This window comes from Cetorhinus maximus, chromosome 9 (assembly GCF_964194155.1).
Source record: "Cetorhinus maximus chromosome 9, sCetMax3.hap1.1, whole genome shotgun sequence".
Taxonomy (NCBI): Eukaryota; Metazoa; Chordata; class Chondrichthyes; order Lamniformes; family Cetorhinidae; genus Cetorhinus; species Cetorhinus maximus.
Genome location: NC_135887.1, coordinates 119,225,631 through 119,802,346, shown reverse-complemented (window position 1 = coordinate 119,802,346; position 576,716 = coordinate 119,225,631). Strand labels below are relative to the sequence as shown.

The window sequence follows — 576,716 nt, the reverse complement described above, 5'->3', positions numbered from 1 at the left end:
TTAAACAAGAAAAGATGAACTATGTTACATCACTCCTTCACCCTAACTGTACCTTCATAGGTATATAAAAATTCATAAAGATAACACAAGTTACAAAATCTATCTTATCCTCTAATGTTCAAAGTAAGTATACAGTCCTTGTAAATTAATAGGTGAACTGCAGTCAAACACAGCACACTCCAAAACCAAGTTTCTATGGATTTCTCATCAACGCGCCCCATGGATCTCACTTGAAACTCTGGGTGGAATCGTCCCAGACTTGCACTAAGTGCGGTAGCGGGCAGGTAAAACGACATTTCACCCGCTGGTCTCAATGTCGGCTTTTCACGTCATATTGTCCCAAACCCGCCGCATTAATTATGCATTCCCAGGAAACACGCTATTTCCATGGCGGGCGGGCTTTCCTTCGCCCGCCACACCATCACCTCGCTGCTTCATCGCGCCGGGCGCCATGCTTAAAGTCCAGCCGCGTGCACACCTCTCAGTGCTTCCAGCCTATGATTGCTGCACAGAAAACATGGCCCTGAAAGGCAAAATGGCTGCTGCCCCCAGGTTCAATGACGCATCCCTCGAGTGTCTTTTGAACACAGTGGAGGCGCACCATAGTGTCCTCTGCCCCCACTCTGGCTGCAGGATGGGCAGCAACATCACCAATCCAGCTTGAGAGGTGGTGACAGCGGTGGTCAGTGCCAATACCCTACAAAAGAGGACAGCCGCCCAGTGCCACAAGAGGATGAATGATCTCCTCTGTTCTGCCAGGGTAAGTCATTCTTCTCATCACCCTCAACTCACAGACCCATCACACATCCATAGGGCCCTCACTCACTGCCCGTTCAAGGGACATCACCATTCACTCTCTCACACTCACTGTCATTGTCCTCATCCCATCCATGAGACCAGTCACCACCCACACATGACAGGCATACTTATCATCTGGCCTGGCAGGCTTCGTGCTTACACTCTCTCTATCTCTATTCATGCAGGACAAGCTGGCACACAACAAGAAGGAGAGGCTGCTTACCGATGGAGGAATGCCTCAAGGTCCTCACAGACTTTGGAAACAGAGTCATCCAGCTGTCCAGCGATGATCTGGGCCATTCCTGTGCTGACGGTGAGGTCGGTGGTGCTCTACCAAATGAGGATTCAGCAGTGCAACATCCATCAGATAACCATGCTGAGTGATGTGTCCTGTTTCACAGGCCACTGCCATGCACTAATTATCTCTTGCTTTCACAGGCACATCTGCCAAACAGCCAATGGAGTCCACGACCCAGAGCGTCCAATCAAGCCCTAAAGAAACCTCTGAAGAGGAATCTGAAGGCACCCTCCGTGAAGTCCAATCACAGCGCTCACGCACACCCTCCACCAGCGCAGAGTCACGCACCTCAGTAGGACCTAGCTTTAGAGTAGCTTTGAGATCACAATCTGGTGAGCACATTGCACTTTCTGATCCACTGCAGGCAGAGGCAGGGACTTCCGAGGTCTCCAGCTCTTGGAAAACTGCTGGAGGCCAGAAATTTGCTGAGCCTGAGTCAGATGATCAGCCTCTGGACTTGGTCCTGTCACAGTTGTTGGAGCAGCAAAGGCAAGCTCGGGAACATCAGGAAGGGATGTCCGCTGCACTCCTCAGAATGCAAGACACAATGGAGGAGTCCATCCACCTTCAGGCAGAGGTGATAGTGCCGGCATGCCAATGCACCGAGGTCAACACTGGCAGGATGGCAGGCACCATGGAGAACCTGGCCCAGGACATCACTCCTGCACTGCTGCAGAGGCTGAACTCCATTGCTGACGTCAAGTTGGCCCCCAACAGTGTGTACATGAGAAGGGTGTGGGGCAGCTCGATCTCATTCCAGCTAGCTCTTCTCCTCAAGGAGTCAGCCAGGGGCCCTTGGGCACCCATAGGAAGAAGGATCAGCAGGTGCACACCCCCCGGGCCATCCGGCAGTGTCCAGCCCATCCGAATCCCCTCTTCCTGTGACCACAGCAGCTCCAGCTCCACAGCTGGAAGAGGGTGGCACTGCCATACAGCAGGTCCCCGAAAGCAGGCCAGGGCCGTCCAGATGAAGCTGGTCAAGATCATCACAGACAAGGCGTACCAGGCTGCCTCCACCTCCACTGTTGATGTCCGGGGAGCACGGAGACAGAGTGGCAGGGTTAGGAAGGTTAAGAAGGTGCACAGCCTGGGCACGAGTGTTAATCACTTGTACGTAATGTTCACTATTGTCAATAAACTCCCAAAAATATCTCCCTGCCTATGGCTCCTTGTTCTGATGAGCTACCAGATTGTGTTGCTTGCCCCCCAACCCCTTCTCCTGAATTATTCAAATCTGTTTCCTGCTTCATTTCCTATTCCTTTCCCTTCCTTCCCCGAGCGTCGCCGACTCTCCCTAATGTTCCACCTTCTCTCTCAATCAATGCAGTGAAGGGGGTAAGACCAGGAGACTGACCCGAGATGCTTTAAATTTCACAAGAGATCAGCAAGGGAGGGATAGAGCTTAGGTCTTATGGTATAGCCAGTGTAGTCCAGAGCAGAAAATGTTGAGCTGATGTTGAGAGGAATTCAGGAATTAGAAGCCAAGCTTGAAAGATGTTGTAGATCTAGGTTTTCCCAGGGGTTGCAGATCAGGAAAGGGGAGAAAAAAAATTACAGCAGGTTCTGGTTGTAAGAAGGGTCTTACTTTATGTCCAGTGTAACCCAGCTCAGATATATGGTCTAGATGCCCGATGAAGTTGAGGAATTTGAAAGCAGATTTGAGAGAAAATCCACAGCCAGGTCTCCTTCAGATCTGCAAAGCTCATGTCAGGGGATGGGCTTTGGACCATGAGGCAAAGCCTGTTTAAAATAACAGTTAACCTGAAGTTTGTGTTAAAATACATCCACGGTTAGAATCCAGAGGAGCTTAAACAGCAGAAATGAGAATTTAGAAGGGCGACACAGCAAGGGATGGCAGCAGATGGCCATTGATAGATGGGCATGATGAGGAGCTCCCAAGGAAGCTGATAGCCTAGCAGGGGCCGCCTTGGATAAATCAAGTCTGCCGTTGTGCTGAGAGAGGGAGAGAGAAAAATATAATAATGATGAGGATGGCTAGCGCCAGTGGTTTGAAAGCGGAATTTATTGTCAGTGGAAAACACAAGCTGGTCAAGAAAATCGGCAACAGCTTGTTTGGCAATATCTACCTGACGATTAACGTCACCAATGGGGAGGAGGTGGCAGTGAAATTGGAATCACAGAAAGCGAGGCACCCTCAGCTTCACTTCAAGAGCAAACTGTACAAGATCTTACAGGGAGGAGCCGGCATCCCTCACATCCGAGGGAATGTAGTATAAGGATCGTATATCCTCGGCCCACACAGCGGAGCCTGACCTCCAGCCGTCTCGGACCCCCTTGCCACTGGATCAAGGCCTTGCTCCGTGAAGCCCGTGTGGTAGCTGGTGTGCAACAGCCACCCCACGTTAAAAGAACTCACGCGCAGGCATCTTCCACCCCCGTATAATGAAGTTTGGGACCTGAAACGTAAGGACCCTCATGAACAACCCCAACAGTGTCAGACCGGAATGGCGTATGTTATCATTGCCCGGAAGCACAAAGGTTTCGACATTGACATCGCCACCCTAAGTGAGACCCGGCGGGCAGGGGAAGGCCAGCTCAAGGAACAAGGTGGCGGTTACACCTTCTTTTGGACTGGTAAACCAGTAGAAGATCGCCGCCTCCATGGGGTTGGCTTCGTCATTAAAAACAAACTAGCTGACCATCTCAAAGATACGCCTTGCGGGATAAATGAGCGTCTCATGACCCTTTGGCTGACCCTAGCCCGGAACCAATGTGCTCCAGTCCTCAGCGTGTATGCCCCAACACTAGATGCTACAGACGAGTCCAAAGAGGAATTTTACTCCAGCCTCGAACAATCCCTGGCCCGGGTCCCAGCGGATGATAAGCTGATCCTCCTCAGCGACTTCAACACCAGAGTTGGGAAGGACACAGACTTCTAGGGAGATGTAATCGGCAGAGCAGGGGTAGAGAAATCCAACGCCAACTGTTCCCTGCTCCTGACAACACCTTGTTCCGTCAGAGAGGCAAATACAAGGCCTCATGGCAACACCCTCGCTCCAAGCACCTACCTATGTCATTGTCCAAGTGAGGGACCGCAAGGACGTGCGTATCACCCACGCCCTGACTGCTGGATGGACCACCGCGTAATTCACTCTGACATCAACATTAATGAGGCCCCAAAGCAGCGACAGCAACAGAAACAATGCCACAGGAAAATCAACACTGAGGCACTCAAGGACCCTGATGAGGGAGCCCTATTCAGCGACTGTCTCACTGCCAACCTGGCGACTCCCAGTGACCCAGAGACGCAGAGTGTCCACAGTGCCTGGTCGGCCCTCAAGGCTTCTATCATCAGCACCTGCAAAGACACTTGGTCAATCGACCAGGAAACACCAAGATTGGTTCAATGAGAATGACCAGGAGATCCAGGAGCCTTGATAAGCCACAAGCACAAGGTATTTCTGAATCTGAAACAGCATCCCATCTCGAGAGCATGTAAGCAGTTCTACCGACAGTTGAAGGCTGAGGTCCAGCAAAATACCTGCGACCTAAAGAACAGATGGTGGTGGAGAAAGCGCAGGAGATCCAACAGTTAGCCAACAACCATGACGTGTGAGGTTTCTTTAGTGCAGTCAAGACCACCTATGGTCCAAGCACCTCAGGCCAGATTCCACTGCTGGCCAAGAATGGGGAGGTGCTCATCAAGGACAGAGAGGCAGTCAGTGCCCGCTGGAAGGAGCACTTTGAAGATCTTCTCAACAGAGACTCTGTCTTCAACGCAAGTGTCCTCGACCCTATCCCACAGAATGCTAGCCGCCACCATCTCAGCACAACCCCAACCCAGCATGAGGTAGAAAAGGCCATTCGACAGCTAAGAAGCAGCAAGGCAGCAGGAGTAGATGGAATTCCCATTGAAGCACTAAAGCACGGCAGAGAAGCACATACTGGCATGAATACATGGCCTCATCTTCCTCATCTGGAAGGAGGAGAGCATTCCAGGAATCTCAGAGACACCGTAATCGTGACCATCTTCAAGAAAGGTGACAAGTCTGACTGCGGTAACTATAGAGGAATCTCCCTGCTGTCGACCACAGGGAAGGTCATCGCAAGAATCCTCCTCAGTCGCCTTCTCTCTATTGCTGAAGAGCCGCTCCCAGAGTCGCAATGCAGATTTCACCCACTAAGGGACACAACGGACATGATCTTCACCGCGCAGCAACTGCAAGAGAAATTCAGGGAACAGCACCAACCCTTGTACTTGGCCTCCTTTGACCTAACAAAAGCCTCCGACGCTGTCAACCAAGAAGGATTATGGAGCGTCCTCCTCCATTTCGGCTGCCCCCAAGTGTTTGTCACCAACCTCCGCCCCACTCCACGATGACATGCAAGCCGTGATCCTAACCAATGGATTCACCACAGACTCAATCCATGTTCGGACTGGGGTCAAGCAAGGCTGTGTCATTGTGCCAACACTCTTCTTGATCTTCCTTGCTGCAATTCTCCATCTCACCTTCAGCAAGATCCCCACTGGAGTGGAGCTAAACTACAGAATAAGCAGGAACCTGTTCAACCTCTGCCACCTACAGGCCAGATCCAAGGTCATCCCATCCTCTGTCATTGAACTACAGTATGCAGACTGTACTTGTGTCTGTTCTCACACTGAGGCTGAGCTCCAAACCATCGTCAACACCTTCATCGAGGCATATGAGAGCATGGGCCTTACACTAAACATCCGTAAGGTAAAGGTCCTCTACCAACTTTCCCCTTCCACACCACACTGCCCCCCAATTTTCAATATCCACGATGAGGCCTTGGATAACGTGGACCACTCTCCATACCTCGCAAGCCAACTGTCAACAAGGGCAGACATCGACGACAAAGCTCAACACTGCCCACACCTCAGCCTTCGGCCGCCTGAGGAAGAGAGTGTTTGAAGACCAAGACCTCAAACCCGGCACCAAGGTCACGGTCTACAGAGCAGTAGTGATAACCGCCTTCCTATATGGCTCAGAAAAGTGACTCTGTGCAGCAGGCACCTCAAAACTCGAGAAGTACCACCAGCACTGAGATCTGGGCAAATCCAATCGCTCTTGCATCCTGGCTCTCCTGGTCCTGGGCGAAATGCACAAAGCTGTGTGCCCTTATGAAGGTGGCATCCGTGACCTCATGGATACATTTGTGGGTGGAGGCTTGTGATATCCCACAGAGGTCACCTGTGGAGCCCTGAAAGGAGCCACTGGCATAAGGGCAGGTAGTGGCATAGTGGAATTGTCACTGGACTAGTGTTCCAGAGACTCAGGATAATGCTCTGAGGGACCCAGGTTCAAATCCCACCATAGCAGATTGTGAAACTTGAATTCAATTTTAAAAAACTGAAATTAAATCTGATGATGACCATGAAACCATTGTCAATTGTCATAAAAACCCATTTAATGCCCTTTAGGGAAGGAAATCTGCTGTCCTTACCTGGTCTGGCCTACATATGACCCCAGACCCACAGCAATGTGTCATCTGAATAAGGGTAATTAGAGATGGGCAGTAACTGCTGGCCTAGCCAGCAATGCCCATACCCCATGAATGAATAAAAAAAAATTGACTGCCACTATCATTTTCATGATCCCTGGTAGTGGATGCCCTCCATATTCACATTGCGACGAATCCTGCAGTAGCTGGCAGATATGACCAACCATTTCCCTAGACATGCGCAGTCTTTGGCGACACTGGTTCTTGGTCTTCTGCAGCAATGAAAGGTGGTATCTATCGACACTGGGTCTAGCGCAGTGCCAACTTGCTGTGGCTCTTCAGCAACATGTGCGGGAGCCCCAGCCACCCCTTCTCCCAGAGGGTGGTGCTCCACCCTCTGCCCAGCCAAGCATCTCAGTTGCTCCCTTTTCCATCATCTTCGCTCTCTGTACGCCTCAAGGCATACAGCTAGTTCACCAGGTTCCATGATCCTGATGTACTCCTCCTGCAGGATGAAAAAGAGAGACACATGGGTTAGCATGGGTGTACTAAGAACCTCTCTTGGTTAAGTCTGAAGGCCCCTTAATGCATCCCGGAGAGTGCTGGCCACCACTTGGGTGCCCAGAGAAAAGTGCGCTGAATGGCTGCCCGAAACCCCGCCCCACTCCACCCGACCAATTGGAGGCAGCTTTGCCCATTGGACTGCATGCTGTGCTCTCAGCTCAGGCACAAGCATTCTCCTAACCCACACTGCAAGGCTGCACTGTTAGCTTGAACCATGGAGGAGACTGGTCCAAACCGGGATGTTGACATTGCGACTGCTCCATGGCAAGCTTTAGCAAGGAGATTATACAACTTGCCCAGTTGTCCAACTGTTCTGCAGTCCACTAAAATGCTCATTAGTTTGCAGTCTGTGCCGGAGAGATGAAAAGCTCTGGAGCAATCAGTGGCACTTTGATGCCTCTACGTTGCTTGAGTGGGCAGAGAAGCTAGAGGCCCGACCCCAATCATATCATTCCCAAACTCCGAGGCCTGTGCTCCATTTTAAAAGGTAAGTTTAAGGTTTTTTTCTCTTTCCATCACGCTATTTGCTAGTCCGTACGACCTCATGCACCACCCTCCCCATTTGCGAGGAATGATAACTTGTGGGAGAAACAACACGCTAAAGGATTAATTCTGCAACTAATTTCAGGAAAAAAGAATTCAAAGGAAAAGCTCCAGGAAATGACCCCCGATGTAATGAAACTTCCTCCGGATAAAATTTTGATGCAGCAAATGCCCTTCCATTAGAAAGGGGCTCATATAATCATACAGACAGAAGGAGGCCATTTTTCCTGGTGCCAGGCTACAAATTATCAGCTTTATTGTATTCAATTCCATAACTCTTAATGCTGCAAAAATGAATTCATAATCTCTAAGACGCTAGACCGGGAGCATAAACATGATACTGCCAGTATATGAACCAGCATGGCCAAGGTTTTTAACTCCTCACACCCTCCTCCCAGATAAAATACCTCCACAGACAGCTTTTTAAAAATCACCACACAATCCTCGAACCTATTCCTTGTAAGTAACAGGGAAGAGTGATATTCAGAGAGGAAGAAAATGAATATTTGAAAATTCCCTGCAATGGGAATTATTTTAACTTATGATCTTTATCCATACCTTATTTCATGTCAGATAATATAACTTCTCATGAGAGAAGCAGCTTTCAGTTGCATGATTATCTCCTGGAGATTGATGTCACAGTGCTGGTGATGGAGAAGCGAGAAACTTCTTCACCCGGAGATTGGTTAAAATGTGGAACTCAGTACCACGGTGAGAGATTGAGGCAAATATCTTAGATGCGTTTACGGGGAAGCTGGATAGACACATGAAGGAGAATAGAATAGAACGATATGTTGATGGGGCTAGATGAAGACGGGTGGGGGGAGACTCAGGTGGAGCATAAGCACCAACATGGACAAGTTGGGTCTGTGCTGTGCATTCGATGTAACAGAGTGTAACTCGTAGAGCCGACCAACAGTCAAGTGCTTGAGCTAGCCGTACAGCTGAAGCATTGAGTCTATTCAATATGCAGTCGAACAGTTCATGAATTGAGGCAGCAGTCCAAGCAGGCACTTGAATCAGAGAGACTGAAATATGGTCTGTTATCAGCATCGCTCACATCATTACATCTTCAGATGATGAAATTGCAGGATTGCCCCTGAAACAGATGAATATCCAAGTGCCCAGCTGAGACTGGTCCTCGTGAACAAGACAAAGTGACAGCGTTAATATAATTTTCCAGAGCTCCTCCAGCCCTGCCCTTACAGAGACCCAATTTAATTCTGCATTCATGAGATTCTGTGTTTATCAGTGAAGAAACAAGCAGATGAAGAAGGTGCCAAGCAGACTAATAGTCCAAGATAATGATGATGATGATGCACTGATGTGTTCCGTCGTGAAAGAATTGGATACTGTGGGACAGAAATTGGTCCATGCAGCCCCTGTTTCTCAGGCAAGCAGCAGGCACTCACTGGTGTGTGTCCTACCCCGATGATGAGTGTCATCGTATGGTATATTGGTTAAGGTGCTCTTTAGTCTCCAGGGTGACTTCCTGCCTCAGACATTAAGCCTGTTAATTATGATGATTGGGAAAAGCCTGAAGCCTATTTCAGGCCCCTTAGCCTGAAATTGATTGGCACCATGTTGTGATCAAATTCCTCAGCTGCATAGCAGCCAAAACCAGCAGTCATTAAAGGAATATTGAAAAGCCAAGCCTAGAAAATGTTCTACTTCTCCGAAAGCGGAGCTAAAAGGGGCTGGGAGTGCTCCTCCTGCACTCCACGGTAAAACTGTGGGTTGCTGCCAGAGACCACTCACCTTGCCCCACCTCCAACCCCAACTCTTGATCACCTACCCCTCTCCCAGGCTCACAATTGCTCCATCACTGGTATCCCCATTGACTCCTCTTTATCCTGTTCGGGACTGAGGCATGGCCTCTTAGGACACAAATGGAGTCCCCAATATGCAATCTGATTACACAAATGGATCAATTTTTGCCCTTATTGGTCTAGGCTGAGTCGTTTGCTTTGGGTGCGAGCCAATTTCTCAGCCTGTGATTCCTCCACCCAATTAACTCCCAGTTTTATCTGCCAATAGGGAGGCGCTGTTTGAAATCCAGTTACTTCCCAATCTTCAGGGAGAGAAAGTCATGGGTCCCAGGCCACACTTAATGTTGATGATGGAGGACTTTAAAAATGTTGAAAATAGGCAGCAGGCCTGGCAGCCTTTGTGAAGAGAGAAACAGAGTTAACAGTTCAGGTCTTTTCTGGTGATAGGCCATGGACTTGAAACATTGGGGGCTGAATTTCCCCCATCTTAGTTTTTAAATGTGGGGTGACTTCATTTCCAGGTCTGTAACAAGGGGGAGAGAGAAAAACATACCTCCTAGTTCAATCTTCCAGAAGGCGTCCAGCTAAGAACTCAGCTCCGGGTTCTCCATCCAGTTAGGGACAGAGAGTAGGCTGAGGAGGTGGGGAAGAGATTCACTGTCAGAGGGTGGCCTGCAGCCTTAACTGTGTCTGCAGTGTGATTTCTACACAGGGGAATGGGGCGAGAGGGAGCAGGATGAAATGGAGGTGTGAAACCGCTAAAGGAAACAGCATCCGCTTCTTCATCACCAGCACCGTGACATCAGTCTCCAGGAGGTAATCATGCAACTGAAAGCCTCTACCTGAGGATGATCTCAGGGCTGCCCATATGCACCTTTACCTTGGAGAGGGCATATTGTTAAGAAAACACTGCACAGTAATCTTATAAAACTTCGAAATGTATTGAATATTATAGAAATCTTATGAAGAAAGCTTCCATAGCAGCTTGCTAGCTAAATAACACAGAGTTATTTCTGCCAAGGACATGTCACGAGCACAGATATTCCTGAGAATGTTGGGTCTCTTAACCTATGTGGAAACCAACCCCCTTAGAAAATGTTAAAAACAGGCTCCTGAGAGGGGGGGGAAAAAAATCACTTCAGATCGGAATGAGATTTCCAAACTGATCCATGATGGCTTCGACCTTCATCAGAAGGAGGAAGGCCAGGGAAGAACTTGCAAAACCTTTGGCTAGAAAGCAGAAGGCTGCTGCCACCAGCCACAGAATCAACACTCAATCTGCATCATCTGTCCATTAGTCCTCAAGGACCAATAAACTGTTCTGACCTGACCCAGGTCATCCTGTCTATTTAGCTTATGCATCATTTTTTAAGCTGTTGTTTCTTAGTTAAGCACCTTAAAATCACTTATGAGCTTGACCCCCTTTTTGGGTAATCTCTGACTCCCGGATCAGAATCTTACATTATTATCCTCATGGTGCTCTGACCTCCCATTGTGTACTCGCCTCCAATGATTCTTTTGTTTTTTTTCATTCATTCATGGGATGTGGGCATCACTGGCTGGGCCAGCATTTATTGCCCATCCCTAGTTGCCCTTGAGAAGGAGGTGGCGAGCTGCCTTCTTGAACCGCTGCAGTCCATGTGGTGTAGATACACCTACAGTGCTGTTAGGGAGGGAGTTGCAGGATTTTGACCCAGCGGCACTGAAGGACCAACTATGTATTTCCAATTCAGGACGGTGAGTGGCTTGGAGGGGAACTTCCAGGTAGTGGTGTTCCCATGTGTCTGCTGCCCTTGTCCTTCTAGATGGTGCTTGTCGTGGGTTTGGAAGGTCCCACCTAAGGAATCTTGGTGAATTCCTGCAGTGCATCTTGTAGATGGTAGACACTGCTGCTACTGTGTGATTGACAAATTGCAGACATTGTGGGGGTCCCATGTGCTGCCGGTTAAATTCCATTGCCTTTGGAAATTGCCTGCTCAATTTTCATTGGCTTCCCACCACTGCCAGGTAAGTTAATGGCAATGCTCAGAGGCCACCTCCAGGTAAAGTAGGAAGAGGTGGGAATACGTCAGAATTCCTGTCCATCATTATTTTTTTTCACAGAATCACAGATTTGAATTTTTCGCTTGTTGGGCACACGCGATCACTGGGCCCAGGAGTGGATGGGAAACAGGTCCCCGACCGCGACTGGGGACAGCTGGCATGAAACACGCTCTGAGAAAGGCTCAGCACTGCCAGTGGGGGTGGGAAGAAGGTGGGTGCCGATGTCACCATGGGTGCTGGTGAGCGCTTCCGCTGAGCTCCCTGCAGACAGACAGCTGCCCCAGGGAGCTGCAGACCCCCACAGAATAAACGAAACAACAAAAATGCTGCAAAATATATCCATGCAGCCCAACAAAGCACCTGAAAGCAAACCTCATAAAAAAACCAGTCCCCAGATTTATTATTTTATTTCTCCACGGAGATTTCAACACGCCCTGGATAGAGGTTTCAGCAAAAATATAAAGGCGCTTGTCCGATTGTCCCGCCCGCCAACCGTAAAAGTGGACGGGCCACAAAAAATTGCTTTCAAGTGCCTCCTTAATGGGCTTAATTGCCCACTTGACTGTAGGCGGGCACGCTTCCGACTGCCACATGTGCCCGCCAAGCGAGATATCACGTGAGTGCGCGATAATGTCGGGTTACTCACCCGACACCACCTCGCACTACTTCGCAGCCAGACAGGTCGGGCCACAGAATTGTTACAGCGTAGGAGGAGCCATTTGGCCCATTATGTCTGTACCTGGTCTCTGAATGAGCAACTCACCGAGTACCATTCCCCACCTCCCCCTAACCCTGCACATTCTTCATTTTCAGTTAACAGTCTAATTCTCTTTTGACTGCTTCAGTTGAACCTGCCTCTACCATGTTCTCAGGTAGTGCATTCCAGACCCTAACCACTCGCTGCGTAAAAATGTTTCTCCTCATATCACTTTTGCTTCTTTTACCATTTACTTTAAATCTGTGCCCTCTCGTTTGCGATCCTTTCATGAGTGGGGACGGCTTCTCCCTATCCATTCTATCCAGACCCCGCATGATTTTGAATAACTCTATCAAATCTCCTCTTAAACAGGAAAACAGTTCTAACTTCTCCAATCTATCTTCATAACTGAAGTTCCTCAGCCCTGGAACCATTCTCGTGAAACTTTTCACACCCTCTCTAATGCTTTCACATCTTTCCTAAAGTGCGGCATCCAAAACTGGACACCACACTCTAGCTCAGGCCAAACTAGTGACTTATACAAGTTTAATATAACCTCCTTGCTTTTGTACTCTATGCCTCTATTAATAAAACCTAAGATGGCCACATCCCATGAATGAATAAAAAAAATACCGTATGCTTTATCAGCCACTCTCTCAACCTGTCCTGCCGCCTTCAATGACCTATGCACAAATACAACCAGGTCCCTCTGCTCCTGCACCCACTTTAGAGTTGTACCCTTTATTTTATATTGTCTCTCCATGTTCTTCCTATCAAAATGATTCACTTCACATTTCTCTGCATTTAACTTCATCTGCCACCTGTCCACTCATTCCACCAACTTGCTATTGTCCTTTTGAAGTTCTACACTACTCTCCCCACAGCTCACAATGCCTCCACATCTTGTGTCATCCGCAAACTTTGAAATTGTGCCCTGTACACCAAGGTCTAGGTCATATACCAGGAAAAGTAAGGGTCCCAACACTGGCCCCTGGGGAACTCCACTACAACCATTCCTCCAGCCTGAAAAACATCCATTAACCACTACTCTCTGTTTCCTGTCACTCAGCCAATTTTGTATCCATGTTGCTACTGTCCCTTTTATTCCATGAGCTATAGTTTTGCTCACAAGTCTGTTGTGGGGCACTGTATCAAACACCTTTTGGAAATCCATGTACACCAGACCAACAGCATTGCCCTCATCAACCCTCTGTTATCTCTTCAAAAACTCCAGCAAGTTAGTTAAACATGATTTTCTTTTTAAGAAACCCATGCTGGCTTTCCTTAATTAATCCACATTTTTCCATGTGACTATTAATTTTGTCCCGAATTAGTGTTTCTAGAAGTTTCTCCAACACCAAAGTTAAACTAACTGGCCTGTAGTTGCTGGGTTTATCTTAGTACACTTCTTTGAATAGGTGTGTAACATTTGCAATTCTCCAGTCCTCCAGGACCACCCCGAGTCTAAGGAAGACTGAAAAATTGCGGCCAATGCCTCTGCAATTTCCACTCTCACTTCCCTCAGTACCCTTGGTTGAATCTCATCTGGTCCTGGTGCCTTATCAACTTTAAGTGCAGATAACCTGTCCAATACCTCCTCCTTTTCAATTTTATACCCATCTAGTGAGTCAGTTACCTCATCTTTTACCATGGCCTGCATTGCACCTTCTTCCTCCGTAAAAACAGATGCAAAGCATTCATTTAGTACCTCAGCTATGCCCTTTGCCCCCATGCGTAAACCTCCTTTTCAGTCCCCGATCGGCCCAACTCCTCTTTGTACCATCTTTTTACCATTTATATACTTATTGAAGATTTTGGAATTCCCTTTTATGTTAGCTGCCAGTTTCTTTTCATACTCCCTCTTTGCTTCTCTACTTTGCTTCTTAACCTCTCCACTGAACCTTCTGTATCCAGTTTGATTTTCAATTGTATTTTCTACCTGACACCTGTCGCAAGCACACTTTTTCTTCTTTATCTTAATTTCTATCTCTTTTGTCATCCAGGGAGCTCTGGATTTGTTTGTCCTACCTTTCCCTTTTGAGGGAATATACCTTGACTGTGCCCAAATCATCTCTTCTTTGAAGGTAGCCCACTGATCAGCTACCGTTTCTCCTACCAACCTTTGACTCCAATTTATTCAGACAAATTCATTCTCACCCCATTGAAGTTGGCTTTTCCCCAGTTAATTATTCTTACTCTGGATTGTTCTTTGTCCTTTTCCATAGTCAGCCTAAACCTCGTGATACAATGATCACTGTCCCTTAAATGTTCTCCTGCTGACACTTGATCCACTTGGCCTACCTCATTCCCAAGAACCAGTCCTCCTTCTTCATTGGACTGGAAACCTGCTGCTGAAGAAAATTTTCCTGAACACGCTCTAGGAACTCTACATCCCCTCTGCCCTGTACACTACCACTAAACCAGCCTATATTCAGGTAACTAAAGTCCCCCTTTATAAGTACGGTATAATTTTTGCACCTTTGTAATTTCTTTGCAAATTTGTTCCTCTACATCTTTCCCATTAGTTGATGGCCTATAGATTACACTAGGGAATGTAATTGTACTTTTTTTGTTCCTGAGCTCTAGCCAATTACTCTGTACTTGATCCCTCTGGGACATCTTCTTTCTCTAGCACTGCAATGCTCTCCTTAATCAATACTGCCATCCCTCCCCCTTTTCTTCCTTTCCTAACTTTCCTGAACATCTTATATCCAGGGATATTTAACACCCAGTCCTGCACTTCCCTGAGCTTGTTCTCTGTTATAGCCACAACATCATATTTCCACATGGCAATCTGCACTCACGAATCTTATTTACCACACCCGGTACATTCACATACATGCAAAGTAATCCTGATTTAGATTCTATTACTTTCTCCTTTACTCTGGCCCCACCTATCAACTTACTATTCCCTACTCTAGTGCTATCTATCTCTCCCTGTAATCTGTGCCTCTTGTTATTCCTCTCTAATGTTATCTCCTGGTTCCCACACCCTTGTTGAATTAATTTAAAGCCTCCCCAACAGCACTAGCAAGGAACTCTGAACCAGCTCTGTTTAGGTGCAACCTGTCCAGCTTGTACAGGTCCAATCGTCCCCAGAGCTGGTCTCAATGGCCCAAGAATCTAAAGTTCTCGCTCCTGAAGCATCTTTCCAGCCATGCATTCATCTGTCCTATCCTCCTATTTCTGTACTCACTTGTGCATGGCACTGGGAGTAATCTGGTGATTATTACTTTTGAGGTCCTGCAAGCTAATTTTCTACCTAGTTCCCTAAATTCAGACTGCAGGACCACATCCCTCTTTTTACCTGTGTCACTGGTGCTACTGTGGACCACATTACTGGCTATTCACCCTCCCCCCTCAGGGTGCTTTGCAGCCACTCAGTGACATCCTTGACCCTGGCACCAGGGAGGCAAAACACCATCCTTTATTCACGTCTGCAGCCACAGAAATGTCTGTCTAGTCCCCTAATTATTGAATCACCTATCGATATTGCTCTTCCAGACTTCCTTGTACCTCCCTTATACAGCTGGATCACCCGTGGTGCCATGGACTTGGCTCTGGCTGCACTCCCCAGATGCACCATCGCTCTCATTAGTAATACTGCTTGGAGAGTGAGGTGCACTCAGAGGACTCCGCTCTACCTGCCTTTTCCTTTTTGACTGTCTGGTGGCCACCCCTCCCCTCTCTTCCTGCAGGGTGACCACGTCTATAAATGTGCTATCCAAGTAATCTAAACCTAAACTCTAAACTGCACTGCAGTGATGCCTGCTGTTGCCCACGTTCCACAACCCGAAGCTCAAGCTGCTGCAACTGACGACACTTCCTGCACAAATGGTTTTCCAGGACATGGGAAACGTCCTGGAGTCCCCACATAGCACAAGATGTGCACTCTCAATGTTGGAGCAGCCCTGCCATTTCTCTATTTATTAACTGACAACCTTGTTTCTGCAGTTAAGCCTTATTACTGGTAATAAACCTTATCAATATTAATGAAGATTTACCAATACCAGTAAAGTTTACTATTAATAAACCTCAGCAATATTGATAAATCCTACCAATACTTACTACACCTTACTAGTGGTAATAAATATTACTTAAGAATAAAAGATAAAATTCACCAGCTACTCACTTGTTATTTGATCACACCCCTGGAATGTTTTGATTGAAATATTGTTTTTGCTGAGTGTAACTCAGTTATTCTAAGCAGGCTAGGTTAGCTCATTACGTGTGGCTGCCAAGCATATTGCTACTTAAATTACTTGTTTTCTCAGTCAGCAGTGCATTATTTCTCAATTAAGCAAGTCCCTAATAACAAGCTCCAAAGCTTTTGCTAAAGGTTATCTATAAGCAGTCACCAGAAGCAGCAGCATGGGGTTGATTTATTTCTTGATCTGCCGATTGCATGATGCCTCTGTTTTGGGTGTTGCCCCTTGGCTGATCCTATTCTTTTTTTTTGCTTTTACGCCAAGGCATAATATAACTGCTGCCTTCATTACAATATTTAAACATAACAAGGGGGATATTCCATAGCACTGATCCAAAGTGTCAAACACACACAGAGCAAGGGGAAATGTTTCCACATTTTCAGGTAGATGCTGGTATCATATCATCAATGGAATCATTTGGTTCAGGAGTTAGTTCTGGTGCATAGGTCATCAGCCCTACAGCCAGGGATATCATCAAGGCCCATAGCCTTCACTGTGTCCAGTGTATTTTTCACCTGATTTTATATTATTATGCACGGATAAATAGAAAATTTGGACTGTAATATAGGAAGCAGGGAGGCAGTGTTGACTGGAATGCTGGGAAATGTGACACTGAGGAACTCCAGCACCACAACTGGTAGGAGGGTCTAATTACAGCATGATAAATTTACACAGGCACTTTCCATTATAAATGTGGAATTTATAATAGAGAAAATGAAGCATATCTAAGACAGTTTATATAATCTAGATGAGCTGCAATGACCAGCTACAGAAGGGGAGACAGTTCTTGGTTTCCACATGACTTCTCAGCATTGCAAACAACAACTTTTTAAACACATTTCACCAAATAATCGTTTGGTACTACAGAATTTAATTATTGCTGAAAACGGAAACAGGTCAAAGCTTTTCGTCTTGCACTCATCAGGACACTTTGCAAGAATGCCAATATAAGTGGAAAACAACAATTTATACTGTATGAGAAGAGAGTTGAACAAAAATGAGTCCACTTGCCAACCAAAAATTTGAGCAACAGGTGAAGCTAGCTGTTTCGCACTATTACTATGTGATAGCAACACAAATGGCATTAGCCACTAACAGGATGCTGCCATCAAGCCAAAAAGACATTCTGCTTATCACGCAAATGAGTAAATGGTTTACAAATTTTAGTGCCAGTGTGATGCTGGGTATGTAGGCCGTACATCCCAAATACTATCCCAGCCGCTGTTCGCAATGAGCAAGGGACAGACCATACCCAACCAGCCCGTGCTTGCAAAATTCAAAACACAGTGTCCAACATTAGATGTGATTCCGCAATTGGACAACATTTGCTAAACAATCCTCAATGTGCTAAGAATTACACTGACAATGAATTTAAGATTGTCAGTCAGGCCCACAGTTTGACACATTTGTGTGTACTGGAAGCTACATATATTAATACACAGGGCCCTGTTCTTTGCAAACAGATTTGTTACAACGTACACACATTGCGCCTGTTTCGGTCAAACAAAATAAGTGACACCATTCACTGACTCGTTCCTCAGGGGAATGCCTTGACTGATCAGGGTCAATCTGCCTGGTTTAAATTTCGAACAATGCTTGGCAGTTAACTGTCAGTCACGATAAATTGGCGCATTCTCCATGACAACGCCTCTACCAATCAGAGTCCACTTGCCAACCAATCAGCAGTCTCTTCTCATACAGTATAAATTGGTGTTTTCCCCTTATATTGGTATTCTTGCAATGTGTCCTGATGAGTGCAAGACAAAAAGCTTCAACATGTCTCTTTTCTCAACAATATACATTTTACTGCTTGTCACATACACAGGAATCAGCTTAGGAATGTGCTTGAAACAATTATTTATTTTTCCACCACATGGAGAGTTTCATCAAAGTGAGGCCAACAATGCTGCCTGGAATACTAGATAGGTGGAGTGGCAAATCCAAGTAATGTTACATGGTATAACACTGCTGTATTATACAATAATAGTGTAGTGAACATTAGTTTCCTGGGAGAATTTCTGCCTCTGTGCCTGAAGGTTGTGGGTGTGAGATGCTTTCCAGAAAGCAAAGGTGAGAGTTGTGTGTCTAGAAATTCAACCTCACAAAGCCCCAATTTCAGTATTTAAATAGTATCCTAAGCCTTCAGTACGGCAAACAGGGATCACATACTCACAAGACCTGAGCTCGCCATATTGGGAAAGGTCATAAAATTGGCATGCCAGCCTTGGGACAGAATCATGAGTCAGACCAACAGGCCAACAGCAGCACAGTGCACAACCTGTCAGATTAAAAGCAGTGGAAGATTGGTTTGCCTCATATTCTGTGAAGCCACGGAGGCATAAGACAATTACAGTAAAAATATCATGTGTTACACAGAACCGCACCCCTGTTATTACAAAGCAATGCAATCTCTGACTCGCTGTGAGCTGCACCACAGAACCTTGGCTGGTGCTGGATTGTTATTATGAAGTAAATCTAAACCTGTGAAGTGGCATTATCATGAAAGTGAAAATGAATTATTGATTGCATTACTCCTTCTCCTTCCAACCCTGTAGTTCTTTTTGAGGTATTTATTTGCAAGTTGTGCATAAATGATATGATGAACTTTTCAAATCTGAACTGTAATTACATATTTCTGGTTAACTATGTGTTTATTTGGTAGGCAGAGCCTGTACAGTGCCCTGAGGGAGGGAGTTCCAGGGTTTTGACCCAGCGAAGGAAAGGCAATACAGTTCTAAGTCAGGATGATTTGTGGCTTGGAGGGGAACTTGCAGGTGGTGGCATTCCCATGCATCTGCTTCCCTTGTCCCTTCCAGGTGGAAGAGGTTGCAGGCTTGGAAGGTACTGTTGAAGGAAGCTTGCTGAGTTGTTGCTGTGCATCTTGCAGATGATACACATTGCTGCCACTGTGCTCCGGTGATGGAGGACGTGAATGTCTAAGGTGTTGGATGGGGTGCCAATCAAGCGAGCTGCTTTGTCATGGATGGTATTGAGCCTCTCGAGTGTCATTGGAACTGCACTCATCCAGGCAATTGGAAAGCATTCCATCACACAGAAGGGGGCCATTTAGCCCATCATACATGCATCGGCTCCTTGACAGAGATACTCCACTGCTCTTTCCCCATAGGCAGGGGATTTATTCCTTTCAAATAGTTATCAAATTCCCTTCTGAAAGTTATTATTAAACCTGCTTCCACCACCCTTTCTGGCAGTGCATTCTAGATCATAACAACTCACTATCTTAAAAAGAGATTCTCATCTCACCCTCTGACCCTTTTGCCAATTACCTTAAATCTATGTCCTCTAGTTACCCATCCTTCTGTCACTAGAAACAGTTTCCCCGTATTTATTTTATAAAAGCCCTTCATGATTTTGAACACCTCTACTAAATCTCCTCTTTAACCTTCACTGATCTATGGAGGACAAACCCAGCTTCTCCACTCACTTCACATCCCTGGCACCATTCTGGTAAATCTGCTCCACACACTCCCCAGGGCCTTGATATCTTCCTTTAAAGTGTGATGTCCAGAAATTTATCTCTCTCCCAATTAATCACTCTAACTTCAATGGAAGGTCCCCAGAAGCCTTGGAGAAATATCGTACAAAAATAATATATAGAGTGGACAATCACAAGAGAACACCAGTGGAAACTTGACCCCAATGAGCATAAGGTCACCATGACATGAATATTGTAATGGAAATGAGCCCTGGAGATTGTCAAAATGGAACATTTTGATTTTTGGTTCGTAACTAATGTTACAGACAGGAGAGGGACAGTTCAACCTGTACTGATTTCCTCTTACCACCTGTCCATAAGCAGAAAGTGTTTTCAATTGTTTTTTAAAAGAATAGGCAGCGGCATATTTTCGCAATCCAATGGTTTTGTGATCCAATTGCACTAATAATCCACAGCAAACTCAAGTTAGGGTTAACTCAGAAGGTTAGCTTATTTTTATACATTCAAACCCAGAAAAAAAGGGTGTTCACCACTCCCTACTCCGCACATTCACACAGCAAAAGGGGAATTGAGAAAAGGAGCTTTACAGTATAAAGATTACAGAAAATGAATATTAGTTCACGTGAGGTCCTGAGTCCAAAGTCAGAGTCCAGAGGGTGTTTCCTCGGTGGTGGGGTTCCATTGCGATTTGTTTTTATCTGGTTAAATGATACAAAAATCCTTGAAACAAATGATGCTGCTGCATGACGGGCTTTTCTGTATTTAGACCGATTGGCAGGCGCCGATCAGCGACTTTTAGAATCAAGCAGGCTTCGTGGAATTGCTCAGCAGGCCTGACAGCATCTGCGGAGAGGGATACAGTTGACGTTTCGAGTCCGTATGACCCTTCATCAGAACTAAGACATACAGAAATGAGACATACACTGTCAATGGACCCCCTATCGAGCTCTCCTGTCCCACCCCCTTCTACCAGCTTATATTTCATCTCATTTCTATATGGCTTAGTTCTGAGGAAAGGTCATACGGACTCAAAACGTCAACTGTATCCCTCTCCGCAGATGCTGTCAGACTTGCTGAGATTTTCCAGGTATTTTTGTTTTTGTTCTAGATTTCCAGCATCTGCAGTAATTTGCTTTTATCTTCGTGGAGTTGAGACTGCTTACCCAGCCTGGCTGCTGGAGTTCTGTCCAGTTGATGTTAAAACAGCAATCTGCCTGTGAGCTTCAAAGATGCAATGTTAAACTGTCCAAAAGGCCAGAGCCTTAAGTCAAGTAACATGGCCTATTAATGGTTAATTGCAGCTTAACAATTAGTTTCTGTGCACTTGGCCAGAATTCCATTGTTCCTCCTTAAAAGAGAGGTGACATGGCTATTAGCATGTCATCCAGTAACGAGTTTCGATCTTTCTCTTTAGTAGCAGTACAGGATGGAGGAGACGGTTTGTCTGCACTGTTATTTTCATTCATTAGTGGGAAGTGGGTATCACTGGCTAGGCCAGCATTTATTGCCCATCCCTAATTGCCCTTGAGAAAGCGGTGGTGAGCTGCCTTCCTGAACCGCCGCAGTCCATGTGGTGTAGGTACACCCACGGTGCTGTTAGGGAAGGTGTTCCAAGATTTTAACCCAGCAACACTCAAGAACAGCGATATATTTCTAAGTCAGGATGGTGTGTGGCTTGGAAGTGGATCTTCCAGGTGGTGGTGTTCCCATGTGTCTGCTGCCCTTGTCCTTCTAGATGGTAGCGGTTGTGGAGCCTTGGTGAGTTCCTGCAGTGCCTCTTATAGATGGTACACACAGCTGCCACTGTACTTCACTGGCAGAGAGAGTGAATGTTTGTGGATAGGGTGCTAATCAAGCGGGCTGCTTTGTTGTGGGTGCTGTTGAGCTTCTTGATTGTTTTTGGAGCTGAACTTATCCAGGCAAGTAGAGAGAATTCCATCACACACCTGACTTGTGTTTTGTAAATAGTGGACAGGCTTTGGGAACTCAGGAGGTGAGTTACTCATCGCACGATTCCTAGCCTCTGACCTGCTCTTGTAGCCACAGTATTCATATCGCTAGACCAGTTTAGCTTCTGGTCAATGGTAACCCCGCCTCCCCCCACGCCTCCTGCGAGGATGTTGATAGTGGGAGATTCAGTGATGGTAATGCCATTGAATCTCAAGGGGCGATGCTTAGATTCTCTCTTGTTGGAGATGGTCATTGCCTGACAACCTGTGTGGCGTGAATGTTACTTGCCACTTGTCAACTCGAGCCTGGATGTTATCCAAGTCTTGCTGCATTTGGACATGGACTGCTTCAGTATCTGAGGAGTCACAAATGGAGCTGAACATTGTGTAATCATCAGCGAATATCCCCACTTCTGACCTTATAATGGAAGGAAGGTCATTGGTGAAGGAGCTGAAGATGGTTGGGCCTAGAACATTATCCTGAGGAACTCCTGCAGTGATGTCCTGGAACTGAGGTGATTGACTTCCAGCAACCACAATCATCTTCCTTTGTGCTAGATATGACTCCAATCGGCAGAGAGTTTTTCCCCAATTCCCATTGACTCCAGTTTTGTTAGGGATCCTTGATGCCAAACTCAGTCAATGCTGCCTTGATGTCAAGGGCAGTCACTCTCACCTCAACATCCTCTGCTTTCATTGATTAAAAGGCATTTATACAATGAAGTGTGAAATTCCCGAAGCTGAAAAAATAATTATTTTGTTCTTGAAACTTCTGGGGATAGAGGGCCAACCCTGTGATCAGATGACTTGTAGCAGCCATCTTAATTTTCTTTGTTCAGCAGAAGAAGTCCAGTTTAAACAAAAAGCAATAAGGATAAAGGGTTGAATTTCAGTGTTGGGTTTCTTCCCGTATCATAGGAACCCAACACTAAGTTCTTCTTCTTTAAGTTATTTTGCTTTTCACCTTTGGACAGCAGCAAGATTCAAAATAGCATCTGTCCCTCATTGCTGGCTAGGTCAGCATTTATTGTCCATCCTTAATTGTCCTTGAGAATATATGGTAGTATGGTTGCTATGTTACTGGGCTAGTAATCCAGAAGTCTACACTAATGATCCAGACGGCAGGTCATTCAAATCCCATCATGGATGGATAAAGCTCAACAGATTCATTAGTTCTCTGTAGTGAAGGAAATCTCCCATCCATACCTGGCAACACTGGCCAGCCAACACCACATTCTCAGTGCAACTTGGGTGTTAGGCCTTCAGCCCAACTGCAAATAACAACCACATCCCAAGAACCTCTTTTCAAAATTGGAAGAGGAAGGTGTTTGTCCTGTCATTGTGTCTGTGTCCACCCAGAAAGAGCATCAATGTAAATCTAGGACTGGTTGAGGAAGAAGTGTGTGTGTGTGAACTGTGTGGGACTGGATTTACACTTTTTCTGTTCCTATAGGTTCCCCTCCTTACTCTTAAGAACCGGTCAGGCTTGTAAAATTCAGCTCCTTAGGAAAGCCAGTAAAAATAAAAGGGATGATGCTGTAGTAAATGTGTCAACCGTGATTCAGCTGGTAGCACACTTATCTTGATGTCAGAAGATTGTATCTTCAAGCCACACTCCAGAGACCCCAGAGCATAAAAATCTAGGCTGAGACTTTAGTGCAGTACTGAGGGAGTGTAGCACTGTTGGAAGTGCTGTCTTTTGGATGAGATTTCTTTCCCCTCCCTAGCTCTGTAACCTCATTCAGCCATATAACCTCAGATATCTCCAAGCTCCTCTAATTCTGGCCTGTTGTGCATTCCAATTTTAAATGCTCCACAATTAGAGGCCATTCCATCAGCTGCCAACCCTAAACTTTGGAATTCCCTCCCTAAACCTCTCTGCCTCTCTACCTCTCTCTCTCTCTTCCTTTAAGACACTCCTTAAAACCTACATTAAAACCTAACTCTTTAACCAAGCTTTTGGTCCTAATACCTCCTCATGGGGCTCAGTGTCAAATTTGATAATGCGCCTGTGAAGAGTCGTGGGAGGTTTTGCTGTTTTAAACATGCTAAATACAAGTTGTTGTTATTGGAACATTTTGTTCAAACCTTTATTCAATTATGAAACTTATTGTCCACCAAACTGAATATATCAGAAATTATTTGTATTATAATTGCAACTGACCGGCCCACGTGGAGACAAGCACGGAAATTTGGTTCAATATGTTTCAAGGACTATCTAAGTCAAACCTGCAAAGTCTGACTGTTGTGTTTTTAGAATGATATAAAAGAACCAATCATTCATAACAGATGGTGTAAACATGTTATGGGTTCATTTACTGAAACTAGGCATATAAGAGCAGATATACATGGGTATAAAGCTTGAAGACATCAGCAGCAGAGCTGTATTTGTGCGTGCTCTTCTCACAGGCCAAAATAAAACTGAGACTGGATCACAAGACACATTTTCCCTCCAGTGATGTCATGTGCTATCCCTTCAAGGCATATTACAACATTCCCCTTTTGTGTTGAAGATAGTTTTCCCCTTTCCAAAGAAGTATAACTATTTACAATACATGTTTATGTTTAGTCATCATTACTGTACATAAGCATATAGGACTGGTGAATCAATGAGTCTCTAAAGCGTAGAGGTAATCAGCTGGTACACCCAGATCTTATGATGGTAACCTTGTCTGGAGGTTTCCTTAATTGCTCACAGTGACCTGTGGGTTTGTCATTCTTGGATGTTGTTTCTAGTTGCAGTTGGGATCTAGTCCTCAATGCGATTGGACTGTACAGTGGTTGAGGAGCTGGAATGTTGCGCCTTACCATTGCGCCTATGTGTGTAATGACTTCATAGGACCTTGGTTCCGAACAAATCCTTGTCACTTCAGCTGGTTACCACACACCTTCTGTGGGATCTTGGATGCAGACTTCTTGTCCCAATCGTAAACAAGGCAATTCTGTACCCACATTTTTATCGTACACGTTGGTAATCTTCACTTGAGGTTTTAAATGTCGCTCTCTGCTTTCTGAGAGAGTAGAATAGGTAAGAGTAGATAAATTAGAACACACTGATCTGCCAAAAATGAGTTCTGCTGGTAATGGAATAGTTGTCACTCTCACATTGCATTGTGTAGGCCTTGCTTGGTCTGTCTACATTTGAGAATAAGGGATTTCACAATGCTCATTATAGCCTTGGTTCAAACATGGATAAAAGAGCTGAATTCCTGAGGTGAGGTGAAAGTGACTGCCCTTGACATCAAGGCCGCATTTGACCAAGTGTGGCATCAAGGAGCCCTAGCAAAACTGGGGTCAATGGGTATCAGGGAGATAACTCTCCACTGGTTAAAGTCATACCTAGCACAAAGGAAGATGTTTGTGGTCGATGGAGGTCAGTCTTCTCAGCTCCAGGACATTACTGCAGTTCCTCACGGTATTGTCCTCGGCCCAACCATCTTCAGCTGCTTCATCAATGACCTTCCTTCCATCATAAGGTCAGAAGTGGGGATGTTCGCTGACAATTGCACGATGTTCAGCACCATTCGTGTCTCTTCAGATACTGAAGCAGTCCATGTCTAAATGCAGCAAGACCTGGATAATATCCAGGCTTGGCTAACAAGTGGCAAGTAACATTCAGTCCACACAAGTGCCAGGCAATGACCATCTCCAACAGGAGAGAATCTAACCATTGCCCCTTGACATTCAATTGCATTACCTGAAGGCCCCAGTATCAACAGCCTGGGAGGTTACCATTGACCAGAAACTGAACTGGACTGGCCATATAAATACTGTGGCTACAAGGGCAGATCAGAGGCTAGGAATCCTGTGATGAGTAACTCACCTCCTGACTCCACAAGGCCTGTCCACCATCCACAAAGCACAAGTCAGGAGTGTGATGGAGTACTCCCGACTTGCCTGGATGAGTACAGCTCTCATTACACTCAAGAAGCTCAACACCACCCAGGACAAAGCAGCCCGCTTGATGGCACCACATCCACAACCATTCACTCCCTCCACCACCAACACACAGTAGCAGCAGTGTGTACAAGATGCAGGAATTTACCAAGGCTCCTTAGACAGCACCTTCCAAACCAACGACCACTACCATCTAGAAGGACAAGGGCAGCAGATAGATGGGAACACCACCATCTGGAAGTTCCTCTCCAAGTCACTCACCATCCTGACTTGGAAATATATCATCATTCCTTCATTGTCGCTGGATCAAAATGATGGAACTCCCCCACTAACAGCACCGTGGTTGTACCTACACCACATGGACTGCAACGGTTCAAGAAGGCAGCCCACCACCACCTTCTGAAGGTCAAGTAGGGATGAGAAATAAATGCTGGCCCAGCCAGCGAAGCCCACATCCCATGAATAAATAATTTTTAAAAATCATTCATTCAGCTAGGCAATTATATCTAGGGTATTGAGGGGAAGAAGTAGCGTGATCGATATTCCACTTCTCACATATATCCTGAAATGGCTTACCAATAAATTGTGGGCCATTATCTGTAATGATCTCTCCAGGCACATCAAATAAACTAAAAATAGCACTTAGAGGTCTAAGCGACAGTTTTGCTTGATATATTGTGCAATAAAGGGGTACTTGGTAAAGTAGGTCAATGATGCCTCTGAAGTTAGTGCCATGGACATGAGAGAGCTTGGATGCGATTTTGGACAAACAATAGGTGGGACCTTCATGTGGAATAAGTGGTTATTTGTGCTGACTTGGCATATGCTCTTGACATGCCTCGTACTTCTTGACGACAACTTCAATTTCATTGTTCATACTTGGCCAATAGACTGTCCCTCTTGCGAGTCTTCTGATCTAATCTATGCCCATGTGTGAGTGATGAAGTTGTTGAAGAATATCAGGTTGCAAAGATTCCGATACGGTGACCTGCCTGCCTTTAAAAATGAGTCCCCAGGAGATGCCTAGCTCGTCCAGTTAAGGCCAAAATGGCCTCACGTGGTTGTGGACATGCTGAAATTAATTAGGTCATCCTTCAATTATGGTGTTCCACAGTTTCCATAGTGTAGAATATTTTGCCTTTTCTTCTTGTAGCTGCTGGCATTTGCTTTGTGAAAAATGTACCAGATCAATTGACAGTGTTGCATTCTCCTGCAAGCATAACATTGCAGCTCCCTTGAAACAGCCAATTTTGTTGAAACATTCTGGGCATTCCAATGTTAGGTCATGAACTGAAGTGACAGGAGCAGTTTCTAAGGCTGATCTGCCTTGTGATGTCCGAATAATTCTGTGGATTTTCACTAGTACGGGGTCACGGCATGCCGGTAGACCTCAAATTGCTGGGCTTTAATCTACATAATATAGAACATCTGTGGCACCCAGGAGGATTGATTGTACTTGCACTCCGAGACTATGGATCCTGCATGTGGAATAAGTGAATTGTTGTACACTGAAAGTGCACAGTAGTAGGTTTCACCATGGCCTTCCATGAATGTGGATACATGTCTTTTAGAATCCACAGAGAAGGATGTTGGCACTTGTCCCTGTGTCACTTTTGGCCAATAGCAAGTAGTTACTGACTTTCTTAGTGCAGATAACTCGAATCTTGGCAAACGTTTAGGATGGTGTATCCGTAGCTGAGTTTTCCACGAGATTGATGATGTGAAACATGTGTTCACTCCTCTTTGTCTCGTCATGTGCATCATTGTAATTTTCTCGTTTGTCAATCACCTCATTTATATGTTTCTTACAGGATACCCAGACGGACATTTTTATTGCTTGAAGGTACCCGTCGTGTACGGTCTATTTGGATCAGTGCACAGCTCTTTGTAGCTGCATCAGCCTTTGCTCCAGTGCACTGCCACTGCCAATGGCCCTTCCTGCCAATTGCTCGAAGGCTGGGCATTTCCTTAGTGCATGCAGAAGGCCACACCTTCCACATGCCTTGCTAGGTTTAGCTGTTCTAGTAAGTGTGTCACAATTGGGGTTGTGCTTAGGGCCTGTAATCTTCATCAACCTGTGAGGATCACTTCGTACTTATGCCCATCCTTGAGAAGCTCTTCAATGCTATATTTTATGGCTTGTCTAGCAGATCTTTTGGAACACTTCCATGGGAGTGGATTCAATCACCGACTCAACAATCCTGTTTGCTGGCTCTGCATTTGAAAAAATCACAGTACGTACCCTTTTCTCTGCATCTGCTGACGAATGGTCTATGGATTCTGTAAGCTGTTGTTGAAATGACATGAACTCTAGTCGATGAATACAGGAGTTTAACCTAAATCTGAACCAGTTTTCCAATGTAGTCCTTGTCTTTTGGAGACCCTTTAGCTTTTCCCCTGTTAACCCTGATGTGTTCAGCCTGTGTAGACCTTCATTCCCAATTGCTAGGCAATTTATGTTTGCTTGTCTGGTCCAGACACACCTGAATCAAGAAACCATAACTCTGTACACTGTTTAAACATTCTGAATTCAGACAGTAGTCAGCTGCATCCCAATTCAAACTGAGGAATTTTGTTGACATTCTGACAATATTCCTTTCACCTTCCTTCTCCTATAGTCCCTGGGATGAGCGTCACTGTAGCCGCTTTCACACACTTTTCCAAAGCTACATGAACAAAGACAAGTTGTGGCAAGGACATACCACGGAGTAGTGGCTTCTTTGCTTTTTGCTCAACTTGCTGTTCAGCAACTCCCGAAATCACCCATTATAATCAAAAACCTCTCTGGCCCGAGTTTATGGTGGTTTTGTGTGATTTTTTTTTTTTTTTTGTTTGACTCTCCCTCACTTGCAAACAACCAGCCCATATCCTGGTCTCTCGCCTTTTCCAATTGAGCTAACCCGGTGCTGGTTCTCTTGAAGCGCTGTCCCACGCACTGAACTGGCAAGCTAGCTGCTGCAATCTTACCACAAGGGATCCATCTGCTTACCAGATCTTTACTTGAGCTCTATCCTAGCCTGTGTCTTCAAAGCTCTTCTGCACAGCCACCATGCTTTAATTTCAACACACTCCAATGTTGCAAAATTGTTGCGGTCTGACTAAAACGTCAAGGGTTGTCTCATTCCATGTAGCATGACCTAAGGCTGTTCACCATGTCGTACCTATACTTAATCTTGTGGCCACGCTGTTTTGCCACTGCTGAACACCATGCTGTGTTTTTGCAATGATATAAAGGCACCAATCACTCAAGGTTTGGTGTAAACACGTTGTGGGTTCATTTATTGAGACTAAGCACATGGGAACATATATACATGGATAGAAAGCTTGAAGACTCCAGCAGAGTTGTGTGTGCTGTGCTCTGCTCACAGCCAGAGTGAAACTGAGACTGGATCACATGACACACTTCCCCTCTAGTGATGTCATGCTGCTATCCCTTAAAAGCATATTACAACACACTTGCCCAGAAAAAGGCCAGAGATGGCACAGCTGCAGAAGTTCTCCCAACGACAACATGAACTGCCAATTCTGTGGAAATCCATGCAAATCTCACATCAGACTCTTCAGTCACGACAGACGCCACAGAAGAAATCATTCATAGCCTGGACAAACTCAAACAATGGGCAGTCTACTACGATCACAATTGACTGCCCAAATGTGTATTGACTTGGCCCATGCACATCTTCCATGCCTCATTATGAGGTAGCCCAGTACGTTCAACAAAACAAATAACATTTTTAAAACAGCCATGCATCCTTTTGATGAAAGAATTGTGAAGACAATGAAGAATACATGACCAAAATGTTTGTGATAAGGTCAACAGCAGGAAAGTTAATGAAAGAAGCAATGATAGATTATTTAGTTGTTATCAAGTTCTTTATACATCTTTATAATTGTAGTTATTAGCTGCACAAACTAGACTTGTATTCCATGGATTATAGAAGATTAAGGGGGTGATCTAATTGAGGTGTTAAGGATGATTAAAAGATTTGGCAGGGTATATGGAGAGAAACTATTTCATCTAGTAGGAGAGTCCAAAACAAAATGGCAGAACCTTAAAAATTAGAGCTTGGCCAATCAGGGGTGATATTAGGAAGCACTTCTTCACACAGAAGGGAGTGGAAATTTGGTACTCTCACCATCCTGAATTGGGCAAAGGTATTACATGTTACAAAACCTGTGGGAGATGGATGGAGTTATGATACAGATCAGCCATGATCTAACTGAATGGTGGAACAGACAGAATGGCCTACAATTGGTCCTATGTTCCTCTGATGCCAGAATAGATGGCAGCTGTAAGCATTTGAGCTCAATGGTTATTCTGATAAATGTGATGTTATAAATTTCCAGCCATTAAACCTTCAACATTTTAGCAAGAAGGCTCACCATCTACTAGTGCAGTGTCTACTTCTACATTGAACAATAGGATATAAGTCAAAGGAGCTAACAATTATACTTTTATTGCTGTGGTCATAACTCAACTTGAATTCTGAGCATAGTTCTAGTCAACAAGAAACTATAGAGACATTTGAGGACTAAAGACAGGGCAGAGAGGAGCCATGAGACTGACTTACGGCGTCAGGAAACTGAGCTATAAGAAAAAAACTGGGGAAAATTGGCCTCCTGCATATGGAAAGGAGGCAATGGAGCATTCTTATCAGGGTTCATAAAATTGCTAAGGTTAGAGAAAATGTTAACCCAAAACATTACCTTCAATTAAACAAGTGTAAAATTAGGGAACAAGAGTTCAAACCAGAGAATGTTGTTCTTTACACAACAGATGACTGACATGTGGAATGAATTTTTAAAGACAGAGAGCAACAGGGACCTTTGAATCATTTAACTGGACACCAGAACAATGGGGAGGTGGGGGCGGTGGGGGTGTGGATGTTGGGATCTCTCTGGATAGTTGAGTCAAGATGGGCCTGAATGGCCTTTCATATCCATAATTATCATGTGATTCAGGGCATATTAACTGTTACAGGCCACATCACATTCTCAATTATTGTATAACCATTGGGACATTTTACAACATTAAAAGTACTATGTATTGTTCCTGTTTGCAAGGTATATATAAATTCTTAACCAAATATGCTATTATGTTTTTTTCTACCACACTTATAATGAGATTATACATTGTAGTTTCACAATGAGCTACAGCATTACATTGGAACCAACAATAAATGTGTGGGTTCTATGAATTAAACATCAAGCTTCAAAACTGGAATATCTATTAACACCAATTGGGTGCTTATTAATCTGACCTGCCATCTGAATGATGGATAAATGGACATGATATTACATATGTTAGGGTCAAAGATAAGATATATTATCTGGGTCAAATGAACTTTTGAATTCACTGGCTGACCCTGGCCAGGAATTTACCTTGTTAGTGCGGAGTTCCCAACGTCGGCTGGGAATGTGCGTCATCGGCACACAAGGGCAAGCAATGGGACTTCTCCCTGCATTTTATGGGCGACAGCCAATTAAGTGGCTTAAGGCCTATCCAGGACAGCAGGCTAATCAGAGGGCCAGGAGCTCAGCATTGCCACGAGGGGCGGTGGTCACAGCAGGTAGACAAAGACAACATTTAAAATTACGAAAGGGACGAGTGCCGGAGGGGAAACCCCTCCAGGGAAATTGTTGGGGTTGCGGAGGCTGTCTTCTCCGCCTGCGGTCCTCTCTTCGCCTCATAAATCCTTATTCCTTGGGCTGCTACAGGGAGGCCGCTCCCATTCAGCTCACGGCCTCCTCTTGTGGCGGGGGGGCAGACCATGGTTGGCAAAATTCCGATGGCTCCCTAAAATAGCCCCAAATTGGGACTGTAATTATGGAAATTGGCTGCCCAGTTCCACGGAGCAGGTAGCCTGTCCGTTTCTGGTCCTGGCGTCAGTAAAATGTCCTGATAGCGGGAATGTACTGGAGAGCCAATCTGACGCAGCTCCCCACGATTTTGCCAAGACACCCCCCTGGCCCCTTTTCTCTGGCTCCCGTCTGGCCTTTCAGCCCACCTCCCGGGGCCAGTAAAATTTAAAGCCTATATCGACAGTTTGCAAAATTACCTGCATTGCATGATCTCTTGACATCAGGATCACCTGCACTTTATTTATCCAGTGGAAGGTCAAAGTCATCACCCTACATCAAACATCCAATAACTCATACTGTGTCTTCTTTAAACCAGTAGCGAGATGGGATTAACTACAAGCTTGGACAACACTGCAAGCACCTACCTTATTGGTCAGAGTAACAAATGCAGCAATTGTTGGTTTACAGTGATTTCTGCAAATGATTTATTCCACTCCTTTTATCCAGAAGACTGCAGGGGTCTAGCAAAGCTGCAAGTCTTAGCTAAACTCCCTGGGGGCAATTTTGATTTTGTGTAAAAGGACTGATAGTGAAACAACAATTCTTTTCACATCTCTCCTGATTTTTACTTCTATGGAAATCCTTTCCCTCGATCCCCACATCACAGCTTCCTCCTCACTTACTCACGCTGAGGGTATCACCTTGAGTAGCTCATTAAAATTAATTAAGCCCACCACAAAAATGCTTCCAAAATGTTTTTTTTTAGATTAGAAAACCAGTGAAACTAGCCAATGAAACATCTAGTATGCGTATATAACCAAATCCTGAACCTTATTCTGGAACACCAAGAGTCTCTCTGCACAAACTTGCATTCCTAATGATGTCTACATTATTACTGTGCATACCAGGTCAGACAGCAAGCTGTCCAATCTGTTCAGATTCAAAGCAAAGAAAAGGATAAAGCAAGTCTTCATCAGAGAACTCCTTTACATTGATGATGACACACTAGTCACTCACATGGAAACACAGCCACAAAGACTCTCCCATGCCTGTAACTTTTCTCCCATCCCATAAGCATCAAGAAAACTATGGGCATGGAACAGGGTGTCACATCTCCACCCCTGATCACACCTCGAAATGTCTGCTGGAAGTGGTTAGCAAATTCTGCTACTTTGAGTCCACAAATCTAACTCTTGAAACAGAACTCGTCACGCATAGGGAGAGCAGCAACCACCTTTGGCTGACTCACGAAATGTGCATGGATTAACAACAAGCTAATTCTTAGCTTATTCTCTAAAGAAGAATCATATTGGACTCAAAATGTTAACTCTGTTTCTCTCTCCACCGATGCTGCCAGACCTCCTGAGGTTTTCCAGCATTTTCTGATTCTTAGGGTGTTGGTTTACGAGGCCGATGTTCCCAGTACATTGTTGTGAAGTATGGATGTCTTACAGCTATCAACAAAAGAAGCTCACCAGCTTTCATCTTCACTATTTGTGGCAAATTCTTGACATCACATGGAAGGACAAAATCACGAATGCGACAGCTCTCCCTAAGGCAAATCTCCCAAGTATGCTGGCAGTCATCAAGCAGAGGTGACTTGGCTGGTTCGATCATTTAAGCAGGTTGAAAGATGGATGAATTCCCCATGATCTTCTGGATGGCGAGGAAGCTGGAACCAGAAGACCAGTAGGACGCCCAAAGCTCCACTTCAAGAATGCCTGCAAGTGTGACGTGAAAGCCCTAATCATCTATTTTCACACGTAGGAAAAACTGGCTAACAACAGAGGGAAGTGGCGGCAACACCTGTGGGCTGGCGTGCACCGTCATGGCAATCGATGGCTACACCGGCTTGACAACCAGCATCAACACCAAAAACAACAATCCACAACGACACCTGATAACAACCTCATGTGCTGCACTTGTGGCAGAACCTGCCTCTCATGGATTGATCTCTTCAGCCATCAGCAAAAATGCACCATGTGAAACTATTCCATTGTCAATGGATTTGCTGCATGTCCACCATCATATGTAGACGGAAGGATACCGACACAGATATATAACAGTGACTATACTGCAAAAGTACTTCATTGGCTGTAAAGCACTTTGCAATTTCCTGAGATAATGAAAGGAATCATATAAATGCAAGGTCTATCTATGCATATGTGTTAAAAGCACATATGCTTATGCCTTCAACCTACGTATGTTAAAACTTATCTCTTTCCAGTTACCTGCATTCACAGAATGACACAGAATCAAAGAATCACACAGTGCAGAAGAGGCCCTTCGGCCCATCGAGTCTGCACTGACACGTGAGAAACACCTGACCTACCTACCTAATCCCATTTACCAGCACTTGACCCATAGCCTTGAATGTTATGACATGCCAACTGCTCATCCAGGTACTTTTTAAAGGATGTGAGGCAATCTGCCTCCACCACCCTCCCAGGCAGCGCATTCCAGACCGTCACCACCCTCTAGGTAAAAAAGTTTTTCCTCAGATCCCCCCTAAACCTCCTGCCCCTCACCTTGAACTTGTGTCCCCTCGTGACTGACCCTTCAACTAAGGGGAACAGCTGCTCCCTATCCATCCTGTCCATGTACCTCATAATCTTGTACACCTCAATCAGGTTGCCCCTCAGTCTTCTCTGCTCCAACGAAAACAACCCAAGTCTATCCAATCTCTTTTCATAACTTAAATGTTTCATCCCAGGCAACATCCTGGTGAATCTCCTCTGCACCCCCTCCAGTGCAATCACATCCTTCCTATAGTGTGGAGACCAGAACTGCACACAATGCTCCAGCTGTGGTCTCACCAAGGTTCTATACAACTCCAACATGACCTCCCTACTTTTCTAATCTATGCCTCGATTGATAAAGGCAAGTGTCCCATATGCCTTTTTCACCAACCCACTAACATGCTCCTCCGCCTTCAGAGATCTATGGACACACACACCAAGGTCCCTTTGTTCCTCAGAACTTCTTAGTGTCATGCCCTTCATTGAATACTTGTCAAATTACTCCTTCCAAAGTGTATCACCTCACACTTTTCAGGGTTAAATTCCATCTGCCACTTATCTGCCCATTTGACCATCCCGTCTATATCTTCCTGTAGCCCAAGACACTCAACCTCACTGTTAACCACCCGGCCAATCGTTGTGTCATCCGCAAACTTACTAATCCTACCCCCGACATAGTCATCTATGTTGTTTATATAAATGATGAATAATAGGGGACCCAGCACAGATCCCTGTGGTACGCCACTGGACACTGGCTTCCAGTCACTAAAGCAGCCTTCTGTCATCACCCTCTGTCTCCTACAACTAAGCCAATTTTGAATCCACCTTATCAAATTACCCTGTATCCCATGTGCATTTGCCTTCTTTATAAGTCTAACATGTGGGACCTTGTGAAAGGCTTTGCTGAAATCCATATAAACTACATCAACTGCACTACCCTCATCTACACACCTGGTCACCTCAAAAACTTCAATCAAATTTGTTAGGCATGACCTCCCTCTGACAAAGCCATGCTGACTATCCCTGATCAAACATTGCCTCTCCAAGTGGAGATAGGTTCTCTCCTGCAGAATTTTCTGCAATAGTTTCCCTACCATTAGCTCCTGGTTAAGCAATTTAAAAACTCTCAATCTTGTTTTCAAGTCCCTCCATGGCCTCACCCTTCCCTGTAATGTCATTTAGCCCTAGTACTCTGAAAGATCCCTGTGCTCCTCCACTTCTCGACTTTGAAGCATTCCCCATTTTAATTGCTCTACCATTGGCTTTTGTGCCTTCAGTTATCCACCCTCTACATTTTTCCCTCCCTAAATCTCTCCACCTCTCTTTCTTATTTTAAGATGTTATTTCAAACCTACCTCCATCTGTTGTAATATCTACATATGTGGCTCGGAGTCAGATTTTGCTTGATAGTGCTTCTTTGAAGTGCCTTGGCACATTAAGGGTGCTATAAATGCAATTAGTTATTGTTGCTGCTACTCCTCTTCCTCTAGAGCAGGCTTGTCCAACACATGGCCCTGGGACCACAACCCAGCCCACCAAGCTTCTGTACCCGGCCTACGGACCCAGTGTTCAAACTACGGGTAAGTTCCATGTAAGATTCTGCAAGTAGCAGCTCCTCTGCTTCTCTCCTGTGTTTGCTGCTGATAGGCTCACCAGCAAATTTGGGAGAGGAACAGTCACTGATTGGAGGAGTAGCAAGCAGTGTGAAGGTGAGTAACTTCTCTTCTGTTTTCACAGTGTGTACTCTTTCTGCCTTTTGCCACGCTCTCTCTCTCTCTCCCTCTTGCCCTCCCACAGAGGCGCCAGTCCCGTAAAGGAGCACAGCGATAAAGATGGCAGAGCAGGCCAAGGCGGCCATGAGAAACAGCACTCACAGCAACAGTGCCCACCCGCACACCCACACCCCATTCCCAACCCGACCAGGGCAGCTCGAGTCCCAGACCAGGCGGACTGAGGAAGCACGTATCTTCACAGAGTCCCAGGTGGGGAGTGAGTGTGAACCCTAAGCGTGAGTGAGTCTTAGGGTTCACCCTCCCATTGACACCCTGAGAGTGAGTGAGTCTAAGTGAGTGAGTCAGTCTGTGTGAATGAGTGTGAGTCTGTGTGTGAGTCGGTGTGAGTGAGTGAGTCTGTGAGTGACTGAATCTGGGAGTGAGTGAGTCTGCGTGAGTGTGAGTCTAAGTGTGTGAGTCAGTCCATATTAATAAGTATGAGTCTGTGTGAGTGAGAGCTGGTGAGTGAGTCTGGGCGAATGAGTGACTGTGAACTGTGAGTGAGTGATTCTGTGTGAGTTAGTGTGTGTCTGTGTGAGTGAGTCTGTGTGATTGAGTGTAAGCGTGTGAGTCTGTGTGTGAGTGAGTGAGTCCGTGTCTGTGAGTGAGTGTGTGATTGAGTGAGTGTGTGTGAATGGAGCCTATGTGAGTGAGTGTGTGAGTGGGTCTGAGCAACTGAATGAATGTGTGCATGAGTGAGTCTGTGTGAGCGAGGGAATGAGTCCGTGTCAGAGTGAGTGAATCTGTATGAGTCTATGTGATTGGGTGAGTGAGTCTGCAGGGGTGAGAGAGAGTGAGAGCATGAATCCTAAGACTGAGCCGGACACACATAAACCCTGCCCTCCTACTCCCTCCACAAAAACCTATTGACCAAGCAGGCCAGGCGAGGAGGTAAAACCCAGGCTGAAAAGCAACCCACTTCCAACCCCCATTTTCATATGAATTCTGCCAAGCCCAGCATGGAATGCAAGGTCAGTGTTAGTTAAACCCAATTCCTTAGCTCAGCCCCAGTAGCCACCCCTTCCCTGGTGACCAGAACTTGGGATATAGTCTGTCTTTCTCTAGTTCTGCTTCTTAAGCAAAAAGGTAACAAAGATTTTATTGGTTAACTCTGCTGCTCAGCACTTTTTAATGGTCATTTTATTAGTTACTCTTTTTTAAATTATCAATTTATTGTTTTGACATTGATTTTTTTTAATTGATGTTTAATGTTGTGCCAAACTTGCTGAAATTTGCTCATCAGCACTTTGAGTGAGAAGAAAAATTAAAATGGGCCTCCTGCCTCCCATGAGAAGGTTGGACAAGCCAGCTCTAGAGCAGCTGTGCCTTCCAGAACATACCAGAAGGATTTTTACCTTTATCCCTAATGATCTGGCATGTATTCGATAATCAAACCCACCATTGCTAAACCAACTTCAACGCAGTTGTTTCTTTTGGCTGCAACTCTTCAGGCAGCACTCAATGCCCTCAATATCTTGAACTTCCTTCTATTAAATTTGAATGGTGGAGAAATTCTGACTGTGCTAAGTTATCCACTTGGCCTTGTTTAAGAGTAGATCAGGAGTGCATTTAATCACCCAGGAAAACCAAGTGTTGTGGAATACAGGAGGAATGGCAGTAATAAATTTAGCCATCACATTAAAGCAGAGGTGAACACGCTGTATTTTAATTATCACATATGGCAAGTGATGCATTTCATCCAATAGCATCATCCTTCTCTCTCTGTCTGCTTTCATTATAAATAGGAGAGTCTTAGAGGCTTTCAAGAGTATCAGGGACCAGCAAAAACAGTTACATCTCACACATCCAGCATTTGCCCTGCTTAGAATGCAACCCGAGCAGGATGTGACTGAATGCATTTGTGTCTGATTTATTGCTGGGGGGGTGGGGGAGGCATGAGAGTTTTCATGTGGGAGATTGCAAACATGATTTCATTAGGCATGATATAAAATATATGGTGAAGGACATTCCATTTGTTTTATCGCATTCATTATAATGGCAATAAGGCGGAGCGCAGTTGGAGAGAACCCTTGGTGCGTTACTGCAGCTCTCCTGTGGGATGACCACTTAAACTGAGGGAATAAAGTGGCAGTGAAAAGAAAAAAATTATTACCCACCACCCGAAGCACCGAGGGAATGAGGCTTCGTAATTTCCAATTCTCCCAAATTGGTTAAAAGGCCTGCATTCAATATTCAGCAGGGCTGGTAATTTAATCTGCTTCAAGCGTCCAAGAGGAAGGTGTTTTTTTTCCAAAAAAAAAGAGAATAAAGCAGGGAGAATGTATCTTAATCATGTCAGGGCTGATGGATCTTCCTACTGGGCCTATATTACACGGGCGCACTGTTTCCCAGCCTTCGGACCAACTGGGGATTACCTGGGGGAAATTACTTTTTTACTTTGGGTGATGCTATTGCACGAATAGGAGAAAGCTAAAAGCGCAATGTCACTGTGAATCACCAGAACTTTGTAAATAGCTGGGAGGCCGTGAGGGTGATTAATCTTTCCCAGGCGCGGTGATACAATAAAAATTGTCACTTCAACCGCTGGAGGCTGACCTCTGTTTTACAGCCCAGTTAAAAAGTCTCAACCTGACACACAAAAACATCCCATCACTGAGCTGCAACCTAATTTATGACCAATGGAGATTTTTTTTTTTAACAACCGTTTTGTCCATTGACAGAGGGGGTGGATATTTAATATTTAATAGGGTTACATCCATTTCAGTGGCAAAATGGAAGTAACCCAGCGAAATGAATTCAGGGCGCATTGAAGTTTTTAAGTATTTTCAATCGTCAGATTCGACCCGCATTCTGCTTAAATGACAAAATAACCTTTCTGATAGGCCTCAAGCTGCTAACATCTTATCATGAAACCAACAGGGGAAAAAAATCAGAACGCATAATTAAACATTATTGCAGGGATTGCCATTATACTTCATGTAAAATAGATGGGCCATTTGTTTTTAATTTACTCCATGATTTATTCATTCTCTTCTTTGGGCCCTTCATGATCTAAATTGTCCAACAGCAAATGCAAGATTTACTCCCAGCATTCTGATCTTGAACTGTTAGGAAATGGACACATGATGCTCCCGCTCTGGTTTTCCCTCTCTCTCCATCCTCTACTTGCCTCTGGTGGGTGCTGACTTGCTGGACTGGATTTTACCCCCACCTCTCCGCTGACAGGTTTGATGACAGAGTGGGGTGGGGAGAGGGGGGTCCCATTAAATCCAGTGGGCAGCCTGCCCACTGCCTACCACCCCACCCATAAAACTATAGAACCATAGAAAAGTTATGCACAGAAAGAGGCCATTCAGCCCATCATGTCTGCACCGGCCAAAAACACCCTGCCCCAACCATCATTATACCAGCGGCAGGCATACATTCGGGCAGCCCACCCACAGTCAGCCAACTGGGCACCTTAAGTGGGCCAGCTAATGTCCACTTAAAGGCTTCATCCTACTGCCAGGATATAACAGGCAGGAGAGGCCCATGCCAAGCACCCAGCCTGGGTAGGTGCCAGGCAGGGTGGAGGTCACTCTTGGACCCATTGGAGGGTGCCAACACAGCTTTGCACTCCATCAATGGCCTCTCAAACCCCAGCCCCACCATCGCTCCTTGCTGGGGCCCACCAGCTTGGCACCCAGTGAGACCCCCAAACACGTACTCAAATCCTGATCCAATGACACACTCCTCTGTCCTGAAGTGCTGGAGACCTGTTGGCCTCTGAGTAGCCAGCAGTTCTTTGAGGCAGGAATTGCTGATTCAGAAGGGCAGAATGGCCCGCCTCCAGCATATTAATGGCCAATTGGCCATCAACCAGCTCCCTCCCCCGACCTTGCAGCTAGGGGTGGTGGCAAGGAATCCATCATCTCAAATAATTCAGCCCTTGTGTCACTTTCAAAAGGGAGTTAGGCCATTTCTTGACTGGGGGCAGAGATCTTATCATACAGAGGAGAAAAGTCTTTATAGGTAACTCTTGGTCCCTGTGATCTGGACTGTTCCGATTGCCTGAGGGGGGCCGGAGAGGAATTTGTTTTCCTTTTTGGACCTGGGTTTTTCCTTTTGTTTTTGCCACTCCCAGGAGATTAGATGAGAGGGGAGAATGGGTGCAGAGGTGAGTGGGGAAGAAGTGTTTTGGTGTTACAAAGACTTAGTGGACCTTATTGTCTTTTCCTGGTCATCAATTTTGCATTTTCTCCAAGACTTCAAAACCTGCCATGTGCAAATTAAACCGGTGTCCCATCGCTCCCGTGGCACTACATGTGCCCTCGTTCATCTTTGCCCAGCACCTGTACAGCATCATAGATAAAAATAATGGTCACAAAAACATGTGGCCCACGAATAATATTCCCAGTGTGAATCAGAAGACTCACAAGTCCGACCTACGTCACTAACTTCTTTAGGCAGACACAACATAATCCCTGTGTCAAAAAGAAAGTGCCTGGGCTGGGGCGGGGGAAGGGGAGGAAACTCTCAGGCTGGGGTTTTCATTAATACCAACCCAAGTTCAGCCAGGACTTCAGGGGAATGAATGTGTACCAGACTTCTAGACAGCAGATATAAGGCCTATCTAGCGGGGGAGCTGGCCTAGAATCCTGAACAACCGGTCTCTATCCTTATCATTGCCTTTCACAAGAGAACTGATAAAGTCTGAGAACCAGGGAAGGTGAAACTTAGCAGCTGCTCAGAGCTACACTGCCAACCTACCACCCTGCCCTGCGGCATCCAATCTCAATTACAAGAAGGAACTCCCTCTAACTTCAGATACTCCACCGCAACCTGGCACCAATGGTCCATGGAGTTTAGGGGACATTATAAACTGTTGCAAAAAAGCCCCTGTGCAATTTACATACAATGTAAACATTTTGAATATATGAAGCGGTAGTAATTTTTCGCTTGTAATTCTTCAGGCTTTTCACTTCGAATGGAAGTTACAGATTTTTGTACTTTCCTAATATTTTATAATATTTATGATTGAAAGCTTGAGATATAATTCTGATTTCAACTTGAGCTGCCAAGATGTTTTCAGTTTGCTTCTTATCTTCGCACACACTTTTCTCCCTTTGGCAAATGTTGGAAGGATTAGCAGGCTGATTATGAATGTGTTGAACCACATCACGAGCACTCGTCCATGGCCAACAAGTCCTAGAGTAGGACTTGAACCGGCGCTTCTGGCTTAGGGTGCTACCTGCTGAGCCAGAAGACCCACTGCCAACTGTTTATTAATCTATAAAACAACTTTGAAAAGCTACAGACATAATTCAGCTCATACCGATGAGTAAGGTTTAGGCCTTAATGGAGGATAGGATACATGTAGCATTTTTTGGACAGTTTGCAGTTCTATGGATGTGTAGAGTGGAGAATAATGTTGGAGGCAAAAGTTTTCAGTAATAAGGAGTCACGGTATGGGGAGGAAGGGGAGAGCCAGACTTTTGGCATCGTGTTACACAATCCATAGTTGCATCTAAGTATGCAAACCTTTTCCATCAAGCAAGAGTTTGTCACAGATGAAATGTCACACTTCCAAATGTTAAAAGTGTCTGACATGGAGCTAGAAATTTACTTGCCTCGCCAACAATTATCTTCTAATTGAGCCCAGATTTCACAACAAGGGAGATGTTTCAATATTGTCATAGATCAATACAAAAGGGATCTTACATCTTAAACTCAATTCCATCTTAACACCACAGTGGCATATTTTGCATTAAGAGTGATGATGAGGCTAAGGAGGGGGTAGGGAGGAGGCATAATAGTAATGTTACTGGACCAGTAATCGAGAGGCTCTGGGGACATGGGTTCAAATCCTACCATGACAGCTGAATTCAATTAATTTCAATCTGGAAATAAAAGCTAGTCTCAGTAATGATGACCATGAAACTATCGTCGAACCCATCTGGTTCACCATTGTCACGTAGGGAAGGAGATCTGCTGCCCTTAGCTGGTCTGGCTATCCTTAAATGCCCTCTGAAATGGCTGAACAAGCCACTTATTTGTATCAAACTGCTATGAAGTCTAAAAAAATGAATGAAACAGGATGGACCACCTGGCATTGACCTAGGCACCAGATATCACAATGCCCAAACACAGTCCTGTCGACCCTGCAACGTCCTACTTACTAACATCTGCAAATGTGTGTAAAAATTGGGAGAGCTGTCTCACAGACTAGTCAAGCAACAAACTGACATAGTCATACTCATGGAATCATACCTTATAGACAATGTCCTAGACACCACCATCACCATCCTTGGGTACATCCTGTCCCATTGGCAGGGCAGATCCAACAGAGGTGGCAGCACAGTGGTATACAGTCGGGAGGGAGTTGTCCTGGAGGTCCTCAACATTGACTCCTGACCCCATAAAGTCTGATGGACAAGGAAACCTCCAGCTGATTACCATCCACCATAGCCTCCCTACCCCTACTCTCCCCACAGCTGATGAACCAGTACTCGTCCATGTTGAACACCGCTTGGAGGAAGCCCTGAGGATGGCAAGGGTAGAGAATGTACCCTGGGTGGGGAACTGCAATGTTCATCACCAAGAATGGCTCAGTAGCACCACTGCTGGCCAAGTCCTAAAGGATTGGGTGAGATTGGGTGAGAGCAGATGGTGAGGGAACCAACAAAAGGGACCTTGTCCTTTTTGACCTTGCCCTCACCGATCTACCTGTCGCAATTGCATCTGTCCATGACAACATTGGCAGGAGTGATCACCACACAGTCCTATTGGAGACAAAGTGCCATCTTCACATTGGGGAGGCCCTCCATCATGTTGTGTGGCACTACCACCATGCTAAATGGGATAAATTTCAAACAGACCAAGCAAATAAAAACTAGGCATCCATGAGGTGCTGTCAGCCATCAGCAGCAGCAAAATTGTATTCAACCACAATCTGCAACCTCATGGCCTGGCATATCCCACACTCTGCCATTACCACCAAGCCACGGGATCAACCCTGGTTCAATGAAGAGTGCAAGAGGGCATGCCAGGAGCAGCACCATGGCATACCTAAAACTGAAGTGTCAATCTGGTGAAGATACAACACAGGAGTACTTGCATGCCAAACAGCACAGCAGCAAGCGATAAACAGAGCTAAGCAATTCCCCAACCAATGGATGAGCTCTGCAGTCTTCCCCATCTTGTCATGAATGGTGATGGACAATTAAACAACTCATTGGAGAAGTGGGCTCCACAAATATCCCCTTCCTCAATGTTGAGGGAGCCCAGAACATCAGTCCAAAAGACAAAGCTAAAGCATTTACAACCATATTCAGCCAGAAGTGACAACTGGATGATATCATCTTGGCCTCCTACTAAGACCCCTAGCAACCTCAAGCAGTCATACATCTGAATTTCAGCATTTAAATCCAGAAGTTGCTGTCAAAGATATCCTGCTCCTCCACAGGGTTCACTGTAAAAGTCCTCACTGATAGACTCAGCGCTGAAATCAAAGCAATGAACATGAGGTACCTATTCACTAAAGACACCAGAAAATGCTAGGTCTGTACATTCAGGCATAACATTTTCAAATACTGCAAGACAAACTTGCTGGTGCTGAATCTTTATTTTGTACAAGTGTGAAGCCTCATTCCTTCACAAGTTAATAAATGTGGGAGATTTTTACTTTTTCTCTGTCTACTTTATCTCCTTCAAATCCATCTGCTTTTTTCAGTATTTATTTTGCATTCTGATTTATATCTAATTTCTAACTCCTGGTTTCATTTCTTGGTTTAGACTCTGTGTGCCTCAGTGAGGATTCTTCAGTCTAGTTGACTGAAGTGTCTCACTGAAGCTTGCACCACTCACTGAAGTCACAGATTCCCTGTCAAGGGCACTGTGCTGAAACAGGAACACAGGACTTTGGAGCAGGAGTAGGACGTAAGGCCCCTCAAGCCTGCTCCACCATTCGATAAGATCGTGGCTGATCTGATTGCAGTCTCAACTCCACTTTCCTGTCCGCCCACACCACCACCCTCTCCCATCCAGCTCCACCATAATCCTTGACTCCCTTGTCTATCAAAAATCTATCTAACTCAGCCTTGAATAAATTCAATGACTGCCTCCACTGCTTTCTGGGGAAGAAAATTCCACAGACTAACAACCTTCTGAGAGGAAAAAAATTTCTCATCTCTGTCTTAAAAGGGAGACCTCTTATTCTTAAACTGTGTCCACTAGAACGGGTCTCCCTCACAAACAGAAACATTCTCCCAGTTTCCACTATATCAAGTGTCCTCAGGATCTTATATGTTTCAATAGGATCACCTCTCATTCTTCTAAATGCAATTGGGTATAGGCCCAATCGGTTCAACCTTTCTTCATAAGATAAGCCCTTCATCCCAGGAATGAGTCGAGTGAACCTTCTCCAAACCACTTCTATATATCCTTTTTCAAATAAGGAGACCAAACTATACAGAGTACTCCAGATGTGGTTTCACCAAGGCCTTGTACAGCTGCAGTAAAATATTCCTACTTTAATATTCCATTCACCTTACAATAAACACCAACATTCCATTTGTCTTCCTAATCACTTGCTGCACTCACATGCTAACTTGCAGGTCCAGAACACCCAGATTCCCCTGTACCACTGAGTTCTGCAATCTCTCTCCATTTAGGTAGTATACTGTTTTTTCACTCTTCCTGCCAAAGTGGACAAGTTCACATTTTCCCACATTAATACTCCATCTGGCAAATTTTTTAACCTATCTAAATTCCTTTGTGGACACTTTACCTCTTCTTGACAACTTGCTTTCTACCTATCTTGGTGTCAATAGCAAAGTTAGCTACCATACATTCAGCCCCTTTATCCAAGTCATTGATATAGATTGTAAGTAGCTGAGACCCCAGTACTGGTCCCTGTGACACTTCACTAGTTACCACTTGCAATCTGAAAGTGATCCATTTATTCCTACTGTCCGCTTTCAGAGTGTAGGGATAACAGATGCTGAATTAGAGCAAATCCATGCACTAAAGCCCATAGAGATCTTTGTGGGCAGCTTCAGCAAGGTGAACAGTGAGTACCGTTACTTCACTGCTGACCACAAAATGCTGGTCAAGGATGCCATGCACATCACACTGTTTTTTCATTCATGGGATTTGGATGTCGCTGGCTAGGCCAGCATTTAATGCCCATCCCTAATTGCCCTTGAGAAGGTGGTGGGGAGCTGCCTTCCTGAGCCACTGTAGCCCATGTGGTATAGATACACCAACAATACTGTTAGGTAGAGAGTTCCAGGATTTTGACCCAGCAGCAGTGAAGGAACGGTGATATATTTCCAAGTCAGGGTAGTGAGTGGCTTGGAGGGGAACTTCCAGGTGGTGGCATTCCCATGCACCTGCTGCCCTTGTCCTTCTAGATGGTAATGGTCATGGGTTTGGAAGGTGCTGTCCAAAGGAGCTTAGTGAGTTCCTGCAGTGCATCATGTAGATGGAACATACTGCTGCTACTGTGGATCAGTGGTGGAGAGAGTGAATATTTGTGGAAGGGATGCCAATCAAACAGGTTGCTTCGTCCTTGATGGTGTCAAGCTTCTTGAGTGTTGGAGCTGCACTCATCCAGGCAAGTGGAGAGTATTTCATCATAGTCCTGACCTGTTCCTTGCAGATAGTGGGCAGGCTTTGGGGGGGGCAGGAGGTGAGTTACTCACCACAGAATTCCTAGCATCTGACCTGCTCTTGTAGCCACAGTACTTATATGGCTGGTCCAGTTCAGTTTCTGGTCAATGGTAACCCCCCAGGATCTTGATAGTGGGGGATTCAGCGATGCTAATGCCATTGAACATCAAGGAGCGATGGTTAGATTCTCTCTTATTGGAGATTGTCATTGCCTGGCACTTGTGTGGCATGAATGTTACTTGCTACTTGTCAGTCCAAGCCTGGATATTGTTCAGGTCTTGCTGCATTTGGACATGGACTGCCTCAGTATTTGAGAAGTCGTGAATGGTGTTGAACATTGAGCAATCATCAGCGAACACCCCCACTTCTGACCTCATGATGGAAGGTAGGTCATTGATGAAGCAGCTGAAGATGGCTGGGCCTAGGACACTAATCTGAGGAACTCCTGCAGTGATGTCCTGGAACTGAGACGATTGACCTCCAACAACCACAGCCACCTTACTTTGTGCTGGGTGTGACTCCAACCAGCAGAGAGTTTTCCCCCTGATTCCCATTGACTCCCGTTTTGCTAGGGTTCCTTGATGCCACACTCAGTCATATGCTCTCTCGATATCAAGGGCTGTAAATCTCATTTCAGGTCTGGAGTTCAGCTCTTTTGTCCATGTCTAAATCAAGGTTGTAATGAAGTCAGGAGCTGTGCACATGGCAAAACAATCCTCTTGTTATAAAGAACATTATTATCATATTGATCATGAGGCACAACACAGGAGGCCCGCAAATATTTCTTTTAACTGGGATTGATTGAATCAATAAGAAAATCAGTTCCAATGCCAGAGGACATTTATATGTAAGCATTACATTGACTGTCTATTTTCTTTCATAAATGGCCTTTGTTCCCTGTTCATGTTATCTTTGCTCATTGTATATCAGTAGTTAGCATGCCAAAAGCCTATGTCAACATTTGATAGTGAGAAAATTCAACATTTTGCCGATGCATTCCTTTGTTGAAACAGTGGAATTACTCAAAATGGTGATGAAAATGTACTCATTAGCCATTTCTTCCACTGTGCTTGAAATTTCTAATGACCAAAATAAGGTTTAACGCAATAGAAAAGGGTTGCATGATTTGATGTACCTACTTGTGTCTTTTCAGTCTTCCTTATAATTTTCACTTCAAACCTTCATTCTCTCTGAAAAGGCCCAGTCCTCAATTTGATATTTTCTTCTCAGGACAGCTGAGAAGACCATTTTTATCCACTGATGTGCATTCTGAGCATGTGCATGTTTGCAGATTGTTCCCAGTATGTGAGGATTGTTTGGCATTTTCCAAATACACTGTGAAATAAACAGGAAATTGAATTCTTTGAGCTTCACATCAAGTAAGTCTCACACCTAAGATAGTAACAGCTATTCTGGTTCTCTTACAAAAAGCCCCTCTGCTTTAACAGTCCTTGTTATGTCCTACACCACATCCTTAAATCCTGAATGTTGACACCATCAGCCAATTTCTGTATCAATAACATATTGATGCAGACTCAAAAGTTGCCATGAAACCAGACTGCAGAATGTTTCAAATGTCATAAAGGGGATTAATTTGATTCCCAAAACAAGAATTGCCATGAATTAATTTCTCATTCAATTGTCAATCCATAGTCCTTTTCTTAAAAGATGTTTACTAAACTCTACTCTATTATAAGAACATAAGAAATCAAAGCAGGATTAGGCTATTGAGTCCTCTCGAACCCACTCCACCTTTAAAATCATGGCTGATCTTCTAACTCAATTCCACCCTCCTGTCCTATCCCCATATAACTTGATTCTGTAACTATCCAAAAATCTATCTATCCCAATCTTGAATATCCTTAACAAATGGGAATCCACAGTCCTCTGGGCAGAGATTCACAAATCTACAAATAAAGAAATTTTATCTCATCTCAGTCCTAAATAACTGACCCATTATCCCAAGACTATCATTTCTAATTCTAGACTCTGTCATGAGGTTATGCCCTTTCAAGTTTTGAAAATATGATTTTTCAACTTTCAACTGACTAGAAATTTTGCAATTTGAACTGAGACAGAGCAAACTGCTTAATAATGCAAGGCTACATTCCAAGGTGAAGGTGAGAAACAAACAAATCACCCTCAGGGGAGTGTGAAGAGAGAGACATGTCCTATAATCTAGACATCCATCGAAACTAAGGAAGAGACTTTAAAAATGCAAAGTGCTGGATATTGAAACAATGGCTGCCACAGACAGACACACCCAAAACTTCTTGGAAAAACACAACAGGTGAAGTATTTCAAGGCAAGGCTACCCAGCCACTTGAGAGAGATTACAAGTGACACAGGCGGTATCAAGAAAGTCTTCAGCAGAGGAAACAGGCTGAAGGCTGCTCTCTCTCCCTCTCTCTCTTTTGGAATAAGAATGTCACCAGTTTTAAGAGGCCAACTCTACCAGAAACCAACCAGGGAATCAAAATCTTGTAATAACTGCAACATCTGACTGCATCCAAGAAACCAGCTAACCTAAATTGGCCGCAACGTATAAAAATCTATGCCTTAAGGATAATCAAAAGACACTTAACCATATATTCTGTTAGCTTGTTATTTGGACTCTAACTTATCTCTGACACCTGTGTCTGTGGGCCACCTGTGTCTGTGGGCCTGAATGACTGCGTGAGGGCTGAATGCTTGAAGCTGCATTTTTATTATTTTTCTTGGGATTCATGGTTAATAAATTTGCTCTTTCTTTGATTCAAGAAAACCTTGTTTGATTGGTTCAGTTTTGCTCACAGCTTAATTTGTTTCATACATTCTGATTTGGAAAAGGCATACCCTTGCGAAAAATAAACTTAAACCTTTGTTGTTACCAACCGAGGAGGTTGAATAGAGGGGAGCCAGGTCACCCCTTGTCACCTGGTAATAACAACTCTCAAGCCAGGGGAAATGGTCTCTCAGCGTTTACCCTGTCAAGCCTGTCAAAAGATATTGAGCAAATTGATGGAGCAGTGGGCTGGCAAGTCTCCGGGTCCCGATGGATTGCATCCTAGGGTCTTAAAAGAGGTGGTGAATGAGGTAGTCAATGCGCTGGTGTAAATTTTCCAAAATTCACTAGATTTTGGAAAGTTTCTATCAGATTGGAAAGTAGCAAATATAACCCCTCTTTTCAAGGCAGAAAACAAGAAACTATAGGCCAGTTAGCTTGACATCTGTCATGGGGAAGTTATTAGAATCAATCATTAAGGAGGTTATAGCTAGGCACTTAGAAGAGCTCAAGGCAATTGGAAACAGTCAGCGTGGTTTTGCGAAAGAAAAATCATGTTTAACCAATTTATTGGAGTTTTCTGAAGGGGTAACATGCACAGTCGATAAAGGGGAGCCTGTAGACATACTGTACTTGGATTTCCAGAGGGCACTTGATAAGGTGCCGCATCAAAGATTATTATGGAAAATAAAAGCACATGGTGCAGGGGGTAACATACTGTCATGGATAGAAGATTGGCTGGCTGGCAGAAAGCAGACAGTATGCATAAATGGGTCTTTTTCTGATTGGCAGGATGTGACAAGTGGAGTCCCACAGGGGTCTGTACTGGGGCCTCAACTTTTTACGATTTAAATCAATGAATTAGATGAGGGGAGTGAAGACATGGTAGCTAAATTTGCAGATAACACAAAGATAGTTAGGAATGTATGTTGTGGAGAGGACATGAGGTGGTTGCAGATGGATATAGGTTGAGTGAGTGGGCAAAGATCTGGCAAATGGAACAAAAACAAAAAATGCTGGAAAAACTCAGCAAGTCTGACAGCATCGGTGGAGAGAAAGACAGAGTTAACATTTCGAGTCCATATGACTCTTCTTCAGGAGTTTAATGTGGGAAAATGTGAAATTGTTCACTTTGACAGAAAGAACAAAAAAGCAGAGTATTATTTAAATGGAGAATGGCTGCATAATTCTTAGGTGCAGAGGGACCTAAATGTTCTAGTACATGAGTCATAAAAAGTTAGTATGCAGGTACAGCAAGTAATTAAGACGTCTAATGGAAAGCTATCCCTTATTACTAGAGGGATTGAACATAAAAGTAGGGATGCTATGCTGCAGTTATACAGGCCATTGGTGAGGCCGCACTTTGAATACTGGATGCAGTTTCGGTCTCCTTATTTAAGGAAGGGTGTAAGTGCATTGGAGGCGGTTCAGAGGAGGTATACTAGATTGATACCTGGAATGCGTGGGCTGTCTTATGAGGAAACGTTGGACAGACTGGACTTGTTTCCACTGGAGTTTAGGGTTAGGGGTGATTTTATTGAAGTATACAATATCCTGAACAGCCTTGACAAGGTGGACTTCGAAAGGATGTTTCCTCTTGTGGCTGTGTCTAGAACTAGGGGGCACTGTTTTTTAGGAGTTGCCCTTTTAAGAACAGAGATGAGGAGAAATTTTTTCTCTCAAAGGGTTGTGCGATTTTGCAACTCTGCCTCAAAAGGTGGTGGAAGGGGGGGGTCATTGAATATTTTTAAGACAGAGGTAGATATATTCTTGTTAGGTAAGGGAATCAAGTGTTATCGAGGTTATATGGGAATGTGGAAATTGAAACACAAGATCAGCCATGATCTTATTGAATGGCGGAGGAAGCTCGAGGGACTGAATGGTCTACTCCTGTTGCTATTTCTTATGTTCTAATGTTCTTAACCCCTCTGGGAATATCATACATGTTAATGAGATCACCCCCCATTCTTTTACGTACCACTGAACAGGGGCCCATTCTACTCAACTTCTCTTCACAGGAATTGATTTATTTTGAATCAATATCTGTATTTTTTAGCAACACGGTGACTATAAAATGGAATTGGAGGGGTTAGCAGTAGAATGGTCCTTTAAGTTTCAAATACAGTCAAGATAACATTCTTGTTTAATAAGCTCAATAGGGGGCACTTACATTGATTGTGTGAGCACTTTCCTTCTTACTCTGCAAGAATCCATTTTGAAATAATGCAGGGCCTCTTGATAGCAGCTGGAAAACGAATCTACTTCAAATAAACTCCTTGCAGAATTATGAAAGTCAGGTCTTCCAGCCTAGAAACAATTGCAGCCAGTCATCAACCGCCTGCAGTGGAACCCATTGAGTGAAGAGCAATAGAAATGCAATCAGAATTAACCGAGGCAATTTACAAAACCAAGAGAACTTCTCACAGCGAACTTTATTACAAGCTCTTCATTCAAATACAGGCATTGTATCTCCTGTATATTACAATAGGATTGTCTCCTACACAGGACGCTGTTCAATTGTTAGATTTTTGTTCGCTAAGGGTATCAAGGGATAAGAAGCTAAGGCAGGTAAATTGAGTTGAGGTACAGATCAGCCAGAGTACAGAGAAATTATTTCCTCTGACAGGGGAATCAAGACCAAGGAGGCATAGTTTTAAGGATAGAGAAAGGCCATTTAGGAGGAATATCAGAAAACAGTTTTCCACACAAGGTGTAGCAGAAATCTGGAATTCTCCCCCAAAAGGCTGTGATGCTGGGATTTTTCATGACCGTAATTGGCAGGTTTTACTAAGCAAGGGTATAAGGAATATGAAGCTACAGTGGGAAAATGGAATTGGGGTACAGATTAGTAATGATTTAACTGAATGGAGGTGCAGGCTGCTTAGGCTGAATAGACTCCTTCTGTTCTTACGCCTTTCCAATTCGTTATTTTTTCATTATCGCAGTCTTGCAACATTCCTTTCTGTTGTTGCGTTATCCTTTCTTTCCTATAAATGTCTTATCGCCCTCAGATCCCAAAAATATTACTCTTTCTTTTCTCATTTTTTTAGAATTGATAAATGGCTTCTTCTGATATGTGTCATCTGAAAGATTTATTCAAACAGCCAAAAGCCACAATAGTTTTAAGATAACCTCAATAAATCATTCTAAGAATGAGTTGGCCTTTTTTCCCTTCATTTCTTTTCTCCCAGAAAACTTACTTTCAAGTTGATAAAACTGCCAAGTACATTGGGAAGTGAGTTGTGCTCTGAGGAGGGTAAGTAAAGTGAATCAGTCATTTCTTCAGACACAGCCTGATTCTGAAATAGTGCAGTTATTGGTTCTTAGCCATACAGCTACAATAGCCCTCACACTCAGCAAATGGACCCCACATTACGTGACAATTTACTTTAAATGCTACAATTTCTTTTGTGCCTAAGTCCTAGTGACTATAACTATCACAAATGTGTGAATAGGCTGAGGTTTTCTTCTCTGGAAGAGAAAAGCCTGAGGGGTGAACCAATAGAGGTCTTTTAAAGATTATGAAGAGGTTCAATCGGATCGACATATAGAGGAAGTGTCTACTTGTGGAGTGAGACCAAAAAACTAGGAGGCCGTAAATATAAGACAATCATGAATAAACCCAGTAGGAAATTCAAGAGAAAGTTCTTTGCCTGAAGAGTGGTTAGAAGATGGAATTGAGGCAAACGGCATAGATACATCAAAGAGTAAGATAGATAGGCATTTGAGAGAAAGAGGAACAGGAGGATATGCTGATAGGGTTAGATGAAGTAGGGCGGGAGGAGACTTGTGTGGAACATAAATGTCAGTATGGACCAATTGGGCTGAACAGCCTATTTAATTCAATTATGGTACCATTGGGTGATGTACATTTTTTCCTTCTTTTCAATTGTTGCTGTAACATGTAGGAAGTTCTGTGTCGATTATGCAATAAAGCAAATTACTGCTTTTTTAAAATTTTGTGTTATAAGTTCACTTATAGAGTGTGATGCTTATCGATGCACTATCCCAGAATCAGGCAGTATGTAAAAAGGCAAGTAATTCCCTCTATTTAGATGTTGATTCCTTATCTATTTGGCAGTTTTATCAACTTGAGACTGGGTTTCCCATTAGCATTAATGAATAAAGCAAGCAAGAAAGATTTGCATTTGTATAGCACAACTTCAAGCTATCTCAAGGGGATAGTGGTAATCTCACTGGACTAATAATCCAGAGGCCCAGAGCCTTAGTGTTCTGAGGGCATAGGTTCAAATCCCACCCCAACAGCTGGTGGAATTTTAGTTCAATTAGTAAAGCTGGAATTGAAAACTAGTCTCAGTAATGGTAGCCAAGAAACTATCATCAGTTGCCATAAAAACCCATTTTGTTCATTTAAAGTCCTTTAGAGAAGGAAATCTGCCATCCTTACTTGGTCTGGCCTACATTTGACTCCACAGCAATATGGTTGACTCTTAAGTGGCTTCACAAGCCACTCTGGTCAAGGGCAATTAAGGATGGACCTTGCTGGTGACACCCACATCCCATGAGAGAATAAAGAAAAAAATGCTTTACAGCCAATTACATAAAGACTACCTGTACTTTTGTTGGTTATGATGGTAGCTCTCGTAGCGTTACTAGTTGTTAGCAGTGCAATTTCAGTACCAGTGCAATTTCCAGTGAGTTATTACCTACTGCTGGAATTGAAGGCTCATCCACCTCTTGTTTCTCTCCTCTTAATCTCTCACCTATTTATAGTTTCTCCTCTACCCCACCTCTTCAGTTTCTCCTCTTTCCCTCCTCCCCCATTTCTCCTCTTCCCCTCATCCACGGTTACCCCTCTTCCTCTCACTCGTGGTTTCCCATCTTTCCTTCACCCCGGGTTTCCCTTCTTATCCTTCTTGATTTTCTCTCTTCCCCTCATTCTTGGTTTCCCTCTTTCACGTCCCTGGGTTTCCTCTTCTGCCTTCTTTGATTTACTCTCTTCTCCATACACGGTTTCCTTTCTTTAACCTGCTCATGGGTGGTCTCCTGGTTCTTAGAAATTCTTGTACAGCTGTCAGCATGAAATCATGGGCAAAAATACTCAAGTCTAGAGTATCAAACCTTCACAAGGTAAATGTCCTACCACTTATAAAAGTCATGTGATATGTAACATGTAACCTTCTAACCCTGACAGGTTACTCTCATGGTCAGACATGAGAATTACAAGAAATAATGAGACAAGTCTCCTCAGGATTTTATATGTTTCAATAAGATCACCTATTACTCTTTTAAACTCCAATGGGTATAGGCCCAACATGTCCAACCTTTCATAACATAAACCCTTTATCCCAGGAATCAGTCAAATAAACCTTCTCTGAACTGCTTCAAATGCAATTATACCCTTTCTTAAGTAAGGAGACCAAAACTGTACACAGCACTCCAGATATGGTCTCACCAATGCCCTGTACAACTGAAAAAAATCTTCCCTACTTTTATACTCAATTCCCCTTAAAAATGGATGCCAACATTTTATCTGCCTTCCTAATTATTTGTTTTACCTGCTTACCGATGTGATTCATGTACCAGGACACCCAGATCCCTCTGCACCACTAAGTTCTGCAACCTCTCTCCTTTTAAGTAATATATTCCTTTTCCATTCTTCCTGCCAAAGTGGATAAGTGCACATTTTCCCACATTATCCACCATCTGCCAAATTTCTGCCCATTTACTTAACCTATCCATATTCCTTTGTAGTCTCCTTATGTCCTCTTCACAATCTACTCTCCTACCTTTCTTTGTGTCACCAGCAAATTTAACAACTATCCATTCGGCCCCTTCATCCAAGTCATTGATATAGATTGTAAATGGTTGAGGCCCCAACATTAATACCTGTGGCAATCTGCTAATTACAGCTTGCCAAACTGAAAATGATCCATTTATCCCTACTCTCTGCTTCTTGTTCGCCAACCAATCCTCTATCCATGTTAATGTGTTACCCCCTACACCCTGAGCTCGTATTTTGTGTAGTAACCTTTGATGCGGCACCTTATCAAATGCCTTTTGAAAATCCAAGCACGTCACATCTACAGGTTCCCCTTTATCCACATTCTTTTTTACTTCCTCAAAGAACTCTAATAAATTAGCCAAACATGACTCCCCTTTCGCCAAACTATGTTGACTGTGCCTGATTACATTAAGATTTTCTAAGTACCTGCTATAATTTCCTTGGTCTTAGATTCTAGCATTTTCCCTATGTCAGATGTTAGGTTATCTAGCCTGTAGATTCCTGCTTTTTGTCTCCCTCTCTCCTTGAATAAAGGAGTTACATTCACTATTTTCCAATCTGATGGGACCTTTCCAGAAACTAGGGAATTGTGGAAAATTACAACTAATGCATCTATTATCTCTGCAGCCATTTACTTTAAAACCCTAAGGTGCAGGCCAACAGGTCCTGGAGACTTGTCAACTTTTAGGGTTTAATAGTTTCTCAGTAGCTAAGGGGTGAAGGTGATGTGGTAATGCCACTGGGTTGGTGATCTAGCGGACCTAGGCTAATGCTGTGGGGACATGGGTTCAAATCCTACCATGACATCTGGTGGGAATTTAAATTTATTTAATAAAAATGTGGAACTGAAAACTATCATTGGTTGTTGTAAAAACCTATCTGGCTCACTAATGTCCTTTAGAAAAGGAAATCTGCTGTCCTTACCTGGTCTCTCCTACATGTGACTCCAGACCCACAGCAGTGTGGGTTGACTCTTAACTGCCCCTGAAATGATTGTAGCAAACCACTCAGTTCAAGGCCAATTAGAGATTGGCATCAAATGCTGGCCTTGCCCATGCAAGAATAAAGAACCCTTTCCCTGGTGATTGTAATTGTTTTGAGTTTCTTCCTCCCTTTCACGTCTTGATTAACAAGTATTTTGGGGATGCTATTTGTGTCTTCTTCAGTAAAGATAGACATAAAATATCTGTTCAACACTTCCACCATTTTTAATTGTTATTAATTATTATTAATAATTAGTTAACATTAATTATGAATTATTATTAATTCCCCATTACTAATTTCCAATTCTTATTCACCAGAGGACCAACGTCCCCTGTAATCACTCTTTTCCTTTTTAAATACTTTTAGAAAATCTTACTATTGGTTTTTATGTTTCTAGCTAGCTTTCTCTCATACTCTATTTCTCCCTCATCATTCTTTTAGTAATTCTTTGCTGGTTTTTAAATTATACCCAATCTTTTGGCTGACTGCTAATACTTGCAGAATTATATACTTTTTCTTTCAACTTGATACTATCTTTAACTTCTTTAGTTCACCACGGATGGTGCATCCTTCTCCTAGAGTTTTTCTTTCTCACTGGAATGTATCTTTGCTGAGTGTTATGAAATGTCTCATTAAATCTCTGCCGCTGAATCTCTACTGTCCTACCCGTTAACCTAATTTCCCAGTTCACTTTGTCCAGCTCTGTCTTCATACCCTTGTAATTGCCTTTATTTAAGTTTAAAACACTAGTCTTAGACTCACTCTTCTCGTGCTCAAAAGTGAATGTGAAATTCAATCTCGTTATGATCACTGCTATCTAGAGGCTTTTTCACTATAAGGTCATTAATTAATCCTTATCTCATTGCACTTTATCAGGCCTAGAAAAGTCTGCTTTATGGTTGGCTCTAGAACATGCTACTGTAAGAAATTGTCCCGAAATATTCTATGGACTAATCTTGTAGGCTACCTTAGCCAAGCTTATTCACCCAATCTATAGGTAGATTAAAATCACCCATGATTATTGCAGTATCTTTCTTACCAGTCCCCATTATTTCTTCCTGTATACTCTATCCTACAGTGTAGTAACTATTAGGGAACCAATAAACTTCTCCCACAGTGATCCTACATTTTGATCTTTAGAACTAAGTTCAACTCTCACTACTGTACAAATGTCATCCTTAGTTCTGTCTTTTTACTAGTTTTGCCAACTCCGGCCTTATCTACTGGCGCATTCGAAATTTATATGCTCTGTCCCTTCCTGCCATGCTCTGATTATCATTACCTTTATTGCTACCTTATTCTATTATCTTGGCCTTTCCCTTTAATCTACCACATCTTCCCTCACATGATCTCCCGCCACCCTCATTTAGTTTAAAGATCTCTCTACTGGCTTAGTTATATGATTCTCCAGAACACTGGTTCCAGTGAAGACCATCTCAGTGATGCATCTCCCACTTTCCCGAGTACTAGTGCCAGTGCCCCACTGTTACAAACTCAAAGACTAGTTTTCCAAGTCTAATGTCTTTATTGAACTGAAAGTAAGATGGCTGCCTCCAGTCCTCCCGTCATGGCACAGGTCACATGACTATAACAAGCCAGCTATGACATATAGTAATGATTGCATTTCAAAGTCCAAACATTCCCCTTTTCGTAACAAACAAAAGACACAAACGTCTCCTTTTCATAACAAACAAAAGACAACTTTGCATGCACTATCATATGTAATTGTGAGTTACCACTATACTATAACAGTTCTCATGCATTAACAAACTATTTGTTTTTCTCATCAGTCATTGCACATGCATTGCACACATAGGGCAGAATTTTACATTCGGCATGCGGGCGCGCGCCAGACACACCGAAGCGTAAAATGACATGCGATGAGGTCGGACATGCGTCCCGACATCATCATGAATTTGCGCAATATTTCATTTGGCGGGCACGCACCAGAGTTGGCTGCGCTCCAGCTGATAATTGAACGGCCTATTAAGGCCATTAGCGAGGTAATTGACCTGAATTTTATGCTGCCCATCCAACATTACGGTACCTGAGCGCTACCTTTCATGATCCACGCAGGGCGGGCCTTAATTGGCCCACCCGCATGAAATCGCGGTGCAGAGCCATTCTCGGGCAGCGGTCAGCTCCACGACCGCCCCTGCGCACCCCTGCCGAGCCCACCCGACGAATGGAAAACCCTGGCCATAGTTGTTAAATCACGCAGGTCTCTTAATGGTACGCGTGCACATTGTCATTGGCTGTTCATCTGGGCGATGCTCCTTCTCTGGGGTTTGTCATTCTTGTGCCACTTGTTTTGCCGTGGTAACTATTGTTGCTCCATCTCCGTTGTTGGGGACCAGTGGATCTCTGGGAGTCATGGTCGTTCTGTACTCTGTGAAATCCCATCTTCCTGACCAGCCACCTGCAGAGAAGGACCTGCTTCTCTAGATGTTTGTACATGTCTGTGGTTGCGTCAGTTTATTTGCTCGCTCACTTCCACCATAAACAATCGAGGTGACAGCTTCTCTATGCGTGTCCCAAGTTGCCACGAGGGCTGACTCCTGTTGAGAGCATTGAAGGATTGTACCCTGATGGGTCTCCAATGCCCAACTCTGCAATGGTTTGGCAGTCTTGTCAAAATGAAATTTGGCTGTCTGCCATTTCACCTTGATTTGTTCACTCACACCTGTTACTACTCCTGGCTTCAGTAGCTTTTTTGCTATTGTAAGAGCAGCTTAGGTGCGATATGACATTAGACTTTGGATTGAACTACTTTCCATGTCTTCAATTGGTGTGTTTCTCCACTCGAGGATTGCCTTGTATACATCTGTGCTGCATTTGCTTGATTTCTTGATAATTCTTTTGACGATATTCACTGCTGCACCTCCATTCAACTGGGGATAGTGCACAGACAACAACCCACCACAGAGTTCCACAGGAGATTGGTTAGCAAAATAAAAGCACATAAGATATGAAGCAATATACTGGCATTGATTAAGAATTGGCCAACAGGCAGAAAACAGAGAGTAGGAATAAACAGGTCATTCTCACGTTGGCACACTGTGACTAGTGGGGTACCGCAAAGATCAGTACTTGGGCCCCAGCTGTTCACAATATATATCAATGATTTGGATATGGGGACCAAATGTAATACTTCAAACTTTGTAGATGATACAAAGCTAGGTGGGAATATGTGTTGTGAGGAAGATGGAAAGCCACTATAGGAGGATTTGGACAGACTTAATGAGTGGGCAAGAACATGCCGGATGGAATATAATGTGGAAAAATGTGAGGTTATCCACTTTGGAAGAAGGAACAGATGTGGGTGTGCAGAGTTTTTCCTAAATGGTAAGAGATTAGAAAGTGTAGATGCACAAAGGGCCCTGGGTGTCCTTGTCCATAAGTCTAACACGCAGGTGCAGCAAGCTATTAGGAAGGCTAATGGAATGTTAGCCTTTACCGCAAGAGGATTTGAGTACAGGAGTAGTGAAGCCTTGCTCCAATTGTATAAAGCTTGGTTAGACCTGGAGTGCTGTGTGCAGTTTTGGTCCCCTCACCTCAGAAAGGATATTATTGCCATAGAGGGAGTGCAACCAAGGTTCACCAGACTTGTTCTGGAGATGGCAGGACTGTTTAATGAAGAGAGATTGGGCAAACTGAGCCTGTATTTGCTAGAGTTTTGAAGGATAAGAGGTGATCTCATTGAAACCTACAAAATACTTAAAGGAAATAGACGGGGTAGATGCAGTTAAGATGTTTCCCCTGGTTGGGGAGTCTAGGACAAGAGGACACAATTTTAAAATAAGAAGGAAGCCACTTAGGGCTGAGATGAGAAGAAATTTATTTGCTAAGAGGGTTGTGAATCTTTGGAATTCTCTACCCCAGAGGGCCGTGGAAGCTCAGTCATTGACAATGTTTAAGGTAGAGATTGATAGATTTCTGATTAACAATAACATAAAGGTTTATGGGGATAGTGTAGGTAAAAGGCATTGAAGTGTTCGATCAACCATGGTCGTATTGAACGGCGGAGCAGACTCGATGGGCTGAATGACCTTCTCCTGTTCCTATGTTGCTTTGTTCCTATGATGTACAGTATTGAATTTCCCAATCCTTTGTGAAGCGGCTAAGTTCTTCACTTGTGAATGGGGGCCCTTGTCACTCATCACAATGTTTGGAATGCCATTCTGGCTGAAGTGTGCTTTCAGGCATTCTACTATTTCTCCTGTCGCTGTTGAAGTCAGCTGGTCTAACTCCCAGTCATCAGAATAGTGGTCTACAGTGACAAGGTAATCAGCTTCTGCTAGAGTGAAGAGGTCTATTCCCAGCTTCATCCGTGGTCTTTTTGGTTTGTCATACATCATCAACTGCTCTCTAGCTTGTTTAGCTTGGTATTTGTTACTAGCACCGCAATGGCCGATGTGGTTTTTAATTTCATTGCTTATGTTTGGCCAGTAGAGCACTTCTCTTGCCTTCCTCAGACTTGATGGCTTGCATGGATGCGCTTCAGCACCTCTCCTCTCATCTTGTTAGGGATGATGACTCTATTTCCTTTGTACAAGATGCCATCTTGGGCTGTCACTTCATCTCAGTATGCCCAATATGCTCTTGTGACCATAGCTGTGTCCTTCATGCTCTCAGGCCATCCTTTCATCACCACTTCTTGCAGCATTTGGAGAGTTGCATCTTGTTGGGTAGTTTGCTTGATTTGAGCAAGACGCTTGTCTATCGGTCTCTCCTGGGTTGATGACTTCCAGATTATGTCGAGCTGCTGCTTCACGTTGAATCTGGAAGATTTCACATTCTGTTGTAGCATCCTCTACTTTCTTCATGGGGATTGCTGCTGTCAACAGCATGTCAGTGATACGCATCTGTTTCTCTTGTTTGTATGCCACATCAAGATGATATCACTGTAAACAAAGTAACGTTCTTTGCAGACGCTTTGGAACAGATAGTAGCGGTTTGAGAAAAATGCTTTGAAGTGGCTTGTGGTCAGTCTCCATTGTTACTTTGTCTCTCCCAAGCAGGTATTGATGAAATACTCACAAGCAAAAACAATAGCCAGTCACTCTTTCTCGATTTGAGCATAGCGTCTTTCGGTTTGTGTTAACACCCTGGATGCAAATGCAACTGGTTGTCCTTGCTGCATTAAGGTTGCTCCATGTCCTGTCTTGCTAGCATCACACTGCAAGGTGACTTCATCATTGACATCATAGTATTCAGGGCTGGTGTTGTCATCATTCTTTGTTTGATTTTAGTGAATGCTGCTTCTTGCCTGTGCCCCAATACCATTGCACATTCTTGGCAGTGAGCTTGCATAATGGTTCACACTCCAGTGACAAATTAGGCAAATATTTAGCTTGATAGTTCACAATTCCTACAAATCATTTCACTGCTTTCACATCCGTTGGTCATTGTATCACTGCTACAGCTCTCATCTTGTCAGGATCCAGGTGGAGACTTTTTGCTGTCAATACATGACCTATGGACTTGACTTCAGAAATGTTCAATTGCAATTTTTTCTTGTTCAGCTTCAGGTTCATCTGGCAAGCTCTCTCTAGCAGTCGTATTAAATTCTGAGCATGGTCAGCTATGGCTTCTTCCATTGTATCTTCACATACATAGACGTGCACATCATCCATTCCAGGAAGATCACAAGTTATCTCGTGCCGTCTGTGTTGATACTCTTCTGGAGCCATGGAAATGCCAAATGGCATCCCCAACCATCTGTATTTCTGGAACAGCATCCAGAATTTAGTTAGAAAGCTGCTGCTTTCATCCAGCTTCACTTGCCAGCAACCATCCTTCACATCCAGTAAAGATCTTTGCCTTGCCAAGTTGTGGCAAAATTCCTTCGATGGTTGGCAAAAGGTAGTGAGACCTCTCCAGTGCTTTATTTAGATCCTTTGGATCTAACATCCTCTCAGCTTTCCAGGTTGTTTCACACTACCATGCTGCTAATCCAGTCTGTAGGAGTTGTCACCTTCTTGATTACTCCCTTCTATTCCAACTCTTCCATCTTGATTTTTAGGCTTGACTTGAGGGCAGCTGGAACTCTTCTCACCAGATGCTGAATTGGTCTTACACTTTCAGCTACTTCGAGGTAATATTCTCCAGCTAGACATCTAAACCCTGTAAACACATCTTTGTACTCTTGTAGGATCTGTTCAGCAGTCAATGGTTTTGTGTGCTGCAACACATTGTAAACTTCTGTTGGCATGTTTAGGATTACCAATCCAAGCTTTAGACTTGCTCCAGCTGAGATGAGTGGCAGTTCCATACCATCTATGATCTGGAACTACAGTTCTTCACTCTTGCTATTGCATTGGGCTCTCAGGCTAATTTGTCCTCTCAGTGTGAGTATCATGCCATCATATAGCCTCAGCCTTACTTTTGAGGACTTCATTTTTGGACCTCCATGTTGACCCTCTTCGCACATGTCTGTGAATCTCATGATGTTGCACGACACACCAGTGTCTATCTGACGCTTTTTGTTCACTCAATGCTCTCCTTCTACAGTCATCATTCTAACAGCTACAAGTCATTTATCACCTATTGACGGAACCAACCTGTTGTATGGTGCATAGTTCTTCATCAGGCTCTTCTGCTGATATCTCTCCAGTGGCCATCTGTATAGGCTTGTTTTGCTTCTTTCTAGCCAAACACTTGTGTATGAAATGATTTGGCTTCTTGTAGTTAAAATATTGCTTTCCCTAAGCTGGACAATCCTTCTTTTCCTTTGTATGAAGTCCTCCGCAGTATTTTCATCCTACCCTTTATCCATGATTGTTCTGCTCTTTCAGCCTGGAATGTCTCTCAGCATAACATACCTCCTGGTCTGTTCTGCCTGACATGTGCTGTAGCTAACATTTTACAGTCTCCGTGTTTCACTACAAGTCTGTTGCCCTCTTGAGAGTAAGTTTCTCTTCTCTCAGTAGACTTGCTGACACTACAGGTTCTCTTATGCCTAAAACAATTCTATCTTTAATGCGATCATCTTTTAGTTGCCCGAATTCATATGATCCTGCAAGCTGTGTTACTGCAGTCACACACTGATCAATGGATTCTTTTTCAACTTGATCCCTAATGTTGAACACATACTGTTCATAAGTTACATTCACTTAGGGTTCAATGCATGCTTTCAAGGCTTTCAAAATCACTGTAGTCTGTTTTTTTTTCTGTTCTTCAGAAAGATTTAGGGTGGACTACAATTTGTAGCAGTCTTTCCCCAGGAGTGTTAAAAGTGTTGCTACTTGTACCAGCTCTAGTTAATTAAACCTTTTGCAATCTCATAGTTTTACCATTGCAAGTGGAATAACTGCCAGTTCTTCCACATATCACCTTTCATTTCTACAGGAGTGGGGAGAGGAAAATTTACAGCCATTTGGACTCACCCAGTGTTTTGCTTGCAGCCATCAGTTTGAGTTTGCTTTATCTTGTCAGTAGCTTTTTTCAGCAGCTTTTAGCAGGTTTGAACATTTCTGTGTTCCTTTTTTAGTAGCTGTGATTTCTCTCTAGCTTATGAATCAAAACCCATTCTTCCCACCCAGTCTTTGAGCCAGCGTTCAACTCCATAATCTGTTTTACCATATACCAATTTACCTGTGGCTCAGGTGATAATCAGGTATTTGAGGTTCTGTTTTTCAAGTTAGCCCCTAGCTGCTCATATTCCTTAAGCAGAACCTCTTTCTTAGTCCCATCTATGTCATTGGTCGCTGAAGGCACTGGATACTCTAAAGGCTATGGGTCCTGACAATATTCCAGCAATAGCACTGAAGACTTGTACTCCAGAACTTGTCGCACCCCTAGCCAAGCTGTTCCAGTACAGGTACAATGCTGGCATCTACCCGGCTATGTGGAAAATTCCCAGGTATGTCCTGTACATAAAAAGCAGGACAAATCCAACCCAGCCAACTACTAATCAGTCTACTCTCAATCATCAGTAAAGTAATGGAAGGGGTCATCAACAGTGCTATCAAGCAGCACCTGCTTAGCAATAACCTGCTCACTGACGCTCAGTTTGGGTTCCGCCAGGGCCACTCAGCTCCTAACCTCATTACAGCCTTGGTTCAGACATGGACAAAAGAGCTGAAATCCCATGGCGAGGTGAGAATGACTGCCCTTGACATCAAGGCAGTATTTGACCGAGTGTGGCATCAAGGAGCCCTAGCAAAACTGGAGTCAATGGGAATCAGAGGAAAACGCTCCGCTGTTTGGAGTCATACCTGAGCAAAAAGGAAGATTGTTGCAGTTGTTGGAGGTCAGTCATCTCAGCTCCAGAACATCACTGCAGCAATTCCTCAGGATAGTGCCCTTAGCCCAACCAGCTTCAGCTGCTTCATCAATGATCTTCCTTCCATCATAAGGTCAGAAGTGGGGATGTTCACTGATGATTGAACAATGTTCAGCACCATTCACAACTCCTCAGATACTGAAGCAGTCCATGTCCAAATGCAGCAACACCTGGACAATATCCAGGCTTGGGCTGACAAGTGACAAGTAACATTCGCACCACACAAGTGTCAAGCAACCACCATCTCCAACAAGAGAGAATCCAACCATCTCCCCTTGATGTTCAATGGCATTACCATCACTGAATCCCCCACTATCAACATCCTGGAGTGACCATTGACCAGAAACTGAACTGGACTAGCCATATAAATACTGTGGCTATAAGAGCAGGTCAGAGACTAGGAATCGTGCGACGCGTAACTCACCTCCCGACTCCCCAAAGCCTGTCCACCATCTACAAGGCACAAGTCAGGAGTGTGATTGAATATTCCCCACTTGCCTGGATGAGTGCAGCTCCCACAACACTCTAGAAACTTGACACCGTCCAGGACAAAGCAGCCCACTTGATTGGCACCACATCCACAATCATTCACTCCCTCCATCACCAACGCACAGTAGCAGCAGTGTGTACCATCTATAAGATGCACTGCAGGGATTCACCAAGGGGACAATTTCCACGTCGTCGCCCCGCATACTGACGCATAAAATGACGCATGGTGACGTCAGGCATGTGTCCCGATGTCACCATGCGTCATCCGATCTTTTGTTCGGCGGGCGTGCACCGGAGTCGGCTGCGCACCGGCCAAACTGTCAAAGGCCTGTTAAGGCCATTAATAAACCAATTTAGGTAATTGACAGAGCTGCCCGTCCAACCTTAAGGTTGGCGGGCAGGCGAAGTGCCCAAGCAGCCTTTGCATTTTTCAGGAAACCTCACCCACAGGCAGGATGAGGTTTCCTGACGGTTTTATTAAACAAGTAAAAAATTTTGACAATTCATAAACATGTCCAGCTCATGTCACATGATGGGACATGTCTGAATAATTTTAATCTCTCTTTTTCTCAAACTTTCAATCTGCACTTAATCTTCCTGAGGCGGCTCCGTGCCTCGGGGTGATTTCACGGGCATGTGCGAAAGAGCGCAGGCCCCGACCCTCCCTCATCCCCCGCCCGCACAGGTAGCACTGTGCACTACTGGGCGACCGTCATTCTGGGTGGGCCTTACTTGGCCCGCCCACATAAAATGGCTATGCACATCCGATCGTGGGCGGCGATCGGATCCGCGCCCGCTCCCAACTGGACCGCCCGACAGGCAGAAGATTCTGCCCCAAGGCTCCTTAGACAGCTCCTTCCAAACCCACAACCACTGCCATCTAGAAGGACAAAGGCAGCAGATAGATGGGAACACCACCACCTGGAAGTTCCCCTCCAAGTCACTCACCATCCTGACTTGGAAATATATCACCGTTCCTTCAGTGTCGCTGGGTCAAAATCCTGGAACTCCCTTCCTAACAGCACTGTGGGTGTAACTACACCTCATGGACTGCTGCGGTTCACGAAGACAGCTTGCCACCACCTTCTCAAGGGCAGATAGGGATGGGCTATAAATGCTGGCCCAGCCAGAAAAGCCCACATCTCGAAAGCAATTTTTTTTTTAAATTGGTACCTACGTGGACCACGACAACCAGATCCTCCCCCTCTCACTCTAAGACCCTCTCCAGCCCCGAGCAGATGTCCCAAACTCTGCCATCAGACAGACAACATAGCACTCTGGACTCTCGCTCTTGGCTGCACAGAACTGTGCCTATCCCCACGACTATACTTTCTCCTACTGCCACTGCATTCCTATTTACTACCGCTGCTTGAATGGCTTTCTGTACCACAGAGCCATGGTCGGTTCGATCAAGCACCCTGCAGCCCACCGCTCTCATCCATAAAGCAAAAAGAGCCTCAAATCTGTTGAACAATTGGAAGGGCTGTGGCTCCTCCACTTCTACATTCTCAACCCCCTTACCTGCCTCACTCGCAGTCACACCCTCCTGTTCCTGATCACTGACCAAACCAGAAGACCCTAGCCTAAGGGACGTGACTGCCTTCTGGAACAAAGTATCCAGGTAGCTTTACCCCTTCCCTGATGCATCACAGTGTCCGTAGCTCAGTCTCCAGCTCAATAAATCTGAGCGGAAGCTTCTTGAGCCTTGGTCACTTGCTACAGGTGTGGTTGGCCTGGATTGCGCTGGTGACCATGAGCTCCGACATACTCAGCTGCCCTGCCATCCTTATTGCATTTTACTTAACTAACTAATTCATTCATTCATTTCCTTTGTTATATTTTAATTAATGCTTCTCCTCACCACCACCTACTGTACTAATTTAAACCTTAGTCATCGAATAAACATTTACCACTTAAAGTAAAACAATAGACTCACCAGCTTCTTACTTCCCTTCTGCTGGTGTTTCTTAATTAATTATTAGGTGGCTATTTAAAGATCACTCAAATATTTACATTTTTCTAATTTCCAGCTCTTTACATACACGCACACCCTAAGAACAGTTGCGCAGCAACCAATCAACTTACAGCTTCCTTGTAATGTCACTGATCACTAATTTATCAAACTCAGGGCTCGCTTGCACTTCTCCCAGTCTGTGTTCCTCCCTCAAGTCTGCTTCTCTCTGCCTCTCACCCTGAAGGTAAACGGTGTAGGCCACCCTCCCCGGGCTGTATTTATCTGCTTCCTGGTCTGTGTTTCTCCTACAGGTCTGCTCCCCTCTGCTCTCCCTGAAGCTATAATGGTTTGGGTATAATATTGGCAACAGTGGGATAAGACCCTTAAATGAGCATTAGTTGGACCCTTAAGGGCCTCAATAAGCCAATGGGTGGGCCCAACCGGTCCCCCATTCCCTGTTTAATTGCACTGCGGACAGCAGGTAGGTAGTGGGCACTACACCCAGTGGTTTTTATGTGCGCCCCACACTCAAACCCACCAGCAGGGGAGCGTAGAATCCATGTCTCTGTGTTCTTGTCACATAAACCTTCTTCAAAGTTCTAAGATGATATCAAAGTGAGACAGGGCTTTTGAAGCGTGTCTTTATTTATTAGTTATGTCTCATTGTATGAATGTTATCCTTTCTGCTAAAACTCCATTGCATGGGCATGTTTTTACTAGTGACTCTGTTTATTTGTTGATGTTTCCCTGTCACCTGCCCCTCCCCCCCCCCCCCCACCCCCACCACTGTGAGTGTCTGTTGACTGTTCTGTGCATTATGCGCTGTTAGTCAAGCCTATGGGTGCAGTAACAAAAAAAAGAAAAACTGAAAGTAAACTGGAAGCTTGTGGCTGCACACATTTTAAAATCTTTTGTACTAAAGTCTTGTTCACAAATAGGTGTGTGTCATCCCTGCATATCCCCAAGATACAAAACACAATATAGACAAGGCTCTTTAGTGTGTTCACAGTGTGTGTTGATGACATTTAATGACCCTGTGAGGTGTTGGGAGATTGTGCAATTACACACCGTACCTTCTTGAAAAGAATCTCTTGAAGTAATATCTTTTGTCATGAGTCTCAAATTATGGAGGGTCTACCACACATCATAGATATCTTGAAGGACTTTTAGTGTTGCGTAACTTCTAGCAGATGGAGGTCCTGTGGTACAGTGGGTAGCGCCCTGCCTCTAAGCCAGAAGTTCTGGGTTCAAGTCCCACTCCAGGACTTGATAGCCAAGGAAGGTGGGTTCATAATGTGGCCAAACAGGTTGAGTATCAACTTTTAAACTCTTCCAACATTTGTCAAAGGCAGACAGCAAGAGTGGGAAAGAAATTGGAGCCTCTACCATCACTATTCATAGCTCCAGGCTACAACATGCCTGTAAAAGTGTATGTTTCCAAAGCAACTCAGGCTCCTTGAGGGGGCTGGCTGGCTGGTGTGGATTGGATTGATGCCAAAAGCAAACGGTTTGACCCCTGTTCCTACCAGTGCAGATTTGAGACCTGCCTCTTTGCCCTAATGGTGATAGGTTGTGGTGCTCTGGGTCAGAACTACCGTTGGGTGAAGAACTTCTAGCAGATATAATCATATATTTATAAAAGTTAAACTTTTTTTTAATCCTTCAGTGTTTCCTAATATAAATGTACGAACGTACGAGCAAGGAGCAGGAGTTGGCCATTCAGCTCCTCAATTATGGCTGATCTGATAGTAACCTGAAATCTGCATCCCACCTACTGCCGATAACCTACCAAGAATCTATCCTCCTCTCCCTTAAAAATATTCAAAGACTCTGCTTCCATCACCTTTTCAGGGAGAGAGTTCCAAAGACTCATGACCCTCTGAGTGAAAAACTTGCACCTCATCTCTGTTATAGATGGGCAATCCCTTATTTTTAAACAGTGGTTCTCGAATCTCCCACGAGAGGAAACATCCTCTCTACATCCACCCTGTCAAGACCCCTCAGGATCTTATGTTTCAATCAAGTCTCCTCTTACTCTTCTAAACTCCAGCAGATACAAGCCTAGCCTGTCCAACATTTCCTCATAAGGCAACCCGCCCATTCCAGGTATTAGCCCAGTAAACCTTCTACTGCCAAGAAGGTCAAGGGCAGCAGACACATGGGAACACCACCATCTGCAAGTCCCACTCCAAGCCACATACCATCCTGACTTGGAGATATATCACTATTCCTTCACCAGCAATGGGTCAAAAAAAATGGAGCTCCTTCCCTAACAGTGCTGTGGGTATACCTACACCACATAACTGCAAAATGATCTAACAGATTCTGACCTGTTTGCATTTCTGATTCCTTTTATCTACAGTTTTCATTGCAGTTAAACCTGCTGCGCTGTGTTGATGTTGCAACAATGCTAATTAAATGTCTACAGTTTAATTAAACCCAGAACGTGCGGTATTTTGTTTAAAACATTTTCATTTTCATATTTGGGATGTGAGCATCACTAATAAGGCCAGTTTTTATTGCCTCCCTAATTAATTGAAAAGGTATATGTACGTGAGCTGCCTTCTACAACCATTGCATTCTATGTGGTGTAGGTATACCCACGGCACTGTTAGGGAAGGAGCTCCATTTTTTGACCCATTGTTGGTGGAGGAACAGTGATATATCTCCAAATCAGGATGGTATGTGGCTTGGAGTGGGACTTGCAGGTGGTGGTGTTCCCATGTGTCTGCTGCTCTTGACCTTCTGGATGGCAGAGGTCACGGGTTTGAAAAGTGCTGTTGAAGGAGGCTCAGCAAGTTGCTGTAGTGCACCTTGTATATGGTACACACTGCTGCCACTGTGTGTCTGTGGTGGAGAGAGGGAACATTTAAGGTGGTGGATTGGGTTCCAATCAAGTGGATTGCTTTGTCCTGAATGAAAGTATCATATCATGTGATTTTAAGGGTCTCTGAATTATCGATCCAGATCCAGACCTGCAGAAGTAAATTAATACAGACAATTGGGCTGTGAAAAATTGCTCCAATTAATAAATTATATGGTGCAGCTGATGGTAAATGCTGAGTGGTTGAAATCCTAAAGGGAAACTTGAAACAACTGCCACAACTTGTTTTGCAATTTGTATAAATTTTGAGATGCATGCCCTGAATTCAGTAGCAATAAGACCACCAAGTCTTATAGGTTTTTACAAAACTAGATTAAACATTTATTAAAAGATGAGATGACTTTAATTGATCTACAAATTACTACTACAAAAACTTCTTAATCCCCTAATCAATCTAACTTCTTAATCCCCTAATCAATCTAACTCTCAGTTACACTTTCGTTAAAGCAACAGTAAGACACACAGATTTTAAAAGACCCAGGCAAAGAAACATGATACCCTGAATAAGTCGGCTTCCAAGTAAGTTTTCTTAACTTCAGGCCTTTGAAGACAGCAGCTTGAGGCATAGATGCTGAAGGCTTTTTCGCACACTTGTAAGATCTTAAAAAATACCTCCCCTTACACACAGCCCTTGCTCCTCCTTTATACATAGCTTTCTCTTTGAATGCAAATACCCATTGTTTCATTATGTCTTTGGACTTTATCTCCCTGATAATAAAACCCACTCATAGCACTAAGTTTTACCAGTAATCTTTGGGAAAAATAAACACGCCGTTTCTAAACTTCACCTGGCAAGGTGACACATTTCACCCCTCCTTTGAAAACAATCTCTTGGCTGGTTTATTTCAAAATGCAAATGTTCCCTTGGCCTCTATGTTTCTAAACATCCTCATGTTTATCTAATTAACATTTCAAACCTAACCTCCCTTCTTAGATCAAAGCACCCAGACTAGCTGCCTAAATTCAATTGACACACACACACACATACGGACACATCCCACTATTATTCTATTTTACAATAAATTCCAATAACATTATGAGAATTATTATATCTTCTTGACATAAAGCAAAGTGCATTGAATGCTGTGTTTTCTCTAGATCTTTCCATTGTTTGTGAAACAGCAAACCACAAATTATACTGGAGGCTGGACCAAGGTACACACCCAAAAATTTGTGCTACATTCATAGTTATTGCTCTGTTTCACCCCTACCTTTAAGAAAGACAATCGCATCAACTGATGCCTTCCAGGTAAGTCGCCACCAAAAGAGTGAAGTGAACAGTAGCAGAAAGACTTGCATTTATTTAGCATCCCTCACAATCTCAAGATGCCTCAAAGCACTTTACAACCAATGACATACTTTAGAATTGTAATCACTTTTATAATGTAGGCTATTGGCAGCCAATTTGTGCTCAGCAAGATCCCACAAATGGCAACGTCATAATGACCAGATAATCTGTTTTTATTGATGTAGGTTGGGAGTAATTGTTTTCCAGGACACTGAGGATAGCTCCCCTGCTCTTTTTTGAAATTATACCATGGGATCTTTTATATCCACCTGAGAGAACAGACTGGGTGTCAATTTAATGTCTCATCTGAAAGCACTATAATAAGGGCATACATTGCCAAAAGATAGGTCTTCAAGATGAGGTTCTGTGTCTCCAAATCGCACTTTCAGTGGATAGGTAGGGAGGGGCTCTTCAGAATGCTTCAGGTCATGGTCATGCAATGTCATCACTCACTCTACCCCTTCTCTCTTCAAACTAAAAGACCCAGCCTTTGGCATTGCTGGTGAGGGCCACCCAGTCGCTGTATTCTTTTTTATCCTTTCATAGGACGTGATCATCGTTGCTAAGGCCAACATTTATTACCCATCCCTAGTTGCCCTTGACATGGTTTGTTGTGCCAGTGTTGATGTTGGAGCATGAGGAATGTGTTTCAGCCCAGAGTGGCCATGAGAAAGAGGGAGAGTGCCCAGTGTCTGTCCTGTCCTGGTGAGGTCTCTAAGTGGAGGCATAAGTAAAGGTGAACCATGTAGAATAGTAACATTCAGATTTTCCATCACCTCCAACTCCGTCTTCCCTTCCCATGCAAGTGCTGGAGATGCAAAACGTATCTTTACAACTCCCCCTATATCCCAATCCAGGGTCCCAAGCACTCCTTCCAGGTGAAACAGAGAATTACAGATTATACTATGTAATGGCTAAGGGTGGGTGGTGGAGGCCATAGGTTGACCCTAAGCTGGAATAGGGACTATAAAGGGCCATGGGGTGGGTAGAAGGGCATAGCTTGGCATGGAGGGCATGAGGTGGCATCTGTTGGCATGGATGGGACATGAGGAGAGTGGCTGGGGTGTCAAGGGGGTGTGAGAGTTGTATTTTGTTTTAATGCTTTTTTAAAACTCTTTGACCAAAGTGCCGGTGCACTGAGGCTGACCTTCCACCGAGCCCGGCCAACTTCCAAGGCTCTTTCTCTTAGGTCGGGTTTGTGGCGCCAGGAAATGTCGCAACTCTGCACTCCCAACCCGGGAATGAAAATTCAGGTCTAGCTCTCTAACAGTACGCGGCAAGAGATAAAAAGTAGAGCCCAGAGAGTTATGAGACTTTAAGGAGGGGGCTAAAACGATGTATGACTAAAGTATAAGTTCTTTTTTGCATAGCACATCAGCCAGGATAAGGGAAATGGGATGGGCTGGGCTCATTTCTCAAGAAAAGAAGGGCCAAGGTACGACCTAATCAAGATCCTTAATATTCTGAAGAGGTTCGATAGGGTAAATATAAAGAAGATGCTTCCACCTGTTGGGAGACCAAGGCTAGAGGCCATGAATAGAAAATCATCACTAAAAAAATACAGTAAGAAATTCAGGAGAAACTTTTTTACCCAGGGAATGATGAGAATGTGGAACTCGGTACCACAAAGAATAGTTGAGATGAATAACAGATGAATTTAATGGGAAGTTAGATCCTGGTGCCTTTTGAGTGAGTTGAGGATTTCTGCCTCCACCACCAAATCAGGCAGCAAATTCCAGATACCCACCACCCTCTGGGTGAAGAAGTTTTTCCTCATGTCCCCTCTAATCCTTCTACGTAATTGACCTCTCTGCTAGGGAAACATGTCTTTCCTGTCCACTCTATCCAGACCCCTCATTATCTGTATAGCTCAACTGGAGCCAATGGGAATTGGGAGAAAACTCCTGTCTGGTTGAAGTCATGCCTAGCACAAAGGAAGGTGGTTGTGGTTGTTGGATGTCAATCTCAGCTCCAGGACATCACTGCAGGAGTTCCTCAGGGTAGTGTCCTCAGCCCACCCATCTTCAGCTGCTTCATCAATGACATTACTTCCATCATAAGAGCTGACATGTAGCAAATAACATTCATGCCACACAAGTGTCAGGCAATGAACATTTCCAGCAAGAGAGAATATAACTATTACTGCTTGATGTTCAATGGCATTACCATCACTGAATCCTCCACTATCAACATCCTGGGGGTTACCATTGACCAGAAACTGAACTGGACTAACCATATAAATACTGTGGCTACAAAATCAGGTCAGAGACTAGGAATCCTACAGTGAGTAACTCACCTCCTTACTCCCCAAAGCCTGTTCACCATCTACAAGGCACAAGTCAGGAGTGTGATGGAATACTTTCCACTGGCCTGGATGAGTGTAGCTCCAACAGCACTCAAGAAGCTTGACACCATCCAAGATGAAGCAGCCCACTTGATTGGCACACCGTTCACAAACATTCATTCCCTCCACCACTGAAGCACAGTGGCAGCAGTGTGTACCATCTACAACATGCACTACAGGAGCTCACCAAGGCTCCTTAGACAGAACCTCCCAAACCCACGACTGCTACCATCTAAAAGGACAAGGGCAGCTGACACATGGGAACACCACCACCAAGCCACTCACCATCCTGACTTGGAAATATATCGCTGCTCCTTCACTGTCACTGGGTAAAAATCCTGCAACTCCCTAACAGCACTGTGGGTGTACCTACACCATATGGACTGCAGCGGTTCAAGAAGGCAGCTCACCACCACCCTCCCAAGGGCAATTAGGGATGAGCAATAAATGCTGGCCTAGCCAGCGATGCCCACATCCCATGAATGAATAAGAAAAATTAAGCCACCTCCCAGCCTCCTCTTCTAAGGAAATCAACTCTAGCCTGTCCAATCTTTCCTCCTAGCTGCAATTTTCAAGCCCTGGCAACATTGTACTCTCTCCAGACCAATTATGTCCTTCCTGTAATGTGGCGACCAGGAAGCTGCACAAAATTCCAGCTGTGGCCTAACCAGCATTTTGTACAGTTCCAGCATTACATTCCTGCTTTTGTATCCAATACCTCATCTGATAAAGGAAAGCATTCCATATGCCTTCTCTACCACCTTACCCATCTTCTGGGATCTGTGGACGCGGAATCCAAGGTCTCTAATTTCCTCTACCCCTTTCAATATCCTCCCATTTATTGTGTATTCCCTAGGCTGGTTTGCTCTCCCCAAAAGAATTGCCTCACACTTCTCTGGATTGAATTCCATTTGCCACTTTTCCGCCCACTCAACCAAACCATTGATATAATTCTGGAGTTGTCAGCTATCCTCTTCACTATCAACTACATGGCCAATTTTTAAGTCATCTGCAAATTTCCCAATCATGCCTCCCACATTACTCCTGTCCACGAATGTCGGCATTGATCTCATCCACATTAATGTTAGTGCACAGCACTGTGCTGCAGAATTTTATCTGAGCTGTGTATTTTCGAGAAACATTAGATAATATTGGTATCAGCCTCAGTAGGTAGCACTGTCACCTCTGAGTCAGAGGAACATTGGTTCTAGCTCCACTAGAGACTTGACCACATAATCTAAGCCAACGCTTAGGTGCTGTACTGAGGGAGTGTTGCACTGCTGGAGGTGCTGTTAAATTGTTAAACCAAGAAGGCCCTTTTTATCCTCTTGGGTGATGCAAAAGATCCCATGGCACTATTCTACACACAAAACATTGTAGAAGTTTAGAACTCTGTTCTGCAAATACCAGTTGATGCTAAATCAATTATTATTTTTAAATCTGAAATTGATTTCTGTTAACCAAAAGTATTAAAGGATTTGGGGGAATGGGTATCTGGAGTTAGGTCACAGATCAGCCATGATTTAATTGACAGGCTTGAGGGGCTAAATGCTTACTCCTAAGCCCATATATTCCTTATTGCAGCTGCAACAGTATCTGGAGAGATTCCTATGAGCAGAAAATGCAATGCGTGAAGCCTTGCCACTTGTATCCCATGTGGAATTTTAACTTCTTCCCAAAACATTTGCCTTAAGGCCCTCAGTTCCTGCCGGGATCTGTTTTGAGGTTGTCTCCTCCAGGAGGTGTCTATCACAACACTACCACCTCCAACAGTGATTTATTGCCACAACACTCTCACTTGATGTAGCACTTTCCCCATAAAGTTCTCAATCCCTTTAACAAGTCATATCACTCTTGTTGCTCAGTGACTAACTAAAATGTTCTTCTTCTAACACTACGTTTCACAGTCAAGCACTCGAAATGTTTACCCTTACAGCAAGTTTCCATCGCACTCATTTCTCACACAAACTCAACGCCAATCGATCTTGCCTCACCAAAGAAAGCCTATGTTCACAATCTCACAGCACCCGTTCCGAGCAGAAATACACCCACCAATTTGGCATTAATCTGAAATTTTACCCAGAAAGGCCTCAGGATTTCTGCTGTGGGAAATTAACGTTCCGGTGGCTGGGGAAGTGGTACATTGTTTGGATGTAGTAAACCGAGCTTATTGCATTACTGAGGGAGTCCTCCTCCATTGTTAGAGGATAAGACATTACATTGAGACACTGTCTACCTGTTCAGGTCCTATAGATGTGTTCAGAAGAGACATTAAACTGAGGCCCTGTCTGCCCTTTCTGGTGGACATAAATGATCCCATGGCATTATTTTGAAGAAGGGCTGGGGAGTTCTCCCCATTGTCCTGGCCAATATTTATCCCTTAAACAACATCACCACAAAATAGATTATCTGGTCATTATCGCATTGCTGTTTGTGGGAGCTTACTGTGCATAATTGGCTGCTGTGTTTCCAACATTACAACAGTAAATGTAAAAGTACTTCAATAGCTGTAAAGCACTTTGGATTGTCATGAGATTGTGAAGAGCGCTATATAAATTAAATTCTTTCTTCCTTGATAAGGTTCTTTGCTGACATTTGTTTGCTAGACTGATCTAGTTTTCTGAGTGTGCGTGATGTATGCTGCAGTATCTGATGCCTCTTTATAGCTGCAGCTCACGTATGCATATGATACTGCGTAGCTAAGACAAAGCATTACTACAGAAAGGAGCAAAGAATGCACTATCTCAGACAGTAAGAGCGCTGTGTGTGAGATCCCTGCTGTCACTCAAGTGCAATGAGCCACAAAGTGGGTTCAGTAACAAAGTCAACACTGCAGTCCCTCCTTTAGTTGTCCAAGCCTCCACTGAGCCCAGACAAGGACACCTGCTGTGGAACTAAGCATACCCTGGCTAATTAAACAGGCAAATGCCATCGTGCGACAGATCTTCTCTGATATTGTCACAAAGTCTCAACCTGCCATCTGCTCAGTTAGAATTTATTTCATAAATCACACCAGCAGTAAAGCACCACTATACTGCCTGCCCATAATTTCTTTTGCCAAAAATACAAGTCGAATTGGCATTACAGTGAAATTGTTGCTGCTGTTCCCCAAGCTATATTAATTTATTACTTACAGCGACTGCAAATTTCTTCATTTATTTTCATGTAAGTGGCTTTACATTAAGTTTTCCAGCAAGAGGCAAGGTCGTCTAGTGGCAATGTTAGCGGATTTGTAATCCAGTCACCGGGACTAATAATCTAGAAAAACAAGAGCTCGAAATCCTACCACCGACATTTCGCAAATTTGATTTCAATTTAAAATAAAACCTGGAAATAAAACAAAAAGCTGGTTTCAGTAAAAAAAATGGCCATGAAGCTGTCAAGGGTGTTGTTAAAAACCTGATGGGCGATTCATTAATGTTGATCAGGGAGGGAAACCTGCCATCCTTTTCCGGGCTGACTATATGTGACTCCAGTTCCAAACTATTGGGGTTGATTTTTAATTGCCCTCTGATTGGGCCCAGCAAGACAATGGGGGTAATTTTCTCCCCAGAGGGGGGGCTGAGAGGGAGCTGCCCACGATCGGCTGCATGCCGCCATTTTACTTGGGCGGACCAATTAGGGCCCACCCAGCGTGACGCACACCCGGAAGCGCTGAGCACTCCCTGTGCGGGCGGGGGGGGAGGAGGGAGAGTCGGGACCTGCGCTCTTTCACACATGCGTGCAAAAGAGTGCAGAAATCTCCGAGGCATGGAGCTGCCTCAGGGAGATTACTTTGATTGTGAAAAATTTAAATAAAGAAGAAAAAAAATTTCAGACATGTCCCCTCATGTGACAGTGTCACATGAGCTGCGATATGTGAATGAATTTTAATTTAAAAAATTTATTTGATGTATAAATCCTTCATGAAACCTCATCGCGCCCGTGGATGAGGTTTCATGATAAATGCGAAGCTCTTCGCCTGCCCCCCCCGCCAACCTTAAGGTTGGACGGGCAGCCCTGTTAATTGTTTCAATTACTTCCCTAATGGCCTTAACAGGCCCTTGACAGTTTGGCGGGTGCGCAGCCAACTCCGGGGCATGCCCGCCGAACTGAAGATCGGAATGACGCGCAGTGACATCGGGACGCACGCCCGACATCACCGCGCGTCATTTTACGCGTCGGCGACCGGGGCCTGCCCCCACACACCGACCAGAAGATTCAGGCCAATAAGTTATATCAAACAGCTACACCACCTTTGCGGAGCCCAATATAGGGATGGCTATTAAATGCTGGTGTTACCAGTGATGTGCACATCCCGGAAATGAATTTAAAAAAGGTACTAAAGGGTTACCCTGCATGAACCAATTGATTGCACAGTAAAGGTACAGTTTTTTTTTGTTTTTTGATTTTTTTTTTATGTCCAGTCCTACAGGCCATTAGCCACACTATGCTGCACAGGCACCTGGGGTAGAAAATCATTCATGATATCATTGAAGTACGCCATGTGGTAGCATCCTGCACACTGCCTGCGCCCAGGAAATTGACCTAAATTTGCATAACCCCATGAGAAGCTGCATCGTACAAACAATTTCTCCCCCTGCCAAGAATCTATCCCAAATGTTTCCCCTTCCCCGTTCAATGATAACAACAACCTGTATCTATACAACACCTTTAACATCCCAAGGAGCATTATAACATTGACAGGAGCATTATAAAGCAAAATTAGACACAGAACCACATAGGAGACATTAGGGCAGATGACCAAAAGCTTGGCCAAAAGGAGGTTTTAAGAGTGTCTTAAAGGAGAAGGAAGAGAAAAAAAGGCATTGAGGTTTAGGGAGGGCATTCCAGACCTTAGGGCCTAGGCAGCGGAAAGCACATACACCAATGGTGGAACAATCATGTAGGAGAAGCTCAAGAGGCCAGAATTAATCAGGAGCCTGGGTAAAGAAGCAAAGCCTACTCTATAAGCACACACACTGGGATACTGCCAGAAAATCCCAGCTCCATTCTCTGATCAGGAGAAGAACAGTTTCCACCCCCACAAGTGATGACCCCTACGAAAGGTAAGTACAGCATAAAATTATCAATATCAGAGTAATCTTCTGGGCTGGTTCCCATCATCAAGTGGAGTTGGAGAAGAATGGCCCAGATTTATTCTACCCATATGGGCCAGGATTTTTGGACTGCTTCTTTGTTTGTCTCAGGAAATCGTATGGGTTTTGGGGGTTGGGTGGACAGTGTGTATATTTTAATGAACAAGGTATCACAATTGTGTGGGAAAGCTGAGGGTGAGAACACCCTCTGGGGTTATTCATCAGTGCATCATTGATAGCACACTGAACTGTCAGCTCACATCCCATTCCACATTGAATCCCCATGTTAGCACATAGCCTATTCTGCACCATGCCTATATGGCATTTTGAATAGTGTGCACACTTTTTGCCACTCTACCTCTGTAAGGACATTGGTGCATTGGAGAGGAGTCACAAGGATTGTTTGAGACTCAGTTGTAAGGAGAGGCTGGAATTGGTTTCCATTAATTTTTTAAAAATTGAGGAGGAACACAATTCAAATCCATGAACCTTTGAGACATCTAAATAGATTTAATCAGGCAGCTCAAAATTAGCACCAGGACATTGAACTTTCCTGAAACATTGGATGTGTGGCACAGGAGTTATTGCCACAAGGACGTCAGCAGCTCACTAGCACCTTCCCAGGGCAACCAACGATGGACAGTGAACACCCCTTGGCCAGCAATGCCTACTTCCTGCAAACAAATTATTTAAAAAGGTGTATTCCTTTGGGAAATGAACTGGATAAATATCTGGTTGTGAATTAGGCTGGAGGCTATAGGTGTGAGTCAGGAGTGAGACGATCAAATACTTTATAGGATGATTGGCTTCAGGCGGAGGCTGTGGAGAGCGTCTAATTCAGGACTGAATACTTGGAGGTGGACGGATGTGCTGAAGCTTTATTTGGGGATGAAGGAGCCTGCATGCAGAATTTTCTCCTCAGAAAATTGAATAAGCGGAGTAAAGGCTACAATAAGGTAGAGACCGATTGTGGTGTCTATGGAAGGAGATGCATGTGGTTTATACATATTGTGCTTCTTTATGTTTTTATTAATTATTCAGATTGCAGGTCCATCAGGAGAACTTTTGTCCTTCTTTGGTAACCATGTTTGGGACATTGATGAAAATTGGACACTGGATCCAGAGTAAAAACTAAACACCATAGCTTCTGTGAAAATAAATGTTTTAAAGAAATTGTTATGAAAGAATGAGTATTTAGCCTGGATTTCAATTATACGAGCATGCGGACATACAAAATAGGAGCAGAAATAGGTCATTCGGCCCCCACAAGCCTGCTCTGCCATTCAATAAGATCATGGCTGATCTGTTTGTATTTCGTATTCCACATTCCCATCTACCCCCAATAATCTTTGATTCCTTTGTCTACTAAGAATCTATCTACCTTTACCTTAAAAATATTCAATGACCCTGCCCCCACCGCCTTCTGAGGCAGAGTTCCAAAGTCACACAACCCTCTGAGAGAAAAATTTCCTCCTCATCTCTGTCCTAAAAAGACGACCCCTAATTCTAAAACAGTGTCCCCTAGTTCTGCACTCACCCACAAGAGGAAACATCCTTTCCAGTCCACCTTGTCGAGAACATTCAGGATCTTGTATACTTTAATTAAGTCACCCCTCAAGCTTCTAAATCCAGTGGAAACAAGCCCAGTGAGCCCAACCTTTCCTCGTAAGATAACCCTCTCATTCCAGGTATCAATCCAATAAACCTCCTTTGAACTGCCTCTAATGCATTTACATCCTTTCTTAAATAAGGAGAGCAAAACTGTGCACACAATATTCGAGATGTGGTCTCATCTATGCCCTGTATAACTGAAGCACAACATCCTTACTTTTATGTTTAATTCCTCTCATAATAAAGGATAGCATTCCATTAGCCTCCTTAATTACTTTCTGTACCTGCAGACTAACTTTTTTTGATTCATGCACTAGAACACCTAGATCCCTCTGCACTTTGGAATTCTGCAGTCGTTCTCCATTTAAGTAATACTCTTATTTTTTATTCTTCCTGCCAAAGTGAAAAAGTTCACATTTTCCCACATTATACTCCATCTGCCATATTTTTTTGCCCACTCATTCAACCTATCTATATGTGTGTGCACCCTCCTTATGTCTTCTTCACAACATACTTTCCTACCTATCTTTGTGATATCTGAAACTTTAGCTACCATGCCTTCTATCCCCTCATCTAAGCGATTGATTTAATTGTAAAAAGTTGAGGCCCCAGCACAGACCCCTGCGAGGCTCCACTCATCACATCCTGCCAATCCAAAAAAGACCCATTTATACATACTCTCTGTTTTCTGTCAGCCAGCCAATCTTCTTTCTATGCCAATTTGTTACCCACTATACCATGGACTTTTATTTTCCACAATAACCTTTGACGTGGCACCTTTTCAAATGCCTTCTGGAAATCCAAGTACCGTATGACTACAGGTTCCCCTTTATCCACAATGCATGTTACTCCTTCAGCGAATTAAAATAAATTGATTAAACATGATTTACCTTTCACAAAACTATGCTGGCTCTTCCCGATTACCTAAGTGCCCAGCTATTAGCTCCTTAATGATCGATTCTAGTGAGTGAGCCCATTCATCATCTTCCTCTCATTGTACTGCATTTCAAAATCATAGAGTCATACAGCAGGGGCAGCCTGACAACCCATTACAATAGCGACTCATAGCCTTTCTTGTTTCTCTCCCTCCCCCATCTTTGTCTTTCAGCTTTAATTTCTAACAACGCACTTGCTTTTGACCATTTAGCCTTTTTTTCATTCACAGGTGTTGGTAGGTCTTACACAATGAGATGAGTGTTTGAAGCTTCTATTACAGATCATTCTCTGTTTTTTTTAAGTTCTTGATAAGCCTGTTATCATTCCCCCTCTCTCTATCTTGCACAACTACATACTATTCCTTTTCATCTTCTGTACTTTTGAATCAATAAAGCCTGTCCGTACTTTATCTCAATTATAGGGTTATATAATGGGCTGGCTTCTGCTTTGCCAGCTTGGAATGATGAAGGGAGGTGGAATTACTTCTTCAAGATGTTGACCAAGATGATCAAAAAGCCACTAAATTTCTCCAGCCTGTTTCCATGCTAACAATAATGATTTGGGCTTTTGACTGGGTTTATATTGGTTGGAAATAGCTTTCATCAAGCTTGCTGCAACCAGTTTGTTCTTTATCTTTTAAAAATCTCATCTTCCAGCCCCTCATCCTGTCGAGATATCTGCGTTCCTCCAAATCTAGCCTCTTATGTGTCCCCTAATTTCCATCGTTCCATCATTGGTGGCCGTGCCTTCAGCTGCCTGGGCCCTAATTTCTGGAATTCTCTCCCTAAGCCTTTCCTACTCTCTGCCTCTCTCTCTTCTTTTAAGATGCACCTTAAAACCTACCTCTTTGACCAAACTTCTGGGCATTTGTCCTGATATCTCCTTACATGGCTCAGAGTCAAATTTTGCTTGATAATACTCCAGTGAAGTGCCTTGGGGCATTAAAGACGCTATATAAATGCGAATTGTTGTTGGTGTTTTAATTCCAAAAACAGTTCAGAATTAATAAATTGCCTTGTGTGAATTTGCATAGGAATACTTATTGTTTGGTCCTGAGATAACTTAATAAGTGTGTCACTCAGCAGAGCAGTCGATTGCATGGGACCATCATGTCCAAATATAGGTCAGGCCTGGCCCAAGTAACAAGGTTGTAAGCTCCTGATTGAAATGAAGGAAGTGATAAATTAAAGATGTACAACACTGTGTTCTGGAGATAAGCTCCGAATTGAAATTCTTTATTCATTACAATGAATACAGCTCAACTGAAGCAGCACATTCAATCCCTCTATTAGCCCCACCAATTCTTAAGCTAGCTGCCAGTACATGTTATTGTCAGCTGTATTTTGTGAGATTTTCTAAAGGTTTTAATGTATTTCACAGTCGTGGTGCTGCAGGAACTGCTGATGGTAAATCTTTCGCCCGGTAATGGGCATTTGCTTTACTATCTTTTCATTGTACAAAAGCCAAATTAAAAAAGAGCAATTATAATGCAAACTGTTGTGGTTAGCAGAGTTATGGGGCTGGCCTCCCCCGCCGGGCCTGGTTTTGTCAGTGGGCCACATAAACATATGTCAGATGCCTGACATCCTTCCAGCGTACCCCTGATCTGTTCGCCATAATACTGGGGTGAGGGTGAGGGAGGGGGAAGTCGCAAACTAGGCCACCTGCCCATAGGCCTCTTAAGGCCCCTAACTGCCCAGTTAATTGGCAATTAAGGGCCTCAATCCACCTACGCTGCAATAAAATGCTTGGCAGTAACAGGCGGGCCAGAGCGCGAAGGCCCTTTTTGAAAGGGCTTCCTTGAAAAGGCAGGAAGGAAGCGGGGGGTTCATCATTCAGGGGGTGCCCCCCCCCCAAATCTGTGCACCGGGGGCACCCTCAAGATGTCACCTCCCACTATGTTCCTTGCCCATGCCCTCCAAATTCCAACGCCCATCCCCCTCTCCCTCCTTTTCACCAACACCCCCCCTCCACTCTCCACCCCTCAGGCATGCCGATCCCTCCCTGCGCTAAAAGCCCGGGACTTAGGCATCTCCGGTCGCCATCGCTCCTCTTCCTGCACCTCCCTGCAATCCCAACAGCACCCACTACTGAGTCCTGGTGCTACTGTGTCATAGAGTTCATTTTCCAGGTAACTTTTCTTAGTGGACACATTTAACTTTATTTACAAGACAGCAACAGCAACTACATGTGTGCATCAAATTCCATAGGTAAAGAAGAATTCTCTTCTAGAGGTGCCCCGTGCTGCTAACTCAAACATTTATGAAGATCATATGATCTTATGACACAGGATTATTCTTAAAGCTGCAGTCCTAAGTTTATCAGAACTATAGTTACTTCATTCCTCCCCCTTTAACTTTTCTGTACATTTTGTATTTACTAGGATATTTATCTCATGACATTACAAATATTTACACAGGTCATGAAATTACGAGTTCAGTCTTTCAGGTGGTTCCCTGACTCGTGTGGAACATCGTAGCTCCACGAGTTCCAACTCTTTTGCAGGAACCACATTCTCTGGAATCACATTAACACCAGGTACCTCATTAGGCACATGTAATTCAGTGTCTTCCACTCCGACAGAGACATCGGGCATGTCTGGTTGAACAACTTCAACAGGAACCACAGATTCAGTGATGGTTACAGGTGGAACATCATTTTGTTGGGGTATCTCTCTTTTTCTTAAATGATCCACGTGCTTACGGGTGATCCGGCGCTCCACTTCCATGTGGTACGACAATGGTCCAGTCACAGAGCATACTTTAGCAGGTAACCACTTCAGTCCTCCACCAAAATTCTTTACATCTACTGCTTCACCAACAGTAAATTGTTGCTCACAACTATGCAAATTATGAGTCGCTTTTTGGTTCCCTTGACTTTTCTCCACCTTCCCCTCCAAATTGAGATGTATCGGGCTTAGTCTTGTTCAAAGCCAGCACCTCATCAATAATTCTGCAGCTGTTTCTCCTGTCGTAGTGTGGGGGGAAGGGGGGGAGGGGCGTTGTTCTGTAGTGAAATAGGAACCAAGCAAGTCTAGTTTCCAACAATTCACCTGTTAACTTTTTCATTCCTGCCTTAAAAGTTTGGACTGCTCTCTCCGCCAATCTGTTAGATGACGGATGGTATGGTGCAGTCACGTGTTTGATACCATTGAGGCTGACAAATCATTGAAACTGAGCACTCGTAAACACAGTACCATTATCTGAGACGGTTACCTCTGGCAATCCATGGATGGCAAAGCTTTGCCGTAGTTTCTCTATAGCAGCGCCTGATGTTGGCGACTTTACCTCATAAACATCTAACCACTTGGAATGAGCATCTATAATCAGTAGAAACATGGTTCCAAGGAAAGGACTGACGTAATCTATGTTCAATTTCACCCAGGGTCCACCAGGCCACTCCCATGATTGTAATGGCACTGCCACCGGCAACTTTTGTAGCTGTTGACATTGCACACAGTGTTTTACCACCTTTTCAATATTGCTGCCCCTCTCCGGCCACCAAAGATAACTTTGCGCTATCGCCTTCATTTGGGAGATTCCTGGATAGGCACTGTGTAGCTCTACTAAGAGTGGTTCCCTTCCTTGTGAAGGAACTACTACTTGTGCACCCCATAATAGAATACTATCTTGACTGCTCATCTTCTGTTTTTGGTTGAAAAATGGCTTCAGTTCATCAGAGATTGGTTCCTGGGACCAACCACGTAACACTTGGTCTCTCACTCGAGACAGGGCTGGATCATGAATCATCCAATTTCTTATCTGCCTGGCACAGACTGGTGAGGAGTCCAGGAAATTCATCACTAATACAAGCTCTAGGGGAATTGGGACATGGTCATTGTTCTCTTGCAAAGGAAGGCGATTTAGGGCATCAGCATTTGTTATATAAATCCCTGGTCTATGTACAAAGGTGTATTCATATGACGCCAAAATTAGGGCCCATCTTTGTATTCATGCAGAAGCTATGAGAGGCATAGCCTTTTCCTCACTAAACAGACACGAAAGTTTTTTATGGTCTGACACTATCATGAAATGTCACCCATGCACGCATTGGTGGAATTTTTTTACACCAAAAATAATCGATAGGCCTTCCTTTTCGATCTGAGAATATCCTTTTTCAGCTGTGGTAAGTGCCCTGGATACATAGCCTATTGGCCTCTCTGTGCTGTCATCCATCTTGTGAGACAGTACATCTCCCACTCCATAAGGGGACGCAGCGCAGGTTAGCACCAAATCATTTGTCGGGTCATAATGCACTAACAATTTTGAAGAATGCAAGAGCTGTTTTACTTTCATGGAGGCCTCTTCTTGTGGTGACTCCCAAACCCAATGCTGGTTTTTCTTCAGCAGTGAATGTAGAGGGGCTAGAACCATTGATAAGTTTGATCGAAATCAGCCATAATAATTTACCATCCCTAAAAATGATTTAAGTTCAGAGATGTTCTTAGGTCCAGGTGCCTCTCTGGTTGCTTTAACCTTCTCTTCAACAGGTTTTAACCCTTGGGCATCTGCCTGGTGGCCCAAATAAATGACTTAATTTGCCTGAAAAGTGCATTTTTCCTTCTTTAGGTGCACTCGTGCTTCTAAAAATCATTTCAGGACTTCCTCTGGATTAGCCAACTGTTCCTTTTCTGTGAATCCAGTTTTCAGTATATCATCCAGCTAGACCACAACCTGTAGCAAGCCCTCCATCGTCCTCCGAAAAATGACACAGGCCAAGGAAATACTGAAGGGCAGGCGTGCGTATTGATATAACCCTTTGTGGGTATTTATGCTCGCAAGATCTCGGGAGGCATCATCCAGCTCCAGTTGCTGATATGCGTGACTCATGTCAAGCTTTGCATACGTTGTCCCTCATGCTAGTTTGGCATTGAGGTCTTCAATCTTGGGAATAGGGTACTGTCCAGTTTAGCTGCTTTGTTGACTGTTAGTTTATAGCCCCCACAGATCCGGAAGGTCTGGTCTGGTTTAAGGAGAGGGACAATGGGTGCTGCCCACTCTGAGAACTGAACTTCTTTTATGACACCCATCTTCTCTAGCTGGTTCAACTCATCACGTACCTTCTCTCTCAGGGTGTATGGCACCAGTCTTACTTTCAAGAAGCGAGGAGTTGCTTCTGGGTCCATGTAAATCTTGGCCTGTAGGCCATGGATTTTTCCCAGTTCATCCTTGAAGACGGTGTCATATCTTTTTTAGCAGCTCTGGCAGTCCCCCCGCTCGCAACTGGAAGATTTCGGGCCAATTTAATTTAATCTCTTTCAACCAATCACAACCTAGGAGGCTTGGTCCTTCACCTTCTACCACCATCACTGGTAGCTGTGCCAATTGGTGTCTATAATGAACAGTTATTCTGGTGATTCCTTTTACCCGGATTTCTTTGCCCGTGTACATTTTCAACTTGGCAGATATTTGTTCCAAGTTTAATTGTTGAGCACCTTTATTAAAATATCTGAAAGTGTGTTCTCCTATTACAGTGATAGAAGCACCCATGTCTACTTCCATTTTTAACGGTTTACCATTCCCTTGCACTGTGACAGTAATTGGCTCTGTATTCCCAACTTTCATGTTGAATAATGAAAAAAATGTCAGAATTGGTTGTTTCTGGCACTTCTACACTATATACTTCACTGGACTTCGATTGTTGCCTGGAAGTCTGTTTAAATCTCACTTTCAATATGTTTCAACATGTATCCACTTTTGTGGCAAAAATAACACCCTACCTTTTTTAATTGTCAATCATTAGGAGTATGATTGTTTTCACGTCGATAAAAATTGGCTTTAGACTTTGCTGCTAAGCTGTTCCTGCTAAATTTTCGGTTAGCGGGGGTTGTTTCCGACTTGGCGACGGAGTCCCGGCTTTTTGAAGCACTTTCGGCTGACTGCTCCCGCCCAACCAGGCGAACGGCGCCATTTTGTGCCCCTTGAACCGCTTGTGAATCCCTTACAGCACTTTCCATCGCAACCACTATTTCTAATGCTTTCTTAAAATCAAGATTTACTTCACCCAGCAATCTTTGTTGAATAGCATCCTCCTGCAAGCCACATACCAAACGATCTCTGAGCATGTCATTCAGGGTTTCACTGAAATCGCAATATTCCGTTAGTTGTTTTAATTTCGTCACATAGGTAGCAATTGTCTCCCCCGGGGCTCTATTCCATGAATTGAACCTGAACCTCTGCATTGTGACTGAGGGCTTGGGTTGAACATGTCCCTTACCGAGTTCTACTTATTCACTGAGGGTCTTTGAATCTGGGGCACTGGGGGCTGTCAAGCTTCACATTAAACTGTAGGTTTTGCTCCCACAAATACTCAGGAGAATTGCTCTCCTCATTTCCTTCCCCGTGATTTTGTTGGCTTGAAAGTAGAACGTAAGACATTCTATATATTGAGATCAGTCATCCATGGCTGATATAATTACATATATTTATATGTATATATATATGAACATATATATATATATATATGTGAACATATATATATATATACACATATATATATAAATAACAGGACATTTAGAAAAGCTTAACACAATCAAAGTCAACATGGTTTTGTGAAAGGGAAACTATGTTTGACAAATTTCCTAGAGTTCTTTGAAGATATAACAAGCAGAGTTGATAAAGGGGAAATGGTAGATGTAGTGTATTTGGATTTCCAGAAGGCATTCAATAAGGTGCCACATAAAAGGTTATTGCTCACGGTATTGGGGGTAATGTATTCGCATGGATTGAGGGCTGGTTAACACACAGAAGACAGAGAGTCGAGATTAATGGGTATTTTTCAGGTTGGAAAGACATAACTAATGGAGTGCCACAAGGATCAGTCTTAGGCCTCAATTATTTACTACCTATATTAATGGCTTGGAGGAGTAGACAGAGCATAATGTATCCAAATTTGCTGATGATATAAAAATAGGTGGGAGGGCATATTGTGATGAGTACATAAGGAATCTGCAAGGGGATATAGACAGGTTGAGTGAGTGGGCAAAAACTTGGCAGATGGAGTTTAATGTAGGAAAGTGTGAGATCATGCACTTTGGTAGGAAAAATCAAAAGGCAGATTATTATTTAAATGGACAGAGACTCCAAAAAAGTGCAGCACAGAGGGATCTGGGTATTCTTGTGCATGAAACACAAAATGTTAACATGCAGGTGCAGCAAGAAGGCAAGTGGAATTTTGGTCTGTATTGCTAGGGGGTTGGAGTTTAAAAATAGGGAAGTCTTGTTACAACTGTACAGGGTGTTGGTGAGGCCTCACCTGGAGTGCTGTACAGTTTTGGTCCTCATATTTAAGAAAGGATATGCTGGCATTGGAGGCAGTTCAAAAGAGATTCACTAGGTTGATTCCTGGGATGAAGGGATTGACTTATCAAGAATGGCTAAACAGGTTAGGCCTTTAACTAGCAGGTTAGACAAAGGAGAGCCAATGGATGTTATCTACTTGGACTTCCAGAAGGCCTTGGACAAGGTGCCACACAGGAGGCTGCTCAGTAAGATAAGAGCCCATGGTGTCAGAGGCAAGGCACTAGCATGGATAGAAGATTGGCTGTCTGGCAGGAGGTAGAGAGTGGGGATAAAGGGGTCCATCTCAGGATGGCGGCCGGTGACTAGTGGAGTTCCGCAGGGGTCAGTGTTGGGACCACAACTTTTCACTTTATACATTAATGATCTAGATGAAGGAACTGAGGGCATTCTGGCTAAGTTTGCAGATGATACAAAGATAGTTGGAGGTAGTATTGAGGAGGCGGGGAGGCTGCAGAAGGATTTGGACAGTTTAGGAGAATGGACAAAGAAGTGGCATATGGAATACAACGTGGGGAAGTGTGAGGTCATGCACTTTGGTAGGAAGAATAGAGGCATGGACTATTTTCTAAATGGGGAGAGAATTCAGAAACCTGGAGTGCAAAGGGACTTGGGAGACATAGTCCAGAATTCTCTTAAGGTTAACTTGCAGGTTGAGTCGGTAGTTAGGAAGGCAAATGCAATGTTGACATTTATTTCGAGAGGACTAGAATATAAAAGCAGGGATGTGCTGCTGAGGCTTTATAAGGCTCTGGTCAGACCACATTTAGAATATCGTGAGCAATTTTGGGCCCCGTATCTCAGGAAGGATGTGCTGGCCCTGGAGAGGGTCCAGAGGAGGTTCACAAGAATGATCCCAGGAATGAAAGGCTTAACATATGAGGAACGTTTGAGGACTCTGGGTCTATACTTGATGGAGTTTAGAAGGATGAGAGGGGATCTGATTGAAACTTACAGAATACTGAAAGGCCTGGATAGAGTGGGCGTGGTGAAGATGTTTCCATTAGTAGGAGAGACTAGGACCCAAGGGCACAGCCTCAGAGTAAAGGGAAGACCTTTTAGAACAGAGATGAGGAGAAACTTCTTTAGCCAAAGAGTGGTGAATCTATGGAATTCATTGCCACAGAAGGTTGTGGAGGCCAGGTCATTGAGTGTATTTAAGACCGAGATAAATAGGTTCTTGATTGGTTAGGGGATCAAAGGCTACGGGGAGAAGGCAGGAGAATGAGATTGAGAAACTTATCAGCCATGATTGAATGGCGGAGCAGACTCGATGGGCCAAATGGCCTAATTTCTGCTCCTATGTCTTATGGTCTTATGGTCTTTATTCATTAGAGTTTAGAAGAATGAGGGATGATCTTATTGCAAAGTACAAGATTCTGAGGGGGCTTGACAGGGTAGATGTTGAGAAGATGTTTCCACTAGTGGGGGAATCTCGAACTAGGGAACATAGTTACAGAATAAGGGTACATTCATTTAAAACTGAGATGCTAAGGAATTTCTTCTCTCCGAGGGTAGTGAATGTCTGGAATTCTCTACCCCAGAGAGTTGTGGAGGCTAGATCACTGTAGGTGTTTAAAGAGGAGGTAGTTAGATTTTTGAAATATAGCGGAGTTGAGAGCTATGAGGAGCTGGCACGAAAGAGGAGTTGAGGCTCAGCCATGATCTTATTGATTGGTGGGGCAGGCTTGAGGAGCTGAATGGCCTACTCCTGCTCCTATTTCTTATGCTCTTATGTGGCTGGCTCAAAGGGATTGATTCTGCCAAACTGTGGCATCTTGGATGAGTATATCGCCCTTTCTTCTTCATTAACTTAGATACAATCATTGGGCGAGGTACAGCACCAGATCTGATTGATCCTCATCTTCAGTTTGTTATAGAGTTGATTTTCCAGGCAACTTTTTTTGGTGGACACATTTAACTTTATTTACAAGACAGGAATAGCAACCACATGTATGCATCAAACTCCATGACTAAAGAAGAACTCTCTTCTAGAGGTTCCCTGCGCTGCTAAGGTTTACACAGATCATGTGATCTTACAACACAGGATTATTCTCAAAGCTACAGTCCTATGTTTATTGGAACTATAATTACTGCATACTGGGACTACTGGAGTTGCCAGCCAATCAGATTAGCTGGCAGCTCTTGAGGGTGGGATTTCCTACCCACTGAGTGGCAGAAGTCAGACCCTGAGCTTGTTTATCCCACTCCCAGCATGCTTTGGGGAGGCTTTTTAAAAGTCAATCCATTGGGGGCCAACTTTCCTTAAAACCCAGCGTATGGATTTCAACTGGTAAATATATGTATATATTGCAAAAATATTAACGCAGTCTGTGGTCACTACTGATGCTACAAAGTACGAGAATGGTTAAAAATACCTTTACACTCTCCAAAGCGGGCCATTTAGTTTGCACACTGCTTAGTTTATAAGAGGAATGATCTTACATTTGTCTGACTCCTTTCATGACTTCGGAATGTCTCAAAGCGCTTTACAACCAATAAATACTTTTTTGAAGTGTAGCCACTTACAGCAACTAATTTGCAAGCAAAAAGCTCCCATAAACAGCAATGTGATAATGACCAGATAATCTGTTTTTGTGATGTTGGTTGAGGGATAATTATTGGCTAGGATACTGTTATGTTCCTTCAGTCAGGTTGCTTTGCTCAGCGAACACAGTTGCAAGCCTATCTATTGGTGAGTGAGTTGGTAAACAAGATACTGCAGACGCAGAAACCAATGTAAGATGAAGCACATGCTGTTTATTAACACAAGTAACAGAGCGCTAATATATGTGTGCTTCTCAAACCAGAACCTATTCTAAACTACTAATTAACATTGTAGCCTGCACTATGCAGCAATTGGGTAATGCCATCACGTGGTCAATCTGCTCACATTCTCTTAAAGGTATATTGCACCTCAGATTACCACATCCCTCCCCCTTTACTCGAAAGTACAATTTACAATCTTTACAATATATCAACTATTTACATCAATAAACTGTTTACAAATTCAGTCTCTCTGGAGACTTCTTCAAACTGTCGTAGTTTTACGACTTCAGATGGTTTATCCGAGGCCTCCCTCTCAGGAGTCATCTGTCCACTAGCCTCTCCAGTAGGAACCTGTAAGTTTGTTTCTTCGATTCTCTCAGGCTCAACGGATCCGACAGGCACTTCCAAACCAAGTGGAGTTCCTTCTACCTATGGCATAGCCTCCAATGAGAATGTTTGGTGCATCCTTTCTTGTAGGTCTGTTTCCCTTTACCTGAGGTGATCTACGTGTCTCCTAATTATCAGACCTTCAACTGATATGTGATAGGAAAGGGGTCCTGTTGCTGCACTCAATTCACCTGATAGCCATTTGGGCCCATCTCCAAAGTTCTTTGCAAAAACTGTGTCTCCAAAAGTGAAGTTTCTTTCACGAATGTGGTAATCGTGTCCATTTTTCTGGGCCTCCTGACTTCTCTCTACCCTCCCCCCTAAATTCAGCCTCATGAGACTGAAAAGTGTCCTGAGACATCACTTCATCAGCAACTCTGCGGGGGCAATACTGGTGGTCATGTGTGGCGTAGTCCTATAGCTGAGTAGAAAACATGATAATCTTGTTGCAATAGAGTCTCCATCCAGTTTTTTCATTGCAGACTTGAGGGTCTGGACTGCCCTCTTGGCCAAACCATTGGATGCAGGGTGGTATGGCGAGGTCTTAACATGTGTTCTGCCAATGAGGCTTGTAATTGTTTGGAATTCCTCGCTGGTGAATGCCGTTCTATTATCAGACACTATTATCTCTGGTAACCTGTGTATCGCAAAACTCTGTCTATGGTGGCGGCAGATGTGAGTGATCTCACCTCATATACATCCATCCACTTCGAGTGAGCATCTATAATCAAGAGGAACATTCTGCCCAAAAAAAGCCCCACGCAGTTAACATGGAGGTGGGCCCATGGCCTTCCTGGCCATTCCTAAGGATGCAATAGATCAGAAGGGGGCAATTTCTGTTCGTGTTGGCACTGTGTGCAGCTCTTGACTAAGTTTTCGAGTTCTGTGTCCATCCCTGGCCACCATAAGTAGCTACGCATCAACATTTTCATTCTATAGATGCCGGGGTGAGCAGTATGCAATTTGGTCAATAATGGCTTTCTTCCTTTTGGAGGCACAATGACCCTCACTCCCCACAGCAAGATGCCATCCTGGCAGGTGAGCTCGTATCTCCTATTAAAATAGGTCTTTATTTCGTCAGACTTTGGCTTTTTAGACCACTCTTGTAAGACTTGTTCCCTTATGTGAGACAAAACTGGATCGCGGTCTGTCCACTCTCTTATTTGATTGGCATGTACTGGTGACGAATCCAGAAAGTTTTTGAGGAATTGGGATATTCACATTGCTGTCTTTTAGAGGTAATCAGCTCAGTGCATCGGCATTTGCATTATGTCAGCTCCCTGGCCGGTGGAAAAAAGTATATTGGAAAGCAGCTAGAATCAGTGCCCACCTTTGGATACGTGCCATGGCGATTGGGGGTATTACCTTCTTTTCCCCAAAAAAGCCTAGTAGTGGATTGTGATCGGATACAATGGTGAAGTGGTGATCATGGATGTATTGGTGGAACTTCTTAATTCCAAATTCAATGGGTAAGCCTTCTTTCTCTATTTGTGAGTATCTTCGTTCTGCCACACAGAGTGTTCTTGAGATGTACCCAATGGGCTGTTTGGAGCCATCCACCATCCAGTGGGAGAGTACTGCCCCTACTCCATAAGGGGATGCATCGCAGGTTAAAATTAATTCTTTCTTCGAGTCAAAATATACCAATAGGGCCAATGAATGTAGTAATTGCTTTACTGCCATATAAGCCTGTTGTTGTGGAGTATGCCAAGTCCACCTGTGGTTTTTATTGAGTAACCCATGTAATGGAGCCAGTACTGTCAACAAATTTGAGAGAAAACAGCCATAATAACTAATCATTCCCAAGAAGGACTTGAGTTCTGTGGCATTTTTCGGGGTTGGTGCCTCACGAATAGCTCTTACCGTGTCTTCTATTGGGTGAAGGCCCTGCGAGTCGACCCTATGACCCAGGTAAGTCACTTTTTTTCCTTGGAAAATACATTTTTCTCTTTTCAAACTTACTCCTGCTTGTGAAAAACCTCTTCCGCACCTCTTCCAGGTTAGCCAGGCGTTCTTCATCAGTTAGTCCTGCCAGTGGGACATCATCGAGATAAGTCACAACCTGGGGCAGTCCTTGAAGTAAATTTTCCATGGTCTGTTGGAAAATGGCACAAGCCGATGAGACTCCAAAGGGTAACCGGGTATATTGGTATAACCCCTATGTGTGTTGATAGACACAAAGTCCTGAGAGGCCTTTTCTAGTTTGGCTTGTTGGTAAACGTGGCTCATGTTGAGCTTTGTATATGCAGTTCCCCCACTGCCAGCTTGGAGTACAATTCATCAACTTTCAGCATAGGATGCCTGTCTAGTCTGGCCACATACTCGCACACTCAGTTCAAGGTTTAGCACTGGAACTATGGGGCAGGATTTTCCCAGAATTGCACAAAGCACGGTAGCGGGCAGGTAAAATGGAAACCTACCTGCTGACGAAAATGATGGGTTTTCACGTCACATCATCCTGAACCCGCCTTATTATTTATTCAGTCCCGCGAAACACGCCATTTCCACGGCGGGCAGGCTCTCATTCGCCCACGCACCATCACCCTGCTGTTGCAGCACGCCAGCCGCCATCTTTAAAAGGCAGCCACCAGCAAAGCGCTCATCGCCACCAGCGCACCACCGCTGCCCGGGAGACATGGCCAGCAAAGCAAAAACGTCTGCAGCCCCCCCGATTCAACGGCGGGTCCCTCGAGCGACTGCTGGATGCCGTGGAGGCCGCCGAGATGTGGTCTACACCCACTCTGGCCGTAGGATGGGTGGCAAACTCACCAACCCGGCTTGGGAGGCGGTGGCAGTGGTGGTCAGCACAAATGCCCTGCAGAGGAGGACAGCCACCCAGTGCTGCAAATGATCTTCTCTGTTCTTTTCATCACTCCCAACTCACACACTCACAAACCCATCACACATCCACAGGGCCCTCACTCACTGCCAGTGCAAGGGACAAGGGACATGACCATTCATTCTTTCACACACACTGTCATTGTCCTCATCCCATCCATGGGACCACTCACGACCCATACAGGCCAGGCATACTTATCATCTGGCCCGGAAGGCAACCTGATACACTCTCCCCATCTCTATCCATGCAGGATAAACTGGCTCACAACAGGAGGGAAAGGTCGCCGGCAGGTGAAGGGATGCCGGAGATCAAAGTTCCGACAGAATTCGAAAACAGAGCCATCCAGCTGGCCGGCGATAACCGGGACCGGTCCTGTGCTGATGGTGGGGTCGGTGCTGCTCTACCAAGTGAGGATCCAGCAGTGCAACATCCATCAGACAACCATGCAGTGAGAGATGTGTCCTCTTTCACAGGCCACTGCCATGCACCAATTATCTCCTCTTGATGTCGCAGGCACATCTGCCAAATGGCCGAGAGAGTCCATGACCCAGGGCCTCCAATCAAGCTCCGAAGAAACCTCTGAAGAGGAATCTGAAGGCACCCTTCCTGAAGTTCCGGCACAGCGCTCACCCACACCCTCCACCAGCGCAAAGACACTGAGACACAGAGACACTCAGTGGGGCCTAGATTTAGAGTAGCCTTGGTTTCACAATCTGGTGAGCACTCCGCACTTCCTGATCCACAGCAGGCAGAATCAGGGATTTCCCAGGTCCCTGGGACTCGAAGGAGTGCTGGAGGCCAGAACGTTGCTAAGCCCGAGTCAGATGACGAGCCTCTGGACTTGGTCATGTCACAGTTGCTGGAGCTGCAAAGGCAAGATAGGGAACAACAGGAAGGGTTGTCCACTGCACTCCTCAGATTGCAAGGCACAATAGAGGAGTCTGTCCATCTTCAGGCTGAGGTGATAGCGCCGGCATTGCAATGCACCTAGGTCAACACTGGTAGGATGGTGGCTGCCATGGAGACTTTGGTCCAGGACGTCACTCCTGCACTGCTGTGTGGGCTTAACTCCATCGCTGATGCCATAGTTGGCCTCCAACAGTATGTACATGAGAGGGGTGCTGGGCAGCTCAATCTCACTCCAGCTACCCCTTCCGCTCATGGAGTCAGCCAGGAGCCCTCAGGCACCCATAGAGAGGAGGATCAGCAGGTGCACACTCTGGAGCCATCCATCCAGGTGACTCTGGGAGTGACCAGCCCATCCAAATCCCATCTTCCTGTGACCTCTGCAAATCCAGCTTCACAGGCCGAGGAGGGTGCCACTGCCACACAGCAGGACCCCTAAAGCAGGCCGGGGCCCTCTAAGTCTCGGCCCTCGAGAGGATGCCCGCCAAAGTCATCACAGACAGGATGTCACAGTCAGCAGGCTGCCTCCGACTCTGCTGTGGATGTCCGCGAAGCACAAAGACTTAGCAACAGGGTTAGGAAGGTTGGGCAAAAGTAGTTGCACAGCCTGGCCATGGGTGTTGATCACTTGTAGATACTGTTCACTATTGTCAACAAACACCTAAGAATGTCTCCCTCCCTGTGGCTCCTTGTTCTGATGAGCAGTGTTCTTATCTCTCTGATGTAAAACCTTTCTGCACAAGATAAAAGGCAGGTATCTCAGCCCAGGGCCTCTTCCCTGTGTGACCTTCAGACAACAGTGATGGTTCAGCCTCACACTCCCTGGAAACATTGCTGATGCCTGCATCTTGGCAGTGCCGGTTATTGCTGCCAGAATGTAGTGGGCAGGTGCCACAGAGTTCTCTCATATACTCTCTGTGGGCTCTCAGCACCTTTAAGGTGGGGAAAATTGCACAGGTTGTAAAACTCCCAGCCTTTCCAACCTGTCAAATTCGGCACCAACATTTTCTCACCAGCATCAGCGACCAGTGATGCTGTGCACCAGCTCCTGAGGGGCTGAGGTGCTGAAGACCGACCCTATGACCCAGGTAAACCACTTCTTTTGCTTGGAAGATACATTTTTTTGTCTTTTCAAACATTCTCCAGCTTGTGAGAAATGCTTCATTACATCTTCCAGGTTAGCCAGGTATTCATCATCAGTTAGTCCTGTTACTAGGACATCATCAAGATAAACCACAACATGGGGCAAACCTTAAGGTAAATTTCCTATTGTCCATTGGAAAATGGCACAAGCTGATGAGACTCCGAAGGGTAACCAGGTATATTGGTATAATCCCTGATGTGTGTTGATAGTCACAAATCCCGAGAGGCCTTTTCTAACTTGACTTGCTGGTAAGCGTGGCTCATGTCCAGTTTCATATATACATTCCCCCTGCCAGCTTGGAGCACAATTCATCAATTTTCAGTATAGGACGCCTGTCTAGTCTGGCCACTTTGTTAATGGTCAACTTGTAGTCCTCACATACTCGCACACTCTGGTCAGGCTTTAGTACAGGAACTATGGGTGCTGCCCATTCAGAAAATTGTACAGGTTGTAATATTCCCAACCTTTCCAGCCTGTCCAACTCGACATCAGCTTTCCCCCACAATGCATAGGGGACTGGCCTCGCTTTCAAGAATCTAGGGGTTGCTCCAGGATCCACGTGGATTTTAATTTACAACCCCTGAATCTTTCCAAGTTCCTCCCTGAAAACGGCAGCATATTTCTGTAATAATTCTTGCAGATCTTTCATTCTGAGTTGAAAAATCTCCATCCACTCCAACTTTATTTCCTTAAGCCAGTTCCGACCAAGTAGACTTGGACCCTCCCTGCTACCTCTATTAGGGGTACATTAACAAACTGATTTCCATACCGTGCTGGAACCTTGCATATACCTCTTACTCATGTGTCTTCACCAGTATACGTCTTTAATTTGGCATCTGAATTTTCCAGATTTAATGGGTGGTCTCCTCCATTTAGATGTTTGAACTTAAGGGCTGAATTTTCCCCCCCGTTGGGGGGAAAGTTGATGGGCGGGCGCGTACAGGTGCGCTTCCGATCGGCGCCCCCAATCGGACGCCGCCGCCATTTTACATGGGTGGGCCAATTAAGGCCCACCCAGCGTGACGTCCGCACAGAAGTGCTATGTGCTCCCTGTGTGGGTGGGTGGAAATCCCAAAATCAAGAGCACGCTGTTTCGCGCATGCGCATGAAAAAGCGAACTCATCTCCCTGAGGCTAAGTGCAGCCTCAGGGAGATCAGCTGTACATCTAAAAAAGACAAAAATAGAAAAATAAAATTTCCCTTACATGTCCCCTCATGTGACAATGTCACTTGAGTTGGGACATGGCCATAATTTTTACAAAATCTTTATTAAAATTTTTTAAAGACTACATGAAATCTCATCCCGCCCGTGGATGAGGTTTCATGTTTTTTCTAGTTCCCGCCGGGGCTCCTGGCCTGCCCGCCAACCTTAAGGTTGGATGGGCAGGTCCTTTAATTACTTAATTGACCCTCAATTGGCCATTGACAGGCCAATTTCGCTGCGCTCCTGCCTTCCTGAAAATTTAAATCGGACGTGGTGACATCGGGAGTTCCCCCGACATCACCGCACATCAATTTGCGCGTTGGTGAGCGGGCTAGGGCTTCCTTGGGGAAGAAGGAAAAGTAGCCTCAGGCAAGGGAAGAGGCTGTAGGGCGAGGGCTGTACTGGGGAAGGAGGTATCCCAGGGTGTGTGTGGGGGCACATGTCGATCTGTGCAAGTGGCCTCAAGATGATGAGGGCTGAGGAAGCAGTCTCCAGAGGAGATGAGGTCAGGTGGAGATGTGAGGGTGTGTGTGAGAGAGCGAGTGGTGATGTCCCTTGAGATGGCAGTGAGTGAGATTCCAGTGAATGTGTGATGGCCTTGTGAGTGTGAGAGTTGAGAGTGATGAGATGGTTGCCTTACCCTGATGGCACAGATGAGATCATTCACCCTCTTTTTGCACTGGACGGCCGACTTCTTCTGTGCAGCGTTGGCAGTGACCACCACTGTCACTGCCTCCCAAGCCAGAGTGGTGAGATTGCTGGACCTCCTGCGGCCAGAGCAGGGGTGGAGGACATCAGGCAGGACTCTGAAAGGCATTCCAGCAACAGGTCATTGAATTCTTCTTGGCTTTCAGGGCCATGTCCTCATTGGTGCAGTCCTGAGCTACAAGCATTGAGAACTGTGTGGGCAGCTGCAGTTTAGATATGGCACCCAGAGTGAGGAAACAGTGAGTTAACAGCATGGCAGGTGATATAGAGGTCACCTGCCAGCAAGACGGCGCGTTTCCTGGAGCTACATAATTAATGAGGCGAGATTGGGACGATATGACATGTAAAGCCGCCGTTGCAGCCAGCAGGTAAAACGTCCTTTTTCCTGCCTGTTACTGCACTTAGTGCAAATCTGGGCCGATTCCGCCCATTGTGTGTCAACCATGGCTCAGCTGGGTGTCAGCCTTAACTTTTGGGTAACACTCTTACCTCTGAATCAGAGGGTCCTGGGTTTAAGTCCCACTCTAGGACACACAAATCTAGGCTGTCATTTCCAGTGCACTGCTGAAGGACTGCTACACTGTCAGAAGTGCTGTCTTTCAGAAAAGATGTTAAAACAAAGCGCCATCTGCTGTTTCAGCTGGACATGGAAGACCTCAGTGTACTAATTTGAAAAAGAGCAGGGGAGTTAGCTTAGTGTCCTGGACAATATTTATTGATCAATTAATATGACTAAACAGATATCATATTGCTATTTGTGAGAGCTTGCTGTGTGCAAATTGGCTGCCTTGTTTCCTACATTACAGCAATGGCTACACTTCAAGATTACTCCATTGGCTGTAAAGCACTCTGGGATGGCTTTTAGTTGTGAAAAGCACTATATAAATGCAAAGCCCAGGTTTTGGCTTCTGGGTCAGGTGAGCAGAGACAGGAGAATTCCTGGCTCTGTGAATCCGACCTTTAAGAATGGGCACCCACAGTTCTGATTTTCATTCTGGGGGTGGGGAGAGCGGGCTGGATTAGAAGTTGGGCATGCCATCCCCAGAGCAAGCGTGAAGGCTGTCGGGTGCGGAGGTGTGCTGGGCGGAAGGCCTGCCTCTGTGTTCCGGCACTTTTCTGAATTTAATAAAAAAGGATTGAAATAAAAAAACAGCCCTCCAGCCCTCACCTCTCATTACCGCCTCACCCCCACACTCCCTATGCCCCACCCATTGCCAACCTATGCCACACTTGTCCCCATGACCTCTCATTCCCCCTTGCCAACCCATGCCCCTCTGCTCACCCCACATAGCCCCTCAAGTCCCGTGTCCCCCACATCCCCAAAGCCCTGTATAGTGCCTATGCCAACCTAATAACAACCCATGCCCCTACGCTCCACTCTTTCCCCTTACCCTCTCCATGCCAACTCACCTAGTATCCCTATTTGACAGCTTGACAGTTATTTGACAGCTTTGACAGTTCCTTGACAACTTTGACAGTTCCAATGAATTTATGTACTTTTTATGTACAATCATGTTCACTTTTAACAATCCCAAAGAGTGCCTTCTCTCTCCAGAAGGGTGTCTTACTTATCCCAAAGGGCACATTATCTCTCCCAAAGTTGTCCCCGGACCATATCCAAAGGGAAATATTACCTCTCCAAAGAGGTACCCTGATTTTCCAACCGAATCCACCAAGGTCAGATATGCTCTTGCCTGGTCTAATCTGCACAATCTGGGTTTCACCTCCCGGCCTATCCAAATCCCACTTCAATGGCAGATTCTCTGTCCTGGCGAAAATCCTGGACCCAAGTCTTTCTTAATTTCTTTTATTCAGTGTGGGTGTGGAGTTTCTGCATGCATCCACCCAAATGCAAAGTAGTCTGAGCAAAATTGAATTAAATAGTGCTAAAAATTACACAATTTTTAAATACAAGTGGGTTTGTTAAGACCGAGATGGGAGGAGTGCACTGTCTGTCTCTAGTCCCACTACTCCATGGGTCACAACATACACATATATGATGTTTCCAGCTAGCTATGCAGCCAAATATGTGCTTTACCTATTAATCTCAAAATGACCACTCAATGACCAGGGGCAGAATTTTGCCCTTGGTGGGCGAGCGGGCCCCACTGGCTCGGAAAAGGGCGGACAGCCGACCCCCACCACCGAAACGGGGCCCGCCGCCATTTTGAGTGGGTAGGCCAATGTACTTCCTGTGCGGGGGGGAGGGAATCCCCAACTATCAAAGTGCGCTCTTTCGTGCATGCGCACGAAAGAGCACACTGCTCCCTGAGGCAAAGTGCTGTCTCAGGGAGTTTACTGACAGGTAAAAAAAGTCAAAAAATAGAGAATTATTAAAATTATTAACATGTCCCCCTCATGTGACAATGTCACACGAGATGGGACATGTTAATAAGAAACACATAAAGTTTATTAAATTTTTTAAAAACGGACATGAAACTCCTTCCCGCCAGTGGATGAAGTTTCATGAATAATCTGGAGCCCACTGGGGCTCCTGGCCTGCCCGCCAGCTTTAAGCTTGGACGGGCAGGTCTTTAATAAGGTTAATTAGCCTGCCAATGGCCTTAATTGGCCATTGACAGGTCGGCGGGCGGACAGCTGATTTCGCTGTCCGCCATCCTTCCTAAAAATTTAAATGGACCGGGATGGCGTCGGGGGTTCCTCCTGACATCATCCCGCGTCATTTTCCCCTCGGCGAGTGGGCCCCGCCCCCAAATCGCCGAGGGGAAAATCCTTCAGCAGGTTTCTTCAATGAACAATAAAATTATTAGTTTATTACAAAACCAGCCTTGTCATGTAGAAAGGCAAAGCTTAACTTACAGTATGAAATATGAAAGTATAATAATAAGTCTTTCTGAATACCCTAATTCACACACGCGCAAACCAAAAAATAAAATAAAATAAAAATAGAAAAATTCTGCCAAAGGTTAAAAGTCAATGGTTCAAGGGAAAAGGATGGATGGTATTGTCCTTGAAATGGCGTCCGGGTTATAAGGTTGGTCTCTCAGCGCTGGTCTGCAAAACAATCGATGACTCTTGCACTGCATTTCAGGTGGAGTCTAGGAACACTTACAGGTACTCTATTCCAGCATGTAGAGCTACTTAGGAGCCACTTACACTCATTTACAGCTGCGGAATGGCTCTGGACAGCAAAGAGCCATGGTCTTCCTTACACAAGCAGCTGATCCTTATTCCTCCAAAGCTAAACCAAAACCAACTTTTATAAACAGTTTTCCAGGCATGGTTTTCTTTTCAAAGCCATAAACTACCATGTGACCCGTTTTGCACACAGTCCACCAGGGTCAAGAGGTTTCCAGCTTCTTCGAAAATGCTTAATTAGCTTTTCTTGCAAAATGCCATCTTTTACAGGAATGGCCATCAGTGTCCTTGCATTAACCCTTTCAGGGACAGTGTCTTTTATAAAACACAAATTCTTCCTGAATGTTCTTAGTCCCAGAAGATGAGGCATTTTCTGTGATCTGTGTTCATGACAAATTTCACACATAACCAGTAAGTGGGGAAAAGACTTAAAGGAGCAACCTCATCATGAAAAATGTGCATAAAACCTTTTACTGCGTGAGAAGACCCAGACGGCTAGGTATTATTTTTATTGCAATGATCGTGCGCTGTTTTGTGAATTTTGGCACAGCATCATTCATTTCTAAAGAAACATCAGATAGCTCCTCCAGACATTTCTCTCATGTTAACATTGCCTATTTAATGAGTCTCATGGTGAAAAACCCTTTCTAAAGATCAAATCACAATCGTGTTCTGATGAAAGGTTACAGACCTGAAATGTTAACCCTGTTTCTGTCTCTGCACAGATGCTGCCTAACCTGCCAAGCTTTTTGCAGCACTTCCTCTTTTTATTTCAATATTCTTGTGTCTTTTTTAAAAATTACTCTTTAGCAATGAGTGTCAATGGTATTTTTTGCAGAAACTGGTTAGGAGGTGTGCTGGGATCCAACAGCGTTAGCAAGCTGAACTAATATTAGTTTATCCAACGCACAAAAATGCCGCCAGCTCAAAGTGATTCAGTGATCATGTCATTGCAGCTTTGAGTGTTAATTCATCTTCCTCATACTGCTGAACTTACTAACTTATTCCAACCGGTTCTCTGATGAGGTCATTGGCTCTGACTAGTTAAATAAAAATGTTCTACAAAAAGAAACAGAAGGCAAAATGATCTTCAAAAACCCGCTGCCTACGCGGGTGGTGGAAGCAGAGATGATCAATGATTTCAAAAGGAAATATGACGTGCGTGAAGGGAATAATCTGGCAGGGCTACAGGAATAAAGCAGGGGAATGGGACAGGCTGGATTGCTCTACAAAAAGCCAGCACAGACTTGATGGGCCAAATGGCCTCCTTCTGTGCTGTAATGGAGCTCTATGGGCACCGTGGTGTCCGTTCCCCCAACCAAAAAGTCAGGAGAGGAGCCCGCTTACAACCCCAACCGCTGCCCCGCAGTGGCAATTGCTTTAAGGTAAGACTTCTGCCCCTTTCTCAGGGGGAAGTCCACCTTAGAGAGCTGCCGGCCAATTAGATGGCCAGCAACTCTGTAGTCCCAGCAGCCCCCACCCTGAGCGGTGGCTACTGCTGGGTCTACAGGTTGCCCCGAGTGCTGAGGAGCCCCGGAAATCCGGGGTCAGGGGTTTTGGTGAGGGGGACGAGGAGGTGGGGAGCCGGGTTCAAGAGCCCGGGGGGACTGTTAAAGGGGGGGGATGATCTATCTTCCAGAGGCCAAGGGAGCCCCCAAAGGAGAACCTCCCCCCACAAACCCCACACCACCTTGCCCAACTCCAGCTAACACAGCCAAAGCTGCCGGGCCTCCTGCATGGCATGGTCCTTCCCCTGCCAGCAGCGGTGGGATGCAACCCTTAAGTTGCCATTAGTTGGCCAGTAAATGGTCTCAATAGGACCAAGAGTGGGTAGGCCACCCAAAGCCTCCTCCCGTACCCCATAAAATTTCAGGCAGGTCGGAGTGGATTGGTAGGCAGGGGGGAAGGCCACCCACTGGATTTTATGTGCACACTCGCGCCAATCTTCAAACTCACCGGAGGGGGAGCATAAAATCCAGCCCTATGACTCTAAGTTCGATTCTTTGTAAGTGTTGATTTTTTGAATGGGTTATAAACATAAATAATTGGCGAACAGGAAAAGACAAGTTGGTTCATCAGGAGAGGAGTCCATTGGGAGAGGTGAAAAATCAGGGAGAAAACCAAGGGCCCATTAGGATTAAATACTCTGGAAATTTTTTCTCCAGTCTCCTCAGGTGATTGAAACTGGTCCAGGAGTTCACATGGTTCCATGTAGCAAACCTCCGCCTATGAAATTATCCAACCAAGAGATCTCAATCTGCAACTTACAACATCCCGTGTTTCAAAAGTGCCAGTAAATTGCAAACTCAGGGTGTTTTACAGAGATGTAATCAAACAATAGATGCTGAACCAAAGAAAACATGAACAGAGAAGACCAAAATCTTGGTCAACCAACCCGTGATCAGGAGGGTCTTAAAGAAGGAGAGGGAGGTGGAGAGATTGAGGGGTTTGGGGAAAAAATTCCGGAACATGAGTTTCAGACAGCTGAAAACACAGCTGCTAGTGGTGGGATAAAGCTTTGGGGAGGGGATTTTCTGGTGGGAACGGAAAATTTGGAGAGCCAGCCAAAAGTCTATTGACTTTCAGCAGCACCGGAAAATCCCAGCTGTGGATGGGGCTGGAAAATCCCAGCCATAGTGTCTTACAGAATAGAAGGTGGTCATTTGACCAATGTGGTGGCTCTTTGAAAGAGCTGTCTAATTAGTCCCATCCCCCTGCTTTATTCCCATCACCCTGCAAATTTCTCCTCTCCAATTCCCTTTTCAAAGTTGTTGTTGTTCCACCACACCTTCAGGTAGAACATTCCAGATCCTAACTCACTGGGTAAAAAAGAATTTCCCCTCAGCTCCCTCTTTGACAAGTATATATGAAACTCCCATTTGCACATCACCCATGGGTTTGTTGACCTACATTGGCCCCCAGTCCAGCCATTTTAACATTTTTATCCTTGTGTTTAAATCTCTCTGTGGATTTGCCCCTCCTATTTCTGTATTCTCCTCTGATTTCCTTCGCATCATTATTAGTGGTTGTGCCCTCAGCTGTGCAAGTCTAAGCTCTGGAATTCCTTCCTAAACTTCTCTGCCTCTCTCCCTCCTCTCTCTCTACCCTCCTTTCAGATGTTAAAACTCAACTCTTTATTCAAGCTTTTGCTTACCTGTCCATCCTGTTATGTGGCTCGGTGTCAAATTTTATTTATTAATTGCTCCAGTGAAGCGCCTTGGGGCATTAAACTACATTAATGGTGCTGTATTTATGTTGAAATTAAGAATGTTGATTCTGCTTTCGCCACCTTTTCAGGCAGTGCATTCCAGAAATAGGGGCGGAATTCTCCCATGCGGCAGGTTTAATGGTGGGCGAGGGTGGGGAGAATGCAGCAGGAGGTCCAGAAATCGGCTTCACGCGAGTGTAAAATGACGGCAGGATTTTCTGCTCCCGCCCACCATGCCAGGCTGCAATCTCCTGCCAGATGCTGGCATGTTCTTCCTGCGAAAATGACCCACTTCACATTCTCTGCATTGGACTTCATCTGCCACCTGTCTGCCTATTCCACCAACTTGCCCACGTCCTTTCCAAGTTCTACATTATCCTCCTCACAGTTCACAACATTTCCAATTTTCTTATCATCTGCAAAATTTTGAAATTGTGCCCTGTACCCCAAGGTCTAGGTCATTAATCAGTAAGGCAAGGCTCCCATCACTGACCCCCTGAGGAACTCAGCTGCAAACCTTCCTGCAGCCTGAAAAACATCCATTAACCACTAATCTCTGTTCCCTGTCACTCAGCCAATTCCTTTTCCATACTGTCCCTTTTATTCCATAAGCTATCACTTTGCTCCAAGGTGTGTTGTGCGGCACTGTATCAAACACCTTTCGGAAATCCCTATGCCTTTTGGAAGGAGATAGAGAAGGTTGCTTGGGTTAGGTTAGAGTGAGAGAAGGTGCTTTCCTTTCTTATCCTCTGATTCTAGCCTCCCATGTGTCACTTTCCCTCTCACTCCATCAGAGCCAAAGCAGGCCCTTCAGCACTCATGGGGGAATTTAAAACCAGGGAGCACAGTTTCAGAATAAGGGGCCTCCCATTTACAGAATCATCACAGAATCACAGAATCACAGAGTGCAGAAGAGGCCCTTCGGCCCATTGAGTCTGCACCGACACGTGAAAAACACCTGACCCACCTACCTAATCCCATTTACCAGCGCTTGGCCCATAGCCTTGAATGTTATGACTAGCCAAGTGCTCATCCAGGTACTTTTTAAAGGATGTGAGGCAACCCGCCTCCACCACCCTCCCGGGCAGCGCATTCCAGACCGTCACCACCCTCTGGGTAAAAAAGTTTTCTCTCACATCCCCCCTAAACCTCCTGCCCCTCACCTTGAACTTATGTCCCCTCGTGACTGACCCTTCAACTGAGGGGAGCAGCTGCTCCCCTTATCCACCCTGTCCATGCCTCTCATAATCTTGTACACTTTTTTTTTCTTTTTTTTTCCTTTTTTTTATTAGTTTGGGCGTCCTGATCGAGGTGTATCAGATGGAGATGAGGAGGAATTTCTTCTCTCAGATGGTCATTAATCTTTGGAATTCTCTATCCCAGAGAACAGTGGAGACTGAGTTATTAAATATAATCAAGGCTGATTTAGACATACTTCTGATGTACAAGGGGGTCAAGGGTTATGGGGGGCAGGCAGGAAAATGGAATTGAGGCCACAATCAGGTCAGCCATGATCTTATTGAATGGCGGAGCTGTCTTGATGGGCTGAATTGTCTGCTTCGGCTCCTATATCTTACTTTCCTTATGTTCTTATGCTCCATCTTCCAGTCAAATTGCAGGCTCTGCACCAACTGCCTCAGACCTGTGCAACCTTTTGTTCTGCCCTCCCTGAATGGATGCACAACACCCTCACTCTCTGCCAAATCCAGCAATCACAACACCTCCAAAAACAATCCCCAGTACTTACACAAATTTTGCAACAACAGAAGTAAGTCAAAAGCACCTCAGCTGCAAGCTGACCCCTTAAATAGTGCTTGTGGAACTGAACACATGTTCAACTGTGGGTGATCAGCTCTGACATTAAGTGGATTTGCACGATCCAAAGTTAAAAGATATGATTGATGTCACGCTCTGCTGGCGTTGAGAGCTCTCAATGCACACACAGCGCTTACAGGTTGGGGCCCTTCCAAGCTTGGGATGCTGCAAGCAGTGGCCAGAAGCATGACATGCACTATTTTCTCAGTTTGGAGCATTTTGGATCATTGGCTCCCACACAGCTACAGGGTCCAATTTCACAGCCATATGTTAAAGTTGAATTTGTGTTGCCATGTAATGCATGCCTTGAATTGGTAATTAAACACAGCAGCCCCCAGTTGGGGAAAGATTAGGGAATCATTGTAAGAGTATATAAACCAGTTCATTCTGAGTGTCGGGGAGGAACTAGGAAAGACTGTGACTTTGCTTTGCTGTCTTGGGAATAAACTTATTTTAATGTAAAGGCTGGCTTCAGACTCATTCTTCCTCAACGTGCAATCATTGGAATTAACATATAGATTGTCACTCATTTTCTGCCAATAGCTAATGAAAAACACAATTAGCGAGGGAAGAGGACACCTACTTGCTACCAGACTCTGCCTGGTATAACGGGGAACCCACTGTATACAGATTCAGAACACACAGCACAAGAAGGCACATACCAGGCCAGGCTAGCCATTGCACAAAGAGCAGCTTGTGACACTTCGGTAACTAACTGGCAAATTTCACTGACCCAAATGAAAGCCTAAACCACCTTTGGCTGCTGCATCAATGACCTTACCTGCATCATTAGGTCAGAAGTGGGGATGTTTGCTGATGATTGCACAACGTTCAATACCATTCGTAACTCTTCAGATACTGAAGCAGTCCATGCAACAAATCTGGACAACGTTCAAACTTGAACTGATAAGTAGCAACTAATATTCATGTCACACAAGTGCCAGGCAATGACCATTTCCAACAATCTAATCATCTCCCCTTGACATTCAGCAGCATTACCGTTCTGAACCCCCTACCATCAAAATCCTGGAGTTACCATTAACCAGAAACTGAATTGGACTAGCCATATAAATACAATGGCTACGAGAGCAGGCTAGAAGCTAGGAATTCTGTGACAATATAACTCACTTCCTGTCTCCCCAAAGCTTGTCCATCATCTACAAGGCACGAGTTAGGAGTGTGATGGAATACTCTTCACTTGCCTGGATGAGTGCAGCTCCAACAACACTACAAGGAGCTCGTCACCATCCAGGACAAAGCAGCCCACTTGATTGGCACCTCATCCACCATCTTAAACATTCACTTCCTCCAACACTGGCACACTGAAGTAGCAAGACGCATTGCAGCAACTCACCAAGCCTCCTGTGACAGCACCTTCCAAAGGTGCAACTTCTACCACCCACTTCTTCCAAGGCCATCCCATGACCTGAGTTCAGAGGGAGCTCAATGCTCCTTTGGAGGCAGGTACCACAGTGAGAGGAGGCTAACCAACCCCTTCCACATTGAACAAAGAGAACATCTTGGCGGAGGAGGTTGGGGGTGGGGTGGTGGTGTCTGTGAAAAGGAGGTGTCCTGGAGCTCTAAAGATGTACATTCTTTCAGCACAATATTTAATATGGGCCCTTTAACTTGATGCTGTTAATGACATTATCCTTGGGGAAGGTGGGGGGTGGGGGTGATAGCTGATCAGTAAATTCACAGTGTCTCGCTGGTGGTGTTTGGAAATGTAGGAGCTGATTGTTTGGTCCATCAGGAAAGCCACACTGGCAAAGAGAACAGGTTAGAGAAGCATGGCTGCATGGCTGTAAACTTATTTTCCATCAATAGATCCTGTGAATGTATCTTCCCCAGTGGGAAACATCAAATCACCTCTGACTGTAATAGACCTGTCAAGTTTAACTCAAGTCATCAGTTTGCCAAAAATGTTGGATTAGTTTCTGATTTCCCCTGGCATGTTTCAGACCCAATTACACCTGTTTGTCAAAAATTTATTTTGTCTTCTTACAGTTTTTACTTATTATAGTTAAATACAGCCACATAGTGATCTTATTTTAATTAAGTCATTACCCTGTTTCAGGTTAGTGGGTTAGTGACTGTTAAAATAGCATAAAAGGGAAGTTTCCAGAAGCACATTAACCATTCTGAGACCAGAGGAAGCAAAACCCATTTCAAGAACTAAGAAATTTGTTTAGGTCAGTTTTCAAGCCACATATGGGTGCAGGAAACGACCAAATTGCCCTACATTCTGCAATTCCCTCCCTCAAACTCTTCACCTTTTTTATTCATTCACGGCATGTGGGCTTCACTGGCATTTACTGCCCATCCCTAGTTGCCCTTGAGAAGGTGGTGGTGAGCTGCCTTCTTGAACCACTGCAGTCCATGAGGTGTAGTTACACCCACAGTGCTGTTAGGAAGGGAGTTCCAGGATTTTGACCCAGCGACCGTGAAGGAACAGCGATATATTTCCAAGTCAGGATGGTGAGTGACTTGGAGGGGAACTTCCAGGTGGTGGTGTTCCCATCTATCTGCTGTCCTTGTCCTTCTAGATGGTATAGTGGTCATGGGTTTGGAAGGTGCTGTCTAAGGAGCCTTGGTGAATTCCTGCAGTGTATCTTGTAGATGGCACACACTGCTGCCACTGTGCGTCAGTGGTGAATGGAGTTAATGTTTGTGGATGGGGTGCCAATCAAGTGGGCTGCTTTGGATGGTGTCAACTTCTTGAGTGCTGTGGAAGCTGCACTCATCCAGGCAAGTGGGGAGTATTCCATCACACTCCTGACCTGTAGATGGTGGACAGGCCTTTGGGAGTCAGGAAGTGAGTTACTCATCGCAGGATTCCTAGCCTCTGACCTGCTCTTGCAGCAACCGTATTTATATAGCTAGTCCAGTTCAGTTTCTGGTCAATGGTGACCCCCAGGATGTTGATAGTAGGGGATCCAGTGATGGTAATGCCATTGAATGTCAAGGGGCGATGGTTACCTTTTCACAGACACCACCACCCCAGTCCCAACCTCCTCCGCCAAGATGTTCTCTTTGTTCAATGTGGAAGAGGTTGGTTAGCCTCCTCTCATTGTGGTACCTGCCTCCAAAGAAGCATTGAGCTCCCTCTGAGCTCAGGTTATGAGATGGCCTTGGAAGAAGTGGGTGGTAGAAGTTGCACGTTTGGAAGGTGCTGTCACAAGAGGCTTGGTGAGTTGCTGCAGTGCGTCTTGCTACTTCAGTGTGCCAGTGGTGGAGGAAGTGAATGTTTAAGATGGTGGATGAGGTGCCAATCAAGTGGGCTGCTTTGTCCTGGATGGTGACGAGCTCCTTGTAGTGTTGTTGGAGCTGCACTCATCCAGGCAAGTGAAGAGTATTCCATCACACTCCTAACTTGTGCCTTGTAGATGATGGACAAGCTTTGAGGAGACAGGAGGTGAGTTATATTGTCACAGAATTCCTAGCTTCTAGCCTGCTCTTGTAGCCATTGTATTTATATGGCTAGTCCAATTCAGTTTCTGGTTAATGGTAACTCCAGGATTTTGATGGTAGGAGGTTCAGAATGGTAATGCTGCTGAATGTCAAGGGGAGATGATTAGATTGTTGGAAATGGTCATTGCCTGGCACTTGTGTGACATGAATATTAGTTGCTACTTATCAGTTCAAGTTTGAATGTTGTCCAGATTTGTTGCATAGACTGCTTCAGTAGGACTAGAATATAAAAGCAGGGATGTGCTGCTGAGGCTTTATAAGGCTCTGGTCAGACCACATTTAGAATATTGTGAGCAATTTTGGGCCCCGTATCTCAGGAACAATGTGCTGGCCCTGGAGAGGGTCCAGAGGAGGTTCACGAGAACGATCCCAGGAATGAAAGGCTTAACATATGAGGAACGTTTGAGGACTCTGGACCTATACTCGATGGAGTTTAGAAGGATGAGGGGGATCTGTTTGAAACTTACAGAATATTGAAAGGCCTGGATAGAGTGGACATGGGGAAGATGTTTCCATTAGTAGGAGAGATTAGGACCCAAGGGCACAGTCTCAGAGTAAAGGGAAGACCTTTTAGGACAGTGATGAGGAGAAACTTCTTTAGCCAGAGAGTGGTGAATCTATGGAATTCATTGCCACAGAAGGCTGTGGAGGCCAGGTCATTGAGTGTATTTAAGACCAAGATAGATAGGTTCTTGATTGGTATGGGGATCAAAGGTTATGGGGAGAAGGCGGGAGAATGGAGTTGAGAAACTTATCAGCCATGATTGAATGGCAGAGCAGACTTGATGGGCCGAATGCTCCTATGTCTTATGGTCTTATGGTCTTATGGTCTTATGAATGTCAAGGGGCGATGGTTGGATTCTTTCTTGATGGAGATGGTCATTGCCTAGCACTTGTGTGGTGCAAATGTTACTTGCACTTGTCAACCCAAACCTGGATATTGTCCAAGTCTTGCTGCATTTTGACATGGACTGCTTCAGTGCCTGAGGAGTCGCAAATAGTGCTGAACATTGTGCAATCATCAGCGAACATCCCCACTTTTGACCTCATGATGGAAGGAAGGTCATTGGTGAAGCAGCTGAAGATGGTTGGGCCGTGGACAATACCCTGAGGAACTCCTGCAGTGATGTCCTGGAACTGAGATGACTGACCTCCAACAACAACAACCATCTTCCTTTGTGCTAGGTATGGCTCCAACCAGTAGAGAGTTTTCCTCCTGATTCCTATGGACTCCAGTTTTTCTAGGGCTCCTTGATGCCACACTCAGTCAAATGCTGCCTTGATGTCGAGGGCAATCACTCTCAGCAGTTCAGCTCTTTTGTCCATGTTTGAACCAAGGCTGTAATGCAGTCAGGAGCTGAGTGGCCCTAATGGAACCCAAACTGGGCACCAGTGAGCAGGTTACTGCTAAGCAAGTGCCTCTTGATAGCATTGTTGATGACCCCTTCATTTACCTTACTGATGATCGAGAGTAGACTGATTGGCTGGGTTGGATTTGTCCTGCTTTGTGTTGTCGTGTGTGGCACTACCACCATGCTAAATGGGATAGATTTTGAACAGATATAGCAACTCAAGACTGGGCATCCATGAGGTGCTGTGAGCCATCAACAGCAGCAAAATTGTACTCGAACATAATCTGTAACCTCATGGCCCGGCATGTCCCCCACACTACCATTACCACCAAGCCAGGGGATCAACACTGGTTCAATGAAGAGTGCAGGAGCGTATGCTAGGAGCAGCACCATATAGCTGGTGAAGCTATAACACAGGACTACTTGCATGCCAAAGAGCATTAGCAACAAGTGATAGACAGATTGTACAGGACATATCTGGGCAATTTTCCACATAGCTAGGTAGATGCCAGCACAACTCTTCAGTACTATTGCCGGAATATTGTCAGGGTCCATAGCCTTTGCGCTTTCCAGTGCCTTCAGCCAGTTCTTGATATCACGTGGAGTGATTTGAATTATCTGAAGACTGGCATCTTTGATGCTGGTGACCACTGGGGGAGGCCAAGATGGATCACCCACTTGGCACTTCTGGCTGAAGATTGTACAAATGTTTCAGCCTTATCTTTTGCACTCCACGCTGGGCTCCCCCATCGCTGAGGATGGGGATATTTGTGGAGCCTCCTCCAGTGAGTTGTTTAATTATCCACCACCATTCATGACTGGATGTGACAGGACTGTAGAGCTTATATCTGATCCATTGGTTATGGGATCGCTTAGCTCTGTCTATCACTTGTTGTTTATGCTGTTAGGCATGCAAGTAGTCCTGTGTTATAGCTTCACCAGGTTGACACCTCATTTTTAGGTATGCCTGGTGCTGCTCCTGGCATACCCTCCTGCACTCTTCATTGAACCAGGGTTGATCTCCTGGCTTGATGGTAACGGTAGAGTGGGGGATATGCTGGGCCATGAGGTTACAGATTATGTTCGAGTACAATTCTGCTGCTGCTGATGGCCCACAGTGCCTCATGGATGCCCAGTCTTGAGTTGCTAGATCTGTTCAAAATCTATCCCATTTAGCACGGTGGTAGTGCCACACGACACAATGGTTGGTGTCCTCAGTGTGAAGGTGGAACTTCGTCCGACTGTGCGGTGGTCAATCCTACCGATACTGTCATGGACAGATGCATTTGTGGCAGGCAGGTTGGTGAGGATGAGGTCAAGTTTTTCCCTCTTGTTAGTTCCCTCACCACCTGCCCCAGGCCCAGTCTAGCAGCTATGTCCTTTAGGACTCAGTCAGCTAGGTCAGTAGTGGTGCTACCGAGCCACTCTTGGCATTGGACATTGAAGTCCCCCACCCAGAGTGCTTCCTCCAAGTAGTGTTCAACATGGAGGAGCACTGATTCATCAGCTGAGGGAGGGCGGCATGTGGTAACCATGTTTGGCCTGATGCCATGAGACTTCATGGGGTCCGGAGTCAATGTTGAGGACTCCCAGGGCAACTCCCTCCTGACCGTATATCACTGTGCCACCACCTCTGCTGTGTCTGTCCTGCCGGTGGGACAGGACATACCCAGGGATGGTGATGGTGGTGTCTGGGACATTATCTGTAAGATATGATTCCTTGAGGATGACTATGTCAGGCTGTTGCTCGACTAGTCTATGAGACAGCTCTCCCAATTTTGGCACTAGCCCCTAGATGTTAGTAAAGGGGACTTTGCAGGGTTGACAGGGCTCAGTTTGCCATTGTCATTTCCGGTGCCTTGGTTGATGCTGGGTGGTCCATCCAGTTTCACTCCTTTTTTTTGAGACTTTGTAGCAAGTTTGGTACAACTGAGTGGCTCGCTAGGCCATTTAAGAGTCAACCACACTGCTGTGGGTCTGGAGTCACATGTAGACCAGACCAGGTAAGGACGGCAGATTCATTAGCCTTTTAATTTCAGATTTTTATTGAATTCAAATTTCACCATCTGAACCATTCGAACCCAGGTCCCCAGAGCATTACCCTGGGTCTCTGGATTACTAGTCCAGCAACAATACCACCACAGCATCGCCTCCCCCTAACTTCTGTCCTCTCCTCTAAGATGGTCCTTAAAACCTAACTCATCGACCAAGCTTTTGATCGGCAGTCCTAATATCTCCAGACATTAAAGCAAAATACTACGGATTCTGGAAATAATAAAAACAAAAAATGCTGGACATACTCAGCAGGTTAGGCAGCTTCTGTGAAGAGAGAAACAGAGTTAAAGTTCCAAGTTTCTGATGAAATGTCACAGACCTGAAACATTGGGCAGAATTTTACGAGTTGGCGAGCGGGGGCAGGGCCCGCTTGCCAACGCGTAAAATGACGCGTCGGGGGGAGCTCCCGACGTCACCGCGCCCCATTTAAATTTTCAGGAAGGCGGGAGCGCAGCGAAATCAGCTGTGCGCCCACCGACCTGTCAATGGCCAATTGAGGCCATTGACAGGGTCAATTAAGTAATTAAAGGACCCGCCCGTCCAACATTAAGGTTGGCGGGCAGGCCAGGAGCCCCGGCGGGAACTAGAAAAAACATGAAACCTCATCCACGAGCGGGATGAAGTTTCATGTAAGCTTTAAAACATTTAAATAAAGGTTTTGCGAAAATTATGGACATGTCCCAACTCATTTGACATTGTCACATGAGGGGACATGTAAGGGAAATTTTATTTTTCTATTTTTGTCTTTTTTACATTTATAGCCAATCTCCCTGAGGCAGCACTTAGCCTCGGGGAGATGCATGCGCTCTTTTGTGCACATGCGTGAAAGAGCGCACTCTCAATTTTGGGAATCCCCCCCACCTGCACAGGGAGCATATAGAGCTTCTGTGCAGATATCATGCTGGGTGGGCCTTAATTGGCCCGCCCATGTAAAATGGCGTTACGCCTCTGATCGGGGGCGCTGATCAGAAGCACGCCCATACGCGCTCGCCCTTCAACTTCCCCCACGACAGGGGGGAAAATTCAGCCCATTAACTGTTTTTCTCTCCACAGATGCTGCCAGGTTGGCTGAGCATACCTGGCATTTTGTTCCTGATATCTGCTGATGTGGCTCAGGGTCAAATTTTGTTCAGTAACGCTCCAGTGAAGCACCTTAGGATGTTTTATTACTTTCAATACATAGTTATATAACTGTATAAGTGCAAGTTCTCTGTTGAACATAATCTTTTCATTAATTGTTAATTTCTAGCCCTTTCTTTCTGCGGCAAGTTCAATTATTGCACAAATGCAGCAACTTCACGACCCATATGGGGAGGTCGAGAGTGTGCTGCCATCACAAGGTTAATGGCACAAATCATCCAGCACCTTCGGGAGATTTGTAATTCACAGGGAACCTCTTCCTTGCCGCAAGTTGCTGGATAATTTGTGTATCTTGGCAGCAAACTCCGGGTCATTATTATTAACAAAAATGAAAGGGCACAAGATTGGATATGTAACCTTGTGACCTGAACCATTAATTGGTTGGGGTGTAGGAGACAGAGAGCAGTAGCAAGGGGAAATTGGATGTAACCTTGTGACCTGGGCAGTTAATTGGTTGGGACGTAGGGACACAGGGGAATATTTTCTGATTGGTGAGATATAGTGTACCCCAGGAAGCTGTACTGTGGCCTCAGCTTTTTGCTTGGGCGATGGAATAGTTATGTATTCAAGTTTGCAGGTGGTGCTAAGTTAGGAGGCACAGTAAGCTGTGTAGATAGAAGCAAGAAGCTTCATGGGATGTGGGCATCGCTGGCAAGGCCAACATTTGTTGCCCATTCCTAATTCCTCTTGAACTGAGTGGTTTGTTAGGTCATTTCAGAGGGCAGTTAAGAGTCAACCATATTGCTGTGCATCTGGAGTCACATGTAGGCCAGACCAGGTAAGGACAGCAGATTTCCTTCCCTAAAGGGCATTAGTGAACCAGATGGATTTTTACAATAATTTATGATGGTTTCATGGTCACCGTTACTGAGACTAGCTTTCAATTCCAGGTTTTATTAATTGAATTTAAGTTCCACCATTGTGATGGGATAGGATTTGAACCCAAATCCCCAGAGAATTAGACTAGGCCTCTGGATTCTAGTCCAGTGACACTGTCACCAAGTCACCATCTCCCCCAGTGAATGGTGGAACTTTGTGGGCAGGTGCATTTCAATGCGGGGAAATGTGAGGTTATCTATATTGAATCTGAGAAAGAGGATTTGGAATAACTACCTAACGGTGAGACACTAGAACTAATGGAGGAACAAAGAGGCTTAGATGACCATTTACAGAAATCACTAAAAGCTAGTGATACTGCAGATACAAAAAGGCATAAAAAATATTGAGTTACACCTTGAAGGAGATTGATACATCATTTGCTGCTTGTGAAATCCTGGTGTATGTAAAATGGCTGTCATGTTTGCCTATACAATAACTGTGATGACTCTTCAAAATACTTCACTGTGAAGCACTTTGATGTATTTCTGAGACATGTGGTAAAACGCTACACAGTCATGATTCAGTAGGTAGGACTCACACATCTGAGTCAGAAGGTTGTGGATTTGAGTCCCACATTCCAGAGAATTGAGCACAAAAATCAAAGCTGTCACTCCAGTGCAGTACTGAGGGTGTGCTGCACTGTCAGAGGTACTCTCTTATGAGATGAGATATTATACTGAGACCCCATCTGCCCTCTCAGGTGGATGTAAAAGATCCCATGGGAAGAGTAGGGGAGTCATCCCCAGTGTCCTGGCCAATAATTATTCCTTGATCAATGTCAAAATGGATTATCTAGTCATTGTCACATTGCTGCTTGTGGTAGCATGCTGTATGCAAATTGTCTACCACATTACCTACATTACAATGACTACTCTTCAAAAGTATTTTGTTGGCTGCAAAACACTTTGGTCATAAAAGATGATATATAAATGCAAGTTTTGTTCTAAATACAAGGTTATTTTTTGCTTTGATCATCAAAGTATTGAGTGATACTACATGTAACAGAATTCCATCTGTAATTGGGGGGAACAAGTGTAGATGATTGAATAAGGATAACAGGAGTATCTGAATAGTATTAAATGTTTGACTGTTACATTAAACTGTTAAACACCACAAGCTAAATGTTTCCCAGACCAACTGCAAAGCTATAATTCGCACTGCAGCTCATGTCCCAGAGTTGACACATAACGTTTTCACTTTGCTGTAGAGCCAGGGATTTGACCTATACTCATGATTGAAACGTTATTTTCAGGATTTCTAAAGAAGAGCAGGGCAAGAGATTGACAGAACATCAAAGTCTTTATCGTTTTGACTGACCTCTGCCCTTCAGTAATATAAGTTCCTTCCATTTTTCTCCTATTTGGGTCACTGAAATTACATCTTAGACAGATTGATTTATCAAAAATAATACATCTGTGTTACAAGTCCAAATGACTGTCGGTAATGATATTGTACGAACAATTAACACATTTGCATCAAATTCCTCTCTCTGTTATTTAACTTACTTAAAATAAGCATACTCATGACAATAACAGAGAGAGGAATTTGATACAAGCATGTTAAGCATTCACACAACATCAGAGATATTGAGATAGAAATGCTTGGTTATATGGTTGCTATCTATGGGAGTCTGTTATACACCTCACACACTATTCAGTTCCACTGATGATACAACAGGAATTCTTTCCCCATTGACCTCTACACGAAATGTAGTCTCCATCTGCCACCCCTTCCAGCGAGAATGGTTTCTTGGGGAGCAGTATCACGCGTAGGCCATGTTTTTTTGGGCTGAATTTTTCCAGGCGGGTCCCAAAGTCCGGGTAGGGAGCCTGGAAATGTCCATGGCAGGACGTTGGGCATGAGATTCCCAGAGGTGACCAATTAAGATGTCGCCTTCAGGAGCCCTGCTATACCCCAGAAAGCCTGCTGGTGAAAGATAGTACTGGAGCCGATCTTTATACTTTCAACTTTTATTTACACATTGAAATATTACAAGCATACACCTCCTAGTTCAACAACACCCCAGTTTTAGTGGGTTTGTCTCTTTGGGCTGAATTTTACCTGCCCCCGGGAAATGGACTGGGAGGTTGGGGAGCGTGGTGGTGGTGGTGGTGGTTGGGGGGGTGGGGGGGAGGGGTTCGGTGGCAGGGTCCTGCACTGGATTGGCTCCACAACACAGTGCTGCTATTGAGCCATTTTACAAACAGGCTGCCCCCTTGAAGGAGACGGGCAGGCAATTTCCATAATCAAAAGCCCAATTAGAAGCCAACTTATATTTTCATCTCTCAATGGCAGCCCAGGGGTTAAGGTTACATGGGCCAAAGAAGGAGCCTTGGGCAGGTAAGGCAACACCTGTGGTCTCAAAGACTTCTTCCAGAGGAGATTGCGTTCCAAGCCTTGGCGCAGTGAATTGTTTAAAATTTTTTTCTTACTTACCTCTCAGAGGCTCCAGGTCTCTTGCATTCCTTAGCATGGCCACGTGACATGGTGGCACTGATGAGGCTTCAGCCCTCTGTTTGGGCTGACAGCATGGAGGCCCCATCCACCATATTTAATTGGACATCAGGCCCAGGCAACATGTGACATCAGGCCACATGTGATAGAATTACTGAGCAGGTCCCATTGCTAGTGCAAGTTTGGGACTCACTTTCCACCCCAACATCAGAGTCCCCAATCACCTGGTAAAATTCATCCCCTTTATATCTGCTCAAGTGTAACCCCAATTAATGCTCTTCAGCAGCATACAATTAAATACAACTGATATTCAACTAACTGATTCCTTTCTTTCTCTAAAGAAAAATTAGAGTTAACATGCACAACCAAAGTTTCAAAACCACAAAAAAATGTCACATTCTGTTAAAAGCGTTACATTGCGAGACAACCCTCCTCTAGGATCCCAAACAATTTCTGCATACACGCCTTTCTTTTTGTAAAAGAATCAAACAGTTGATGTCGTGCATCCACCTACTTAATTTTAGAGATTTGCTTCCATCTCTCCAGCATTTGTTTCAAGCTAACAAGTTCAATCCATAACATTTTCTCATTCGTAGCTTTTGTAGAATATATGCCATCCCACAAAGAATGATTGTCTGCATAACGTCCCCCACAAGTCACATCAATGACAGGGCTGCCCTTGCCCCCCACCCCACCAACCCCACAAGTCACCTCAATGGCAGGGCTGCCCTTGCCCCCCACCCCACCAACCCCACAAGTCACCTCAATGGGCCCTTGAACCCACTCCACCCCCAACTCTTGTCAAGCTTAAAGTGCAACAGGCTACCCTGGTGAGCATTGCAATTCGTTGCTGTGTACTCACCTCCGAGTTCCCCTCAAACTGCAGCCCGCCAAGTGCACACCTTTTATGTGCTGTTGTGAAACACGTCGGCGTGCTTTCCCGCCGAAGTGGATGGACAATCCAGAGGGTTGGGGGGAACGATTCCGGCAGACTGGCCTAATAATGACATTATGAATGATGATGTATTACATTGAGCTTCCCGACATCTGATGGCGGGCTGAGCGGACGATTGCAAATTGGTTTCATGCCGTTGTGAAACCGATCGCGCGATATTGTCCTCTCACGCCACTGAACACACATGACTACTGTGGTCACAGAAAATCCTGGCCAACATTTCGAGCCCCAATGACTCAAAATAAGAAGTAGAAATGTGATGGATTTTATACTGTTTAAGAGGGGGTGGAGCAGGTACAAAAAGATAGAAGGTTGGGGACAGGTGACAGCTAAAGAGAGATTGATAAATATGTCATGGACACAAGACAAAGGGAGTGTTAATGGTAGCGTTAAAAACTAAAGAAAGTGCTGATAGTGGCATAAAGGTAAGATAGCATAAGAACATAAGAACATAAAAAATAGGAACAGGAGTAGGCCATTCGGCCCCTCAAGCCGAATGCTGATCTTCTTGTGTTTCGATTTCCACATTCCCATCTAACCCCAATAACCTTTGATTCCCTTGCCTAACAACAATCTATCTGCTTCTGCCTTAAAAATATTCAATGACACTGCCTCCACCGCCTTCTGAGGCAGGGAGTTCCAAAGTCACACAATCCTCTGTTGGAGAGAAAATTTCTCCTCATCTCTGTCCTAAAAGGGCGACCTCTAATTTTAAAACAGTGCCCCCTAATTCTGGACTCACCCACAAGAGGAAACATCCATTCAGCATCCACCTTGTCAAGGTCGTTCAGGATCTTGTATACTTCAATCAAATCGCCTCTCACTCTTCTGAACTCCAGGGGAAACAAGCACAGTCTGTCCAACCTTTCCTCATAAGACAACCCACTCATTCCAGGTATCAATCTAGTAAACCTCCTTTAAACCACCTCCAATGCATTTACATCCTTCCTTAAATAAGGAGACCAAAACTGCACAACAGTAGTCAAGGTGCAGTCTTACCAATGCCCGGTATAACTGAAGCATAACATCCTTACTTTTATGTTCAATCCCTCTCATAATAAAGGATGGCATTCCATTAGCCTTCTTAATTACTTGCTGTACCTGCATACTAACTTTATGTGACTCGTACCAAAACACCTAGATCCCTCTGCACCTCAGAATTATGCAGCCATTCTCCATTTAAGTAATACTTAAATGGAGAATGGCTTTTTTGTTCTTCCTGCCAAAGTGAACAACTTCACATTTTCCCACATTAAACTCCATTTGCCAGATCTTTGCCACTCACTCAACCTATCTATATCCATCTGCAACCTCCTCATGTCCTCTCCACAACATACTTTCCTACCTATCTTTGTGCCATCTGCAAATTTAGCTACCATGTCTTCACACCCCTCATCTAAGTCATTGATTTAAATCGTAAAAAGTTGAGGCCCCAGCACAGACCCCTGTAGGACTCCACTCGTCACATCCTGCTAATCCAAATAAGACCCATTTATGCATACTCTCTGATTTCTGATGGCCAGCCAATCTTCTATCCACGAAATTTGTTATCCCCTACATCATGCGCTCTTATTTTCCATAATAATCTTTGATGTGGCACCTTATGAAATGCCTTCTGGAAATCCAAATACAGTAGCTCTATACGCTCCCCTTCATCGACCGCACATGTTACTCCTTCAAAAAACTGCAATAAATTGGTTAAACATGATTTTCCTTTCACAAAACCATGCTGACTCTTCCTGATTGCCTTGAGCTCTTCTAAATGCCCAGATATAACCTCCTTAATGATCGATTCTAATAACTTCTCCATGACAGACGTCAAGCTAACTGGTCTATAGCTTCCTGATTTCTGCCTCCCTTCTTGAATGGAGGGGTTATATTACTACTTTCCAGTCTGATGGAACCTTTCCAGAATCTAGCGCATTTTGGAAAATTAACACCAGCGCATTGACTACCTCATAAGTCGCCTCTTTTAAGATCCTAGGACGTAGTCCATCGGGACCCGGAGACTTGCCAGCCTGCAGTTCCATCAATTTGCTCAGCACCGTTTCCCTAGTGATTTCAATCTCACCAAGTTCCTTTCTCCCTTTCACCTCCTGATTTGCAGCATTACTGGAATGTTTTTTTATATCCTCTATAGTGAACACAGGAGCAAAATATTTGTTCATCTCTTCTGCTATTTCCTTATTATCTACCATTAACTCCTCACTGACACGCTCTAGTGGGCTAACACTCACTTTACTCACTCTTTTCCTTTTTAAGTACCTGTAGAAACTCTTGCTATCCGTTTTTACCTTTCTAGCTAGCTTCCTCTCATATTCTAATTTCTTTCTCCTGATTAATCTTTTAGTCATCCTCTGCCTTTCTTTACATTTTGTCCAATCATCGGCCCTGCCATGTATCTTTGCGGAGTTGTATGCTTTTTCCTTAAATTTGATACTTTCCTTAACTTCTTTAGTAAATCACGGATGTTGGGTCGTCTCCTTAGAATTTTCTTTACAGTAGGAATATACTTATTGGTGTTAATAGCAGATGTTGTTAATAACAGAACAAGTGCATTATGCAGGCACACTTAGAAACAAGTGACAGGCAGCCCTGTGGGGGGAGGGGTGTTTGGGGAAAAGGATAAAAAAAATGAATGAATAAAATTTAATAAATAAATAAATAAATGTTAAAACTTGGTTAAAAAAGGAGGATGAAGATAGAGGAGAGTTCATGATCTGAAGTTGTTGAACTCAATGTTCAGTCCAGGAGACTGTAAAGTGCCTAATCGGAACATGAGGCACTGCTCCTCCAGCTTGCGCTGGACTTCACTGAAACATTGCAGTAGGCCAAGGACGGACATGTGGGCATGACAGCACTAACTAACATCTGGGGGCTAGTGCCGAAATTGGGAGAGCTGTCTCACAGACTAGTCAAACAACAGCCTTAAATAATCACAACTATGGAATCATACCTTACAGACAATGTCCCAGAAACCGCCATCACCATCCCTGGGTATGTCCGGTCCCACCAGCAGGAGAGACCCAGCAGACATGGCAGCACAGTGGTATCCAGCCGGGAGGGACTTGGCCTGGGAGTCCTCAATATCAACTCTGGATCCCATAAGTCTGATGGCATTTGGTCAAATATGGGCTAGGAAACCTCCTGCTGAATACCATGTACCGCCCCCCCTCAGCTGATGAATCAGTACTCCTCCATGTTGAAAACCACTTGGAGAAAGCACTGAGGGTGGCAAGGGCACAGAATGTGCTCTGGTTGGGGCACTTCAATGTCCATCATCAAGAATGGCTCGGTAGCATCACTACTGACCGAGCTGGCCGAGTCCTGAAGGACATAGCTGCTAGACTGGGTATGCAACAGGTGGTGAGGGAACCAACAAGAGGGAAAAACACACTTGACCTCATCCTCACCAACCTGCCTGCCGCAGATGCATCTGTCCATGACAGTATCGATAAGTGTGACCACTGCCCAATCCCTGTGGAGACAAAGTCCCATCTTCACATTGAGGATACCCTCCATCATGTTGTGTGGCACGACCAACATGCTAAATGGGGTAGATTTTGAACAAATCTAGCAACTCAAGACTGGGCAACCATGAGGCCAACTGTGGGCAATCAGCAGCAGCAAAATTGTACTTGAACAAATTCTAGAATCCATTATAAAATATTTAATAGCTCAGCACTTGGAAAACAGTGGCAGAATTGGACAGAGTCAGAATAGATTTACAAAAGGGAAATCATGCTTGACAAATCGACTGGAATTTTTCAAGGATGTAACTAGTAGAGTTGATGAAGGGGAGCCAGTGGGTGTGGTTTATTTGGACTTTCAGAAGGCTTTCGACAAAGTCCCACATAAGAGATTAGCATGTAAAATTAAAGCACATGGGACTGGGGGTAGTATATTGAGATAGATAGAAAACTGGTTGGCAGACAGGAAACAAAGAGTAGGAATAAACGGGTCTTTTTCCGAATGGCAGGCAGTGACTAGTGGGGTACAGCAGGGATCGGTGCTGGGACCCCAGCTATTCACAATATATATTAATGATTTAGATGAGGGAACTAAATGTAATATCTCCAAATTTTCAGATGACACAAAGCTGGGTGGGAGGGTGAGCTGTGAGGAGGATGCAGAGATGCTTCAGTGTGATTTGGACAAGCTGAGTGAGTGGGCAAATGCATGACAGATGCAGTATAATGTGGATAAATGTGAGATTACCCACTTTGGTAGCAAAAACAGGAAGGCAGATTATTATCTGAATGGCTATAAATTGAGAGAGGGGAATGTACAACGAGACCTGGGTGTCCTCGTACACCTGTCGCTGAAGGTAATCATGCAGGTGCAGCAGGTGGTGAAGAAAGCAAATGGTATGTTGGCCTTCATAGTGAGAGGATTCGAGTACAAGAGCACAGATGCCTTGCTACAATTATACAGGGCCTTGGTGAGACCACACCTGGAATATTGTGTGCAGTTTTGGTCTCCTTATCTGAAGAAGGATGTTCTTGCTATAGAGGGAGCGCAGCGAAGGTTTACCAGACTGATTCCTGGGATGGCGGGACTGACATATGAGGAGAGATTGAGTCGGTTACGATTATATTCGCTGGAATTCAGAAGAATGAGAGTGGATCTCATAGAAACCTATAAAATTCTAACAGGACTAGACAGGTAGATGCAGGAAGGATGTTCCCGATGGTGGAGGAGTCCAGAACCAGGGGTCACAATCTGAGGATATAGGGGGGACCATTTAGGACTGAGATGAGGAGAAATTTCTTCACCCAGAGAGTGGTGAGCCTGTGGAATTCACTAGAAAGTAGTTGAGGCCAAAACATTGCATGTTTTCAAGAAGGAGCTAGATATAGCTCTTGCGGTGAAAGGGACCAAAGGATATGGGGAGAAAGCAGGAGCAGGCTATTGAGTTGGATGATCAGCCATGATCATAATGAATGCTGGAGCAGGCTCAAAGGGCGGAATGGCCTACTCTTGCTCCTATTTTCTATGTTTCTATGTAGGAGGACAGCTCACCACCACCTTCTCAAAAGCAATTAGGGAGGAACAATAAATGCTGGCCTACCTGTCGACATTCATATCTCATGAATGAATTTTTAAAAATCTTCACTCTGAGAAGTGTAGCCATGCAGAAATTCAGCTGTTATATCTATTGATCTACATTTCCATGAATATGTGGCCAAAAGAGCTAAAAAAAAGTTTACAAGTTTACTCTACAGCTAGGGGAAAGTCCACTCTAACTAGCTTTTCTTGCACATCCCACAAATGCTGCATCACTATATTATTTGGACCCCTCTGAAATATATGTCACCTGAGTACCCACTGTGGGCAATTAACTTGTTGATGTGATAGCTCTGGCCTGTGCCTCATGATCACTCATATTATCACCATCCAACCTATGATCTGCCATATTCTTTTCCACAGGATCTTTATCACAAAACATACGAGCATTTGAGATACAAGGTACTCAGAGTCTGAGATTTTGTAATTCATTCTGATTAATTTTGAGGAATGGACATAGGTAGTTTGAATGCCATGTTTGATAAATACTGCCATACCATTACAACCTACTACCTTACCAGTACCTACAACTCTCTCTTTGGTACTACACCAAACCTCCTGAATTGAATTCTGTCTGAAATGTTCTTATAGGATAACTCAGAGCTTCCGAGTTTTCACTGAGACCTCAGCTTTGATGAAAGCCTATCCCCTTCATGTAAAATATTCAAATGTGCAGAAAAAATGCAACTAATTGTATTAACTTCTAGAGCAGGAGGACTATCTCATAGCACAGAAAGCAATCTGGGATTTCGCCCTTAGACCAATTGAAAGGGACTATAACCTCCAAACATTTGAAGCGAATTCTTTTCCTAAACCGCCCATGCCAGGGGCAGTTGTCAACTTGCAGTCTGGTTAATCAGTTAAGATTTTACCCAGCATTTCATCAATCACCACATGATTCCTTTCACAGAGTCCATGCCTAAAAGGTCTTTCAGCTGTTGCATTCATGACCACAATTCTCATGTTTCCACACTTATCTCTGAACTTGCCATTGGCAAATTCCCCTCCTTTATCAGTCAGAAACTTGGTTGGTGCTCCAAGTCTGGTCCCTATCCATTTCTCCATGATTTTGTCTATAATCAAACTTCTGACCATACCAAGCATTATAGTGGAAAGATTAATTCTAGTCGCCAGGTCTATAAAATGTAGAATGAAAATATTTCTGTCTTTGTCCTGTACCTTTGGATCCATGGCAAACACCTGGTTAAAGTCACCTGTCATTGGAAGGCTCACAATACAACCTGGTGGGAATTTTTTATAGATTTCACACTTGTCACTAATCTCTTCTATTAGCCTTTTATTCTTCATCAACAACACCCACATCCTTTAGCAGGGTTTTTAACCTTGGGCAAGTAGGGTGAGCAAATTGTACATGCAACTTTAAGACTATTAGCTTTTTTTCTCTCTGATTCTTATCATTTGATGCCATTAATGCTTTTCTATCATTCTGATGAGAAACGTTAGGTTTTGTTAAGGGGATACAATAATGTCTTGATTGGGTAAAATGCAAATCCATTTACTTGCCAAAAATAATTGCCTTACATGCTCCATAACAAGTTTCATTTGTGCCTTTTTCATAGAAGGCATACTCACCAAGCAGATGTATCTTACCAGAGATTATATCAGTGCTGATAAAGTGTTTTACTCCAGCTATTTTACATGGAATTACAACTTTCTTTAATGATCTCGACGTGTTGTCATCACCAAACATAAAGCAAGTAATACTTTTACACTCTTTAACATTGCATCAACCCTCAATCGAAGGGCCATGAAGGCTCGAAACATTAACTGATTTCTTCTCCGCCGATGCTGCCAGACCTGCTGAGTTTTTCCAGGTAATTCTGTTTTTGTTTTGGATTTCCAGCATCCGCAGTAGCTTTTAGCTTTTTGTTTTTACCTCAATCTAGATAACATTTTAACCAATATGTTCCACATGGTGTTGAAGTGCAAGCACTAAATAGTACAGCACAGTTGAACAAGCCGACAACTAACACATCCATCATAGGACACAAACTCCTTGTGATCAAACTCCTCGTGTTCAGGTTCATCATCATCATCTTCATCTTCTGCCTCAGAATTCTCTGTGTGATATGTCATTTCAAGGGCTCTGGCTCTCCGCTCACATGATGAGACTTTGAGTCACACCTGAAGCATCTATTAACAGTTCCTTTGGCATCCCTGACATTCATTTACCTATTATTATGGTTCCAATCCTCTCTTCTGCTGTAATAGCCATATTTGCTAATGGTGCTTTCATCCTAATTCCACCTATTGTTAATACTCCCATTGCACTGACACCTGATGCCAGTATCTGGACCGTTTCTAAATCTGGCAATCATTGAGTCCTCTATTCCATGTGTCACTGTGGAATGTCTCATATATTCCACCAAAGATGCAGGAAATGACTGTTTCCTCATGATTTATTTCAAGGCAGCAGACGTGTAATCCAGCAGTAAGTCTCTGAGGACTGAACGCTAGTTTGTACCAGAAGCCTGTCCATGTGTGACACCTGAGTACAGCCAGCAATTTAAATGCTAGCACTGAACAAGGGATCTCTAAATTGAATTTCTTCAATCTGCTATACAATCTGTATATCCCTTGATATACTCCTCCATTGGATAACCATCAGTTTTCCAAAAATCCATCAAGGTTTGACCATGCCTCATAGGCATTTAATGGATCATCTTTCTCATAAATTTCATTCAAGAATTCTAATAGAAAATCCAAATATTTATCAGTATCCAACTGATGGGCATCCAGCTCACAAAATACTTTACTTCTGATTTAAGTTTTTGTAGGAAGCGACAGTGGCAAGGTCATACCTGTTTCCTCTTTGGTACGGAGATAATCTCTGTCCACATATCCACTTCATTCTTCCACTGGTCATATGGTTCAAATTTTGAGAACATCGGAGGGCAATCACACCTGGACAATTAACATTTATTTTCTGTCATTTCTCACAATGGTCACTAGATTTGTGGTCTTCTATCTGATTTTTTTTCTTAGTTTCCAATCTTCACGTAAAAAAAACAAATGAGTTATTCATTCACCATACAATGGTGGGCTAATAATATGTTGTGCTGTTGTTACATGCTGCAACTTCCTTAAATTATACAACCAGCTTTTCCTTCAATAACAGAAATACTCTGGGAAATCTGCTCATCTAGAAACAGGAGTCTTAAGAATAATGTATATTTGTAGGGAGTCTGACTAACATAAATGTTGCACCTCCAGGTGATGGTCAGACAAAAAAATTACTTGGTCAAATATTTAGTACATTAAAACAACCAAAATCCACTTAAATTCAGGAAAGATTTGCCTAGCTAGGCATCTCTTTACCCCCCCTGGAAAACAGACAAACAAGAGGAGACCTGATAGAAGCTATCAAAATTATGAGGGGGTTTGATAGGGAAGATGTGGAAAAGCTGTTTCCACTTTGGTGTCCAGAACAAGGAACAAGGTGGCAGGAGTGAGATAAACCTATCCACCCAGCCCTTCAAGCACCACCTGCCCCACATGTGGCAGAGTCTGCAGATCATGCGTTGGGCCTATCAGCCACCTGAGAACCCATCAAACCGGAGTGGAAGTGAGTCACCCTCGATCCCGAGGGACTTCCTAAGAAGGAGAAAGAATTTAGAAGGAATTTATTGAGAAGGTGGTGAGAATGTAGAACTTGCTATCACTCGCAAAAAATTTATTTTGCATAATTGTGTGCAGAACTGAGAAGAGTGAAGGTTTTGAGGAGGGATAAGAGAAAAGCAATTAAAATGCTTGCATTGAAAATCTGTAGGGAGTATAACACAAAATTCTTAGTGATTTGAATCCATTGGGTCTTTTAAAGTGGTGGACAAGTTGTATTGCAGATATATCCGCGCAGATCTAATCTGGAAATGTTTTGTAATACTGAGCATTCAGGCAATAATTGTTCACAGAACATAATTTATTTTGTGCAAAAGCCAAGCTTTGAGCCTTGGCTCAAACTGAAAGAATTTTTCTTCCTGCATTTACTTTCCAAAAAAAGGGAGATAAATCTAAGAATCCCTTTTGAGGAAGCCAGCCAAGTTCCCTGAGATCGAGAGTTCATGATAACAATTTTTGTTGAAAATTGGAATGAAAAACAAAAGCATGATGATCAGACGTGTGTTTTCTTTTTGTTATGGTGAGAATTTGAAGAAAATCTGTTGACAGAATTATTTCTTGAAGCAGCTATGTTAAAAATTCATCCAGCTGCAATGGGAAAAGAAATTATCGTAATTCAGCTTTCAAGATGCAAACGGAAAAATCATTTGCTTGGCTGTCTTTGGGTAGATGTCTGAGAAACCTTTTTCAAATTCGCTCACTGGGGACATGCATTTATCCTGACCATCGAATACTGCTCTCCTTTGAGAGCAACAATGACTCACCAAGAGCAAAGTTGGAGGCAATCTATAATATATTAATATAATAAAAGCAATACATCTGGTGCATATTTCCAGTGATATCACTTAATATCAAATATAAAATTCCTTCAAAGTGGTATTGAAATTTGCAGTGTTAAGAACAGTTGCATTGCTCACAGTAAGTTGGAGTCTCAAAACCCTGGTTTATTGAAACTGTTTATATTATAATTCAACAAACGTTATAAAATGTATCAACATAAAAAGGTGTAAGATGTTGTGTGTAGTGCGGTAGGTCTCATGAAGAGGTTCCAAGTCTTACATAGTTTAACAGTAAGTCTATATTAACTACTTGTAACTATATACATACATACAGTATAAGGTCTAAGCCAGGAGCTGGCACCATGTTTGCCTCTATACACATCTCTGCCCAGTACAAGACTGCCCCTTAGAGTCGGGTCATGTGTTACTTTACATCACAATATGGGCGGCACTATAACCACTCCCACATTAACCCTTTCTATGCCAGACCCTTAGACTACAGAGGGGATGTCAGTTTCAATGCCAGATCACAAGCTGCATTTTCAGTTTAACAAATGAGAATTTATGGATTTATATTTAATGTGCTAGATGCAGATTTGAAAAAAAAACATGTTCTGCACAAAGTCACTTTTTCTGTCTTTGTGCAAAAATTTACATTAAAATATTCTTGTACTCTTATCCAAACTATGTACAAAGCTCCAAAATTGCTTTGTGCACGTGCACTTTCTTCCCATTATGCATTATGCAAATTTCTGTTTAGTGGAAAATAATCAAGAAACAAAGGGTGGCATCAGACAGCTGGCGCAGAGACGATGGGATGAATGGCCTCCTTCGGTGCTGTAACAATTCTGTGATTTGGAATGTTCAAATACCAGCTAAACAAAATAACCTGAGGCACGATAATTGCAGCTCCTTAACTGATCTGGGTATTGGTGATTTCATCTCTAGGCAACCATTCTCTGCTACATGTTAATAACCTGGGAAGCCAGTTTGTGAAGGATACTAATCTGTTATGGATGGGGAGAGATGTGGGATAACTTCCCCCTTTTCTTGCCTCTAGGATGACCACAACAGGATGTATTTTTGAGAAGGAGTGTTTTAACCCCTGGAGTGCTGTGACTTTAAAGAACAGACATGAAACAGGCTTTCTTGTCAGTTTAAATCAAAAGAAAGGATAAATGTTTATTTCTCACAACACCCAAAATATAATCAAAGCAGCACTCACTCCTCACACGTACTAGATACATACATAAGAAAAGATGATTTCTAAATAAGTGGCATGCGCTTAGGTTACCAGAAGCATAAAACAGAAACAGGTCACTTCTTAACACAGTCTTTAGGATGGTGGTTAAAACATTGCAGGCCTGAAAGATTCTCTGCTCATTCACTTAAGACAAAGAAGGTTGGAAGTCTCTGGCTCTTCAGTTAAAGTTGTGATCAAGCCTCTTTAGTGAAGAAATATAACCTTGCAGGGAAGATGAATAAGCACCTCTTCTCTGCCTAAGGTGACTTTTGAGGCAGGGTCCTCCCTTGTGTTGGGTGAGAGAGTCTATGTTCCCAGACTGACCCACTGCTCTGGCCTTGTGGATTCGCAAGGTATTGTCTCTCTCTCCAGCCTGTTTCAATCATGTGGTGACAGTATCAATTAGCTGAACAACACACAGTGAAAATGCGCCTGTACCGCAACCACACCAATGTATTATTAGGCATAATGATGTCTGGTCCCGTTCCTGACATTATCACGCCAGAACGCAATAATATGCTAGGTGGGTGGCCCTAGGAATCGGGAGCCCACCCACCATTTTCAAATTGGTGTTAATTGGATATTTAAGCTTATTAAGAGTACAATTGACTGCCATAATATGTGCTGGCTGCAATAGCACGGTTAGAGAGTGGGAAGCATGCCAGGCAGGGAATTCGTTTTTTGCATTGATTGACTGTAAAGGTGGGTTTAAAAGCAGCAGCCGAGTTATTCGTTTGACCTCAGCAGTTTAGGCTGCTGTGGGTGGTGTTATCAGACGTTATTAGATAGTGTGGTTTTAGTCTATTCCTTTTCTGCTTTAAAGCTTAAATGTGCCCGCAGAAATGTGCACTTAGTACCTTATCTGCACCTCTGCCGTTTGGTTTGAACAACCTGGGTGACACATCTTCCAGTGAGGGGGCGAGGAGGAAGCCATTGAGAAGGAGAGGGACAAAGCCAGGTGGTCAGGGGCAGGGTGCACAGGAGGTGCATGAGAGTGGCAGACCTGGGCCAGAGCAAGGGACTGCTGAAGGCAGGCGCTGCAACCACAGAGGCTCAGAACAAGACCTTATGCTCCCAATCAAGTATACAGGGGAAGAATGCATTACCTTCAAATGTGTGAGACACAGTGCTGGAGGAAGCTCAGGAGAGCCACAGTGACCTCTCTGTGTGAGGTGCTGGCAGGGGAGATAGCTTCCAACTGTTTGCATGGTTACCCAATGCCAGTAGCCATCAAGGTCACAATAGCACTGAATTGTTTTGTAACTGGGTTCTTTCAGGCTGCCTGTGGAGATCTCAGTGGCATTACGCACTCTGCTGCCCACCACTGCATTAAGGTTTTTACCGATGCAATGTCCTGAAGGGCAGGTCAGTACACTGCATTCTCCATGGACCGCTGCAGTCATCTCGAACAAGCCAGAGGCTCTGCAGCGATGGCAGGTTTCCTCAGAGTTCAGGGAGTGATAGACTGTACACACGTCACCATACAGTCTCCAGCAGGCCGGCCCTGTACATTTATAAACAGGAAGGGTTAGCACTCTTTAAATATTCAGTTGGTATGTGACCATCATTGAAGAATTATACAGGTCTGCGCTAGGTACCCGGGCAGCATCCACAACTCCCACATTCTCAGGAATGTTTAATGGACCTGATGCCCTGGATGGTTGACTTCTGGGTGACAATGGCTAGCCTTTGAAGAAATAGCTCATGACACTAGTGAGGGCACCCAGAACAGATGCAGAGAGAAGATACAATGACTGCCACGGCACCACCAGGGCCATCATTGAGCAGACAATTAGGCTGCTAAGGATGAGGTTCCGATGTCTGGAAAGATCAGAGGAGCACTACAGTACACTTCATCCAGAGTGTCACTGATGGTCATTGCGTGCTGCGCTCTGCACAATCTCTCACTTCAGAGAGGGGGTGCTCTGGAGGAAGAAGAGATGCAAGGTAGCAGGCGTTCCTCTGATGATGACATTGATGAGGAGATGAGGGAACACCCCGATGGAGAAATGCAAGAGCCTGCACAGGAGCACATGAATGGCCGTTAAACTACTTAAATTCACGTGGTTTCCTCCACAAGGCATTCAAACCTTTGAATGAACAAAACAACAATGTTCTATTCACATAAGCATGCCCGGCATCATACACCCTCCCCCTAACCCCCTCCCAATCTCTGTTCCAACTTTGGATAATGGCCCTTGCAATCTCACCACCCAAGGCCACCCTTCAATTTCGCCTCTCCCAATTAACCAGCTCCATTCACTCAAAGACCACTGTAGAACCTCCTCCCCCAGAGGGGTGAGGATCGCCAGGTTGGGCACGCCACCTCCAGTCCTGCTCCTCTCCCTGGCATTGTGGGTCTGCTTTTCCTGCAATGAGGTGTGACGGTGCCATGAATTAGATTCTCAGAGATGATCATTTCTTCACACTTCCATGCGCTGTGAGGAATGCATAGTCTGCACCATGGTTGGCAGACAATACCCTGTGTACCATTTGCAATTCAATCAAATCCACCCCCACCCCACACCGCCACCATGCCACCCACCCACTGCTCCCCACCGGCAACCACGACACCACCTCCTCACAGGCATCAGAGCCACGTGCAATGTCATTTGTGCATAATGTTGCCTCGGACTTCTGAGCTGCTCACAAGGCATGACCCTGATCGAGCCTTCCCTGTACAGTGTGGAGACTTACTCACCCTTGTGGACTTCAAAAGATCGTTAAGACTCTTCCGGCATTGCTTCCAGGTTCGAGGGACCACACCCATGCTGCTGACCTCTGCGGCCACCTCTGTCCAGGCAGCTCTGATGATTGCAGGAGGTCTTCTCTTCCCGTCCGCTGTCATTAAAACCTCATTCCTGCTGGCCACATCCTGGAGGAGGGCTCTGAGGCAATCATCATCAAACCTTGGGACAGTTCGGCACCATGATTGCCTCGCTCTCTTCTCCCAGCCACCTATGGAGGAAGAAATGTTAGAACCATTCAGCTGCTCCATATTCACACATTTCCATTATGTTGATGCATACAGCGCATGCCATGTGCGTTCCCTGCCAAAAGTCCTTCATGCTGACCCTCTGTGGGAAGTTCACACATTATTTAGATTAATAATGTTTACATGAGACAACGATTGTAAACCTTTCACAGAAGTCCAAACAATCCTGCTTCCTTCCAACTCAAATAAATCACAGCTGCACCTGACACTGTCCCGTGCCAGGCGCCCTTTAAATTAGTGGCTGTGACCTCCTCCCAGGTCATGGCCTGCCAGCTCGGATGCCAGGCATCCCACCCTCCATTTCCGATTGGGCAGAAAGGTGACAGTCAAGCAATGTCACGGGCTGGAAACCCGCCCAGTGGCAGCAATTGGCCATTTTATATGGCGGGCTACGACGCCAGGGGCAGGAGTTGGCAAGCCACCTATTTCCAGGTCCGACTGCGGCCCACTAAAACACAGCGTATCATTCAACCCGATGTATCCCCATTGTCCACATAGTGGGTTAAAGCCCATGCAATTGACACACAATGGGGGAATGCTTGATATCCCGTAAACATTCCAATGTATTGTTGTCCTCCTGAATGACTTTATTGGAAATCTCATCTTCATGGGACCAGCAAGTCTAACAGCCATTGTAATTTTAAATCTCTTCCATTGAAATGATGAGGGGTAGTCAATCAGCACCTGGGAAGGTCATTTGCATTTTAAGTAATTTGCCAGAGATATGTTCAGAATGCCTGTCCCTGTCAGCACAGAAAGCACAAAAAAGTCACCTGATTATGTGGAGTCCATTCTGTGAAGGTGCAGTGTCCATATTCCATATTGCTTTTTAAAAGTAAAGTGTCATCTCCCAACAAGCTTTACATGCATATGAAGTGACCGGAACACTTTGTTGCCTTCTGTCTGATTTTTTTCTTAGTTTCCAACCTTCATCTTGAGGCAGCCATTCCCTGCAATGTGTTAATAATCTGGAAAGCAGTTGGTGAAGGATAACACTGAAGCTAATCTTCACAAGCTTTACACTATTTCAATAAGTGCTTCTTTATACATTCTCAACTAAAACCCCAATTCATGCCCTCCACCTGTGTGGTAATCTGAGGTGCAATACACCTTTAAGAGAATGTGAGCAGATTGACCACATGATTGTATTACCCAATGTTAATCAATAGTTTTAGAATGGGTATTGGTTTGAGAAGCACACATGTGTTAGTGCTCCGTTACTTATGTGAATAAACAGCATGTGCTTCATTTTACAATGGTCTCTTCGTCTACATCATCTTGATTTAAAACTTAATCATCAGTAGTAGGCATGCAACCGTGTTCACTGAACAAAGCAACCCGATAGAAGGAACATAACAACTGGCGACAAGGCAAAATGCAACCAGTAGACGACACCAAGGAAAGCCATAGGAATTAAACAGAAGTAAATCAGCCATACCTTGCAGGTAATTGCAAGTACAGCTTTCATCATAGTCATCGAAATTATCTCCATCCAGTATGCCACAGTTTAGCCATATTGTACTATTTGATCAGGCCAGCAATGACTGGTCACATTACATTGAACGTCTTGTGTTCTTCTTTAATGACATATCGGGGGAGGAGAAGAGGCGAGCAATCCTCTTATTGACTTGTGGCAGTAAACCATACGGCCTAATTCGTAGTCTAACGGCATTCAATGCCCGAGATTCCAAGAGCTTTGATGAGTTGGTAAATCTTGTGAAAAGCCACTTTCAGCCGAAACCCTCAGTAACAACGCAGCGTTTTAAATTTAATTCGAGGTGTCGTGCCCCTGGAGAGACAGTCGCTTGCTATGTGGCAGCCTTAAAACAATTGACAGAGCACTGTGAGTTCGGGACATTGATTAACGACATGTTAAGAGACCGATTAGTATCTGGGATTAATGAAGACGCCATTCAAAAAAAGTTGTTGTCAGAAACAAATTTAGGCTTCAGCAAGGTGCTGGAGTTAGCGCTCGCAATGGAGACTCAGTCAGGGATGCAGAAGCAGCCAAGGGAGCACAAAATGGCACCATCCTTCATGTCAGGAGGGATGCACTGGTTAGACATGGTGTGGAAGCGCTGGGCTCCGCAGAAAGGCGGGAAACAGCCACCATTAATAGACCAGCAAAAAGCAATGGTTTAACAGAGAAAACTTACAATAATAATGAAAGAAATGGAACCAGACAGCCTGCAAATGAATGACAATTTAAAAGAATTGAATATTTCTTGTCATCGTAATGGGCACATTATGCGAAATTGTAAAGACAGATTAAGACAAAACTTTAAACAAAAGGGTAGAAATCATGAAATCCACATAATAGAGGAACCAGAAGAAACAGAGTCAGATATTTACTCACTATACAACTTAAAAATAGGTAAAACAGAGCCAATCCACTTGACAGTGAAAGTCAATGAGAAACCCATCCGAATGGTGGTGGACACAGGGGCATCCATGATAGTAATAGGGGAAACATAAGTCCAAACATCTAAATGGAGGAGACCACCCATTAAATCTGGAAAATTCAGATGCCAAATTAAAGACGTATACTGGTGAAGACACATGAGTAAGAGGTATATGCAAGGTTCCAGCACGGTATGGAAATCAGTTTGTTAATGTACCCCTAATAGAGGTAGCAGGGAGGGTCCAAGTCTACTTGGTCGGAACTGGCTTAAGGAAATAAAGTTGGAGTGGATGGAGATTTTTCAACTCAGAATGAAAGATCTGCAAGAATTATTACAGAAATATGCTGCCGTTTTCAGGGAGGAACTTGGAAAGATTCAGGGGTTGTAAATTAAAATCCACGTGGATCCTGGAGCAACCCCTAGATTCTTGAAAGCGAGGCCAGTCCCCTATGCATTGTGGGGGAAAGCTGATGTCGAGTTGGACAGGCTGGAAAGGTTGGGAATATTACAACCTGTACAATTTTCTGAATGGGCAGCACCCATAGTTCCTGTACTAAAGCCTGACCAGAGTGTGCGAGTATGTGAGGACTACAAGTTGACCATTAACAAAGTGGCCAGACTAGACAGGCGTCCTATACTGAAAATTGATGAATTGTGCTCCAAGCTGGCAGGGGGAATGTATATGTGAAACTCGACATGAGCCACGCTTACCAGCAAGTCAAGTTAGAAAAGGCCCCTCGACACTTTGTGACTATCAACACACGTAGGGGATATACCAATATACCCGGTTACCCTTCGGAATCTCATCGGCTTGTGCCATTTTCCAACGGACCATGGAAAATTTTCTTCAAGGACTGCCCCAGGTTGTGATTTATTTCGATGATGTCCCACTGGCAGGACTAACTGATGAAGAACACGTGGCTAACCTGGAAGAGGTGTGGAAGTGTTTCTCACAAGCAGGGGTACATTTGAAAAGAGAAAAATGTATCTTCCAAGCAAAAGAAGTGGTTTACTTGGGTCATAGGGTCAACTCACAAGGCCTTCACCCGATAGATGAAAAGGTGAGAACTATTCGTGAGGCACCAGCACTGAAAAACACCATCAAACTCAAGTCCTTCTTGGGAATAATTAATTATTATGGCTGTTTTCTCCCAAATTTGTCAACAGTACTGGATCCGTTATACAGTTTGCTGACTCCATTATAGGAGCAGGATGAGGTTTCCAACAGGAATTAAAAGTAAAATTAAAATTTGAAATATAATTTATAAGATGTCCCTGCTCATGTGACAGAGTCACATGAGGGGGACATGTTTTTAAGATTTGTAAATTCTTTATTTTTGAGCTTTATAAATCTTCAGCTCCCTGAGGCAGCTCTGCGCCTCAGGCAGCTTTCATTGCGTGCACCTGTGCACACAGGCAAACTTCCACGCTCGACCTCCTCCGACCGCTCCCAGGTATGCCCGTTGCACCCAGCCAACAGGGTGAAAATCCTGCACAGTATCTTATAGGGCACTTACCCTTTTAATGATGTGATAATAGTTAGTGATTGCCAATCAACCTGTCTGGCTCAGAAAGTGAATAAGTATGTGAGACTCATTCCTTCCGTCAATGAATTATATTAGAAGAATTTAAAAATGTCAAATTTAAAAGCTTTCTATATTTTTCTCTTTTCCTTTCTGTCTCTTTGTTCCTTTCTCTCTTAATCCAATCTTTCTTTCTCTTTATTTTTTTTTTCTGTGCCTGATTTGACATTGAACACTAAGATAAAAGCAAAATACTGCGGATGCTGGAAATCTGAAACAAAAACAAAAATAGCTGGAAAAACTCAGCAGGTCTGACAGCATCTGCGGAGAGGAACACAGTTAACTGGTTTTTTTTTACATTGAATATGCCCACTCTAATTCACCCTCCTTAATCATAACTCCCTGTGCTTGCTTTTTAATTCTTTAATTGTATTCTTTGAGCAGGTAGGCTGATAAACCCGACATACACCAAGGTTGAAGAAACCCTGTTGCCATCGCCATGCCATTATCAACTGTACTTCCAGCAACTTTGTCGGCAAACAAATGTCAAAATCTAAACACACGCAAACAGATCTAACTAACGGAACCTTGCCTTCCTCCAGCAAAATCTGGCCTTTTGTCATTTTGCCTCAATTGTATGTCACAAAACTATTATATAAAAAAATACTCATTGCAACATTACAAGCAGATACATAAACATGGTCAGATTTCCAAATGTCCACATATAAATTATTATTACCTACATTAGAGTAGTGGCTACACTTCAAAACCACTGTATTAGCTGTGAAGCACTTCAGATTAAGTTAATTAAGATGCTACATGCATGTAAGAGATTTTTAATTGAATAGCAACATGGAAGTTGCAGTTGTAATGAAGGTGAAACTGCCAGCATTTTTTGTCATAACTCTTGTGAAGTTAGCAGCAACTTCTGGAGTTCGCACATATACAGTCAGACATGGAAATCCAAAAGTGGCTGTCAGTGATATTTGCAGATGAAAATCGATTAGAACTCATTGATTTGATGTAAATTTTCACTATTCATACTATTAGTTTCACTGAAAAGCCCTTGTTGGATAAGGTTGTTAACATCAGCATTATAGTTACTGCTGAATAACTCCTCTGGCCCTGAAAAACTAATGTTACATTTGTGAAACATTAAATTTCTCCATTTCATGTTAAACGTTCCAAGGGTTTTTAAAATACTATTTTTTAAAAGTTTATTTAAAGTCAGCTTCTACCTTATTCCCATGCACAATCCCAATCTCTATTTTGCTTTCTACAAAATTTGAAAAAGTGAACTCTAAAACCTTGCTTGTTAGATACTTTTTAGCCGGCTGTAACAAATTATTTAATGTAATTGGCTGCTTAACTTGCTTGACACTATCACTCACTGGATGTCAGAGATCCCCAAAGCTGGTTCCTGAATGAAATTAGCATTGGTGGACTTCATGTACGGAGTTCACTAAATCTTTGTGGGCAGCTTTCTTCACCATTGATGGTGAGGGCTGTCACTTCGCCATTAACTGCAAAATCCAGGCTAAAATGAAGAACTGATGCATGTTTCTTTATATCAGGACATAGGAATAGGCCATTCAGCCCCTCGAGCCTCCAACATTCAATTAGATCATGGCTGTTCTGTACGTCGATTTAATTTACCCATTTTTACCCCATATCCCGCCTTGATACTCTTACTCAACAGCAATCTGTTGATTTAAAGCTCAAATTATCTCCCAGCAATCCAGAGTCTTTTGTGGGGTGAGGTGGGGGGTTGGGGAGAGAATTCAGATTTTATATAGCAAGTATATGACATAGAATTAACAGCAGAGAAACAAATTTACTTCAATGTTTATGCTCCACATGAGACTCCTCCAACCCTACTTCATCCAACCCTATAAACATAATCTTCTACCCCTTTCTGCCCCACATGTTTATCTAGCTCCCCCTTAAATGCATCTATGTTATTTACCACAACTACTCCCTATGCAGCGAGTTCCACATTCAAACCACTCTCTGGCTTCACTTATATTTACGTAAAACAGTAAATATGGGGTCTGATTGTACCAATAGCTCAGCAAGTTTATCCAGTGAGCAGCTGAGCCATGCTTGGGAGAAAATTGGTACCAAAATAAAGGGCATAATTGAGGGACGTAGTACGGCGATCAGATGATCTGACAGAAATTCTCCAAGACATTAAAGCATAACCTTGTGCTCAGCAGCTCTTAAATACATTTGTTCAACAGAAGACAGAGGTTGTATTTCCACTACCCTCGGGGTGAAAAAGTGCTTCCTGATTTCCTTCCCAATCTACCCTGGCTCTAATTTTAAGCTTGTGTCTCTCATTCTTGATTCCTGCATCAGAAGAAATAATTTCCCCATGTCTTGTACGCAAATGACGATTTGGTATTTGAAAACTACCCATTGCTTCCTTAAATTTAGACATCATTCATTGTCTTTCTAATATCTAATGTAAAGATGCAGGTTAAGTAAACTTGCAAGTTTATATTCACACAAGTTGCCAGACTCATTTATGCTTGAACAGGGAAAAAGAACATGGTAGTCTATGCTTTATAAGAAGCGGCATGTGTAACAGAGAGGGAGCTGAAAAGATTGCTCCAGAAACAATGCATCATTTCTAATCCCACCTCTTCATCAATTTTTAGCCCATCCAATGTCTCAACTATCTCTTTTTTCACTATGACTTTGGTAGCATCTTCTTTCTTGGTAAATACAGATGCAAAGTATTCACTTAGTACCTCAGCCATGCCTCAGCTACCTTAATTGGCCCCACTCCTCCTTTTACTACACTTTTACTATTTATATGCCTGTAGAAGATTTTTGGATTCCCTTTTACGTTGGTTGTTAGCGTCATGAAAACATAATAATTTTCATAATATTATTGTAATTTATTCTATAGGTAGGTTAATAGTGGGATTTGGATCAGTTTCTCTGAGCTGAATTTTCCCCTCGTCTGGGGGATTGTGCGGGGACGGGCAGGAGCGAGCGTGAACCCGATTGGTGCCCCCAGTTGGGTGCGCGCTGCCATTTTATGTGGGCGGGCCAATTAAGGCCCACCCAGCATGATGCACACCCGGAAGTGCTGTGCACTCCCTGTGCGGGCTGGGGGGATTCCCTGGGTCGGGGCATGCGCGTTGAAAGAGCGCAGAAATCTGCCTGAGACACAGAGGTGACTCAGGGAGATTAGTTTAAGTTCTGAAAAATTTAATAAAGGAAAGAAAACATTTTAAGCACGTCCCCTCATGTGAAACTGTCACATGAGCTGGGACATGTCCATCAATTTTTTTCAAAAATTTTTCTTTAATTAATAAACCCTTCATGAAACCTCATCCCACCCATGGATGAGGTTTCATGAAAAATGCAAAGGCCGCCTGGGCTCTTCGCCTGCCTGCCAACCTTAAGGTTGGACAGACAGAATTCTTAACAACTTTAATTACTTTCTCAATGGCCTTAATAGACTTTTGACAGTTCGCTGGACACCCGCCCAACGTCACACCGCATCACTGAGTCGGTGAGCGGGCCCCGCCCCCACTCGCCAACTGGAAAATTATTCCCTCTGTGTGTGGGTTTTAATTGAATTACAGTCTGGGCGCTTTGATGCATCAGAAGGGAAACTAGGTTTGAAATGCTAAATACGTAAACATGGTTGAAGTTTTAGAATGTGAGGTGTGAAGAACATTTGCATTTTTAGATAAACCAGAGTAGTGAATTTCAAAGATGGTAAGTTGTTACACCTAGCCATAAGAGGCTAAGCCAAACAGTGTGTTTATTTTTCCCAAAGATTACTGATAATATGAGTGCTATGAAAGATTTATATTATAGAAAAAATAAAGTTCCAAAGATATATTGGAACAATGGTTTTTACATTAAAAAGGGAGAAACATGTATAAAGGAGATGCGGTTATGTGTAAGGAAAGAAGGAATCATTAGATCTAAGAAGTGTGAAAAGCCTCCAGGTTCTTTGTACTAAGCTGCTGTCCCCTGGAACCAAAGCTAAGAGAATTCATTTTAAATGTCACTGTCCAGGGTATTGCATGCTTTGCCTGGGTCTATTGAAATCTATGTTGTTTTACTGTTACCTTAATGGAGGTGTAACTGGGAGGTAGATTAATTAGGGGATTCAGGGGTTTTCATGGTAGTATTTGTGGACCAATGTATGTGCTTAAAATCATTTCTTTTATTGATAAATGTTTAATTTTGTTTTGTAAAAAAACCTCTAAGACTGAGTGGTTCTATTACTACTGATTTCAAGGCATGCATCTCGAAATAAAAATACAAATTGCAAAACAGTTGTGGCAGTTGTTTCAAGTTTCCCTCTGGGATTTGAGCAGCTCGGCATTTACCATCCACTGTGCCATAACAAAATTGGGGGCTCTTTGCGGGATATATTTGAAAATTCCTTGATTGGTTTGGAGTTGGTGAATCTTAAGGTTATGAGTACAAGAAGCACTTTGAATTCAGGAGTTGGTGTGGGGGATTTTTAAAGTGGTGAGGCTGCAAAAATGGTTGTATCCATGGGTTAAACTTTTTTGGAAATAGAAGAAATAACTCTGATTGGGTTTCAAAAAGTATCTTAAGAGTAAGGTTTGTGGATAAGTTGCAGTTGAGGTTACTTGTAGGGGCCTAGAAAGCAGGCATAGTTGAAGTGATGGCGCAGCATTTAAAGTTGGAAGTGATACCTGACACTAGTGAGTCACAGCTGGAGGTAGTGAGAATTCAGTTAGAAATGAAGAGGCTTCAATTTGAACAAGCAGAGGAACTGAGAAAACTTGACTTGGAGGCATGTGAAAAGGAAAAAGAATTGGAAATGAAAAAAACTGGAACTAGAGGCAGCAGAAAAAGAAAAGGAACAAGAGAGGTTATTTCAAAAAGAAATGGAAATGCGAAAACTTGATCTCCAGAGGGAAAAGTTAGCAATGGAAGGGAGAATGAAGGAAAGAGACAGAGAGTACTGACTTAAAAATATGGATTTTAAAAAGGAGACGTCAGCTGCTGAGGAAAGTTCTGATAATGAGAAAACCTTTAACCTAAAACCCAGTGGGGAGATGTTTAAATTTGTACAAGCTCTTCTGAAGTTTCAGGAAAGAGATGTTGAAGCATCCTGTATATCATTTGAGAAGATAGTTAAAGGAATGAAATGGCCACAGGAAAACTAGACATTGTTGTTATAATCCAGATTGGTGGGTAGAGCACATGAGGTTTATGCTTCACTGTCAAAAGAAATATCGGTGAATTATGATGTGGTTAAAAAAAGGCTATTTTGGGTGCATATGAGTTGGTTCCTGAGACATACAAGCAGAAATTTAGGAATATGAGAAAACAGCCTGGGCAAACTTATATTGAGTTTGAGAGACTAAAACAAAGTAATTTTGGCCGTGGACACAGGCATTAAAGATAGGGATGACAAATGCAGCTCTTAGGGAAGTAATTCCTTTGGAAGAATTTAAAGATTCAATTCCTTTGGTAGTTAGAAGTCATGTGGAGGAACAGGGGGTTAAAAGTGTAAAATAAGGAGCAGAGATAGTTGATGATTATGAGTTAGTTCATAGAGCTAAACCTTTCTTTTGTTACCCTTTTAAATCAGAGAAGGATAGAAAGTAGGGAGGTGCAAGGAATGTAGGTAGTCAGGGAAGAGAAAGAGTAGGTGGAAATTCCCAAGAAGATTTTCAAATAAAAAGGAAGGTGCTGAGGGTAGAAGTTACATTTGAAAATTGAGGTGTTTTCATTGTAATAAAGTTGGACGCACGAAGTCAGTGTGTTTGAAATTACAGGGAAAATCTGTTGGGATTATTGGGGTGCAAAAAAGTTCTGGAAGTAAAAGTACTGTGGGTTCTGAGGTTCAGGCACAGGAAAAACCAGTGGTTTGTGTATAGGTAAAACAAGAAGAAGCAGTGATAGGTAAAGATGTGGGAATGTGTTCACAATTTACCCAAGAGAGTTCTGAAGAGCAGGTTGCAGAAATGTTTAAAGATTTTATTATGAAGGGGAAGTCTTTCCACGTGTACATGGTGGAGTAGGTAAGGATGTTAAAATTTTAAGAGACACAGGGGCTAATCAATCCTTAACGTTGTGGGATAGTGATATTTGTTGTTCAGAGGGAGTATTGCAGAAACAGGTGATAATGGGCAGAATTTTGCCCTTGGTGGGCGTGCGGGCCCCACCGGCTCAGCGGCGGGTGGACAGCCAACCCCCGCCACCGAAACGGGGCCCGCCGCCATTTTGAGTGGGCGGGCCAATTAAGGCCCGCCCAGCGGCCTGCCCGACAGGAAGCGCGCTTCCTGTGCAGGGGGTGGGGGGTGGAGAGAGGGGGGGGGCGGGAATCCCCAGCTATCAAAGTGCGCTCTTTCGTACATGCACGCGAAAGAGCACACTGCTCACTGAGACAAAGTCCTGTCTCAGGGAGATTACTGACAGTCCAGAAAACTTTAAAAATAGAAAAATTGAAAAATTATTAACATGTCCCCCTCATGTGACAATGTCACACGAGATGGGACATGTTAATAAATATCACATAAAATGTATTAAAGTTTTTAAAAACGGACATGAAACCTCATCCCGCCAGCGGATGAGGTTTCATGTTTTATCAGAAGCCCACTGGGGCTCCTGGCCTGCCCGCCAGCCTTAAGGTTGGACAGGCAGGTCTTTAGTTATCTTAATTACTCTGTCAATGGCCTCAATTTTGCTGATTTTGCTGTCCGCCCACCTTCCTAAAAATTTAAAGGGACCGGGATGACGTCGGGGGTTCCTCCCGACGTCATCCCGCGTCATTTTCCCGTCGGCGAGCGGGCCCCGCCCCCAAATTGCCGACGGGAAAATTCAGGCCAATCAGTGGGGTTCTTGAAGATGCTAAACCTATTCCATTGTGGAAGGTAAATTTAAAGAGTAAGTGGAAAAATTGCCTATTGCAGGCGTTCAATTTATTTTAGGTAATGATATAGCTGGATCACAAATGTAGGTGATGCCTATGGTAGTTGAGTAGCCTGTAGAACTGTTTTCAACAGAGGTGTTACAGAAGGAGCATCCTGGTTTGTTTCCAGATTGTGTGATAACAAGATCACAGGCACACAGATTGAAACAAGAAAAACAAGGACAGGCAGTTTAAAGGCAGGAGGAAAGTATTGAAATCCAATTAGCAGGGATTGTGTTTGATAATATTGTTCAGTAAGAAAGCCTATGAGAAAAGGCAGCTGAAGTATTTAACTCAAGGAAATTAGTTGAGTTGCAACAAAATGATTTGTAATTAAAGCAGTTATATCAGAAACAGAGGCAAAATGTATTCCAGAATGTTGTTACCTTAAGGATGATATTTTAATGAGAAAATGGAGGCCGGACCATGTCTCGGCAAATGAAAGCTAGAAGGAGGTGCATCAGATTGTTATCCCAGCTGGGTATAGAAATGAGATTCTAAGGATTGCTCATGAAATTCCAATGGGGGGACATTAAGGAATTAGGAAGACACAGGCAAAAGTAAAGAAACATTTTTATTGGCCGGTATTGCATAGGGATGTAGTCAAATACTCTGGAACATGTTACACATGTCAGGTAATAGGAAAACCACAAACAACGATTAAGCCGGCACCCTTAATCCCAATACCAGCATGTTAAGAACCTTTTACTAGGTTCATGACTGATTGTGTAGGACCCCTCCCTAAGACTAAAAGTGAAAATCAGTACTTACTGACAATAATGGATGTGTCTACCAGGTTTCCTGAAGCAATACCTTTGAGAAATATTACAACTAAGAAGATTTTTTTTATTCATTCATGGGATGTGGGCTTCACTGGCTGGGCCAGCATTTATTGCCTATCCTTAGTTGCCTTGAGAAGGTGGTGGTGAGCTGCCTTCTTAAACCGTTGCAGTCCATGAGGTGTAGGTACACCCACAGTGCTGTTAGGAAGGGAGTTCCAGGATTTTGACCCAGCTTGTGGAAGAGTTAACTAAATTTTTTACAAGGTATGGGGAGAATTTTCTCCCCGTCGGGAGGGTTGGACGGGAAAGGGCACAGGCAGGCCGCCCACGATCAGCTGGATGCCGCCATTTTACGTGAGCAGGCCAATTAAGGCCCACCAGTGTGACGTGCACCCAGAAGTGCTGAGCGCTCCCTGGGCGGGAGGGGGGAAGCACAGAGCTGCCTCAGGGAGATTGGTTTGATTTTCAAAAATTTTAAGAAAGAAAAAAAAAATGTTTTAAGACATGTCCCCTCATGTGAGAGTGTCACATGAGCTGGGGTATGTCGATGGACTTTAATAAAAACTTTCATTCAACTTATAAACATTTCATGAAACCTCACCCTGCCTGTGGATGAGGTTTCATGAAAAATGTTAAGGTCACCTGGGCTCTTAAAGTTGGACGGGCAACTCCATTAATTCCTTTAATTGTTATTTAAATGACCTTAATAGGCCTTTGACAGTTCGACGGGCACGCAGCAGACTCCGGTACCTGCCTGCCGAACTGAAGATCTGAATGATGCACGCTGACGTCGGGACGCATGCCCGACACGAAAATTCTGGCCCATGGTTTACCTAAAGAAATACAATCAGATCAGGGTTCAAATTTTATGTCACAGCTGTTAAGGGAGTAATGAACAGTTTGGGGATAAAAAAATTTAAGTCAACAGTTTATCATACAGAGTCACAGAGGCTAATGAAAAATGGCATCAAACGTTAAAAACTATGATGAGAGTGTATTGTCAGGATTATCCACAAAATTGGGATAGGGGAATTCCATTCTTGTTATTTGCTATTAGGGTCACTCCTAATGCATCAACTGGTTTTAGTCCTTTTTAACTAGTATATGGTCATGAGGTAAAGGGACCACTAAAATTGATTTATGAGAAATTGGTGGGTCAAAATCCAGAAACTACTCAAACTTCGGAGAGAGATTGGGCAGAGCATGTGAGTTGGCGAGGGAACATTTAAAGACATCGCAGTAGGTGATGAAAGTGAAGGCGGATAAGAATGCTAAAGCTCGCAGCTTTGTTTCTGGAGAGAAAGTGATAGTTCTGTTACCAGTACTAGGTGATTCATTCAATGCAAGATTTAGTGGGCCTTACAGGATTGAAAAGGAATTGAGGGAAGTAAATTATTTAATAAATACTCCAGATAGAAGAAAGAAGCAGAGGATGTGTCATGTAAATATGCTTAAAAGTACTTTGACAGGGAAGAGGGCCAAAAGGAAGTGTTAGTGGTGGTAGATAAAGAGAAAGACATAGAAATGCAGGATTCTGAAATTGATTTTCCTCTAATCAAATTGGATAATGAGGGGGCACTTGAAAATTTAAATGTAATATTGAGTTACCTTCCAGGCAAGTGTCAAAGGGATTTGGAGAAGCTATTGCAGTCACACGAAGCTATTTGTGGAAACAAGCTGGGGAGGACAAATTTAGCTATACATGATGTATGTGTAGAAGTTTCATCTTCAATAAGGCAACATCATTATAGTTTAAATCCAGCAAAGTCATCACAAGTACAGAAAGAAATTGAATTCATGCTTCAAAATGACATCATTGAGTCTAGTTGTAGTAACTGGAGTTCGCCTATTGTGCTGGTACCGAAACCGGGTGGAACAAAAAGATTGTGTGTGGACTAGCGAAAGGTGAATGCAGTGACAAAAGTGGACTCATATCCTATACTACAGTTGGAAAATTATATTGAGAATTTGGGACAATCAAAATTTATCACAAAGGTTGACTTGCTAAGGGGATATTGGCAAGTACCATTATCGGAGAAAGCAACGAAGATATCGGCTTTTGGGATGCCAGATGGAGTATATCAGTTTAAAGTCATGCCATTTGGTATGAAAAATGCACCTGCAACATTTCAAAGACCGACAAACAAAGTAATTGCAGATCTAAGCAATTGTGTTGCTTATATTGATGACTTGACAGTTTTCAGTCAAACGTGGGAGAGCGTTTACAACATCTGGAAGAATTATTTAATCAATTATAAGAAGCTAATTTGCTGATAAACTTGGCTAAAAGTGAATTTGCGAAAGCGGAAGTTCCATATCTAGGCCATACCATTGGCCATGGTAAGGTGACTCCAAGAGATGTGAAAGTCAAAGCGATTGTGGATTTCCCTGTGCCTACAACAAAATGAGAAGTTTTGAGATTTCTAGGCATGAGTGTGTTTTACTGGAAATTTGAACCAAGTTTTAGCATTGTGGTTGCTCCATTCACTGAACTATGAAAAAAGAACAAGAAGTTTCAATGGACACTGGAGTGTCAGAAGGCATTTGACAGTTTGAAAACTATATTGACTATGACACCAGTTTTGGCAGTACCCAATTATGCCAAGCAATTTAAGTTGGCCATTGACGCAAGCAATATAGGCATTGGGGCTGTATTGTCACAAGAAGATGACACTGGAATTGAGAAACCGATAGGGTATTTCTCACGGAAGTTGAATGTACAACAGAGAAGATATTCAATGATCGAAAAAGACACCCTGGGTCTGGTGTTAGCATTGCAGCATGTTGAGATTTATGTTGCAAACAATTCGTCAGAAACAATTGTTTATACAGACCACAATCCTTTAAAGTTTCTGAACAAATTTCGAGACAACAGTGCAAGGCTATTAGAATGGAATTTATTACTGCAGCCATTTAATCTACAGATTATACATGTGGCTGGATGATAAAATCTGATTGCAGATGCATTGTCAAGAGTTTGAAGCTGAAAGGGAAAATTGGACATTTAAAAACCTGGGGCAGGATTTTCCCCCTGTCAGGGGCGAAGTTGAATGGTGGGCGCACACAGGTGTGTTTCCGATCCGCGCCCCCAGTTGGGGGCGCTACCCCATTTTACGTGGGTGGGCCAATTAAGGCCTGCCCAGCATGATATCCACACAGAAGCGCTATGCGTTCCCTGTGCGGGCGGCGGGGGGTGGGATTCCCAAAATCGAGAGTGTGCTCTTTCGCGCGTGCGCACAAAAGAGCGCAGTCATATCCCTGAGGCTAAGTGCAGCCTCACGGAGATCGGCTGGTTTGTGACAAAAATTAAAAATAGAAAAAAAAAAATTCTGACATGCCCCCTCATGTGACACTGTCACATGAGTTGGGACATGTCCATAATTTTAACAAAAACTTTATTAAAATTTTTTAAAACCTACATGAAACCTCATCTCGCCCGTGGATCAGGTTTCATGCTTTTTCTAATTCCCGCTGGGGCTCCTGGCCTGCCTGCCAACCTTAAGGACAGGCAGGTCCATTAATGAGCTAAATGACTCTGTCAATGGCCTCAATTGGCCATTGACAGGTCGGCAGGCGTGCAGCTGATTTTGCTGCGCTCCACCTACCAGAAAATTTAATTGGGGCACAGTGACATCGGGAATTCTGCCCGAAGTCACCGCGCATCATTTTACACATCGGCAAGTGGGCCCCGCCCTCCACTCGCCGACAAGAAAAACTGGACTGGAATGATTTCTGTTAATACCAAGGATTTGTATATATATTGTTATGTTAATGCATGCATCTGGTAATGTAAGTGTGTGGGTATATAGATAAGTATATGAGGTAATGTAAGATGGGTTAAGAAAATGAAGCCGTCTTTATAAAGTATGTTGGTTCATTTTTTCCAGTAAGGAGGGGGGTGTCATAAAAATATAATAATTTTCATAATATTATTATAATTTATGTTAAAGGTAGGTTAATAGTGGGATTTGGATTAGTTTGTGTGTGTGTGTGTTTTTTTTAATTGAATTGCAGTCAGCTGGTCTGGGTGCTTTGATGTATCAGAAGGGAAACTAGGTTTGAAATGCTAAATACATAAACATGGCTGAAATTTTAGAATGTGAGGTGTGAAGAACATTTGCATTTTTAGATAAACCAGGGTAGTGCATTTCAAAGAGATGGTAAGTTGTTATACCTAGCCATAAGAGGCTAAGCCAAACAGTGTGTTTATTTTTTCCAAAGATTACTGATAATATGAGTGCTATGAAAGATTTATATTATGGAAAAAGTAAAGTTGCAAAGACATATTGGAACAATGGGATTTACATTAAAAAGGGAGAAACATGTAGAAAGGAGATGAGATTATGTGTAAGGAAAGAAGGAACCATATGACCTAACAAATTTGAGAAGCCTCCAGCCTCTATGTACTAAGCTGCTGTCTCCAGGATCCGAAGCTAAGCGGATTCATTTTAAATATCACTGTCCAGGGTATTGTGTGCTTTGCCTGGGTCTGTTGAAACCTATGTTGTTTTACTGTTACCTTAACGGAGGTGTGACTGGGAGGTAGATTAAATAAGGGCTTTGGGAATTATCGTAGCAGTAATTTGTACACCTATTTATGTGTTTAAAATCATTTCTTCCATTAATAAATGTTAATTAGTTTTATAAAATTCCTCAAAGACTCAGTGGTCTTTCTGCTGAATTCAAGGCACGCATCTCAAAATAAAAATACAAATTGCAAAACAGTTGTGGCAGCTGTTTCAAGTTTCCCTCTGGGATTTGAGCAGCTCAGCATTTACCCTCTGCTGTGCTATAACAGTTAGCTCCTACTCATTCTCTCTCTTAGCCTCACTTCCTCTCTGAACTTTCTATATTCAACCTGGTTCTCACTTGTATTATCACCCAGACATCTGTCATGTACAACCTTTCTCTACTTTACCTTACTTTTATCTCTTTTGTCATACAGGGAGCTCTGACTTTGGTTGCTCTAGCTTTCCCCTTCATGGGAACTTACTTTGACAGTACCTAAGCCATCTCCTCTTTAAAGGCAGCCCATTGTTCTGTTACAGTTTAACCTCAGCCAGATCGGTTCTTAACCCACTGAAATTGGCCTCCCTCCAATTAGGTATTTTTACCCCAGATTGTTCCTTGTCCAAAGCTCACCTCACCTTATGATGCTATGATCACTGTTCTTTAAATGTTCCCATATTGACACTTGACCCATCCCATTACCCAGAACCCAGATCTAACAATGCGTCCTTCCTCATTGGGTTGGAAACAGACTGATCAAGAAAATTCTCTTGAACACTCTTCATGAACTCTTCCCTGCCTCTGCCTTTCACACTATTACTATCCCAGCCTTTATTAGGATAATTAAGGTGCCCATTAACATTACTCTATAGTTTTGGCATCTGCCTGTAATTTCCCTGTATGTTTGCTCCCCTATACCTTTCACACTAGTTGGAGGAAATTGCATTTTCATTTTACATTAAGGTTGTATTTGATCAAGTGTATCGTATAGAAACACAGAGAAACAGTGGGAAAGACATGAAGGGAATAAATAGTCTGGTCAAATGATTGATGCATGTACAACAGTAAGAAATCATTTGAGAATGAAGCTGAGGTAACACCGGTCACTTCAAATATGACTCTGAAATCTGTTTGTCGGTGGAACAGAAGTAACGGTGATTGTCATTCAGAGCACTGGGCAGAAGTTCTGTCAGGTCTCATAGTTCAGAAGACGAGCTTTTAAATGAGTAGAAACGGGCAATGGGCTCCAAAAACCTGTCACTGACATCATGAATAGCCTGGCCGTGATAGGTGATGCATGTCACATGCTTTGAGTGTACACTCCTAACTCAACCAGAAATGTTTTAATAATTGCAGCTTCAATTACAGCAGCAAAAATCTACCTGTCCTCAGAGGCTTTTTTTTTTCAATTTAAAGTCAGTTCCAATCTAGTAAGAGTCGAAGGTTCAACTAAGACCACCTTAATTAAAAATATGAATGCATCTAATCTGCATGCAGAAGTTTTATACATTTCACACGCGTCTCTTATTAACTGCAAACTGTGAATTAAAGCATTTGTCCTTCATTCAATTGGCTCGTGTTTTGTAAGATTTTAATGAGTATATGGAACTGCAAATTTCATGGAAGTGGAGAAATAAAATAATATTAATTGTTATACTTTTGAAAATGTGTGCCTGTGGAGTGACTAGAGAGGCAATGTTGTCTTGTTATCATGTCCTTAGGGGCTAATTAATTTGCTGACATGTGTCTCCAATTACCAGATTAGTAAAATTACCAGCCAGCTGCCTCACTTCCAATAGGTATCAAGCCTGCTCTTCCTAACTATAGCTCAGTAAGAAGTTGGGTCTTCTCCAGGGAACAAGCATTGTCTGGTATAACACACCCACAGATTCCAACACCATGGCCCTTCGACATGCTCGCACTTTCAAAGAGACAGCAGAGGCATGAAAGGTCAAATGGTCTCCTTCTGTGCCAGAAGATTCTATAATTCACATCAACCCCACCTCCCCCACCAACCCCCCCAAAACCTAGAAGCATCGACACCCTGGATTCCAACATCTATGTCCATCATAATATATACTGACCAGGCCCAATGTTTTCACATAGTCCTCCAGATGTCAATGCATAAACTACCCCAAGCACCCATCCCTTCTTCTGAATATGGGCTATCTCTATTCCTTTCAAGCATGCTTTCATCACTCCACTCTTCTAAAAGCCCACAATTGATCTGTCCATCTCCTCCCTACTATTACCACATCTCTAATCCCTCCCTCCTATCAAACACCCTTTAATAAGTAAGAAAAAACTATGACTTGCATGTAAATCGTGCCTTTCACAACCTCAGGGCCAAAGTGCTTTACAGCCAATGAAGCTCTTATGAAGTGTAGTCACTGTAGTAATGTAGGAATCAAGGTAGCCAATTTGCACACAGTTGATCTCCCACAAACAGCGTTGTAATAATGAGCAGATAATCTGTTTTAGTTGATGTTGGGCTGCATTTTCTGTGCCCCCGCCTGGTGTGTTTTCAGCCGAGGGGTATGTAAATTAGGTTGGGTGCAAGGCCACCACCTTCCCACCCACTCCTGAGCTGAACCTCATAATATGCCAGGTGGTGGGTGCCAGCCCGCCTGCCATGTGTAAATAAATAATTAAAGGACAATAAGGTTTGTTAGCAAGCCTATTGGCCCGAATAATACGCTGCCGACTCCAAAATATGGCTGACATGGGTAGGCAACCAAGAGTGGGCAGGCCATCTTTTAAGGGCTAGATGAAAAAGTGCTGGAAGGAAGATGCCTTATTCGTGAGGTGATCTGCACTCATTGGGGGAACCCACCAAGATGCCATTCCCCCTTCCTTCCTCCAAAACCTGGCGCCCCCCACTCCTCTCTCCCCCATCCTGGGCTCCAGGGTCTCTCTTCACCCTAAAATCCCAGGATTTACTATTCTGGGGCTGCCATCCATCTTCCTGGGGCCTTCTTCCTGCTGACCCAGCAGCGCCCCCTACTGAGCCCTGGCGCTGCCGGGCCTGCTGGATCTGCCAGCCAATCAGCCCCTTCGGGGGGCACAAGTCCCAAGCTCAACCAATTTAGCCTGCCGCCAACACGTTATGACTGCGAGGCAGGCTTGTTCTGGTTGTGTCGGTTTCCTGCCAACTTTCCTTCCAGGGTCGGGGGATGGAGGTTGCAAGCAATCTGCCCCCTCACGCCGCCCCAGTGTCCCCACCCCCCACACCGCGCCCCCACCACACCCATAAACTGCAGCCCTTTAGTTGAGCGATAGATATTGTCCAGGACTCCTCTGTGAAAGGGAAACTCCTCTGCTGTTCTTTGAAAAGTGTCTTGGGATTTTTTACATCCATCCAAGAGGACAAAAGGAGCCTCGAATAAACATCTCATCCAAAAGACCCTATCACCAACAGTGCAACATGCCCCCAGTACTGCACTGGAAGAGTTAGCCAAGATTCTTGTGCTCAAGTCCCTGCAGTGGGATTTCAGAATCACAGAATCACACAGTGCAGAAGAGGCCCTTCGGCCCATCAAGTCTGCACCAACACGTGAGAAACACCTGACCTACCTACCTAATCTCATTTACCAGCACTTGGCCCATGGCCTTGAATGTTATGATGTGCCAAATGTTCATCCAGGTACTTTTTAAAGGATGTGAGGCAACCCGCCTCCACCACCCTCCCAGGCAGTGCATTCCAGACCGTCACCACCCTCTGGGTAAAAATGTTTTTCCTCACATCCCCCTACAATTTGATCCTACAACTAATTTGACATGGAGGTGCTGCCCAGCTCCACAAAATTCTAGGCTCAAAACTCCACAAGCCCCAGGGTGCGATACTGCCTTTGGGCTCCAGCGCTGATCCCACCATAGTTTGGGGAATCAGCAAGTGAGGCGGGTGGGGTAGCCTCATGTACATGGCCACGCATGTACGTGGGCTAATGTGTCATCTCCAGCACCTGCTCCCCCAGTACAGCTGATCCAATACTTCGTCTCAAAAAATAACTGTCTTGGGGGGTAGGGGTGATAGTGAAACAAAGTAATTCCCTGACCTTGCTCCCCAGCCCCCGACATTCCCCCAATCAGAGGGATTCCTCCACATTCAGAGGCGCCCTTTGACACATCAGCCTTGCGAGGGTTGACAGAGGTTCCAATCTTTATAAGATCATCCTGGAAATCTAGCAATTTTCCAGGATCAGCGCAACTCTACTCCACCTGTTTCCCAAGAGTTTCCTCTGGGAACCCTACAAAGTTAGGAATCCAATAGACCCATTCCCCTCTCTGTCACCACCCTCACTCCAATAAATTTTAGAGCTTCCTTGGCTAAACGCTTTCATTAGGCTTCAGCTTTCTGATTCTGCCAAGGTGATCTCGGACTAAATCATGTGACGTCAATCATGGCCTTGGCAATTAATCCTTCATTGTCCTCCTTATCCTCTCAGTAGTGTTTAATACAGTCAGCCTCTTCCATCACTTCTGCCCTGTTGTGTACCTCCAAGGGACTGCCCTTGCATAGCTCAATCGTTATTGTTCCCAATGTAGCTAGCACGTTTCCGTCAACTGTTACTCTTCCAGCCCCCTTTAAAATAACGCAAAACTCTATCCCTGGCCCCCTCCTCTTCTTTATTCGCATGCTACTTTTTGGTGATAGGGTCAAGTTGCACATAAATGTTGACAATTCTTAATTTATTTCTCCACCATTTCACATTTACACGCTACCATTAACACAAAACCTCTCAAAGTGCTTTGTGCTTTAAGGAAAAATCAAAGTGGGTAAAGCATTTTGCCCAAGAGGTATACATCTAAGGAACTGAAGAAAAACAAACTGGAGAATGCTGGCAGGAATCTTGCATATGAAGATACCAGTGGGCCAGTAACATGAAGCACAAGAAATATAATCACTGAAAATATTTTATCTAAGAAGAAAACATAGTGGACTATGCCAAGGGATATTGGGAAGAAGTCAGAAAATGCAATGATTTAGATTTCTGATGAGATTTTTCACAGATATCTAGGGTAGAATATCGCGCTCATCAGGCAGGCGCGCGCCCGACCCGAACGATCAGGAAATGACTCGTAATGACGTCGGGCAAGCGTCCCGGTGTCATCGTGCACTCGCGAGATATTTCGGTCGGCAGGCACGCGCATGAGTCGGCAGCCCACCCGCCGACAACTAACAGACCATTAAGGCCATTAAAGTAATAATTAAATTAAACTTTACGCTGCCCGTCCAACCTTATGACTGGCGGGCAGGCGAAAAAGCCAAGCCAGACTTGGGATTTTTTAGGAAACCTCATCCACGGGCAAGAAGGGGTTTCTAATCGCAAATAAAAATTAAATTATAACTTTTAAATTTCGTTCATAAAATGTCCCTGCTCACGTGACAAAGGCACATGAGCAGGGACATGTTTTTAACATTGCTTAAGTTTTTAATTTTTGATTTTAAAAATCTTCAGCTTTTACTGTGCACGCTGCGTGCATGCATGAACTTCAGTCCTCGCCTTCCTCCCACCCCCACCCCAGCAGCGCTGAACGCTACAGCATGCGTTTCATGTTGGCTGGCCGTTAATTGGCCAGCCGGCGTGAAATCGCGGTCGGAGCCCGATCGTGGGCAGCGGTCAGCTTCCTGATTGCTCCCAGGCCCGTCGGCCGAGCCCACCCAACCACCAGAAAATCCTGGCCCTAGGTAAAGAAGCAACGAGTCCATGCGGAAAGTGGGGCAGGAATTTGAATGGAAAGTGGTTTTTGAATGGAAGACGTAAGGTTGTTAAAAATAAATAATGTTCACTGTGGAGACTAGAAATTAGTACCTTCGGGATCACTCCTGGTTTGCCTGCTCATCATTCGTGATCTGGGCGATGAATTGATGTATAGGATATCCAAACTCAGTTCCTACAGAATTGTGTGAGGAGACCAATTACATAGGATTATGTACTTTGCAAAATGGCTACGGAAAAATTGAGGCTGCTTTAGTGACTGGAAGCCAGTGTCCAGTGGCGTACCACAGGGATCTGTGCTGGGTCCCCTATTATTCGTCATTTATATAAACAACATAGATGACTATGTCAGGGGTAGGATTAGTAAGGTTGCGGATGACACAAAGATTGGCCGAGTGGTTAACAGTGAGGTTGAGTGTCTTGGCCTATAGGAAGATATAGATGGGATGGTCAAATGGGCAGATAAGTGGCAGAGGGAATTTAACCCTGAAAAGTGTGAGGTGATACACTTTGGAAGGAATAATTTGACAAGGAAATATTCAATGAATGGCATGACACTAGGAAGTTCTGAGGAACAAAGGGACCTTGGCGTGTGTGTCCATAGATCTCTGAAGGCAGAGGAGCATGTTAGTGGGATGGTGAAAAAGGCATTTGGGACACTTGCCTTTATCAATCGATGCATAGATTACAAAAGTAGGGAGGTCATGTTGGAGTTGTATAGAACCTTGGTGAGGCCACAGCTGGAGTACTGTGTGCAGTTCTGGTCGCCACATTATAGGAAGGATGTGATTGCACTGGAGGGGGTGCAGAGGAGATTCACCAAGATGTTGCCTGGGATGAAACATTTAAGTTATGAAGAGAGATTGGATAGACTTGGATTGTTTTTGTTGGAGCAGAGAAGACTGAGGGGTGACCTGATCGAGGTGTACAACATTATGAGAGGCATGGACAGGATGGATAGGGAGCAGCTGTTCCCCTTAGTTGAAGGGTCAGTCACAAGGGGACACAAGTTCAAGGTGAGGGGCAGGAGGTTTAGGGGGAATGTGAGGAAAAACTTTTTTACCCAGAGGGTGGTGACGGTCTGGAATGCGCTGCCTGGAAGGCTGGTGGAGGCAGGTTGCCTCACATCTTTTAAGAAGTACCTGGATGAGCACTTGGCACATCATAACATTCAAGGCTATGGGCCAAGTGCTGGTAAATGGGATTAGGTAGGTAGGTCAGGTGTTTCTCACGTGTCAGTGCAGACTCGATGGGCTGAAGGGCCTCTTCTGCACTGTGTGATTCTGTGATAGGCTTGCAGCTTTTAATGTTAATTAAATGTACACGGTAGCTCACATTTCCATGTAAGGTGCAAAATGATGTGAAATTAACTTGCTGTTTGTACTTTTCTGGTCATTTACTGAGTAGCCTATTGTGTTTTTTATAGGGAGTTCTCATTAAAGTAACATTTCCTAAAATTCCTTGTAAACTCTCCTAATGCATGCCAAACAATACTAACAATTCCTTACGTGGTTGCTGTATGAATCTAGCTCTAGAACAATGCAATCTTTTTGAACAGAATCTCACTACCAGCCATTTATATAGCGCCTTTCATAATCTCAGAACATCCCCAAGCATTTTGAAGCTAATGAAATATTTTTGAAGAGCTGTCACTGTCAAAATGCAGGCAAATGCAACAGTTAATTTCTGCACAGAGAGCTCCCACAAACAGCAATGTGGTAAAGACCAGATCATCGGCTTTGGTAATGTTCATTGAGGCATAAATAGCGCCCAGCACACTGGGGTGCACTCCCATGCTCTTCTTCAAACAGTGCATTGGGAGCTTTTGCGTCCGCCTGAGAGGACAATTTAACATCTCGATTTTACATCTCACCCTAAAGATTCCAACTCAGCTTTGCTGAGAGGTTTCTTAATGTATCCAGAGTACAGACGCTCTTGTATGAGTGTAGAGTTGGTCCTATACTCCCAGTGCAATAAATTTTCAATCTCAGTTGGGCCATCTGAGAGAATGAGGAAGAAAGGGGAAGAAACAAAAGGGTTGGGCAATCTCTGCTGTTCCTGGGCATTGCCTGAGTGCATGTTGCAGCAGCGAATCAGTCCGGGAGGGTTAGGCAGTAGTATAAAGGGCCCCCAACTGATGTTGAGTTCTTAAACTCTGAGAATGAATCATTTGACCTTTCCATTACAGACATGTATAGGGAGAAAATATTTTATGGGACCACCTGTTTGTATCTCCTACCTTCAGTGCATAAGAGCACGTGCCCTGTCAGCATTCAAGGTGGAATAAAATGGGAGAGAGGGAGCTGGGACCACCCCTGTCAATCCAGCAGCGAACCGGACAGGGGCACTGAGATGGTTAGTCCGAAAGTTTCAACGTGCCAGTCTTAGGTCTGCTGGGGTGCTGGGCAACATCCATCACTGAGCACCCCTTGTTCAAATCAAAGTTCACATCTCATTTCTATATAATCCTCCAGTGCCAGCATTGTAAGAACAGCTGTGGCTTAGCACTGAAATCCTCTTCCCATGTTGTCACAATCCTCTCAAAAAATTTGGTTTTCACTTCACTTCTTGTTGTTCTTTTGAAGATCTGTCAATAATCTGGATGGCAGAGCAGGCTTAAAGGGCCGAATGGCCTATTCCTGCTCCTATCTTTTTACAATCTTACATTTATCTTTGATGTTCTCATTTTGTTTGTCACTTTGTTTTCATGTCACTCTCACATTTACAAACGTTAGGAAGTCCAGAGCTAGAAAGACTATTCAGTCCAGTAATGATTATTCTATCATATCTATCATGGACTTCCATCCCTCCTCTCTCACCTCTAATCCTATCAACACGATGTACTTAACACCAGTTCAGGTGGGTACACTGAACAACTACAGAGTGCACTCATCAATATGGCGTGCGACACCTTCCCAGAACGGAATTGGCAGGTGCCATATTGGACTCTTCAGCACCTAGTTTTCATCTCATTACACTTCTGTGCAGTGTCTTGGGATAGCTTTCTAAATTAAAAGCGCTAGATGAATGTAACTTGTTATTTCTTGTTGCTGTGATAATCCTGAGTTCATGCCCCCTTGTTATTGATTCACCAAACAGCATAGTCAACCTTTCAGTATTTACCTTCTCAATATGTTGAAGAGTTCTACCTGACCATTTCGAAAACTCCCCCGTTGCAGTGAAAAAAAACGCCAGATTTTTGTGCCTTTTATTATGACTATGACCTTTCATTCCAGGCATCACTCTAGTGAATCAATGCTGGACCCTTTCTATGGCTCTAATATAATGGCGCGTCCAAAGTTGAAGGTAGTATTTCAAAAAGGTGGAGGAAGTTTGGGACTCTCATCCGCAAACAGGAATTGTCAATTGTTAATTTTAAATCTGAGATTGATGGATTGATATATCAACCATGATCTCATTGAATGGCTGACCAGGGGAAAAATAGTCGACCCTTGTTCCTCTGTTCTCTGCAGGAGATTTTGTGCATGCCATGACAACAGTTGGATGGATGAGAATGGGGTGAAGTTATGGATTGATAATGTGCGGAATAGGTGTCCCATTGGCTTATGTAAAGAATGTAACTTATTAGTGTGGGGCATGTTCAGGTCCCATATAACTGATGAGATCAAGGGATACCTGCGAATAAATAACACCCGCATTGCAGTTATACCAGGGGTTTAACGTCCATTTTTCAACCTTTGGATCTGTGCCTCAAACAAGGCATTCGAGGACCATCTTCATGCTGAATGGAATAGGTGGATGGTTGATGGAGAAAAAAACTTTCACAAAGAGTGGAAATATGTGTGTACCCATGAACCCTTGATGTCTTTTGTGGTTTTGCCATCAAATCATGGGATGCTATTAGTGCACCAAGTGTCATCAGATCATTCACAAAATGTGGAATGTCCAATTTAATCGTTGGAGAGGAAGATAATCTGTTGTGGAAGGATGATTCCAACACCGAAAGTGCCATACCTGATGCAGAGTGGGATCCTTGCGATGATGCCATAGCCAAAGTGACTCAGAATTACTTGGATGAACTCTGTGTCGAATGCCAAAAAAAAACAATTTGACAATTTTAAAATGCTTTGATTGTGGTTAAAGGTATCTTTGTAGAATTTATTCATTCAATAAACTGTGCCACATTATTTTGATGTGAATTAGTGGTTGAATGTTTTTTTTTCACATTTCAGAATGGCGAGCACCCATCCCCACATCGGCAATTCACATCTGCAGTCGGCATATAAGTTGACCCCTATTTTTGGAAGGATTTTTGGAGGCTTCAAAGGTCGATTTATATGCCGCAATCAACATATAAAGGGTTGAATCTTAGGAAGTACTATTTTAAAACTTGGCGACATAGTAAATAGCAAACAGGATTGTAAAAAATTTCAGGGGGACACAGGCTGATGAAACATGCAGGTCGGTGGCAGATACAGTTTAATGCAGATAAGAGAAATCAAGGGAAACAACACAGTGATGCAATATAATCCAGATGGTTCTGTTTTGAGTGGGGTGCAAGTGAACAGAGGGACCTGGGGTTACGTGTTCACAAATCCTTGAAGGTGGCAGAACAATTTGATAAGTTAGTTCAGGAAGCGTATGGGATACTCAGCTTTGCAAATAGGAACATTGAATACGAAGTCATGCTAAAATAAAAACCAAAAGTGGCAGGTCTGGCAGCATTTGGAGAGGGGAACAGAATTAATGTTTCGAGTCCAATATGACCCATCTTTGGAAATCATGCTAAACGTTTACAAATCACGGGTTCGGCCTCTGCTGGAGTATTGAGTGCAAATCTGGGTACCGCACTTTAGGAATGATGTCAAGGCCGAGAGAAGGTACAAAGGAGATTTACCTAGATGGTATCAGGGATGAGGGATTTCAGTTATTGTGAAGAGATTAGGCAAGCTGGAATTGTTCTACTTAGAGCAGGGAAGTTTAAGGGGAGATCCAATAGATGTATTCAAATGATGAGGGGCTCCGATAGAATACATAGAAAGAAGCATTTCCTCTGACATGTGGGTCCTTAACCAAATTAAAAATAACTGATGAAAGGAGGAGAACTGTTTTGATACAGAGGGTTGTTAAGGTTTGGAAAGTACTGCCTGAAAGACTGATGTAAGCTCATACCATAGGAACTTTCAAAAGGCAATTGGACATGTATTTGAAGAGAACTAACTTGTGAGGTTATGGGGGAAAATCTGAGGTGTGGGACTACATTTGACAGCTCTTTCAAAGAGCTGGCACAACTACAATGGGCTGAATGGCCTCCATCTGCGCTGTAAGATTCTATGATTTTATGATTCTAAGAGAAGTCACAGATCCCTGGGGGCACATTCCACCAATCTGAAAAACAACCCTCCTCTCTTTCCATCCCCTTGCCATCTCTCTACAGCTTACAAGAAACAGGCTGGATGATTAAATGACACTATCAAAGGTCAGGTCCATTAGTATTTCCCTTAGCAGAACAAAATCGCTTACAGCTATTCAAATACAGCTTAAAGACTTTACACACTGAGGCCTGTGTATTTTTAATTCATTCATTAATTCTTCTCTCCTTGTCAGCTGCTAAAAGCCAGAAATCCTCCAGTTCAAATATAGTCGCTCAGCTAATGCATGTTTCTAATCCCCCGGTGGTGAGACCCCTCTCTCTGTTGTCCAGCACTTCATTTAGCAGCCCAGCTGGGCCTGAGTGCAGCAGCCAGAAAGGGCTCTATTCATATTGCTGTGTTTTTAATAGGGTAAATGTATTGTTGATGTTTACTCTGTGAGTGTTTTAAACTAAATATGTGAAAATGTATTTTTTTTAAATAACTCTTTTCACCTATTTCAGTTTAATCCCATGCCCCTAATGTCTCCTGTCACTCAGCCCTGGTACCCTTTCCCAATTTGTATATGAGGTATAGGGAAAAAGAAAAGACGGACTCGCATTTATACAACGCGTTTCACAAACACCGGACACCTCAGATTTACAGCCAATGAGGTGTTTTTATTTTGAGTGTAGTTACCGTTGTTATGGAGGAAACACAGCAGCCGATTTGTTGCTCAACAATCTCCCACAAACAGCAAAACGATGATGACCAGATAATCTGTTTTTTTGTGATGTTGATTGAGGGACAAATATTGACCAGGACACTGAGGATAACTCCCCTGTCCTTCTTTCAAATAGTGCTATGGGATCTTTTATGTCCAGTCAAATAGGCAGGTGGTGCCTTGGTTTAAGACAGCACTTCAGACATTGGAGCACTCCTTCTGGTACTGAACCTGAGTGTCAGCCTTTACTTTTGTACTTACTGCTCAAGCCCTGGAGTGGAACTTGAACACGGAACCTTGTGAGTCACAGACAAAAGCTTTAACCAACTGAGCCACCGCTGACAGGGAGTTACAGTAACAGGCAGTGTCACCACTCCAGTAATAAGTGTGGAATTTGCTGTCCAATTGTTCCTACTGTCCTCCTTTTAATTGCCTAACTCCTGTGGCTTAGTCTTTTAGTTCAAATATTCTCTTCTCTTTAATGTCCTGTTTCATTTAACTCTTTATTCTTAGACTCACTGTTATTTCTCTCCATCCATTGCATTAAATAGATTATTGTTTGTCTTCTTGGAGTTGAGTATGTACTTGAAGAGGAATACTTTGGTAGAGCCGGAGGAAAGAAAGGGGGAGTGCGACTAATTGTATAGCTCTTTCAAAGAGCAGGTACAAGCACAATGGGTGAATTTGTGCTCTTTTGTGCTGTATCATTCTATGATTCTTTATTACCAAACTCTTCCAATTACACTCTGGTTTACTATTTTCTTCTTAAATCTGGAGGAGGTGAGGAGATTGCTGCTAGCCTGAAACAAAACAAGATCTTTTAGCTGGAAGAGTAATGAAAGGAGGGCTCAGAGATCGCTGCTTAGATACCTGTTTCCAAATTTAACTTTAAGTAGCTCAAGGAGCAAACCTGCCCCCTATGGGTGAATGTGAAAAAATGCAATTGCAGCAAAAAAAGAGACCAGGGCAGGGGGATTTGTTGCCAATATGGGGTCGGGAAGGGAAGTGGGCAGGCAAGGAAATTCCCGACACCAGCCAGCATGCCAGCTCCTTGCCACGGTTCTGACTCCTGTCTGATTTTCTGGAGAATGGGCACAGAACAGCTACCCACACACAACGGTGCTCCAGCAGCTATAGCCATTTATTTTCTTCACTTTGTAAAGCTGAAAAGGTGCCTCAAGATGTAGACGCCCTGTCTCTCTCTCTCTCCCTTACTTGCAATGGCAGGCCTGCAGCTCCTCTTGCGCTGGAGGGCTTCCTATTGGCCCGCCAGCTTCAAGAGCCTGTTCACTTAATTTGTTGAGAAGCATGCCCTCTGACCTTTAATTGGCCTATCCTGCAAAATCCTTTAATCCTTTAATTGGCCTATCCTGCAAAATTTGTGTCGGCTGCCTATTGCCAACACGGTCTGCATTCGATCCCAACATCAGGGTCCCAACCAAATGGAAAACCTTGCCCTAGGAAAGCACTACAACAGGCAGCAGGGCAAAGAGGGGGAAGTGAAAGACAAAGATTAAGAAAGAAAATAGGAAGAGTCAGTGAGACAAGAAAAACAAAGCAGAGGGAAGGTAAGAGTAAGGTTTACTCTGTTTGTAACCATATGTTTATCGAAACAGCTCAAAGCGAAGAGAGAAAAAATGAGTAATATAGAATCCCATTATGTCTCTCAGAGATCACACAAAGTAATTCATATTCAAAGAACTACTTTTGAAGTACAGTTACTGTTGTTATGTAGACCATTCAAGAACCTACAATCAGTGATGAGCTGAATAGCCAGTTACTGTTTCTGGTGACATTGTTTGAAAGAGGAATGTTGCCCAGGCCACCAGCAGAACTCCCAGGCTTTCACAATGTGCTTGGACTGACAACAGAACCCTGGATAAAGGTCTCATCAGAAGCACGCAGTCTTGAAAGTACAACACTCCTTCAGTATTGGCCTATCAACCTGGGTTATGGGCATCCAGACTGAAGTGGAACTTGAACCACACAGCAGGGGTGAGAATATTAGCAACTAAGCTGAGTTAATGCTCTCAAAACGAAATCAATAGAAATTAAGACAGGGAACCTAAAAATAAGTCAAGGGGAGGAATTTCGTCATAGTAATATAAGATCTTTAAATGGTGATGGGGAAAATAATGGGACTTAAGATAAACAAATCTCCAGGACCTGATGGTTTACATTCCATGGGAAAGAAATTGAAGATACATTAGGCACAATTTTTCAAAGCTCTCTAGATTCAGGAATTATACCCATGGGTTGGAAATGTCATGTTGTTAATTAAGAAGGGAGGGAGAGAATACTAGCACCTATCAACCTATCAGCTGTGGCAAAGTTGTTGGCAAACTAACACTTGTCGACCTATCAGTTGTAGCAAGGTTACAGGGAATACTTACAGAGTGCACTCCATGCTATGGAACTCTTTCCCTAAACCATCTCCACCTCCTCCTTTCAGACCCTTAATTAAAACCCAACTCTTCCTAATATCTCCTTCTTTGGTTCATTTTTGATCATACCGCTGTGAAACACTTTGGGGGCATTTTTCTGCATTGTATATAAATACTAGCTGCTGTTGCTGTCTGATAAAGGAGGGAGTGGAGGTAGAGATTGTGGAAATGCTGAAGGGAAAATTGGATATTAATGCTGAATATGGTATTAGCTTTTAAGGTGGACCAGTTGGACTGCAGAGCGTTTTCTGATCATTTGCCCTTCTGAATAGGGATCTATTAACTCACAACATTTAATTGTTGATCATGCTTTAATTTTTAAAAACTTTTGTGGTTTGAAAGAGATTAAAACCTTTAGCTTGATAATTTTCCTCACAGTTGAAAATGGTACTTCATAGAATTGTACCTTTGTGCTTCAGGAGATAAATATTAAAAACTGACAAATGCTGAATGGAAACCTGCTATGTTAAATCTTCTCAATTAAAATTTTTAAATCTGTTTTGATGGCACCTCCATATGGTATTAAATAAGGGACATCAATAAAGATGGCAATTACTGTCAGGCCCAATGGAAGCAAATAATAACACTAAGGATTATCTTTGGGAAGACAAGTTCCCAATCAGTGCTCAGTTAAAACGCGATATATATATTACATATATATATATAAAAACACAATTCAGTACATCCTGAAGTGCTCTACAGATAATTAAATACTTTTGAAGTAAAATCACTGTTGCGATATAACCAAATTGTGCACAATAAGGTCCCACGAATGTCGTTGTTGGCTGACCCTAGATTCCAGGGTGATGTCTACTCAGAATTGTGAGTTTCTGCTGTGGGTCTTCATGTGACTGAATGAGCTGATTCTCAGTTCTTTGGGCACGTGAGACAGGACGTCCCATAAGTAGTGGGATCTGAACTGCAGGATTTGCTTCCTTTCCTCCTCTGCTGTCCCTCTGCCTCATCGTTAAGATGTTGGGACTCAAAACATGAAGCAGCTTGATGGAAAAACTGTCACCATTCTGAACAATTGGTAGCGTGCTCCTCTCAAGTCATTATGGTCATTGCCACTGCACTTCAAGGAGAGCTTCAGAGTGGCTTTGAAACATTATATTTGTCCTTCCCTGCAACGTTGGCCATTTGAGACTTCACATCAACAACAATGAGATAAATGACTGCTTGGTGTTGGTTCAGAGATAAATGTAGGTATTTACCCTTGCTTTTCGTTGAACAGTCCAGTGGGGTCTTTTACATCCACCTGAAAGAGCAGACAGTTTATCATGTCATCCAAAATGCCAAGAACATAACTGTGCGCAAGTCTGTGGAATGGGAATCAAACCATGAACTTCTGAGACAGAGGCAAGCAAACTACCACTGAGCCAACAATGACACTGCAAAGATATTGAACTTTCAGTTTATCTCAGTCAACAGAACTCATCTCTGATTCAGAAGGTTAGAGGTTCAAGTCCCACTTTAGATTTGAGCACATAATCTAGACTGACATTCAATACAGTTCTGAGTGCTAGAGATGACTGTTGAACTGAGGCCCATCTGCCTGTGAACATAAGCAATCTAATAGCAATAATTGAGGAAGTGCCTTGTCCCATATTCCTCCACAATCTCTGTCTTGCCTTGGTGGGTAACACTATTATCAGAGGGCTGGATTCAAGTCCCACTCCAGAGGCTTGTAGCACATTACCTAGACTGACACTCTAGTGCTGCATTGTTAAAGGTACTGTCTTTTGGGTGAGATGTTAAAGCAAGTCCGTGTCTGCTTTCTCAGGTGGACATAAAAGACTCCATTTTGAAGAACAACAGCAAAGTTCTCCCCGGTGCCCTGGTGTCCTGATCAATATTTATCCCTCAACCAACATCACCAAAACAGATTATCTGGCCATTATCACATTGCTGTTTGTGGGATTTTGCTGCCCATAAATCGGCTGCCATGTTCCCTGCTGAGACTGCCCTTTAAAATTGCTGCATTGGATGTAAAACACTTTGGCATGTCCTGAGGTCACGAAAGTCACTATATCAATATAAGTTATTTCTCTTTCCTCAACCATCGCCACTAAAACAGATTATCTGGTTGCTTTTTGGAGCCTTGACGTTTGCAAAATGGCTCCTGCATTTGACAAAATAACATAAGTGACTACACTTCAAAATGAATCCACTGCTTACAAATCCGTTTGACGATGTGATAAGGTGGTAATATAATGCAATTTTATTTAATAAAGCCCATTATTCACAATCATGTAATCTACAATTAGTTAAATGTTGGGAAATACTCAACATTTGTTAGATCTGAAACGTCTATGAAAAACTATCAGCCCCGAGACTCCTACCCCATCCAATCCTGCTGAGCTCCTAATTATGTCTAAGCTGCAGCGAAGAGGCACTGAATAGCTCTCACAAACAGGCAGGGAATGAGAAAGGAACAACATAACTATGTAACCACTGTGTCTCTGTGTTTGTACCTTAGTTTTTGGGGAACTGAAGTGTAACCCCACAAGGCACTGTTCCTGGTATGGATACACGCTAAAAAGAAGGAATGAATTAAATTTCTATAGCACCTTTCGTGACCTCAGGACCTCTCAAATTGCTTTACAGCCAATAAAGTACTATTGAGGTGCAGTCACTTGTTGTAATGTAAGAAGCACTTGCAGCCAATTTACACACAAGATCCCACAAACAGCAAGATGATAATAATCAGATAATCTGTTTTTGTAATGTTGATTGAGGGATAAATATTGGCCAGGACATTAGGGAGAACTTCCCTGCTTTCCTTCAAAATAGTGCTATGGGATCTTTTACATCCACCTGAGGGAGCCGACAGGCCTTCTGTTTAATATTTCATCGGAAAAATGGCATCTCTGACAGTGCAGCTCTCCCTCAGTACTGCAGTGGGGTGTCAGCCTAGATATTTAGGCTGAAATCTCTCGAGTGAGCCTGCAATCTTCTGAGTGATTTACAGACCTATTTTGCAACCCGTACTCCTACCTGGCGGGACTCCACATCAGATGCAGTTCTTTCAAGTTATTATTTGCTCATTGCCTCATTCTCTCTCTGTCAATGAAACAAATGGACACCTGGGGCTAGACTTTCCCATCTCAGTGTGGAGCCGAAATACATCAAGCCGTTGCTCAAAATGACAGGCTGGAGTCAGATCCAGGATATCCAACCTCCTTACTGGCTCTGACAATTTTCATCGGTGCAGAAAAGGAGGCATGTTGGGAAGTCTGCATACTGCTGTGCCAATGTTGCTGGCACTATTGCAGAAGTGAACACTTTGGAACTTCCACGATTTTGACGGAGGCAGGTGGGTTTTGGTCGACAAGGTAAATCACACCAACACAGAGGTTTCATGAACTATGGATGAACCATGATTTGAAGGCATGAATTGTAAGAAAGGTCAATACCAAAAGTGTTGCCTACTTCACATGTCATTATGAAATGCTGTAGCCTAAATTGTATCTGTTTGTACTAAAGTGAGTGATGATAGTGCATTGATTTGAAAAGATGAGTGTCCATTAAATAATGTCGTTGTCAGGTTGTTATTCTGACAACTGGCAAGCTGTCAAGAAAAAGAACAGCATTAAGAAGGCAAAAAAAGTCTTCAGATACATTAGAGCAGATTATCCACTTAATAAAGTGCTATTCTGCATTGTGCAATATTGAAAGGCTAGCCCAGTTTGAAATCCAGAGCTGATTGTGTGAAATGCCCCCCATTGATTTCATTTTTTTTCTTGACGTTCAGCTCAGCGATCTGTTTGGCCGTTTCAACACTTTGATAGGTGTCTGAGCTTTCACTGAATCATTAAATAACAACTCAGCCATTTGTTTGTCTGTTTCAAAGCTTTGATAGATATCTGAGCTTTTGCTTGTCTACAAAGGCTGTATTGTTTCTGTTCAGTAGGGTTTGTTACATGGTTGTTCAGGGGAATATAAATTTGAATGCTTTTTGCCTTCCAAACCCTAATAGATTCTGCTCAGCAGGGTTTGTTTACACGGCCTTCCAGGAAAAGATGAGCTAGTTTATTTTGACAAATTTATGAGGTTCTAAAGAGAATTTTGTAAGTGGCTGTTCAAGTAATGTTTATTTATTTTGACAGATTTATGAACTTCTCAAGAGTGTAATGTTTTAAAGTCACTATTTAACTAATGATCATTTATTTTTACAGATTTATGAGCTTTTCCAAAGACTTCCAAATATTATTATAGGGTTCTGAGCTACGTTTATAGTGGATGCAGGGTGAGTGGGTTGGAGAGATTGAGGGGGATAAGGGGGAATAGGACTTGAGGGGGAATAAGAGGGTTTGAGGGATATAGGGTGTTTTAAGGAGGGTTGGGGTGACAGGGGTGAGTGTATGGGGTGGGAGTGAGTGGGACAAAGGGGTAAGGGTGAGGATTGGGTGCCCCTCACACTGATCTGCAGAACTGAGCCGATGTTCTGCAAATGGAGGTGGGCCTCTTAACTTGGCTGCCTCTGTCCCCATCTCGGGCCTGCCACCAGAGGCAGCAGGCCTGACTCCAGGCCATCCCCACCTCCACCAGATCTCACCAACTGGCATCCCCAGGTAGAAGGCAGGATCATAACATTTGGTAATTTCCAGACTCACAATTCCAGCCTGAAAAGATTAAGGCTTTTCGGGCAAAGAAATGATCTTATAGAGGTGTTTTTGGAAATAAAAGAAGCCAATTGGAAATCCATTTTAAATTAAAATGTTGGAATAACACAAGGGACATAGGTTCAAACTAGTAAAAGCATAATTTTAGAAGCTGATATTAAGAAGTATTTAATTATACAGTGAAATGGAATCAACTTCCAGATGGGGATAAAAATCCTGGAATCAGCAATTGAGAGAAAGTATAATGAATTAAGATGGGCCAAACAGCCTTCCTCATTCATAAGCGCCTCAGGGACTTTGTGACTTACTTTTGTTTTTCATTTGCCAAAGCACCGAGCAAAAAGGAGCAACACAACTGACAGGCCTTACAGATTCTTATCAAATAACCCTACTGGGCTAACAGTGCTCAGGGATTGGGAATTATATCTTTTAATTTGTCCTGAGAGCTAATCAGTTCCACAGACTAGAAGAAAATGGATTAGACTGTGACTTGGCAAGGACTATTGTCTCGTGTTATCAAGCTACAGTCTTAACCCACAGAACAAAACAAAACAATGGGAGGCACGTCTCCACATTTAATCAATCAGGCAAATATTTATGAGCTGATCTCAGTGCAAATTATTCAAGTCACTGCTAATAAGGCTGGAGCGGAATCCTTTATTTCATTTACTGAAACGTTTACCTGTTCTACAGTCAGAATTTTAATAAACTTTAAGACAAAAAAAACTGGCTTTAAAAGTCCCATACTGGCACCGAGTCAAACTCCAAACATCCAGAGGCAAATAATCACAATGACCTGATTTTCCCATAAACTCAATGGTTTTCAAACTTAACTTAACAACATTATTACTCACATAGACATACCCTACCAACACACTCCTGGTGATCACTAACAAACACTGACACATCTTTCAGATCTTGTACAAATTCGGACACGCTCATTGTGACCTCCTGCAAACAATGCTACACTCTTTGAAAACAAAAACAAAAATACCTGGAAAAACTCAGCAGGTCTGGCAGCATCTGCGGAGAGGGACACGGTTAACGTTTCGAGTCCGAATGACCCTTCAACAGAACTAAGTAAAAATAGAAGAGAGGTGAAATATAAGCTGGTTTAAGGGGAGAGTGGGACAAGTAGAGCTGGATGGAGGGCCAGTGATAGGTGGAGATAACCAAAAGATGTCACAGACAAAAGGACAAAGAGGTGTTGAAGGTGGTGATCACCTCTCCGCAGATGCTGCCAGACCTGCTGAGTTTTTCCAGGTATTTTTGTTTTTGTTTTGGATTTCCAGCATCCGCAGTTTTTTGCTTTTACACTCTTTGAACCCTGTTCAAGTTCTGACACCCTTTTAGGGACAACCTATGAATATTGGCACACTCATAGATTCTCTGCAAACACTAGCATCCTCCCTGGCATCCCCTGCAAATAGTGGGGACCCCGTATAAATATTTGCACACTCCCCTACAAACAGTAACCCATTCTAAGAGAGCTATGAAAGCTGCCAACACATTCCTAGGGAACCTCCTAAAATGCTGACATAATTTTAAGGAACCTCTGCAAAGAGTGACACATTCCCAGGGATTGTACGCTCTAACCTGAAGACTGTATTCAATGCAGAAAGGAAAATAGAGCCACCGTTCATTTATTTATTTATATAGGCAGATAGATGGATAGATATATATACTTTCTCATCATGTTGCTCACAGAAATCCTTGAAAATTGATTAATGAGTTGAGAAAATATCACATATTTATGCACTAATACACTAACAACCAATCTAAAATAATCAGTTCAGCTCATAACATGTCTCATTTACGTTTGCTAGAAACAACGTTCATCTGCAGGGGCCCGTTCTCTGCAAACAAAAGGAATATGTTCAAGCCTTGTGCCTTTTTGGATCACCTAAGAGCTTGGGGAGCCTATAGCCCTCTGTTTATTTCTCCAAGGCAATGCCTTAGCCAATCAGAGTCGAGTTGCCAACCAATCAGCATTCTTTTTGCATTTTGAATAAATTGTTGTGATCATTTGAAATTTGGCATTCTTGCATTTGTCCTGATGAGCTACAGTACGTCCTTGCTTAATGCTGACTCACTTACCGTTGTTTCACTTGTCAGTATATCCATTTAACATTGCCAGTTTCACTTTAAAGTCATTTGCCACAGATGTCCTCTTCTGTGCTCACAAAGCCTTTTCTATAGTGCTTTCACTTTTGTCTCCTAGTCCTTCTTTACCACCACATATTCTGTCCTTCCAGATATTTTATGAATAAAGCATATTTTTCAAAAAAAAACCACTACATCTTCTTTACCCTCTGCCCCCCACCCCAGAAGCGCTGCTGCCCTTGCTGCCTAGTATTGTTCTCCAACTTGCTTCCACTCTGATGTTGCTCTCCTACTGCCTCTATCTTGTCATGTGTTTGGGGTCTAGCTGAGGTTCTTTGGAGCTTACCTATTCTCCTGAAGTAAGTTGCTCAAGTTGTAGTTTGTTGAAACCATAACTATTTATTTACAGCTATTATATACATATTAGAACCTCTACAAGAGGTTGGAACTTCTGCTCCCTCCAGATCTCTGTTATCTATCCTGAAGCGACCAACGTCTGCCACTAGATGGAATCTGGTGAACCTAAAATTACTATACTGATGTGAGTGTAGTTTTTTTAAATTATATCATGTATCGTATTTCTTTAATAGTTAATGATTTATTTTATTATCTAAGTTCTTCCAGCTAAAACTGCATAGTACTGCACACATACGGTACAGTATTTCAACTTATACATTGGTTTTTCCAGGTGACAAGTGCCTGAAGGAACCTAACTCTGGCTTTAACATTGGGAACCCACAATTCGCTTAAAGTTTCACTTAAAGTCTCGATATTCAGGAACACGACCACAACTTTAAGTGAGGACTCTCTGTACATGTTTCTCTTTTCAGCAATACTACATATTTACCGCTAAGAGGGTTTCAGCTAAATTGAAAAATATAATTAGAAAGAGGGAATGGCTATTTAATGAAACGAATTTGGTGAAAAAATGTAAAACAAAATCATTGTAATGTGATGATAACATAATAAAATATTATAGGGTGCATATATACATTTACTAATTCAATAAAAGCAGCAAGATAAAAACAAAAAGCTAAAAGCTACTGCGGATGCTGGAAATCCGAAACAAAAACAGAATTACCTGGAAAAACTCAGCAGGTCTGGCAGCATTGGCGGAGAAGAAATCAGTTAACGTTTCGAGCCTTCATGGCCCTTCAGCAGAACTGAAGCATAGTTAGAAGAAGGGAGAAATATAAATTGGTTTAAGGTGGGTGGGGGGGGTGGGGTCGGTGGGTGGTGGCGGGAGAGAGAGACATTGAGGGTGTGGTGATTGTGGAGATGAGCAGATAATCAAAAGATGTCACAGACAAAAGGGTCAAAGAGGTGTTTTGTCTGAGAAAAGTGCTAATTAAGAATGGAAGACAGGATATTCAAAGTACAGCTCTAGTGGGGGTGGGGTGGAAAGGCTAACAAGGTTTTAGTTTTAGATTTAAAAATAATGGAAATAGGTGGGGAAAGAAGAATCTATATAAATATTGAAAAAAAAAAGCGGGGGTGGTGGGGGAAGAAACGGGGTGGGGATGGGGGGAGGGGGAGTTTAAGATCTGAAGTTGTTGAATTCAATATTCAGCCCGGAAGGCTGTAAAGTGCCTAGTCGGAAGATGAGGTGCTATTCCTCCAGTTTGCGTTGGGCTTCACTGGAACAATGCAGCAAGCCAAGGACAGACATGTGGGCAAGAGAACAGGGTGGAGTGTTAAAATGGCAAGCGACAGGGAGGTTTGGGTCTTTCTTGCGGACAGACCGCAGGTGTTCCGCAAAACGGTCGCCCAGTTTGCGTTTGGTCTCTCCAATGTAGAGGAGACCGCATTGGGAGCAACGAATGCAGTAGACTAAGTTAGGGGAAATGCAAGTGAAATGCTGCTTCACTTGAAAGGAGTGTTTGGGCCCTTGGACGGTGAGGAGAGAGGAAGTGAAGGGGCAGGTGTTGCATCTTCTGCGTGGGCATGGGGAGGTGCCATAAGTGGGGGTTGAGGAGTAGTGGGTGATGGAGGAGTGGACCAGGGTGTCCCGGAGGGAACGATCCCTACGGAATGCCGTCGGGGGGGGGGTGAAGGGAAGATGTGTTTGGTGGTGGCATCATGCTGGAGTTGGCGGAAATGGCGGAGGATGATCCTTTGAATGCGGAGGCTGGTGGGGTGATAAGTGAGGACAAGGGGGACCCTATCATGTTTCTGGGAAGGAGGAGAAGGCGTGAGGGAGGATGCGCGGGATATGGGCCAGACACGGTTGAGGGCCCTGTCAACGACCGTGGATGGAAAACCTCGGTTAAGGAAGAAGGAGGACATGTCAGAGGAGCTGTTTTTGAAGGTAGCGTCATCAGAACAGATGCGACGGAGGCGAAGGAACTGAGAGAATGGGATGGAGTCTTTACAAGAAGCGGGGTGTGAGGAGCTGTAGTCGAGGTAGCTGTGGGAGTCGGTAGGCTTGTAATGGATATTGGTGGACAGTCTATCATCAGAAATTGAGACAGAGAGGTCAAGGAAGGGAAGAGAAGTATCAGAGATGGACCATGTGAAGATGATGGAGGGGTGGAGATTGGAAGCAAAATTAATAAATTTTTCCAGGTCCCGACGAGAGCATGAAGCAGCACCGAAGTAATCATCGATGTACCGGAGAAAGAGTTGTGGGAGGGGGCCGGAGTAGGACTGGAACAAGGAATGTTCCACATGCCCCATAAAGAGACAGGCATAGCTGGGGCCCATGCGGGTACCCATAGCCACACCTTTTATTTGGAGGAAATGAGAGGAGTTAAAGGAGAAATTGTTCAGTGTGAGAACAAGTTCAGCCAGACGGAGACTCCGTCTGGCTGAACTTGTTCTCACACTGAACAATTTCTCCTTTAACTCCTCTCACTTCCTCCAAATAAAAGGTGTGGCTATGGGTACCCGCATGGGCCCCAGCTATGCCTGTCTCTTTATGGGGCATGTGGAACATTCCTTGTTCCAGTCCTACTCCGGCCCCCTCCCACAACTCTTTCTCCGGTACATCGATGATTACTTCGGTGCTGCTTCATGCTCTCGTCGGGACCTGGAAAAATTTATTAATTTTGCTTCCAATCTCCACCCCTCCATCATCTTCACATGGTCCATCTCTGACACTTCTCTTCCCTTCCTTGACCTCTCTGTCTCAATTTCTGATGATAGACTGTCCACCAATATCCATTACAAGCCTACCGACTCCCACAGCTACCTCGACTACAGCTCCTCACACCCCGCTTCTTGTAAAGACTCCATCCCATTCTCTCAGTTCCTTCGCCTCCGTCGCATCTGTTCTGATGACGCTACCTTCAAAAACAGCTCCTCTGACATGTCCTCCTTCTTCCTTAACCGAGGTTTTCCATCCACGGTCGTTGACAGGGCCCTCAACCGTGTCTGGCCCATATCCCGCGCATCCTCCCTCACGCCTTCTCCTCCTTCCCAGAAACATGATAGGGTCCCCCTTGTCCTCACTTATCACCCCACCAGCCTCCGCATTCAAAGGATCATCCTCCGCCATTTCCGCCAACTCCAGCGTGATGCCACCACCAAACCATCTTCCCTTCACCCCCCCCTGACGGCATTCCGTAGGGATCGTTCCCTCCGGGACACCCTGGTCCACTCCTCCATCACCCACTACTCCTCAACCCCCACTTATGGCACCTCCCCATGCCCACGCAGAAGATGCAACACCTGCCCCTTCACTTCCTCTCTCCTCACCGTCCAAGGGCCCAAACACTCCTTTCAAGTGAAGCAGCATTTCACTTGCATTTCCCCTAACTTAGTCTACTGCATTCATTGCTCCCAATGCGGTCTCCTCTACATTGGAGAGACCAAACGCAAACTGGGCGACCGTTTTGCGGAACACCTGCGGTCTGTCCGCAAGAAAGACCCAAACCTCCCTGTCGCTTGCCATTTTAACACTCCACCCTGTTCTCTTGCCCACATGTCTGTCCTTGGCTTGCTGCATTGTTCCAGTGAAGCCCAACGCAAACTGGAGGAATAGCACCTCATCTTCCGACTAGGCACTTTACAGCCTTCCGGGCTGAATATTGAATTCAACAACTTCAGATCTTAAACTCCCCCTCCCCCCATCCCCACCCCGTTTCTTCCCCCACCCCCCCCGCTTTTTTTTTTTCAATATTTATATAGATTCTTCTTTCCCCACCTATTTCCATTATTTTTAAATCTAAAACTAAAACCTTGTTAGCCTTTCCACCCCACCCCCACTAGAGCTGTACTTTGAATATCCTGTCTTCCATTCTTAATTAGCACTTTTCTCAGACAAAACACCTCTTTGACCCTTTTGTCTGTGACATCTTTTGATTATCTGCTCATCTCCACAATCACCACACCCTCAATGTCTCTCTCTCCCGCCACCACCCACCGACCCCACCCCCCCCACCCACCTTAAACCAATTTATATTTCTCCCTTCTTCTAACTATGCTTCAGTTCTGCCGAAGGGCCATGAAGGCTCGAAACGTTAACTGATTTCTTCTCCGCCGATGCTGCCAGACCTGCTGAGTTTTTCCAGGTAATAAAAGCAGCAACTAGCTTAAGATAATAACCATTGGGTTATTAATTAAATAAGAAATAAAACATCATTGTCACAAAATTACTGAAGGGACCATACATTTAGTAAGAAAATAAATACATATTAAAAGATGCTAATCCAATATTACTGCTCGCAATGTGCTGTTGAAATAAAAGGAACAATTATTAATTATGGTGATCCTGGGAATTGGCCAGAATTCATTTTTTGTTAAATTAATTTTTGAGCTGCAGATGGGACAGGGTTTCAGTGGGAATATATACATTTTTAGATTTGATACTGTTAGCTCTTTGCTGACATTTGTTAAAGAATGGTGCTGGCAGAGTGATGGTCACTGACCAGTTTCATTTCATTGTTGGGAGCGGAGGTGGCTCTACACAGGGAATTAGCCCTTGACCCCCACCTTTCATTTGTTTCTCCCTGTTAACACCACCTTGACCTCTCTAGTGTTGCCTCTGGCTCACCTTTGCTCTCAATAAAAAAATTTAGCTGTGGCTGCAGATCATGAGCATGTGGCACACCGAGTATCCTTTGTCTGCTTGTCCAATATCACCTCTTACCTGTCTCCTTGTTCCATAGTAGGCCCCTCTGCCACCTTGCCACCCAGTTATGCAATATTATATTTTCCTTAACCATCACTGCCTCTCTAATGCTGGTCTTCCCTTTTATCCCGCTCCTGCATTTTAGACCCAAGAAAGATAGATCGGAGTATTTTCAAAATGGTGAAAAGACTGGAACTGTGGTGGAGCAAAGAAATTTAGAGACAGGTACATTTTTTTTAAAGGCTAATGGAATGATAGCCTTGAGATAGTGGGCTGGAATACAAAGCAGTGGAAATTATGCTACAGCGTAAAGCTTTGGTTATACAGCATGTGGAGTACGGTGGCCGATGCTGGGCACCACACCACAGGAAGGATATATTGACCTTGGAGGGGGTGCAGCACAGATTCACCAAAATGATACCGATGCCAAAATAGTTAAATTATGAGGACAGGTTGCACAGCCTAGGCTTGTATTCTCTTGAATATTGAAGATTGAGGTGATCTAAATGAGGCGTTTAAGCTGATTAAAGGATTATGATAAGGTAAATGGAGAAAAACTATTACCTCTGGCAGAGAGAGTCCAGGACAAGGGGGTATAACCTTAAAGTTAGAGTTGGAGCATTCATGGATGACATCAGGTAGCACCTCTGCTGCACAAAGGGTATTGGAAATCAGGATCTCTCTCCCAAAAAAGTTATTCAGGCAAGGGAGGTCAACTGAAAATTTCAAAGCTGATATTGGTAGATTTTTCTTAGGCAAAGGTATTAAGTTAAACAGAACCAAGGGATGTAGTTAGAATCATGGAATGAAACAGAACAGGAGGCCATTCAGCCCATCATCCCTGTGGCAGCTGTTTGACAGCCAATTAGTCCCACCCCTCTACTCTTCCTTGATAGCCCTGCAAATGTATTTTTACCTTAAAGTATTTGTCAAGCTTCCTTTTGAAGGTTGCTACTGAACCTGTTTCTACCATCCTTTCAGGCAACGCATTCCAGATCATAACAGCTTGTTGCGTTAAAAAAGTCTTACTCATAGGTGATGGAACAGGCTCAAGAGGCTGAATGGCCTACTCCTGCATCTGTGTTCCTACATTGCACTTGTAATAGTAGGAATAGAAGAAAGCATTTAAAATGTAGATTAAACAGTTCAACCAAAATATATATTACCAGAACATTCCACATGTTCCAAAAATATCTGCTCTTTCAATCTTGGCGAGGCAACAAAATACAGCTGCATTTTACCCAGTTAAAAATGTTAATTTCACAGCCCCTTAATTTCATGAATATTGATTTTGCAAGTTTATTTCCATCATTGCGTTTTTCTTTGAAATCAAAGGTGTGAAACTGAAGATGAATGATCAGCTCATAAACTTTACCAGACAATAAGATGCTTTCAACAAACTTATCAGAGACAGATTCTTTACAATCTGATTGCAATGGGGTTTTAATGCTGCAGAGTTGTTGCCAGATTTTATTCAGCTGAAGCAAGTTTATTAGAAGCCAGTTCAGTTAAATCAGCCGTATTTATTTTTTGATTCTTTCAGGATTACCACTCCTGACACTGGAATAAAATTTAAGAATTAGTAGATTTGCTTCAAAATAACTCTAATTATTAATTTTGCTATTTTATGGATCAGTTCATTGCTGTTCACAATCATGCGACTGACTTCCCCTCCCCGTAATTTCAGCAACCTACCATTTGCTGATTTCAGAGACCTGTTCTATTGGATTTCAGAGACCAACACCCCACCACCACCAATTTCAGAACACCCCCACCCCCCCACCCCCACCCCATTTCAGGGAACTTCTCCTGATTTCAAAGCCAGCCCCAAATCTAGAGATATACTACTAATTTTAGAGACCCTCCATTTCAGAGCCTCCCTGAATTTTAGAACCCCTGATTTCAAATTTCAAATGTTAGGACCTTCCCTAATTTCAGAGCCCCCCTGATTTTAGAGAGTCCCTCGAATTTTGGCCCTCCAATTTCTGAGACCCCTCAGTTTCAGAGATTTTAGACCCCTAAATTTCAGCCCCCTTTGCCTGATTTCAAACCGCCTCCCCCCCCCCACCAAGTTTTTGAAACTTGATTACCTACATCCCAGTGTTGAAAGAGGTGACTATAGAGATAGTGGATGCATTAGCAGTCACCTTCCAAAATTCAATAGATTCTGAAACAGTGCCTCCAGATTGGAAGATAGCAAATGTAAACCCACTGTTTAAGAAAGGAGAGAGAGAGAGGAAATGGGGAACTACAGACTTGTTAGCCTGGTAACAGCAGTAGAGAAAATACTAGAATCTATTCTAAAGGTTGTGATAACTGGATACTTAGAAAATATTAGTAGGTTTGGGCAGAGTCAACATGGATTTATGAAAGGGAAATCATGTTTGACAAACCTGTTAGAGTTTTTTGAGGATGTAACTAACAGAATAGATAAGGCAGGGACCAGTGGATGTGGCGTATTTGGATTTTCAGGAGGCTTTTGAGAAGGTCCCACACAAGAGGTTAGTAAACAAAATTAGAGTACATGGGATTGGGGGTAGTATACTGGCATGGAGTGAGAATTTATTAATGAGCAGGAAAGAGAGAGTAGGAATAAACGGGTCATTCTCAGGTTGACAGGCTACGACTAGTGGAGTACTGCAAGAATCAGTGCTTGGGCCCTAGCTATTCACAAGCTATGTCAATGATTTGGATGTGGGGACCAAATGTAATATTTCCAAGTTTGCTGATGACACAAATCTTGAGTTGTGAGCAGGATGCAAAGAGGCTTCAAGGGGATTTAGACAGGTTAAGTGAGTGGGCAAGAATATGGCAGATGGAATATAATATGCAAAAATGTGAAGTTATCCACTTTGGTAGAAAAACACAAATACAGAGTATTTCTTAAATGATGAGAAATTGAGAAGTTTTGATGTCCAAAGGGACTTGGTGTCCTTGTTCTAAGCTAACATGCAGGTGCAACAAGAAATTAGAAAGGTAAATGATATGTTGGCTTTTATTGCAAGAGGTTTGAGTACAGAAGTAAAGATGTCTTGCTGCAGTTGTATTGAACCTTGGTGAGATCAAACTGGAGTGTTGTATACAGTTTTGGTCTCCTTTCCTAAGGAAGGATACAATTGCCATGGAGGGAGTGCAATGTAGGTTCACCAGACTGATTCCTGGGATGGCAGGATTGTCCTGTGAGGAGAGATCAAGCGGCACTTGCTTACCAATAACCTGTTCACTGACACCCAGTTTGGGTTCCACCAGGGCCACTCAGTTCCTGACCTCAGTACAGCGCTGGTTCAAACATGGACAAAAGAGCTAAACTCCCGAGGTGAGGTGAGAGTGACTGCCCTTGACACCAAGGCAGCATTTGACCGAGTGTGGCATCAAGGAGCCCTAGCAAAACTAGAGTCAATGGGAATTAGGGGGAAAACTCTCCACTGGTTGGAGTCATACCTAGCACGAAGGAATATGGTTGTGGTTGTTGGAGGTCAGTCATCTCAGCTCCAGCTCATCACTGCAGGAGTTCCTCAGGGTAGTGTCCTCGGCCCAACCATCTTCAGCTGCTTCATCAATGACCTTCCTTCCATCATAAGGTCAGAAGGGGGGATGTTCGCTGATGATTGCACGATGTTCAGCACCATTCATGGCTCCTCAGATACTGAAGCAGTCCATGTCCAAATGCAGCAACACCTGGACAATATCAAGGGTTAGGCTGACAAGTGGCAAGTTACATTCACGCCATACAAGTGTCAGGCAATGACCACCTCCAACAAGAGAGAATCCAACCATCACCTCTTGATTTTCAATGGTATCATCATCACTGAATCCCCCACTATCAACATCCTGGGGGTTACCATTGACCAGAAGTTGAACTGGACTAGCCATATAAATACTGTGGCTACAAGAGCAAGGTCAGAGGCTAGGAAACGTGCAACGAGTCACCCACCTCCTGACTCCCCAAAGCCTGTCCGCCATCTGCAAGGCACAAGTCAGGAGTGTGATTGAATACTTCCCACTTCCCTGGATGAGTGCAGCTCCCACAACACTCAAGAAGCTTGACACCGTCCAGGACAAAGCAGCTCACTTGATTGGCACCACATCGACAAACATTCACTCCCTCCACCGCCGACGCACAGTAGCAACAGTGTGTACCATCTGCAAGATGCACTGCAGGAATTCACCAAGGCTCCTTCAATAGCAGCTTCCAAACCCACAACCACTACCATCTAGAAGGACAAGGGCAGCAGATAGATGGGAACACTACCACCTGGAAGTTCCCCTCCAAGTCACTCACCATTCTGACTTGGAAATATTTCGCCATTCCTTCACTGTCGCTGTCTCAAAATCCTGAAACTCCTTTGCTAACAGCACTGTGTGTGTACCTACACCACATGGACTGCAGTGGTTCAAGAAGGCAGTTCACCACCACCTTCGCAAGGGCTATTAGGAATGGGCAATAAAAGCTGGCCCAGCCAGCAAAGCCCACATCCCATGAATGAATTAAAAAAAAGGCAAAAGGAACAGAAAATTATGCTGTTGGGGGTTAGATTAAGTAGAGTGGGGGGAGGTTCATGTGGAATGTAAACAAGGGCACTGGAGAAATGCAGGGGTGGGATTTACAATGAAACACGCCGTGCCAGGCACAGGGCCCCCAAACAACATTACTTCAATCCGTTGATTGAAAGGGAGTTAAAGTACTATTAACCTCTACAAGGTGCAGTGATCTACAAAGTCAACCTGCACTTAGTTTGCGGGTGCCGCTCACTAATCTGCAATTCATTGAGTTAGTGAAAAGTTATAATTAGGAGAAACTTAGGCATGAGGAAGGATAGTCCACTCTCTCTCTTCATTTCAAACGGCGGGAATCCTTTTCGCAATGAGGTGCTTGTCTATTACAGGTGCGTTTCAACACTGGGAAGTCAGTGAGTCAGGGTCGATGTGAAAACAGGGTCATCATCTGTTAATGGCTGCTTTTAATAATTTAAATGAAAAAGATATTGCACAAAGAATGGCAGAAATTCAGCCACTGGAAGGGGGCGATGTGCTGTATTTTTGTTTGTGCCTGTGGGAGGCATTCATTAACTAAAGATAACAGGATATTACGGATCTCCCTTCTGCGAGAGTTTACTGCTGTGTGCCGACATGAGACCCCCTTGAATAGCTGTGGAGGGGAAGCATTCCCGGTTGATGGGACAGCACGTTACCAGCAGCGTGCAGCATCCATTCTCTCCTGTGAGTGTTCATGAAATTTTGTATGTCAAGGTTTCGGGTAATCTGGTTACAGAAGCGGGGTCAGTACGTGCATATTCCTCTGCGGCTGAGAGCACTTTTGTACTTGACTTTTTCTTTTGGAAGAAGTGCAATCATATTCCAGTTTTCCACATAGATCACGAGGTGCTTCAATACAATCAATGAACGTTACAGACATTTCAGTATGGTCATTACAGACAGTCAGACAGTGCAATGGTATTCAAGTTATCGACATATTACTTGACACTTTGCTGATCACCCTGAGACCGCTGAGCTCATGTGCTTCTTCTGTTTGACTGCAGGAGCATTTCAGTACTTCGCTTCTTTGGTCAACTACATGTAACCTGAAACTTACTGACAGCCACTCCTCGCAGCTTCTACCCGTTAGCACTTTGTAGGAACTGAAACAGGCCATCTCATATGCATTGCGATAAAGTTACTAGGAAGTGCTCTGTATGTTTACTTTCCTCAGACAAAATAACCATCACACACGACCTTTTGATGTCAGCATTTCATTCCCGCAACATGCTGGTTAAGCACAAGAGACACTGTGTTGTCAAGGTTCCAAAAGCAAAAGATAGTACGCTAACAGATTTTGGAAATATCTATTGAATTTCCAGGAAGTTTTCTTTAAAAAAAAACTTCTAAAATAGCAACTCTCTATAAACAAAGGGCTGTGTGTGTTTGTTAGCAGGTCTTTGATTTCAACAGATGTCCATAAGCCGTCCAGTGTGTGATACTCAGTTAGGATTTTATCAAGAAGCAAGGGGAAGGTAATCTCCTTCACAATTCAAGTCGTCAAAGCCTGTCTGAAATCTTCCTTATTCATAAATTCTTGTGATCATCTGTGACTACATTCCCCCAAACCCGCCTGAGCTAAGACAGAGATGAGGAGGAATATCTTCTCTGAGGATAGTGAATCTGTGGAATTCTTTACACAGAGGGCTGTAGAGGCTGGGTCGTTAAGTATATTCAAGGCTGGGATAGACAGATTTTTAATCAGTAAAGGAGTCAAGGGTTATGGGGAGAAGGCAGGAAAGTGGAATTGAGGATTATCAGATCAGCCATGATCTCATTGAATGGCGGAGCAGACTCGATGGGCCGAATGGCCTACTTCTGCTCCTACATCTTCTGGTCTTATTTATGGTCACTTTGGGGGAAAAAAACCTGAGCGACCTTCTCGTGTTAAGTCTGACGAAAGGAAAGGCAATTGTAAAGCAAGCGGAGCTCAAAGGATGCAGTGACCTCATGGCTTTCAGCCTTCCCTCATACCTACAAAGAGACAATCCGTCTGGTATATCCTCTATGATTGAATTCCATGCGACGATACCTTTTTTTTCTTTACAAATCTGTGCTTTGACTAACATGAGAAACAATAACGTGTATCGCAAAGGTAGAGAAATAGAGAAGCAGTTCAACCAGGTGAAGTTCTCGGTTCTGAGACCCATAAACTCTTCCAAAGCGAGACAGGAAACATTGTTGACATAATTCCACCCTTGGAGTTTGAAAGCACAGGAAGCAGGAGGAAAAAGGCCATTCCACAGTTTTCAGGTCTGGGGACAGAATTCGCAGAAGTAGGGAGGAGTGAAGTGAATTTTGATTTTAACGGATGGGGATATTGAGGGAAAGCGACAGTGCCTCATAGAGCAGGAGCTGGAGCTTTGAAGAGAGAGAGAAAAATGTTCACTGATCAGAGGGTTAAAAAGGATGAGATTGGACTCAGAGCGAACCAGACTAGACCTTCCCCTGGTTATTAGAGAGAGCAGCCTGACCAATGGCTTCCATGCCTCTGGGAACTTCTTTAGCTTTTCTTCCATCAATTTTTTTTCACATTTTACGAAACCCTAAATGAAACTTTTAGTTGGAGCCATTGATCTGAAAGGACAAGTTTTGTTTCCTTTAACCACTTTCCAAATGTCGTGCGACTAAGTAAAACACTTAGCTCTTCACTATTGTGCAATCATTGTCACAACCATATCTGCACCCGGTGGCATGGGGCCAGTCTCTCACGTCCCATTTAACATTCATTACTGAGTTAGAGGTTCTTCCCACCCACATGTTTTCCGATACATGCCTTTGAACTGAAGAGTGAGGAACGAAGCCAGTCAGAAAAAACCTTTTCAGTTTAATTTTGTGCACTTGAAACTAGAACATTTGCCGGGACATGTGACACAGTCTGTGAGCTGAATAAGTAAAAATGACGGGTGTGAAAAGGCTGGCATTGTTACAGCGAGTGCTGTGAGGAAGCGTGTGGGAGGCTGATCTGGGCATTTTAGAAAGGCTCACATAGTCGCAAATGTAACTGCCCCATTGTATAAACTCACTTGTGTGTTCCCTTGGCTTCAGCCTTCGGGTCCTAGGGCTGGGTAGGGGGGCAACAGGAGGCCCAAAATGAAGCTGAACACAGGGCCCCACAAACTGCAAACTGTAAATGCCTCTGAGAACTGTTGCCTGGCATGTACCTTGTGTGTGCTTGCCATAGTCATGTGATCTGAGTCATTATGGCCTCAGATGTCATTCCCCTGTGAGTAAAGGGTTCAGGCAGAAACCAGTTTAGCCACCACATGGAACATGATGTCAGGAGTGTGCAGCTGAAACGGGGTAGATTTTGATAGCTGTAAGATGGCTAGCGGTTGCAAGAAACAGCAAAGAATAATTACAACTTCAGACTGCAACTTTGTAAAGGACATTGACCGCTGGGTGAGTCAGTGTGGCTTTGAATATTCTGGTGCCTGCTCCTATAGAGATGAAGGGAGATTCGAAAATGAATTCGAAATCCGTCCAGTCTCAGTGGCAAAACTATGAAATTGCCACATGGTTAAACAAGAAACCTGAACATATAAGAGTAGCAACCCTGCTATCAGTGCTGGGGAAAGAGCTTTTTTTATTCATTCACAGGATGTGGGCTTCACTGGCTGGGCCAGCATTTATTGCCCATCCCTAGTTGCCCTTGAGAAGGTGGTGGTGAGCTGCCTTCTTGAACTGCTGCAGTCCATGTGGTGTAGGTACACACACAGTGCTGTTAGGAAGGGAGTTCTAGGACTTTGACACAGCGACAGTAAAGGAACGGTGAAATATTTCCAAGTCAGGATGGTGAGTGGCTTGGAGGGGAACCTCCAGGTGGTAGTGTTCCCATCTATCTGTTGCCCTCGTCCTTCTAGATGGTAGTGGTCATGGGTTTGGAAGGTGACTTGGTGAATTCCTGCAGTGCATCTTGTAGATGGTACACACTGCTGCTACTGTGCGTCGGCGGTGGAGGGAGTGAATGTTTGTCGATGTGGTGCCAATCAAGCGGGCTGCTTTGCCCTGAATGGTGTCAAGCTTCTTGAGTATTGTGGGAGCTGCACTCATTCAGGGAAGTGGGGAGTATTCAATCACACTCTTCACTTGTGCCTTGTAGATGGTGGATAGGCTTTGGGGAGTCAGGAGGTGGGTAACTTGTTTTGATTCCTAGCCTCTGACCTGCTCTTGTAGCCACAGTATTTATATGGCTAGACCAGTTCAATTTCTGGTCAATGATAACCCCCAGGATGTTGATAGTGGGGGATTCAGTGATGATAATACCATTGAACATCAAGGCGTGATGGTTGGATTCTCTCTTGTTGGAGATGGTCATTGCCTGACACTTGTGTGGCGTGAATGTAACTTGCCACTTGTCAGCCTAAGCCTTGATATTGTTCAGGTGTTGCTGCATTTGAACATGGACTGCTTCAGTATCTGAGAAGCTGTGAATGGTGCTGAACATCATGCAATCATCAGCAAGCATCCACACTTCTTACCTTATGGTGGAAGGAAGGTCATTGATGAAGCAGCAGAAGATGGTTGGGCTGAGGACACTATCCTGAGGAACTCCTGCAGTAATGTCCTGGAACTGAGATGACTGACCTCCAACAACCACAACCATCTTCCTTTGTGCTAGGTATGACTCCAATCAGTGGAGAGTTTTCCACCTGATTCCCATTGACTCTAGTTTTGCCATGGTCTTTGATGCCACACTCGGTCAAATACTGCCTTGATGACAAGGGCAGTCACTCTCACCTCACCTTGAGAGTTCAGCTCTTTTGTCCATGTTTGAACCAAGGCTGTAACAAGGTAAGGAGCTGAGTAGCCCTGGCGGAACCCAAACCAGGCATCAGTGAACAGGTTATTGCTAAGAAAGGGCCGCTTGCTAGCACTGCTGATGACCCCTTCCATTATTTTACTGATGATGGAGAGTAGACTGATAGGGCAGTCATTGGACAGGTTGGATTTGTCCTACTTTTTGTGTACAGGACATACCTGGACAATTTTCCACATAGCCAGGTAGATGCCAGTGTTGTAGCTGTACTGGAACAGCTTGGCTAGGGGTGTGGAAAGTTCTGGAGCACAAGTCTTCAGTACTATTGCCGGAATGTTGTCAAGGCCCATAGCCTCTGCAGTATCCAGTGCCTTCAGCCGTTTCTTGATATCACATGGAGTGAATCGAATTGGCTGAAGACTGGCATCTGTGAGTCTAGGGACCTCCGGAGGAGGCAGAGATGGATCATCCACTCGGCACTTCTGGCTGAAGATTGTTGCAAATGCTTCAGCCTTATCTTTTGCACTGCTGTGCTGGGCTCCTCCATCACTGAGGATGGGGATATTTGTGGAGCCTCCTCCTCAGTGACTTGTTTAATGTCCACCACCATTCACGACTGGATGTGGCAGGACTGCAGAGCTTGGATCTGATCCGTTGGTTGTGGGATCGCTTAGCTCTGTCTATCACTTGCTGTTTGGCACGCAAGTAGTCCTGTTTTATAGCTTCACCAGGTTGACACCTCATTTTTAGGTATGCCAGGTGCTGCTCCTGGCATACCCTCCTGCACTCTTCATTGAACCAGGGTTGATCCCCTGGCTTGATGGTAATGGTAAAGTGGGGGATATGTTGGGCCATAAGGTTACAGATTGTGTTCGAGTACAATTCTGCTGCTGCTGTTGGACCATACCACCTCATGGATGCTCAGCCTTGAGTTGGTAGATCTGTTCGAAATCTATCCCATTTAGCACAGTGGTAGTGCCAAACAACACGATGGAGGGTATCCTCAATGTGAAGGCGGGACTTCGTCTCCACAATGACTGTGCGGTGGTCACTCCTACTGATACTGTCATGGACAGATGCATCTGTGGCAGGCAGGTTGGTGAGGATGAGGTCAAGTATGTTTTTCCCCTCACCACCTGCCACAGACCCAGTCTAGCAGCTATGTTATTTAGGACTCGGCCAGTAGTGGTGCTACCAAGCCACTCCTGGCGATGGACATTGAAGTCCCCCACCCAGAGTACATTCTGCGCCCTTGCCACCCTCAGTGCTTCCTCCAAGTGATGTTCAACATGGAGGAGCACTGAGTAATCAGCAGGAGGTTTCCTTGCCCATGTTTGACCTAATACCATGTGACTTCAGGGGGTCCAGAGTCGATGTTGAGGACTCCAAGGTCAACTCCCTCCCAACTGTATATCACTGTGCTGCCACCCCTGTACATTCCCTACCTTCCTGAGAATCCCACCCCCATCGACATTGACCTCCCCGACCTCCTCCTTCCCACCCTCAGGGTTCGTGTCTGCCTCCGAGTCCCCACCAACCACCCTCGCTGTCCCTTCTACCGTTACTGATGCACCCTTACCCTCCAACCCTATCTCTGCCTCCCTCTGCCTCCTCCCACAGTCACGATTCCCTCCTACCATGCCCACCCTAAATTCGCCCTCCAGGAGGCGGTCATTGACTCTACAGACCCCTCCCTTGCATGTTCACCTGGACATGCCCCCACGCTCCCTCTCCACCTTACTGCCTCGTCCACCCTTACTCCCTCCTCCACCCTTACTCTTTCCTCCACCTTTACTCCGCCCTCACCCCAGACACCTTCCCCTCTCCAAACTCCCTCTCTTACACCTTCCTCCCCACTTACACCTACCTCCCCAATTGCAGCAATCTCTACCATCACACCGTCCTCTGCCCATATTCCCTCCTTCCCCTTCCCAACCTCAACCCCCACTTCGTCCCCCCTCCCAACCTCAACCCCCAACACTTTTGTCCCTCCACTCCCAACCTCACCCCACTGACACCTTCATCCGCTCTCCCTCTCAACTTCACACCCCCCCGCAGGTGCACCTTCCTCTCCTACTCACAGCTAGACCTTCCTCTCGCCCCCTTTCACTGATCATCCATAGCAGCCCAAGGCCAAGGACGTGATGTTCCAAAGCAGGCCCAAAGCATCAGCAGAAACACCCCACCTTCCATGAGCTGCTTCGCAGTGGAGCCGTGTCCATGAAGATCCACCCAGTATGTGATGCACGCGTTCCTCCAGGGCCCTGTAACTGTAGGGCTCCAGCATCTTCAGCTCCTTGGATGTCCACGGTCTGTGCAAGACCCTAAAGGTAAGTCCCAACTTCTGCACATCACATTTGTCCAGGCATGTTCTGGGCCAGCAAGTTTTCCCATTGGCGTAACGGTAGATCGGATATGGGAGGAACGATTCTGGTCATGCCTTACCTTGCCTCCAGCAGGATTCGCGTTCTGCCATGGCGGGCACCATCAGGTGATCCCGCTGTGATTTCACGCCAACGTGAAACCGATTTCTGTCCCCCCCATGCCCACCATGATGCCCACCGCCAACGGGACGGGAGATACCACCCTCAGTGTCTATCCTTTTTTTTAATTCATTCATGGGATGTGGGCTTCGCTGGCTAGGCCAGCATTTATTGCCCATCCCTAGTTGCCCTTGAGAAGGTGGTGGTGAGCTGCCTTCTTGAACCGCTGCGGTCCATGTGGTGTGGGTAAACCCACAATGCTGTTAGGGAGTGAGTTCCTCAGGATTTTGACCTCCATCCTGACTTGAAAATATACCGCCGTTCCTTCATTGTCGCTGGATCAAAATCCTGGAACTCCCTGCCTCACAGCACAGTGGGTGTACCTACACCACTGCAGCTGATCAAGAAAGCAGCTCACCATCACTTTCTCAAGGGCAACGAGGGTTGGGTAATAAATGCTGGCTCAGCCAGAAAAACCCACATCCCTTGAATGAAAAAAAACATTACATCCCAGAACAAACTAGAGAGAACAACCCGTTTTTCTGTTCATGCGTAATGACCTTCTTTATAGGCCATGTATGTGGGTAACTTATAACTGCAACTGATAGTGCATGCAATATGTTTTTTATATGAAAAGGGGGATGTTCGCAGAAATGTCTTTGTGCACTGTTGCCTGGCGTGTAATGTGGCTTGCCACTGTCATGTGAGCTGTAATTCATGTTAACCTCGGCTGTCATTCCTTTGTGAGCAAAGAGTTCAGGCAGAAGCCATTTTAGCCACCACATGGAACAGGCACAGATCTGCTGGGCTGAATCGTCTGTGCTGTACATTTGATGTAAAATTCACTAGTGCCACAAGAACAGCTTGTTTAATGGCCACAAGAAGACTGGCAATAGTCAGGAAGACCCAGTAAAACAGGTCTACCAGTGCTGCCAGTCTTAAAAATAACAAGCAGGTTTAACTTGGTTTTGGTGCTGGCTATATGACCCAACCTGTATAAAAACACCAAGAGGTGTGGCTTTCCATGCTCTCTTCTGCTTTGATTTTTCTTGCTTCAGTGATAATATCAGCCTTTCGAAAGTGTTTTTTTTTGCCTTATTCCTGTTGCTTCTGTCGGTCGTGCAGGAACAAAGCTGAAAGAATTGAATGAAGTAACAAGTCCAATCTACTGCTTGCCTCATGCTGCTCTTGTCTATTCCATGAGCAGGGTTTGGTTACACAGATGCTTGCCTCACCATCCAGATTCACATGGGCATGTCTCACCGGACATTTAAAGAGTTGCCGTAAATGCTGGGCATAATTGGCTCTTGTGACGTCTACCTTCAATTATTTTCTGCGTGTTCCTGTTTTAAAGAAGAAAGCACCTGCATTTGCATAGTGCCTTTTAACAAGCTCAGGACATCCACTTCACAGGAAATGGTCCCATTTTTTTTGAGCTACAACTGCTTATTGCACACAGCAAGATCCCACAAACAATGGTGGTGGATTGAGGGATAACTATTGGGCAAGGTTTCAGAGGAGTCCTCCCCTCAATTACTCATGAAACTAGTGGGCTGAGGATGTACTTGCTTTCTCTCTTAGCATTGGGAAACAGCAAGCTGTGATTGCAACTGTTATGAGGGAAGTTTGCCACCCTCCCTCCACCTCCTCCACAACCATTGGTCTGATTTCTAATAAGAAAGCTGTGTCTAAGAGAGATTTCCGTGGAATCATAGAATCATACTGAACAGAAAAATGCCTTTCGACCCATTGCGCCTCTCAACCTTTTCAAAGAGCTATCCAATTAGTCCCATTTTCCTGCACTTTCTCCATCACCCTGCACATTTCTCCTTTTAAAGTATTTATCCAATTACATTTTGAAAGTTATTTTTGAATGTGCTTCCACTACCCTTTTTCAGATAGTGCATTCCGGATACTAACTCTAACCAGAAAGTTGGAATATGCCTTTAAAGAACCAAAATTTGTATATTTTTATTAATAGCAAAACTGGGTTTACAACTTCCCCACATGCAGGCATTGGACCAAAAGAGGTGGGAGCCTTAATCTGTAATTTGAAAGTTGCAGTATGCACGTGACAGACATTGTGTGACCTTAGTGTATTCTGAATGTCCACGACTTAATTTAGCCAAAGTCCAGGTACATAATGCAAACTGGGGAATCCGATAACGTTCAATACCCACGTCCTGGGGAAGAATGTTAGGTGTGTAATGGGAAAATATCCCGTACGACGGCTGACTTAATGCGTATAATTAACATTTTTATTTGAAGAACATTAAAAATTAATAGCTCTTTAATAGTGGAAGCTTTTATGTCCAACCTAGGTTTAACAACTAACTCAAAAGACAGCACTTCCAGCAATGCGGCACTCCCTCAGTACTGCACTTGACTGTTAGCCTAGATTATGCGTTCGGTCACCAGTTTGTTGTCAGAAACACTGAGCTGTCCACTGTCAAGGTCAGTTGTTAAGGCGAGTAGTTACTGACCGACATGAGCTGGTTGGAGGAGAAACTCAGTTGTTCTGTACACAGATTATTCCAAGCAGCAAGGAGTTGCGGTCAGGTTGCCAATTCTGGTTGGATGTGTACCTGGAGATTTCATCACATGACTTCTGCCTCTAATGCCTTGCGTCCCTGCTCCAGCCATTGATCGCCGAACACTCCCATCCTCGAAGTGCCCCATTGCCAATCAGAGAGCAGAAATAACTGTTGGATGATTCTTGACTGTCGGTCGAAAGGAGCTTTTCCCCACCGCCACCCCACCCTCATTTCTAATATTTAAATCATTCGCAAATGAAAGCGTTCAATGTATTTTTTTTTTTAAAACATGCTTTTTTAATGCCCCTGTGATTTCGCTCTGAGGTTGCACACAGCAGTGCTCTGGAGATTAACCTTTGATTCCTGGAGACACCAGGGCAACCCTGGTGGGCTGGCAACTTTAGGGGCTGAATCTTGCGTTCCGGAGTCAGGCGCGCACCCGACCCAAACACATGTAGAATTGAGCGAAAAGGCGTCAGGTGTGCGCCCCGACGTCATTGTGCACGGGTACGATATTGAGTTCGGCGGGACCGCATAGGAGCCGGAGCAACGCCTGCAGACAATGAAAGGGCCAGTTAAGGTCATTAAAAAGCCTATTGACCGCGATTTCACATTGCCCGTGCGATTTTTAGCTCATCGCATGGGAAAACAGGCTGGGCGCAATTCCGTTTTAATCATTTCCTCATTCAAGGGCCGGGTGAAATCTCCGTTAGGATATAAAATAAAAAGAAATGTCTGGGGGCAGCATTTTTATGAGGTATACGTTCAGGCGCTATGTTGTGCTGCAGGGACACTTTTTGCAGCATTTTTGGGCTTTCTTGTGTTATTTGGAGGTCTGCAGCTCCCTGGGGCAGCTGTCTGCCTTCAGGGAGCTCAGTGGAAGCGCTCGCCAGCACCCGCGGTGACGTCGGCACCCACCCTTCTTCCCGCCCACAACGGCAGTGCTGAGCCTTTCTCCGGGCACGTTTCACGCTGGGCTGTCGATTAATTGGCCAGCCAGCGTGAAATCGCGGTCGGGGAGCCGATTGCAGTCGGCAGCCCGTTTCCTGTCTGCCCCCGGCCCGCCGATCGCACGCGCCCAACGAGCACAAAATCCGGGCCTAGATGACAGATGGCATAGGCACAAGTTATCTAAGTCATGTAGGCCTGAGGCCCACCACAGCAGGCTGGGATAGTTGTCACCAAGGAGTAGCTCTAGCAAGAGGCATTCAGGCTCTTATAGTGTGACAGGGCACTATTATGGTTCATTGATTAGATTAACATTGGAAATCCTATTACAGCATTGCCGAGAAATGTGACAAGTGTCATTGGTTGATTATGGATATTTCAACATTTGAAATCCCAAAAGAAATTTCAGTAGAAAGTTTTTTAGGCTTTGCATCCAAGCCATCAATTTGTTTTTAAATGGAGAAAGGAAACCAGTCATTTAGTTTTTGTTTCTCCAGATCAATAGTTGCAAATTTACAAGTGTCTTCCATTCCACAGACAGCAACTAACCATTGTTTGAGCTCAGCGCATCCTGTAAAGGTAGCAATTAGACTGCACAGGCTTAAAACAAAAGGCTAGGTTAAGAAACAACTGTATCTTAGCAGCAGAATAATGCACTGTATATTAAACAGTATAGTATCCATACAAAGCACCCAACTTACCACATGCAATGCCATGGAAATTTGCTAGTTATTTGGTGCCGATTTTGACACTGCTTCCTCTTGTACTCTAGCCTGAACCTGGTGACAGCTGAGCATCTACTTTGATCCAAACTATTATTCTCAGCATGGGTATCTGCTGCTTTTTCTTTCCAGATCTACCACATGATGGGGAGACAGGAGGGTGCAGGGACTTGGTGGGGGGGGGGGGGGGGGGGAGTTGGTATACAGTTGAAGGAAGGAAATGTTATGCTTATGCTAATTAACCCATCTAACTTTAATACTGTTTATAAAAGCAAAATACTGCAGATGCTGGAAATCTGAAATAAAAGCTGAAAATGCTGGAAACACTCAGCAGACCTGGCAGCATTTGTGGAGAAAGAAACCGAGCTAACGTTTCGAGTCCAGTAATGACTCTTGGGCCCAGATCTTCTGATCAGTGGCAATGCTGGGTGCTTTACAACTGTGCGCAGAGTTTTCTGCGCTCCAACTATATTGTGCATTTTCAGCTGTGATTTCCGATCCCAACTGCAGCAGAAATGGGCCAGGGCAGCCTCTCCTAGGCAAGCCCAGAGAGCGTAGAAGACGACAGACAAAGAGGGGACACACCCCAACTGTAGCTGCCGTATTCAAGTAGATTTTTAAAGGTCTCAAATCTTTGAGCGAGTGGGTGGATGAGTGAATGGGTGCGTGAGTGGATATATGAGACAGTGGGTGGGTGGTTAGGTGAGTGGGTGGGTGAGAGAGTGACTGAGTGAGTGAGAGAGTGAAAGAGTGGATGGTTGGGTGGGTGAGTCAGTGAGTGGGTGGGCGGGTGCGTGGGTGGGTGAGTGGATGTGTGGGTGAGTGGATGGGTGGGTGAGTGGATGAGTGAGCGGGTGGTTGGATGAGTAGATGGGTGAGTAAGTGGACGAATGAGTGAGTGGGTGGATAGTCAAGCAGGGGGGTAGTCAGGTCAGGTTGGGGGAGTAGTCAGGTCAGGGAGCATTCATGTCGGGTGGGTAATCGGGTCAGGTGGGTAGTAGGTGGGTGATTGTAGGGGTCAGTTGTGGTGCTCAGTTCAATTACACTGGCTAATCGCTGAGTTACACCAGAGATTAAACTGTGTAACATTTCCAGTGTAAGCACCCGGCTAAGTAGTGCATATCTTGCCCGAGTCTTCAACACTGAAATCAGTGTAAGAGACTTTCATGTAATGTCCTGATTAGCGCAAATAAATCCAATCAGGAGTTTAAACTTCCTGGGCAATTACAGCTCATGTGTGTGTGTGCCAGGACCTCAGGCAGTAATCCCAACGCACAACATAAGTCCACATTTTGCTGCTTTGGACATTTGAAGATTCCGGCCTTGAATATGAGTTCTGAAGAGTCATATTCAACTCAAAATGTTAATTCTGTTTCTCTCTCCACAGATGCTGCCAAACCTGCTGAGTATTTCCAGCACTTTGTGTTTTTATTTTTAATCCTTTGATACTGGTCAGGCAGTGTCAGCAGGTGTTACATTATGTAGGCTGTGCTGCAGGATTATCTCATTGAGGCCACAAAAGTTACATTGAACTCTCAAGTCATATCTGATCCACTTTAGCGGTCAGATCAGGTGTTTACACTAACTTAGTGTCAATAGTGTTTGAGAAGACGCAGCATCACATCTAACATTCTGAGATGCTGCAAGGAGCCAATTACTGATCTGCTCATCAATTTAATCTCTTAAGTATCCTCATGGAGCAGGTCAGGCTACAAGGGCACTGCTCACTCTCTGGATGCAGGTTTCTATTAGGAATATGTGAGCAATACTGCAGGCAAAATAATAATAACACAATACAGCCCAGATCCTTTCTCTGGATGTATTCCAGTAGTGTCACAGATTTTTTTCGTAAAGTACGGACTGTGGCGTTTGCTGACATAGTCAACAAGTGGCTTTCTTTTCATGAGTTTGGAGGAGATAGGATGGGGTGAGTTTACAGAGGGATTTGGAGATGAGAATGAGATTTTGAGCTTCTAGCATTGCTGGGGGAGTAACCAGAGAGGACAAGTTTGAACAAGTTTCAATTTGTGCAAGGTGGAAGACATCAAGAAGTGTGTTACAGAGACCAGGATGTGATGGAAGCACAAAGAAGGGCTTAAAAGTCAATGCTAAAAGATCCAATAGCACTATTTGAAGAAGAGGATGGAGTTATACCCAGTGTCCTAGAAATATTTATCCCTCAGTCAACATCACAAACACAGGTTAGTTGATGATTATCACGTTGCTGCTTGTGGGAGTTTGCTTGCTGCCACGTTTCCTACATTGCAACAGTGACTACACTTCAAAAAGTCTGTAAAGTGCTTTGGGACATCCTGCGATCATGAAAGATGCTATATAAATGCATATATAGTAAATTCATATACATGTATATTTAAAATCAACTCAGTCTCAGAACATCACTGAAGGAGTTCCTCAGGGTAGTGTTCTAGGTCCAACCCTCTTCAACTGCTTTATCAATGGCCTTCGCTCCATCATAAGGTCAGAAGGGAGGATATTCACTGATGATTGCATAATGTTCAGCACCACTTGCGACTCCTCAGATACTGAAGCATTCCATGCCCATTTGCAACAACACCTGGACAACATTCAGGCTTGGATTGAGAAGTGACAATTAACATACATGCCACACAAGTGCCAAGCAATGACTATCTTCAAAAAAAGAGAACCTAATCATCCCCACTTGACATTCAATGGCATTACCATCACTCAATCACCCACTATCAACGTCCTGGGAGTTACCATTAAGAAGAAACTGAGCTGGACCAGGCATATAAATACTATGGCTACAAGAACAGGTCAGAGGGAATTCTGTGGTAAGTAACTCACCTCCTGACTCCCCGCCTGTCCACCACCTACAAGGCACAAGTCAGGAGTATGATGGAATATTTTCTACTTGCCTGGATGAGTGCAGCTCCAACAATATTCAAGAAGTTCGATGCTGTCCAGGACAAAGCAGCTTACTTGATCGACACCTCATCCACCGCCTTAAACATTCACTTTTTCCACCACCGACACACAGTGGCAGCAGCAGGTGTGTACCATCTACAAGATACACTGCAGCAACTCACCAAGACTCCTTCAACAGCACCTTCCAAACCCACAACCTCTATCACCTTGAGGGACAAGGGCAGCAGATGCAGTAAACCACAACCACCTGCAAGTACCCCTCCAAGCCACGTACTATCCTGACTTGGAACTATATCGCCGTTCCTTCGCTGTTGCTGGGTTAAAATCCTAGAATTCCCTCCCTAAAAGCACTGCGTGCACCTGCGCCAGATAGATTGCAGCAGTTCAAAACCACCACCTTCTCAGGAGCAACTCTTAGGGAAGGGCAGCAAATGCTGGGACTGCCAGCAATGCCCACATCCCATGAAATAATACAAAATAAGTTACTTCTGCTTCCTTTCCTCAATTTTAGTATCATGCTTCATGAGCTGATGCGGAAAGAACAAATACTTCCTTAGAGCTGTTGGACTAGGGTTTACGAGTTTACAACGGTGGATGTGGCTGCCTCATATCTTTTGTTTACACACATCTACACCTCCTGGCACCTGTTATATCTTCATGTTTTCTCATTCCCCAGTTTTCCGGCCACAGATCCTTTCTTATTCCTATTTGCGGAGCAGGTTCGGGGAGCTGTATGGTCTACACCAGCTCCTATTTCTTATGTTCTTTTGTTCTAATCAACCAACATCATACAGCTCACCTTTCAAAAGCCAGTGATCGAAGTATTGCGAAATGTGTTTGTACATATATGTGTGAGACGATGCTGTTCAATTTTTATAAATCACTTCATCAAAGTTTTGTGATTCTAATTGATAAATGTAAATATACAAGATTTAAGTAGTTGTTCAGGTGTTTATTAAGCATTGTAGGTTTACAATAAAATTGCAGGGAATTTACTTTTGAACTCTTGAGGGAAATAAAATAGAGACCAGCTGATTTATAGGAATCCTTTAACAATACTTGTATCAAAATCACTGCCATATAATTGATCCCATTTGAGCATTGTGACCTTTCAGCATTTAACTCTCCTAATCTCTGTAACCTCCTGCAGCCCCTACAGCCCTCTCTATCTCTGTAGCTCCCTCCAGCCCCTACAGCCCTCCTTAACTCTTAAACCTTCTCCAGTCACTACAACCCTCTCCATCTCTATAACCCCCTAAACCCTATGAAGAACATATGGATGTTCCTGTAGGGAAAATGTTACTGTAGGGCTTCTTAAATGTGAATCTGTTAACAGCTCATCGTATGGGCGAGTGAATAACTCAGTGCTACCCCTTCATTAGTACCAGAAGTGTGCCTATAGTACTAAAGGCCTGACTTTCAGTTCAGTGGGCAGGCATGATCAGGTGTTTATTAAGCATTGTAGGTTTACGATAAAATTGCAGGGAATTTACTTTTGAACTCTTGAGGGAAATAAAATAGAGACCAGCTGATTTATAGGAATCCTTTAACAATACTTGTATCAAAATCGCTGCCATATAATTGATACTATTTGAGCGTTGTAACCTTTCAGCATTTAATGTTCATTTACTCCCTGCAACCTTGCTACATCTCTGCATACATGCCTGGAATCAAATTTATAACGAAAGAGATTCTTTGGTGTCTAGGTCACAGACTACAGGAGAGTGATTTTCTACTGCAGAGCTGCACTCGCTAGCCATGTAAATTAATTGATGGAAAATCTTTGTCTGAGAACACATAGGGCAGACTTTTCCCTCCGTTAGGGTGGGGGGGGGGGGTGGTGGTGGCGGGGAGTTCAGCCTCCGATCGGCGCCCCCAATTGGGGGCGCGCCACCATTTTACATGGGCGGGCCGTGACATCTTTCGCACACGTGCAGCAAAGAGCGCATTCATCTCCCTGAGGCTAAGCGCTGCCTCAGGGAGAAGGGCTCCAAGTGTAAAAATGTTAAAAATAGAAAAATAAAATTTCCCTGACATGTCCCCACATGTGACAGTGTCACATGAGTTGGGACATGTCCATCACTTTTAGTTAAACTTTTATTAAATTTTTAAAAACCGACATGAAACCTCATCCCGCCTGTGGATGAGTTTTCATGTTTTCTCTGAAGCCCGCCAGGGCTCCCAGCCTGCCCGACAACTGTAAAGTTGGACGGGCAGGTCCATTAATGATGTTAATGAATTTTTAAATGGCCTCAATTGGCCGGTGACAGGTCGGCGGGCACACAGCTGATTCAGCTGAGCCCCCGCCGATCTGAAAATTGAAATGACGCGGCGTGACATCAGGAGTTCCGCCCGATATCATCCCACGTCATATTACGCGACGGTGAGCGGGCCCCACCCCCTGTTCGCCGACCGGGAATCCTGCCCATAATTTTCTGATAAAAGCTCCTTGGGAGGAGCTCATTTGGTAAATCTCATATTTCCTTGTTTAAAATAGAACAGTAAACTTTCGCTACCTCAGGACATTCCAACCTACTTTACAGCCTATTATGTACTTTTGAAGTGCAGTAACTGTTGTAATGTAGGGAACACAGTAGTCAATTTGTGCACAGCAAGCTCCAACAAGCAGTAATGATGTTCGTTGAAGGATAAATGCTGGGCAGAACATCAGGGAGAATTTCCCATATTTCCTTTGAAATATTGCTGTAGGATCTTATATGCCAACCTGCAAGGGCAGATGGGGCGTCAATTTGATGCCTCACCTACTTCCAACAATGAAATTTCCTCTTTACTGCACTGGGATTTGGCACTCAATTATCCAGCACAGGACTTGAGTTTAAGGCCTCCTGTCTCTGAGGTGAGAATGCTACTCACCAAGTCACAGCTATTAGTAAAGCTTCTTCAAGGCTCACTCAAAGTCCCATTTGTTCCAGACCCCTGTGCTCGCTGACTCCCAGACACCAAAAAGGCCTTGATTTTAAAATTCTCATTCTTATGTTCAAACCCCAACCTGGTCCATAACCCTCCCTATCTCTGTACCCTCCTCTAGTCCCTACAATGCTCCCTATCTCTGTAACCTCCTCCACTCCCTCCTACCCTCCCTATCTCTGTAACCTCCTCCAGTCCCTACAACCCTCCCTATCTCTGTAACCTCCTCCAGTCCCTCCAACCCTCCCTATCCCTGTAACTTCCTCCAGTCCCTATAACCCTCCATATTTCCATAACCTCCTCCAGCCCTACAACCCTCCCTATCTCTGTAACCTTCTACAGTCCCTACAACCCTCCCTATCTCTGCAACTTCCTCCAGCCCGTACAGCCCTCCCTATATCTGTAACCTCCTCCCGGCCCTACAATCCTCCCTATCTCTGTAACCTCCTCCAGCCTGTCCACTTGGAAGGGCTGCAGATATGGTGCAGCAAGCTCAATTCTAGCTACGTCCATACTTCAAAAAATATATAATTAAAATAAAATGAGTACAATGATAGGTAGCAAAGAAGGAGCCCATTCAGCCAATTGTGCCTATGCCGACTCTGCTAGTCAATCCTCAACTAATCAGATTCTCCTACTCTCTCCCCATCAACCACTCACTATGCAAAACATTCCGAGCCTCAACAATCCAACAGGAATTTGTTCCCGATGTTTTGTCCCACTCTGCCAATACTAAAAATCAGTAGATAGGTTTTTAATGGGCAAAAATTTAGGCACAAATTGAATTACATAGGATATATGGTGCTTGAAACAGGCCAATTGGCCCAACCAGTCTATGCGAGTGTTCATGCTCCACTCAAGCCTCCTCCCATCAACATAACTCTCTATTCCTTTCTCCCTCATGTGCTTATCTAGCTTCCCCATAAAAGCATTTATCCTATTTGCCTCACCCATCCCCTCGCAGCAGCGAATTCCACATTCTCACTAATCTCTGTCTAAAGAAGTTTCTTCTGAATTCTATTTGGTTTCCTGGTGACTATCTTATATTGATGGCTTCTAGCTTTGCTCTTTCTTTTTTTTATTCTTTCACAGGGTGTGGGCGTCGCTGGCTAGACCAGCATTTCCTACAAGTGGAAACATTCTCTCTATCCACTCTATTAAAACCGTTCATAATCTTAAAAGACCTCTGTCACCCCTTAGCCTTCTCTTTTCAAGAGAAAGAGAACCACCCTGCTCGTCCTTTCTGGTTCCATCTTTTAAATCTTTCTTGCACCTTCTCCAGTGCCTCTACATAATCTAAGCCAGGTTCAATACAATTCTCATCACTCCATACATTGGATGGCCCACAGACAAATTATCAAATGGTTCTGATGAAAGGTCATCAACCTGAAACTTTGGGCAGAATCTTTTGCCCTCTCCCATGGCAGGGGGCATTTAATCAGACAAGAGGGTGGTGGGTGGAAGCCCCACCACATTGCCACCTCCACCCCGATTAAGTCCATTGCAGGAAACACAATTAATGCCCGCTTAAGGGCCTCATTCTGCCACCACTGGTATTAACCCAGCAGTGGCGGGGTGTGGGGGGATGGGGGTCCCTTGTTCAAAGGCACTCAGTGCCTGATGGAGGAACCCGGCATCAGGAAAGGGGGCCCAGTGAGAGCCACCCCCCTGCCCTTGCTGCTGACCTCCCTTCCCCATCCCAGCCCATGAACCCCTCTCCACAACCCCGCTCCCACCTTCTCTGAGTCTGTGCCTGGGTCCCCCCTCGTCCAGCCTCCCTAGTAGTGCTGCTGAGTACTGAAGAGCTGCTGGCCTCAGATTGGCCAGCAGCTCCCAGCAGGCCGAACTGGCCTTGGCACAAGATGTGGGGAGCCATCCCAAAAAAGGTGGCGCAGGCCGAGACCCCCCACGGTTTCCACAAGATTCCACCAGTGAGCTCTATTTCTCTGCCCACAGATGTTGCCCAGCTAGCTGAGAATTTCCAAGGTTTTTGGTTTTTATTTCAGCATCTGTAGTATATTGTTTTTGTATCAAGTGGCTTTGCCTGGGATGATCAGGTCAAATTGGACGGTAACATAACATTCAGAACAAATCCAGCACCTTAATTTGTAGGATTTACTGTTCCTGGAACAACTTTGTGGCTGCAATATTTCTACATTATAGGGATAACTTTCTGACCTTGCATTCCTGGGCAGGGAGCCTTTTCTACCAGAAACACAAATTGGAAATCTGAGCACGTGCTGCCAGGTTTTTCTGATTATTAATCCAACCCATCATAAAATGACACATAGAATTTCTGGCAAGTGTGTCCAATGGGTCTCTGCAAAAAACACAAAGTCAGAAAATTACGCCTTAAACAAAATTATCCCTCAGTAACCTGAACATGATCCACAAACTGCTTACTAAGTAGTTCCTCAACACAGCATTCCGGGTCCTATTACTGAAGATGTGTGTTTCATTTTGTATAAAACTATGAAATTACATTGCATGGATTTGGAATTCTGATAAGGTGGTGTAATTGTAATATATTCTTGCATGCAGTGGTAAATCAATACTGACCTTTGCTGGGAAAATAAACTCACACCTCATTAAACATCAAACCTAATGCCATATTTTAACCTATTGGGAAATGTCTTACAATTAGAGATTGCAGAAGGGAGGAAGGGCAAGAAAGGTTAGATGTGAATCACGAAAGGCGTGACAGGCCTAGAAGTAAAGCGTCAACTTATGAGCTAAAAATATTCAGAAAAGCAAATAGAAACTTGAAGCAAACACGTAGTTTTGACAGAAGAGAAAGCATCGGCAGAGATGTCTTCCCAATGCCTTTTGCATAGAAATTGTATCCTGTGCAATCTGCTCCTCGCTCAATTTTATTTTCTCCACAGGTTTGCAGACACCCAACTCACCTGTTTTTGGAAGTTCGGCTTCACCCCTTTTATTACCTAATTGGATTAATCTTGTTAGTGAAACAGCCGCTCTGAACCATCTCCAATAGCTTTTAAAGTAATAAAGAAAATGGGATAAGGAAATACGTTGGCTGGGATTTTCCGGCCCCGCCAGCCAGCGGGATCGTCCGGTCCCTCTGAGTCTCCCGCAGCAAGTCCCACCACAACAGGGCTGGAAAATCCTGGCCATTGCTTTTTAATGGCCCTATGGTTTTTCTCCTGGGTTGTTTGCAGAAATATCCTGGAGGTGAATCTTCAATTCCTGGAGACTACAGGCCAACCCTGGAGGGCTTGCAACCAAAGACCAGACAGAAAAAAATGCACGTGTGCAGCTTGGCTCAGGCAGTAGCACTCCCATCTCCATGTCAGAAGGCTCTGGTTTCAAGTTACAGTCCAGAAAGTTGAGAACATGAGCTAGCTTGACACTTCAGTGCGGTACTGAGGGAGCACTGCAATACCAAAGGTACCACCATTTGGGTGAGACATTAAATTGAAGTCCCCATCTACACAAATCTGTCCAGATGAATGCTTGAGATCTATGGGGCTACTTGAACAAGGGCAAGAGGTTTTGTGTAGATTCCTGGCCAACATTCCTCCCTCAAATAAAGATGCCAAATGGGGCACTGCCTTTTTGCACCCCTTTTCACTTGTTTCCGAGCGCGTGACAATGTGACATAAATCACATCGCAGTACATCATGATACATGTGACAAAAATGAAGCTTTCACCTTTTCTCCCCACCTTTCCCATTTCCCAAAAATACATTGGTCAAACTATTTTCTTAAGGGCACTCTTCTGTTAGCCTCAGACTGCCACCAGCCCAGGGGCTGAACTTTACGCCCTGCGGGCGGGCACCCAACCCGATCGGGCGTAAAATTGCACGAGAAGATGTTGGGCGAGCGTCCCGACGTCATCGTGCACTCACACGATATTTCACTCAGCGGACACGCGCAAAAGTCAGAAGCGCACCCACCAACAATTAAGAGGGCAATTAAGTCCATAACGGCGCAATTGTCTCAGACTTTTCATGGCCCATCTAACCTTACGGTTGGCAGATGGTCAAATCGGTCAGGCGGCCTCTGCATTTTTCATCAAACCTCATCCAAGGCCAGGCTGAAATTTCTGTTATGAATTAAAATAAAAATAAATATATGTGGGCAGCATTCTTATCAGTTATATCTTCAGGTGATTGATTGTGATGCATGGATATTTTTTTCAGCTTTTTCAGGTCTGCAGCTCCCAGAGGCAGCTGTCTCCCCTCAGGGAGTTTTCTCACAGCGCTCGCCCGTGCTCCGGGGTGATGTCATCGCCCACCCTCCACCCGCCCCCACCCCAGCAGCGCTGAGCTTTTCATCGCGCATTTCACATTGGCTGGCTGCTAATTGGCCGGCCAGCGTGAAATCGCAGTCAGGGGCCGATCGTGGTCACGCGTGCCCGGCAAAGGTAAAATTCAGGCCCAGGAAACTGTGTGGTTCATATTCAGTTTGAATACTGCGCTACTGAAAAATCTCCTTTTATTGTACTAATGCTGTCAAAATGTCAGGAATGGGTTTATTACAGTAATGTTATTTTGATAGAAGTGAATAGGCCCTTAAAGATTACTATATGAAAAATGAAAGCTATGGAAAAGCTTTTAAAAACATGACTTTCACCATCTCTGGATTCATTCTTCTCCCCATTCTTCCTTCTAATTTCCTGTTGTATAGGGAAAGAAAGGCAAAGGGACTGTGAGATAGCGAGATAGCTGGATGAACAGACAGAGAGATAATTAACCATCTGAAACTAGAGGAATACTCAGCCACCTCTCCTGGTAATTGCCATAATTGCCAAGGCTCATTATTAACATTAGCCAGAATCTGAACTAAACTAGCCATATCAGCACAGTGGCTATAACAGCAGGACAGAGACTGGGTACTTTGTGACAAATTGCTCATCTTCTAGCTCCTTAATACCATTCCATCAGCTACAAGGCTCAAGTCAGGAGTATGCTGGAATATTGACTGTTTGTCAGATGGGCCTCAACAATAGTAAGAAGGTCAGCATCCAGCAGGACAGAGCAGTTGGTTGAGCGCCAGCTCTTGGTCAGCTTCTCTAATGGTTCAGAAGCCAACAGATCGCTGTCACTGAATTGAATATCCACTCTCTCCACCAATGGCAGCATGGCAGTACAGCCCATTTACAGGAAACACTGCAGCAATTCACTAAGGTTACTTCAGCAGCACATCTCTCTCAAACAAAAACCTCCAACACAGGAAGAAAAATAACAGTAATGTTGTGGGAACACCATCACCTCTCCTTCAAAGCACACACCAACCCGACTTGGATATAGGTCATTGTTCATTCACTGTTACTAGGTCAGAATCCTAGTCACACTCCAAACTCTGTTCCCTAGCTACCGAATCCATCCGTCTCCTTGGCAACTGTTTGAGTCTAAGCCAGACTGTTTACAACCTTGGTGTCATATTGGACCCTGAGATGAGATTCTGACCACATATCCATGCATTCAGTGAGACCACCTAACTCCACCATTGTAACATTGACTCAACTCATCTGCTGCTGAAACCCTCATTCATGCTTTTGTTACCTCTAGACATGACTATTCCAATGCACCCCTGTCCGACCTCCCACATTCTTCATTGACTTGAGGTCATCCAAAGTTCCGTGTCCTAACTCTACCATGTCCTGTTCACCTATCACCATGTGCGCACTGACCTATGTTGACCCAGCCAAGCAACATTTTGATTTTAAAATTCTCATCCTTGTTTTCAAATCCCTCCATCTCCACAACCCTATGCTATATCTGCACTCCCCTAATCTAGCCTCTTGAGCATCCCCTATTTTAAACCCTCCACCATTGGCGGCCATGTCTTCTGCTGCCTAGCCAGAGGGATTCCCTGAGGGAATTCCCTCCCTAAACCTCTCTACCTTTCTTACTTATTTCATGACACTCCTTAAACCCACCTCTTTGACCAAGCTTTTGTCCCAAAGGTTTTTAGTGTCCCTGCGATCCTGAAACCTCGTGATCCACAGACCCCCACGACCTATAGATCCCCACGATCTATAGACCCCCGTGATTACAGACTCCCACGGTCTTCAGACCCCCACAGTCTGCAGACCCCCACAATCTACAGGCCCCTGTGATCCTCAAATTCCCTCACAATCTTCAAATCACCTTTGCTCTTCTGACACCTCGCAATATTTAAAGCCCTCCACAAAATCTTTCCCTCCTTGTGGCAGCATTCTGAGCCCCAGAACAACCCTGATTTTCTCTGATAGCTGGGGACTGCCCAGCAGTCGGGCAGCCTCACAATCTGTCCAGTTGCCAGGTGAAAAGCAGAGGATGGAATTTTCCATGCCCACTGGCATTGAACGTGTTTGGCAGTGTGAGCGGACAATATGGCGAGAAGGCCAAAAATCGGTTTCACGCCTTCATGAAACCAGTTTGCAATCGTCCGCTCTATCTGTCAATGGCAGGCCACGTTTCCTGCCGTCAGATATCGGAAAACTTATTGTAATACACCTGCATATCATTATAAGGCCAGACCACCAGAATCATGCCCCCACATTGGATCATCCAAGCATGTCAGCGTACACTGTTTTACAACAGTATTACAACTGGCGAGCTGCACTTCGCTTGGGACTTCGAGGTTTGTTTGCCTACCTTGCTTCAGGCAGTACTCAGTCATCAGCACCAGGCTTTGCAGACAGCGCCACATCACAGAGCTGACAGGCAGGTCTCTACCTACCAGGCCAGCCATAAGGTGGGGGTGGCTTTTCAATGGCTACAGGGCTAGGGCTTGCTTGGGGAGGGGGAAGAAGTGGCTTTGGGCAAGGGAAGAGGCTACTGGGTGAGGGCTATACTGGGGAAGGGGGTATCCCAGGGTGTGTTTGGGGGCACATGTTGATCTGTGCAAGTGGCCTCAAGGTGGTGAGGGATGAGGAGGCAATCTCCAGAGGAGATGAGGCCAGATGGAGATGTGAGGGTGTGTGTGAGAGAGAGTGATGATGTCCCTTGAGTTGGCAGTGAGTGAGATGCCAGTGAATGTGTGATGGGCTTGAGTGTGTGAGTTTAGAGTGATGAGATGGTTGCCTTACCCTGGCAGCACAGATCAGATCATTCATCCTCTATCTGCATTGGACGGCCAACCTTTTCTGTGCAGCATTGGCACTGATCACCGCTACCATCACCTACCAAGCCAGAGTGGTAATGTTGTTGCCCCTCCTGCAACCCAAATGGGGGTAGAGGGCATCACACAGGCGTCCACTGCTTCCAAAAAGCATTCAAGGGACGAATCACTGAACTGGGGGGACCGCAGTCTTCTGGCCTTTTGGGGCCATGCCTTCTTTGCAGCAGCCCTGGGCTGGAAGCACTGAGGTGTGTGCACAGCTGCAGTTTAAGTGTGGTGCCCGGCCTGATGAGGTGGTGAGGTGATGGCGTGGCGGGCAAATCAGAGCCCGCCCCCATCAAAACAGCATGGATCCTGGGAAGGCATGATTAATGAGGCGGGATTGGGATGATACGGCGTGAAAACCCACCATTGCGGCCAGCGGGTAAAGCGTCCTTTTTCCCGTCCACTACCACACTGAGTGCAAATCTGGGACAATTCCACCCAGAGTAAAAAAAGGTGGTCCTTAGCATTAAATTCAGCCAGATGCCCACATTCCAGGTATTTCCAGGTTATCTGTAGACATGCGCCCTGCTCCCTCACTGCCATACAATAACGATAGCAGCCCCTGTCTCCCCCCAGCCGTTCCTCTTTGTGTGCCCTTCTCTATTGCTTAATTTCTCAGTTCTCATTGAATTGTGTTGTTTGCCACAAAATCATTTGAAATATGTTGTGTCGTTTAGAAAGCTCGTTGTACAAAACTTTGAAGCAAATTTACTGCCGTACAGTATGTGACTTTCAATCAGTGACTACATAGGATACACAGCTCAGAAACAGGCCATTCGTCACAACAGAATCTTGCCTATCTTCCACACAAATCTTCTCCCACCCTACTTCACCACCTAACCTTATCAGCATGTCCATCTAATTACCAACTGGCTATCAGAAGTTTAACAAGCAGGGCCAAATAGTATGGGGTAATTAGACCAGGATGTTCAAAGATAACTCAATCCCCTTTTTATCATATATTCTGTTCTTACTCGTATTTATTTCCATTATAAATTCCCATCTCCTAGTTTCAAATAGAAACTGCCCATGTGAAACTTGCCAGGCTGTACCTTCTCCCCCAGTGGAGAAGCAGAGCACCACCACTGGCCGAAGAGTGTAATTATAGCACTGTATGTTTACATAGATAGATTCCAGTATAAATGTGGAATTTATCTTGGAAAAAGCTGAATCGAAGTGCATGCTGCCATAAAATGTTTCAAATATTATTAGCTGCTCTCCCATTACCCTGTGCACGAGCGGTCAAGTGTAGTCTTTGAGTGAGGTGGTGAAAAGGCAGGAGGTCATTAGACCACAGTACATAGGCATACTTTCAATCCCCATTTTAAACCCATACAATCTGCCCTTATTTTTCCTGTGCCATTTTGGGGAAAGAGTGTAGGGGAAAAGGCTGGCATTTTTCATATTAACAGGTTTCATTATACATGTGAGAGCATAGGAATTCATAATGCAAAAAAAAATGACAGGAATTGAACCCAGACGCAAGATACCTTCATATATTTGACAGATTACGCAGATGATCGTTGTGAAAAAGGTATTCAAGGCACCCTCACTTGTGAATTAGTGGGAATCTCAGTCTTCAGCCCTAGTGACTGAAGCATAGCTGTGTTCACATTTTATGGGAGCTGTTAAATTAACAGAGCAATACCAATGGGAAACTGTCACACTTCAAAAAATGCCAAGGAAGCATTTTAAATATCTGCAATCAGATAACACAACCATTAACATGCTACACATTTAGTCCATTTACAGCCTAAATCTAGCATTTCAAATTGTAAATGTACATGAGGCGTTCCAATCTGACACACAGGAGCAACATCTGCTCCTTAATTCTGTGCAAGTCCAAAAGAAAATGCAAAGTTTTTGTAAAGCATCAAGAATACGAGAGACATACCCAGAGTGCCCCCTGGTGTTTTTTTATGATACTGATCCATCGCTGAATGACAAATAGCTAAATTTTGCCTGTACCTCCATCCTACATTTATTTCTAGGTAAAAGTGATTTTACTTGGTGTTGTACGGGCTACATTACTTTCCCTCCTTTCTATCACCCCACCTCTGAATTCAGTACTACACGGGAGTTAGCCTGTGCTCAAGTCTCTTGAGTAAGAGAAAGGGGTGAGAGTGCTAACCATGGAACCGTGGCTGTCATTGGTAAACTGCATTTATGTCTTTACATTCTGTTAATGAACTGGAATTCATTTCTTAATTCGTTAGGAACAAGGGACACAGATTCAAATTAGTAAATTACAAATTTAGGGTGGATGTCAAGACTTGCATTTATATAGTGCCCTTCATTACCTCAGAACATCACAAAGTGCTTTACAGCCAATGAAGTACTTTTAACATGTAGTCATTGTTGTAATGTGGGGAACATGACAGTCAATGTGCACACAGCAACATCCCACAAACAGCAACGTGATAATGACCAAATAATCTGTTTTCCTCCTTGTTGGTTGAGGGATTAATATTGGCCAAGACACCAGGGAAAACTTCCTTACTCTTCTTCAAAGTAGTGCCTGGGATCTTTGACATCTACTTGAGAAGGCAAATGGGACCTCAGTTATCCATAAGACAGTGCAGCACTCTCTCAGTACCACATTGAATGTCAGCCTAGATTTTGTACTCAAGTCTCTGGAGTGGGATTTGAGCCTACAACCTTCTGACTCAGAGGTGAGAGTGCTACCCACTGAGCTGGTGGAAAGAAAGGTAGCCTGTCGGCAGCATCCTTTCCCAAGTCAACTTGCCCAGCATCAAGGCATTAATCATGCAAAACCAGCTCGGCCAGGCAGGACATGTCATTCATATGCTTGACACCAAACTCCCAAAGCAACTGCTCCACTCGGAATTCAGTCGTGACAGGAGGCACCTTGGAGGACAGGGGAATCGCTTTAGGAATATCTTCCAAGCATCCCTGAAGAAGCCAAACTCAGCCGCCGAATCATGGGAGACCCTGGCTTGTGACTGAACAAAATGGAGAAGGCTCATTTGTGAAGGCTCCAAACACATCAAGAGAATTTGTTGGGAATGTGCAGAGGCATCGCAGGGAACGCACAAACCTCCAAACAATCCACCTGCCCAGCCCTTCAAACAGCACCAGCCCCGCATGTGACAGCGTCTGCAGGTCGTGCATTGGATTTATCAGCCACCTCAGAACCTATCAAAATGGACTAGAAGCAAGTCATCCTCGATCATGAGGGGCTGCCTAAGAAGAACAACAACTTGCATTTATATAGCACCTTTAATATAGTAACGCTTCCCAAGGCACTTCACAGGAACGCTACCAAACAAAATTTGACGTTGAGCCACATAAGGCAAATAATGGGACAGGAGAGCAAAAGCCTGGTCAAAGAGATGGATCTTAAGGAATCCTAAAGGAGGAAAGAGTAGCGGAAAGGTGGGGAGGTTTAAAGAATGAATTCCAGAGCTTATGGCCCAGGTAAAGCAGTGTTTAAAGTCAGGGATGCTCAAGAGGCCAGAAGTGGAGGAATGCAGACGCCTTGGAGGTTGTAAGGCTGGAAGACATTACAGAGTAATGGAGTGGAGATGGATGGATTTGGAAACAAGAGTGAGAATTTTAGGTGAAATCTTGCAAGCATTTAAGAAACGGGTGGATACCAAGCTAGGGGAACTGCAGGGTAGATGGGCTAAATGGTCCTCTCTCATCTATTCTATCTTTCACAATGTGAAAACTCTAAAAACTATTATTGTTTTGGACAATGTAAACTACAGTGTTATGCATATTAAATCAATGGTCATAAACTCAGTTTATTTTTTTTAAATAAGTGCAGATTTTTAAAAACGACCTAGAGCAAAAAGACTTGATTTCAGAATGTAAGGCCTGAAAAGCAAAGATTCATATTAGATTTGGCATTGAGTAATGTGAACATGACATCAGAAAATGGGATATATAGTGATGAGGATCTCTGGGCAGGATTTTGCCTGTGGGCTTCTGAACCCCACCATCAGGTCCAAATGTGGATCCCTGCGTGGAAAACAGTCACTGATCGTGATTTTCTCTGAATTGGCCAATTAATGGCCAGAGGGTGAGCTTGCCATCTTATTAAGGATGGTGGGTGGATCTTGAAGCTGGATGACCAATCAGAGGCCTTCCAGCTTGAAAGCAGCAGCAGGATGCCAAGGTTGGTAAGTGAAGGGAGAGGGTGCACCAAAATGGGGATGGTCTTCAACTTTTCTACAAATTTGAAGTCACAAAAAGGCCTTTGCAGCCAGGCCACCATTCGAGGGGGTGGGGGTTGTTGCTGGGGAGAAGCCTGTAGATCTGTGGGTGGTGCTATTTTTAGCCCCCACCCACCTCCATTCACAGCCCCAGTGGGGGCTAAAAATTGTGCCCTCTAATTTATTTATTTTATTTCCCAGCCCTTCACTTAGAACAGGAGCTATGGAAGTCATAAGGTTGAACTGCATGCAGTCCATTCTCTATCCATTGTTAGATAGAGAAAAGCAAGTTAGCACCTTTCACAACCTCAGGACATCCCAAAGTGCTTTAGAGACAACCAAGTACTTTTTGAGGTGTAATCATTGTTGTATTGTAGGAAATGCAGCAGCCAATTTGCACACAGCAAGCTCCCACAAACAGTAATGTGATAATGATCAGACAATCTGTTTTCTCATGGTGTTGCTTGAGGGATAAATATTAGTCAAGCTGGGAATAGCTCCCATGCTCTTCTTCGAAATAGTGTCATCTTATAGGCCCACCTGAGAGACAACAGGCAAGGCCACAGTTTAGCATCGCATCCAAAAGGTGGCACCTCTGTCAGTGCAGCACTGAAGAGCCAGCCTGGATCGGGACTTGGATCCATAATCTTCTGACTCCGAGGAGAGAATGCTATCCACTGAGCTGACAGCTGGAACCTTCTTTCTAATTCTGGATACCAGGGAACTTATCCTTGTATTAGGGGGTGCCACAATCTACAACCAACCCCCTCCCGTTACTTCCCAGGAATAGCCCATCCAACCTTTCATTCTATCAAAAAGTCCTAGGCAGAAGCCTATTCAAATATTTAGTCATCCAAGATCAAGCCTGATCACACGAGGGCGCATTGGGGTTCACCATAAATGGAATGAAATAAGGAATGAAGTCCAGGTGCAGAAATTAAGCTGTAGATAAAAAAAAATAGATCCCAGCAACCACCCCACCTCCCCCATACACAGCTAGGCATTTGGAAAGAAACAGGGTGGGATTTTCAAGCCCCTACAACCAGCCTCTTCCGGCATCGCTGAAGTCAACGAAGATTTGAATGGCTCACCACGTCCTCCTCGGGGAAAGCCGCCACAGCGGGGCTGGGAAATTCCAGCCATAGTAGTTTAATAATGGGAAACAGATGATCTCATAGGGAATTAGCAATAATATCATGTGTTTGCTCTGTTACAAATGCTATTTATCTGACTCCGGGTGTCATTTAGCTTAGTTGGCTAGGTGACTCGAGTGTGGTGTAGAATGAAGCCAATGGCATGGGTTCAATCCCTGAGCCAGCTATGGTAGTTCATGAAGGCCATCCTCCTTGCCCCACCCCAAGCTTGAAGTGGAGTGGTGCCCCTCAAACTATATAACCACTTCTCTCTCTAATAGAGGTGCCTGTGGTCCTTCGTGGACTATGGCTAATTACCCTATCTTATCTGGTTGCGTGCCAGCTTCCAAGTGTTATATAAAAACAAAAAACTACTGCGGATGCTGGAAATCCAAAACAAAAACAGATTTACCTGGAAAAATGTTGGTTGGACTGGCTGCAGAATGATTCCTGAGATATTGGTATATCTAAAAATAATTGGTTTATTGACATTAACAGAACTATATACAGATATACATTGACTAGGTATTACCCTGCCTAAGCTAGAAGCATTCTTCCTCTCAGCTCTTGATCATGTGTCTCTTACATCATCATTATGGGCAGTGCTGTTTACACAGTCCCACACATTAACCCTTCCAACCCTAATACTACCCCAAGTGGTTGCCTTGTTGTGAAGTGGTGGAGTTAAGCTTTTGGTTCCCATCTGCCCCCTTAGGTGAATGTAAAGGATCCATGGCTCTCTTTCTAGGATGTGGAGGGGAGTTCTCCTTTGTGTCCTGGGCAATATTTATACCTTGACCTCATGCCACCCCAAAGCACTTCACAGCCAAAGCAATACTTTTGAGGCGCTGTCACTGTTGTGATGTAAGAAATATGGCAGACAATTTGCACACAGCAAGCTCCCACTGAAGTCAATATGACAAAGACCAGATAATCTGTTTTAATGATGTTGGCTGATAAATATTGACCAGGACACCGGGGAGAACGGTTCTTCAAAAAGCAAAATGGGATCACTTACATCCACCTGAGGGACCAGAGGTTTAACCGAATGACGCTACCCCAGACAGTGCAGTCCTCCCTCAGCACTGCTCTGGGAATGACAGTCTAGACTTTGGAGTGTCCAGAGTGAGACTTGAACCTGCAATCTTCTGACTCAGAGGGGAGATCATCGAGGTATTGGCATTAAATATAAAAACAGGAAGTGCCTATTAAGCCCATCTGTTTTGTCCTGCCATTGTGGTCTATGTTCAGGGGTCACCGTAGTCATTTCCCTCTCTCGTGTCCTGCAGCTGACTGCAGCCATCAGGCTGAGTAAGTGCCTCTCACGTGTTCAGAGAAAACTGCATGTATCAAGCTCCAACTCATTTCATGAGCATGCAAAAAAAAAAGGATACTTCCTTTAAGATGTTCTCCTCGTATATAAATACCTGGACCATCAAATCAATATCTAACTATCCAACAATCTCTTTAACAGCTAACTGTAATTAGACATGCTTTAAAGAACAAAGAAAGCAGACGTTCCCAGAGGACCATTAATTCAAAAGCTGCAACAGCTCATTAAGTTTTCCCATGGGTCGGTAAAGAAAGAAAGCAGACTTATTAAAATACTGAAGTACCCAATGAATCAGTAAGTAGAATGCTGCCCAGCGTGGTACTGTGCTAGAGATGGGGGTAAATAAGGAGACAGTCTTTTCACACAGTGACCTGGAATGCGTTGCCTGAAAGGGAGGAGGAAGCAGATTCAACAGTAACTTTCAAAAGAAAATTGGATATACATTTGGAAAGAAAAATTTGTAGAGCTACGGGGAAAGGTCAGGAAAAGGGGACGAATTAGATAGGTCTACAAAGACCCCACACAGGTACAGTTGACTAAGTAAGCCTCCTTTTGATTTCAGGCATGTCATGGATCCGGCTGTCAAATGCATGTCCCAAGCCTGCGCTGGCCAACTTTGAGACCACGGAGGGGATTTCAAGGGTGGTGGTCGATTAAGAGGCCCTTATCAAATATCCAGCAGCTTGGCAGCCTTGGCAGAGCAACTAATAGAGGTGGCTGCTGCTGAGGCTACAGGGAGGCACCCTTGAAGCGGCAGTGAGAATTTTTTTTAATCAACTGTGTCATGCAGGCAGCCCTGGCTGTCAGAGGGTTGAAGTCTCCAGCGGCAGCATCGGAGCCACAGGGATGGTCCTTGCTGTGCGCTCCCCTTGTGGGCCATGGGAGCACCTGGGATGGAAAGCCGACCCCATCAGGAAGCCACTGAGAGGTCACACATTGAGAGTCGGTTTTGACACCAGTAAAATCCCGGGATTGTGGTAAAATGGCCATTTACGGCCAGATCAGCGAGCGGCCAAACTGCTGCCATTCCCATTTCTGGGAATATCCCGTGGCAGCCGAAAGATATCAGGCTTCCCTCCCGACACCTCCTGCCGCCATTTTAGCAGCCCTCCCAGCCAGTCATAGTGGGCTAGTAAAATCCTGGCCACTGATTCTTTATCTGGACTAGCCTGGGAGGGTCAGTTTGAGCAGGACTAAAAGGTAGAAAGCCCCCAGAATTCCTGAATCTTGTCATTTCCTCGCACCAGTTGGAAGCTCCCGTGATTTTGCACACATTTTGCGAGGTATGGCAAAGGAGAACTGGTCGGAGCTGCCGCCAGAAAGGGAGGTTGCTGGAGCAGTGGGGAGGGGGGAAGGGTCTTGATCACAGAGGGTGGAGTTGCATGGTGGGATTAGGGAGGTCATGGATGGTAAAGTTCGAAGGGAGAGTGGAAGGGTCATGATTATGGAGTACCAGCGCAGGTTATTTCTGTGGGCCCCACTCCTGCATCCTGTCTGACTCTGCTGTAAACTATCTTAGCAAGACTGATTGCCAAGTTTACTCAACAGCTTATCAACAGCAGTTCCAAAGAACTTCATTGGACGTCAGGAGGAAGGCAACAGGATCCTTATTAAATACGGAGATCAACAAGGTCACAAACTGCTATTTCAGCCCAAGACCTGAGATGTGACGTGCTCCGCTCCCCACAATGATGAGGACCACCTGGAAAACTTGGATTGCCCTTGCCCTGGCTTTCCTTCCCTCCTCCACTGCACTTTCCACTGCCCCTTCTCACCCCCGCCCCACCCTGACCACTTTACCTGACTGCCAGGGACAAACCCAATCTCGCGGGCTCCTGCCACGCGAGCTCCCACTCCTGCCCACCTGGCCTGGTCCACGCCAGAATCCTGAAGTCGTGAGAAGCGTTACATAGATACAAGTGCTTCACTTTTTCTTTACGGAATGTGGGATTGACCTTTGTGGAGTCCATTGGAAGAATATTGCCCTTTTTCCTCCCGCCATTCCTGTATAGTCATAGGTCAGTTTGTTCCATTTTCCTACCAAGGCTGATTGTAAGGGAAATGCACAAAATATCGGGCCGCAATGAGGAAGATGGGCTCCATTTCTCCTCTAAACTAGAGAACGGTGCCATTTGTGACCCTGCAGCAGCAGACCGATAGAAAAATGTTGCCAAACCACACTGGTTCTGCCATTGGAAGACACAACACAAAGGATCATGAGGTATAAGTCATACCTAGTAATCTAGATTTCTGTAAATTAAGCTCCTGAAACAATTCAGGTCTTATTTTTGCAAAGGGATTCAATGTTGCTCCGTGAGGCGTGGGAGTAAATTTTACCATCCAACGCCCCCAGTGCAGAGCTTCACACAATCGGGGCTGGGTTTAACGGAGACAGATCAGGAGGCTGTTCCTCCCGTGCCTTCGTAAAATCGGGTGTCATGACATTGGGTCAGCAACCTGACAACGTGACGCCTGTCTGCAATAATCCAAAAGGCAAGCGGGGCCCGAAATCACAAACACGCCGGCCTCCCAAAAGCAATCAATTGACTGCTGACTAAAATTTTTCGTCCCCAACCCAACCGGGAGTAAAATAGCGCACAATGATGTCGGGCGAGTGTCCCAATATCATCGCGCGCTCGCACAATATTTTGCTCGGTGGGCGCACGCGGGTGCCGGAGCAGTGCCCGCCATTAATTAACAGGCCACTTAAGGCCCTTAACAGTCCAATTGATTGTGATTTTACCTTGTCTGTGGGTTTTCTGCTCGTCGCACGGGCAAAATGAGCAGGCCGACATTTTCAAAAACCTCATCCAAGGGTGGGATAAAAAGGGTCAGCAGCATTATCGGTGTGAAAAGTGAGGAGTTTTGGAGATAGTTTGCAGCTGATTGCTTATTGGTACTTGGCAGCTTCATCTCTGTTTGGGCTTCATTCTTAGCATTCCCAGGCTTCATTTCAGGACTCATTGCTGTTTGCCAGGCTCCCCGAGAGTTCAGATCGTATGAACCCTTCCAGGTCTCAGATAGCCTTCCCTTACTCTGGTAATTGTGGTCTCCGCTGGAGGCACTTCCTCTGAGGAGGAAGAGAGGGGCAGAAGGGGGAGGAGACCAGGTGTCCCAATGCAGCTTCCAGGGCAGGGACCTGTGGGAGGAGAGGCGCAGGCACAAGGGGCGCAGGGCCAACAGGAAGTCCAAGGAAGAAGGGGCCGTGGCAGATGCCACTATCCTGCTGCCAGGGTTTACAGGCAACGATGCAGCTACCTCAATATGTCTGAGGTGCAATGCCGAAGGAGGCCCGCCTCTCACTGATGACCACAGCCTCCATCTGTCAGATGATTGGGCCTGAAATCAGCTCCAACCATGAGAGTAGACACCCCATGCAAGTGGCTCTGAAGATCACAGCGGCCCTCAACTTCTATGCCTCCGGTTCTTTCCAGGGCTCAGTGGGGGATCTGTGTGGAGTCTCCCATTCGGTTGTCCACAGTTGCGTCAAGCTGGTGACAGAAGGGTACTGACCTTTATTCTTTACTATTTGGATGAGGCCAGCCAGGCTGAGCGAGCCAGAGGCTTTGCAGCGATTGCTGGGTTCCCCCGCGTCCAGGGTGCCATCAACTGCATACATGTGGCCATCAAGGCATCAGCAGGTCAGGCGGGTGCCTTCGTCAACACGAAGGGCTTCCACTCCATGAACGTGCAGATAGTGTGTGACCACAGGATGCAGATTCTGCAAGTCTGTGCAAGGTACCCTGGCAGCCCCCATGACGCTTACATCCTCAGACACTCCCAGGTGCAGAGGCTCTTCAGTGCTCCAGCCCGACTGGATGGATGGCTGCTTGGTGACAAGGGCTATCCGTTGAAGAAGTGGCTCATGATGCCTCTCCGCCACCCAAGAACCGAGGCAGAGAAGCGTTACAAGTCATGACTCCACAAGGGTGATGGTAGAGAGGACCATTGGTCTTCTCAAGATGCTCATAAGCATCAAAATGACTGGGTTGTCAATGCTTCAGTGCTCAGAATGCTCAGGCTGAAGACCATATTTGGATAACCCTGTCTTATGGGACAAAAGGTTTGTTAGTTTTATCCAAGGAATGTGAAGAAATCTTCTCAGAGTGATTTAACACTATATATGTGGAGTCTGCTCCACTGCAAAGTGTTTTATTCTAGACAGCTAGGTGGTGAAGAATAGAACTGGAGCCTAACTTTTACACACTTATAAGTTTTTTTTTAATTTACAGAGACAGATATTACAAACCTCCAAACCCAACCACCACAGTTTCAATCAGTTCTACTAATGGGAGCACAAGTGAATCCGCAATTAATGCTGACCGCCTGAATACAATTAAACTTAATTAATATACAATTAACAGAAAGATGGTCTAATTTGAAGGCAAATTGACCAATTCATGAATTTCCCTTTTGTATCTGCAAAAGTATCACTGGGCATGAATTTTTTTAAAGCATGCACAGATTCAGTTTGAAAAAGGATGCAGAACTTAAGGTCAGCAAATCACACTTACAATCAGGCTGAAGTATCTGTTTGTTAGACCAATACTCACAACTAACATGAAAATGTCGGCACAGATGTCCATAAGTGTTATTACAACTAAGTGTTAAGAATTAATTTTAAGACATTGGAACCACTCCAAGACCTAATGGAGATTACCAACAGGTACATATCTACACAGAATAATTAACACACATCTCAAAGTTGAATATATAAAGTCATGAACCACCGCACTCCATGAAAACCACATTGCTGTCTATATAAAACTAAAAGGCACTGAAAGCAAGTGGTGAGAGGCACTGGAGGGTGAGGGCACCCGCAATAGGTTTGCCAATCTTCCCAGGATTGTCCTGAAGTCTCCAGGAATTAAAGATCGATCCCCAGGATACTGCATACATGCAACTCAGGGAGAAAAATTATCACGACACCATTAAAAAAAATTGCAGGTGTTTTTTTTTTCATTTCCTTTCAATATCTGTTAGCTATAAAAATATTGGAGGCTGAATAAAAAGGCAGTATGACTGAGAGTCAAGCATCATCCAATCAGGTAATGAAGAGTCTGTTTGCCTTCCAATTGGATGTTAAGAGGATGGACATGTCGAGCAGCCAATGGTAGGAGTGTAGAGGCGGGACAGGAGAAAGCAGGAGGTCATGTGATAAAACCTCCACGAATACGACCAATTAAAGTTGGTAACCCTAACCGGGGCGTGGGATCTGCGAGCATTGAGACGATGAGGATGGGCCCCAAGTCTGAAGACAGTACTAAAGTACCTAGCCGTTGTCAAGTCTGGCATTCTTGTGTCTATCTCTACTGTCAGGCGTGATTGAAGCTAAAGAAATCATTTCGTGCGAAATCATGTTATGTTCCGAAATATTTTTGTCAGTCAAGTAAAAATATTTGCATCAATTGCTGAATATTGTTGCCACACAATAATGGGGTGAGCAGCACTGTCGGAGGTGCTGTCCTTCATGAGACGCAGAGGTTTTCATGGAGTGCAGTTGCTCATGACTTTATATATTCAAGTTTGAGATGTGTGTTAATTATTCTGTGTAGATATGAACCTGTTGGTAATCTCCATTGGATCTTGGAGTAGTTCCAATGTCTTAAAATTAATTCTTAACACTTGGTTGTAGTAACACTTATGAACATCTGTGCCGAAATTTTCTTGTTAGTTGTGAGTATTGGTCTAACAGATACTTCAATAAAAGCAAAAAAACTGCGGATGCTGGAAATCCAAAACAAAAATACGTGGAAAACTCAGCAGGTCTGACAGCATCTGCGGAGAGGAATACAGTTTTTCTACTTTTTCTATTTTTCCTTGGTTCTGATGAAGAGTCATACGGACTCGAAACGTTAACGGTGTTCCTCTCCGCAGATGCTGTCAGACCTGCTGAGTTTTTCCAGGTATTTTTGTTTTTGTTTTGAAACAGATACTTCAGCCTAATTGTACGTGTGATTTGCTGGCCTTAAGTTCTGCGTCCAAGGCTCCTTCTGCCCTCTCAGGTGGATGTAAAAGATCCAGATTTTGAAGAAAAGCAGGTGAGTTATCCCCGGGTGTCCTGGACAATATCCCCAGAGGACACCACTTAAAATGAAAAGATTAGCTGGTCGTTGCTAACTGTGGGATCTTGCTGTGCAGCCACATTTCCTACCCCTAATCAAAAGAAAAAAAATAGTTCTTCATTGACTGTAAAGGGTTTTGGGTATCCTGGGGCGGTGAAACTAGGCGCTATATCAGTGCAAGCTCTCTCTCTCTGGAGTGATGGGCAGAGGCAGCTGTAGAATGGTGCTACATCTCCGGTTGCTAAGCGACCGAGGGAATTGACACACGGATGGAACGTTACCCGGAAATGCAGCGAGGCCGAGGCCGGCCAGCGTCTTGTACCTGTTCCGCCGGGATTAGCTGTGACATTGTGCTTGTGTGTCTCTCTCTCTCTCTCTGTTCATTTGCTTTCGCTTTATTTATTTATTTTTTTTGCATCGGTAAATGTTATTTTAATTCTGACTGTTTAGCATTTTTTTTTAAAAAAAATAATTATTGCATGTGCTTTAATCACGTTCATTTCTGTTGTACACCATGAACAGGACTCCGCTGAAACGATCGAATATTCTCAAAATGGCGTTATCCAACTTGGAGCAGGGCAATCCCGAATCCTTCATATCGAAGGCGGTGAGGATCGCTTGCGTGGTGGCTATATACTGGTTCATATCGATCACTATGGTCTTCCTAAACAAGTACCTGCTGGACAGTCCGGATCTGAGGCTGGACGCGCCCCTGTTCGTCACTTTCTTCCAGTGTTTGGTGACCGTGTTACTCTGCTGGGTGCTGAACCTGCTCAGTGTCCTGTGCCCCGCCACGGTGGAGTTCCCTTCGATCAGGTTCGACCCTAAGATTTCCAGGGAGATCCTCCCTTTGTCCCTGGTCTTCATCGGAATGATCACCTTCAACAACCTGTGCCTCAAGTACGTCGGAGTGGCGTTCTATAATATTGGGCGTTCCTTGACCACTGTCTTCAACGTCCTGCTCTCCTATGTGATTCTGAAACAGACCACATCGTTCAGGGCCATCTTGTGTTGTGGGATCATTATAGGTAAATGAAGAATGAATTGTTACTTCCCTCTTCCTGCTGCCTCACAGTGCGAGCAGTTAGTTTGCACGGTTTCCAGAGAAATACTCGTGCAGGCGATAATTAATGTTATTTATACGTGCGAGGTAAACAAACAACAGAAAAGTTGCATTTATTTAATGTCTTTACATTCCTGTGACGTTCGATTTAAATTAATCAAACATTGACACCACTTCAAAGAAGAAGACAGTAGAAGGTGACCCAGCAGCCTGGTCAAAAAAGATAGCTGCAAGAGTCTTGAAGGAATTGGAAAGGAGCCCGAGAGGCTTGGGGAGGGAATTCCAGAGCTTAGGGCCCAGGCCTCTGAAGGCATGGCAAAGGAAGTGTCGGTGCAGACTCGATGGGCTGAAGGGCCTCTTCTGCACTGTGTGATTCTGTGAAGTGGGGGATGCAGAAGAGGCCGTAGTAGGAAGAACGCAGATTTCTTGGACCTTTAGACAAAAGCAAAAAACTGCGGATGCTGGAAATCCAAAACAAAAACAAAAATACCTGGAAATACCTACAGTTCTGTTGAAGGGTCATTCGACTCGAAACGTTAACTGTGCCCCTCTCCGCAGATGCTGCCAGACCTGCTGAGTTTTTCCAGGTATTTTTTTTTTTTCTTGGACCTTTGTTGGGCTGGAAATGGTTCCAGAGATGGGGAGGACCAAGGCCATGGCAGATGCCATAAAATGTGGATAATTGTGAAGTTATCCACTTCGGTAGGAAAAACAGAATGGCAGAGTATTATTTAAATGGTGTAATAAAATGGCATGTTGGCCTTCATTGCGAGAGGACTTGAGTGCGGGAGCAAGGATTTCTTACTGTACAGGGCCTTGGTGGGACCACACCTAGAGTATTGTGTGCAGTTTTGGTCTCCTTACCTAAGAGAGGATAATCTTGCCATAGAGAGAGTGATCCGAAGGTTCACCAGACTGATTCCCAGGATGGCAGGATTGTCGTACGAGGAGAGATTGGGCCGACTAGGTCTGTATTCACTGGAGTTCAGAAGAATGAGAGGGGATTCTCATTGAAACATATAAAATTCTGACAGGGATGACATTTCCTCTGGCTGGGCTGGGGGGTCTAGAACAAGGGGTCACAGTCTCAGGATACGGGGTAGGCCATTTAGGACTGAGATGAGAAACTTCTTCACTCAGAGGGTGGTGAACCTGTGGAATTCTCCACCACAGAAGGCTGTGAAGGCCGGGTCACTGAATATATTTAAGAAGGAAATAGATAGATTTCTGGAGTCTAAAGGTGTGAACGGGTATGAGGAGAGAGCAGGAGTATGACGTTAAGATAAAGGATCAACCGTGATCATATTGAAAGGCGGCGCAGGCTTGAAGGGCCGAATGACCTATTCCTGCTTCTATTTTTCGATGGTTTTTTTCAAAACTTACTAAAGGACAAATTAAATTTTTGACAATTTAGTAGATCTTCTTAGGTAGTCTCTCAGGATCGAGGATGACTTGCATCCACTTCATTTCGATGGGTCTGTGTTGGTCTCCTGGCTTGATGATAGTTGTATGGTGAGGGATATGCCAAATCGTATGGTTGGTTACAGCTTGTGGTTTAATGCAATTCTGCTGCTGCTGACCCACAGCACCTCATAATTGTGATCTGCTAGATCTTTTCTGAATCTATCCTATGTAGCACATTGGTAGTGCCACACAACATGATGGAACATGTCCTCAGTGTGAAGATGGGTCTTTGCCTCCACAAGGACCACGTGGACAGATTCATCTGTGACAGGTAGGTTGGCGAGGGTGAGGTGAAGTAGGCATTTCCCTCGGTTCTGTCACCACCTGCCACATGCCCAGTCTGGCAGAAATATCTTTCAGGACTTGACCAGCTCAGTCAGTAGTGGTGCTACTGAGTCACTCTTGGTGATGGTAATTGAACATCACCACCTGCAAGTTCGTCTCCAAGCCACTTACCATCCTGACTTAGAAATATATCGCCATTCCTTCACCTGTCACTGGGTCAAAATCCTGGAACTCCCTTCCTAACAGTACTATGGGTGTACCTACACCACATGGACTGCAGCGGTTCAAGAAGGCAGCTCGCCACCACCTTCTTAATGACAATTAGGGATGTGCAATAAATGCCAGCTTAGCCAGTGACACCCACATCCCGTGAAAGATGAAAAAATAGTCCCCCACCCAGAGTAGATTCTGTGCCCTTGCTACCCTTGGTGTCTCTTGCAACTGGTGTTCAACATGGAGGAACACTGATTGGTGGAGAGCAGTAAGCGATAATCAAGAGATTTTCTTGCCTATGTTTGACGTGATGCCATCACAATTCATGGGGTCCAGAGTCAGTGTTGACTCCCAGGGCCATTCTTACCTGACTGTTCCCACTGTGCCATCACTTCTGGTGTCTCACCTCACATCTGTTCAACTGATCGGAGAAGATATGCCCAGGAATGGTGATGGTGGAGTCCGGAAGATTGGCTATAAGACATGATTTGGTGAGTATGACTATGTCAGGGTTGACTACTCTGTAGGACAGCTCTCCTAATTTTGACACAAGTCCTTAGATATAAGTGAAGGGGACTTTGCAGGGCCAGGTGTACTTTGTCACTTATGGCACCTATGTCGTTGATACAGGTGTTCTGTCCAGTTTTATTCTTATTTCACTTTTCTGTTGTGGTTTGATCATTGTTGTCAACTGCCCCTCCGTTCAAGGATGATGCCCATTCAGGTTTGAGATTTTCTTCATGGGCCTTCGTGTGACTGAAAGGGCTGATTCTCAACCCAAAGATCTTAGGGCAAATGTGGCAGGACACCTCACAAGATAGTGGGATTCGGAGTGCAAAATTTGTTTCCCTTTTATTCCTTCTCTGCTGCTGCTCTGCCTCGTCATTAAGACGCTGACTCAACGTGTGTTGCAATTTGGACAAGCTGTCATTCTGAACGATTGGCAGCAAGCTCCCCTCAGTCATTAATGTCAATGCTGCTGTGCTTCAGGGAGAGCTTCAGCATGTCTTTGAAGTTTTTTTTTTGTCCTCCACTGGAATACTGGCCGGTTAGGAGACGGTTTTTGGCCAACCAGACACACTGTCCGTCCATCAAAGTTGACTTTTCAGGAGTTTTGCCTGAATGTTTGTGGAGCTGCTTCCAGAAGGACACAAGTGTTCGTTCAATTGTTCTCCCATTGAATCTGGAGGATGCAGCGGAGGCATTGCTGATGGACTTTCTCTAGCACACTCTTATGTGTCACCAATACACAGTCCAGGTCTCTCTGCAGTACAGCAGCATGGTGACAGCAACTGCACTGTGCACTAGGACTTTAGTTGACTGGTGAGGGTATTCATTGTCAAACACTCGCTGCTGTGGTTTGTAGAAGGCTGAGCTGGCACAGCTGATCCAGTGTTGTATCTCCTTATCAGTGGTGGTCTTTTGAAAGAGGTAGCTGCCAAGGTATGGGAAATGCTCAACTTCCATATTCCAGAGTGTCTCCTTCAACATGTATGGGAGTGGAATGACCATGTGTGGGTTGATGTGAGTTTTGTTTTGGCAACATTCAAGGACAGGCCAAGTTTCTTGTATACAGAATTGAAACGATCGAGAGTGGCTTGCAAATCTGGTGCAGAGTGAGCAATGACACTGCAGTCATCCGCAAACTGTAGATCATGTATATCTGTGGTGGTTGGTTTAGTTTTGGCATGGAGGCAGCTGAGGTTAGAAATTTCCATCTAGACGGTATTTGATAATGACACCAGAGAGCAGTTGATCTTTGAGGTAAATAGCCACTGTCAGGTAGATTCTAAATAGTATGGGAGCTATTAAACAGCCTTGCTTGACCCTGGTCAGGATTTTCAAGGCATTTGCTTCAGATCTCCCATTGAAGACAATTACAGCCATTTCATCATGGAGCAATTGCAGGACTGTGATGAAGTTTCTTGGAAATCCAAATCTTTGGAGCACAATCCATAGTGTAATTACTGTTAGGGGGCCTATGAACTTCTCCCATTTGTGACTTCTTACCTTTGTTATTTTTTAATCTCTACCCAAACTGATTCTACCATTTGATCTTTGGCTCCTAAGGTCATCTCCATAGTACTGTCATCCTTAATTAACAGTGCTACCTCTCCACCTTTTCCGAGCTTCCTGTCCTTCCAAATGTCATGCATCCTTGAATGTTCAAATCCCTGTCTTTGTCATGTTGCAGCCATGTCTCTGTAATGATGATCAGATCATACGCATTTACTTCTATTGTTGGCTGACAATTCATCCGTTTTGTTATGACTGCATGCGCATACAGATACAAAGCCTTTTAGTTCTGTCTTTTTACTATTTTTGCAACCTCTAGCCTTATCTGCTGGCACACCCTTAAGCTTGTACGATCTCTTTTCTTGCCACACTCTGACTATCATTACCCTTATTGCTACCTTGCTCTCTTGCCTTGTCCTCTCCCTTTAATTTATCACATCTTCCCTCACTTGATCGCTCACCTCCACTATTTAATTTAAAGCTCTGAATCTTCTAATGCGATCCATCCTTCCCTTTTATTTTTACTATTTATGTTTATAAAAGACTTTTGGGTTCCCTTTTATATTATCTGTTAATCTATTCTCATACGCCCTCTGCCGCATTTACTTTTTCAGTCCTCCACATTTTTTGTACTCCGCTTGATTTCTCACTAAATTATGAACCAGGCACTTACCAGAAACCTCCTTTTTCTGTTTTATTTTAATCTCTATGTCTTCAGTTATCCAGGGTGCTCCAGCATTGAATGTTCTTCCTCCCCCTTTCTTGTGGGATTATATCTAGTTTGTACCTGAATTATCACTTTTTTGAAGGCCTCCCATTGCTCATTTGCTGTTTTACCTGTCGGTCTTTAATTCCAATCCATCGAGGCCAGATTCCTTTACAAGTCTGTGAAATTCGCCCTCTAGTTGATTTTTTTTTCCTTTTCTTTTCCATAACTACTCTAAACCTACTAATATTGTCATAACTGATTCCCAAATACTCCTCACTGAGACATGCTCCACTTCCACACCATTCCCCAGAATTAGATCCAGCACCATTTCCTTCCTCATTGGCTTGGAAACACACTGAGCAAAAAAGTTCTCTCGTAAGCATTTCAGGCGTTCCTTCCTCTCTCTGCCCTCTTCCTCTCTACACTGTTATTTTCCCAGTCTATATAAAGGTAATTGAAGTGCCCCATTATCACTACTATATAGTTCTTGCATCTTTTTGAGATGTGCCTGCCATTTCCTCCTTTATGGACTTTCTACTATTTGGTGGCTTATAGTATAATTCCAGCCAAATAGATTGTGTCTTTGAACCTTCAAGTAGACCATCACTTTCTGATGCTGTAACAGTAGCTTGGATCAATACTGCCACCCCCTCTCCTTGTCTGAGCCGGGTCTTGCTTTTGCCACTATATCATAATCCCATGTGGCCATTTGTTCCTGCAGCTCATCCACTTTATTCATCTCATTCTCTGTGCATTTATGCTCTAAACCCACCTTCGTTAGCCTCACATTTCTCCTCTGATCCCTCCTATTAATTAACTATTTATTCTAATGCTCTTTGTATCACTCGGTCTTCCCTGTTCCTTGTATCTCCTTTCGACTTCTTCACAACACTAATTAACAATGTTAAGGCCTATTGAGTTCCAACCCTTCTGTTTTGAGCAGGGTCCTCCTTAACTGTTACAGGGATCTGAAAACCACCCTGAACCCTGCACCATTTCTCCAGCCACGCATTAATATGCCTTATCTAACTGCTGTTATTCTCACTAATACATGACATTGGGAGTAATCCAGTGACTACTACCTTCAAGATGTTGCTCTTTAACTTCTTCCCTAACTCTGTCAGTAGGTCCTCAACCCTTTTCCTACATATATCATTGGTCTCACAACTTCTGGCTATTCCCCTTACCCCTTCAATATGTTCTGCACCCTGTACATGATGTCCTTTACCCTGATACCAGGGAGGCAACAAACCATCGAGACTCCTGTTGGTGTTTTCAGAAACCCCTGCTTATCTGACTATCAAATCTCCTATCACCACTGCATTTCTACATTTTGCTGTGTCCTTCCGCACAGTCATTTACCCCACAGTGCTGAGGATGTGCTCTAGGCTGTACTGCCTCAAGGTGATGTGAGAGCACCACAGTCCTGGAGGAATCCTGCAGTGCCTGCATCTCCCTACCCTGTCAGGCGGCCCCCAACTTAACTATCCTCCTGAACTCTCTGTTGCTGCGAGACCAGCTTCTGGAACATGCACTCTGGGGAAATCCTTAGCCTCCCGGATGCCCTGCAGTGACTCTAGCTGCTCCTCATGCTCTGAAATCCTGAGCTTAAATCTGAGCAACTGGAGGCACTTCCTGCACATGTGGTTATCCAGGACACACACACAGTATCCTGGAGTTCCCACATGACATAGGAATTGCAGACAACTGGTCTCAAATAGAAGCATCAAGCACAAAACCAAAGAGTTAACATTTTTTTAAAAAAAACCTACACAAGTAAATGGTTTGGCCACAGTTAGAATATTTTGGATGCCCTACTTTAGAAAATGCGTTCAAACTGTTACTGAAAGGATACAGAAGATATTTACCATGATGCCAGAAATGAGAGTTATTAGTTATGAAGAGAGACTAGAGAAACTGAGACTGCTTCAACAGAACAAAGGGAGCCAAGGGAATGCCTGATCGAAGTGTTCAAAATCCTGAGGCGTTCTGTTGAGTTGAATTAAGAAAATGATTTCCAGTGGAAGGTGAGTTTGCGCTGAATTTGGGTGAGCAATCCAAAGAATCACCTGAAACGTTTGGGAGTGTAAGGGTTAAACAAGCACACACACATTCTCAAACGAAATGTCAACCCTTTTCCTATCACCTCTCCATGGTTAAAAGGTAATGCACATTATGTCAAACCAGGTAACAGCCATTATTTTTGTCTGTAAGTGAACTGGCTGGAATCCCAAGACCAGTTTGAAGGACTGTAACTTGCTGCAGGTTCCATTATTGTCTTAACTACATCATAACCAAAACACTTAGCGGTTTAAATAATCAAAGGAAACTAGCTGAATATTGAAAATGTAGATTGTTCTGCCTCCTTATGGTTTCTATCATTTCTTTCCCACAGGTGGTTTTTGCCTGGGATTAAATCAGGAAGGTGTAGCAGGCAATCTGTCCTGGGTTGGAGTAATGTTTGGTGCGATTGCCAGTTTATGTGTATCCCTGAATGCCATATACACAAAGAAGGTTCTGCCAGCTGTAGACGGCAGTATCTGGAGATTGACCTACTACAACAATGTCAACGCCTGTATACTCTTTCTTCCATTGATTACAATCACTGGGGAATTGAAGACTTTGTATTACTTTGACAAGATGAGCAGCACTCATTTTTGGGGTGTGATGACCTTGGGAGGTGTGTTTGGTTTTGCAATTGGATACGTCACAGGGCTGCAGATTAAATTCACCAGCCCCTTGACCCACAATGTCTCTGGTACGGCCAAAGCATGTGCACAAACTATTCTGGCAGTGTTTTACTATGAAGAAGTGAAGACCTTTCTCTGGTGGACAAGTAACATAATGGTCCTCTTCGGCTCCTTTGCATACACCTGGGTAAAGGGACGAGAGATGAAGGAAGTGCAAGATGAGACACTAAACAAGAACTGCGAGAGGAGTGAGGCCGGAGTCTAAAATATGGGTATTCGATCAGACTTGATGTACAGTGGAAGCTTGATTGTCTGCCATGGTGGAGGGGTGCCCAGATGGTTAGAGAATGGAAAGTGGCCAACAATCAAGATTTCACTACAACTCTCCCCTTTTATAGCACTCCCTCTTCACCTGACCAACGAGGTGGACTGCCTGCTTGAATGGGCGATCAATATTAGCTGACCTGCCCACATCAAGTTCTCCAGATTGCCAATGCACTCAACGCCCTTGCCACCAATGACCAGCGATAAACATTAAACGCATCATGCTCAATCGCAACGTATCTTCAGCAGCCACCACAGTCCCAATATCAACAACTTTGAAGCAAATAGAAAGCTGGACCTATGTAAGGGCACCCTCTATGCTGCTGAGTAGCCAAATGGCTGATTATTGACCTCCGGCAACTGGATTTGCTGGCAGATGCACTAACACACCACTCCTGTTATCCAAGTTCATGATTATCTCTTGAAATCCTTGTGGTTAAATGAAATTTTACTGTACATTAATTAGAACATCTCCAGGGAATACTTTTTTTCATTGACTATAACTTGGAGATTGGTTTAGAGGACTTGCTCATTTAGCATTTTCAAAAATTGGTGGTCTTTCTTATACTGCTACACTCCCAAAGAACCACTTGTGAAAGCTGAAATTGCTTTTGCCCCACTCCTTGCTTGAGTCTACCTGGAATCAGTGTTTCACGTGGAAACTCTCTTCCCTTCCCCTGCATACACTCATCTAACCTTCTCTTAAATGCATCTGTATTATTTGCCTCAGTCACTCCGTTATACTGAGTTCCACATTTCACACCACTCCTTTTGGTAAAGAAGTTTCCTCTGAGTTTCCTATCTGATTCCTTAGTGACTATTTTATATTAATGTTCTCTGGTTTTGCTCTTTCCCATAAGTGGGAACGCTCGTGTGTTCTATGTAACATTGGGAGTTCTGTGGTAATGATGGGGGTGGTGTTTAAATAGCAATTAGACAATTCAAAGAGGTGCAGCGTGATCAAAGGAGGTTTTTTTCATTTGCTTGAAGGGGTATGCATTGTTTTTTTTTAAAACACTGTGAGGGCAGAGAGCATCTTCAGGATAACGAGAGCCTGAGAGGTGTTCTTGTGAGTTTTGCCTGAAGTAATATGATTGTATAAATTATTTTTTATATTTTCACTGAAAGGGAAAACACATGCAGCAGGATTGAAAAGCACTATTTGATTGTTGGGGATTTTCTATGTGTACTGTGCAATGGGTCTGTGCGTGCCAATTAAAATCTGTCTAAAACATCTTTGATATTCTGAAAATAAACTAAATTTTTTTTTATCGCTATTTCATACTCCTTTTTGGTTTGGAAGTTAATTTCAACAGTATAACACAATTTGTTTTTAGGCAAGTTAAATATTGGTGAAGTGTATAATTTTATTGTTTAATATGTCCTGCTTTCAGTTTTCATATCCTGCATTGAGGCAGGTTTGTTTGACCTTCTTGCAGGCGTGTTGTCACAAAACAAGATCGAATGACAAACTCTACAGAACGTGAAAGGAAATGCCTTCACAAGTCAGATTAAATGATTTTACAACTAATTATTTAACAACGCTGTGTTCAGTGTTTGCAATATGGGTAATTGAGGCTAAAGGTTACATCTGAAGCTGGAATTTGAACTGTAGTTTCTGCCTTTACACCACATCGGGAGATTTTAACTTTGCGAGTGTACCTGTGATTTGGGTGGAAATAACAATCGGGACAGATGTAAAATAGGATTGTCGACTCGCCATCACCTGTTTTCCACTATTACTCAAATTCTGCCCCTGGAACCAGTATGTTTGATTCCAAACTTGTTTAACAACCTCAACTCTGAAGAAATGTGTTCTAACCTTTTGAACCAGGAAATTTTTTTATATTAGTTTATGGGATGAGGGCGTTGCTGGCTAGGCCAGCATTTATTGCTTTTCCCTACTAGCCCTTGAGAAGGTGGTGGTGAACTGCGTTCTTGAACTGCTGCAGTCTGTGGCGTAGGCACAGCCACAGGAAGGGAGCTCCAGGATTTTGACCCAGTGACAGGGAAGGAATGGTGAAATAGCTCCAAATCAGGATGGTGTGTGTGACTTGGAGGGGAACTTCCAGGTGGTAATGTTCCCATGCATCAGCTGCCCCTGTCCTCCTAGCTGGTAGAGGTTGTGGATTGAAAGGTGCTGTCGAAGGAGCTTTTTGAGTTGCTGCAGTGTATCTTGTAGATGGTATACACTGCTGCCGCTGCGTCGTGGTGGTGGAGGGAGTGAATGTTTGTGGATTGAGTACCAATAAACAGGCTGCTTTGTGTTGAGCTTCATGAGTGTTGTTGGAGCCGCACTTATCCAAACAAGTGGAAAGTGTTCCATCATACTCCTGAGCTGTGCCTTGTAGATCGTGGACAGACTTTGGAGAGTCAACAGGTGAGTTACTCTCCGCAGCATTCCCAGCCTCTGATCTGCTCTTGTAGCCACAGTATTTATATGGCTAGTCCAGTTCAGTTTCTGGTCAATAGCAACCCCCAGGATGTTGATAGTGGGGGATTCAGTGATGGTCATGCCATTGAATGTCAAAGAGTGATGGTTAGATTGTCTCTTCTTGAAGATGCTCTTTGCCTGGCGCTTGTGTGGCACAAATGTACTTGCCACTTAACAGCCCAGGTCTGGATATTGTCCAGGTCTTGCTGCATTTTAATATGGACTGCTTCAGTATCTGAGCAGTCGTGAATGGTGCTGAACATTGTGTTTTTATTTGCGAACATGCCCACTTCTGACCTTATGATGGAGGGAAGGTCATTGATGAAGCAGCTTAGATGGTCGTGCCTCAGACACTACCCTGAGGAACTCCTGCAGTGATGTCCGGTAGTGGAGAGTGAGTGCTGAAGGTGGTGGATGGGGTGCCAATCAAACGGGCTGCTTTGTGTCAAGCTTCGTGAGTGTTGTTGGAGCTGCACTCATCCAGGCAGTCTGAGATGATTGAAGTCCAACAACCACAACCATCTTCCTTTGTGCTAGGTACGACTCCAACCAGTGGAGAGTTTTACCCCTGATTCCCATTGACTCCAGTTTTTCTGGGGTTCCTTGCTGCCACACTCAGTCAAATGTGGCCTTGATGTCAAGGGCACACTCTCTCACCTCACCTCGGGAGTTCAGCTTTTTTGCCAATGTTGGACCAAGGCTGTAATGAGCTCAGGAACTGAATGGCCCTGGCAGAATCCAAACTGAGTGTCAGTGGGCAGGTTTATGCTGAGTAAGTGCTGCTTGACAACACTTTGCTGATGATCGAGAATAGACTGATGGGGCAGTAATTGGCTGGGTTTGATTTGATCTGCTTTTTGTGTACAGGGCATACCTGGACAATTTTCCACATTGCCAGGTAGATGCCAGTGTTTTAGCTATACTGGGACAGCTTGGATAGGGGCGTGGCAAGTTCTGGAGCACAAGTCTTTAGTACTATTGCCAGAATAGTATCCAGCGCCTTCAGCTGTTTCTTGATATCACGTAGAGTGAATTGAATTGGCTGAAGACTGGTATTTGTGATGCTGGGGACCTCCAGAAGAGGCAGAGATGGATCATCCACTGAGCACTTATGGTTGAAGATGGCTGCAAATGCTTCAGCATTGTCTTTTGCACTGATGTGCTGGGCTCCCCCATCATTGTGGATGGGGATATTTATGGAGCAGCCTCCTCTAGTTCATTGTTTAATTGTCCTCCACCATTCATGACTAGATGTGGCAGGACTGCAGAGCTTAGATCTGCTCTGTTGGTTGTGAAATTGTGCACTCAGTTTGGGTTCTGCCAGGGCCACTCAGCTCCTGACCTTCATTCCACCATAAGGTCAGAAGTGGGGATGTTCGCTGATTGTGCATTGTTCCATATCATTCGTGACTCCTCGGATGCTGAAGCAGTCCATGTCCAAATGCAGCAAGACCTGGACGATGTCCAGGCTTGGGCTGACAAGTGGCAAGTAACATTCATGCCACACAAGTTCCAGGCAATAACCATCTCCAACAAGAGAGAATCTAACCATCGCCCCTTGACATTCAATGGCATTACCATTACTGAATCCCCCAATGTCAACATCCTGGGGGTTACCATTGACCAGAAACTGAACTGGACTAGCCATATAAATACTGTGGCAGGGAATCCTGCAACAAGTAACTCACCTCCTGATTCCCCAAAGCCTGTCCGCCATCTACAAGGCACAAGTCAGGAGTGTGATGGAATACTCCCCACTTGCCTAGATGAGTGCAGTTCCCACAACACTCAAGAAACTTGACACCACCCAGGACAAAACAGTGCTTGATTGGCACTACATCCACAAACATTCACTCTATCCACTACCATCGCATTGTAGCAGCAGCAGTGTGTACTATCTAGAAGATGCACTGCAGGAATTCACCAAGGCTCTTTCGATAACACCTTCCAAATCCACAACCACTACCATCTAGAAGGACAAGGGCACCAGACAGATGGGAACAGCACCACCTGGAAGTTCCCTTCCAAGTCACTCACCATCCCGACTTGGAAATCTATCGCCGTTCCTTCACAGTCACTGGGTCAAAGTCCTGGAACTCCCTTCCTTCCTAACAGCACTATGGGTGTATCTATACCACATGGACTGCAGCAGTTCAATGTGGCAGCTCACCACCGCCTCAAGGGCAACTAGGGATGGGCAATAAATGCTGGCCCAGCCAGCGAAGCCCACATCCTGTGAATGAATAAAACAAAAATCCACGAGAGGATTTTACATTTCTATAATAAAGAGGGCCAATTCAACTTACCTTGTGCATGGTGCCATGTACTAAATATTAGCTCACTTGTCTTTGGATTGTGTTTAAAGGAAGAAATGGTTAATCTAGCACAATCTACATGTTTTGTTATTCGAAAATTGCCCTCCTTAGCTATAATTATCTTGTGAAAGGTGTAATTGTTAGGGAGCCAAACCTTGCGTTTTTTTGTGTCCATTTCAAGCATTGACGATTGGGTACAGCACTGCTTATTTTGAGGATCATGATTAAGGAAATCATTGTTGGCAAATGTTTCTGCCATTGTTCCTCTTGTGCTATTCCAGGATTTTCATCTCTAGTTACACAGTACAGTGTAGACGGATTGGCATGCTATGGGAACTGGGTTTGGATCTCCTTCAATTCCTTTCTCTTAAGATCTTTACAACCAGCGGAGCAAGAAGCCCTTCATGAAGTCTGTCTTGGGTTTGAAATTAGTAAGCATTTAACAAAATGGAGAGGGAGTGAGGAACAGCTAATATGTTGAAACAAAAATTTCTTATTCTATAATGACTATTATGCTTAATCAGGATTATTATTAATAGATAATGTGGAGTGAAATGCAGAACCTTCGTATCTCTGGGTTTTTCAACCATCCCAGGCCACATGAGAAGGCAGTGAATGATTCACTCCCATGCTTCTGAGAGTACTGCTTTGAGCCAGTGAGTGTGGGAGATTATTGACCTCCACTCAGCACCTCCTACGCCAAAGGATAGGGATTCAAATATAAATTGTATAAACAAATGGAATATAGTAGTAAATTGCCGATGGCTTTGCCACACAGTTGAAGAATAGAATTGTTTTTTATGTAAACATGATGGTGACAAAGATTTCAGTGACCTGCTTTTTAGAGCCAACAAGTGGCCAGAGCCTGTAATTGTCAATGAAGTAGCAAAATTGAACGGGAAATGTTGACAAAAAAAAACTGACTAAAAACAACTGTAAGGTTTGTGGACACCCTAGGCAAGAATTAAATAAAAATATATTTTAAATCAAGTCTGTACTGTAATAAATTGGAAGATTAAGACCATTCCTGGTAGCTAATCTTGTTAAAACCGCTGCTGAAATACAAGATGGCATCTTTTGCACAGGCATGAAGAGATTCATGGTGTGGTATGACCCTGTACAACAGGATGTAAGAACTGGAGATTAGCTTAATTGTGACACTCTTACTGACTGTTAAATGTCACAACCATGCAAGCACAAGACTTACCCTTTGGCAGAATGGCCTATTATCCTTGGCATTTCTTTAAACATGTTTGTACCATGGGCCATTTTATTAAGTTAAAGGCTCTTTAAAAAAACTAAGTTTTTGCTTTTTTTTAAAATTACTTGAACATCCAGAGTAAGAAACAAAGTGTATTTCATATACTTAACTCCATCTCATTTCTCAGAAACATCAGCAAAATAATTAACCCCACATCTTGTTCCTTCTCTGGGCTGGCTGACTTGTTTTTAACATGCTTTTGTCTCCCTATAATATTGAATTGCATGATCAGTCTCCCTGCATTTTGAGCTGCCTCACAGTCCTGTATGGTTCAATGGTGGTTCCTTCTGCAGTTCAAATGGCCATCTTGTTTTTTGCAATCTGTAGCCGTCGCAGTGCTGTCATAACGCCTGAAGAAACGCACTGGAATTTAGGCCAAGAAGCAGTCCAATGTTAGACTTTCTTGTGGTCACCATTGGTACAAAGCCTTCGCCTGCCCCAAGTAAGGCTATCAACGTAGATGGGGAGAGAAACCTCCAACAGCAGCAGTTCCTGTGTCTTCAACTCTTGGGCAGACCACATGTAGCAGATCACCAAATGGTGGATAATAGCAAAATACTGCGAATGTTGGAAATATGAAAGAAAAACAGAAAATGTTGGGAAAACTCAGCAGGTCCGACAGCATCTTTGGAGACGTCAACTCTGTTTTTCTCTCCACGGATGCTTTCGGACCCGCTGAGTTTTTCCAGCATTTTCTGTTTTTCCACGGAATGGTGGAAGTGGGTCTCCAGCTTCGACTCCAGGCAATATGATCGTGACTTGGTTTTCCCAAAGAAGAATAGTAAAGTTTTTTTTTAATCATCTAAACATGGTCACCTTACAAAGAAGGAAAGGCAAAGTATCTTTGCAGCCATTCCCCAATCCTGGAATTACTGATGATTGCAGCCTGTGAAAATGGAAGTGTGCCATTATGAGATGCTAATAAAACAGAACTTGTGTGGGGTTGAATGTAGGCAGTCGTTCACTCGATGAAATGGAGTTTAAGGAGTGTTGAGTTTGGGTCAGTGGCAGATGTCTTGGGTGGGCGTATCTCTGCTGTCATGTCAGGACCTGACCCCTGACCTCCACAGGTTTTCAGCACCAGGATCTGTAAATGTCTTCAAATCATCCCACAGTGTAAGATCTACTATTTAGTTAAAATAAGTTACGCAACAAGAGGGGTAAAGTGTGCATGGTAGGCCTGAAACAAACTATCATTTAAAGAAAAGGCTATCTTCATTCTTGGTACAGATTTACCTGAGAGGGGGCGGAGACCAGGTTTAAGGGATGTGGGATCTGAACCAAACAGAGCACTAATGTGAAAGCATCTTTGGTTTAAATTTAAGCTGTCCAGTGGAGAAAAAAAACAAGGTGGTTGTTTGAACAGCAGAAGGAACTGTGATTGAGCAATACAGGACTGTGAGGCAGCTCAAAATGCAGGGAGACAGATCATGCAATTCAATATTGTAGGGAGACAAAAGCATGTTAAAAACAAGCCCACAGAAGGAACAAGGTGAGGGGCTAATTATTTTGCTGATGTTTCTGAGAAATGAGATTGAGTTAAGTATATGAGGTACACTTTGTTTTTTACTCTCGATATTCAAGTAATAAAAAATCAACAAATAACTTATATTTTCAAAGCACCTGTAAGCTGTTTTGAGCCTTGGGATATTTTATTAACTTAATGATTTATGTATGACTTCATTTTGCCATGAGTTTCTCAATCTGGCTTTGAAAAGATTAGAGGAAGCACACGCAAGAGCACAATATTCAGTTCAGATCACAACAGTGCCCTGACATTTTACCAGCGGCTAATGCGATTATACAATTGGAAAAAGAGGTAATGCCGACATACCCCTCAATGTGAGAGCCTCAGACTATTTACGGGAGCACCTGTTGCTGCTGTACCCAGGAGAATATCTAAAGTGGGTCTGAAAGTCGTAACAGTATGTTTTACTGAAAAAGAGCTTTGAAAATCTCCAAACTGTAGGAATGATGTCGAGGTAAAGGAGACAGTACATTATAGATTCACTTATAGAAAAAGACTTGAAAAATTGGGGCTAATTTCATTAGAACAATAAAGGACATAAGTGGTGATTCGATAAAAGTGCTTCAAATTATGAAGGAAGATGACACAGATGATCCAAACTGTTTCCAGTGATTGAAGAGTCTAGAACAAAGGAACATGGATATGACAATACGTATAAGAAATGTAAGAGCATGAGAAACCTTTGCACACAGTGGTTTGTCAGACTGCAGAATTCACTACCAGAGTTAGTAAATGAAGCAGAACCCATGTTAACATTAAGAATAGATTAGATAGATGATTGTCATTATATTTAACAAGCAGAAGATTATTGTTACTAACAACAATAGAGCATTAAAATACAGAAATTGGGTCAATGTCATGCCTTTTAGAGACCTGGGTATAGCTGAAATAAGCCTGTCAGATGGAAGGTTTCTTTTTCCTCTGAATAAAAATTTAACTTTTTATTAACAAATAGCATGACTTAGCAAGAAATTGATTCTATGATTTATAAAGCATGTCATTACTTGGAGTGTTGAACAGAGCAGTTAGTGATCATATCATGATCCACAATTTCTTTTATTAGGGTGAGGGTGTTGCTGGCATTTATTGCCCATCCCTAATTGCCCTTGAGAAGGTGGTGATGAGCCACCTTCTTGGAGCACTGTATTCCATGTGAATTACAGCTTTTTTGTAGCAATTTTGATACACCCGAATGGCCTGCTAGGCCATTTCAGAGAGAAGTTAAGAATCAAGCACATTGCTGTGGGTCTGGAGTTGCATATAGGCCAGAGGTGGTAAGGACAACAGGTCTCCTTCCCTAAAGGAGATTAGTAAACCAGTTGGGGTTTTACAGCAACCCAAAAGCTTCATGGTCACTAATACTGATAACTGCATTTTATTCCAAATTTATTTAATTAGCTGAATTTAAAATTCCCCAACTCTTGTTGTGGGATTTGAACTCACATCTCTAGATCATTAATGTAGGCCTCTGGTGTACATGTCTACAATGCTACCCTGTAGTTTAATAAAAAGGGTTAGATTCATTTTGCCCTGTTTTAAAAAGTTGTGTTTCCTGGACTGTTGAAATGCAGCTGGTTAGGATTAAGTATGTTTACAAAAAGACTACTAAAACCAGATTAAAAGGAGAGATAAAGTGGGAGGAGAGAGTATGGCTGAAGGGTAAAATACAGTTTACTTGCCAAACCACAACATAGATTCTCAGTGGCATAAATATAAATATTACATCAGACTCGCCGGGTGAGACTGTGCTGATGTAAATATGTAACCAGACATAGGACAGTTCCCCTCATACATCCTCAGAATATTTCCTCCCATTCCTTAATGTGGACCAACCAGGAATATGAAGTCACACATTTATCATGATTTTAGCACATAACTGGCATGAGATAAAGCTAAGCATTAAATGGATGTTTTTTATATGTTAATGGCTGAAGGATTGCACATGTTTGGATTGAAACCTCCTGCTGATTACCACGTACTTCACCCCCTCAGCTGATGAATCACTACTTCCTCCATGTTGAACACCACTTGGAGGAAGCACTGAGGGTGGCAAGGGCCCAGAATGTTCTCTGGGTGGGGGATTTCAATGTCCATCACCAAGAGTGGCTCGGTAGCAACCACTACAGACCAAGCTGGCCGAGTCCTAAAGGACATAGCTGCTGGACTGGGTCTGCAGCAGGTGGTGTGGAAACCAACAAGAGTGAAAAGCATGATTGACCTCATCATCACCAAACTGCCTGCCGCAGGTGCATCTGACCATGACAGTATTGATAGGAGTGACCACCGCACAGTCCTCGTGGAGACAGAGACCCGTCTTCAAATTGAGGTTACCCTCCATCATGTGGTGTGCACTACCACCGTGCTAAACGAGGTAGATTTCAAACAGATCCAGCAACTCAAGACTGGGCATCCATGAGGCGCTGTGGGCCATCAGCAGCAGCAGAACTGTACTTGAACACAATCTGTAACCTCATGGCCCGGCATATCCCCCACTCTACCATTACCATCAAGCCAGGGGATCAGCACTGGTTCAATGAAGAGTGCAGGAGGGCATGCCAGGAGCAGCACCAGGCATACCTAAAAATGAGATGTCAACCTGTTGGAGATACAACACAGGACTACTTGCGTGACAAACAGCATAAGCTGCAAGTGATAGAGCTAAGTGATTCCACAACCAACAGATCAGATCTAAGCTCTGCAGTGCTGCCACCTCCAGTCGTGAATGGTGGTGGACGATTAAACAGCTCACTGGAAGAGGAGGCTCGACAAATATCCTCATTCTCAATAATGGGGGAGCCCAGCACATCAGTGCAAAAGATAAGGCTGAAGCATTTGCAACAACCTTCAGTCAGAAGTGCCGAATGGATGATCCATCTCGGCCTCCTCCAGTGGTTCCCAGCATCACAGATGCCAGACTTCAGCCAATTCGATTCAAGAAACAGCTGAAGGCACTGGATACTGCAAAGGCTATTGTCCCTGACAACATTCCAGCAATAGTACTGAAGACTTGTGCACCAGAACTGGCCGTGTCTCTAGCTAAGGTGTTCCAGTACAGCTACAACACTGGTATCTACCCGGCAATGTGGAAAATTGCCCAGGTACACAAAAAGCAGGACAAATCCAACCTGGCCAATTACCACCCCATCAGCCTACTCTCGATCATCAGTAAAGTGATGGAAGGTGTCATCAGCAGTGATATCAAGCGGCACTTGCTTAGCAATAACCTGCTCACTGGCACTCAATTTGAGTTCCACCACGGCCACTCAACTCCTGACCTCATTACAGCCTTGGTTCAAACATGGACAAAAGAGCTGAACTCCAGAAGTGAGGTGAGAGTAACTGCCCTTGACATCGAGGCAGCATTTGACTGAGAGTGGCATCAAGGAGCCCTAGAAAAACTGGAGTCAATGAGAATCAGGGGGAAAACTCTCTGCTGGCTGGAGTCATACCTAGCACAAAGAAAGATGGTTGTGGTTGTTGGAGGTCAATCATCCCAGTACCAGGATATCACAGCAGGAGTTCCTCAGGGTAGTGTCCTAGGCCCAACCATCTTCAGCTGCTTTATCAATGACCTTCCTTCCATCATAAAGTCAGGAGTGTGGATGTTCACTGATGATTGTACAATGTTCAGTACCATTCGCAACTCCTCAGATACTGAAGCAGTCCATGTCCAAATGCAGCAAGACCTGGATAATGTCCAGGCTTGGGCTGACAGGTGGCAAGTAACGTTCGCACCACACAAGTGCCAGGCAATGATCATCTCCAACAAGAGAGAATCTAACCATCGCCCCTTGACATTCAATAGCATTACCATCACTGAATCCCTCACTATCAACATCCTCAGGGTTACGATTGACCAGAAACTGAACTGGACTAGCCATATAAATACTGTGGCTACAAGAGCAGGTCAGAGGCTAGGAATCCTGCGGCGAGTAACTCACCTCCTGACTCCTAAAAGCCTGTCCACCATCTACAAGGCACAAGTCAGGAGTGTGATGGAATACTCCACTTGCCTGGATGAGTGCAGCTCCAACAACACTCAAGAAGCTTGACACCATCCAGGACAAAGCAGTCCACTTGATTGGCACCACATCCACAAACATTCACTCCCTCCACCGCTGACGCACAGTAGCAGCAGCGTGTACCATCTACAAGATGCACTGCGAGAGCTCACCAAACTTCCTTAGACAGCATCTTCCAAACCCAGGACCATACCATCTAGAAAGACAAGGGCAGCAGATAGATGGGAACACCACCACCTGGAAGTTCCCCTTCAAACTACTCACCATCCTGGCTTGGAAGTATGTCGCCATTCCTTCATTGTCGCTGGGTCAAAATCCTGGAACTCCCTTCCTAATAGCACTGTGGGTGTACCTACACCACATGGGCTGCAGTGGTTCAAGAAGGCAGCTCACCACCACTTTCTCAAGGGCAGTTAGGGATGGGCAATAAATTCTGGCCTAGCCAGCAATGCTCACATCCCATGAATGGATAAAAATAATTATTGACACCAGGTTTATTTTTAGGTGTCAACTGTGGCTCAATTGGTCGTACTCTCGGCTCAAACTCAAAAGAGAATTCTGTGCAAAATCTAGGTGAAACTTTCAATGCATTAATGCACTGTTGGAGGTGCTGCCCTTCAGATGAGCTGTTGAACTGAGGTTCCATTAGTTGTCCCAGGTGGATTGAAAAGATCCCATAGTGTTATTCAAAGAAGAGCAGAGGAGTTCTCCCTGGTGTCCTGGCTAATTTTAATCCATCAACCAAAACCATTAAACTAGATTGTTTGTTGAGTATTTCATTGTTTTATGTAGTTCCAATGACACTAAAGCATTTTTACTTATGATAACCAGCCATTAGGAGGATGATGGTGGCGTAGAGGTAATGTCACGAAACTAACAACCTAGAGGCCCAGACTTCTGCTAATGGGCTCATGGGTTCAATTCCCACCATGGTAGCCGGTGGAATTTGAATTCAATTAATAAATCTGGAATTATAAATCTAGTTTCAGTGATGATGCCATGAAACTATCTTCAATTGTTGTAAAAAAAAAGTAATGCCCTTTAGGGAAGAAAATCTGCTGCCCTTACTTGGTCTGGTCTACATGTGACTCCAGACCCACAACAATGTGGTTGACTCTGAAATGTGCTGGCAGGCCTCTCAGTTCAAGGGCCATTTGGGATGGGCAGCTGATCTTACCAGTGACACCCACGTCCCATTAAAGAATGTAAAAATGTTTGCATAGAAATTGTCTCATGTTGTTAATCAACTCTCTTTATTGCTTCTGATTATATAAAAACGAGTGAAACCTGTTCTCAATAATTTGAGCTGCTTTGCTTTAAGACCCTGGCTGTAAAAGGATAGTTGGATGGATTTAGTTACATCACCAGCCTGGGCATCAATTTAAGCTCCTCTGGCACTGGAAGCGGTGCAGTCTGTGATTTGCAGAGGGTGTAAAGAATCAGTGGATTTAATTCTATTTGCCTGGCTGCTGTCAGTTTGAATCAGGATGGGGCTGAATTCAATGCACTGGTTTCGCAAAGGACTCCGACTCCACGACAATCCAGCCTTGCAGCGATCCCTCTCGGGGGCTGACACCGTCAGATGCATTTACATTCTGGACCCATGGTCTGCAGCATCTTCAAACATCCGGATCAATCGGTGGAGGTCTGTCCGTCGTTTTTATTTCAACCTTTTTGTTGTTGTTGTTGTTGTTGTTGCCCTTCCTCCCACCAAAACAAAAACAAATTTCCCATTCCTGGGAGTAAGAGAGGGTCAAAGATTGAGGTCTCTCGGATAAGGCTGTCACCAACAATGTGTGTTGAAGTAAGAAGTCATCGGATACTGTGGATTAACCATTGCCTTTTGTGTTGGTAAAGGTGCGAGTGAACGGCACAAGTAGCAGTAGGTTCGGTGCTTAATTTCTTTCCTATAATTCCATGTCCAACTTATTGCCTGATTCATCTAAATCTCTCTCCTTCATTTAGACTGGACCAGAGGTCGGCAATCTTAATAATAAGAGCCGTTCAAAAAAAAAATGTAGTCGAAAACACCAATATCTCAAGCATCTTTCCAGCATTTTCTGTTTTGTCTCAAGAGCTGCTGTACTGTTACTCAAATATCAATAATAACGAAAAACAAGAGAGAGACACTTCAACAACATTTTAAAGGCTTTTTAATATAAAAGTTGTTAATGAATGTACTTGTGAGAAAGTATCAATGTCAATAAAAGCTTTTTTTTTAAAAAAAAAAGAAACAAGCCATTTAATTACCATCAAAATGGATCAGGTTTTGGAGACTGACTCCACAGCCCCAAGTTGCAGATCCCTGTCCTGCACCCGAGGAAGCTGGGGTTACCAGTTAAACAGCACCAACCCAGCTATGTGTAATTGTATGCCAAGTGGCTAAGCATCCTCTAGAAATTAAATGTTCGGGTAAATCAAACACCCATTATCACTCTGCATTGAAATACTAATTTCATTTGACAGTTCACTCTTCAGTAAAACATGTGTGACTTTGCTGCCTGCCTTACATAGTTCTCTCTCCTAACATTAACCCAATCCTGTCAGATCTATAGATTGCCTTGGCCAAATACTCTACTTCAGTGAGGACATTTAACAGCTGATATTGGACCATCCACCTGTTCTAGGCCCCATCGGATGGGTAAGAGGCAGGTGGATAACAGATGGCAAAAGAACCAGAAGCAACATGAACAAAAACAAAATTTACACAGCGAGTGAAAAGGTACTGGAAGCAGATACAATTGTAACTTGCAAAAGGAAATTGGATAAAATACGTGAAAGAAAAAATAATTATAGGGCTATGGGAAAGAGCAGGGAAGTTGGGCTAATTGGATAATTCTTTCAAAGAGAATGCTGGGTCAGATAGCCACCTCCTGTCTATATAATTCTGATTCTCTGAATCTAGTAGTAGTTTTACAACAGCTGCCAAATTAAAAGTCAGTGATATGCAAGACCAATTGTAAGGGTTGAGAAGGAGGTCTGTTCTGCTCAGCTAAAAGTCACAGTATTTTATCTTGAAACTTCCATATTGATTGTTGCTGCTCTCCAAGGTCAGTCTGATTGTTAAGAATGTGATAAAATTCCCTAATTGAATAAGGCTTAAGAGTTGGAGCTGCAATTGCAAAGCTCCTTTCTAATCTGTGGCCGAGTGTCATGTGTGATTTCCAGGAAGTTGATTTTAACTCATGCATGGCACACCCTCTGCTCAACTGTACTGGTGTATAGTGACCCAAAGCTAATGGGACCACTACTGGTCACTCAGGTAACAGCTGCATAAGTTTTTACCTCTTGTAATTTGTGGAACTGGAAGGAGCAGGAGAATTCATCCTGGCTCCAGAAAAATACTATCACTCAGACCCTATCACTGTAAAGTGGATGTGACCCAGGTTTCAGAAGTGAAATGACTGCCAACCTACAAATACATCAACATCTCACGATTTTATTGCTTAAATCCCTTTCCCCCTTTATCTAGAGGCTTGTACATCGCGTCCCTGCAGACACGATCCATTTTCGACCTCCAGATAAAGCGGAAGATGGCTCGAGTGATCGCCATCGCGCAGGAGTGTGGAATGGGCCAGACCTGCGCCACGTACAGCAACAGCGAGAGTACCTCACACCTGATGACCAGGTTCTTACCCGCAATGGAGAGGGAGCGTCGCTCCCACATGCCCAGTTTCCTTTTCACCATAGCCACTCGCTCCTTCCAGTTTCTAACGCATGCCCCGGTCCCTCCGAACCATATCCCCAGCACCTTCAGGCCGTCAGCCCTGGCAGTGAAGGGGACAAAGGATCGGTCAGCCCAGTTCCCAAAGAACATGGCCTCGCTCTTCCCACGATTTACCTTGGCTCCCGAGGCCAGTTCGAACTGGTCGCAGACGTGCATCAGTCTGCGCACCGACAGCGGATCCGAGCAGAAGACGGCGACGTCGTCCATGTACAGGGAGGCTTTTACCTGAGTGCAGGGAGGTGTCAGCTGTGGCTCAGTGCATAGCACCCTCGCCTTTGAATCAGAGGGTTGTGGGTTCATGTCCCACTCCCGGAAACCAAGAACTGTGATTGTACTCGAAAGAGTTGCAATCTGTGACTGTTGATAACTCGAAAGAGTTTCCCATGCCAACAGGTTGACTGTCAAACAGTTGCATGAATTGCACTTTAAATCCCCCCATCTGGGGTGTGGTGGATTTTGTGTTAGAAACAAATATCAAAAGGCACTCTGTTTACAGGGGGAGGTGTCAGCTGTGGCTCAGTTCATAGCACCCTCGCCTTTGAATCAGAGGATTGTGGGTTCATGTCCCACTCCCGGAAAACCAAGAACTGTGATTGTACTCGAAAGAAGTTGCAATCTGTGACTGTTGGTAACTCGAAAGAGTTTCCCTCGATTGTGAAGCTGAGAGTGGGATATTGCCACTCTGTTTACAGGCAGTTTAATTGCCTCAAATTTTCTCCGAGTAGCTGTTCCTTGGCAGACACTAACTTTGTACAGGTCTGTAAAGCTGATCCCTTGCATGTTTGTGTACACATGAATGTGGGACTGGACTTTGCTCTCATTGCACTTACGCTTGCTCGCAGACTTTCTGTGAGCTTTCACGCTGGAATTTGCCATTACTAAAGAGCCATTTCAGCATTGTGCCCGCTAGGGGGAATCCGGGGCCTGTGTGAACAGGGAAGGACCTGTCTTAACTCTGAAACAAAAATGATTGAACAATCACCAATACGCAGCACAGTCAGAACCAGGAAGTGTCAGTTAGAATATTAAATTCAATGTCAATTCAGGTTCAGAAAGCAAAATAAAGAGAGGGAACAAAAGATGGGATTAAGAAAAAATATTTGACGTAGCCTGTTTCTCTGAGATATAAGCTATCTGGCTCATCCAGTCCATGCCGGTGTTTATGCTCCACTCGAGCCTTTTTCCATCTTTTCTCATCTAAATCTAGCATTGGAACCATCTATTCCACTCTCCCTAAAATACTTGTCTAGTTCCCCAATAATAGCAAGTTCCACATGCTTACGAATCTTTGGGTAGTTTCTTCTGAATTCTCTATTGGATTTCTTGGTAATTATCTTATATTGATGGCCTCTAGTTACGTCCTTCTCCAGAAAAGTAAACACTCTCTGTATCCACTCTATCAAATCCTTTCATAATTTTTAAGCCCTCTATTAGATCCTCCCAGTCTTCTTTTTGTCAAGAGAAAAGTGACCCAGCCTGTCAGTCCTGTCCTGCTATGTATGCCCATGGTTTTCTAGTATCACCCTTGTAAGTCTCCTCTGAATCCTCTCCAGTACCTCTATATCCTTTTTATAATATGGCAATCAGAACTGCACAAAGCACTGTGTGGTCAAACTAAGGTTCGATACAGGTTTAGCATAACTTCCCTATTTAACTGCCAAAAATAGAACTGATAACATGCATGGAAGTTCCAAAAGCCATTCAATAAGTTAAAAGGAGTAACCTGTAAAATTATTTACTTTTTTTATATTCTAAGTCTCCATCAATAATTAAAATCTAAAGGAATGAGACCCTCATACCTGACGGAGTTAATTTTCAGTGCCAGTGTGATTTTGGTCAGAATTGAGACTGATCACACTGTTAAATATTAACCTACGCTGGAATGTACAAGCCCTAACCCTTTCTTGGCTGTTTAGTGGGTAAGTACTGCAATTTCTCATCTTTCATCTAATCCTTCCTTGGCAAAATATCAGTACAGTGCAGTCTCAGCAAGAGCAGGGAAACTCGGAGAGCAATTTTCGTGTTTAACTGCGCATATGTGGTCATCAGAAGTTGCGGTCCACTTTACACTTTAATAACACTGAGTGCTAATAGCTTGCCATTATTTCTACAACAAAATCAACCTTGTTATTTTGCATGATCTCCTTTCTGAAATGTACCTTTTTTATGAAAGTAATTATGAACAGGAGGAATTCGACATTTAGATTTCAGTGCATTGAAGTAGGAATCAATAAATTCCCATCTCTTCTAAACACCCTAAGACACAATGAGAGCTAGAAGGTGCTACTTCAGTTATTATATCGCTATAATACACAGTTCACCAAGGTGACAAACTTTATTGTAAAGGGACCACCTTTCAGGCAACATACATGTGTGATGAGGGGAAAAGAAACAAGTTCAGCGATGACCTTGGAATGGCAGATTAGGCTTGAACAGTGGTAAGACCTACTCCCCCTAATTCTTATATTCTTAAGTATAATTTCCTGATCTATTCATTTTTTTTCAATCATTTTTCTCTCTAGGTTTCTTCTCCAGTGCTTGGAAGATTTGGATAGCAGTCTAAGGAAGCTAAAATCCAGGCTTTTTGTTGTTCAAGGGCAACCAGCTGATGTATTTCCAAGATTATTTAAGGTAAATTCAGATTATTACATCCAGGGTTGAATTTTCACTTCTATGGTGGTGGGTAGCCAGGAGTTAATTGGCCTTAATTGTCTTGCAGTCCCCCCTGACTTTCAGGGACTAGGGCAGGTGCCTGGAGGCCGCCCCACAGTGGTAGACTGCGAGGCCAGTGTTCCAGGGAGGCTTTGAGGTCTTCCCCACCTGCCTGGCCACAAGCCACCCCGTGGACGGGCTCCCCCGCCCACCAGGGTGGCCCTGCTGCTAAAGGCCATTGTTTAGTTAAAGGTTTTAATACTTGCTGAGGGGGCACCTCGCAATGGAGACATCCTCGCTCCCGCTGTTACCTGGAAAGGCAGGCTGTGCTCCTGCCGTGCTGGAGGGCCTCCAACTGGCCCACCCGCTAATTCACGTGTGGGAAGTTATGAGTGTGGACGCGCATCTTACCACTTTGTGCTGCTGCATGTTTCAGCTATTGTCGTGTTGCGCACTTGTCCATTTTCCTGAGTTTGCTCTTTACAATGGCACTGCCATCTCAAGCGGCCATGACATCCTCTGGTGACATGAGGCGTTTTATTTTTCTGCATCAGGAATGGAACACAACATGACTGGCTTTCGAATGTGATTCTGAACCTTTCGGAAAGGCAAGGGATGCTACCATTGTGAAACTGGCAAAGAATGCTGGGATAGAAGTTGTTGTACGAATCTCACATACCTTGTATGACGTTGACCGGTAAATTACTTTCGGGTACCGATTTAAACTGAACTGGCTGTTTTTATTTAACGGTCCATTAAGGTGTAAAGCACGCATTATAAAGGAAGTGAAGTTGTCTTGTGGGCAATGCCCTCGTTCCTGATAATGGATAATAAAATAAGGAATAAGATTAGGAGAAGGCCACTTGTCCTTCGAGCCTGACCTGCCATTCATTCAGACCCTGCAGATCTTTAACCTCAACTTCACTTTCCTGTCCAATTCCCATATCCCGTGACTCCCTTAGAGTGGTAAAATCTGTCCTGAATATACTCAACGATTGAGCATCCACAGAACCCCTAAAGATCCACAACCCTCTGAATGAAGAAATTTCTCCTCATCTCAGTCCAAAATGGTCAACCCCTTTATCCTGACACTGTGGACCCAAATTCTAGACCCAGCCAGTGACTTTGAAAGTAGTTTTAAATACGTTAAAGGATGCATTTATCAAATATAGATATTTTACTGCAATGGGGAGTATATTTTACACCAAGATCACTTTTGCTGAAAACCTGCTTTTGATTTCCAGACTTATACAAAAAACTGAATTCAAGCTCTTAAACTGCCATGGGGAGATTTGAACTCGGCCGCTGCTGGAGTGATTATATATGCACATACTCACATTGTGAGAATTGTGTTTGTGTCTTGCAGAATTGAGTTATTGGTATTTTGCCATCTAGTGTTAGGATTATAGGGAGGAAGGTCACACTGCAATGCATGTGATGTGGCAGATCAGTCACAGGGAGGCTGCCCAGTCACCATACTAAACATGTGCCGGCTGAAGAGGGTCAAATAAACATGTGGCACCCATCTGATATCAATACATTTGGGTCGGTAATGCATTAAGGGACAGGGGACAGTTATATAACTCCGGCATTAGATCATTTTCATTGCACTTTGCAAATTTAAATATTTGTGCTTTTTTTTAAAGCTATGTATTTATTGCTTGTCAGTGCAAAAAGCAACAACAATTTCTTTCCTTTTTTTTTGTTTATTTTGGAAATTATATTTTTGGGCTCTTTATTTAAATGTAAATATTTTCAATAACAAAATTATGAAAGTGTCAGCTGTTAATTAAAACAAAAGCCTCGCCATCTTTAATGCTTGCTGTGAATTCTAAAAGTTCACCTGCAATGTATTTCCAGAATAATCGAGGCGAATGGCAATAACCTCCCACTCACTTTCAAACATTTTCAAACAATCATCAGACGACTGGAGTTGCCCAAAGCTCCAGTGAACATGGTAACACTGGACCAGATGGAAAAGTGCACAACAGCTATCCAAGAGAACCATGATGAGATATATGGAATACCATCGCTGGAAGAGCTTGGTAAATAATTATGGCGTTTGTAATACAATTCTCTCCTTTCTCTTGGAGTGACGTTTTTCCGATCCATTCACGTGTGTCAGCTATAGCTCAGTTGGTAGCAGCGTGTATGAGTTACTGCAGTAACTCGCCAAGCCTCCTTCATCAGTTGTGATATGGGTTCTTCAGATGTTTAAACATGAACCGTTTATTGTGAATCTTTAACCATTTACAGATCCCAGGTTACTGTCATGCATGATGCTGTTTCTCCATGCAGGCTGCTTCCAGTGTGTTCTTTCTAGAGTGTTCTCTCAGTCTACTACCATGTGACTCTATGTATCATACCACGGGCGGTCCTATTCTCCAATGCTCTGCCAAGTGCCTACATGCCTTGTAATGTAGAGGTGTATCATACAACATCAGCAGTGCCTTCTTCCAAACCCGTGACCTCTATCACCTAGAAAGACAGGGTCAGTAGATGCATAGGAAAACCACCACCTGCAAGATCTCCTCCAAGTAACACATCATCCTGACTTGGAACTATATCGCCATTCCTTCATTGGCACTGGATCAAAATCCTGGAACTCCGTTCTGAACAGCACTGTGGGTGTAACTACACCGGGCGGACTGCAGGAGGCGGCCCACAGGGCTAATTTGGAAAAGCAACAAATGCTATCCTTGCCAGGTACACTTACATCTCATGAAAGAATTAAAAAAAAACTCTTACCCCTAAATCAGAAAATTTGGAGTCAAGTCCCAATCCAGAGATCTGAGCACAAACTTCTAGGCTGACACTCCTAGTGCAATACTGAGGGAGTGCTGCACTGTCGGAGATGCTAACTTTAGGTCCTGTCTGCTTAACAGGTAGATGTAAACAAAAAAAAACCATGATACTATTTAAAGACCAGGAGAGTTATCACTGGTATCCTGGCTAAAATTTATCTCTCAACTAACATGACATGAACAGATTGCTGTTTTGTAGGAGTTTGCTGGATACAAATTGTCCACCCACAGCATAATTGTGACTACACCTCTAAAGTAGTTCATTGGCTGTAAATGTTATGAGGTTATGTGGAATAAAGTAGCTGGTAACAAATAATATTAAATCTAAAAAAAAAACATTGCAATCTCAACATTATGTGCAATATTCCCAAAGCTGCAGCAGCCAGTTTAAAAAGAGAAACTGCACACACACTCTCCCTCCTCGCGGCCTGTGATTGAAGGAGAGACTCCGAGAATAATCTTCCACCCCAACTTACCTGTTTGACCAGCATTTTGGAAACTAGATCGGGGGGCCGCATAGAGGGGCTTCGGAGGCCGGTTGCGGGACAAGCCTGCCTAAACCAGACCCGCTCCTTACGCTTTGAAACTCATTCATTTTGGGGTCCCCATGTTGTTTGGGGGCCCCATGCCATGGCACGGTGTAGTTTCATTGTAAATCCACCCCTGCATTAAAGGCAACTCAGTTTTTGCACAGCGGACCTCGAACAAATATATGCATAGGCAAAGGACCTAACACCTGTTTCAGGCATTGGCCATGGACACTTTTTTTTTGCCCGTACCAACATGGCTTATGATGAGCCATTAAACCAATGTCTGCTTGTTCAGGGTAGATGCTAAAAGTCCCATATTACTGTTAGGAGAAGAGCACGAGATGCGGAGTTCCCCCGATATCCTGACCAAGCTTTATCCCTTAATAAACAGCATTAATACAAATTAACTAATCATTCATCTCTACATTTTGTGCAACCTTGCTGGGCACAGTTTACCCACGTTTACCTACTCTGCAGCTGTGACCACATTTTCACTGTCGGGAAGATAAGATGTGAAAAGTATCATGTGCAAGTTTTATTAAGTGACTTGAAATTTAAAGGTGCAATATAAATGAATTGTTGGAAGCATTTTTTTGTATTACTTACACGTACAGCTCATAAATATGTTTATAATACATGTAATGCTATCTCATTGTTTTCTCCTTTCTTCCCAAGTATTTTCGTCATCCCTTTCCCCTCCCCTGCTGTTTTATTCTTGCTGTTTTCCTGTGGTGCACCTAAATGTCCAATATTGCAGGAAGAACAATTAAAGGTAATATGAATTAAATTGCACAATTTTAAAATGGGTGCAGGAACTGGAGATGTCCTGCCCTTTTAGAAATTTGTCTACATACAAGCTGAAAAAGCTGTTTAAAAAAGCATATGTGAGCCTTGCTTTTACAAATAGAGGCAAAAAGCGAGGGAGTTGCTGGTATGCCATAACCTATTTAAAACACTGGTTAGGAAAACTTTAGGAAAATGTCAAGGTCTTAGACGGTCCGGGAGGGATTTACTAGAATGGTAAGATGATAAGCTGGAGAAATTGGGGTTGTTCTTCTTGGAACAGAAAAAGCTGAGTAGATTTTATAAAGGTGTAAAGGTGTTTAAAATCCTGCTAGATTAATTGTTTCCAGTGGCAGAAGGATCAATAACTGGAGGACACCCAGATTTTAAGGTAATTAGTAGAAGAACCAGAAGCGACATGTGGAAGTTCCATCACACTTTTCTTTTTACAGAATGAGTAGTTGCGATGTGGAATGCATTGCCTGAAGGTGTGATGGAAGCAGATTCAATAGTAACATTAAAAAGAGAATTAGATAAATACTGCAAGGAAAAACCTGCACAGAGCTGTAGGGAATGAGGAGATGGGATTAATTGGATAGCCCTACCAAAAAAAACCAGCACAGGCATAATGGGTTGAATGGCCTCCTTTTGCGTTGTATCATTCTATGAACTTGGTCAGTTGGCAGAAAAGAAAACCAAATCAGGAGGGACCTCTGCCTGGCTTTCAGCATTGTGGATCAGCAAGATGATGGAGGTGTTTAAACTCCACTGAGGAATGGCAAGAGGAAACCATCGTCTTGCATGGATTTCATGATTATTTGTACCGTTTTCCAGGATTTGATACAAGTGAACTTGGTCCTGCTGTATGGCAAGGAGGGGAGATGGAAGCCCTGGCACGATTATATAAACATTTGCAAAAAAAGGTATTTAAACGCAAGCCCTTCTCTTCATGTGGATTATTATAATAATGTAGGGTTACGAGTACAGTATTCCATCTTGAAACAATTCACGTTTCCTTTCACTGTTTAGGATTTCCAGTTCACAGTTTACAAATAACAGCCCCCATCTCCCCCACCAAATTCTGTGATCCTGACTATTTTTATTTTACAATGTCAAATTTTATCCAATGCATAAAAAAATTATGAGGGACCTAGATAGTGGATAGGAAGGGCTTCTTTCCCTTAGCGAAGTCAATAACCAGGGGGAATTTTTTTCTTTACTGTTTCATGGGATGTGGGCGTCGCTGGCAAGGCCAGCATTTCTTGCCCATCTATAATTGCCCTTGAATTGCATGGCTAGCTAGGCCATTTCAGAGGACGGTTAAGAGTCGACCACATTGCTGTGGATCGGGAGTCACACGTAGGCAGATTTCCTTCCCTATAAAACATTATTGAACCAGATGGGTTTTTATGACAGTCAAGAATAGTTTCACGGTCACCATTACTGTGATTAGCTTTCTGTTCCAGATTTATTAATTGAATTTAAATTCCACCAGCTGCCATGGTGAACCCACATCCCCAGACCATTAGACTGGGCATCTGGATTACTAATTCAGTGACATTACCACTATGCCACCACCTCCCTGTTCTGTATAATGGAAGCCACCTAGAATTATTGTCCATTGTTTTATTTTTGAGCTGTCAAATTTGACAGCTGAATGATTTTTTTCTTCAAAACGTTCTCTTTGTTCTTACAGGCTTCAGTTGCCAACTATGAAAAGCCTAAATTAAGTGCAGATTCCTTGCTGTCAAGTCCAATAGGATTGAGTCCATACCTGCGATTCGGGTGCTTATCATGTCGAACGTTTTATTACATATTACTACAGCTTTATAGAACGGTAAGGATGAGTGAGATTCCTCATCTGCTTCAAATGTATATTTTGACATGTCTGTGAATTTACATATTTTGTTGTGCATTGTTATGAATGTTGCACTACTGCATCATATCTAACAGAGAATCTAACCATCTCCCCTTGACATTCAATGGCATTGGCATCCCTGAATCTCCCACCATCAACACCCTGGGAGTTACCATTGACCAGAAACTGAACTGGACCAGCCATATAAGTACTGTGGCTACGAAAGAAGGTCAGAGGCTGGGAATTCTGCAGAGAGTAACTCACCTTCTGACTCCCCAGATCCTGTCCACCATTACAAGGCACGAGTCAGTAATGTGATGGAATACTCTTCACTTGCCTGGATGAGTGCAGCTCCAGCAACACTTAAGAAGCTTGACACCAACCAGAACAAAGCAGCCTGCTTGATTGGCACCCCATCCACCACCTTCAACATTCACTCCCTCCAACACAGGCACTCAGTGGCAGCAGGGTGTACAATATACAAGATGCACTGCAGCGACTCACCAATCCTTCTTTGACAGCATCTTTTTAAACCTGCGACCTTTACCTTAGAAGGGCAGCAGACACGTGGCAACACCACCACTTGCAAGTTCCCCTCCAATATATTGCTGTTCCTTCACTGTTGCCAAGTCAAATTCCTGGAACTCCCTCCCTAACAGCACTGTGGGTGTACCTGTACCGGATGGATTGCTGTGTTTGAGGAAGGCAGCTCACCATCATCTTTTCAAGGGCAATTGGGTATGGGCAACATATGCTGGCCTTGATAGCAACACTCACACCCCATGAAAGAATTTTTAAAATTGACTGTTTTTGATGCTTTTTAATGGGCGGAGTTGTTTTCCTGTTTTTTATTTTTGTCGCCATTTTAATGTTGCACTAGTCCTTGGGTGACGAGACATCCCGGTTTGCTGGGACAGTCCCGGTTAACCTCTGGAGTCCTCACCTCCCCCACCTCTCCCCTCCCCCTCCCTCCCCCCCACTCCCTCTCACTCCCCCCCCTTCTCCCATTCCCCCGCTCTCTCCCCCTCCCCCACTGTCTCACTGGAGGCTAGGCTTCTTATGGTTCAAGTTCAAGAATGTGGGGGAGACAGGCTGAATAACAAGTGCATCAGATGTGGGAACGCTTCCTATACCTTAAATTACCAGGCACCGTTTGACATTCAGAACTTTCTCTGAAACAGAAGTCACCTGATTTACTAATTATGATGTAGAAATGTGGGGAAATCTGGAAGAATTCGGCTTTTACCGAACTACAGGAAAATCACTTTTTGGGGAAAAATTAGCTGAGAAGAAATTCGCTCTTAAGCCAGCTTTGAATGAAAAATGTGAAATAATCAGGGTAATGGTGCTGGTGGTAATTTATAAGAGGCGCTGGTGTTAATTTATAGGAGTTTCTGGGGGTACTTTATAGGAGCTCATGGGGATAATCTACCCTGACCTCTTTATAAACTAAGATAAAGGCAAAGTACTGTGGATGCTGGAAATCTGAAACAAAAACAAAAAGTGCTGGAAAAGCTCAGCAGGTCTGACAGCATCTGTGGGAAAGTTGCTGATGCTGTCAGACCTGCTGAGTTTTTCCAGCATTTTTTGTTCTTTGTTGCCCCTACAATCTAAACCCATGATCACCTGGGAGCTGGGAGGGAATCAGCTCTGGATGATGACCGAAGATTGACAGTGGTGTCTGCCAATCACAAGCCGCGCATGAAGAGATAGTCAGGTAAACCACCAATCAGCACTGAGGAAGGTGGCAGGCAAATTCGGTTGAACCATTGCATGTTCAACTAACCTTTTTATTGAAAGACCGGGTGCTCTCTTGCTTGCAGCTCTGAGTGCAAACAAAATCTCCCACACTTGAGGTACGTTTCCTAGTTTAAAATCCAGCTTCTGGCTGAAAATGTCTATTGTTAGAACCCAATGTGCAAATGAAAATAAATGAGGCTTTTAAATGGAGGTTGGTCTTACCATTGTGAATTGCACAGTAAGGTTTGAGGGGATAGAGGATTCTGGGAATCTTGTGACAAATGAAGCCTTGGTTCAGATTTATCAAGAAAATGAGGCAGACATGTCACTGAAACAAAGTCTGTAGTTCAAAATTACTATCTTTAATAATAATTGGGTGTCTTAGGGTTGCCAATTCTGGCTGGACATGTACCAGGGAGATGTCATCACATGACCTCCTACCTTCAACCTCCCTTCCCCCAGACTCCTGCCATTCTGCCTTTGGTCGCCCAACACGGGCATCATCACTGAGCCCTGTCTTTCCAAAGCTTTTCAATGTGTCCCCTGTTTTGACTTATGAAAATCTGGTCACACAAACTATTCCTGTTCCTGTTTGAATGTCACCGCTCTTTTTGCTACACCCTCATATACAGTTGTTCAACAAAAAGGAAACCGCATACTGTCCACAGTAACTCTTTTTTGATGATTCACTGTTATCCCTCATGTTGTGCCATGGGGCAGTTCCTAACTCAAGTCTCACACTTGAAATTCTTGAGCTACTTAACTCGGGGAGAGCAACTGTGATGGTTTCCTAGTGCCTTCCTCACAGACTCGTTTAGTCCATAAGACCATAAGACATAGGAGCAGAAATTAGGCCTATCGAGTCTGCTCCACCATTCAATCATGGCTGGTAAGTTTCTCAACCCCATTCTCCCGCCTTCTCCCCGTAACCTTTGATCCCCTTACCAATCAAGAACCTATCTATCTAGTTTTTGAGTACCTTCTCCGAAGTGCGCTTCAACTGAGGCTGAAGAAACCCAACTCCCCTTTACGATTTGCAGGAGGGTCAGGGGTGGGGTGCTAGTTTTCTAGGCATCCATGAGACTTAAATGCTCCCTTGTTGGATAACGGCCCAATATTCAGAGCCAACAATCCAACTCCGTTCACTAGGGCCACCTGGAGTGGTGTTTGAACCCTTCACCTTTTGACTCAGAGGCAGGAAAACTATCACCGAGCCAGAGATCACCCTATCCTGGCACAAGTCCCCATCAGATTTCAGTATAGTATGCATAGAAATTTGGGAATGCCCATTTTTGGACATGAAGAACCTCGAGATGTTTGAGAGCTGATATAATTTGGTATGTAAAGCAATTAATCTTTAGCAATGAGTCGATGTGTTATGTCGATATCACCACTGAAAACCCACAGAGGTACATTGTGATCTATAAAGTAACATTTTTTTTTAAGATCTGAACTGTATTCCTGGACATCTCATAAAATATAACTTTATTTTTTTTAGATAAAAAAGCACAGCAATCCGCCTCTTTCTCTGTATGGGAAGCTGCTGTGGCGGGAATTCTTTTACACTGCAGCAACAAATAACCCAAATTTTGACAAACTGCAAGGGAACCCTATTTGCATGCAGATTCCTTGGGACAAGAACCAACAAGCCCTCACAAAGTGGGCACATGGACAAACAGGATTCCCTTGGATTGACGCAATTATGAAACAACTACGGCAAGAGGGTTGAATTCACCAACTAGCCAAGCACGCTGTAGCTTGTTTCCTCACCAGAGGCGACCTCTGGATTAGCTGGGAGGAAGGCATGAAGGTAAGGGACCTCAAAAGAATTAACGATAAATGGATGTTTACGTATTAGTTTAAGTATGCTCTTAGGTCATGCCTTTTTAAGATTTCCATCCGCATGTTCAGATCCATCAATGGCCACACCCTCCCCATCACTAACTTTCTCCAGCCCACAACCCTCTGAGATCTCTGTGCTCCTCCAATTCTAGCCTTTTGCAGATCCCCCGATTTTATTTGCATCACTGCTGGCAGCCGTAACCTCAGCTGCCTCAGCCCTGAGCGCCAAGATTCAACTTCCTAAACCTGTCTGCCTTTCCCTCCCCCATAAGACGCTCCTTAAGGCCTTTCTCTTTGACCAAGTTTTTGGTACCTGCCCTCTCCTTATGTGGCTCCTTGACAAATTCTGCCTGTGAAGAGCCTTGAGATATTTTTACAATGTTAATGATGCCATGTAATGCAAGTTGCTGTTGTTGCCTTTGATTTGCCTAGCTTCCTGTTCCACCAGCCTCCAAAAAAATGAACAGGAACTTCCTTTATAGAACAAATGAGAAAAGTTTATTTGGACCATCCCTCTAATATCTTAATTCTCCCATAGCTTCCAATTGTATTTTGAAAGACCCCAATGGTTTTGAACTCTGCTGCCTTCCCTGGAAGATCTGCACATCTTTAGTAAACTTTGAGTCCTTGGTTCAGTGGTAACAATCTGCCCTTTGAGTCAGAAAGCCATGATGACCAGTGCCTCTCAAATTCCCTCCTTCAGCACCTGGCCCAAGTCTTTTGCCAGTCTTAAAGTGCAGCAAGTTTGCTGCACTTTAGGAAGGGTGCAGAAAAGATTTATGAGACTGGTTCCAGGATTGCAGGACTTCAGTTACAAGAGTAGATTGCAGAAGCTTGAGTTGTTCTCCCTAGAGAAGGGAAGGATGAGCGGAGATTTGGTAGAGGTGTTCAAACTGCTGAGGGGTCGAGACAGAGTAGATAGAAAAAAAAAGAGGGGTCAAGAACAAGAGGACACTGATTTAAATTGCTTGTAAAGCGAAGCAAAGGTGGCATGAGGAAAATATTTTTTATGCAGCAAGTGGTTAGGGCCTAGAATTCACTACCTTAGAGTGTAGTGGAGACAGATTCAATTTTGGCTTTAAAAATGAAATTCAATAAGCACCTATGGAGAAGAGATTTGCGTGGCTCTGGGGTAAGGGCAGGGGAAGTGGGAATACCTGAATTGCTCTTGCTGAGAGCCAATGTGGACTTGATGGGCAAAATGGCCTCCTTCTGTGCTGTTATGATTCAATGACTAGCTTCAAAATTCTCTAGAGCATTGTATGTACTGATTAGATTGTCAGTTCTAGTAAGCTGCATTAAGATTAAATATTAGTTTAGTTTTTCAACAATTATGGCTTCTCTAATTTCATTGCCACCTTTTTAAAATCTCTTGCTCCTTCTTTGTTCATACACTGGAAGAATTTTAATTTCATAAATGAGCTTAGCATCTTTGGCTATCCTCATTTCTTAACACCTTGAACGTGATCTTTATTCCTCCCAAAGCCATACAGAATTGCCCAGTTGAGAAATGTTTTGCAGCGTTTGTTTGTGTTTACTTCCTGCTCATGAAACATGAAGATTGTTTTACAGAATATGTAAATCAAGACTAGTAGGGAGTGTGTACTTTTCCTGTAAATGCTGTTTTCCTACGTGGAATAATTTGTGGCTTGATTCAAATTGGAGATTTTATTGCCCCAGACAAAATTGAGTGGAGAAATTTGAAGTGAGTTGGTGTGGAGTTAGGAAAATGCAGTGCTAGATTTGAGGAAGGAACAGTAATTAAGCACAGCTTTGTGGGAGATTTTCCCACTCTGCACATACACATTTTAAAAAGTGACATTGCTTTATCCAACTATGTTCCGGTTACCCCTGATTCAACAAAACTGTATCACATCTGTAAATCCTTATAACTGCATTTCCATTCATTTCATCCAACTGTAGTGAAATAAATTGCCTAACTGTTGCAGCTCTAAGCGATCCTGTACCCAAACGAGCTGCAAAACAATGGGACCGGGTTGCACTCTTTTATTAAATTCAGCATTGCTCAGTCTGTGGGATGTTCCAGATCCAAGTAGGCACAGTTACAGTCATGGTTAGTTTCACCATTCTGGTCAAGATCTTTCCTATGTCAAGATGTATTTAAGCCAGCTGGTCCCTTAAGAGGGGCTGGACTTTATGGCACTTGCACGTGCGCACACACACTAGTATACATTGGTTATTTTTCTGGAAACGGTCTCTTTTAAACTATAATCAGTCTTTTCCCAAAGAGGATGTTATGGCATTTGTAATTCTTTTCTATTGAAATTCTCTATCTCTGTGATGTATTCCAAAATGTAACAGAAATACGGCACCCAACTTGAAAATAGCAGAGAGAGAAAGATGTTACGTTCTGCAGACTTATCCTATGGATGCTCCTTTCAGCTGCAGACCCCTGTTTTTGCTGGAACTAAGAGATATAGCCTTTCACATGTGGGGTTTCAATCATATGACAGCTGGCTATCAGCATGTAATGGAGAGCAATCCATAATAATGAAGGAGTTTTGATCTCCCATTGTCAAAGCTATCAAGATGCCATTGAAACAGATAAGTGGTCCTTAGCACCCTCCTTGCATAATGAGTTTCATTAGTCCTTCTTTATTCCTGGCAGTTTTTGAGGTCAAGAAATCTGTAGCCTGTTGTCCTTATATTTTGCAAAATGTTCAGACAATGGCAGGTGTGAAGTCCATCAGGCAAATTGCCTATACATGTCCCGCTGGTAATCCATGTTCAGAGGCAGCTAGAAACTTGGCCAATTTGTAGTTCAGGTGACTTCTGCAGCCATTTTCAAATAGTGTCTTTGCAGTTCTAGCTGGTTCCTTTCCTTTTTTTAAAACAATCAAAGGCATTACACCAGCTGATGAAACTAATGATTAATTGTACATGTTGCACACGACGTGACAAGACAAGTCCTGACAAGACATGAATTCAAATCCCACCATGTTAGCTGGTGAATTTAAATTCAATTCATTAACTAAAAATCTGGAATAAAATGCTAACATCAGTAATGGTGACCACAAAACTACCAAATTGTTGTAAAAATCCATCTGGTTTACTATTGTCATTTTGGGGAAGGAAATCTGCCATCCTTACCCTGCCTGGCCTACATGTGACTCCAGACCCTTAACTGCCTTCTGAAATGCCCTAACAAGTTGCTCAGTTTTCTTGAAGAAGGCACTCACCCACAACTTCTCAAGGAAAATTAGTGGTGGGAAATAAGTGCTGCTCTACAGCAACTCCCATGTCTCATGAATGAATGAATGTTTAAAGAAGCACCTACCTGTGGCACATAAACCTTATCCTTGTTTATCTGTGACTGTAGGTTTTTGACGAAATGCTTCTCGATGCTGACTTCAGTGTAAATGCAGGAAGCTGGATGTGGCTGTCGTGCAGTGCGTTCTTCCAACAGTTCTTTCAATTTTATTGCCCTGTTGGTTTTGGGAGAAGGACAGATCCAAGTGGAGATTATGTGAGGTGAGGTTTGTGTGTTGTTGTTGTTGTTGTGAGGGAATTCTTAGAACTAATGTTATACCTGCCCATGAATGTGCAAGGTCCCTTTGGGGGAGGCAGGTGGAAAGAAAGAGACTGACATTAATATTGCATCTCTCCAAATAATCTTAAACCACTTCACAGACAACAAAATAATTTGAAGTAAAATAAGTGATGTTAAAAGACAGGTGTAGCTGTGAGAAATGAAAATATTATGCTCCTTGTATGGTTTGATTTCCAGCTGGAGTTCATCTAGTGAGCTGCAATGGGCACGAGAAGAAAGACTTGCATTTATGTAGCTCTTTTCATGACCATTGGACATCTCAAACCCAATGAAGTGCTTTTTGAAGTGCAGTCACTATTTTAACGAAGGAAACGTGGCAGCCAAATTGTGGACAGCAAACTGTCACAAACAGCAACCTGATAGTCTGTTTTTTATGTTGTTGTTTGACGGATAAATATTGGCCAGATCACTGGGGATAATTCTGCTGCTCTTCTTTGAAATAGTGCCATGGGATCTCTTACATCCACCTGAGCAGGCAGGTGGGACCTCCGTTTAATGTCACATCTGAAAGACAACGCCTCTGACAGCGCAGTGTTCCCTCAGTACTGTACTGCAGCTGGTGCACACTGCTTCCATTCTAATGAGGCCTGATACTGATTCTGATTCAGCTTTGCAAGGCAGTCGTTCCATAAGAAATAGCAGCAGGACTAGGCCACACAGCTAGCCGAGCCTGCTCTAGCATTCATTAAGATCACAGCCGAACTTCAACACCGATTCCACTTTCGCACCCTATGCCCAAAAATCAATTGAAAGTACGCATTGACTGAGCATCTACAGCCCTCTGGAGTAGAGAATTCCTTCACAACCCTTGAGTAAAAAGAGATTTCTCCTCATACCAGTCCTAAATGACCAACCCCTTATCCTGGGTCTATGACCCCCTAGTTATGGATTCTCTAGCCAGAGAAAAAAGCTCTAATGACTTGCCATCCATTTTTGGGTGCAAGTTGAATTTTTTTCCCTTATGTCTTTTATTTTTGTTGGGATTCAATGGAAATGGATAAGGATGGGTTCCTCGGTGTGATGAGCGACCAAGGGATGGATTTTACACTCCCCCACAGGCAGGTTCGAAGGCAGGGGAGCTTATTAAATCCTGCGGGCGCCTTGCCCATTGCCTACTCGCTCACCCTTGCCTTCACCCCAATTTTTACAAGCAGCAGGGGTGGTGTCAGGTGGCCTACCCACCAATGGGCCAACTGAGGCTCTTAAGTGGGCAACTAATTCCCACCAGCACAGGCTGGTGGTTGACAGGGGGTTGGTCCCTCCTTAACAGGCCCTTGAGTCCACCAAAGGGCTCCTCCATAAGTGTTATCCCTCCAGGTTGCCCTCCCCTCATTGACCTCTCAAACTCCAGCACACCACCACCTACCTTCATTTCTCTTGCCAGGATCTGCCGGCTTGGCACCGGGGAGACGCCCCATGCACTCACCCAAATGTTGATCCAACACCACGTGCCTCTGTACCAAAGTGCTGGAGAGCTGCCGGCCTCAGAGGCAGGACTTCCTGATCCAGGAGGGCGGAATTCCCACCTCCAGCCTGTTAACAGCCAATTGGCCACTGAATGGTTGCAGGTCAGTTGGTGTTCCCCTTGGCAGGCTCACTAATCCACACCACTCACCGCAACCCCCCGCCCTCAATACCCCTGACATTTTAGCCAGGGAGGCAGGAAATCCAGCACCTTGTAAATTCACCCCTATATCTGTTTCTTTATTCAGGCAATACCTACCAGTGCTACAAGGATATCCCGCAGAATATATCTATGAGCCATGGAATGCTCCTGTCGAAGTTCAGAAAGCAGCAAACTGCATTGTCGGTGTTCATTACCCCAAACCAATGATGAATCACCTTGAAACAAGCCAACTGAACATTGAACGCGTGAAGCAGATTTATCAAAAGCTGTCTCATCATAAAGGGTTTTGTAAGTTGTAATTACTACCTAAAAAATCTAGTTAAATTGTACAATTGAAAGGCTTTACATTGCATATCTTGTTGCATCACTTATCTTGGATAACTCTTTTCTCTGTACACCAATACTGTGGACTACTGCACTACTAGGTGGCAATACCAGCAACTTGCTTTGCAAAACCAGTTCTTTTATAGTCAAGGTTATTATTGTTAACATAAGTGTTAACAAGCGTAAACATATAAGTGTACCCATGCGTATGTACCTTTCACAGACACTCCTGTCTTCAAGGTAACAGTCTGACATATTTTTTTGTTTGAGATGCCGGTATGTAGATCCTTATTAATTGTTATTATTTCCATCTACATTCCATGCTGATTTCATTGGTAATGTAACACCACAGCAGCTCAGCCCAACCACAACACAGTGCATCATCCATCTGGCCAGAATAGTCTTAAAGTCTCAGTAGAAGCCATACTAAAACACCTAGAAGGGAGATGGACTATGAGATGTGTTCATTAAGTTAATCATTTATCAGACAGACTCTTGAGCTTGCTTTCACTTTGACTTATGCGCATCCCCTGCTTCCATCATTCTACCATTGGTGGCCTCGCCTCAATGATAGTTTCATGGTTGCCATTACTGAGACTAGCTTTATATTCCAGATTTATTAATTTAGTTTAAATTCCACCAGACACAGTGAGATTTGAACCCATGACCCCAGAGCAGGAAGCTGGGTTCCATGGATTACTAGTCCAGTGACATTACCACTACACCGCCATCGTCCCTAAATGTATTGTATCAAACAGAATAACTGAAGAGTTTGTAACAACCCAAACATTCTGGGAACCTAAAGCAGCCTTTGGTGTCCCCAGAAGGTTTGGTTGCATCTCATGTCTGTGGTATTTGTTTACAGAAACTTAAAAAATCTAAACTTTCCTCCAGTGACTGTTTTGATAACTGTTGATATATTTTTTTTTCTGGAGAAACCTGAGATTATTTTCTCTGGGAATCTACTTTACTTAATTTCTTATATTCTTATTATTTTTAAATACATTATTCTGAAAGGTATTGCCTATATAGATTTTTATTTCTGTTCAGGTTTGGTGGCTCTGGCTCCTTCCTGTGCTGATGATAGTAGATCCTTCACTGCCAAATCCATGGAATATGGCAACAGAGCTGATAGAAACAGACCTTTACTGAACTGCATGTGACAAAGGAGTATTTATAAATCTTTAAGTTGTTGAAGGAAAATATCATTATGCAGAATATTGTATTAGCTATGTCAAATTCAGTTTTAAGAATGAAGAACTGGGTGCTTTTAGACTTTTAAGGAAGGCATACACTACACATGACCAACACATGCAAACACTAGAATTGCCAACCATCAGGATTGGCCTGGGGTCTCCAGGAATTGAAGATCAATCTCCAGGACAATGCTATGTGCAACCCTGGAGAAAAATCATTGAGACGTTTTTTATTGTCATTTTCTGTGAGCATTTATCTTTACCAGATATAAAAAATATTGACAATGGAAGGAATAAAAGGCTACTTGGCTGATCGTCAAGCATCATCCAAATGGGAAATTAGTCTTCTTGCCTTCCAATTGATGTAGGAAGGCAGTATGTCACAAGGATGGATGTGTTGGCCGACTAATGGCTGGAGCATGGGGGCAAGTCCTGTGTTTGAAACCTCCAGGAATACATTTAATCACAGTTGGCAACCCTGGCAAACACACACGTCCTACATGCAAACGCATGTAGACATAAACACCACACGGCAAACACACACATCAGCAAACAGAAACACACATTCCCCACACACACATGCCACAGGCAAACACCACCTCCGGCTTCCCCAGACAGGATCAACGGGGAGCAAGCAATCCAAAGGTAAGTTGTCTTGCTATGCTCTCATGTACATTCTAATTATTTTTCGAAAGGAACTAGCAAGTGGGAAAATTGCCCAGCTTTACAGCCAGAGAATTTTCTTTAACAGGAAAAACCAATGAAGGTTTATTGTACAGTTTTTTTTTCTAGGAAGATTAAGGCGCATTTAGCAGGAAGATTTATAGGCACGTTTTTCAGCTAATCCCCTTGAAACCACTAGCTGGAGCATTGTTTTCAGCTGGGCAGCACCGCATTAATGCTGCCTTGTTCTGACTGGAATCCTAATGCCCAGGAAAAGTTACAAGCCTGCGCACAGCTCTTTCTCAGAGATGTAGATGTTTAGGGAGCATGCATTTTCCCTAACCATTACAACCAATGCGAGCTGGCCTTTTAAAGAAGTACTTTGAGGAATCCAAGAGGATCCCCTGAGTGCTCCTTAAAACCTGGTTTTATGCTGCATTGCAGTTTTAGTCCATGTTGTGCAAAACTGCCAAAATGCTGTGAGGCTACCTACACAGTCACTTCTCACCAGAGTTGGGTCAAGCACAGATTTCAAGGCTGGATTCAGTGGATGCAGCCTTGAGTCCCATCGCTTCAGTGTTCAGCATGATTCTAGGCCGCATATTGTCAGTTGCTTCTGCCAGGGCTGCTTTCCCTATTAAGGGTGGCTGCCCTTCTGCCCACCGCCCCCCCTCCCCCCCCCCCCCCCCCCCCCCCCACAAACAACAGTTGCCGACCAATCAGAGGGCCAGCAGCTCAGTAGCACCACTGAGACCAGTGACCACTGCTGCGACTGCATCTTGAGGAGGAGGAGAGCACAACAATGGACAGCGCCCTCACAACCAGATAACTGAGGTCTGAGAGCACCGGGTCCAGTCAGCAGGCCCCAGTGAGGTGGGGGGCAGAGCTGGCTGCAATGTTGCACCTGAGAAAGAGGCCACCCTCCACTACAACCCTCATCGACACCCCCCCCCGCCAAACAAAGCCCATCTTGAGGCCATCAGAGTTTACCTGGCAGCCCCCCCACATGTCAGTGGGTTCCGCCACCACTGGTCAGCAGACGAGGGAAGAGGCTCTTAATTGGGGCTCTTAACAGGAGGGACATCCACCACCTCTCCCTTTACATTGGTAAAGTGGCATGGCAGCAGGAAGACAACAGGCATGCTACCTGCTGCCTTCCCACACCATATTGCTAGCCTTCCCAACACCCCCCACGCTTTCCGCCCCAACCCCAGCTGGTCCCCAAATCCTGGATTTATCTAGGAATTACTTTGCAGCAATACTAAATTCAGTGTAAGGTGATACAACAACTTAAATTTTACATGGCCCCTTTAACGTGATAAAACGTCTCAAGGCGCTTCACACGAGTGTTATAAAACATTATGGCACTGAGCAACATAAGGAGATATTAGGTCGATTGGCAAAAAGTTTGGTCAAAGAGGTAAATGTTAAGCAGTTTGTTAAAGGAGAAAAGTGAGGTAGAGAGAGGGAGAGGTGTAGGATACCCCAGAGTTTAGGGTTGAGATAACTGAAGGTGCAGTGACCAATGGTGGAACAATTAAAATTGGGGTTACTCAAGAGGCCAGAATAGATGAGTGCATAAATCTCTGAGCATGTTGGAGCTGGAGGAGATTACAGGATTAGGGAGGGGTGAGGTCATGGAGGGATTTCAAAACAAGGAAGGGAATTTTAAAATCAAGAGATTGCTTGACCATAAGACTTAGGAGCTGAAGTAGGCCATTCGGCCCATCGAGTCTGCTCCGCCATTCAATGAGATTGTGGCTGATCTGATAATCCTCAACTCCACTTTCCTGCCTTTTCCCCATAAACCTTGATTCTAAAAATCTGTCTATCTCCACCTTGAATATACTTAACTACCCAGTTTCTACAGCCCTCTGCGGTAAAGTGTTCCACAGATTAACTACCCTCTGAGAGAAAAAAATTCCTCCTCATCTCTGTTTTAAATCGGTGACCCCTTACTCTGAGATTATACCCTCTGGTCCTCGACTCTCCCACAAGGGGAAGCAACCTCTCAGCATCTACCCTGTCAAGCCTCCTAAGAATCTTACATGTTTTAATAAGGTCGCCTCTCATTCTTCTAAACTCCAATGAGTACAGGCCCAACCTACTTAACCTCTCCTCATAAGAAAATCCATCCATACCAGGAATCAACCTAGTGAACCTTCTCTGGACTGCCTCCAATACCAGTATATCTTACCTTAAATAAGGAAACCAAAACTGTTCAGAGTATTCTAGGTGTGGTCTAACTAGTGCCTTGTATAGTTTTAGCAAGACTTCCCTATTTTTAACCTTCATTATCTTTGAAATAAAGGCCAACATTCCATTTGCCTTCCCTATTACCTGTTGAACTTGTATGTTAGCTTTTTGGGATTCATGCACGAGGACTCCCAAATCCCTCTGTGCTGCAGCCTTCTGCAGTCTTTCTCCATTTAAATAATATTCAGCTCCTCTATTCTTCCTGCCAAAATGCAGAATCTCACATCTTCCCACGTTATATTCCATCTGCCTTTTTTTTGCCCACTCACTTAACCTGTATATATCCCTCTGTAGACTCCTTGTGTCATCCTCACCACTTGCCTTCCCACCTATTTTTGTACCATCCACAAATTTGGCGATAGTACATTCACTTCCCTCATCTAAGTCATTAATATATATTGTAAATAATTGTGGCCCCAGCACTGGCACCTGTGGCACTCTACTGGTTACAGGTTACCATCCTGAAAATGCCCCACTTATCCCAACTCTCTGTCTTCTATTAGTTAGCCAGTCCTCTATCCATGCTAATATACTACCCCAACATCATGGGCTCTTATCTTATTAAGTAGCCTTAATTGCGGTACCTTAACGAACACCTTTGATGACCAGGAGCCAGTGTAGCTCAGTGAGCACAGGATGAATGAAACTTGGTGAAATTTAAGACATGGGCAGCAGCGTTTTGGATGATCTCAAGTTTATAGAAGGTAGAATGTAGGAGACCAGCCAGGAGTGGATAGGAAGGGTCAAGTCTAGCGGTAACAAAGGCATGAATGAGGGTTTCAGCACCAGATGAGCTGAGGCAGGGGTGAAGTTGGGCAATGTTTTGGAGGTGGAAATGAGCGGAAATGTGCTCAGAAGCTCATCTTGGTGTCAAAAATGACACCAAGGTTGTGAACAGACTGGTTTAGTCTCAGTCTGTTGTCAGAGGCATGGAATTGGTGGAGAGAATGAAATTGGAGTTTAGAGAGGCAACTGAAAACAATGGCTTGTCTTTCCAATATTTAATTGGAATAAATTTCTGCTCATCCAGTACTGAATGTCATAAGCAATTAGAAAATGTAGCAACATTGACGAGGTCGAGAGAAGTGTAGTGAGGTGGAGCTGGGTGGCATCAGTGTACAAGCAGATGAGAAATAGGAGGGGAACCAAGGCTAGATTCTAGGGAGACACTAGAGGTAATGATGTGGGAGCAGGAAGAGAAGCCATTGCAAGTGGTTCTCTGTCTATGATCAGATAGTTAAGAATGGAACCAGGTGAGAGCAGTCCCACGCATCTGGACAACAGTGGAGAGGCGTTGGAGGAGGATGATGTGATCAACCATGTCAAAGGTTGAAAACAGCTCAAGATGGATGAGGAGGCGAATTTACCTTTGTCACAGTCGCATAGGATATAATTTGTGATTTTGTTAAGAGTTGTTTCAGTACTGTGGCAGGGGCGGAAACCTGATCAGAGGGATTCAAATATCGAGTTCAAGGAAAGATGGGCTCAGATTTGGGAGACAACAACATGATCAATTACTTTGGGGAGGGGGTCCTCCGAAGGGTAAAGGGGACCTGTGAAGGAGGCATCTCCCCAACCTAGCCATATTTCACCAGGCAGGCTGGACACCTGGTGCTGACTTCCTTGCTGTGTGTAAAATCCCAGCAGTGGCACAAGGAGGCCCTTAAGTGGCGGGCATGGTGCCACTGCCATGGTGCCCAATTTTATGGGCCTTCCCCCACCTGCCATCCCATCCCCAGAGAGCCATAAAGTTCTGGCCTATGTTTCTATGATAGCTGCTTAACTGTTCAAAGGACCTTGGGAATGAATGAAATAATTTCACTGTGTATAAAATATAACTGCCTAAGTTGGCCTTTTAAATACTGTACAGTACTTACCAGTATTTTTATTAAGTGATCTGTACATTTTTCCAAATCAACCCTATCCCACCCACCAAATTTTCTTCTAGGTTCTTTCTCACCAAATCATGTTATGACTGCTGGTATAATGGGAAAAAGAAACAAGCCAGAAGACACTGAGATCGAAGTTGAATGCAAACCAGCAAAGATCCCATGCCTACAGTCTCCTGAGGGTGATGGCAGGAACAAGCAGAAGGCAATGGTGAATGATACAAAGTAAGTTTTCAAGACACAAGGGAAGACATTGTGTGGAATTTAGTTTACCCCCTTGGGACCAGTCTAGGAAGCAGGTGGGTGGGAGATGGTAGGTGCTGTGGAATCAGGAGGGAAGGTGGGGAGTTAAGTGCAGTTCGCCTTCCTGACTCCTGCTTAAGTCAGGGGCAAGGGAAGATTGAGGATGGCTGTCTCGCCCAGGGGCCAATTGAGGCACTCAAGTAGCCACTTGAGAAGCCTCATCCCATTGTTGCTGGTATTCTACCAGCGGCAGGAGGGCTGAATGCCACATAAAAGCCGACGGCCTCCTTGCAGGCTCAGGGGGGTGGGGGGGAGCCCTCCTGAATGGGCACCCAGGTGGCTCTTGGAGGAACCACTGACAGCAAGGGCTGTCCTGATGAAAGACCCCCTTGTATCCTCAATAACAACCCCTCCACTCCCTCCCCTCTGCCTGACTGGTTCCGGCAAGCCCCACAAACTTCCCAGCAGTTCTTGGCAGAACCACCGCCTTAAAGGCAAAGAAGTCCCAACACCAGACAGTTAACTGCCTGATGGCCATGGAATTGCTTTGGGGTTTCAAAGTAGGGTTGGGATAAATTTCACTTATAAAATTGCAGTTTGTTGAAATTAATGGTATTTGTGAGAGTGCAGTGGACCGCAAAGAGTGCATGTAGTTCAAGATTTACATATCTGTAATATTATGAAACAATTCATTTCATTGCTCTCCCAGTTTTTATAGCCTCCTCTTAGTGCATTGATTCATGTTGGGTTACATGTTGAGATGCCAGCAATCCTCTGGCATCTCGCTGATGGTGGCCACTTAATGAACAGTGAATGTCAAGATGTTACCCAAATATGGGTGTCATCACAGCTGAGTTGTAGCTTTTGTGGGTAGCACTCTCACCTTATAGTCAGACTGTTGTGGGTTCAACTTCCACTCCAGAGACGTGTGCACAAATATCTAGGATGACACTTGCAGCAAAGAGGGAGGGCTGTAATGTTGGAGGTGCTGTCTTTCAGATGATACATTAAACCAGTGCCCCAAATGTCCTCTCAGGTGGGTGTAAAAGATCCTTCCATAACACTATTTGGAAGAAGAACAGGAGAGTTTTCCCCAGTCTCCTGGCTGATATTTTTCCCTTAACTAACATCACTAAAAAACCGATAATCTGATTGCTATTTATGAGAACTTGCTATGCACAAAATGATACATTACAACAGTGACTACTCTTCAAAAAGTACTTAATTTGTTGTAAAGTGCCATGGGACGTCCTGAGGTTATGAAAGGCACTATATAAGTGCAAGCCTTTTCTTTTGAATGCAACCCTGTTCTTGGCTAACACCCAGGCACGCTCACTTTGCAGCAGGAACCTTGTGATAGCAATTAGGAGCAGTAACTCTTATGTTGTCTTCCCACTCTCCCTTGTTGAGCTATTGAGGCAGAATGGTTACCAAGGCAGTACTTATGGGGATGTAATAAAGTGTAGGGAGTTTGTCTAATTTTCTGATTGTTTCAGCTTTCGGATCTCACCCAAAACTTGTGAAGGAACATATGTACCTGTAAAGTGTCAAACTTTCCAACTGAATATTTCAATGTAACATGTTGACCTGCCTAGCTCTGATGGCTTGCAATTTTAGGAACTCTATTTTTTTTTTAAAAACTGTTAAGTCCTGGTAACAACAGGCAGGGTTGAAAAACTGGTAGCTGAAGGTCTATGCGTTCCGGCAAGTTTCGATTAACATTACCCCGATATCCCGAGGTTATGGAGAGGAAATATCAGCCAGAGTCACTCCTCTTGATTGCTTTCCAGTGACCCCTGCTGGAAAGTGCACATGAGCAGAAATCAGGTAAAGGTGGGATCAAACCTGGATGCCTACATGGTCAAATAGCCTGGCGATATTCCACTGAAACAGCCATTTGGGTGAAAGATGGGGTGGCTGGTTGGGGGTGGGCTACATCAGTAGAATTGTACCCTACTGACAAATCAACGGCTTAAGAGGGGGAGAAAAATTTACAGAGGACATAATCCAGATTAACACTTCCAGTCAGTACTGAGTGAGTGTTGGAGTTGCCATCATTTAAATGAGATGTTAAACCAAGGTCTCCTCTTGGATGGATTTTGAAGCAGTATTTTGAAGAGCAGGGGAGTTCTGCTGTGTCCTGGCCAACATTTATCCCTCAACCAACATCACTGAAACAGACTGTCTATTTATTATCCCATTACTGTGCAATCTTACATGTGCGCATAAACTGGCTGCCACATTTTCTACAGTATAACAGCGACTACACTTCGAAAGTGCTTCATTGGCCGTAAAGCACTTGGAGACACCCTATATAAACTCAAGTTCTTTCTTTCTTGCATTGGTTCTGAGGAACAGTTGAATTTTTTTTTGGTGTGTACTTTACTTTTTTTAAATGAAGACCAAGGAAGGAACTTGGCTGTCTTCATTTGGGCCTGTTGAAGAGGAAAGTAGTTTGAGAAATGCTTCATTAAGGTGTTTTATCCCATAGAATATCATTGTGAATTATAAAATTTTAAAAACAAGTCTGTGAACGTCTGTCACATGCATTTGCAATGTATTTTGTCATAATTATAATAAGGACAAAATATGATACAAGTATTGCAAATGGAAAAAATCATTATACATTTTTTGAGCCTGGGTGGATGTTTATGATTATGCAATATAAGCGTTAAAGCATAAATGGAACAAAAGTACTTATTTAATGCTTAATATTCTGATTCTTGTATAAAGTCAAAAGGTTGTGGAGTGCGAAATTAAAATTCTTACAAAAATTGTTTTCATCTCATTAATTTTAGTACAACGTTGATTTTCATCGACGTGGTCATAGTTCCACAGCAAGAAGCACAGTGTGGTATACAAACATGTGCTATGCTAGAGCGTGCCTTAAAACCTCTTATTTGATTTCACTCAGATTATTATGTTTTAGGGCCTTTGCTTGCATTCTTTGCTTCTCTCTATCATCTCAAACGGACTTGACACCTTCCCACTGCTGCTGTGTATCCTCTACCTAAAGATGAGTTTCTGTGGGATGACATAGTTAAACAATTCTATGAGGAGTGAATAATTGACTAGGTAGCCTGGTCTACCATAACTTTAAAAAGTTGGATTCTCCTGTGGCTTTGATGGATGAGTGTTCAGCATAGAAAAAGAAAAGGCTGATTTACAATCTAGGTTGATGTGGTCTCATGTATGACATTAGACCAGGTCTCGATTTGCATAACCAATTGCAAACACTGCATATGAAGTCAGTGTTGGAGGGATGGATGGAGCTATTGGCTTTGTGCCGTGCTCGCTTGTCCTGAAGGCACTTGACTCTGTTCTCCTCAAATGTCAATCGTTTGATGACAGAGACTTCTCCATTTGGGTCTGTCCAAGTTTGTTTTTTCCCCATGTATTGGGATCCAGCTTACAAGCTCTGAGATTGGCTTTCAGATTGTCTTTTTATCTACGTTTGGGCTGTCTTATGATGGGGTTTCTGTGCTCAGCTGGCTGTAGAGTACTGCCTTTGGTATGCGGGAATCCTCCATGTGAACCACATGACTAACCCAGTGAAGCTGAGCTCTGGTGAGCAGGCTCTCAATGCCAGGTTTGCACTCTACCATAGCACTTCATAATCAAAAACAAGGGGAATGAAGAATAGTGTAATTACTTATAGAACATAGTGTCAACCTCCTATTCTGGTACTTGAGAGTATAATTTCAGTTGATACCTCAGTGCACTATTTTTTTTATTCGTTCACGGGATGTGGGCTTCGCTGGCTGGGCCAGCATTTATTGCCCTTCCCTAGTTGCCCTTGAGAAGGTGGTCGTGAGCTGCCTTCTTGAACTGCTGCAGTCCATGTGGTGTAGGTACACCCAATGTGCTGTTAGGAAGGGAGTTCCAGGATTTTGACCCATTATTCTGTGATTCATTGCTTGATCAGGGCTATACATTCCAGAGACCTAGGCAGAAAATGTCTAAACCAGGCATCATATGTAAGTGAGGTTAGTCGGAGTTACAACATACCGTCAGTCATATTGCCCAGCTATTTCTGACACTGTACAGACAGGAGGTATATCCTTGAACAATTCTATTTAGAAAACGGATCAGTTCAGATGAACAGCTAGGGGCATAACTTTGAAAATTACAGCGAAGAATTTCCACTAAAACAAAAACAATGCTGTAAATAGTCAGCAGCCAGGCAGCATCTGTGGACAGAGGTAATCTAGCTAAACTGTTAACTCTGTTTCTCTCTCCATAGATGTTGCCTGACCTGCTGTGCAATTTCAGCATTTTATGTTTTTTAGATTTCCAGCATCCAGAGGATTTTGCTTTGTTTTAGAATTTGCACATTTAATTTAGTCATGAAGAAAGAACCTTATCAGGTAATATAGGTTGATTACCAGTGAGTATAAAAGTTGGCGCATCCTGGTAGCCTGATGCCAACTTGGGACTAAAGACACCAGGATATCTGAATTTCATCCAATGGATTGCTTGCTTGTAAGCGTATGGATGTATATATCACCTGTTTAGTTTGATAGATGAATAAGATAAACCAGAGACTAAATCATATTTCTTAATAGAGTATTAAGGTTCTTTATATTGACTTGTGAAGTTATTAAATTAAGGCAGAAGATAAATCTCGCAGGAGGAAAAGCATTCATCACTCAAATGTTGGACCTGTTCCAGTGGTTCAGCTGAGTGGCATTATTTGAAGAAGAGAAGGGAGTGATGGTGTGCAATGATCCTAGATCAGTTTGGGCTGCTGATCTAAACTGGCGATCGCTGCTTGATATAAAGGGATATTTGCAATTGTCTCCAAAATGCTAATTCTCTATTTTTTTGACACACTTGGGTGCACTGAATCCATGACATTTAGCTGTTTTCTCATGCTGGATATGTAAATTTTGCCTATGCATAATATATATCTGCATACTTTTTAATGTAGCATTGTTGGTGTATGAATATATAATGGTGTTGAAATCACACCCAGTAAGTTGCACCACGTTTTTAGGCCCTCATTTGTCCTTCCCTAAACCTCTCAGCCGGTCCACTTCTCCCTCCACCTTTAAGATGCTTCTTAAAACTTATCTCTTTGATCAAGCTTTTAGTGACCTATCTTCTATCATCTTCTTTGGCTCAATATCAATTTTTGTCTTTTTATGCTCCTGTGAAGAGCCTTTGGACATTATTGCACATTAAAGGTGATTATAAATGCAAGTTTTTTATTCATTCATGGGAATTGCACACCACTAGCAAGGCCAACATTTATTAACCACCCCAAATTGCCGAGAATGTGGTAGTGAGCAGCCTTCTTAAACCACTGCAGTTGTTGTTGTTGTACCAGATCACTTGCACATCTATTGTAAAATCCATCTAATTAGTAGTATACAATGGCAATAATGTGCTGAAGGTTGTAACAGGAGTCAGGGGAGGCAACAGGTGATCAGCCCAGTGTCTGTTTCGGTCATTCAGCTCATTGGCAACTAGATGCACTGGATGACTCATGTGTTTTTGTCACAAAACAAAAACAAAAATACGCGGAAAAACTCAGCAGGTCTGGCAGCATCTGTGGAGAGGAGCACAGTTAACGTTTCGAGTCCGCATGACTCTTCAACAGAACACCTCTTGCCACTTCAAACATTGACACACACTCTCGACACCCTAACCCAACTTCCTGAAGACAGTATCACAAATTCAATGGAAAACAGATCCAATAATGTCCTCAGCATATCCAAACTAGGGAGATGGGGTAAAGAAATTTATCCAGAATTCCTGCTCCTGATGATTATCCAGTGACCACTGGCTAAGATAGGTTGAAAATAGGATCAGATTGAGCTGTGATGCTCCTTCATGGTGCAGAGCCTGCCAATGTCAATTTTTTTCTAAAAGTAATGAAACTGGATGGACCATCCCATATTGACCTAGGCGCAGGGTGGCTTGTGCCAAAATTGGGAGAGCTATCTCACACTAGTCAAGCAACAGCCTAATATAGTCATACTCATGGAATTATACCTTACAGATAATGTCCCAGACACGACCATCACCATCCCTGGCTATGTCCTGTCCCACCGGCAAGACAGACCTAGCAGAGGTGGAGGTCCAGTGGTATGCAGTCAGGAAGGATTGCCCTGGGATCCATCCCGGCCTCTTTGGAGGTCCCCAGCATCACAGATGCCAGTCTACAGCCAATTCGATACACTCCAAGCAAGTAACTCCACTCCACATGAAGGCACTGGATACTGCAAAGGCTATGGGCCCTGACAATATTCCGGCAACAGTGCTGAAGACTTGAGCTCCAGAACTTGCCGTGACCCTAGCCAAGCTGTTCCAGTGCAGCTACAACAATGGCATCTACTTGGCAATGTGGCAAATTGCCAAGGTATGCCCTGTACACAAAAAGCAGGGCAAATCCAACCCAGCCAATTAGCACCCAGCATCAGTAAAGTGATGGATGGGGTCATCAACAGTGCTATCAAGCGGCACTTATTTAAACAATAACCTGCACTGATGCTCAGTTTGGGTTCCGCCAGGGCCACTCAGCTCCTGACTTCATTACAGCCTTGGTTCAAACATGGACAAAAGAGCTGAACTCCAGAGGTGAGGTGAGAGTGACTGCCCTAGACATCAAGGCAGTATTTGACCCAGTGTGCATCAAGGAGCCTTAGCAAAACTGGAGTCAATGGGAATTGGGGGGGAAACTCTTGGCTGATTGGAGTCTTATCTGGCACAAGGGAAGAGAATTATGGTTGTTGGAGGTCAATCATCTTAGTTCCAGGACATCGCTGCAGGGGTTCTCAGGGTAGTGTCCAAGGCCCAACCACCCTCACCTGCTTCATCAATGCTCTTCCTTCCATCACAAGGTCAAAAGTGGGGATGTTCGTTAATGAGTGCACAATGTTCAGCACCATTCGAGACTCCTCAGATTCTGAAGCAGTCCATGTCCAAATGCAGCAAGACCTGGACAATATCCAGACTTGCACTGGCAAGTAACATTCTTACCATACACATGCCAGGTATAACCATCTCCAACAAGAGAGAATCTAAGCATCACCCCTTGACATTCAATGGCATTACCATCGCTAAATCCCCCACAATCAACATGCTAGGGATTACCATTGACCAGAAACTGAACTGGACTAGCCATGTAAACACTGTGGGTATAATCGCAGGTCAGAGGCTAGGAATCCTGTGGCGAGTAACTTGCCTCCTGACTCCCCTGTCCACATCTACAAGGCACAAGTCAAGAGTGTGATGGAATACTCTCCACTTGTCTGGATGAGTGCAGCTCTACAACACTCAAGAAGGTTGACACCATCCAGGACAAAGCAACCCACTAGACTGGCACCCCATCCACAATCATTCACTCCCTCCACCACTGATGCACAGTGGCAGCAGTGTGTACCATCTACAAGATGCACTGCAGGAACTCACCAAGGCTCTTTAGACAGCACCTTCCAAACCCACGACCACTACCATCTAGAAGGACAAGGGCAGCAGACAGATGGGAACACCACCATCTGCAAGTTTTCCTCCATGCCATCCTGACTTGGAAACATATTGCCATTCCTTCATTGTCATTGGGTCAATATCCTGGAACTCTCTCCCTAACAGCACTGTGGGTACCTACACCACATGGACTGTAGCGGTTCAAGAAGGCAGCTCACAACCACCTTCTCAAGGGCAATTAGGGATGGGGAATAAATACTGGCCTAGCCCATATCCCACAAATGAATCAAAAAAAGCTTGCCTATATTCATACATGACGAATGGTGAGGTGGAGGGATGCGAATGCCCTTTGGAACCCTACACCATTATTAATCACCTCTTTCATAAGAGCTGTGGAGAAAATGGAAGAGAGAAAGACCGTTTTCAAAGTTCGATTTTCACTTTAAATCTGAGACCTCTAGTTCTTGATCCTTCCACTCATGGGAAGAGTTTTTCTCTATTTTGTTTACCCTCATGATTTTTGAGCACCTCTATCAAATATCCTTTCAAAGGATCATTATTCAATAATACACGAATACCATTCCCAACAATCCTCTGCCTTGATCCTTAAAAAGCAAAAAAAAAAATTGTCATTGTGACCACTTTGTGCTCCTTCACAACAAGGCACCTGGAACATGAACATCAGGTGTTTTGTTAGGGTGGGCGGTGACTAACAACACATCCGGGAGCAGACGAGCTGTGCGCATGCGCCTGCGCGCCAAACGGCCGCTTCCGGTGAGTTCTCGCCGGCCGCCGCCATTTTGTGAAGCGCTGAGGCGGCCCTGGAGGTGGAGGAGGAGATGATGATGGTGGTGGGGGGGTAGGAGCAGTACTGAGCTTAAAGAGGGGGGGGGAAGAGCGAGCGAGAGAGAGAGATAAAAAGTGGGTTTTCTAGTTTTATAGGGCCAGCTCTGCACTTACTCGAACGTCATTTACCCGCGTAAATTAACTGTGTGGTATCTTTTTTTAAACACTTTTTTTAAAAAAATCACACAATGTCCGGCGAAGGAAATGCGGAGCAGGTAGGCCGGATTCAGTTGACGCTGTCGGTGGCGGGGGGGGTGGGGGGTAATGTGAAGCAATCGGGTTGTAAAATCAGTCGCTTCAGGCTGCGTTTTAACTTTTTTTAAAAGTCGCATTTATTTCTATTTAATTCCTCTCCTCCGCTGAGTTGCGTTTCGTGCCTTGTTGCCGCCGAGTGAGGTTAAGATGGCGGACGCGGCCGGTTTTAACGTGTATTTTCTTTTCAAAACGGGAAAGTAGACCGCGTTAAATGTCAGCTCTTCCCCCCCACACCACCCCCTCAAACTCTTCTCTCCCGGTCACGAAAATTGACGGTGAAAATGAATATCCAGGCGGAGTTTTGAGAATTTTTTAAAGCCATGTGGTCAGGAAAAAAAAACCCTGCAAGATTAACCCCTTTTTGTATTCTGAAGGTTTGGTTCCTGACCTGTTACCGTAGGAATTCATTTGGAGCTCCTTGATCCTCCTTCCACATAGTTTTCCTTCAGGCTGCCTCTTTTGCTAGTCTCACGTTTTGCGAAGGACCTGTTTTTATATTCGAAATTCACCTTTCCTGTGACCTACCTGAGGGGTGTGTGTGTGTCTGTACAACCCGTGGGGCCGTTCAAGAGGGCGAGCTGAAACTGAAATCACCAGATTTGTGCTGGCATCCCGGGCACCTATATATATATTTTTTGTTGTAAATTCGTGGGGCAGCAAATTGCCATTTTCAGTCAAATTAGCGAAATGCATTGAAGAAGCAAAGTTGCAGATATGCTTTGTGTGATTTGCACTTGGAGCTGGTTAATGTGGCACACTTAGACTAGGTGTACATGTAGCTATTGCTTGGCATATACACTTATTGCATCTTGGTGTCTCTTAAGAACTTTCTTTTTATTCATTTACGGGATATGGGCTTGTGTTATTTCCAGCTAAAAAGGTATGAGGCTGTAAATTGTGATCTGCAACAAAACTAGAAAGTGTGCTTGGGTCGGGGCAGCCAGCAAATGTAGAGAGGTAGAGCTGTGAGGTAGTGCTTTTGGAGAAGGCTAACAAGGCAAAGGAATACACAATAAATGGAAGACTACTGCTCCACTCAGCCCCACTTTCCTGGGGTACCGACAGGAAAGTGGAGCCGAGACCACAACCAGATCAGCTGTGGCCTTATTGAATGGTGAAGCAGGCTTGAAGGGCTAAGTCCTACGTTCCTATAAGTGTATGGGAGCAGAGGAACCTTGGAGCGCATGTCCACAGATCCCTGAAGGCTCTGGATAGGTAGATAAGGTGTTCAAGGAAGCATATGGGATGCTTGCCTTAATTAGTTGAGGTGAAGAATATAAAAACTGAGAGTTTATGCTGGGACTGTATAAAACTCCAGACCACAGCTGGAATAGAGTTACTGGTCACCGCACTGTAGGAAAGATACAACTGTGCCGGAGAGGTTAATGAGTATGTTGTCTGGATTGCAGAATTTTAGTGATAAGGAAAGATTGGATGGGCTATGGTTTTTGGAACAGAGGAGTCTGAGGGGCCAACTATTAGAAGTATATAACATTGATGTGGACAGGAAGGCTTTATTACTCTTGGTTGAGGGGTCCATTCCCTAAAATCTATGCTCCTGGTTAAGAAGTGGATAGGAGTTTTAGAGGGCATTCAAGGGGAAGTTTTTGGTGGGGAATCTGGAACTCACTACCTTGATAGGATGGTAGAGGCAGAAACCTTCAATGTTTAAAAATATTACGATATGCACTTGAAGGCTACGGACCAAGGACTGGAAAGTGGGATTGGGCTTCATAGCTACTTATTGGCCAACATGGGCATGGCAGGTCAAATGGCCTCCTTCCGTGTTGCAAATGTCTTTAATTCTAATGATGGGTTCAGGTCTCTAAATCTTGAATTAAGTTTACAATGGTTTGAATTTATAAATAGTTCCATTAACATGGAAAAGAATCCCAAGTACAAAAAGAAGCCAAATGAAAAAACTGATTAGGAAGGATGACAGAAAACTTGAAGAAATGAAAACACAAAATGCTGGAAAAATTCAGCAGGCCTGGCAGCATCTGTGGAGAGCGAAACAAGAGTTAAAGTTTCCAGTCCAATATGACTTCTTCAGAACTCAATGTTAACTCTGTTTCTCCTTCCACAGATACTGCCAGAGCTGCTGAGTTCTTCATTGCACTATTTTGCTTTTATTTGACTGAAAACTTGGTCAGATTTGAGCTAAAGGGTCTTGAAGGAGCGGCAGACTGCTCAGTTGCCTCTGATGGAGTAATGGGTGGGTCCATGCACAAGCGTGTAATCAAAGAAACTGAGTTCATGGGATTTGTAGTGTCGGAGAAGGTTAGTAAGGCCATGGAGGATTTTAAACATGGAATTTTACATGACAATTTGGGGTCTGAAAGCCAATGTACGTCAGTGGGCAGGAATTGATAAGGTAAAGGTAGCCAAGGTTTTGGTTGAGCTGAAGTTGATAGGGTGAGGAATAGGAGTCTGGAGGTGTTAGACATGAGGGTTTCAGTGGCAGATGGGTTGAGATAGGTGTGGAAATGAGTGTTTACAGATATGGCAGTAGATGGATGCTCCTTGTGATGGTGAGGATATGGAGTTGGCATATAGTTTAGGTTCAGGAAATGTGCTGATCTTTGAAAAATAACAGTTAACATTTCCCTTTCCCTTCATGTTACAACTAATGGGCTTGCTTTATGAAATTTTAACTGGTCCAATCCTGATATGTTGATACAATATTATCAGTGATAGTGAAGTTGGCAAACTCTCTTCAGTTGCAATGTGAATATTTGGACTGTATCTTGAGTTATACTTAATTTCTGTCACGCTTCCTAAAATTAAAGGAAGGGAAAATGTATGAGATCTGCTGGTGGTGCCAAGGATTTACACACAACAGTCAATTTACAAAAATGATCAAAAATTGGAAATATTCCTTAAATGCTGTTCCAGTTTACCAAAGTTATGCATAGTCTTAAGGGCATGCCAGGGTGCACATAGCTCCATCTTAGAGATGTGCCTTGTGTGTAACATGGCCTTATCCTGACTTGTAGAATGGTGGGTCCTCTGACACTGAACAATGCCGTGGACATCTACTGGATGCAATGATTTTTTAAAAGACTGGGTAGCTGCAAATAAATACTGGTCCATTTCCAGGGTCCCACTTTCTTTTCTTTTGAAAGACAGGCCAGCTGTGACTGCACCATCCTTGAAAATGTTTTTTGAGTTTAAAGCAACCGAACCAATTTTAATATGTCAACTATAGAAAATAGTTGCAGCTGGGTGGAAATACTGACTTTATGGCACTTCAGGCTCTTTTTCCAATTAGTGTAAGTAATGTTCAGAGATCACAAGTTGAAAGCCTATAGCTATGATGCATTAAGTTATGTGATAGTTTGCAGTTATCATTTATATCCATGTCAAATTTTAATGCATTTGGTATTTATAGGGCAAGTGCCTTTTTAAAAAAATCTTGCAATACTGCAGTTTTCAGACGCGCTTGAAATGGTAGTACTGGGCCCGCTCATGCCTTCTAGTATATTATTGATAGTAAATAAAATGAATGGGCCGCACTCCTGTTTCTAGAGAAGTAGAATAATTGAGTTTCCTATCTACTCATATTAATTCTGGTACATGTTTTGGATAAAATCCAAGATGTAATTATATTTTTTGAGGACCAGAAAAGCACTGTAGGAAAAGTGACCCAAAATTGTTTAAAATCACACTTGATTCTAGAGAAAAACAGCCTTCTCTGAACAATAAACAAAACCTTTGGTTCCGGATAATAAGTAGAAACAGCTACTTCCAAGAAATTAGATTGTAAAGATCACTGAATAAATGGACCAGGTTGTCTGAAAAGGTGAGAACTTACCAAAGTGTTACCAAAGAAAATATGTTGTGGTCAGTTTTGTCCTATTTGCAACATGATAGAATAAAGGGATTGAATTCTGTCTATGACAGGTTTCAGAGTGTAACATTTAGTTGAGGAAAGGGAAACCTTACCTCGTACTCAGTTTATTGAATGTTTTGGGACGTGTTACAGAAAAGCAAAGTTTTAAAAAGGTTTCAGTAAGTTTAATCTTGGCAATGCTGTATGTAACAATTGAAGTTGCTGAGCCAAGAGACACATTATTTGTAGTGTATATGCAAGCATTTGCAAGGTTGGGTCAAGCCAGGGCCATGAAGGGAGGAAAACAATGATGTTACCTAGTAGGAGTTTCCAGAAGGAAAATGCATGTTCCAGTGAGAGACAGATTCAACTCTTACAGATGAAGAATGACATTTGAAACCCAGGAATCATTTTGTCTGCACTAGTAGCTTACCTGTAGTATGCTGAAATAGAATTTATGTAATCAGTTGTAATTTGCTATACAAAGAAAGTAACTAAAAGTCCTGATATTACGTTAATGTTATAACTTCATAAAATATACTACCCAGTTAATGCTGAGTAAAATTTACGCTTATCTAAATTTAGTCTAACCAGTTAATTACATACACCAAGTACTTGGTGACATGCTTAATATTGCCCAAATACAGTCCCTACTATGTCCTTTCCACGCTTATGGAAAATATGCCATTATGTATTTGTCATTGGCTGAAAAGGTGCCACTTAATAGTCTGCATGCTTAATAGATGCCTATTTTGTTTAGTTCAGCTATTTGCACTTTGTTAATATGTGATTACCTTTAGTGATATATCTGTCATTGTCAATTCGTAATTTCTCCAACTTGGTTCTGGGAGCCCCACTGCCTCTAGAACTCTAATTGTGGCGAATCCTTCCTGGCTCATTGCATACTGCAGGTGGCAGGAATGATGTGCGACCTATGCCAAATTGCTCAGCGGATCCAGAGTGTCTCTCTTTGGCTTTGCAAGAAGGGCTTAACTTAATTCATTATGTATTGTGTCCTCTCAATGAACAAAGTGCTAGAAACTTTTAGCAAATCTAGTAGCATCTGAAACATTAACATTCTTCCTTTATATAAACACGTGGCCTGACTTGCTGAGTTTCCAGCATTTCCTGTTGCAGATTTACTGCACCTACACTATTTTTGATTTGCTCTGCCAAAGCTACTCACCGCTCTCTTATCATCTGGAGAACTAAGATAACACTGTTACAACCAACTGCCACCTTCAATTCCTGCCTTCTTCACCAGCGCCTGTTGACATGTCCAAACTTATTGCTCTGTCATCAAGATAAACCAATCTTTCATTTTGGTCTTTCTAAGCCAGATGGTCCCCTCAGTCCCTATCCTGCTTTTCTGGAAGTTCTGTTACAATTTATCTGCAATGTTTCCCTCCTCACCTGCACTCTGCCCCTTGTACGTCCGTCTCTTCCACAACTACTCCTTGCTCCAATCCTAAGAATTTGCTATTCGTTCCCTGGCCCCATTGTAGCTAATATCGTAAGTGATCCCCTCTCTACCGGCACCGTCCCCATTCCTGTAATAACTTTGTGGTTACTTGACTACTCTTAATTAACAACGGCTTGTTGCCTACCTCCCTTTCTTCTCCAAGGTCTCTCTATGTATAGTCACCTCCCAGATCTATGTCCAGCTCTCCTGCAATTCCCTCCTTTGAATTTCTCTAATTGGGTCTTCATCCACCTCTTGGCACCAAAACGGCCCTAAACAAAGTCATGAACAACATGGGATGCTGTCCCTTCTCAAGCTCGCTGCAGCTTTTGATAGCATCCATTCACACTACTCTCCATCATGTCTCTATTTAGTCTCTGTACCTTGTCTCCGTTGTCACAGTCCAGCGAGACTGTCTTTGTTTCATTCATCTCTGCTATCTGATATGTTACCAGTGCACTGCTAGTAATAACTTTTCAGCCCATGCTTGTAGTCATTGAGGATCAATCCTCAATCCCCTCAGCTAGCTGTTACGCATGGGTGACAAGCACATCTATGGAACTCGTCTCTACCTCTGATCCCTCTACCATCCTGCTTTCTGGCTGCTAGTCTAACTTCATCTTGAATAAGCCATAACCACCTCCAGCCATACACCAGAAAGATCAAAGCTTTTGTCTTTGTCCCTGCAACAAGCTTCATATGCTTTCCATTGACTTCTGTCCCCCTCTAGCCATCAATTCAGGCTAACCCCAATGCGGTTTGACTCTGGCATTGTGCACTCCCCATTCTTTTGACTCATTTAGTTGCCTGTATGCAGCCAGCTAGGTTCAACTACCTGGAATTCCCTACTCTGGTCCTTTGTGTTCTTCAGTGTCTGTTGTGTACAATAGTTAAAATACCTCTATCTGTAACATGTTAAACATATTGATGGCCTGTCCCTCCTGTCTGTTATTCACATTATAAATTCCCATTTTTATGGAAACTGCCTATGTATTTCAACTTGCCACTCAGTGCAGATGCTGGAATAATTGGACGTGCCAGCAAAAATATTATTAAATGTATGATGTGATAGATTCTCTAATATCTTTACTCCTGATGGGTGATTGTACTCCATGATTTATCCTTTTCCTTTAAAATTGATAATATCTCCTTCCTTATCATTATCTAGTGATATGTGCTGGAACTGAACATTAACCCAAACTAGAGCTGTTAGTTTAAATGTGCAATTGAGGAAGCACAGCTCTGTGAAAGCTTCATTAGAGAAGCTTCTCAGAAGAGAAAATATAAAAAAAAAATTGGTTAGACCATGTTGCTTTCATTTGACTTGGATTGCCAGAATATTGAATATTGGAGAGGAAACTAAACATTTGTCAAAATGTATGAGTTTTTAATATACCAAGTGGGTTGGAGGGAATGTTGGGCAACAGTTCAAATGTCTTGAATATCATTTACAAAGTTTGTTTACATGAATTGCTATCCTCTGTTCAATGTCATGCATTAAGCTTTTAATTTTTTGTTGAACAATTTTTCTTACTACCTCCAGTGGAGAACTAGCCAAGTATTTCTTGCTCATTTCCAATATGTATGAATTTTGGTCCTGAATTTAATATGAATAGTACTGCTTAAGATATTGATGTGGACATTTTCTCCATTTATGAAAGATCTACACTATAGTTTAGAATAAACACTGAACTCTTGTACAATTTTTAATCCTATTTTTATTTACTTTAACTTGCCTAATGTACATTGTATGTTATGACAGCCCTTTTCTCTAGTATACTGTGAATATTTTGATTATAAGGGCTAAGTACTGTAAAGCATTTTTTTTGCAGGCAAAGGCCACTATTCTGAATTCCTAAATGTATTTGTCATATTGGCGTTTGTAGAAAACTACATTGTAGTTAAGTACAAGTTTCAATAGTTGTGTTTAATGCTGGCTGTTTCCAAGCGCTAGTACAGAAACGTTTTCAGTATTTTAACTTGACTTTTGAATATGTGTATAGAAACTTACATTAATATAGTGCTTTAAATGTAGGAAAATGTCCCAAGGCGAGTACTGCACTTGTGATCGAGCTGCCTTATGGATGAGATGTTAAATGAGGCCCCTGGCTGTGTTTTCAGGTGGACATGAAAGATTTCGTGGCACTATTTCGAAGAAAAGCAGGCCTGTTATCCCTGGTGTCATGGCCAGTATTTATTGCTGAATCAACACCTTTAAAAAAAAAAAGGTGTTTTTAAAAAATCTGGTCATTATTACTTTTTGTGGGAGCTTGTGTGCAAATTAGCTGTCACATATCCTCGTGGTGACCGAAGAGTCTGAGATTGGCATGGATGTTCTTAGACTGGCAGTTCCTATTGTTTGTGCTTTGTAGCTGTGAGACCTCTGGCTTTCCTCTTCTGACCTTGCATGTCAGGTTTTGTGAGTTTGACCTAAATCAGTGGCTCCCAAAGTGGGGTACACATGCCCCTGGGCATATGGTAGTTGTCTCTACAGGGTACTTTTGTCTTAGTTTAATAGCAGATTTTCAGGGATGAGTTTTTTCTCCGCCTTTCTCCCCCACCGCCCCCCCTCCCCTGCTCCTTCTGTAGTCTAGGGGTTCCCAAATGCGCATCTCTGGTGCTCAGGCTCATATGCTGCCACTCACCTTACTGCTCCTCCAATTGCAGTTTGTTTCACTCCCTGGTTGGGGCCATAGCCATAGTTGAACCATGTCTCAAAGGTACAAAGGAGTGAGTGCGGGGCGGGAGGTTGGGAAGAGGGGCTGCTGAATGAGGAGTTGGGGGGGTTGGGAAGAGGGGCATCAAGTGCTCATGCTCCAACAAACAAGCTCATCCATCACATTAATGGTAAGTAAAATTATTATAGACATATGTTTACTTGTAATGTGTAATTGATATTTTCAAACGTTATGGGATAGCTTAAAAAAAAACTGTCTGTAGGGGCACACAACCGATTGGTAAATCTGAATAGGGGTACATTACCACAAAAGTTTGGGAACCACTGGCATGGATGGTGCTTGAAACACAACCAAATTTCAGTGCATGCCTCCATGTGGGCCAGTTGACTGCACTGTTTTTCCCAGGAGAGGTGATCTGCAATCCAGAAGTTTGCATGGCCCTTAAGGTATCTGATATTGTTTGTACTGACCACCTTGATGCCCTTTGCCCTGATATCGCCCCCCCCATAGAAGATTGCTTGTAATCATCCATGGCCTGTCCATCTAAGTTGAATTTTCTGGAGGTGGTCTCCATGCTGTTGAGCCCATTATGATGGAGGAGCTTGTTTGTGATGTCGTCTTGTCATCGAATTCTCATTATGGACCTTGGGTGTTTTCGGTGGAAATGTTCCAGAGCTTTGATGTGGTGCCTACAGCAGACATTGGATTCTGTGCCATGCAGCAGGGTGAAAAGGACAGTGGGCTGGTAGTCTGATTTTAATCTTCAGTTTAATGCCATATTGCTTCCAGACCCACTCATGGAGTTGGCTGTAGGCAGAACTTGCTTTCTGGATGGGTGCATGGATATCTTCATTGATAGCGGCATTCCTAGAGAACACACTACCGAGGTACAAGAATCTTTCTATAGCCTGGAGACTGGTGCCATCAACGGTTATATCTGGCTCTTCAGAGCATATGCCTGGTGCTGGCTGAAACATAACCTCAGCCTTGTGGTCACTGATTTGTAGACCAAAGTTTTTGGCAGCACTCAATTTGTATGCCATAGTTTGGATGCCTTTACAGCTAGGGCACAGTTATCTGCGAACAGACTCTTTCTAAATACGTCTTCTGACTTTGGCATGCAACCTGGAGAGATTGAAGAGCTTCCCTGAACAGAATCTGATGTTTAGGCCTTCAGGCATGTCTTGGGCTTCCTAAGCATTGCAGGAAAGAAGAGATCGAAGAGTTGGGAAACCACAAAACATCCTTGCTTCACGCCGCTGATTATCTCAAAGGCATCGGATATTTCACAGGCACGAACATGTCCAACCATGAAATCATGCAGTGGATGCAAGATTTTGATCAACTTCGACAGTTTGTCACATTTCCTACATTGCCAGAGTGGCTACACTTAACAATACTTCATTTGTTGTAAAGTTCTTAGGGATATGCTGAAGTTGTGAACGGCACTATGTCAGTGTGAGTTGTCTTTGCTTTGGGAGTGAGCTAAAGGAAGGAGATATTAGAAGACATTAAACATTTGGCCAAAGAGCTGAGGGGTGGAGAGGCAATAATAACTTGATGCATGTGGGGGCACATTACAACCATTAATCTTCCTTAGCTGGCATCCATGTTGGAACCATAGAAAAGGTATGGTGCAGAAAGATGCCAATTAGCCCATCGTGTTTGTGCTGGCCAAAAAGAGAAAAAAGAAACAAGCCGCTCATTTTAATGCCACTTTCCAGCACCTGGTCTGTTACCTTGCAGGTTCCAGGTACCTTTTAAATGATTTGAGCATTTCAGCCTCAACCACCAACTTAGGCAGTGAATTCCAGATGCCCACCACCCTCTGGGTGAAAAAGGCTTTTCTCATGTCCCCTCTAATTCTTCTACCAATCACCTTAAACCTATGCCCTGCCCTGCCCCCCCACCCATTGACCCCTCAGCTAGGGTCTTTCCCGTCTACCCTATCTAGACCCCTCAAAATTTTGTACAACTCAATTAGGTCACCCCTTAGCTGCCTCTGATCTAAGGAAAACAACCCTAGCCTATCCAATCTCTCCTCATAACTGCAATTTTCAAGCCCTGGCAACATTCTTGTAAATCTCTTCTGCACTTTCTCCAGAGCAATTATTTCCTGTAATGTGGTGACCAGAACTGTGTACACAATTCCAGCTGTGGCGTAACCAGCGTTTTACACAGTTCCATCATTACATCCTGCCTTTGTATTCAATTCCTCGCCCAATAAAGGAAAGCATTCCATAAGCTTTCTTTGCCACCTTATCCACCTGTCCTGCCACCTTCAGGGACCTGTGGACATGCACTCCAAGGTGTCTCACGTCCTCAACCCCTCAGTAACTTCCTGTTTATTGAGGATCCCCTTGCTTTGTATGCCCTCCCCCCAAATGTTACCTCACTTTTCCGGATTGAATTCCATTTGCCACTTCTCCACCCACCTAACCAAACTTTTGATCTCATTCTGGAGTCGACAGCTATCCTCTTCTATATCAATTACACGGCCAATTTTTGTGTCATCTGCAAATTTCCCAATCATGCCTCCCACTTTTAAGTCCAAATCATTAATATATACAACAAACAGCATGGGCCCCCATCACTGAGCTCTGTGGAACACCGCTGGAAACCATTTTCCATTCACGAAAACATCCATCGACCATTACCCTTTGTTTCCTGTCACTGAACCAATTTTGGATCCAACCTGCCACCTTCTGTATCCCATGAGATCTCATTTTTCTGACCAGTCGGCCAAGTGGGAGGGGCCTTGTCAAATGCCTTACTGCCATCCATGTGTCTACTGCACTGCCCTCATCAATCCTCCTTGCTACTTCCTCAACAAAAATTCTATTTAAGTTAGTAAGACACCATCTTCCCCTAACAAATCCATGCTGACTATCCCTGATCAATTCATGCCTTCCTAAGTGGCAGTTTATCCTGTCTCAGAATTGTTTCCAATGATTAGCCCACTGCTGAAGTCAGACGGACTGGCCTATAATTTTCTGGCTTATCCCTCGCACCTTTTTTAAATAATGGTACAACATTCGCTGACCTCCAATTCTCTGGGTCCTCGCCTGTATCTAGTGAGGACTGGAAAATGATCCTCAGAGCATCTGCTATTTCCTCCCTTGCTTCCTTCAACAACCTGGAATACAATCCATCTAGCCCTGGTGATTTACCCATCTTTAGGGATGCCAGTCCCCTCCAGTATCTTCTCTCTCTATGCCTATTGTATCTAATATTTCTCTCACCTCTTTAGCTAGCATGTCTGCATCATCCCTCTCTTTAGTGAAGACAGAGAGAAAGTACTCATTGAGAACTTTGCCCACATCTTCTGCATCAACCCATAAGTTACCATATACATCTCTGATAGGCCCTATCTTTTCCTTAGTCGCTCTCTTGCTCTTAATGTACTGGTCAAACATATTTATTGTGGCAGGTTAAATCAAAGAAAATCCTAAATTGTTGCCTAATTGACAAATAGTGATCAGGACTGGAATTGATTTGCCCTCAATTAACCTTGGCTTGCAAGAGCAAATATATTCCTCCACCACTGCATCAGCTGATGGATCTAATCACAGACCTTTATGGCGTGTATGGCTCCAACATCACTGGACAGACTTGATGAGCCATAATAGAAAATTACATTTTTTTAGGTTAATTTAATTTGTCAGCCTCACTGAGATAGGAGGTAAACCACCATGTCGCAGAGGCATCCTTGTATAACATATGACATGGGATACATCGATAAATACATTTACACCTCAAATTTAACATTCTCATCTGTTCAAATCCCTTCATGACATTTCTCCTCCCCACCTCCAGCCTCTCCCAGTCCTAAAACCTTCCAAGTTTCTCCGATTTTAGTCTTGTCTGCATCTCCTATTCCACTGGTGACAATGCCTTCAACCATCTAGGAATAAGCTGCATTGTAGTTGGGTGCAAGTTTATGCAGCTCAGTGATTGTGATGCCCCCTGGCGGTTATATAAATACTAACATTTGTTGTGAGAGTTCCCACCTAAGTGATGATCATTTAGCTGTAATCAGGACCACCAGCAGCTAATAGTACTCTACCCCAGCATGGAGACAACATTTTAACAATAATAGAGGAAAAACTAACAAATTATTTTCTAGGTAGCGCTGATTATTCTTTCAACATTTGTGCTTTTTTTGAATTCCTTAAGTTTGCCTTCAAACCTGTAAATGGTTTGATTTGTATGGAAAAACTGAGTTGATTCCACTAAGTTGTAGCAATTACCAAAATGTCATTGTTCCCAAAGTTGACAACCAGTTTGAGTCTGATATATAAAGGTGTGATTACACTGTAATCAATTATAGTATAATTTTAGTATCATTACAATGTTAAATCTGGAGTAAAGCTTTAAACCAGCTGTAGTTCAGTGGTATGAGACACTTTGGAGTATGACACTGCATGGGTTATAGCATTTGTGCAGTGCCAAATTGAATGAACGAGTGTTCAGGGATCACTTTTACATCCTAGGCATTTTTCAAATTATTTGGTTAATTTAAATGTTCAGTACCATTTTAAATGTTAAGTTTTAACAGTTCAGGAGGAATTCTCCTGGGCAAAGGAATTAATCAATTGAAATTGAGCAATAAAAATGGAGTAATTCCTGTATGGAATCCATGCCATTACTTGCCTCAGGCTTGTACAGTTTGTACTTGCACTGGTTACTTTTTTTTCGCACCACTGGCAGCAACACTTTAGTGCAGATGTTCACAACTCCCTTTAAACGAGCAATAACATTAAATTGCCATTAAGTTGCATAAAGTGTTTTATGAAGTCATTTTCAAAATCCTAGTCTTTTTAGTTGTCAGGTTGTACACCAGATAAATTTGAATGCAGTATTTTAAAATGGGAGGTGAGGCGAATAATGGGAGTTGGCTGTCTCAATTATGACTTTCTCCTTTCTCAAAGCAATGAGTGATAGCATTTAGCAGGTGAGGGGAGAAACTCAGTTCATATTTGTGCATTGACTATGGTCAATTTGGGGTGGAAGTGATATGCTTGGGCTATTGGAGCAAAGTTGGCTAATGGGAGCCGCATTAACTCTTTTATGGTTAGGTTTAGACTTCGAATTTGCTTATTGTTTCCTCTTTATAACTTCAAGACTTGAAGTAAATCTGGATTGGATTGCAGTTTGCAGAATTTGATTTGGAAAATGATAGTTAGATTTGCCTGAATTTTCATATTCTGTTTTTGTAGAGTAATCTAGATTATTGGTTTGACTCAAAGCTTGTGCATGTATCATAGAGCTTTGAGCAGTATTGGTCAAATACCTTATTGCTTTTATGAGGAGCAGAGAATAACTTTGATTTCATTATTATGGCTATAACTCGACAGATCGGGAAAGATCTTTGAAATTTGTGTCCCCTATCCCACCAGAATTATTTCTCTCAATCCCCCCGTAACCCCATTGTGGGTCACAAAGCTCATTGCCTTGGGATTTCTGGAGTTGTGTTTTTGTCTCTAACTGGACCATAACTGTCAGCTTGGGGTCTGGCACATATATTGTCGAGTCCAGGTGTAAACTTTCAAAGCTGCAGTAGTATGGCGAAAAAGGCCCCAAATGTTTGGTGTTTTCAAACACCACCAACTTTCATAAGTGATTTCCTTCATCACACCTTTTTCTTTCTCTAAAGTAGACATGGTCTGAACTAGCTGTGTAACTCATTTCTACTGCTGAGCAGAAACCTTTGGAGTTTTCATTTGGCCCATCCATTTCCATCTTCCCCTATAACCATCAAAATGACAGTAAATAGAGACATCTATGTCAGTATGCATTATGTAATTTTAAGACAATTATCTTATTAATTTTGACTTTCAGCCCTTTAGTCAATTAAGTTAGAGGCTACTTTTCTCTTAGTTATCTCCCCTCCCATCTTTCCTGAAAGCATCAACTCCATCCTTGGTGATGGTGCACAGACAGTAGATTCCATCTAGTATCTCCCTTGTTATCCTTATTCATGTGCCTTGATGGTGAGTCACAGCAGGATTTTTGACCAATCAGGGCATCACGCAATTGTGTTCTCCCCTGATGCTCTCTCTCTCTCTCAAACACACTTTTCCAACGAAAGGCTTTTTTCTTTTTTTCTCTTGTCTCATTCTGCCTTGCCCCTACTATCATCTTCCCCAAGTACACAGTTATGGCAAAGATCAGCTAATTCAGGACAGACTTAGCATTGAATATGGGAAAGGCATGGTCTCAATGGTTTAGTTACTCACTGAGCTAATGGGGAGCTGCAAATTTAAAATATGCCAGAAATTACTTAATTTTAAACAGTCTCTGTGTGTTACCATTTGTGTACAAACTGTTCAGGCACTTGAACCGGTATTGATCCTTTCCTTCTAAGCCAAGTCCAGTTGAAGTGCCCTTACGTGTGAGATGCAATTTAATTCATCGGGCACCAGCATGGGTTTGAACCTGGACATGAGTAGTTGTGTGCTGTTCAGTCCCCCAGCCTGATCTGCAATTTAATTAATCATGGCCGATCTGTTTCATAACTCCGTTTTCCTTTGCTCCATGCCTTTAGAAACCCTTATAAGAACATAAAAATCTGTCGATTTCTCTCTTGAAATCTTCAATTGACCCAAGATCCACAGTCTTTTGGAAAGAGTGCCAGATTGTTACTAGCGTTTTTTGTGTAGGGTAGCTTCCCAAGTTCACTCCTGAATGCCTAACTCGAATTTCATGATTATGCCCTCTTGTTTTGAATTCCATCACAAGAGAAAAGATTCTCTTAACCCTAATGACTGACTTTATTTTAAATTTCTTGATTAGATAACTCCGCAATCTTGTATACTCATGGGGCTACAAGCCAAGCTTGTCATTTGTCCTCATAATTTAATCCTTTAAACGTTGATATTTTGGTGAATTTGCGCATCTGCGCATCACCGCCTCCCTGATTTGCACTGCCCAGAACTGAATGCAGCACTTGGGTTCTGACCCACACTCTCCACAACTAAAGCATTATTTCTTCCCCTTTTTTGTTTTCTGGCCCTGAGATAAATCAATATTCCATCAAGATTTTTGTTTTTTTGTATCTGTGTTTTGCGAACATGGAACTCCTCCAAAGTTCCTAATTCTTAATGTTTAAAAATATTACTTTTCTGGGATGCAAAGTGTGTGATCTCACATCAAACTCCCATTCTTGCCCACTCATTTAACCTGTATATCCCTTTGTAACTTCCTGCATCCATTACACTAGCTATGTCTCCAATTTGAGTGTCCTCTCAACTGCAGCTACCTGTTCTGTATAGCTTAGCACTTGCAGAAGAAAATCATGCCATCAAGGGGACTAACTATAAAAGTGATTACTTGAGAGGTTGTGAACACTGGCGTGCAATCTTGGTTGGCTTATGTGGATTTTAATTATTTGAGGATACAAGAGATTTTAAGTTGCTAGTATTGAAAAGGGGTGTTTTAGTTGAGGAATGCTTATACTTTCAAGGTTGTTTAAAACCTTGATCTTAATCTTTGCAGGAAATGTTTTGGCACTGCTTTAATTTTTTCAGATCTACAAAAGCTTGATTTGCTAAGGCAGATCACACAAATCCAAAAATACTGAATATGCATTAAATCCATCCATTCTCAATTAATTTTAATTACAGTACTGTTGACTGCTCTGCTGTAATCACAAGTCTATACTTTAGTGACATTGGTGATTTTAAATGTGAAAATTGTATCCCTACTATTAATTTTGAGGTAGTTTATTGCAAAGATATTTATTGCAGTTTGCTGCTTGACTGGATGTAGCTCCCATTTTTTGTGATGCGGACAATATTTGAAATATTGTTTATAAAGCTGCTAAGAGTGGTTCAAATGGTGTAAGTTTATACTTTCTCTCTCCACAGGCTCCAGAGTATGTTCCTGAAAAAGTGAAGAAGGCAGAAAAGAAATTAGAAGAAAATCCATATGACCTTGATGCATGGAGCATTCTCATACGAGAGGCACAGGTTTAGTGAAATAGGGTTATGTTTGCTTATTATACAGTTCAAAAACTTGCACAATATGATTTTTCAAACAGTTGTGAAATTGCCTCTTACTGAGATGACTGGGGAGTAAATCATCAAAGCTTCTTATTGCATATTTTTAAATGCTGTAAAAAATTATTTTTGATGGTTTTTACTTTTAGAACCAACCCATAGACAAAGCGCGGAAGACCTATGAGCGACTTGTCACCCAGTTCCCAAGCTCTGGCAGATTCTGGAAACTATACATTGAAGCTGAGGTTAATACTTTTTTCTTCTCAATTTCATAGGTTAATTTTAAAGTAACATTCCCTGCTCCATGAAGTTCACACCAGTGAGTTATATTATACAATAATTTTAGGTGAATATTCAGACTTTAAAAGCTAAAGGTGGCCGGGACTTAATATTTGTAGATGCAGACTGTATTTCATGTAGGGATTTAAAACATTTTAAATGAAATTTTAATGTGTGGGCCTACTGCACACCAATGATTGTTGCATGTTGGAGTTGCAACAACATTAAAATAGTCTTTAATGGTATCTGATGTGCTTTGGCCTTTTATTCAGTTGTCATGTGTCTCTTTATTGCCTCCCGTGTCATTTCTTTAGAGTTCATTTATTCTGTTCACTCACAGTATCTTGTATTTAATAGTATATTATAAGGCTGAGGCATTTTATTTGCCAAAGAGACTCTTAACCTTTAATACTGTATTGTTTGTTTAATTTTTATTTCTGTTCTAGGACTAGCGTTGTTCTAATCAGCCTACAACTATTTCTAGCCTTGCTTTGTTTTGTTTAAAAATATATATGAAATAAATGCCCATATGCCAGACACAAAATCAAAAGGTTACGTCATTGAATGTGTCTTGATGTAATGAAATGAATGCTTTTGAGTAACATTATATTCAAGTCCTGGCTTAATAAACTGGTTAAATAAACAATCTTTATATTGTATAGTTAATATTACAGTGGTTTGTCATTTCTAATTTCATGAACATTAATGTGTTTGAAGAAATCGAGCCTTGAGACCAGGTCTTAACAGAAATTATTGCTGTTTCAGTCATAGTCCATACTGACTTTCAGCATCAGTTTCTTGCTGTATGAGATTGTTTTGGTGCAGAACATTGTCTAGTTTAAAACAAGATTTTGTCATGCCATGACATTTCAGCTGTCACTGTTGCACAAAAGCTGACTGTCTTTGAGGAGCAGGGCCTTAACAATAATTTAGGTCATATCTTAACATGATTCTTTACAAGCAATTTCATTGTCTTAGAGGCAGTGTCTGTCTTGAATGATAGTGTATTGCCCATCATCAACCTGTCATGACGTGAATTCAAAATACAGGATCGAGACTAACTTAATCACGACAATTACAAACTGATCCTTCCATAGTGTCGTTAAAAAAAACTTCAAAGCCCAGGCATATTTCCAGTTTCTTTTTAGTACTCTGAAATGCATGCAGTCTTCACAAATCTGGTAAGCAGCAATGCTACTAAGATGTTATCAGGTCAGTCAGTAGTTTTATTCATTCCTTGGCTATAGCTCTCATCAGATGCAATGTTGCTTTAATATTGTAGCAATCTTACAATAATATACAATCTGTGTCCTTATCAAAATTGGAATAATCCTCCCAACTGTAATTTTACATTAAAAATTTCTTTCTTTTCACAACATTGCCTGTTCTTTGTGTTTATGCAGTAGTCTTCATTTATTCATCTGGCATTTGTGTTTTTATGCACTATCTCCGATTTCTCTGTTTTCATTTTGTTCCAGGGTTCTGACTCACCCTATTTTTTTTAATCTTTTGAATTAGATGAATCTCAGCTCTGTCAATCAATTCGTTCCTGTTCATTTTCCATATGCCTTTTGCAGCCATACCACAATTTTGGTTGATCTTTAGTGCTTAAACATTCACCACAATGGAATTGGAGGTCTGTGGTTCAATTTGAGTTTCTGTTCTGAATTGAGCCAAGTGCAGTCTTGGGCTGAAAAGGATGGTGTAGCGAGAGAGCGCAGATGTCTCCTACCCTCTAATTGTGCCTGAAAACAGGTCCTTGGTGATTATTCGCCTAACCACAGCAAAATGCCATGATTTTTTACTATGGGTAGGATGAGGAATCAGGCCCTAGGCCTACCTCAGCTGGAGTGGGAATCAAACCCCTTACTGTTGGCATTAAGCTGATCTACACACTAGCTGCCTAGCTAACTGGTCCCCCATAAAATTGGTTAGAAAGCTACAATTAAGGGAGTGGTCAGTACTGGAAAATGGTGAGGTTACAACATATTTTGCGGGCATCTAAGATAGATTCAGGAGAGGGTGTGAAAAGCAGGCTAGTTTTAATCTGAAATTTCAATTGTCCGAGTAATCCCTAGCATAAATAGAGAATTATCTAAAGTAACAGCCCAACACTGTTCTTGTTTGGGTATTTTTTTGTGTAAGCAGTAACTTAGAATTTCACTTTTTTAAAGTAGAATTGACTAGCTTAAGAATAGCGCAAAATTCAAACTAGTAAATTGTACCTTGCATCTTTTCCATTACATACTGATTTCCTAGATGTATGTTAGATTCTATACAATAGGTTCTACCCACTTTGTTTTACACTTTCCTTTCAAACTTTCCCACATTTCTCCCAAAGACACTGCCTTGGGATTTAATTCCACAAATGTCCGTCAGCACCTGACTATTGGAGAGCCTTGACTGAATACCCTACAGATACCATAACGAAGCCTGATCTTGTCTTCACCAGATATCTCTGCACATGCATTACCCAGCAATGGTCACTGGAATTTTTGTGTATTCCGGGTGCCAGCACACAACAATTAACTGTTGCACAGACATCTTGGGAATCAGCATCACAATATACTGTACAGTTAAATAAAAATGATAATGTGAGTTTTGTTTGTGATTTCCTGGTGGTGGACTTCTAATTGCAGCAAAGCTGGTAATTGCTGTAAGTGAGTCTCAGCACTTGTACTATCCAGCCACTTCCAACATGGCACATATGCACAGAAACATTTGAGGGCAAGAAGATGGAAAGAAGAAACACTAAACAAAATTGTACAATGAAGTTTGCATTTCAGAATTTAGATAATTCTTCCATTTTGCTTGATAACTGTAGATAATCATTTCAGAATTTCATTTTACACCTGATATAGGTGCATCCCTATATATCTTAGACAACCACCATGCAGAATTTACAGAAAAGCACAACTATCAGACACATTTACACACAGAACCACATGGGCACACTGGAAGGCTCTATTTGTAATATCTGTTCTCGTATCCTTGCCAGTTGAGTATTTCAGGTAGCATGACAATGGGTTTGCATTATCGTGCAAGACCAAAGGTGAAGATACCCAATGATTTCATAGCAATGCTGCCCAGCTCATACATTTTGTGGTTGTAGTCTGATAGTTTTCAGAACTCGTGTCTGTTTTGTAGATGATGCTACAGCATGAGTATTATGGAAGTATCAGGGTAGATATTTTTAATGGAAAGGGCAAGTAGCATTAGGAGATTAGGTGCTACACTAGGTTGGGACACTTGTTTTTCACCTCGCATCAGCATATAAATCCGGTCTAAACTAGGGTGAAAGCGTTCTCCCTGCCAGTTTTCATGAGTTTGAGTGGCATCATTTAGTCAGCCTCAATCAAGTTCTAAATAGGAATTGGTCCACAGCATGTAACTGCATATAACTTGCTATAGAATTAGGGATCTGAATAACTGGAATAGAAAAATGAAAATTCAAACTAAAGTAGGTGTAGGTAACTGTTCTGCAGGTTGAGATGGAGGCACATTATTGCAGACTGAATTTTGTTCTGTATTTGTCTATTCTATTCAATGTCAGCCATGGAACAATTGGCAACACGAGTCAGAAGGTTGTGGATTCAAGTCCCACTCTGTGACTCGAGCAAAAAAGTCAAGGCCAATGCTCCAGTGCAGAACTGAGCTGTCAAAGGTGCTATCTTTCAGATGAGAGGTTAAACAGAGGCCCCTTCAGGATGTGAAAGATTCCATAATATTTTTGAAGATATGGGGTTAATATCTTAAATCTGGGTTAATATCTTCCACAGAGTGACAAACATTATCTGGTCGTTATCTCTTTGCTGGCTGCATGTGGGAGTTTTCTGTGTGCAAATTGGCTGCCACATTTCTCATGTTACAACAGTGACGATGCCTCAAAAAGTGCAAGCACTTTAGGATGTCTGATGGTTGTGAAAGATGCTATAAATGCAAATTTTTTTTCATCTTATCTACCCTAGAATTACTTAATGTAGGAAGTAGAGTAATATTTCATTTTGCAGCAGTGATATCCTTTACCATGAGCAGAGAAAAAAATACGGCAATTTACAAATTTTTTTAAACTTCCATGTGTAACTGACATTCAGTGCAAAACATTCTGAATTGTATCTGAGTATAGAATTATATTTTTTGATGAACTTCTAAATTTACATAGAATCCAGCTCTAAGTGACATAGTTTGTTGTCTAAAGCTTATTTCAATTCCATATCATTCAAAGTATTCAAAGACCACAACCAGTTGTGTTCTGTTAACTAAGATCCAACAAAACTACATCTTTCAATTTTCTAATTTTTATCGGCCACTAAATTGTAGGAACAGAAGTAGGCCTTGGCCCCTCAGTCCATTCATTGAGGTCATGGCTGAACTTTACCTCCATCTAGCCACCCATGGCTCTTTAACCTTTAATGCTGTCACCTATCAAAAAAGTCAGTCAGCCAGTTTTAAAAACTCCAGCCTCAACAGCATTTTGGGGAAAGAATTCCAAATTTCCGCGACACTTTTGAGTGACAAAATGCTTCCTGTCATCTCTCTTAAATGACCTGATCTCTGCTGCTGCCCCTCCAAAGTCTCAGATGCAGTCCCCAGAACTGAATGCAGTATGCCAATTGTGATTTAACTACAGCTTTATGTAACAACCTACACCCCTTTGTATTCCAGCCCCCTTGGGATACAGACCACCACACTTTTTTTGCACCTATCCACTAGCTTTGGACTTCCTCTGTTCCTTCACGGTTCCTGATTTCTCTCTATTTAGAAAATACTCTCATCTATCTTGGTCCAAAGTGGATGAACTTGCATTTCGACACAATGAACTCCATCTGATGCAGTTTTTCGCACTCGATGCTTTTCAACTTTTTGCTTCCTTCTACTCTTTACTGTTCCACCTAACTTGGTGGCACCAGCAAACTTAAATATGGGGCTTTCTACTCCTTCATCTAAGCCATTTCTCTGCTCTCAATTTGCCGGTAGATTGCGTTCAGAAGTTGCTACGGTTTTGATTTGTTTGATGCTATCATCACCACTAAGCTCACTGCATAATCTTGTATCCAAAAGAACAAAAGTGTCACTATAATTTGAGTAGTAAAAGCTTGTACATTTGCCAGCTTTAAATTTACTGAATGCATGTTTTACCTGACCTTTTTATTGTACAATTATTTTCAGAACATGAGGAAAGGTGGAAATTCACACACTATTCCTAAATGCATGCACTTCTTCTAGATGTAAAGAAGTAACATCAAATAAGATACAGGGTGAGGGAGAACTTAGAATGCCAAGTACATTTAACAGCTGAAAGATCAGACTATTGTCTTCCATCTGGTATATGTTTCAAACTTTCCCAATGCACTTAAATACCTTCTGAAATTGTTAGGGGCGAGGGAAGGAAAATGGGAATGAATTGAATGTGTGCAGTCTTTAATATAAACCCCTGTCTACTTCGACTTTTTTAGGAAGCGTGTAAAAACATGAGAAATGGAAGCAGGAATAGGCCATTTGACCTCTCTAACCTGCTCCAGCATTCAGTAAGGTCATGGCTAATCTGATTGCGGCCTTAAAATCACTTCCCTGTCTGCCCCCATAAATGAACATGCTGTATGACATGATTGTGGTTCTGCTTTTTGAAAATCATATGCTCTTGGTTACATTAAGCAAAAAAGTATTTTTAAAACAGACTATTCAGAATGAGTCATTTGCAAAATAGCATTATTTTGGTTGCAAAATCTCATGATTGTTTTATTTTACAGTTTGCATTTTTGCGGAACCCTTACTGTCTGATACCTTTTTCTATAACTGGGCTTTGAACTGTCAATGCCTGGAATCTTCATTTGAATATTGTTCCTTAGACTAATCCTATGATACATAATCTTATTAAAACTATTTGCACACTTCCTGTCTACAAAACCTTGCTTCCTGATACGTTTTAGCCACTTTTACTTGCCATTATGAATTAATGCCTCTCTATATGGGATCTGTCTGTGTAAACTTGCCATGCTGTAAAATATACTTTTTACCAGCGGTTGCACTGTAGTGCCTGTACTACAGACAAACTCCAATGCTCCAACCAACTCTCCTTTCTGCTTCCCAAATTGCTGTAAGTTGCTATTTAACTATATGAATAATAAAATAAAAGTATCTCAATAAGGACAGAATGTATGATGTCTTATTAAAACTCGTACATCTTTGTGCCCTGGTTCAATTATCTCCCATCCTAGATATAATCTTTCTTCACTTGAAGAGCACACTTGGTATTGTCTCCCCTTGTGTAATGTCACAAAAGATTGACTAATGTAATAGAAAATTTCTGCATTAGGTAAGCACAACTGATTTTTCTTTCACTGCCCCCCACTGTACTAATGATTACATTCTAGATAGATGAACAAGTACATAAATTGTATGTTTGATCCTTCCAAAGATGTAGATAAGGAATTACATTTGTGTGAACTTGTCTAATTCTTCAACAGAAGTCAATTGAGCTGACTAATTTTGGTAATACATTTACCTCCTATGATACCCCCCCACCTTGTATTTTCTGTTAGTTCGTTTCTATGGCTTCTGTAGACTGTGGGTATCAGATACAGTTGATGCAACTCAGCTGGGATAATGGTTAGTTTTATTTTGCCCTTCCTCATACATTGACAAGATTAGCGAGACTTAATTCTCTGCTGATTTCTCATGTGGGAAAGGCATTGGTTTCCTATGTGCAATTGCAGTGTTGCAGGACTATCCCAACTCAAGTTTTACAACTATAATTCATAAAATGTTATTAGTGCTTTATTTGGCTTTTTAAAAAATCTTGATCCTGATATCATTTACAGTCAAGAAGTTTTCAGCCATTATGGATGAATTGGATAAATCGATTTGAAGTGTCCTGCAACAGCAATGGGAATCAAACTATTTTAAAATTTCCGTAGTAAAACATTAATTTGTGCTTCTATCCAGATTCTAAAAGGAGTAAGGCTCTTTAGCAGCCATTTTCACGACTGCATTACTTGTTCACCTTGGTGGAGTCTAGGACGCTTTCTGTTGTCCTTATTCGGAGTATAATCCACTGAAGCAAAACCCCAAACACAATGACTGATCGGTTGGGCATTGGCCAACAACGGACAGACATCAGCAATAAAGGGATTGTTGATTTCATGATCAGTTCTTCCATTATAGAAAAAAACGGGGAGATATTTACAAATGATAAAAACACTGAATCTGAAATAACAGGAAATAGAAATATATTGGAGACCTGTCAGGAAGGGGGTCAGGGTAAGATAGGGAACATTAGTCCAGAATTTCCTGAATGTACATGGTTATCTATGGTGTAATGTTTGTTTTGCACTTTTAAGTCCCAGAGGATAAATGCATTATGCTACTATTCTTGGCACACCATAATTTCCTGAACTTTGTGCTTTTCTGCCTATGCCCCTTGCCAAAACTGCAAAATTGGTTTGTAGCCTTACCTCCAGTTAAGCCAGGTGCAATTGTTTTCTCTGGATCTACCCCAATTCTCTCACCTACACAACTTGGACTTACAAATAATGACATCACTGAATGCTATTAGTCAGAATAATTGATTACCATCATTAATTCTTAGTTATAATTCATCAAAATACTGCTTTTTCTTAGGTTGAATATATATTATGTACACAGGCCTGCACACACTGGCGAAAGTAAGAGTGGGAGAAATTTATTATGCCTGTTTTTTGGGTCCGAAACACTTGACATGTTGGCAGTGCATTCAAAAAAAAAAGGCTTGTGCCAAAATGAGCACCATCTGAATAATTCCTATGAGCTGAGGCAGCATGCCAGTTCTGGATCAATGTTCCTGATTGACGCTGGTGGTGGCACTTGGGTAAGTCTTAGGAGGCGGGGCAGGTGAATGGAGCTCACTGCTGTTGTGGAGCTAGGTAGAGCAAGAATGCAATAAAAACAAAGCACTGGAAACGTTCGGGTCAGGTAGCATCTGTGAAGAGAAATAGTTAACATTTTGGGTCACTGACCCTCCAACTTGAAATGTTAACTCTGTTTTTCTCCATAGGTGCTGCCTGACCAAGTATTTCAAGCATTCTCTGTTTTTATTTCAGATTTCCAGTATTTTGCTTTTGTTGTAGAGGAAGAAGCTCTTGGCTATACGTTAGAATGAGTTTAACAAGGAAAAAACTTGGTGAGCTCCAATAATCCCTTAAATAACTGCAGGTTAGACTTAGAAGGAACTGGAAGTGCTCCAATTGTTTCTGACTATTTTCTGAATGGGGTCCTTAAACAATCATTAGGTTCCTTTTGTCATAAGCAAAGGGCCTAAAGCCTGTTTAAAGTGGCTGCTGGGAATCCTTGAATATCATCTAAGCTGACATTGGAGCATAAGAGCATAGCTTCTGATGCTTGAGGAATTAGGCCCAATCTTGTCTATCCCTGTTTCTCTGCTGCTATCAGAATTTAAGCTGAGACTTTTTAGGCATTTAAATTACTAATTTAATCCTCTAATTGAATGGTTTAAAAAAAATCTACTTTATAAATCTAACAATATTCCTGAAAGACTGCAGTTTGTGTGTCATGCCTCAAAACGGATTTGTTAGTGGAGGTTAAAAACGAGCCCTGCAATATCTCATTTAATTTCCTCCCTAATCACTTTTTTCTAAACAAAGATTCTTGAACTGATAACTGCAGATTGTATTTGGATCAGTTACAGGCTCAGTGCTGCATGTGGCTAAGATCATCAATATAAATATATCATGTGATTATTTCCCCTCTGCTTACATTTTTTTAGGTTAGATGCCATCTTTAATTTTGCTGGGCTTTTGAGGATGGTTTGTTGGGCCAAGTATGTCTTATGACAAATGCTGTGCTGCTGACCTGTATTCAGTGAGTGTTTCAACAATGCTTGACTAGCAAACGATTTATTTTAAAATTTTGGTAGCGTGTCACCTTTTATTTAAAAATGATCTTCACTAACTACCTGTGGACATTTGCTTAATGTCAGAACAACACTACCATGCTCCCACTATATAAATGCACATTTGCTTGCAATTACCCTTACATGATTTTCCACTTAACATGAATGTTATATCCAAATGCAATGATGCGATGTACTGAGTGTATCTGACATGCAGAAATGGATTTAAACTAGTTAGCAGTATCATGTAGCATTCATGCATTGTGGGTGTGTATATTGCATAAACTAAGTAATAAAATGTACAAACTTAACAGCACAATAAAAGGTCACAGACAATACCTAAACAAACGGTAAAATTTTCTTTGATTTATCGTATGAATAGAATTAATCAGGAAGATTAAGCAATTTTCCTATACTTTGTCAGATTTGTATGGAACAGTGGTTGAATCTTTTCTATTTAGTGGGTGTAAGAGCCTGTAGCTGTTGTAGTTATAGTTCATCTTTTAAAAATGTTCATGGATACTTTTTCAACATTCACCCTCCCACTGCCATTAAAAGGTAGAGGGAAGAATAAGCTCAGTTCCGTCACACCCAGCATGTAAAGACACTGCCTAATATCTTAAGGTAAGCAGTCAAGATCCCAGCTGGAATTTCCAGTTTGCTGATATAACCAATTGTACAATCTGAGCAGTTAGCGTGTTGCAACCTAGTCCTTGTTTTTCCGGAGTAGGGAGCACAAAAATCTTGTGGCATCGTAGTGACTGATGTTCTTCTGACCAGGACAATGCTGCTGCAGTCACTGAGTACAAAAAGTCTCTATCTTTTCCCAAAAAGGGTGGTTAAAGTTGACACTCACTTTAACTGTTTCTTTGGAATTGTTAAGCATCGTTGTGTATACAGAATCCTGAGACTGGATATTCCTATTGATTCAACTGGAGAAAACTGAAGAGTCCAACATGAGCTTTTGTACATGAGATGTCTACCTGAAGGCAGGTCCTTGGCGATAACCATGGCAAAGTGCCATGATTTTGTTTTTACTATGGGTATGGTGAGGAGGCAGACTCCAAGTCTACCCCAGCTGGAATAGGGATTGAACCCCATGCTGTTGGCATTAATCTGATCCACACGCTAGCTGTCTAGCCAACTGAACTAACTGGCCTCCGATGTGAGCCTTTAGTACCTACATGACAACACATCAAAAACATCTCATTAGCTCTGCATTTTTTTTCTCGCTGGCAGAAGATTATGCTTTTGTCTTTCTGCAAAAATCTTAACTTTTATCTTTATTTCTCCTAATTTTCTCCATACTCTGAAGGTATTGCTAGGGCCTGGTTCTGGGTTCTGACACCTTGTATATGTTGGACCAAATATCTTGAAACGGCTGTTTGATAATGGAAGAAAATACAGATGAGACTTTATGCAGATGTCCTTTCTAGTAGTAATTGTTTACTTTCTAACTGTGGATAGAAGAAACCTGGTGCCCTTCTCCCAAACTATAACAACCAACTATTGCCCAGCTGAAGTCAGCCAGCTCTATCTTCTTGTTACACCAGACAGGAAACACTAGTGCCATTGTTATTTTTACAGGACTAGTAATCCAGGGAATGTCTGTTCAAACCCCAGCCTGGCAATTTGAGAATTTGAACACTCATCAGTCAGTGACCATGAAGCTTTTTGGCTGCCTTAATAGCTCGATCCCTTTAGGGAATGAAGCCTGCCATCTTTACCTATCTGGCCTAAATGTGACCCCAGTTTCAAGTTGACTCTTTAACTGCCCTCTGGAGTGGCTTTTTCAAGCTGATACTTGCAGCAGCTCAAGAAGATGGTCCGGCATCACATTTTTGGGGTAATTAGGGTTCAACGTTGAATGCAAGCCTTTCAAATGAGGGTTTTTTTTAAAAGTACTTTTACCTATTATTCTTACACTTGGGGCACCGACCCCTGAAACCTGACAGCTCACCTACCTATATTGCTATTTTTTCATGTTTGATTATTGTATGCTTGGAAAAAGTGCTGTGGCTCATTTGATGGATAAATTCAAAACAATCACCTATTGGTATCAGCAACTTGAGATACTTGCAAATTAATGTGAGCATTGATTTAAGTTTTATATCAATTTTATGTGGGCCTGTGTAGCCCGTGAAGGCAAAATACATAGATGCTGCACTGGGTACATGGGAGAACTAAAGTTGTCACAGATTTTCTAATTTTGTACAAGTCACATTACAATTTGGGGCTGAAGGGTTAGTTTTAATCTTTCCCAATGTTGTACAACCTTGAACATTACATGGTCCGCCATTAACTTACAATTTCTTGATGTGCAGTCTGCAAAACTTCAGTTCTAGTTTACTTTTAGAAGGAACATTTTAGAAAAATCTTTCCCTGACCCTCTTGGTCTAGCCAGTGATTGAGTGCAATTTTGAACACCTCTTAAGGAATGTCCATGATTGTAGCATCAATTGAAATATGTTTTGCATTAATTTGAAAGTTTGGGATAGAACAAAGTCGCCAAGTCCTAGAACGTTTACATAATCTCCCAGTTTAAGTTACATGTCTATTGATGTCAGGATTCTGTATTTTGGAACAATAGTAATACAGCTGAAGTTCCAATTTGGTTTCCTTTTGGTTATGGTAACCAAATTAGATGCCAATTGATCGTATTGATGTAGCCTCCACTATTTATAGTAATCTTGAAATATCCTGGGGTTGAAATTACTGCAAGCTGTTGAAACCTACTTTTAACTATTATTGACTCTCAAACACTGGGACAAATGATCAATTCAGAGTCACTGCTCCTTCTTATGATCTTTCAAGACAAAAAATTGTATGGTTTCTCAGCCACTCTATTTAATTTTATATGGTAGAACTTGTGCAATTTGCAATCCTATGGACCAATGCATAACTTCAATTCCTCTTGTATGTTTCAATCATCTTTTGATCTCCATAAAAGTGTCTAATTCAATGCCTGTGCCAAGGGGATAAAATGTACCTAATATAGCTAAACCTAGACTCTGGGGGTCGAAGATCTTGGAACAAAGGGACAAGGAAAACATCAGGTTCTGCAATACTTGGTTTCAAATTGCATTTAATTCAGTAAGACTTTGGTCACCTCTTATTTCTTAATACCTTGGTTTTCTACATTCATTTGAAATACCAGTCACCAATATAAGGTAGGGCACCAGTATCTTCAGAAATAATATTTTAGGCAGCTGCCAGGGAAGTGGTTTAGGGAATTGCCAATAACCCGAAATCATTTTTCAAGGAAATGAGAATCACCTGTTTTCAAATTTAATGATTAGACATCAATCATGGCTGCAATTACTCAGACTTGTGGATGTGATGACAAAACTGATTTAAACCATTGCAACACACCACTCAATGCCCTTGAGATAGACATTACAACTCCAGTTCAGCATTTTTTGATTTCCAGACATGCCTGGTTATTCTGCTCTCATTTTGTACCTGCAAACACATTGTAAATATCTCACCCCTCCCATTTTTGAGTCAGATTTGGCAGGCCCTTTGTATAGCCAGTGGCGCAATTTTTGCAGGAAACTAACTTCCCTGAGACATTCTGGTGGAGGGAAGTTAAACATACCCTCCAACCTTGTTTCAAATGAATTAGATTGTATTAAAACAGAGGTCCAGAAAGTAACAAAGCACTTTAACCTCCATGCTGTACCAGTGACTCAGACTCACTTGATTCCACAAATAGGGAAACTTGTTTTTCTAGTCTGTAGTGAAAATACCAACGGGATGTGAAAACCTGTGGTTCGACTGTTGCTCTTTCAACATTCCCAGGACCTAAACATCTTGAATATTGCCTTCACAATGGATGCTTTCAAAATATTAACAGTGCGAATAATTAAGGTGGCATACTAGAAGAACTGGCTGGATCTTAATATATAGTTTAACATAAACCCACAGACTTGGCTCTGAATATGGAAGAAACAAACTACTGTTTCTCACATCAGCGTTTAGGGTGTGTTTCACATCAGTTCCACCTAAAATTGATGTGATTAGGGCATAACTGGCAAAGGTCAACCTGTTATATTTGGATCTTTCGTATATTTAGTGGATATGCAAAACAGTTCTCACACTGTTTCCTGACCTTTCCACTAGATCGTGGCTCAGGCAGGGTGATTATGATTGCTAGTTGCTCAGTGTAGAAGTGAAAATTTGTAGGGTTGCAGGAAATTGCTATCCAGCTCTTGAGCCCCAATCTTTTGGCCCTTTTAGTTCTGAAAACAATGGTCCATACAATCTGGAACTATAGTATTTTTCTGAACTAGAAATATGATGAATGAGTTTGTGTGGGATAATCTGATTTCTGGAGGCTCGGTGTGCTGGGGCCACAGCCCCAAACTAATACTATAGGGAGAGGTGTATTTACCTGTACTAATCCATATAGTGTAAAATACAGCACCAAAGACCTACAACCCCCAACCTGTGGCAAAAGTTTTGCACCATCTGTGGTAGATGGTTTACCAGTACATTCAAATGTTTAGGCTGGTCGATCATAGGTAGCATTGTTTACCAATGTATTCCCTGCAGTTATGACATGACAAATGCATTGCTAAGCATAGCCAATTATTTTGTCTCTTCTAATTAGCAGCTGAAGTATGACAACTGCCCAATACCACTATGCTATTGCATTTCCCAAAGTACAAGGTATCCTTCATGGCAACAAGCAAGCTTATGTTCCTCTTGCAGCACCCTCAATCTTACTTGAGCTGTACCCAGTGCTGTCTTCTCGACCACTAATTGCATTCCGTGGCATGTGTAGTTGTGCTGTTGCTTGCAAAGGTTGGTGAGAGACAAGTCGGGTTTTGTGAGGTGTTAACCTCATCCTGGTAGGCTGCTGGTCTGGACCTACAAATACAAAATGAATTAAGTTCTTGGCATGGAGACATCTTCTAACAGGGCTCACATATTCAAATACTGTTTGCTTTCTCTGGGGTTGAATGAGAAGAATGTTAGAAGGTATGGTACTTGTCTACTGCTTGGGATGCTTACAACATTACCATCTTTTATTTTGATTCTCTTGATCATCCTGAGTGCCCTCCTTTAAAGGAATAAAGAGCTTGTAATTTCTGAACCCCTCTTCAATCTTTTGTCCATGTGCTGTCATGCAGAGAGAGACTTGACCTATGTAGTTAGAAAGAGCTGTGTCCTGGTTGCAGTCTATTAGGGTTGTCATTAACTGAATATGCAGCTACATCGAATTACAGTGCTTGCATATATGGAAGATTTGAATGTGCCAAAGCTTTCAATTATAAGGTGCGGCTGCACTGTTGTTCTGTGCTCTGCATGGTCAGCAATAAAGCAGCTGTAAATTTTGTACGTGCATGTTTTGGGCCAGCAATAAATATGAATACTTGGCACGTATATGTGGACATGCACCTGCCAAATTTAAATGATTGATTTAGCTTTCTTTAATACCTTTGCAGTGGCACCTTCTTGCACATCAGTTTCCATATCTTATAGGTGATGCATGTAACATCGATCCCAAAATGTCATTACCTGGTGTACATACTCTGAACTTAGCGAAGTCTCTCCGAGTGGCAAGCAAGGTGCCCTCCAGGCATCTTCTAATGCAGCGTCATCTTCATTTTGCTAGCAATGAAATTGGGTTTGTATGCTCTCTTATCAATAGTTCACACATTCTGGCTCTTGTTTCCAAGCTTACTATGCCAGCTCCAAAGTACATTTTGCTCCAGAAAGCTATTGAAAGGCTCAACCATGCATTAAACTGCTGATGATTGCATACTGTTCCCATTCGTAGCTCCTGCATAATGCAGCAAGACCTGGGTGACATTTGGGCTTAGTGCTGATAAGTGGCAAGTGACATGCATGCCACATAAGTGCCAGGTAAAGACCATCTCCAATGAGAGAGAATCTAACCTTTTCCCCTTGACGTTTAATGGCAGCACCATTGCTGCATCTCCTATTGTCAACGTCCTAGGGTTTGCCATTGACTAAAAACTCAACTGCGGTTGCAAGAGCAGGTCAGAGGTTTGGCATTCTGTGGTAAGTAACTCACCTGACTTCCCAAAGCTCCTCTGCCATCTACAAAACACAAGTTAGGAGTGATTCTCTTAACTTGCATGGATGAGTGAAACTCAACAAACAAGAAGCTTGACATCACCCAAGACACAACAGCATGCTTGATTGACACTCCATTCACTGCTACCGCATTATGGCTGCACCTTCAAGAGGCACTGCAGCAACTCACTGAGGCTTCTTCAACAACGCCTTTTAAAATCTCTGACCTCTTGAACTAGAAGAACAAGGGCAGCAGAACCATGGGCACACCACCTTCAAGTTCTCCTAAGCAACACCATCCTGACTCTGGAATATATTGCATTCACTATTCCTTCACTGTTGTTGGGTCATAAGCCTGGGAATCCCTACCTCAGTACTGCGGTATACCAACACCATGTCGATTGTAGTGATTCAAGAGCTGGCTCACCACCTTCTCAAGGGCATTTGGGGATGGGCAATAAATGCTGGCATTGCCAGGGGCACCTACAACTCATGAATTAATAAAATAGATTATAGGTAAAAAAAATTCTCCCATTATGGTTGCTTACCTTTTAAGTAGCTAGATCTCTCTCAAGTCTCTACCAGCACCTGTTGTTGGCCTGTGAATTCCCAATCAGATGGGTATTAATACTGTCCTCTGCTTGGTCCATGTATGGATGTGAAATTTGGAGTTGCAATTATCTTTAAAGTACTTGCCTGTGGTGGTAATCTTTCTCGGTCTGCAGAATATCACATCTGTCCTAGTCTTAACCTGCTCTTGAAGCATTACACATAGCTGTTTAGGATAGTTGGACTTTCAATGTAAATTGAAGAAAAATCCCCACTCGTTTGCACCCCTGGATATCCTTTTCAGAGACAGCCAGCTTATTCAGCAAATGGCAAGATTCAGATGCCAATACTTGATGGCCAAAATGATCACAATACTGGTTATGTCATAACAAAATTTTATACATTCAGGCAGAGCGGTCTCCCTGGCACAAAGCACATAACATGAATCAAAAGATAGTTATCACTTTAACAAAATGTTGAGTAGATTGAAGCGCCATACTCTTTGCTATATCTGTTATTCAGGTGCATGCATGCATGCTTGCTTCCCCTTCTGCTTGGTGATCCCAACTTCAGTGACTATGGGCCCGATTTTAACTCTGCAAGTGACTAGTGGGTTAAAATCTCTCCCGTTAATCCAAAGCCCATGGATTCAGCTGAACACCTTGACACATGAGCAGAATCAATACTATAGCAATATTTATGCTTCCAAATCTTGGATGTTTCTACTCCAAGGAAAAAAACCATTGCTTAATTTCTGACAGCTTAAATCAAATTTGACACGAGTGGAAAAGCAGCATAGCTTAAATGTGAAAATAGAAATAACTTGTGTACAATCCAAGCAAAGTATGCTTGATTAAAAAGAGGCATTATTCGATGAGATAAAGGATTCGGCCAGAATTAACCGGGTGGAAAAGAGAGCAACCGGGCTGAAGAATCAGCAGTGGAAAAGTTTCAAATATGCAATCGATAGAGTGCAAGAAGTCATATTAACATGTTGAACCGTAGTTAGACAACACTTAACGGTACTGTGTATAGTTCTGGTCTCTAAACATAATTAAATACCGGAGAAGGTGAAACAATTTCAGATGGATGGTACCACAATTGAAATAATATAATTGGGAAAGGCTGAACCAGCTTGGCTCATTTCTCTAGAAAAGAGAAGGTTGATAGGGTAGACAAAGATTTTTTAACGGGCTCATGCATGAATCGCTGAAAGCTAGTATGCAGGTAATAAGGAAAGCAAATGGAATTTTGGCGTTTATTGCTAAAGGAATAGAATATAAAAATAGGAAAGTGTTGCAACTGGACAAGGCATTGGTGAGACCGCACCTGGAGTTTTGATCCCCTTACTTGAGGAAGGATGTAGTTGCATTGGAGGCGGTTCAGAAGAGGTTCGCTAGATTGATTCCAGAGATGCAGGGCTTGTCTTATGAGGAGAGATTGAGCAGTTTAGGCCTATACTTGCTAGAGTTTAGAAGTATGAGGGGAGATCTAATTGAGGTATATAAGATGCTAAAGGGGATAGACAATGTAGACGTGGAGCAGATGTTTCCCCTTGTGGGGCATTCTAGAACGAGAGGCCATAGTTTTAGGCTAAAGGGTGGTAGATTTAAATCAAATGAGGAATTACTTTTCTCAAAGGGTCGTGAATATGTGGAATTCACTATCTCCGAGTGCAGTGGATGCTGGGACGCTGAATAAATTTAAGGAGGAGATACACAGATTTTTAATTAGTAATGGGTTGAAAGGTTATGGGGAGAGGGCAGGAAATTGGAGTTGAGGCCGAAATGAGATCAGCCATGATCGTATTGAATGGCGGGGCAGGCTCAAGAGGCTGAATTGCCTATCCTGCTCCTCATTCTTATGTGATTGGGGGGATCTAAAACCAGGGCTCATAAATATAAGATAGTCATCAAAAAAATCAGGAAATATTTCTTACCCAAAGGCCAGTAAAAATATGGAGCTTGTTATCACAAGTAGATGAGGTGAATAGCATTGATACATTTACAGGGAAGCTAGATAGGCATATTAGGAAAAAAGGAATAGAAGGTTATGCTGATGGGGTTAGATGAATTTGGGAGGGAAGAGGCTTGTATGCAGTATAAACACACCATTTTGGCTGAATGGCCTGCTTCTGTGCCGTGCATTCCATGTAGAATTCATAAGGATAATTGGGAGTGCATCAAAGAATAGAGTTCAGTGCATTTTAAATAGTAGAGTGCAGAGCAACTTCACAAGCATGCTATCAAACAAAACCAATGGTGGTGTAATGGAAATCAGCAATATGCAGGAGATCAGAATTGGAGGAATCTAAACACAAGGATGAAGATTTTAAATTCAAGGCATTGCTGGATAGGGAGCCAGTGTAGGTCAGCAAGCACAAAGGTGATGAGTGAACTGGACTTGATGGACAGCAAAGTTTTTGATGTACTGAAGTTTATGGAAGGTGGAAAGCTGGCCAAGAGAGCATTAGAATAGTTGAGTCTACCAGTAACAAGCATGGATGAAGTTTTCAGCAGCTGATGACTTCTGATGGGGCAGAGATGGAGGTGGAAGCTGGTGGTGGAGAGGATATGAGATTCAAAACTCGAGTCAAAACAGATGCTGTGGTTGCATGTGGTCTAGTTCAGTTTCAAGCAGTGGGTAGTTTTGGAGGGGGGGTGGTGGGAGGTGGTAGTATGGCACAGTTGGTGGCTAGGTTTGGAGGGGGCGGGGAGCCAAAGGCATTGGTTTCAACCTTTTCAATATTTAATAGGAAATTTCTGCTCGTCCAATGCTGGATGCCCATAAACAGTGTGACAAATCTGTGGCAGAGTCAAAAGAGGAGGTGATGAAATTGAAAGTGAAAAGAGAATATGAAATAAACCTTTAACAATATCTATGGAAGGTGGAAGACCAACCGAGTGAAGTATTGGAACAGCCTGGAGGTAACAAAAGCATGGCGAGGGTTTCAGCAGCAAGCAGATGGAGGAGAAAATCAACAGCCTTTGTAATGGTGAGGATATGATAGCTCAGCTTGGAGTCAAATAGCATTCCAAGTGACCAATAACAAAACTTGTATTGATTTAGTGCTTTTTGTGTAGTAAAACATCCCAGGCAAACATCCTCACAGCAAGAACCCGTTGAAAGAAAAGGAATGCAGCAGATGTGTATGTAGATTTTAGGAAGATGTTCAACATGGTGTCTTACAAGAAACTTGTCACAAAAATTGAGATGTGGTATAAAGAAATGTAGCACCATAGATAGAAAGTTAGCTGGTGGAAAGCAAAGAATCCGGCCTGTTGGCTATTACTCTGGTGAAGTGTTGGGAGTAGTGTACCACAAAAATCTGCAATTGGTCCCCTCGAGACAGTAAACGCAATTACAGATTTCACAGATGAAAAAAGAGGGGCGGGTTTGATAAACAGCGATGCAGAAGTGCATGACTTCAAGAGGGCATAGAAAGGCATGCTGGTGGCAGATAATTTATTTCGGAGAAGTGAGATAATGTCATTTGGGAGGGAAAACAGAATGAATATACTCACAATGGAAAGGTTAAAAAAGTCTGAATAAACATGGAGAACTAGAATACATACTTAATAAAAATTATACAAGATTAAAAACAAAGGTGATAAACTTGTTGAAGACACTGGTTAAGTCAGGTTGCAAATACTGGGTGCAGTTATGGGAACCACATTATAGAACTGGCATTAAAGCATAGAGAGTATATAGCATTAATTCACCCTACTGTTATTAGGATCAGAGACCAATCAGAGGGAGATACTTGAGATGCTGGCAATTTTTCCACTGGTTCAGTTGACGAAGGAAATTTAGCAGGAAAAATTTGTGAAACAAAGGTTCTGTTGAATGAAGAAGAGAAAATCTGACCTAACTTTATGACCAGTGATAACTCACTTAGTGAATAGGATGCCATCAGCATTATGGTGGAAAAACCTAAGCCGCTATTTCCTTTGGTTGCGTCATTTTTAATTGTCAGTTTTTTATAGGAATCCCCTCATTGATTCGATGGAGCGTGGAATAATTTGCTATAGCAGTAGTTCAGGCAGAGTCCATTGTACCTTTCAGGGAAAAAGTGGATAAAACATTTTGAGCAACAGATTACATGGAGATAGAGTAATGAAAGAAAGACTTGTACAGCACCTTTTACAACCTTGGGAAGTCGCTAGGCACTTTACAGCTAATGGAGTACTTTTGAAGTGTCGTCACTGTTGCCATGTAGGAAACGTGCCAATTTGCATGCAAAGCTCCCACAAACAGCATTGCGGTAACGACTTTCTCAAAAAACAAATATTGGCTAAGACACTGGGGAGAACTCCTATTTTAAAATACTGCCATGGAATTTATATATCAACAACCTCAGAGGACAAGCAAGGCCTCTGCTTAACATCTCATCTGAAAGACAGCACCTTCAATAGTACAGACCACCTTCAGTACTGCAATGGTGTGTCGGCCTAGATTTTTCTGCTGAAGGTGAGACTTCTGACTCCAAGGCAAGAGTGTTACCAACTTGAGCCACAACTGACACTGAGTCCGGTTGGATCTGTTTTGGCTGTTCGAGCAACACAGACATGATAGGCTGAATGTCCACGTCCCAAATTTTTTGCTCTATTTTATTTATATACAGCTAATTTTGCTGTTTTCCAAACATATGTTATCTGTAGTGACGTATATAGAAATGATTTAACCCCAATTCTCATTAAATCTGTGGAATAAAGGTGTGGCATTGATGTGATTATTGCACTGCCCTTTCTCCTCAACGTGGCACAGGTGTAGAATGTCGCAGAGGCCATTTTCAGTGCAAGTGTAAGCCCCTCAGTTGGTCCAATATTCTTCAGTGAATGGCATGATTTTGGACCAAAGGTCTGCTATCAAAGATGGGATATGTTAGCCTAAAAGCTCTGGTCTTCCAGTATGCTGGATGGTGAAGTTTGTCTGGATGTCAACCACTTTTACTTGCAGTCAACATCAACCCCACAATACAACATCCAGAATTCGGAAAAGTTTGTGTTTTAGGCCTTTGAAATTCCATATTGAATGATCAATTTGGCTCCTTTGCTTATAATACCTGTCCTAACTGGAATTACATATGTCTATGTGCACCTGACCACCTCTTGACAGTGAGGCTGATATAGCTATGCTTAGGGTTTACTTCAGCTTTGGAAAAAACTTTTAATCTCAAGAGCTTGAGGTTTAGAGCTTACATTGTCAAATGTCTGTTATTATCAGGATGATACAAACCTTTGGGAGAATGATGGCCCAGCTATTTTCCTTATTTATCAACTGCACTTGATGTATGTCACCTAGTTTGCAGAAGTTATTGCTGCTTCTCATCTGTTAGCACAAAATCCGGTCAGTGAGTACGCAGATGTATCTGTTTATCAAAGATCTCTATCTGGGACTGGAATCCTTAATAACCCAGGAACTAATTAAAATATAAATGATCCTGATTTTCTTTAACAAGGCTAGTTTTGATTTGTAGAATCTTGCAGGAGCACACCGAAGGAACCCATTCAGTCCATCATGTCTGTGTAGGCACTTTAAAAGAGCTATCCAGTTAGTTCTGCCCTGCTCTTTCCCCTTAGCGCCATCAATCTTTATTTTTCAATATATCCAATTTCCTTTTGAAATTTACTGTAGAATCTCCTTCCACCTCCCTTTCAGTATTGTAATTCAGATCACGACTTGCTGCAAAAATAATTGTTCCTCATCATCGCCCTACTTCTTTTTGTCAGTTATCATAAATCTGTGTCCTCGGTTAGGGACTGCCCTAGGAGTAGAAATAGTTTCTATCTGTTTACCCTTATCAAGACTTATTATAATTTTGAACATTTCTATTAAACCACCCCATTATCGTTTCTGCTCTAAGGAGAACAATCCTAGCTATTCTTGTGCGTCCACATAATTGAAGTCCCTCATCCATGTTACCATTCTAGTATATCTTTGCATCATCCCCAAGCAGTTGACATCCTTCCTAAAGTGTAGCCTATACCATATAAATGATGGTTTACTTAATGTTTAAATAATGTGATGAAAGTAATTGATGTGTGGTTTTTGTATGAATATAAATAGAAATAATGGTTGGGTTTCCTGCAGGGGTGCAGCTGCTCAATTTGTCCCTGCTGTAGTACAAAATAACACGCCCTATGCTTGATAGCATAATTAAAATCCCATACTTTTGGGTTTCTTTCCTTCTTTTCTCCCTCATTGGTATAAATTATATGTCCTGAAGCACACCTACCTATCTGGCCCTGGTATGGGAAAGAAGGGAACAAGTGCATTTTTAATGGCCAAAAATAGTTTTATATATTGTCTTTTTAGAAAACTGATAAAATATGTCATTTTGGTGGAAACCCAATTGTGCCTTTCCAAGTCCAGAATTTAATTAAATGGCAGTGTACCTTGAGACTAGAGTTGTCTGATTATTATTAATGTACATTCTGATTATATTTGAGGGTTAATATCGGTAAACTTGATAGCTTATGCTTATAGAAGTGCCTAAAAAGTATTTTCTCAAAGCTTGATTCTAACTTAACTTCTGAATCGGAAAATTAAGTTTTATTGTTTTGTAGGCCAAATAATTATTAGACCCTGAGGTTATGAGTATAAAAATATTTTAGCCTTGCAAAGTATTTATATGATTGGCTAATAAGTGAGGACATGAGGCTGGGGCTACTTTTAAAGTTTTTTTTAAAAGAATAAATATTTTCAATTAACATGTAATTGGCCTTAATACATGAAATTCTTTTAAAATTACATCAGTATTTTGGTTTATAACTTTGAATTGTATTTGCACCTTTTATAGGCATAGTTGGAATATTGACCTGTCTGATTCAATTATAGTATTATATTGGAGTTCTCACTATTAGTCTTTTTCTTTCTCTTTGAATCAGTGAGGAAGCCAGTTGAAGTATAGGTATTTATAAATATCTTCCGAGATGTTAACTAGTCCTGGAAGGCCTAATGTTGGGTGAAATCCAGAAAGTTGTGAGAATGTTGTACCTTAGTAACAATATGATAGTTCCCTATAGATCTATATTCCTAGCCCCACACCTTGATAGCTTGGCTAAAATGGATCCTGATATGTTTAATTTTAATGTTCTGAATCATTGTGTTAGGACTCTACAGCTCATCCAAACATCAGTGAGCTAGATATTTTAATGAGCAATGCAGTTGAACATCTGTGACATTATGGAGGTGGAATATTGTACAGCTAAATGTGACATATAGGGCTTAGAATAACACCCTGTATGGCCCCAGTGTGAAAATATATTTCCCACATTGACTATCCTTCTGTCCTGTCAGTAAGTGAATACAGCCTGTATTTTTGCTAAACTGTGAGAGGCTTTCTTCTGTTAGCCACATCCATGAGGAATTGATGCTGGCCAAACTCAGTCCATGTAAAGCACTTATTGCCAGCATAGGTGAAAAAATGTAACAGGCCTGCACTAAATTTGTGTGTACTTCTCAAATGTAAGATCGTGTTAATTCACTCTGCTATCCAGTTCCAAAAAGACTTACTGTTGTTTTGACAGCCAGATTTATATTGCGTTTTAATTTGATCTTTCCCATTTGCTGTCATCGAAGAAGAATGCCCTTTTGAAAGTGGAGTGTTTCTGGGCTGCTTTGTAAAGCTTGCAGTAGAGTGTCAAATACACACTGCAGCTGCAGAGCACACGCCTACCTCAATTACATCATCCAGTAACGGAGGAAAGGAACAATAATAACCCAGGTGGCAGAAAAACCTTTGTTGATGGAGATCCCAGCAACACAAGATTATTCAGAATACTTGATCTTGTTTTTGAAATCAAGTTCACATTTTCAGATTTTTTTAAAAAGAAATTGGCATTGCTCATGGATGGTCTGGAGCACTGTGATGTTTAGCTGCTAACCCTAGCTGCCACTTGAAGTTTGTTCATTCAAGTGCTCCCTGCTGAGTACATTAGATTTGGCTATTTTAGGAACACAGGAACTGAAGTTAGGCCATTTAGACCCTGAAGCCTGTTCTGCCATTCATTAAGATCATGACTAATCTGCAATCTATACCTGCCTTTGCCCCGTATCCCTTAGTACATTTAATTAGCAGAAAAGCTATCGATCTCAGATTTAAAATTAACACTTGATCTAGCATCAATTATCATTTGCGGAACAGAGTCCCAAACTTCTATCACCCGTTGTGTAGGAGGAGGTCTGGCATTATTTTAGACAATGCCCTGCTAATCTATGTATCTAGACCCCCAAACCTTGAACTCCCACTGTTTCTAGCATTTCATAATTTGGGAAGTACTCTGTTCTATTCTTTTTATGTCAAAAGTAACTGACTTCACATTTGCCTACAATCCATTTGTCACAGTTTTGACCATTTACTTAGTCTATCAATATCTCTAGGTAATTTGATGCTATCATCCATTTTATTCTGCATTCATCATTGTAATGCTTCCTATATTGTCTTAAATTTACTGTGTGAAACTGGTATTGCTGAATGTTTAATAAACTTTAATCTTGACAGATTTTTTCGACTCTTATCAGGTAGAGTATAAACCTTCATTGTGAAAATATATAATGAAGGGGACAGTAATATACCATGTATTTTAACTCCTAACAGAGTGCACCTGCTTTTAACAATTAATTGGATTTGAGTTTACTCATCAGTTTTGGGTTTTATTTGTTGAGGTACTAGGGAGAAACATTCTTGGTGTAAAAAACTTAATGCAGCAGTTCTACTTTGAAGTGTGCTTACAGTCAGCTACAGAGAAACCTCTGAAAAACCTGTCCTCTTGGCAGAAGAATGCTGGAAGATAACAATGGGGAAACCTGGAAAAGAGGACACTTTTACATCCACTTTACACTTAAGATGTTTTATGTGTAATAAACATTGCTTTGAAAATATTATAAAATGCAACCATTGTGACCATTTGGAATTACGGCTGTCCACAATATTCTCCATAACAAATTAAAAGTTACATTTCAAGACTTAATTGTAGAACAATTCAGATTTTTATCATGCTCGTACTTTATTGAGACAGTAAGTGCTGACTGTGATCAGTAGAACTAACCTTTTTTTATTTAAAACTTTGAATTTTGTTTACACGTGGCTATGAAGACAACTAGGAATATTTAAAACTACAGAATTGGTGTTCACAATTTTAAAATAAGTTATGTACATATTCAGGATAAGATTCACACTGCAGAAATTTTTCACTTTATTTGAAAATGGTCACAGAATTGCAGGATGGTTACAGCACAGAACTTTGCCCTTGGCCCTTCGAATCAGCAAGACCAATTCAGCTAGTCCCCCTCTCACCCTTTCCCCATAGCCCTGCAACTTTTTTCTCTCCTAGCGCTTATCCAATTCGCTTTTGAAAGCTACAATTGAATGTGCTTCCATCACCCTCTCAGGTAGTGCATTCCAGATCCTAACCACTAGCAGCGGTTAGAAAAAAGGTTTTCCTCAAGCCGCCTTTGCTCCTTTTGCCAATCATCTTAAATCAGTATTCTCTGGTTTGCAATCCTCCACCAACGAGATCAATTTCTCTCTTCTACTCTGTGCAGACTCCTCATGATTTTGTACACCTTTATCAAATTTCCTCTCAACCTTCTATTCTGTAAGGAGAACAGCCCTAGCTTCTCCAATCTATCCATGTAACTGAAGTGTCTCATCCCTGGAACCATTCTCATTAGTCTTTTCTGCACCCTCTCTAAAGCCTTCCCTTCCTTCCTTGGGTGCTGTGCCCAGAATTGGACACAGTATTCCAGTTGAGGCTGAACCAGTGTTTTATAAAGGTTCATCATAATTTGCTTCCTTTTGCACCTTGTGCTTTTATTTATAAAGCCCAGGATCCTGTATGTCTTTTTAACCACGTTCTCAATTTGCTGTGTCACGCTCAGCGATTTGCGTGCATCCGCAGGTCTCTCTCTTCCTGCACCACCTTTAGAATTGTACTCTTTATTTTATTTGTATCTCTTTGTTCTTCCAACCAAAACATATCACCTTGCACTTCTCTGCATTAACTTTCATCTGCAGTATGTCCACCAGCTTGTCTGTGTCTTCTTGGAAGTCTATCATTATCCTGCTCACAGTACTACCAAGTTTTGCATCACCTGCAAATTTTGAAATTGTGCCCTGTCCACCCAAGCCTAGGTTGTTCATTTATATCAAGAATGGTAGCAGCCCCAGGGGAACCCCACTGTTTACCTTCCCGTAGTCTGAAATGCAACCATTCATCACTACTGTATGTTTCCTGCCACTTAGCGAACTTTGTATCTGTGCTGCCATTGTCATTTTTATTCCATGGGCTTTAACTTTGCTGGCAAGCCTATTATGTGTGGGACTTTATGAAATGCCTTTGGAAGCCTATATAGACCTGGTCAATGCTCTCTCCAAAAACTCAGTCAAGTTAGTTAAACGTGATTTGCCTTTAACAAATCTGTGCTGTCTTTTCTTAATCTACACCTGTCCAAGTGACAGTTAATTTTGTCCCAGATTATCATTTCTAAAAGCTTTCCCATCACTGAGGTTAAACTAACTGGCCTGTAGTTGCTGGGTTTATCCTTGCATCCTTTTTTGAACAAGGGTGTAACATCTGTAATTCTCCAGTCCTCTGGACCACCCCCATATCTAAGGATGATTATGACCAGTACCTCCACAATTTCCACCCTTCCCCCAGCAGCATCTGATGCATCCCTTCCAGTCCTGGTGACTTAGCAACTTCAAATACAGCCTGCCTTTCTAATAGCTCCACTTCATAATTTTTAGCCCATTCAATATCTCAATATGCCTCCTCATTCACTATGGCTTGGGCAGCATTTCTTCCTTGATAAAGACCGATGCAAAGTACTTATTTAGTATCTTAGCCATGCCTTCTGCCTCCATGCGTGGATCCTATTTTTAGTCCTTTAAACAACCCCACCCCTTCTGGTGGTTGAAACACTCTGGTTTAGTGGCCTCCTGGTTTTCTGTTGTGCGCACTTTTGAAAGTACTTTTAAATATGTGTAAGGTACCTTACACTAAGAAAAGGCCATATAAATGGCCCTCATCCTTCCTAGTAACATTCTGTATTTGATCAGAAAAGTGCCAAAGTAACATGGATGGACTCCCCTCTCCAATTTGCCCACACTGTCCTAGCTTGACTCAGGAACTTGCTAACCCAAGTGCAAACCAGAATCCATCAAAGACCATGGCAGAGCTTTACCCTCCATGTGAGCAATTAGCTGCAGAGTACTCTTTCCATGACCATATAATCCATAGTACATATGCAGTATCTAAATACTTTATTATAACATCACTGTGAAAGAAAATGAGAAAAAATTGCATTTATTTAGTGTTTTGTGGTCTCAGGACACCCCAAAGCAGTGCTTTTGAAATATAGTCATTGTAATGTAGGAAAGTACACAACCAATTTGCACACAGCATTGAGATAATTTGCTTTAGTAATGTTGGTTGAGATATAAATATTGGCCAGGGAACCAAAGAACTTCCCTGTTGTACATTAAATAGTGACATAAAATATTTTGCTTTCACCTGAGAATGAAGATATGGCCTTGGTTTATCACCTTATTTCGAAGATAGCACCGTTGACAGTGTAGTACTGTCAGCTGTGATTTTTGTGTTCAAGCCTCTGGAGTGGGACTGTGAACCCCCAACATTTGACTTGGAGTTGAGCACGCTACCATTAATCCAAGGCTGACACTGCTGGTAAAGTACTTAAATACATAGGTTGGGTTACTTAGCACAAAAGCAATATTGCACGCACATAACATGCTCATGTGCCCTTTGCAGAACTTGGAAAAATAGGTGTGCAGAACTTGGGTACCGTTACGACCATTAGAAGTATTGTTACCACAACCATTGCTTACATTGTGGAATATATAATGAAGTCCTTTGCTATGTTTTCTTTAGTTGTACAGTGTTTGGGCAGTTTGGTTTGTTCATGTGTGCTGTTATATTGTTGTTTGAAGTGTTAAATTTGTGCTTAGTGATTTTTCAGGTTAAGATTGTTTGTGTAAACCATCAGGTCATAAGAGCAAATGTTGCGCAAGTTTCTGTCTTCCCTTCCCATGTCCAGGCCGCCTGTCTTGCTGCTTGGCAGGTCAGGCAGTTTAAGTGACAGGATTGCTATTGATGATGGCCAGGCTTTAGTAGGTTTTTGGGCCTTTTTGCAAGTGTGGGTGGTGGAGTATAAAAGTAGGGAAATCTTGCTACGACTGTACAGGGCATTGGTGACACTGCACCTGAGGGGATGTTCCCCTCTTGGGGGAACCTAGAACTAGATTTAAGACGGAAATGAAGAGGAGTTTCTTCTAAAGTTGTTTCTGTTTGGAACACTCTTCCATGGAGAGCAGTGGAGGCTGGGTCATTGAAATCTTTGATCGACAAGGGTTATGGAGCACAGGCAGGAAAGTGGAGTTAAGGCCAGAATCTGATCAGCCATGATCTTATTGAATAGTAGAGCAGGCTTGATGGGCTAAATGGCCTACTGCTCCTGTTCCTTTTAATCTTAGGTGAATTCAAAGTGTCAGTTTTTCCTGGTAATTGAACTTGTAATTTTTGGCTGGAAGTTGAATGCTGAACTATCGGAGCCCTCCTGCTCACCTTTTTGCAATCTCTTACAATTAAAATGAAATCTTAACAGAATTGGGTACTGACTATACTATGCATTTTTGGAAAAGATCCAAGTTAACATCATGGTGACTCATCTGACTTTGGCATTAGAATAGATCTTGTATCATTTTCTTCACCGCACCCATCTTTTTTTCTTTTCTCCTTTCCAGCAGGTGTTAACTCTGGGTGGGGAATGACTCCATGAGTGACCATAACACACTTATGCAATGTCCAAGTGACTGTTCTTTATGCATGGAAACTGGTAGTGAGAATTAAGTTACAGAGCCTGACTCTGTCGCCCTCCAGCATTTAGACATGCAACCAAACTTTCGGGTATTCACATGTGCTCTAAAAGCAGGGATTATTGGATAGTAATGAGTACCAAGACCCCTTGTTGATGACTTGTCAGTTCTTTTAATAAAAACATGAAACTGGCATATAAATGCAGTAACTTTCCTGTGCAGTTCATCATTCCCCAGATGTGGAGGTAGACACAACCTACCTTCCTGCTTTCACCATTTCCTAGCTCCACAAGAAGTTGATTTTTATTAAGTATTACTGTGACCTGAGGAAGCTCTTAATGCCAAATACATATGTGCATGTTTATTGTCATCAATGTGAAAGTAAGTCAGCTGTGCAGGGGTGTTACATATTTTTAATGTGAGTGCACTGTTATAAATAACTTGAGGTTTCTTGATGCCTCAATTTATAGAACAAGTAGCTGAAGCACTGAAGACAAATGACACAGGTTCAATCCAAGTCTGGTCTCAATTCCGGCAGTGTTAATTGACCTAGATTTGACTATTGCCCTGGTTTAGGGAGGCAGAAATAGATGCTCTTGTTTGTTACTCAGGAAACCCTATAGAAAGTATATGCCCTCGGAGGAAAGGAAGACCCTCAGCTGTGATGCACCTGCAGTTGAATACCCAGACCATCAAAGTGACTCACATGGACAAAGGACACTTGACTGAGGTACCAGAGGATGCCTGTCATCAGTTGGAACTCTTAAGCCAGTTACAAGTCGATGCTTTTTGGGAGACGGGTAGGAATTGGCAAGAGGGGGGAAAATAAATATTCTTCAAATGATCATCTTGCCTATCCAAAATATAGCTCCTTTTGTCAACCGCCATGTATACCTAAGGATGTGTATTCAAATTCCATATTCACTAGCAGGTTAAAGTACTGTCCATTGCTTTGTGAATAGAAATTAGTTTCTTAAGTAGCTGCCCAGAATTTGGGAGATTTGTGAATCTTTCAATCCCCATTAAAGAGGCAGAGTTTTACTTGTTCTGAATGATGCAGATGCATGATATTTGATTTTTCTTTGGTTGGTGTGTTGATTGTTCTAATGAATCAGGGATTTAGCAAAGGTATTGTAATCATGGATACTAGTATGAATATTGAGAAGTTACATATATGTGTTTAGATTTGCATGTTCCGACCTAATAGCACAGAATGGACCTTGAAATGTAGACTTTTACCATTGGCAAATATGTCTGAACAAAGTGATAAATTGTGTGATGCAAGACGGACAACCATATCTAGGCTTCTTTGCCACGGCAAACATGCAGCCTGGACAAATGTTGAATTCCACTTTGTTTGCAAAATTCATTTACTTTATGTTAACAGTACAAGCCCTGTTCATTGTGAAGCACTAAAATGCATAAACATATGCTTTATTAAAATGATTAATATATCAAAACCTAGGTTCATGGTTTCATTAATAGCTTTAATCTTAATCATGGCACTTGCCTGTAATATATCTTATACATTTCTTTCTTTGCGTATGGCATTATCTGAAAATACTAATTCTTAGAAGGCAAACTTTAAACATTGTAATTTCATTGAGTGTCTTTCAGGATTGTGGCCTCAGTAAGTTCTGTCTAAAACTGGTCTGTCTCGGAATTAACAAAATGAAACAATTAGACAATTGATGTATATAATGTGTGCAAATCTGCTTATCAACATGAGCTTAAATATTTTGAATAAATCAAACATTTTTCCTTTGTTATATTTCTAAACGTCATGACATGTATGTAACTGTACGATTCCTGATTCTAACTTAGTTGTAGCAGTGTGTTCAAATCGTTTCTATAGAATCGGAATCAATGTGTGCACATGTATGCATTCTGTCAACAAAAAAAATCTGATTGGCGAACTACAGTTTTAAAAATAAAAAGCTGAAAAGAGTTCCAACAGTCAATCTTAAAGGCAAGTTGAGCTGAAGTATTTAGAGGGCATGTCACTGGTGGAGTTGGTACCTTGCATTGAGAGGGAATGCTGCTGGAGCTATAGAATTTTGCAAACCTGCACCACAACTTTCTTCTGCACAAGTCCCCAAAACAAATGTAACACCCACCCCCCATAATATAAATATTCATTAATAGTGTTTTTCTATTCCTGTATTTTCCTTTCAAAATTATGCCTTTCAAATCAAACTTTTCTTAGTTTAAATCTTACTTTTGTACTTTGGAAATGCAACTTGGTGGTAATGATCTCATCTGGTTCCTGTCTTTCACCCAGAGGCCTGCAAGACATTTTTTTAATATAATGTGGGAATAGTGAAAGCAACTTCCGCAGATTTATACAAAGTAACAAAAATTCATATATTCACCTTTTTTCTTTATCTGCATAGAAGTTTCTCAAATCTCAAACCGAACTTTTGCAAATAAAAATGCAGGACTGATGTCTTAACACATGAAGACCATTCAAACACAATTTGCCTGCCCATTGCAGTTACACCACTTTGTTAACTTATTAAATTTCAGACTGTCATGAGTAGCTGCAGTTTCATGTGCCCATTTTCCTTTGAGATAGCCATCAGTGAATATAATTACCACATGATTTAAATTTTAATTAGCACTATGGCACATGCTTGTACAGAAGTTTTTTGCTTTAGCTATTGCTGATCTTTCGTAGCTGTTAGCATCTAATTGATTATAAATTAATAAGTGGCACAAGGGAATCACAGAATCTTACGAGACCACTTGGCCTTTCGTACCTGTGCGAATTAGTCCTCCTTCAGGGAGCCTGCAAAATACACATTGTATTTTCCATCTAAAAATGTGCTTTTGACTGATATGCTTCTGGAAGAAATGTGTTTGGATTCAGTGAGCGGATGCTTAAAAAAGAGCATTTTGAATAAAACGTTCCTGTTTTTGAGTTTTACATGTTTAAGATGCCAGTGAGCAGTGTGTTCAATGAAATGTTGACCTTCAATGTGAACTCTACTCAGTAGCATACTAAACATTTTGAATTTTAATTTTATACAAATGATTAGAGCAAGGCCAGCATCTAATCAATGGACCATATGAACCCTCGCACTCCAGCCTAAGGAACCCAAACTATGCAAGTTTTGTTGGCCCGTTTTTAATCAATTAATGACCAACTTAGTAAAAAGCCAGCTGTACTGTGGAAAATAAGTAGGAACAGGAGTAGGGCATTTAGCCCCTCAAGCCTGTTCCACTATTCAGTGAGATCATGGCTGCTATGCAGCCTGACTCCATATATTTGCCTCTGCTCATATCCCTTAATACCTTTGTTTAATAAAAATCTATCAGCCTCAAATTTGTGGAAGAGAGTTCCAAACCTCTAACACGCATTCTGTAGAGTTATTCCCTAAATTCACTCCTAAAAGGTCTGGCTCTAAATTTTATAACATGCCCCCCGCCCCCCCCCCCAAAAGTCCTAGAATCCCCAACCAATGGAAACACTTCCTCTATATCTACCCTGACTGTTACCATTAATACATGGAAAACTTTGATCAAATCACTCCTTAACCTTCTAAATTCCAGGGAATAAAGAAAGACACCCAAAGTGTTTTATAGCCAATGAAGTATTTTTGAAGTGAAGTCACTGTTGTAATGTAGGAAACACAGCAGCCACTTTGCACACAGCAAACTTCCACAAACAATAATGATATAACGACCAGAATTTTTTTCTTCATCTTTTCAAAAGGCAACAGTGTGTACCATATACAAGATGCACTGCATCAATTCACTTAGACTCCTTCGACAGTACCTTCCAAACCCAAGACCTCTACCACTTAGAAAGACCAGGGCAAGAGGTTCATGGGGATACCACCAGGTGCAAGTTCCTCTCCAACGCATGCACAATCCTTCACAGTTGCGGGGTCAAAATCCTGGAACTCCCTCCCTAACAGCACGTATACCAGAGGATCACCTTCTCCAGGGCAATTAGGGATGAGAACCAAATGCTGGCCTTGCCAGCAATGTTCAAATCCACTCAAATCCCATGAAAGAATATTTAAAAAATGAATTGGGATAGTCAGCCATGACAAACCCTTTATTAAAAGTGCTATTAATAAAATATCATGAATATTCAAACAGCAACACCAGTACCAGCATATGTAAGGAAAGTGAATGGAATTATTCATGTGCAACAAATCACCCCATTTGAACATGTTTAGTCTCTTGTTTTTTTGGCATTTAGGAAAAAGACACAAAGTGTATCTCAAATGTAAAGTTTAGCTGAGGTTGTAATTTTTTAAAAATATATTCATTCATGAGATGTGGGCTTCACTGGCTAGGCCAGCATTTATTGCCCATCCAGAGTTGCCCTTGAGAAGGTGGTGAGTTGTTTTCTTGAACCACTGCAGCCCAGATGGTGTAGGTACACCCACAGTGCTGTTAGGAAGGGAGTTCCAGGATTTTGACCGCAGCGACAGCGAAGGAACGGCGATATATTTCTAAGTCAGGCTGCTGAGTGACTTGGAGGGAAACTTCCAGGTGGTCGTGTTTCCATCTATCTGCTTCCCTTGACCTTCTAGATGCTAGTGGTCATGGGTTCGGAAGGTGCTTATTAAGGAGCCTTGGTGAATTCTTGCAGTGCATCTCGTAGATGGCACACACTGCTGCTACTGTGCGTTGGTGGTGGAGGGAGTAAATGTTTGTGGATGTGGTGCCAATCAAGCGGGCTGCTTTGTCCTGGACGGTGTCAAGTTTCTTGAGATTTGTGGGAGCTGCCCTCATCTAGGTAAGTGGGGAGTATTCCATCACACTCCTGACTTGTGCATTGCAGATGGTGGACAGGCTTTGGGGAGTCAGGAGGTGAGTTACGTGTCGCAGTTCAGTCTCTGGTCAATGGTACTGGGAGAATTCAGTGATGGTAATGCCATTCACTGTCATGGGGTGATGGTTAGATTCTCTCTTGTTGGAGATGGTCATTGCCTAGCACTTGCGTGGTGTGAATGTTACTTGCCACTTGTCAGCCCACACCTGGATATTGTCCAGGTCTTGCTGCATTTGGACATGGACTGCTTCAGTACCTGAGTCGCCGCAAATGGTGCTGAACATTGTGCAATCATCAGCAAACATACGCACTTCTGACCTTATGATGGAAGGAAGGTCATTGATAAAGCAGCTGAAGATGGTTGGGCCGAGGATACTACCTTGAGGAACCCCTGCAGTGATCTCCTAGAGCTGAGATGACTGACCTCCAGCAACCACAACCATCTTCCTTTGTGCTAGGTATGACTCCAACCAGTGGAGAGTGATCGCCCACGATTCCCATTGACTCCAGTTTTACTAGGGCTCCTTGCTGCCACACTCAATCAAATGCGGCCTTGATGTCAAAGGCAGTCACTCTCACCTCACCTCAGGAGTTCAGCTCTTTTATCCATGTTTGAACCAAGGCTGTAATGAGGTCAAGAGCTGAGTGACCCTGGCAGAACCCAAACTGGGTGTCAGTGAGCAGGTTATTGCTAAGCAAGTGCCCCTCGATAGCACTGTTGATGGACCCCTTCCATTACTGATGATCGAGAGTAGACTGTAATTGGCCAGGTTGAATTTGTCCTGCTTTTTGTATACAGAACATAACTGAGCAATTTTCCACATAGCCTGGTAGATGCCAGTGTTGTAGCAGTACTGGAATGGCTTGGGTAGCGGTGTGGCAAGTTTTGGAGCTCAAGTCTTCAATACTATTGTCAAGGCCCAAAACCTTCGCACTATCCAGTGCCTTCAGCTGTTTCTTGGTATCACATGGAGTGAATTGAATTGGCTGAAGACTGGCATCTGATGCGGGGGACCTCTGGAGGAGGCCGAGATGGATCATCCACTCAGCACTCCTGGCTAAAGATTGTCGCAAATGCTTCAGCCTTATCATTAACACTGATGTACTGGGCTCCCCCTATCATTGAGGATGGGGATATTTGTGGAGCCTCTTCCTCCAGTAAGTTGTTTAATTGTCCACCGCCACTCACGACTGGATGTGGCAGGACTGCAGAGCTTAGATCTGATCCGTTGGCTGTGGGATCGCTTAGCTCTGTCTATCACTTGCTGCTTATGCTGTTTGGCACACAATAGTCCTGTGTTATAGCTTCACCAGGTTGGCATCTCATTTTTAAGTATGCCTGGTGCTGCTCCTGGCATGCCCTCCACTCTTCATTGAGCCAAGGTTGATCCCCTGGCTTAATGGTAGAATGGGGGATATGCCAGGCTGTGAGGTTACAGATTGTGTTTGAATACAATTCTGCTGCTGCTGATGGCCTACAGCACCTCATGGATGCCCAGTCTTGAATTGCTGGATCTGTTCGAAATCCGTTTAGCACAGTGGTAGTGCCACGCAACACGATGGAGCGTATCCTCAATGTGTCTCCACAGCGACTGTATGGTGGTCACTCCTACTGACACTGTCATGGACAGATGCATCTGCTGTAGGCAGGTTGGTGAAAATGAGGTCAAGTATGTTTTTCCCTCTTTTTGGTTCCCTCACCTCCTGCCGCAGACCCAGCCTAGCAGCTATGTCCTTTAGGACTTGGCCAGCTCGGTCAGTGGTGGTGCTACCGAGCCACTCTTGGTGATGGACATTGAAGTCCCCCATCCAGAGTACATTCTGCACCCTTGCCACTCTCAGTGGTTCCTCAAAATGGTGTTTAACATGGAGGAGCATTGATTCATTAGCTGAAGGAGGGCAGTATGTGGTAAGTAGCAGGCGGTTACCTTACCCATGTTTGACCATGGGGTCTGGAGTTGTTGAGCACTCCCAGGGGAACTCCCTCCCGACTCTATACCACTGTGCCGCCACCTCTGCTGGGTATGTCCTGTCCACCGACAGGATGGTGGTGTCTGGGATATTATCTGTAAGGTATGATTCCGTGAGGATGGCAATTCTGGATATTGTCCAGCAGCAATACCACTATGCCATCACCTCCCCTTGATAAGCAGCAAAACATCTTCTATATTGATGTGTACTCTCTTGGATTTAACATGTTCTACATTTGAAACATTATCAGCAATCACTTCTCATGCAGTTGTGCAGAAACCTCACGATTGGTCTTGTTCTGTCACTACCTTCGCAAGTACAGCTGCTGCAATGAACTGTGGTCCCTTTATATTAATAAGTGTTAAATATTCCATCTCTTGGGACAATGGGGTTATGAAACAAGAATCTGTGTGCTTAGGTGAGTAAATGGGCTATGAGAAGCCACATAAATTGGTGCAATTAAATAGAATGTGCTTTAAACCAGAATATTTAAGATTATGTACATGGCAAAAAAAAAACAGTTCATTTAACCATTTAAATCATTGATTTGATGGTTGCATTCAACTCTGAAATGTCTTTAGTTCAGACCCCACTCCAACACTAAGGCACATAATCCAGGCTGACACTTAAGTGTGGTAGTTTGGAAGTGCTCCAGTGGCAGAGATCCTTTCTTTTGGATGAGACGTTAAACAGATGCCTGATCTGCCTGTTCTGGCAGGATAATTCAGTGAAGAACAGGAGAGTTTTTCTAGTTTCCTGCTTAATATTTATCCTCCAGTGAACACAACTGAAAATTGGATCATCTAGGCATTTGTTTGTTTATTGGACTTTGTGCAAATTCCCTGCCACAATTGCCTATGTAGCAGCAACTACACTTCAATGGCAATTTATTGGCTGTAAAATACTTGGAACATTGAGAGAGTGAAAGGTGCTGGATGTTCATTTGCTCTTGAAGGTAGCAACCATGTGTTAAGCTTTCTAAATGGATTTATTTGTATTTTTCTCTGAAGATACTAACAGCATGCTGCTGCACTGTTCCACTGCCCAAACGACCAATTACTTTCTATTTTAGTGTCTATACAAGACAGGGAATGGCATCCACGTCCAATCTTGCAGTTTTCATCAGGGATTATTCAATGTTGAACAGAAAACTGAACCTTGTGGCAATTTTCTTCCCCTAACCTGCAGTGTTGAGGCCATTCAAAATGCCAACTGAGGTTAACTAACTCAGCGCGGACCAGAAATAGAACCTGTTGCTTTCTGTTTCTTGTATGAATTGGTGCTACCCAATGGTGCCTTTGCCCACTTGGGCATTGAGATTTAATTCTGAATTTCTCTTCCCACGACTTTAAAAACACACAAACACAGATTGCTGTTGCAAGTTTGATAAATTTAATTTTATTAAATATTCAAAGTTTCTATATGAATGGAGTTCTTGGAATCAAATAAATAGAAATATATAAATTATAGTTCTGTGGTCTGGTGTATAATTTATAGCAGTTGTCATAGGTTACCTCAACCACCCCTACACGCCTCCCCACCCTGCCCCAGGATGGGAGAGAAGTAGGATACAGAACCTGAAAGCTTCTGGAATCCATCCAACTAGTTCCAAAAACTAATGCCTCCCAACCATCCAGTGTGTTGAATATCCAATTCTCTCAATATTTTCCCTCAAAGGAGTGCACGCCACATGTGAACTGTCTCTTTAGTGAAGCATTTATATTTAAAGTGTATGTGTACTTCTTCTGAGCTTCAGCCCGTGGTCCCGGTTCTAGAATTTGTGGCTACCTCAAATATATTGTGGTTAATCTATCCATTCCCTTATTTGTGGACACTGCAGTGAATTTTCCCTCAACATTTTCTGCTCCGGAACAAACAGTGGAGCTTTTAAACCTCTCCCTATAGCTAGGTTGCCTTCAGCCAGATAGTGGTTTATATTCCCTTGTTTACTTCCCATCCCATACCCATTACCTTGCATTTCTTCACTTTAAATGTCAGTTATCACTAATCAGCCTTCCTTTCCATCACGTAGATAGTTTAGTGACACCTGCAGATTTAGACAGTTTTGTTTCATTCCCAGTTCCACACACACACATATATATATATATAGCAGTGGGTCAGCATTTACACTTATTTTTGCTGCAACCCCTGAAAATTTAACTTTGGTGCTGGGGAAGCTGGCAGCAATTTACATGAAGCAGACAACAGACTTTTGTCACCTACATTTGCATACATACCTGGTTATTGACAAGTTAATTTTCATACTTATAACCCTACTTTAGGGAATGTGCCATTTGTGCATCATCTTGAATGGTGCATCTCTATTGCTTCCATGGTCAGTTAGTAAAGTTTCATATGGAGTTTTGTGAAAAATGCCACAATCTGTAAGAGCCCTGTGATGTCAGCTTTATCTCCAGGGAGGCAATAGCACATTAAAGTAGAGGGTAGGTTCCTTGCACAGTTCGGGTAGAAAATAAGTCAAACAGCAAGACACTTTAAGCAAATCTTGTGCTTCCCCTGTTGCTGTTTCGGTATACTTGAGAGGCTCAGTACCAAGTCATCTACGCTAGAAAATAATTCATTGCATGGGGTACCTTGTGGAGGAGAGAAGAATATGGAATGATTTGTATTTATCCCCCCATTGCCATTGGTGCAAAACAGTATAAAATTTATCTTAAAATGAAAAGTACATTTAAGTCTAGTAGCTACATGTAGGCCCAGCTTTCATTACCCCAGTATGCGCATCTGTTATGCCCTGCAGTTATATCCCTCTTAGAAACAGAACTAAATTAATAGGTTTCAATCAGCTGCAAGTTACGTCTAGCCCCTGAATTGTAGATATCTAGAAATCTTAACTAACTTTTGTCCCTGGGGCCTCAAAGCTACTGAGAAATCTATCCAAGCTTGTTTGTCCAGTATTGAATACTAAGCCAAGACCAAAGAGATAAGGTGCAGCTTGGCTGAGCCAAGGCCAGCTTGTAAATTGGCACTGCTGAAGTAAAATTAGGTCAAACTACACGGCCTACCAGTACAAAGCACTGGTAAAATTCCTGCTGTTGCTTATCCAACTAGAATGAACCTAATCGGGGCACTGAACTGCAAGACTATCTGGAACATAGTGGAAAGAATCCCAGCTTCCAGTGACAGGTTTAGCCGTCTAGAATCCGTTAATGAGCTGAGCAGGCTGGTCAGTCAACAAATATCCTGGAGTATTATGAACCAGCCTGGCGGAGATGTGTGGATACTGTCTCTCCCACAGCTCATTGACTTTGGTTCCAAACTTCCATCATCAACCCTGCCTCTTGGAGCACTTTCATTTCAGAATTCCTTTTACCTTCTCCTAACCACCTAAACTTGGTCAACTTCTATCATGGTGCTACCAGTGGTGGGGGTACTGCATAGCAAATGCCAGTGTGACCTATATTTTGGGCTTCACAGAGGCATTACAAATGCCACATGGATAGTCTATAGAGTCTATACGGTTATGGAATCATAGAATGATGCAGTTCAAAAGGAGGCCATTTGGCTCCCCAAAAGAACCAGCTAGCCAGCTAACCCCATTTTCCCACTTGCTGTTCCTATAGTCCTGAAAATTATTACTGAATCTGTTACCACCACTCTGTCAGGCAGTGCAGTCTAAATCAACTCGTGAAACAATTCCTCCTTATGTCTTCTCTGGCTCCTCCACTTACCTTCCTAAATCCTCTGGTTACTGACACCCTCCGCCGCTAGAAATACTTTCTCCCTATCCATCCACCATGATGACGAGCACCTTCTGATCTTCCCTCAAGCCCCTCGGCTCCAAGGAGAATAACGTCAGATGGTCCATGTAACTGGACTCTCTTATCCCTGGTACCACTCTATCAAATCTCATCTGCACCCACTTCAAAGCCCTGACATCCTTCCCAAAATACAGCACCCTAAACCAGCCACAAAACACTCCAGCCGGCACCTAATCGGTGTCCATAAAGGTTTAGCACAGGCTTCTGCACACCATGCCTCAACTTACAAAGCCAATGATTCCGCATGCACTTTTAACAGCTTTCTCAACCTGTCCTGCCATCTTCTAGATGCATTCACTTATACCCCAAGATATCTCTGTTCCCTCATGCCCAAAACTATACCACTTAATTCATATTCTCTCTCTCCGTTCTCTCACCTCCCTCCCACTCCTCACCGTTTATCAAGTTTGCAAGTTTCATGTCATCTTTGAACCACGAAATCATGCCCCAATTCAAGGTCACTAAAATGCATCAAAAATAGTGGTCCCATCGCCAACTCCTTAGGGCTGCACACCTTCCAGTCTGAAAAACCTTTTGCCACTACTCACCACGCTTCCCAGCTAATCTTGCATCCATGCAGTCCCTTTCCCCCCCCCCACCCCAGCAATCCCATGGACCTTCAGCTTTGCAAACAAGTGACACATTATTTTGCTGTCATTGTGCTATTTAGCTGCTAAAATAGGGTTTTGTTTAGCCTGGCCCTTTAAGATCACTGCACAGGTACTTCCTGTGAAGAAGTGGTCTAAATAGACTCGGGCCAGTTAGAGGCTATGAGGTGGTTTTGTAGATTGGAAGATGCGTGTAAACTGAGCTTCTGTTTAATTACTTTGGGATTTTTTGTATAAATTCCTCCCAAACTTATTTAATATTTGTTATATTGGCCTAAAACCGAATTTTGGGCCCTCTGAGTTGTAATTCATTGTACCATAAAAGTGATTGGGTAAGGATAAAATGTCATGAACAAATACATAAAATAACCAAAAAGGCTGATTACCATTAATTGGTCACTTAAGGGCTTCAATTGGGGCGAGTGCAGGCAGGTCACCCCAGGACTCACCTGCACATGCTTCATAAAATTTCAGACAGGTCAGGGGCACGGAGGTGGGTTGTCGGTGGGCTCTGTGAAATTCTGCCCCTGGAGCATTGAGAGTAGCTCTGGCACCACACCTTAGGAAGGATATATTGACTTTGAAGGGTGTGTAATACCAGACTCATACCCAGTTTCTAAGCGTAAAATTATGAAGATAGATTACATAAACTAGGGTTGTATTCCCTGGAATTTCGAAGATTTGGTTGAAGTTTTTAATATGTCATGGGGAACAGTTAGTTTCTCTCTACCCTATTCCTGCTGGTTGGGGTAGGTCCAAGGTGCAAAGTCTTAAAATTAGAGCCAGACCTTTCAAGAGTGAAATTAGGAATCACTCCACACACACAGGTTTGAAATGCTCTTCTGAAAATTGATGCAATATCAATTGTAAATTCTAAATCTGATAAAATTTGTTAACCATATATTTTAGGAGATATGCAGCCTAGGCAGATATATGGTGTTAGGTCACAAATCAACTGTGATCTCATTAAATGGCAGAATAGGCTCAAAGGGCTAAGTGGTCTACTCCTGTTCTCTGTTCCTAAGGGTTTACATCTGCCGTTGGTCTAATGATCTTACACACTCTAGCAAACTTTTGTTAGTGTGCCTGGGCGGAACGGGATAAATTACCAAACAGTGGCCAAATATGCTGATGTGGTAGTAAGCCAGATAGAGATTGAGGTTGAGGTTGATCACTGATCTATGCTTAGCTGGTTTTTAAGGCAGCAGAAGGGGGCATTCCAATTTGCCTCTGTCCCTGGGCTTGTCGAAGAAGAGTACCTCATTGGGAATCCTACTGCTGGTTGCTGTCTTGCTGGAAAATATATTTGTGTGGACACTAACTGGTGAGCTCACAAATGGAAAGTGGCAATGTGGTTTGAAATACCATATGCTGAAGCAAATCATTTCTTTCAGGAAAAATGGGAGAAATCTGAGCAGGAGTGAGCTCCTGCTTCCAATGAAACGTTTGTACCCATCTGCTGGCACAATTCGTATCGTTATTTTTAAAGCGAAGATGGAGGTTTGCCTTATTTTCTTCAAAATTGAGGGAGAACGTCCCCTCTTAGTTGAATTTTTCAAGTATCCTACCATACCCTGAAAATGCTGCTGAATTTCAAATCTCATTCTTGAAACATTAAATATAGGACTAAGCAAAATAGTGGAGGTACACTAGAGATCTTCCCACACCTGTAAAGGCAAAGGACAGATTCACGTTTCATGTTTAATCCCTTGTCACAGTTGAAAGCTAAAAAGAAAACAAAAAGAGAAGAATGCAACAGATACTCCAATTGTAGAGAGAACATTAAAGCACTGACTTGAAAACTGCCCAGTAGATCGGAGGATACTAATGATTACTAAACCTATAAAGAACTTTCTAATAGCTAAAATGGTGGAAGGCTATGGGAATGAGCAAGACAAAAAAAATTAGGGAAATTGAAAAATGAACTGTAGACGGAAGAAGTCTGAAATTAAAACAGAAGCTGCTGGAGAAACAATTGGGCTTCTAATTCTCAAAATGAGTTTTAAAATATTCTCAAATCTTCTCGACCCAAAGCCTGTGGGGCCACTCTTGTCAGAACTATTTTCTGCCAGAGGTTCACACTCAGACATCAGCCACGCCTCTCCCACCAGACACCCACAGATTTCCAATCATTTTCGGCTAACCTGTCTTTCCTCTCCAGATGTTAACAACCTGCTGTGTGCTTCCAGCGTTTCTGTTTTTGTATTATGTTGTGCAATTTACTGGTCATTCAACTCATTTTAAAAGCCTTTCGATAATTGGGCCATCAGTTTCCGGTTCTGATGGAGGGTTACACTTGAAGTGTTGAGCTATCTTTTCTCTTTACAAACCTTGATTGACTTGCTATGCATTTCCAGCATTTCATGTGTAGAAGGTTTGTTCCTCCAGATTTCCAGTTTTTTTTCTATTTATTAACAATTGTACTTTTGATACTGGATACTACAGCAGTTATGATTACAATGCCCTGCATGGGATTAAAGTCAGCATAGACTGATGGAATGTCAAGTACATCTATCAGTAGCTGGATTTTCACTAGCCCAACTGTAATGATGAAATTGTTGCTACTTCCTTGTTTTAACTGGTCCATTTTTGTTGTTTGTTGAAGCTTATCAATCATAAGAATCTTTGGAAAGTTTCCTGTTAATTATTGTAACTATCTGTATATTTGATCATCATTAATAAATTAATAAACCAGTATGAATAAATCTTTTCAATATGTTCTAACATTAGCACAGTTATCTCTGAAGTTTCTTTATGCTTATCCCAAAGGAAAATGGTTGCCATTGGAAACTTGCTGTGTTGGGAATTGGTAACAACAGTCTATCCATCATGAACCTAGTCCTTCTTTAAAAAACATGGTTAAACCACAGGAAAGTTTTTCCAGTGTCCCATAGCAATGACTGGTGTCACTAGAATCATTTGATTTGATGAAGTATTTCTGTCACAAAAAGAGAATCAAAGAAGTTGCGACAGAAACTTGGGGGAAAAAAAAACATAAAAAGAAGTATTGGCATAATTCACTCATTGCTCTTCCTCTGACTAGGCAGGTGCTTATTGTTCAAACATAAGCAGAAGATTTAGCACCAGGATGGACCCTGTCCGAGTCTGGAACAATGCTTTCATAACTGCCATTGAGACGTTGGCTTCCAGTTCAAACATCCATGTGTGAAGGATGGCGATTGCTGCCTTGGTCCTCAACTCTCACCAATGTTGATTGAGTACAAAAAGCCCTGCTATTCTGATTCACCAATGACTGCACCAAGAGGGTAAAGGGCTGCACTGGAACCATGGAATTAACTGATGGAGACAGTTAGGTACAAATGATTTCCACCGTAATACCCCTTCTTGGTAATAGGATTGGTATGCAGGAAAATTACTCGGCGATATGGTTGATGGGTTGGACAATATAGCTTCCTTCAACTGTTAAACATCTTGAGGATAGAGTGGCAATATATCCATGGAATGTAAGTTGGTCTGTAGGATCGGTAGCTGACACTAACATGCATTTCAGTGCCCAGGTTCCAATGCTGCAAGGTGCATTACATCAAAAAATTCATTGCCAGCACTTTTTTTGGAATAAAGCTCATTCAGGTTACGATTCCACTTACTTAGCCAGCATAGTATCTATTTGAAGGACTTTTGTAGTAATTCTTTAGCACAATCATTGATACTCATTAATAAGAACTGGAGAGTGGCAATATACCTATGGAATGTAAGAATATAAGTTGCTCTGTAAAATGAGTAACTGACACTCCTAATGGAGTGAGATGGTGGCATAATGGAAATGTCACTGGACTAGAAATCCGGAGGCCCAGGTTAATGCTCTGGGGACATGGGTGCAGATCCCACCATGGAATTTCATTTCACTAATAAATCTGGAATTGAAAACTGGTTTTAGTAATGGCGACCATGAAACTATCCATCTGGTTCACTAATGCCCTTTAGGGAAGGAAATCTGCCATCCTTACCTGGACTGATCTACATGTGACTCCAGACTCACAGCAATGTGGTTGACTCTTAACTGCCCTCTGAAACGGCCTAGCAAGCCACTCAGTTTAAGGGCAGTTAGGAATGGGCAACAAATTGCCATTTACACCCACATCCCATGAAATAATAAAGAATAAAAAGTGCTGCAAGGATCAGTGCTAGGGCTCCAGCTATTTACAACCTATATTAATGATTTAGACGAAGAGGCAGAGAGTAATGTATGCTGACGATACAAAGCTAGGTGGGAGTGCAAGTTGTGAGGAGGACACAAAGAAGCTGCAAAAGTTATGTGAGGGGGCAACAAGATGGCAGATGGCGTATCACTTTGATCGTAAGAATAGAAGAGCAGAATATTTTTTAAAAGGCATTAAACTTGTAACTTTTGATGTTCAGAGAGACTTGTGCTAATCTTTTGCGTTTCTTGTACATGTTTACAGCAAGCAGTTAGGAAAGCAAATAGCCTGTTGACCTTTATTGCAAGGGGATTAGAGTACAAGAATAAAGAAGTCTTGCTACAATTGTATGGGGCTTTAGTGAGACCACACCTGCAACACTGTGCAATTTTGGTCTCCATGTTTAAGGAAGGATATACTTTCATTGGAGACAGTACAGAGAAGGCTCACTAAATTGGTCCCTGGAGTGAGAGATTTGTCCTATGATGAGAAGCTGAGTAAATTAAGTCTATATTCTCTGTAGTTTAGAAGAATGAGAGTGATCTCATTGAAACATTTGAGATTATGAGGGGGTTTGACAGGGCAGATGCTGAAATGTTGTTTCCCCCTTGCTGGGAAATCTAAAACATGGTGCACAGTTTCAAGATAAGGGGCTAATAATTTAGGACTGAGATGAAGAGAATTTTTTTCACTCAAACGGCTTTGAATCTTTGGAATTCTCTACCCCAGATATTTAATGAATATATTTAAGGCTGAGACAGATTTTTGTTCTCTAAGGGAATCCAGGGACATGGAGAAAGTGGAGTTGAAGCCCAAGATCAGCCATGATCATGTTGAATGGCAGACCAGGCTCGACAGGCTGTATTGTCTTATGCTCCTATTTCTTATGTTCTTAAAATGTAGCAATGGGAGCCAGACTCGTACCTGTTATCACTCACGCTGAGTTACCAGTTTTTGTTGTACTCTTTTTGAGACAATGCTTGTACACTGGGAGGAAGGTAGGAAAGTTATATCTTGGGCTCCTGGTGACCAGTTTGAATTTCATTAGCAGAATCCTTGGAGCAAGTTGCTTGACCACATCACAAATCATTCAGCAGAGAGAAAAATGCTCTATAAAAAGCTGTTTTAAAAAAAACAGGAATCAATCTTAAGACTGATCTTCACCATTTAAAGAATGTAAAATCTCTTAAAGCGTTGGGCATTCCATGTATAAGTACCTAATTTGCTGAGGCAATGTTGACAGACCTCAATTATCTATGATTTATGTATTGAAAGCTCCATATATTGTATAAATTTAAGATCACACCTTTGCATGTTCCTGCTAAGATGAAGCCCCTTTATAGTAAAAAAAATCTATCTTTTGCAGCATACCTTTTGCCAGCCCACCAGACTAATAAGTCTGTTTATTGTCAAATTAAATTTGTAAATTCAACTAAATTACATCCATTAGGGTGAGATAAACAATTTACACTTATAATCCATTATTAATATCTTCAAAAAGGAACCAAAGCTCTGCGCTGTTGGAAGTGATAGAGATCAGAAAGATGACCAAAAATGTGGATCAAGGGAGACTTTGAGATGCTTTTAAAAGGGACAGAAGCAGCAAAGGGTTTAAATAGAGAGAAGGGCTAAGATAGCTGAAAGATTTTACAGCCAATATGTAAACCTTATGGAGTTTGGATACTGTGCATTGGTATAAATCTCACTGTCTAAAATTATTACAATTCTAAAATAATAAGGATTCATTGTAGCTAACAATCTGCAGATTAAATGCAGGTGCAGAGGCATTAGTTGCCTTTTTAATATCTATTGGAATATATTCATGGAGTTGCTTATGATAAATCCGACGATAAGCAGACTTACAAGGGGGTATTTAATGTACATCATATTCTGCTGTTAAAGAGTAGCTGTAGCTGCATGTAACTTTAACCTTTAAGACGACTCCTGTACATCTTGGGTAAACTAGAAGCTAATTGTTCATGAGCAGATTCTTGGATCACTTAGCGATTGTACTGATGTTTTTTTTTGGTTGATTGCTTTAGCCAGTAGGAAAGCATTTTCTGTTGGTAGGCAAACTGTTGGCTTTCTCTCATCATTTGTGCTTTTTAAAGTATGACAGAACTTGTATGTGTGACAATGTGCCACCCGATGTGTGACAGGCACATCTTAAAACTTAATTTTTTATATATATTTTGTTTTAGACTTAATGGCTACCTGCAGTTCTATTATAATCTCCTCTATGTCCATATTTATAATGGAAACTACCTACGTAAGCTAGTCACGGTGTAATTACATCCTCTTGCCAGTGGTGACACTGTAACATCTAAGTTTTACATCTACCGGCATCTCAGTCTATAACGTGGAGAAACTTCTATGCCACAACCAACTCTCTGCTTCCACTTACCTCTGAGTTTAACTTTTTAATTACAAATAATATAAAAGTAAGGTACTGTATAAAAATATGGACCAAATATATTACTTTAAAATGGTAACTGAATTACATCTGAATGCCCAAGTTTAATTATGTCCTGCCCTCTAACCTCATCTCATCTGAAAGCAACACTCCCCATTCCCACTCTCCATGTCAATGCAATTGAAGATCAACTAGTACATAAACAATATATACATAATAGATTTGCACATGAAATAACTAAGCTTTTGATAAGGTGCCACATCAAAGGTTATTGCGGAAAATAAAAGCTCATGGTGTAGGGGATGACATATCAGTTTGGATAGAAGATTGGCTGGCTAGCAGAGAACTGAGAGTATGCAAAAATGGTTGGCAGAATGTGATGAGTGGAGTCCCGCAGGGGTCTGTGCTGGGGCCTCAACGTTTTACAATTTATATCATTGACTTAGATGAGGGGAGCAAAGACATGGTAGTTAAATTTGCAGACCACACAAAAATAGGTAGGAAAGTATGTTGTGAGGGGGGCTTAAGGAGTTTGCAGACAGAGATAGATAAGTTGAGTGAGTGTGCAAAAATCTGGCAGATGGAGTATAATGTGGAAAAATGTGAAGATGTTCACTTTGGCAGGAAGAATTAAAAGGCAGAGTATTACTTAAACGGAGAACAACTGCTGAATTCTGAGGTGCAGAGGAATCTAGGTGTTCTCGTGCATGAGTCAAAAAGTTACTGTGCAGCTACAGCATGTAATCAAGAAGGCTATTTTTTCTCAAGGTCGTGTGACTGAAACTCTCTGCCTCAGAAGGCGGCAAAGGCGGGGTCACTAATATTTTTAAGGACGAGGTAGGTAGGTTCTTGTTAGGCAAGGGAATCGGGAGTAGATGGGAATGTGGAACTCGAAACACAAACAGATCAGCCTTGATTTATTGAATGGCGGAGTAGGCTCGAGGGACCGAATAGCCTACTTCCCCTATTTCGAATGTTTGTAAGCCAGTTGTCTGCAAAAAAAGTTGGTTTAGATTAGAAGAGTTGGTGATTTGTCAGGTGAATTCTAATACATTTCTAGAAGTAGCATTAAACCTTTTCCCTCACATGCTAAAGTAGTGCAAGACTATCACCCAAGTCCATTTGTCTTGTCTTGGCAGGTACTCCACATACCACAGTGGTTTCTCTGTACTTTGCAAAAGACAGTTTGAATCTTGAGTTTCCTACTGCCACTCTATGTCAGCCCAATCATTGGATATGATGACTCCTAGCTGAGAGCTGTGGGCTGTGCATAGTTCCAGGAATACGTTTAAGTTTGTACAAAAACCTTTTGATCAAAAAGACTAATCATCAAATGGGAACCCTGTCCCTTGTTGAAATTCCATATCCTTGATGGCTGTAGAGCAGTTTTTTTTTATCCATGATTATGAAACCATTTTATTTGTACTCTGCTTCTCGCCTCTTCCAAAATAGAGAAGTTAAATAGGTCAATCAGTTGTAACTTTTATTTTAAAAATAGGAGCCTTCAAAAGATGTTGGAAATATTCATAATATTCTGTTTTTTAATTTTGGATGATGTGAAAGGAGCCAACAGGAGTTATTTGTTCTCACTTCACATTGGAAGAGATCAAACCTACAATTCATGCAGTGAGCAACAAAACTGGCAGGTCAGGGTGTGTTTTCTTGACGCAGGCAAGAATTGCTTTCTTATTGCTGTATTTATTTGCAGAACTCTAACCCAATGCAGCTGCATATTTAACATTTCAGCAAAAAATATGACATTTAATTTTTATCTTTCACGACCTGGAGCAAGGTAAATATCAGCTCCAGATCCAACGTAGCCATGTTCCAAACTGTGATTTGTAGCTAAAGTTCCCAATATTGTTTTGTACCCTCTTGGAATCAAATCCCATCTTTAAGGCCAGCTTGTCATCCAATAGAATTATACTGATCTCAGTAGTGACCACTGTGGTGTTTGAATGGGGTTGGAAAGTGAACTTGTCATCTGGTGTGAACTTCATGCTGATTACTAGAACATAAAATGAATTAATGAAATACAGTATTGACACAAAAATTGTTTTTAAGCATTCATGTCTATAAATGTAAATAATTGTTGTACTTCAAAGTGCAATTGAGCTGTTAAACAAGTTCAGTGATTTAAATTTGAACTTATTGCAAGTCATTCATTCTTTACTTTCTCGTTTTTTGTCCCCCTTTTTCTTTCTCTCTCTCTCTCTCTAATTTTTATAAGTTATTAAAATATTTTGGGGAATGAACAAACCAGTAATCTTTCCAATTTTATGACTGATGACAATAAATGACTCATGATCATTGCCAACTAAAGGTAATCTGAATATGTCACACAGATGTTTACTGTTGACTGTATACATCTTTTATGATGTTTTCTTCTATGTCAGAGTTCAACAGTGAAAAGTTTGCATGAATGAGGTACCCGTAACTATAACAGGGTTCTAATGACATGGTTTCTCTGTACTTGTATAAGATGTAATGATTGAATCTCTATTTTATTGATGCAGATAAAAGCAAAAAACTACGACAAAGTTGAAAAGGTAAACCTGTTTCATTTTTAATCTAAGCACTCGCTAGATGTGGGAGAACCTTGTTATTGTTAGTCTGTCAGTGAGCTACAACTTATTAGCTTGACAACTTTAAAAGTTTTCACAAGCCTTCATGAGCAGCACCAGGGTGACCAACTCTGTGTGAAAAAAATAAGGGACACTTTGACTGGGGTGGGGGGTCAGGGAAACAAAGTGCACAGCATCTCCAGGGTCATGGAGGTCCAAAAGAGATGCCCAAAATCAAAACTATGCCCTCGTAATGTTCCACATATAAATACTTTGCATACAGTCTGCCCTCTCGACCCCATTGACACTGTGCATACTGCTCCTCCGAAGCTCCACACTGTTCCCCAAACGCTAACACACACCTCTGTCCAACTTGCCTCCCCCCTCAGACATACTCAGAAGCCCCTCTTCCCAAAACCCCCCCTCCAACCCGCACCAAATTCCCCCCAGCCCCCGACCACAACCCCCTTCAAGGCTTGCCAGAGCCCCCTGGGCCTGCTGGGACCCTGGACTCTGTGTGGGCCCTGGGCTGTGCATGCACAGCAGCATAGTACGCATCCACAGACACCAAATATGCACTTGGGCATCGGCAAGAGGAGTCTTAAACAGTCTCCCATTCGCTGCCCAGAGGAATCCAGAACAAATGGCGTCCCAGGAAGCCCACATACAGGACGTGGGACAGTAAGGCAAATTACAGGATGGTTGCTCATGCTGAGCAGCACCCGTGCCTTGGAACTTTTTTGTTAGAATATTTCTTTTTAAATGGTGGGTGAACCAAGCTCAATAATTTTATTACAGGTTAGTTTTTACAAGCACAGTTAGTTAATAGCCTTGTGCTATTCCAAAATACATGAGGCCAACCTGGCAACTTGTCAACAATGCGGAGTGTCCGTAGCAATGCAAGATGAATGTTTGTGTTCATGCGATGCGAGCTCTAAACATTTGGAACCGTGGGCTCTTGTAATATATGGTGACATTTGCATATCAATGTTTATGTGTCTGGATGGATGAATGACTTTCCGCAGATTATTTTGCCATGACAAAGAGGAACGGTTTTGGGTTCAATTTTATTTTCAAAAGAGAATCTGTTATTGTAAGATGGTTTGGCAGACTAACAAGTGAACTGATTGTCATGGGAAGGAGTTGATTGCAAGTTAATTCATGAAAGATTTCTCATTCGTAGCACCTGATCTCCAACCAACCAATAGGGTAGAAGTGTCAGGCTAGAGGCAAGGCACTATCCTAGAGAGAGGGAAAGTTAAAAGTAGCATGTTAAAACAAATACTGTTGATTCAGTGAGGACTTTAATGATAGACTTTGCATTTTAGAAGCACTCATGAATCAGGTTTCATTTCTCAAAGAGAAGGCTGAGGGCTGATCTAATAGAGGTCTTTAAATTTGAGAGGCTTTGATGCAGTAGATAAAGAGAATGTTTGCAGCTGTGGGGAAGACTAAAACTGGAGGCTGTCAATATAAGATAGTCACCAAGAAATCCAATAGGTAATTCAGAAGAAACTTCTTTACCCAGAGAGTGGTGAGAGTATGTAACTTGCTATCACAGGGAATGGTTGAAATGAATAGTGTAGATGCATTTAAGGGGAAGCTAGTAAGCATGTGAGGGAGATGGGAATAGAATTGCTGATAGAATTAGGTAAGGAAGAATGGGAGGTACTCGTGGAGCATAATAAACACCAAGATAAAAGCAAAATACTGCAGATGCTGGAAATCTGAAATAAAAACAAAAAATGCTGGAAAACTCAGCAAGTCTGGCAGCATCTGTGGAGAGAGAAACGGTGTTAAAGTTTCGAGTCCGTATGACTTCTTCAGAGCAGCTCTGTTAACTCTGTTTCTCTCTCCACAGATGCTGCCAGACCCGCTGAGTTTTCCAGCCTTTTTTGTTTATATAATAAACACCAACATGGGCTGTTTGGGCTGAATGGCCTGTTTCTGTGCTTTATATTCTATGTACTTCAATGAATCAAGTGCAGTGACCTCTGCTCCTTATTTTCCAGTCCATTCTCTGGTGGAAGTCAGGTTCCTAGCCTCAAATGTGCCATGCCACATTTATTCTGCAGCTGCTTTGAACCAGATTGAAGAAGACCTAGCAACAGTTCCTCTTGGTCATGGAATAACAAATGGTGCAGGGGGACCCAAAAAGTGGCAAGAAATAAATGTTTTTAAAAAGTTTATTATTCAAAGATGACATATTCTGCTTTCATTTGTTTCCAGTTGTTTCAGCGATGTCTTATGAAGGTTTTGCATATTGATCTATGGAAATGTTACTTGGCCTATGTGCGGGAAACTAAAGGCAAACTTCCTAGTTACAAGTAAGGAATGAATAGTTCAAAACCATTAATAAAATGCTGTAACTTCCTTTCATCTCGGCTTACTTTATTCTCAAAGTATTAAAAATATCGAAGGATGAAGTATTCTGTATCATCCTGTAATGTTTTCGTTACTTGCATTCCAGAGAGAAGATGGCCCAAGCATACGATTTTGCTTTAGATAAAATCGGGATGGAGATTATGTCTTATCAAGTAATTCTTTTCATTTGTTCTTGAAACTTTTTAAAAGGCTATTTTGATTAAAAAAAATATTGCAATGTGACATAAGAATTGCATTAATTTTAATAATTCTAAATCTTTTACAGATTTGGGTTGATTACATTAACTTTTTGAAAGGAGTGTAAGTATTATATTTTTTTTCATTCATTTGGATATTTTACTTTTTTTGTCAAAAATCTAAAATGTCTGCTAATTCTGCCATACTTACAAATGACTTGTCCCTTTGATAGGGAAGCTGTGGGATCCTATGCAGAGAACCAAAGGATAACAGCAGTTCGTCGGGTGTATCAGCGAGGCTGTGTCAATCCTATGATAAATATTGAGCAGTTATGGCGAGATTATAATAAATATGAAGAGGTAAAAATTTTAGCCCCAAATATTACTCTACAGTTAAAGCAGACTTCAGCTGACTGAAGTTTTCAATTATAGTGCAGAAAAAAATGGTTAAAATTATTGTTTTTTTTCTTGGACAAATCTGATTATTATTAGTAGTTTTGATATCGGATAAACATAATTTTGTACTATTTCGAGAGTACAGCATTTTCGCTAGCGCAATTTATATTCTGATCTGGCTCAAAACTTGGTAGAATTTTTTTTTGTACTTTGTCTCTCCACTTCCAACCCCTGTTTCACACTCTGCAGCGTTATCTAAAAAGGCAGGTCCGCACGCTCTGGAGACTTTTCCATAAGCTGTGTTAACGGTGCTCCATTCAGTCAACATGAGATGAGCTCAGTGGTGGGGATAAGAGGCAGAGCTAAGCTCTGCAAGGTAATTACATCCTCTTCCTAGGCTGAAAAGGGGTTTTTAAGGAATCATAAAATAGTACAGCCAAGAAGGAGGCCATTCGGCTGATCAAGCCTGTGCCAGCTCTTTTGAAGAGTAATAGTTAGTTCCACTCAATTGCTCTTCCCTCATATCTCTGCAAGTATTTATCAACTTCCTTTTGAAAGCTATGATTGAAGCTTCATCCCACATCTTATCAGGCTGTGTATTCCAAATTCTAACCATTCATTGTGTGGAAAAGTTATTACTCATACCCTCTGTCGTTCTCTCAACAACCCCTTAAACCCACGCCCTCTGGTTCTCAACCCTGCAGCCATTGGAATCCATTTCTCTTTATTTATTCTATCTATACCCTTCGTGGGGCTGAATTTTCCCCCCATTGGGTGGGGGGGGGGGGGGGGGGGGGGGTTGTGCAGGGGCGGGCGGGAGCGAGCGCGAACCCGATCAGCGCCCCCGATCGGGTGCGCGCCGCCATTTTATGTGGGCGGGCCAATTAAGGCCTGCCCAGTGTGACGCTCACCCAGAAGCACTGAGTGCTCCCTGTGCAGGTTGCGGGGGGGATTCCCTGAGTCCAGGCCTGTGCTCTTTCCCACACGCAGAAATCTCCCTGAGGCACAGAGGTACCTCAGGGAGATTTGTTTACGGTTCAAACATTTAAATAATGAATTGAAAATATTTTAAGACGTCCCCTCGTGTGACAGTGTGACATGAGCTGGGACATGTCAAGGATCATTAATTAAAAAATGTATTTAATTTATAAACACTTCATGAAACCTCATTCTGCCTGTGGATGAGGTTCCATGAAAAATGTGAAGGCCGCCTGGGCTCTTCGCCTGCCCACCAACCTTAAGGTAGTTCATCTAATTGATTTAATTAGTTTTAAACAGGCCTTAATAGGCCTTTGACAGTTCGGTGGGCGCCTAGCCGACTCGGCTGCGTGCCTGCGAACTGAAAATCTAAATGACGCGCAGTGACGTCCCTGCTACCTGACCAGAAAATTCTGCCCGTGATTTTAAACACCTCCATCAAATCTACTCTTAGCTCTCTCTGTTCTAAAGAAAACAAGCTCAACTTCTCCAGTTTAGCCATCCACTTGAGAACTGTTGGAACTCATCAGTAGTCAGTGGATACATTTGGGTTTCAGATAGAAGTTTTTGCTGTAATGACAGAGCTAAGAGGCACCTAACACTGTAGGGTGTCAAAATTGTTCTAGGAATCAACTCTATGCTTATGCCAACAAATGCATTTTTTGTATGTTTCCTTTTCAGCATTACAAAAATAAGTCATTGAAGTTTAAGTTATTCTGTGTCATATTATTAAAGAAAGAGTGACATTTGGATAAAATCTCTTTTTTGCCAACCTGTTCATTTTGAATGGATCAACAACTTTAAGACAGCAAACATTGGACGTGTAAACTCATTTGTTAAAATTGATGGAGGGAGTAACTTCAGCCTCTACATTTTCCAAAATCCACTATGGTTTTGCTGTTAGAATAACAGTACAACCAGTTATCGCGTTGTTAGAGTGCTTTGTTCAGTTACCCAAAAGCTGCTGTTTTCATTAGAAACCATGGTTGCAGTGCCTGATTATGAGGCCTGTTTCTCCATAATGTGCCAGACCAGCCTGATAAAGTGAACGTTGGGCTAGGTGTATCCATCTGACAACTGCTTCAAGCCACCAGTGCCAAATGCTGACGTTACACAGATTTTCAGAAGAAACAAGTTGCAGATGTGACGTGTGAAATGTTTTGCTCCTGTCACAGGATGGAAAAGATACTGAGCGAAACTGATATTAAGAATGCATGGCATTTCAAAATGAGAACAGTACTTTTTTTTATTTGCCCCCATGGGATGTGGGCATCGAGAGCTAGGCCAGTGTTTGATTGCCTATCCCTAATTGCACTTGTTCAAAGGGCATTTTAAGAGTCAGCCACATTGCTGTGGGTCTGGAGTCACGTGTAGGCCAAACCAGGTAAGGACAGCAGATTTCCTTTCCTAAAGGACATTAGTGAACCAGATGGGTTTTTGCGACAATCGACAATGGTTTCATGGTTATCATTAGACTTTTAATTCCAGATTTTTATTGGATTCATATTTCACCATCTGCCATGGTGGGATTCAAACCCGGGTCCCCAGAGAATTACCCTGGGTCTCTGGAATACTAGTCCAGTGATAATGCCACCGCCTCCCCTAGTGAGCACATTTCATTAATGATGATTGTCTTAAGGAGTCATTGCATTAAAGAACTTTGCACACTCTATATTAATGGTCTCTTATGAAACGAGCAGCTTTTGCAGAACTAATCATTTAGCTTGTAAATTTCCTGACTAAATGTTCTGTGTGTCCCTGAGGTGCGATTTTAGATACAGAAATATATAATGATGAAAGAAAACAATTAGTTGCAGAGTTGTGATCTGTTCCTCCACAGAGCATCAATATTCACCTTGCTAAGAAAATGATTGAAGATCGTAGCAGAGATTACATGAATGCTCGACGAGTGGCAAAGGTATTCCTATTTTCCTTCAAGATGCTTGTGTCTAAGTTGATGCAAATTAGAAAGGTTTTAAAAGTCTGATTTTTTTTTTAAACTCAAGAAATAGATTCATAAACTTTTGTGCCTTTGTTACAGGAGTACGAGACTGTCATGAAAGGTCTGGACCGCAATGCACCATCAGTCCCGCCACAGAACAGCCCACAGGAAGCACAACAGGTCGACATGTGGAAGAAATATATCCAATGGGAAAAAAGTAACCCACTTCGAACAGAAGACCAAACACTAATCACCAAGCGAGGTGGGACTACTTAACAGGGCCAGTGCTGTATTGCAGAAAGGCAAACCGAAAACAGATTAACTGGTCATTTAAATCGCTGCTTTTTGAGGGATCTTGCTGTGCATAAATTGGTTGCCATGTTTGTTTACATAATGATCACTGCACTGAGCCCTGGAATTTCATCCCAAAACCTCTGCATCTCTCTACCTCCCCTTCCTTCTTTAAGACGCTCCTTAACACCTACTACTTTGACTAAAATTTTACTCACCTGTCCTCATATCTCCTTACGTGGCTCAGATCGTTAGAAATAGGAGCAGGAATAGGCAGTTTGGCTCATTGAACCTGCTGTGCTCTGCTCAGCATCAAATTTTGATTGATAATGTTCCTGTGAAGTGCCTTGGGATGTTTTACTAGTTTAAAGGCACTACATAAATACAAGTTGGTTTTTTTATTCTTTCATGGGATGTGGGCATCACTGGCAAAGCCAGCATTTGTTGCCCATCCCTAATTGCCTGATTTGCTAGGCCATTGCAGAGTCAACTATATTGTTGTGGGTCTGGAGTCACATGTAGGCCAGATCAGGTTATGATGGGATGGCCGATTTCCTTCCCTAAAGGGCATTAGTAAACCGGATGAGTTCAATCGACAATGGTGTAACTTTTTAATTCCAGATTTTATTAATTGAATTTAAATTCTACCAGCTACCGTGGTGGGATTTGAACCCATGTTCCCAAAGCGTTAGTCTGGGCCTCTGGATTACTTGTCCATTGACATTACCACTACATCTCCTCCAAGTGTTGCACTTCTGAAGTATTGCATTGTCTGTAAAGCATTTGGGATATCTTAGAAGGACATGTCAAAATCTTTTTAACTTGGGAAAGAGGGTAGAAATCAATAAAAACTCTGCTTAAGAATAGCTTTCTGTAGATAGAATGTCATTATTGATGTTTGCATGGTAGAGAAGATCTGCTGTAGAACTGACACGATATTTGTATAAATTCTTAAGAATTATATGTGTCTTTGTTGCAGTTATGTTTGCCTACGAACAATGTCTGCTAGTTTTAGGGCATCATCCTGACATCTGGTACGAAGCTGCCCAGTACCTGGAGCAATCGAGCAAATTACTAGCAGAAAAGGGGGTAAGCTACTACATAGCTAATTCTGTCAAATGATCAGTTCATCTTCTTCAGTTCAACCAAATCATAACTAAGAAAATGTGGCAAACTTTGTATTTTCTTTTATTCATTCATGGGATGTGAGTGTCGATGGCAAGGCCATTGTGCCATTAGATACCCTAAAATGCCAATTACAAGAGAATTATTATTCCTATTTTAATGGAGAGCACTGCAGAAAAAATTGCACATTGTTTTACATAAATGGCTAAAATAATTCTTGAGACCATTGCTTAATATTCCATGGCCTGGAACACAATAATCAACTGCATCAAAAATTTAAAAGAACCTGTCATGCCACATCCATGTACACAAAAAGCAGGACAAGTCCAATCTGACCAATTATCGCCCCATCAGTCTACTCTTGATCACCAGTAAAGTGATGGAAGGGGTGCTATCAAACGGCACTTGCTTAGCAATAACCTGCTCACTGACACTCAGTTTGGATTCTGCCAGGGCCACTCGGCTCCTGACCTCATCACAGCCTTGGTTCAAGCATGGACGAAAGAGCTGAACTCCCGAGGTGAGGTGAAAGTGACTGCCCTTGACATCAAGGCTGCATTTGACTGAGTGTGGCATCAAGGAGCCCTGGTAAAACTGGAGTCAATGGGAATCAGGGGCAAAACTCTCTGCTGGTTGGAGTCATACCTAGCGCAAAGGAAGATGGTTGTGGTTGTTGGAGGTCAGTTATCTCAGCTCCAGGACATCACTGCAGGAGTTCCTCAGGGTAGAGTCCTCGGCCCAGCCATTTTCAGCTGCTTCATCAATAACCTTCATTCCATCATAAGGTCAGAAGTGGAATGTTTGCTGATTATAGCACAATGTTCAACACCATTCACGACTCCTCAGACACTGAAGCAGTCCATGTCTAAATGCAGCAGGACCTGGACAATATCCAGGCTTGGGCTGACAAATGGCAAATAACATTCGCACAAGTGTCAGAGGATGACCATCTCCAACAAGAGAGAATCCAATCATCGCCCCTTGATGTTCAATGTCATTACCATCACTGAATCCCCCACTATCAACATCCTGGGGGTTACCATTGACCAGAAACTGAACTGGACTAGCCATATAAATACTGTGGCTACAAGAGCAGGTCAGAGGCTAGGAATCCTGTGACGAGTAACTCACCTCCTGACTCCCCAAAGCCTGTCCACCATCTACAAGTCAGGAGTGTGATGGAATACTCCCCACTTGCCTGGATGAGAGTAGCGCCCACAACACTCAAGAAGCTTGACACCGTCCAGTACAAAGCAGTCCACTTGATTGGCACCACATCCACAAACGTTCACTCCCTCCACCACCGACGCACAGTAGCAGCAGTGTGTACCATCTACAAGATGCAATGCAGGAATTCACCAAGGCTCCTTCGACAGTACCTTCCAAACCCATGACCACTACCATCTAGAAGGACAAGGGCAGCGGATAGATGGGATCCAGGGCAAACACATCTGCATTAAGTGTTTGCGACTCGAGGAGCTTCGGCTCAGAGTCATTGAACTAGAGGTCAAGCTGCAGACACTGCGACACATAGGGAGGGGGAAAGTTACTTGGATGCATTGATCCAGGAAGCAGTCACTCCCCTTAGGTCTTCTGATTTGGTCAGTGGTCAGGGACAGGAGAGTGTGACTGCAAATGTGACAGGTAAGGGGACCAGAGTGCAGGAGCTTCAGCCTTTGTAATTGTCCAACAAGTTTGAGGTTCTCTCAGCTTGTTTGGATGAGAGTGGGGACTGCAGGGTGGATGAGCTGACTGACCATAGCCGTGGTACAGCAAATTTTAAACTTAAATAAGAGCAATTATGAGGGCATGAAAGCAAAGCTAGCTAAAGTGAACTGGCAAATTAGGTTAAGGGATAGGTCAATAGAGATGCAGTGGCAGACACTTAAGGAGTTATTTCAGAATACACAGAATAGATACATTTCAACGAGAAAGAAAAGTTCCAAAGGGAAGACCCACCATCCGTCGTTAACTAAAAAACATCAAATATAGTATCAAACTTAAAGAAAAAGCATATAACTGTGCAAAGATGAGTGGCAGGTCAGAAGATTGGACAGAATATTTTTTAAAAATCAAAGAATGACTAAAAGATTAATAAGGAGGAAAAAATTAGGTTTTAGAGAAAGCTAGATAGAAATAAATAAACCAAATAGTAAGAATTTCTATAGATATTCAAAAAAGAAAAGAGTTAACAAAGTGAGCGTTGGTCCTATAGAAAGCGAGTCTGGGGAATTAATAATGGAAAACAAGGAGATGGCAGATGAATTGAACCGGTATTTTGCATTGGTCTTCACTATAGAGGATACAAATAACATCCCAGAAATAGCTGTAAATCAGGAAATGGAAGGGAGGGAGGAACTCAGGAAACTTACAATCATCAGGGAAGTGGTACTGAGCACATTGTTGGAGTTGTGGGCTGACGAGTCCCTGCGTCCTGATGGACTTTATTATAGGGTCTTAAAAGAAGTGGCTAAGGAGATAGTTGATGAGTTGGTTTTAGTTTTCCAAAATTCCCTAGATTCATCGAAAGTTCCACTAGATTGGAAAATAGCTAACGTAACTCCTTTATTTAGAAAAGGAAGGAGACAGAAAGCAGGAAACTACAGGCCAGTTAGCTTAACCTCTGTCATTGGGAAAATGTTAGAAGCTATTATTGAAGACGTAATAGCAGGACACTTGGAAAAATTCAAGGTAATCAAGCAGTCAACATGATTTTGTGAAAGTGAAATCATGTCTAATCAATTTATTGGAGTTCTTTGAAGAAGTAACATAAACTTACGCTGTGGATAAAGGGGAACGGATGGATGTACTTTACTTAGATTACAAGAAAGCATTTGAGAAGGTGCCACATCAAAGTTTATTGTGGAAAATAAAGGCTCATGGTGTAGAGGGTAACATATTGGCACAGTTAGAAGATTGGCTATCTAACGGGAAGGAGAGTAGGCATAAATGGGTTTATTCTAGTTGGCAAGACTTAACAAGTGGTGTGCCACAACAATTAGTGCTGGGGCCTCAACTTTTTATAATTTAGATAAATGACTTGAATGAAGGGACCGAAGGTATGGTTGCTAAATTTGCTAATGACATAAAGATAGGTAGGAAAGTAAGTTGTGAAGAGGATATAAGGAGGCTAAGAAGGGATATAGATAGGGTAAGTGAATGGGCAAAGATCTGGCAAATGGAGTATAATGTGGGAAAATGTGAAATTGTTCATTTCCACAAGAAAGATAAAAAAGAAGCATATTATCTAAATAGTGAGAGATTGCAGAGCTCTGAGTTACAGAAGGGTCTGGGTGTCCTAGTGCATGAATTGCAAAGGGCTAGTATGCAGGTATAGCAAGTATTTAGGAACGCTAATAGAATGTTATCATTTATTGCGTGGGGAATTGAATACAAAAGTAGGGAGATAAAAGCAAAAAACTGCGGATGTTGGAAATCCAAAACAAAAATACCTGGAAAAACTCAGCAGGTCTGGCAGCATCTGCGGAGAGGAGCACAGTTAACGTTTTGAGTCCGCATGACATAAGTCATGCGGACTCAAAACGTTAACAAAAGTAGGGAGGTTATGCTTCAGTTTCACTGGGCATTGGTGAGGCCACATCTGGTGAAGGAAGGATGTAAATGCATTGGAAGCAGTTCAGAGAAGGTTTGCTAGACTAATACCTGGAATGGGAAGGTTGCTTTGTGAGGAAAGGTTAGACAGGCTAGGCTTGTATCTACTTAAAAGAGTAAGAGGTGACTTGTTTGAAACATAGGGCAGAACTTTCCCCCCATTGTGGGGTTGTGCAGGGGCAGGTGGAGCCGGGCGCAAACCCAATCGGCGCCCCCTGAATGGGGTCGCACCGCCATTTTACGTGGGTGAGCCTTAGTGTGATGCACACCCGGAAGCGCTGAGTGCTCCCTGTGTGGGCAGGGAGGGATTCCCTGAGTCGTGACCTGCGGTCTATCGTGCATGCGCACGAAATAGCGCAGAAATCTCCCTGAGGCATGGAGGTCCTCAGGGAGATTACTTTCACTTATGAAACATTGTAGAAAGGTTAAAAAAAAAAATTTAAGGACATGTCCCCTCATGTGAAACTGTCACATGAGCTGGGACATGCTCATTAATTTTTTCTATTTTTTTTATTTAATTAATAAACCCTTCATGAAACCTCATCCCACCCGTGGATGAGATTTCATGAAAAATGCGAGGGCCGCCTCGGCTCTTCGCCTGCCCGCCAACCTTAAGGTTGGACGGGCAGCTTTCTTAACAACTTTAATTACTTTCTTAATGGCCTTAATAGGCCTTTGACAATCCAAATGATGTGCAGTGATGTCAGAATGCATGTCTGACATCACTGCGCGTCATTTTGTGCTTTGGCGAGCGGGCCCCGCCCCTGCTCACCGACCCAAAAATTCTTCCCATATAAGACCCTGAGGGGTCTTGACAAAGTGGATATGGAGAGGATGTTCTCTTGTGGGAGAATTTAGAACTAAGGTGTCACTGTTTAAAAATAAGGGGTTGCCCATTTAAGACAGAGATGAGAAACTTTTTCTCTTGGAGGGTCATGAGTCTTTGAAACTCTCTTCCTTAAAGGCAGTAGAAGCAGAGTCTTTGAATATTTTTAAGGTGTAGATAGACTCTTGATTAGCAAGGGGGGGAAAGGCTATCAGGGGTAGGTGGGAATGTGGAGTTGGGGTTACAATCAAATCAGCCATGGTGTTATTGAATGGTGGAGCAGGCTTGAAGTGGCCCACTGCTCCTAATTCATATGTTCGTATTATGGTCCATTGGCTGCCTCCGAGAATGTTCCTTTCCAATGTGTCTTTCTGTTGATATCTGATCCTTTATTGTGATTGTTTATTTCTGGCTATTCCTTCCCAATTTTTTTTCTTATTCGTTCATTCACCAGCAAGGCCAGACTGCCTATACCTAATTGCCCTTTAGGTGGTGGTGGTGGTCGGCCATCTTCTTGAACCGCTGCATTCCATATGATGTAGGTACACTCATAATGCTATTAGAGAGGGATTTCCAGGCTTTTGACCCAGTGACAGTGAAGGATCGGTGATATAGCTCCAAGTCAGAATGGTGTGTGACTTTAAGGGGAACCTGCAGGTGGTGGTGTTCCCAAGCATCTGCTGCTAGGTGGTAGAGATTGTGGGTTTGGAAGCTGCTGTTGAAAAAGCTTTGGCATGTTCCTGCAGTGTATCTTGTATATGGCGCATGTGGTTTTCATTCACACTTGTCTTTTATCCAGTAGTTTACGATAGCAAACGCAATTTGCCCACTATGTGTAATACTTAATATAGCTGGAAATGATTTCCCTGGTCTTCCCCTGAAAACCCCACCCACCTCAGATTAGCCTGTTCTCTAATTTCACCCCCAATCCAGTTCACACTAGCGCCGTTGTCCGATTTCATCCTCCCCCATTCCATTTACACAGCGAGGTTACCTTCCTACCTCTGCATTTCCTGCAGCCCCACATCCCTCCAAGATATATGCATTCCTCCAATTCTGGCCTCTTGTGGACCCCTGATTTTAATCGCTGACTGCTTTTAGCTACTTAGGCCCTAAGCTCTGGAATTCCCTCCCTACCTCTCTATCTCTCTCTCCTTTAAGTCACTCATTAAAACTGACTATATATACCAGTGTAAAAGTTGATCTCATAAAAGTCGACTGACGATTTAATATTTGTAATTTTTCATATACCTCATGTAAAATTCAACCTTAGTTTTTCAGGGAGCAAAGACCAAAAATTTCAGAACCAAAGCATTGTCCTGGAGATGTTTAGGATGGTTTAGGACACTAAAGTCGCAAAAATTGTTGCCACATTAATGGGTTGGTGAGATTCTTCAAACTCCCTGGTTAGATTGCAGCAATATCTGGTCTCCACCTCACTTTCCTCCTTTAAGACACTCCTTAAAACTTGCCTCTTTGACCCAGCTTTTGGTCATTTGCCCTAATATCTCTTTGAAGCTTGGTGCCAAAGTTTATTTTATAACATTCCTGTGAAGCACCTTGGGATGTTTTACTACATTAAAGGTGCTATATAAATACAAGTTGGTGTTGTTTTTACTTCTGAGGTGTGGTTTAAAAAAATCCTCATCAGGTGGCCGATGACCCATTTGTTTATGTTGTATCAAAAACATTGGGTTTACTTTCAATAACCCTGACTACACTGACATTTTCAAAGTGCATTACTGGTATCTTTTTATATGCTTGCAGCTCTTTCACATAATTGTATAGGAATCCCCACTATGCAGAATGGTCAGTGATGGTTCATTTGGGGAGCTTTTGTAATAAATGTTGCTTTGTGGCAGGACATGAACAACGCGAAACTGTTTAGCGATGAGGCTGCAAACATCTATGAGAGAGCCATCAGCACTTTGTTAAAGAAGAACATGCTGCTTTACTTTGCTTACGCAGACTATGAAGAAGTGAGTAGAGATTACACTGTCCTCTAGTACATAAAACACACACTGTCTTAATCATTGCGTCCTGTTCCCTGTTTTACTAACATATTTAATGGATATACTTCTGCTTTTTTCAAGAGTCGGATGAAATATGAAAAGGTACACAGCATATACAATAGACTCTTGGCTATTGAAGATATCGATCCAACATTGGTGAGTGTTACTTTTGTTTATTTTCAGTTTATGAATAAGAAATGATGTATGAAAAATGGGAACGATGCAGGGGTGACTGAGAGGTCCAAACAAGAAGTTGAAAGGAGAGCCACAACCACTTTTGGCTCGAGAAAGAAGGCAAAAATATAGGTAGAAACATTAGGACAGGAATAGGCCTTTCAGCCCTTCAAACCTGTTCTGCCTTTCAATTAGCTGATCTGTATCTTAATTCCATTTACTGCCTTGGTTCTGTTACCCTTAATACCCTCACCTAATAAAACACTGTAATAGTTGAGTTGAGCACTTAACCAACTTGTAACCTTATTTAATTATGTCAGTTATTTTCCTTTGTTTTTCTTTTAAATTGCCCTCCCATTGGATTTGTAGGCTAATGTTCACTGTGAATTTAGAGCTCCAGTAGCTACTGTACAGTTCCTTCAGTGCCACGAGTTTTTAACTACCTCACCGAAATAATAATTCTTCATATAGTCACTTGATAGGTTAGAACTTGAATATTGCTGAAAAGAGAGACATGTTGCCAAAGCTTTTTGTCTTGCACTCATCAGAACAAATGCAAGAATGCCAAATTTCAAACAATCACAACGAGTTATACTACAGGAAAAAATGGTGCTGATTGGTTGGCATGTCGGCTGTGGCCAAGGTGTTGCCATGAAGAAGGCAACTTGGAAAACTATAGGCTCCTCAAGCTCACGGGTAATTCAAAAAAGGCGCAAGGCTTGAACACATTCCTTTTGTTTACAGCGAACGGGTCCTTGCGTATGAATGTAGGGCATTCCTAGCAAGAGTAAATGAGCCACATTACAAGCATAACTGATTATCTTAAATTGGTTGTTAGTGTGTAGCTATTAGCATTCTCAAGATTGTTCATCAAGTGCTGTTCACTCACGAAATCACATCTAACAGCGGACGTTTTGTTTTTGGCTTTGCAAATACGGGCTGGTTGAGTACGTTGTGATCGTTTGAAGTTTGGCATTTTTGCATTTGTCCTGATGAGTGCAAGACAAAAATCTTCGGCAACATATGTCTCTTTTCAGCAAATTCTTCATATCTAAGCTGAAATAATGACTGCCAATGGCCTATCTAACCCAGGGGTGCATCATGTTCAACCCTGTGTTTCCAGTATGGTTTACTAGAAACTTTCTGTAGTGAGTAGATCACTTCACCCTTCTTAATCTGGGAGTATTGAGGACAATTTCTAATGCCCCCTACTGTAGGAGATGTGCTAAATTAATTAGCACTGGCTAGGAGTGGATATGGAATCTTCATGGCTCTGGCCCAATCACACCTGTAATTTTAAACTGACAAGCATTTTCTTTTAATGTAAATTAATATTTTGTTGTTTGCATTGAAGGTTTACATCCAATACATGAAATTTGCACGGAGAGCAGAGGGTATCAAGTCTGGTCGATCCATATTTAAGAAAGCAAGGGAAGATCCAAGAACACGCCATCATGTCTATGTGTCTGCTGCACTAATGGAATACTACTGCAGTAAGGTGAGCTCTCATGTTCTGTCCTGAAGCTCACAGCTCTGCAAATGCACCATGAGGCTCCCAATACATAACTGCATTCTCTGCTCCTTTTCAGGACAAAGCAGTGGCCTTCAAGATATTTGAACTGGGTTTAAAGAAGTATGGAGACATTCCAGAATACATATTGGCTTACATTGACTACCTTTCACATCTTAATGGTAAGAACTGTACCCCATTAGCAGCTGCCAGTTATTCTTTAGACATATGAAAGAAAGGTGTTGACAGATATGCCTGTTTTTGATAATTGTTTTGGAACAAATTGGTTAAATTTGTGCTGTGCAAGGTACAGTGGTACTGCAACCTGAAATTAAGCCTGTGGGATTTGCTGGGTCTTTCCAGCGATCGGTCTCAGTGCGTCCCAGCAGGCTCCACCTTGCAGCCAGCTATAGGAAACCTGCAGGCCAAGAGCACAGATTTTTCACAGCATAAAAGCAGCTTTAGAACCACTGTAAATAAAAATGGGAAAAATATATATTTAACATTCCTTCCATGCATCACTATACAGTCATGCACTATAAGCAATCATTACAATAAGGTGCATTTGTACAGCAACTTTAACATAATAAAACTACCCTAAACTATGAGAAAGACAACCAAGTGATAGAGGATTTAGACAGCTGGCCAAAAGGCAGAGTTGAAAGATGTGGATTTGAGGCTGCTTTATAATAACAGAGAACAGAAGTCCTATCAACAAGGAAGGAGCAACAGGAGCGATAAATGTAATAGGCGGCCAGGGTTGGAGGGCCGCTGGTGTAGGTTGGGACAGAGGGTTAGAGGAGGCTACAGGGCTAGTCAGGTGGCAATATGAGGCAATTTGCAAATGAGGCCAATGATTTTGAATTCTGTGTAGCCAAAATTTTGACTTTGTTGTTATCTCTAGATTGTTTAATTTAAATTATTGACTGCTTTCAATTTTAGTGCAAGATGAAATATTGAATTGTCAGGATGAGACTATTCTATTCAGACATTTTCAACATTGAAAATTGTACCATTAGATAAGTTAAGATCCTAAATTTATTTTTTAGACATTCTGTTAGTGAAGCTTCAGTAAGTATCCTACGTTGATTGGTTTTGGGATTTGGAGGGATTGGAGCCCAACATGGAAAAGGGGTGGAGAGTGTAACCTAGCAATCAATAAAAGTTTCATTGGTGGAGAGGTTAAGATATGGCAACATGGCAGAATTGGAAGTATGCTGTCTCAAAATTTGGGTTTAAAGCTCGTTTGGTTTGAATGAGACGGGTTTAGATTAAGTGAGAAGACAGGGAGGAGATAGAATCCCAAGCAAGGATACAGAGTATGTGGCAGGCACCAAATAAGATATGGCTTTAATCTTCTCAGAGAGGTTCTGGCTCATCTGTGACTTGATATTAGATAGTTAGTTTGACAACACAAAGATAGTTATGGAATCAAAGATGGTGATAGGCAAGAGCGTAGTCCATTGGCATCCATATGGAAAATGACCCCATGACTGCTGATGTTTCCCAAGAACTGAAAGTAAACAAGGAAAGAAAAGGGGATCAAGGACGGAATCTAGAGGCACCCTGGAGGTGACGGTGAAGGGGCAAGAGCAAAAGCTAGAGATGCGCTGGCTGAAATGAGACAAGTAGAAATCAAACCAAGGGCATTTCTCTGAAGATAGACCCTAAATGAGCAATGATGGAGTGATTGACCAGAGTCTTAATTGGTTCCTTTGACACTGCCAGCAAGAATCAAGAAGGGAACAAGCACTCAAGCACTCCATCTTTGGATCAGCTGGTAGCACACTTGCATCACACTTGCCCGTTAGGGCTTGTGGGTTGTAACCCTGCACCAGGACTTGAACACATTAATCAAGACTGACGCTTCAGTTCAGTACTGTGGGAGTGCTGCATCGCCAGAAGTGCTGATGTTTGGATGAAGCCATTTAGATAGATGTAAAAGATCCCATGATACCATTCCTAAATGGAGTCCGCCTGGTGCCCTCACCAACGTTCCTTCCTCAACCAGTACCGCCAAAACCAAATGAATTTATTATTTGTGGGGCTGGCTGTGCACATATTGGCTGTCAGCTTTGCTTATATAACATCATTGTCTACACTGCAGAAGTAAGTTATTGGCTGTGAAGCACTTTGGGACTTCCTGAGGCTGGGAAAAATGCTATATATTTAGAAGTTTTCCCTTTCATCAATGGGGTGCAGCATTGAAGGAAAGGTCACCAGTAGGTCACTCTGTGTCATCTCGTAACAGTTTGCCCAGAGTGGCCCCCGAGGGGAGGAATTTGTGCGCATTTCAGGTGATGAAGCAAGAGGAGAATAAGCAACTCGCTGACCTGAGGTTTCTGCTTACTCTTGTTCTGGTACTTCGCGGGGAAGGTTCACAATTTTGGCTGTCCTGTGTGGAAGGAGACAAAAGCTGAAAGGAATACTGAGGCACATGTCCGCTTTGACCTGGTACCCAGGAAACAGCTGCAGGAGAGCTGCGCCACCACTCAGATAAAAATGCCCGACTCTCTCTTCCAGAGCTTGGTCGATTCTACCAGGAAGGAAAATAAAAGGAGGAGAGGGGAACATTGAGATGTTACTGGCTGAAATGCTCCAGCACCTTGAATCAACTTTAAATAAACAGAGGGATGCCATTCAGCCCATCGAGTTTGCACCAGCTCTTTTGAAATTAGTCCCACTTTCCCACTTTTTCCTCCTTTTCCAGCTACTGTTCCTCCTTCATATATTTTACACATATAATTCTAACCATCTGAAATTCTGTGGTTTGGGAATTATGATACATGATCTGTAAATGGTAGCTAGCTTCATCTGAACTTTTAGAACCTGTCCTACGATGTTATAAATTCAGAGCAAAGACTTAAGGGGTAGTTTTTAAAAAATAATTTTTGGATTAATGTCATGTTTGACCCCATCTTTGATTTTTAGGATCATTACTGATTGTTCTCTTAGATCCCTGTCTGAACAAACTAACAAATGTTGGGCAATTTGCAGCTCTCAGCTACAAAAAAAGTGATGACGCATCCAAATACCATCATTGCAGCTATGAATATAATCCCTACATAGAACAGAGAAGGTAGAAAAGGTGCTGTTTATGCTTCCAGTCATTCTGCTCCATGTCTAAACCAGGATCAGCATGGTCTGGTTGGCTTTGGGTGGCTTCTACTTATGTGCTTTTGTGCCAGTTTCCTCTGTCATTGAACAACGATTTCTGAATTAAGAGCTGTCATCAACCTGATGTAGTTTATTGTACATTCTGCACCAGTGCAGTGTGAAAGTGATATTTTATTCAGATAGTTGACAGGTACAATCTGTTCAGTGGAGAAAGATGCAAAATAATGGTCCCATATATCCACAGCTGGACGCCTTCTCTGCGATTCGCAGGATTGTCCCAGGACAGCTGGGAACTAGGCCAGGCTCCAGTTACCCTGAGTCCCACCATCAACAACTACTTATATCTATATGACACCTTTTAATGTTGTAAAAAAGATGCTTCACAAAAGTGTAATCAAACAAAATTTAACACCGAGCCACCTACGAAATATTAAAGCAGGTGACCAAAAGCTTGGTCAAAGGAGCCTCTTAAAGGAGGAAAGAGGGGTGGAGAGGTTTGGGAAGGGAATTCCACAGCTAAGGGCCCAGGCAGCTTCAGGCATGGCTGTCGATTGTGCGACAAAGGAAATTGGAGGAGCACAGAGATATTGTAGAGCTGGAAGATGTTGAAGAAGTGGGGAGGAGTGGGCCATGCAGGGATTCCAGGATGCCCACATGAGTGCGGGTTAAGCCTCCACCCATCCCATAGATTATTGTACCAAGATGGACATGGGTGAAAGCAATGAAAATCAGAGTACCCGTGATGCCTATCCTAGGAATCTGGTGTGTGATTAGCGCTGGTACACTTGGGGAGATCCACTGGTGGCTGTGAAGCCCACCTAGAGGTCCAGGCCAGGATCATAGCCTGAACCTCCAAAGATTGCATAGAGTGTGCAGCACAGGCTATTTGTCCCAACAAGTGTTTGTGTTTTACACGAGCCTCCCCACACCCCTCTTTATCTCAACCTATCAGCATGTTCTTTTTTTTCTCTCCCCTACCTACCTAACTTCCCCTTAAAGCATTGATGAGCTTTCCATTAACCATTCTTCATAGTAATGAGTCCACATTCTAGACATCTTTGGGTCAATAAGTTTCTCATGAATTTCCTATTGGGTTTATTAGTGACTACCTTATATTATGACCTCCTAGTTTTGAACTCTCTACAAATGAAAACGTCTTCTCTACCCTATCAAACACTTCATAACATTAAAGACTTCTATCAGGTCACCTCCCTCAGCTTTCTCATTTCCGGGGAAAGGCATCACAGCTTGGTTGATCTTCATCAGTACTTCTATATCCTTTTCATAATACGGAGACCGGAATTGTTCACAGTACTCCCAAGTGTCATCTAACCATGGTTCTGTACAAGTCTAAGAAAATTTCTCTGCTTTTCAATTCTATGCCTCTAGAAATGAGTCCCCAATGTTTCATTTGCTTTTTTTTAATGCCCTTATTTGCCAGCAATCTGCGCATTAATATTTTTTGATGGTTTGGAGGCAGCTTCGGTTTAATTCTGGGAGGGCAGGCCCCAGATTCCCATACTCCCCAGGCCTGGGAGCCTTCCAGCAGAATTTCCAGAGCAAGACATAGAAATCGTGGGACCACCCTCTGACCACATGAGCTTGGCTGAGAGTTGGGGCATGCACCCCCTGACACACTAAGATGCACTGATCCACAGCTTTGCCGGGATAAAGCATTTTGGAAGTAAGAGTAGGGAAAGGAAGTATACCTTAACCGGTAGGATCTTAAATAGAGAGAAGAGAGACCTTGGTGTGCAGGCCCACAGGACAACAAAGCATAATTAGATTAGGCCTTAAAATGGCAAAAGGAATCCTTCATCCAGAAACTCAGAATACAAAAGCAAGGAGGTAACTTTCTTAGCTGGGCTGCTGATGGGGTACTGGGAGTGGTTTTGGGGCATCCTATTAAAGGAAGGATTTAAAAGCAACAGAAAAAGTAGGGCATAAATTAAATAACTTACCCCTCCCAGGAATAATGAGTTTCAATAGAAATGAGTAGATTAAGGGGTGACCAGGTAGAACTCTTCAACATGAGGTATTATGATAGAGATAAGTTGTTTCCGCTAGTCAACAGGATGTTAATCAGAAGATTAAACTTTAGTTAACCGGCAAAGGAATTAACAGGAGTTTTTTTCAGAACTGACTTATTTGTGTGGAGGGGATTCAAATGTGGAATTCCTAGTCACAAGTTATTGTCGAAACCAAGACTACAAATGTGAAAAGACCAAAAAAGGTGGCAGTACAATTAGATTAGGCATAAAAATTGTTTCAAAGGAGGATTAGTTTGGTGAGCAATCTGACTGTGTGCGATTAAACCAGGTGGCTCATGTGGAGCAGCACACTGCCAACAACTTGTTAGGCTGAATGGTCTGCTTTCTGAAACAATCAATGAATTCCGAAGAGAATCTTTATGTATAATGTCCTGTCACAGTCTCTACACAGTAGCTTGTGTTTAACTGTATCTTGTCTACATTTCAGAGGACAATAATACCAGAGTTTTGTTTGAGCGTGTGCTGACGTCTGGATCCTTACCTCCGGAGAAATCTGGGTAATGTTCCTGTCCTTAAAGATTAAATCGGCATGTGGAAAGTTAAATGTTTTAAAATGCTTTAAGAAGAGTTTGATTTCTGAAGTGAATCTGATGTAAATTTTATTAGCCAATTATTTAGTATGTAGCAAACTTGCTGTGATTTTATAAACATTTCTTTCAAGTTTTGTTTTGGAAAGCATTCTTTAGACTATGTCTTGCCTTCTCCAGTCATGGTTCAGTATGTTATTATATAGAGTACGCAACACTTACAGGCACAGTCAACTCCACTTAATTCAAATTATCTGATAATTCATATCTGTTTACTGCTGGTAAATGATTGAGCTGGTGTGAGTTGCCTGGTTGTACTCGGAGGGTCAAAAACAGTTCTATACTCTGGCATGAGAATAATAAGTAATAATAACCATTCATGGTTATTCCTACTTGGGGCTTGAGCTAATTCTAATTCCCACTAATTTGTGGGGCAAATCAGAATAAACACTCCAAACAATAAACTATAATCCAGCGTGTAAAATGTCATAGTGACAGCAGTTGGACAACCTTTCATTTTTAAATAAAAAAATCCCTTCTTCCCTTTAATGTTGCTCTGCCCTGTAGACAATGGCTGAAGTTGAATTCAAACCATTGTCTCTCTCTGTGGCATCCTGCTGTTCCACATAATGCACCACAGGGAAAAAATGTTTACCCAACCGATTTTTAAAAAAATCATTTCGATAGAGCAGCTAGGGAGAAACTATTTCCATTGTCAGTAGCCAGAGACGACAGATTTAAGATAATTGGCGAAAGGATCACAGGAGATGAGAAGATTTTTTTTAATGCATTGGCCAGAATCTTCTGGTGGGCGTGTAAAATGACGTGCGGTGACATCGGGCATGCACCCCAACGTCACCACGTGTCATTCTGATCTTCCGTTCGACGGGCGCGTGCCCTGTTAAGGCCATTAATAAACTAATTAAATCAGTTGTCAGGGCTCAGACGGCCTTCGCACTTCTCATGAAACCTCATCCACGGGTTTATTAATTTATTTTTTAATTTTATTAAAATTCATATAAACATGTCCCAGCTCATGTGACACTGTCACATGAGGGGACATGTCTGAATAATTTTTTTCTTCTTTTTTTCAATGTTTCATAATTAAATTAGTCTCCCTGAGGCAGCTCCGTGCCTCAGGGAGATTTCTGCGCTCAAGCACAAGCCCCGACTCTCCCTCCTCCCCCCGCCCGCACAGGTAGCGCTGAGCACTTCCAGGTGCACGTCATGCTGGGTGGGCCTTAGTTGACCCGCCCATGTAAAATGGCGCACAGCCGATCACAGGCGGCGATCAGCTCCGTGCCCACTCCCGACCGGCCCACCTGATGGGGAGAAAATTCTCCCCACTGAGTTGATTGGATCTGGTACACACTACCTGAAAGCAGTTGGGTAAACAAGGTGGAAGCAAATTCAATAGTAACTTTCAAAAGGCAACTGGATAAATGCTTGATGAGGAAAAAATTGCAAGGCTATAGGAAAAGGGCAAGGGGAATGCAACTCATTGGATAACTCTTCAAAGAGCCAGCACAGGCATGATAGGCTGAAGGTCTCCTTCTATGCTGTCATGTGGTTCTATAAGTTTTTATTCAAATGTTTTAAGTGACAATTAATTTAGATTACCACTACTGGTCTAAAGTTTAGTCAAATTTGCCTTGATTGGAAAATTCAAAGGTGTTTTGTAGTTTTGCAGAGGAGAATTGCGAACTTGGAAATGGTGTAAACAGCATGACATGTAATTCTTAATGGGTTGATTGTAGGATTCTGGTCTCAGCATTGCCTCTGAGATGGTCTTTGCTGAAATTTTAGACATAGTCACAAGAAGACACAACATTAGAGAGCTGCTGTATTTTCAACACACTTCACTTGGCAGCGAGGAATAAGCAGAAAGCTTACTGAGGACTAAATTATGACTACGCTAATTCTAGTTTTTGCTTTATTGCTCCCATCAAAATTATAGAGAGATCTGGGCACGATTTCTGGCTTTTGAAAGTAACATTGGAGATTTAGCTAGTATCCTGAAAGTGGAAAAGAGGAGGTTTGCTGCTTTTAAGGAGGAATATGAAGGAAAGGAAACAGCCTTACTAGTGGACAGATACAAGTTTATGGACCTATTTCCCTGTTCAAACAGTGAACTTAAAGCCCTTGGATATAAGGTATGTACTTTTCCTCTGTCACATATCATTCCCTTCCTGCACTCTTCATGTGTCAAGATGTGGTTGTCTTCGTATTTTTCTCTGAACATTGGCATCAGTTGTGCTGGCTGTGAAATTGAGGTTTTGTTTCACAGCTATGCCAACTAGTCCCAATATGGAGAAATGTTTGATTCAATATTTATTAACATAACCTAGCACCTTCTACTTTGTTTGACCGAGCTTCGCTCAGATTAAACTTGCTGAGCTCTCAGAGGAGCTATTTTGCTGCAAATTTGGATCACTGCAGTTACTTGAGGTCAAGAGAACCATCCTTACCTTTAGAACAAGCCCAAACAAGCCTTCTGCATATATTACAGTAAATCAGGCCTTCATTTACTGTCTAACTACCACCAACTAACCACCATACATGACTGAGTGGTGCTCCGAACTTAAAAAATAAGCATGATTGATCAGTCATCAATGGAGAAAGAATGCCAAAGAAAATGACAAACGTTTCAGGATTTTAGACAATGGTGCCCCAGTTACTGGAAGTGCCATGAATTACAAAGAACAACACAACAGATCTTTCCATCGTAGATTGCACAGGTGATCAAGTTGGCTTACCTTGAAGACTTTGCTCTGAAGACTGGGGAAATTAAAGACTCAGTCTGGTCCTGCACTCTTTCGCTTTTCAAATCTTCTCTGCTTCATCCAAATACTGAAATCATCCTGATGGCTATAACCTTGGTAGGCTATCTCTCCTTGTTCTCCTTCCCTTTGCAACTTTTGACGCTGTTGAATATTCCACCCTTCCCCATGCCCATAGCCATATCTTGGTTCCATTCCTACCTGTCCCTAAGTGACCAGTATAGCTACACACCTCTGCAAAGTTTCTTCAGGCGTGCCTCATTTAATATGCAGTCCCTGAGCAGCACGGTCCATAAACATAGGTTTTGCCTCCAGATGACACCTGGGCAATTTAGCTATCCCCTGCTGCTCTTGAATTCATTGCTACCGCTATGTTAACTGTTTGCCCTGAATCAGCCAGAATTTAGCAGCTAAGCATCAGCAAGATGGAAGTCTTTCTGTTTGACTCTTGTCAGAAATGTTGCACCTTTTAGTCTCATTCCTAACCACCACCTTCCTACTCTAATTAATCCTAGCGTCCTGTTTGATCCTCAGCTAAACTGCAGACACTACACCTGGTCTATCACCAAGCCTATCCATTAATACCTGCACACTGTTTGCCTATATTCTTATCTGACCCCTACCATCATTGAAACTTACAACCATGCTTTCACTACCCTGTGGTTTCATTGCATCAACACGGTCACTGTTGGCCACCTGAACTCCAAACTCCATTAATTCAAGTCATCCTCTGCCCTCTCAGGTGGACATATAAGATCCCCTGGCACTATTTGAAGAAGACCAGGGAATATCTCCCTGGTGTCCTGGCCAATACTGATCTCTCAACCAACATCACTAACACAGATTATCTCGTTATTATCACATTGCTATTTGTGGATGCTCACTGTGCACAAGTTGGCTGCTGCTTATATTACAATAAAGACTACCTTTAACAGTGCTTCATTTGCTTTGAAAAGCTCTTGGATGTTCTATGGTTGTGAAAGGAGCTTTGTCAGTGCAAGTCTTTTTTTTACCTTTTATCCTATCCTATACTAAGGCCTAAGACATCATCCTTACTCCATATCTCAGTGCATCAGCTAGCCAGCTGGCATCATCTGCTCTTCTGACTCAGAATGATTATGATTGCAACTTCCTTGCTCCTTCCCATCAACAGCAGAGCCTCCAGACCTTGCACTGTCTCCGTCTTAGAATTCCTTCCTGAAGATTCTACGCCTTGCCACTGTTAACAAAGAAACATAGAAAATAGGAGCAGGAGTAGCCCTTGGAGCTTGCTCCACCATTCAGTATGATCATAGCTGATCCTCTATCTCAATGCCCAGCTCTCCCCCCATACCCCTGGAGGCCTTTAGAGTCCAGTAGTCTATTTATTTCCTTCTTAAATATATTCAGGCTTAGAGACAACTCCTACTAATGTTTTCTGCCCCTTATTGCTTCGTTGTTCCACCCAGAATGATTCTGCATCTAGATTTTCTGAACCAATAACCTCTCTCACTATCGCACTGATTTACTAACAACACCATGCCACCTCCTTTTCCTTTTGCCTGTCTATCCTAAATATCGAGTACCCCCGTGGATATTCAGTTCCCAGCCTTGGTCACCTGCAGCCATGACTCTGTAATCACAATCATATCGTTCCCATTTACATCTACTTGCGCTGTTAATTCATCTACCTTATTGCGAATGCTCCACGTATTCAGATACAGTACCTTTAGACTTGTCTTTTTAACATTTTTACACATTTTTTGTCTTATGACCCTATTTGATACTAGCCCCTGTTTCCTCTGCCTTCCACTTTGGCTTTCTACTTTTCTGTCTTTCGTTCCAACTTTGTTTCCTTCTCTTATGTCTCCCCGGTCAGGTTCCCATCCCGCTGAAACCACCACCCTCCCCTCCTCCCCCCACAGTACTCGTAAATACCCCAGCTTGTAGAGGCCCAATCTTCCCCAGAATCTGTCCCAATACCTCAGGAATCAAAATTCCTCCCTTCTACTATCTCTCCAGCATTCATCTGGTCCATTCTCCTATTCCTGATCTCGCTAGCACGTGGCACTGGGAGTAATCCTGAAATTACTACCTTTGAGGTCCTGCTTTTTAATTAATTTCCTAGCTCCCTATATTCTGCTTGCAGGACCTCATCCCTCTTTTTACCTATGCTGTTGGTACCAATATGGACCACAGCCCCTAGCAGTTCACCCCCCCCACCTTCAGAATGTCTTGTAGCTGCTCAGTGACATCCTTGACTCTGGCACTAGGGAGGCAACATACCAGCCTGGTGTCACGTCTGTGGCCACAGAAACATTATCTGTTCCCATTATGATAGAATCCCTTATCACTATTGCTCCCCAACTCTTTTTCTCCCCTTTTGTGCAGCTGAGCCACTTGTGATGCCATGGACTTGGCTCTTGCTGCATCTCCCCTGAGAAACCATCTCCCCAGCAGTACCCAAAACGGAAAATCTGTTAGAGAGGGAGATGGACCCAGGGGACTCCTGCAGTACCTGCCTAGTGCTTTTACTCTGTCTGGTGGTCACCTATTCCCTTTCTGCCTGTGCACTCTTTACCTGTAATGTGACTACCACACTGTACGTGCTATCCACGAAGACCTCATCCTCGTGGATGCTCCACAGTAACTCCAGCTCTGAAACACGGATTTCAAGTAGCTGCAGCTAGAGATACTTCCTACACATGTGGTCGCCCTGGACACTGGAAGTGTCCCTGACTTCCCACATCACACAGGAGGAGCATTCCACTTGGCCGAGCTGCCCTGCCATGACTTACCCTAAATTACTCCCTTTACTTTTACTTTCTCTAGTTTAGAGAATATTAAGGGCAGAAGAAATACTCACGAGGTCCTACTTACCAATGCCGCTGCTCTTCTTACTGAGCAAAGGTAGAAAATGAAAGGAACCCTCTTTCCCTCCTCACCGAACTCCCTCTCTCACCAAATTCCAACTGAAGCATTCTAATGCAGTCCAAAGCAGCACTCCAGTGTTCTTCCTGCTTTAAAAAAGCCTCTTCGAAAATTACCACTGACTACACATTAAGGAAGGCAAATGGAATGTTAGCCTTTATTGCAAGGGGAATGGAGTATAAATGTAGGGCAGTCTTGCTACAACTGGACAGGGCATGATGAGACCACACCTAGAGTACTGTGCACAGTTTTGATCTCCTTACTTAAGGAGGGACATGTTTCTATTGTAAGGAATTTGGAGAAGTTTCACCCGGGTGATTCCTGGGATGAAGGGGTTTGTCTTATGAGAAAAGGTTGAGCAGGTTGGGCCTATACTCATAGAAGTTTAGAAGAATGAGGGGTAATCTTATTAAACCATATAAGATTCTGAGGGGGCTTGACAGGATAGATGCTGAGAGGATGTTTCTTCCCCTGGGGGAATCTGGAACTAGGAGAGACAGCTTAAAAATAGGGGGTCTCCCATTCAAGACATGTGAACATACAAATTGAGAGCAGGAGTAAGTCATTCAGCCCCTTGAACCTGTTCCCCCATTCAATAAGATTATGGCTGATTTGCTTGTGACGTCAGCTCCACATTCTGCCTACACATGAAAACTTTTGACCCCCTTGTTAGTCAAGGATCTATCTACCTCTGCCTTAAAAATATTCAATGACCCCGCCTCCACTGCTGTCTTGGGAAGAGAGCTCAGAATCACAGAATTGTTACGATGCAGAAAGAGGCCATCCGGCCCATCGTGTCTGTACCAGCTCTCCGAATGAGCATTATGAATCCATTCTCCTGCCTTTTCCTGTAACCCTGCACATTGTTTCTATTTAAATATTCATCTAATGCCCTCTTGAATGCCTCAGTTGAACCAGCCTCCACCACACTTCCAGACAGTGCATTCCATACCTGGACAACTCGCTATGTGAAAAAGTTTTTTCTCACATCGCATTTGCTTCTTTTGAAAATCACTTTAAATCTACGCCCTCTTTTTCTCAATCCTTTCACCAGCAGGAGCAGTTTCTCCCTATCTACTCTGTCAAGCCCCCTCATGATTTCGAACACCTCTATCAAATCTCCGCTTGGCCTTCTCCTCTCCAAGGAGAACGGTCCAATCTATCTTCATAGCTGAAGTTTCTTACCCCTGGGACCATTTTTATAAACCTCTTCTGCACTTTCCAATGCATTCACATCCTTCCTAAAGTGCGGTGCCCATAACTTTACACAATACTCCAGCTGAGATCTAACTGGTACCCTATGTAAGTTCAGCATAACCTCCTTGCTCTTGTACTCTATGCCCCTATTAATAAAGCCCAGGATACTGTACACTTTATCAACTGCCCCTCCACCTGTCTTGCACACCCTTTAGAGTTGCACCCCTTATTTTGTAATGTCTTTCCATGTTCTTCCTACCAAAATGAATCACCTCACATTTCTCTGCATTGAACTTCATCTGTCACCTATCTGCCCACTCCACCAACTTGTCTGTGTCCTTTCGAAGTTTCACACTGCCCTCCTCACACTTTACAATTCTTCCAAGTTTCATTTAATCCACAAACTTTGAAATTGTCCCCTGAACACCAAGATCTAGATCGTTAATATAGATCAAGAAAAACAACGGTCCCAATACTAACCCTTGGGGAACTTCACTACAAATCTTCCTCCAGCCTGAAAAATATCCATTAACCGTTACTCCCTGTTTCCAATTACTCAGCCAATTTTGTACCCATGTTGCTACTGTCCCTTTTATTCCATGAGCTATAACTTTTCTCACAAGTCTGCTGCATGGCACTGTATCGAATGCCTTTTGGAAGTCCATGTAGACCACATCAACAGCATTACCCTCATCAACCCTCTCTGCCAAACTGACCGGTCTGTAATTGCCAGGCTTAACCTTACAACCTTTTTTGAACAAAGATTCACCTGAGAGAGAAAATTTCTTCTCACCTCTGTCTTAAATGGGAGACCCATTATTTTTAAACTGTGTCCTTTAGTTCTAGTCTGTCCCACAAGAGGAAAGATCCTTTCAGCATCCACCCGGTCAAGTCCACCCAGGATCTCGTAAGTTTCAATAAGATCACCTCTCATTCTTCTAAACTCCAATGGATACAGCCCAGCCTGTCCAACCTTTCTTCATAAGATAACCGCTCCCCCCCACCACCTCCGCCCCCCCCACCCCGCACCCATCCCATATATCAGTCGACTGAACTTTCTCTGAACTGCTTCTAGAACATTTATATCTTTTCTTAAATAAGGAGACCAAAACTGTACACAGTACTGTAAATGTGGGCTCACTGCAGCTGTAGTAAAACTTCCTTACTTTTATATTCCGTTCCCCTTGCAATAAACAGCAACATTCCATTTGTCTTCCTAATCACTTGCCGTATTTGCATACTAACTTTTTGGCCAGAATGTAACGCTCATCGGGAGGGCACGCACCCGAACCCGAACGAGCATAAAATGACGCGTGATGTCACAGTCGAGCGTCCCGACGTCATTGCGCACTCGTGTGATATTTCAGTTGGTGGGCACGTGTGGGAGTTGGCAGCACGCCCTCTGACAATTAAAAGGCCTATTTAAGGCCATTAAAGTTATGAATGAAAGAAATTTTCGCTGCCCATCCAACCTTTTGGTTGGCGGGCAGGCGTAAAGGCTAAGCAGCCTTTGCATTTTTTAGGAAATCTCATCAAGGGGGCGGGATGAGGTTTCGAACAGCAAATAAAAATGTTAACATTTCATTAATAACATGTCTGTCCCTGCTCATGTGAGATTTACATGAGGGTACATGTTTTATAACCTTCTAAAGATCTTTATTTTTAATTTTTCATATCTTCATCTCCCTGAGGCAGCTCTGTGCCTCAGGAAGTTTTCCCAGAGTGCACTCACGCGCATGCGCAAACTTGCGCTCTCACCCTCCTCCCCTCCTGCTACACAGGCAGCGCTGAGCGCTGAAGCACGCATTTCACATTGGGCGGGCCTTAATTGGCCCACCAGTGTGAAATTGCGGTCCAGCCCTGACAGCGGGCGCCGGTCGGCTTCCTGATCGCTCCTGCCTGCACCTGATGAGGGGAATATCCTGGCCTTTGTGATTCATACACCAGGACACCCAGATCCCTCTGTACCTCAGAGATTTGCAGTCTCTCTCCATTTAAATAATATGCTGCTTTTCTATTCTTCTTGTCAAATTGGACAAGCTCATATTTTCCAACATTATACTCCATTTGCCAAATTTTTGCTCAGTCACTTAACCTATCAGTGTCTCTTTTCAGACTCCTTATGTCCTCTTCACAATTTACTTTCCTACCTATCTTTGTGTCATCCGTAAATTTAGCAACCATACATTTGGTTCCTTCATCCAAGTCATTGATATAAATTGTAAATAGTTGAGGCCCCAACACTGACCCCAGTGACACTCCAGTTGTCACATCCTGCCAACCAGAAAATGACCAATTTATGCCTACTCTCTCTTTCCAATCCTCTATCCATGTTAATATGTTGTCCACTATGTTACTCTTGAACTGAAAGGCTGAGAAGAGGAGGAATTTCTTTTCAGGGGGTGGTTAGTCTTTGGAATTCTCTTCCCCAGAAAGCAATGGAGGCTGGATCATTGAATACATTCAAGGCTGAGTTAGACAAATTTTTGACCGACAAGGGAGGTTAAGAATTATGAGGGACAGGAAGGAATGTGGAGTTAAGGCCACAATCAGATGAACCATTATATTATTGAATGGCAGAGCAGACTCGATGGACTGAATGGCCTACCCCTCCCATTTCTTATGCTCTGATAACTTCTCTCCCATACCCTGTTCACTGTTCCCTGATCTGTTTCTGTAAAGCTCCTGTATATTCAGTACAGGAAGGGCTTTGTTACATGTTTCTGTTCAACCACCGAAGGCAGCTGCCAGCAGCTAGCAAACAGTTTATTAGAGGTTCACAGACCTCGTTTAAATGGATGTTACCCTTGTGGGGCAGCGGGGAGGTTTCAGTGATGCAGAGGAGCAGTTTTTTAGTTAGGCTCTACTGTTATGATCTATTGTATTTTTGAATGGGTTGGACAGGGTAGATTTGAAGAGAATGTTTCCAGTTGTGGGAGAATTAAAAACTAGTGGCCAATAAGGATAAATTTCTTCACTCAGAGTGGCTAGAATGTAGAACTCACTACCAAGGGAACTGGTTGATACAAATAGCTTTGATGCTTTCAGAAAGAAACTAGACATATACATGAGAGAAAAGAGAATAGGAAGATATGATGAAAAGCTCAGATGAGTTAGATGGAATGGGAGGAGACGCGTGTGGAGTATAGATACCAGCACAGACTGGTTGGGCCAAATACCTGTCTCTGTGCTGTATATTCTATGCAAAATATTGAAACTTGACAAAACCCTCAAGTTGAAATTACTTGGGTGGGTGGTGAGGGGAAGCAGGCAGAACAACGGCTACAGTATTCTGGAATTGTCAAGGTAAATAAAAATATTTGCCTGCTTGCAGGATGTTTCTCGAAACAAACTGACTGCCATAATCCCAGACCCCATAGTGACTCCCTCAGCTGTAACTGTAATGAAGGATGAGGTCGATCGGAAGCCAGAATATCCAAAACCTGATACGAACCAGATGATACCGTTCCAGCCCAGACATTTAGCGCGTAAGTACAGTTTTCAGCTTTCAGTCAGCGATAATGGATTTTGTCGTACCCAAATATTTGGTCAAAACGTTGAATTATTGAGTAATTTTATGACCCTGTCATAACAATTTGCAAGCTGGAGTGTCAATGATGCATTGTTTAAATAACTTTATTGCAGTATTGTAGTGAACATTAAAGGGATACTCACATTGTTTGTTCTTTTGTGCAGCTCCCGGCCTCCATCCTGTTCCTGGCGGAGTGTTTCCTGTACCTCCAGCTTCCGTGCTACTTATGAAACTGTTACCACCTCCAACTTGTTTCCAGGTAGCTGCATGGGGCTTTTTCAGTAAATCCCAGCTCAGGCGCACTCCTTTTGACTTTTGGGTAACGGTGTAAAACTGGGAATATCGGATCAACATACGAACATACATACGAATTAGGAGCAGGAGTCGGCCACTCGGCCCCTTGAGCCTGCACCACCATTCAATAAGATCATAGCTGACCTGATTGTAACCTCGACCCCGCATTCCTGCCTACACTCCCGATAACCTTTCACCCCCTTGTTTATCAAGAATCGACCTGGCTCTGCCTTAAAAATATTCAAAGACTCGGCTTCCACTGCTTTTTGAGGAAGAGAGTTCCAAAGACTCACGACCCTCTGAGAGAAAAAAAAATTCCTTATCTCTGTCTTAAATGAGCGACCCCTTATTTTTAAACCATGACCCCTAGTTCTAGATTCTCCCACAAGTGGAAACATCCTCTCCATATCCACCCTGTTAAGACCCTTCCGGATCTTAAAGGTTTCAATCAAGCCTCCTCTTACTCTTCTAAACCCCAATGGATACAAGCCTAACCTGTCCAGCCTTTCTCATAAGACAGCCCATCCATTCCTGGTACTAGACTAGTAAACCTTCTCTGAACTTCTTTTAACACATTTACATCCTTCCTTAAATAAGGAGGCCAATACTGTACACAGTACTCCAGATGTCTCACAGTGCCCTGTATAACTGAAGCATAACCTCCCTACTTATGTATTCAATTCCCCTCACAATAAGCAATAACATTTATTCAACTAGCTTTCCTGATCATTTATTATACACCTTCCTGCATTTTCAATTCCATTGTCAACAATGGGGAGAGATGTAAAATCTGGAATATAAAGCTTGTCTCAGTAATGGTGACCATGAAACCATTGCTGATTGTTGTAAAAACCCACCTAGTTCACAAATGTCCTTTAGGGAAGGAAATCTGCCGTCTCTACCTGGTCTGGATTACACGCGACTTCAGACCAACAGCAATGTGGTTGACTCTTAACTACCCTCTGAAAGCCACCCAATTCAAGGGCAATTAGGGCTGGGCAACAATACAGGTCTTACCAGCAATGGCCACATCCTGTGAATGAATAAAGAAAAAAACACAGGATGGGAGAGAGGATGTGGGGACTAGGCAATATCCAATATTACCAACGTTAAAATGGCTGCCAAGGATCCGGGGATACTCCCCGTGCCTTGATCTGGCAGTGTTTGCAATCAGAATATTTGCCTTTGTCTCCAAAAGCTGTCCAGCCATTTATGGACATTTCCATTGCCCTCGCAAACTGTAAGTAGGACCTTCACACTGTTAGGTTCTTGCCTTGTGATATTTCGGCAGTTGTGTTCAGGCTTTTTGTCTTTCTGGACGCTGTGGGTGCCATGAAGACTGATGTTACATGCGAGGTGTAAATCAGTATTCCTCTTCATGTATCTCAGGTTGCTGATAGTTTCTGATCTTTGTGTTCTAATTTAACCACAAATGTTTGAAAAAACACAACCCTTTCCAAACCTGTCAACCCACAAAATTCAAACAGGACAAAGCAATGAGTCAAAAATCACACTCTGAGTGTAAGGCATGCTGAATTGCTTGGAATGATGGATCACATTGCCAGGTCTGAGTATTATTTCACACATCCTGTTTCACTGAGAGCTCAAAATTTGCAACTTGCCCTTCTTGCTGAGATTAGGTATTATTAAAATGTTGGATTTAATGCTACTTTTTGATTGTCCAGAAGCTGATAATTCATCCTGTAGTACAACCTGTGGCTGCTCCTTTCAGTTCCCTTCAAGCAACCATTCTCTGTGTGACATTCTAGACAATTGTTAGCCTGCTTTTGGACCACGTTGGGTCATCACAGGAGAGCTTGGTCCTGCTCTTCTCTGATGCCCACCCACAGGTACTCTCTCTACCAGGGACAACTAGGCAGCGATCAGGAATCCTGAGTGAGATTCCTCACCTGCTGCTTTCCTCACCCAGTGGTGGAGATGGTCAGCAGAAATGAATTTCCTCCACAAAGACTAGGGCTCAAATCTGGAACTTTGGCCATCACGTGTTGTTTTTTTTGCTTGTGGTAACTATAATGTCAATATACTGTGGTGTTAATGGCAAGGACGGTACATGGAAGTTATATTCGACCCATTATCAGTGTGCAATAACATCAAAAATGCATTTTGCAATAACACCACTGCACAGCATTTTGTTCATAGAGTCATATTCCTCCCTATCCCTGTAACCTTGCCGAGATCTCTGCATTCCTCCAATTCTGGCCTCTTGTGCACTCTACGTTTTTTATTCCTTCACCATTGTGAAGGCCTTTCATTGCCTGGCCAGAAGTTCCACCCTATATCTGTCCACCTCGCTTTAAACGCTCCTTAAAACATACCACTTTAACTGAGCTTTTGGTCACCTGTCCTAATATTGCCTTATATATCACAGTATCTTTACAATGCAGAAGGAGGCCATTTGGCCCATTGAGTCTGCACTGGCTCCCTGAAAGAGCATCCCACCTTGTCCCACTTCCCTGCCTTATCCCTTAACCTTGTGCATGTGGTTCTGTATCAAATTTTATGTGATTAATGCTCCTATGAAGTGCCTTAGGGTATTTTTTTAAATTCATTTTTGGGATGTGGGCGTCACTGGCTAGGCCAGAATTTACTGCCCATCCCTATTTGCCCTTGAGAAGGTGGTGGTGAGCTGCCTTCTTGAACTGCTGCAGTCCATGTGGTGTAGGTACACACACAGTGCAGTTAAGGAGGGAGTTCCAGGTTTTTGACCCAGCGAAGCGATGGCGATATATTTCCAAGTCAGGATGGTGAGGGCTTGAAGGGGAACTTCCAGGTGGTGGTGTTCCCATCTATCTGGTGCCCTTGTCCTTCTAGATGGTAGTGGTTGTGGGTTTGGAAGGTGCTGCCTAAGGTGCTTTGGTGAATTCCTGCAGTGCATCTTGTAAATGATACACACTGCTGCTACTGTGCGTCAGTGGTGGAGGGAGTGAATGTTTGTGGAAGGGGTGCCAATCAAGTGAGGTGCTTTGCCCTGGATGGTGTCAAGTTCCTTGAGTGTTGTTGGAGCTGCACTCATCCAGGCAAGTGGAGTATTCCATCACGCTCCTGACTTGTGCCTTGTAGATAGTGGACAGGCTTTGGGGAATCAGGAGGTGATTTACTCGTCACAGGACTCATAGCCTCTGACCTGCTCTTGTAGCCACAATATTTATATGGCTAGTCTAGTTCAGTTTCTATCAATGGTAACCCCCCAGGATGTTGATAGTGGGGGATTCAGTGATGGTAATGCCATTAAATGTCAAGGGGCGATGGTTATGTTCTCTCTTGTTGGAGATGGTCATTGCCTGGCACTTATGTGGTGCAAACGTTACTTGCCACTTGTCAGCCCAAGCCTGGATATCATCCAGGTCTTGCTGCATTTGGACATCTGAGGAATCGTGAATGGCGTTGAACATTGTGCAATCATCAGTGAACATCTCACTTCTGACCTTATGATGGAAGGAAAGCCATTGATGAAGCAGCTAAGATGGTTGGGCCTAGGACACTACCCTGAGGTACGCCTGCAGTGATGTCCTGGAACTGAGATGATTGACCTCCAACAACCACAACCATCTTCCTGTGCACTAGATATGTCTCCAACTAGCGGAGAGTTTTCCCCCTGATTCCCGTTGACCCAGTTTTGCTCGGGCTCCTTGATGCCACATTCTCCTGCCTTGATGTTAAGGGCAGTCACTCTTACCCCACCTCGGGAGTTCAACTCTTTGGTCCATGTTTGAACCAAGGCTGTAATAAGGTCAGGAGCTGAGTGACCCTGGCAGAACCCAAACTGGGTGTCATTGAGCAGGTTATTGCTAAGCAAGTACCGCTTGATAGCACTGTTGATGACCCCTTCCATCATTTTACTGATGATGCAGAGTAGACTGATGGGGTGGTAATTGGTCAAGTTGGATTTGTCTTGCTTTTTTGTGTACAGGACATACCTGAGCAGTTTTTCACATTGCTGGGTAGGTGCCATTGTTGTAGCTGTACTGGAACAACTTGGTTAGGGGCGTGGCAAGTTCTGGTGCACAAGTCTTCAGTACTATTGCCAGACTATTGTCAAGGCCCAAAACCTTTGCACTATCCGGTACCTTCAGCTGTTTCTTGATATCACATGGAGTGAATTGAATTAGCTGAAGACTGGCACCTGTGTTGCTGGGGACCTCTGGGGGAGGCCGAGATGGATCATCCACTCAACACTTTTGCTGAAAATTGTTGCAAATGCTTCAGCCTTATCTTTTGCACTGATGTGCTGGGCTCCTCCATCATTGAGGATGGGGATATTTGTGGAGCCTCCTCCTCCAGTGAGTTGTTTAATTGCCCATCACCACTCGTGACTGGATATGGCAGGACTGCAGAGCTTAGTTCTGATCAGTTGATTGTGGAATCGCTTAGTTCTATCACTTGCTGCTTATGCTGTTTGGCACACAAATAGTCCTGTGTTGTAACTTCACCGATACCTCATTTTTAGGTATACCTGGTGCTGCTCCTGGCATGTCGCCCTGCACTCTTCATTGAACCAGGGTTGATCCCTTGGCTTGGTAGAGTAGGGGATATGTTGGGCCATGAGGTTACAGACTGTGGTTAAATACAATTCTGCTGCTGCTGATGGCCCACAGCGCCTCATGGATGCCCAGTGTTGAGTTGCTAGATCTGTTTGAAATCTATCCCATTTAGCACAGTGGTATTGCTACGCAACACAATGGAGGGTATCCTCAATGTGAAGACAGAACTTCGTCTCCACAAGGATTGTGTGGTGGCCACTCCTCCCGATACTTCATGGACAGATGCAACTGCAAGTTGGTGAGGATGAGGTCAAGTATGTTTTTCCCTCTTGTTGGTTCCTTCACCACCTGCCACAGACCCAGTCTAGCAGCTATGTCCCTTAGGACTCGGCCAGCTCGGTCTGTGGTGGTGCTACCAACCCACTCTTGGTACATTTTGCGCCCTTGCCACCCTCAGTGCTTCCTCCAAATGGTGTTCAACATGGAGGAGCACTGATTCATCAGCTGAGGCAGAGGGGATAGCAGTACCTGGTAATCAGCAAGAGGTTGCTTTGCCCATGTTTGACCTTATGCCATGAGACTTCATGGGGGCCGGAGTTGATGTTGAGGACTCCCAGGTCAACTCCCTCCTGATTGTGTACCACTGTGCTGCCACCTCTGCTGGGTCTGTCCTGCCGGTGGGACAGGATATACCCAGAGATGGTGATGGTGGTGTCTGGGACATGATCTGTAAGGTATGATTCCGTCAGTATGACTACGTCAGGCTGTTGCTTGATTAGTCTGAGAGACAGCTCTCCCAATTTTGGCACAAGTCCTCAGATGTTAGTAAGGAGGACTTTGCAGGGTTGACAGGGTTGGTTTTGCCATTGTCTTTTCTGGTGCCTAGGTCGATGCTGGGTTGTCCTTCTGGTTTCATTCCTTTTTTGTGTCTTTGTAGCAGTTTGTTACAACTGAGTGGCTTGCTAGGCAATTTCAGAGGGCATTTAACAGTCAGCCACATTGCTGTGGGCCTGAAGTCACATGTAGGCCAGACCAGGTAAGGACGGCAGATCTCCATTACTGAAGGACATTAGCGAATCAGATGGGTTTTTACGACAATCAACAACTGTCTCATGGTCATCAATTAGACTTTTAATTCCAGATTTTTTTTTTATTGACCCAAACCCGAATCCCCAGAGCATTACCCTGGGCCTCTGGATTACCAGTGCAGTCCGCCTCCCCATCGTGTTATATAAATGTAAATTTTTGTTGCATGTTAGTGGTTTATTCTTGGAGTGTAGAGGTGTGCATTTCGTGTACAAGAAAGGCAGCAGCAAAGTGCCAGGGAACAATGGGGCTGATGATAGTCCTGGTACGGCACCAGCTTGGGGCTCACTCCGTGGCAGTCAGTCTCCAACTTCCTGTGCAGAAATGAACTGAATTTGCAAGGCAGTTCTAGTCCAGCTTATTGAAATATATCAGTGCACCACTGTCAGACTGCACATGGAATGCCAAGAGTTCCTAAGGGGCCAGAATGTCAGAATGAGCTGCTGGCTGAGGGGTGACATCTCCAGGTTTCTTTTTAAATGCCTGTTGAAGCATATGCAGGTAGAAGCCATCAAAACAGCTAAGGCAAGGTAGAAGTGGTCCTGTATTAAGATGAGTACTGCACTGGATCAAATTCCCTCCTCCCCCACCCCATTTGACTTCCCCTAAAGCACTTGTTCCATACAGATGCCTTTCAACAGCGGAGTGATTCAGCTATTCCAATCAGAGTGTGGGGAGATTCCTAATCTAAACATTCCCTGGAGCTTTGCTTCAGTCACTGGCTACATAGTCTGGGAACACAAGGTGAAACCAGTGTTAGGTCTCATTCACACTCGCAGTATGGGGAGCCAGCACTTGATGCACATCAGGCAGCCCTCTTCCCCATCGCATTATCAGCCCAGCTTTTCTTCAATTACGTTTTGGCTCCTGTATTCATTTGAAAATGAGAATACATTCTAGTGTTGAGAAATGTGAGATAGAACTTGATGTAAACAGTGGCTCAACATAACTTACTCTTGAAGAAATGATAATGGTTAGATATATTGTACGCAGTGATTTTATTTAGAAATTTCCTTTCCACAGGGGCCATTTGTTCAGGTTGATGAACTGATTGAAGTTTTACGACGCTGCCAGTTACCAGACAGTAAGTAATATTCATTGAGGCATCTTCACAGTTTGTCTTCTAAATAGACTGGAAGGTTTAAAATGCACAGAGCCATGGGACACGAATCTTTAACACTTTCCTCTGAAATTGTCTTGCTTGTTTGAAATTTTTTCTTGCTGTTATTTTAATGCAAATGTTTTAAATAAATGGATTGACGCCTTTGTTTAGATGGCAGAGAGGAATTTCAGACAACCTTGTCAAGTGTTTGTAAACCAATACCCGACAGCTTAATTCCAAGACCTTTGCAATCTTTTTAAAATTAAATTGTAGTAGGTAGCAATGTGATTTGATAAACGCTTCTTGTAAGAGTTGTTTATTGTAAAAACTGCACACTGACATGAACTCAGCAAGTCCTAGCTTTTTTTAAAAGTCCACTTAACCGATCATCGTTAAGAAGAAGCAAATTAGCAGAAGTGAAAAATATTAGTACAATATCAGTTCAGGTTAAACCAATTAGGGGTCAGCTTCCCTCTTTCCATCTGTATTGGACAGAATTGTTAGGAAATAAAGTAGTTACAATTAGTCTGGAAGCCTTCTACATCTTCTACATGTTTTGTTTATCAAATTCATTATATAGTGTTACTTGGGAGCATTTATATTAAAAAAAACCATGTCCAGGCTACCCCCTGAGTTCATTTCTCCCACATCAGAAGACATCCCAAATTACCATTCCTTCATTTACCTTTGCTCTTCCAGAGTATACTTGCAATGGATTCTCTTCCCACTTGCATTCCGTTACCTCTGGTGCCCCCCAAAGATCTACCCTTGACCCCCTCCTATCTATCATCTACGTGCTGTCCTTCGGTGACATCATCCGATAACACAGCGTTAGCTTTCTCATGTATGCTAATGACATGCAGCTCTACCTCATCTGACTCCTCCACTGTTGCTAAATTATCAGCCTGCTTATCTGGGATCCTGGGAAGACTGAAGCTATTGTCTTCAGTTCCCACTCTCCATTTTCTCCATTCCCTAGCTACAGATTCAGTCCCACTCTGTGGCAACTGTATGAGATTGAATCAAACTGTTCATAACCTTGGTGTCATATTTAAGCCCGAGTTGAGCTTCCAACCACATATCTGCACCAACACTAAGACTGCCTATTTTTACCTCCATTACCTGCTCAACTTCGCTCCTGCCTCAGCTTATCTGGTGCTGAAACCCTCATTCATACCTTTGTTATCTCTAGTTTTGGCTATTCTAAAGCACTCCCAGCTGGCCTCCCACATTTTATCCTCCGTAAACTTGAGGTCATTCCAAAGTTCTGCTGCATGTGTCCTTACATGTACGAAGTCCCGTTCACATATCATCCCTGTGCTCATTGACCTACAATGGTTTCTTGTCAAGCAATGCCTTGATTTTAAAATTTCCATCTGTTTTTAGGTCCCTGTGTGCTCTCTCCCCTTCCTTTCTCTGCCATCTCCTCCAACCCCAAAACCCTATTTTATATCTGCATTCAGTTAATTCTGGCCTCTTCATCCCGATTTTAATCACTCCTCCACTGCCGAACCTTCAGTTACCTAGGCCTTAAGCTCTGGAAGTCCCTCCCTAAACCTTACCCCTGTTCTTCCTTCAAGATGCTCCTTAAGCTTTTGGCCATTTGCCCTCATCGCCTTATGTTGCTTGGTGTCTAATTTTGTTTTATAATACTACTGTGAAGTGCCATGGGACATTTTATGATGTTAAAGGTACTATATAAATATAAGCATTATAAAGTATGCAGGGACTGGGATTAAAGTCGGTAGCTTGTGGCTGTAACCAATGGCAGACTTGATGGACTGAAGGGCCTGTTTTTGTATTCTAATGTCCTATGGTTTTTAATCGGTAGTATTTCTCTATTTTAGTTGTACAGTGAAGTTTTTTGTTTGTTAGCTCTTACTTTACTCCTTACATACACAGTAAGTTTCTTGTCATGTTAATCCACTGGTGCCCCCTTGGTTTCTGATCCAACTGGCCACACCTAATCAGCTTGGGCCCAGTGCAGTTCTGCCCCCTGTTTCAAAGATTGTTGAATGTTAATGGGGAAAATCATTTTTATGGCATGTAATCTTAATGTTCTTGGACTTGAGAGAGTTTGTTCTCATGGGGGGGCTACCAAAGATAACAGAAGGCAAATAAACCAAATCTATGTTGGCCAGGAGGAAGCAAAACAAATAACTGCTGTTCCTTCACACTAAAACATTGCAGGTATACTACTCAATGGAAAAGGTAAAGGAAACATGGCAATTCGCATGTAATGAAAAGGCACAAGGTGCTTCGCAACAGCATTATAAAAAACTTTGACATTGATCATAGTAACGTTTTTACTTTTATCTCACAGGATATAGGAGCTGCCAGCACGGCAAGCATTCATTTCCCACCCCTAATTGCCATTGAGAAGGCAGTCGTGGTGAACTGCCACCTTGAACCACTGCAGCCCAAAAGGGTGTTAGGGAGGGAGTTCCACTGATGCTGAAGGAGCCGTCAGAAGTCCCAGTCAGAGTGGTGTGTGTCTTGGAGGTGTTGGTGTTCCCATGCACCCATCCTAACAGGAACCATGTGGTGTGTTCTCTTTTGGAGTACACCGATGCAGAATTTTAGTAGATAACTTATAAATTTCTCATGCCACAAACTAGGTCCTTGGAACAGAGCCTGTCTGTTGTGGGTTCATTCATAGGAAATTAATCTTTTGTCTGTTTTGGTTAGCACAGTGAAGATTAGCATGAGGCAAGACATGTAAACACAGCCTATCTGTTGGGTGTGTATATTAGAAACTGCAGGCTCCTACTAGAAAGACAGAGGAAATACACATAATGATAATGATTGCTATTCCACCCGTGAAAGGGATAGGTTTATTAAACTCTGCCATTTACTTTTGTAGCTGTGGAACAAGCTATTGAGCTGATCACTGGAGGCCAGCCGGAAACAGTCATTGAAGGAAATGGACCTATAGAAAATGATGCTGTGATGAAAAAGCCCCTTAAGAGGGCAGCAAATGAGGATTCTGACGAAGAGGAGGAAAAAGGAGCTGTGGCACCTCCTGTGCATGACATTTACAGAGCACGCCAACAGAAACGAGTCCGATAAATTAGTCCATTACAGACTGTTTTGTTGTTTTGAAGGAACTGAATGTCATTCTTAAAATGTCGAGACAGAACTACATCATCTTCACTTGCCTGTGGAAATGAGACTGTGCTTTCACTGTTGTGCCTCATTCGAATAAGTTTAGTCATTTGGATGGGAAAAAAAAGATGGATAATACCTTGCTCCCGCTCTACAAAGTCATTTTTCAACCGGCTCTCATTTGAGCAGAATAAAAATACGTTTTGGTCTTGGCCAGGCATAGTGACTGTGCGTGTGCACATACCGTGTTAACATTTCAACTGTGATCCATGCAAGTCTGCTATTCAAATGCAACTTGTGATTCTCTGTGATTTTGTTTTATTTGTCAGTTTCATTTTTTTTAAAAGTGGATGGTGCAAATGAGGGAAAGTATTTTAATAACCCACAAAGCTAAAATGCCACAGTCCTGTTGTCATGTGGTTTCCTGCCAAGTCTCATTTTACCATTATTTATGGCACTCTGTTTCCTTTTGTAATTTGACAGCCTGAAACACAATCTTTGTAATAAAGTGATAAAATACATTTAAGCTCAGATCCTTATTTGTATGTGTGTTTACACCATCTTCCCCTCTATCGGTGCTGACTAGCTACAGAGTGCAATTTTCAGCCATCAATACCTTAGCACACTGTAAGCTCTGAGCTGTACTCTGTACCAAGAGAAAGCTGAACATGCATAATCTGACAATTTTGAGTTTAGTCAAATAGGGCTGTTTTTTATAAATTTTTTTTTTAATTAGTAGAATAGGGAGAAAAGGCTGATCTCAATCCTACCATCCACCTGCACAGGCTCTATCTAGTAGTGATTAGTGGATACCAAGTAGGAACAAGACAAGCTTTTTTTCTTTTCCTAACCCAAGGACTTTACTACAGGGAATAATCACCACACTTCTCCAGTTGATGCACAAAATCTAATTCTATATTGTCCATTTTGCTTAAAAAAACTACTGACAGCAGGTGAACTTTTTTTTATTACACCAGGATACATAAGTTTGCCTTTTTTGCTTAAATACTATACATTATCACTATTTACTGTCATTGTACAAAGTTCTGGAAACAAGCAGCTGAAAAAAAATTATGACCATCCTCCAAATTGTTCTACAAAACAGATCACCAGTATTTACACTGGTAAAGTAGTACTTGTTGTTTCCACAGCCGCCTTAATGCAACAACACACGCAAGCGTAATGCTAAGCGAGTGTAATATAATACTGCAACATAGCCAGCAGTAAGGAGTTTATGGCCACTGATGCAACAAAATGCTTTCACTGAGCATGACGGTATTCCTTAATTTAACATATTCACTGTGCATGAAAGCAAAATTCATACAGTATTTCTTCTTGTTCTTAACTTTTCTAATGCCGTCTCAATATTTTGGCAACTTGCATACTGAAATGTATAAGTATTAGGAAAAGGTTGGGTTCGTTGAGCAAGTATCTTTTTTTTAAAGACGAGTATATAAATTGCACTACAACGAAGGAAAAACACAGTAAAATCTCCACAGACTGTAGGAACAAACCAAGCTGGTTTGAAGTTAAAGGAAAATCCCTGCTGACATTTCCAACCAAGCTGCTGTTTGAATTTCTCACCCCCACCCAGTCCCTTTTCCACCTCCATCTCATCTAACTTCCCAACTCTTGCTCCCTCACATCTCCACTCTCAATGTTCCACACCCCTTCTCCATTGACCCTCACCCCACTTCCCACTGTTCCCAGGATCATCATCTATGCAATATATTTAACAGTTGGTGTGCTGCAAAGTAATTATCTATATTCAATGCATTTCAATATATTTGAGGCTTGATAGGTGCAATCTAAGTAATTTTTCTATCTTCACCCAAGGGAAATACTGTTGTGGGCTTTCAACAAAATGGTCTTGATTTAGATTACTCTTAAGTTGCAGATTTCTTGTCACCCTATGAAATCTTGAGCTGAAAATGGGAGTGATATTTGGGTTAGAATAGAATGAAGATTCAGTTATACCCCTCAGGCAGATTCTTCAGTTGGGCATCTGTAACATTCTGACTTACAGTCTCTAAAAATAAACCAGAGCTGTGGTCACTGGACAACAGGCCTAGTTTCTCACATCCAGTATATTAATCAGTCTCTTACTGCAGGGAGGTGTTCGTGTAGCTACAACTTAAAGCTCAGTTACAAAAAACACATCATAAATTACTGCAAGAAGCAGGAGCTCCACTTCCAACGTTTTCAATAGCAACATTTCTGAAATGGGATTCGTTCCCAAAGGTTTTAAGTAGGGCACTGATGAGAACCAGCCCCCCCACCCCAAAATATGTAAGTATTGACCAGAGAGGAGCAGTGGGTCTCTTTGAAGGCAAGGAAAAGGGATAGCTGTACCAGTCATCACCAGTGGGGCATCACGAGTCATTCATGCCATTAGTTAGCACTCGGCAATCAGCACCAGCCAGTGGCAGCAGCTGTTCCTTATTTTAGTTACTTGGCACTAACAGGAGTTTCAACAGTATTGTTTGGTGGTGTGGAAGCCTGTTGTCAAACAGACATAACTGGTCCATCGGGATTCCCAGGCAGCACTCTGCACTGATGAGCAACACCACACATTAGACCTTAAACAATAACATGTATTTATGTGATGCATTTAACATAGTGAGGGAAGACAGCAGTGTAGTGGTAGTTTCACTGGACTAGTAATCCAGAAGCCCAGGCTCACGCTCTGGGGGACATGGATTACAAATCCCACCACGGCAGATGATGTAATTTAAATCTCAACAATGGTGGCCATGAAACTATCACCGATTGTCATTAAAAACCCATCTGTTCCACTAACGTGCCGTCTGCTGTCCTGTCCTTACGCAGTCCAGACCCACAGCAGTGTGGTTGACTCTTACCTGCCCTCTTGAAATGGCCCAGCAAGACACTCAGCTCAAGGGCTATTAGGGATGAGCAACAAATGCTGGCCTTGCCAGCTATGCTCATATCCCATGAAGAATAAATTTTTTAAAAGGTAAAATATCCCAAGGTGCTTCACAGGAGCACAACCAAATAAAATTTGCCACCAAACCACATAAGGCGAAATTAGGGCAAATAATAAATTAAGTTTTAAGCAGCATTTAAAGGAGGAAAGGTAGAGATGGACAGGTTTGAGGAAGGAATTCTAGAGCTTAGGGCCTCAGCAGCTGAAGACAGCCACCAATGAGAATTGGAGGAATACTGATATCTTGGAGGATGTGGGATTGGCGAAGCCATGGAGGGATCTGAAAACAGGGTTGAGATTTTTCCCAAGTCTAGGCATTGCTTAACTGGGAGCCAATGTAGGTCAGTGAGCACAGGGTGGTGGATGAAATTGACTTAATGCAGGTTTAGGCTGGGGCAGTAGAGTTTTAGATGAACTTAAGTTTAGGGAGGGTGGAAACTAGAAGACCTGCCAGCAGTGTATTGGAATAGTCAAGTCTAGAGATATCAAAGGCTTATGATGGCTTCAGAAGCACACGTGGGTTACTGCAGTTTGTAAAGTGGCCTTTATGTTCTAAAATCAGTCTCAGAGATTGTCATCTTGAAAAGTTTTGCATCATATCAAATTATCCTTTGGGAACCAAACAATGTAACCAATTCATTCTTATCAGAAACCAGACAAACAAAACAGCACTTGGTATTTAATATCTGGTTGTTCAAGTGGCTCTGTTGATTAGGCTTTTATTTGTAACTTGGAAAGCAAATTTCAGAGAGGGGTCCAGAATTAATACAAACATAATGCAGGATGAAATGTTTTCCCAACCTCAGAAAAAACAGGAGTCTTAACATTGAATCACATCCTTTCTATTTTACTGAAACATGAAGGAACAAATGCATATTGCACTCATACCACTCCCTAACCAGCTTGGCTCTTTCTAAGGTGTGTGGAGGGAAATATAAATAAAAGGGCACTGTTGCTTAAACGTGCAATGCTTCCAGTGAAATTATCTCGAAGATAGTTGCTCTTCCTCATTTAGCCCAGGTAGCTGCGAGCCATTCTTTTTGAGCACTTTAGTCAAGATTGTGTCATAATAAGGACTGAAGACCAACTTGTTATAGTTTACAAGGTGAAGAAATTTGATGGTTATTTCTTCCAGCTCACTTCTAACGGGACCAAGTCCTCCAGGGACTGCAACTGATTTTGGATTGCTTGACGTAAGGTGCATCTTCAGGAAAGTCTGGATGCGTACATCTGCCAAAGAAATACCCAATTGAAAATGGCATGCTTACAATAACGGTGACTGATACTAGGTTTAATGGTGAAAATCTCTTGGAAAAAAGGATATAAATCAAAATGGAGCAACCAGATTATTATGCTGCCAATAGCAAGGTGCTTACTAAGTTTGTATGCATCAATATGGAGAGCTGCAAGGGCCCTGTTCTTTGCAGACAGAAAGAACACGTACATACATTGTGCCTGTTTCAGCTAACCAAAAGAAGTGACAGCCATTCGCTGATTCATTCCTCAGGGCAATGCCTTGATCAGAGTCAAGCTGCCTGGTTTAAATTTCAAACAATGCTTGGCAGTCACCATCAGTGGTGCTTTCTCCATGGCAACGCCACTTGCCAACCAATCAGCACTCTTCACGTACAGTATAAATTGTTGTTTTCCCCTTTATATTGGTATTCTTGCGAGTGTCCTGATGAGTCCAAGACAAAAAGCTTAGACATGTCTCTTTTTTCAGCAATATGGAGACCAGGGAAGGTACAAAAACTTTACCTGTAAATATATTCTTACGCTACTGCCGATGTTGGCTATGGTAACTTTGTAATTAATTGTACCTTCTGATTAAAAGCAACTTTATATTAAAAATGTTGATTATTCACCAAATATGATAAAACTTAAAGTTGCCTCTTAAATAGTTTTAGAATTGGTTTAAAAAAACATGAAGTGCTTCCCCCTATTTGACAGTAGGCAATCACACAACGTAAGGACACAGGCGAGAATGTGGAACTCACTACATGAATTAAGTGAGATAATTAACATAAAAATGCATTTAAGTAGAAGCTAGAAAAGTGTATGAGGGAGAAGAGAATAGAAGGATTTGTTAATTGGGTGAAGTGAAATAAATAGAGTGAGAGACTCATGTGGAGCGTAAATGTCAGTATAGACCTGTTCGGCTGAATGCATTGAATCCACAGTTCAGAAACAGACCAATGTACTGAGGTAGTAAGGCCTGGAAGATCTCAAGGTTTCACCCATTAGCCTATGCTGAGTTCATTATGGTTATGAGATTAATTGGAATCCCTGGACTAGGGAGGGGGAAAACCAGTTAGTGTTTGGATTGCTTCAAATACTCTCCACTTGCCTGGATGAGTGCAGCTCCAACAACACTCAAGAAGTTTGACACCGTCCTGGACAAAGCAGCCCGCTTGATTGGCACCCCTTCTACAAACATTCACTCCCTCCACCACCAACGAACAGTGGCAGCAGTGTGTGCCATCTACAAGATCCACTGTAGAAGCTCACCAAGGCTCCTTAAGCAGCACCTTCCACACGCATGACCGCTACCATCTAGAAGGACAAGGGCAGTAGATACATGGGAACGCCACCACCTGGAAGTTCCCCTCCAAGCCACTCACCGTCTTGACTTGGAAATATATCGCTCTTCCTTCACTGTCGCTGTGTCAAAAACCTGGAACTCTCTTCCTAACAGCACTGAGGAGAAAATGGCCTTAAAAGGTTTTATACTAAGATAAAAACAAAATACTGCGGATGCTGGAAATCTGAAATGAAAACAGAAAATGCTGGGAAAACTCAGCAGGTCTGACAGCATCTGCAGAGAGAGAAGCAGAGTTAATGTCAAATCCACATGACGACTTTTGCTCTGAAGAAGCCATATGGATTTGAAACGTTAACTCTGTTTCTCTTTCCACAGATGCTGTCTGACCTGCTGAGTTCTTCCAGCATTTTCTGTTTTTATTCCTAAAGGTTTTATTTCAGGGCAGCACTGAGTGTCAGTGTGTGTCAAAGGACTGGGGATTATTCTACCCATTTTTAAAAAAGAGTGAGCTAATTCAGGTAATTCCAGGTCAATAAAGTATCTGTAATAGGAAAATTTAATTTAATAGTCTGTAATTAAGGATGAAATTACCAGCTATTTAAATAAAAGGAAAATAGTTTGAAGGAGCCAGCAGAGATTTTAAACAGGACCAATATGTAGAATCTTTGCTCAAATGTAATCCAATGTGGGCGATAGGACGCTACAGAAATCTGCAGATTAAATGTTGTATGGAGTACATAAAAGGGTGGATTAGGGTGATTGGGTTTGATGGGCCAAATAGCCTTTTTCCCCAATCCATGTTTTTTGTGCTCTTAGTGATAATAATTCAATTAGAGAAATAAAGGTGCAAAGATTTAATATAAAAAAAATAAAACCTGCCTGGTGCTTTGAACTTTTAAATAGGACAAGACTGAACTCCTACCACCCACCAGGCTGTACTTCAGAGAAGACAAGGCAAAAGTCATGAAGCATTAATACATTCCAGTTTCTGGTGGCACTTTCATTCTTAAGAACTAAACAAAAAAGAAGTGTCATTTCATTACATGGCTCTGTATAGCAACATTCCCATGGGCACAGGGCTCACCTGACTCATTTGGTCCTTACTGCTCAGAGATTGAGTCAGCTAGCAGTTTACAATCATTGTTAAACATCAACCAGTTCAGATATCAAGATGCAAAATCATTACTATGGTATATAATTTAACGTATAATATTGTCTTACCTATCAGTTTGCGAACAGAGTTATCTGAACTAGAGATTGCCTGGATTTGACCTTTTAACACTGTCTCTTTCTCAGTAGTTAACAGTGAGAAACCATGTTGAGATAAGCAGTTATTTACTTCTACACAGAGCTGCTCGCTCATACTGACCATAGCCTCAGCAAGATGAAAGGAGCTGTAAGTGCAATAAAGATTTGTAACAAAGCATTAGTATCAATTTAGCATTGAATTCTTTTTATCTTTTATACATTAAAAATAACCCGCAAAATACAATGCCTTTAGTTTATTTAGAGAAGATAAGCATTCCCAATACGAGTTACAGTTTCTGGTGGGCCATGTGAAAATACTTTACATTCTTAATATGGCAACATTTAATTTTCACTGATAATACGAGAGGGGGGACAGGGCAGGGAGGGGAGAGCGGGGCAGGGAGGGGGAGAAGGGGATAGAAAGAAAGGGAGAGGAAGAGAGAGGGGTAAAGGAGGAAGGAGGGAAGAGAAAGATTAAAAATCTAATTGGAATACTAAATTTTATGGTAAGAGTTATAGGTTATAAAACAGGATCAAATGTTGAGTCTATTTAAAACCGTAGTAAAACCTCAGTTGTAGTGTGTGCAGTCTTGGGCTCCAAACTACAGTGCAGATCTTGAGACTACAGAGAAGGGCAGAGCCAGATTCATTAAAGTTCAGCTGGGTACGTGGAAATAAAAGATATTGCTGAAAAAAAGGGACATACTCTCTTGCACTCAGGTCAGACGCAAGAATGCCAAATTTCAATGGGAATAACAATTTATACTGCATGAGAAAAGCGTAGTTTCAAGCTGCTTCTATGAAGTGGCAACACAAGTGATGTTTTCCTCTAACAGGATGCTGCCACCCCACGCGAAAAAGATGTTCTGCCTACCACACAAATATGTTATTTCAGTGTTGGTGTAATTCCAAGTACATAGGCCGTTCACCCCATGACTGCTGGATCGTAGGCAGAGTACTGACCGTACTCAAGTAACACGTGCTCGCAAAACTCAGAACATAATATCTAACATTAGCTGTGATTCCGCAATTGGACAGCACTTGCTGAACAATCCAGAGTGTAGTAAGATTACACTAACAACCAATTTAAGATTATCACTCGGGCTTGTAGTGTAGCTCACTTAATGCTTGCTAGAAGCTACATATATTTATATGCAGGAACCTGTCCTCTGCAGGAAAAAGGAAAATGTCCAGACATTGCATCTTTTTTGAATACACAAAAGCATACATATGAACATATGAATTAGAAGGAGTAGGCCATTTGGCCCATCAAGCCTGGTCCACCATTTAATAAGATCGTGGCTGATCCGATTGTAGCCTCAACTCCACATTCCGCCTATCACCAATAACCTTAGACCCTCCCTTGTTTGTCAAGAATCTATCTACCTCTGCCTTAAAAATATTCATTGAGCCTGCCTCCACCGCTGTCTGAGGAAGAGAGGTCCAAAGATTCACGACCCTCTTAGAGAAAAATTTCTTCCCATGTCCGTCTTAAATGAGAGACCCATCAGTTTTAAACTGTGTCCCCTAGCTCGAGTCTCTCCACAAGGGGAAACATTTTTTCAGCATCCAGTCTGTCATCCCCTCAGGGTCTTATATGTTTCAATAAGATCACGTCTCAATGGATACAGGTCCAGCCCATCTAACCTTTACTCATAAAATAACCCCCAATCTGAGGCATCAGTTTACTGACCCTTCTTTGAACTGTTTCTAACACATTCATATCCTTTCTTAAATAAGGAGACAAAATTATTCTAAATGTGGCAAAAGTACTCTAGATGTGGTCTTGCCAACACCTTGTACAACTGTAGCAAAACATCCCTACTTTCATATTCCATTCCCCTTGCAATAAACAATAAAATAAAAGCATGGGGGACAATAGCTTCCTGGTGCATTCGTCATGGCAATGCCTTGACCAATCAGCACCCCTTTTCTCATGCAATATAAATTGTTGTTCCCTTTGAAATTTGACATTTTTGCATCTGTCCTGATGAGTGCAAGATGAAAAGAGCTTTGACAGCATGTCTCTTTTTTGTGTACTCTAAAATGACCATTTAAATAACAGATAAAGAAAAGAGACTGTTTTAGTTGGAACAGCGGAGACCTATAGGGTGGTTTGATAGAGGTGCATAAAATTGTAAAGGGTTGGGACAGCGTAGACAGGAACAGACTGTTTCCAGTGTTTGAGGGATCTAGTCCAAGGGGAGATATATGTAAAGTTACAGGTGAAGAATAAAGAGCAAGAAAAGAACTTTTGTTACACAGAGGGCTGTGAGGCTGTGGAATGCATTGCGAGAGTTAGTTTTAGAATTAGCGACTGAAATAGAGAGTGTGTCAATGTTTAAGGATCGGTTAGCTAGATTGGTAAAGAAAAGTGAAATAAAGGGATAAGGGAACTAAAAGGGCATGGGGAATTGGGACCACTGTTTGTGTGCAGAATAAACACCAACTCTAACTAGATGGGCTCAACAGCCTGTTTCAGTTTCATAATTTCAATGAACTATATGGAGCTTAAGATTTATGCAGCAGGAGCATTACTATTTTAAAATAATTCACGAGTTGGAGTAATGAATAGCTGTTTGCAACCCATAATAAATCACTTACTGCGTATGCATGCCTGTCAATAAGACTTTAATAACCCTCTTCAGTCTGTCCAGAAATCCTGATAGCCCTGATATGGCTGCACCCGTCATGTTGTATATAACCAGCAGGACAGCCGCTGTAACGGTCAGTTGATTCAATTCCCGTTGCATCTCCTTGAAACGTGATTGGTCCATCAGCACAGGCTACAAAAGGGAATAACAAGATGGCAAGTCACCTGTGCAGGACAAGCTTCAGCAGAGCATTCACTTCAGAAAATCCAAGGAGATGCTCTCCTCACTTCTCCTTAACCTCCATTATTCTCCAATTTTAAATGCTCTTCCCTTCTATGACTCACTGCTAATGTGCATCAACCCATAGCTAAGGTAATGGGGCAGGCTTCCTACTCCCAGGTTGCTGCCAAAGTCACTTGATTTAGTCACTAAGAATTAATTTAAAAGAGAAAGAGGGAAAAACTTGCATTTCTACAGCACCTTTCATGACCTCGGGACATCTCAAAGTGCTTTTCAGCCAATGAGGTACTTTTGAGATGTAGGTAGGAACACCACCACCTGGAAATTCCCCTCCAAGTCACTCATCATTCTGACTTGGAATATATCGCCGTTCCTTCACTGTCGCTGGGTCAAAAATCCTGGAACTCCCTCCCTAACAGCACTGTGGGTGTACCTACACCACATGGGCTGCAGCGGTTCAAGAAGGCAGTTCACCACCACCACCTCAAGGGCAATTAGGAATGGACAATAAATGCTGACCAAGCCAACGATGCTCACATCCCATAAATGAATTTTTAAAAATCTAAGAAACAAGACATCCAATTTGTGCACAGCAAGCTCCCACAAATAACAATGTGATAATAACCAGATAATCTCTTTTAATGATATTGGTTGAAGAATAAATATTGGCTATTACACCAGGGAGAACTCTTCTTTGAAATATGCCATGGAATCTTTTACACCTACCTCAGGGGGCAGGTGGGACCTCAGTTTAACATTGCAACCGAAAGGTGGTACATCTGACAGGGCAGCACCCGCTTAATGTTGCTTTGAAGTGTCAGGCTACATTTTGTGCTCAAGACTCTAAAATGGGACTTGAACCCACAACCTACTTACTCAGAGGTGAGAGCGCTACCAACTGAACATGGCTGATAGGTTTACAATAGCGGGTAGCATCAGTGAAAATCAGCTCCCACTTTGCATCAACACTAAACCAGTTAATGTCAATCTGGATTGAAGGCCTAAACAGACACCATGATGAAGCGAGCCCCCGCCCCCCCATCCCCTGTTCCAGAGAGAGAGACTTTGATTCACAAAGATTTAGGAAGCATTTATACTATTATTTTTGCTTCGCATTGATGCCACATAGAGCTGTTGTGAACATGAACAATGTAGATGCACAAGAGTAACCCCAGGGACACAGTCAAATCACTCTACCATCAACCCCTGCCTCATTTCTGTGGGTTACTGCCAAGATTGTTCATGGAGCTGCAGGTGCACCTTTTCGGTTGGCATACCAACCATTCTCATTCACTCAATCCTTCTAAAATTCAGTCACTTTGTTTATTGACCCCAAGCTATAATATCTTCCCCAGGTTAAACACTTTCAAACTAGATCTAAGCCAAGAAGTCCTAATTAACAACAGGGTGTTGGCATCATTTGAAATGTCAGCATTTATTACCCTTTCCAACATGCTGTTGGGTAGGAGTTCCAAGCTCCTGACCTAGCAGCAAAGAGCAGGATGGTGTGTGACTTGGTCTTGCCCGTCTAGTGGTGAAGGTTGTGTGTTTGGGATGAGCTGTTGGAAATCTTGGCGACTTGCTGCCATGCATTCTGTAGTTACTACGCATTGTAGCTTCAGTGCACCTGTGAGGGAGACTGGTGCTTGCCAACACTTCACAGGAAATTGTCCTCTGTAAATTCTGTTTCTACATGCAACCCGTGTCACACATACACATCCTGGAACCTGTGCTTCGAAAAATTACTTAAAATAGTTTACTGAGTATTTAGATACAACTTTTACAATTCTATTTGCTTCCAAAGATTTAATGCTTAGAATTGTCTAGGTCTTAAGCCGGGCTTGTCCAATCTTTTCGCTCGGGAGGCCATATCTGCATATTTTCTCACTCAAGGAGTCGATAAGCAAATTTCAGAAGATAAGGTTTGGCGCAACAATAAACCGAATTTCAAAAAAAATTTGGTTTTAAGGAAAGAAACAATTGCTGAGCAAAAGTGCAGCAATGTTACAGGAATAAATTGTTAAGTTAAAAAAGAACAATTAATAAAAATGACCAGAGTGTGAGAGGGTGAAAGTACATCTGCCCAGCTCACGCCTAGTCTCTGGGTGCTCCCTCACTCGCCCTTACCACTGAGTGGGTGCATGTGTATGTGCATGGAGGAGGAGGCAGCAGTGGAAAAGCAGCAGGGGGAGTGGCGGACGGTGAAGAACAAGAAAAGTAAGAAGGAGCGAAGAAGAAGCAAAAGCATTTCCCAGAGAAGCGGCAAGAGGTGTCTCCCATCCGACATGGATGACAAGGGCAGCAGCTCTTCGGATGATGAAGTGCCAGGGCGGCACCGACAGAAGAGGCGGCAAAGCTCCAGGGCGTTGGAGGACGAGACACCCGAGCTCCAGAAAATTGGAGACAACAAGGAGACCAGCGCACCCCAACTTTGCCTGCAACCTGAGGAGGCCAGTGCACCACAGCCCCTGGAATCTGGGAGCAGTGAGGCAATCATCGCACCCCAGCTCCAGGAAGCCGGGAACAGCAACACCCCAGAGGGGGTGAGTTTTGGAGAAGCTTCTCCAGCAAAGGTCATCTCAAAACCCGCTCTCTACGTGAACCTCCAGATGCCACCGGAGCAGAACACTGCCAAGGAGATCTACCTCAGCCCATCCAAAGTGAAGGAATTTGAGCTCACTACGGGTATGAAGGAGCAGACTAAAGGTCTGGGACTCTCAGAGACAGTGGGTTTGGTAGGAGAATAAATGCTTTAAAATGGGTTTAAAGATTGTATCCATAAATGTGAGTATACAAACACCAAGTGTCGCTTCTCGGCCTTTTGGCTAAGATCAAGTGTTGCAGGGGCGACACCATGGTCCTGCCAAGGCAAGGTCGGGATGGAAGGGCGATAACCAATCGCAATCCAAATCCATACCGTGGGTTACCTATCACCGTCCGAGTCACGGTGAACCACAGCGAAGGAGGATCACCTATGGATCGGGGCTTCTTCACCAGGAGGATCCTGTTGAAGGCGTGCGGCTTCCAAGCTACGGAGATCTTCACCCTGCATGACTCCCGCAAAGGCGGTTATTTTGACGTGACGTTCAAGCGGGTGGCAGACTGCGTCCGGCTCCTGAGGGTGTTCGAGGAGAAGAGAGACCTGCCGGAGATGAAGATCCTGACGGCGGAGCCGCACTTTTCTCTGCCGTTGCAACGGGAACGTGAGGTGATGGTGCATGTGTACAACCCCTTCGTCCCTGTCGCCGACGTGGTCACCTTCCTCACCAGGTACTTCGATAAGGTGGGGAGCGGCACCGAGATTCGAGACGACTTGGGGATCTGGACAGGCAAACGCCTGTTTAAGGTCACGCTAAAGACCGATGGTAAGGGAGCCATTTTCCACCCTCCCTCCAGTTTCGCTATCGGGGGAAACCGTGGCTACCTGGTCTACGCTGGGCAACCCAAGCATTGTCGCTCATGCGGCAAGGCTGGTCATGTGGCGGCCAACTGCAGCGCCTCCCTCTGCAAGATCTGCAAACAGGAAGGGCACCAGACAAAAGACTGCAAACAGGCCAAGTGCTGCAACCTGTGTGGCGAGGCAAGTCACCTCTACAGGACCTGCCCCAAACGCTGCCGTACTTACGCACAGGCAGCCAAAGCCGACCAGGGGGAAGCAGAAGAAATGTTTCGTGTCACTCCAACCACCAAGGCCCCCAGGGAGCTCAACGGGACAAAGGAGGACACAGAGAGAGACAAGGTGGAGAAAGAGATTGAGGCAACAGAGAGCCAATCAACAGCACTACCCCCTGAACCTCCCAGTCCTCAGGACAGCGAATCAATGGAGGAGGAGGCAGCAGTGGAAAAGCAGCAGGGGGAGTGGCGGACAGTCAAGAACAAGAACAAGAAAAGTAAGAGGGAGCGAAGAAGAAGCAAAGGCGTTTCCCAGAGAAGCGGCAAGAGGCGTCTCCCATCCGACACGGATGACAAGGGCAGCAGCTCTTCGGATGATGAAGTGCCAGGGCGGCACCGACAGAAGAGGCGGCAAAGCTCCAGGGCGTTGGAGGACGAGACACCCGAGCTCCAGAAAATTGGAGACAACAAGGAGACCAGCGCACCCCAACTTTGCCTGCAACCTGAGGAGGCCAGTGCACCACAGCCCCTGGAATCTGGGAGCAGTGAGGCAATCATCGCACCCCAGCCCCAGGAAGCCGGGAACAGCAACACCCCAGAGGGGGTGAGTTTTGGAGAAGCTTCTCCAGCAAAGGTCATCTCAAAACCCGCTCTCTACGTGAACCTCCAGATGCCACTGGAGCAGAACACGGCCAAGGAGATCTACCTCAGCCCATCCAAAGTGAAGGAATTTGAGCTCACTACGGGTATGAAGGAGCAGACTAAAGGTCTGGGACTCTCAGAGACAGTGGGTTTGGTAGGAGAATAAATGCTTTAAAATGGGTTTAAAGATTGTATCCATAAATGTGCGTAGCATTAAATCTACTACGCGATGTGTTGCGACCTTGGACTACCTAGCCAAGGTCAAAGCTGACCTGTTGTTTCTGCAGGAGTGTGCGATACCGCACCTCAGCTCCTACAGGCAATGGTCACGATGGTGGTCCCACGGGCCATCGATCTGGTCGGGCGGAAACGACTCTCGTTCCTCCGGCCTGGGTATTCTGCTGCGGGGAGGCAACTTCACCGTCTCCGAGGTCAAGGAGGTGGTGGGCGGGCGACTCCTCGTAGCAGACGTAATGTACAAGAACGCTCCACTCCGGTTAATTAACGTGTATGGCCCGGCACAAGGGGCTGAGCGGCTGGAGGTTTTTCAGCAGCTCCCACTGCTGCTGGCGACCTCCAGGCCGGTCATTCTGGGCGGTGACTTCAACTGCATCATCGATGCGGCTGGACGATCCGGCAGGGCCGGCAGCAGATTGGACGCTACGTCCAGATCCCTGATGGAAACAGTTAAGGATGCCAAGCTGCACGACGTCTTCAGCAACCCTGCAGACGGAGCGCAGCGTAGATACACCTGGTCGCGGCCAGACGGGTCCATTCGTTCCAGGATAGACTTCCTGTTTGTGTCCCGTGCATTCACAGTCAGATCCACCGACGTCAAGCCGGTGTTCTTCTCTGACCACTGCCTCCTACTGGCGGACTGCCACTTGGAGAAGGACCTGAGGGTGGGCAGGGGGGCATGGAAGCTAAATGTGCAACTGCTGACCCCAGAGAACATTGAGGAGCTCAAGAGGGATTACAAAGGTTGGAGAACCGTGAAACCCCTCTTTGAGTCCCTGACACACTGGTGGGAAGCAATCAAGGGAAACATCAAGAGGTTTTTCATCCTCAAAGGCACCCAGAAAGCTAGAAAGGAACAGAGGGAAATGTCCCGACTCCAGAAAAAGATGCAGAATCTGCTCCGGCTGCAGTCGATGGGGGTCGATGTCAAGGAGGAGCTCCAAGAGGTGAAGGGCCAGCAAGCCTCGCACTTTGCCTCGGAGGCCTCCAAGATCATCTTCCGTTCCAGAGTCCGCTCCGTGGAGCAGGATGAGACGTGCTCACGTTTCTTCTTCCAAAAGGTACACAGAGAGCGCTCTGTGATCAGCAGCCTGAAGGAAGAAGACGGCTCAGTAAAGTCATCACGGTCCGACATTCTGAGGATCAGCAAATCCTTTTATGCCGGATTGTATGACGTGAAGCCCACGGACAGCACGGCCTCCCAGTCCTTCCTGTCCTCTATCACGGAGGTCTTAGACCACAGTACGCGGGAGAGCCTGGACAAACCGCTAACTCCTGATGAACTGACTAAGGCCCTCGAGTCCTTCGAGAAGAGTAAAACCCCCGGAAGCGACGGCTTGCCGGCGGAGTTGTATTCGGCTCTGTGGGACTTGATCGGCCCAGACCTGCTAGGAGTGTACGAGACTATGCTCCTGGCCGGTAGTATGTCAGAATCCATGAGGAAAGGCATCATCACCCTCATCTACAAGCACAAGGGGGAGAGGGAGGAAATTAGAAATTGGCGACCCATTTCACTGTTGAATGTGGACTATAAGATTCTGTCCAAGGTCATCGCCAACCGGGTCAAATCCGCTCTGGAAAGACCTGCTCTGTGCCAGGCAGGAAGATCTCTGACAGCCTGGCGCTGCTCAGGGATACGATTGCCTATGTACAGGACAGGGGTGTGGATACCTGCCTCATCAGCTTGGATCAGGAGAAGGCCTTTGACAGAATATCGCACACCTACATGGGGGATGTGCTCTCCAAAATGGGGTTTGGGGAGGGAATTCGAAATTGGATCCAACTGCTCTACACTAACATCAGTAGCGCAGTCTCAATCAATGGGTGGGAAACAGATAGCTTCCCGATCAAATCTGGAGTCAGGCAGGGCTGTCCTCTCTCGCCTGTCCTTTTCGTGTGTTGCATAGAACCCTTTGCCGAGTCCATCAGGAAGGATCCGGGCATAAGAGGAGTGACGATCCCAGGCAGTGGAGGCACTCAGGTAAAAGCCTCCCTGTACATGGACGACGTCGCCGTCTTCTGCTCGGATCCGCTGTCGGTGCGCAGACTGATGCACATCTGCGACCAGTTCGAACTGGCCTCGGGAGCCAAGGTAAATCGTGGGAAGAGCGAGGCCATGTTCTTTGGGAACTGGGCTGACCGATCCTTTGTCCCCTTCACTGTCAGGGCTGACGGCCTGAAGGTGCTGGGGATATGGTTCGGAGGGACCGGGGCATGCGTTAGAAACTGGAAGGAGCGAGTGGCTATGGTGAAAAGGAAACTGGGCATGTGGGAGCGACGCTCCCTCTCCATTGCGGGTAAGAACCTGGTCATCAGGTGTGAGGTACTCTCGCTGTTGCTGTACGTGGCGCAGGTCTGGCCCACTCCAGACTCCTGCGCGATGGCGATCACTCGAGCCATCTTCCGCTTTATCTGGAGGTCGAAAATGGATCGTGTCCGCAGGGACGCGATGTACAAGCCTCTAGATAAAGGGGGAAAAAACGTGCCCAACATCGCCCTCATACTGATGGCCACCTTTGTGTGTGGCTGCATCAGGCGGTGCGTAGACCCTCAGTACGCAAACACCAAGTGTCACTACGTGCTGAGGTTCTACCTGTCCCCGGTGTTGCGAAGGATGGGTCTGGCCACGCTGCCGCGGAACGCTCCAAGTAGTTGGACCGTGCCGTACCACCTGTCCCTGGTGGAAAAATTTATGCAGAAAAACACCTTTGACCACAAGTCCATCAGGCAGTGGTCAGCACGTAACGTCCTAGAGGCCCTGAGGGAAAAGGAGAGGGTGGACCCTGTGGGATGGTTCCCCGAGCAGACTGTCAAAGTCATTTGGCAGAATGCCTCATCGCCAGAACTTTCCAACAAGCACCAAGACGTAGCTTGGCTGGTGGTGAGAAAGGCCCTCCCCGTCAGATCCTTCCTACACGCCAGGAGGCTCACCCCCTCTGCACGTTGCCCTCGAGGTGGCTGTGGTGGGGAAGAGACCGTTGTTCACCTCCTTGTGGATTGTGCCTTTGCAAAGAAAGTCTGGAGAGAGATGCAGTGGTTGCTGTCGAGGTTCATCCCGAGCAGTTCTGTGACACAGGACTCTGTGCTCTACAGGCTGTTCCCAGGGACACACACCGAGACAAACATCGACTGCAGCTGGAGGATCATCAACTCGGTGAAAGACGCGCTTTGGTCTGCCCGAAACTTGTTGGTCTTCCAGCACAAAGAGTTGTCCCCGACCGATTGTTGCGGACTGGCACAATCCAAAGTCCAGGACTACGTGCTGAGGGACGCACTAAAGCTTGGGGCAGCTGCCGCAAAGGCGCAATGGGGAAGGGTCGCTGTCTAAGACCTTTCTACCACAGCGCACCGAGAGACTGGGAACTGTTTAGAGCCCCTCGGGCTGTACAGATCAAAATGAAAGGCTGTAAATGATTGTAATACTGTTTGTACTGATGCACCTGGTGATACATTTTGTAAAAGTTTAACCTGGATTGTACCCTTGTAATGTTGTTTTTGAAATGGTTTGGAATGTGCTTGAAGATATTTTATGAATAAAGTATATTTTTACAAAAAAAAAGCATGTGTATGTGTTGGGTGTGTGGTGGTGAGAGTGAGGGAGAAACCTGAAACTGGGCGCAAGGCAGACTGACTCCCCCAACCCCGACATACTCCCAGTCCCTTCCACTCTCCCTCACACACTCAGGCACTGCCTGCCCCCCCCGCACACTCACTCACTCACTCTCACTCCCCCACACACACAGGCCTGAATTTCATGCTGACGTGTGCGCTAAGTTGGCAGTCACGTTGCAAACACAATTTTATGCTGGATGGCCAATTAAGATCCGCCCAGCGTGAAACGTGTCTTCTCAATGGTCCGGAAGGGCTTGGTGGGGGCAAAAGCTTGTCGGGCGCCTGGTCCAATGGCGACCCAGCGGGCACTTTAAAACCGGCAGAAGCAGCTCCTTGAAGGCTGCCCGGGGAGAATCTTTGAAGTCTGTCCAGGGAATCATTTCATTCAAACAATAGCCTCACCAGCAGCTGGAGATGTCAGGCGGGAGGGCAAATTGGGTGGATGCTTGGCCCCCCGTTTCTTGGACGAGTGCCTCATGGTCCTTGTGGAGGAGGTCGGTGTCAGGCGGGACACTCCGGTACCCAGGGATGGCAAGGGGAGGCCACCGCACTTGACCGAAAATGTCTGGGAGGACGTGGCAGCCGAGATCAGCGGCCACGATGTTGTGCGGCGCACATGGGTGCAGTGCCGCTAAAGGTTCAACAATCTGCTGTGCTCGGCCAGGGTCAGTACCAAGTTGGCATGGATCAGTGTGGAGAAGCGTTAATGTCTGGCAGTCCCCCCCCCATGGAGCTCAGCGGTGTTAGAGTCCGAGTGCCAACCGTCACTGACACCGGCACCAGCCAAGTGGGTGAGTACTGGCTACTTGGCTTGAGTGTCTTGCGGGTCAAGGACCATGACTCGGACATGCCCTGCAAGTGTCCTGGAGCCCGGGTGAGGGGGGGTTGTCAGGTTGCAATGGCGCTGCAGGTAAAGAGTGGATAAATCAATGCTCCTCTGTCATTTCAGGAGAAGAGAAACCATAACACCAACAAAAGAACTAAGACAGGCAGAGGGCCCCCCAAACCTCCTCATTCTGACAAGGTACGAAGCGGATACCTTGGAACTGGAGTGCCACCATACACCTCGGTCAGCAGGTCGTAGAAAACCAGGGGTCTCTGACGAAGGTAAGGGTGTAGTGTACAGAGGTGAGAGAGACCTATGGTCCACTCTATCACCGCCCTTGTGGAGGCATGACTCCTATTATAATGCTGCTCTGCCTCTGTTCTTGGGTGGTGGAGAGGCATCACATGCCACCTTTTCAATGGATAGCCCTTGTCACCCAGCAGTCATCCATCCAGTCAAGCTGGAGCACTGAACAGCCTTGGCACTTGGGAATGTCTGAGGATGTATGCGCCATAGGAGCTGCCAGGGTAGCTTGCACAGACTTGCAGAATCTTGTGATCACACACTATATGGGCGTTCATCAAGTGGAAACCATTCTTGTTGCTAAGGGCACTTGGCTGACACACTGGCGCCTTGCTGGATACATGTGTATAGTCGATTGCACCCTGGATGCAGGGGAACCCAGCAATCACTGCAAACCCTCTGGCTCGCTCAGCCTGGCTGGTCTCATCTGGACAGAATGAATAAATGCCATTTCCTACCTAAACAGAGCTTCTATCACCAGCTTGACGCAACTGTGGACAGCTGATTGGGACACTCCACAAAGATCCCCCACTAACCCTTGGAACTACTGTAGCCTTCACAGCCACTGGCATGGGGTGTCCACCCACACAGTTGGAGGTGATCTCAGGCCCAATCATCTGACAAATGGAGTTCACAGTCTCCCTGGAGAGATGGAGCCTCCTTTGGCACTGCACCTCGGACTTGTTGAGGTCCGCTGCCTGTAAACCCTGGCAGCAGGATAGTGGGGTCTTCTGCAGCCCCTTCCGCCTTGGGCTACCTGCTGGCCCTGCACCCCTTCTCCCACAGGTCACTCCCCTGGAAGCTGGCCTTCTCTCCCTTCTGCCACTCTCTTCCTCCGCAGAGGAGATGCCAGCAACAGAGAGCACAATCCCCATTACCAGGGTTACAGAAGGCTATCTAGTGCCTAGAAGTGCCCACACAGTCAAAATCCTCCAGGGGCCTTGGAGACAGCAATGAGTCCTGAAATGAAGCCTAGAAATGCAAAGACTGAAGCTCAGAACAGAGATGAAGCTGTTAAGTTCAAATAAGCAACCAGTGGCAAGCCACCTCCTAATCTTCTCATTACTCACAATGGCAATGCTGCTGGCCCTTTGTATCGCGCCCTTGGATGAGGTTTCACTAAAAGTGGGCTGCCCGCCTGTCCATTTTGCCCTTGCAACGAATGTGAAATTGCACAGGCAACGTAAAATTGGAATCAATTGCCTTTATAATGGCCTTAAGTGGCCCTTTAATTGTTGGCATGAGCAGCTCTCCCATGCGCGCCCTCACTCCGACCTGAAGATTGCTCATGTGCTGGATGACATCGGGATGCTCGGCCAATGTCATTTGCTCTATTTCACGTCCATTTGGGTCAGGCGCACGCCTGCCCGTGTGACGTAAAATTCTGGCCACAGTCAGTCAGTCACTCCCCACCCCCGCCACACACAGTCAGTCAGTCAGCCTCGCCCTCTTTGGGCCCTACGCGGCTTCGCCCTCCCCGGGCCTTGGCTCCCACAGCTTGGTAGCCCTCAGCACACTCACCATGATCGTGTTCGATACTTCTCCAATCAGAGACTGCTTCTCGTCTTCATTTTTTTATTCATTCATGGGATGTGGGCGTCGCTGGCTAGGCCAGCATTATTGCCCATCCCTAATTGCCGCTTTGTTCAAAAAGGCATTTTAGAGTCAACCACATTGCCAGACTAGGTAAGGAGAGCAGATTTCCTTCCCTAAAGGGCATTAGTTTGGGTTTTAACAACAATTGACAATGGTTTCATGGTCATCATTAGACTTTTAATTCCAGGTTAGTTTTTTTATATTGAATTCGAACCCAGGTCCCCAGAGCATTACCCTATGTCTCTGGATTACTAGTCCAGTGACAATACCACTATGCCATCGCCTCCCCATGCTGCAGATAGGTTCACTAGTGAATGTGGGAGAGATGTGGCCTGTGATTGGAGGGTTGGATTCTTGGATTCAACATTTGGAGTAAAATTATATGCATTTTATGAAGGAATTTACATTTTTTTTTTAAAACACATAGTGCACAAAAGGACTGAAGTGCCTTGTTTCCTTTTCATGAGATAGCTAATTATTGTGCTAGGGTGTCAGCAATGTGATTACACTCTGATGTTCTTCAAAGTCATATAATACCTCCCCTTGGAGAGACCAACATTTGTGCCATCATGAATCCATAATCGACACACAAAGGAGTAGAGTCCATGTTGAATTTAAGACTGCATTGACAGTGAAATGGAGATCCAACTATTGAACAGGCAATGGAAAAGAGGTGAGAAGAATGGCACTAACCTCTGGGAAGAGTCTGTTGGTGTGATCCCATTTCAGCAATTTAACATATGCATGGTTTAACACTGAGGTAGGGCACAATGTAGAAATGTCTTTGGCATCAGCTGCAGCTCCACCATGCACAGAAATATCTGTGTCAGAGCTCAGGAGTTCACTAGCTGCCTCTTGTAACCATTCTGTTGTGATGTCTAATGAACCTGATAAAAAGAAAATCAAAACATTAGAAAAATAGAATAAAAATATTTCCTGTATTGAGAGATCTGCAGGCTAAGCACAATTTTTCCCAATTTCACACTATTGCAAGTCTCTGCAGTAGTCTTTTCCAGCCTCCAGCATGTAAATATCTTCTTATTCTCGATTCTCTTCCCGAGCCTAGAGACGCATGAGGCGGATGAAGCACGTGCTTATGTATGTTTTCCATAGCTTGTTTTTCTTGGAATAGATTGCTAGCCTGTCACCAGAAGCTACAGCTTGAAGGACACCACTCCACACCAAGTATGGCTGACCAGAAGAGTCTCCCGTTCTTACCGCCTGCCATATGCATATTGGAAGGATTTACAGATTGATAATTAACCTGTTTGGTCATGTTATGAATCCATTGCCATCAAGTCCTGGAATGGGACTCAAACTCAAAGCTGCTGGTTCAGAAGCAGGGGCATTACTCACTGCACTACAAGGCCTCGTAAATATCTACCAAGGTACTTAAAGGTTTTTTATCTGTTAAGGGGAGGGGAAGCAGAGAGAGAGAAGGTCGATGATAGTGGGTTAAGAGATTCACATCTATAATCTTAATCTCATAGTAAGTCTCAAAAATAGATTATCTTGTTATTATCACATTGTTGTTTATGAGAACTTGCTGTGCAAAATTTGGCTGCTGTGTTTCCTACATTACAACAGTGACAACATTTCCAAGGTGCTTCATTGGCTGTAAAACACTTCTGAACATCCTGAAGTCACACAAGGTATTATGTAAATGCAAGTTCTTCCTTCCTAAATCAGAAGCTGCACTTTTTTATATGATCAGAAACACCATATCCTGTAAAGTTCAAGGTAACAAAATCTAAATTCTGTTAAGCAAATAATGGTGAGTCCAAACAAATGTCAATTAAGAGACTGTAGCATATCCATGGATGTGCTATAGTGCATTGTTTTTCTTTTGAAGTGTGACACAGAAAGCCAAAAATAGGACACACAAAGACTTCATCACAATAATCCATCCTTCTTTTTCAGATTCTGAATGAATATCTGGTATTACCCTGCGAGTCATCTGATTACCAGTGCTAACCATGTGGGCAGCTGGCTCGGAGAAATTCCAAGCAACATGAAATGAGCTGAAGAAAGGGTAATAACTAAAATGATAAAGTACAGTATTAACCAACATCAATTCATCTCCCCATGTTCCCTAGTCAGTTTCTCCAACTATGTGATCAGTATTCATGAGTAATTATGTACTTTTTCTGAAAAGTGTAAAACTAATTGCTTTTTAACAGCTTAAAGGTCACCAGGTGCACTATGTAATATATCAGGGCTGTGAAAGAAGACTCTTGACTCTTACCGTGTTGTTTGTCAAAGAATTCCTGGAAACTCTTTCGCTCATAATCAACAGACTGTTTCATTAAGTGTGGTCGAATGCTGCTAATAGCAAAATTCACCATGTCAAGCTTCATTAAATCCAGCACAGCAAAAATCTCTCTGCAAATAGAAAATACAAGTTTAAAACAAGTCATAATGTGTTTTACGGTCTGTGACTTTCACAGGTGGTCAGGGTTGTGGCTGCTTGGAGCACAAATATGGGCACAATGAAACCATGCCTTAGCTTTTGCAGTTTCACTGACACAAACAAAAAGGGCAAGACCACTATCATAATCCAGATGGCCATAAGCAACTATGCTTCATTTTTTTTTAAAGTTGATTTTGGACAAGAGTAAAATAATTTAAAAACAATTCTAAGTGCCGTTTTGAAAAGGATAAGATTGTAATGGATCACTCATTAACACTTGGATGATACCACAGGGGTTATATGTCTCCGAGGTCTGGTCTTTAACAATGCTTAGAAGCAAAGACCAATAGTTCAGTTTGGCAAGCACTTGAAGGTATTCTGGCACTGCTGGAAATGTATTCTTTTAACTTCTTTTATGCATCCTTTAACTTCTAAAAATTATAAAAAGCATTAGTCATTTAATTGATTAATTGGAAGATAAAGCATCAGAAATTTAATCCACAGTCGAGAGGTCAGAGCAGTTATTCTGTGATACCATATCATATCCAGTTGGTATAATCATGGATACACACTAAAGAGACACCTGACCTCTACTTAATTTGGTACAGTAAATTTAGACCAATAGACTACTTCAAAGAGGAAAGACATGCAGATATTGTTTCCATTGCTAAAAAAGCAAATTGTTAATTAAAAAGCTTTAGGTCTGAGCCCATTTTATTCACATGTTTGAAGTCTTCAGTAACAGAATGCAATCAATAAATCCAAACATGTTACACAACAACAATTTATAATAAAAAGCAAACATTCCTAAGCACTTCATAGGAGCAACTAAAAAGCAAAGTATGACATCGAGCCACATAAGGAGATACTAAATCAGATGACTAAAAGAGGTAGGTTGTAAATTTTAAAGCTTAATCTTGCCTGAACAATTCCACCACATCTGTGATATCCCTGATGATCTTGATATCATCATCTCTGATAGGGGCACAGAGTGTTCCCATCATCCCAATGATAAAGTCAGCCAGTTTTGGGATGTGCAATGCGCCATTCTCAGCCTCTTGCTTTATGAGTTCTAGATCCAGAACCTCATTGATTTGATTTCTTAACCTGGTATGACCAGGCAGCAAGAATGACAAGAGACTCTAGGAAGTAATATCGATGAAATTAGAAATGAGATGGATATATCAGCAAAATTAAGATTACGGCTTTAAACAGTTTCCAACGTGCATGTTACAAACTAATCTGAATAGTACTGAAAAGATGTTTAGTGATATTTATGGGGCTGCCTTGGTGACACTTCATTAACACCATTTTGAAAATTACTTATCCCATCTTTATCTCCCACTCCAGCTTTCTCTACATTACATCACCCAAGCGGCTTTATTTTACACAGGAGCAACTAGATTATTGGACTTTGTAGGCCATTTTAGCTGATGTAATCTGGCCTTTGCCTGTCCACATGCAGATTTTACTGGATAGAGTAACACTGCAAAACCTCAAGGTACTTATCCCCCTCCTACTACAGCAATTATGAAACCAACTGTTGTTTTATGTTCACCCGAGCTGAGACTGTCTGAATGCAGCGTGGTGAAATTGGGACTTTCCTTATCTCTATGGCTCAGCACAAAAGCAAGGTTCACTTATCCTCAGATCCATTTGGGGAAGCAGCATGCTCATTCAACAAAATTATGCTTCATAAATCATGTTATTCACAGTAATGTCCTCCACAATCAGACATATACAATATGCAAAAGAAAACTGAGGAATAGTCCAGTGTGTATTGCAAAGTCTTAAATCTTAATTTCACATTATTCCTGAAGCAGGCACAACCTTGGCAAAAAGTCTTAATGCATGAATGGATCTTCTTCATTCCATCAATATTGTAATAAAACACAGGTGAGAATGTAAACTGTTTAATTTGATTTTAAAATCGAAACAAAAAAAACTTTCAAAGATGCAAAATTCAAACTTCAAGATAAATGATGTGCTCACTAATAAAGTCCTAACACCTTTTCACTGAAAGGCTATTATGATAGGTAATTGTACAAACTTACAAGGCATAGAACAATAATGTTAAAGCTATTGGTTTAGGGTTGTGTGCAAATTGCCACTGTCATGCTCTGTTCCTCTTGGTCATTGAAGCTTTTCCTCCCTATTTTGGCAGAGAAAGCTGTGAAGGTAGGTATGGGGTGGGCCACACATGTGGGTTGGGCTGGTGGGCTAATAGAGAGAGTTTGGATTGCTTGTTATTTCCCCACTTCCAGGCGGTAAAATATTTTTAAAAGCATTTCCTAGTCAGAACTGATTCATACAGAACAGGAAGGGCCTATGCTCAATCATTACAGGTATGGTGCCGGCATTGGTTATGGTACCGGACAAGCAGCCAAATGGTCAACAGTTCAAATCTCACTGCGGCAAGTTGTGAAACTAAATTCAGTAAATTCAATATCAATTCAACATACATTCCTGGATCAAAATCCTGGAACCCCCTCCCCGACAACACACAAGATGTGCTGCAGCAGCTCAAGAAAGCGGCTCACCACCACCTTCTCAAGGGCAATTAGGGATGGGCAACAAATGCTGACTTTGCCAATAATGCTCATATCCCATTAAAGAACAAAAAGAATATATCTGGTGATTTAATATTGTGGGACAGCACCAGAATAAAATGACCATGAAAGCTGCTGGATGGTCATAAAAACCCAACTGGGTGCAGTAATCGTTTTGAAGAAAGCCTGCAGTACCAATCCAACACTACATCCCACTGCCACCTCTTCAGGAAAACAAAGGTGGGTAAATCAACAAAGGCGGAGTGGTGCTTGCTGTACTAAATATTATTCCCAAAAATTAGATAAACGATCCTGAAATAAGATCTTACCTCTTTAATCTCACCTAGAAGCTTGATAGCATGATCATAAACTGGTGGATCTTCATTTAGCTGTGCTCGCAAACTATCCCAGAAAGCCTTCTTCATAATGTCTTCTAGTGTCTTCTCAAAACTGTTGAGAAATTATTGAAATTGTAGATTTGTTACGCAATACGTCTCAACCTGAATATACACTGTATAATAAGTATTGTTAGGTAGCTTACTCATATTTAGATGGCGTTATTCTGTGAATTAAAGGATAGATTAGCCAAGTCAACTAAGAAAGTTAGCAATATGTCTGATCCTTTAACAATAACTGCACAAAAAAATCTTCCTTTCTGATGCCTGGGCTTCACATGCAATATGAGGGTGTTTTGCAAAGGCCGACCTTTTCCACAAATAAAGCTAATAAATGGCCCACCTCTAATGTAGGCAGATTAGACATGGATTTCCCTAGGCTATTTTGGATATGAAAAATGCTCATTGATACTGTGGTGAAACCAGGTACAAGTGTGAACCCACATCAATTATGTATTTGAGTATTTATACATTATCTGTCCATTACAGACTGCCAATATTTTTACAAAAATTTATAGCAAACCAATAGGTGGGCAAACTGTTACACACAAAGGAAAATGTAACTCTAGGAGTTGTAGGCTGTGGGCAGAGTTTAATGCAGGCTGTTGGAGTGGGAATTGGAGGGAGGTGGGGGAGCCGTAGAATCATGCAGGTAGCTGCATATCAGAGGCCTGATGCCAGGAACTCTGGGTTGCATTATGCAGGTGGCGGAGGGGCAGTGAGGTGGCAATGCCACAGAAAGGCGGGGGAAAGGTAATTGAGCTTATTAAAAAGGTAATTAGAATAAATTTGTATACCTCTGACTGGAATTAAATGGAACCTTCCAAATTAAATATGTGGCGCACGGGGATTGCAGGCCATCAGATTCCCAACCTTTCAAAGGTGGTGGTATGTAGGCAACGTATCGGACTCTGAGGGGAAGGTCAGCCACTGTGGAGCTGTCTTTCATTAGAGCGAGTGCTTTCATTGAAAGGGAAAAGGAGGCCAGCAAAATTGCAAAGGAGACAGCCAGCTCAAAAGAGTTGAGGGACAAAGCTTCAAAGGAGAGGGGTAGCTCAGGGGAGCTGAGGGGCAGAGGAGCAAAGGAGAGGGGCAGCTCAGAGAGGCAACGGTAGGAGATTCCTTCCAAGGGAGTAGCCAGTAAAAGAGGAGTGGTCAAGACGTGGGACTCATCCACTCAGTCTTCCCAGATCCACAAGGTAGAGGAGGAGCACAGATGATAGTGCAGCAGGCTCCTGAGTCACCAATACTGGTGCAGCAGCAGCAGGTGGTGCAGGCCATGGCTGGACAGGTCACAGAAGGACACCATAGGGAATGGCAGCAGGCGATAGGTTGGAGACAGGTCGTGCTGCACGCCAGTGTGTTCAGGAGCTGCATGAACTATCTCCAGGTGTCGGAGCACCAGTGACAGAAAATACTGCAGCTGTCAAGTGAGTCCATCACTGACCCGTTCACGATGCTGCAACAAATGAGACTGGGTGAGCACTGAATGCCAGTGACACTGAAAATCACCACATTGTTCAATTTCTATGCTTCCAACTCCTTCCAGGGATCCACCAGTAGAAATGCAGGATATCCCAGGCAGCAACATGCCGCGCATTAGAAAGGTGACCAATGTCCTGTTTAAGAGGGATGGAGAGTTTGTGCGATACTACACTGACCCTAATAGCCAGACTGACAGGTCTGTTGGCTTCAGGCCCAATGCAGACTTTCCACATGCGTAGGGAGTAATAGATCGCACACATCTGGCCATTAAAGCTCCATAGGACCAGCCTGCAGCCTTCATAAACAGGAAGGGCTTCTAGTTAATGAAGGTCCAACTGGTATGTGATGACAAAAACACATCCTGCACGTAAATGTCCACTTCCCGGGGAGCATTCACAACACATAGATGCTTTTGGCATTCCCAGCTGCAACAGTTATTTGAGTCTCTCGCAGGCCTCCACACTTGGATCCTCAGTGACAAGGGTTACCATCTCAAGGCAAGACCACTGATGTTAGTGAGAAACAGTACAGTGCCTGCCACGGGACCCTCCAGGCCACAATCGAGCAAACAATCGGCCTACTCAACATGTGATTCCATTGCCTGGACCATTCCAAAGGAGATCTGTGACTCAGTGAGGGTGTCCAGAATTATAATCATCTGCTTGCTCTTCACAACCTAGTGCAGCAAAGAATGACAACCTGATTCACAGCAGCCTCCATCAGGCATGAGGTCCATGAGCTGGCTGCTGCATATCACCAACAGGCCACATGGCCCCCAAAATTAATTACCAAGGTCCAAAATGTGCCCCATCCATAGAGATGGCCAGGCTCAGCCTTCATCCCTACAAATAGATAGGTGAGGGTCCAAGGGCTCACAGTCAGAAGCCATCAGTCACTGAATAAAGGATGCAGGAATAAATGCACCTACAAAATTTTATGAAAAACAAAGACCAATAAGTAAGAACAAAACTTTAAACACCTGTGCCTCCCTGGTGTGTCTGTGTGATCAATGAGATGCGACCCCAGCATCTGTAACTGAGGTGGAGGCAGGCTGCTGATCGCAATACCCCACGGCCCGAGATTACCTTGGCAGCTGTCCTCTGGGTACCTGAGGTCTAGAGGGCCCCGGCACTCTGAAGTGCTCTTCCACAAGTGCAGCTGCCTCCTCTATGACCACAACTACTGAAGACGGTCAGGTCACTGGCAGAGGAGATGAGGAGTGTTTTGCACCCTTGGCACACTTTGAGAGGAGCTCCCAGATATGGCAGGCTGCTGCTCCTCCTCCCTCTTGGTTTGCAATGGCACTGCCATGTCTACCGGAGATGGATGGGCTTCTGGAGGGAACTCCAGGCACCTTGTCCTCCTCTTGCCTGGCCACTACTGCGTAAATCTCATGGACAAAGTAATGGTATGCAGGTCTGCACGCATACCCAGCGGCCATTAGATCTGCTGGATCTGGTTCTCCATGGGGGTCACTAACCTCTTCATGGGGGAAGGCATGAGCTCACACACCTGAGACATGGCAGCAATCATGGCCTGGATGGACTCCTCAATTGCCCTTGCATAGCCTCTGGCACCTCCACCAGATGACAACCAAAGTTGTCTTTCGCTACAACTCCAGCAGGTTCGATGTGGCTGACTCCACAGGCCCATCATCAGCCAGGGGCTCAGCATGCCGCCCTGCTCTCCAGCCAGGTCCTCAGTGGGTGTCAGGGTTCATATGTCTGACATACGTCCATCGATCTTCACCCTCTCTTTCACACTGTGGACCGTATTCCCCTGCAGGTAGAAAGGAAAAGCGAGTCTCCACAAAATGATCAACTGCTCTCCAACTTGATTGGCTTCCTTCAGGCTCACAATGGGGGATCCCAGTGTCTCGTTCCCACATCCGCTTCAATGATACTTGGAGGACGCTGGCCCCAAGAGGCTGGTCATCCACATGCAGCCATTCCTCATGAGGCTGCTGCTGCTGGGGCATACTATTCTTTCGTCCTCCTGGCTGATCCTGTCCCATGTTGGGACCCATAATGTTTTGACCACCGGACAGGTACAGCACGCTTGTCATTCACTCAAACTCACTTTGCAGAGTGGAGGAGTTCATTCATCCCTTGGGTCCAAGTGCTAAACTCCATGGCTGCTGACCTTCGCTACTATCCATGTCCTGGCTTCCTTGGTCAGGTGGGAGGGTCTCTTTTTGCCATCTGTTGGAAACAGCACCTCCCACCATTCCAATGTAGCCTAGAGGAGAACATGAAGAAAGGCCTTGCTGAAACATGGGGCCACCCTTTGCTCTGTGGCAGTTCTAGTGACAGCCTACTTCATAGACTGAGCACTGCAGACACTGGAGATGATGGTTGTTGGTCTGGGCGATGAGAGATCTATGGCTTGCAGATAAAAGCTACTGGCCTGTGTTAGAAAATGGGTCCTCACAGCAGCAGGCACAATGATGAGAAAGCTTTGAGACATTGCAGGCAGGTCTGGCTGCTATTTAAAAATGGCACCAGCACCTATGCTCCCATCAGCTGCTGCCTGGATCAGTGCCTTCCTGCCATGTCCAACAATGGATTCAGTGGGCCCCTACCTTGTTAATTGGTCAGCTGGTTCTGCTTCAAAAGGCAATGCAGCTACTTCTGGATGCATCACTGGAACCCTCACCGCTGACATTAAATTCCACTGTGTATTTGAAGCATTCAAGCTACCACCTATAGACCAGATCCAGAATGCAAGTTCCAGTTACCCACTCCTGCAAATCCCTAATACCTGATGCAGCATCTTCTATTAGTGTCCTTGTGAATTAAAGCATTAAAGCCCATGTTCTTGGCTACTTGCTTTGAACTTCCTCGGACTGGAAATCAACAAGTGCACCTACGTTATTGACAGAAAAGGGTTGCACCCTAATTTAGTGCATTTAAGAACTAAAAAGTGCATGGTAAACCTACCACTGACAGACAAGCATCAAGGACAGAGCAAGCCAGGTGGCATAAAAGAGACAACCTACAGGAAGATCAGCAGAGATAAGGGGCTCAGGGGTATTTAAGGGACAGTAGGAAGCAAAAAGATGCAGAAAGTGGAGAGCATTATCGGAACAGAAGTACGTACAAGCAGAGATAAAGGGCACGAAGGAAAAGGTGACAAAAAGACCAGCAGGTCTTTTGCATTACTTTAATTGGCATCAGAAAAATATGTTTTGTTTTTTTTTTAAATTGTATACACCAAGGAATATGCAAAACATTTTCTATTCCAACATGAAGACCCCAAGGGGATTTGGTGAGGGCTGGAGTTGTAATTTTGGTCAGCAAGCCCAGAATTCCTGGGTTCCTGGAACCTCAAAACACGTGTATTTTTTTTTACAGCAAGTTCCTCACTCAGAGGTCAGCCTGATTGATGGATTTAGCTTCTAGTCACACAGGCTGCAACTCCAGGTAAGGAGCCTGGAGCTGCTAGAGGGAACATGGGGAGAATTCCCAATTTCTAGGGTGTGTTTGATCCCTGACCTAGGGGAGGCCTGCTCATCCTGGCATATAAGCAATCCTGCAAAGGCACTTATCTTCTTTCCTCACCACCCCGAGCTGCCAGATTTCCCAAGGACTAGGAAATCCAGCTAGCCAGGGTTAAACTGTAAAACAGGTTCAATGTGAGGCAGCTAGCCTCATTATAACATTTAAATGGCTAATTAACCCTGGAAGGGGTTGGCTGCTCATCCCTTGTTCCGCCTCCATTAAACATGGAATTGGGTAGCTTAGGGTCCAGTCTGAAATTTTTAACATTTTATCATCTCACCCGACGACAACCCAGTTGTTTTTGAGAGTTAAAATTAACCCCCAAAGTGTTTTGTGAGACCAATGTTTTAAACAGTAATTCATTCATTTTGAGCAACAAGGAGAGAGGTTCAGATTACCTTAACTGCATGTAGTTTTAAATGTCGAGATCAATAATCAGATTACAAAATTCAGAACGAAGAGCCAGAAAATCACAAGGCTGGGTCTATCTAATAATTAACTGATATATTTACACAGTCTCTATGGATTACAAGGGTTAAAAAAATAAATACTTTAGGGGACACTTTACTCTGCTCAAAGAACCTACCTGCTCGCTGGTAGATCGCGCTGTTTGATTATGAAACTTTCATCAACCACTATCTCATGGGCTAGAGCCATATTACAGACTCCTTTCTCTGCCTCAATTAGCTCTTCCACAGAAACCAGGTTGGGAGAAACAGCTAGAAGCACAAAAAGAGTCACAATTATAGAAACATAGAAACAAAGAAACTTGAAGCACGAGTAGGCCATTCGGCCCTTCAAGCCTGCTCCGCCATTCAATATGATCATGGCTGATCCTCTATCTCAACGCCATATTCCCGCTTTCTTTCCATACCCCTTGATGTCCCTAATATCCAAAAAATTATCAATTTATTTCTTGAATATTCTCAGTGACCTGGCCTCCACAGCCTTCTGTGGTAGAGAATTCCACAGGTTGACCACCCTCTGAGTGAAGAAATTTTTCCTCATCTCAGTCATAAATGGCCTGCCCTGTACCCTGAGACTGTGGCTCTGTTCACTCTATTTTGCTCACAAAACAAGGTCATACATCCCTTATCATTTGAAAAAAATTGCAGGAGGTTGACCTATTACATAGTCACCATTAAAATCACTCTTGGATAGTGGAAGCAATTCAAGAGGTATAAAGTCTAACACGTGACACACAAATCAGCTAGCTGAAACAAGAACTTAGGTAAGTGAATTTAGGAAATAAAGTGTCAAGAACTCAGCATCCAATCTCCTCTCTTTAAACATCAATTTAAATCATAACTACACAGGGCACCTTGCGTTTAGCAAAATTTTATTCCAGTTAGCCTATCTTTATTTATAAAACATATCATTTTAATATTATATGCATTCTATTTTTAAAATGATTCTGTTCAAATCATTCTTGTATTCAATTTATAACCTGAGGCTTTACAATAAAAAGAAAGACTTGCATTTATGTGGTATCTTTAAAGCCAATGAAGTACTTTTGAAGTGTAGTCACCATTGTAATGTAGGAACACAGCAACCAATTTGAGTGCAGCACACTCCTACAAACAGCAATGTGATAATGATCAGATAATCTGTTTTTTTATATATGATCTTGATTGTGGGAGAAATATTGGCCAAGACATCAGGGATGACTCCTCTGCTCTTCTTCAAAATTGTGCCATGCATCCACTCGAGAGGACAGGCACGACCTTGGTTTAATATCTCATGCTGAAGACAACACCACCGATAGCCCCACAATTCATTACAGCACTGGAGTGTCAGCCTACGTTTTTGTGCTCAGGTCCTGGAGTGGGACTAGAACCCAGAACCTACTGACTTAAAAGCTGACGCACACATTTATGGAACAATCATGCTCAAAAATTTGGAGGGCATTTGACTTTATATAATCCAATAAAAATCAGATAAAATTGCTCCACTGTCAACATTTTGCTATTCCAATGGCATTCCTCATTGTGGTAACAGTTACCAACAACCAATGGCAACTAGGAAGGCTTTCAGTTATATTGTTCCCACAGACTATTGCAAGTTGATTAAAGTAGAATTACTCTATTGGTGGCTCAGAACCAGGAACTTGATGCCATGAATGATCAAATTTATCCAATGCTGACCTAAGTGCCAACTTTCCTCCCCTTGACATGTCTGAATTGATCTGAAGAACACATTTCCAGGTTAGCATTTACAGCCACTTCCAGATGTGCTCATAATCTGCAGCAGCACAGCAGTTCAAAGATGAGGGTAAAACTGAAACATCTTACCTTTCATGGAAATCTGTTAAGTAGCAAGTCCAATGCTAGTTGCTACAAGGGATCCCTGTTGCTTCACTGTGAATTTTGAGTATTGTACAGATTGTAAGCAGAAGGGGGTGGAATACTTAAATGAACTATCCTCTGTGTCCTTTCCCTCTCCTTTAACTTATAAATATAATACTAGACTTGATCACACCAAAATACATGAATACAAACTTACATGGAAGGGTGTTTCCACTGTGGGGGATTTCAGTACTTTGTCTCAGTCGACTTTGTTGATTCTCAGTTTCAGAGGCATCCTGCCTGTTGTGACACGTACTCTCAGGGTTTTCCTCTTCACCATCTGTACATGGTTTACCCGGCTCCAGGGGCATGTTTGATGTGCTTCACGTGTACCCTGTGCTGCTTTCTATCCTGGAATCTGTAAATGACAGTGGTGATGAGCATTACTCTTGCTTTAGATTGGGGTTCTGCAAAAATGTTATTCTCCTCTCAGGAACAAGATTTCTGTTTAGACATCAATAAAACATCAAATTAAAAAGGGCAGCCACTTCATTAATAGAATCAATAAACTGTTTCAGCGATCGATTGACTCACATCACAAAAATTTAGTTTCCTCGAGGCCCACTAATATTATGCAAAATATCCATAATGGGTTCAAAACCTTCTCAATGGATTGTGTACTGTGTATATTAACCAGATTGATACCAAGTTTTAAAGGGTTAAATTGTGAGGACAAGTTGTATTTCCTTGAATAAAAGCAAAATACTGCGGATGCTGGAAATCTGAAATAAAAACACAAAATGCTGGAAAAACTCAGCAGGTCTGGCAGCATCTGTGGAGAGAGCAATTCACTTGCACCTCATTCAAGTTGGTCTACTGTATTCGCTGCTCACAATGCGGTCTCCTCTACATTGGGTAGACTAAATGTAGACTGGGTGATCACTTTGCGAACACCTTCGCTCAGTCCGCAAGCATGACCCTGACCTTCCAGTCACTTGCTATTTCAATTCATCATCTTGCTCTCATGCCCACATTTCTGTCCTTGGCCTGCTCCAATATTCCAGTGAAGCCCAATGCAAACTGGAAGAACAGTACCTCATCTTCTGTTTAGGCACTTTACAGCCTTCTGGACTGTACATCGAGTTCAACAACTTCTGACCATGAACTCTGTCCTCCATTTTGATCTTTTAAAATATTTTTCACAACCCCCTCCCCTTAAAGGGCCATCTGTAACTTGTTCTTATGTTTTGCTTTCACAGAGTGCTGACCCTTCTTCTGCTAATAACATATTTTGCTGTCTTACCTTTATGCCATTATTAACACCTTTAGTCTTTAACACTACCATTAACACTCCCTTTGTCTTGTGTCCATGATATCTTTGTCAATCTCCCCGAGCTCCTCCCATCCCTAACCTTCTGTTTTGCTCCACCTACTCCATGCGCCCCCCTTCAACAGTATAAAATCCTTCACATTTCTACTTCTCTTCAGCTCTGACTCAAAAGATTAACTCTGTTTCTCTCTCCACAGATGCTGCCAACCTTCTGAGTTTTTCCAGCATTTCCTGTTTTTATTTTGTGTTCACTTTAGTTAGGACAGTTGAGGGTGATTTAATGACAAAAGAGATTCAATAGGACAGATAAGGAGAAACTATTAGCTTTGATGGGGGAATTTGGGAATGGAATCTTAAAATTAGAGCTAGAACGTCTAAGAATGAAATAAGGAACCAATTTTTCACAAGACGTGTATGGAAATCTGGAACTCTCCCTGAAAAGTCTGTGAATTGATATTTTCAAAATTGAGATTGACAGATTATTCTTAGCATCAAGGAGCATCGACCAAAGGCATGTAAATAGAACTGAATGTCTAGTTCTACTTGTTCCATGGCCCAGCAAAAACCACTAAAAGGACCAAAAGTATACTTATATAACCACACAGCATCAGGGCCCCCACATAAATTTACAGTTCAAATTTACAATTAAATTGCAACACCTGTGATTTTACAAAACTGCCTCAAAACGTTTTTAAAATTTAAAATCACAGAATCACAGTATCGTTACAGCGCAGGAGGCGGCGATTTGGCCCATCGCGATCTGCATATGCTCTCCGATTGAGCAACTCGCCTAGTTCCATTTCCCCACCTTCTCCCCCTAGCCCTGAACATGCTTTCTTTTCAGATAACAGTCTAATTCCCTTTTGAATGCGTCAACTGGGCCTGCCTCCACCACACTCTCAGGCAGTGCATTCCAGACCCTAACAACTCGCCATGTGAAAAAGGTTTTCCTCATATCGCTTGTGCTTCTTTTATTAATTACTTTAAATCTGTGCCTTCTCGTTTTCTGGAACCATTCACATGAACCCTTTCTGCATTCTCTCTAATGTTTTCACGTCTTCTGTGCAGTGCCCAAACTGGACGCAATACTCTTCAAACCTGCTAAATTTAAGTGAATGCTTGACTTTTATAGTGAGGGCATGAAAATACAAAATTCTGCATCCAACAACAAATTGGAGAATGATTGCACTCTCCAAATAGAATGTAGGATTGGGGAGGTGGGGTGGGGAATCAGTGAAATGGAGAGAAAACAAGTCCTGAAAAATACAAGTGTAATGACCTTTGATCCAGAAGCCATGCAGTAAGGAAAATTTGTGCTCTCTTTAAAAGGCCTGTGAAATCTGTAATTGTTTCTAAGAATGTTTGAGAAGGAATTTGCACTGTAAAGGAATCAACTGTAATTCTCTTGGATAATGAAAAATACTGGTCCATGTGAATTGGCAATCGTGACCTGGAAGCAGGAAGTTCAGATGCAAAGCAGCTGTATGGCTGGCACACACAAGGAGAGAGCTACAAGCAGAAGAGCTGGAGGGCGAAGGCAATTAGCGCATAGATGCAGACACAAAGAGAAAGCAGACAGAATGAGGAATGTAGAGAATGCTTGTGAGAAGCAGCAAATCACTCAGGAGGAGGTCAGTTTTTCCATCTGACAGCTGGCTAAAACAGTCTAAAACCTGGAAAGCTGTGTGAATAGCTCAGAGATGCTAAAGAGCTGGCTGTTTTCCCAGAAGTGCCCAAACCATTATTAGTTGGACAGTTGAAAAGGAACTCTGGAAAGCATCAGGAATGTCATGACCCATAGGAGAGAGGGAATGTAGAAGTGTGCCTTGATGTTAATTGTATCCATGAAACCCGAAGGCGAAAATTGTCTGATAGGACTCCAGACCTACACCTTGTGTAAATAAAAGAACAGCATATTCTGGAGCTGTGTAGCTATATAGTGCCATATTTGCACAGGGAGTGATGCAAATGCTTGTGGTTGTGTAAGATGTTACCTTTGTTACCTTTTTTATTTGAAACATCATTTGCCTGTTAATTTTTTTTGCTCATGGAATGTGGGTGTCACTGGCTAGGCTAGTATTTATTGCCCATCCCTACTTGCCCTCGAAGTGCTGGTGGTGTGATGCCTTCTTGAAACACTGCAGTCCATGGCTTGTAGGAACACCCACTGGTCTGTTAGGAAGGGTGTTCCAGGATTTTGGCCGAGCGACAGTGAAGGAACAGCAATATAGTTCCAAGTCATGACGGTGTGCGACTTGGAAGGAACTTGCAGGTGGTGGCGTTCCCATACATCTACTGCCCTTGTCCTTCTAGGTTGTAGAGGTTGTGGATTTGGAAGATGCTGTCGAAGGACCCTTGGTGATTTGTTGCTGTGCATCTCGTAGGTGGACACACTGCTGCCACTGTATGTTGGTGGTTTAAGGAGGTGGATGGTGTGCCACTCAAGTGGGCAGCTTTGTCCTGGATGGTGTCAAGCTTCCTGGGTGTTGTTGGAGCTGCACTCATCCAGGCAAGTGGACAGTATTCCATCAAACTCCTGACTTGTGCCTTGTAGATAGTGGACTGGCTTTGGGAATCAGGAGTTAAGTTAGTCTCTGCAGTCTCTGACCTGCTCTTATAGCCACAGTATTATTTGGCTAGTCCAGTTCAGTTTCTGGTCAGTGGCAACCCCCAGGGTGTTGATAGTGGGGGATTCAGCAAAGGTAATGCCATTGAATGTCAAGGGGTTAGATTCTCTCTTGTTGAAGGTCACTTCCTCGCACTTGTGTGGTGCGAATATTACTTGCCACTTATCAGCCCAAACCTGAATATTGTTCACGTCTTGCTCCATATGCAAATGGACTGCTTCAGTATCTGAGGAGTCATGAATGGTGCTGAACATTACACAAACATCCTCATTTCTGGCCTTATGATGGAGGGAAGGTCATTGATGAAACAGCTGGAGATGGGTTGGGCCTAGGACACTACCCTGAGAACTCCTGCAGTGACATCCTGGAACTGAGATGAATGACCTCCAACAACCACAACCATCTTCCTTTGCGCTAGGTATGACTCCAACCAGTGGACAGTTTTCCCCCGATTCCCATTTACTTCAGTTTTGCTAGGGCTCCTTGGTGCCACATACTGTCAAATGCTGCCTTGATGTTAAGGGCAGTTACTCCCCCTTCACCTCTTGAGTTCAGCTGTTTTGTCCATATTTGGTCCAAGGCTGTAATGAGGTCAGGAGTTCAGTGGCCCTGGTGGAACCCAACCTGAGCATCAGTGAGCAGCTTATTGCTGAATAATTGCTGCTTGATAGCACTATTGACGATACTTTCCATCGCTTTTCCATCAATTCATGTTTAATTTATGTTAACACGAATTTGTGTTAAAGTAAAAGTTGCAAAAAGTTAAATCTCGTCGGTAATTTCTTCTTTGGTGGGTCATTTGTAAATTTGGCTATTTTGGTTTACAGTTCCCCAAAGGGGATCGTAATACCAGGCTCCAAGTAACATTTAAATACAAGTTGTTCTATAATACACTGCTCCTGACTTCAAGTATATTATCAAGGAAGTAAAAACAAGTTTCAAAGTGAAGGCTTTAATTTTTTGGACAAATCAGTGAGGTTAGCACTCTGTATCACCAATTAATCTTCATTGTTTACTGCCGAGGCACTACATATAAATTTAGCAATTCTGCATTTAATGTTAAATATTTTTTGATAAGTGTGAGATAGTCAACAAGGAAACCACTTTAGCTCCAAATTCTGGGCAACAATAATAAATGGGTTTAGCCATTTCTTTTGCCAAGCATTAAGTTCCTTGTTTCAAGTGTATACTTTTAAATGTTGCTATACTGCAGATAAATTTAACAGTTGACTATATATAATAGAAATATCTTCAAATAGTGCTCTGTTACATTGACTAAGGAGCTCCTCTTAAAGGTATTTATGAAGTATAATGCGGGAAAATGTAAGGTTATGCACTTTGGTAGGAAGAACAGAAAAACAAATTATTATTTAAATGGATTGATTCTATAGAATGCTGCAGTAGAGGGATCCGTGTGTCCTCGCACATGAAACACAAAAAGTTAGCATGTCGGTATAGCAAGGAATCAGGAAGGCAAATGGGATGTTATTACAAGGTGGATGGAGTATAAAAGGGAAGTCTTGCTATAACGAGCAGAGCATTGGTGAAACCACATCTAGAGTATTGTGTAGGTTTGGTCTCATGTTGATTCCTAGGATGAAGGGGTTGTCTTAAGAGAAAAGGTTAAGGAAGTGGGCCTATACTCAATGGAGTTCAGAAGAATTAAAGGTGATCTTATTGAAATCTGTAAGATTCTGAAGGGGTTTGACAGACGAGATGCTGAGAGGATGTTTCCCCTCATGGAGAAATCTAGAGCTAGGGGACATTGTCTTAAATGGGAGACCCTTTACTCTGAAACAAGGATAAGAAGGAATTTCTTCTATTTGATGGTAGTGAATCTTTGGAATTTTCTACCCCTGAGAGTCTGAGTCATTGAATATATTCAAGCATGAGATAGATTTGTGAACTATTGCAAAACCGAGGGTTATGGGGAACAGGCAAAAAGTGGAGTTGAAGCCAAGATCAGATTGGCCATGTTCTTACTGAATGGTGAAGCAGGCTTGAGGATGTATGGCCTACTCCTAACCCATTTTTTATGTTTTCTCTCTCCCTCCTTTCTTAAACAGCAGGGTTACATTTGCTACCTCCCCAATCCTTGGCTGTACAGCTTTTCAATTGGAGTTTTAGTCCTCAAGGGAAAGAGAATTATTCAGTATTTCTTTAAATGTTTGCTTTGCTTACCTATCATCACATCTTTTAATCTGATTTCTCATTCTGCCTCAGCCAATTTGTCCTTCAGATCACTATAATTTGCTTTTTTTTAAAAAAATCTCTCAAGTTTTGGGCTTAGCCATATATAACTCTCAAATTTAAAATGAAATTCAATCATGTTATGATCACTCTTCCACAGGGGGCCCTTTACTATCAGATTACTAATGAACTCTTATCATATTACACAATACTAGGTCTAAAATAATCAGTTTCTTAGTTTTCTCAAACAATGTATTGAGAAACCAACTGTTTCGAATGCATTCTTTCAACTTGTCCTCCAAGCTGCCTTGGCCAATTTGGTTTGTCCAGTCTGTTTGAAGATTATTGCATTGTTACATGTTCCTCTAATTTCCTGATTTATATTTTGTCCAACATTATGATTACTGTTTGGGGGCCTATAAAACATTCCCACCAGTGTTTTCCGCCCTTTGTTATTTCATGGTTCTACCCCAACTGATTCTACAACCTGATTTTTCTGGGCCATGATCCTTTCTCACATTTATCTTTATCTCCTCCTTTATTATCAGGGCTGCCCCACCTCCTTATCCATTTTTGCTTATCTCTTCATTAAGTCAAGTACCCTGGAATATTTCATTCACAACCCTGGTCATCCTGCAACCATGTCTCAGTAATGACTACTAGCTCAAACCCTTTTATCTTTATTTGTGCCATTAATTTATCTATCTTGTTAAGATTGCTGCACTCCCTCCTTTCTCACTAGACCAAGACAAGAGGAAATTTTGCTAAAGCACTAATGAAACACATAGGGTGATTAGTTCAGTTAAGGCAGGTGTTTTAAATCTCCCTTTGTCTGTTCAAACTCTTTCGAGTTATCAACAGTCACAGATTGCAACTCTTTCGAGTACAATCACAGTTCTTGGTTTCCGGGAGTGGGACATGAACCCACAACCCTCTGGTTCAAAGGCGATGCTGACACTGCTTCATCAGCAGTGTCTACTTTGGTTTTCTTGGATCATAACCAAGCAGGGTAAAGAAAACTCTTAGTTAATAGGGTCTCAATGGACAATTAGGAATTACATTGGTTTAAACACGTTCAAAATCAAATCAGCAATGCTATTCTCACTGTGGCAAATACACTCATAGGAGAGGGTTTCAACTAATCAAGAAACTTCTCACCTTGTATTTACAGACCTACCAATCTGTTCACAGCATCAGATTTCATTACAATCAAACCATTGCTAAAAACTCTGATTATTGAAAGCAGTATCTACACAGTTTTGGGCCTTCTTTCCTAAAATGTGGTTAACAATTCATGCCACAAGTCAAGTACTGCCAGATGCTCCTCGCCTGAGTAATCCCTCTTCATGTTCCCTTTCTCAAGGAGATGGCAGGGCCACTTGCAGTGCTCCTCAGCAACTAACCAAGGAAATAAGTAAATGTTTACAAAGCAAACTTCGGTCCAACAAAAACCCTTGGACACATCTGGGTTGAGCTGCTCCTCGAGCCAGAGTGATAGATAATTTTTATTGTTTTTTATAAATATGTATATTATAAATGGACACATTTAATAGTCACTCATTTATTTATACATATACACCTTATATATGTTAACATATATTAATATGCCTCTCATCTAATCATATATAACATAGATATGTATTGTTATAAAACTCATGTTTTATATCGAAAATGACTTTATTTACTGAATGAGTTGATACCACTGGATAAGTAAAAGGACTGAGTAACAGCATTTTAAATGACTTGAAACAGCAGGTTCTTAGAGAACCCTACAAATTACAAAGCCAGTAGATCACAGTCAGAGTCTAGAGATGGCCCACCAGAAACTATCAAGTATGAATGACCCATCTCCTGAGCCATTCGCAAAACATCCAGACATCACCTGTGTATTCAACTGGGTGTGGGAAAAGCCATTAGGCATAATCATCTTGCCAAAGGACCTGGTTGAGAAAGGAACTCCACCAGCCATAATCTAATCATTTCTAAACAATGGGCTTGGAATCAGCTTTCTCTGACCATATTTGGGTAACTGGTTTGTGAGAGACAATCATATACTGAAGAAACTGACCCTCTGTGTTTTAAGAAACTGCTTTTCTTCAGACCAGTCAGAAGAAGAGTGTGGGAAAGTGCAAGACCAGAAACAACATAATGAGTGAGCAGTCTATCTCTCTCCAGCCATCCTGCAAACTCATGCCCTGCCTGTTATTCAACCAGCCACACACCACAGGCAGTGTCTTAAACATCAACCCAACAGCTGCTGACACCAGAAGATAGAAATTGTCCGTCAACATCTTTAAATCATCTTGACGTGGAATCCGGAAAGATCATCGAGCTCAGTCTGAAACCATCCAAGCCGTCAAACTACAGGACCATATACAATTGACATTTTTGGAACTCTCAACCAAGTTAATCTACCTTCCCATTTTGTAACTTATTTGTGTGTGTGATTGTGAACTCTTGAATGCTTGTGAGAGAGAGTTGGAGCATTTTTATTATTTTATTTAGATTGTGTTTTATGTACAATAAATACTATATCCTCGTCTCTTAAAAAACTTCCAAGAAAACCTGTGTGTGTCTCTTTTACAGTCAAAGCACTTAAACCTCACTGAACTGGCAAGCAAATTCTTTACAAAACAGCTGTTGCGGTCAACCAAGGAGTGAAAAGCGAGGGTAGCCATTCTACTATTTCTCACCTGACTGCAACAGTATGTTCTTTATATGTGCTATAAGTATATATGCTCCTTCTCTTCAATATTATATATATTATTAATACCGATGTGTACTGTTGCAGTCCAGGTGGTGTTAGGTATACCCAAAGTGCTGTTAGCCACAGGGTTACAGAATATTGGCCCAGCGATGATAAAGGAATGGCATTATATATTTCCAATTCAGGATGGTGTGTGACTTTGGATGAACCTTTGTCACGTTCAGTGCCTGAGTCAATGCCTCCACACTCATTCCTGGGTTGCCCGCCACGACTCTTATTTTCATGCACCCCCCAAATCCCCAGACCGGGAAATCTGACCTTCCAGGGCACTTTCTCCTGGGTCAGGTTTGCAGAGCCAGATTGTCCCAACTCGGGAGCAAAAATTCAGGTCATAGTTCCAGATTATTAGTCCAAGGCTCTGGATTACTAGTTCAGTAACATAACCACTCTGCTACCATTCCTACACAAATACATATGCTTGTTATGTACAATATTTGGGGAAAAACTTTGTAAATATGCATCTCATATATTGTATGGTATACATCTGATGCTTATACACAATATATATGCAGTGTTACAATTGTATATATAATTTTTTACATTCATTATATATAATGAATATTTGTATACAAGGTTAGGTATACATATATAGTTGTGCATGTTCCTTAGAGTCATAGAATGATATGGCACAGAAAGAGGCCATTCAGTCGATGTGTCTGTGTCGACTCTTTGGTAAAGCTATCCAATTAGTTCCCAGCTCTTTCTCAAGGTCTGGTCATATTTTTTACCTTCAAGTATTTATCCATTTCCCTTTTGCTTCCACTGCCCTTTCAGTCATCACTTTTCGGATCACAAAGCCCAGTAAAAAATGTTCCCTCATGTCACATCTGGTTTTTTTGCTAAGCATCTTACAACTGAGTCCTCTGGTTATTGACCCTCCTGCCACTGGAAACAGTTTTTGCTTATGCACGCTATCAAACTTTTTCCATGATTTTGAACACCTCTATCAAATCTCTTCCTAATCTTCTCTGCTCTGAAGAGAATAACCCCAGCTTCTCCAGTCTCTTTACATAACTGAACTCCCTCATCCTGGTAAACCTCTTTGGTCTGTCTCCAAGGCCTTGACATCCTTCCTAAAGTATGGTCCCACAATATTCCAGCTGAGCCCTAACCAGTATTTAACAAAGCTTCTGCATAATCTCCTTGTTTTTGTATGCTATTGCTCTTTAACAAAGCCAAGGATCCCATATGCTTTTTAACAGCTTTCTCAACTTGTCCTGCCACTTCTTAGATTTGTGTGCACATGTCATCTGATCTCCCTATTCCTGCACCCCCTTTAAAATTGTACCATTTAGTTCACATCGTCTCTCCTCATTCTTCCTACTAAAATGCATTTCTTCACACATCTCTACGTGAAATTGTATCCGCCATGTGTCTACTCATTTCACCAGTATTTCTATATCCTGAAGTCTGTTCCTATCCTCCTCATTATTTACTAAATTTCTGTATTTCATGTCATCTGCAAACTTTGAAATTAGGGCCTATATCCCATCTGTAAGACCAGGTCATTGATATACCTCAAAATGACCCTTGGGGAACATCACTGTACACTTCCCTCCAGTCTGAAAACTAACTGATCACCACTACTCTCTGCTTTCTGTCCTTTGCTAATTTCATATCCACAATGCCACTGTCTCTTAATCCCATGTGCTTAACTTTTGCCAAGAAGTATATGGTACTGTGTCAAACACCTTTTGAAAGTCCAAATACACATCCCTCTACCCTCATCAACCATCTCCATTAGTTCATCAATGACTGCTATCAAATTAATCAAACATGATTTGTATTTAATTAATCCATGCTGACTTTCATTTATTATGCCATATTTTCCAAATGCTCATTAATTTTGTTCCAGATTATTGTCTCTGAAACTGTCCCCACCACCAACATTAGGCTAACTGACCTGTAGTTGCCAGGATTATCCCTCTCCCTTTTTGAACAGAGGTTTTACATTTGCAATCCTCCAGTCCTCTGGCACCACCTCCACATCCAAGGGGGATTGGAAAATTGTGGACAGAGCCTCTGCAATTTCCACCCTTACTGCCTTCAGCAACCCAGGATGCATCCCACCCAGATCAGGTGACTTTCCTTCTTTGACAACGGCCAACTGTTTAAGTTTCTCTTTATTTTTACCCTATTCAATATTGCTACTACTTCCTCCTTCTCTGTTACATTGGCAAAATCTACTTCTTTTGTGAAGACAGATACAAAATATTAATTTAGTACCTCAGATAGTGCCTCTGCCTCCAGTAGAATATATCCCTTTCGGTCGCTAATCAACCCCTTCTTTTGACAATTTTTATGTTTATGAAAAATATTTGCATTTTCTTTTATATTAACCACTTATCTATTCTCATACTCTCTTTTTTATGTAAGATATCATAGTACAGAAACAGAACATTTGGCCCAGGCAGTCCATGCCAGCATTTATGCTCCACTTTTCCTCATTTAAATCTACCATTGTAACCCCATTATTCCCTTTCCCCTCGTATGCTTGTTCAATTTCCCCTTAAACGCATCTAAACTATTCAGTTCAACCACTCTCTGTTGTAGCAACATTCACACCACTGGGTAAAGAAATTTCTCCTGAATTCCCTATTGGATTTCTTGATGATTAGCTTCTGTTGATGGCCTCTAGTTATGCTCTTCCCGACGAGGAAACAGTCTCTCTGTTTCCACACTATTGAAATCTTCCATAATTTTAAAGACCTCTATTAGGTCACCCCTTAGACTTCTTTCTCGAGAAAAGAGACCCAGCCTATCAATCCTTTCCTGATATGTATATCGACACAGTTCTGGTATTGTTCTTGTAAATCTTCTCTGCACCCTCTCCAGTGCCTCTAAATCCTTTTTATAAAATGGTGACCAGAACCGCTTGCTGTACTGTAAGTGTGGTCTAACCAGGGTTCAATACAGATTTAGCATAACTTCCCTACAGTCAATTCTATTTCTCTAGAAATAAAACCTAGTGCTTGGTTTATTTTTTATGGCCTTGCTAACCTGTGGTGCAACTTTTCATGATTGTGTATCTTTACTCCAAGTTCCTTTTGTTCCTCTACCCCACCTGGATGCACCTTCCTAGTGACCTCCCTTTTCTTCCTACCAAAATGTACCACCTCACATTTATCTGTGTTGAACCTCATTTGCCAATTATTTGCCTATTCTGCATGTTCATTCTATTTTTACGTCTCCTCTGTACTTTCTATATTCAGTTTAGTCTCTGGTGCAGGGTTTTCAACCACAGATCCACAGACCCCTAGGGCACAAGGTTTTAAGAGATCTGAAAAATCAGCATCTTTCAAGAATCTCTTTTTAAAAATTCCATTGTGCGAAAAAAAAATCCACTGTGCTATCCTGGATTGCGCTGGGAGCACATTTCATAAAACTGAACACATCCAGTATCGGTAGAAGCATAAGATGACAGGAAGAAATAAAAGTGCTGACGCTGGAAGGCTCTCCTCTCCCAAATCCACTAGTGGCAAGCCAATGTGCGCTCACGACCCACTGTGTGTAAGCAGAACAACTGATCGATGGAGTTTGATATCCATTTCGTGGATCAATGAATCCAGGATTAACCAAAGCACGTCAGTCAATATTTGGCTGGCTCCACTTTTTCTTCTTCATGTAGCTGACTACTGCTCATTCAAGACAGTTGTTTACAGAGCCGAGCACAAGGACAGCTGATCAAATTGCCTGCCGATGTGGCATCACTTGCATGTGGTGCGGATGGCCATGAAACGTAACTTTTTAAAAAATATATATGTAAAAAATACACCATTTTGCATTGGAGGGGTGAACCTGAAGCTTAGGTGCACATTGTATCTGCTGATCCACCTGATTTTCTGTTATGGGATCTTTCTATGTTCAAAGTTGTTGCTGGTTTTTATAATGTGACAGGAGCCACTCAGCATCAGCAATAAGTTTCACATTAAGTAAAACAAAAATAATAAATCCATCTCTTGTGTATAACTAATTTTTGTACAAAAAAAAACTTTTGTTACAGGGATCCCTTTCTAAGTTAGTCCTCTACCAGTTAAGTATTTTTACACTTGATTGTTCATTGCCCTTTTCTGTAAATATTCTAAATCTGAAATTATGATCACTATTCCCCACATACTCCCCCACTGAAACATGCACCACTTGCCTCACTTCATTCCTAGAACTAGATCCAGCACTGTTTCCTTCTTCGTTGGGGTGGAAACACTTACCAAGAATGTTCTCTTCTACAAAAGCAAAATACTGTGGATGTTGGAAATCTGAAATAAAAAGAGAAAATGCTGGAAATACTCAGCGGGTCAGGTTGCATTTGTGGAAATAGAAATAGAGTTTTAGGTCAATGACCTTTCATCAGAAGTGGAAGCCGATACAGACGTCAGAGTTTTTAAGCGAGCACAGGGGCAAGGAAAGGGAAGAAATAACACAAAGGAAGGTTTATATGGAGTGGATGGTAGAAATGATTAAACGACAAAAGGGATGATGGTGCAAGGTAGAAGTGGATAGTACTGGGACAAGTAAGCAAACAAAAGATAGCTCTAGAGGAGGTGTAAACGGCAACAGCAGAATTATTATTGGCATCTCCTACTGGACAATTGGTAGCAATGGATAACGATCTAAAATTGTTGAACACAAATGTTGAGTCTGGAAGATTGTGAAGTGCCTAGTCAAAAGATATGGGACTATTCTGTGAGCTTTCACCGAGTCTCTTTGGAACACTGTAAAAGTCCAAGTTCAGAGAGGACAGAGTAGGAGTGAGATGGAGAATTAAAATGGCAAATGATTGAAAGCTCAGGATCGCACTTGCAAACTTAACAAAGGTGTTCAGCAACGCGATCTGCAGTTGGTCTTCCCAGTGTAGAGATAACAACATGAGCAACAAATACAGACTAGGACATTGTGGGGGGAATGGTCCCTTCAGAATGCTGAAAGGCACATTACAACAGTGGCTACACTTCAGAAATGTTCATTAGCTGTAAAGTATTTTGGAACATCCTGAGATTGTGAAAGGGACAAGGGACTTAAGTTACACGGATAGAGCTGGGGTTGTTCTCCTCAGAGAATGTTGAGAGCAGATTTTAATTGAAATGCTCAAAATCATGACAGGTACAGAGAGAAACTATTCCCATTGGCAGAAGAGTCGAGAACCAGAGGACATCAATATAAAGTGATTGGCAAAACAACTCCGCTTAGAAGCCACACCCATTTTTTTTACAGTACTAGCTGTCATATTCTGGTAAGTTTTCACTGACACACTTAAAACCTTTGGGACATTTAAACAGCTTTTCAGTGTGTTAGTGAATGAGTGGGTGAAGTAAGTGGGTGTAGGAGTAGGGTGGATAAAGTAAGGGTTAGGGAGGTCAGGTCAGGGGAGAGAGTTAGGTGGTCAAAAGAGGAGATGGGAGGGTCGGGGAGATGTTGAGTGGTAGGGCCTAGTCAGGTTGCGTTGAGGGTGTCCGGAGGTGAGGTCAGGTCGGGGCAGTTGGGCTAGTCAAGGAAGATATTCAGGTGGTGAGGGTTAGACGGGGTAGAGGGGGGGCTGGTGGATTCAGTTGTACAGTTATCCAGGAGTTAAGACTAGGATTTTTCAGTCTAACATTTCCTGGGTAGCTATTCAGACTCTAACTCAGATTTGGAGACTTTTTTTGGAGAGTCCCAGGGAGCGGAGAATTGCCCATTGGAAGTTCAAGTTTCCCAGGCAATTCCCGCGGAGTCAGTGCATTGGGACTTCCAGGTCATCCAGACATGGTACGTCTTGGCAGAGTCAAGGGAGTGTTGGGGGGGGGGGGTAACATACAGTCTCTGACGATCCAGAAGATCTGGGACATTGATGTCTAGCTATGATCCTGTGATTTTGTGAAGCGCCTCAGGATGTTTGCCAACAGTAACGTCCCTATGTAAACAAAAAAAAAAGTCAGCTGTGACTCAGCTGGTGCCACCCTCGCCTCCGAGGGCTCTCTGGGTTCAAGTCCCACTCCGGGGCTTGAGTAGAGAAATCAAGACTGACACACACACTCCAGTGCAGGGCAGAGGAATTGGCTGCACTGCCGGAGGTGCCGCCTTTCAGACGAGATGTCAACTCGGGCTCCTGTCTGCTCTCTCAGGTGGATGCAAAAGATCCCCATGGCACCACTTCGAAGGGGAGCAGGGGCAGTTCTCCCCGGTGCCCCGGCCAATGCTTGCCCCTCAATCATCAGGAAAAACAGATTATCTAGGCACGTTTCATCCATTACGGTCTGCGACACCATAGGAAGCTGTGGTGCTGGGTCAATACTGGCCATTAATGATGCAGTGCTGTGGTTTTTATAATTACACATTATGGGTGTCTGTCGCTGTCTCAGGTCCTGCTGATTATCTCTAGCCCCCTGGGCCCAATGCTGATCCTCACCCGCTCTGCGCCGCCTCTCCCTGCCGGCTGAGGCCTACACCACAGGCCGCAGCCCTCACTCCATCGGTCCGCCGCCCGCTCTCCTTCTCTCCCCGGCCCCGAAACCCGTCCGCTCTCGAACCACCCGCCACCCGAAATAAAGGCGACCGTTCCTCAACAACAAACAACAACAACAACAACGACAACAACAAAAGGTTAAAGCCACTAACTGACCGGGGACCGTTTGTTTACGGAAAAGACGCAACCGGAAATATTGCTCGCATCCGGGCCCGTACAGCTCTTGTGGGAGTTGTAGTTTAACCCACCTCTTCCACTGCGCACGCGCGTGGTTCCATGACGTCAACAGTCAATCATTTCCCAGCTGCAGGGGTGTGGGCAGAGTCAGCTATCTATCAGACTTCCTCTGCTGGTTATTTCTGTTTCTTAGGGTTACCAGCCCTCCAGGATTGGCCTGGAGTCTCCAGGAATTGTAGATCAATGCCCTGAACACTGCTGTGTGAAATCCTGCAGAAAAAAAATCATTGGGAGATCAAAAAAGTTTGGATTTTTTTTTTTTGTCATTTTCTTTGAATATTTCTATTTACCCCAGAAAAAAATAATGAAAATGGGGGTGAGGGGGGGAAGGCTGTTTGGCTGACAGTCAAGCACCATCCAATTGGGTAACAAGTGTCTCTTTGCTTTTCAATTGGAGTAGGAAGGCAGTGCATCACAAAGATGGATGTGTTGGCTGAATAATGGCTGGAACATCGGGCAAGTCATGTGATGAAATCCAGGAATACATTGAATCACAGTTGGCAACCCTATTGTTTCTGCACATGAGCCGGTAAACCCAGTACAAATATCATCATAGAATGGTTACTGCACAGAAGAGGCCAGTTCGCCTGTCCTGTCTGTAAGTGCCACTCAGCCAACCCACTCCCCAACCCCTTCCCAGTACTCCAGCAATTTCTTTTTCTCTTGCAGGTGCTTTTCCAATTCTCTTCCAAAAGTCTGAATTGAATCTGCCTCCACCACACTCATTCTTAATCCTAACCACGTTCTATGTAAAGATGTCCCCAAGATTGTAGTCAATCGCCCTAAATCGGTGCGCTGTTTTCTTCAACCCTTCTGCCATAGTGTACAGAGAAACTGTTCCCAATCTACTCTGCCACTGGATTTGGAGCATCTTGTGAAGGCACCACTAGCTGGTACTTCTCCAGTGCTTTGAGGTGGCTGCTTCAGGTTGTCCAGATGTCTGAAGCACGTTAGGAAGACCGGGATCACTGCTGCCTTGGAAAACCATGAACTTAGTCCTACTGTTGAAATCCTAGTCCACAAATACTCTTTTCTTCAGTCAGCTGAAGGCTGAGCTGGCACATTGGAGGCGATGACTGCTTTTCTCATCGGTGTCTGCCCTCATCGAGAGGAGGCTCCCCAGAATTGTAAAGCTGTCCACATTCTCCAGGATCCTGCCATTGATGGTGGGGGAGGTGCTGTTCCGTGGGAACTGGTCAGAAGGCAGCCTTGACTTTCTGGATGTTTAGTAAAAGGCCCATTTCGCTTCAGGAGTCGTCATCAACAATGTCCTGGAGCTCAGTTCAAGTGAGCACACACATGCGTCATTGGCATGGACCTCAATAACTAAGGTTGGAGTGACTTTGGTTGAAGGCAGCATAGGTTGAACAGTTCCCAACCTGTTCTGTAAATTACCTCCACACCTGGCAGTAGTTTGCTGGAGATAAGATGCAGCAAGAATATGGAGAAGAGGGCTGGTATGATATGACAGACTTGTTTGACCTGTCTTCACTGAGATATGAACTGTGGTGATTGCATTGATGAGGGGCAGGGCTTGCTCATATCATTGTGGAGGAAGAGGATGGTGACAAATTTCCAAAGCCCATCCCTAATCACCCTTGAGAAGATGGTGGTGAATCATCTTCTTGAACTGCTGCATTCTATGTAGCGTAGCTACACCCACAGAGCTGTTAGGAAGGGAGTTCCTGGTTTTGAGCCAGTAACAGTGAAAGAACAGTGATTTGGTTCCAAGTCAGGCTAGTGTGTGACATGGAGGGGACCTTTCAGGTGGTGATGTTCCTAATGTTGGTCCAGGAGCAGCACAAAGGGTTATTATTTTTAGGGTAACTGCCATCTTCAATTTTGCAAGACCACTTTACATTAAGTTCAGTCTCTTGTGAAAGCTAAGTAAATTATATAACAGCTAAAGAAGCAAGATGGACCATTAGTGGGGGCATTATTAAAAACTTAAATGGAGACAAAAATCAATTTGATTTCAAAATTATACTTGAAGGTTAGTTCAAAAATCAATAAGAGTGCATCTGATGCAGATTTGGCTCATCAACTGGTCATTATTTCACTGCCATTGTGGAATCTTGCTGTGTGCAAATTACTGCAGAGACTACACTTCAGAAATACTGCTTTGGCTTTGAGTAAAGGGCTTTGGGACATCATGGCTGTAAAAGGCACTGTAAAAGAGTGCAAGTTTTTTTTCTGCTAGTTTGAGGAATTATCAAATATTGGGTATTGCCAGGTGTGATTAAAGTGTTTAAGAAAGCTCAATTATACTATGGATAAGTGGACTAAAATAGTATTAACTAATGGAAATCACCAATTAGTCACAGGTGTGGCTACACCAACACCATTTTAGCCACATGCACTTTTTGTAAAATCAATTCATGGATGGATGTCCACTTCACTGGTAAGGCCAGCAGTCCATGCTTAACTGCCCTTGAGAAAGCAGTGGGTGAGCTCTCCTTCTTGAATTGCTGGTATACCCATAGTGCTGTTAAGTAGGGAGTTCCAATGGAATTTTAGTAGCAAATGCCTTATACACAATATAGGCAAGTGTGTCTCAATGTAAACATCTATGACCATTTAGTGCAAAAGAAATTACCATCTTAATCTTTCAGAGTTTTGAATTCTGGCATGAATTTCTTATGCAGTGCATCTTAGATCAGTTTTTATTTTTGCACACAGGTGCAAATTGTACTTTTTCAGCCAACATTCTCAGCAATTGGTCTTGGATGTAGTCATACAACAGACCCACGCCAGTTCTCCATTAGTTGCTACTTGCCCCAGATGCTGATGTGCCCTACAGATACTCCTTGCTAGTGATGGAGATTCTTCTTTCTTCTGCTAGCCTGGAGTGGCTTGGTTATCCTGATGTATCTTGTGGGCAAGGGTTTGTACTATTCATAATTATTCAGTGCCTACATGTTAAACAACAGCTTCTCACTGATATCCAAATACTAAAAAATGGAACTAATATACACACTACTTTGAACAGCAGCATGCTAAACAGGAATGAATAAGTAATCAGTTACACTTGGAATAGAAATTTGAAAGTTTATTCATTGCAATCTTATATAAAATCTTCAACTTAATTAGTTTTACAATTAACTTACAGTAATACACATCAATACATTACATTGCCACTGCAGCGGGACAAGACTATGGTTTCCTTAATGCATTGTAGTAGTATTGAAAAAATACAGCTGGATGACTCCTGTTGAACTGAGCGAGGACTTTCTTTTTCTCTTTGGCAGGCAGCTTGGGGTTTTCGTCAATGGTTTTAAGTAGCAATAAAAGCTCGTTCCTGGTAGTCTTCCGCATATTGTTTTCACACGCAGCATGAGTAAGTCTTTCACAGTAAGTGTGCCCTGAGGAGAAGCAAGGAAGAAGTTACTGAAGACACCATAGCAGGGAAGAGAACTATAGTGTTAAGTTCAAGGCAGCATGAAAATAAGCATGCAATTCTGTATCCAAATCAGTACATTTTAATTCAAAAATTTTTACAAGCTTTCTATTTGAACCCAAATCTCAAAATGTTAGGTTTTGTGATTAAAATCCACCAAGTTGGCAGAAACCAGGAGTACAGTACTTTTAGATTAGCGCTTTATTTCAAAACTCTCAGATCTGTGTGCCAGCTCCCAATATTTTTTTACACTGCAAAACCATCTCCCTTACCCAAAGGGCAGAATTTTAAACCCATGATAAATTCTACCATCAGCACACAATTCCCAATCTGTTACAATCCTAACTAAATGTGAAAGTACCTTATTGGATATTTGACATCTGGTGAAATTTTTTGGACAAATTGATGCAAGTTTATCTGCTTTTATATTATTTTAGTGCCGCACCTGTGCTTCCAATTTCTGACATACAGACCTCACCATACTAATACCATTGACCCTGGCAAAGTAAACCAATGCTCACTGAGGCCAGTGATCAGGAAACTTTAGTTTAAAAAACTTGAAGGCTAACTTGATGCAAATTGTAAAGATATTTTGAAAGTTGAACTTTGCAGACCTACTAAGTTTGGCAAGTTACAGACTTAAAAATCAGCATACAATCTTACCTCCTATTTTGCAAAAGTATTAAAGTTGTTCATTTTAGTCTAGAACCAGTGCAAGTTAGGTAGCAACTCAGTTCACAGCACAGTCATCCATTTGGACTCCACACAAGTTTCCTTTCACCCCTAGTTTTCGGACCATTTCAGTACATCTTGCTATTCCTTTTGCTCATGTTTATCCAGCTTCCCCTTAAATGCATCTATACTGTGCACCTCAACATTCACATTCTAACCACTCTAGGTAAGAGGGTTCCCCCCCCACCCCCAAAACTCTTTACTGAATTGCTGAATTTACTACCATAGTGTAAATATGGGCTCTTAGTTTTGCTCTCTACCACACTTACTGAGTGTTAGTGCACAAATTAACATCCAGAATTACCATAAACAGACTTGTGTCCTTTTAAAAAGGGGAGATTTAGATTGAGGCCATCTCCTATTAACCCTATGAACTGGGAAATGTTTATAACCATACATTAAACTGAAGCTCAGACAGCTATACTAAAAGTTTCAAAATGCTTGTAAGGTCTTATGCAGAAATACAATACAGAAATTTGCAATTTTCTATTTTTCATACTGTAGCTCATTTGATGACCTCTGGTCAAGTATCAGAACACTTGCAAGCATAATGCAGAACTTTCAGCACAGTGAATGTAACCAGATCTATGCACACCTTCAACCACCAGCACCAAGCCTAACTTTACAACTCATTCAACAAGGTGCAACATTTAAGGGCTTTCACAAGACAAACAGCACATGAGTGGAAAATTGTCAATTCCCAATGTCTGCAGCTTGTGGGAATATCAACAGCACAACTGCTGGGGGGTAGCATATAATTACCAGCAGCAGCTTTTGGATTTCCACATCATCATCATCATGCAGACTCCAGGCTTTGCCAGTTTCAGTTGAGTAATAACAAAATGCACACTGACAGTTTTGCTGTCATTACCGCCAAAATTCAAACCAATATTTCTAGACATGCATCATACTGGAACTGGCTGCAGTACATGTGTGCCTTTAAGATTGATGGCTCAGGTATTTCAATTACTTCAGAAGCGGCACAAGTTACTCATCCCGTTCAGTTGTCACTTACCTATATCACGGTCTGGATCTCCACCACTTTGAATGAACATCAGTTTCTCACTCACCATTTTGTGCAATGACCCTGGGACCTGACAGATATAACTGGTGTTATTCAAAATCGCTCATGAAAAATCACTCCACATGCATTTCTGACTGCAGCAGTAAAATCTTCCCGCATCTTTTGCTGTACACTATCAGATGGCTCCTCAAAAAAAATGTAGAAAACAAAATTGTTTTGATTCATCCGAACCTAGACCATTATAAAAAAGTTGACACCAACTTCTCCAGAGACTTCTGACACAGGAAGTGAGAGTGCTACCACAGACATGGCTGACACTCCCTGGGGAAGGTACCAGCAGACTGTCAGCACCTGTAGACCTTGATAATTGGATTAATGTTAATAAGGATTAGAAGGACTCCATGGGCGGAATGTTTTGGCCCTGTCACAGCAGGGACGGGGTCGTAAAACGCGGTGAACCGTTCAGAGGCCCATTGACTTCGGCAGGTCCAGAAAAACCCCGCCAGGAGGAGAGGCCGTACAATTCTGCCCCATATTTCTATCCAGAAAGAAATGCTTTGTGATCCTCCCTCACCCCCTACTAGTTATCACATTTGACATTCACTCCATAGCTACCAATTTACTCTTAATTTGAAGAAAAATTGTGTTTTTGTTTTGGTCTAGGTTCCCAGCATCCGCAGTATTTTGCTTTTACTCTTAATTTGAAGCCGTTTAGGGAAAATCGTTAATTTCAATTGGAATCACGTTCTTGTATTGTTTTGTACAGATTTGATTTACTGGATAATTTGAATTTTTCAAGCAAAAATACTTGGAATTAACAGGGAGTGTGTCAATATTTTTTTTTAAAGTGTTAATTTTCCAAGTCCAATTTATAGCCAGGTAGACCCTCCTCCTAAGCATTCACTGACACAGCCTTAGGTTTCTTGCATTCCAGACTTTATAATCTCTTTAGATAAAAGCAAAAAAACTGCGGATGCTGGAAATCCAAAACAAAAATAAAAATACCTGGAAAAACTCAGGTCTGGCAGCATCTGCGGAGAGGAACACAATTAACATTTCGAGTCCGTATGACCCTTCAACAGAACTAAGTAAAAATAGAAGAGAAGTGAAATATAAGCTGGTTTAAGGGGGGGTGGGACAAGTAGAGCTGGATAGAGGGCCAGTGATAGGTGGAGATAGACAAAAGGACAAAGAGGTGTTGAAGGTGGTGATATTATCTAAGGAATGTGCTAATTAAGGGTAGAAAGCAGGACAAGCAAGGTACAGATAGCCCTAGTGGGGGTGGGGTGGGGTGAAGGAATCGAAAAAGGCTAAAAGGTAGAGATAAAACAATGGATGGAAATACATTTAATAATAATGGAAATAGGTGGGAAAAGAAAAATCTATATAAATTATTGGAAAAAAAAGGTAGGGGTGGGGGGAGAGATCGGAAAAGGGGTGGGGATGGAGGAGAGAGTTCATGATCTAAAATTGTTGAACTCAATATTCAGTCCAGAAGGCTGTAAAGTGCCTAGTCAGAAGATGAGGTGCTGTTCCTCCAGTTTGCGTTGAGCTTCACTGGAATAATGCAGCAAGCCAAGGATGGACATGTGGGCATGAGAGCAGGGCGGAGTGTTGAAATGGCAAATGACAGGGAGGTCTGGGTAATGCTTGCGGACAGACCGAAGGTGTTCCACAAAGCGGTCACCCAATCTGCGTTTGGTCTCTCCAATGTAGAGGAAACCGCATTGGGAGCAACGAATGCAGTAGACTAAATTGAGGGAAGTGCTAGTGAAATGCTGCTTCACTTGAAAGGAGTGTTTGGACCCTTGGACGGTGAGGAGAGGGGAAGTTGCACCTTCTGCGGTTGCATGGGAAGGTGCCGTGGGAGGGGGTTGAGGTGTAGGGGGTGATGGAGGAGTGGGCCAGGGTGTCCCGGAGGGAACGATCCCTGCGGAATGCCACCGGGGGGGGGGGGGGGGGGTGAAGGGAAGATGTGTTTGGTGGTGGCATCATGCTGGAGTTGGCGGAAATGTCGGAGGATGATCCTTTGAATGCGGAGGCTGGCGGGGTGATAAGTGAGGACAAGGGTGACCCTATCATGTTTCTGGGAGGGAGAGGAAGGTGTGAGGGCGGATGCACAGGAGCTGGGCCGGACACGGTTGAGGGGCCTGTCAACCACCGTGGGTGGAAAACCCCTTTTTTTTCCCAATAATTTATATAGATTTCTCTTTTCCCACCTATTTCCATTATTTTTAAATGTATTTCCATCGTTTTATCTCTACCTTTTAGCCTTTTTCGATTCCTTCACCCCACCCCACCCCCACTAGGGCTATCTGTACCTTGCTTGTCCTGCTTTCTACCCTTAATTAGCACATTCCTTAGATAATATCACCACCTTCAACACCTCTTTGTCCTTTTGTCTATCTCCACCTATCACTGGCCCTCTATCCAGCTCTACTTGTCCCACCCCACCTTAAACCAGCTTATATTTCACCTCTCTTCTATTTTTACTTAGTTCTGTTGAAGAGTCATACGGACTCGAAACGTTAACTGTGTTCCTCTCCGCAGATGCTGCCAGACCTGCTGAGTTTTTCCAGGTATTTTTATTTTTATTTTTGTTTTTGTTTATAATCTCTTTGCCTTTGCACTCAGGTCTGTAAAACCTATTCTTGAGATAAGAGGACTGTCCTTTGTGGAGGGATCAGATAGAATGGGCCTACATTCTCTGGAGTGAAGAAGAAAAAAGGTGATCACATTGAAAAGTATAAAATTAAATGCTCAACAAGGTAGATGCTGAGACACTGCTTCCTCTGGCTGGCATGTTTAGAATTGCAGGAGGTCAGAGTCTCTGGATAAAAAAAATCAGCCATTTAGGACTAGGATGAAGCTACAGTTCTTTTCAAGAGGTTTATGAATCTTTGGAATTTTTTTATCCCATTGGGCTGCAGATGCTTAGTCACCAAGAGGGACATTGATAAGATTGTTGGGGTCTACTGGAATCCAGGAATATGAGCCTCTTATGGGAAAATGGAATTGATGCAGGAGTTCAGCCATGATCTTAGTGAATAGCAGTGCAGGCTCCAGGAGCCATATAGCCGATGTCTGATCCTATTTATGTTCTTATGTACCTTAAATACATCTTTCTGATGATCAAGGAGGAACAAAACCAAGAGATCAGCTTTCCCTTTTGGAAGGTTCTTATTAAAAACTATGGCTTTACCGAAAGTCCTCTTCATCAAAATTCTATTCTCAACCTGGGGGTGGGGGGGGAAAAATAGATAAGATACTGCTCACTTATTTATGACATCAAGAGATTAAACTTTGCAAGCTCACTTCTGATGTTACAGAAAAAAATGACCAACCATTAAAGTCCAACCAAAAACCTTACAATTAAACGAGTCCATTAAAAGCCAAGTCCTTAAGATTATGCACTTACCCCCTTCTGTAAGGCAATGGTTGAAGGCTGTGCGGTAACAGCCATGAAATGCAACAGCCTCCTCAGCTCTTCCCGATTCTTGGAATCCAGAAGCTTTAGACATAGCTGTGTTGCCTCCAGCGCTGGTTCGAACTTTCCATTTACTGTAAAAGAAAGTAAGTGATGGTAAACAGTGCATAGACACAAGCTAGCAAGTCAAAAGATCAAGATCTCAGTGTGCCCTCCAGTCTCAAATTTATCTCTGGCGAGAAGGTAGTATGGGTACCATGATTTGCCTCCACATCCACAGACCAGATGCAGAAACTGAGCCAAAAGTTTCAGCTCACAGGAAGAGCACATAACCGTTTAGTTCTTTGAGCTTGTTATGCCATTGGATTAGATCACAGCCAATTCCATCTACCCACCTTGGTTCCTTATTCCTCAAAATGCCTGTTGAACAAAAATTGTAAAAATTCAAAAATTTAAGTACAGTTAAAATTTAAGTACAGTTAAAATGGCACACCTATTGACAATGGATAAAATTTAGCTGTTCATTCTTTTGGGCCCCCTGCTTCCCATCTACAACTGAATATAATCCTCACACACCCTCAAACTCACAGAATAGGTGTGATTGGGCAACGTATCAGAGGATACCCCGTGATTTACAGAAACAAGAAATCGCTGCCACCAAAAATAGATTCCTTTAAAAAAAAAGACTGCAATTTAACCATTTACTGCTGATAGTGTCCTATAATAAAATCCAATGTTTGTTTAGAGTCTTTGCTATTCCAGTATAGAATTATCTCCTTTAATTGGAAGCTTAAAAACCTCAATATTAAGTCTCAAATCTGGATGTTTAAGAGGCATTTTCAAACGGATGAAAAATTTATATGGACACGTTGTACGAGTAGAACCCAACCATCTACCCAACCCTTCAAACACCACCGGCCTCGCATGTGGCAAGAGGCTCCAGATCGCACATTGGACTTATCAGGGCTCAATTGAACTGCAGAGCTACATGGGAAAAGCACATACAGAAATATCTCCATCAGATTTTACTTCCTTTGTTAAGCATTTAAGAGCACTGTCTATACATTAAGTAGATTTTCTCAGGTACTTGATCTGTGGATTGAATTTTGAGCCCCGTCAGGGAGATGGGGGGGGTTGTGCAGGGGCAGCTGGGGGCGAGTGCGAACCCGATCGGCACCCCCGATTGGATGTGTGCCACCATTTTACGTGGACGGCCAATTAAGGCACGCCCGAAAGCGCTGAGCACTCCCTGTGCGGGGAGGGGGGAGTCTGGAACGCGCTCTTTCGCGCGTGTAGAATTGCCTCGGAGATATGTTTAAGTTTAAAATTTCTAAATAAAGTGAAAACTTTTAAAACATGTCCCTTCATGTGACAGTGTCACATGAACTGGGATATATCAATGAATTTTTTTGTTTAAAAAATTATATTGAATTTTTAAACACTTCATGAAACCTCATCCCGCCCGTGGATGAGGTTCCATGAAAAATGCGAAGGCCGCCTGGGCTCTTCGCCTGCCCCGCGCCAACCTTAAGGTTGGACAGGCAGCTCATTTAATTGTTTAGATTAGTTTTTAAATAGGCTTTAATAGGCCTTTGACAGTTTGGCGGGCGCACAGCTGACTCAGCTGCGTGCCCGCCAAACTGAAAATCTAAATGGCGCGCGGTGACATCGGGACACCTGCATGACATCACCGCAGGTCATTTCACGTGTCGGCAAGCAGGCCCCGCCCTCCAACCGGAGATTTCAGCCGTTTCTTTTTTAAAAAGTTACATTCTAATGCAAATGAACGAAGCATTAGTGTCAGTGAATTAGCAACATTAATTAGAATGGAGGCATAACGCTACATGACTGAAACTCTGCTTCAGCCAGGCCGGAACTGGGAATGGCCTGGTTTCTCTGCTGTAAATTTTATGTAAATACTTTCAATGAGAGAAGGAAGCAAAAAAAAAAGGGAGGAAGGATGGGGTTTCTCTTAAATTAAGACAATTACAGCCATTGAACAGAAATTTTAAAAATTTCAGTGGTGGCATTCAGCCTCCGCTTGGGCTGGCATGTGAAAAGAATAAATCTATTATCATGTTGAGTGTATGAGAACTGGCATTTATACTCAGGACACTCCAAAGATCTTCAGTCACAGTCAATGTTAACTTTGAAGTGCAGTCATATCCTGCAGACCAACAGCAAACCATTTACAAGCCAAGATCTCAAATAGCAATGGTGATAAGTTACTATTTTGGAGAGAAATAAAATGGTAGCCAGGGAAATTCCATCGTTTTACCTTAACTATTGCCACAGGGTCTTTTACGTCCACCTGAACAGACCAGATGGGGTCGTGGTTGAATGTCTCAACGGAATCAACATCTCCAACCGCAGAACATTCCTTCAGTATTGGACCGAGGTATAAACTTTGATTATGTACTCAAATCCTGGTACATTAAATAGCGTACGAGAATGAAATTTTTTTTAAATTAGGAAGATAAGCTGTCAATGAATGCAGGACAGGCAGGGTAGCAGAATGGGCAGATGCAATTCAATGCATAGAAATGTGCTAATAAACTGGGTGGTGTGAAAAGTGGGGGAGAATAACAGAACAAACAGCACCTGGATTGTTTTTACTTGTTAGCAACTTGATGGGGGTAGGGAACGAGAATAATATATATTTTTTAAAGAGACAGGTTAATTTGCCCCAAATGGTTATCGAAAACATTTAGATAAAACGTAAAGGCTACAGGGGATTGGAAATTGGATTCAGAACAGATAATTGCATTGAAGAATTAGCATGTGTGTTTTTACTGTTCAAGGCGAGGGTGGTTACTGTTGCATTCTAAATATTTTCCATTTCAGTGAAGGCATCAAGCACCAGGCGGGTATAAAACAGCAATGCAGTAAAACTGCCTCTATGCTGCCCCAACTCTAGGGCACCTAGCCTACTGTACTTTGTCCCCCAAAAAAATATACGTCATTCAAAATTTCTGTAAGCGCATTACATGACCAAAGTTGACATTACATAAGGTGTTAAACTAAATCTGTTTCTGCCAATACTGTACGTTATTCATTTTGTTTACAAACAGTTAATATTTACAATACTCATTACATCTGAAACACAGCCCAAGTCGTTTTACCCAGTTTCTAGTCCCCTGGTATTTCATGGTTGAAAGGCCTTAGGTGGTGGCCTTTCCCAATTGCATCTTTTGAGGCATTTGCCCCAAGCTTTAATGTGTCCCTCAGCGTACAGTCCTGGACTTTGAATGTGCCTGTCTGCAACTGTCTTGGACAAGTCTTTGCACTGGAAGAGGAGCAAGTTTTGGACAGACCAAAGACTGCCTTTCAAGGGGTTAATGTTTCTCTCAGTGTGCATCCTTCAGAACAGCCCATAGAGCACAGAGTCCTGCAACACAGAATTACTCAGGATGAACCGGACAAAAACCACTGCAGCTCTTCCCAGACCTTTTTAAACAGCACATTCCAGAAGGTGCTGGACAATGGCCTCTTCACCAGGAGGAGTGTTTAGGCATGCAGGAGAGATCTGATAGGGAGGACCCTTACCATCAGCCAAGCTACATCTTGGTGCTTGCAAACAAGACTTTCAAGTAAGCACAAAAAGTGACATGCTTCCATTGCCAACACCAGTCTCTGGGCCCTTGGAGCAAAATCATCATTTAGTACCAAATGCAAGGAGAGTTCAGTGCCTTAGATCCATGTTCAGTTGGAAGTGGAGTGAAACTGGTCAAACTCACTTTGTATGGGGCCCTTACAGCCAAGAGAAAGGAGACTTGATCTTGGCTAAATGTACACCCAAGTTCAAGGTAGAAGACTCGTGTCCAATCCACTTATTTCTACAGTTCCATTACATAAAAAGTTTGCACATAACTGGTTTACATGTTTCACAGGTGGGGAAAACATGTGATTTGTCCAATTAAGTATGGTGATATTTCTAACAATGCTAAATAAAGGCATTTCTGGCATTAATTTATTCCATTTATAGGTTACCTGAGAAATTCAACTGTGTTCCTCAGCTGACATTTGAATCCTGTTCAGTACAGGAATTACAAATCACTGTCATGGGTTCCTTTGCATTCCCTTCCAAGTTTTAATTGATCGGCCTGTTCATTTTATTGTATTATCGCCAAAACTGCCAACAGCATTGTTTCCTTTTCAATTAATAGATTAAGATTTGCATCAAGTCTTAAAATATACCAGTTCAAACAGTGCAAAGTAAAACTAGGGCAGAGGCATATCATTTAGAACTAATTAATTGATGCCAGTCTTCAAGACGAAATAGTGACGGTTAACACAAGGCCAATAACCACAACAGGCCTCAATCTTTAAGACTGGATTTGACATCAAACCAAGGCTCTTGTGCCCTCCATGGTGGATATCAGACCATTGACTCCCTCTACCGCAGGTAAACTGTGACTGTGTACCATCTAAAAAGATGCACAGCAGTAACTCGCCAAGGTTCCTTTGGCAGCATCTTCCAAATCCATAACCTCTCCAGCCTTGAAGGGCAAAGGCAGCAGCAGACACACGAGAATACCACATTCAAGCTCCTGCTACACTATCCTGACTTGGAAAGATAATTCCTCTTCCTTTGTTGTTGCTGCCAAGTAAAAAACCTAGAACTCCCTAACACTTGTGGGTGTACCTAAAACAGACAGGACGCAGCGGTTCAAGGCAGCTCATCATCACTTTCTCAAAAGTGAGATAGAGGTGGGCAACAAAAACTGGCCTTGCCAGTGACACCCACATCTCATGAATGAATACAACAAAGAAAGCAAAGATCCCATGGCACAATTTTGAATAAAAACAGGGTAGTTCTTGATGTCTCGACCAATATTTATCCCTCAGCCTTGCTCGTTCCAGCACCCTTCCATCTATGAAGGACGGACACGCAGCAAACAAATTCAATTCACATAAGGTGTCTTCATATGGTGCACCTTTGCTGATGGCAGAGCCACAAGTGCTGCATACAAAGCTACCAAGTGTTGTTGTGGGTTGTTTTTGGTATTGGTACCAGTTTCCAAGCTGCTGTAGTCACTGGTCATCGTGGTGGTGCACACCAGCCCACAGGAGAAGTCACCATTTAAATCTGTCCTTAGCTAGGGGCTCCCAGGTGTGATAACTGACATTAAAGGCATTCATGACATGCTTGCAAACATACTTAAAGCAAAGCTTTGGGTGTCCTACTCATTGTCCAGCCAAGTCCTTGGGTATGCAACTTGTCTTCCGCCCTGCGGACCTGCCCAAGCCATTAAAACCACCCCTGTTGAGGAGTTCTACCAAAATTGGGAGCTCCGCCTTTGAGAGGACTGCTGCATTTGTGATTTTGTCCTGCCTAGATATACCTAAAATGCTCCACAGACAGTGATGATGGAAGATGGCAAATGTTGAGCTTCTTTTCCACAAGCTGTCCATGTTTCACAGCCTTATCCTCAAATCAACATGACTAGCAGATTATTTAATCATTAACAGGGTGTTTGTTGGACCTTGTGAACAAATTGGCTGTGGCATTTCCTACATTAGTCACAGAATCACAGTGCAGAAGAGGCCCTTAGGCCCATCGAGTCTGCACCAATACGTGAGAAACACCTGACCTACCTACCTAATCCCATTTACCAGTACTTGGCCCATAGCCTTGAGTGTTTGTACTTTACAAGTACATGAGTAATTGGGTTGTAAAATACTTTGGAACATCTAAGTAGCAAGATGTACTATATAAATGCAAGTTTTCTTTGCTGAAACGGAGTTATAAACAAATCATTGATCTTTTCCTGTTATACACTGAATTGCAAGCTCCATACAGTAACAGTATATTTATCATTTTAGCTGTGGAGGGAGTTTGGAAGAGAAGAGGATGGAACTGGGTAAAAAGTTTCAACAGTAATTCATTATAAAAACCACAAAACTGCTCACAATCCCATCCTGCCACCCAACAACAATAGGGCAGATTTAGGGAAGTTGTTTCCACACGTGGCTAAGACCAGAACTAAAGGCTACAATATAAGACAGACAGTCACTACTCAATCCAATAGGGAATTCAGGGAACACTTTATCCAGAGGGTGGAAACACAAGGAGTAGTTTATGTAAATATTAGAGATGCATTTAAAGGGGAAGCTGGGAATACACAAGGAAGGAGTAGGATATGTTGTTGGGGTTAGATGTAGGGTGAGAGGAAGCTTGTGTGGAGCAGAAACACTAGTGTGGACCAGTTGGGCTGAATGGCCAATTTCCATGCTGGAAGCACTATGTAAACCAGCCATCAGTTTTATAACTAAAGAGGGTTAACATGAAGGTGAATCAGTTGCTTGCTGTAATGGAAGTTGATTTTTATAGAATCAGAAAATAACCATTACGTGCAAAAGATAAGCACCACTTAACAGAACATAAAAGGGATATCTATCTGCACATTAAAGTATTTAGAAAAATATTTGACATTGAAATGTAAACATTGATAAGCCAAATTAGTTTCAGGACTATTCTGAACTGACTACAATTAATGTTGATTCTCTCAGTTTCCCTTCTTATAACAAAGGGAGAAGAAAGCGAAACAAAAACAGAAAATGCTGAAAAAAACTCAGCAGGTCTAACAGCATCTGTGGAAAGGCAGAGTTAACGTTTTTCAGTCCATATGACTTCTTCAGAGAAACAAGCACTGCTACAGTGCATTAGGCTGGTAGGAAGCGGTTGATATGTTATTACTCTCTATGCCAGAGGCAGAATAACTAGGCTTGAACCCCCTACTGCTCCTCCAGACTGTTCTCATTCCCCTAACAACTTTCAATATGAAAATGGAGACTTGGTAATTGGTCATACAAAATAGGAGGAGTGAACTGCATGACCCCTCGAGCCGCCTCTGCCATTCAATAGGATTGTGGCTGATCATCTGCCTCAAATCCACTTCCTCCGCATCCCACCCCCCCAACCAATCCCGAGAGATCAAAATTCTATCTATCTAAGCTATAGGCACCAAATTAGAAGACCCTCTACAAAGGGCAAGATGGATATATTATGGCTCAGTGCAGAGTTTGTCAAGCATTTGGTGTAAACAGAATAACTCTCTCCCACAAAATATCCAAGTCATTGGAATGGATTGATACACCAGAGCAGATAATGGCACTTCTCTCCAATTACATACTTCCCTGATCACTCACTGTAAAATGCCACTGATTACAACTTGCACAATCTATTCAGGTTGCTTACCAATACATTTCTTGACAACTTGACATTTCTCAAAATGTGTTACCAGTGCTGGTATAAAGGATACTGGGATAATTGGCAGGGGAATAAATGGGTTGTATTGCTACTGTACAAGGTGTTGGCTACATCCCACTTGGGAGCACTGTGCAGATCATAAGAAATTAATTTTATTTATATAGCACCTTTCAAAACCTCGGTGGCTCTAAATGGTTTACAGCCAACTATGTACTTCTGAAGTGCAGTTGCTGTTGTAATGCAGGAAAATGCAGCATCCAACTTATGCACAGCAAGCTCCCACACACACACACGATAGATAATGTTTTTTTTTTTGACTTCTTTATAAAGATGTTTCCTAGCTCCTGATATGTGTTTTCTATAATGAAAATAAAAACACTTGATTCGTATGGTGCATAAGTATTGGCCAGGGTAACAGTGAGAACTTCCCAGCTCTTTGAATCAGTCCACAGGATCTTTTATATCCACCCAAGAGTGCAAGGGAGCTTTGGTTTAATGCCTCAACCAAAAGATAGTGCATTATCGAGGGAGCTCTGCATTAGAATGTCAGCCTAGATTTTGTTCTCAAGTCCAGGAAGTTGGATTTGAAGGTGAGAGTTCTACCCACTTAGCCACAGAATTATCCTCAAGGAAACAAAGCAAGCAACAAAATTGGATCCTGGCATCAGGAATCTGAATTCAAAAGGAAAAAGTTAGGCTTATTTTCTTTGGGAATGAGGAAACACTGAGCTGAGCCAATTAAAGTTCATTATGTAAAGATATTTGATTCATGTGAATCACTCACTAAAGTTCAAATACTAGTCCAATTTAAAATGAGAAGATAAATGAGAAAGGAAAGCAGGTAGTTTCACCCCCACTCAAGTTTAAGAGTTCTGCAAAAAGGTACCAGGGAGGGGGAGGGCAGGAAGATTATGGTTCTGACCAATATTTATCCCTCACCTAACATCACATAACCTGATTGAGAATGAGAGCGCGCAGATTTAAAGTAATTGCCAAACAAAGCAAACATGACAGGAGGAAAAACATTCTCATGCAGCAAGTGGTTAAGTTCTGGAATGTACTGCCCAAGTATGTGTGTTGGAGGCAGGTTCAATTGAGGCAAAAAGGAATTAAAAGGGAATCCGAAAAGGAACAATGTGCGGGGTGATGGGGAGACGGCAGGAGAATGGCACGAGGCGAGTTGCTCATTCAGAGCCATGCAGACATGGGCCAAATAGCCTTTCTTTTTGCTATAACAATTCTGATTAACAGGTCATTATTATAATGCTGTTTTCAGGACCTTGCTGTGCACAAATTGGCTGCCATGTTTCTTACATTACATCAGTCAGTGCACTAGTTGTAAAATGTTTTGGGACATCCTGAGGTCATGAAAGGCACTATATAAATTCAAGTTCCTTCTTTCATTGGAGCAATTAGTATAAGTGTGTTCAAGACAATAAGGAAAATTTTGGGACTGAGAAAAAAAGTGATTGAAGGAAATGGTGAAAAGCTCAGTAGGCAGATACGAGCCAATGGGCTTTTCTGGTTCCGAAAATGTTGTTTTCACAGAGATAAAGCGTTTCTGATCTTTAAGCTTACATTTTTCACCAGTGCCAAACATTTGGGATCAGTAGAAAATTGCACTTTAACCACATCCTATGATGAGCTGGAGGAAATTAGACTCCTCGTTAAGGTCACAATTCAGACAGTACCCCTCACCTTTGAGTCAGAAGGTTGTGGGTTCATGTCCCACTCCAGGACTTTGAACAAAAAATAAAATAAAAGTCAAGAACTGTGAATGTACTCGAAAGAGTTACATCTTCTTAATGAGGTGTCAGCTGTGGCTCAGTTCATAGCACCCTCGCCTTTGAATCAGAAGGTTGTGGGTTCATGTCCCACTCCCGGAAAAAAAAAGTCAACTGTGAATGTACTCGAAAGAGTTACAACACAACTTTTACAGACCATCATTGTCGTAAAATGCCCCATGGCATACAGGAACTATAGAGTAGCACAGCACAGAAGGCAGCCATTCAGTCCATTGAGTCTATGACAGTTCTTTCAAAGTTAGGCCCACTCTCCTGCCATTTCTCCATATCTCTGCAACTTTTCCTCCAAGTATTTATCCAATTCCCTTTTGAAAGCTACTACTGATTCTGTTCCCACCACCTCACCATGCTGTGCATTCCAAATGCTAACCACTTGTTGCATTAAAAAGTTCTCATATTGCCTCCGGTTGTTCTGCCCATCACCTTAAATCTGTGCTCTCATTATCAATTTTAATTATCAGGAAGTAGAAAGCGCAATATCAGTATGTGACTGTATTCATAATCTTGACGCCTGGCCTACTAATCTGGACATGAGTTCAGTTTAGGAGTATAATCAGACAAAAATATTGACACCACACCAAAGGAGGAGACTTTAGGTCAAGTCAGAAGTAAGTTTTCCAGGAGAGGCTTAAAGAAATTTGGGGAGGGAATTCCTGAGCTTAGAATCCAGGCAGTTGAATGCACAACTGTCAAATGGTAGAGAAAAGGAAATAGAAACTAGTAGCTTTTCCAGCTCATGCAATATTCAAAGGATTCAAATTAGAAAATGGCCTTAAAGTTTGAATTTTAAAATTACATGAATTTGAATTCATACACAATCCAAGGCATTATTCTTAGCAAATCCGCCCCCAAGTAGAGTCAATTGTCAACTGTGCAGAGTCCAAAACCAATAAAGCACCAGATTCCAAAAAGGAGACAAGTGAAAGAGTTAGATCCATCACACCAAATTCAGAAACAAAGCTGTACTCTTCTCTCTAAGTGGTTACTTAATGAAATGCTTCTAATTCACTTGTTCAACCATCTTGTGACATTGAAAAACACAAAAGAAAAGACTTGCATTTACACAGTGCTTTTCATGACCACTGGACTTCTCAAAAGTGCTTTTACAGTCAATGAATTACCTTCCGAAGTGTCGGCACTTGTAACGTAGGAAACATTTGTATTTACATATGGCCATTTTCAACAAGATTTTCATTGAATGGTTTCATAATCATACAAACTCCTTTTCTTTAAGGGATATTTGAGATACAGGGCATTGTTGACTTCACTGTTGATATCAAGCAGATTTCTAATAATCTAAAATCTGATTAAAGTCTTAAGTTGCTGGCCTGTCACCAAAACCAATGTGCTGGCATTCCAGCAGACCAACTGCTTCATGATTTCCCAGGTAAGGAATTCTCAATACGATCAGGTCCCCAAAAAAAAGGGAGAAAATAAAACAGATTCAAGGTATGAAATGATTTTCATTGTTCCACCATTACCTTCAGCACAGTGTTACTGGGCTAGTAATCCAGTGGCCTGGACTAATGATCTGGAGACATGATTCAAATCCCACCATGGCAGCCGGGGAATTTAAATGTAATTAAATAAATCTGGAATAAGAAAGGGTCCCACTCACAAATCGGTTTTCCATTTCGGAAGCTGGCGAGGGCACCGGTTCCTCAGAGGAGTGCAGTCGGAGCCAAGTTTGTGGCATCATGAGCAGCTCGGCTGTATAGAAGTGGAGGAAAGAGAAAGGAAGAGCAACAGTGATAGGAGCTTCATTAGTTCAGGGAACAGATAGGTGTTTCTGCAGCCATAGGCATGACTCTGGGATGGTATGTTGCCTCACTGGTGCCAGGGTAAAAGGATGTCACCAAGCAGCTGCAGGACATTCTCCCGGGGGAGGGTGATCAGGCAGAGGTCATGGTCTACACTGGTACCAATGACTTAAGTAGGAAGGGGGATGTAGTCCTGCGATCAGAATTTAGGGAGCTAGTTGAAAATTAGCAAGCAGGGCCTCAAATGTAGTAATCTCCAGATTACTCCCGGTGCCATGTGCAAGCGAGTACAGAAATTGGAGGATAAGGCAGATGAATGCGTTGCCGGAAAGACAGTGGAGGAGGGCAAGCTTCAGATGCCACAAACACTGGGACTGGCTCTGGGGAAGGTGACCCTTGTACAAGCCAGGTGGGTTGCACCTGAACAGAGCTAGACTGAGTTCCTTGCGGGGCATCCTGCTGGGAGGGCTTTAAACTAACTCAGCAGGGGTGTGGGAACCAGGAGAGAATGAGGGGAGGAATACCAGGGTGCACAAAATACTGGGAGAGACAGATAGCACTAGTATGGAGAATAGTAAGTTAATAGGTAGAGTTGGAGTAAGGGAGAAAGTAATGAAGTCCAAATCAGGTTACTGTGCACGTATGTGAATGCACAGAGTATAGTAAATAAGATTGGGAGTTACAAGCACCGATTGCCATGTGGAAATATGTCGTTGTGGAGACCTGGCTCAAGGAAAGCAGGACTGGGTGTTAAATATTCCTGGGTACCAGGTGTTCAGAAAAGACAGGAAAGGAAGAAAAGGAGAAAGGGTGGCAGTATTGGTTAAGGAGAGCATTGCAGTGCTGAAGAAAGAGGATGTCCCAGAAGGTTCAAGGACAGAATTGATTTGGCTGGAGCGAAGGAACAAAAAGGGTACAATTACATTGCTCTGTGTAGTCTATACACTGCTAACTAGTGGAAAGAATGTAGAGGAACAAATTTGCAGGGAAATTACAGAGATGCAGACATTACAGAGTAGTTATAACAGGGATTTTAATTACCCAAATGTAGACTGGGACAGTGGTAGTGTAAAGGGCAGAGAGGGGCAAGAGTTCCTAGATTGTGTTCAGGATAATTTTCTACAGTATGTCTCCACTCCAAAAAGAAAGGATGCACTGTTGGACCTGGTTCCTGGAAATGAGGCGGACCAAATAGATCAAGTGTCAGTGAAGGAACATTTAGGAGATAGTGATCATTGTATCGTAAGGTTTAGGATGTCTGTAGAGAAGGACAATGAGCAATTCCAAGTAATAATAATTAACCGGGGGAAGAACAGAGCTGGGCCAGATAGACGGGAACCAAAGGTTGCCAGGAAAAACTGTAGCTGAACAATGGGCTACCTTCAAAAAAGAAATGGTTCGGGCTAAGTCAAGGTATATTCCCTCAATAGGGAGAGGTAGAGCAAACAAATCCAGAGCTCCCTGGATGAAAAGGGAGATAGAAATTAAGATAAAGAAGAAAAAGTGCACTTATGATTAGGTGTCAGGTAGAAAATACAATCAAGAACCAAGCGGAATACAGAAGGTTCAGAGGAGAGGTGAGAAAGCAAATAAGAGAAGCAAAGATGGATCATGAGAAAAGACTAGCAGCCAACATAAAAGGAGAATCCCAAAGTCTTTTATTGGCACAAATAGTAAGAGGGTGGTAAAAAGAGCAGGGCTGATTAGGGGCCAAAAAGGGGATTTACACATGGAGGCAAGGGGCATGTCTAAGCTGTTAAATGAATATTGTGCATCTGTATTTACCAAGGTAGCAGATGCTACCTAGGCCATGGTGACAGATGAGGAAACTCTGTCACTAGAAGGGTTCAAAATTAATAAGGAGGAAGTGTTGGATAAACTGTTGGTAATTAAAGTTGACAAGGCACCAGGACTGGATGAGATGCATCCAAGAATATTGAAGGAAGTTAAAAAGGAAATTGCAGGGGCAGTGGCCATAATCTTAGTCTTCCCTGGATGCAGGGGACATGCCAGAGGACCAGAGAATTGCAAACATTACACCCTTGTTCAAAAAGCTTGTAAGGATAAGCCCAGCAATTATGTACCAGTTTAACTTTAGTGGTGGGCAAGATTCTAGAAACAATTACTCAGGACAGAATTAATAGTCACATGGAAAAACGTGGGTTGATTTAGAAGAGCCAGCTTGGATTTCTAAAGGGGAAATTGTGTCTAAATAACTTGCTGGAGCTTTTTGAAGAGGTAACATAGAGGGTTAATGAGAGTAATGCTGTTGATGTGGTGTATATGGACTTTCAAAAGACATTCAATACAGTGCCACACAGAATTGAGAGAAAAGTTATAGCTCATGGAATAAAAAGGGACAGTAGCAACGTGGATACAAAATTGGCTGAGTAATAGGAAAGAGGGTAATGGTCAATGGATATTTTTCAGGGTGGAGGAAGATTTGTAGTGGAGTTCCCCAGGGGTCAGTATTGGGACCCTTGCTTTTCCCTGATATATATTAATAATCTAGATCTTGGCATAAAGTGGACAATTTCAAAGTTTGCGGATGATATGAAGCTTGGAAGCACTAAGCTGTGAGGAGCACAGTATAGAACTTTGAAAAGGACACAGGCATGTTGGAGGAGTGGGCAGATAGGTGGCAGATGAAGTTCAATGTGGAGAAATATGAGGTGATGCATTTTGGTAGGAATAACATGGAGACACAATATAAAATAAGGGGTCAATACTTAAAGGGGTGCAAGAGCACAATGACCTGGGTGTATGCGCATAGATCATTGAAGGTGGCAGGACAGGTGGACAGGACAGTTAATAAAGCATATAGTATCCTGGGCTTTATTAATAGGGGCATAGAATACAAGGGCAGGGAGATTATGCTGAGTTTATAAAAGACACTAGACAGACTTCAGCTGGAGTAGTGCGTGCAGTTCTGGGTGCCACACCTTAGGGAGGATGTGAACACATTGGAGAGTGTCCAGGAGAGATTTACAAGGATGGTTCCAGGGATGAGAAACTTGAGTTATGAAGATAGATTGGCGAGGTTGGGACTGTTCTCCTCGGAGAGAACAAGTCTAAGAGGAGATTTGATAGTGGTGTTCAATATCACGAGGGGGCTGGATAGAATAGATAGGGAGAAACTGTTCCTGCTCATCAAGGGTTGAACAATGAGGGGGCACAGGTTTAAAGTGATTTGCAAAGAAGCAAATGGTGATGTGAAAAAAAACTTTTCACACAAGTGGTTCGAATCTGGAATGCACTGCCTGGAGGTGTGGTGGAGACAGGTTCAATTAAGGCATTCAAGAGGGCATTAGATGATTTAAATAGATAATGTGCAAGGGTGCAGAAAAATGACACTAAGTCAATCCTCATTTGGACAGCCTGTGCAGAAACAATGAGCCAAATGGCCTCCTTCTGCACTGTTAACATTGTGATTCTGTGAAGCTAATACTGTAACTATGCAACCATGAAACTACTGGATTGGTATAAAAACCCATCATCTGGTTCACTGAAGTCCTTTAGGGAGTATACCCAGTCTAGCCTATATAATTCCACATAGCAATGTGATTGACTCTTAACGGCCCTCTGAAACAGCCTAGCAAGCCACTGTTGTACTTAAGGGACTTCATTACCACCTCAAGATCAATTAGCAATGAATGCTGGCCTTTCCAGCAACACTCAATCCTATGAATGAATGAATTGAATAAAAAGCTAGCTAAACCCCTAAACTCTGGAATTTCCTCCCTAAACTTCCCCACCTCTTTCCTCCTTTAAGAGGCTCCCTCTTTTGACCCAATATGTCATGTGTCCCCAATTTTGTCTGATAATTGGCTCGTTGAAGATATTGGGATGTTTTGCTACATGCAGGTTACTTCTGTATACTTGGGTAAACCATGAAATAACATTTCTGATAGAATCCTGGAAACATCTCCCCTTTCAAGAAGGTGATACACAAGAGCCAAGGGTTCCAAAGGCCAACTATTTGTTTTGACTGATGGCCTTTCAAGTTGCTGTGACAGATTCTGTAGAACAGCCCAATAAAGTGGAAGCAATGCTTATATTAAAAAAACTAGAAATTCTTGCTGTGCTAGGTGCTCATCCTTAATGATGCATTAACTACATTCCACACACAGCACCTCATTCTTAAAAAATCATGTCATTCATCATGACAAAAGAAATGCCAGTAAAATAAGATAGTGCAAGTTTGATATTGAGATAGTGAATGAAAGTGCACTTTAATATTCATGGTCCGTAATGCTTGATTGATAACCATTCACAATAAAAGGTGATTCCAAGTTCAATCCTTTACCTATCCTATGTTAGCTAATTGTTAGGTTCCTGGCCAGTTCCAGCATTTATATTGGGAGTCTGCAGATAGGAATGGAGATGCACAGGAAAACAGGCTCTTTCCAGCTTGATTATCCACATAATCCCTGCTGGGGGTGTACATGTAGATGGGTTAGATTGAATTGTGGCAGTTTTTCTCCTTCCCCAAATCAATTAGACTTAATAACCATTAACAAAACTTGCACAAAAATGGACCACTCCCCACAAATGTTATTTTAATTTAATAAGTTTGTTAAAGTTTTGATTTTTGGTATTGTCCCCTTTAAAGGGCTGTCATTTAGTTAATCAGTTTATCTGATTGCTCGAAAGGGTACAAGTTGACCATGAGGTCAAGAAACCAGGGATACGACAGTGGTTACACTTCAAAAAGTACTTAATTGGTTATAAAGCACTTTGGGTCATCCAGAGGTGATGGAAGTCACTGCACAAATACACCAGTCTTTTTTAAAAAAAAAGGATCACAATATTAGTCACCACCTTTTGGAAGGGCAGTAAATGGAGATAGGTTGCTCTCTCTAACCTGTTTTTCCCGTAAAGTCAAATGAGACTTGTATTTCCCAGCAGTCATGTATAGGGCTAAAGTGTACTGGTTATACCTTTGGACCCACCAAAAAGTCATTAATTCAAATACAGTTTGACCTATTTCAGTCAATTCCAATTTTGTCAACATATGCAGTTTGATATTGGAAGTTTCTATTGAATTAAATCAACCAACATCAGATGTTTTGCTTATTTATTCCATTCCTGTTTGTGGGAGCTTGTGTGCAAAATGTCTGTTAAGTGTCCTCACATTACAACAGTGACTGCACTTCACTGGCCGTAAAACACATTGGGACATACCGAGGATGTGAAATGTGCTACATAAATGCTAGCCAATAATTATTTCTGCATTAAACTGACCAGTGCATCTGAATCATGGTAACAGTCAGTTCCCAATACTCTATGAAGAATGAGTGAGAACCTGGCAGATCCTCCACTGAGCTGACTAACTAACATATTGCTAGCAACTCCATCACTGCCAGCTTGGCATAAGTTGCTGAGCAGGCACAGCATCCCCTTCACATCTTGTAGTCATGAATTCCAAAAATGAAGCAAGCTTGTGAGCGTTGATCTGGATACCACCAACCCCTGTGTTGGGGCCATCCGCTACAGCAAGATCAGAATGGAATTTACAAGTACAGAGATCCCAACAGGAAAAGCAAAGGGATGGACATGAAACTGACCAGAAGTTCCAAAATCCAACTACTGTAAATATAGCAGGAAGGAAACGACGCAGGGAATCTGTTGACATGAGTGCCAATGGACAAGCCTTCAGTGCTGTTGGGACATATATGATGATTTTAAGTAGGCCAGAGTTTATACAAAGTTATCGGTACTAGCAGAGAGATGGGACTTCACTTAAGCAGGACGATGACTAACAGACAGGACTACATCACCATAAATTTCTGGACTAGCCCTACTGAAGAGTGACCACGATTATCCAAGATTTTAAATGGTTCCTTAATGTTCCTAGTCCTCCACACTAAGTAATTGACTCTTAACAGTCTCTATGCTGCTAGATAAGCCACTAAAAAGCCACTGAAGTTGTGGCCAAGGCCAAATGTGGCAACTATAGATGGTTAATAAATATGGCTTTGCCCTCATTCCCAAGGGCATGCAATGCAAGATGAGGGAGCACACCAAGCATAACAGAGTGCTTAGATATAGGATTGTGCATTCTTGAAACAGTTTCTCACATCAGTAAGATACTGAGTGGAAAGCAGAGAAGGGCAAGGGGAGAGGCAAGAAAAGTGAGCATCAGTTGAACACCACAACTCTTCCTACCAGCTTCAAAGAGTGGCAGCACTAATGTTCTGGAATAGGAAACTGCACACTGACTCAGAGCAATTAGTAAGAACTGTTAAAGGTAACTAGTTTTATAAAAGTTCAATTACGTAAAAGGACCACATTGAATAAGATAAATCCAAGGCAAGGTCTTCAGGAAATCCAATTGCCAGTGTTCCTCATCAACAAGCATCCAGTAAGGATGAGCTCCAAGGAGTCATATTGGACTCAAAAAGTTTCTCTCTCCACAGATGATTTTTTTCAGCATTTTGCTTTTACTTCAGAATCAAGGCCTTGTTTGGATCATAGCTACTTTAGTATCGCTCCAATGAACAGATCTCAGATGGCACACAGGCTGGTAGCAAAACATTTTGGTGCTGAAATTACAGGATGCAGTGCAGGAGCAATCAATGATGAACCCAGATCTGTTTCTACTCAGGGAAGCCGACCATGAAACTGCTGAAAACTGAGTGAACAACTAGAAAAGCACACAAGAACAAAAAGGTGGCTAACTAAATACCATTCAGTCATTGACAGGTGTTTTGGTGCTTGCAAACATAAAAGCTCCATTTGTTTAGGGGGTCAAAAGTAATTGGGATGAATTCCTGCAAGAACCACTTGTTCAATTTTGAAATCAGATTTGGTGCTTCAAGCATGTCAAATCACTTGCCTGGATTCTCATTTCTCTCCAGATCTCCCAAGTGAGATTCCTGCAGATTCCTTTAGAAGGCAAAATAAAAATCACCACCAGATCTTGGCTCAAAGTACCCTCAAGGCACATGCACAGGTGAAAAAACCCAACTAACTTCATTTATAAAGCACATCACATAACCTCCAGATATCTCAAGCACTTTACAGCCAATTATGTGCTTTTTAAGTGTCACTGTAGTAATGTGTGAAACGTGGCAGACAATTTTCACACAAGATCCACAGCAGCAATGAGATAGCATCCAAATCATCTGTGGGTGATATTTGAAGGATAAATATTAATCACAATGCCCTGACCAATTCCCCTGGACTTGTGAAGCAGCGCCATGAAATTATTTCCATCCACCCAAGAGGGACAGACGCAACCTTGATGCAACCTCATCTGAAAAACCTCAAGGATGCTGGAACCCTCAAGTTGTAAAGGCTGTCACTTGGACATTTGGTGACTATTTGCAAAGCTTTTCAAAGTTCTATGGCAGCTTGTCTAATTGCTCTAGCTCCACACAAGCATAGACCATAAAAAAAGTACCAATTTTACAACTTTGTATCACATTACTGCTCAGTTCCTAGCCATTATAGCATAGTCACTGCAAATGGCTCCCAGTACCAAGATGCCACACAGAGTTACAAATACTGCAGTTATACTTACCAAGGAGCTCTGCAACGCCTGTGTGAATGTCAAAGTAGTCATTGGTGAGGAGAGGCTCTTTGGTTTGTTGGTAATACTTAGCAATGGGATCAAAAAGCAGCATTTTGCACTGGTCTACATCAGAAGACGATTCCGGAAGATTCCTACTGACCTCCACCACCGTGAGATCTGGGAGGAACTCCAATAAATCAATTGCAGACGACAGCCAATCATCTCCCCTAGGAGTGTGTGAAAATACAAGGATTAAATAGCCTCTAAAGACAGGCATTTTTTTGGAAAATTTTAGCTCTTAATGTATCCAACAGTACTTTTTTTTAAAAAAAGCCTAACCATTATACATAGATACAAACAGTTCTCCCTAAGCCAGTTTTTCATCCCTCTGCCCTTCCAGGCAGGAATTTCCACTAATACAGCAGATCTCCAATACCTCATGAGACTGTTCCTCATGGGAACCTACACATGAACAGGCTGCTCACCCTCATCTTCGCCCAAAGCAGTGACCTGCACTTAGAAGGCCAAGGGCAGCAGGTGTTTTGGAACACGACCACCTGACTTGGATATATATTGTTGTTCCTCCATCATCACTGGACATCCCTATTCCACAGTACTAAGTGTGCATCTACACCACGCTGACTGCATATCAGAAAGAAAGGAGCACAACCACCCTCAAGGGCATCGAGGGACAAGCAGTGCATGCCAGCCTCACTGGTGAAACCACATGCCAAGCACAATTTGTTTTAATAATCTGCACATGCTTTCCAGGAACACAGTAAACAGGAAACTTTGCTGAATCATATCCTTGTCAAAAGAGACAAGGAATTTAAGTAGGGATTTTATCGGTGTGATAAGTCAATATCAACTTGTGCTCCTCTACACTGTAGGCAAGGGCAATGCTGACGGAGAAAGGTTAGCATGTCAGGAAAAGGTTCGGTATAACAGTTACAAGTCTCGAGAGAGGTGAAACTACCAATGGCCAGCCGGTCCTACAAATACATACTGAGAATCGCCAAAGGCCTTTAGGATTTCCCGGTCCAGAAGGTCGTTTGGAATGGCATGAGTGTTAGTGCTCAAATTCTGTGGTTTTGGCTGATGCTCTTTTCTATCCAATAGAGTGTCCAAGACTGGGAGTTCAATCAGCTGTAGCAGACGTAAAATTGTTTGTTCCTGCCATATCTCATCAACTACTGCAAAATAAAAAGGGTTTTCATCTCAGATTTTACTCAGCCTAAAACAGGAAAACAGTTTGAGAAACCGCTAGAACAATTAACCCAAAGACAGACTTTGCAATAATCTTCCAGGCATACACATGCTAAATTGGTTGTTTGTATTCAACGGCTACATAAAGCTTTTACAGCAGAGCTATTCATTGCACACAAAAGAGCCTTGAAAAGTACCAGAGCCAAAGTGAGTTGAGAAGGGTGCAAGTGTTTATGATATGCATAATTGTTTGCAATGCTGAAGAGGTTTTGAAAAATCTCCTGTACTGACACTATCCAGATACTGTCTAGGCCAGCAGAATATTTTACTGCATATAATTTCTTAAAGTGATTAAAATTTGGAAGTTTTGAAAAGTAGTTTTGCTCACTACCACCTTCTCAAGGACAACTAGGGATGGGTAGTAAGCATTGGCCTTGCCAGCTACAAGTTGCTGTAAAATACCACTTCTTTTGGTTATGGGTTTAATAATTTGCAACAATTATTTTGTGTGTCCTGGCTTTGCAGATATTGAACCATTGGAAATTTATCCTTCAGATATACATTTACACCAAAATATGTATTAAGAGGCTGGTATGTGTCAGCATTGTTTCAGCAAATCTTTGCTACAAAGTTAAACTTTCCAATAGCTGACAAACATTTCCACAGATTAAGAAATTGTAATCAGAGTTGCATCTTTATACCTTTAAATCTCAATAGTGGAATGCAGTTAAAATGTAGCATTAATTCAAAATCAGATGCAGTCAGGTCACAATAAAGTGAATGTTGCACTCCAAACAGTTCAAGTAGGCAAGTGGCTTAGTGACATGGCTCAGGGCCCTGAGAATTACTTTTTGTTAAAAATTCTTCAGGATGCAGAACAGTCAACATTTATTGACCCTTCACAATCACCCTGGGGAGGATGGAGGTGGGCCTTCTACCTGAGCCACTGAGGTCCATGTGGTGAAGGAGCTCCCACAGTGCTGTTCAGGACGGAGTTTCAGGATTTTGACCAGCGATGAAAGGGTGGTGCTATAATGTTCAAGTCAAGATGGTAAGTGGGACTTGTAGGTAGCAGTGTTCCCATGCACCTGCTGCCCTTGTCCTTTTAAATAGTGGAGGTCCTGTTTTAATTGTAAATATTGAAGCAGCCTTGACAAATATATTGAATTAACTGATCTTAGCTTTGTATTACAATTGATTTTTGCTCCCTAGGATGGAAAAAAAGGGAGAGGTGTTAGAAGAAGTTGTTTAAAAAAAAACTTCTGCTCTTGATCACTGTAGATCATGGTAGAAATGCTCTTACACAATGACCAAGATTTAACAGGCTATCAACAATTACTCTTTAGGCTTATGTGCAAATGGCTGCTTGGGGACGTTACCAGAGCTGTCAGCAGCCATGGAAACATACCCAATGAGACAGTTTACCCCGCACACAGATTTAAAATCTTCACGCAAGTGATAGCTTTTCATTATGGCTGAGCCAAAGGGTTCATGCGACTAAAGAGTAGACTAGTTGAGAATAGGTGCAGCTCATGTTAGCAAAGTTGAACAATTGTCCACACTGAAAAGGCAACAGGCAATTTAACATTGCAGTCTTAAATGCTGTTGTCACTCCGTGATAAGTGACACTTACCCGTCTGAGGTAATTGTGATGTCTCAATGCGAGATAAAGTTACAGGTTTTAAACTCAAATTACAGAGCAGTTCTTCTAATGAGCTGTCAGGAGGGTTGGTATCTGTACATGTGGAAAAATGAACTGGTTCTTTCCTAAGAACAAGAAAATAAGACTTTTTTTAAAAAAAAAAGTATCTGTCCAACCGCCCAAGTCAAATTAATATTAACATTTATGACAATCGCTGCTTCGATTTTCCTTCAGTTACTTTAGGTCTTCTGAACTAGAAGACATCAAAGGCTAATTTTGTTGAATCACCCATCTTTGCTCTGGAAAGCCTGAACTGTGAAACAGCACACCATTGATCAAATTTCTCAACTTGATTTCATCATTCAGGTCTAAGATTGGACAGATGAACTACTTGAGCCGGCAGCACGTGACAGGAAGAAAGAGTTCCATTTTCAGGTTGCTATCCTCAAGCTTGCATGAAATCTTCCATCCTTTCCTTTCTCCCTTCCCAGCATGTACTGGTTAAATTTGTAGACTAGTTAACCCAGAGGCTTGGACCAAATCTCACCATTGGCAGTTTTGGTAATCAGTACAGGTAATAGCGACCACAAAACTTGGATTGCCTTTAAGTACCCAACCTTCTTATTTGTCTTGATCTTTTCGGGCTCCAGCCCTTGGGCACATCATAGGGCAAAGGTTAAACAAGCTCAGTTGTATCAAATCAATACAAAAGATTGAAACAGTTAGGGATGGGCAATAAATAAGTTTGCCAGTGACACCAACATCCACAGAACACATTAAAAAGATACTGGATAGCCCACCTTGTGCCACTGACCAGCACAGCTCACAAGCACCACTGTAAATAATGTATTAAAACAGAAAATGCTAGAAATACTGAAGCAGTTCTGGCAGCATCTGTGGAAAGAGAAAGAGTTAATGTTTCAGGTCTGTGACCTTTCATCAGAAATGAAAGTTCATTGACCTGAAATGTCAACTCTCTCTCTCTCTCTCTACAGATGCTGCCAGACCTGCTGAATATTTCCAGCATCCAGAGTATTTTGCTTTTATATCAGTGCTGATGGTAACAAAAAAAAAATTAGTGGATTAAGTGGGTGGGTAGAACTGTTGCAGATGGAGTTCAATTGGGGTAAGTGAGAGGTCATCCACTCTGGATCCAAGGCAGATGGATCAGAGTATTCTCTGGCTGTTTTCAGTACTGTGATACTGGGATTCTTCAAGTGCAGACTTATGAATTCGGTTTGCCAGGAGGGAGGGAGGGTCACTGGCTTTCCCAGTGTAGGCCAGCTACTGATGGCTGGCGCGATAAGAACGCTGATCATTAGTACCATACTAGTGGCAATCTGCTCACACCAGCTTTTTGATGTGCAACTCATCGTGCATCACCACAGGTACTCTTCAACCAAATCACCTCCCCTAGCTCCCAGTCCTGAACAACATTACCCCCTTACCCCACATCAGGAAGGCAACTGTGACAGGCAAGCTACTGGGGAAGTTCTACCCCAACATGAATCTGCCCTTATTTAACCCATCATCAGTTTGGCTTCCCTTATGTCACCCCATATGGTTAAACCCACCATGCCAAGTAGTAACAACTGAGGAACTATGGCAGGAGCATTGGCTGGGGAAACATCCTCAAGAAACTGATTTCACATTGTAGACCCTATTGCTCAGCTACCTGGCTATGATCCCCCCCAGTGACAGTTGGCCTTTTCAAACCATTTCCAGACTGGGCCAGGCCTGTGCAGCCATCCAAAATCAGCAGGGTCACCAAGACATCCAGGCTTCAGCTGTGGTGCAGTCCAAACAATGACTCAAGACAGTCACAAAAGACTTAATACTGTAGAAAGCTTAGAGGAGTATAGAAAGTACAGGGGTGAAGTAAATATGGAAATTAGGAAAGCAAAAAGGATATGAAAAAATATTGGTAGGTAAAAATCAAAGAAAATCCCAAGATGTTTTACCAGTGCATTAAGAGCAAGAAAATAACTAAAGAAAAGGTAGGGCCTATCAGAGATGTACATGGTAACTTGTGGTTTGATGCAAGATGTGGGCAGGGTTCTGAATGAATATTTTGTCTCCGTCTTCACTTAGGAGAGGGATGATGCAGACATTCTAGTTAAAGAGGAGTGCAAAATATTAGATACAATAAGTAGAGAGAGAGGAAGTGCTAGAGAAACTGGCATCCCTGAAGGTGGATAAATCACCAGGGTCAGATGGATTGTATCCCAGGCTGTTGAAGGAAGCAAGGGAGGAAATAGCACATGCTCCAAGGATCATTTTCCAATCCTCACTAGATACAGGCAGGGTCCCAGAGGATTGGAGATCTACAAATGTCATACCATTATTTAAAAAGGGTGCGAGGGGTAGACCAGGAAATTTTAAGGCAGTCAGTCTGACTTCAGTGGTGGGCAAATTATTGGAAACAATCCTGAGACAGAGGATAAACTGTCACTTAGAAAGGCAGGGATTGATCAGAGATAGTTAACATGGTTTTGTCAAGGAAAGATCATGTCTCACTAACTTAATGGAATCTTTTGATGAAGTAACAAGGAGGATTCACGAGGATAGTGCAGTGGATGTTGTCTACATGAATTTCAGTAAAGCATTTGACAAGGTCCCCCATGGCAGACTGGGTCAGGAAAGTGGGACAGGGAAGGTGGCAGGTTGGATCCAAAATTGGCTCAGTGACAGGAAACAAAGGGCAATGGTCGATGGATGTTTTTGCGAATGGAAAACAATTTCCAGTGGTGTTCCACAGGGCTCAGTGTTGGGGCCCTTAAAGCTTGTTGTATATATTAAATGATTTGGACTTAAATGTGGGAGGCATGATTGGGAAATTTGTAGATGACAAAAATTGGCCGTATAGTTGATAAAGAAGAGGATAGCTGTTGTCTCCAGAATGATAGCAATGGCTTAGTTGAGTGAATGGAGAAGTGGCAAATGGAATTCAATCCGGAACAGCGTGAGGTAACGCATTTGGGGGACGACAAACAAAGCAAGGGGATACTCAATAAACGGGAAGTTATTGAGGGGTTGAGGAAGTGAGAGACCTTGGAGTGCATCTCCACAGGTCCTTGAATGTGGTAGGACAGGTGAACAAGGGGGTCAAGAAAGCTTATGGAATGCTTTCCTTTATTCAGCAAAGTATTAAATACAAAAGCAGGATGTAATGATGGAATTGTATAGAATGCTGGTTAGGCCACAGCTGGAATTATGCATACAGTTCTGGTTACTACATTACAGGAAGGACATAATTGCTCTTGAGAGGGTGCAGTGGAGATTTACAAGAATGTTGCCAGGGCTTGAAAATTGCAGCTATGAGGAGAAATTGAATAGGCTAGGGGTGTTTTCCTGCTAAGGGGGTGGCCTAATTAAGGTGCACAAAATTCTGAGGGTCCTAGATAGGTTAAACAGGAAAGACTTGTTTCCCCCAGCCAGGGGGCATAGATTTAAGGTGATTGGTAGAAGAATTAGAGGGGACACGAGGAAAAACTTTTTCACCCAGTGGGTGGTGAGCATCTAGAATTCACTGCCTAAGTTGGTGACTGAGGCTGAAATGCTCAAAGGTACCTGGATCTGCATCTGGATCTGCTACAACCTGCAAGGCTACCAACCAGGTGCTGGAAAGTGGGATTAAAATGAGCAGCTAGTTTCGTTTTTCTCTTTTTGGCTAGCACAGACACAATGGGCTGAATGGCCTCTTTCTGCACTAGCTTTTCTATGGGTTTATGGACTCATTGTTGAGGAGTGTCCACTGACTAAACTTGAAGACAGGATTAAAGAACTCCGTCTAGCCACTGACAAGCCTATTGCTCAGTTCTGTGACTGTGCACATGGATGAGCAGAGAGATTTAGGGCTCCAAGTATAGAAATCACTAAAAACTAGTGCACAGTTACAAGCAATAATTTAAAAGGCTCATGAAATGTTGACCTTACCTCAAGGGGACTGGAGTACAAAGCAGTGAAGTTACGCCACAGCTGTACAGATTAAATGTATGATTTAATTAAGGTAAGTTTCTCTCTATCTACCCCATTTCCTCTAGTGGGAGAGTCCAGAACAAGGGGAATAATTTTACAAATCAGAGCTAGGCTGCTTAGGGGTGATAACAGGTAATGTAAATCTGGAACTTCAACCCCCCCTCTCCTCAACCCCCCACAAAAAAACCACTGAAGCTGAGGGGGTGGCACAATTAAAAGTTTCAAAACTGAAATTGATAGATTTTTGTTAGGCAAGGTTATTAAGGGTCACAGGACCAAGATGTTAGATGGAGCCAAAATGTAGATCAGCCATAATCTCACTGAACAGCAGAACAGTCTATTCCTGCTCCTAGGAGTTAGTTAGCCAGTTTTGATACCTTTGGATAAATTTCCCAAGCATTTGAAGCCATTTTTAAGTTTTGAGCAAGTTCTCATTGGCTGAGACGCATGCCAGTGCTGCAACAACATTTTGCCCATTACCTTGAAGTGTCCCAAGGCTAGAGTCCAGCTGAAGAAAGGATCCAGTCAGTTGCACCTTCTACAAGTGCCTAGTCAGAGCAGCAAAGCTGATGCTTATCAGAATCCTGCACCTCATTCCTGTTGATTGTATAGGAAGGATAGGCTCTCCAGTTGTAGAAAGGATTCAAGCCAATTTCCATATTCAGCAGACTAGCTCAGGTGTTATACAGATATGCTAAACCATTTTAAGAGGCATGTTAAAAATAGCTTCCAAAATTACAAAGTCCAAAGCAGTCTTGCGCTGTAATTATTGGTAAAGTTCAAGGACTTTTCTTACTGAAGTGAGCAGCTCCCAACACTGCAATCAGCTGCCACCTCTACAAGTGGAAGAATGTCACGTTAGAGATCTTAAATAAACTTACCTCCTCCATGATCCATTGAACACTGGGCTGGGAGCCTGGCATTCATTCACAACATCAACCCACCTATGCATTGTGGTAAATCTGTACAAACTGCAGCTACTGTCCTCAAAAGTAGACTCTTTATCTTTGCCAAAAAGCTTCGTGCCAACGGCTTCAAACACCTTATTATCCATCAAAGCCTGACAGAGCCGCACTACTTTTGACCGAGAGATTTCGGCCTCACCAAAATAGTTATTCTGCAGAAGGTGACTCAGAATGAGGTCCACTGCATCAGAGCCAAGGAAGCAGTCATCATGATGTTTCAGATGGTGTCTGCGCCGTTTCACCTCCACTTCTGACTGAAGGGCAACAATGATGTTGCACCAAATACGAGTTGCTCTGAATGGCTTCACAGTAGGCAATCCTGAAAGAGAAACCAACAAGTGAAATTACCACTGTCGAGACTTGAGCACAAAATCTAGGCCGACACTCCTAGTGTAGCACCAAGGGAATGCTATACAGTCATTTTTCAGACGATGATGATACGTTAAACTGAGGCCCTGTCTGCTCTCTCAGGGGAAAGTAAAAGACCCTTGCACAAGCGTATAAGTGCAGAGGAGTTCTCCCTAGTACCCTGGGTCAATGTTTCTCACTCAGCCAACACCACTTAAAATCATTACCTGGTCATAATCACATTGCTGCAAATTGGCTGCCACGTTTCCTATATCATAACAGTGACTATACTTCAAAAATAATATATTGGCTAGTAAGCATCTTGTGATGTCCTGAGGTCATAAAAGGTACTATATAAGTACGAGGCTTTTTGTGACTGTATGGCAAAGGCTGAGATACAGTGTCTTTGGACTACACAGAGCTCCAGCCTGAGTCTGAGAGTGATCTATCCTCAGGATAGAAGGTAAATGACAACTGTGTGACAAACCAAATAGTTAGAGGGTAGGGCTATTAAGTATAATTCAGGAAATCTTAAGCGTTGGTCAATTGGTAAAGATATTAAATAAATGCTTTGCTTGCGTTGTCACAGAAGTGTATGTTAGTGGAAATGTGTTAGAAGAGTAACTAGGCCAAATCTGTCTGGTTTATTTGCACAGAAGGCTGGCCAGGCTGAAGAATTTTCTTTCACTGAAGCAAACAAAACAAAAAGGTATTACTTGGGATGAGGACACACTGTTTACCTGGAGAATTCTTCCAACACATTTCCATCAACACATACTTCTGTGAGAACACAGCCAAAACATTTATTCGATATCTTGGCCATTTAACCATCCCTTCAGATAGCAATAGACAAGAAAATACTGAAAAAATATGAATGCAGCTCAAAAATAAAATGGTATTCAGCTTTGATGGCAAGCATCTTAGAATGCTCATGGAAGTCAGAGTAAACAACGTAGGAACAGGACTAGGCCATTCAGCTCCTTGAGGCTTCCCACAGTTCTTTTAATCATGGCTGATCTGTACCACATGCCCATATATCCACCTTTACTCCACGTCCCTTGACACCAGTGTCCAACAAAACTATCGACCTTGGTCTTGAATATTTCACTTAGCACATCTTCAGCCAGATGCCCACTACAGTGTGTCCTACTTCATTCCCAAATGACATATTGCACTCCCTTGTTCAGGACACCCCTAAATAAGGAAATAGAGAATTGAGAGGACAGGAACAAACTATCATTTTAGATAGGAGAGGCTCCAACCACAGATTTTCAAACATCCTTTAGGGTTGTATATTCTGCCAAATGATGGGACAGTAGGTGGTTACTACTGGAATATCTCTGTCCAGCATCAGAAGTGGCTGCTTTTGGATGTTCAGCCATCTTCTTGATGGCATTAACTGGGATGTTTCCAATGAAACAGCAAGCACAGGGAGACAACATGTAGGCTGCCATCAACTTCACCAGCCTAAGACTTGAAAAATCCATCACTAAAATCACACCTGCCATCTTCAGAAACAACTTGCAGTATAAAAAAGCAGCATCTCATCACTGACCCAACAACAGAGTTCCTTGGCTTCAACTTCCCTTGAAGAGAGGGTTGTCAGCACTCAACTGAATCCATACAGGGCACAAATGTCGCTATCACCTTTGTAAGTGGAAGATGAGGGTTGACCAAGTATGATTGTGGCCACAAATTCAGCTCATCTCTCAAGCTGCTCATTAAAACCTATTGCAACTGGCACCTCATTCATTGGCATCTAAGATGTCCTTCAAATGGACAGCCAAAATAGAAGTAAGTTTTCCCTGACATACAAAAGTGTGGGCCAGAAGTGGGTAAACTCCTACAGCACATAATATGGAATATAAAACATTTACCTAGAAATATTAAGTTAATTAGGAAGAGGCATTATGATTTGTAAAAAGGCAATCTATTGTACAAAAAACAAAGAGAATTCATTGAATCTATTGATGCTGTCTTTGTGGACGTTCAAAGCATGTTTGATAAGGTCCCACATGAAGACAAGGTGACAAGATTAAGGCAGATAATGAAGGGAATGTGGGAGCATGCACAGGCAGTTGGTTAAAGGATGTCAGTCAAGAGATGTTTTTCAGGCTGGGGAGATGTAAACAGCAATTTCTCTCAGGGATTGCTCAATGATCTAGGTGTTAAAAAAAGAAAAAAGGTGAAGATTTGCATTTAAATAGCACCTTCAGAACATCAGGATATCTTGTTCAAATGCAAGAAAAACAATCAATTTGAATACAGCAAGGTCCCAAGAGTAACAAGATATAGTGAGCGGATCATCTGTTTTAGTGATGTTCATTGAGGGATAAACGTTTGCCAGGACACCGGGGAGAACTCCCCTGCTCTTCAAAGTAGTGCCATGGAATCTTTAACATCCACTTGCGGCCACCGTTTAATGTCTCATCCTCACCTCCAACAGTGCAGCATTGCACTTAAGCATCAACCTAGATTTGTGTTAAGTGTCTGGATTGAGGCTTGAATGCATGGTTCTCTTACACAAGAGTCGAGAGTGCTACACAGACCCACAACTGTTAGTATCACATCAACATTTGCAGACAGAAATGGGGACATTGTTGACAGTGATGAAAAGTAACTTCAGAAGGATGCAAGTATCATCAGATTGAACGGACAGATATCAGATGTCAACAGGTGTAAGACAGTATATTTTGGGAAGAATAAGAGGAAGACACACACTAATTAGTTTTTTTAAAGATGGCAGCTGAAAGCTTTAGTTTGCACACATTTTTAACCAAGGGAGGACATGTTGATAAAGCTATATAAAAGAGACCTTATGTTATATTTATATGGTACTTTCAATGTAATATAACATGCCAAGGCACTTTACATGAACGTAATCAAGCAGGATTTGACACCAAGTCATGCAAGATAGCAGAGACAAAGACAGTCAAGACTTGGACAAAAAGTTGAAAGGCAGCAACCCCCAAAAAACCCAAAAGTCTGCTGGGAGAGGAGGTTCCGCTCTGTACTGTAGGCTAAATGAGTTAATCTGTTATGTTACACAAGTTGATCCACTGATGTGGAGAAATATAGTACATAGTTACTTTATATTCCACAAATAAAACCATAACCTTAAGACGGGTAGATACAGGATCGAGCAGCTGAATAACCTGCTCCTGATTCATATGTTTCATACATATGAACAAAAGGATTCATCTTCCCTTAATCAGAGAATGATCAGCACAGGGGTCATCACCGGACCCGTTATGTGGGCCAGCTTTATGAAAGGAGTTATCCAATTAGTCCCACACCCACTGGTTTTCCCATGGCTCTGATAAATGGATCCCGAGCCAGATGGTGAAGTACGAGACTACACGCAAATCCTTTGAGTTACTTCCTTTATTTACAGAATGCAGCAGCATTAAATATGCCTGCCTCCTACCTACCGGTCCAGTATCCGAGCAGCCCCTCTTTATACTCATGAAAACACAATAACAAATAAACAAATGAACTAATGAACCACCCCTTAAAGGAAGTGTCTCTTTATACTCGAGTATATCAAATAGACAAAGGAACTAATACTCTAATTAACAGCCCCTCAAAGGAGTCATGTAACAAAAAAATTAAAACTTTTAAAGGAAACTTTAACACAGCCCCTGTGGCACCCATCATGCATAGAAAGCCATCCCCTCTCTATACTTGAGTATATTAAAAAAAACGAATAATCAAATTAACTAGTTAACAATGCCTTAAAGGGGCACAGCCCCTTTGTTTTCAAGATACTTAATCAATACCTTCCACCTGTTTATCCTTAACAGTACAACTATAACATTAACAGTCCCTGCAATTTTTTCAAGTGTTTATCCAAATTTACTTTTGAAAGTTACTACTGAATCTGCTTCCGCCACCCATTCAAGCAATGCATTCCAGATCATTACTGTGGAAAAGATTTCCTCACCACACTCTGGATCTTATGGCAATTATCTTCAATCTGTGCCCTCTGGTTACCAACCCTTCTGCCACTGGAAATAGTTTCTCCTCATTTACTCTATCCATACCATCAATGATTTGAACATCTCTATGAAATCTCCCCTTAACTGCCTCAACTGAGAGCAACCCCAGTTTCTCCAGTCTCACCACACAACTGAATTCCCTCATCCCAGTTACCATCATTCTAGTAAATCTCATCATCACCCTCTCCAAAGCCTGGACATCTTTCCTAAAGTGTGGCCCCAATAATGGAACACAATACTGCAACTGAGGCTCAGTCTTTGTTTTAAATGTACAGCAAACTTCTCTGCTTTTGCATTCTACCTTGAAATAACAGCCTTCTCAACTTGCCCCCCCTTCAAAGATTTGTGCTAATACATCCTATGTCTGTGTTCAAACACCCCCTTTAAAGTTTTTACCATAGTTATATTACCTCTTATTCTTCCTACCAAAATGCAATCGTTTCACACTTCTCTGCTTTAAAATTTCAATTGCATATGTCTATTTCACCTGTCTTTGTTTTCCTGATGTCTATTGCTATCCTTAATGTTTGCTACTTTTTCAAGTTTCATGCCAACTACAAATTTTGAAATTATGACCAAGTTTAGGTCATGAATATTTATCAAAAAAGAGCAATGGTCCCAATACCAACCCTGAACAACATCACTGTATACCTCTCTCCAATTGGAAAAAAAACCAACCATTTACCAGTACTCTTAGCCAATTTCATATCCATGCTTCCACTGTTCCTTTAGACCCCAGCCTTTTTAAAAAAATCTATTACCTTGTCCAACACCTTTTGAAAGTCCAATACACATCTACAGTACCCTCATCAACCCTCTGCTGCTTCAAAGAACACAATTACGTTATCAAACACAATTTGTCTTTAACAAATCAGTGCTGAGTTTTTGCATTGTTTTTGAAGTCATTAGCCTATACCTTTCCAGAAGCCAACTAATTTTGTCCCAGATTGTCTTTATAAGTTTTCCCACAACCCAGGTTAATCTGACTGGTCTGTAATTGGCTGGTTGGCAAGACTGAAGAAATCAGTATAAAATACACAAATCCAAATCGCTGGGGACTCTATTGTCACAACCCTGGGTTCCATTATCCCACAAACACACAGAGCAGTGGAAGTCAACTTCTTTTAAAAAAAAAGACACTGACCACTTATGGGAGTGACTAATGCAACATATTCAGATGATATCTACCTACTACAGACCCAAATTTGTAACAAATGCCAACATTATACAGGTTAAAATTTTGCATTGGCAAAGTAAACAGCAGCCAATATGAGCAACTTCTAAACTTCAAAGTTGTACAGTGAATTTAAAAAGTGGTTTATTTTTAAAACAATGACCAAAACCTTTGCCACCCTTAATAACATTATATTTGCATTTTCTGGAAAACCCACAGCACAAGGAACATCCATTGGTTTGCAAGTGAAATACCGAACTGAACACCCAGGGAAATTCCCATTTAGAAGCCTTATTTCCCTCCTTAACAGTCGATCAAATTAAAACTGATAAGAACATGAACTAAGGCTTCCTAAAACGTCCTGTTTTTCTACTCCAAACAGCAATTGAAAATAGAACCTATCTAGGTGATGAAACACCTCTCTCAATGTCATGGTGTGATTAACATGGGATCAAAGCATCTCAGCAAGATCAGTCATTAGTGTTCCAGGGAATTGCTTAGATTTCACTGATGAGGATGTCATGATTTTAAAGCTATGGTATCCACAAAAAAAGTAACCGCTCTGAACACAACAAGCTTTTAGCACCTCTAAGTGACATGTTCCAAGGTGCTTCACAGGAGCATTGCAAAACAAAATATGACACTGAGCCACATTAGGAGATATTAGGGCTAAATGACAAAATATTTGGTCAAAGAGGTCGGTTTTAAGGAGCGTCTTAAAGGAGGAAAGAGAAGGACAAGAGAGAGGTTTAAGGAGGTAATTCCAGACTTGGGGCATCAGCAGCTGAAGGCACAGCCATCAGTGGAAGAGCAATTTAAATCAGGGATGCTAAAGAGGCCAAAATTAGAGGAACACAAATATCTGAAGGTTGTAAGGCTGGAGGAGATTAAAGAGATTTGCGGTGTTGGAGGGGCGTGGGGGGTATGCAGGGTGGTAGCAGGACATTGTAGGGAGGGGAAGGGGGAAAGAGATTTGAAAACAAGGCTAGGAATTTTTTTTATATATAAAGTGAATGTGTTTAACCAAGAGCCAATGTAAATCAGTGAGCACATGGATGATAGGCAAATGGAATTTTGTGCAAGTTGGAAAGAAGGCAGTGTTTTGAATTACCTCAAGTTTAAGGAGGGTGGAATGTAGGAGGCTGGCTAGGAGGGCACTAGAATAGTCTAGTTCAGAGGTGACAAAAACAAGGCCGAGGGTTCCAGCACAAGACCTGAGGCAGGGGTGGAGCAGAGTGATGCTACAGAGTTGGAAACAGATCATCTTGGTGCTGGTGCAGATGTGTGATTGGAAGCTCACCAAATATAGCACTGAGATTGTTAACTGTCTGGGTTAGCCTCAGAGGAGGCAGATGGAACCAGGGGCAAGGGATAGCTTGCGGTGGGGACCGAAGGCAATGGCTTCCATCTTAACATTTAACCATCATGAGATTATCCAAATTTAGAGATATCTGAATGTAGGTGTTATATGGATTAGGTTACAAATGTAACACTGTTACCTTGTCAGATTAACTGGCCAGGTTTCAAGTGGAATCCATGTAATTAAATGCTGTAACCCATAAGACAATGTATTGTTAGTGAGGTGCATGATCCTGCAGTGATTTCCAAAGGGTGTTTCAATACTTTCTCAAAAAAATCAGATGATTGAAGATAATAGCATCAGATATGTTACACAATGCTTTCTAAGAAGAAATACACATAGGTCAAATACAACACATTTCTAATTCTGTGGAAGTTGAATGTTAAACTTTGAAAGTGAGAATCTATTCATAATCACAAGCAACCAGTGGATCTTTCCCAATGTGTAAAACAACTTGAGTATCTTTGATAAAAACATTTCACAGTTAAGTAAAGACAAACCAGGAAGGAAGAAATTAGGAGAGATGAGCAAAAAAACCACAGTACTAAATGCTCAAAGAAAGAAATGTCAGTCAGGTTGCAATTGTGACTATTTATAATGCTCAAACTCCAAAGCCAAGCAAGTTTAATTTGTGGATAATTTATAAAGTCCTGTGCAGCTTCAATAACTTTGCATGATAGAAACAACTGTAACCAGCATATGAGAAAGCATAATTCACAAAAGTTTTATATTCATGTTTTCCATTTTATTTCAGATGCTGAAACTGATTAAAAAGTGACAGTAGGAAAAAGTGAACTGTAACAGCTAGTAGATCTGAAGCATAACATTTAAAAACTATGAATTCTACCTTAATTTGCCATTTACAGTTTGTGTATCTTGTGTATATCCAGAGTTGCACAAGGACTTTATAAACACCCTGCATATTAGTATCTTATCTCACTGAGGATATTCCAAAGTACTTCACACCAATAAAGACTGACATTTATATAGTATCTTTGATAATCTCAGAACATTTCATAACCAATGAAGTACATTTTTCCTGCACAGGGCAGAGGAAGATAAAAACTTAAAGACTGCACTTCAAAAATTTCTTGCATTACTGTTGTAATGCAGTAGCTCCTACACAAGTAAAAGTCAATTACAAATAGGAAATCAATCACAGGCAGAGACTAAAGTAACAAAGTGCTGGAAAAACTCAGGTCTGGCAGCATCTGCGGAGAGAGAAACAATTAATGTTAGAGTCCAACATGACTTCTTCAGAACTGGAGAGGGGTAGAAATGTAATGAGTTTTAATGCTGTTGAAAAAGGTAGATGGGTCGGGCGGGGGGGGTGGAAAAAGAGATGTCAGGTGGAACAAAAAGGCCTAGTAATCCAGAGGCCCAAGGTAATGCTCTGAGGAGACTGGTTCAAATCCCATCATGGTAGCTGTTGCAATTTGAATTCAATTAATGCCCTTTAGATGAGGAAACGTCTTTACCCAGTCTGGCCTACATGTGACCCCAGACCGACAGTAATGTGGCTGACTCAAATGCTCTCTGAAATAGCCACACAAGCCACTCAGTTCAAGGGCAATTAGGGATGGGCAACAAATGCTGGCTTCGCCAGTGATGTCCATATCCCATGGAAGATTAAATAAAAGATCAGGGATAGGTGAGAGGGTGAAGATTAAATACCAAAGGTGTCATGGAGCAAAAGGCAAAGGGAGTAGTAATAGTAGTAGTAAAGAAACAAAGCATTGGTCCAGAGTAGGTGTTCATAGCAGAAAAGGTCAGGTCTGTCTGAGAGCAAAAACATGAAAATAAGATGAAAACAGGCACTTGGGGGAGGTGGGAATTAAAATGGAGGACAGAGTTCATGATCTGAAGTTGTTGGGCTCAACATTGAGTCCAGAAGGCTGTAAGGGCCTAATCAGAAGATGAGGCACTGTTCCTCCAGCTTGTGTTAAACTTCACTGGAACATTGCAGCAGGCAGAGAACAGAAGTACGAACAAGAGGGCAAGATAGTGGATTGAAATTGCAAGCAACCAGAAGGTCAGGGTCACACTTTCAGACTGAGCGGAGTTGTTCTGCAAATCTGGCACCCAGTCTGCATTTGGTCTCCACAATGTAAAAGAGACCTCGTTGTGAGCAGCAAATACAGTAGACTGAATTGAAAGATGTACAAGTAAATAGCTGCTTCACCTAGGAGTATTTGGGGCCTTGAAGAGGAAGCTGTTACACCTGCTGCAATTGCATGGAAAGGTGTGCAGGAAGGGGATGGGGTGTTGGGGGTGATAGAGGAATGGACCAGTGTTTCAGAGGGAAGGGTCCTATCAGAATGCTGACGGGGTGGGGGGGGGGATTTATTTGGTGGTGGCATCTTGCTGGAGGTGGCAGAAATTGCAGAGGATGGTTCATTCAATACAAAAGATAGTGGGGTGGAAAGTGAGGACAAGGGGGAAGCCTACTGTGGGTCAGACACATTGAGGGCCATGTCAACCAGGGGGGGAGCTGGGGAAGAGGAGAGGTCCTCAGTTTAGGAAAAAGGAGGAAGGACATGTCAACCTGCTGCAATGTCCCAGTAAAGCCAATGCAAGCTGGAGAAACAGCACCTAATTTCCGATTATGCATTTTACAGCCTTCTGGACTCAACATCGAGTTCAACAACTTCAGATCATGAACTCGGTCTTCCATTTTAATTCCCACCCCCACCCACCCACCCACCCACCCCAACCCCACAGTCCACATCTTGTTTTCATGTTTTTGCTCTCATATAGACTTGACCTTTATTCTATTAACACCTACTCTGGACCAATGCTTTGTTTCTTTACTACTCCCCTTGCCTTTTGTTCCATGACATCTTTGGTATTTAATCTCCCCCACCTTCACCTATCCCTGATCTTCCCTTTTGTTCCATCTGGCACCCTCTTCTTCCCTCCCCCCCTTTCCAACAGCATTAAAACCCATCATATTTCTACTTTTCTTCAGTTCTGACGAATCATATTGCACTCAAATGTTAACTGTTTCACTCTATACAGATGCTGCCAGAGCTGCTGAGATTTTCCAGCATGTTCTGTTTTTATTTCAGATCTCCAGCATTTGTTTTTATTAAGGAGACCACCATATCTTCTGATGGTCCAAACAATCACTATACTGGCATCCAAAAACAGAGGCCCAAGTACACAGCTAGGTCCCAATTGAACTTCCAAAGGTACAGAAGCCAAGAGACACAAAAACACTATTAGCTAAAAGTCACATCTTGAGCATCACATGAGAGGCTAGGGCCTGAGGGCATAGCCTCAGAGTAAAGGGAAGACCTTTTAGAACAGAGATGAGAAGAAACTTCTTTAGCCAGAGAGTGGTGAATCTATGGAATTCATTGCCACAGAAGGCTGTGGAGGCCAGGTCATTGAGTGTATTTAAGACTGAGATAGGTTCTTGATTGGTAAGGGGATCAAAGGTTACGGGGAGAAGGCAGGAGAATGGGGTTGAGAAACTTATCAGCCATGATTGAATGGCGGAGCAGACTCGATGGGCCAAATGGCCTAATTTCTGCTCCTATGTCTCACATCACACTGGTGGGGGGTGGAATCACTGCTTCAATATAGGACAAATCCATGTTCTACTCCCTTTAAAAAAAAATCTCCATATTACATTTTCAAATGTTGAAAATTAGCACACCTGCTTTCTTCCAACTTTAAATAGCTAGCCAAGAAAGCAGAGTAACTACAATCAGGCAGTCAAGGGCACCACAAGACTCAATCCCAGCCCAGCTGAGGATTGCACTTGAGGAAACAGGTTTGAGATTTGTGCCCCAAGTGTAACAAGCAACCTTAGTGGGGATGGAATGGGTTAGGGCAATCCACCGAAAACTGAAAAGCTTTTTGCCCCTTAAATGTGCAACCTAAAGCTCCAAACTGTCATCCTCAGCAAGCAAGGGCCACTGAATCCAAATAAATCAACCAACCAAAAATCAGCAAGTCAAACAAACATTCAATCTTAAACTACATAAAAAGGTGAACCATTGTCCGAACAAGCAGATTCAGAAAGGCACGTGTTTCCTAAAGCACTCGCCACACGGAGCCCAGCTACATTGGTTATTTTGATAAATCCCATGTTCCAATGTGTATCCTACGATGTGGTTTCATACTATTGGAACCATTCAAAGCTGGGAGCCACCTTTGGGTTCAATTAGTCTCAACAGAACCCTCGCCTTTTCTGCCATCTCCCCCTTACAACCGTTTTTTTTAAACCATTAGATAAAAACAAAAAGCTAAAAGCTACTGCGGATGCTGGAAATCCAAAACAAAAACAGAATTACCTGGAAAAACTCAGCAGGTCTGGCAGCATCGGTGGAGAAGAAAACAGTTGACGTTTCGAGTCCTCATGACCCTTCGGCAGAACTGAAGTATAGTTAGGAGAGAGGTGAAATATAACCAGCTGATATTGCATCTCTCTCCTAACTATACTTCAGTTCTGCCGAAGGGTCATGAGGACTCGAAACGTCAACTGTTTTCTTCTCCACCGATGCTGCCAGACCTGCTGAGTTTTTCCAGGTAATTCTGTTTTTGTTTTTTAAACCATTGCTGCTTTGGATAAACTTGTAAGAAGTAGTTTTTAATGACCTTTAGATTAAATGCGTAACAACCTCAGCTTTAGGGTAGGGCAGTCTTTACACAGGGTAGAATATTTTCAGTCAGGAGGTTGAAACGTACACTACAGGGCACACTAAAGCTCTGAAAAAAATTAAATATTTCAATTCGATTTCTGGAATCCGGAGGGAAAAAAAGAAACTGAACACCTTGGGACGTTAATGGCGCTACATAAATGCTGCTATTGGGAATTTTCCCGCCCCCTTCTGATGCAGTTCTCTCTCTCTCTCACACACATTCCCTCCTCTTAATAATAATAAGAATTAACCCGCGCTCCTTTCTAGTCAGTCCAAGGAGCCAAAAGTAACAACATTCCGGGATGCAGTGATCACCGAAGTCTCCCTGTTTCGGTCAGTTCCCAACATTTAGCTCAAGTTATTTGGTCTTCAGTCCTTGTCCGAAGTTTTAAACTTCCACTTACCTGAATGAGCCATTCTGCTCGTCCGGACATTGTTAAAACAAAAAAAGAGTGAGCGCGGGACACAACAGCGGTGACTGGAGATTCCCAGGCTGCGGTAGGTGTGCGAAAGGAAACTGCTTGCGGCTCCTGGAATTCCCTAACTCGGGGAATGTGGACGGCGGCTGATGCAAATACAAAAGGCGTCGACCAACAAGCCAGGAGGGTGGGAATGCAAGTTGGAGGCAGCCCAGGGGGGTGGAAGGGGTCAGTATGTGTGCTTTTGTGCAAACAGTTCCATGCACGGGAGCGGATTGTACCAGAAAGCCCTGCCCACTCCCCTTGCACTTAAACATTAACCTTGAACGGTTGCGTTGCGGGGAGGGGAAAAAAAAACTTGCATTGCACAACATAGGGAAAGGGGGACTCAGGGATACTTAGTAACAGAGTGGCTGGAAACACAGTGCAACATTCGAAGGGGGGAAGAAAGTCCACAGCTTCAGAAACTTTGCTTTTCAGAGAACTTCCTTTCTGCAATGTTGGGGGGGGGGATAATAGATCATTAACAAAGTGACAGTGTGCTGAATACCTGCTCTGAGCGCCGGGCTGAGAGCCGCCAGGTTCAGGGTCAAGTTCATGACTCGGGCTCTCTCCTGCACACTTGCCATTGTTCCGGGCAACCAGAATTTGGGAGGTGGGGGACCACCCTTATATAACCCGAGGCGCCGCTGCTGATTGGACCCGACCCCAGCTTTTACATCAACTTTAAATAATGAAGAGGCACCAGCCCAATTGCACTCCCAAGAATAGTTCCGAATGAATGCAGTTAAACGCAGGACAAAGAGACTCCGTTTTTGCATGCGTCAGTAGAGCCCAATTTCAGCCCAGTGGCTGTGATTCAGCAGGTAGCACTCCGACCTGTGAGTCAAATGTGGGTTGAAGGAATGTTGCACTGTTGTCTTTCGGATGTGATGTTAAACAATCTGCTCCCTCAGTTGGATGTGAAAGCTCCCATGGCAATATTTTGAAAAGCAGGGGTGTTATCGCTGGTGACCCGGCCAATATTTATCCCTTGGTCAACATCACCACATCGCTGATGCCTTTCCTCCTTAAGATCTTAAGAGTGACACTTCGAAAGCACTTAATTAGCCATAAACATTGTGAAAGGTGCTACATAAATGCAAATTACTTTCAAATATCTCTACAAACGACCAATTGTATTTAAATAGTCGTTTGGTAGTACAGAACTTGAGCATTGCTGAAAAAAGAGACTTTTTTGTCAAAGCTTTTCGTCTTGCACTCATCAGGACAATTCACAAGAAAATATTGATGTCATCTGCAATGCAAATTTGCATTTATGCAGTGTCTTAAACATGGCAAAGCGCTTCACATTAGCATTGTCAACATCATTTAATACTGAGCCATATTAGGATGCATAGTCAAAAGTTTGGTCAAAGTGGTTGGTTTTAAGGAGCACCTTAAATGAGGAGAAAGGCATAGAGATTTAGGAAGGGAATTCCAGAGCTTAGGGCCTAGTTAGCTGAGAACACAGCTGCCAATGTTGGAGCAAAAAAAACTGATGGTGCACAAGAGGCTAGAATTAGAGGAGCGAAGAGATTTCAGAGGGTTATACGGCTGGAGGATGTTACAGAGACAGGGAATCTGTGGAAGGAATTGAAATCAAGGATGAATTTGAGGCATTGTGTAATCAGGTTAATGAGGGCAGGGGTGATAAGTGAATGGAACTTGGTGAGAATTAGGAGACGGACAGCAGAATTTTGGATGAGTTCAAGTTCACTGAGGGTGCAAGTTGGGAGCCCAGCATTAGAATAGTCAAATCTAGAGGTAACAAAGGCAGGATACAAGTGCCCTTCTCCCAAGAGGAGGACATTACTGAAACAAAACAATCAACTAAAAATTAACACCGAAAATGCTGGAAATACTCGGCAGGTCTGGCAGCATCTGTGGAGAGGGACTACAGTTAATGTTTCAAATTGTGAACTTTCATCAGAACAGATAGAAATGTACTGGCTTTTATGGAGGTGAAATGGAGGAGGATGGAAAAAGAACAAAAGGGAAGGTCTGTTAATAGGGTGGGAGACATTAAATGACAAAAGAGTTGGTGGGGCAGAGCCAGAGAGAATAGTAATAGGATAAGTAAGGAAACGAAGGATGGGTCCAGAAGAGATGTCAATGGCAGAATAATGAACTATGGCCATTGAAAAGCAAAGCGAGAAAAACAAGATTATCACTGACACATGCAAAGAAAAGGAAACAAAATGTGGGAGCAGAGATTACAGTCTGAAATTAATGAACTCAATGTTGAGTCCTGAAGATGGTAAAGTGTCTAATTGAAATACAAGAAAAAAAGAATTAGGAGCAGGAGGTAGATCATACAGCCCATTGAGCCTGCTCCACTATTCAGTGTGGTCATGGCTGATCTCGGGCCTCAGCTGCATTTTCCCTCCTGCTCCCCATATCCCTTGATTCTCTGGGAGACCAAAAATCTGTCTACCCCAGCCTTAAATGTATTCAACAATAGAGCATCCTCAGCGCTCTGGGTTGCTTGCTAATGAATTCCAAAGATTCTCAATACTTTGAGTGAAGTCATTTCTCCTCATTTCAGTCCTGAATGATCGGTCCCTTATCTTGAGACTGTGGGCCCCAGTTTTAGATTCCCCGACCAGCGGAAATAATCTCTCACCGTCAACGCTATCAAGCTCCTTAAGAATCTTGTACGTTTCGGTGAGATCGCCTCTCAGTTTTCTAAACTCCAGAGAATATAGGCCCCATTTATTCAGCCTCTCTTCATAGAATGACCCTCTCATCCCAGGGACTAATCGAGTGGACCTTCGCCGCACCGCCTCCAAAGCAAATATATTCTTCCTTAAATATGTAGACCAAAATTGCACATAGTACTCTAGTTGTGGTCTCACCAAAGCCCCATACAATTGTAGCAAGACTTTGTTCCTGTATTCCAATCTTATTGCAATAAAGACCAACACATCATTTGCCTTCATAATTGCTTGCTGTACCTGATTGCTAACCTTTTACTTTTTTGTACAAGCACACCCAAATATCTCTGAACGTCGACATTTACAAGTTTCACACCTTTTGAAAAACATTTTGCTTTGCTATTCTTGTGACCAAAATGAATAATCTCACATTTACCCACATTATACTCCATCTGCCATCTATTGCCCACTCGTTTAACCTGTCTATATATTTTTACCACCTCTCTGTGTCCTCCTCACAGCTTACATTTCTATTTAGCTTTGTATTGTCAGCAAACTTAGATACATTACTCTTTGTCTCTTCATCTCAGTCATTAATATAGATTGTAAATAGCTGAGATGCCAGCACTGATCCTTAAGGCACTCCAGCTTGAAAATGCCTGTTTATGCCTACTCTTTGCTTTCTATCCATGCTAATATATTACCTTCAACTCCATGAACCCCTATCTTGCCTATCAACCTTTTATGTGGCACCTTATTGAATGCTTTTTGGTAATCCTGGTATACTACATCCATGGTTCCCTTTTAGTATAAAATATGAGGTGCTGTTCCTTGAGCTTGTGTTGAACTTCATTGGAACACTGCAATAGGCCGAGGACAGAGATGTCAACATGAAAGCAAGGTGGCAGGCCTTGCCTCGAATCATGCTTTGGAGTCATAGAGTCATAGAGGTCGACAGCACAGAAAAAGGCCCTTCAGCCCATCGAATCTGCACTGGTCAAACAAGTACCTAACTATTCTAATCCCATTTTCCAGCACTAGGCCCATAGCCTTGTATGCCATGGCATCGCAAGTGCACATCCAAATACTTCTTAAATGTTATGAGGGTTTCTGCCTCTACCACCCTTCAGGCAGTGAGTTCCAGATTTCCACCACCCTCTGGGTGAAAAAATTCTTCCTCCTCACATCCCCTCTAAACCTCCTGCCCCTTACCTTAAATCTATGCCCCCTGGTTATTGCTCCCTCCACCAAGGGGAAAAGTTCCTTCCTGTCTACCCTACCTAGGCCCCTCACAATTTTATACACCTCAATCATGTCTCCCCCAATCTCTTCTGCTCCAGGGAAAATAAACCCAGTCTATCCAATCTCTCCTTAGAACTAAAATTCTCCAGCCCAGGCAACATCCTGCACTCTCTCTAGTGCAATCACATCCTTCCTGTAAAGTGGATTCCAGAACTGCACGCAGTACTCTAGCTGTGCCTAACCAGCGTTTTATACAGTTCCAGCATAACCTCCCTGCTCTTATATATGCCTCGGCTAATAAAGGCAAGTATCTCATGTGGCTTCTTAACCACCTTATCTACCTGTCCCACTACCTTAAGGGACCAGTGGACGTGCACATCAAGGTACCTCTGATCCTTGGTACTTCCCAGGGTCCTACCATTCATTGTGTATTCCTGTGCCTTGTTTGCCCTGCCCAAGTGCATCACCTCACACTTATCTGGATTAAATTAAATTTTCCACTGATCAACCCATCTGACCAGCCCATCTATATCCTCCTGTAATCTAAGGCTATCCTCCTCACTATTTACCACCCCACCAATTTTCATGTCATCCGTGAACTTGCTGATCAACCCTCCTACATTCAAGTCTAAATCGTTTATATATACCACAAACAGCAAGGGACCCAACACCGATCCCTGTGGAACCCCACTGAACACAGGCATCCAGTCACAAAAACACCCCTTGACCATCACCCTCTGCTTCCTGCCACTCAGCCAATTCTGGATCCAATTTGCCAAATTGCCTTGGATCCCATTGGCTCTTACCTTCGTTATCAGTCTCCCATGTGGGACCTTATCAAAAGCCTTGCTAAAGTCCAAGTAGACTATGCCAAATGCATTGCCTTCATCTGCACACCTGGTCACCTCTTCGAAAAATTCAATGAAATTGGTCAGATATGACCTCCCCTTAACAAAACCATGCTGACTGTCCTTGATTAATCCCTGCCCCTCCAAGTGTAGATAAATTCTGTCCCTCAGAATTGCTTCCAATAGTTTCCCCACCATTGAGGTTAGACAGACTGGCCTGTAGTTCCCTGGTTTATCCCTTCCTCCCTTCTTGAATAACGGTACCACATTGGCTGTCCTCCAAGTTCTCTGGCACCTCTCCTGTGGCCAGAGAGGTACCGAAAATTATTGCCTGCTATCTCCGCCCTTGCCTCACTCAACAGCCTGGGATACATTTCATCCGGGTCTGGAGATTTATTTACTTTTAAACCTGCCAGACCACTTAGAACCTCCTCCCTTTCTATGCTAATTTCTTTAATTATATCACAATCCTTCTGTCTGATTTCCATATCCACGTCGTTCCTCTCACTTGTGAACATCGACACAAAGTATTCATTTAGAACCCTACCTACGTCTTCCGGTTCCACACACAAATTACCACTATGGTCCTTAATGGGCCCTATTCTTTCCCTAGTTATCCTCTTACTCTTAATGTACTTGTAAAATAACTTTGGATTTTCCTTTATTTTACCTGCCCCCTTTTTGCTCTCCTAATTTCCTTTTTTAAGTTCCCCCCTACACATTCTATACTCCTCTAGGGCTTCTGCTGCTTTGAGCCCTCGGTATCTGCCATAAGCCTCCCTTTTTCTCTTTACCAATCCTATATATCCCTCGACATCCAGGGTTCCCTGGATTTGTTGGGCCCACCCTTTGTCTTTACTGGAATATGTTGGCCCTGTACTCTCCCTATTTCCTTCTTGAAAGAGTCCCACAGCTCTGATGCAGATTTACATAAAAGTAGCTGCTCCCAGTCCACTCTGGCCAAATCATGGAGTCATGGAGGTTTATAGCACAGAAAAAGGCCCTTTGGCCCATCGAGTTTGTGCCAGTCAAACAAGCACCGAACTATTCTAATCCCATTTTCCAGCAGTTTCATATGCACCCCCTTTGTCAGATCATGACATCCAAGGCATCGCTACTTTTCTTTTCTCTTTACAAATGCTGACTGACCAGAAGAGGAAACCTTGGGAATTGATTTACACAATATTGGTAAAAATGTTGATTTATAGAATCTGGATTTACACAGTTTTAGTGATAGCCTGGATTTACATGGTCTTGATGATAACCTGGATTTATGTTGTCTTGGTGCTGGTATGATTTCACATTACTTTGTGATGGTCTGGAATCATGAGGTCTAGTGACGGTCTAATATCTGATCTTATTAAAATCGGCCTTCCCCCAATTTAGAACTTTGATTTCTGGCCCATCCTTGTCCTTTTCCATAACAACCTTGAATCTAAACATCTGCAAAATGCTCCCCCACTGATACCTCTACCACTTGCCCAACTTCATTCCCTAAAATTAAGTCCAGGACCGCCCCCCTCTCGTAGGACCTTCTACATACTGGCTTCAAAAGCTCTCCTGGATGCATTTTAAGAATTCTGCTCCCTCTAAATCTATCACACTATGACTAACCCAGTTAATGTTGGGTAAGTTGAAATCCCCCACTATTACTACCCTATTATTTGCACACTTCTCTGAAATTTGTCTACATATCTGCTCTTCTATTTCTCTCTGACTGTTTGGGGGCCTATAGTACACTCCCAGCAATGTGATTGCTCCTTTTTTGTTTTTCAGTTCTACCCATATGGCTTCATTTGGGGAGCCTTCTAAGATGTCATCCCTCCTTACTGCTGTAATTGATTTCTTGATCAATATTGCGATACCCCCTCCTCTTTTACCTCCTTCCCTGTCTCGTCTGAAGACCCTTTATCCTGGAATACTGAGCTGCCAATCCTGCTCCTCTCTCAACCATGTCTCTGTGACAGCAATGACATCATACTTCCATGTGTTAATTTGTGCCCTCAACACATCTGCCTTATTCATCAGACTCCTTGCATTAAAATAAATACCATCCAACCTTGCCAAATTCCCTTGTGCCTTAATTGGCCTATAATTTATATGCCTTCCAGACTCACTTGCTCTCTCTTCTAATTTTGGCTGTGGATCTCCCCCTGCTGAACCTCCTTTCAGGATCCCATCCCCCTGCCAAGTTAGTTTAAACCCCCCCCCCACCAACAGCACTAGCAAACCTCCCCACAAGGATGTTGGTCCCATTCTGGTTCAGGTGCAACCAGTCTGCCTTGTACAGGTCCCACCGCCCCCAGAAATGGTCCCAATGTCCCAGAAATCTAAAGCCCTCCCTCCTGTACCATCTTTCCAGCCACGCATTCATCTGGACTAACCTCCTATTTCTATACTCATTAGCGCATGGCACCGGAAGTAATCCAGAGATTACTACCTTTGAGGTCCTATTTTTAAATCTGTTTCCTAGCTCCCTAAATTCTGCTTGCAGGACCTCAACCCTCTTTCTACCTATGTCGTTGGTACCAATATGTACCACGATCTCTGTCTGTTTGTCCTCCCCCTTTAGAAAACCAGTCACTCAATCTGTATCTGGTCTCCCCAGTGTAGAGGCGACCGCATTGTGAGCAGCAAATACAGTATAGGAAATTGAAAGAACCACATGTAAATCGTTGCTTCACTTGGACAGTGAGGTGGGAGGTAAAAGGACAAGTGTGGCGTCTCCTGCATTTCCATGGAAAAAGGTACTGTAGGGAAGGGACAGGGTATTGGAGGACTAACTGAAAATATTTGCCAGAGAATTAGGATAACTAGAATGGCCTGGAATGTCCATTTATGCTGGTTTATATGCAGAACTTGCTGACAAGCACTTACATCCAAATTTCCTGCACAAATGCACCTTCACCAATAGTTCTGGATTAGTAGCCAGTGTGGTGCTGCCTCCTGCAATGGCTTCACTCTCAAAGTCCCTGGTCCCTGCTACTCCTATTCCATTATTATGCAAACCATTATGGAAATCATTCCATCTGCTTGTTTCTGCATAGAATTTTGGGTGCACCAAGACTGTTAGCATTTGGTTAAGTCTAGTGCAGGTCTTCGTTAAAAAAAGGAAATCAAGAGAAAGTCACATTGAAACTCCAGAACTCTGTTACACTGCTAATCAGGTGACTTCGATGCATGTTGAGCCTACATATATGGACTTAAATCAACCTGAGCACACAAATGTTGTAAATACAGGAAACTCATTGAGCTGTTCTTTTGCATAGGGGTCAGGGGTATGCAAATGAGCAGCATAGGTTCTTGGCAGGCATAGCATAGAAGACGCACAAATGATTGAAGAAACTTGTGTTTACCAATGTTACAGTGTAAATCAGTTTAGTAGAAAATTCCAAATAAATGGGGTTCCATTTCTATTATTCCATAGTTACTCCGAAGGTTCCAGAAAATTTGAGGCTAATGTGTAATCCTGAAAAGAATGTCCTTCAAGAGTTGATATGCATTGCATTCACTGTCAACAGATTCTATAAATGGTGATTTCAGCTCTTTTGGGGCATGTTATCATCTAATGTCCTGTGCCTCTTTTTTTCCTGAACTATTAGTGACATGGCCACAAATAGCTTTTGGTTTAGTTATCTGCATCTGACTTATGTGAACCAATCATAAAGGTATGCAAACCAAGCTACTGCGAAATCTACACAGGTAGAGTTCTTATCGGTTGATTATGAAGTGCACGCTTCCACGTAACACACCACACTTAATCAAGTCTAGAGAGTTGAGGCATAGATTGACACTAGCCAAGACTTAGGAACCCCAAGCAGAAACAACTAGTAAAGTCCACAGCTTGCTCAGCTCAGAACACTATAGCCATTCAAGCCTTAGCTTTAGGGTGATGTTGAGCTAAGTAAGTGGCAAGAATCCAACCTCCAGTAATAAGATCCATCCCCTTTACTTTCCATTAACAAGCAAGACTGGCTGGTCATCAACAATGCCCTGGAGTATTGTGGACCTCCATGACTCAGGTATCCGATTACTGAATCTCTGCACTGAATTCCATTGCCAGGCCTGCCACCTTCTAGCTATTTCAACACCAAATATCCCCATTTACCATACCCCTTCTAGATACATCATTGCATGCTAATGCCAGTTTGTTATGGACAGAGCCTAGGCCAGACTCCATCTGGAGTACTGTATTCAATTTTAGCACTGCACCTAGGAAGGATATCCTGGCTTAGGAGATGCTACAGTAAAGATTTATCAATGTTATGAAGGTGTTACAGATCAGTTGGTGAGTCCCAGTTACTGTGGTACTGCACTTTTACAGGCATGTTGAAGTCTGAAGCTTTGGATAGTGATGGTGGAAGCTTCATCTCTCTTTCCATCACATCATTAACCAGGAATCTCTCTCACTCTTACCACCTACCATTGGTGTGTGTTGGAAGAATTTGCAAGTTGATAGTAAAAACGTTTAGCCGTGCTATGAACACACCCTACTTGGCCAACAAATCCTGGGTGGGACTTGAACCCAGAGCTTCTAGCTCAGACTAAGGGATGCAACCCCCTGTGCCACGGGACTTCCAATATCAGTATTATACCAGGGTTTAAAAGGTTAAGAATGCCAGGCTGCATAAACCTGAAGGCTGATCTAATTGGTGTGTTTAAAATGAAAAATGGTTTCTAAGTTAGTGACAGGGAAATTAGTTCCTTTGTTTCGGGGGTGGGGGGGAGTCCTGAACAAGAGGACACAATCTTAAAAATAGAGTTAGGTCATTTAGGAGTGATACAGGAGGCATTTTTCATTAATAACAGTAGTTAAAATCTGGAGTTCTCTTTCCCCAAAAGGCTGAGAATGCAGGGTCGATTCAAACATTCAAGACTGGGATCAATACGTTTTGTTAGGTAAGGGTAACAAGAGATATGGAACAAAGGCAGGTCAATGGAACTGAGGTACAGACCAGCCACAAACTAACTGAATTGCAGAACAAGCACAAGAGTTTGAATGGCTTATTTCTATTCCTATGTTCATATTATGCCAAAGGACAAGCCATACAGTGGCTAGTTCCCAGCAACTCTGCACCAATTCTAAGAGCTGCACACTCACATAAGATTTTGGGCAAGACAAGACCCCAGCTGATGCTCCAGGTGAAGATTAAAAATCCTATGGCACAATTCAAAAAACAGGTATCCAGTATCCTGGCTAATATTCCTCCATCAACCACTACCACTTAATGAATTATCTTGTCATTTGGCTCATTGTTGTTAGATCATTGCTGGTACATATTAACTACCATAATAGCTTAAGTAATACTTAAGCACTTCAAAAAAGGAATTAATCGTGTCAAGAACCTTGAGACATTTCAAAGTAAAAAGGCACAACAAGTATTATTTTTCCCAACAGTTTACAGAAGAGTCTCGCTCCTATTTTCCTTCTTGACAATGGGAGAGCATTTAGCTTTAGGGTGAATTTTAGGGCAAAATATTTTATCTGGTGATGAGCCACCTGGGTAGAAACTTCATTTGTATTTGGATGTTGAAAACATCATGCCAGCTTCAAAGTTGATCACACTCTTTCTTCCATGAGAGAAGGTAGGAAGATTGGGACAAATTCTTCTCTCAATCAACACATAGAAAATTATTTATTCATTCATTGCATTGCTGCCTGAGACCTCACTGCGCATAAAAAGATTTTTTGTCTTGCCTCCATAATAGCAACTGCATTTTAAAACAAATCGCCGCATGTGAAGCATTTTGTGACATTTCTGCAAACTGATTAGTTTCCACGTAAAATCAAGTTCATTCGATCATACTGAATTCATAACAAAGAATTCCCACATTAGTCATAGTGCCATTTTGGAGGTGGATCTTTCCTAAAGCTTGATTCAGCCCCCTCCCCTCAGAGTAAATCTGTTCTCATAATTGTACTACTTATTTGTCTTTAGCTACATGATATATAACACACTTTAATGATGAAAAGTTTACAAGCTGCACCCAGAAAGCCTGTTGCTAAAGGCATTCTGATTTTCACATATTCCAATTGCTGTGTATAGTGACACCTCTATTTCCTGTGTAGGGTTAATTGGGTAACCCCCTCATCGATGATGCCTGGACTGGGATTGATTTTAAATGCAATTTGTGTGTATCTATCTTGCACTTGCTACATTTTGTTGGAGAAAGTATGCTGTTTTTATCAAGAGATATTGCTGGAGTTTCAGTCACAAGTTTTGTTTGCCATAGTTTGTAGAGACTTTTTAAATTGGCTGTTTAGAACAGTGCTTCCCAAACATTTTCACACTGTGACCCCATTTTAGTACTTGAAAATTGCCATGACACCAGCCCAGAGTCCGTGCTTCCCTGTTAGCACCAAGTGGCGTATGCCCCAATTCACATAGCAATTAATTCTACTTAACCACACAGTCCAATGCTACTCTCTTGCATCATGTAAATTGGAAAAATCACTCAATTTTCTGCAACTTATTTTGGAATATGTTAAGGCCAAATGCAAACCACCCTTTTATATTGCTGTGAATCAGTTGTAACTTTTAAAATACCCCAGAAACTTTCATCTTCTAAAATAGACATTTGCTGAATTGGGAGAAAACAAAGAATCAATGAGATGAAATTTAACTTTGGTGATGCTGAAAATGGGCAGTAGTGGATCGGGCGCCCCATCAAATTTCCTTTCTAAAATGGATATGTAACGGTTGGTCAATCTGTTACCGCCCACTTTGTGATCCCACCATGGAATTTTAACCTTTATCTAACATACAAGGTTTCTAATTGTAGGGGAGTTGAAAACTAAGGGTTATAAATATAGCAAGTCAGGAGAAACTTCTTCACCCAGAGAGTGGTTAGAACGTGGAACTTGCTACCACAAGGAGCACTGAGGTGCTTAGCATAGATGCATTTAAGGGGAAGCTAGATTAAATACGGGGAAGAAAGGAATAGATGGATATGATAAAGTTAAATTAAGTGCAGAGGAAGGAAGCTCATGTGTAGCATAAACACCGGTATGGATGAGTTGCGTCAACTGGCCTGTTTCTGTGCTGTAAATTCTATGCAATACATAACTGAACCTGGGTTTAACACCAGTGGGAAGGATAATAACTGATGCTAAATGGCTATGAACACTGTCAAGATTTAAATACTCAAATACATTACTTCAATTACCTGACAGGAAATAGGCTTAAGGTGGAGACTAACTACTTCTTGCTGACAATAAGGCCTTCCAACTGCTCATTGGGAGATAGGCCCTAAGAAGTTTCAATAATGGATTAGGTTTAGCAAATTAGCAGTGGATACAAACAAAAAAAATTTGGTTGCATTACAGTTGATATGTTTCAGTGTAACCAGTTATTTCTATTTCCAGCGCTGCTGTCTACTAGCACAAGAGTTTGTATTATGACAAGGGACGCTAAGTCAGAGATGGCTCAACAACTAACTTTCCGTTAATGATGATGGCACCAATTTTAAAAAGTTTTGTTAAAAATTGTCTTTAATGGAAAGGATTGAAGCATTTATTTTTATTCCTACACAAACATATAACTATTTTTAAAAAGCCTTGAAAAATAATGGGAAAAAGAATTCTGCAAAATTCTTTTTGAAACCCTGAAAGCAAACAAAAACAATATCCAGGCTATAATGGCCATGGCGTACATCCCAGCTAACTTTTGTGAGCGCTGTGATATTATCCTCCTCCAGCTCCCTTTTGGACAATTGCGAGAATATTCTGCACCCACTGCATAAGTTGGCGGATTGTAGAAGGGATATTAGAAGAGCAGGATTTGAAGGCATTAAGCTCAACCAAACATCAGATTGATCGATTCATCAGAACCTGAATGTATGTTTGTCTGTTTTATCTGTGGGCAATCGATTGTATAAGACACTAGTTCGGCCTCATCTGGAGTACTGCATCCAGTTCTGGGTGCCATCCTTGGGGAAAGATATGAAGACAGTGGAGAGAGTACAGAGGAGATTCACAAGAATGATTTCAGGGATAAAGAACTGTAGCTATGAGGATAGATTGGAGAGGTTGGCATTGTTTTCCTTGGAGAAAGCTGAGAGGAGACTTAGAGGTATTCAAGATCCTGAGGGGTACGGACAGGGTAAAGTGAGAAATTATTCCCACTCAAGAGAACATCAAGGACTCGAGGGCACAGATTCAAAATAATTGGCAAAAGGAGTAAAATTGATCCAAGGGATTTTTTTTCACTCATAGGGTGGTTGGAGCCTGGAACAAACTTCCTGAGAGGGTGGTGGAGGCAGGTTCGATCGAGGTATATTCAAAGGGGAATTGGATTGCTACCTGGAAAGAGAGAATGTATTAGGTTACGTGGATAAGGGAGGGGAGTGCGACTAGGTAGAATGCACTTTCAGAGAGTCAGTGCTGACTCAATGGGCCGAATGGCTTCCTTCAGCACTGTGAAGATTCTGTGATGATTCTATTCAAAGGATCGACGATCCACTGGGATAACAACCCCTGACACTTAACTTAATTCTTTGTTTACATAGCTTGTATACTTTCCCCCAAATTCTCCGCACTTTGCTTAATTCAAGTAATCTGTCCACATTCAATTCCTTCATTGTTGTAAATACTTCAGTCAAGTATCTCCAAAGTCTGTACTTGTTAAAAAAAAAGACCCAGCTCCCTGAACCTACCATGATTCCTAAGGGTTTTTAAACTAGGTATAATCTAGTGGCCTTCTATTGAACCTTTTCTAGGGCTTCTTTATCTTCCATGTGAAGGAACAAGAACTTGTCACAGCAATCTAGATGGGGCCCAACAAAGTTCTTGTTACAGGGAATGTTTGGTGTTCTTTGTTTCACATACTAGGTTGTTTCCTAGCTTTGATGACATTTGTCAGTCTCTGGAGATGATGGATTGTGCCCAGGGTGTATGTCACCTTGTATTGAACATTGTTGTGGCTGTAAAGGCCAATTTGTGAGTGGCCCAAGGTTGAGTGATGTTTTTTACCTCGGGCATTTTCCCCGTCATTTTGCCATTTCTTTTGTCCTCTGCTTTTTCCATGCCCTTCCAGTATTGCAGACATGGGTGACCTGTTGGTCTTGTGCCAATAGCAAGATTGCCATAAAACATGTCTTTGGGAATGCAGCCATCATCCATTTGGTGCATATGAGCCAGCCATCAGAGTTGCTGCAGACTCAGGACGGCAAACCTGCTGGGGATCCCTGCACGCTAGTGTACTTCCATTTTCAACAAACTATCTTGCCAGGAGATGCTCAATATTTGTCTGAGGCGGCAAAGATGGAAGCTGTCCAGCCGCTTTTCTTGGCTTGCGTAAGTTGTCCATGCCTGACTACTGTAAAGGAGGGTGCTGACAACACAAGCCTTGTACAGACAAGAGCTTTGTATTTTCAGTTAGTTTGCTGTTGGTCCACACTTGACTTCTCAGGTTTGACATGACAGCTGTAGTCTTAGCAAATCTGGTGTTATTTCGGCATCAAGCAACAGGTCGCAGGTAATTGTTGATCCAAGATATGTGAAGCTGTCGACGACCTCAAGGGTGAGTCAATGTTAATGGAAGATGGAGTCACTACATCCTGGCCCATTACTTTGGTCTTCCTGACCCCGATTGTCAGTCCAAACTCCTTGCAGACCCCGAAGAAGCGATCTACAAGCTGTCGCACATGAACTTCAGTATGGAATGCTAGCACAGCGTCAACAACAACAGCAACTCACAGACTAGGACATTATGCACTTTGCTCTTGGTGCACAGTCTTGCCAAGTTGAACAGCTTGCCATCAGCTCTGGCATGGAAGGGTACACCCTCATTTGAGTCACCGAAGCATTCAATCACAGCATGGAGAAAACTGTATTAAAGAAAGTTGGCACCTGACGCAGCCCTGCTTTACCATGCTGATCTTGAAAGCCTCTAATGATGCTCTATTGTAACTGACAAAACTGTGCATCTTCTTGTGGAAAGTAGTGGTGACACCAAGGAGGGCAGCCTATTTCCAGCAGTTTAGAGAGTACCTCTCTGCTGACAAGGTCAAAGACCTTGGTGAGGTCCATGAAAGGAACATAGAGTACTCTGCACTGTATGCTGCACTTCTGTAACTGAAGTGACTACATACTGAGTTGTTTTCTAACGATACCTCCTAATATGCTCAGAATAAAGCAAAACACAGTCTGAAGTAAAAACAAAATCCTGGAAATACTCAGGTCAGGCAGAAAACGTGGAGTGAAGCAGAGTTAATGTTTCAGGTCAATAGTGTATTAGGGCCAGGATTTTCAGCTGAGTGTGGGGATGCACACGCGTGAAATAGCGTGCGAGGATGCGTCCCGACGCCATCGCTCATTTGCACGATATTTCAGTTGGTGGGTCGGCAGCGTGCCTGCCAAGTAAGAGGCCTATTAAGGTCAAACAGCTAATTAAGTAGAATTCTTTCCTGCCCATCCAACCTTACGTTTGGCAGGCAGGCAAATAGGCCAGGCAACCTTTGCATTTTTGCAAAACCTCATCCAAAGGAACATGTCCCTCTTCATGTGACTCAGTCACATGTGGGGACATGCTTATGTTATTTGTGAAACCTTCATTTTTCATTTTTAAAGTCTCCAGCTCCCTGAGACAGCTGTGTGCTCCAGGGAGCTTTGTGAGTGCACCCCCCCCCACACATGCGCAAACTTCAGCGCTCGCGCTCTTCCAGCCCACCCACCCACCACCCCTCCCTCCCCAACAGCGCTGAGGCTCTTGGCGCGCGTTTCACGCTGGCTGTCTGTTAATTGGCCAGCCAGCTTGAAATGGCAGGCGGGCCCCATTGCAGCCGGCAGACCATTTTGCAGCCGCTCCCGGGCCTGCCCACCCAAGGGGAAAATCCTGCCCTAGGAGTTCTGGTGAAAAGTAATCAGCTTTCACCATAGCCTATGTGGTAGTAAGGTACAAAAAATATAATCAAAAAGTTTATGCAATTTTTATAACTAGAGGGCTAGAATATAAAGGGAAGATTTACTACAGTTACATGAAGTCTTGGATAGATCATATCTAGAGTACTGTGTACAGTTCTGGGCACTGCACCTTAGAAAAGATATATATGCCTTGGAAGGAAGGCAGTGTAGATCCACTAGAATATTACTAGAGATCCAATGGTTAAAGATTATGTGGAGCAATTACATAAACTAGGCTTGAATTTCCTGTAATGTAGAAGGCTAAAGTGATTTGATTGAGGTTTTTACGATTTTGAAAGGAATTGTTTAAGTAGAAAGAGAAACCTTTTCCACTAATGTGAGAGTCTAGGACAAAGGAACGCAAACTTAGAACCAGAGCCAGGCCATTCTGGAGAAATGTTTAGGAAATACTTTCCTTGCAAAGGGTGGTAGAAGTGTGGAGCATTATCAGGAACCAGCAAATGCTAGCTCAGTTATTGATGTTAAATCGGAGATCAATAGAATTTTCCTGGACAAGAGGATAAAAGGATATGGAGCTAAGGCAGGCAAATGGAGTCAAGATACAGATCAGCCATTTCTGTTGAATGGTGGAACAGATTAGAGGGCCTAATCCTGTTTGTAATTTCATTTGACACTGGCCATAGACCTTTAAAAACTCATATAAGACCCAGACATCTTTCCCACTCAGAATTTCAGCAGGCAGCATGGCATGTACAGAACTGGCATTAGCCATACCCACATGCAATACACATCATTTACCAACAAAAAATTAAATGCAGATCCACTCCCCCAACATTTTTAGATCTTGATCTCAAGGGTCCTGGCAGTGGTAGAAATCTTCTACATATACTCTAGATGGTAAAATCAAACCCAATCGCTAAAATATACAATTCTTCAAACTTCTTCACTCAAACCTTTCATTCAACAGCTTTTGCTACAGCACAAAGCTCTAGACTTTTGAGAAGATTTTTTGAGCTACATTTGTTTCATATATGTACTTGCAATATACCACACAGGCATACGATTTCACATGGAGGCAAAACAATCCTATGTGCGATCATCCACACAATTTGATAGCATCTAGGAAGAAACGTATAAACCAGAAAACAGTGGATGGGATGGGATGGGATGGAAAAACTGGCTCATGTGATTTACTCTTCTACATGGGATGCAGATGTGCTCTTGTCCAAAGTATGCAGAGGTTTTAAAACAGCCACAAAATACCAATATTAGATATTGGACGGAATTTTCTGCCATGGGCAGTGTCTCAAGTGCAGCAATGCTACTTAGTGGAAATGAAGTGCATGGTGCTTGCTAATTTCCACACACTGGTCAGAAAATTGTGGGCAAAACAGATGCACTTTCCTGATATGTAGCCTGCTGAGTCCAAGGCCCTGTGGGTCCACAGTAATGCCCAGTCATTGCCTTATTATAAACTGAGTGTCTTTTTATACACCAAGTAGAATATTTCCCTTATAAATCTCATCGTACCTCAGTTATTTATAGTGAATAATGCAGTTTTTTAAAAAGCCATGTATAACAGGTGGAATACACAAATAGTTTTATTTATTCCTGAGAAGAGCCATTTAAACAGTGCAGCTGGTACAGAGACAGACAGCAGTATTCTACACTAAAGTTTACAAAACATCAGTTTTGACATTAGCTGTATGTACTCCTCAGATTTTTTTGAACATTTAATACATAAATAACAAAATAGAATTCATATACCTCTACAATCCATTAATATTCCTAGCTAGGCAAATTGAGGATGAAAGGCCACCTTTTAAAAAGGTCTTCTCTGCAAAAAGCATTCCAAATGCAGCTTCACAGCAGACAAGGTAATAAAGTACAGTGAGTACAACACTAATTGTAAACCTTTTTTGAATCCGTACACTAAAAAGTAAACACAAGAAAAAAACCTAATGTCACAGTTTAGCAGCAGTTTGCCAATGTCACAGTGTGCTTAAGCACACTTTTATCCTCATTTTACTTTCCAGTGGCAACCACACCTTTAATTGTCAGAATGAACAGCATATACAATTAATAAATTAAAAGTTCTGGTTATTTTTTTCCTCTTATGATTTTCCAAAATTTGCAAGCAAGGTGATGCAACCTCTATATATAATTTACATAGTCTCTTTAAGGCAATTTACAAAACATTTTTAGGTCAAAATAAATGTGTAACAAACTGTTAACTTTATTTCAAATTCTTATTATTGAAAATTCTCTATTCACACTATATAAACCTGAGTTTAAGCTCCCACTAGAGAAATGGTCCTTGACTACAATTCACAGTTAATCAGCTGTAATACTACAACAGTATTTTCAGTGCTTAAAATGAGTTTCCTGAGCCACATCCACTTGCTATGCCAAGGTTTTTGTTCAGGGCTGTGGGGAGAGGGAATAAAAAAAAAATCACATTTCATGAATGTTAGATATTTGTAAATAATACAGACAAAAATTATTGTAAAATAGTTTAATCATGTGAATGACATTGAATAGTACCAGAATGATCAGAACATTTCAGTGTCAAAATTTCTTTACTCAGATGCTTACTTTTTTATATTACGCATCTACTTTTATTAAACTACCTGGGTAGAAAGTTTGGCTGAAATACCTATTAAATCAGTGAATGGGCTCAAGATTCTAAAAGCATTGCATCAGTAGGTGTGCTGCAACCTAAACTTTATATGACAGTTTGAAAACAATGGGGATGTCACTTAATGTTACATGACACGTTATACAATACTCTTGTTGTAGCTCAAGAGTAAATAGTTGCAGATTTTGGGGCACCAGGAAACGCTGCTGAGCAGTGAAAATTTTTGAAAAAGCAACTATGTTGGTAGAGATCTAAACTTTTATAGCTCAGTGTAACACCAACTTATGAGATTCAGTATCATTGTCTGTTTAATTAGTGCAGCAACAGGGATGAAGCTGACTGAAGGCTAAACATTTCTGCGCAAAGATGAGAAATCAATAAAGTCATCGTAATCTTGTGTCCCTCCAAATGCACGGGGGCAAGAGTGACAAAGGCAGAAACCTGAAAACAGGCTAGCTGCAATCAGAAAAATGAAGAGATGGGTACTGATAAACGCTCCTAATTCTGGTTACTGTAAAAGATTTGTTGCAACCTGACAAGTATTCCATGGGTTCCATGGTTCCACCTCACCCTTTCAACATTATAATTGACATTAAAATTCATAGCAGGTTAGTCGAGCAATTGTTTAAATAATCTTCAAGATATTTAAAGTTAAATATGCTAGTTGAAATTGCAATTCCTGGTTGCTTACAGGTTTTTTCACCCCCATCTACGGGTCTATATGGTATATCCATGACTGTGTCTCCACATGGTCTCCACCATTTGCCCCATCAATACCCGCTGCTGTTAATTGGTCGATGCAAGTGAAGGACAAGGATAGCAAACAGATGGGAACACCACCACCTGCAGGTTTCCCTCCAAGCCACACACCATCCTGACTTGGAAATATATCGCCATTCCTTCACTGTCACTGGGTCAAAATCCTGGAACTCCCTTCCTAACAGCACTGACAGTGTACTTACACCACATGGACTGTAGCGGTTCAAGAGGTAGCTCACCACCACCTTCTCAAGAGCAACTAGGGATGGGCAATAAATGCTGGCCCAGCCAGCGAGGCCCACATCCTGTGATTGAATTTTAAAAATTGAGGGTTAGGAGACTCTCCAATTCTTTTCTCTCCCCTCAAGTTCCCTGCAGCAATAAGGACCAGATCACAGTGTCACGGGCGAGGAAAGCTCAGGTACAAACTCATTGGCTCATACATTGGTAGTCGAGCACATAGTGCTACATTATGTAGAAATTGAAGTAACAGATCTAGCAGTTGTGAGATAACAGGACTTCATGTGCTTGCTGTGTGCTACATTGTGATATATTGTTCATTCATCCAAATTGAAAGTGAGAAAGAAATAATTAACTTGCATTTTTAGTGTCTTTCATATGAATGGGATCGCCCAAAATTTTTCATAGCTCATGAATTACTATTGAAGTAATGAACATTTATTTTGAAATATCGTGCGTATACTACAGCAAAAGAGGCAGCCAGTGTAGGCATGAATGTTAATCTATCTTGATGGTGTGGACTGAGAGAATGTTTCCCAGATACCAGCAAAACTTCACCATTCTGCTTAAAATACTACCATGGGATCTCTTCCCTCCAGCCTATGGACAGGATCATGGTCTAATGTCTCATCCAGAAGAGAGCACCTCCGGCAATGCAAAACTCCTAGAGTCTTCCACTAAACTTCAGTCTTGATTATATGGTCAACTCTGGTAGTGGGGCTTGAACTCACAACCTTCTGACTGAGAAGTGAGTGCTCTCACTTGGTCAAGCTGATATGGGATTAAAGTTTTGTCTATCAGGGAGAGAAACGCTGGTGCAGGCTGGATGGTTGAATTATCTGTTTGTGTGTTGTCACACAAAACGTTTCAGAACAAATGATTCTGACAAGGTTTATCTGCAAGAAATATCTGAAACACACCTGGTTCATACAAGGAGTGGGCGCTGCTTTATCTTGAGGCTGTGGCATTGCATCAGGATCCTTTCTCCCCATCTGTTTGAGAACTGGATTTTCAGGCAGCAGGCTAAACAAATAGTAGAATATCTTTGTTTCAAATGTAATTTCAATTTCTTTACAGACAGCATTAGAATGACAAACTATGCAGACAACTTTCTTTATGTTTTCACCTTCAGCAATACTTTGGTTGTGTTTGGAACAGATATGGAGAAAAGGATAGGCACGTGGGATTAGAATAAATCACTCCATCTGAAGAACTAGCATCACACAGGTGCTATGACAAAATGAACTCCTCCTGCCCTACAATTTCAATATTTTTAGGTGTAATTTGATGTTTTTTTGGTGAATATAAATATTCATAAATATAACCATTCAAACCAGTGAATATTAATATTTAATCTCAAATCTTAATGAATTTATCAAAAGCACACCATTTCGGAGGATTGTTGTGAAATTTCTCTCTCTCTGCTAACCTTTCTCCTTACCACCCAGAAGGACAAGGGCAACAGATACATGGGAACACCACCAGCTGCAAGTTGCCCTCCACACACCATCATGACATGGAACTTTATTGCCATTCCTTCACTGTCGCTGGGTCAAGATCCTGGAACTCCTTCCATAAAAGTACCTATACCACCTGTTCAAGGTGCAGCAGTTCAAGCAGGCAGCTCACCACCACCTTCTCAAGGGCAATCAGGGTTAGACAATAAATGCTGGCCTAGCCAGCGACACCCACATCCCATGAAAGAATAAAAAAATTAAATTTAAAGCAAAGCTAGTGTATATATTACATTTAGCAGTATCTGTAATTGCCAAATTTAGGGTCACAGAAAATAATAAAAATTAAAATGAGAGCAAAAGCCAATCATTCCTATCGATAAACTTCCCTACAATAGAAAATGCCTTATAACAAGGATATCCCCATAACCATCCATCCTCTGTAACATCAGGATGCTATATCAGAACTTGCCTTAAAGGAACAAGCAAGGTTACACACTGCTGCCTATTAGCAGAATAATACATGGTCTTACATGTCAGTCCTTATAAAAGACTGTCTGAGTCATAGGCACAGGGAGCAAATGGGAGAGGTAACACTGCAGTGAAATGTGACATTTCTATTTTGTATCTGATAAAGCATGAGAAATACTTGGCCACACATGAAGCACATTAATTACTCTGTACATGTCCAAACTGTAGTCTGGGAAATTTCCGTATCAAAAAAATTCCACTGTGTTTGCACAGGGCTCTGTATATGGCAATACAAATCTATTCCTCTTAACCTGAATTATCCATTAATTCAAATTGAAATGATGCAAAACAAACCACCTGGCTGGTTTATTAAAATTACTCAATTCAAGCTAAGGATAATTAAAATGCTCTTTTCAGCAAAGAACTTAGAATTAACAGTGGACCAAGTAAGATTCTCTATTTCCAGAGTAGTGATATTTCTGGAGCATAAGTTGAGGAGCCAGGTTATGGTTGAAGAGCTGGATGAACTCATCTCCTTTCCCTTATTCTTACTGCATTACTGGTGAAGTTGGCTCATTCAGCTCAACATAGTAAAACCGGATGTGAATACTTACTCAACTCTATAGACTGAAGTTTAAATGGTACATTTGTTAATGTTAACTTTTTTTGCATGTTAGCCTGCAACACCATACATGAAATCATACAATGTAGGACATTGGTCCCCAGCATTGACCATCATCTGGAGATAGCAATCAGGTGTTGCTTATATGGAGAGTCAGAACATCTGAGGGGCAAGGCACCTCATCAGTCCTCGATGTCTCTTAGTGAATTGCTGAATATTAGAAAAACCTCAAGACTAATTCAATTGACAGAAATGGCCCATAACGTAGCAAGTACCTAAAAAGGCAAGTATGGAGGTTTTGTGGCACAGTGGGTAGCATCCCTGCCTCTGAGCCAGAAGCTTGGAGTTCGAGTCCCACCCCAGGACTTGATGGCCAAGGAGGCTGCAGGTTATCAACCTGTAAATCCTTCAAACACATGCCAAAGGCAGGTGGGTAAGGGCTGGAGAGACTCCTGATCAGCCATGTGATGGAAAGAAAGTTGGAGCCTCAACCATCACTATCATTATTCATAGCTACAGATTAAAACATTCATGTAAAAATGCATGTTGCCACAGCAACTCTAACTCAGAGTGATCTGTAACACACCATCACCAAAGGGACAGATGTCTGAACTGACAACCAAAGCTTCTGGAGAGTTAAAAAATAACTAGTTCTATTATTTTCTTAAATACTATTCCCTCTTTATCTACCCAGTGAAGGGAACAAGGTATCTCATAATTCCATTGTATAGGATAGTGCCATTCCTGTGGCAAGCTTTATATTGCATGAATGTGGATACATCTGGGTGGAGTTAAATCACCTTATGGAAAATTAGGTCACAGCAACAAAGTACACAAGAAATCAAGTGCAGCACAATGATAAAAGCACATCAAGTTTGTTGCCATGGTGATATATCAGCAAGATTAAATCAACTGATCTTTGCAGGTCTTTGCGTGACATCCTTAACTATGAGTCAGCAAAATGAAGCAATTTCTAACAAATACAATTATCAACAAAACATTTATTTTCAAGAAATTACTCTGAGGAACATAAGAATGGGAGTGGGCCATTTAGCTGCCTGAGCTTGCTCTGCCATTTAATGAGATCAAGGCTAATCTGCAATCTAACCTTGCCCAATATTCCTTAATACCTTTGGTTAACAAAAATCTATTATTCTCATATTTAAAAGTAATAATTGATCTAGCATTACCACCCGTTACGTGTAGAAGTGTTGCCTAATTTCACTTCTGGCCCTAACTTTCAGTCTGCTCCCTAGACTCTCCAACCAGCAGAAATAGTTTCTCTATTGTTCCCCTTAACATCTTAAAGCTTTGATCAAATCACCACACAACCATTTAAATTCCAAGGACTACACCCCTAGTTTATGTAATCTCGCCTCGTAATTTAACCCTTGAGTCTAGATATCATTCTGGTAAACGTAAATTGCACCCTCTCCAAGGCCAATATACCCTTCCTAAGTTTTGGTGCGCAGGACTGCTCACAGTATTCTAAGTGTGGTGTAACCACAGCTCAGTATAGTTGCAAAGGTACTCCATTCCAATTTTAATAATGCTCCATATTATGGCTGAAAGGAATCATAAATTATACTTACTTTCTTACCATGTAGAGATCCCCACTTGTATCGAACTGTGGTCTCTGTACAATTACAGTTCCAGGGTATGGGCTGGGTTTCACATTTGAATGGCTAAACAATTGCATTCCAAAAGGACCGTGATTCATCACTTGATGGGGTATCATGTGGTTGGAAGTTGAAGTTATCACTGAACGTACACGCAGTAGTTGTGGATTGTATGGCTGGCCATAAGGCAGTCTCTGTACATTCTGGGATGGAGCATTAGCATAAAGTGCAGGGTGTGGAATTTGATGTGAATAAATTCCACTGGTCATTTGACTAGTATTATAAGCTGCAGAAACTGGATGAATAACCTTTTGCCTTTTAGTTGAAGTTTGGCCATCAAGATCTAAATAGTCTTGCTCTCTGCCAAGTTTACTAGCTCTTTCACCATTGCTTTCTATCTTGGAAGCCGCTACTCTTCTCTCTGATACCTCACTTTTCTGCTTCTTTATTGAAGCTTCATGTAAAGGTTTGCATTCATCTCTTTCCGGTATTCGTTGCTCAGAATACATATCAGTTCTTTCCCTCAGATTTGCCTGCAATTGCCCGGTGCCCTCTCTTAAGAACATGAGCGGTGATTGGCTATACAAACCAGGTTGCCCAGTAAGGTAACCCCGATCAGACATTACAGCGGACTGAATTGACTGCTGCGGATGATAGCCAAGATTGTTCATGCGAGAGGAGATTTGCTGCTCCGTCGGACGCTGGTAAAAATGAGAAGCCTGCCCCTGCATCGGATGAGCTACCATAAGATGAGGGGGGTGCTGGACAAATGAATGAGCTGATGCCAGGTTCTCGGGATTACATCCCAGATAGTGCATGTAAGCCGACACTGGCCCAAACTGATGCCTTGTGTCAGGGCGAGCGACAAGTACAGCAGGGTTCCTCTGTTGAATGCCACCAACAGTTTCACCACTACCATTAGGAAAATCTGAATGAGCTTCTGCACTGTTTGCTAATTTTAGTCTCAGATTTTCCACTGATTTGGGATCTTTCATGCTATGCTTTTCACCGATGGTTAAACTATTTGACAGCACCAAATTCTGCCCCTCCCTTAATCTGCAATCTTCTGAGTCTTTTTCTCCAACTGCATTGCTGTGAAATAATTTCTGTTCTTTAAGTTCTACATTCCCACCAAATCTCTCTGATTCTGCACTTTTTCCTGTAGTGTCTTGATGAAGTAGATTAGCAGCTGCTGAGGTACTTAGAGGGGTTACTTTATTAGAAGCAGGCTCCTTGCTCACCAAATGATGCTGATCCGTAGAAAACAATTTGCTGTAAGCAGCTTGCTCTAGAGATGCACCTGTAGAGATTTAAACACAAAAGAATTAGTACAGGGTTTATCTTGCTAAATCAAGGAAGTCAAATAAACAATTGAATAGATGATTGCAGCCAAGGAAGAAAAAGATGTTGCTAGGAATGCAAAATTTAAACTTGTTCGAACAGCTGAACCAAAACAAAATCGTGGTGTATAAATTCATAACATTTAATTTACACCCAGCTGGAATGTATCCGACCTCTAATAAAAGTAGACTACCTTTCTTCTGTAATTGTAACCCTTGAAACTCTTTCGAGTTACCAACAGTCACAGATTGCAACTCTTTTCGAGTACAATCACAGTTCTTGGTTTCCGGGAGTGGGACATGAACCCACAACCCTCTGATTCAAAGGCGAGGGTGCTATGAACTGAGCCACAGCTGACACCTCAAGAAACACTGGGAATTTCTAGGTGGTCTAGTAACTCTTTCGAGTTATCAACAGATCACATGTAACTCTTTCGAGTACATTCACAGTTCTTGGTTTCCGGGAGTGGGACATGAACCCACAACCTTCTGATTCAAAGGCGAGGGTGCTATAGTGCGATGTACGAAGAGTTTGCAAAAATGTTCTGTTGAGATTCACTACAGATCCCAGACTATGCTGTATTTATAAATTATGTTTTAAGTTTTCTAATCCTGAAAATCACACTCTTTAAACAGTGCTCATGGTTCATGGGAAAATGAGATACATATATGGAGGTTCACAACCTCCAGGTCAGATGTGTAATTTTTAAACACTTGAGGGCTAGGTCTTAAAGGGGTGCTGTAGTCCCCACCTAAAAAGTCAGTGGGGAGCCTGCCCACAGGCAGAATCCTGTCATTTAATGGCCAAAAGGCTATTAATAGGCTGGATATGGGATTTAATCTCAGCAGTGCCAGGCAGGAGCAGTGGTCACTGCTGGGATTGACAGGCATTCACCAATTGAGATTGTCACTGGAGCCGGACACGAGGGTAGGTGAGGGGGATTTCGCTGGGGTCAGGCTGGCATGCCCCAGTGAAGGGGATGGAGGCTGGGTTTGACAGGCTGGGGGTGGAGGGTAAAGGGGAAAATGTGATTATAGGGTTAGGAGTGGGGATCTTATGGACATGTGGACACAGAGAGGAGGTCTCCCCCCTACTTGCCTGACACCAGCCCACGCAACTAAAGCTGCTGGGCTACCCCATTGCATGAGCCTCCTCCTGCCCTCGGTAAAATAACGACAGAAGCACCATTAATTGGTCTCTTAAGGGCCTCAATAGGCCCAAGGGCAGGCAAGGTGCACGATGCATCCACCACCCCCATAACATTTCATACTGGTCAGTGATAGGCAGGTAGGCTATGGAAAGGATGGATTTTACAAGCACCACTCCACTCCCCTCCACCGGCCGCCTTCAAAGCCACCAGTGGGGATCATAAACTCTAGCCCAAGTAAGGCATTTGGTACAATATCTGTTTCTTCGGAGCAGACATATTAATTTTACAGAGATAACTTCGGTGCTGCTTCATGCTTTCGTCGGGACCTGGAAAAATTTATTAATTTTGCTTCCAATCTCCACCCCTCCATCATTTTCACATGGTCCATCTCTTCCCTTCCCTTCCTTGACCTCTCTGTCTCAATTTCTGGTGATAGACTGTCCACTAATATCCATTACAAGCCTACCGACTCACACAGCTACCTCGACTACAGCTCCTCACACCCCGCTTCCTGAAAGGACTCCATCCCATTCTCTCAGTTCCTTCGCCTCCGTCGCATCTGTTCTGATGATGCTACCTTCAAAAACAGTTCCTCTGATATGTCCTCCTTCTTCCTTAACCGAGGTTTTCCACCCACGGTGGTTGACAGGGCCCTCAACCGTGTCCGGCCCATCTCCCGTGCATCCGCCCTCACGCCTTCTCCTCCCTCCCAGAAACATGATAGGGTCCCCCCTTGTCCTCACTTATCACCCCACCAGCCTCCGCATTCAAAGGATCGTCCTCCGCCATTTCCGCAACTCCAGCATGATGCCACCACCAAACACATCTTCCCTTCACCCCCCTGGCGGCATTCCGTAGGGATCGTTCCCTCCGGGACACCCTGGTCCACTCCTCCATCACCCCCTACTCCTCAACCCCCACCTACGGCACCTCCCCATGCAAACGCAAAAGATGCAACACCTGCCCCTTCACTTCCTCTCTCCTCACCGTCCAAGGGCCCAAACACTCCTTCCAAGTGAAGCAGCCTTTCACTTGCATTTCCCCCAACTTAGTCTACTGCATTTGTTGCTCCCAACGCAGTCTCCTCTACATCGGAGAGACCAAACGCAAACTGAGCGGCCGCTTTGCAGAACACCTGCGGTCTGTCCGCAAGAAAGACCCAAACCTCCCTGTCGCTTGCCATTTTAACACTCCACCCTGCTCTCTTGCCCACATGTCTGTCCTTGGCTTACTGCATTGTTCCAGTGAAGCCCAACACAAACTGGAGGAACAGCACCTCATCTTCCGACTAGGCACTTTACAGTCTTCCGGACTGAATATTGAATTCAACAACTTTAGATTTTGAACTCCCTCCTCCATCCCCACCTCCTTTCCATTTCTTCCCCCTTTTGTTTTTTCCAATAATTTATATAGATTTTTCTTTTCTCACCTATTTCCATTATTTTTAAATCTATACCTTTTATGCCCTGTTAGTCTTTCCACCCCACCCCCACTAGAGCTGTACCTTGTGTGTCCTGCCATCCATTCTTAATTAGCACATTCGTTTAGATAATATCACCACCTTCAACACCTCTTTGTTCTTTTGTCTGTGACATCTTTTGATTATCTGCTCCTATCACTGCTTGCTTGTCCCTACAACCACACACCCGCCCCCCCCACCTTAAGCCAGCTTGTATTTCACCCCTCTCCTAATATTACTCAGTTCTGTTGAAGGGTCATGAGGACTCGAAACGTCAACTTTTTTCTTCTCCGCCGATGCTGCCAGACCTGCTGAGTTTTTCCAGATAATTCTGTTTTTATATTAATTTTATATATCACTGACAAGGTTCAAATTACATACAACACTGCGTGAAATGCTTCCTGGTATACCTGCTTTCAATTAACCTTACAGCAGAGAAGAGGCCACTAGGCCAATCGTACCTCTGCCAGCTCTTTGAAAGAGCTACTATAGACAATCAGTCCCACTCCCCTGCTCTATCCCACAGCTCTATTTTTTTTCCCTTTCTAGTATTTATCAAATTCCCTTTTGATTGAATCTGCTTCCACCATCCTTCAGACAGTGCACTGCCCATTATAATAACTTAAAGCGTATCTGAAACTGACTTAACTGTACAATTTGAGGAAATTACCAGCTGTACTATAACAGCTAGCTATATCCTCAAAAAGCTCTTCTGTCAAACACAATTTCCCTTCTGTAAAACTATGCTGACTTTGTTTAATCACACCGTGATTTTCTAAGTGCACTGTCAAGTCTTCCTTAATTATAAATCCCAACGTTTTCCCAGCTACTGACATCAGGCTAACTGGCCTGTAGTTCCTTGTTTTCTCTCTTCCTCCTTTCTCAAACAGCAATGTTACATTTGCTAATTCCTATTTTGCTTGGAGCTTTCCAGAATCTAGGGAATTTTGAAAAATTAGAACTAGTGCATCTACTATCCCGACAGGTACCTCTTTTAGAGCCCTAAGATGTAGGCCATCAGGTCCTGGGGATTTACTGAATTTTAGCCTCCTTAAGTTTCTCTAATACTTTTTCTCTGCTGATATTAATTACTTTAAGTTCCCCACTTTTATAAGACCCTTGGTTACCCCTATTTCTGGTATGCAAGTTAATGACTTCTATTGTGAAGACAGACAAAAAAATTTGTCCATATCATCCATAATTTCTCACATCTCTGCCTCTAAGGGACCAATGTTTATGTTATTACGTTAGCTATTCTCCATTATATATACACTTGTAAAAGCTCTTACAATCTGTTCATAATATTTCTGGATAATTTACTCTCATGTTCTATATTTTCCCTCATCAACTTTTGGTGGCCCTTTGCTGGTTTCTAAAACACTCCCAATCCTCAGGATTATGACTATTCTTGCAACATTATAAGCCTCTTTTAATTTAACGCTATCCTTAAATTCCTTAGTAAATCATAGGTCGATCTTTCTGAGTTTTCATTTTTGGCAGTTGAGGTATGAAACTTAAGAGTGACTAGGTATGCTTTAAGAAGCTAAAGGTGGCAGCCTTTTTTTCAAGGAACTGTTTTCGAGGAGAGCGTGCAGGCTTCAAAATAGGAAATATCACGTACAAGTCTTCATTAGGTACTGCAACTGTCAAACATACAAATTAGTCCTAAAGAAATGCTAAATTTACATTACCTGCTAGATTGCATCTTTCAGTCACTGGGAAGTCTGAACAAGAGAATTAGAAGTTACATTCTCCTACTCAGCTCAACTTTAGAGTGATGTGCTGGGTTTTCCACTAAAGTTGGATAGAGTCTCAGCTGTAATGAAACTTGCAACAACACCAAGAAGCCGCAAGAGTGACTCTCGGTGCAATTTATTCTGCCCCAGGAACTGCTCTCCAATTTAACAAAGGTCAGAGTGGGAGATTAGGCAGAATGTAACTGAAGCCAGTCTTTCCCCTTCTCCGTGGCTTCAATTTTTTTACATTTCGCTGTAACCCTAATGACTTTGCTATATTTCATGAAGGGCAGCACAGATTTAGCCAAAGAACTTTCACATTTTAATGTGAAGATATAAAAAATAAAAATCAGACAAAATGTTTAGTTATAAAGTCAATTCTTACAACAGTCTATGGTACTAAAATATATTACCTTTAGCAAATGGTCTTTGAGACGTTTGATCAAGAGGACTGCAGGGAGATTTATGCGTGTTAAAATCTGAAATTTGCATGAGAGGCTGACTTGGACATGGTTCACTGTTTTTCACAGACGTTCTACATGTGTTGGGTAAAGTCTCGTTTTTAACAGGACCTCCAGTTCCAGTTGAGCTGTTTGCTGCTGATAGATGGTTCTGCACAACAGGACTTGTATGCTCCACTGACACTCCCCGAGGTGGCACAGAAGTAGACTTTCCTTCTGCTAGTTTGTGTTGAGGGTGGTGACTGGAATGGTACAAGTATCCAGGCCATTCTGGTCCGTTAGTCTGATTTAAATCTGTCACGTGACAATCACCACTTTGTGTATTTGGCAGTACAGCTGTTTCTCTGTTTCCATGCACCGTTGTTACAGCAGTAGATGAATGGGAACTGGGAATTTCTGTCTCAGTCTGTGGAAGACTCAGATTAGTAGATCTATTTGGTCTAGAGACAGGGGAATGTATTGGTACTTGGACATCAGAGGGAATAGTAGGCATGCTAGTGTGAGGAGGTGCATTTCCATGACCACTGGATGAAAGACTGGCTGTTTGTAAACTTGCAGAACTAGATCCAGCTGAAGCAGGTGTCATTGATCCATTCATCAACATTTGTTGCTAAAAAGGAAAATGAGAGTTTATGAAATAGAAAATAAATATAACTAATTTCAAGGCACAAAATTCTTCAAAGGTTACGGAGTTAAGACTAGTTCAAAGGTTGTCTCATGGATTTCTTTATCAGTTCTGTTGCTATCAGACAGAGTAATCCCTTCCAAAAAGGGTACAGGAGCAGGGGGGACCTGGGTGTATATGTGCACAAGTCTTTGAAAGTGGTATGACAGGTTGAAAGAGTGGTTAGCAAAGCATTTTTAAAATTATTTCACAGGACATGGGCATTGCTAGCAAGGCCAGCATTAATTGCCCGTCCCTATCTGCCCTTGAGAAGGTGGTGGTGAGCCACCTTCTCAAACTGCTGCAGTCTATGTGGTGTAGGTGCTGCAGTGCTATTAGGAATGGAGTTCCAGGATTTTGACCCAGCAACAGTGAAGGAATGGCGATATAGTTCCAACTTACAGGTGGTGGTGTTCCCATGCATCTGCTGCCCTTGTCCTTCTAGATGACACTGGTTTGGAAGGTGCAGTCAAAGGAACCTTGGTGAGTCGTTGCAGTGCATCTTGTAGATGGTACACATTACAGCCACAGTGCGTCGGTGGTGAAGGGAGTGACTGCTGAATGGGGTGCCAATCAAGCAAACTGCTTTGTCCTGGATGGTGCCAAGCTTCTTGAGTGTTGTTGGAGCTGCACTCACCCAGGCAGGTGGAGAATATTCCATCACACTCCTGAACTTGTGCCTTGTAGATGAATAGGCTTTGGGGAGTCAGGTGCCGAGTTAGTCGCTGCAGAATTCCCAGCCTCTGACCTGCTCTTGTATCCACAGTATTTATATGGCTAGTCCAGTTCGGTTTCTGGTCAATGGTAATTCTCAGGATGTTGCATACAACATGGGGCATGGAGTACAAATGCAAGGAAGTTACGTTAAACTTGCATAAAACACTGATTCGGGCTCAACTGGATTAGTGTGTTAGATTCTGGGCGCCACATTTTAGGAAAGATGTGAAAGCATCAGAGACAGTGCAGAAAAGATTCACAGAAATGGTTTCAGGGGTGATGAACTTCAGTTAAATAGATAGGTTAGAGAGGTTAGGAATGTTTTCCTCAGAAAGAGAAGGTCGAGAGGAGATTTTATACAGGTGTACAAAATCAGGAGGGGTCTGGACAGAGTAGATAGGGAAAAACTATTGGTGGAGGGATGGAGAACAAGAGGGCACAGATTAAAGGTAATTGGCAAAAGAAGCAAAGGAGACATGAGGAAAAACTTATTCTACACACCGAGTGATTGGGATCTGGAATGCACTGATTGAGAGTGTGGTGCAGGTAGGTTCAATCGAGGCATTTAAGAGGGAATTGGATTATCTGAAAAGGAAGAATATGCAGGGCTATGGGGAGGTGGCCAGGTGTGGCACTGATCCTTCGGAGAGCCAGCACAGACACGATGGTCCGAATGGTTGCCCTTTGTGCTGTAACTATTCTGTGATTCTGCATAGGCAAACGATCAGGGCCAGTATTACCTTCTACTTCAGCCATCAACAAATTTTATTTAGGAACACAGGAAAAACTGCAGAACATCCCACTCCTGAATGTCAGTGGAGAACATTGCTTGGATGAAAAACTTGTCTCTTAGGTTCTAAAGAGACAACCTTCAACTCATCCTAATTCTGTGGGAAAGTCCATGAAGCATGCACAGTTTGGGGCACACCAAAGGGGAAGCATTTTGATGCTGTTAAGCATGTCAGTACTGTTCTCCTTTATGCCAATTAAATTAAATAGCACTTTTGAAGTAAAGTTAACTGTAAATATTACTATCGATCACCACAAAAACATTTGGGGCTGAACATTTTCCCCAGCTCTTCGGAGGCAGGCGGACTGGCAATATGGTGGGAGAAGACATCATGGCATATTACCAGCAGTGAGAACCTTAACAGCACGACCATGAGGTTAATTGCCATCTCTTGCCTCTGTGGGCATTTTAACCATGTCAGGGCAGCCCACTGCTGCACAAGGAGACTGCCGTCTGATTGGGCCAGCAGCTCTTTGAGGCAGGCCGCCACCAGCAAAATGTCACTCCAGGGTCCCGATGCCCCCCGGAGCGGGGTTTCCTCCTGCTTTTGGCCCCAGTGGCAAGACTTCCAACTCCTTCAAAAATTTCAGCCTTGGATATTTTATGATTTCAGACTACTTAGGATCGGCTCTTCATTATATTTGCGGTATTTAAAATACCTCTTTATAATTCATATACTTTGCATTACTCCAAAAGGCTTACTTAAAAAAACCCATCCCAGGCCATTATTAAACTAATGGCTAGCTCAGATCTGCAATGCAGAAAGCTCAAGAACAAGTTATGGTCAATACAGCCTCACAAGCACCCTTATTCAGGAGCTCAGTCTGAAATAATACAGCTCAGTGAGAGAAAAAGACAGAGCTCGCCCTTGATTATAACAAGATCCAATACTAATTCAATATTTCCTTATTTTTCAGGCTCCCGATTCTTCTTTATAGCAAAAATATATATAGCTTGCTTGCTGTCAAGTTCACATTCTCATCATCATGAATGCGAGGAATGTCAGCTCCCAGGAATGAAACACTTTACATCTTCTAGGTTAGTTATAGCAGGAAACAGATTCAAAGTTAAACTCCAAATATTCTGCCTCAATACCAACATCAGAAAAGCACCTTTGCCGTGAAGATATGAATCTTTCCATTTACCACAACAGCCTGCATTACAACCTCTCAAGTGAGATTATTAATTATTGCTAAATTAATGACACAGAGAAACTTGGTTGAGATTTTCTCAACCCCAACAGTCAACAGAGAGAAGAGGCTTCATCTAAATAAAACTGAAATAAACTAAACATGAAACCCCAGAGTGAAATAATAGTAGGCAACTAACTCACTGTCACCCAGCTAAAAATGTTGTCTCCTATACCAGTATTCCACTTACCAGTGCTTTCATTTTGATACATTTTAAATAGTCAATTAAAAAATATCCTTGCATTGTAATAACGCCATTTACTTGCTTTCACGCAAGATAGCAACAAGATGACAAAACAATTTGGTGGCACGTTGGCAGTTTTGACTTAGCTTAATATTTATTAAATTTCAAATGGATAGATGCTACATTACAGAATAAGTACATTTTTAAAAAAGCCACCGTAGACCAAGAGTGACCAAGATATTGATATGCCTCAGGATACCTGCATCCGATACTGCTGCTGAAACCGTTTCCGTATTGGTTCCATAACATTCTGTCCTGGTACCTTAGGAGCCTGAGGCTGATTAATGACTTCAGAACTTCGATGTGGGCCATTGGTTAAATTTTGCTATATGTCGAAAAAAAGATGTGATTTTTAGATATAGGTATAGAATCAAATCAAGCACAAGTGAGCAGAAGCTAAAGTACAGCAAAATCTGCACTCCCTTTCACGGTTTTGTTCAGTCATTAGACAATCTTCCACAATATGCCTTTACTTTATCCGCTATGTGATTTCAGCACAATCTAATAATTGACAAGCTTAGGTTTTGCACGCACCACCATCCCCCCCACCCAAGACAATTTATTTTATTGGCCTTGGAATTGAGTGACAAAATTATTAGATTTAGCATTTGTCTGGTCCTTAGCATTATCCAACTTCCCAGGGTGTGCCATTTCCAATCATTCTGGCTTTTTACTTAAAAAAAATACAGTTCAAACTAAGTAGAAGTTAATTATTTTCCCCATAAATCTAGGTTGGCACAATCATCTAATGTTTATTCTTACTGATGGCAGTTCACAATGCCTTGTGCAATGATTCAAAGATTAAATGATGCTTTTGATACTGCACCATGACAAAAATTGGAAGTCCTGTGTTCCATCGTCAGTCAACGGCAACATCCATGCTGTGATCAGATACTAATTTGCTCATTCTGTTTGAAACACTAAGCACAGCCTGAGACCAGGTACTGGGCTTGGGAGAGGGATGATGAGGAAGGAGGATAAAAACTTATAACAAAAAGTAGCGAAAGAATCTACACACTCAGCAGCTGAATATAAAGCAACACTGAATATGGTTGTGGAAGTACATCTGACAGTCCAGACTGCCCAGGTGTACCAATTAAGTGATAAAGAATAAAGAATGAAGGGGAAAATAAAAGGTGAAGCAAGTAGGAAAATAGTCAGCAATTCAACGCTCAACAACAATATGACTTTGCTTAAAATATGGACTGGATTTTGTGGTCAGTGGTGAGGCAACAGCGTTCTCCATTGATCATGAAGAAGGCTGCTCTAGTGATACCTGCGGCATGGATTTCCAAAATTTGGCATTCCACAAATATAAAATCAGCTTCAAGGGTGTTTAGCAGTGATTATGAAATTAATGCACCACTTAAACCCCAGCTACTCTTCATTCAACAAGGTGCAATTTCTTCAAGGGCTTTTACAGTGAGGCTAACAGTGTAAGAGTGAAAGTTCTTCAATTCATAGGTTTTCCATTGAGAAGATATCCCCATCCCTCTGGAGAAGTGTAGAATTACTGTCAGCAACTTTTGGATTTATATCTGCACACGTGTGAAGTCCCAAAGTTGCTGTCATTTTCAGTGGAGTGATGGACAGCGAACGCCGACAGTTTTGACATTACTATGATAGCAAAATCCTAGCCTAGTGTCAATAGCCATTAGAATATGTCCAGTGTCAAGAATGCATACAAAATAAACTGAGTACAGGTCTTCAGTTCAATCAAACCAGAGATGATTAAGATCTAAAGTGTTGTGGAATTAGGTCCAATAGTAGCTTTCAAAGGGCAACTGGACACATACTGAAAGAGGACTAAGTTGCAGACGTATGGGGAAAAGGCTGGGAGTGGAACTAAATGGATAGTCCTTTTTAAACTGCTGGCCTGGGTACAACTGGGTAAATGGCTTCCTTCTGTGCTGCAGGGTTTTATGATTTTATGAAGGCCTGTACTTCCTGTCACTTGAATTTAATTTCCAAAGTAGTCGGCCTGGTCAGCTTCCAGCTGGAAAACTGAAATTAACACTGCACAAAGCAGCGCTCAAGCTGGGTGGATGAAATGGCATTTTGGAGGAAGAGAAATATAGGAACCTGGCTCTTTTTTTCCGTAAGTATACTTTGTTACTGGGATGTGGACAAAGCTGACAAGCCACCATCTTTGTTCATTAACTGCCCTAAGATGGGGTTGATGGGCCAGCATCATTTCTACCCAGGTCCCCACCCTCCCTCCCCTCATAACTGACAGGCTTGTTAGGTCATTTCGGTAGGCATCAGGAATCAATCACCAAGTGTACTGTTGATCAGCACATGAACCACTTGTTTAGTCTCACTGAATAGGACAGCTTAGGGAAGAAATAAGTGGGATAAAGGCGGCACAATATAATATTACTAAAGAAAAGTCATCAGCCAGAAAATGCTCTTGCCTTTTCTTCCATAGTTTGCGTTTGACTTGGCAAAGGTAGCTTGTTGCAAAGCTGTTGCTGAACATCTCCCTTCTTCTTAAGATCAGCAATCATCTGCGGGTCATCGCTGGCTGAATGACTGTTCACAAAAGCATTGACTTTTTCCATTCCAAGAGAATGATCAGTTCCTTCAGTCAGTATCTCAGTTTCATCCTTAGCAAAGTAATAGGATTTATTTCTGTGCTTGTCTTTCTTCTCCCACATAATTTTAGCTTGGAAATCATCATCGCTGTCCACTTCATCCTTGGGAAAGTACTTGGCCATTGCTTTGTTGAAGCATCGCTCCACAGCTTGGGCCATCAGGGTGTACTCTAAATACAAGAAAATTATGATTGGAAATAGATTTTCAAATTACAAGTTGGAAATGAGTCACTTAAAATCAAAATCTTCAAAGTACAACTGAAATAGTCAAATTCCTCATCCACTAATAGAACCCAATGTCACACTATCAAAACTTTAAGCATGTAGAATGACTAGTCATTTCTGCTTTTAGCCCGAAGTAGAAATCTTTTTATATAACCATCTAGTACATTTTTTTCATTATACCAGGTCAAAAAGTAATTTTCTGTATATATTGAAAGGCAATCTTTCAATACTTGCATTATCTTGTTCCTTAGGCAAAGTCAAAACCAATGCATTCCCTGTGTCCCATTCTGTGTAATATAATTGTTACAATTATGAAGTTCATACGGCTATGATGTTTTGGGACTGTCTTTAATTTAGAGTAAAATGAAAGGGGTCATATAACCTGTTCTGAAATCTGCCTGACAGCAAGCTCGGACAGTTTAATTGTTAGAGATTAAAGGAGCCCCAGACTGTTTTACTGGGAAGAAGGTACAAGTTGTTTACGCTTTGAGACAATGGCAGCAGTCTGTCTACTAATATAGGATAGACTGCGAGTCTCCAATGTCCCTGAAAAACATTGGGAATGATCAGGGCTACACAGCAAGTATAATACTGCTATATAGAAAATTTAGAGTTGAAACCTCTTTTTAACTTCCGAGGGGATGTCTCTCCTCTGGTGAAGTACTTACAGTCTCAAAACAATTTCCCCATGCCCTGCACCTCTGAAGCCAAGGTGGTGGATCCCAGACCACAAGCAATGTTTGGTCAAGGACACAAGGAAGTAGGTCACTGACCTTTTCCTCCACTAATGGCTAAGATCAGGCTAAGTATTGACCAGCGCCAGGATTTAACATGCATCGTTTCACAGCATTACAGCATCAATCTTGTTCAGAGGCACTTGATGTAAAGGAAAGGAATGTAGGAGTAGATATTTTCTCAGGTTATTAGGAATTTAATACAACCATTTTAGATGATCAAATATCAGACTAACCATTTCCTTTCCCATTGTATTGTTCACAGTTGTCAAACATAAGCCTGAAATCGGATTCAAAGTCCCATCTGCTACAGTATTTCTTTTCGGTTAGCTTATTTTCAATAGTTGAGAGATCCATCGGTTCCTTTAGAAAGCAGAAGGAATAAATAGAAATAAGCATTGCAGGGCAGTGAGTGTCATGGTGCTAGAGAGCATTGTCAGAGATATATGCTTTTAACAGGCTAAATTTGGCCAACTATTACTTGCCACCATATTTCCATTAAAATAAAATGTGCATTCATTAATTTACACTGGTAGTAAGGCACTGCTTAACCAATTAATGTTATTTTACATAGCTTTATATATATAAATCAATGAGGGGAGACTAGAGGTAAGGCCGTTTTTCCACAAAAACTTGACTGAGCTCAGGGATCACATACTTACAAGGGAGTCAGACCGTATACTAGTCGAATAAAATTTTACAGTTTTTGCGAGAAATCATTAAACTGTCATTTATTAAAACTGTATTATTAGTAGTTATTCAAATTCCTAGAAATACAATGTAAAATCTCTAGGCCCAATACATAAAGCAAAGCAGGATCTAAACATGCATAGGGGGGAAACCGGTCTCTGTAATGTTACTATGAATTTCCTGTACATATTACAATATCTTACTTAGATATTTTTCAGCAGTTTGTTCTGATGTTATCTCCGCAAGCACTCCAAAATTGATATTAAGACAAAACTTGCATCTAATTGGCCATTTCTAAATTATTCCACGGTTCCAATTTAAATTCCACCACTTTAAAAATAAAAGAAAGCCAGATATTGCATTGAATTTCTCCTCCCTGGTGAAATAAAGTTAGGAAGCCTAGCAGTCAGGGTGTTGAGGCGTGGGTCAGCATGAGTTACATTAAGTTGGCATAGAAGGATATGAGGGGACATGGAGTGGGCATAGGGACATAGCTTGGCATGGTATGAGGGGTGGGGATGTGGGTAGGGGCATGAGGTGGCATGGATGGGGGCATGGGGAATGTGTGGAGGGGGTGCAAGGGGTGTGGGGTAGGGGGCTGTGTTATGTTTTTGCTTTATTTTTAGAAACTTTGATACAGTGCCGGCGCACTGAAGCAGGCCTTCTGCCTAGCCCACTTCCACACCAGGCATCCTCAGCATTCGTTCCAGGGTTGCCCAGCCTGACTCCTAAGGAACCCCAACACCCTGGAATGAAAATCTGACCTTTCCATCACTTTCTCCCGGGTCAGGTTTACTGATGTCCTGACTCTGCACTCCCAACCCAGGAGCAAAAATTCAGGCCAATGTTTGAGTTTTCTTATTTAATTGAAAAGCCAAACCTGCATACTTTTCAGTTAACGGTATACTTTAAAAAAATTTGAACCATCTCAGATCTACAAGTGAATGATACCAATAAAGAAAGTGCTCTTTGCAAAGATAGGAAGAACTTGTGCCCTAGAACATTCCAAAGCACTTTGCAGCCAATGAAGAAATGTTGAAGTATAGTCACTGGTGTAACATAGGAAAAGCAGCAGTCAATTTGGGCACAGCAAGGCATCTGTTTCAACTGTTGATTGAAGGCTATATGTTGACCAGGACACTGGCAGAAATGCCCTGTTCTTCAAATAGTGTCATTGTTTCTTTTACATTTATCTGAGACAGCAGATGGGATGCCATGATTTAACATCTCATCCGAAAGACCAAGCATTCCCTCATCAGTGGGTGGCAGCCTGAAATATTTGTTCACACTGACAGCCACTGATGCCAAAACTCTTGTTTCACCCCTAGCAGCCCTTCTACTTTTTGTCAGCAGGTGAATACTAAAGAGTGGAATGCCTAACTTACCTGAAGAAATCAATTTATGACATTTGGATAATAAACACAGCAGCAGTGTTGGCTGATATCCGTGATAGAAACATACAAAATAGGAGTAGGTCCTTCGGCCCTTTGAGCCTGCTCCGCCATACAAGATGATCATGGTTAATCCTCTACCTCAACGCCATACTCCTGCTCTCTCCCCATATATCGTGACGCCTTCAGAGTCTAGAAATCTATTTCCATCTTAAATATATTCAGTGACTTGGCCACCACAGCCTTCTGTGGTAGAGAATTCCACAGGTTCACCACCCGCTGAGTGAAGAAGTCCAAAGTGGCCTACCCTGTACCGAGACTGTAGCCCCTTGTCCTAGAACCTACCCAGCCAGAGGAAACCATCCCTGCATCCAGTCTGTCCAGCCCAGTCAGAATTTTACATGTTTCAATGAGATCCCCACCTTGATTCTTCTAGACTCCAGTGAATACAGGCCTAGTTGACCCAATCTCTCCTTATACACAATCCTGCCATCCCAGGAATCAGTCTGGTGAACCTTCACTGCATTCCCTCTATAGCAAGTATATCCTTTCTTATGTAAGGAGACCATAACACACAATGCTCCAGGTGTGGTCTCACCAAGGCCCTGTATAGCTGCAGTAAGACATTCTTGCTCCTGTACTCAAGTCCTCTTGCAATGAAGGCCAACATACCATTTGCCTTAACTGCTTGTTGAACCTGCATGCTTGCTTTCAGTGATTAGTGTACAAGGACACCCAGGTCCCTTTGTACATCAACATGTCCCAATCTATCACCATTTAAATAATACTCTGCCATTGTTTTTCCTATCAAAGTGGATAACATCACACTTATCCACGTTATAGTGCATCTGCCATGTATTTGCCCACTCACTCACTTGTCTAAATTGCCTTGAAGCCTCTTAACATCCTCTTCACCACTCACATTCTCACCAAGTTTTGTGTCATCAGCAAACTTGGAAATATTACATTTGGTTCCCTCATCCAAGTCATTGATATATATTGTGAATCGCTGGGGCCAAGCACCTGGTGTGTTGGCCAACACTTTCCCTCAGCCAACACCACGGAGAACATGTTGAAGAGTAGACCAAAGCCTGTCTTACAGTAAAGTGCTCATGTACATATTAAATTACACAAATTATTCTGAACAGAGATAACTTCTTCAATCCTAAACTGGCTTCTCTCGAAGTACACAAGTCTCTAAATTAAGATCGGTAGGTTGTACATGATTGTTTAGGGTGGTATTTTTCAGTATACATTACTTGCTAACAATGGTAAGAAAAGCATTTTTGCAGGCTGTGGAATGAGGCTTTAAATTGAACACTGTTGTATCAGTGGCCCTTAAGCTAAAATATTGTCTAAATCTTGTATAATTAGGTGTGCTCTTGATGAATACCACGTAACAAGACATATCATATCTCCATTTAGTATCTCATGTTCATAGGCTGATTACATTGGAAGTGTAACTATGTATTTCTACATGGCAGAATTTGCATGGCTGCTTGGCAGCATTGAAATTGATTGACATGCAGGTCCAAACCGGCTGCAAATAAGGATTTAGGTATATCGGCTGCTCATAAAGCATTAGAAACTAGAATAGTCATTTGGTAGCACAGAACTTGAGTATTGCTGGATAAAAAAAAGACATGCTGTCAAAGTTTTTTGTCTTGCACTCCTCAAGACAGATATGCAAGAATACAAGGGAACAATTTATACTGCACGAGAAGAGACTGCTGATTGGTTGGAAAGTGGACTCTGATTCGCAGAGGTGTTGCCATGGAGAATGCACCAAGGAACAGTTAACTGCCAACTGCCTGGTTTGAATTTAAACAAAAGCAAAAAGCTTTGTCAGAAAATCTTTTTCAGATACTAGAATATTGTTGAATGGGAACTGGACCGCTCAAGTGTTATCACAAGGCCATTTGAGGTTAATCACATCAGAACGTTGTTGGTGTTAAACTTTGCCAGATTGTATTTCATTATCTTAGTTAGTATGTTATCGTTGTATTCTTATATTTTAACACCTGTACTCTGTTTCATTTAGTTACAAAATCAAGGAGGAGTCTTGACAGTGTGGATGTGCAAAGGAAGTTTCCTCTTGTGGGAGAATCTAGAATTATGGGACACATTAAAAATAAGGGGTCACTCATTTAACACAGATGAGGAGAAATTTTTTCTGCGGGTCGTGAGTCTTTGGAACTCTTCCTCAAAAGATGATGGGAGCAGAGTTTTTGAATATTTTTCAGGCAGAGGTAGATAGATTCTTGATAAGCAAGGGAGTGAAATGTTATCGGGGGTAGGTGGGAATGTGGAATTGAGGTTACAACCAAATCAACCATGATCTTATTTAATGTCACAGCAGGCTTGAGGGGCTGAGTGGCCAACTCCAGTTCCTAATTCATATGTTCTGTAAGGAGGTTATGTTAAACTTGTATAAAACACTGGTTCAGCCTCAACTGCAGTGTTGAGTCCAGCTTTGGGTGCCATACTTTAGGAAAAATGTGAAGGCATTGGAGAGAGTGCAGAAAAGATTCAGAAGAATGGTTTCAAGGATGGGGAACTTCAGTTACATGGACAGATTGGAGAAGTTGGGAGAGTTTTCCTTGGAGAATGTTGAGAGGAGATTTGATAGGGGTATTCAAAATAATGAGGGTTCTGGGCAGAGTAGATAGGGAAAAAACTGTTCCCACAGATGGAAGGATGCAGAACGAGGGGGCACAGATTTAAATTAATTGACAAAAGAAGCAATGGAGAGATAAGGAGAAACTTCTTTACGCAGCAAGTAGTTAAGATCTGGAATGCGCTGCCTGAGTGTGAGATAGATGCAGGTTCAATTGAGGCATTTGAGAGAATTGGATTATTATCCAAAAAGGAAGAATGTGCAGGTTACAGGGAGAAGGGTGGGGGAATGGCTCTAGGTGAATTGCCCAGAGAGCTGGCGCAGACATGACGGGCCAAATGGCGGCCTCCTGTTCTGTAACAATTCTGAGAAACATTACATTCTACAGTCTATTAAGCTTTGCAAAAAAAAGTTAATTGAAGCTGACTGGGTCACGTAAAATTCACAGCAGACTTGAGTTACTGAAATTGAGAGAATGAAAACAATGAAAAAAAATTAATGACCCCTAGCATTCAATTCAATCAGTACAGTTTTTAAAAAATCCTTGTAATCCAAATACTACTGCGTATATTTGAGACAGTCAGTACCATTCTTGTGTATAATACCATGTCAGTTTTAAACTTCTGTTTTGACTGCCATAATCTTCAGTAAAATTCACACTGCTGCCCTGATACTCTAGGCAGTGCTAGATGCACCCGCTAACGAGTTATACTCCAAACAAAATTACATTTATGGAACAGAAAACAAAGCTAATCTCACTGCTGCTTAAAAACAAATCTTTTAATCCTGACGTACCTCAATGATTTTGTGGTAACCCGGTGCATAGGATTCATCCACTGGTTCATTAAAGGGCCAAGAATCCTTGTGACCTTTTACAGTATCCAGCACTGCAAGAAACAAAATGTACATTAGTTAAAGCAAATATTGCAAAATTGAGTGAAAGTTGGCTGCAGATCTATGCAAACATGAACATTATATCAAATGTACACCAAAGAAACAGGTCATCTGGCCCAACTGATCCACGTTGGTATTTATGCTCCACACAAGCCTTCTCCCAGTCTATTCCTATTGGTTTTTTCCTCCTATTCCTTTCCCCTTCATTAAGTTTCCCCTTAAATGTATCTATCGCTTCTGGAAAAAGCCTGAATACAAATGTCAGTCACAACTGGGATTCAAACAAGGTCCTGAGTGAAGTGGAAGGCTCTGCTATTATTAGTAAGTTAACTTCCACAATGCAAAGATATTAGCTGTTCAAGTAGATATAGTAAAAATCTTCGATTACTGTAGAAACTTAGACAAATTTGTCCTGAAGTAATTAAGTCAATAGATATTATAGCTATATCAGTGTTTATAAAACATACAAACCTTTGTACATAGAAACATACTCTTCATCATCTGTATAATGCCTGAAAATAAATAAAGTCTGCATTAACAAATTGAGAGAGAAAAATTCTGGTATTATGAAAATTCAAATCAAACTACTGCAATATTCATTGAGTTAACGAACAAATATACAGCAATTCTCCCCTTTGCCAAACTTCCCAATTGACAGGGAAAGCAGGTCCTTCTATGTTAGACAATTGCTTTGCAACTAGGGGCCTATGGGAACATCCAAGTTTTTCCTCCTTGTGGGGAAACATCTCACACAGGGGACTGAGATCAGAGGCTTACCATGTGTGAAAATCACAAGGAATTGTTTATATCCTACTCATTTTCTTGGTGCTTTCAATTTACTTCCCTTCTCTCATGAAGATATGAACTCCTATTAGGGTATAATTTTAGAGTTAGTACCAGCCTGTCAGTATCTTGCATCCACGTGGCTATTTTCACAGAGATGGTGCGTGACCATCTGAGCTGGAAAGCAATCAGGAGCAGCAAGCCCAACTGATCTTTCACTCCCATATCTCATGGGGGCTGGCTGAGATCAGCTAAATCAGCACAGCCCAGGGATGCGTCAGACAGCATCACAAAAAGACTGAATTTACTCACTAAGCCACCAAGGAACTGTTAGAGGAAACAAAAAAACTCAAGAAGAAATGTATAAAGTTAGAATGATACTAAATTAAAATGTCAACAGATCGCATGTACAATTGTCAGCTATGTAGTGCAGAGCTGAAAACTTCTTACACTTCAGGCTTTTTCTTATCAGCTTCCTCATATGTGGCTGGAGAATGTGCTTTTGGATTACGCTTTCTCTTCAGGGTGCTTTTCACATAAGACATTTGTTTCTCTTCTCGTAGTTGACGACGCCTTGCTCGTTCTGTTTTGGGCAGGGAGAGAAACAAAGCAAACCTGCTAGTAATTGTTGTCATTTGAATGCCATGCAACAATAACTTGCATTTATATAGCACCTTTAATATAGTAAAATGTCTCAAGGTGCTTCACAAGGAGCATTATAAAACAAAATTTAACATCAAGCCACAAAGAAATATTAGACAGGTGACCAAAAGCTCAGTGGAAGAGACAGGTTTTAAGAATCTTAGATTAAAGGTAGACAGGTTAGGAACAGAATGCCATAGCTTAGGACCTAGGCAGCTGAAGGCATGGCTGTCGATAGTGGAGCACTGAAAATTATGGGGGTTCTCAGAGGGTTGGAGGGGGTTACAGAGATTGGGAGGAGTGAGACTATGGCGGAATTTGAAAACAAGGATGTGAATTTTAGGAAGAGACAATACAATACGCTGGCATCTCTATAGCAGCTTTCACAACTTCAGGATGCCCCTAAGGGCTTTACAGTCAATGAAATACCTTTTGAAGTATAGTCACTTCTGTAATGTAGGGAATGTAGCAGTCAATCTGCACAAAGCAAGATCCCAGACAATGTGAGAATAACCAATATTATGACACAGCCAATGGCAAAGGCTGAGATGTTCATATCCCAGAGGGAAACCTGAAACAACTGTCATAATCCATTTTTGCAATTTTTAATTTCAAGGTGCAGACTTTGAATGCAGTAGGAATAAGACCGAGTCTCATGGTTTTTATATAAAACTAAATTAAACATTTATTAATTTTACAACAAATTAAACACATACACATGGCTACAAATTACTACTATAATAACTTTTTAACAACTCCCCAAATTAATCATCCCCAGGTAAATCTCCAGTAAGGCATCAGTAACCCAGACTTTAAATAGACACCAGGCAAAGCACATTTGACCTTACAAATTCCAAATGAGGTTCCTTTGCAAGTTGGTTGGAGGCATACAGGTTGGTTAGGCCTTAAATGCCTCTACCTTACACACACACACAAACTCCTTTCTTTATATACCTAGCTTTTGCTTTGAATGTAAATTTTCCATTGTATCATTAGGTCGTTTGAACTTCAGCTCTAACAATAAAACCCCTTTCATAGCACCAATTCTGTTAGTAATATAAACACATTGCTTGGTGTCTCCTAGCTAGGTGCAAGATTTTACCCATTCTTTTGAATGGTTTATTCAACAAATGCAAATGTACTCTTTACCTTCTATCCTTACATTTATCTAATTAACATCTCAAACTCCTATACATCAAAGCACCCAGACTAACTGCTTTAATCCAATCAAGCCACACAGACACACACGCACAGACTCTATTACAATTCCCATTTTAAAATAATTTCCAATAACAGTACAGGTATTAATCTCTTCATGACACCCCCCTCCCTATTGAAAAATGAACCGTCATAATTTTAAAAGACGGCTTCATTTTTTTAATAACCCATCTCACACCACCTCCTATACTTATTACACTCTTACATTACCAGATGCATGCATTAACATAATATATATACACAAGTCCTTGGCATCAACAGAAATAATTTCAATCCAGTGTCCAGGTTTTTTTTTTAAAATGTCCAATTTTCTCTTTAAGCTTCAAACTCTTGATAACGTATCTGCAAACAGATTTTCTCTACCAGCACATGCATATCTGTAGATTAAATGGTTGTAATAATAGGCTCCACCTGAAAAGTATTGCACCTTTGTCTCGAAATTTGTCCAAAAACTTTAAAGGATTGTGATCTGTATAAACAATTATTTTTGACGAATTGCTTGCCACATAGATGTCAAAATGCTGCAATGCTAACACCAAACCCAACATCTCCTTTTCAATTGTTGAATATCCTCTCTGTTGTGCATTCAACTTTGTTGCAAAATACCCTATCGGTTTTTCAATTCCAATGTCATCATCTTGTAACAATATGGCCCCAATTCCTATATCACTTGCGTCAACGGCCAACTTCAATTTCTTGGTGTAATTGGGTACTGCCAAAACTGGTGTTGTAGTTAATACAGTTTTCAAACTATCAAATGCCTTCTGACACTCCAGTGTCCATTGAAACTTCTTGTTCTTTTTTAATAGTTCAGTCAGTGGAGCAACCATACTTAAAATTTGGTACAAATTTCCAGTAAAGCCCACTCATGCCCAGAAACCTCAGAACTTCTCGTTTTGTTGTAGGCACTGGGAAGTCCACGATAGTTTTGACTTTCACATCTCTTGGCGCCCCCTTATCATGTTCTATGATATGGCCTAGATATGTAACTTGCACTTTTGCAAATTCACTTTTAGCCAAGTTCATCACCAAGTTAGCTTCTTGTATTCGATTAAGTAATTCATCCAGATGCTGTAAATGCTCCTCCCACATCTGACTGAGAACCATAAAATCGAAATAAATAGCACAATTGCTAGACCTGCAATTACTTTGTTTGTCAGTGTTTAAAATTTTGCAGGTGTGTTCTTAATACCAAATGGCAAGACTTTAAACTGATATAGTCAGTTTGATGTCACAAAAGCCGACATCGCCTTTGCTCTCTCCGATAACGGTACTTGTTAATATCCTTTTAGCAAGTCAATCTTTGTGATAAATTTTGATTGTCCCACTTTCTCAATGCAATCTTCCAACCATGATATCGGGTAGGAATCTGCTTTTGTCACCACATTCACCTTTTGATAGTCCACACAGTCTGTGTGTTCCATCCGGTTTCAATACCAGTACAATGGGCGAACTCCAGTTACTGCAACTGGACTCAATGATATCATTTTGAAGAATGAAATCAATTTCTTTCTGCACTTGTGATAACTTTGCCAGATTTAATCTATGAGGATGTTGCCTTATTGAAAATAAAGTTGTACAGACACATCATGTATAGCTAAATCCGTCCTCCTCAACTTATTCCCACAAATAGGTTTGTGTGACTGCAATAGCTTTTCCAAATCACTGACACTGTCTAGAGGGTAACTCAATATTACACAAATTTTCAAGTACCCCCTCATTATCCAATTTGATTAGAGGAAAATCAATTTCAGAGTCCTGCACTTCTACTTCTTTCTCATCATCTACCATCACTAATATCTCTTTTTGTTCCTCTTCCCTGTATTTTTTAATCATATTTACATGACACACCCTCTGCTTCTTTCTTCTATTTGGAGTATTTATTAAATAATTTACTTCACTCAATTTTTTTTCGATCCTGTAAAGTCCACTAAACCTTGCCTTTAATGAGTCACTCAGTACTGGTAACAGAAGTAGCACTTTCTCTCCAAAAACAAAACTGCAGGTTTTAGCTTTCTTATCTACCTTCCCTTTCATCACTTGCTGTGACGTCTTTAAATGTACCCTAGCCAACTCTCACACACTATCCAATCTCTCTCTGAAGTTTGAAACATAATCCAAGAGAGTAGTTTCTGGATTTTGACCCACCAATTTCTCATAAATCAATTTCAATGGTCCTCTTACTTCATAACCATAAACTAGTTCAAAAGGCCTAAAACCAGTCGATGCATTAGGAGCGTCTCTAATAGCAAAAAACAAGAATGGAATTCCTCTATCCCAATCCTGTGGATAATCCTGACAGGACGCTCTCATCATAGTTTTTAAAGTTTGATGCCATCTTTCCAAAGCCCTTTGTGACTCTGGATGATAAGCTGACCTAAATTGTTTTATCCCCAAACTGTTCATTACTTCCCTAAACAGCTGTGACGTACAGTCAGATCAGGGTTCAAATTGTATTTCCTTAGGTAAGCCATATCTTTTTAAAAAAAAATTTTAGTTAACTCTTCCACAATCATCTTAGCTATAATATTTCTTAAAGGTATTGCTTCAGGAAACCTGATTGACACATCCATTATTGTCATTAAGTGTTGATTTCCACTTTTAGTCTTAGGGAGAGGTCCTACACAATCAATCATGACCCTAGTAAAAGATTCTTCAAATGATGGTACTGGGATTAAAGATGCTAGCTTAATCACTGCTTGTGGTTTTCCTATAACCTGACATGTGTGACATGTTCTACAGAATTTGACTACAACCCTATGCAATCCTGGCCAATAAAAATGTTTCTGTACTTTTGCCTGTGTCTTTCTAATTTCTAAATGTCTCCCCATTGGAATTCCATGAGCAATCCTCAGAATCTCGTTTCTATACTCTAACAAGAGAACAATCTGGTGTACCTCCCTCCAGCTTTCATTTGCTGAAACATGATCCGACCTCCATTTTCTCATTAAAATATCGCCCTTAAGGTAATAACAAATTGGAATGCCTTTTGCTTCTGTTTCTGAGTAAGCTGCCTGATATAACTGTTTTAATTGCAAATTCTCCTGCTGCAACTTAATTAACTGCCTTGAGTTAAACACTTCAAGAAGAGACAGGAGAGGACGGTTCTGCTGAACAATGTTATTAAACATAGTCCCTGCTAATTGGACTACCTGCCCTCCTTGTTTATCTTGTTCTTCCCGATGAACTTTTGCTCTCTATATCACACAACCAGGAAACAATTCAGGATGCTCCTTCTTTAACAACTCCGTTGAAAACACTTCTACAGGCTGCTCAACTACCAGACATCACCCACATTTGTGATCCAGCTATATCATTACCCAGAATAAACTGAACCCCTGCAATGGACAGTTTTTCCACTGCTCCAACAATAACTTTGCCAGCTTTCCATTTACTCTTTAAATTTATCTTCCACAATGGAATAGATTTAGCATCTCCATGAACCCCCCTTATTATCACCTGCTCCTGCAACATTCCCTCTGAACAACAAGTATCACTATCCCACAACACTAAGGATTGACTAGCCCGTGTCGCTTAAAATTTTAACATCTTTACCTACTCCACCCTGTACACATAGAAAGATTTTCCCTTCACATACAAAACCTTTAAAAATTTCTGCAACCTGCTCCTTGGGTAAACTGTGAACACATTTCTACTTCTTTACCTGTCACTGATTCTCCCGGTTTTACTTGTACACAAACCACTGGTTTCTCCTGTGCCTGAACCTCAGAACCCACAGTATTTTTACTTCTAGAACTTTTCTGCACCCCAATAATTCCAAAAGATTTTCCCTGCAATTTCCAACACAATGACTTTATCACAATGAAAACACCTCACTTCTACCTTCAGCACCTTCCTTTTTATTCTGAGAAAACACTTCCTGGCAATTTCCAGCTACTCCCCCCTTCCCTGGCTACCCACCTTCCTTTCATCTTACCACTTTCTATCCTTTTCCGATTTAAAAGGGTGACGAAAAAAGGTTTAGCTCTATGAACTAACTCAATCATCAGCTATCTCTGCTGCTTGCCTTACAGAATCAACCCTCTGTTCCTCCACGAGTTCTCACTAATGAGGGTTTGAGTCTTTAAATTCTTCCAAAAGAATTACTTCCCGGAGAGCTGCATATGTTGTCTCTATTTTTAATGCTCATATCCACTGGTCAAAATTACTTTGTTTTACTCTCAATATAAGTTTGCCCAGGCTGTTTTCTCATATTCCTAAATTTCTGCCTGTACGCCTCAGGAACCAACTCATATGCACTCAAAATAGCCTTTTTCACCATATCATATTTTACCAATACTACTTTGATAGAAAAGCATATACCTCATACGCTCTATCCACCAACTTAGACTGTAATAACAACATCCAGTTTTCCTGTGGCCATTTCATCTGTTTAGCTATCTTCTCAAATGAAATAAAGGATGCTTCAATATCTTTTTCCTCAAACTTTGGAATAGCTTGTACAAATCTAAACATCTCTCCACTGGGTTCTACTCTGGAGATAAGTCCTTCCTCACCTCCTGGCGTCTCTTTTTTAACTTGCAACATTTTCAGTTGAAATTCTCCCTCTCTTTTTCTCTTTCCTCCTCCTCTATCTTCGCAATTTCTAACTCCCTTTCCTGTTTTCTTTCTCTCTCCTGCCTTTCTGCCTGCTCTCTTTGGAATGTCCTGTTTCTTTGCTTCTAATTCAAGTTTTTTCAGTTCCTTCGCTTGTTCAAGTGCCTCCATTTGTATCTGAAGCCTCACTACCTCCAGCTATGACTCACTAGTGTCAGGTAGCACTTCCAACTGTAGATGCTGTGCTATACCTTTAATTATATCTGATTTCCTAGCCCCCACAGGTAACCCCAATTGTAATTTATCCGCCAACTCTTAACTTATTCTTGGATATGTTTTGTAACCCAGTTATATCTTCTACTCCCAGACAAGTCTTAGCAATTGCCAAAGCCATCTTGCAGTCTCACCACTTATAAGAAAAAACCTCACCAACTCTTGAATTCAAAGTGCTTCTCGTACTTGTAACCTTAAGATTCACCAATTCCACCCCAAACCAATCAAGGAATTACAAATATTATCGTGCCAAGAACCCCCAATTGTTATGACACAGCAGTTGGTAAAGGCTGAGTTGTTTAAATCCCAGAGGGAAACTTGAACAACTGCCATAATCCATTTTTGCACAAATTTAAACATCTCCCTGCTGGGTTCTACTCTAGAGATAAGTCCTTCCTCACCTCCTGGCATCTCTTTAACTGCTAACATTTTCAGTTGGGATTCTTTCCTCCCTCTCGATCTTCACAATTTCTAATTCCCTTTCTGGTTTTCTTTCTCTTCCCTGCCTTTCTGCCTGTTCCCTTTCCCTTTCTTCCAATTCAATCGCTTTCCTTAACAACTGAATTTGAGCCCAATCCTATGAACCACCCCTTGGAATACTGTCTCTCAGGTATGCCTTCCAATTTCAAATGCTGTGCTATCACTTCAATTATGTCTGATTTCCTAGCACCCGCAGGTAACCCCAATTGTAATTTATCCGCCAACTCTGTTAACTTACTCTTGGTTAATTTTTGTGACTCAGAATTATATCTTCCACTTCCAAAAAATATTTAGCCATGGATACAGCCATTTTTGCAGTCTCATTGCTTTTAAATAAAAAATCACCAACTCCTGATTCCCTAGAGCCCACAATCATTATGCCACAGCCGATAGTAAAGGCTGAATTGTTCAAATCCCAGAGGGAAACTTGAAACAACTGTCACAATCCATTTTTGCAATTTGTAATTTCGAGATGCAGACTTTGAATTCAGTAGGAATAAGACCACTGAGTCTCGTGGTTTTTGTATAAAGCTAAATTAAACTTTTATTAATTTTACAAAAAATTAAACACATACATATGGATACAAATTACTACTATAATAACTTTTTAGCAAATCCCCAAATTAATCACTGCCAGGTAAATCTCCACTAAGGCAACAGTAACCCATAGACTTTAAATACACATTTGACCGTACAAATTCCAAATGGGGTTCCTTTGCAAGTTGTTTGGAGGCGTATAAGGTTGGTTAGGCCTTAAATGCCTCTAACTTACACATACACAAACTCCTTTCTTTATATACCTAGCTTTCCCTTTGAATGTAAATTTTCCATTGCATCACTAGGTCTTTTGAACTTCAGGTCTTCTAACAAAACCCCTTTCATAGCACCAAATTTATTAGTAATATAAACAAATTGCCTGGTGTCTCCCTGCTAAGTGCAAGATTTTACCCATTCTTTTGACTGGTTTATTCAACAAATGCAAATGTATTCTTTACCTTCTACTCTTACGTTTATCTAATTAACATCTCAAACTACTATACATCAAAGCACCCTAGCTGGCTTTAATCCAATTAAGCCACACACAGAAACACCCATAGACACGGACCCCACTACAATTCCAATTTAAAAATAATTTCCATTAGCATATAGACATTAATCTCTTCATGACACCAAATAGCCTATTTTTTTGGATGATATTCATAAGGAATGGACTTTGTTATGTTCTTCAATCAAGATATGCAAGCACCAGATACCAATTATTCTTAGTTATGTCACTGAGAGCAAGAGTTCCACGATTAAAAAGCACTGCAGCTTCACCATAACAGTGCAAGTTGGAACCGCTGACAATTAACTAGAATATCTGTGTCATCAACAGGAACAAGCCAAGGCACGATGTACAGTAACTATGAGCATTTGGAAGTTCTCCCTCCTATGGGGAGGGAAATTGTCATTTAAACTGTGGAACACTTTCACTGACACAATTAAGGGAAGAAGAGATAACTGTGGCACCAAATATGTGCCTAACTGCTTTCACAAACCCAATTCTCCCCTACTACAACCCAAGTGAGGCATAACCTCATCCATATGTGTATGAAAAATAAGGCTTCCCAATAGAGATAAAAGATAAATAGAGGCTCTGACTGCCTCTCATATAATGCTATCTACACATTTACAAACATACCAACACGCTTAGTCCACATTGCAACAATTTAGGTTTACACAGCACCTTTAACATAATAAACATACCAAGGCACTTCGTAGGAGCATTAAGGAACAACGGTTAAATTATCACACACCTTATTGAGACTGAAAGATAGGGGGCTTTACAGACAAAATAAGTCGCACTATTCATCGACCAGTTTACAAAACTTTGTTCTTTTCTCCCAAAAAACTTGTCTCAGATGAGTTATTTTGTTTTACCTTTGTAATAAAGATAAATATTGTATTAGGGAGTCAGCATAGCTTATGGGAAAGAGATCAGTGAGTATCTTGAAATTGAAAATCTTTTGAGGAGATAGCCTTTTTTACATGTGCTGTTTATTTAGATTTCAACAGCAACTTAATGTCTGTGATGTGAGAGTTATTATAGTGCAGTCTGGATATTGTAGTTTCAGCACGGTGAAAATGTGATATACACAACACACGTGCACACAAAGGCACTGCAAGGAAAATTTCTGAAAGACATTTCTAACAGAATTAACTTAATGAGTGAGGTTAGTGATTTTCCACCCAGAACAATGTATTTTGTTGTGCATTTATGCCACGTATGTTTTAGTGATCATTGTACATGGACCTCAGTGAAGGAAGAAAATGGAAGTTAAAAAAGTAAGAAATCATTTTGAGCTTGTTCTGTAGTATGACAACTCCAGATTGCTTTGCATTTTTAAAAAATAATTTAATTGGATTTTTTTTGTGGTGTTTGCTACTTAAGAGTTTGTTAAGTCTCCTAAGCCATCTAGTGAATGAACATGGGATCTGAATGGTTTGCCTTCGGATAAATTGTATTTAGCCAACTAACAGGGATCACTAACAGTTAGCAGTTGTATAAACCAATTACAATTTTACAGGGCAACAAGTAAACTGCTCTGAAGTGCATGCTAGATTCCACACCTTCACCTATGTGCTAACCAAAAAAAAATGAACATGAAGAGCACAAGAGCATCTATTTTACAAAATCATTCATTCTCAGATATGGGCAACACTGGCAAGGACACATTTATTGTCCATCCCTTGTTGCCCTGAGATGGTGGTGAGGGGACCTACTTCTTGAATCAGTGTGACGGTTCTGCAGCAGTTTGCTACAACTTAGTGGTTAGTGAGAATAATTTAGAGAGCAATTAAGACTCAACCATGTTGGTATGGGATTGGGGCTACATACAGACTAGAGTGGTTAAGGATTGCAAGTTTCCTTCCCTGAAAGAACATTAATTAGTAAGCCAGCTGGGATTTTGAGACTCTTAAGCTTCAGGATCAATTTTACTGATGCTAGCTTTTTGGTTCCAGATTTTTAAAACTGAATTTGAACTTTTAGTGATGAGGTCCGGATTAACACCCAACTTTACTCACAAAGGCTGCCTCAGTATGTTTAGAGATTAATATCCTGGAACCGGTATTGTACCTACACCAGCTAAGTGAATAACCAAACTACCCAATCAATCAAATCAAATACAAGCATTAAGTGTGAACAAGTTTATGATAAACCCTATTTGCAGTTAGGAGGTGCATATATAAATTTCCTTTAACCAGTCAAATTTTAAACAGCAACCTCAGCCCCTCTTGCCATAAGTGGAACCAGGGAGATACACATTTGACTCAGTCATGTTTCTTTATAAAGCTGCTGACAAAATAAGGAATATATATCCTTTCAACACTGTAAAGTTCACTATAGCACCATTCTCATGGTTTTCATTGGTTCACTGCTTGCTGTCACACACAACCAAGGTGCAGCCAACAGATCCTACCACAAGTCACTGCCGGAACGAACACCCACTGACCTGTGCCCTACAGTCAGCACAACCTTTCAGCTGCTTCTCTGCTCCTGTTTTCCTCCTCCCACCCACTCTCACCATTGAAGTCCCTGGTGTCAACCACCACTGCCTGGGAAATCTAGCTGCTCCTCTGCCCTTGCTCCCACTCGCCTTTATTGCTGAAGCCCCTGGTCTCTGCCACCATCACCAAGAGAGCCTCGTACTGCTTTGGCACTGGCGCCATCTTCTGCCGCTAGATGGAGCCAGGTCACTTGAAACCAGGTGGCTGGTGAGTGCAACCTTGCTAAATTTATATTCCTTTTAAATTAATAAATTTATGTTATTTTAAAAGGTATTTCATTAAAAAATGCAGAAATTTAGGCATGTACAGTATTTCAACTTACAGTATATTTTAATTCAGGAAAAATGCCCAAAAGAACCTGGCTACAGTTGGTACATTATTATTTGTATATTATTTAAATGGAGACACACTGGGGAACTCTGCGATGCAGAGGGACCACAAGTTAGTATGCAGGTACAGCAAATGATTAGGAAGGCAAATGGAATGTTGTTGGTTATTACAAGGGGAATGAAATATATAAGTAGGGAAGTTTTACTACAGTTGTACAGGGCATTGGTGAGACCACATCTAGAGTACTCATAAGGTCTCCTTATTCAAAAAAGGACATAATTGCATTAGAAACTGTGCAGAGAAGGTTCAGTTGACTGATTCCTGGGATGAAGGGGTTATCTTATGGGGAAAGGTTGGACAGGCTGGGCCTATATCCATTTGAGTTTAGAAGAATGAGAGGTGATTTTATTGAAACACATAAGCTCCTGAGGGGGCTTGACAGGGTGGACGCTGAAAGGATGTTTCCGCTTGTGGGAGAGACTAGAACTGGGTGACACAGTTTAAAAATAAGGGGTCTCCCATTTAAGAGGAGGAGAATTTTTTTCTCCCAGAAGGTCGTTAGTCTGTGGAATTCTCTTCCCCACAGAGTGGTGGAGGCAGGGTCATTGAATATTTTAAAAACTTCTTTAGATTGATTCTTGGCTGATAAGAGAGTCAAAGCATATGGGGCAAGACAGGAAAGTGAAGGTCACAATCAGATCAGTCATGATCTTATCAAATGGCAGAGCAGGCTCAAGGGCCTGAATGACCTATTCCTGCTCCTAAGTCATATGTTCGTATTAGTTGTAATGAGAAAATCTGATTCGCTTAACATTGTTGTACTTGATGTCATACTTTTAAAGAATGCAACTACAATGTTAAGTGAGGAACCACTATAGATAAGCCAGAGACTGATGGCTGGCAATAAAAAGGTAATATTCAGGGACTGCTGTAACGGCCGGTTTAAACTGAAATTTTGCAGACATGATTATTCATTATTTTCAATTCTTTGTAAGTCTGCAAATTTAGTGTGTGTCATTACTCCTGCTAATTTACCTAGTTATTGTTTAATAAATCCATTTGGCAGTTTATAGCCTAAGCCATTGTTTAAGGAAATGTTTATTTTGTACCTTCTGAAGTTCAGTAAAAATTAATTCCAGGGTATGGACTTGATAATGCATAATCAGTTGCTAAAATGCAAGAGTCTTTTGTTAGGCCCTCTTGACCAATTACAAATTAACTCGATATTAGGCAGAGAAAGACAGGTTGTGGGAAGTGAAAGCTCACCCACAGGAATGGCTCCAAGGTGCTAAAATCAACCAAAAGACGTGAAAAGAAACTAACAGAAGAGTCATCTGAACATACTGTAAACTGGTTGAACTTCATACAGAATGTGTTTTGTGTCAATTTATTCACTTGTTTCCTATTTATTCTAAAATGAGACTTGGAAATTATGTTAAGAGTGCACTTTTAAAATGTGTCAATATGCTGCATGTTTGTGTTATGCTGGAGCAGAGTGAATTTCGTTACCTTAGATTTTTTAAGTCTTAGTTCTGGATGGAAAAAATGGACCTACCCTGGCCTACAAAGGAACATTCCAAATTTTCTACAACACTTAAATCAAAACAAATGACCACGTGGAAATCACCTAGGTGCTTACCTTGTCGGGCAAGAATTTTTCCTTCTTCCTCAATATGCTTAATTTCTTGCGGCGTATACAGCCCCTGTGCTGCAAGGTAGTACCCATCTTTCATTCTCTTTTCCCCCAGTCTACCAAACACAGTCTGCCTCTGCTTCAAAAGAGAAGAAAACTGGAAAATCAGAGAAGTCTTGGGTCAAAAAACACACAATATTGGACTGATTTAGAAAACCTTCTATTAGAGGAGTTTTCTAGGTTAGAAGCAACATTTTTAACCTAGATTAGATTAGTTGCTTGCTTTTCTGAGGGGGGTAGTGCACTTCCTATGCCCTCTATGCACAATGCTAGTGCTTACAATGTGCAACATTAGGTATATCTGGACACGGTAAACTTGACACCAGTACCAGTATATGACTGACATCCCTACCAGTCAAACATTATTTCCTAGGGCAGCTCATGGTCATGAACCTCTAAAGGTTTAAGCAGTGAGCAGATAGGGTGCAGCAAGCTCCTGATTACAGCCAAACTCCTTTGGGAAAGGACGTAAGCACAAGCTCAGGGAACTGGTGGCGGCTGAGAAGGAAAATTAGGGAGTTGATTATTCCAGGCACCCTCTCACATGCTCTAACGAATGATAATGACCTTGACACAGGCACGGGTCAGTTGATTTGCCCACTTTCTTGGCCATATGTTTCAAAAGGATGGTGAGAAAAAATAAAGATCACTTACCAGTTCTTCCTGCTGAGTACGTTTCACAAGGAGACGATCAGACGCTCTTCGCGGAACAATTTCTGAATATTTCTTCTGTAACTGTTTCTCCTGAGAATAGGAGAAAACTTAAGTATGTAACAATACATGATAATTCCAAGACTATTCCATAGTGTCACAAAAAAGCAATATCTCAACAGCGAGAGTACAGGAAACAGAGTGGGCTCGCTATCTGTTGGTTTTTTTTTTAAACATATACACACTTGCAGATTAAATCCTGTTGACATGTTCCATTGTGAATTAGAATGGAGACCGCCGATGTAGGCTAGCCATATTGCAATTACATACCACCACTGCTGGTGGCACTATACTGCCCCAGTGTTGTATCCCTCAGCTTCTCAGTCTACTGTAGAAATTCCTCTGCTCCAACTCTATCACTTCAACCCTTCTGTTCACCAATTTTTACTGTCCAGCTATAAACTTAAAAGGAAGGGCTTTTGAATTACATTGGGGATTGAATTACATCTAGGCACCATAGACCAGTTAATTCCTACCTTCTAATTACACTTTGAATGAAGGCTTTGGTCTCAGCTCCCTGTATGCAGTGCCTTGCATAAGTAAAGCAACAAAAAATTGTGTTTTTTTAAAAACACTAAATCAAAACTTGCAAGCTGGAAAAATGAGCTAACTTTACTAAGTATAGAAAGATAAGCCTAGTAGTTAATCAAGTTACACGGGTACAGTAAACTGATCAGGTTGCCTAGATTCATGTGATTTGTTGATATTTTATATATATATACACTATGTATAAGACTTAAGTTGCCTTTATGTTAGTCTTTGACAGCTGACACCTGTAATTCACATTATGCAGCTGGCAGCAAAGTAAAAAGAAAGGTGCACATTTTTGTTTAGGCGCACTATCAGAAAGGCCCTTTTTTAAAAAACTTGTCTTGCTGACTTGCCACTTGACTGCCCTGAGACCGTCCCATCACCCCCACCCCTAGCTCAGCTAATGTGAAATGAACTTACTAACAGTAACAATTTACTGTTTGAAACAGGGCTAACTTCATAACTGACCTTCTGCACAATCAGATTGCTGATTTCAGGAATGAAGTTCTCAGTCAAAATTTTGTACAGCTTCCGTTCTTTTGAACATTGGCTCTCTCCAAAACCGTTGGCTAGATTCTGCCATTCTTCCAAAGTGCGACATACAAGAGACCAAGTACTCCATTCTTCTAGGCACATCTTCACTGGAGAAGCTAGTGCCAGAAATTAAACAAAAAGGGAGTTAGCATTAGCTGCAGTGATGGCTATTATGAAATGCTGTGATCATTAGATCCCTCAGGAACAGAAACCACAGGACAAAACTTATTCAATTTCTGCTAATGCCTACATCACCTCACTCCCCACCACCTTGAAGAAAAAGCAAAGTGATGGCACACAGATAATATCACAAATCATTCGAAACAATGTAAAATGGAATAGCTTTTTTAAAAAATAAATCAAATCCATCTTTTCCTACCCCCCGAACTTTACTATAAATTCTGAAGGGTTAACGTAAAGATAAGATTTATCCCCTTAATGTTCATGGTTTGGAAACTTGCAAAACATTGTACAAAGGGTGAACAAAATCTGTGGAGCCAAGCTGCTGCAAAAATGTGCTTTGTGTAACATTTCATATATCTAATAAAGATCAGGGTATCTAATACATGGTCTGCAGGATAAAGCCAGACTGAAAGCTTTTTAAAAAAAATCTGGCCATGGAGCCCCAAACATAAAATAATCTGTGGCCTACTCCACCACCCAATCGATAAACTCTCACTCTGTGTTTTCAGAACAGGATTCTATGCAGGCTGAAAAAGGCTACAAAACACAGCAGAGTTCCGACCCTGGTTTGCAGGGCAGAACATGGAGGGGTTATACAGTAAGGTGCCCCGTTAAAGTCACATTTTTTGTTGTTTTTATATCCTTACATGCAGACCCATATTACTGATTGAACTAAGTGATTCTGATTATATCTGCTTCAGTGTACCTTCACCTTCTGGAAATAAAGGCACTTAATGATCCAAACCAAGTCTCATTTAATGCTAACTGAGTCCACCTTTGAAAAGGTTAAAGAAATGCAGATCCAAAAGACAGAGATCTGGTCCAGGCCCACAAATGGTTTCCATGGTTAGCACTCCGAATCCCGATATTATACAAGTAGATATAGGGCAGTGAGAGTCAACTCCCATAAAAGTAGAAGTGACAGAATCAATACAAAAACTTTAGTGATAGGTACCATTGATAAGCGTTTAAGCCACTGATGTGACTAATGATTTGTAATTGGCAAATATTTTATGGTCTCATGGACAGTATGGTACTAAAAGTTTGATGCAAGTTGGTCACTTATCTTTTGAAGTATTTTAAATTGCTGAAGCAACAAATTACTGTACAAATTAATATGGAAACTTGGACAGATTATTCTTGCCATCAGGTCCCTTTCCAAAAAGTAGCATATTACAATAAGTTGTTCAAAGTGCCATCAATATCAGTTAGCTTACATCAACAACACATTTTATTCCTGTGAAAAAAAGGATGGTCACCACCTAAATTCAGACGGTGCTCACTGCAATGTTCGCTGAAAATCTGAAGGAAGTTACTGACAACTGATGAATAATGCTCCAACAATTTTTCCTCCTTATAAAGTGGGATTACAAATGAAGAACCTTTGGGACATTATGATTTAAATTCTACTTCTTAGGAAGACTTTCTCCCTAGAGTCAACAGATATTGTATATTGTGTTTTGAGAAATGCTAATTGTATCTGTACCTGATGAAGTTGCAGTATGACAAAACATTTGAACCTTCAATTTTAACCTGCATATAACACTCAATTTACTGAACTAAGTTCCATTAATCTGTTAATAAGTTATACCAATACTTGCTGTACCCTCATGTGCTTACCATTATACCCTGCAGCATCATTTTCCTTCTGCACATTAGTCTCTTCATTGGAGGTTTCATCAAGCGTTCCACTTCCCTTTTCAACATTCTCTAACTTACCACTGTTAAAATAGGGTAATTGAACATTTAAAATCTGTAACCACTCATCAAAAATATATTTTACGGTATGGTAACAGTGACAGTGACACAATTATTAAACCTATCAGTGAAACACTTGGCATTTTACCTTTAACCTTCCTGTGCCATGCACCAGTCTCTTGGACAAAAGGACAAGGTGACGCAAATTTGCATAGACCTCTGTCAATATTCCTTAGTTCCCCATTCTTGCTTGGGGAGGTAGGGAGAAGGGAAAGGTTTCCTTTCCACATGGGGCCATCCTTTGACAAAATTAAATCGGTAATCTATTACGTAGGAAGCCATGAGCCTGAAACTCATCCTACACAGCACTTGATAAAATTATATTGGCATACTTTGCAACCAAACAACTCAATATTTGAACAATTTGAAGAGAAGAGAATTCATTTCGTTGATTATGAAAGAAAGCAAGCACAGGCTTACAATTGTGGTAACTTTGTGCCAATGTAATTAAAGTGGGAGAATTTGAACAAAGTAAGTTTTAAAAAGTCATCATAATGATTTCCCTTTTAATCAGTACTAGTCCTTTCAAGGTGTATAACAAAACAAAAGCACATCACATTAAGCACACTTTGCTCTTTTAGAAATCCTGGCCTGTAGCACATTATTGATGCTATATTTCAAAGAAATGCTTGATTAGATGTTCTACCCTACCTTGTTTTGGATAAACTATAACGAAGTTTCCACTTTTCCTTTTGTTTCTCATCTTTGCTCTTTATTGTAATATTTTTATGTAAGACTTTGGAATTTTTAATTTTTCTTTCTTCTTTAAGTTTCTTTCCTTTCCTAGGAAGCAAAAGTTTTGACAACAGATTTGAAACACTTTGCATTTCACAATGCTTGCTTTCTACAGTGAGCATACTATACTGTATTCATGACTCAAGCTGTTACACACATCTACAAATATAACACGCACTTTTGGTATACAAAACATTAAGTACATTTTGTGCTTGGAAGTGAACGATGCAGAAGTAGGAATAGGGACTAACATCTTCATTATGTCAATTTAACACCAGTTCCAGGCTGATTCCATACGTGTGGCAACTTTGGGCAACCAGGTCAACTTGTTGCCTACACAGGCTGGTATTAGACAGGACAGATGTGTCCAATGTCTTCAGCCAATGCTCTAGAATTTTTATTTTGACAGTTATGAGCTAACTAGTGAATCTTATACTGTTACTAGACAGTAGGTCTGCACCTGAGCATTTTGAGAACTACAACTAACTGATTCTCTATTATTTTTGTTGGGATTGAATTTATAAACATTAAAATGTAAAACCACTTCCAAACATATATAATACAATGGTCTTTCATTTCCTTTACCTCTTGATTCTTGAATTGCCTCAGTTAATGCATATTTTATAGTTTATCACAAGACTGGTTTAAATTGCTATATTTGTGATAGTGAACTGGAAAATACATGTTTTAAAATGAGCAGCTTGGGGAGGTGGTGAAGTGGGGAGATTTTTTTTCCCCCAGATGAAAGCCATGGCCATCATGATCAAAAAGAGCAAACGAATAGACAAGGTAAATTAGAGTTTACTCAACACCAAACATGGGTTTCTGGAGAATGAAGACTGCAGAAGGAATAACTGAAGGAGGTAAGGAGGTTTTGAGTTAGTTGGGAGGAGTCCATTCTGAATTTCCTCTTTCAACCCATCTCACCCAATGGCCGCCTGCTACATGCTCCCTTCCTCCACCCAATCACGAGTCTTCTGTTCCTCTCCAATTCTCTCCCTATCACCTTATCTTTACCCTCTCTTCCGTTCCTATCTCACTTCCTCTCCATTCCTGCCCACCCCAGCAGCCACACCCACCATCCACTGCCATTGGTTCTATTAACCCAACCTCTAAACTCTCAGTCTGAAAAATTCAAATTGATCACGAATACTTGTGTTCAATACCACAGGAGACCAACTAATAATAAAATCTTGCAGCTAAACACACATCAATATTTTCCATCATAAATTCCCATTTCCATGTTTATAGCGGCAGGAGGGTATAATTAGAGTGACAAGATTACATGGAAAGTTTTCAGTTAAAAATGCAGAGATGGGAATTTTTATGAATATGAATGGTAACGTTAAGGAAAGAAAATATGATTTCAAAATGGGTGTTGAATTACACCTGTGCACCCTGATCCAAGGATTCCCCCTTCCTGCCCGACAACCTGGGTTTACCTGAAAACCTGGTCATGATTTCCTGTGTGCAATGGACAAGAGATTGACGAGCAAGAAAGAAAAAAGAGAGATAAATAAAACAAAGGTGATCGAAGGTTGGATGTTATTCATCAAGAGAGGGGGAAAGAAAATCAGTGGGAGAGTAGCCATTCAAGCCATACTCCTGAATCATGTAGACTGTGAAACAAAATTATACACAGAACAATTTCAAAACCTTAACATTGTTCATCTATGCACAGCAGATTAGAACCAGCCTCGTGCTCAAAAAGCTTTAACCTTCATTTACAGTACAGAATTTACATTACTTATCATTCTTCGATGCCTTATGTTTTGGTATCTCCTTTGGTGGCATCGGCGGAGGCAGTTCTTTGTATAGCCTGGTGCCATAGAAATACCAGTAGCGTGCCCCAATGCTGTCTTCTCCGAGGGGCTCTACTCTTAAGCTGTCTGCTTCAAGGCCCTGAAACAAATCAATATTATATAACATCAACACTTGGATTCAAAACTCTCTGTAATGCTGTACCTCAAGCCAATGAGTTTCGTTCTGCTTCTATAATCACCGACTAGAATTGTTACTGAAAGCTGTATGTAAATCATTCACAAAATAGGTGAAATGCGGAAAGAAAGTAGATATAGACAGGTTCATTGGAAACTGAGTGCACTTTCTGCAGCTTTTTAAAAATAGATACAAAACTGGCTTAATGAATTTAGATCTAAGCAAAATTGGTCAATAATCCAACTTCTTACCATCTCTCCAAAACTGGAAACTAAGAACATGAAACCTTTCATTAGAACAGAAGATGGTTAAGAGGTCTTCAGAACTGTGGGGTGGTGGTAGTGTGAAAAGGAAAACTATTTTCACCGGTCAGCAAGTCAATGACATAAATTTAAGGTAATAGTTCAAAATAAAGGTAGAATTATTTTACACCGAGGACTATTAGAATTGAGTGTCCTACCAGAAGGTGTGGTGGAAACAGAATCCATATCAACTTTTATAAGTGAAGTGGATATAATATTTGAAAGAGAAAAAATTGAAAGGGTACAGGGAAGGGCATGAGATTAAATGGATAGCTCATAAGTGGAGAGCTGTCACAGGAGCAATGGGCTGAATGATTGTGAAATTATCCCAATCAAAATAAATCCATTTGTCGACCAGCTAGCGATATATTAGCCTGCTGTGTACTAACAAGTGTTTTCTACAATAATGGCACAATTTTACTCAACTGGTGCTGCCTTTTGACATTTAAGACTGGGATCACCGAACTGTGTTGGTATTTGCAGTGGGCCCCACTGATTTAAGTGTTCTATTCTGTCTTTACAGGTAGCACCTTGCTCCCTCCCTTCTACACTCCCAGCCCATACACAGGCACCTCCTAATTGGCAAGATGTACTTCGAGCAGGGCGAGTCAGATGTTCCCTCCACCCCACTAAAGATCAGACCAAAATCTAAATAGATCAATTAACAATCTTACTCCAGGTTAAGATTTCAATGTAGTATGTTTCTTTTGTGATTCATGCGCAGTGGGAAAATATATCTCAGATACAATCTTGTCTTGTGTCAAAATGATTGCAAAAGTTCTCTTTAAACCAGTAGCTAACTGGCTTAGCATGTAACCAATTTAATGGTATTTAATTTTTAAACAGAGGGCATATTCCCAGACCCTCACTGTGCTCTGTAACCAAAACTTAACAAATTATACATCAAAGAAAGCCACAGCATGTTGCAAATACGTTTGCTCAACAGACATTGTCAATAATTTGAATTGAATAATAGTGGGATTTAGTGCCCATTGTACTGTTTATACACACAAATACAAAATACTGCACACTGGAAAATAAAGGGAAAAACAATGAAGGAAATAGAATTATGGGAGGCCTTGATAGGGACGGTGGAACACAAAGAATTTCATGACTTTCAATGTCAAGACAATATGGAGAAGTGAGTAAAAGCAAATAGATTGCTGATCTACATAGCCAGGAACAGTGCTGTCTACGTTCTATTGAAACTTTATGATTCACTAATCAGGCATCACTTGGGAAAACGTGCGCAGTTCTGGTTACCACATTTCCAAAAGGCCACATGCACAGTGGAATGGGTGTGGGAAGAAGAACAGAATAATCCTAAATAAGGGTGATTATGTAAGATCTTCCTTAGATAATGAGAGTCATGCCAGAGGACTGGAGAAATGTTACACCCCTATTTAAAGAAGAGATCAGGATAAGCCCAGTAACTACAGTTCAGTCAGTGTTATGTCAGTGACAGGAAAATCTTGAGGCAATAATCCAACATAAAATTAACTAGCATTTGGAAAAATATAGGTGAATCAAAGAAAGTCAGCACAAATGTGTTAAAAGGTGATCATGTTTGACTAATTTCATTGAGTTGATAGAGAAGGTTAATGAGGGTAAGTACGTTTGATGTTGTTGATATGTAGTTTGAAAAGGTGTTTGACAAAATATCTAGTAATAGACTTTAAATTTGCTTGCAATCCTAAGGGATTAAAGAAACATTGGCTGCATGCATACAAAATTGGCAAAGAGATAGAAAGCAAAGATTATCAATGAACAGTCGCTTTTCAGACTAGAAGGAAGTAGAGAATGGTGTTCCCGTGGAGATGGCATTGGGGCCACTGCTCTTTTTTGATCTTTATTCATGACCTTGACTTGGGTGTACAGGGCATAATTTCAAAGTTTACAGATAGCACGAAACTCAAATGTAACAAACAATGCACAGAAAACTAAACTTCAGTGGGGCATTGGCTAATGAAATACACAAAACAACGGAGATGAAATTTAACATAGAAGCCTAGGAGGCCATTCAGCTCATTGTATCTGTGCAAACTCTCTACAGAGAAGTTGGAAGTGACAGCTTTTGGCAGGAAGAATGGAGAGACAATACAAACTAAATTGCTCAATTTTAAATGGGGTGCAGGAGCAGAAAGACTTTCTTTTTATTCATTCACGGGATGTGGGCTTCGCTGACTGGGCCAGCATTTATTGCCTATCCCTAGTTGCCCTTGAGAAGGTGGTGGTGAGCTGAATCCGTGAACCACTGCAGTCCATGTGGTGTAGATATACCCTCAGTACTGTTAGGAAGAGAGCTCCAGGATTTTGACCCAGTGACAGTGAAGGAACGGCGATATGTTTCCAAGTCAGGATGGTGAGTGGCTTGGAGTGGAACTTCCAGGTGGTGGTGTTCCTATGTATCAGCTGCCCTTGTCCTTCTAGATGGTGGCAGTCATGGGTTTGGAAGGTGCTGCTTAAGGAGCCTTGGTGAGTTTCTGCAATGCATCTTGTAGATGGTACACACTGTTCATTGGTGGTGGAGTGAATGTTTGTGCAAGGGGTGCCAATCAAGTAGGCTGCTTTGCCCCGGACGGTGTCAAGCTTCCTGAGTGTTGTTGGAACTGCACTCATCCAGGCAAGTGGAGAGTGTTCCATCACACTGCTGACTTGTGCCTTGTAAAAGGTGGACAGACTCTGGGAAGTGAGGCAGCGAGTTACTCACTGCAGGATTCCTAGCCTCTATCCTACTCTTGTAGCCACAGTATTTATATGGCTAATCCAGTTCAGTTTTCAGTCAATGGTAACCCCCAAGGTGTTGATAGTGGGGGATTCAGCAAAGTTAATGCCACTGAATGTTAAGGGCCAATGGTTATATTCTCTCTTGTTGGAGATGGTCATTGCCTGGCACTGGTGTGATGCAAATGTTGCCACTTGTCAGCCCAGCCTTGATATTGTCCAGGTCTTGCTGCATTTGGACATAGACTGCTTCAGTATCTGAGGAGTCGCAAATGGTGCTGAACATTGTGCAGTCATCAGCAAAAATCCCCACTTCTGACCTTCTGATGGGAGGAAGGTCATTGATGAAGCAGCTGAAGATGGTTGGGCCTAGGGCAGTACCCTGAGGGACTCCTGCAGTGATGTCCTGGAACTGAGATGATTGACCTCCAACAACCTCAACCAGCTTGCTTTGTGCTAGCTAAGACTTCAACCTGCGGAGTGTTTTCCCCAATTCCCATTGACTCCAGTTTTGCTAGGGCTCCTTAATGCCACACTCAGTCAATTGCTGCCTTGATGCCAAAGGCAGTCAATCTCACCTCACCTCTGGAGTTCAGCTCTTTTGTCCATGTTTGAACCAAGGCTGTAATCAGGTCAGAAGCTGAGTGACCCCGATGAAACCCAAACTGAGCTTCGATGAGCAGGAAATTGCTAAACAAGTGCCACTTGATAGCGCTATTGATGACCACTTCCATCAATTTACTGAGGATCAAGAGTAGACTGGTGGGGCAGTAATTGCCGGGTTGGATTTGTCCTGCTTTTTGTGTAGAGGGCATATCTGAGCAATTTTCTACATTGCTGGGTGGATGCCAGTGTCATAGCTGTACTGGAACAGCTTGGCTAGGGGCACGGGTAAGTTCTGGAGCAAACGTCTTCAGTACTGTTGCCTAAATATTGTCAGGGGCCCATAGCCTTTGCAGTATCCTGTGCCTTCAGCCGTTTCTTGATATCACGTAGAGTGAATCAAGTTGGCTGAAGACTGGCATCTGTGATCCATGAAAATTCTGGAGGAGGCCAAGATGGATCATCAACTCGGTACTTCTGGCTGAAGACTGTTGTGAATGCTTCAGCCTTATCTTTTGCACTGATGTGCTCAGCTCCTCCATCATTGAGGACGGGGATATCTGTGGAGCCTCCTCCTCCAGTGAGCTGTTAAATTGTCCACCACCATTCACGACTGGATGTGACAGGACTGCAGAGCTTAGATCTGATGAGTCGGTTGTGGAATCGCTTAGCTCTGTTTATCAGTTGCTGCTTATGCTGTTTGGCACACTAGTCCTGTGTTGTATCTTCATCAAGTTGACACTTCATTTTTAGGTATGCCTGCTGCTCCTGGCATGCCCTCCTGCACTCTTCATTTAACCAGGGTTGATCCTCTGGCTTTTTAAAAATTCATTCATGGGATGTGGGCTTCGCTGGCTGGGCCAACATTTATTGCCCATCCATAGTTGCGCTAGAGAAGGTGGTGGTGGAGTTGACTTCTTGAACTGCAGCAGTCCCTGTGCTGTAGGTACATCCACAGTACTGTTCAGAAGGGAGTTCCAGGATTTTGACCCAGCGACAGTGAAGGTACGGTGATATATTTCCAAATCAGGATGATGAGTCACGTGGAGGGGACTTCCAGATGGTGTTCCCATCTACGTGCTGCCCTTGTCCTTCTAGACGGTAGTGGTTTGGAAGGTGTTGCCCAAGGAGCCTTGCTGAATTCCTGCAGGGCATCTTGTAGATGGTACATGCTGCTACTACTGTGCGTCGGTGGTGGAGGGAGTGAATGTTTGTGGATGTGGTGCCAATCAAGCAGGCTGCAATGATCTGGATGGTGTCAAGCTTCTTGAGTTTTGTGGGAGCTGCACTCATCCAGGCAAGTGGGGAGTATTCCATTACATTCCTGACTTGTGCCTTGTGGATGGTGGACAGGTTCTGGGGAGTCAGGAGGTGAGTTACTCATCACATGGTTCCTAGCCTCTGACCTGCTCTTGTAGCCACAGTATTTATATGGCTAGTCCAGTCAGTTTCTGGTCAATGATAACCCCCAGGTTGTTGATCGTGGAGGATTCAGTGATGGTAATGCCACTGAATGCCAAAGGGCGATGGTTAGATTCTCTCTTATTGGATATGGTCATTGCCTGAGACTTGTGGCACGAATGTTATTTGCTATTTGTCGGTCCAAGCCTTGATATTTCCAGGTCTTGTTGCATTTGGACATGGACTGCTTCAGTATCTGAGGAGTCACGAATGGTGCTGAACATTGTGCAATCATCAGCGAACATCCCCACTTCTGACTGTATGATGGAAGGAACATCATTGATGAAGCAGCTGAAGATGGTTGGGCTAAGGACAAGCTTGGTAGCATTGGTAGAGTGGGGGATATGCCTGGCAGATTGTGTTCGAGGACAGTTCTGCTGCTGCCGATGGCCCACAGCACCTCATGGTTTCGAGTCTCAAGTTCCTGGATATCTTTGAAATCTATCCCATTTAGCATAGTGGTAGTGCCACACCACACCATGGAGGGTATTCTCAATGTGAAGACGGAGTGGTCACTCCTACCGATACTGTCATGAACAGATGCACCTGCGGCAGGCAGGTTGGTGAGGATGAGGTTAACTTTTTTCTCTTGTTAGTTTCCTCACTGCCTGCCACAGACCCAGTCGCAGCTATGTCCTCTAGGACTCAGCCAGCTCAGCCTGTGGTGATGCGACTGAGCCACTCTTGGTGATGGACAGTGAAATCCCCCACCCAGAGTACATTTTGTGCCCTTGCCACTCTCAGTGCTTCCTCCAAGTGGTGTTCAACGTGGAAGAGCACCGATTAATCAGCTGAGGGGGAGGTTGTACTTGGTAATCAGCAGGAGATTTCCTTGTCCATGTTTGACCTGATGCCTTGAAACTTTATGGGGATCAAAGTTGATTTTGAGGACTACCATGGCAACTCCCTCCCGACTGTATACCACTGCGCTGCCGGATCTCCCTGCCAGTGGGACAGAACATACCCAGGGATAGTGATGGTGGTGTCTGGGACATGATTTGTAAGGGATGGTTCCGAGAGTGTGACTATGTCAGGCTGTTGCTTGACTAGTCTGTGAGACAGCTCTCCCAATTTTGGCACAAACCGTCAGATGTTAGTGGGAAGGACTTGGCAGGGTTGACAGGGCTGGGTTTGCTGTTGTCATTTCTGGTGCCTAGGTCGAAGCCGGGTGGTCCGTCCGGTTTCATTCCATTTTATTGGCTTTGTAGTGGTTTTGTCAGGGTCGTTAAAAATGCATGTGGAATGCTAGGCTTTATTAATGGAGACAGTGTACAAAAACAAGAAAGTTATTGTAAACCTCTACAAAATATTGGTTCGGCCCCAGCTGGAGTAGTGTGTTCAATTTTGGGAACAACACTTTAGGAGAGATATCAAGTCCTTAGAGAGGGTGCAAAAGAGATTTACTGAAACAGTACCAGAGATGAGGGTCTTATGTTAAATGGAGAGACTGGATAAGCTGGGCTTGTCCTCCTTAGAGGACTTTAAGGTTAAAGGAAGATTTGACTGAGCTTTTCAAATTTGATGGAATAAATAAGGAGAGATTATTTCTAGTAGCAAAGCCTTTGACAATGTCCCACATGGGAGGCTTATAAAGAAGGTAAATGCACAATGGAAACAGGGTAATTTGATAAGGTGGATTCAAAATTGGCTTAGTTGTAGGAGATAGAGGGTGCTGACAGAAGGCTGCTTTAGTAACTGGAAACCAGTGTCCAGTGGCGTACCACAGGGATCTGTGCTGGGTCCCCTATTATTCGTCATTTATATAAACGACATAGATGACTATGTGGGGGGTAGGATTAGTAAATTTGCGGATGACACAAAGATTGTGGTTAACAGTGAGGTTGAGCGTCTTGGGTTACAGGAAGATATAGATGGGATGGTCAAATGGGCAGATAAGTGGCAGATGGAATTTAACCCTGAAAAGTGTGAGGTGATACACTTTGGAAGGAGTAATTTGACAAGGAAGTATTCAATGAACGGCATGACACTAGGAAGTTCTGAGGAACAAAGGGACCTTGGCGTGTGTGTCCATAGGTCTGTGAAGGCGGAGGGGCATGTTAGTGGGGTGGTGAAAAAGGCATATGGGACACTTGCCTTTATCAATCGAGGCATAGATTACAAAAGTAGGGAGGTCATGGTGGAGTTGTATAGAACCTTGGTGAGGCCAAAGCTGGAGTACTGTGTGCAGTTCTGGTTGCCACATTATAGGAAGGATGTGATTGCACTGGAGGGGGTGCAGAGGAGATTCACCAGGATGTTGCCTGGGATGAAACATTTAAGTTATGAAGAGAGGTTGGATAGACTTGGGTTGTTTTCATTGGAGCAGAGAAGACTGAGGGGCGACCTGATCGAGGTGTGCAAAATTATGAGGGGCATGGACAGGATGGATAGGGAGCAACTGTTCCCCTTAATTGAAGGGTCAGTCACGAGGGGGCACAAGTTCAAGGTGAGGGGCAGGAGGTTTAGGGGGGATGTGAGGAAAAGCTTTTTTTATCCAGAGGGTGATGGCGGTCTGGAATGTGCTGCCTGGGAGGGTGGTGGAGGCGGGTTGCCTCGCATCCTTTAAAAAGTACCTGGATGAGCACTTGCCACGTCATAACATTCAAGGCTATGGGCCAAGTGCTGGTAAATGGGATTAGGTAGGTAGGTAGGTCAGGTGTTTCTCACGTGTCAGTGCAGACTCGGTGGGCCGAAGGGCCTCTTCTGCACAGAGATTCTGTGAAGGGTCGTCAGCCAGAAAACATTTTTAAGAACCAGAGGCAATACGAGGAAAACATTTTTTTTTTACACTGAGTTTTTGTGATCTGGAACGCAATGCCGGATGGGTGGTAACAAATTCAATCGTAACACTCAAAAGGGAATTGGATAAATACTTCAAAATAAATAATTTACAGGGTTTTGAGAAAGAGCAGGGGAAAAGGGTTATTTGGATAGTTCTACCAAGGAGCCAGTCAGCACAGCTACAATGAGCCAAATGGCCTCCTTCTCAACTGTTTCATTCCATGATTCTAGGATTAGAGAAACTTAATGTCTACAATCTGGAGAAGTAGGGGCTGAAGGACAACCTTATCAAACTATATTAAAGTATTAAATGGCACGGATGCAAAATATTATTTCATCCGTAAGGTCGGTGGAACAATAAGACATCAACTGTACATTTAAACTAAATTAAGAGAAAAGTACTTGAAAATAAATCAGAAAAAAAATCAAAGGATGATAAACTTTTGGAATAATTTACTAGGTAAGGTAGTGAAATTATAAACATTGATGGAGTTCAAGATGAAGTTGAGTCCTGTGAGGGACAGTGTGTTTTACCTTGGAGTTGGCCTGGGCAGCAAATTCAAATTTACCCAACACAAGTTTTGCAGCTAGCAGAAACTGCATTGCACAGACTGAGTCTGTAGTGCAAATAACCTTGGATCCTGTATGGTGGCACACTAAACTTACCCTTTTATACAATGCCAATATTTTAATTAAAAAATACATTATTCCACTCTAATGTACATAGTTAACAAGTTTGTACCATAATGTAAGTAAGGAGATTAAAAATAAATAAAAACCTCTCACCTTTAGAAGGTCAAATACATCTGTAGCATCCAGGCGGTAATCACAGAGTTTGTGCAAAATATCTACAATTACTCGAGATGAAAGAGCCCTAAAGTGTATTCCCTGCAGTGGGTTATCCTTCCCCTCTTCAAGTTCCCATCGATGCCGTATAATGTCCTCAAGGTACATGTGGAAATTCTCTATGCTGATGAGACAAACAAAGTACTCATAAGTGGGCAATTCTTGCATTCAACTCAGAATATCAGCAAAGTGTTTTGTCTGTGCTGGTTCCCATTCTCCAAGCCTCAATTAACAATAGGACTTAATAAATGTTGTGCCAAGAGGTTTTATAGCAATTTCAGTCAAAAAATTGTGCAATCGTAATGATATTGCTTGAATTTCTATAGAGTTGCTTGATGTTATTGTGGAGACACAGGAGTACATGCTCGGTACTGATAGTGAATGGAAAATACACCAGAGGCGTCAGGCTAAACAGAATTTGGGGGCCCAGGTTTCAAATTGGAATTGATGCACTGGAGAAGATCTTGTATGTACCAATTGTACAGATATTTAAGTTTTATATCCAAAACCTCAACAACACAAAGAAGTAACAGTGAGCAAAGCGTTTAGAATCAAAACCAGGGTGTTTCGATTAAATGATGAACTCAACATTGACATCTGCACAGGAAGTGCTCGGAGCAATCAGTTCACTGATCTTGTTATTTCAACCACATCACATAACCAAGCACAACAACAACAACTCACCCAGTTCTCTCAGTAAGACCAAGTTAAAACACAACATAACAGTGCAAGATATATTGTAATTCTATGTTAACCGTAAAAAAACAAATTTAAAGGCAATTCCCCTTTATTAATCTCTTGGGGCTCTTTCAGTTTTTTGTCTGTTATGTTAATCACTTCTGTAGAGATCGTGACCAACCTCAAAAACTGGTGGTCGTGTCACTCAAGACAGCTGTAATCTGGTTGCATGAAACATAGCAGTTTTATACATGTTTGTATTACACGGCTGCAACTACAGGATTAAAAAGGTAAATATCCTGCAACAGCTTAGACCGGATTAGACTGAGCTCATTGACCTGCATATGTTGCTGGACTGGGAGCCAATCTATTTTTAAAATCTTCATCCTTACTTTTGAATTGCTTCACAGGGTTGCCTCTCCCAACTCTGTAACCTCCTCCAGCCCTCAGAGACCTCTATGTTCCTCGATTTTCACTGCTCCACCATTGGTGGCTATGCCTTCAGCTGGCTAGGTACGAAGCTCTGGGGTTCCCTTGCGCAGTATCTCTGCCTTGCTCTCCTGCCTTAAAACATTTCTTAAAACCTACCTCTTTGGTAAAACTTTTGGTATTTGCCCTAATATTTCATATGGCTCAGAGTCATATTTGTTTGACAATACTCCTGTGAAATGCCTTGGGATGTGTTACAACGTTAAAGGTGCTATATAAATGCTAGTTGTTGGTGGATTCAAAATGTTGGAGCTTGACATTCAAGTGTAATCCTTTCCATTTAAGAACCCAAAATGGAACACCCTCAACCAAATGAGTGCAAAAAGGCAAATGAGCAGGCGTAGGCCATTTAGCCTTGAGTCTGTTCCTGCATTCAGTGAGATTTGGCTGATCTGCAACTAACTCCATATACTCCCCTTGCTCCATATCCTTTAATACCCCAGTTAACAAAAATCTATCAATCTACTTTAAAATTAATTTATCTAGCATCAATTACCATTTGTGGAAGACAATTCCACATCCTTTTTGCGTAGAAGTGTTTCCCAATTTCACTTCTGAAAGGTACAGCCCTAATTTTTAGACTATGCTCTAGACTCCCAACTAGCAGAAATAGCTTCTATGTGCCCTGTCTATTCCCCTATCTTGAAAATATCTCAAAAACTTCAATCAAATCACCATTTAACCATATAAATTCCAAGGACTACAACACTAACTTGTGTAATCTCTCCACATAATTTAACCCTTGGAGTCCATTCTGGTAAATGTACATTGCACTCCCTCCACAGCCAATATATGCTTCCTAAGGTGTGGTGCCCACAACTGCTCACAGTGCAGTAAAGTCCCACCATTCACAGGGGTTACTTTTCCACGAAATCTAGCAAATGGCAAAATCTTGAATGAGGGACACACTTTTGAATGGGACTCAATTAGATAAGTTCCAGGTCATGCACTTCTACCAGGGTACTAGTTAATGGTGTGGAGCAGGAAAGCTGATTTCTAAGGCCAGCTGAATAAACTCAAATATGTCAGTAAGTGTGCTCTGTGAGTAACTGACCCCAAGAATTATTTGCTGCATCCTCCATTTTAACATAGCATTCCAATCCATCAGAGCTCCTTACAGATGTTTCAATACTCCAGAGGTCAAGTGTAACAGTGTTAAATTTGCTAGAGTGTATCTAATTTGGCTTTCAAAGATCTTGTGCGAAATTAATTCATGATGAAACGGATATCTTAGGGTAAATTAGCCAATCCCACACTCGAGTTATGCTCAAAGATCTACTTGTCAAAGAAGCGGTGCAGAGATTTGGACATTTCAAATGCAGGAAAGCGAACATTGCTCACACGATGGATGATGCAGTGTACAAAGTTCAGGTAAATGAAAACACGAACAAGGAAGTTGCGAAAGGTAGGACTTTACTGTACTCCAGGTCTAATCAGGGCCTTGTATACCTGAAGCCTTTTCTACCCATTTGCATTCTAGCCCACTAGGTATAAAAGCCAGCACTCATTCGCCTTTTTGATTATTTTCTGTACCTGTTCACAACAATTTAATGATCTACGCAGCTGAAACTCCAATCCTTTTGGACAATCACTGTTTCTAGTTTTTCACCATTTAGAAAGTACCCATTCTATCCTTTTTAGGCCCAAAGTGGCTGACATCACATTTGCCTGTTTTGTCCGTTCATTTATCCCATCAACATCTCGGGTGATTTTCTGCTTCCATCTACACTGTTTCATTTTTGATTTTCAACAGAACACAGTGGAAGCTTCAGAAACTGTGATTGTGTGGGTCCGCTGTCTATTCAAGGTCAGTTTTAATTCTTGTCCTATTTTCCCATGACAAGAGTCCGATTACACACAGGAAATCAGTTTCTGCACCACTCCAGTTAGCTGCTATCTCTATTTTTTTTAAAATGATGCCATAGATGAAATAATTGTTTTACCAGAGGTGAGGCAATTTACCTAATACCCTAATCCAGTACAGACAAAGCTCAATTATCAGTTTCCCACAGTGGGTAAATTAGGATGCAGACAGTGTTCAAGGAGGAGCTGGCCTCAGAGCTGCCATTCTCCTAGGGGAGGCAGGAAATATCAAGGGGGAAAAGAGGTCAGCTCACATCCACCAAGGTCATTCTAAACAGACTGGAGAGATTCTTGCTCCATCAGTATGAAATGGGAGTCGGAATACATGGAAAAAAATTAAGTCCTTTCACAACACAGCTTCAACTAGAGCTCAAGTCTACCTCTGTGAAACCCCTGCCATGTGAAACAAACAGGAACTGTACTACTACCAATGCTTATTAGCGGAAACAATTCAGGCAACATCACAGTAAAGTTAAAAATACAGACAAGGGAGACATCCCCAAATAAGCTGGCCTTGGAACCAAGCAGTGGGAACAGAGATATAAATGCACAACCCTGAAATTCCCCTTACTACCATTTTAGCAGAGATAATAACCCATCCATGTTAAGCAAGTTAACAGCTCAATTAAAATAGCAGAGGGGGAAATTTAAGCGCATTAAGGCAATTATCCCATAACATAGTTTCTGGGCTATCATGTTCAGATTTCATAGAACAAATGTGAAAATGCCACGTAACCATAAATGGACTCATTATAAACAAGAACAGATTTTGATGCAGATATATAATTATGGCACTGAGTTTAGTTGCATAGTATGAGCATAGCTTAGAATGAGCTTTTATATTGTAGCGTAGTTTATAATGCACTTCCTTCACTTTCCTTTCAGTGGGAACTTAAGAGTTGCAATTAATTGCGATACTCCATTAAATCTGCAAAAATCAAAAAAATGTTTTACTTCCACTACAATGGGAAACAAGATCAAAAAGTGGATACCGAGATAGTTCAACAACAAATATAAGCCAAAAAAAGCATTAGTACAGGCACTTCACATCATTCTAAATATAGCCTTCTCTATTATCACTCAAAAATATAATTATTACTGTAATAAAGAAATATGACGGAGTGCTTAGTGTCAATATGGCTGAAACTTTTCTCACCCAATACAGTTCTATGCGCCAAGGAAATTAAATATTTATGCTATAACACAGTAAGTAGTTCTACCACACTAAGGCAATCTGATGATAAAACCCCAAGTTAAAGTGACACACTGCAGGAATCCTGTTTTAATTTCCATTCATCCCATTTTAATGTTACATTCCTTCAAAGACTGCACCAAAACAGGTGTGAAGTCAGTTAACAGAAAGTCTGAATTTGGAGACTGCATAATACAATTTAATTTGTGAGAACAAGCTCTCTCATGTTATTCCAATTATATCATCTTCTGTGATCTACAGAATTTATGTTCAGATTACTGGATTGTATTCTTCAAATTTTAACAAACCAAGTTTATTAAATTGCAAGATTTCTAATCCTACCTGGCCAACTACTAGGATACAAACATCAGAGCCAACACACCATTGTAGATCAGTATGGATAGCCTTCAACCCTAACACCTCATTCCTACCAAACTTGCTGTAATGAACTCTATTATTTCAACATGAAGTACAAGTGAACAGATTAAGATGTGTAAAAATTAATAAAAATACTCCACTCTACCCATACTGACCTAATATCTTTGCGCTGATAACATCCTCGAAGCAGCTTGGAAACCAAGTCCTCTAAGAAATCCCAGTTATCAACCAGCAATGCATCTTCAAATTCCTGGAGAAACAAAATATGAACATCAATTAAAAATTACAATCACCAACACTTTATTTATCACAAGTCAATTTTAGCCATGACTAAATTCAAAAATATTTCGGGTAATAGGACTAGTGGTCCAAATATAAACACAATTTGAACATTTTGTCTTACTCTCCCAATTTCTTTCCCGTTCCCCTGTGGCAAGGAGGGACGAGTTAAGATCTGTTTTTATTGCCACCTTCAGTTTTCAGAAACCAGATTTCTGCACCCCCCAAAATGACTCAAATATGATTAATATTTGTGAATAGTTAAAACAGCAGTTAGGTATTCACTTTGCATCTTTATTATCTGTATGACAGTTACTCATCAACTTTCTACACAATCTCTACAGGTCAAAGCTTGCCCAAGTTAGTTCATCCCATTCAACCTGTTCATTTTCCCTAGGTTTAAAGCAAAGTGGTCAAGACATGTAATTTGTTCTTCAGTTCCACAATAACAATACCTTAAGATACTTAAAGCTAATGCCATGTCAAATGTCCTGTGGCTCAGACAGCTTTGTACTCCTTGTGTCTGCATTTGAATTCTAGAGAGATTCCCATGTGTAACATGCTCACAGGCGACATCTTTCAGAGGAGTTAAGTGAACCAGTATGAGAATAAATTTTTAATAGAATTAACTCTACAGGACACAGCTACTGGAGAAAGTGCAGAAGATTTACAAGGATGGTACCAGGACTGAGAGATTAGAGCTATCAGGAAAGCTTGAACAGGATATTTTTAAAAATAGCCCTAATAGAGGTCTTTAATGTGAGTGGCTACACAACCACCTGAGGCAGGCCCAAAACTTGTAACAGCAGGTTTACTGAAAATAATAGAATTGACATTCCTGAGTAAGCATATTGTAAATTTCATAGCAATTAGGAGCTGTATGCAAACCTAATACAATACAGCTCTACAATACATTCAGAGAGAATGGTGCCACCTCAGCCACCCTAATCACACAATGTTACAGTATAGAAACAGACAATTCAGGCTGTCAACTCTGCATTAGTGCTTTTCTCCACATGAGCTACCTAATCTAATTCCACTGATCTGCTAGATTCTCCTGGCCCATGAACATAAGGTAACGATGGGAATGAGCAAGGTGCGTCTGAATCGGAATAAACTGCCCCTGACAAATTAATACCCCTCATCTAATTACCACAGTGCTAAGGGAATATCCAGAATCTAATATGTTAATTGTACCAATGAATAACCAATTTTGGAATTGTGTGCATGTGCTTAGGAGCAAGGAACAGGTCAGCCTGGATTCACTGGCAAACATTACCGCAGTAAATCCATTTTATTTTACATTCCCATTTACAAGTTGGTACAGTACATGGAACATTTATGTAAAGGCAAGTGCACAGTGCAGTCACCAGAATAATGGCATTTCACAACTTAAATTGTGTTTTTGTGAAAACCATGAAACTTAAAATTGAGGAAAGAATGGCTAGCTTTTCTGGCTGACATCTCTACATATCATTGAGTGGTCTTTATGCAAAAATAACTTGAAGCTTACAGATGGTGGTAGGGCATAATTCACCAAAGAAAAGCAGACCAAATAGAAAAATAAAAATTGCTTTCAGCTAGTGTGATAATTCAAGTAGATTGCTTCCTCTCCCTCTATTTTTAAGCTTCAAGTTCGCAGTAGTCCCTATATGAATATCTCCATCACACTGAGCTACTGGCCTGAAATTCTTCCTTCCCCTCCCCCCAACCACAATTTTGCCTTTTTTTTAGGTTCCATACTTTCACTTTTGAGTTTCTGGGAAATATAAATTATTTCAGTAGTTAGCCTGTATGTTGACCTTTTCCATAAATATTTCATGTGCCAGTTCATGTAAAAGATATGAATTATATCTTTGATCATAACTCCAGTTTTTAAAATAAGAATGTAAAAAGATCACTGTCACCCTCCATGCCAAGTGAGATGTGAAAGACACCAAATGAATGTCAGTGGCACCATCTGTTAGCATCTATGTTGCCAGGTAACTGAAAAGCTTGCCAAGGCACAAGTTTTGTCATAGCAGCTCAGTGTTCTGGGTTGGTACAAAGGCCCCATTTGACACCAGCATATAATCTCCATCTGCGCTGAATTTAATCATGTCAAAAGCAATAGTAGGAACAGTGGGGAAATAACATGAAAACTCCCATGCTCCATCCTAGAACAGCCATTTAATTTGATCTCTAGGTATAAACACTCCAAAGCAGTGTCTGAACTGAAAGCTTAACATAGAAGCTCTATTGAATTTTGTGAACTGCTTTCCTACTAAAAGTACTAACCCAGTGTATTCCAGTGGTGAATAAGCATAGTTTAAATGCACGCGACATTCTTCCCATACAAACAGTAAATTCAACTTTACATCTCCCTGGACTCAACATTGAATTCAACAATTTTAGATCATAACCTCCACTCCCTTTTTCTTTTGTTTTTCTTTGCTGGTTTGATTTCCCCTTTTGTTTCCCTCTTATTTTCTTGACTTTGCTTTCGGAAGGCAGCTTCAGGATCTTGCCATTCACACCTCCTCTAGACACTCTTGTTTCTTTACTTATCTGATTACCACTCCCTTTGGCATTGCACCATGAAACCTTATGTTATTGAATTGCTCCAGCCCTTCACCCTATCAAAGAACTTTCATTTTGCTCTTATTTGCATTATTCCCCCCCTCACTTGCTACATACCAATTACATTTCTAACTTTGTCCAGTTTTGATGAAAGATCACAGACCGGAAACATAAACTCTACTTCTATGTCCAGAGATGCTGCCAGACCTGCTGAGTATTTCTAGCATATTCTGTTTCTATTTTAGATTTCCAGCATTCTCAGCATTTTGTTGTTCTAACAGGATTGAGGCAACTTGACATCAGCAAACATAGTGCTAAAAATACTAGATTAATCTGCAGGCTTCATTGGCAAATAGAACAGACCTATTCTTACTAGCACATTTATCAGTGAATTAACAGTTAAAATATTTTTCTTTAAAATTTTGACTATGATTGCTGTAATGTTGTGCAATTTCCTTCCTGTGCAGCCTTACAGTATTTCATACGCATTTAGGCCATACCCTATCAGATCAAGAGTATTTTCTTTACAAGGACAGGCACCGTAGACATGCAATTTAATTTGGAATCACCAATGACAGACAGTTAACTACAGAATATTCAACTTAAAGTTGTGTGGCTCAAAATCTCTTCTTTAAAGTTTCAGTTTGGTAGGGCAAAAATAATTGTTCATCTGGGCGTATTTCCACAGTTAATTATATGGCCATTGCGCTTGAGAGATCATAGAAATAACATTACAGTATTTTTTTATACCACCTGTGGCATCTGTTCACTCAAAACACAGCCCCATAGAGAATACTGCTGTCGCCCTTCGTCAAGCTCCTACTCACATGAACTACTTTCTTACATGTAGTCTCCATACTAGTGATTTATATGTCCCACAAGTAGTACCTGCATCATGTAAGTATAAACATATGGCCTCCCCCTCCAAAAATTTGTAAAACACAAGGATGCAACTGTGATGATACAAAATATATTTAATCCCAAATGCAACCAAGCATAGATACAGAATCTTAACCTGCAGATCCCAACTAAGCACAGATGCACTGCAACCCCAGTGTTCTCAGCAGCACGGAGGCTCAAAATGGCACAGCAAACTAGCCCAATTTCAAGCTATTTAGAAATATTACCAATTACAAGCTGTTTAAATTTAATAGACTCTGGAGTTAGGTATTTTGCGAAAAATGTCGTCAAACAGCTGAAACCTCGTCACCAACTAGAATCTGGAGCACTTCTAAGTTACGCAGCCTGAACAGCATTTCGATTTCCATAAACCACTAGTCACTAATACCTATTTTAAATACTCAGAATCCTACAGAACAGAAGGAGGCCATTAAAGATCTATCCGATTAGTTCAATTCTCCTGCTCTTTCCCAATAGCCTTGCAATTTTTTTCTTTTCCAAACATATGTCCAATTCTATTTTGAAAATGCCTATTGAATCCTCCACCCTTGCAGACAGTGAATTTTAGATCATAATTCACTGCATTGCAATTTCTCATCTCCCCTCTCGTACTTTGGTCAATTATCTTAAATCTCACAACACACCCAGTGAAACCGGTTTCTCCTTGTTTACTCTCCCCAGTGTATCCAATGGGTGTCATGTTTCATTCAGCAACTACACTCCAAAAAGCATTTCATTGTTTGAAAAGTACCTTGGGGCACCGAGGTCATGAAAGGTGTTATATAAATGCAAATCTGTCCTTCTTTCCAATTACCACCACCCCCCCCACCCCTAATTTTGTGCAACTCTATTAAATCTGCTCTAAGGACAATTCCACATTCTCTAGTATTTCCATACAACAAATTCTACATCTTGGGCATCATTCTGGAAAATTCCCTACACATCCTCTCCAAGGGCAAAATGAAAGAACAATGGTATCAGAACTGCATTTGCAGCACAATTCCAACATTGCCCTCTGATTTTCTTTCCCCATAGACCACTGCTCGCCACTGTGTATTACAGATCTAGAAAAAAATCTACAAACCAACATTCACTATCCCTCCTCTCTCTAAGTCTTCAAGACTTTTCCCTCTTATTTATTAATTATAATACAGCAAAATCCTCAGAATCCTTAGTGATCAAAATTCTGAAGATAAAAAATAGATAACAGATATACAATCTGTATTGGAAGCAGTGAAAGACTGCTGACTCAGGCATCCAACATAAAGCATAATTGTTCTAAATAGTTTGACATTTTTAAATATATAATTCTGAGTGACATTACAGCAGACTACATAACCACTGGCAACTGAATATTGTTGAAGAAGCCCCACCTTAATGGTTTTTTTTGTTTGGCAAAACAAACATGTCTGCTAACCCAAGGACACTTGACCTGTATACATTCCACTGCTACCAAGCTACTGAAGTCATCACAAAGTCACCATTAAAGTCACCTCTAAATAGGATGTGATAGTATAGCACAGTTGTTCAAAAACTGGAGTCCGCAGGTCTCTGAGGGTCTGTAGAGAGGAACTGCCATATAAAGTGAATTACAACACTTTCAAATTATGAGAATTAAACAGTATTTTAATTTAGATGAGAGTGTCCGTGGTTATTTAAGCCTAATCACAAAGGGTCCTTCCAACCAAAAAAGTAACCACTGGTAAAGCAGTGTAGCATTGGCTCATAATCCACAGTCTGCAAACTCAAATCCTATGTCAAAGCATCAGATCACATTCAATAAAATCTGGCCATGTGTGAGCATCCAAACACAAAGGGATATAAATTAGGTAATGTCTACGCAAAGGGGCAATTTTAATTTCCAAGCTATTCATTAGTCCAATAGTGACTCATTTAGTATTGAAGGCAAAACAGCATGGTAGTGTCCTAGGCCCAAACATCTTTGCTGCTTTATCAATGACCTTCCTCCCATCATAAGGTCAGAAGTGGGGATGTTCACTGATTGTGCAATGTTCACCACCGTTCACAACTCCTCAGATGCTGAAGGAGTACATGTCCAAATGCAGCAAGACCTGGACAATATCCAGATTTGAGCTAACAAGTGGAAAGTAACATTCGCACCACACAAGTGCCAGGCAATGACCATCTCCAACAAGAGAGAATCTAACAATCGCCCCTTGACATTCAATGGCATTGCCATCACTGAATTCCCCCAATATAAACATCCTGGGGGTTACCATTGACCAGGAACTGAATTGAACCAGCCATATAAATACTGTGACGACAAGAGCAGGTCAGAGGCTAGGAATCCTGCAGCGGGTAACTCACCTCCTGACTCCCCAAAGCCTGTCCACCATCTACAAGGCACAAGTCAGGAGTGTGGTGGGATACTCTCCACTGGCCTGGATGAATGCAGCTCAAACAACACAAGAAACTTGACACCATCCAGGACAAAGCAATCCACTTGATTGGCACCCCTTCCACAAACATTCACTCCCTTAATCACCAACAAACAGTGGCAGCAATGTGTACCACCTACGAGATGCATGCAGAAACTCACCAAGGCAGCTTAGGCATCACCTTCCAAACCCAGGACTAGTCTCATGGCATCTGGTCAAACATGGGCAAGAAAACCTCCTGCTGATTTCCACGTATCGCCCTCCCTCAGCTGATGAATCAGTGCTCCTTCATGTTGAACACCACTTGGAGGATGCACCGAGTGTGGCTAGGGCGCAGAATGTACACAATTCCACATTTTCCATCACCAAGAGTGCCTCGGCACACCACTACTGACTGAGTTGGCCAAACCCTAAAGGACATAGCTGCTAGACTGGGTCAGCGGCAGGTGGTGAGGGAACCAACAAGAGGGAAAAACATACTTGATCTCATCCTCACCAACCTGCCTGCCACAGATGTATCTGCCCATGACAGTAACGGTAGGAGTGACCACCGCACAGTCTTTGTGGAGACAAAATTCCACCTTCACATTGAGGGCACTCTCCATCATGTTGTGTGGCACTACCATTGTACTAAATAGGGTAAATTTCGAACAGATCTAGCAACTCAAGACTGGGCATCCATGAGGCACTGTGAGCCATCAGCAGCAGCTGAATTGTACTCGAACACAATCTGTAACCTCATGGCCCGGCATATCCCCCACTCCACCATTACAATCAAGCCACGGGATTGATCCTGGCTCAATGAAGAGTGCATGCCAGGAGCAGCACCAGGCATACCTAAGAAAAGAGCTATCAACTTGGTGAAGCTATAATAGGTCTACTTGCATGCCGAACAGCATAAGCAGCAAGTAATCAACAGAGCTAAGCGATTCCACAACCAACGGATCAGATCTAAGCTCTGCAGTCCTGCCACATCCAGTCGTGAATGGTGGTGGACAATTAAATGATTCACTGGAGGAGGTGGCTCCACAAATATCCCCATCCTCAATGATGGGGGAGCCCAGCACATCAGTGCAAAAGATAAGGCTGAAGCATTTGCTACAATCTTCAAACAGAAATGCCGAATGGATGACCCATCTCGACCTCCTCCAGAGGTCACCAGCAGGGATGCCAGTCTTCAGCCACTTCAATTCACCACGCAATATCAAGAAATGGGGGAAGGCACTGGATAGTGCAAAGAATATGGGCCCTGACAATATTCCGGCAATAGTACTGAAGACTTGTGCTCCAAAACTGCCGCGCCCTTAGCCAAGCTGTTGCAGTGCAGCTAAAACACTGGCATCTACCCAGCTATGTGGAAAATTGCCCAGGTATGTCCTGTACACAAAAAGCAGGACAAATCTAAATCGGCCAATTACCGCCCCATCAATCTACTCATGATCATCAGTAAACAAATAGAAACGGTCATCAACAGAGCGATTAAGCGGCACTTGCTTAGCAATAACATGCTCACCAATGCCCAGTTTGGGTTCCACCAGGGCCACTCAACTCCTGACCTCATTACAGCCTTGGCTCAAACATGGACAAAAGAGCTGAACTCCCGAGGAGAGGTGAGAGTGACTGCCTTTGACATCAAGGCCACATCTGACCAAGTGTGGCATCAAGGAGCCCCAGCAAAACTGGAGTCAATGGGAATCAGGGGGAAAACTCTCCGCTAGTTGGAGTCATAGCTAGCACAAAGGAAAATGGTTGTGGTTGTTGGAGGTCAGTCATCTCAGCTCCAGGACATCACTGCAGGAGTTTCTCTGTCCTCAGTAGCTTCATTAATGACCTTCCTTCCATCATAAGGTCAGAAGTGGGGATCTTCGCTGATGATTGCACAATGTTCAGCATCTTTGCGACTCTGCATACTGAAGCAGTCCATGTCCAAATGCAGCAAGACCTGGACAATATCCAGGCTTGGGCTGACAAGTGGCATGTAACATTCGTGCCAGGCAATGACCATCTTCAACAAGAGAGAATCTAACCATTGCCCCATGACATTCAATGGCACTACCATCACTGAATCCCTCACTATCAACATCGAGGGGTTACCATTGACCAGAAAATGAACTGAACTAGCTGTATAAATACTGTGGCTACAAGGGCAAGTCAGAGGCTAGGAATCGTGCAATGAGTAACTCACCTCCTGACTCCCCAGAGCCTGTACACAATCTACAAGGCACAAGTCAGGAACGTGATGGAATACTCCTCACTTGCCTGGGTGAGTGCAGCTCCCACAACACTCAAGAAGCTTGATGCCATGCAGGACAAAGCACCCCACTTTATTGGCACCACATCCACAAACATTCACTCCCTCCACCACCAATGCACAGGAGCAGCAGTGTGTACCATCTACAAGATATACTGAAGGAACTCACCAGGGCTCCTTCGACAGCACCTTCCAAACCCACGACCACTACCATCTAGAAGGACAAGGGCAGCAGATAGATGGGAACACCATCACATGCAAGTTCCCCTCCAAGTCACTCACCACCCTGACTTGGAAATATATCACCGTTCCTTCACTGTCGCTGGGTCAAAATCCTGGAACTCCCTCCCTAATAGCATTGTGGGTGTACCTACACCACATGGACTGCAGTGGTTCAAGAAGGCAGCTCACCACCACCTTCTCAAGGGAAACTTGGGATGGGCAATAAATAAAAGCCAGCAAAGTCCACATCTCATGAATGAATGAATAAAAAATGATCTGTAGACATTAGAAATAATTGTTTCCGAACACAAGATATCACAGAAAGGTGCAGGTAATTGGATACTTGACATAGTTTTTAAATAGTGATTCTATTGCAGTACCAGATCTCCATCTGGGCAGACACTTGGGAAACGGTGACCATAATTAACTGGATTATAAGGTCAGTGGGTGCTGGACGGCACCTGCCATTTATTGCATTAACAGCAGCCCACGGACTTTTAGTGGGCTTTTGCATGGCAGCTTCGTTACTTGGGGTCCGATACAACACAGTGCTGTCTAAAGGGGATCTGGGGCCTGTGGACAGGGCAACCATCAACATGTCTCTTCAACCAATCAAGTTAAAGAATTCTTACTGAGGCACGCAGAGTCCTAAACCATGAAATGCAAGTCAGAATATTTAATTCAATGAAAAATCACACACAAGTGAAAGATGAGCAAAGATAGTGGCGATGTAAGAGATAAGAGAAAGAAAATTTAAAATAAAATATAATTTTTATAAAATTGGCAATAATTAAAATCCAAAAGAATGCAACTCCACAATTGTAAAAGTAAAATTTCAAGACCAGAAAGAATTGTCACACTGTTTTTAAAAAATTTACTTACACTTGAATGGGCAAGTCCTAACTTTTTTTGACATGTTTATTGGATATCTAAGGGATAAGCACAGCAACATCTTGTCCATCATGTGTTTCCCTTGAATCGCTCTGCAAGATACCAGTGCCGCGGAGTTTTTGGAGCAAGGCAAATCAGACTGCAAAATCCTGATTTCCAAATTTAACCATGCACATAGGCATGATGCAAGTTGGTGCTCAATTTACACTTTAATAAACATTGATTGCTGATAGCCTCACTGTTATTGCTACAGCAAAATGAGTGCCATTAGTAAGTCGGTCGGCCAATCCAAAGTTCCTGAAAATGATATGCTAATTCCATATCTCAAGAGAGCTAGATTTGCAAAGATGGCAGAGGACTTTAGAACCAGGTCACTTGAATGGGGATATCACAAGCACAGCAGAAAAATTCAGTGCCTTTAAAATCATCCTAATGTGTAAGGGAGTTCCCTATATCACTACAGTCAGAAGGGCCCATGGTAAAACAAATAAAAGCAGCTAAATGGTCATGTGCAAGGATAAATCAGACTTTTGACTAATATAAATTAGTTCTCAGGAGGTATCAAGCTCAGGTGAAGGCAACAAAAGCTGCTATCGAAGCAGCCAAAGGTCACTGGAGAAGACAAGGGAGTCATACCTTTAGCCATCCAGGCCCTAGGCTCTGAAATTCCTTCCCTAGATGTTTGTGTCTCCACCTCTGTGACTTCATACATCACTAAAGCTTTTAAGCACCTAGAATCATAAATGATACGGCACACAAGAGACCATTTGGCCCCCACATGCCTGTGCCTGTCTTTGGTAGAGCTATCCAATTAGTAGCACTCCCATGTTCTTTCCCCAAAGCTCTATATAATTTTCCCCTCCAGTTTTATCCAATTCTCCTTTGAAAGTTGCTACTTAATCAGTTTCCACCATCCTTTCAGGCAGTCCATTCCCAATTACAACTCAATGTGTAAAAAAAATGTTCTTCATATCACCTCTGGTGCCAAACATCTTAACCATGTCCTTTGTTTATTGAAGGTTCCACTACTGAAAACAATTTCTCCTTATTTACTCCCATCAAAAACCATTCATAATTTTGAACCTTTAACAAATTTCCTCTTAACCTTCTTTGCTCTAAGGGGAATGACTCTAGCTTCTCCAATTTCTCCAGATAAAGTCCCTCATCCCTTGTATGATTCTGGTAAATCTCCTCTGGGCCTTCTCCAAGGCCTTGGCATCTTACTAAACTGTGGTGCCCAAAATTGAATGTAATACCCTCCTGTAGGTTAAGCAGTGATTTATAAAGATTTAGTATACCATTCCTTGTTTTTGTACTCTATGGTTCTATTAATAAAACCAATGACTCCATATACTTTAATAGCTTTCTCAATTGGTCCTGTCACCTTCAAAGATATTTTGTGCAAAAACCACTTGCCATCACCACCGCATTCCCCCAGGCCTCCCTGCTCTTGAACTCCCTTTAAAATCTAATTTACATTGCCTGCCCTTGTATTGCCTTCTTCGACTCAGTGTCAGCTTTTCTCTAATTGAACTCCTGGGTTATCTTTCTCCTTTAAAGACATCGTATAATGCTTTAAGTGTTGAAGTGGAAATGGATACAATCCTAGGTAGAATTAGGTTATTGGAGAACAGATCGGGCTACTGATCTTCACTGCATTCATCAGATGTTCAAAGAAATGGGAATGGTGTTCATCTCACTTTGGTCTGGGATTATTCCTATGAACTGACCGGAGGCCCAAGTGGTACTAATATTCAGAAAAGGCAAGAACAAAACATTACGGAACTAAACTTAGTCGATCGGAAGCACTAACACACTTTCTTTATCCACAGGTACTACCTGACCTATTGAATGTCTCCAGCATTTTCAGCAACAGCTTGCATCTATATAGCGCCCTTAACATAGTAAAACATTCCAAGGCACTTGTTTATTTTCAAAAAGGGCAACAAGTCACAAAACTGGAGATCCATTAACTTGAATTTGCTTTTAAGCAAGTTGCTGAAAGGGATCATTTGAGATAAAATATATAACTACCAGAATAGAGTAGGTGTTATTAGAAACTCTCAACATTAACTTCTAGGATGCCATGTCTTACCAATCTGGTCAAATCTTTTGACAATGGTGGCGGATGTAGGTAGCCCAGATCACTTTGCGTACCTGAATTTGCAAAATGCTTCTAACAAGGTGTCACACAATAAGTTACTTTATATAACACAGCCCAGTAGAACTGGCAGGCAGAACTTGGGTTGGTTAAGAAATAATTTAGGGTTTTAACTACTGGTCTGGATGAAGGCATTGGGGGGAGGGGGGAATGAAGAGAAAGAGCCTGCCAGTTCACAAAAAGATGCAAAGATTTATGTATCCGTTAGAACTTCAGATGAAAGCAAACAACTACCATCTGATATAAATATGACAGGGAAGTGGACACCCACATCTGGCAGATGTTATACAAATATATTTAAATGAGTAGAGCTAACAACAAACATATGTATACCATTGCAGGGCTGCAAACTTGACTGCTGAGTTGAAATTAGACCCAAGTGTTATAGTACATAAATCTCTACACACTCACCAATACCTCTAGGCAATAGAAAAAGCAAATAGCGTATTAGAATGTATTGTTAGGACAATCCAATACAAGACATGTCACATGATCTTTGTATATCCTCTAGAACACAATGCTGAGTTTTGCCACCCTCTCCCCCCCCACTTGGTGGGTGGTAGAGTTGCTGAAAAAGGCACAAAGCAGCTCCACTAGATTGATGTCTAGCGTTTTAGCATTTTATTACATTAATTTATTACAGTAAAAGATGCTTTATGAATGCAAGTTATTGATGTTGTTAAAAAAAACTCAGTTACTATTGATAGGCTAGCGAGCTGGATTGTCTACGGCTAGAAAAGTTTAGACTTCAGGGAGATTTAATTGAGGTATTTAAAATAAAAGGCCTAGATTTTGTCTGTGTGGATAGAATATTTGGAGTTAGATAGGTGGCAAGTGTATAAGTAACAAAGAACTAGGTTACATGTCAGAAGTTTCTCTTTTTACGGAGTAACTGAACTTTGGAAAAACCTGTCACCTTGTGCAGTGAATGCGGATTCACCATGCCACATGCCAAACAAATCTGGGCAATTTCCTAGTTGTGGGCGAAACCATAATGTACAAAATGTAGGCAGCGGTGTAGCTGTGTTTCATGTGATGAATTAATTTTGATCGCCATCACAAGTTGGGAAAGGAATTTTTCCTGAATTTGCCCGGAGTTCAGGAAAATTCATCTCTTTCAGGAAATCAGGGTGGCTGCTGATAGGGACGACAAGGGTCACGCCATTTACTTGCATCACGGTGATCTTTGCTCGTCCATCATTTTCCTATGATATGAAAGTTGCTGGATTGTCATTACAAATCCATCTGATCAGTAATGTCTTCAGAAATGGGGACCCTTTCGCCCTACCCAATCTGGCCCAAGAAAGATTTTTGTCCACAATACATGTTTCAGTCAAAGGTCCAGCCGCCCAAGTTTCAAAAACAACTTTTTTGAAGAACAGCCAGCAGGTATGAACATTAAATATGGTCTTGCCAATGTCACCCACATCCTGAGAATAAATATAGAGGAGAAGTAAACTGATGCACAATAGACTTCCACGTTTATAGTGTAATTTGAGCTGCTAGTACAGGATACAAATATCCAATCAAAATATCAGTTGAAAATACCTATGCTTCAAGTAACTCACATTATGAACTACAAATTTTATATAAAATACTCCAACACTAATATATGAAAATGTGAAATAGAATTAAATATGCAATCCAAACCCAAAGTGCATACATTTAAAAGCCTCTTGAATTTTGCACTTCCAGCTTAGACTGAAAAGTACAACCAAGCTCTATTTGCCGGCGACTGCAGAGAGTATGAAGGTGTGCTTATGACACACGAGACCACACATCATTCTCCATGATTGCACTTTAATTATTGTGCCACAGCAGTTTCAGGCCAGCTACAATGTAAAGCAGATATTGCCAATATGGACAATAAGATTAATAAAAGGTCCCTAAAAAGGAGATTATCAGAGAGAAGCCTTCCTAATGAATGGGGGAGCTGGGGATTGGGGACCAAACAGAAGTTACTGTTGTACATGGCTACCGCAGAACTCAAATTGAAAGCTGAATCTGTTGTTTGAAGGGTTGTTAGGCTGAAAAGTGGGTGAGTTAACTTATACATGTATGACTATATATAGTAAATCCCAAATCATGTTTTAAGGTGCTTTAAAAACTCATTGCAGGAATCTTAATATGGAGAAAGTAACTGAGTTGGATGACGATAGAATAAAATTTCCATCCACATTCAACTGAGATGAATGCTATATTGCCGTGCGATTGAAGGAATATATCAGACACGCATCTCCACACCTCAGCAAAACTCAGAGCTCAATTAGTTGCACAATACAAAGACTGCTGCACGGAGTGTGAAATATTAGGCACATTTCACCTAATACATGGGCAAGAAGTCCTTCCCATACAATATTTCATTTATCATAAATGAAATTCTAAAGGCAAACTATTATATTTAATATTTTGATTGCATTATGTGGAAACAAGATATTTTCAGTTCTAACTACTTGCATGTAACTATCAAATAATATAACAAAAACAAAATAACATGCAGCTGTGGGTAGGTAATAAGGATGGGATTCACTGAAAATGTCAAATGGCCTCAGTAGCCACAACAGCAAAGCTTGCGCCTATTTACAGACATCATCAGAACATAAATATAAATTATAGTCATAACTGGAATATATAGCAAGACTATGGACAAAAATTGCCAGAGCCTCTTAACTAATGTTTCAGCAGATAAAGCCAGGGTTTCTGATCTACAGTCCCAATAGCAACTAACAAGCTCACCAAGGGTTTACTCAATGTCAAACTTTATAAATGTAAAGATACTAAGTCACCTTAGCAAAACAGGTGCATATGGCAGTGCAATATTTCATTCTCCTTTTTCTTATTCATTCATGGGATGTGAGCATCACTGGCAAGGCCAATATTTGTTGCTCATTCCTTATAATACAACGTATCATCTGACTCAGTGAGCAGTGTATTGGTTTTAGAAAAAATCTGAAGCAAGTTGAGCAGAATGGCAGGCACCGGGGATTCAGACTGCAGTGCTATATAAATTAACACAGAACAAGCAATGACTGTGGGTACTTCAGCAGGCTCCAGAAAGGTACAGAAATCAAAAGGGTTGCAATAGAAAATAAATGTGGTTGGGCGTGTGCTCAAGGCTGTGACATAATCAAGGAATCCACATGACATCATAAATCATGTGATGAAAGCTTCAGCTGCTAACATAGGCTATAAATCCTGTGTGTTTTATAGCCTTGCAAAGATTTTGCTTCAATATCGAAGATTTACTGGGAGCCTTATCTTGTTCCTAACCTTCGCACTCCAAAGTTCTTGCATGATCAGGGGATTTCCACTTTTCTTCTGAATTTTCTCAGAAAAATGACTCAGTTGCTCCAGTACCTTGCCCAAATAGTAATTTTTGTTTCATCCACTAGCCTGAGCACCAAGCATCCTCTCAGTAGGCAGCTCAAAATTGTTCCTATATCCGCCACAAAATAAAAACGAAAGCCATTCAGCCCACCTTCGCTTCTCCTTTCGGAAAGGCCTTACATTCTTCCATTATGGCAGCCAATTCTTTTTCAAGTGATTCCAGAGATTTTACCTCCGCTAGCCTACCTGGACGGTTGTTAATGATTCTATAATTCTATTTTATCATAATCACTCCTAAATTTGACCTGTACTAGTTTTAACCTGTGGCCCCTTGTCCTAACTCTCATGGTTTAGTTTTGCGTCATTTTCTGAATCTATCTTTTCTTAAATTTCTTACTAACTTATTTACCTCTACAAAGTCAACCCTTGGACACCTTCGTTAAGGACCGAACAGCCTTATACTCTCCGATTTCATACTTCATCCGCTGCCATGAGGGACCAGCCACGTGGCTCTGAACTGTCTCCAGGACCCGAATGTCCAACTTGCGTCTCAGTGACCAGACCGACAACAGTGCAGTCCCCACCGCTTATAACTAGCACATTTGAGAAAGTACAATTTGTGGGATTCGCATGATGGCTGGCGTAACGGCTGAGGTGAAGTCAGAACTGTCTCACCACTATAAAAATTAAACAGGTGAAAATAAACTGAAGCAGCAAACAGTATCAAAACATATTTGTCTTCAGGTCATTTTTCAAATACATCCTCAGTATTTAGTACTTAATATTCAATTACTCTGTATTTTTAATGCAGTATTTAATTTTAAAATAGAGCTGGGAAGTGGCAACCTCAGTAAACTGACAAGATGGACTCACTGCAGCGACAGCAGTCATTTCCTCTTGTTGAACTTCCAGAAACCTTTTTTTCAATGATGGAAAATGAGTTGAACATTGCTTAAGAGGAAAGCTCTTCTTGCGATGAGTAACTTAATGACTGGTAGTTGCAAAGTGCGAACAGCTACTTGAACAGCCTGAAATAGCCAGGCCACTTCAAACATTTTAAGTGGCATTTTTTATCATTAATATATAGGCGCTGCCAACGGTAAACAGAGCCAGTGTAAGCGATAGGTACTGTACTTGAAGTGCAGTCAGATCAGAGCACTGTACACAATGAACACAAGTTCCTCGGATTTGTATCCTGTTTTGGCTACATAGTTCCACACATCCTATTAACGTTGTAGATTGCTGCTGCACAATACATATATCATCAAAATTCCTAAAACTTCTTTCAACTGCAACCCAGTTATTTTGACACTATTCAGGCTGTTTTGTGATTTTGTAATTCTGCATTTATAGTGCTTATTTTTTCTTCCTATAAGGCATACTCTAGATTTGTCATCAAATTTGCTCTGCCACCGCTCTGTCCACTTATGTATTTGGTCTAACTCACTTTGTGGTTGGAGCTGAATCATCAGCATCAGCACCCCCTCTCCACTGTAGTTTTACATAATTTACAAATGTGACCAATTTGCTCTGAGTTTCTAATTCCACATCACTGTGACGCACAAACAGAACTCAATACTGAACTGTGGGACGCGGCTTTTAAATTTGCCCTACTCTGACCTAACCCCTTTAATAAAATATAATATTGTGTTTGGCCCTTCAGCCAGTTCCTCATACATTCTAAGTTGCACCCTGAACACCCTCTGCTTTAAGCTTAACTAGTAACCTATTGTTACCAAATGCATGTTGGAAGGCACATAACATTACAGGTCTTTAAAAGTCCATCAGAATGTCACTTCCTTAAAAAAGCCATGAAGTAAATCAGGCAACTATCTAATCTAAACATATTCTAACTGTTAAAAGCAAAAAGCTAAAAGCTACTGCGGATGCTGGAAATCCAAAACAAAAACAGAATTACCTGGAAAAACTCAGCAGGTCTGGCAGCATCGATGGAGAAGAAATCAGTTAACGTTTCGAGTCCTCATGACCCTTTGGCAGAACTGAGTATAGTTAGGAGAAAGGTGAAATATGAAATATGAAATATTTCACCTTTCTCTTAACTATACTCAGTTCTGCCGAAGGGTCATGAGGACTCGAAACGTTAACTGATTTCTTCTCCACCGATGCTGCCAGACCTGCTGAGTTTTTCCAGGTAATTCTGTTTTTGTTTTGGATATTCTAACTGTTGTTTAGTAAGCAATTATTGTACAAATTGCTCAACTTCCAAACAGATAGTCAATTGGGCTATTTGTCACCTTTTTTGAAAATGGGCACCAAGTTAAGCCCATTTCCAATCCACTTGGGCCTTTCCAATGCTTATCAACACCCTCACAGTAAGCATTATTGCCACACAAACCAGCTCTCTGGTCATATAAGAACATACGAATTAGGAGAAGGCCATTCACCCCCTTGAGCACGCTCCCCCCACCATTCAATAAGGTAGTGGCTGATCTGCTTACGACCTCAACTCCACATTCCACCTACCCCTGATAACCTTTGACTACCCTGTTAGTCAAGCGTCTAGCTACTTCTGCCTTAAAAATATTCATTGGCCCTGCCTCCACCGCTCTGGGGAAGAGTGTTCCAAAGATTCAGAAAGCCCTCAGAAAAAATTTCTTGTCATCTCCATTTTAAATGGGAGTCCCCTTTTTTTAAACTGTGACCCCTAGTTCTAGTCTCCCACAAGGGGAAACATCCTTCCGGCATCCACCCTGTCAAGTCACCTCAAATTCTGATATGTGTCAAAAAGATCACGTTTCAATCTTCTAAATAATACTTAATAGTCTTAAATTATTGGTTAAAATCAAGGAATCCTGCTAATCCTACTTAAGTAACTGCAATTTGAGGCCTTATTCTCATATTGTTTCAAGTAAATCATTTAACATCTGTTAATTATTTCATGCTTATCGTGGTTTCAGCTCAGCCTGTACCTTAGGGGTTCACATCTCTCCTGACAGCCCTCACAAAAAATTTCTTACTGTAATCGTGAATACAGCTGCACCCTGCTCCAAGTTCCTCTTTGTACCTCTGACGACCTTTTCTACATCTTTGCACATCGTTCTTAATCCATCTAGCTATAGCAATTGTAAAGATTGTTCCTCGCCCTGCATTTTGCTGATTAATTTATTAGTTGACCTAAGGTTATATTTATTGCATGCTTCTTTATTTTAAAGAGTGCATTTATCCTGCATATTCCACATTATGCTTTTTAAAGGATTATCCCCTTACTAAAGTGCTGCACCATCAAGAATTTGCCCAAGCACATTTTTGAAGCTAGCCATTTTGAAGTTCTATACTGGAATCTAGTCCTGTGACACAATCCGGGATTCAGAAACAAACTTGATTATTCTCTGGTTCACTATCCTGATCAGACATGTGCTTACTAGGCAGCAAGAGAGAGTAGGGACCGTACATGTTTTCTGCAAATAAAAAGCCCAACTACCACTCTCTCTCTGGCTGGGATAACCTTTCATGATATTATGGTACAGAGTCAAAGTAACATGGTCAATTCATGGGAAGAGTGATTAGAGCAGCTTTTAAATCAGTATTGCATTTATTTTCATAGCCTTGCATTGGACATTCTGCATGAAGGTGGGCTGCTGATTTTGTGTTGGTGAAGGCTTATAAACAGCCAGTCCACTTTAAATTATTGTAACTGAAGCAGTTTATGAAGTTTAAGTGACACAATAATTGCCCATCTTCCTTTATCCTGCTGAAGAACAGAACATTACATTGTGGGTGATATTAGACGTTTTGGAAATGATTCAGCTCACAAAACTGATACCCATCCTAAAGCATCTTAGTTATCTAGGTAAGTTTAAAATGCTCAGGTTATTTACATTAAATGTGTAGACTCCAGGCAGTTTGATGCAAACAATGAAAGGATTAGCTGACTTCAAATTAACAATTATTTCTGGATACATTGAGGACCAGCAATCATGTATATAAGTTTCTTGAATAAAGCAGATTAGACATTAGGCAGTTTCCGTAGAAGATAACAGAGCTATGGAGCCACTGCCTTCCTGTGTGAAGAGTGCTATATCTGCTGCATTTTTTCAAAGGAAAGCTGGACTAGTTCCTGGCTGGAACAGAGGTCAATGGAATACAAGAGGTAGGTGGATTATCACTCTCCATGACAACTGTCTGAGGTGGAACCAGATGTTTCTCAATCTTTGAGCCTGAGACAAGTTTCCAACCATATCTCTGCACCATCACTAAGGCCACCGACATCATCTTCATTCATGCTTTTGTTACCTATAAACTATTCCTACAGAGTCCTGGCTGGCATTCCAGATTCCACCCTCCATTAACTTGAGATCATCCAAGGCTCCACAGTCTACGTCCTAACTCACGCCAAGCACCTATCATGCCTGTGCTCTGACTCCCAGTTAAGAAACGCCTTGATTTTCTCATTTTCAAATCCTTCTGTGGTCTCCATCCTCCCCATGTCCAGCCTTACAATCCTCCAATTCTGGCCTCTTGAGCATCCCCAAATTTAATTACTCCACCACATTGGTGACCATGCCTTCAGTTGTCAAGGCACTAAGCACTGGAATTCTCTCCCTAAACCTCTGTCTTTCTACCTCTCTTTCTTCCTTAAAATCTACCTCCTTGACCACACTTTTGGTCATCTGTCCTAATTTCTTTTTACGTGTCCCAGTGTCCAATTTTGTCTAAATACGCTCCTGTGAAGCGTTTAGGAAATTTTACGACATTCAAGATGCTAGAAGAATATGTTGTCTTATTCAATAATGTAAATTATGGTCAATGGTTTCCTGAACTGGTTTTGATCATGTAATGAGGTCACTGAGGAATTTTTCAGATACCAACACCCCCTCCCCAACTGTAAATTGGCCATGTAGTCATGTTATTTCCTCTTTAGAAGTGACCTTCATGAAGATTTCTCTTAACATTTGCAGGGAAGCACAATTACTGTACAGGGATGAGTCAGCAAACAAGCGAATCAGCAATGAAAGTCATGGTGAAGAAGTTTGGCTGTACTCAGCAAGAAAATGGCACAAGCTAGAAGGAGTCGTCTTGATCACTGGTACAGCACTCCCAAATCAGAAGGTTGTGGGTACAAGCCCCAGTCCATAGACTTGGGCAGAACATCATGCAGCACTGAGTGGGCGCAGCACTGTCTAAGATGGCATCTTATGGATGAGATGTTAAACTGAGGCCCCATCTGCTCTCTCAGAAGATCCCATGGCACCATTCTGAAGAGCAGGGGAGTTTCTCCCCAACATTTGATGCCCTGCTCAATATTGACTCAATGAACGTCACTAAAATACAGATTACCCAGTCATTATCGAATTGCTGTTTGTGGGATCTTGCTGTGCACGATTCAACTGCCAGGTTTCCTACATTACGACATCAACTACACTTTAAAAAGTGGCTCAAGCAGCTTTATAAAGTGGCTGGATTCAACCCAAGGTCATGATAGGTGCGACATGCATGCAAACAGTTTTCTATATAAAAGGAACCTAACAGCATTGTAACTAACATGATTGATTATGTGCAGGCACACATGTAGAGATGTATAGTAGGGCACAATCAGATAACTGGTATCACAGACATGACAACACCAGAAGGAAATGATTTACAATTTATACTGTGATACCCTATCTCAGGGGATACAGCAAGGTTGATTTCATTTTGAATGAAAACATTTTTTAAATCCAACAGTACAAGCTAAACCATCTGGAAGCTCAAACCATCACATGCTATTTATAGCACCCTCAATCACAGTATCTTTACAGCGCAGGTGGTCGTCATTCAGCCCATCGAGTTTTCACTTGCTCTCTGAAAGAGCATTCCACTTAGTCCCACTCCCCTGCCTTACCCCCGTAACCTTGCACATTCTCTTTTCAGGTGGCAATCCAATTCCCTTTTGAATACCTCAATCGAACCTGCCTCCACCACCCTTTCAGGAAGCTGGTTTCAGACTCCAACCACCCTCTGGGTGAAAATTTTTTTCCTCACATCACATTTTGCCAATTATTTTGAATCTGGGCCTCTAGTTCTTGATGTGTCCTCTTGATTTTATCACTATTTACCCTGTCCATACCCATCAGGATCTTGAATACCTCTAGCAAGTCTCCTCTCAGTCTTATTTTCTCCAAGGAAAAGAGTCCTAACTGTTCCAATTTATCCTCATAGCTATGGTTCTTTACCCCTGGAATCATTCTTGTGAATCTCCTCCGTACTCTCTCCAATGTCTTCACATCCTTCCTCAAGTATGGCACCCAGAACTGGATGCAGTGCTCCAGATGAGGCCTAACTAGTGTTTTATACAAGTTCAACATGACCTCCTTACTATTGTACTCAATGGTCCCTATTAATAAAGCCGAAGATATTATATGCTTTATTAACTGTTCCCTCAACATGCCCTGCCATCTTCAATGACCTATCTATGTATACACCGAGGTCCCTCTGTTCCTGCACCTCCTTTAGAGGCTCTCGCTTTATTTTATACTGTCTCACCATATGTTTCCTGACAAAATGAATCACCTCACACTTCTCGGCATTGAACTTCATCTGCCACTTGTCTGCCCAATCCATCAACATGTCTATGTCCTTTTGAAGAGACTAACCCTATCACATTTGACAATATTTCCAATCTTTGTATCATCTGCAAATTTTGAAATCATGCCCTGCACACCACAGTCTAGGTCACTAATACATATCAGGAAGAGCAAGGGTCCCAGCACTGACCCCTGGGGAACTCCACTACTAACCTTTCAATCTGAAAAACAACCATTTATCACTCGCTCTGTTTTCTGTCACTCAGCCAATTTCTTATCCAGGTGCCTACTTTTTCCCTTTTATTCCATGACTGAATTTTGCTCAGAAGTCTGTTGTGTGGCAGTGTATCAAATGCTTCTTGAAAATCCATATACACATCAAGAGCATTCCCCTTATCAACCTTCTCTGTTGCCTCCTCAAAAAATTCCAGCAAGTTAGTTAAATATGACTTTCCCTTAATTAATCCATGCTGGCTTTCCTTAATTATCCTGCACTTGTCTAAGTGACAATTGATTTTATCCCGTACAATAGTTTCCAGAGGTTTCCCTATCACTGAGGTCAAACTAACTGGCCTGTAGTTGCCAGCTTTATCCTTGCACCCCTTTTTGAACAAGGATGTAACATTCGCAATTCTCCAGTCCTCTGGCACCTCCCTGTGTCCAAGGAAGACAAAGATTATCACTATTGCCTCTGCAATTTCCACTCTCACTTCCCTCAGATGCATCTCATCCAGTCCTGGTACCTTATTTATTTTAAGTAAAGATAGCCTTTCCAACACCTCCTTCCTCTCAATTGTAAGTCCTACCAGTGTACCAATTACCTCCTCTCCCACCTTGGCCTGGGTAGGATCCTCTTCTTTTGTAAAGACTGATACAAAGTACTCGTTCAACACCTGTGCTATTTCTCCAGCCTCCACATGCAAGTCCCCCTTTTTGTCCTTAATCGGCCCTACTCTTTTACCACCCTTTTATTATTTACATGCTTATAGAAGACCTTGGGTTTCCCCTTTATGTTTGCTGCCAGCCTCTTTCCATGCTCTCTCTTTGCTTTTATTAGTTTCTTCACTTCCCCTCTGGTCCTTCTATATACAGCCTGATTCTCCATTGTATTTTCTACCTGACATCTGTCATACATATACTTCTTCCTTTTCATCTTTACCCCTATCTCTCTCATCATCCAGGGCTCCCTGGATTTATTTGTCCTACCTTTCCCCTTCAAGGGAATAGTCCTTGACATTTCCTGCAATATTCTTTCTGGTGGCCCATTGTTCGGCCACTGTCTTTTCTGCAAACATTCGATTACAACTCACTTGACTCAGATGCATTCTCATCCCATCGAAGTTGGATTTCCCCCAATTAATTATCCCTGCTCTGGATTGTACCCTGTCCTTTTCCATCATCTTCTTATCGTGTCCACAGTCTATACATGGCTCAGCCAGAACTGGACACATTTTTGCGCCTTGTTGTTGATTTTGGCAAGATCTGCAACAGTGCAGGGTTCCTCTAGCGATAGGAATTGCAGGAGATGTTGCATAGTCTGCGGCTCGGTTCCACATTCACAAGTTGTCGGGCTGGTTGTATATCCCCATTTGCTTAGTGACACCTATGATCGACCTACACCAGTCCTAAGTCTGTTAAGGCACTTCCAGGTTGCCCAGTTGCAATTAGCTCCTGGGGAAGGCCTTTTCCATGATCAACCTAAACTTCATGACACAATGATAACTGTCCCCTAGAGGCTCTTACACTGATATTTGATCCACTTGGGCCAATTCATTCCCCAGAACCAGATCCAAAAGTGCATGTCTTCTCATTGGACTGGAAACATACTGCTGCAGAAAATGTTGTTGAACGCATTCCAGGAATTCTTGCCCCTCGTCCCTTTGTACTATTCCTATCCCAGTCTATATTTGGATAATTGAAGTATCCAATTATGATTACTCTATAATTCTTGCAGCTCAAAAGTATAATTTTTTAAGTTAAATAATTGCTTCCTCTTTCCGGTTTAATTATTCAGTTTCCTTTTCTAATTTTCGAATCCACTGTCACGCTGAATGCAACACATTGAGATTAGAAAGTGAAGCAGGTTCTAGGTCAAGGCCCAAGAAATAGTAATTTTCATAGCCAGATACGTCTATAAGACTCCGCAGCAACACCTTGCTTAAAAGGAAAGATTACTGCGTCACTGCCTCTGCTGGTTCAAGGTAGTTTTCACCATTTCCCACAGCTCGCCTACACAGCATTATGAAACAAATAACGTCATGCTTTAGATTAAGAGATGAGTCACTGAGCCTCAATAGTCAACAAAGATAACTAAAAGGAACAATCGCAACAAATTGTATGAAGTGTATTTTTCACATTGGCTATACCATCCCTAAGCTCGAACACCATTATGCATGATCTAAACATGACACTAACTATTGTAAATAAAACCAGTGCCAACCATGGCTCAGCTGGTAGTGCACTCACCTCTGAACTACAAGGTCCTGTGTTTCAGCACAAAAAAAAATCAAGGCAAACACTCCAGTGCAGTACTGAGTGAGTGCTGCACTGTTAGAGTTGACATCTTTCAGATGAGATGTTAAACCAAGATCTGTGTGCCCTCTCAGGTGAATGTAAAAGATCCCATACTACTATTTCAAAGGAGAGCAGGGGAGCTGTGTGTGATGTCTGGGCTAATATTTATCCTTCAGTCAACATCACAAAAACAAATAATCTGGTCATTATCACTTGTTTGTGGGATCTTGCTACATGCAAATGCATTTCCTGCATTACAAGAGAGGCTACACTTCAAAAAGTATTGGTTGTAAAGCAATTTTGAGACATCTGGCAGTTATGTAAAGTGCGCTATAAATGCAAGTTTCTTTTTGTCTAGATCAATACTGAAGCTTTAAACAGAAATATAAATAGGCTTGAAAAGGAGCAGTTTAGTGACTTCAATCCTCTTGGGTCATGGTTTGGCCCATTTAAGTTATTCAAACTAAGTGGGTTTCATAATAACCTACTAAAATTGGCACCAAAATTAAGCTTGAGGAAGAGTAAATCCAGCAATGAGAGGTTGGGACAACAATGAAACCCCACATACTCGAGGGAGAGGGGCAACAATCCAACCCAAACCTAAAGTGTGAATAGTACGATAAATAAGTCTAAATGCAAGAAGGAGAAAACAATTAAACCGAAACCCATAGGGAAGACAAGGCTGGGAAAACAATAACTAAACCCAAAGGGTGAAGTGGAAAACAAAGTCAAACCAGGGGGCGAATAATGCAAGTTAATAAAGCCAAGGTGAGGGGCAACAATTAAGCTTTACCAGGAAAACAATGAAACACGAGCCTAAGGCCGCACGGGGCAAAATCCCCAGAGTAGAAGCCAGTATTGCCGAGGCCGGGGATCCCGCCTACCCCCAGACTGGACCCCGGAGACTCGGGGGTGGCAGCACCGTCGAGGAAAGGCCGGTTCTCCTGACTCCGAAAGAGCGAAAGTGAAAGTGGCGTCAAATCCTTCTCATTACCGACCCGTCACCGAGCGCTGGGCTTCGGGTACACACAGGACCCCGACCCGGGGGGGAGGGGGTAGGGAAATCGAGGGGAGGGGGGTGAGGGATCGTGAGATGGAGGGGGGGGTGAGGGGTGAGGCGGGGGGGGGGGGGGGGGGTGAGGCGGGGGGGGGGGGGGGGAGGCTGAGGGGGGGGGAGAGGCCGGGGTGAGGCCGGGGGGGGGTGAGGGGGGAGGCTGAGGGGGGGGGAGAGGCCGGGGTGAGGCCGGGGCGGGGGGGGGGGGGAGGCCGGGGGGGGGTGAGGGGGGAGGCTGAGGGGGGGGGGGGGGGGAGGCTGAGGGGGGGGGGGGGGGGGAGTCGTGAGATGGAAGGGGGGGGCACACACTCTCTCTCCCTCCACCGCCCCGATTGAAAGACTCACTCACCTCGATCTCGAAGTCGGGCAGCGCGAAGGCGGCCCGGAACAGGGAGCAGAAGTGAGCGATGGCCGGCACCTCCCACCAGGAGCGCAGCCTGTCCACCGACATTCGACCTCTCGACTTCACATAGCCCGGCTGCGCCATGGAGCTGCCGCTCCCATCCGGCCCAGGACACACACACACACCAAGCCCGGCTCCGCTTGGCCGCTCCCTTCCGCCGGCTCCGCTCCCTCCTGCCAGACTCCCCCCACCCCTGCTCGGCCGCTGACTCCACTCCCTCCTACCGGACTCCCCTCCGGCTCTGCTCCCTCCGCCGCTCGCCTCTCACTGACTGTGACTAACAGCCTGACCGACCCGCGCCGCGCCGACGCCGTATCTACCACCCCACAGCTCAGGAAAGGAGGGGGGTGAGTCACTGACCAAGTACCACTGAAAACCGCAGCAAAACAAAGAAAACTCATTCATGCGAACCGCCAAAATAATTATTAACCATATATATTATTCAGTTGTTGTAATCGTTCAGTCAGTGCCTTCTTCATGCCCATTTGTTACATCTTAATCTCATCGTACCCCCCTTCAGGTGAGGCTGTGGTACGTGCCGAGAGAACCGGAAGTCGGCCCGTTACAATTGGAACTTTGAGCCGGCCGGCTCGCGGGCACTTTGTGTTGGCATTGTGCAAACTGCATTGCACTTCCCCAAATTAGTTGTACTCTTTAAACGCTAACCGATTTTAAATATGATACCTTTATGTGTGAGCATGTGGAATGCAAGTTCATTTTGAAAGTTGTGTTCATCTCCTCCTGCAGAAACGGAGTTAAAAAGGAATAATTCTAAATTGTGAAAGAATGGGCGCAGTTCTGTTATGGGGTGGGGTAACTGCTATGAAGCCACAGGCCATCTCCACATAAATCAAATTTATTTTAACTTTTTGATTGGCTTTAGAATGTGAATTGCATTATAAATAGGGCTTTAGAATTAAGCATCCTTGAAACAACATATGTCTCGAGAGTTTTCCAATGCCACTATTCCAGGATTCATGTTTAAAACTGGGATTTATTTATCCAGTGAATTCGGTAGGCCAAGCTATATAATTCTTGGGATTGTCAGTGAGAACAGCATTACATATAGCACATTCTGTATGAAAGTTTTAATATTCAAGCAGTGCATTGGTAAAACAGACCAGAAGCGGGATATAGTTGCTGGGTTGAGAATGATTTTGGAAAGGTCGGTCAATCTGAAAGTAACAATCAAAACGTCCAATTTGGCAGTGAAAGCCCGAATATGAAAATGACCTTGATACTTTTGCAATTAATGTATATATGTACACACATATAAACTTATTTTATTCTTTCATGGAACATGGGCGTCGCTGGCTAGGCCAGCATTTTTATTGCCCATCCCTAGTTGCTCTTGAGTAGGTGGTGATGAACTGCCTTCTTGAACTGCTGCAGTCCATGTGGTGTAGGTACACCCACAGTGCTGTTTGGGAGGGAATTCCAGGATTTGGATCCAGTGACAGTAAAGGAACGGCGATACAGTCCCAAGTCTTAACAGGACCAGGATAATATCCTCGCAGGAAGATTTGCTAGTGCTGTTGGGAAGGGTTTAAACTAGCTTGTCAGGGGTTTGAGAACCTGAGGGTTCGCTCAAATTGGAAGGAAGTAAAGCTGCGAACATGAAGTAGAAAAGTAGCAAGTGAAATTAGAAGGCAGGCAAAATGAAGGCGAGCATCAACTAGGCTGAGAATGTGGAATAATGTTAAAAAGACAAAGAAGGGTGTTCTACCTGAATATTCACAGCATTTACAACAAAAATAATTTAAAGGCACAAATAGAGGAAACATGGTTACAGGATGATAATAATGGATGGGATCACTACATTAAAGGATCTCAGATCAGAAGAACATATGAACATACGAATTAGGAGCAAGAGTAGGCCATTCGGCCCCTCAAGCCTGCTTCACCATTCAATAAGATCTGATTTTAACCTCATATTCCTGCCTACCTGATAACCATTCACCCCCTTGCTTATCAAGAATCTATCTACCTCTGCCTTAAAGATATTCAAAGACTCTGCCTCAACCACCTTTTGAGGAAGAGAATTCCAAAATCTCTCAGCCCTCTGGGAGAAAAATTTTTTCCTCATCTCTGTCCTAAATGGGCGACCTCCTATTTTGAAACAGTGACCCCGAGTTCTAGATTCTCCCACAAGAGGAAATATCCTTTCCACATTCACCCTGTCAAGTCCCCTCAGAATCTTATATGTTTCAATCAAGTCACCTCTTACTCTTCTGAACTCCAGCAGATACAAGCCTAGCCTGTCCAGCCTTTCCTCATAAGATAACTCCCCCCATTCCTTGGGGGAGGCGATGGCATAGTGATATTGCTGCTGGACGAGTAATCCAGAAACCCAGTAATGCTCTGGGGAACTGAGTTCAAATCCTGCCATGGCAGATGGTAGAATTTAAACTCAGTAAAAAGAAAATTGGAATTATAAGCCTAATGATTGTTGTAGAAACCCATCTGGTTCA

General features: G+C 42.7%; 5 protein-coding genes, 1 long non-coding RNA gene and 1 pseudogene across 18 annotated transcripts; 3 read left to right on the top strand and 4 right to left on the bottom strand.

Annotated features, from left to right (window-relative positions):
* The first annotated feature begins 160,473 nt into the window (after positions 1–160,473).
* On the top strand, positions 160,474–224,935 carry slc35c1 (solute carrier family 35 member C1). Of its 3 annotated transcripts, none has more exons than XM_078549472.1 (3): positions 160,474–160,585; positions 215,425–215,930; positions 223,048–224,935. In XM_078549472.1, exons 2-3 carry the CDS (start codon positions 215,456–215,458, stop codon positions 223,605–223,607), a joined length of 1,035 nt encoding a protein of 344 aa, XP_078405598.1. In that variant the 5' UTR covers positions 160,474–160,585; positions 215,425–215,455; the 3' UTR covers positions 223,608–224,935. The 3 variants fall into 3 exon arrangements, with proteins under 3 accessions (XP_078405598.1, XP_078405597.1, XP_078405596.1); XM_078549471.1 differs by lacking the exon at positions 160,474–160,585 and adding an exon at positions 215,280–215,322; XM_078549470.1 differs by lacking the exon at positions 160,474–160,585 and having other exon boundaries at positions 215,351–215,930.
* An 11,726-nt stretch (positions 224,936–236,661) lies between these two features.
* Positions 236,662–263,201, top strand: LOC144684981 (cryptochrome-2-like; annotated as a pseudogene). The gene is made up of 10 exons (XR_013577600.1): positions 236,662–236,871; positions 241,476–241,584; positions 242,160–242,302; positions 243,466–243,650; positions 246,557–246,645; positions 247,419–247,559; positions 250,819–251,130; positions 254,503–254,654; positions 256,446–256,648; positions 262,748–263,201. The product of XR_013577600.1 is annotated as a cryptochrome-2-like (transcript).
* LOC144684982 (uncharacterized) lies at positions 253,157–254,566 on the bottom strand. Its single transcript, XR_013577601.1, has 2 exons — positions 254,461–254,566; positions 253,157–254,004 (listed from the first exon to the last, which is right to left on the bottom strand). It is a non-coding gene; the product is annotated as an uncharacterized LOC144684982 (long non-coding RNA).
* Positions 263,202–271,166: 7,965 nt separating the features above from the next.
* Positions 271,167–378,474, top strand: cstf3 (cleavage stimulation factor, 3' pre-RNA, subunit 3). Of its 2 annotated transcripts, none has more exons than XM_078549462.1 (21): positions 271,167–271,423; positions 287,304–287,405; positions 287,585–287,680; positions 336,276–336,308; positions 338,553–338,650; positions 338,794–338,860; positions 338,974–339,008; positions 339,118–339,244; positions 342,099–342,176; positions 342,300–342,462; positions 343,471–343,580; positions 349,917–350,033; positions 350,148–350,222; positions 351,595–351,738; positions 351,830–351,932; positions 357,346–357,415; positions 359,403–359,598; positions 367,667–367,820; positions 368,029–368,123; positions 374,770–374,830; positions 377,712–378,474. In XM_078549462.1, the coding sequence occupies exons 1-21, from the start codon at positions 271,397–271,399 to the stop codon at positions 377,915–377,917; spliced, it is 2,157 nt and encodes a 718-aa protein (XP_078405588.1). In that variant the 5' UTR covers positions 271,167–271,396; the 3' UTR covers positions 377,918–378,474. The 2 variants fall into 2 exon arrangements, with proteins under 2 accessions (XP_078405588.1, XP_078405587.1); XM_078549461.1 differs by lacking the exon at positions 271,167–271,423 and adding an exon at positions 279,543–279,604.
* Positions 351,733–426,531, bottom strand: tcp11l1 (t-complex 11, testis-specific-like 1). Of its 6 annotated transcripts, XM_078549469.1 has the most exons (12): positions 426,273–426,506; positions 424,099–424,146; positions 411,194–411,394; positions 409,278–409,410; positions 403,641–403,761; positions 401,684–401,904; positions 400,598–400,734; positions 399,046–399,239; positions 387,295–387,476; positions 384,664–384,836; positions 354,084–354,145; positions 351,733–352,168 (listed from the first exon to the last, which is right to left on the bottom strand). In XM_078549469.1, the coding sequence occupies exons 3-11, from the start codon at positions 411,345–411,347 to the stop codon at positions 354,129–354,131; spliced, it is 1,332 nt and encodes a 443-aa protein (XP_078405595.1). In that variant the 5' UTR covers positions 411,348–411,394; positions 424,099–424,146; positions 426,273–426,506; the 3' UTR covers positions 351,733–352,168; positions 354,084–354,128. The 6 variants fall into 6 exon arrangements, with proteins under 6 accessions (XP_078405595.1, XP_078405594.1, XP_078405590.1 ...); XM_078549468.1 differs by lacking the exons at positions 351,733–352,168; positions 354,084–354,145 and adding an exon at positions 368,100–368,197; XM_078549464.1 differs by lacking the exons at positions 351,733–352,168; positions 354,084–354,145 and adding an exon at positions 381,762–382,130 and having other exon boundaries at positions 426,486–426,531.
* A 3,071-nt stretch (positions 426,532–429,602) lies between these two features.
* On the bottom strand, positions 429,603–473,905 carry depdc7a (DEP domain containing 7, paralog a). 4 transcript variants are annotated; one of them, XM_078549458.1, is made up of 9 exons: positions 473,730–473,905; positions 461,148–461,550; positions 456,280–456,413; positions 454,447–454,630; positions 453,450–453,667; positions 435,138–435,280; positions 434,830–434,955; positions 431,711–431,789; positions 429,603–429,928 (listed from the first exon to the last, which is right to left on the bottom strand). In XM_078549458.1, exons 1-9 carry the CDS (start codon positions 473,806–473,808, stop codon positions 429,720–429,722), a joined length of 1,575 nt encoding a protein of 524 aa, XP_078405584.1. In that variant the 5' UTR covers positions 473,809–473,905; the 3' UTR covers positions 429,603–429,719. The 4 variants fall into 4 exon arrangements, with proteins under 4 accessions (XP_078405584.1, XP_078405582.1, XP_078405585.1 ...); XM_078549456.1 differs by having other exon boundaries at positions 454,447–454,633; positions 473,730–473,876; XM_078549459.1 differs by lacking the exon at positions 473,730–473,905 and adding an exon at positions 473,165–473,389 and having other exon boundaries at positions 454,447–454,633.
* A 16,507-nt stretch (positions 473,906–490,412) lies between these two features.
* LOC144684976 (uncharacterized) lies at positions 490,413–574,541 on the bottom strand. The gene is made up of 19 exons (XM_078549455.1): positions 574,192–574,541; positions 548,917–549,011; positions 544,102–544,285; positions 535,254–535,408; positions 533,423–533,554; positions 532,634–532,734; positions 530,765–530,946; positions 529,709–529,798; positions 529,001–529,133; positions 516,763–516,895; positions 516,001–516,041; positions 515,431–515,522; positions 510,174–510,300; positions 508,799–509,148; positions 506,584–506,709; positions 502,732–503,389; positions 496,606–497,932; positions 493,387–493,489; positions 490,413–491,256 (listed from the first exon to the last, which is right to left on the bottom strand). The coding sequence occupies exons 1-19, from the start codon at positions 574,327–574,329 to the stop codon at positions 491,251–491,253; spliced, it is 4,173 nt and encodes a 1,390-aa protein (XP_078405581.1). The 5' UTR covers positions 574,330–574,541; the 3' UTR covers positions 490,413–491,250.
* Between the last annotated feature and the right edge of the window lie 2,175 nt (positions 574,542–576,716).

Bases quoted from the DNA above. Each gene is read 5' to 3' on its own strand.
- slc35c1 (XM_078549470.1), top strand. From the start codon at position 215,417: ATGAACAGGACTCCGCTGAAACGATCGAATATTCTCAAAATGGCGTTA. The intron at 215,931-223,047 runs GTAAATGAAGAA...TCTTTCCCACAG, and splicing joins GTGTTGTGGGATCATTATAG to GTGGTTTTTGCCTGGGATTA.
- LOC144684976 (XM_078549455.1), bottom strand. From the start codon at position 574,329: ATGGCGCAGCCGGGCTATGTGAAGTCGAGAGGTCGAATGTCGGTGGAC. The intron at 510,301-515,430 runs GTACGTCAGGAT...TGCTTTCTAAAG, and splicing joins GTTACCACAAAATCATTGAG to GAACCGATGGATCTCTCAAC. The intron at 506,710-508,798 runs GCAAGAGCATTT...TTCGACATATAG, and splicing joins CGCAAACTATGGAAGAAAAG to CAAAATTTAACCAATGGCCC.
- cstf3 (XM_078549461.1), top strand. From the start codon at position 279,569: ATGCTCCAACAAACAAGCTCATCCATCACATTAATG. The intron at 279,605-287,303 runs GTAAGTAAAATT...CTCTCTCCACAG, and splicing joins GCTCATCCATCACATTAATG to GCTCCAGAGTATGTTCCTGA. The intron at 351,933-357,345 runs GTAAGAACTGTA...TCTACATTTCAG, and splicing joins CTACCTTTCACATCTTAATG to AGGACAATAATACCAGAGTT.
- depdc7a (XM_078549456.1), bottom strand. From the start codon at position 473,808: ATGGCAAGTGTGCAGGAGAGAGCCCGAGTCATGAACTTGACCCTGAAC. The intron at 461,551-473,729 runs GTATTCAGCACA...TTTCTCTTTCAG, and splicing joins CAGCCCGGCGCTCAGAGCAG to GATTGCCTACTGTGAAGCCA. The intron at 453,668-454,446 runs GTATGTATTTGT...ACACACTCCTAG, and splicing joins AAGGCCTTTGGCGATTCTCA to GGGAGATGATTGGCTGTCGT.
- tcp11l1 (XM_078549464.1), bottom strand. From the start codon at position 411,347: ATGCCCCTGGAGCCGGGTAAACCATGTACAGATGGTGAAGAGGAAAAC. The intron at 387,477-399,045 runs GTTAGTGCCATT...TCCCTTTTGTAG, and splicing joins CCAACAGACTCTTCCCAGAG to CCTGTGCTGATGGACCAATC. The intron at 384,837-387,294 runs GTAAGTGATTTA...TTGCACTTACAG, and splicing joins TTGACAGGCATGCATACGCA to CTCCTTTCATCTTGCTGAGG.